The sequence below is a fragment of the Mustela erminea genome, chromosome 9 (assembly GCF_009829155.1).
Source record: "Mustela erminea isolate mMusErm1 chromosome 9, mMusErm1.Pri, whole genome shotgun sequence".
Lineage (NCBI taxonomy): Eukaryota > Metazoa > Chordata > Mammalia > Carnivora > Mustelidae > Mustela > Mustela erminea.
The window spans coordinates 52,085,956-52,662,671 of record NC_045622.1 but is presented as its reverse complement, the minus strand read 5'-3'; the positions used below and the strand labels follow the sequence as shown (position 1 = coordinate 52,662,671).

At 39.9% G+C, this 576,716-nt stretch overlaps 10 protein-coding genes and 2 long non-coding RNA genes across 27 annotated transcripts; 5 read left to right on the top strand and 7 right to left on the bottom strand.

Annotated features, from left to right (window-relative positions):
* Positions 1-77,215: 77,215 nt before the first annotated feature.
* LOC116598492 (syncytin-1-like) lies at positions 77,216-84,193 on the bottom strand. Of its 2 annotated transcripts, XR_004289087.1 has the most exons (3): positions 83,605-84,193; positions 79,232-79,437; positions 77,216-77,459 (listed from the first exon to the last, which is right to left on the bottom strand). XR_004289087.1 is itself a non-coding variant. In XM_032357364.1 (2 exons), the coding sequence occupies exons 1-2, from the start codon at positions 77,799-77,801 to the stop codon at positions 77,334-77,336; spliced, it is 381 nt and encodes a 126-aa protein (XP_032213255.1). In that variant the 5' UTR covers positions 77,802-78,098; the 3' UTR covers positions 77,216-77,333. The 2 variants fall into 2 exon arrangements, 1 of the variants encoding a protein (XP_032213255.1); XM_032357364.1 differs by lacking the exons at positions 79,232-79,437; positions 83,605-84,193 and adding an exon at positions 77,547-78,098.
* Positions 84,194-84,957: 764 nt separating this feature from the next.
* Positions 84,958-113,019, top strand: AQP11 (aquaporin 11). 3 transcript variants are annotated; one of them, XM_032357360.1, is made up of 3 exons: positions 84,958-85,603; positions 94,782-94,957; positions 112,987-113,019. In XM_032357360.1, the coding sequence occupies exons 1-3, from the start codon at positions 84,982-84,984 to the stop codon at positions 113,011-113,013; spliced, it is 825 nt and encodes a 274-aa protein (XP_032213251.1). In that variant the 5' UTR covers positions 84,958-84,981; the 3' UTR covers positions 113,014-113,019. The 3 variants fall into 3 exon arrangements, with proteins under 3 accessions (XP_032213251.1, XP_032213252.1, XP_032213253.1); XM_032357361.1 differs by lacking the exon at positions 112,987-113,019 and adding an exon at positions 100,315-100,709 and having other exon boundaries at positions 94,782-94,898; XM_032357362.1 differs by lacking the exons at positions 94,782-94,957; positions 112,987-113,019 and adding an exon at positions 100,315-100,709.
* Positions 86,129-132,544, bottom strand: CLNS1A (chloride nucleotide-sensitive channel 1A). 7 transcript variants are annotated; one of them, XR_004289085.1, is made up of 8 exons: positions 132,320-132,543; positions 125,440-125,576; positions 119,152-119,250; positions 118,174-118,281; positions 116,600-116,773; positions 111,100-111,189; positions 91,042-91,100; positions 86,129-86,215 (listed from the first exon to the last, which is right to left on the bottom strand). XR_004289085.1 is itself a non-coding variant. In XM_032357356.1 (7 exons), the coding sequence occupies exons 1-6, from the start codon at positions 132,442-132,444 to the stop codon at positions 111,122-111,124; spliced, it is 711 nt and encodes a 236-aa protein (XP_032213247.1). In that variant the 5' UTR covers positions 132,445-132,543; the 3' UTR covers positions 86,129-86,215; positions 111,100-111,121. The 7 variants fall into 7 exon arrangements, 5 of the variants coding, with proteins under 5 accessions (XP_032213247.1, XP_032213246.1, XP_032213249.1 ...); XR_004289086.1 differs by having other exon boundaries at positions 91,047-91,100; XM_032357356.1 differs by lacking the exon at positions 91,042-91,100.
* Positions 132,545-145,481: 12,937 nt separating this feature from the next.
* RSF1 (remodeling and spacing factor 1) lies at positions 145,482-308,521 on the bottom strand. 2 transcript variants are annotated; one of them, XM_032358042.1, is made up of 16 exons: positions 308,083-308,521; positions 262,709-262,800; positions 220,377-220,469; positions 219,782-219,987; positions 208,953-209,107; positions 182,068-183,824; positions 179,984-180,190; positions 173,319-173,423; positions 171,154-171,233; positions 166,202-166,256; positions 164,543-164,652; positions 161,488-161,555; positions 159,911-160,118; positions 157,990-158,210; positions 155,035-155,223; positions 145,482-152,696 (listed from the first exon to the last, which is right to left on the bottom strand). In XM_032358042.1, the coding sequence occupies exons 1-16, from the start codon at positions 308,267-308,269 to the stop codon at positions 152,131-152,133; spliced, it is 4,299 nt and encodes a 1,432-aa protein (XP_032213933.1). In that variant the 5' UTR covers positions 308,270-308,521; the 3' UTR covers positions 145,482-152,130. The 2 variants fall into 2 exon arrangements, with proteins under 2 accessions (XP_032213933.1, XP_032213932.1); XM_032358041.1 differs by having other exon boundaries at positions 182,059-183,824; positions 308,083-308,520.
* Positions 308,522-308,695: 174 nt separating this feature from the next.
* AAMDC (adipogenesis associated Mth938 domain containing) lies at positions 308,696-348,698 on the top strand. The gene is made up of 4 exons (XM_032358051.1): positions 308,696-308,811; positions 322,565-322,714; positions 345,849-345,944; positions 348,524-348,698. The coding sequence occupies exons 2-4, from the start codon at positions 322,583-322,585 to the stop codon at positions 348,662-348,664; spliced, it is 369 nt and encodes a 122-aa protein (XP_032213942.1). The 5' UTR covers positions 308,696-308,811; positions 322,565-322,582; the 3' UTR covers positions 348,665-348,698.
* A 6,470-nt stretch (positions 348,699-355,168) lies between these two features.
* On the bottom strand, positions 355,169-469,116 carry INTS4 (integrator complex subunit 4). 2 transcript variants are annotated; one of them, XM_032358043.1, is made up of 24 exons: positions 468,859-469,116; positions 463,520-463,714; positions 447,601-447,718; positions 439,412-439,518; positions 421,595-421,780; positions 420,950-421,000; positions 417,451-417,539; positions 416,159-416,279; positions 411,450-411,599; positions 408,719-408,790; positions 406,582-406,756; positions 400,040-400,245; positions 391,046-391,188; positions 388,029-388,144; positions 385,012-385,145; positions 383,363-383,520; positions 376,782-376,875; positions 374,269-374,349; positions 371,880-372,010; positions 366,235-366,294; positions 364,558-364,717; positions 364,220-364,363; positions 359,480-359,600; positions 355,169-355,521 (listed from the first exon to the last, which is right to left on the bottom strand). In XM_032358043.1, the coding sequence occupies exons 1-24, from the start codon at positions 468,910-468,912 to the stop codon at positions 355,343-355,345; spliced, it is 3,045 nt and encodes a 1,014-aa protein (XP_032213934.1). In that variant the 5' UTR covers positions 468,913-469,116; the 3' UTR covers positions 355,169-355,342. The 2 variants fall into 2 exon arrangements, with proteins under 2 accessions (XP_032213934.1, XP_032213936.1); XM_032358045.1 differs by lacking the exon at positions 411,450-411,599 and having other exon boundaries at positions 468,859-469,115.
* A 10,184-nt stretch (positions 469,117-479,300) lies between these two features.
* KCTD14 (potassium channel tetramerization domain containing 14) lies at positions 479,301-493,947 on the bottom strand. 4 transcript variants are annotated; one of them, XM_032358047.1, is made up of 3 exons: positions 493,859-493,946; positions 480,771-480,857; positions 479,301-480,139 (listed from the first exon to the last, which is right to left on the bottom strand). In XM_032358047.1, the coding sequence occupies exons 1-3, from the start codon at positions 493,910-493,912 to the stop codon at positions 479,471-479,473; spliced, it is 810 nt and encodes a 269-aa protein (XP_032213938.1). In that variant the 5' UTR covers positions 493,913-493,946; the 3' UTR covers positions 479,301-479,470. The 4 variants fall into 4 exon arrangements, with proteins under 4 accessions (XP_032213938.1, XP_032213937.1, XP_032213941.1 ...); XM_032358046.1 differs by lacking the exon at positions 493,859-493,946 and adding an exon at positions 483,562-484,872; XM_032358050.1 differs by lacking the exon at positions 480,771-480,857 and having other exon boundaries at positions 493,859-493,947.
* Positions 491,126-498,326, top strand: LOC116598751. The gene is made up of 4 exons (XR_004289151.1): positions 491,126-491,672; positions 493,853-493,977; positions 495,360-495,572; positions 496,958-498,326. It is a non-coding gene; the product is annotated as an uncharacterized LOC116598751 (long non-coding RNA).
* Positions 498,327-510,586: 12,260 nt separating this feature from the next.
* Positions 510,587-513,810, top strand: THRSP (thyroid hormone responsive). Its single transcript, XM_032357295.1, has 2 exons — positions 510,587-511,205; positions 512,655-513,810. The coding sequence occupies exon 1, from the start codon at positions 510,737-510,739 to the stop codon at positions 511,184-511,186; it is 450 nt and encodes a 149-aa protein (XP_032213186.1). The 5' UTR covers positions 510,587-510,736; the 3' UTR covers positions 511,187-511,205; positions 512,655-513,810.
* A 389-nt stretch (positions 513,811-514,199) lies between these two features.
* On the bottom strand, positions 514,200-523,991 carry NDUFC2 (NADH:ubiquinone oxidoreductase subunit C2). The gene is made up of 3 exons (XM_032357294.1): positions 523,700-523,991; positions 517,309-517,452; positions 514,200-514,381 (listed from the first exon to the last, which is right to left on the bottom strand). The coding sequence occupies exons 1-3, from the start codon at positions 523,866-523,868 to the stop codon at positions 514,332-514,334; spliced, it is 363 nt and encodes a 120-aa protein (XP_032213185.1). The 5' UTR covers positions 523,869-523,991; the 3' UTR covers positions 514,200-514,331.
* A 113-nt stretch (positions 523,992-524,104) lies between these two features.
* LOC116598468 lies at positions 524,105-541,048 on the top strand. Of its 2 annotated transcripts, none has more exons than XR_004289076.1 (3): positions 524,105-524,299; positions 535,973-536,052; positions 540,915-541,048. It is a non-coding gene; the product is annotated as an uncharacterized LOC116598468 (long non-coding RNA). The 2 variants fall into 2 exon arrangements; XR_004289075.1 differs by lacking the exon at positions 524,105-524,299 and adding an exon at positions 528,749-528,796.
* ALG8 (ALG8 alpha-1,3-glucosyltransferase) lies at positions 539,063-564,914 on the bottom strand. The gene is given in 14 exon segments (XM_032357293.1): positions 539,063-540,725; positions 542,246-542,318; positions 542,655-542,752; positions 544,057-544,196; positions 545,659-545,798; positions 548,055-548,108; positions 548,111-548,174; positions 548,979-549,082; positions 549,551-549,677; positions 552,646-552,713; positions 553,776-553,885; positions 555,702-555,895; positions 561,071-561,149; positions 564,738-564,914. Coding segments are annotated over 14 exon segments (1,578 nt in total). The 5' UTR covers positions 564,833-564,914; the 3' UTR covers positions 539,063-540,493.
* Between the last annotated feature and the right edge of the window lie 11,802 nt (positions 564,915-576,716).

The following is a 576,716-nucleotide window of genomic DNA, read 5'->3' as shown; positions in this document are numbered from 1 at the left end:
TGAACATACCAAGTGTTGACAAGAATTTTGAAGAGATGGGACTCACACACTAACAAATGGTAATGTAAAATGTATGCTAAACTGGAAAACAGTTTCTTATAAAACAGTTTGTAAGAGTCTTTAAAAGTTAAATATATACAAGGTATCTTGGTGGCTCAGTCAGTTAAGCATCTGCCTTCAGCTCAGATCATGAACTCAGGGTGCTGAGATCAAGCCCTGCATCAGGGAGCAGTCTGCTGCTCTCTCTGCCCCTCCCCCCAACTCGTGTGCATTCTCTCTCTCTCTCTCTCACATAAATAATCTTTGAAAAAAAAGTTAAATATATAAACCTACCTCCAAATGAGCTTATCATCTAACCTAGACACTTACTAGAGAGCATATATGAAATATGAGAGCATATATCCATAGAAAGTCATAAATATTCCTAGCAGCTTTACTTGAAATAGTCAAAACTGGAGGCAAATTTTGGGGACTGAAGGGTATCTTGTTTAGGGAAATTACTCCACAGTTATATACATATGTCAAAACTTATCAAATTGTTCATCAACAAGTGAATGGATAGACAAACTGAGGTGTATCCAGCCAATGGAATACTACTCAGCAATAAAAAATGAATGAACAATTAATGATTATCAGCATAATTACGCTGACTGAAAGAAGTCAGACAAAAAAAAATACAGAATATATGATTCCATTGATAGAAAATTCTAGAAAATGAGAACTAATCTATAATGACAGAAAGGTGGTTGCCTGAGATGGGAAAAAGAATGGGAAGGAGCAATTACAAAGGGCATGGAAAATTTAGGGGGTGATGGATATGTTTATGATTCTGATTGTGACAATGGCTATATATAGCCGTTATGTGGTGTATATATACATACATGAAGTCTAAAACCTGCAGAAAAAGGGAAATAATAAAGATTAGGGCAGAAATAAATAATACAGAAACTAAAAACAAAAAACAAAAAACCCAATAGAACAGATCAATGAATCTAGGAGTTGGTTCTTTGAAAAAAATTGATAAAATCAATAAACCCCTAGCCAGACTTATCAAAAAAAAAAAAGAGAGAGAAAGCACCCAAATAAATAAAATCACAAATGTGAGAGGAGAAATAACCACCAACACCACAGAAATACAGTTATGAGGATATATTATGAAAAATTATATGCCAAAAAATTAGACAAACTGGAAGAAATGAATAAAATCCTAGAAACATATAAACTACCAAAACCAAAACAGAAAGAAATAGAAAACTTGAGCAGACTGATAACCAGCAAAGAAATGGAATCAGTAATCAAAAATCTCCCAACAAACAAAAGTCTAGGGCCATATGGCTTCCCAGGAGAATTTTACCGAACATTTAAAGAAGAGTTAATACCTATTCTTTTTTTGTCTTCCAAGATTGTATTTAAATTCAAGTTAGGTAACATATACTGTAGTATTGGTTTTAGGAGTAGAATTCAGTGATTCATCACTTGTATACAACACCCAGTACTCTTCACAAGTGCCCTCCCTAATGCCCATCCCCCATTTATCCCCTCCCCCCCATTCACCTCCTCTCCTATTCTTCTTAAACTATTCCAAATAATAGAAATGAAAGGAAAACTTCCAAATTAATTCTGAGAGGCCAACATTACCCCGATATCAAAACTAGAAGAAGACTCCACTAAAAAAGAACAATGGTGCCTGGGTGGCTTAGTTGGTCATGATCTCAGGGTCTTGGGATCCTGAGTCCAGGATCAGGCTCAGCAGGGAGTCTGCCTCTCCCTCTCCCTGTGCCCCTCCCCTGCTCCTGCTCTCTCTCTCTTTCTCTTGCTTGCTCTCGCTCTCAAATAAATAAAATCTTTTTAAACGAGAGAGTTGATCACAGCTTTATAATAAAGCTTGAAGCCAGGCATTGTGATGCCCCCAGCTTTGGTTTTCTTTCTCAACATTCCCCTGGTGATTCAGGGTCTTTTCTGGCTCCATACAAATTTTAAAATTGTTTGTTCCAGCTCTGTGAAAAATGTTGATGGTATTTTGATAAAGATTGCATTGAATGTGTAGATTGCTTTTACTCATAGTGGAACATAAGGAATAGTGCAGAGGACAATAGGGGTCAGCAGTGGGGAGGTGGGTGGGGAAGAACTGAATGGGAAGAAATCAGGGAGGGAGACAAACCATATGAGACTCTTAACTCCAGGAAGCAAACTGAGGATTGTGGAAACAGAGGTGGTAGGGAGATGGGGTAACTAAGTGATGGGTATTAAGGAGGGCATTTAATGTGATGAGCACTAGGTGTTATACTGAACTGATGAATCATTGAACATTATATCAAAAGCCAATAATGTACTATATCTTGGCTAATTGAATTTAAATAAAGTATATAAATAAAGCACAAAATAAATAAAATAAAAAATAAAAATAAAAAAGAGAGAGAATGACAAACCAATATCTCTGATGAACTTTGATGCAAAAAATCTCAGTAAAATACTAGCAAACGAATCCAATACCACATGAAAAGAATCACTCACCACAATCAAGTGGGATTTATTCCTGGGCTATAAACAAAGTACAACATCCATTCATGACAAAAATCCTCAACAAAGTAGGGTTAGAGGGAACATATCTCAACATAATAAAAGATACATACAAAAAACCTACAGCTAATACTATCCTCAATGTGGACAAACTGAGAGCTTTTCCTCTAAAGTCAAGAATAAGACTGGGATGTCCATTCTCAGCACTGTTATTTAACATAGTTTTGGAAGTCCTAGCTTCAGCAATCAGACAACAAAAAGAAAGAAAAGTCATCTAAATTGGCAAGGAAGAAGTCAAACTTTCGTTATTTGCAGATGACATGATAGAAAACCCAAAAGACTTGACCAAAACATAGCTAAAACTGAAACACATTTCAGTAAAGTTGCAGGGTACAAAATTAATGTACATTTCTATTGCATTTCTATACACCAATAATGAAACAGCAGAAGGAGAAATCAAGGAATCAATCCCATTTACAACTGCACCAAAATTCATAAGATACCTAAGAATAATCTAAACAAAGAGGTAAACTGTCTGTGCTTTGAAAACTATAGAACACTTCTGAAAGAAATTGAAGAAGACACAAAGAAATGGAAAAACATTCCATACTCAGAGATTGGAAGAACAAATGCTTTTAAAATGTCTATATTACCTAAAGCAATCTACATATTTAATGCAATCCTTATTAAACTACTACCAGCATTTTTCACAGAGCTAGAACAAACAATCTTAAAATTTGTATGGAACCACTAAAGTCCCTGAAAAGCCAAAGCAATCCTGAAAAAGAAAACCAAACCTGGAGGCACCACAGCTCTAGACTTCAAGTTGTATTACAAGCAGTATTGACCAAAACAGTGTAATACTGGCACAAAAACAGACATACAGATCAATGGAACAGAATAGAATACCCCAAAATGGGCCCACAACTATATGGTAAACTAATCTTTTTTAAAGATTTTTAAGATTTATTTACTTATTTTAGAAAGAGAGAGAGAGAGAGCATGAGTGGGGGGCGGGGCAAAAAGAGGAGGAGAGAGAGAATCTCAAGCAGACTCTCCACAGAGCATAGAGCCCGACTCAGGGCTCAATCCCAAGACTCTGAGATCATGACCTGAGCCAAAATCAAAAGCCAGCTACTTAACTGACTGAACCACACAGGTGCCCCAAGTTAACTAATCTTTGACAAAGCAGGAAAGGATATCCAATGGAAAAAAGACAATCTCTTCAACAAATGTTGGGAAAACTGGACAAAAACATGCAGAAGAATGAAACTGGACCTCTTCCTTACACCAAACACAAAAACAAATTCAAAATGAATTAAAGAATTGAAAAATGTGGGGCACCTGGGTGGCTCAGTTAGATTTTGGCTTAAGTCATAATCTCAGGGGCCTGGGATCGAGACCACATTGAGCTCCACACTCTCTCCCTCTCTCTCTGTCCCCACCTCCTCTCTCTCTCTCAAATAAATAAATCTTTTGTTAAAAAAATGAAAGGAAGGAAGGAAGAATTAATTTTAAAATGTTGGACCTGAAATCATAAAAACTTTAGAGGAGAACAGAGGCAGTAACCTATTTGACGTCAGCCACAGAAAACTTACTAGACATGTCTCCTGAGGCAAGGGAAACAAAAACAAAAATATACTATTGGACCTCATCAAAATAAAAAACGTCTTCACAGTGAAGGAAACAATCAACAAAACTAAAAACTTACAGAATAGGAGAAGTATTTGCAAATGACATATCTGATAAAGGATTAATATCCAAAATAAATAAAGAGTTTAAAAAACTGAACACCCCCTAAATGAATAATCCAAGAAAACTATGGGCAGAAGACATGAATAGACATTTTTCCAAAGAAGACATACAGATGGACAAAAGACAGATGAAAAGACACCCAGTATCATTGATCATCAGGGAAATACAAATCAAAACTACAATGAGATATCACCTCTCATCAGTCAGAATGGGAAAAATTAACAACATAGGAAACAACAGATGTTGGCAAGGATATGGAGAAAGAGGAACCCTCTTACACTGTTGGTGGGAATGCAAACTGGTGCAGTCACTCTAGGAAACAGTATGGAGGTTCCTCAAAAAGTTAAAAGTAGAGCTGCCCTATGGATCTACCAACTGCATTACTAGGTATTCACCCAAAGCATACAAAACCACAGATTTGAAAGGATACATGCACCCCATATTTATTTTTTTTTAATATTTTATTTATTTACTTGACAGAGAGAGATCACAAGTAGGCAGAGAGAGAGAGAGGAGGAAGCAGGCTCCCCACTGAGCAGAGAGCCCGATGCGGGGGCTCGATCCCAGGAACCTGAGATCAGGGCCCGAGCCGAAGGCAGAGGCTTACTTAACCCACTGAGCCACCCAGGTGCCCCACACCCCACATTTATAGCAACATTATCTATAATAGCCAAATTATGGAAACAGCCTAAAAGTTCATTGGCTGATAAATGGATAAAGAAGAGGTGATATATAGATATGGATAAAGAAGGGGTGATATATAGATATACAGAGATAGCAATATAAAGGAATATTACTCAGCCATCAAAAAAGGTGAAATCTTGCCATATCCAAGGACATGGATGGAACTCGAGGGTATTATGCTAACTGAAATAAGTCAGTCAAAGAAAGGCAAATACCATATGATTTCACTCATATGTGGAATTTAAGAAACAAAACAAATGAATGACGTGGGGGTGGGAGGTGGGAAGAAAGGTAAACCAGGAAACAGACTCTTAACTATAGAGAAGAAACTGAGGGTTCCTGGAGGGAAGGTGGGCAGGGGGATGGGCTAGATGGGTGATGTGAGTTAAGAAGGGCAGTTGTTATGCTAAGCACTGAGTGGTGTATATAAGTGTTAAATCACTGATTTTTACTCCTGAAACTAACATTGCACTGTATGCTAACTAGCTAGACTTTAAATAAAAGCTTGGGGAGGGAAATAAATAAATAAGTTCACTTCAAATAATAAACAATAAATAAAATTATAAACTATTAAATATAATTGTTAATATAATATACATATATTTTATTTATTATTATATATTTATACTGCAGAAATATCAAGATCAATAAATATATAAATAAAACAGGATACACATAATAAATACTAAGTTTAAAGTAAACTGAGTTTATTATTAACTTTGATTTTAAAACAAAAAAGACAAAGGAAATAAAAACTCAACCATTTTCAGTGCTAATCAGTGAGGAAAACACAATAGTTTATTTTATATATTTTTGTGGAGGGGGCCACTCTACCGGGCAACTGGTCCTGGGTCCATACTCCTTCCTCAAACATTGAGTTTTACACACACATACACACACACACACACACACACACACACACACACACACACGGCACTGGACCTTCTGGCATTTTTGGATTCTACAGAAAGAATGGTCGCATTCTAGTTTGTCTTGCCGTCTTGACTTTCTCTTGCACTCACCTGGCAAACCCACCATCCCGCATCAGCCAACATATCCAGCCTCTGCTTCTACATCTGGCAGTGTCTGGAAGGTGTCTGGAAGGACTCTGGAGGACAAGTATGTGAAAGATAGCAAGCTCTGCCCTGAATGTGGGTAAGAAATTTGCTCCCTTGGAAAAACTAGTTGTAACCACTTAATGAAATTGAAAACCTTTGAACACAGGTTCCTATAATAAAGGTGACTCAGATTCAGCTATAATAAATGTAACTCAGATTCAGCTCGGGACCCTTCTCCTCCAAAGGACTGAGATAAAATTGACTTGGACTCCTCTTGTCTCCAATTCCGTATCTTATAGAAATCCAAAGCCCTCCTCAAGATGTCAGTTATTTTCCAAAGATGTTCTGTTTTCATAGCCACCTGGCCTCCAGACTGCTGGCTTCATACTCCTTCCTCTGTTCGGTAGTGTATGGATTAGGTTGCAAACCTCTTCCATTTCAACCCCAACTGTCTGGCATCATCTGGTATACTGCAACTCAGTTCTAACCAGAAGCACCCAGATCATTGGTTGGACCCCACAGGTTTAAGGACCCAATCCCCACCAACACTGTAGCAAGTGTGGTCCCAGGCCACCTATACTTTTGACCAACCAGCTACAAATCTATAGGGTTTTCACAAACGCTTTCAGGTTCTATAATTCATGAGAATGACTCACAGAACTGAGGGTAGCACTATTCTTAAAATTATAGTTTTGTTTTGTTTTATAATTATAGTTTTATTATAGGGCAACAAATCAGACCAGCCAAATAAAGAGATACACAAGGTGAGGTCTGGGAACCTGAACACACAGCTTCTGTACCTTCTCCCCATGGAATGAAAGCACCTCATCTTCCCAAACAAATGTGTTCACCAACGAGGAACCTCTGCTGAGCTTTGGTGTCCAGAATTGTATTGGAGTTTCATTGTTTAGGCATGACAGGTTAAATCAGAACCATGTGACTGAACTCAGTCTCCAACCCCGCTCCCTTCCCTGGAGGCTGGGCTGGCTCAAAGTCCCAACCTTCTAATCAGAGGATGGTCTGGCTGGTGACCAGTCTTCATCCTCCATCCAGCATCCCACCTTAAGTCGCTTCTCTAGCATAAACTCAAGAGTGATCCAAGGGACTTATGAATAATAAAGACACTTTTATCACTCAGGAAATTCCAAGGGTTTTAGAAGCTTCATGCCAGGAACCTGGAAATTACTTTTCAGAACTTCCAAATGACACGAGCAGGGGGGAACCCCACCCTATTCCAGTGATTCATCAAGTGACCAAGCCCAAATAATCCGCACATTCCATCTCCCTGGCCAGACAGCCATTCAGCAACGGACTTATGGGAATTCTTGGTGAGCGAAGGACTCTTGCCCTTCGGGATCACTGAGCCAGTAGAAAGAGAGGTCAGCCTACCAATGATGGTGCCCACCTTTGCCACCACATGAGCCTGCTTGAGAATGAATCACAACAGAAGAAAACAAAATTAAGAGATGGAGAAAGAATTGAAATATAGATGACAAAGTTTGAGCCCCTGAATCCAACCGTGTCTAAAAAGATACCTGGGTTTTCCCTTAAGCCATACAGAGTTAAATTTCTCAGCTGAGTCAATTTGCAATTGCAAGTGTGCTGAGCAAATACCTTGTTTCTTCCTCACCCTTTTCACAAACAATAAAATAAATCCCTCTCTTTGCTTCATGTAAAGCAGTTTCCCCTCTTGGAGCCGGGCATCTGCTGATATCTGTGTCTGCTGGGCCTCTCCAGGTGTTTCCACAAAGACAGTTTCCTCCATATGAGCTATATCGGTGCTAACCATGAAGATAAACATTTCTTTTACTTTGTTATAAAAATATTTACATAATCACAACTGTACTGTATGTACAGTGTTTTATTATGCTTTTTTAAATTTTCAATGAATAGATAATTACTTTAAAAGTATATGCTAGTCATAGACTAGGTACTTAATATTCTGGAGATTTTTCCTGTGTTATTAAAAAAAGACTTTGGGGCACCGAGGTGGCTCAGTGGGTTAAGCCTCTGCCTTCGGCTTGGGTCATGACCTCAGGGTCCTGGGATCGAGCCCCGCATCGTATCGGGCTCTCTGCTCAGCAGGGAGCCTGCTTCCCCCCCCCCCCACTGCTCTGCCTACTTGTGATCTCTCTCTCTGTGTCAAATAAATAAATAAAATAAAAAGACTTTGTAGGGGCGCCTGGGTGGCTCAGTGGGTTAAAGCCTCTCCCTTCAGCTCAGGTCATAATCCCAGGGTCCTGGGATCGAGCCCCACATTGGGCTCTTTGCTCAGCAGGGAGCCTGCTTCCTCTGTCTCTGCCTGCCTCTGCCTACTTGTATTCTCTGTCAAATAAATAAATAAATAATCTTTAAAAAAAAAGACTTTGCAAGTGTCATTTATTTTTAACCAGCACAGAATATACAGTCATACAGATAGGGATTTTTTTTTTAAGGCTTCTTTTTTTTCTTCTTAGCAGTTTCAGCTTCACAGCAAGATTGAGGGAAAGATACAGAGGTTTCCCATACACTCCCAGCCCCCTTAGAGATAGTTTTAAAACTAAGCCTTTATTGTAAAACATTTACCTTGTTTCCAAATTTTATGAATGATGGTAGACACATAATGCCACCTAAATCTGTCATCATTTCCTTAGGATAGATTCTCAGAAGTAACGTTTCCGGAAGAACTTCATATTTTACTACCCCCACCCCCGCAAAAAAGCAGAAAAGAATTTACCAGTCCCTGCTGTAGTACTCTGTCCCTCCTGATCCCACATAGCCTGGAGAGATGTGGTCTAAAATGCATCCAGATACCAAAAGAATCACCCTCCTTTCGGGGGAAGGGGGGTTGCTTCATGCTCCCTCTGAGTGTCCCTCCTCAGCTGTCCTTCCAGGCCACTCACTGACCAGCAGCTGCCCCGTCCACCATGCGGCAAGCAGCCTGTCAACCCCAGAGATCTCTGGAGGCGCAATACACATATTATTTGCAGGGACTGTTTGAAAAAGAATGGCCTTGAAGGCAAGCCTGAAAGAGAGATACCAGCACAAGACAACCCTAACCCAATTTTCATTTCTTAAGGCTATTTTTTTCCCTACTTTTCGAAGTTTTCTTTAATGAGCATGTGTGATTTATAATGGAAAATGAATTAATTTATTGAGAAAAACAGCAACAAAGAGAGTTTCTCCAATTTGGTGTAGGGCTGGAGATAATCTTCTGGTTCCTGGAAAAGCAGCTGTAGTTATCTGGTTTGGCAACGCCTCCCACAAATCCCTGGCTGACTCAGAAAAACACATATGCGAGTTAGTCACCCAAAGGACCAGCTGATTCCTGTGGAGGCCACCACAAAGGGCAGTTGGTGAATGTCTTCAGACCTGGAAGAGGGTTCTACACTGTGACGTGTGAAACTACGGGGTGGGTCTAAAGCCGGTCTGTGCAAGCTTTTTTGACTCACTGCCAGAACTCTCTAGCTGTCAGAGTTGTCCCAAGATAAAACCAGCTGTCCAAGAGGTGGTGACCTCTCCATCCCATGAAGTGTTAGAGCACACGCTGGAAGCCAGCTGTCCTAGGTGGGATGGTGCAGAGCCAAGTGCAAGGCCGGACAGTGGTCCTCAAACTTTTGGTCCTTTACACTCTCAAAAATTATTGAGAACCCTAAAGAACAGTGTCTATACAGATTCTATCTATCAGTATTTATCATATTAGAAATTAAAACTGAGAAATTTAAAAATTTTTATTTATTTTAAAATAATCTTTGTTCATTATCCTTAAGAGTATATTTTTATTAAAAAATATTTTCTCAAAAACATTTAGTGAAAAGAACAGCATCGCTTATATTTTTATTATCTCTTTACTCTCTAGAGTAATAGAACACAGACTCCTATCTGCTTCTATATTTTAACCTGTTGCAGTATGTTCTGGCTGAAGAATAAATGAAGAAAACCCGTCCTCCTCTATGTAGTTGAGAAAGGGAGGAGTATTTTAATTGCTTTTTTTCAGATAAATGGATATTTTTCTTTGATACTACACCAAAACTTGACTGGTGGGAATATCTTAAAGGTTAGTCGCAGTGTGGAATCTGAAACCACATCAATGAACTTTTCATACTCCCTACACTCATGTGAAGATGATACTGATGGAGGTAAATAAAACCTTAGTGTCATTATGAAACTAGTTTTGACTTCACAGACACCCTGCTGGGTCTTGGGAACCACCACGGCTCTCAGATCACACTTAAGAATTGCTGAAGAAGGGGCTTGAAGTAGGAGACCGTTGCCGTTCATTCAAGTCACACACATGTCCTGGGCACCTGCCGTGGTAAGCACCTGGGCTAAAATTGTGACAGAGACACAGGCCCTACACCCAAAGAGATCACAGGTAAATAATAATAAGAGAAAACACTTACCGAGTGCTTACCCTTATCCAGGTTCTGCTTCAAGTAGTCTACTACATTACTTCCAACAACTTTATGAAAGGAAAATATCGATTTCTACAGATGTAGAAACCAAAGCTCAAAGAAGTTACTTACTTTACACCGGCTCATATAGCCTGGTGAAGCCAGGATTTACAGCCAAAATTAGAACAGCAAGGCTAACTTACTTCTCTATCCATTAAAAAAAAATTTTTTTTTATCGTGGTAGAAGATACAGAACATAGACTGTACCATTTTAAACATTTTTAAGTGTACAATTCAGGCATTAAGTACATTCATGATGTTGTACAAACATCACTGCCCTCCATCTCCAGGACTTTTTCATCATCTCAAACAGAAACTCCAAATCCATTCTCCCCGTCCTCGGCTCCTGCAACCTGTATTTGACTTTCTGTCACTATGAATTTGTCTACTCCAGGTACTCCATAGGCTCAGAATCACAATATTTGTCCTTTTTTGTCTGGCTTATTTTACTTAGCATAATGTTTTCAAGGTTCATCCATGATGCAGCATATAGCTGTCCTTCATTACATTTTTTTTTTTTAAGATTTCATCTATTTATTTGAGAGCGAGAGCATGAGCCGGGGGAGAGGCAGAAGGAGAAGGAGAAGCAGACTTCCTGCTGAGCAGAGAGCCAGATGTGTGGCTCCATCCCAGGGTCCTGGGATCATGACCTGATCTGAAGGCAGACATTTAACCAACTCAGCCAGCCAGGCGCCCCTGTCCTTCATTCCTTTTTAAGGCTGGATAATATTCCTTTGTATGTATAGACCACATTTTGCTTATCCATTCATCTGTTGATGGATGCTTCTCAGTACATTTTAAATAAACAATTACAATGAGCTGTGATAGAAGTATACACAGGTCCTAAGAGGGAGAAGCAGAGGAGGAGGAACCAACCTAGCTCAGGTAGGGCGGCCAGAAACTGGTGCCAGTGCAAAGGTATGAAGGATTGATGGAAGACAGCCAGCAAAAAGATAGGCAGGGAGGAATTCCCGTACCAAGGCCCAGAGGCGTGGGAGAGATATAACCTGCAGGACTAAGGCAGGTTTGTGTAAAGAGGGGCAAGAGGCGAGGCTAGAGAGAGCCCAGCAATGACATTACAAGCATTTAAGACAGATGGGTGCTGTGCAGAGCCTCATAGCTGTTTTAATTTATTTAAACATACAGCAACCCTATGAGAAAACCAGCTCTTCTTGAGTATATATTGAGGGTCAGATGCTGTTCTCACTGCTTTGTATGCAATAACAGATTTAATCCCCTCAGCAATGGTGAGATTCGCACTGTTACCATTCCCATTTTATAGAAAGGAAAGTAAGGCATGGAGAAGATAAAAAAAAAAATTGTCCAATGTCATGCTAGGAAGCTGGAATTTTAACCCAGGTTTTAGCAGGCTTGCTCATCACCTGACAGCTAAGGACATGAGGACAAGGTAAAGAATTTAGACTTTCACCTGTCAGGGCCACTGGGCAGGTTTAGGCAGAAAGCAACTGGTTCTGATATGCATTTTATAATCATTCTAGCTGCTATCTGGAAAACAGTAAGCAGGAATAAGACTGGAGGCAGAGAGACCACTGGGAAGCCAGATGAAGAAGGACGAGATAAAGGCAGGGCAGTGGAATTACAGACAAATGGGAGATTTCAAGAGATATTCAGGACATAGAGTAGTCAGCCAAGGGTAATTTATGGCGAGGGGTCAGGGATTTCCTGCCAGGTTCCTGAGATGATGACAGTGGAGTCATGAAGATGGGGAAAACATGCAAGGAACAGGTTTGGGGATGGAGATAATCAGGGGGTGAAGATAATGAGATAATCTGGGACAGACTGAGTATCAGGTGCATCTGGGGAGATGTCTAGCCATGTAAGCTCCATGAAAGCCCAGATCTTTGTCTGTTCCATTCACTGATGTGTCCCAGAACAGTACCTGGCACAAGAAGACAGCAGTACCTAGTTGTTGAGTGGAAGGATATGGGTCTGTGGTCTAGAGAGGTCAGGAAATCATGATGGGAGCTGGAACTACAGAGATGGTCAGCAGCCTATAGAGCAGGGAGAGTTACAAGGACAAACTCTGGGGACACTAACACTTAAAAGTTGGGCAAAGAAAAGGCAACTGATCCCTAGAGGGACTGAGGAATGGCCAGATAGGGGGAGAAACTAGGAAAAGAGGGGGATGTCAGCCGCCACCTCAGACTTTGCAGCTCGGTGTTTTTTAAGCTTGGTGGATAATGAGAGCAACCAACATTGGAACGGTGCTCTCCAGTTCATAAAATAGACTTTCTCAAATTCTTCTTTTCCTTTTTAATTACACTCCAACATACCTTTTACTAAATGTTTATTGAGGTCAATAAAATACCTGTCAATAAAAAACCCTGTTACCAGGGTTTATTAAAGACTCTAAATTCAGGGTGCCTGGGTCACTCAGTTGGTTCAGTATGTGCCTACAGCTTTGCTATAAGGTTGTGATCGTCTTAAGTGTATTTCAGGATGAATGTTGGCATCTGTGTAACCCCGTCTGAATCACAAGAGAGAAATGCTCCAACACTCACTCAAACGTCTCCTTCACACAGCTTCTCACCACTCCCCTCCCCACCGGAGACAAGCATTCTGGTTTCTATAACCTTCCGTCAGTTCATGCACTCCTTTCAGTTTTTAAATTTCATATAAATGAATAATACAATATGCATTATTTTGTGTCTGGCTTCTTTCATTCAATGTAATACCTGTAAGATTTGTCCATATTTTGAGTTTCAGTATTTTGTTCTTATATGTTTCCAAAAATGTAATTATCCTTGAGGATAATAATTTCTATCTCTAAGGGCTACTAAGGAAATTAAACATGATTGTGCCTGATAGCCACCCTACAAAATGAATGTCTACTGATCACCTGGCTTTGGTTCAACAGCAAAACAATTTAATCACCATAGAGGAATCACTATTTCCTTTTCACACAATTTGGACACATTTTGGAAGGGAGTAAGGAAACAGTGGTGTGCTGGTAAACCAGTTTTCTGGCAGGGGAGGTTGGGGAGGGGGAGAAATCCCTGATTTGTAGCCTTTGCCAATTTTTATGGTATAATACTCCCACTGCGGCTGATATCAAGCCATCCGTGGTTTAACAACTGGCTGGCAACATTCCTGGACATTTCATATTCAGCTAACACTGCCATGCCCAATGAATGATTCACAGACGCTGAAGCTCAGACCAGCTCAGAATCCTGTGTAAATTCTCATACCTGGAATATGGGGATTTAAGATCAGCCTTTTCTGGCTCTGTCTATGCTTTCCACCCCCTGTGTAAGGTATTCTTTTAAAATGAGCTGACATCAACCAATGGGCCTCGAACTGACCCCCAAATTCATAATTTTATAAACTTTGATTTTCATTAGTAATCTACTAAGTGAATCATCCAATGCTAAAATGGGATATTCATAAACTAAATTTGGGCTGTTACCAGGGTTTATTAAAGACTCTAAATTCAGGGTGCCTGGTTCAGTATGTGCCTTCAGCTCAGATTATGATCCCAAGGTCTTGGGGTCGAGCCCACATCAGGGTCCCTGCTCAGTGAGGAGCCTGCTTCTCCCTCTCCCTCTGCCTGCTGCTCTCCCTGCTTGTGCTCTCTCTCTCTTTCTGTGTCAAATAAATGAATAAAACAATTTTTTTTTAAAAAGACTTTAAATTCAGTATTCCACTAAGAAGTCTAGCTGCCAGGCCAATCTTTGCAACCCTGATTACCTCCTGCTGCTCATTCCCTCACCCAATGCTCTTAATTTGGGTAACGGACTTCTGTTATCATAATATCCAATCTTTATAGTGTTGTCTTGAATTTGTTGTGATTTCCAGTGACCAATATTCTTCCTCTGTAAAGTTACTGTTATTTCCTTCTCCTTTTTTGTTTGTCAAGGTTAAGTGTTGTAGAACATGTAGTAACATGTATTTGCCCCAGCAGCATTTTTGTCCTAACATTTTCTAACAACTAGACTGTAAGACATGTGTACATCATGATTCAATCATGACTCATCCATACTCTCATTGCCAAAGCTGTTGTAAGTATCATCTCTCTAAATGTTGTGTTTGCACTGATGCTTCTGTGGGGTGGCTGGCTGCCTGCGAAGTGGCGCTGTTTGAACAATTTGCAACACGTTCTCATATAAATGCAATTAAATCACTGAATTATTGTCAATATTACAAGGCATTGTTTATAACACAAAATTATATGAACATACACGTTCTGACATATGGAAATAATAAATGCAAATCCAATTATACGTACACCTGTGTTCTTATATGTGTCAACAGGTGAGAACAAAAGAAATGGGGAAGTTTATCGAGGCTTTGGAACAAGTTCCACACACCACACCAGGAGGTAATATGCTAGAGCTGAAGGCACAGATTTTGGAATCAAAATGATTCAAATACACCCTAGCTGTGTGATATTGTGCAAGATACTTCTATCTCAGTTTTCTTGTGTCTAAATGAAGCAAATGGCAACTACTACAAAAGATATTTTAAATATTAAATATATAAAAACAGACACATCGACCAATGGAATAAGATCAAGAGTCCCAAAATTTAAAAAAAAAAACCTCATGCTTATACAGTCAATTAATATTTGGCAAGAAAGCCCAGAATACTCAATAGGGAAAGAGTAGTCTTTTTAATAAATGGAGTTGAGAAAACTGAATATTCACTTATAAAACAATGAGACTGGACCCCTATCTTTGCAACACTCACAAAAAATCAACATGAAATGGACTTAAAGACTTAAATGTTAAGACCTGAAACCATAAAACTCCCAGAGAAAAACATGTGGAGACTGCCTCTTGGACTAGTCTTGGCAACAGTTTGCAGATATGATATCAAAAGCACAAGCAATACAAGCAAGAACAAAGTGAAGCTACATCAAACTTAAGAAGTTTCTGCAGCAGAAGAAATGATCAACAAAATGAGAAAGCAACCTATGGGATAGGAGAAAATATTTGCAAGCCATATGTCAGATAAGGGGTTAATATCTAAAATATGTAAGGAACTCAAACCATTCAATAGCAAAAAAGGCTAAAAATCCAATTTAAAAATGGGCAGAGAATCTGGACAGACATGTTTTTAAAGAAGATGTACAAATGCCTAACAGGTACATGAAAAGATGCTCAACATCAGGAAAATGCAAATCAAAACCACAATGAGATCTCATCATACATCTATTAAATTGGTCTTTTATCAAAAACACAAGAGGCGGTGGGTATTAGAGAGGGCATGGATTGCATGGAGCACTGGGTGTGGTGCAAAAACAATGAATACTGTTACGCTGAAAAGAAATAAAAAATTAATAAATTAATAGATTCTTTAAAATTAATAATTAATTAATTAATTGATTAATTTAAAAAACACAAGAGGTAACCAGTGTCATCAAAGATGTGGAGAGGGGTGTCTACGTGACTCAGTCGGTTAAGCATCCAACTCTTGATTTCAGTTCAGGTCATGATCTTGGGGTCATGAAATTGATCCCTAACATTGGGCTCTGCATTCAGGGCAGAGTCCACTTGAGATTCTCTCTCTTCCTCTCCCTTTGCCCCTCCCCCTGCTCACACTCTTTCTAAATAAATAAATAAAATCTTTATTAAAAAATAAAGATGTGGAGAAAAGGGAACCCTTGGGGCACTGTTGATGGGAATATAAATTTGTAGAGCTACAATAGAAAACAGAATGGGGGGCCTGGGTGGCTCAGTGGGTTAAGCCGCTGCCTTCGGCTCAGGTCATGATCTCAGGGTCCTGGGATCGAGTCCCGCATCGGGCTCTCTGCTCAGCAGGGAGCCTGCTTCCCTCTCTCTCTGCCTGCCTCTCCATCTACTTGTGATTTCTCTCTGTCAAATAAATAAAATCTTTAAAAAAAAAAAAAAGAAAGAAAGAAAACAGAATGAAGGCTCCTCATAAAATTAAAAATAGAACTATCATATGATCCAACAAGCCTACTTTTGATTAAGGAAATAAAATCACTGTCTTAAAGAGATATCCTCACCCCTGATGTTCATTGCAGCATTATTCACAATAGCCAAGATATAGAAATAACCTAAGTGTCTGTCAATAGATGAATAGAAAAAGAAAACATGATACATCTATAATGTATATGATTTATTTTATATATATACACATATATATTTTATATATATGTATTATTTTATACACACACACACACACACACACACATAATTCAGCCATAAAAAGGAAGAAATCCTGCATTTGCAACATGGATGGACCTTGAGGGTATTACGCTAAGTGAAAAAAATCAGACAGAGAAAGAAATACTGCACTATCGCACTTATGTGTGGAATTTAATAAAAGCTGAACTCAGAAACAGAGAGTAAAATGATGGCTGCCAGGGGCTAAGGCTGAGGGAAATGGGGGAAATATTGATCAAAGGGTAAAAAAAAATTTTTTTAATTAAATGAGATAATGCTATGCCTGGAACAAAGTAAATAGTATGTATCATTATTTATTCCTATGTGGTCTCCTCTCAAGGACTTCCCTTTCCTATTGCTTCTCCAATATTTCACCAGATACACAAATACTGTTTGGCAGATTGACTATATAATCTGTCACGCAACCAAGATATACCTTTTCTAGAAAACCTCAGGAGAATTTATTCTACTTTAATAACTGGACAGTCTTGTGGACTTTGTTATTCCCTCATCCCAAATCCAAAACTTAAACTTCCTTCCTACTCTTTTTTAGTGGGAAGACACACTATACACTAGAAATAGTTGATATATGGTTAACTCTCCAAATAAGCACGTTTTAAAAGAAAGGTATAGCTTCAGGAAAGAAAAAAAGTGGGTAGTATTGGATCTGAGAAATGATATTGAATGAGAAGGGAGTAACTTTGCTGAACTCCATAGAGGCTCTGTAATAGAGGGATTAAGAATGGGGGTCATGGGCGCCTGGGTGGCTCAGTGGTTAAGCTGCTGCCTTCGGCTCAGGTCATGATCACAGGTTCCTGGGATCGAGTCCCGCATCAGGCTCTCTACTCAGCAGGGAGCCTGCTTCCTCCTCTCTCTCTCTCTCTGCCTGCCTCTCTGCCTACTTGTGATTTCTCTCTGTCAAATAAATAAATAAAATCTTTAAAAAAAAAAAAAAAAAAAAAGAATGGGGGTCATGCGGGGTATAGTGGTGATTCCCAGGAGTTGGGGGATGGGGAAAGAGGGAAGGTATTGCTCAAAGGGTACAAACTCTTTGTATACATACTATATCATATACTTGAATGTTACTAAGAGAGTAGATCTCCAATGTTTTCACCACATAAAAGAAAGAGTAACTATGTGACTGGAAGGATGAAGGTGGTAGCTAATACTATGGTGATGATCATTTTACAATTTATAGATGTATACCTTAAGCTTACACAATGCGATATGCCCCTTATATCTCAATAAAGCTGAGGGAAACTTTAAAAAAAAAAAAAAAAAGAGTGAAGGTCACGGAGCAAAGTACATGGGTTGGAGTCTAGATCTGTAAAGCCGACCCTTCACCATGTAAAACCCATTGAAATGCCCCGGATATAATAAGAACCCAGTTAGTGAATGCTAGTTATTACTAATGCTAGTTAATGTTCTTGGTGCTAGGTCACAGTGAGGAATAAGATAAACAAGATTCTTGCATTAAAGAGCAGAACTTGGGGCGGCTGGGTGGCTTGGTCGGTCAAACATTTGCCTTTGGCTCAGGTCCTGGAATGGAGGCTGGCATCAAGCTCCTTGCTCAGTGGGGAGCCTACTTCTCCCTCTGCTTCTGCCCCTGCTCATGCTTTCTCTCTCTCTCTCTCTCTCCAATAAATCTCAAATCTCAAATCTTTTTTTAAAAGTTCGAAAAAAAAAAAAGAGCATAACTTCTAGGTAAGGGGTGTACCAGATTTCTTGCTTCCTCTCCAGATCCCCTCCCCACACTTCTCCACCCTGGTCTGCATCTACAGAGGTGAGTGCATGATTACATCAGTAGATTCCCTTTCTGGTTGCTGTTTCTCTCCAAGGCAGGTGTTATCTAAATCCCTCTGGCAAAGACCACAACTTCTGTCAGGAGCCCATCCCAGGTTCAGACAATGGATTTCTCTCTCTCCTTTTCAAGCTTGTTACTGGTCATGATCTCACAGTTGTGGGATCGAGCCCTGCATTGGGCTCCAAGCTCAGCGTGGAGTCTGCTTCAGATTCTCTCTCCCTCTTACTCTCTGTCCTTCCCCCTGCTTGTACTCTCTCTCTCTCTCTCTCTCAAATAAATAAAATATTTTTTAAAAATACTGAATTGCATATTTAGGAATTGCTAAAAGAGTAGTCTTAAAAGTCATTGCAAGAAAAAAAAATGATTTTTGTAACAATGGATGGTGACAGATGTTAACTAGACTTGTTTGTGGCAATCATTTCACAACATTTACAAATATCAAATCATTGTTGTACACCTGAAACTAATAAAATGGTATATGTCAATTATACCCCAACAACAACAAAAAAGGTAGTAAAGGATAAATAAGAGACATTATTATCCGTTTCTTAAAGATCCTTCAGAGGTAGACCAGGCCGAGACGCACATTTTCAGTTTTAGCATGTAGGCAGTATTCAAAACACGAGAATGACTTCCCACAATCCCCCCACCCCCACCAAGAAGACAGAGTGAATGAAGTGCTCACTCTGTGAGGCACTCTTCCGAGTGCCTTACAAATATTACCTCCTGCCCTCCTTACAATAGCCCCCATGACATCGTTATTATCTTAACCCCCATTTTCCAGTAACTTACCTCAGGTCCCCCAGGCAATGAGTACTGGAGCTGTGCTTGGAACCAGAGCAATCTGACTCTAACGCCTGCATTTTCTTTCCCGTAACACTCCTGGAGCTCAAGCTCACTGGCCCTTCACTTGCACGGGCCTCTTCCTTCCTAGAGGAAGAGGAGAGCTGTGGCTGTGTGGTTGCTTCACCATAAGTTTTTGAAATTTTGCAAAGGCAAAATCATTTCACCACAAGCAGTTAAGACCACTTTTTCTTTCCACTGCAACTACTCCTCATAGCGGGTGGTGGGTGGTGATGGAATGGCCACAGGCATTTTTCAGACCCTGGAAAAGGCAAAACTTTAGTTTTGGTTTAGTTGGATACATTTATCCAACTAATTGGTTCCCAGTCACTTTCACATATAGGTATCATTACTCGTTGTGGTGTAGGAACAGGTTCCAGGAGTATTCTTACTGCCTACTCTAGCAGCATACCAGCATTATGACAATAGTGCAGAGACAGCAGGATCCACATTCAATATGAACGCATCCCGTGGTGCCCAGCACATGTATGTGGGCAGTGAAGGAGAAACAACAATGGATCCTGCACTTAGTCTGTGGACAATTCTTCCCGTTATCAGATGTGTGTGATTATAAGGGGGTGGATGTGGTTCTCACTGGCAGCTAATCAAAATAGAAGTTCTCTCTTCTCAGAAGTATACACAATATGTATTTCCTTTTTCTTTTTTGATAGATGTTATATAAAATAGAATTTATTTTGAAAGATTTTATTTATTTATTTGAGCAAGAGCACAAACAGAGGAAGAGGCAGAGGGAGAAGCAGATGCCCCACTGAACAGGGAGCCCGGCTTGGGGATCAATTGCAGGACCTGAGACCATGACCAGAGCCAAAGGCAGATGCTTAACCAACTGAGCCACTCAGGCATGTTCACCAACTCAGAAGTTCTCTGACTCTTGTAGTTCAAGGGCTTTTATAATCCAATCTCCAGTCCCCCTCATTTTGCTGGAAGTCAGAAGGTAGAGATGAATGCTCCCAACTTCTACTCTTCCATTTGGTCTTTTTGGTGATGCCCCACTCTCAAGCTATTAAGGAGCCTCATTCTGAATCATCTTATTAGCATAAACAAAGTGTGGTTGAAAGGGGCTCAGAGAGAAAAACAAGAGACATTCCTCTCACTCAGGAAATTCCAACAGTTTTAGGAGCTCTGTACTGGGAACTAGACAAAGACCAAACATATGTCATAACACTGTTTGTATGAAGTTGCATACACATCCAAATCAGGACTCTAATTTCTCACTTATTTTACCAAAACCTTTAGAAACATCTTCCCAAATTTCAGTTGAAAATAATGTATTAGAGTTTTTTGGTTTTGTTTTTGTTTTTAAGATTTTATTTACTTGACAGAGAGAGATCACAAGTAGGCAGAGAGGCAGGCAGAGAGAGAGGAGGAAACAGGCTCCCCACTGAGCAGAGAGCCTGATGCGGGCCTCCACCCCAGGACCCTGGGATCATGACCTGAACCAAAGGCAGAGGCTTTAACCCACTGAGCCATCCAGGTGCCCCTGTATTAGAGTTTATCAACATTTGAATAGACTTTTTCTACTTGGTTTGTGTTCAGGCTTCTCTTCCAAGTTTTTGAAAATAAATTTTAGAATCCTGAAATGTTTTTGTATCTATATTGCAAGATTTGGACAACTTTATGATAGGTAAACTCTCTTATTACATTTTGACTCTTTACAGAAAAATCCACAATGGGGGTGCCTAGGTGGCTCAGACTCTTAAGCATCCAACTCCTGATTTCAGTTCAGGTCACGATCTCAGGGTTGTGAGACTGAGCCCCACTTGGGGCTCCTCGCTCAGCGCAGGGTCTGCTTGGGGATTCTCTCTCTCAAATCTTTGAGAAATAGAAAAATCCACATTGGCATAGGTGTTTAAACTACTCCAACCACTAACAACACAAAAATGAAACAACGTTATAATCAAAACCATTTTATTAATATCTTCATAGATGACAGAACATCTACAAAATAAAACAGGATGTTATGAAGGAGTAAAAAGAAAATCTTAGAAGTTAAAAATATAATTGCCAAAAATTCAATGAAGGGTTATGAGACGGTAAAAGAAATTTTCCATAAAATAGGGGGGGAAACCTGTGTAACATGTGAGACAAAAACAGGACGTCTACCATCTAACATGAGATCAAGAAAACGAACAGAAATGACAAGAATAAAATTGACGGAGGACTAATAGCCTTGAAGTACTTGGAGCTAAAGAATGGGAGTCCTCAGCTTGGAAAGTTCACAAAAGCCTAACATGATGAGGGTCAGGTTCTGTAAGCAGACAGGTCATTGTGAAGTAGGAGGACCACAGGGATAAAGAGAGGAAAAGCAGGTCATCTGCAAAGGATGCCACCTGAACAACAAAATTTGTGATGACAAACACTAGATTCCGGAAGATTCTTGACAGTCCCTCCAAATTCAGAGGGAATCTGACTTTACAACTGTACAATTTGAATAGAAATGAGAAAATCACTGAGAATAATGTCACATCCATGTATCCATCACCCAGATACAGTAATATTTTTTCATTTTTCCTTCAGAAAATCAGTAAGAAATAGAACACCCTATACCCCAAGGCCACTATCCTCACAAATCAGATGTGTATCTTCCAGCATATGTTTTCACTCTTCTACTACTGGTATGTGCAGCTATAAACATTAAATAGTGTGACTCATGTGTTTGAAAGTTACCTGAATTGAATTTTTATAGCATATATCCTTCTGCGGTTTGCTGCCTTCTGGGTTCTATCCACAAGCAATGTAGTTCACCACTAGGGGCACATGCAGGTTTTGTGGGGCCTGAAAAGAGAATATGGTACTTATGTTGGCAACACATACACTAAGAAAAAGGACATTAAGTTATGAATGCAAAATTATACATAACAGTAAATTTTTATTTAGAGTGAGAAAAGAAACTCCAATTTTTAAAAAGCAGGAAGTTCCTCAAAAAGTTAAAAATAGAACTATCTTACAAGCCAGCAATTGCACTACTAGCTATTTACCCAAAGGATGCAAAAATACAGATTCAAAGGGGTACATGCACCCTGATGTTTATAACAATGTTACCAACAATAGCCAAATTATGGAGAGAGCCCAAGTGTCCATCAGCAGATGAATGGATAAAGAGGACGTAGTATAGATAGATAGATAGATCGATCAATAGATAGATAATAGCATATTACTCAGCCATCAAAATGAATGAAATCTTGCCATCTGCAAAGACATAGATGGAGCTAGAGGGTATTATGCTAAGTGAAATAAGTCAGGGAAAGACAAATACCATATGATTTCACTCGTATGTGGAATTTAAGAAAGAAAACAGATAACATATGGGAAGAGGGAAAAGGGAAAAAGGAAAGAGAGAAACAAACCATAAGTGAATCTTAGCGATAAGAGAACAAACTGAAGGTTGTTGGAGGGAGGTGGGAGGGGGATGGGCTAGATGGTGATAGGTATTGAGAAGAGCACCTGTTGTGATGAGCACTGGGTGTTGTATGTAAATCATGAATCACTGAAATCTACTTCAGAAACCAACATCACACTCTATGTTAACTAACGAAATTTAAATTAAAAAATAAAAGCTGACAGGTAGAGAAATGCAAAACTTTGATTAATTCACTGAGTAACACACCTCGATATACTTTTTTCCTATGACTTTAGTTGCTTATTTTTTGATAGCCTCTTCATAGGATAATGATTTTGTAATATCATCTGCAAAAGAGAGAAGAGAGATAATTCAGTTCCCATGGTTGATCAGAACTTGTTCTTTATAGCTGATAATTTAGAAAAGTTCCTTTTTGCTTCACAGATCATTTTAGGTGATGTCATACAAACTGCTAGGATTTTTGTCAACTTTAGGAGCGCCTCTATTTTGCACGCTGAGTTTTTCTTTTTCATAGCAACCTGTTCTCATTTTGTGGATGCAACATATTTTATGAGCGTACTAATTAGATGGTCCTTTTAAATGTGTTTATTCAGTTTTTTGGTTTGTTTTCCCCTTAAGTTATCTCAGCTTCCTCTCATGTTATTACCTTTTTCTGTTAGTTTATCTTGTCCTTTATGTTTTACTTAAATGTCTGGCCATTACTTTTTTTCATTTAAATTCAATTTAGTCGACATATAGTGTATTATTAGTTTCAGGGGTAGAACTTACTGATTCTTCAGCTGCATATATCATCCAGTCTCATTCCATTACATGCCCTCCTTAATGCCCATCACCCGGTTACCCCATCCCCCCACCCACCTCCTCTTTCTGGCCACCTTCGATGGTGCACACATGCCTGAGAATGAGAGGACAGGAGAGCTGCCTGAGACTCACTCCCGTGTAGGAAGGCTGAGAACTGCGCTTTATGACAAGCAGGGGAGAAAGAGCCGTTCTGTTTGGAAATTCTAAACACCAGACACAGGAATAGTCCTCATTCATTCCATTTCTCCGAGGTAAGGAGAAGAGGAAGAGGGAGAAGCAGACTCCCCGCTGAGCAGGGAGCCAGGCATGGAGCTCAATCTCAGGACCCTGGGATTACAACCTGAGACAAAGGCAGACGCTTAACCAAGTCACCCAGGGATCCCTAAGCCACCAACTGTCTTGCATGGCTTTGGGGAGGATCCTAGCATCCAGGCCCTTTGCACGCAGGGATGGGATGGGAGAGTTGAGTGAGGGTTCAGCTCAGCAGCTCACTGCTATCATGAGGGCAGTGGTGGCAAAAACATTGAGAACACCAGCGTAAACAACTCCGTGATTATTTTGGTTCTTTTGGCTTTCACGGTTACCCTCTGGAAAGGACTATTTTGCCAAGAAATCTTCCTTTCAGCAAGGAAAGGTAAATCTCAGCAAGAGCTATAATCTCTGGAATTTTGCTTTAGGGCTGGTCAATGTCCTAAGGCACAAGGCCCTTTGTCTTCCATAAACTCACAGCTCAGAAAACACTTCTCAATGCTCATCTTAGGAATGTGAGCAAGGGTGGGGGCGGGGGGGCGGGGGGGGGGGGGGAATGTGAGCAAGGCACAAAGATGTGATGAATACCAATGCCACATTTTTAATTTTTGAAAACTGGGTCAGTCACAGATCTGAATAGCACTGAAACACAGCTGCTTTCAATTTTTTTTTCTGACAACACGGTCTAATTATAAACCACAAGAACAAGTAAATCAGAAGTCTGTGCTTGATTACAATACGAGCAGGTGAATTTTGTGTTAACTGCATGGTTCCAGTTCAGAGTGGAGGTCGTCTCCAGTTTGACTTAGAAACACAGAGCCCTAAATCCCCAGTTTGCGATTTGCAATCTGCATAACATGGTGGCGTGTTGCGCCACCATCCCAGCATGGAGGCAAGGTCACTGGGTCTGCTTGTCTCACTGACAAGGGGACAACGGTTTCCCTCCAGGATGCCACATCCCTTCACCCCATTTTCTGGGCCTTACGGCAGTCAATGCTGCCAACATGTGAAGGGGCAGATGGAGAAAGAGATCTTGCCAAAGCCTCCAAAGTAAAGGCACTCACTCCAAACCAGATGCTCAGGGGCCACCCCGATTCTGCAGGTGGTGGCTAGTGTACTCCAGGCGGCAGCACGAGGGACAGTGGTCCCTGCTTCAGCTCCCGCCTCACGGTTCCTCCTCCTTCCAGTTCTCCTCAGCCATTTCCCTCCATCTCCCCCCATTTTCCCCACATCTTCCTCTTCTGTGGTGACAGTGAGTGCCGCCCCCACCCTCTTCTCCTCCGACTTCAGCTTGTGGCCATGGATGTGGTCTTTGTGAGCAGGAAAACCTGCAAGGCTGCAGACCAAACTTTCTGTCTGGAGCAGTGTTTATAGCATGGGGAGGTGGGTGACTCATGTTGACCATAAAGTCCAGGAGCGGGGATGGGAGCTACCGTGAGGGATGATATGAACAGGTTTGACGATCTTAGTGGTACTGTAGGACATGGGGAGGGATTTTGCTTTGAGAATTCCTGCCTGAGTCAACTTTTTGGATCAATTGGACCATTTCTAGCTCAGAAAGAGGGACTCCTGCTATGTCTGCTATTGCTATTTCCTTGGACACCTGTGAGTGTCCACACTACCCCAAGTGCATGTCTTTAGTTCTGTTCCTTTCATCACTGCTGCAAGGTAGGCACTTCTATCTGCATGCTATAAAAAAAGAAACTGAGGCTTCCAGAGGCTGATTACCTCACTCAAGACAGCCCTGAAAGCTAAGTAATAGAATAAGAATTTGATTATTAGTCATGTCTACTGGTAAACTAGGAAGAGACCACGTGGAAGGTCAGACCAATAGGCTGTCCAAACTAGAGTCTTTGTGACAATGGCACAAAGAAAGTATTGAAGAAGATCTGCTTGCACTTCCTTAGCCCACATGTTAGATGTGTGCCCACTACGTTCCTACCTACTTACACTTACCTACTAGGAAACTAACGTGGATTAGGTTTTGACTATATGCCAAGTACTCTGCAGGACACCTGACAGTTCATCTCATTTGCTTCTTATTGCCCTCTTATGAAATAAGAAATGTTTCTCCCACTCTTCTGATGATGAAGAAATTGACACGCAGAGTCATCACGTAACTGTTCTGAGGTCTGGCAAATGGTAGAGCCATGACTTGAATTCATCGTAACAAAATTCCAGAGCCTGCTCCATGTGGCTTCTGGGAACTGAAGCACATTTCTCTGGAAGCTATTCCAATGGCCCTTTTAGGGATCAGGATGAATCATTTTGTGACAAAGTATAAGAAAGTTCCATCTGGGAAGGTTCAGTGCAGATGCCCACTGGGCCTTCAGGATGACCTATTCAAATCCAAACTGAGAACTTGGATGATGTAATGGTGTCAGGGTCTAAAAACATCGAGAAAAGTTTCCATTTGCGTTTGTGAAAACCTGCGTCAGCTCATTACAGGGCAAGTGAAGCCAAAAGCAGGCAGACAGTGCAGTTTCTTGTGGTGGGACTTACCCACCTTCTGTAGCCCCAGCATAGGACCAAGCACATCACAATTATTTCCATTTGTTGAGTACCTGTTAGGGCCAGGTAACATTACAAGCTTCATCCCACTTAATCTCCACGACAGACCTGCAAAGTTGGGTAATCATTTCACCGATCCAGACTCTTAAGGCTCAGAGAAGTTAAGCAACTTGCCACTAATGAGTAGCCCACTGATACAATTAGGCTATCGGAGAAGACTTCTTAGAAGGTCATCCTGGAGGATGCACTGGAGGGAGGGAAAGATGAGAAAGACCTAATTAGCAGCAATAGGCAGTCATAGAGACAGTAAAGAGCATGGTCTTACTCACACCTAATTCAATAGCAATTTGGTGAGGGGGCGGGGTGGGGGGGGCAGAGAAAGGGTTCTCAAGTCTTTCCAAAGCATTTGACTTAGTTTCCATAGAAATAGTAGTTCAACTTTTTACACTCATATTTCACAGGCTTATACTTCATTTTATTAAATTATACCATGCGTGCCTAGAAAAAATTGAGTTCATTAACAAACATCATTGATTCTTGATCAACAGATCTAACTCTGTTGATGCAGTTAGCTTCCTCGTGCCATATTTCTCTTGCTTGTAAGTGGTATTGATCTATCTAAAAAGCTTGGTAAGTACTCAAATGTTTGAGTGCGGAAGTACACATGTGTGCCTTAGTTGACAACTTTTTCAGAAGTTAATCCTCTGAGTTGGTTCCATGAAAGTACATGAGAACTTCTCCTATACTGGGGTGGGGAGGTTTACTAGACAAAGACGCTTGCTATGGATCATAGTAAATCTCCCAGCTGAATACAGCTTTCTATTGCCTGGTCTTCCAATCAAAGGGGCCCTTGATCCTGGGGTACCTGACACAGATCTTAACCAAGAGCCTTATTCTCATGTTTGGCCTGAGGGCAGGAAGCCAAGCAAAAGCAAGTCCCTTCTCCTTCAACATTTGAATGGCTGCCACAAAAACAAATAAATAACATCCTTTTTATTCTCCCAAAAGAACACTTACCATGAGCTTTTTTAATCTCTCCCCCACCACCACAGATACATTCTCAGGAGTGTCAGGTTGCAAGGTATGCACAAATTGCAAGAGTATTGCTGGGAGCAAAATGGCATGCTCTCTGATGTTAGAGGACTCCCAGCATTGATTTCCTTTCCCAGTCACTGACAGCCAGTCACAAGCCTCCTAGATACTCTCCACCTCTAGTGGAAAAGCTGGAAGGTAAGGTCCTCGAGAGAAATAAGACAGAAAGAGCAAAGTCTTTGGAGGTAGAGATTAATGGACCAAATTCACACTTTGCCACTTAGCTGTGTGATCTGGGCAAGTCACTTAACTTCTCTGAGCCTCAGTTCCCTCAACTATACAATAAATAATCTTTGCTGCATCAAATCCTTCAAAAGACTTCATATGTTAAGGCCAAAATGCACCTAACATGTGGCTGGGCACATAGGAAGCATTTAATGAATGGTAGTCATAAGTATTGACTATTCTCAAAATAGCTCTGGCACTGACCCTTAGGGATAATGAGGCTCTAGAATGTAGTGGCTAAAAGCTAGGCTACCCTGGTTTAAATCCCAGATCTTCTGTTCCTAAACTGGATAAACTTGGGCAATTTCCTTAACTTCTCCGTACCTCATTTTCCCTATCTCATAAATGAAAAAAGTAACAGGACCTATCTCAAAGAGCTGTTGTAAGAATTAAATAAGTTGGTATACGCAACATGTTTAAAACAGTGCTAAGTCATCTACTACATTATTATTGTACCATAACTGTCTCTTTAACTACAAACACCTTGAAACAAAGGTTGTCTTTCCTTTCTGTAACTCCAGGATGTCAGAATGACTGCAACATCTTAATACATGTTAATGGAATGAGCTGAAGCATCTCATATGCCATGCTAATCAAGACTTTCCCTGGAAATTACATTAAAACCATCCAAAACAAGGGGCAGGAATGGGGGGTGGGAGGAAGGCTATTTACTATGGCTCATATTTATTTACTTCTTAAGATTCTATTTTTAAGTAACAGCTACACCCAACATGGGGCTTGAACTTACAACCCCAAGATCAAGAGTTGCATACTCTACTGACTGAGCCAGCCAGGCATCCCTGTTGCTCATATTTAAGTTCTCCAAGACTGAATCTTGCTTCAGGCACAGTTAAAACCAAATGTTGAAGGGAAAGCAGCCCTACCCAAACATAGATTTCTCCAAAGGAAAGAATTTTCTATTACAAGGAGGAGGGGAAAGAGTTGCTGGGCAGGCAAAAATGCTAGATGCCCTGACATGGGCCAAAAATGGTTGTCAGCATCACTAGTTCTTGACCATTCCAGACAATATGAATCAGTCCAGGGTTTTTTTTTTATTATTTTTAAAAAATATTTTATTTATTTATTTGACAGAGAGAGAGAGAGAGATCACAAGCAGGTAGAGAGACAGAGAGAAGGGGAAGCAGGGTCCCCGCTGAGCAGAGAGCCCGATGTAGGGCTCAATCCCAGGACCCTGGGATCATGACCCGAACCAAAGGCAGAGGCTTTAACCCACTGAGCCACCCAGGCACCCCGAATCAGTCCAGTTTTAATAGATCTTTTAGGGGGATTATCATAATCTTTCTAAGTAGCATAATTGTTCCAGATTTCAACTTCCTCACATGAAGTTCTTCCTTGAATCTAATCTAATCCAAATTCCTTGAGCTTCTTATTCAAGATGTTTTTCTTCTTGTTCTACTGTAGAAATTAAAAAGCAGCGAGGCAAATGCTTTACTCTACAATTCAGTCTGAAGACATTTTGAGTAAAAATGACTTTATCAATATGGTGCTACTGGAGTGGTGTGGCAAGAAGCCCAGTCCAGTGGGAAAGAAAACTGATACATTGATACTTTCTACCAGCCCCGGGTTCTGGAATGGAGAGTGGTCACAGACTTGGCTGTTATTGCATCCCTAATTCTTACAATCCTTCATCTAAAAAAAGGAAATTTCTTCTTTCTGCACCTAGCACCTTTACTCAAACAGGACAAACACAGAGGAAGTGTCAGAAGAGGGGGGATGAGGGGCAAGCTGTACAGAATCAGCAACTTGTTAAGTTCTTCCAAGTTTCACTTCAATCTTGAGATGTACTTACGGGACCAAAAATTATTCCTTAGTGAATCAGCAAAGATATCAAGTGTGATTCACTTTTTTTTTTTTTTTTTGGATGCAAAAGAACATTGCAAACTGCTCCGTACTCTGCTCAGCTTTGCTGAGGTGCCACCTCAGGTGTTCGCAAAAAGGAGATGTGAGAAAGAACTGTCACACCACCAGCAGCCCTTCCTTCCACCGAGGTCACATCATGCAAGGTGTGATCGCTGATGTCAGATGTGCCGGCGCTGCCCAGTGCACAATGACAAGCACAGCAAGTCAGTCTGTTTTGCAATAACTTTTTCCTCGTCTTTCCATCTACAAGAACGGGGCTGAATTGATTTCTATTTTGCCTGTCTCCATTGATTCTTTTTACTCTGGAAAATTTCCAAAAACACAAAAAACAAAATTAGAAAGAGTAGTATAAAAAGTACCCATTATCCAGATTCAGCAGCATTAGGATTTGACCACATCGCCTTTATCTATCCCTCTCCTTCTCCTGCGCAGTATTGTAAAGCAAATACCAGACCTCGTGTTATTTTGTCTCTAGGTATTTCATTTTGCATTTCTTAATATATACAAATATTTTCTTACATAACTATGCTGCCAGGAACATACTTAGCTACAGTAAATGCTCCTTGATATTACCTAATTCTCAGACCATTTTTAAAAGATTTTCTTTATTTATTTGACAGAGAGAGACACAGCAAAAGAGAGAACATGAGCAGGGGGAGTGGGAGAGGGAGACGTCTCCCACTGAGCAGGCAGCCTCATGTGGGGCTCTATCCCAGGACTCTGGGATCATGATCTGAGCAGAAGACAGACACTTCACGATTGAGCCACCCAGGCACTCCTAATTCTTAGACCATTTTCATAGTTCCCTGATACCTAAGAAATCTCTTCATTTTCATTGGTTTGTTAGAATCAGGATCCAGATGAGATCCATGCATTGCATTTGACGGTTATGTCTTTTGAGTGTTTTAAAATCTAGAATAGTCTCCTCACTTCTCCCAACCTCTTACTTCTTCATGCCATAGACTTGTTGATTATGCTAGTTCAGTGGTGCTAGAGAATATCTCATATTCTGGATTTATCCATTTACGTTCTGGTGGTCTCACTTAAACCTGAGCCTCTACCTCCTTTATTTCATGTGAAATGTAGGTTAGTTCTAAAAGCTTTATTGGCTTCAGGTTCTTCTTTTCCTAAAGGAGCACCTCAAGAAGCACATGTTGTCCGGCTGTCTCACTCTTACTGAATACTGATCTGTGGATTCAGGTGATGTCAGCCAGATCTCTCCACTGCAACTGTAAGCTTTTTTCATCTAATGTTTCATCTGTTACTAGCCTCTGCCTAATCAGTTATATCATCAGGATGGTAAAATGGTGATTTTTCTAATTCTGTCATTCCTTCCACTGCTACTAGCTGGGAAATCTCTGTGAAGAACTCTTCCTCATCAATAGCCCCAGGAGAGTTGTTTGGTCACCCTGAAATAGCCCCAAAAGAGTTGTTTGGTCACCCCAGGAGAGTTCTTTGATTGAATTGGAAGGGCAGCATAATGTTTACTCATTTAATTTAAATTGCCATTTTTCAGAGTAAGATTGAGACCTAGTTACCACCAATGGCATCCAATGAGTTTGTTAATTTGTTTTGGCACACCTCCTCCTCCTCCTCCTCTTCCTTCTCCTTGGTAAGCTTTTATATATTCTATGTATCTCAATCAGTAAATATCCCATGCTTGGTCAGTTGGAGCCCCATCATTGGGCTCTTGAGTCCTACTGATGCAACCCACCTGTCTTGGATCACATCATAGTTTTTGGCTCAGCAGGATGTTCCAGCCTCATCTTGTACAGGTACTGTCCCAGACTTGGACTCAGCCGTCCAAGAAATCCTGGTTCCTTCAAATGGGAAATGTCATTTAAGGACCACAATCGAGGCACTAGTGGTTGCTCATTGCCCATGGGTTTTTAATACTTCTAGGCCCTTCTGAAAAGTCCAGAAACAGGAGACATTTTTGAAAAAAATAAAAACCATATTTTTAATATCAAATTTTAATATTTCTACTATTTTTCTAATATTATATTTATGATTCAAATTTCATGTTAATATTTACATTAATGCCTTTGATTTCACATTTTTTCTCTCTTACACTGAAAATCTTGGCTCCTAACATTAACATAATTACTTATTACTATATGCAACACTATATAAAAAATAGTTTCAAAATACTAACACAAAGATTTCTACTAGCAATGTAACTATTGAATAAAGTGTTAGATTTCTTTGCCCTTAAAATACTTAACCACAATGTACATGGGACAAATATATTATATTGTAATATCACTTAAAATCACTTGAAGTAATTGTCTTCTCTGTGGAGCTACATCATTAATTTGATATACAGTTAGGTTCATTGTTTTCAGTTTGCTTTAAAATTGTAGGAATTGTCATTTTAAATTAATTTAATGTTTTTGTTTCATTTTGTTTTGTTTGAAAGATTTTATTTATTTATTTGAGAGAGAGAGCAGGAGAGGGGAGAAGGTCAGAGGGAGAAGCAGGCTCTCCGTGGAGCTGGGAGCCCAATGTGGGACTCAATCCCAGGACTCTGGGATCATGACCTGAGCCGAAGGTGGTTGGTTAACCAACTGAGCCACCCAGACACCCTAAATTTAATGTTTTAAATGTGTAAAACACATTTATATGATTCCAACGTAAAAAATACATAACAATTGTATTTGCAGAATCTCTTTTCCAATCTTGTCTCCTCCACTCTGTATTATGTTGAATTGTATGAAATTTCCAATAATTAACCATTTTACCGGCAAAAATGGTAATTTCTATGAAGAGTCATATGTAAATGGAGATATATATATATATCTTACAGAAAAGATAGCTACTATATGTATTAACTGCTGTATATATTATTCTCCATTTTGTTTTTTCACTTACTTATATTCTAGAGATCATTCCTCCACCTTCATTTTCAGTTGCATTATTTTCCATGTATGTAGGGATATACCATGAGTTTTCTTCAATCAAACTTCTATTACTGGACACCTGAATAGTTATAATCTTTTGTTACTAAAAATAATGGCTCCATGAATAACTTTGTATTTTTAATATTTTTAATATTTAATATTTTAACTCAGTCCATATTTTTTCATAATTAGATTTTATTTTTTAAATTTGTCCAAATATGGTGCAAGTGTTCTTTTCTTAGGGGGATCATAGGCAGGCTCCACACACAGAACAAAGCTCGACCTGGGGCTCTATCTCACAACCCTGAGATCATGACCTAAGTAGAAATCAAGACTCAGACATTTAACTGACTGACCCACCCAGGAGCCCCCTACCCAGTTCATATTTTAATCAGTAGGTGTAAGACCACCCTATCTCAAAGAGACCACCCCTGTCATACCTAGCCTAAATCATTCATTCTGGTAGACATTTGTCCTGGTCTTTGGTATCCAGCACCTTTGGAATACCCTCTTGATGTTAGCAGGATTTCCCCCTTTGTGTTCTGCCAAGTCAAAAGGAAGAATCATCATTCTCCTCCCATTCTTCAGCAAGGACATAGGTATGTGCCTTGTGCTCCTCCAGTCAGATGCACTGGTGTGGGACTCCTGTGAAAAAAGGGGTGGGAGGGGGACAAGACTGAAGAGTGCACTCCTCGGGGCGCCTGGGTGGCTCAGTGGGTTAAGGCCTCTGCCTTCAGCTCAGGTCATGATCCCGGGGTCCTGGGATCGAGCCCCACATCGGGCTCTCTGCTGGGCAGGGAGCCTGCTTCCCTTCCTCTCTCTGCCTCTCTCTGCCTACTTGTGATCTCTCTCTCTGTCAAATAAATAAATAAAATCTTTAAAAAAAAAAAAAAAAAAGAGTGCACTCCTCTTGCTGGTGTGGGTGACAGCAGAGTCATGTGCTTGGGGGGCCTGCTGGTCTTTAAGGTTGAGGTCCTGGTGGAGAAGAGGCTTGATGCCTTTGGCAGCGGTGGTGGCAGTCACACTGAGCTCCTGGCTGCTGGTAGTTGCTGACTGGTGATGGGCCAGAGCTAGAGTTTCCTAGTCAGGTCAGGTATGCTGCAGAGTTCTGGGTGATTTTCTTGGAAGCATAACTCCAAGATTGTTTCCTCCAGTCTTCTCCACAATTCTACAAGCTACCCAATATTCTTGAATAAGCCCTTCTCTGCTTAATCTATCAGATCAACTTCTGCCACTTGTAGCCAGGAAATAATTCATGCAGCAGATGCTGGGAGTCAGGGTGTAAGTTATAGGTATCACAGGGGCCTGACCATCCTCTCACTTGCCCTTTTACTTCTCTGCCTTCATCCTAAGAGTGCTTGTAAATTCTGGGAGACAAGGGACTGTGGCATAATCAAAAGAACTAGGTTGGTAGGGGCTCAGGAGCTGTTCCACGGGAATCCCTTTGAAAATCATCATTCATAAATAGAGGGGGTTTTCCTAATCGATGGAGAAGAAGAGGTGGTAGGGATGAGTTTGGCAGAGATGCAGTATAGCTCCAGGGGTCCACAGGACAGAAGGATGTTGAGACCAACAGATAGAACAGAGGGTCTGAATGTAAAAATCTCACCCTCACCCTTAATGCTTCTCAAGTGAGTAATTGCAGCAGGAGATCCTGAGGGAAAAAACATAACTTTCAGATAATCTAGAAGATGGGATCTAGAGAATCAGAACTTCAGGTAATCTTGTGAGTGGACCCATCTGGACCCAGGGGCAGGCTAGACCAGGTCACATGTATTAAGGCTACAAACTTGTTATCTCTCATATATGGCAACTATCCCCCCTCCACCACCACCCCTTACCATTCTATGTTGTGTTTGTGGACCAAAAAATTCTAACTTAGCATATATTTAATTCTATTGATATTTTTCTTGTTGATATCTTCCACTGTTTTTCTGTTTAGATAACATTTTCCCTGGGGCACGGGGGTGGTTCAGTTGCTTGAGCAACTGCCTTCTCCTCAGGTCATGATCCTGGAGGTCAGGGATTAAGCCCTGGCATCCAGCTCCCTGCTCAGCAGGGGGTCTGTTTTCTCCCTCTGCTCTTCCCCCTCTCATGCTCTCTCTCTCTCTCTCATTCTCTCTCTCAAATAAAAAAAATCTTTAAAAAAAAATAGATAACATTTTTTTCCCTTTCCAAAAATACATTTAACATTATATTTTCTTAAATTCAGTTGGGTGTAAGATCACCTACATTCAATGCTTGGATAAAGCTGGCAGGCTAAAAACAACTAAGCAATATTAGACATATTTCACAAATTCAAAGAATGTTTTGTGGTAATAGGATACAACTCTTTACCTCAAAAATTGTCAGGGCTAGAAGAAAAAACAATGAAGGTGAACATGAAGCATGACACCTTTAAAGTGTTGTTTTCCAACTTTCCCTTCTGTTAAGAGCCTAAAGTTAAATAAATAACAAGCAAGGTGAAAGAAAGAGAGAAATGGAAAGAACGAGAAAGAGAGAGGAAGGAAGGAAGAGAAGGAAAGGAGGGAAGGAGGAAGAAAGGAAAAGAGGAACCCGTTGACTGAGAGAGACTTAGGAAACACCACTGATTACAAACGTGGACCTTATGCAGATGATGATTCCAATAAGCCAACTTAAAAAAGAGAGAGACGATTAGAATTTGAACACTGTAAATTTGATGATAATAAATAATTATCGGGGGGGGGGCACCTGGGTGGCTTAGTCATTTAAATAATTATCGGGGGGGGCACCTGGGTGGCTTAGTCATTTAAGTGTCTGACTCTTGATTTCAGCTCAAGTAATGATCTCAGAGTTGTGAGATGGAGCCCCAAGGGCTCTGTGCTCAGCATGCAGTCTGCCTGAGACCCTCTTCCTCTCCTTCTGCCCCTCCTATGCCCCCAAATAAATATTTTTAAAAAAAGAATAATTATTTTGTTAGTTGTAATAATTGTGGATTTATTTTTAAGATTTTGTTTATTTATTTGGCAGAGATCACAAGTAGGCAGAGAGGCAGGCAGAGAGAGAGGAAGGGAAGCAGGCTTCCTGCGGAGCAGAAAGTCCTATGCGGGGCTCGATCCCAGAACCCTGTGATCATGACCTGAGCCAAAGGTGGAGGCTTTAACCCACTGAGCCACCCAAGCACCCTGTGGATATGTTTTTAAACAAGTTCTTAACTTTTAGAGACACATGAAATGATATGATGTTTGGGATTTACTTCAAAACAATGCAATGGTATGGGAGAGACAAGTATAAATGAGACGATTATGAGTTGTTATTGTTGACATTGGGTGATGGGTACAGGAGGGTGTATTATACTATCCTTTCTACTCTTCCATACATTAATATTTGAACTTTCCCATGGTAAAAAATTTTAAAAGAAGATTAAAAAAATATATAGTGACAATGACATGACAGTAGGAATTGGTAAATATTCCCAGATGGGTGGTGAAGCTCCAGTTTCCCAGGGAGGCACACTGGGGACAGATCATGGCCTCACCTAAATTGGCTGCACCCTGCCTGCATGCCTGGGATTTCACAGCAGCAAATCTTAACAGAGCCTTCTGTGTGTCAAACCCAAGGAGAGAGAAAGGTTCTTCTGCTGGGATGCAGAAAGAGATGTGCAGGGTACCAGTTACAGAAATAGTATAATGAAATCATCACTCACAGAAAAAGTCCCTAAAGATTCATCTAATATAAACATTTCTCATTTCTGTAGTTTTAAAGAATACTCTTTTATTAAGAAAAGAATGAAACAATCTGACCATGTCACATTGCTGTTTAAAATGATCCACGAATTTTTTTTTTTCTAAGATTTTGTCAGAGAGAGAGAAAGCACAAGGTGGGGGGGAGCGGCAGGCAGGGGGAGAAGCAGGCTCCCCACTGAACAGGGAGCCCGATGCAGTGCTAGATTCCAGGACCCCAGGATCACCACCTGAGCCAAAGGCATACACTCAACTGAGTCACCCAGGCATCCCAATCCATGAATTTTTTTTTTAATATTTTATTTATTTATTTGACAGACAGAAACCACAAGTAGGCAGAGAGGCAGGCAGAGAGAGAGGGGGAAGCAGGCTCCCTGCTGAGCAGAGAGCCCGATGTGGGGCTTCATCCCAGCACCCTGGGATCATGACCTGAGAGGAAGGCACAGGCTTTAACATACTGAGCCACCCAGGCGCCCTGCCAATCCATGAATTTTTTAATTATCATCAGGAAAAATCTCCTTAGCCAGCCTACCTCACATCCAGACCCTGCCTCCTTCCCCAAGCTATCGCCCTCGCCCCGCAAGGACGACAAGACGCCCTGGTTCGGATGCATCTTAGCTCTCTGCTCTCTCTTTATTTCCGCAAGTCTACACACTTATATACGCTTACATGACCAATCAGCGAGCAGGGTACAGGAGGGAGCGAATCAGGCTGTGCACCTAAACGAACAACTTTGCTAGCAACCAATGCTGTTTACTTCCTCTTTGGGCGTTCCACTTAGTCTCACGAGGCAATCCTAACCTGGCAACTAGCCAGGCGCCATCTTTTAATGGCGGAGGCCGCCCTGGCCAGGGGCCTGCCTCCGACATCTCCCCCTTTTTTCTTTTATGGCAGGGATCGTGCCTGTCTTAGGTTGTCAGTGGCGGGGAATATCCTTACCCGTCATCAGACGGCAGATATCAATGATCTGCGTCCTGTCTTAGGTTGGTATATTTCCCCCACCAATCTTACCCGTCGTTGACTACCGATCCAGCATACTTAGCCACACTTGGGGGGATGTTCCAGCCTTGATGGCTAATAAGGCCTGCACCATGGCTTGCTGTTGCCTAGGTTGCTGTCTCCTCCAAATTTGCAGTTTCCTTACTAGCAGAATCAAGCCCACTACGAGGATTATCATCAGACCAATTATGCTAGCCCATTGTTTCGTAAAGGTTAACACATCTTGCAATGTTTTGATTATCTCTGGGAGGGTTGCAAGCTCAACTCTGGTGTTATTTATCCTTGTTATGCCTAGTAGCAGGTGCTGAGTATAGTTTTGGAATTCTGCAGACTAATTCCCCCGCAAGTATTGGGAGAGCTGTCAGGAGACATTCTGTAAGTCACTCATATTAGTATAGGCTATGGGAGTTACACAAATTGCCGGGAAGGGTACTATACATCCCAGTCCCAATAGGGCCCCCCATATGTCCACTTGTTCTTGAACCAAATCCACTCTCTGGTTGACTATCAGGATTTCTGCTTGCAGATGTGCATTGATCTGAGTCTATGTTTGAAGGGCAGCCGCTGTTCCTTCTGCAAGGTGTTCACAGCTTCCGCAGTGGGTATAGTTGCAGCAAGCGAGACTGCTGCTGCTGTGGCAGCTGCTGTAGATATAGCCAATGCTGTCACAACGGCGGCTGTGATACCAAAATCACTCTTCTTTCTGGATAGCACCACCGGTAACTTGTCCTCTGGAATGGAAACTGGGATTGGAACATGGGTAGGGATACGCATAATCACAGCCAGCTTGAAGGCCGTGACATTCCAGCACTGGGAAAGATAGCAATTCTTTGTGCAATTCAACATATCATTCAGCTCGCTAGCATTTGTTATGAGGGAAAGGGAACAGTGGCCAGACGCATATGGGAGTGGGCTGATAAGTAATATTATTGGGACAAGACACATTAACTGTTGTCTCAAAGATACTAGAGTCATTTTGTTTATAAGAACAGTTGCGGAATTTGCCACCATTTAACATGGACACTGCTGAGATATCAGTACATGCTCCTAGCAAGTTACAGACCTACCATGCATCAAAGGGAGAGGAGGAAATATGAGAGAAGAGTTAGTCACTGGTAAAGGATATAGCCATGCTTTAACCACTGCTCACAGCTCTCTGGCTTGAGTCTGCCACAGGAGGTGTAGCATCCCCAGAGTTATCATCAGCATCTTCAGCATCATGACTGGTGTTTGGAGGCAAGGCTGCACGCACCAGTCGCTCTGGGATCCAAATTGGAGCCTCCTTTTCCTGTGGAAAAACACATACAGACCCCCTACTCCATACTAACACTGTATCTGGTCCATTCCACTTTCCTGTGAGGATGTCCTTCCAAAGTACTAAAGGCTTAGGGGAAGCAGCAGCATCACTTGCATGTCTGTCTGCAGCTGATTTACTCATTTTGTCAACATTAAAAAATTCAAAATAAAGAGAATGGTGTTGAGCTTATCTTTAGGGGACCTGAAGGTGTCCCCTATTCCCCCTTTTTGTTTATAAAGCGCATTTTTTATTGTAAGATGCGCGCGCTCCACAACACCCTGTCCTTGTGGGTTATAGGGTATTCCATGTATCAAGTGAATGTCAAGTTGTTGTAGGAAGGCTTTAAAGGGTTGTGAGATGTAGCCTGGACCATTATCTGTCTTTAATTGGCGTGGCTTTCCCCATGCCGCGAAAGCCTGTAGGCAACGGGCAATAACATCTCTGGATTCCCCCCCACCCATGCACTGAGGTGAAAATTATTCCAGAGCAGGTATCTACAGAGACATGAACATATTTTAACTTTCCAAATTCTGAAACATGTGTGTCATCCATATGCCATATATGATTAGGGAACAAACCCTTAGGATTAACCCCCAAGGACGGTGCAGGTAGTAAGATCACGCAATTTCTGCAGGAGACTACTATGTCCCGTGCCTGTGCTTTTGTTATGTTAAATTTGAGGCGAAGAGTTAAAGCATCCTGTTTCTTCAAATCCTCCCCTAAGTGGTCCCATTGAGGTATGTTTAGCAAGCCTTCATCTAGGAACCATGGAGCCGCCTTTTCCACTGTATTCAAAAAGGCCCGAGCAGTTTTTGCTTTTAGTGGAGTTCCATTGGCTTTCAGCAGGTCTTCTAAAAAGACCCTTCCAACCACACTTTAGATACTTCAGATCCCATTATGAACACACAGACAACAGACGCGGAAGTTAAAGACTCGCCGCTAAACTCCAGCTCTAAGGCCGCCCCGCTTCTTATTGCGGACTCGCTAAATCCCGGCTCTAAGGCCGCCCCGCTTCTTATTGCGGACTCGCTAAATCCCGGCTCTAAGGCCGCCCCGCTTCTTATTGCGGACTTGTACAAGTTAATCCCGGCTCTAAGGCCGCCCCGCTTCTTATTGCGGACTCGCTAAATCCCAGCTCTAAGGCCGCCCCGCTTCTTATTGCGGACTTGTACAAGTTAATCCCGGCTCTAAGGCCGCCCCGCTTCTTATTGCGGACTCGCTAAATCCCAGCTCTAAGGCCGCCCCGCTTCTTATTGCGGACTTGTACAAGTTAATTCCGGCTCAAGGCCGCCCCGCTTCTTATTGCGGACTTGCTAAATCCCGGCTCTAAGGCCGCCCCGCTTCTTACTGCGGACTTGCTAAATCCCGGCTCTAAGGCCACCCCGCTTCTTATTGCGGACTTGCTAAATCCCGGCTCTAAGGCCGCCCTGCTTCTTATTGCGGACTTGTACAAGATTCCCACCACTTTGATCGTGGTCCCTTCCCCGCTTACCTGCGGTTTCGATAAGAAAATCCCGGCTCTATGGCCGCCCCGCTTCTTGTTGCGGTCTTGTACAAGTTTCCCACCACCTTTGTCGTGGTTTTACCCCGCTTACCTGCGGACTTCTCCCTTGCAAGGTTTTTCTATTTTTACTCCCCGCTTTACCGCGGAATTTCCACTTTTGAACATGGCTAATGTCCCCGCTTACCTGCGGACCTTTACTCCCTGCTTTCCTGCGGATTACCTCGCAAGATTCCTTTATTTAGTTCCCGGGTGCCGGCGCCATTTATCGCCCTCGCCCCGCAAGGACGACAAGACGCCCTGGTTCGGATGCATCTTAGCTCTCTGCTCTCTCTTTATTTCCGCAAGTCTACACACTTATATACGCTTACATGACCAATCAGCGAGCAGGGTACAGGAGGGAGCGAATCAGGCTGTGCACCTAAACGAACAACTTTGCTAGCAACCAATGCTGTTTACTTCCTCTTTGGGCGTTCCACTTAGTCTCATGAGGCAATCCTAACCTGGCAACTAGCCAGGCGCCATCTTTTAATGGCGGAGGCCGCCCTGGCCAGGGGCCTGCCTCCGACACCAAGCCTCATCTCCTGCCCCTCAAGCCCACACATGTTCAACTCCAGCCACAAGAAAGGACTTACAGTTCCCAGAACATGCTTCTCAGAGTTGATGTTCTCTTGGGTGAGTTTCAGTCATTCACTCAACAGCATTCATTGATCTATTCATCTGTCTCATCACTACCTGAACAGTCTTTTCCCCTCATGAGCTCATTCTTCTAGCCTCCTCTTACTTGTCGTGTTCTCTGAGAAATCATCTTCAAACCACTCAGACTGAAAGAGGTGCCCCTCTTCTATATTCTTTGTATACAGAAAGCAGCAAGGGAATCATGGGAAAAGGTCTTATTTCATCCCTCTCCCTGAGGGCAGAGATGGAATCCTTTTTAAGCATAGTATGTGGCTTAAGGCTTGAGTCGTATTAGAAAATCAATCAACACTTGTTGAATAAATGAGCAAATGAACGACTGAAGCTTGCCCACTAGATGTAAACCCACAAAGGCAAGAAATTTTGTTATTTTGTTCTTTTTTGTTCTACTTTATCCTTAGCAACCAGGACAGTACCTCGCACATTAAATACTTGTTGAAATAATTAAAGGTGTTTGTCAAAGAAAAATCAAGGTGATGTCAATGTTAAAACTCATGTACAAAGTGGCTATTTCCCATGGTCAGCCTGTCTGTGATGGGCAGCAGACTCTGACTCAGGGCTAAAAAAGAAATTAAATACAAAAAGTACTTTGGAGGCTAAATACAAATCCATATTTTTTAAATTAATAACATGGATCTTCAAACTCTCTCTAAGCCCAAGAGAAACCAGGACATTTATTTATTTGTTTTTACGTGCACTGTTTTAGAAATCACTATACTAAATGTTGATATGACTTCACTTAAAAAAAAAAGTTACGATTTTTGGAACTGAAGTAGATTCCCATCTGACACAGGTTTGCCAGTGTTGCCTGTGGGTCTAGAGAAACATGTGCAGCAATGGGGCAGCACATGATTTCCTACACCAGGAACAGCCAGAACCCTAGGAAATCATGAATGACATCACCCGTATTGATCTAATTTCTAAAAGACAATGGAATAATTTCTTCTTGCCCAAACCTTACTACAGCGGTTTGGACCAGCAATTCCATAGTGGGGTGAGGGGAGGGCTGCTCAGACAAAGGACAATTGTTGACCTCCCCAGAGCAGCAGGGTGGTTGACAAAGTGATCTTTCTTAGGAGTTCTGCCTGGGACTATTGTACACATCACAGGTGCTCTTACATAAGTAAGACTGAGTTGGATTTCATTTGGATTTCTTTTCTTCTTAAAACCATCTTTCTCTAGACTTGTCCTCCCTAAGTCACTAGAACAACAGAAGGGAAAAGTGAGAACTTGAACTTCCTGGGGAATTGAGCAGGATTTCCTTCCTCTTTCTTTACCCGTCCACCTTTTCATGGCTGCCATCCACTGGGACCTCTTTTGAGAGGAGCTTTTATTCCCTGCTTTCTTTCAGGCTCCTGCCTCACATAATCTTCACTGGCTTTTCACAAAGAAAACTAGGACTCCCATTTATTTTACCCAATCCACCGCTGCATTCAGCCTTGAAAACAGCATGCAGCGCATTATCCTCTCACAGAAACAAATAGCAGAATGGAGCCCGACTATTTTCCATGAGGCTGGTTTTTGCTAATCAAACACATTTATTCTCTGAAACATTTTCTGTGCCTGTTGAGAATAAGTGGTACCAGAAAGGACAGTATCTCTCAGCATACAACTTAGAAATATATAGATAATAGGTCCTAATGTGAAAATAAGTCAATAACTCGTGGAGGGACAATAAGACCATTTTGTATATGATCAAGATGGGTACACTATCGGTACCCTTGACCTAAAGGTTCTGTTATAGGAGTCCAACGCACAGGAATGCTCACGCACAGGAATGCTCACAGGGAACAAAAGCATATGAATGGCATTACTTAGTGAATCCCATGTATACACAGAGCCATGTGAACTGACAAAAAGAGACATACTGTATATTGAAAAGTGGAAAAAGGTCATTGTGGAACAATATGTAATATGTGATAATCCACACCATATGTATATGGATGCATGTTCTTTTACATATTTTCGGATAAAAAGGAAAAGCGTAGAAAGATAACCAACAACAAACTGTTAATGGTGGTTCCTTCCTCTGGAGAGTGAAATTGGGGAGTTCATTTTTTACTTCATCAGTTTTGGTATTATTCTTATAAAGTGCTTATTCTGAGCTGGGCAAGTGCTGGACACTTTATATATCATCTTACTTATTCCTCCAACTTTGCAAAGTTGGTAATATTATGCCTTGTTTACAGAAAACAGATTCTGAGAAGTGAGTAACTCGCTCTAGGTAACAAAGCTACTAAGTAGCAGAGCTGGGATTCAAGCCCAGGGCTTTCTGACTTCAAGACCCAAAATATTCCCATTGGTCCAACAATGCCATTTTTGTGATATAGTCCCGGTTCAGAAGATGGGCTTATTAACAACTGCCACATGGCTACTGTCACATGGCTGCTGAATGTTAAATTTTTTCTTTAATACATGAAAGGTGAAGGAATAATATAAAGAATCCATGTGCTCATTATCATCCAGAGGCACAAATTACTAATACTGTGTGTTATTGTTTCATCTATTCCCAACATATACTTTTTACTTTTTAGGAAGCCTTTTAATGCCAATTCAAGACATCATATCATCTCCCCATAAATACTTCAATCTCTAAAAATAAGAACTTAAAAAAAAAAAAGCCACAGTGATGTGATATCATTTTCACACAAAAATGTAACAGTCGGGCGCCTGGGTGGCTCAGTGGTTTAAGCCTCTGCCTTTGGCTCAGGTCATGATCTCGGTCGAGGGATCGAGTCCTGCATTGGGCTCTCTGCTTGGCAGGGAGCCTGCTTCCTCCTCTCTCTGCCTGCTTCTCTGCCTACTTGTGATCTCTCTCTGTCAAATAAATAAATGAAATCTTTAAAAAAGAAAGGGGGGGTAACAATCATTCCTTAATATTATTAAAACCTAATCTGTGTAAATTTTCCCAGATTGTCTCAGATGTATCTTTTTGTGGTTATGCAAATTCATGTCTCTTAAATCTTTGTTTCCTTGAATCTATAATTTCTCCCTTCCTTTTTCTTCATACAACTGGTATATTGCAGAAATGGAATAATTTGTCTTGTAGAATTTCCTATCTTCTTGACTTGATTTCTTACATTTTATGGTATCATTTAACATGCTTCTCTATCCTTTCTATTTCTCACAAACTGGTGATTAGAGATATTAAATTCAGGTTCAATTCTTTTGGCAAGAATTTTTCTTAAGTGGTGATGTTTACTTCCTACTGCACTTTATCAGGAGGCAATTTGTGTCTGGCTGGCCCATTTTTCATAATGCTAAGGCTAAACTCTGAGTTCCAGGGTGCCAGCCTCATACATAGATTATTAAATTCCTCATTGACCTTCCACCTAATAGTGTTAGCAGCCATCAGTGGTTTTTTCCTAGATCCGTTATTTCATTAGGGGCTTAAGGTCACTTAAAATTCTGTAAGACTTAGGGATTTTTTTCTAAAATTTATTTTAAATAAAATAAATAAATAAGATTTATTTATTTATTTTTATTTTAGAGAGAGAGAGCCTGAGTAGGAGGGGTAGAGGAAGAGGATGAGAAAGAAAGAATCTCAAGCCAACTCCACACTCAGTGCGGAGCCAACATGGAATTTTATCTCATGACCCTAAGATTGTGACCTGAGTGGAAACCAAGAGTCAGATGCTTAACCAACTGTGCCACCCAGGTGCCCCTAAGACTTAGGTTGTTTTTTTTGTTTTTTTTTAAGATTTTATTTATCTATTTGACAGACAAATCACAAGTAGGCAGAGAGGCAGAGAGAGAGAGGAGGAAGCCGAGCAGAGAGCCCGATGTGGGGCTCGATCCCAGGACCCCGGGACCACGACCCACGCCAAAGGCAGAGGCTTTAACCCACTGAGCCACCCAGGCACCCCGAGACTTAGGTATTTTTTTAACAAAAATCCTAAGATAGCAATCCTATGTCTTAGTTTTGGGGCAAGTTATTTTTAAAAGTCTTCTTTTATCTACTACCCATCATGGATTTTTTGTTTGTTTGTTTTTGTTTCTACAAAAGTAATTGAGTTTTTATTGTGTTTTATTTGAGATTTTTTGAGTAACTGAGTTTTGTTTTCCTGAGACTTCTGAAAACTACTAAGCCTCATGTGGGACCATTTTGTTACTTAGATTGACATTTTTATTAACCTGTTATTTAAGATTTTTATCTATGCTTCAATTCCTAGATAATTCATAAAAAGTAAAAAGAAAAAGATCTCCCATTCCTCTGTGACAAATATCACATTAAGCCATCTAACCACCTGGAGTCATTTTCAGTTTCACGCCCAGGATAAAGGTGGTTTCTGTCAGTGATCCCAAGTCCACTCTTACTCATTTCACATTTATTGTAGCTTCTGTCCTGCGCCAGGTTCTGAGGCTAAAGAGAGGAAAGGACCAGGTACTCTCCTCCAAGGGTTCACAATCTCCTACACCAATAAAATAGAGAAATGTCCCAAAGGTTCTTGGGGTACAGGGAAGAGGCACCCCAACTATGGAATCAGGGAAAGCTTCTTAAAGGAGATGTTGAGTTTTAGAGGATGAGTGGAAAGTACTAGGGGAAGGACATTCCAGGGAAAGAAAACCCACACAAAGGCATGGAAGCAGGAAAGAATAGGACTTTTCAGAGCGCTGCACAGGGTTTTGTATGGCTGGAGAGTGAGGTTTATAGGGAGGGGAGGCTGTGGTGGGGCAAGAGCAGGGCATGAAGTGCCTCGTCTGCCCTATGAAAAGAGTTAGGATGTCTCTGAAGGATTTTAAGCAGAAGAGTGACAGGATCTAATTTATGTTGTATATTTTTCCTCAAAATATTTTTTTCGGGGGCACCTGAGTGGCTCAGTTGGTTAAGTGACTCCCTTCAGCTTAGGTTAGGATCCTGGAGTCCCAGGATTGAGTCCTGCATGGGGCTCCCTGCTTAGCAGGGATTTGCTTCTTCCTCCGACCCTCCCCCCTCTCATGCTCTCTCTCTCCCTCTCTCATTCTGTCTCTCAAATAAATAAAATCTTTTTTAAAAAAAGAAAAAAATTATCAATTTTTTTTGATAATTTGAAGTCAAATTCACATAATATTAATCATTTTAAAATGAACAATGCAGTGGCATTTGGCACATTCATGTTATACAACCATTACTTTTGTCTTGCTCTAAAACATTTTCATTGCCCCAAAAAGGAAACCCATACCCATTAAGTGGACACTCCTGATTTCCCCCTCTCCTCAGCCCTGGCAACCACCAGTCAGCTTTCTACTTCTGTGGATTTACCTATCCCCTCAGTACATATTTATTTCTAAAAATTACACAAGTAATATGGTTTCATTACAGAAGAATCAGAATGTAGATGAGCAAAAGAGGAAAATAAATATCGCTCATAATCTTAGCATAAGATTATGCTTTTGTATTTTGTATTTTGTGATTCTTCTAAGCAGTTTTGTATTAACATTTGTATTTTGTGACCCTTCTAAGCAGCTTTTTCTTTTTTTTTTCTGCGTTTCCACACTCCTATCCTCCCCGTCTTTTACAGGATCCTCCAACCTTCTGGAGTAGCCCCAACTCTTGAGATATAAAAGAATTCTGCTCAAACCCCTATCTTAGGAATGGCATGAAACTCAAGTCCCTACCAACGTCCCTGAGGGTTCTGGGGTGTTTGAGAGACAGAGGCAGGGGTGTCCTCCCTTTAGCCACCTCTAGCTCTAATTTTCTGCCTAGATCCCTACCCTTCATTTCACCTCCTGGGCACATTGTCTCTTCTATACTTCCCCAACTCCCTCTCTCCCCAAAATATGGCCTAAACAAGGTGGTATGTTAGCAAATACTTTAAAGAAGATTTGGTGGCAACAGAGGATGGCTTACATTGACGCACAACTCAGAGAACAACTTGAAACTGAGTTTCAGAGCATTCTGAGTCCATTCCTTCTCCTCATAGGCTGTCTCTTCACCTGGAGCTACAACAGCATTAGTTTCAGGCTTCCCTCCCTCCCTATCTTTTTCGCTTTTCCCACTCAATCTCCTCTAACTCATTTCCATATTCCTATTTCCTTTTTTTTTTTTTTTAAGATTTTATTTATTTATTTGACAGAGAGAGATCACAAGTGGGCAGAGAGGCAGGCAGAGAGAGAGGAAGGGAAGCAGGCTCTCCGCTGAGCAGAGAGCCCGATGTGGGACTCGATCCCAGGACCCTGAGATCATGACCTGAACTGAAGGCAGCGGCTTAACCCACTGAGCCACCCAGGCACCCTTCCTATTCCCTTTTACACAAGGCAATCCAAGGCTCCTTTTGCATTGTTCCGAACTGCAAAATGATTCTAAGCTATTCTGCTAAATCAAAATTGTCCCTACCTATCAGAACTGTAGTGGCAGATTGTCCAACTCATAACTTGCCCCTACTGTCTGCATTTCCATCATTCTGTCTTATTTTCAACATCTTTCCTTAAATATTTTTTGTTTCCATTCTGCTACATCTTTTTTTAAAAAGATTTATCTATTTATTTGTGTGAGAGAGTGTGCACAAGCAGGAGGAGGGGCAGAGGGAGAAAGAGAGGGAGAGAAGCAGACTCTGCAGTCAAAATCAGGGGTCACACGACTCTGAGAACATGACCTGAGATCACAACCTGAGCTGAAATCAAGAGTCCAACACTTAACTGACTGAGCCTCCCAGGCCTCCTTCTACATCTTTTGAATTGGCTGCACACATGCCCTATTTTTGAACACTTAGGTTGTTTCGAATGCTTTATTATTATAGACAGTTCCATGTTATATAGTAAAGATTATTGAGGGAATATATATCCTTATTATACATATGGATATATGTCCTCAATTACTTCTTTGCTATACATTCCCAGTAGTAGCATTGCTAAACTAAAGAGTAAGTCATATCTAGTGGCTTTTGTATATATCCTCTAGAAGAACTCTGAGAATTGATATACCCAGTAATGTTTGAAAGTGCCTGAATCTATTAACCTTTGTAAATAGCACATATATTTATTCTTATTTTTTCTTTGTGATTTTAATTCACATTTCTTTGACTCATAGTGGAGTTGAACTTTTTTATGTTTATTAGCCATTTAAGTGTGTGTGTGTGTGTGTGTGTGTGTGTGTGTAAAATACCTTTTCTGGTCAACTGTATAGTTTCATTTTTCACTTATTGATTTGGATGGTCTTTGAATGTTAAGAATATGTGCCTTTGCTTAAGGATATTTCCCACAATATCATTTGCCTTTTAACTTAGTTTATGATGAATTTTGCAGTATAGAAGATTCGCCTTTTTATACAAACACATCTATTATCCTTTATGAGCTCTGTTCTTAGTTTCATGTTTAGAAAGTCATTTCTTACTTCAAAGTTTTGTTGATATTCAGCTGTATTTTCTTCTTCTTATTTTACAATTCTTAATCCTTCTGGAATTTATCTTTGTGCACTATGTGAGTTTGGGTTTGTTTTTCATGGTGATACACTTAACACTTCCCACTGATAGGAAGCACAGGCTTTTTCATGTATTCAATTTTTCTATGTCGTTAAGATATATTCCTGAACTGTGCTTTTTACCTACTAATGTTTTAATTATTCTGTCTTGCTGGTTTGTCTTGATATCTAGTAGGAAAAGGCTTTTGGGGTAATATTCTTTCTAAAAATATGCTTGACTTTCTTACTTTTTTCTTGTTTTCTTTTGTTTTTGGTTTGTTTTTTAAAGATTTTATTTATTTCTTTGACAGACAGAGATCACAAGTAGGCAGAGAGACAGGCAGAGAGAGAGGAGGAAGCAGCCTCCCCGCCGAGCAGAGAGCCCAAGACGGAGATCGATCCCAGTACCCCGAGACCATGACCTGAGCTGAAGGCAGAGGCCCAACCCACTGATCCACCCAGACACCCCCTCTTCTTTTGTTTTTGTTCAAAACATTTACTTTGCACCTTACACAAGACACCCTGAAGTTTGCATCAAGACTTGAGAGTTACCCCTTGGATCTACAGCCTGTATGTCCATCTCAACAGCATGATTCTGTGAGTTGGGGAGTCATGCAAACACAGGCAGGACTTTCTGAGGGAGAAAGGATGCACAGCAGGGGTGTATGCCAATCCTTTTTTAAGGAAAAGGCAGAGCATTCTGAGTCACTGAAAACTGGTGCAAAAGTTTTGCAAACTAAACTTAGTCACATTCTTTTAAAAAAAAAAATTCCAGATATTTTTATTGGGGTTTTGTTACATTTAGAGGCTTGGTCTGAGGAAAATTAATATCCTTATGATATTAAATCTTCCAACACAGTAATGTAGAATGTCTCACCTTTTATCCAAATATCCTAATAGATTCTGTGGTAAGGTTTGTATATACGCATATTTATCATTATATTTATTACTAGGCACTTTGATTTTTTTTATTACTTTTCTATATGGGTTCTTCATTTCTATTTTCTTTCTTAACTAATTATTGCTGATATATATTAATTTTTAAATATTTTTGTCATAATTGCCAAACTTTCTGAATGCTCTTGTTAGTTCTAACAGTTTTTCAAGCAACCATACATTCTTCAGATAATAATTTTATCTGTTCCTATCAAATATTTATACCTCCCTCATCTCCTTTTCTCATTATTGCATTGATTGGCATTTCCAGAACAAACTCAAATTAATGCCAATGATAGTCAAATTATTTTTTTAAAGATTTTATTTATTTAGTTGACAGAGAGAGCTCACAAGTAGACAGAGAGAGAGAGGAGGGAAGCAGGCTCCCTGCTGAGCAGAGAGCCCAATGTGGGACTTGATCCCAGGACCCTGGGATCATGACCTGAGCTGAAAGCAGAGGCTTCAACCCACTGAGCGACCCAGGCACCCAATAGTCAAATTATTAACTTTATTGGAAATGCTTCTAATGTTTTATTGGTAAGTATAATATTAGCAGTTGGTTTGAGAGCAATACTCCTTAACATATTAACATGTTAAGATTTTCTTTAATCAAAAATATATGTTGATTTTTATAAAAATTTTAACATTCTGTTAAGATAATCATATGCTTTTTCTCCTTGACACCACTGATCAATACATATATTCTACACTGATGCCATGAAGTATGTAAATAGGTACTTTTACCATTGAATTTTTCTTTTACCATTGAACTTTCTAAGCCCTTTTTGGTCATGGTGATTTGCCTGTTAAAATTATAATTGCAGGTTTAGTTTGGAAAATGGATTGGAAGGAGGCAAGGACAAAGGTAGAGGGAATATTTAGGAGGACTGTTGAGTTTGATGTCCTGAGTGGAACACCCAGGCAGAGACAAGTAAGTCATCATCTACATGGATCTGGAACAGAAAGACATGGGTTGCAAATATCAACTTGGTGATTATCAGTGCATAAAAGATAGTTAAGTGTAGAGCATGAGAATACAAGAAGGCTGAAAATGGAAGCAAGAAGAATGACTCATTTTAAGAGATGGGAGAAAGAAGAAGTGGGCTGTGTCTGGCACACAACATTATTCCCCTTGACTACTTCCTTCTTTCCAGAGGCACCATTCACCTGCTGGGCTGCTGCCTCTGCTGAATCCCCCGGAGTCAGAGAGGAAGCCCCAGGCCTCATGACCTACACACCGTCACATCTATATTGGTTTCTCCTCACTCTCAGATAAGATTATATGCCATATCACAGGATATGAAATCTTGCTTCTCCAGGTGGTGTCAATGGCCAGGTAATGAACCACAGAAGTCACACAACAGGGGCACATGGGTGGCTCAGTCTGCTGAGTGTCTGACTTTGGCTCAGGTCATGATCTCAGGGTCCTGGAATCAGGTCCTGTGTCAGGCTCCCTACTCAGCAGGGAATCTTCTTCTCCCTCTCCCTCTCCCTCTGTGATTTCTCCCTCTCTTTCAAATGAATAAATAAAAATCTTATTAAAAAAATAGAAAAGAAAAGTCACACAGAAGGACAGGAGAGTTAGCTTCCTGTGGGGCTTGACAAATGGGAAATGAGAGAGGGAAGTGAGGTAGACAGACACATTTTTCTAATTTTCCCCTTCTACAGACTATTTCAAGGTTGGGATTCCTCCCTATGGCCATAACAGAGAACCTCTGTGGCTCGAAGGAATCTACCTAAGTCACCTGTTATTTCTCATCATGGCTTGTTGAGAGTAGTGCCAGAGTGTTAACACTTCTACTGCACTGCTTGGCTTTTTTTACTGTTACATTCCTGAGCTTGTACCTATCCCCCCTCACACACACACACACACAAAAGAATCAGCACTTTAATATTGACCCCAAGTGCTATAATCTAGAGAATTTGCGCTAAGACACAGATGCTAAATTGGTAAACTGAATAGAAGAAAGACTATTTAAATCAACTCTTCATTTGGACTTGGATCTTTAGAGTATGTGTTCTATTTTTCTGAGATTTCAACATGATGTAATTAGAAAGGGAATAAAAAGGAGGGCACTGTAAAGGCATGAATAGTGATTAGATTTGAGAAAGAGCAGAACCAGGTAGAGAACTGTCAAATTAGAAGATGAAAAGAATATTAAACATTAATATTAGAGCAGCTATTGAGTTCACATATTACCCTAGGTTAGGTTTTTGAAAGAACACAGCAATCCGGTTTAATTTATTAAGTCACTATCAAAAGTACTAGCAACATCTAGCAAAAACTGTCATCCACAAGTTTGCTTTGCTACAACAGAAAGGTTACAACAAATAGCCTTTATCTATTGGCCTTTGTCATGAGGAGGGCAATGTCCTGGGCTTTATGGAAGTGGGGCAGTTGCTGGGGGAAGACTTCTCAGACTAGTAAGACTTATATGTGCCCTGAAGATGATATGGTCTCAGAGGTGTACGTACAATGAAGTACACAGATCATTATTATACAAGGTCATATAACACTTAAGAGTACAAATAAAATTCTAAGAAGATCAAAGGAGGGAGAGATTATGCTAGTGGAAAATAATCAGGAAACAGTTCATTGAGAGAGGCAGTGCATTTGTTAGACCTAATTTTAATAGTTACCATGGGGGAAGGATAGGCAGACTGTAAGAGCAAAAAAACAGACACAGAGGTAGGAAATAACACTATAATTATAGAATGATAGACCTTGACAGATTTGAGTGATATATCTAAAAACTTTGAGAATCCCCAAATAGTCATAAACCACTATATCATACATCTTCCCCCACAAAATGCATACATAATACTGAATATGTAGATAAAAAGCCAACATGTGATGTGGAAGATGGACTATCAGCTAGGCCTGCATACCAACTAAATGATTGCTTCTTCAAGTCCATATCCAAGTGCACAGGATGCAAATTTGGATCTCGGCAAAATGACACATGAGTGTCTTTTACCCAGGGACAATCAACCTTGAATGTTAAATCCATAAATATCAACAGCCCACTGAAGTTCCATCTGGCTGGAGTGTTCAGCATGAATCAACCCAGAAAAGAGTTCTGCATTTTATCATTTTATCATTTGTTTGCAATTTCTTAATATTTTTTATATTTTGATGAAGCTCATTTCATAAGCATATCTTGTGTTTCATCTTCTTCTCTTCTATCTAAACTCTTACCTAACATCAGGAGAAAATTGATCCTCAAGAAGCATAACTAGAGTGGTCCAACCCCTCAGCAAGACTTGTAGACCACTGGGGACCATCAGAAGAGTGGCCTATGGTAGCTCCTCTGTCCATCCTGGGTCTGGGAACATGGCCAGACAGAAATCTTAGTGGTAATCAAGGCCCTACAGTATAGGCTGGAAAAAACTCTACCTTTGATCATATCCCAGTGTCCCTCTTCTGACAACCTTTAAGATGAAGAAGAGAAAAGGGATTGCAGGAAGATATAATTAAGATCACACTTGTGCACATGCACATACATGCATACACTCACACACAAACCAAAACCAAATGAACAAATAGTGGTCTCCATCGTTTGGCTTGCTGCCAGAAATAGCAGGCACGGAAAGAACTAGAAGCAGTTTCCAAGAACAACCTGTTCCACAGAGCAAAGTCCTGAAGAGTTAACTGACTCACAGAAGCTTAAATAGGCTTTCAGAACCTTCAAATGAGGGCTCCAGTCAGCAGGCGCATGGATCAGGACATGAAGAACTTGAGAAGAAACAAACACCAATTAAACTCATGGCCATTATCCTGTGATACCAATATTGCAAATCTGATTTTGACCCAAAACGTCTATAACCAAGAAGAAAATGTCCTACTGACTACAAAAATATTTCCCTGTCCCCTGTTATAACACATTGAATGGATACAACAAAAAAAGCTAAAGCCATGCTTCAGTGGATTGCTTAAATAATGAATTAAAGGGAGAAAGAGCATTTCTTGTCAGTAATCCCTGAACTTCATTTCTAAAGGCCTTAATATATAATGAAATTTGATAGACCATTAGACAGCAATTAAATGGGACCATTAGGAAAGCTTCATAGAAACATGATTCTTAAATAAGGTTGAGTGAAAAAAAATCAAAATATAAAACATCTGAAATTACAATAATAGCCTATATTTATTAAGTATTTACAACTGAAATACATACACATATACACATGGATATGAATTAGAATGGAAGTAGTTGTATTAGGATATGAGATTTGGGGTAATCTTTATTTTCTTGAAAATTTTATTTGATATTATCACAACAATTTATCAATTAAGTATAATCAAAGAACTAATTCTAGAGGAAAAACCGATGAATACCCAAATTACTGCTATTGATTTTCGATATGCTTTGTCATGCATTCAAGTTTATAATGGAAAAGTATTGACAGGAAATTTTACTTCTATAGGAAACAACAATAAAGCAGTCACTTTGCAAACTTAAATTTTAAAAAATACAACAGAGAAAATAAGGGGTTTAGGTTTGAAAGCTTAAAAAGAAAACTTAATTTAAAACAGTGTTTAGGGGGCACCTGGGTGGCTCAGTCAGTTAAGTGTCTAACTCTTGATTTCAGCTCGGGTTATGATCTCAGGGTTGTGAGATTGAGCCCGGGGTTGGGTATGCTCAGTCATTCTGCTTGAGATTCTCTCTCTCCCTCTTCTTCTGTCCTTACCCCCTGCTTGTATATGCCTTCTCCTCTTTCATTAAATAAATAAATAAATAAATAAATAAATAAAATCTTAAAAAATAAAAACATAAAACAGTATTCAGGGGCACTTGGCTGGCTCCATTCCTAGAGCATGTGACTCTTGATCTCGGGGCTGTGAGTTTGAACTCCACATTGGGCATAGAGAGTACCTAAAAAATAAAAAAATAAAAGTGTTCATTTCAGACTCGCAACAGGAAGGGACCATGATGTTGCTTCAGCTGTCCTAGGGATTCCCATGTGGGCCCACAGTGTGGCAGTTTTGTTGTTGGGGGCTCTGTATCCCTGGACTCCAGGTCCACCACTTACTAGTTGTAGTTGTTTAGTAAAGTTACTTAAGCTATCTAAGCCTTAGCTTCCTCCTTTTTAAAATGGAAATGTGGGCAACCCATCTCAAAAGATAGTGGTAAATCTTCAACAATATAAAGCAGGTAAAGCAAGCATCTAATACCTTGCAGTTCATATTCAGTAAATTCTAGTTCTCTTATCTCTCCATTCTCTTTTCAAAAATCCTCCATATAAAAGTGGATTTACCTGTGACTGAGTTATCATCAGGTTATTAATAACACCATTTGCCACTTATTAACTGCCTAATAGGAGGCTCATTACCTGGCACACAGTAGGCTCCCAGTAAATATATGCTTAATAAATGGCTGTTTGGCAGGCTGCCTGATGAATGAAAAACCTATTTTTTGAGGAGAGTGGGTTTGACTAAGCAAAGACCAGGCTATTGGGGAGACCTAGCGAAGAACAGAGTGAAAAGGGGGTTTTCTGACTTCCTAGGTCTTTGGACTGTGCTAGAAAGAGTCACCCTCTCCATCTCTGGGTCTGAGAGGACAGCACCCTTCCAGAGGTGCTCTCTTGCTCACTTGCCTCCTTCCCTGATGCTCTGAGGGTGGATCTTTGTGGAACACCTGCCTCGGCTGTTAACAGGCCTTCCACATGCCCAGGCCCAGATGCAACGCATGGGCTGTTGCCATTTAATCTCCTTGGACAGTAGGTAGAAGCTATCGGGAGGCAGTTTCACATAAAACCAGTAAGCCAGCATTCCAATAAAGCTGTCCAAACATGGAAGAGGCTTCTTCATTACCGACCCCTGGGCTGAGAGGAATGTTCCTACAGTGTTGTTATGTTGGAGAGGGAATTCTAGCTTTAGCTTAATGGTTACAGAGAGAAAAAAAAACTCCTTATAGCCTGAGATTTTGATTTCATTCTACTCTTGCAGTCTTAAAACTTGGCTTTCTACTGACACCTAGAGACTTACTTGTAAATGTTTCTACAAATTCAAGCCTGAGGAAATCTCCATTCTTAGTTCAAATTTTCAACTCCTCTTGGGCCTCTGGGTGTTTCCCTTCTGCAGATACTCCCAGTGGAGTCTCACAAAAGACTAAATATTAATAACATCACAATCACTGTGTCTTTTTTGTTTTTAAGATTTTAAGTAATCTCTTCACCCAATGTGGGGCTCAAACTCACAACCCCAAAATCCAGAGTTGCATGCTCTACCGACTGAGCCAGCCAGGCACCCTGTAATCACTGTATCTTGACACAGCTACAGGACCAGTGCAGAAACACAGGTAGATCCCTCTCCGGTTCAACCTCATAGAGAAGGAAACAGGTCATACACATGACACAATAAATTACCATATGAGGTAGACCCTGCCAAATAGCTAATGTGGGTGATTAGAGTGTCGGGAAAGTTAAATCAATAAAAATAACTCTGTGGTCTGGGGTGAAAAAGCTTTTGCAGAATGAGTTGAAACTAGAGCTGGTTCTTGATGGAGAAATTACCTAGGAAGTTAAGGTGGGGTGGGAACAGGTGGCAGTGAGTGTAGTGAAAGAGATTTGTTGGCATCCAGTGAACATTTATCAAATCCTGGCTTCTCTTCACTAGTCACAACTTCAACTAGTTCCTTGAAGTCTCTGAACGTCAGCCTCCTCCTCCTCTAATGAGGACACTCATGCCTTCCTTGAAAGCTTGCTATATGGATTGAGATAACATACACTTTGGCTTGCTCTTGTTTGGCACATAAGCACCCCAATGGCAGCTTGTATTGCTGTGGATATACCACAGGGGTGGACCTGGTGTGTTCAAGGAATAGGACATGAGACAATTTGCAGCAGTGTTCGTCAGGAAGCACAGGAAGTGAGTCTGAGGTGGTGTTATGTGCTGGAGAGAACCCAAGTTGAAGTCAGGAGAACTTGGTTGGAGTTCTTCATCTCATTTTACCAGACAAGTCACTTCCTTCCTCAGGGCCTCTCTTTCCCATCTGTACAATGAGGATGTTGGTCTAGCTAAGTATTTCTTTTTTCTTTTTTTTTTTTAAAGATTTTATTTATTTATTTGACAGAGAGAGATCACAAGTAGGTAGAGAGGCAGGCAGAGAGAGAGAGGGGGAAGCAGGCTCCCCGCTGAGCAGAGACCCCCGATATGGGACTTGATCCCAGGACCCTGAGATCATGACCCGAGCTGAAGGCAGTGGCTTAACCCACTGAGCCACCCAGGCGCCCCTAGATAAGTATTTCTTTACCCTGGCTGCATACTGGAATCATCTAGAGAATTTTTTTTAACTTCTAATGACCATGCCTCACTCCAGACCACCTAAATCAGAATTTCTGGGATTGAAGATCGAGAGAGCAGAAAAAAAAAATTTTTTTATTGAGATATAATTATTTACATATTTAGTGCATACAATTTGATGAATTTGGACATATGCATACAATGAAGACATTATCACCACAATCAAGGTAATAAACATATCCATCTAAAAGTTGGTGTCCCATTTCTGTGGAGATCTAACCTCTACATTTTTAAATGCACAATACTGTGCTATTAACTATATGCACTATGTACAAAAGATCTCCAGAATTTATTCAGCTAGCATAATTGAAATTTGACACCCACTGAACAACAATTCCCTATTTCCTTCTCCCCCAGCCCCTGGTAACCGACATTCTGTTCTCTGCTTCCAATCATTTGACTAGTTTAGATACCTCATAAAAGGGGAATCAGAGTATTTGTCCTTCTGAGACTGGCTTATTTCACTTATAATGCCCTCCAAGTTCATCCATGTTGTCACAAATAATAGGATTTCCTTCTCTTTTTTTTAAAGATTTTTTAAAAATGTATTTATTTGACAGAGATCACAGTTAGGCAGACAGGTAGGCAGAGAGAGAGAGAGGAGGAAGCAGGCTCCTTGCTGAGCAGAGAGCCTGATGCGGGGCCCTGGGATCATGACCTGAACCCAATGCACAGGCTTTAACCCACTGAGCCACCCAGGCGCCCTGATTTCCTTCTTTTTTTTAAGGCTGAATACTATTCCATTGTATGTATATGCCACATTTTCTTTATCCATTCATCTGCTAATGGACATTTGGCTATTGTGAATAATTCTGCAATGAGCATGGGAGTGCAAATATCTTTTTGAGATCTTGATTTCAATTCCTTTGGATATATACCAAAAGTGGAATTGCTGGATCATATGGTAGTTCTATTTTTAATTTTTTGAGGAACCTCCATACTGTTTTCCAATTACATCCAATTACATTCCCACCAACAGTGTACAAGGCTTCCAATTTTTCATCATCTTCAATACTTACCTTTTGTTTTTGTAACAGCCATCTTAACAGGTGTTGAGATTTTAACTCATTATGGTTTTGATTTGCATTTTCCTGAAATGCAATGATTAGTGATGTTAAGTACTTTTTCATATGTATGTCTTCTTTGAAGAAATGTCTTCAAGTCCTTTGACCACTTTTTAATTGTGCTATTTGTTTTTCTTGGTATCAGGTTGGAGGAGTTTCATATGTATTTTAGACATTAACCCCTTATGAGATGAATGGTTTGCAAATATTTTCTCTTGTTCCATTCTGTGCCTTTCACTTTCGATTGCTTCTTTTATTGTGCACAAGCCCCCTTTAATTTGATGTGAATTCACTCATCTATGTTCACTTTTGTTGCCTCTGTTTTTGGTGTCATATCCCAGAAATAATTATCAAGGTCAATGTCAAGGTAACTGGGTGGCTCACTCAAACAACCCACTTACAGGGTCCTGAGATTGAGCCGTACATCCAGTTCTGCATTCAGGGAGAAATCTACTCAAGATTCTTTCTCCCTCACCCTCCTCCAATGACCTCTCCCATTCATGCTCTCTCTCCCTCTGCCTCTCTCTCTACACTAAATAAAATCTTGGGGCACCTGGGTGGCTCAGTGGGTTAAACCTCTGCCTTCGGCTTAGGTCATGATCTCAGGGTCCTGGGATCAAGCCCTGGATCAGGCTCTCTGCTCAGCTCTGTCAAACAGAGCTTTTATTTTTATTTAAAAATAAATAAATAAAATATTTTTTAAAAAAATATTTTATTTATTTATTTGTTTGTTTATTTATTTGATATCTATAGAAAGAGAGCCCAAGCAGTGGGGATTGGGGGGTAGGGTACAGAGGGAGAAGCAGGTTCTCTGCTGAGCACAGAGCCCAACAGGGGGCTGGATCCCAGGACCCTAGGATCATGACCTGAACTGAAGGTAGAATGCTTAACCAACTGAGCCACCCAGGCACCCCTAAATGAAATCTTTAAAAAAAAAAAAAAAAAAAAATCAGTGTCGGGATGCCTGGGCGGCTCAGTCGGTTAGGCCTCTGCCTTCAGCTCGGGTCATGATCCCAGGGTCAAGTCCCACATCGGGCTCCTTGTCCAGCAGGGAGCCTGCTCGCTCTCTGACAAATGAATAAATAAAATCTTTAAAAAAAACAAATCAATGTCAAGAAAATTTTCCCCCATGTTTTCTTCTAGGAGCTTCACAGTTTCAGGTCTTACAGTTTAAGTCTTTAATCCATTTTGAGTTGGTTGTTGTGTATGGTACAAGATAAGGATTTAGTTTCATTCTTTTCATGTGGATATCCAGTTTTCCAGTGAGATTTGTTAAAAGATTAGACAGTCCTTTCTACATTGTATATTGTCAGCACCCTTGCTGACAGTAAAGAAAGGCAAGGCAAGGCAGGATATCTTGATCCATATGCCAGCACCCATTTTCCCCTCTAGAATGCGATGGGGAAGTGGGTGGGGGGACACTAGCATCCCTCCTACAGGGCCTTTACAGCAGGTGGTAATCATAGCGATTTCATTCAAGGAACATCTCCAGTTGCTTTGATACCAGGAACCTCTGACATATCCTGCAAGGGTCACCACCCAGGAGTTGGGGAGGAATTTTGGTAATGGACCTTCTCTACTTTTCTAGGAACATGGCGTCTTCTTTTTCAGTCCCCAAGGACTCTCTCTTGTGATGCTTTTTATCCCACTGAAATTAATTCAGACCACCAGATCTAAGAAAGAAAAAATACACCTTTGTAAAACTTCCTGGCCTCAGTACTCTATAGGAGATGAGGAAAAATGGCCCGTTGATGGTTAATTAAGCTTTAATACAATCTACAGTTAGATCTCTGCAAGAAACAGGGCAAATGGACTGAGGTACCCTATGTCCAGGCTTTCACGGCCCTAACTCAGGATCCAGACCTGAGGACCTCTTGCAGAGGTGTCTTACCACCAGTCAAGCTAATAAACTCCCTCTGGATACACTGAATGACGATTGTCTAAATAGGTCCATTCATCCTAATAAAACTGAACCACAAGAAGAATCATTCACTGGCTGATACAAACAAAAAGGACACTGGCTCTGTTACTATCCTTCCCCCTCATAAGCCCAAAGACCTCTCCGCTGTCAGCTCAGCTGGATTTACCAGAAGTGGAACTCCATATCTCCTAGGACCTCCACCTAAATTTGGACTGCATCCTTTTAGGGAGGCTGCTAATAGAGAAATGGGCACAATTAGGGTCCATGTCCTGTTCTCCATGGCAGATCTGGTGGTTCAGAGAAAATGATAATTAGGACAATAGTCCAAAAACCTTTCTCAATTTATTGAGGCCTTTCAAAAATTATCTGTTATGTTTGATTTGGCCTGGCAAGATATATGCATCATATTAACTCATTGTTGTACCTCTGAGGAAAAGAGTCATACCTGGGCAGGGGCTCAAGAGTTTGCTGACAAACTGGCAATGAGAGATTTGTAACATTATCTTATAGAAAGACTGGTGTCAAAAACACCAAGCCACATGGCATTACCAAGACAGGAGACAGGGAAGGGAAAGACAACACCATATGATAACTTGTTTAATAGATGGAATGAAAAATGGATTCTCTACACCTGTAAACTTTGATAAAATTCAGGAAGTTTCTCAAGAAGCTGATGAGAGGGCGCCTGGGTGGCTCAGTGGGTTAAGCCGCTGCCTTCGGCTCAGGTCATGATCTCAGGGTCCTGGGATCGAGTCCCGCATCGGGCTCTCTGCTTGGCGGGGAGCCTGCTTCCTCCTCTCTCTCTCTCTGCCTGCCTCTCTGCCTACTTGTGATGTCTCTCTGTCAAATAAATAAATAAAAATTCTTTAAAAAAAAAAAAAGAAGAAGAAGCTGATGAGAATCCAACTTCAGATTCTGAGAATCCATTTCAGGGTCGTTTAACAGAAACCATCTGTAAATATACAACCTTACTAAGGGAACAACTATACCAAACATGCATTTTCTTTTTTTTTCATTTTTTGAAAAAATAACAATAAATGTATTATTTGTTTCAAAGGTACATGTCTGTGATTCATCAGTCTTACACAATTCACTGAACACACATTTTATAATGTCCAGTAGGCACTGGACATCTGCCAAAAACTGACTAAAATGGCCTTAGGTCCTCAAGCTCCCAGCCAGTGCCTACTAGAGGTAGAAGCTCCTGGAGTCTTTAATTACAGAGATGTGGGCTTAGAGCAAGAAAAGGACCAGAGAGCTAAACTCAGGGTAGGATATAGGCTTAAATACTAGCTGCCACTATTATAGATCCCTCCACTATTATAGATCCCCCAAAACACCAGATTAACCAGGAGTCAAAGAAAAAAAAAAAAACAGAATCAGACAAAGAATCAGGTAAGTCCTGATGCTACAGTATGGCCAGATCAGACACTGGAACAAAGAATGTCCGAATAAAGGTTCTCCCCCAGGGCCACGTCCTGTCTATAGGAAAAAAAGGTGAGGGGGACATTGATAGAGAGACTGTTCTCATCTCCAAAGAAAGAAGAAGGCAGGAACTCACTCCCCCCACCCCCACCTCTGCCCCACCTAAGAGTAGAAACCAGAGGATCTGGTATGACAGAGCCCTGAGGCTGATCTGGCTCCATTTGACATCAAGATGACTGCACCCCACCCAGATGTCTATTGACAGATGAATGGATAAAGATGTAAGATAGATAGATAGGTAGACAGACAGACTTCTATCTATCTCACATCTTTATCCATTGTGTATATATATATATATATATACTATATATATATATATGTATAGTATATACATATATATATAGTATTCCATGGTATGTGGAGATACATATATATATATGTATCTCCATGGTATGTGTATATATATATATATATATATATGTATCTCCACATACCATGGAATACTATTCAGCCAGCAAAAATGAAGTCTTGCCATTCAGAATGATGTGAATAGAACTAGAGGGTATTATGCTAAGTGAAATAAGTCAGAAAAAGACAATTATCATATGATCTCACTCATATGATAATTTAAGAATATAAAAAACAAAACTGAGGATAATAGGGGAGGGAAGGGAAAAATAAAACAAGACGAAATCAGAGAGGGAGACAAACCATAAGAGACTCTTTTTTTTTTTTTAAAGATTTTGATTATTTATTTGACAGAGATCACAAGTAGGCAGAGAGGCAGGTGGAGGTGGGGGCAGGCTCCCTGCTGAGCAGAAAGCCTGATATGGGACTTGATCCCTGGACCCTGAAATCATGACCTGAGCCAAAGGCAGAGGCTTAAACTGAGCCACCCAGGTACCCCTTAAGAGACTATTAATCATAGGAAATAAACTGAGGGTTGCTAGAGGGGAGGTGGGCAGGGGGATGGACATTAAGGAGGGCACATGATGTAATGAGCACTGGGTATTATATAAGACTGATGAATCCCTAAACTCTACCTCTGAAACTAATAATATACTATACGTTAATTAACTGAATTTAAATTAAAAAAAAAAAGATAAAAAAAGATTAAAAAATACAAAACCCATGGCTGCGCCCTGGGTTACCCCGGATGAGGAAGGTAAGTTTATTAATTTTATTTTTCTTTTTTTAAGTTCTTTTTTTTAAGATTTTATTTATTTATTTGACAGACAGAGATCACAAGTAGGCAGAGAGGCAGGCAGAGAGAGAGGAGAGAGGAGGAAGCAGACTCCCTATTGAGCAGGGAGCCCGATGCGGGGCTCGATCCCAGGACTCTGGGATCATGACCTGAGCCAAAAGCAGAGGCTTTAACCGACTGAGCCACCCAGGCGCCCCTAATTTTCTTACTGATACTGGAGACATTTACTCTGTTCTTAGTCAGCACGCCAGTCCTACTTGTCTTTCTAGCATACAATTGTTGGCATAGAAGGAGAAACAAAATGTGCCATCAGACAACGCCTTTGACTTGTAAATATAAAAGTAAGTTGGTTACTCAAGTTTTCTAGTCCTTCCATCCTCTCCTACTCCATTGCCTGGATGAGACTTAATGTATAAACTAGGAAGCAGATTTGTTCTTACTTAAGAAGACAGCTTGTTCTCTTTAACATCTTAGGAATTAAAACCTTACCCTCATATCTCTTCTAATATCTGGAAGAAAGTAAATTCACAGGTCTAGGATTGTGATGTCCCAGGTCAGGTTCTTAAAGCCCAGCCAGTTAAAGTAACCTTAAAGAACAGGGCCACTATACCTCATAAAAGACAATACTTAAAACCTGAGGCAGTGGTGCCTGGGTGGCTCAGTGGGTTAAGCATCTGCCTTCAGCTCAGGTCATGATCCCAGGGTCCTGGAATCGAGCCCCGCATCGGGCTCCCTGCTCACCAGGGAGCCTGCTTCTCCCTCTTCCTCTGTTTGTGCTCTCTGTCAAATAAATAAATAAAATTAAAAAAAAAAAAAAAACAACCTGAGGCAAAGGCTGGGTCACAAACACTTACTGCCAACTTTCTCAAACATGGTATTTTATTTGTTTTTTAAAGATTTTATTTATTTATTTGAGAGAACATGAGCAGGAGGGAATGGTAGAGGGAGCCTGACACAGGGCTTGATCCCAGGACCCTGAGAACATGACTTGAGCTAAAGGCAGACGTTTAACCAACTGAGTCACCCAGACACCCCAACACGGTATTTTTTTTTTTAAGATTTTTATTTATTTATTTGACAGAGAGAAATCACAAGTAGTCGGAGAGGCAGGCAGAGAGAGAGAGAGAGAAGCAGGCTCCCTGCTGAGCAGAGAGCCCGATGCAGGACTCGATCCCAGGACCCTGAGATCATGACCTGAGCCAAAGGCAGCGGCTTAACCCACTGAGCCACCCAGGCGCCCAACATGGTATTTTAAAGCCTTGTCAATAACCTTACAATACTCCAATTTTACCATTAAAAAAGCCAAATGGAGAATATAGATGGTACAAGATTTAAGAGCTACAAATGAGGCAGTGGTGCTTACTCATCCCATAGTGCCAAATCCATACACTATTCTCCCTCAGGCCCCTGGTGATGCCACCTGGTTTACAGTACTTGATTTCAAGGATGCCTTCTTCTGCTTCCCTCCAAGTGAGGAAACACAGCCACTATGTGCTTTTGAATGGGTCTCACCTTCAAGCCCACAGGTTGCTCCAATAACCTGGACAGTCTTGTCGCAGGGACTTAGAGACAGTTCTTACTTGTTTGGGGCTTAACTTAGCAAAGACCTCTGTGATATATCCTTGCCTCAGGAGACTATAATTTGATATGAGGATGACATTTTAATCTGCAGTCCCACAAAAGAAATGTCTGATAGTAATTCTGTAACTTAATTTCTTGGCAGACAGAAGGTATCCTATGTCTCCCAAAAAAGCACATGTATCTAGACAACAACTACAATATTTGGGATAGGAACTAACACCAGGACACCATACGCTGTCTACTGACAGGAAAAAGGTATATTAGATCTTGGGCCTCCAGCTACAAAGAAACAACTTCATACTTCCCTAAGTATGGCAGGCTTTTGCCGCCTATGGATTCCTGGGTTTGGGCTTTTAGCCAAGTCATTATATGTCTCAATCAAAAGCCCTTATGAAGAACCTTTGCTCTGGACTAAAGCCCAGCAGACAGGTTTTCAAACATTAAAAACTAAACTTTCATCAGCCGTGGCTTTGGCTTTACCAAATTTAGAAAAAAAACTTTCACTTTCTATGTAGCAGAAAAACAGGGATAAGCTTTGGGAATTCTTACCCAAAAGTTAGGAAACGAAACAAGGCCAGAGGGCCAAACAAGGCCAAAGTCACTTGATAATGTAACTCAAGGATGGCTGGCTTGCCTTCAAGCAGTGGCTGCCATAGCCTTCCTGGTAGAAGAGGCTTCAAAACTTACTATGGGGCAATCCTTAACAGTAATGACTCCACATTAAGTTCAAACTGCCTTAGAGACTAAAGACCACCAATGGATGATGGGAGGCTAACTTACTAGATACCAGGCTATACTTTTAGATATACTTGAAATAATACTTAAATCTGTCAAACTTCAAACCCAGCTACCCTTATGCCTGGACTTGACCATGATGGATCTATGTTAAAACATAACTGTTCAGAAATTATTGACCTTGTTTATTCTAGCAAACCAGATTTAAAAGATTCCCCTAATAGGGCACCTGGGTGGCTCTGTCACTTAAGTTTCTAACTCTTGATTTTGGCTCAGGTCATGATCTCAGGGTTGTGAGATCAAGTCCCGAGTTGGGATCCACGCTGGGTATGTAGCCTGCTTAAGATTTTCCCTCTCCCTTTGCCCTCTACCCTCTCTCTCCCTCTCTAAAATAAATAAATAAATAAAAATAAAATATTCCCCTATTGAAAATGCAAATGAAAATTGGTTTACTGATGGCAGCAGCTTCATGGGTAAGGGAAAAAGAAAAGCCAGATATGCTATAGTTAATTTCATTAAGACCAATGAGGCAAAAGCCCTTCCAATAAATATTTCTGCTCAAAAGGCTGAATTAAGGGGCACCTGGGTGGCTCAGTTGGTTAAGCCTCTGCCTTCAGCTTGGGTCATGATCCCACGGTCCAGGGATCAAGCCCCACATCGGGCTCTCTGCTCAGCAGGGAGCCTGCTTCCTCCTCTCTCTGCCTCTCTGCCTACTTGTGATTTCTGTTTGTCAAATAAATAAATAAAATCTTAAAAAAAAAAAAAAGGCTGAATTAATAGCATTGACCTGTGCTCTTCAATTGGTAAAAGTCTCAAAAATTAGTATTTATACTGACTCCAAATATGCTTTCCTGGTACTACACGCCCACAGGGCAATTTGGAAAGAAAAGGGATTATAATCAAGCCACAATTCCCTAATCAAATATTGGCCTGAAATAATTACTCTCCTGGAGGCAGTACACCTACCTAAGGAGGTGGCTGTAATCCTCCTCAGAGGACATCAAAAGGACATGATTTGAGAATCTAAAGGAAATAATCTGGCAGAATGTGCAGCCAAGCAGGAAGCACAGGATAAACAAATATTAAGCCTTACAGCTATCTTAATTCCAATAAAGTCCATAACTCTACTCTATTCAGACCAAGAAATTCATATAGCCTAGGAATGAGGATATTTTAAAAATAAACAGGACTAGCTTGTTAATGACAAGAGAAAATCTTTATACTCCAAATTAACCAATGGAAGGTAATATAGGGTTTACGCCAGGCTACTCATTTGGGCAAAAATGCCTTAGAACATTTAATTAAAATATTTACTTATGTATATTTAATACACTTGATGGAGTAAATTCAACAGCTACAATAAAATAGATCTGCCGATCCTGTAGTTCGTGCATAAGTAAATCCGGAAGGTGCAATCTGCCCTCCTCCACTTCTAAAACGAGTCCTAAGGTGTGGAACATATACAGAAGAGGACTGGCAGCTTGATTTCACACAGATGCCTCCTTGCAAAGTCTATAAATTCCTTCTAGTGTTGGTTGATACTTTCACTGGATGAATCGAGGCCTTTCCTTGTAAAATGGAAAAAGCCATGGAAGTAATCGAAGTTCTGTCATGAGAAATTATTCCTAGGTTTGGCCTTCCACAATCTCTTTAAGTGACAATGGCTCTTCTTTTACTGTACAAATAATTCAACAAATAGCATAGGTTTAAAATTAAATATTTTCTACACTCAGCCTGGCATCCACAATCCTCTGGAAAGGCATAGAAAGCTAATCATATCTTAAAATGATACCTTACTAAACTTAGTCTAGAGATGCAGGTAATTGGGTTACTTTCTCACCAAAAGGACTTCTCAGAATGAGAACTGCTCCAAAACAACCTCTAAGATCCAGCCCTTTTCCGTTATTAGACGGAAAGCCATTTCTTACACTGGATCTATTATTAGATAAAGATTATAATGCCCTATTAAATTATTCCCTTGAGGCTGATTTAATTCATAAGTAACTTAATAAATACACTGATCACATGCTCCCCAAACCTGACTCAACTATAACTGAGAGTCTACCCCATGTAAGTCCTGGAAACATGGTTTATTTTTAAAAAATGGAAATCAAATACGGTGGGGAACTTAAATCCAAAATGGAAAGGTCCATATCAGGTCGTTTTATGTACTCCCACTGCAGTAAAATTAGAAGGGCATTCTTCCTGGACTCATATATATAAAATAAAACCTGTTACCTCCTTCACAGGAAACCCATGACCAAACCAAAGTGCCTTCTTACTCCTATGAACCTGTAGAAGATCTCAAACTCCTCTTCAAATGACAATGAAGGCTGTATATTTTCTTTTTGTTCTCTGTTCACCTGTCTTAACTAACAATTCCTTCTTACAATGGGCACGTTATGCTGATCTTCAAAATCAAACAGCTTGCTTGATATGTAGAATTTTGCCCATATCAAGTACATCTGGGTTACCCTGGTGGGCTTCCCCTTTACAAGGTACTAACTGGCGCTCTATATACTTATATTTCAGAAATAATATATAATTATATCCTGATTTGTGCTAAATCTATCACTAACCAGGATGTTTCTCCTTGGCTATATGAGCAATATGACATGGATTTGCCAGGACATAATCAGACTTTTTCACACCCTCAAACTACTAAAATATTAATTGACTTTATAAACCCATAAATTGATGCCCAATAATGAGTGCCTAAGTTCCCAGATTATCAAAAAAATGTCACAGGGCTACTAAAGATATGAATACTCAAATTAGGCTTTATAATGATATGGCTGGTTAGGTTCCTGGCTTAGGGGAGGACTATGGTCAACTATTAAGGGTCTCTTTCATTCTTGCAGCCGTTTTAATTCCAATATGCTGTGTTCTTCATTGATTTTTTTGCTTGGTGCCAAGACTCCACCACTACAATAACTGCACATCGACAGATGATCCTTTCTACTCAAGGAGATTCACAGATGTTGTCTACCTTAGATTCGCCTACCTCTGCCTTTGGTAACTCTTACATCTCTAACTGACCAATGTTAACTCACAGGTAGGGACAGCTCTATTTAGGAGAAAGAAGTTACAGAAGATAAAACCTTCCATCCTCAACAACCTTAAAGATTTAAGGATCAAATGTTTCAGCAGGGGGAAATGAGGAGAACAAAAGCAAGAAAAATGTAGTTTAAGTTAAATCTCCTTACAGCATGCAGCCCACTGATACCTGAGACATGAAGAATGTGACATTTCTCAAGGAGTTCACGGCTGCCTTAATGCCTTAATGTTTATATTTCATTAAAGCCTAAAAGTAACCTTAACTTGACAATAGCTACATTTTCAAGGTCCTGTAAGACCCTGCTTTCGGCATACAAAAATTCCTTAGAAACCTACATCATCTCCACCTCTCCTCTCTCCACAAAACTTAAAATATAGGCGCACCTGGATGGGCTCAGTGGGTTAGAGCCTCTTCCTTCGGCTCAGGTCGTGATCTCAGGGTCTTGGGACCAAGACCCGCATCGGGCTCTCTGCTCAGTGGGGAGCCTGCTTCCTCCTCTCTCTCTGCCTGCCTCTCTGCCTACTTGTGATCTCTGTCTAATAAATAAATAAAATCTTTTTAAAAAAATTAAAATATATAATCAGTCACCCCTCACTCTTACACTTACAGCTCTTGCTGCCCATAGGTCCTATCCCTGTGCTATAATAGAACCACCTTTTTGCACCAAAAATGTCTCAAGAATTCTTTCTTAGCCATTTGCTCAAGAGCCCAACTTCAAGTCACATCAATTTCATCAATGGATACTATGTATTAAGTGGTAAATGTCAAGCATTCACTAAGAGCTTTTTGTGAGCTATTTAATATTTACAATAAACCTAAGGGGTAGAAATTTTACAGTCGAAGAAATAAGTTCAGGGGCACCTGGGTGGCTCAGTGGGTTAAAGCCTCTGCCTTCCGCTCAGGTCATGATCCCAGGGTCCTGGGATTGAGCCCCAAGTCAGGCTTTCTGCTCAGTGGGGAGCCTGCTTCCTCCTCTCCCTGTCTACCTCTCCACCTACTTGAGATCTCTGTTCGTCAAATAAATAAAATCTTTTTTAAAAAGAAAGAAAGAAAGAAGAAAGAAGTTCAGAAGGATTTTTATTTGCCCAATACCATGTAGCTAAGTATCAAAGCTAGAATTTTAACACATATCTCTCTGATGTCCCGAATGGAAACTTGACCGCTACATTCTGCTATTGCCCATAACTCCCACACAGCATTGGAAATCATTCTTTTATCCAGGCTTACCTGAGGCAAATGTAAGATCCTAATGCTTATGAACAGATATATTTCTGTGAACTTAGGGGCTTTTACTCTATTTCTCGACAAGTATTTCTGGGCAAGATGGGTCAGTTTCTTAATATGGGTTATAACTGACATATTACATTTTATTCAATATTTTTATACTGAAACAGTTGTCTATGAAACATAAGTGGTTCCCAAACCAACCAGTAAGATGCTGCCATCTTGTGGCATTTTCTGTAAGGCCAGGTTTGTAATCCAAGAGTGAGGAGAACCCAATAAACAAAATTCTAACCCTGCCTCCCACTTTGCACTTCTTTTGTCTTCCTACCTGTAACATCAATTTGTTTCTCCAAATATAATATTAGGAGTTAATCAATACAGTAACGTAAGAGAATAGGTAAAACTGAAGATAAAATAATAAAGTTGCCCCTCTTACTATTTACTAGCAGTATGACACCTTGTCAACTAAATTTCTGGGCCTGAAATTTTCTTATCTATAAGATGGAGACAATGACATCCATCTCATATTGTTGCTCTAAAACCAAGTTAAAATATGTATGTAAAGACCCTGGCAAATTCTGGCCATTTGGTAAGTATTGGCTCCTTATTCCCTTCCCTTCTTTCCTGATCCTTTTCCTTTCCTCTATTTCTGGCCTCTTCTCACTAAAGATATCCTAGCCTTCTGTTCTCCACCCACTTCCCTGCGTGTCTTCCCCATTGTTCTTTCTGTTTCCTGACTTCACCCTCTCCCCGCCCCCTCACACACACTGAAAGGGGGTGTCGGCATTTACACACCTGGACACTTAGGTTGGTAAGGCAAGCCTTGGTAAGCCTCTCTACATTATCCTATATGGTTAACCACTCCTTTACTTCGGCATTTATGCTGTTGTGGGTATAGCAGTGCAAAACATCCCCTATTGGGTTTCACTGAGCAGTTTTCCCATTACTAACAGCATTCATTCTATGATCCTGTCAGAGACTGGTCCCCTCATATTCTGCTTATCCCTCATGCCTGATCCTTTTACACCTACCCTGGGGACCTGACACACATAGTGCAACTCTGTCTCTGAGCCCATTAACCCGTCCCCTTTACTCACTCTGCCCTACCCTCTGGTCTTCTTCCTTTTGCTGCTCCTTTTGTCTGAAAGGCTCTCCCAGGAAACCACATGGTTTGCTCACCTACTTCTACAATTTTCTCAAGTATCACTTTTTAGAAAAGGCTCCCTTGACATTCTTTATAACTATATAAAATAGCACAAACACACAAAACCCCAGTAACTGTTCATCTCTTTACCCTGCTTAGTTTTAATTTGTAAAGCCTCTTTCCACCCATCATGTTGCACTAGAGCAAAGGTGAAGGAGTTGGTAGTTTCTCCAAGTGTTCTTGTGTAGGAGGGCAAGGTTCACTTGTTTGGGTACTGGGTCCTCCACAGTGGATTGTTCCAGGAAACATTAAGTATGTTAGCTAGAGATAACACATTAACATAAAGCTGTGGAAACTTATTTTTCATTCTTGCTGCTCTTACTCCTCAGCACTTAGTCTATCTTCACCTTCATATACCTTAGGAATTCTGCTTCTTCAGGTTCAACTAATTTTGGTGTTTATCATTTAGGATAGGAATTCTAAACCCAGAGTTCATGGAAAGTCTTCAAATGGCCCAGGAACAACTTGAAATTATTGGCAAGATTTGGGGGTTATGTTTGTTTTCTGGGGCAAGGGTCTATGATATCGATCAAATGCAAGGAGTCTATGACTTCCCCACCTAAAAGATTAAAAACCACAGTGATGGGGATGACAGCTCATTCTCCCCTATCTTAATATGCGTAATGTTTAAACATTTTTTTTAATATCATTCTGTCTTTCTCAATAGCTTAAGCACCAAGAATAAATGGATAGTATGTATTCATTGCTGCATTACAGTGCCTAGTGTACCAGCTGGCACTTAACTAATTCTCAATAAATACTTGTTGGAGGTACAGAGACTCCATGGTGATAAAAGCCTATTAGTCATACTGTCTATAATCTTCATTGAACAAGTCTTGTTCTGGGGTTAAGGTCTGTCTTGATTGATTCAGTTGGATTTTGTTCACATCTAGAGATAAAGGATGAATTATCTTACTAAAAAAATGCAAATCTTGCTTTTTTTTAAAAACATATAAGAGCCAGTCATAATGCACACTGTAAGAGAAGCTGAGTAAAGATGAAAGAGCCAGTTGAGCCCCAAAAAGGGAAGAGTAAATAGGAAGCTAGGTGGAGTTAAATTCAGAAAGAGGTACTACATAACTAGAATTCAAAGAGTTGATAATCCTGATAAGAATCAGGTTTGTCCAGTTAAATGCAAAAGCAGAAATTTAGGCATATGTTCAAACCACCAGTCCCATCATTAAAGACAAAAGGAAGCTGAAAAACCAGTTGGTTGAGGTTTATATTTCTAACAGATTAGATATAATGAAAGGGATTTCTGGCACCTGTGTACTAACTTAGTTTTAACCTTTATATTTAAAAAAATACACTCTTTGACTCAGGTCATTAAATTACACTTAGGATGAGTATGTGTGTGCATATTTTATGTATTTTTATATCTTACATTTTATATTTAACAGATTTTAAAGAGGTTCATAGATATCTTAGCAATAAATCCTCTTGTGCTGTAGACCTCCTGATTTTTAGGCAACAGTATCCTTCATACTAAAAAACTGCGATAATATGCAAAACAGTAATTTTTTGGCTCTGCTTCCATTCATTCTGCAGGAAAGCCAAACTTCCTTATTTTTTCCTAAATGGTTTTGTGAACCCCCAAGTATACTTGCAAAATAGTTGTCTTCACCACCATTTTCTTCCTGCCTGCTCCAGCTCTACCTCTCAGTAGAAACCCCTCTGTTCTGTTGAGGCTTAAAGGGCAGATAGGCTTCATCTTCTTTTTTAATTACATTCCATTAGCCAACATACAGTACATCATTAGTTTTTGATGTAGTGCTCAGCGATTCATTAGTTGGATGTAACACCCAGTGCTCATCACAACACATGCCCTCCTTAGTACCCATCACCCTGTTACTCCATCCTTCCACCTCGCTCCCTTCTGTAACCCTGTTTGTTTCCCCAAAGTTCAGAATCTCTCATGGTTTGTCTCCCTCTCTGATTTCTTCCCATTCAGTTTTCTCTCCCTTCCCCTATGGTTCTCTGCACTATGCCTTATATTCCACATAGAAAGGCTTCTGCTAGCTGCCCCAAACACTCAGCAGTTGCTGGTGCCCACAGGTGCCTACCCCACTGTTATAGAGGTCCTGTGCTGATGGTTTTCACCAGTTCTTGTTGATGTGGGAAACAAAGGCAGAAGAAAAATTATTAAATTTCCTTACTACCTACAGCCCATTGACAAGTCCTTGAAACAGGCAGAGTGACATTCCTCTAGGGACTCAAATGCCTCGATGTTAATACTTTGTTAAGGGCAAAAGATAATCCTAGCCTAACCTTTCCCCACCACCCCCGCCCAGGATCCTGTAAATCTACTTTAACATATAAAAATTCCTTTGGAAATTTCCTTTCTAACTCACCCCCACAAAGATAAGTGTTGGTAATCATCCTGCAGGCATATGGCCCACCGATATACATCTGAAGGATCTTATGACTAATGTTTTATTAGATAGTCATAAATGACCTTTTCCCAACAATAGCTAGCCCCCTCAAGGTTCTGGAAACCTTGCTTCCAAAATTCCTTGGAGACCTACACTATCCCTAACCCCCTCCCAATTTGAAAGTATATATGTAATAGGCTACTCCTCATGACCCCGGTGCTGCTCTTTCTGCCCGTGGGTCCTATCCCCATGCTTTAATAAAATCACCGTTTTGCACCAAAGACATCTCAAGAATTCTTTCTTAGCCCTTGGCTTCGAACCCTAACGTCTTTCCTACATCATTGTCATTGCTAGAATCACCAGTGCCAACTCAGACTTTATTGAAATCTAGTGTTTACTGGTGTTTCAATTTAAGAAAAAAAAAATTAAATTAAATTAAAAAATAACAGCAACACCTATCCTATGTATGTGATATTATTTTTAGTAAATTTTTAATTTAACTTATAGATTAATATCCAAATATAGGAGGACCTGGCAGGCTCAGTCAATTAAACGTCTGCCCTTGGCTCAGGTCATGATCCCAGGGTCCTGGGACGGAGCCCTGTACTGGGCTTCCTGCTCAGCAGGAAGTCTGCTTCTTCCTCTGCCTCTGTCCCTTCCCACTACTCTCATGCTCCCTCTCAAATAAACAAATAAAATCTTTTTTTTTAAGTTATAGATTTACTGAAAAGTTGCAAACATAGTTCAGAGAGTTCCTACATGACCCACAGTTTTCCCTATTAACATCTTACATTACTATGAAACATGTCATAATTAATGAACCAATATTAGTATGTTACTGTTTTATTCATATTTCCCTAATTTTTATCTAAGGTCCTCTAGCTGTCCAAAGATTCCATCCAAGACACTACATTTATGATTTTTTAAGTGCACTTATTTAAGTAATCTCTTAATTTACAACCCCTAGATCAAGAGTCACATGCTTCTCCAACTGAGCCAGCCAGGTACCACAAAACACTACATTACATTTAGTCATCATATCTCCTTGGGCTCCTCTTGGCTATAAGTGTCTCAGACTTCTCTTTTATGACTTTGGCAGTTTTGAGGAGTATCAGTAACAACATTTTGTAGAATGTCCTTAAGTTGGGATTTCTCTGATGTTTTTCTCATGATTATATTGGGGCTATGTGTTTTGGAAAGAAAAAACCACAGAAGTGCCATTAACATTACACCCTATTGAGGGTATACACACTGTCAACATGACATCACTGCTGTTATTAACTTTGATCATCTAGCTAAAGTAGTGTTTGTCAGGATTCTCCACTGCAAAATTTCTCTTTCTCATCTTCCCACTACCACACTCTTTCTTTGAAAGACATCAATATGCATAGTCCACACTTAACAAAGAGCTGTGCTCAGCCTCCTTATTCAATTATCTATGTATAGAAGTATGGCTTTGAGGATATTTAAATCCTTGAATCAGCCTTTTCTCCAAGGAGCCCTGGTTCCTTTTACTAAAGAATGTAATTAGAAACCAAGATCTTAAAGGTGCTAGGAAAATTGGACAGCTATGTATAGAAGAATGAAACTCGACCATTCTCTTACACCATACACAAAGATAAACTCCAAATGGATAAAAGACCTCTGTGAGGCAGGAATCTGTCAAAATCCTAGAGGAGAACATAGGCAGTAACCTCTTCAACATCAGCCACAGCAACTTCTTTCAAGACATGTCTCCAAAGGCAAAGGAAACAAAAGTAAAAATGAACTTTTGGGACTTCATCAAGATAAAAAGCTTCTGCACAGTAAAGATAACAGTCAACAAAACAAAGAGGTAACCCACGGAATGGGAGAAGATATTTGCAAATGACACTACAAAGGGTTGATATCCAAGATCTATAAAGAACTCCTCAAACTCAATATCCAAAAAACAGATCATTATGTCAAAAAATGGGCAGAAGACATGAGCAGATACTTGTGCAAAGAAGACATACAAACGGCTAACAGACACATGGAAAAATGTTCATCATCATTAGCCATCAGGGAGATTCAAATCAAAACCACATTGAGGGGCGCCTGAGTGGCTCAGTGGGTTAAGCCTCTGCCTTCAGCTCGGGTCATGATCTCAGGTCCTGGGATCAAGCCCCGCATCGAGCTGTCTGCTTGGCAGGGAGCCTGCTTCCTCCTCTCTCTCTGCCTGCCTCTCTGCCTACTTGTGATCTCCATCTGTCAAATAAATAAATAAAATCTTAAAAAAAAAAAAGCCACATTGAGATACCACCTTACACCAGTTAGAATGGCCAAAATTAACAAGACAGGAAACAAGTGTTGGATAGGGTGGGGAGAAAGGGGAATCCTCTTACACTAGTAGTGGGAATGCAAGTTGGTGCAGCCACTTTGGAAAACAGTGTGGAGATTCCTTAAGAAATTAAAAATAGAGCTACCCTATGACCTTGCAATTGCACTACTGGGAGTTTGCCCCAAAGACACAGATGTAGTGAAAAGAAGGGCCATATGTACCCCAATGTTCATAGCAGCAATGGCCACAGTCACCAAACTGTGGAAAGAGCCAAGATGCTCTTCAACAGATGAATGGATAAAGAAGACATGGTCCATATATACAATGGAGTATTATGCCTCCATCAGAAAGGATGAATACCCAATTTTTGTATCAACATGGACAGGACTGGAGGAGCATATGCTGAGTGAAATAATTCAAGCAGAGAAAGTCAGTTATCATATGGTTTCACTTACTTATGGAGCATTAGGAATAACATGGAGGACATTAGGAGAAGGAAAGGAAAAGTGAATTAGGGGAAATCAGAGGGGGGTATGAAGCATAAGAGACTGTGGACTCTAAGAAACAAACTGAGGGTTTTGGAAGGGAGAGGAGTGGGGGTTGGGTGAGCCTGGTGGTAGGTATTAAGGAGGGCAACTATTGCATGGAGTACTGAGTGTGGTGCGTAAACAATGAATCTTGGAACACTGAAAAGACTGAATTAAAAACAAACAAAAAAGAAACCAAGATCTGGACACTAGGTGTGCTCATGGCTACTGAGTGTCCTACCTTCTAGGCCCTCCTAGTTGGCAGTCATTGATTTGTTGGAAAAGCCAAGTCATTTGTTCTGTAGAATGTCCCACATTCTGAATATGGCTGGTTGCTTTTATATGGTGTCATTTAACTTGTTCCTCTATTCCCTGCATTTCCTATAAACTAATAGTTAACGTTTAAATGTTTGATTAGAGGGGTACTTGGGTGGCTTAGTTGCTTTAGCATCTGCCTTTGGCACAGGCCATGATTCCAGATTCCTGGGATCCAACCCCATGACTCCCTGCTCAGTGGGGAGTCTGATTCTCCCTCTGCCCCCTCCCCCACTCATGCTCTCTCTCAAATAAAATTAAAAAAAAAATTATTAGATTTCGCTTCTTCTTTTTTTCCCCTTAGGCAAAATACTGTGAGTGTTGCTCTGTACTTGAGGCATATAATGTATAGCTAGCTGCTCCACTTTGGGTGATGCTAAAATTGGTTGATCGGTAGGCTTATATATTTACCATCAGTCTTCCACATTTTTATATCCATTAATTATTTATTAAATTTCATTAGGGGTTGCAAATTAGTGATTTTCTAAATCCATCATTCTTCTGCCTTTATCAACTGAATTTCCTCTGTAAAGAATTTTCCCTTAGTAATTATTTGGTCACTCTAAAATAAGTTTGTTTGTTTTTTTTTCCTGGCCAGAATACCTCTGTAATGCCTAGAAGCAAAGTGGTTAAAATTGGACCAAAGTTGCAGGGGAAGCCAGACTCTTATCTTCTCAACCTGTCTAAGAGTCTTTCTTTCTCATGAAGACACTGGTCTTGAGAACTGGAATTTTGAGATCTGGGTTTGCAAAATGCAGCTCTGTCACCCATATCAACAAACATTTTTGCTGAAGGAATTAAGAGATTAATTAGTGATTTCTTGTTTCTGAAAATAGAGATTGATTTATGTGATGTGACATATTAATTAAAGGTAATTAACTGGGTGTGTTCTGCTCTTGTTCTCTAATGGGAAAAAAGTCCAAAGTCTTTTTAATGACAATATATATTAAAATCTCTAATCATGCTCTAAAAAAAGTAAAATAAAATAAAATTCCTAATCAAAGTTCAAAAGACTGTTTTCTATATAGCTCGTTAGTTAAAGCGAATTCTCAGCAGAGCAGTAAATGAAATATATTCACATTCACAAGTGACTTTTAGCAAAGGGGAAAAATGAAAGGGTTACACCCACAGAATTGATTTAAAAGCAGCCTCTTTAGACAGCAGTGACTAAAACCTAGTTTTAATTTACTGTAAACTTTTGGTCAGGCACCAATACAGGAAAGAGGAAAGGGCTTCATTTCTGTACATAGTTTGTGAGTTTTGTACAAGTATTTATTTTCTAATTCAGAGAATGTCTATTGGCACCACAAAAAATGTGGAGTTATTAAGAGAACTTTCATTAGTTATAAAAGGACAATTAAGATTGGGGAGGAAAGCTGAAGAGAATCAACAAGAACACCTGCCAAATGCTCTATCGCTTGAAACTTGGGCTAATGATTCCCCTCATTTTTGTTCTCTCCCCCCTTCTCCCCAGCCCTAAGAAATGAGAACTCTTGGTCAACACAGTCTGGTGGAGGCAAAACAGAGGTGGAAGAGGACTGAGGCATTTAAGCCCTCCCCACACCCCAACACTAAAACCTGACACCTTTGGCATTAGCACAAAAGCAGGTTGGCTGCAAGGTCTGAGGAATCCCGGACATTCTCTCCCAGCCTCTCCACAGTGGGCAGCCCCAGATAGGTGAGCTGCTGGGGAGTGGGCTGCGGTGGCAAGCCACGGACTCTGGCATCATCAGATTTACAGCTAGCACTTACTGAACGCTTTTTATGAGCGGCTCTCTGTGCTAGTGTTTCATGCTTTTTAAAACAAATCGATGAGGTGGGGCATACAACCCACAACTGTTATGATATGTAAAGTTTTTCCAGGCGAGGTAGGCACAAGGCAAGATTTATTAAAGGCACTCTCCAGCGCAGTTTCAGGGCTCAGGAGAAGGGGAGCCAGGAAAACTGCCCCAGGAGGGCACCCTCGGGCAAGGTTCCACAATTCTAGAAAGCAGAGTGGCGGAAATCGTACCCAAGGCAGGGAGAAAGGTGCTTTTAAGGGGTCTCCAGGGGAGTTCAGGGGTCTTTTGGCAAGTTTCCCTTATTTAGATATTTTGCCTGCTCCTCGGGGTCCCATTGGTCCACAGGAGCCCAGAACGGGGGGGGGGGGGGGGGGTGTTCAGATTCCTGCTTGGGTCTTTGTTCTCCTGTCTGAGCTCAGGTTTTGTGGCGGGAACTTTTGCCATCTTAAGTAGCCCTTTCTTCCTGCCAGCCCAACATTCCGACCTTTTGCTTTATATAATGGTGCCAGGGGCCTTGACTCAGTTCTGGCTACTTCCTGCTGATGGGGGGGCGTCGTCATAGGGGTAGTCGGAAGTGGGCAGGCTAGAGTAGGGCTGAAGGAGGAGTTGATTGACGGACACTCGGACAAGTTCTTGTAGGCGACCCTGCAAGCATCAGAAAAGACAGGGAGCAACTGAGATTAGAAGGAGGATTATGCATACAGGTCCCGCCAGAGGGAGCAGCCAGGTTACCCAGGTGTAGGGGTCCAGGCCCCAGAAAGACGTGTCTCGCCGCCATGCTTGAATCCGATCCCTGAGTTCTTTGATCCTGGAGGTAACTATACCTGATTGGTTAACAAAGTAACAACATTCTTCATTTAAGTATAGGCAGGTCCCCCCTTTTTTGGCGGTCAGAAGGTCTAAGGCCTGTTGGTTCTGCAGAGCTAAGGCCGCCAGGCTGGTAACTTGTATCTGTAGGGCTGTGAGGGAGTCAGCAATCCGTTCCATGTCATCATTCAGGGCTTGGGAGAGTTTGTAATAAAAGTCTATGGAAGTTCCTGTCCCCACTGTTCCGGTTGCCACCCCTGTGGCTACTCCTGCCCCTATTATGAATGGAAGGAAGGCAGCCCTTCCTCCAAGGTGTTGGGGGAATAGGATGGATTGCAACTGGGATTCAGAGTAGATGGTGGTAGAAGGAGATAGTAGAATGAATATACAGCCTAGGGAGTCATTAGTGGTCAGGCAACGATATGTTCCTTGAGGGCACGAGAGAAATATTCCGAGGGAGTACACTAAGGGAGGGAGGAGTTAGTGATGCTGGCAGCTGCCATGGTAAGGGGGGAGTACACATTAATAATAGGTGTGTTTCCCCCCGATAGGGCCAATATGAACCGTATTATTTGTGGTTGTAGAGTTAGGGAGTGGCCAGTCAATAGGGAGGGGTACCCCTACAATGTTGGAATGTGTTGAAAAAGAGAAACAGATCCAGCAGTCACTATCACCGTTCTTCGACACATTTCACCATAGGTTGTAACTAGAATTCAGGAGGGCCACTGTCAGTTGTTCGGTGGTAGGGAATTTTTGGATGCTACCGAGATTGATGCCCTTATAGACCGGGTCACTGGGGCTTGGAGTCGTTTAGTCAGGTCGATGACCGCTGTTTTAATGTGTTTGCGGCTAGCCTGGTCCTGGACCCCTCCCCCGTCAGAGAGACCAACACGACCCAGATAGGTCCAGCAAACTTTTCCAGACCTGGGGTAGATGTTGCAGGGGGCAATACCGCGTTTGGCTGTCACAAGGTCAGAAACCCAATAGGTTTTCTGGTCATACGTACAGGTTGTTGGTTTCTTTCCCCGGTAGCAGGTTGCAGGCATATAAGTAAAGGCTGAGAAATAGCGAAAGGTACCTGAACCCCTCATGCAGCTAGACTCACATGGGTCGGCCTGGTTTGTCTGGATTAGAAGGAATATGAGAAGGAGCCCTAACCAAGCGAAGTTTGGTGGTGCCTGCCATCTGGGAAGTCCAATCAGTCTCTGTGGGTGCCCGTTTGAGATTGTTGATATGTACCCATGCAGAGTGCCCCAACAGTTTCGCAGCAGATGGGGCGGTAAGGACGACCGTATGAGGCCCGGTCCACTGGGTTTGTAAGGAGCCTGGCCGCAAGCTTTTGAGGAGGACCTGGTCCCCAGGAGATAGATCTTGTAGACCCCCTTCGGAAGCATGGTTGCTTGGGGCTGGGATGACAGTGTTGGCGTGGGCCCTTAAGAGAGCTCCGAGGCCATAAAGTAATTAAAATGGGCTTAAGCCCGAAGGCCTGCTGGGTGTAGTCCGGAGTCTGGTGAGAGCCAGGGGCAGAAGTGTGGGCCAGGAAAGGCGGGTCTCTAGGGTAAGTTTGGTGAGTTGGACTTTGAGCAGCCCGTTGGCCTTTTCTACCTTACCTGATGACTGTGGGTGGTATGGGATGTGAAGTTTGCAGGTTATGTTGAGGCTCTTAGCTACCTGTTGGGTTACACTGGAGATGAAGGCGGTCCGTTGTCCGACTGGAGGGTCCGGGGCAATCTGAACCTCGGGATGATGTGCTCAATGAGTATTGTAGCCACCACATCCACTGTTTCCCAGGCCATGGAGTATGCCTCGATCCAGCCTGTGAATGTATCAACCAAGGTTAATAGGTAGAGAAAGGTTTTATGGCGAGGCATGTGAGAGAAGTCCAGTTGCCAGTCTTCCCCCAGCTGATGACCTCGGAGCTGATGGTTAGGCCCTGGTCTGCGGATATCTCCTTGTGAATTCACTCCCAGCCCAGCAGGCTTTACAAGCCCTGTGGACAACTTTGATTACCTTAGATAAGGAAGGATGATAGAACAATGGCTGAAGAAATTGGTGGAGAGCCTTTGGGCCAATATGGAGGGATAGATGGATGTCAGTAATTAAGGTGTGTGCCAGATTGCCTGGCAGGGCAATCCTGTCCTGAATGTAGATCCACCCCTTATCTCCAATCTTTCCTCCCTGCGCCTGGAGGGCTGTGTTTCCTTTGTAGAGTAGGAAGGCTGGTGAGGGGTGTTAAGAAAGAGGATAGGAGACGCAGAGGTATTTAGGGCCGTTTGTCTGGCCACTGAGTCTGCCCTGTTGTTACCTAGGGAGACCAGATCCTTGGCCGTTTGGTGGTCTCGACAGTGAACAACTGCTACCTCAGCGGGCAGACTAAGGGCCTCAAGCAACTTGGCGATGAAAGGTCCATTAGCTATAGGGGTGCCCTTGGTCGTTAGGAACCCCCGTTCTTACCAAAGAGAAGTGTGAGTTATGAGGTAGGCATATTTTGAGTCAGTGTAAATGGTGACTCGTTGTCCCTTCGACAAGTGTAATGCCCTGGTGAGAGCTACAAGTTCAGCCTTCTGGGAAGTGGTTCTGATTGGGAGGGGAGCCATCTTTAATACCGCATCCATGGTGACCACAGCTTAAGCAGCGTGTCTTTGGCCTCACTGCCACGAAAAGTATGCAGTCAGGGTTGGATAGTGGTTGATCAGAGAGACCGGGATGGAGAAGAGTGAGGTCCTCTATAAGTTGTAGACAGGAATGAATGGGTTCCGGGGTGGGCGAGGGTATAGGCATTAAAGTTGCGGGGTTTAAGCCGGGGGAGGTAGAGAGAGAGATAAGTGGGTTTTCTAGGATTAGCAGATGGAATAGCTGGAGACGAGAAGGAGTCAGATGGGCCAGGGATCAGTGGCTAAGGAGGTCCGTGAGTCGGTGGGGAAAGTAGACCGTGATGGGCTGCCCTAAGATCAGTTTGCAGGTCTCCTTTGTAAGGGCCCTGAGGCAGCTACAGAGGAGGAGGTCATCCACATATTGTAGTAGAGTACTGGCCTTAAGGACGCCCTGCTGTAAGTCTGTAGTCAAGGCCTGGCTGAAAATCCCTGGGCAGTGACATCCAGTTGCTCGGACAGGTAGGCTATAGCCCTATGCGTAGGCCCCACCAGTTGTGTTAGGAGGCCAGTGGCTGAGCCGGAGCGCTCATCAGTGTAGAGATGGAATGGTTTAGAGAGATCAGGTAGGGCTAAGACTGGCCCAGTGGTAAGGCAGTCACTTAGTTTAGAGAATGAGTGGCGGATCGAAGTGGGATCAGTTAGGGGACCCTGGGGGGGTCTCTTTAGCCGCCTGGTAGAGGACAGGCCAGGATAGAGAAATTTGGAACCCAATGTCTGAAGAACCCAACCAATCCAAGAAAAGAGAGTATTTCATCCGCCGTTTGGGGAGGTTGGAGTTCTTGGAGGAGTCATATGCGGTCCCCGGTAAGAGATTTAGAAGTGGGAGTCAGGGGCGCCTGGGTGGCTCAGTGGGTTGGGCCGCTGCCTTCGGCTCGGGTCGTGGTCTCAGGGTCCTGGGATCGAGTCCCGCATCGGGCTCTCTGCTCAGCGGGGAGCCTACTTCCCTCTCTCTCTCTCTCTCTGCCTGCCTCTCCATCTACTTGTGATTTCTCTCTGACAAATAAATAAAAAAAAAAAAATTAAAAAAAAAAAAAAAGAAGTGGGAGTCAGAAGTACGCCCAGATAGGTAACCGAAGGGGCACACAACTGGGCCTTAGAGGGGATGACTCGATATCCCCTGGCCCCCAGGAAGTTAAGTAGGGGTCATCTTGGGAGACCGAGAGGGAGGGGCTACAGAGGAGGAGGTCATCCACATATTGTAGTAGAGTACTGGCCTTAAGGATGCCCTGCTGTAAGTCTGTAGTCAAGGCCTGGCTGAAAATGTGGGAGCCGTCCCTGAACCCCTGGGGTAGGACAGTCCAAGTTAGTTGTCCAGAAGCATGCATGTTGGGATCCTCCCAGGTAAAGACAAAAAGAAAACAGGAATCAGGGTGCAAGGGGACGGTGAAAAAGGCATCCTTCAGGTCCAGTACTGTAAAGTGAGAGATGTTTGGGGGAATGCAAGACAATAGGGTGTAGGGGTTAGGAATGACTGGATGGAGGGGGAACCACAGCCTCGTAGATAAGCCTAAGGTCTTGTACCAGTCGATAAGCCCCTGAGGGCTTACGTACTGGGAGGATAGGGGTGTTACAGGGGGAACTGATGGGGACCAGGAGTCCCTGACGCTTAAGCCGTTCTATGATAGGTTTCAGGCCCCGGGGGTGGGCTAAGGAAATAGGAAACTGAGCTCAAGAGAAAAACTTGGAGTTATCCTTAAGCTGTACTTTAACCGGGGTAAGGTGGGAAGCGATGATAGGCTCCGAGGTGTCCCACACCCGAGGATCTACAGTGGGTAGGTCATCTGGAGCAGGGGTCGAGGGAGTGGAGAGGTGTAGGATGAGACGGGTTGAGGCGGAGGGAGGGGAGGAAGGGGAGAGGCAGATAGTTGCCCTCAGTTTCTGGAGAATGTCCCTCCCCAATAGAGGGACCGGGCAGGAAGGAATCACTAGGAACAAGTGGGAGAAAGGGAACCCATCCAGGCTACAAATAAGGGGAAGGGTCACCCTAGGATTGGAGGAAGTCCCATCGATCCCCATAACAGTAATTGGTGAGGTTTCTGTAAGTCCCGAATAGGAAGGCAGAATAGAGTAGGTAGCCCCCGTGTCCAGCAGAAAGGAGATGGACTTACCCCCTACCTGGAGCATGACCCTGGGCTTGGCCTGGGTGAGAGGGGTGGCCGAGTCTGGGCTTCGTCAGTCGTCCTCCAATCCAAGCAGTTGAAAGGCCGGACTTACTGTCTCGGGGGGTCCCCCACATTGAGGCGCCAAAGATACCCCGAGGTTAGGGCAGCCGGATTTCCAGTGGCCCATCAAATGGCATTAAGAGCAAGACCGAGTTGGTGGCTTTGGATTGGGGCACTGGCGAGCCCAATGTCCCTCAGCCCCGCATTTGAAAAAGGCCCCCGGGGTGGGGGGTGCGATTGGTTGCCCCTCTCTGTTGGCTTCCGGAGCCGGCCAGCCACAGGGCTGCTACCAAGGCTTGGGTCTGCAACTGAACCTTTTGCTGGAGTCTGGCTTGTCGTTTAAGCTCAGCCACCTCCTCACGGGAATTAAAGACCTTAAATGCCATTTTCACCAAGTCAGAAATGGGGGTCTGAGGGCCCTCCTCAGCCTTTTTAACTTTCTCCATATATCTGGCGCCGATTGAGAGATATTGAGTAGCCAGTACCGTGGCCCCTGCAGGAGAGGAGAGGTCCAAGCGAGTGTACTGGGTTAAAGCCTCGGTCAATCAGTTAAGAAACATGGTGGGGTTTTCGTCAGGGGCCTGGACAACCTCCCTAATCTTGTCGTAATTAATGGCCTTATTAGAGGCTGCCTGCATGCCGGCTATGAGACATTGCACCATGCGGTCGCGGCGCCGGTGGCCATCTTGGCCATTCTGATAATCCCAACCTGGTTCTACAGCTGGGACCGCCTGGGCTCCAACTGGCATGGGAGCATCAGTGAGAAGGACCTGATCTGCGTGTTCCCGGGCAGCAGCCTGGATGCATTCCCTCTCCTCTGTGGTGAGGAGATTTACCACATGTAAATCATGCCAGGTGAGGTCACAGGCTTGGGCCAGGTTTGGCCAAAAAGGACCCCAAGTACTTCTCTATTTGGGAGAGATCCTACAAAGAGAAGGGTGCGTGGACTCGGACAACCCGTTCAGCCCAGGCAACCTCCCTCAGGGGACAGACCAGGTCTGGAGACTGATTTCTGGACCATGTTCCAGCGGAGATAGGGGGAGAGGGAGGAGGGTTAGAAGGCGGGGAAGGCTCTGGCTCAGAGCTTTTGGGGGAAGAGCTCGCCCGGACCCGGCTGCTGCTAGGGCAGGGCGCCTCGGGAGGGGTCAGGAGCCAGGAAACACTCACCGCAGCGACTTTCAGAGCCGAGTGAAGGAAGTGCTGAGTCCCAGTCCGGAGGTGGAGGGGAGAGCCCCCGTGGGGAGGCAGAGGCTCGATCCCCTCCCGGTTTCACACCGAATGTAAAGCTTTTCCAGCGAGATAAACACACCAGGCGAAGTAGGCACAAGGCAAGATTTATTAAAGGCACTCTCCGGCGCAGTTTCAGGGCTCAGGAGAAGGGGAGCCAAGAAAACTGCGACGGGGGGAGGAGGGGACCCTCCCCCGAGGTTCCGCAACTCTGGAAAGCCGAGTGGGGGAAGTCCCGAGGCAGGGAGAAGGGGGCTTTTAAGGGGGTCTGGAGGGGAGTTCAGCGGTCTTTTGGCAAGTTTCCCTTATTTGGATAATTCGTCTGCTTGTTGGGGTCCCACTGGTCCACTGGAGCTGGAGCGGGGGTTTCAGATTTTGCTTGTCAGGGTTCCATTGGCCCACTGGGGCCGGAAGGGGTGGGGTGTGTGTTTCAGATTCCTGCTTGGGTCTTTGTTTTCCTGTGGGAGCTCAGGTTTTGTGGCGGGAACTTTCGCCATCTTAAGTAGCCCTTTCTTTCTGCCAGCCCAACATGAGGCAGGTGAAGAAAACTCAGCACAGGGAGACTCAGTTGCATGCCCTTGTTCACACAAGTCAAACCCCGGTTCGTTCAACTCCAAAGTCTACCCACGGCTTCGTTTGACTCCAAAGTCTACTCCCTTTCACCACCCCTGGCCTCCGCGTCCCACCTCCGTCACCTCCCATCTTCTCAGTCGCCCCATTAATAAAAACGAGGCGGTTGGACGAGATTATCTCTAGGAGTGTTTCCAGCCGGACAGTTTTACCATTTTAGGAGCAGGGAAGAAAAACCTTCAAGGTCTTCCCTTCAAAGCAAGTGTCAACTTCGCAGTGAACGCTAACTCCCGTTAGATGCCGGGGCTGGCGTCCTCGGAGCTCTGGTCGAGCCGCTCGCAAGGGCTCACGGGTCCCCGCGCGCATGCGCAATGGCCTCGGCGCGCAGCGTCCCTCCGCGCCCTCTCAGACCTACGCCAGCTTCCAGTCCCTCTGGGCGGTGGCGGGGGCGTGTGCGTGTCGGACTGACGGTTGGCCCTTTAGCCGGTGCCCTAGCAGAGCTTCCTTCGCCGCCCTTCCCCTCCTCTCTTCCCCGGCTCCCAACACCCTAGCTTCGAGCCGGGGAGGGGAGGAGGGCGGGGAGGCGTCCTCCAGCGTGACGCCCAGGGGCTTCCAGCTCGCCCTGAGTCGGTCCGCCCCCGGGACGTGAGGAGGGGGCGGGGCTGCAGACTTAGGACTTGGGACTCCTGCCCCGACGCTGCTTCTGCCAGAGCCAAGCAGGCAGCCTAGTCTGGTCAGGAGCGAGACATGACGGCGCTGCGGGGCCTCTGGCCGGAGGTGCAGGACACCTGCACCTCACTGGGGCTGATGCTGTTGCTCGTGCTGTTCATGGGGCTGGCCCGCGTGGTCACCCGGCTGCAGCTGCACACGTTCATGATGGCCCACACCTTCGTCTTGGAGTTTCTGGCCACCTTCCAGCTCTGCTTCTGCACCCATGAGCTGCAACTGCTGAGCGAGCAGGAACCCGCGCACCCCACCTGGCCGCTGACGCTAATCTATTTCTTCTCTTTGGTGCATGGCCTGACTCTGGTGGGCACCTCCAGCAACCCGTGCGGCGTGTTGATGCAGATGTTGCTGGGGGGAATGTCCCCTGAGACGGGTGCGATTAGGCTGTTGGCTCAGCTGATTGGTGCCCTGTGCAGCAGGTACTGCATAAGCGCCTTGTGGAGCCTGGGGCTGACCAAGTATCACCTCAACGAGAGGACCTTCGTTTGCAGGAATCCTATTCAAGTCGACTTACCCAAAGCGGTCATCACAGAGGCCATCTGCTCCTTTATCTTCCACAGCGCTTTGCTGCACTTCCAGGAGATCAGAACCAAGCTTCGTATCCACCTGCTGGCAGCACTCATCACCTTTTTGGTCTACGCAGGTTTGTTATTCCCACAAAACACTTGGCACCTCCAGAGCCTCTACGACCTGAGGCACGAAGTTCTTTACCAAGATACATTTGAAACCCCTACACCTCTGCGATGCCAATATTGGTATCCCCATTATTCTATACATGTGCAGCCCGTTCTTTACCAGTAGTGCAGACATATAGATCCTCCATTCAGTGCTTTTTTTGAACCCCAGCAACAGGAGCCATTTCTGTGCTGAAACTGAGATCTTGTGAAATACTGCCAAGGGTTCAAATATCCTACAAAGGGATTGTTTTAATGGTAGAAAGGAAAGATAACTTATCGCTACCTCTTTCCTCATGACAACCTGACACTCAGACTGAAAAATGATCATGGGTACCTTTCAATTTAAAGGCACCTTAAAAAGGTGCCTTTCAATTTAAAGTACAGGCAACATGATTGATTAATAATAAGAGTGAGGAGTAGCAATTTTGTAGTTCTGTTTCTTAGTTCTTTTTCTACAAAATTAAAACTTGATTGAAATGAAAGATTTCTTAAAAAAGTAACTCGAGAAATCTGATGATTTCTTGCAAACCATTGGTTTACTTTGACAGATCTCAGATGCAGTGGATACCCTGGATATCCTAAAGGGGACAAGGAAAAAAAAAAACCGAAAGTTTAATGATGAAATGTGTCATTTTAAATGATTGCAATGAAGTAGCTTCATTGGGACTATATAAAATGTTTTAGAAGCAGGAATCTAATAAAAGGAAATTAATAGTAAAGGTCTATCTTCTGCCCACTGAAAGTGAAACTATAAGTAGAAGCAAACCTCAAAAGAAAGGCTTCTAAAGGGGCGCCTGGGTGGCTCAGTGGGTTAAAGCCTCTGCCTTCATGATCTCAGGGTCTTGGGATCGAGGCCCGAGTTGGGCTTTCTGCTCATCGGGGAGCCTGCTTCCCCCCCTTTCTCTCTGCCTACCTCTCTGCCTACTTGTGATCTCTGTCTGTCATATATACAACTAAATCTTAAAAAAAAAAAAAAGAAAGAAAGAAAGAAAGAAAAGAAAGGCTTCTAAATATTTGCTTGACTTTCCAGGATAAAAATGAAAGACTTTCCAACCCATCTTCCATCCGATAGATATATTGCTATTCTTTGTGTGTAGACACAGATGGAAAAAAGGGTAGAAGAGAGAGGGAAAGATTTCTGTATATTTCAGGGGTTGATGAATAGTCACTTATTTATTAAAGTTTTAGGTTTGGGCTAAAGTAGAAACATGCCCTCTATATGAATATAATCATCCCTCACAAAAAGTAATATACTTATAAAATTAGTGTTTTATAGTTTTCCAGGTCATCTCAGTATGAAACCAGAGCTGAGAAACCACTGCTCTTGTCCAGACTTGTGCTGGCCAATTCGGAAGACACTAGATACATGTGATTTTTCAGATTAAAATTAACTAAAATTAAATACTTGGTTCTTCAGTTGCAATAGCTTTATTTCAAGTAGTCAGTAGCCACACATGGCTAGTACGTGCAATATCAGTGCCAGAGACTGTTTGCTGGGGCAGAACATAATAGAAAATTGTGGATTACTACTGTTACAGAAATTAATAATCTATTATGATCTTCCTTTTCTGTCAATGTAAGGGAGATAAGAGTATTCATTGAGCAATATACTAATAAGCACATAGGAAATTTATATGAGTTATCTTAGTCAATCCTTAGAAAAACTCACTAATGAATACATTTTAAGTAAAGTGAGGCTCACAAAAGTGAAATGACTTGTCCAAGCTCACACAGCCAGAATGTGCTAGAATCATGGTTCAAACTGACACTAAAGCTTATTCACATTACATTATCAGCATTTCTATACTGCACTCAAAAGTAACAAAAATATGTACATACAATTGAACATTATTCAGCCATGAAAGGGAATTAAGTTCAGATAAATACTACAACATGGATGAACCTTGACAGACACAAAGGAACAAATGTTGCAGGACTTCACTTATATAAAAACCAACATATGGGGCACGTGGGTGGCTCAGCCATTTAGCATCTGCATCCTGCTCCCAGCTCAGCGGGAAGCCTGCTTCTCCCTCTCACACTCACCTTGCTTGTGTTCCCTCTCTCACTATCTTTCTGTTAAATAAATAAATAAAATCTTTATTTAGAAAAACCCCACAGCATAGGCAAATTCATAGAAAGTATAATAGAGGTTACCAGGGACTAGGGGGCAGAGAGGAGTGGGACTTACTCTTTAATGGATACAGAGTACAGAGTTTCTGTTTGGGGTGATGGTAAAGTTTTAGAAATTGTGGTGATAGTTGAACATTGTGAATATAATTAATGACACTGAATATATTCTTAAAAATGGTTAAAATGACATGTTTTATGTCATATACCTTACCATAATTTTAAAAATTTTAAGTTGAAGGGCGCCTGGGTGGCTCAGTGGCTTCAAACTCTGCCTTCGCTCAGGTCATGATCTCAGACATCGGGCTCTCTGCTCAGCAGGGAGCCTGCTTACCCCCTCTCTCTCTGCCTACCTCTCTGCCTACTTGTGATCTCTGTCAAATAAGTAAATAAAATCTTAAAAACTTTAAGTTGCTAAAGGATTCTTTTGCTGAATAAGTCTGGCAAACACTGCATTAAACAGATTTTTTTTTTGAGATGTTATTTACTTATTTGACAGAGAGATCACAAGCAGGCAGAGAGGCAGGCAGAGAGAGAGTGGGGAAGCAGGCTCCCCACTGAGCAGAGAGCCCGATGCAGGGCTTGATCCCAGGACCCTGAGATCATGACCTGAGCAGAAGGCAGAGTCTGAAGCCACTGAGCCACCCAGGCGCCCCTAAACAGATTTTCTATTGTTAAGGCTTTAACAGAGGCTTTTCTATGCTGTTATATATTGTGAAACCCCAAAAGGAGGATGTGGAACAATTTTTCAAACTTATGGAATCCTTTTGTCTAGGACTATGTAGCAGAAGAGAACACACTTTGGGTAATGCTACACTAAGCCGTAATTCCAAGTTATCTTCTGTGGATACATCATAACTTTAGATCAGAATTGTTCCAGACAGAATGAACTGTCTTGGGACTGGTCAAGTTTCTGTCATATCAGAGATAGGTAAGGCTTTTTGTAGGAAGGATTTAAGAATGGATAAGGGAGGAAAGACAGGAGAAGGGTCAGCTACTTCAAGTCTCATTATAAATTACTTTGATATGTCTTTTTAACTTCCTTTTTTTTTAAGATTTTATTTACTTATTTGACCGACAGAGATCACAAGTAGGCAGAGAGGCAGGCAGAGAGAGGGGGAAGCAGGCTTCCCGCTGAGCAGACAGCACGATGTGGGGCTTGATCCCAGGACCCCGAGATCATGACCTGAGCTGAAGGCAGAGGCTTAACCCACTGAGCCACCCAGGTGCCCTTCTTTTTAACTTCTAAGGTACTGTTGGTGGTGGTTTGACATGGTTGTGTCCTAGGATGTGATTGATTAACATGTTAGAGCTATAAAACTATTAGTGTAGATTTTAAGTAAATCTCCTTAATTTTTATTTTGGAGAATTTGGTTCAATGAACAAGGTAAAAGAGAATGGCATTCATTTTTTTAAGATTAATTAATTTATTTTAGAGAAAGAGTTGGGAGGGGCAGAGGGAGAGAAAGAAAAACTTTAGCAAATTCTGCACTGAGCATGGAGCCAATGAGGGGCTCGATCACAGAACCCTGGGTTCACAACCTGAACAGAAACCAAGAGTCAGATGATCAACCAACTGCACCATCCAGGGGCCCCTGCATTCATTTTTAATTAGAGTTGGCCCTTGAACAATGCAGGGGTTAGGGGCACTAAGCCCTTGCACAGTCAAAAATCCATATATAACTTTTGATTCCCCCAAAATTTAACTACTAGTCTAGTGTTGACTGGAAGTCTTACAGTTAACAGTTGATTAACACATATTTTGTATGTTGTATATATTATATATTGTATTCTTCTAATAAAGTACGTTAGGGGGAAAAATGTTAAGAAAATCATGAGAAAATACATCTACAGTACTATATGGTATTTATCAAAAAAATCTGCATATAAGTGTGCCCATGCATCTCAAACCCATGTTGTTAAAGGGTCAATGGTAAGCACTGAAAAAAATCCGTTATTTTATACATCTAAGTAAGTTGTCTTTATTACTGCACCTGTTCATTACCGTTATAGAATTTTTAATTATACATTGTTTTCTGATGTCTTCTTCCAACAGACAGTAAGCTTTATGAATATAGAAACTAAAATTATTTTATTCATTATAACATATAACCAGGTCTTAGCATTGTGTCACCTGTTACAAATCAAATACTATTCACTTTAAAAAATCCATGTAGAAAAAAATAATATATACCTGGATGTTTTATATTTCATGTCTAAGGGCTTTCAAAATAAGCCTAATAAATTGTCTGAAGAAATTGTAGTATTTTTACTTCATTTCATTATTCCATTCAGGAATTTTTGGTATCCTTGTGAATCATGAAGAATATAGGTAAGAATTTTTTGTCAAAGAAGGGAACTAAGTCCTTTAAATGTTTGCTTTTAATATAAGAACTATATGAAATACTCATTTACAAATGAAAAATCGCTTCAAAGGTCCAGAACATTTATTTATTAATGTAGTGGCTAAGAGCACAGGTTTGGAGTTGTGCTGTACCCTTAGAAGAGATACTTAATTTAGGCCTCATTTCCTCATCTTTAAAATGGAGAATAATAACTATCTATCTCTTAAGACTATTATGACGAATAGAATAATGTATTTCAAGTTCTTATCCTAGTACCTGGCACAGATATTCTAGTCAGTGGAGAGGGCTAGCCTCCACTCTAAATTAGTTAATTAACATTCTGGCTTATAAATGAGTCTTATGGTTTTAACTAGTGTCATTCTGTCCCAGTGAATTTGATTCCCTTTAGGAGTCTTGAGTAACATCAGCATCTAGAATTGCCAGATTTGAAACCTGGACTTTGACACAGTCTTTAACTGTGGTAATTCACCAAGTTCCTGCTATCCTGTAAGACTCTTGACAATCAGCCAGCTCGGTCTTCCCATTGATATCTCCTCTAGGACATATATTATCATGTCTTCTCCCCTTCAGATGTCAATAAACAATATTTTTCAAAGGTAGTTTGTCAGTCCTGTACCTGATGATTCTTTTTAAATAATTCATTTTAAATTACACAATTAATGAACATATTTTGTTAAAAATTAAAACAGTAACAATGAGACCAACCATGCCTTTTGACTGCCATCCTCTATGCCTGTCCTCTCTCCTTCTCTGCCTAATCTTCCCACCAAGGTAGTCCTCTGCACATGCGTGTGTGTTGATGTGTTTGTGTGTGTCCTTCCAAACTCTTTATGTGATTTATTATATAGATAAGACCCTATAGAAACTATTATTTAGGTATGTTCACGTTAACATAAAAGGTATTATACCTTACTTTTGCAGTTTGCTTTTCTTGATGGTAGTAGTTGTTCAGTGGTATCTTGGAGACCTATCAATGTTAATCAGTAAAGAGATTTCTCTCATTATTTCAAAACACTGCATGTTATTCCAAATTAATAAGCTTGTTTATTTAGCTATCTTCTTATGGACAGTCAGGTTTTTCCCAGTTCTTTGCTACTATAAACAACTTTGATATGTCTACTTGTATTCAAGTATCAATAGTTCTGTACAACAGGGAGTTCTTTTTTTTTTTTTAAGATTTTATTTATTTATTTGACAGAGAGAGATCACAAGTAGACAGAGAGGCAGGCAAAGAGAGAGAGAGAGGGAAGCAGGCTTTCTGCTAAGCAGAGAGCCCGATGAGGGACTCGATCCCAGGACCCTGAGATCATGACCTGAGCCGAAGGAGAGAGAGAGAGGGAAGCAGGCTTTCTGCTGAGCAGAGAGCCCGATGCAGGACTCGATCCCAGGACCCTGAGATCATGACCTGAGCCGAAGGTAGCGGCTTAACCCACTGAGCCACCCAGGTGCCCCAGGGAGTTCTTTCTTTAAGATTTTATTTATTTATTTGACACAGAGATCACAAGTAGGCAGAGGGAAGCAGAGAGGGGGAGGGGAAGCAGGCTCCCTGCTGAGCAGACAGCCAGATGCGGGGCTTGATCCCAGGACCCTGAGATCATGACCTGAGCCAAAGGCAGAGGCTTAACCCACTGAGCCACCCAAATGCCCCAACAGTGGTTTTCAATAGGAACCCCACCGCCACCCTGTTGCAGGGAACATTCAGGAATGTGTGGAGACATTTTTGGTTGTTAGAGAGTTGGGGAAGATGGATGTGCTGGAATTTAGTGCGTAAGGACCAAGGAAGCTACTAAATATCCCACAATGCACAGGGCAGCCCCCAACAAAGAGCTATCTATATAATCTAAAATGTCAAAGCCAAAGCCACATGTTTGGGGCTTTTTTTTTTTTTTTTAAGATTTATTTATTTGAGAGAGAGAGAGCATGCACATGAACAGGAGGGGTAGAGAGAGAGGGAGACAGAATCCCAAGCGGGCTCCACACTGAATGCGGAGCCTGACATGGGGCTTGATCTCAAGACCCTGAGATCAAGATCTGAGCCAAAACCGAGTCTGATGCTTAACAGACTCTGCCACTCAGGAACCCCTTGGACTACTGTTGACACAGAACCCACTCCTGATATAAACTTCTGTATCAGCTATTTTTTTCCCAAAGATTTTATCTATTTATTTGAGCAAAAGAGAAAGCATAAGCAGGAAGAGGGGTAGAGAGAGTAGTAGACTCCCTGTTGAGCTGGAAGCCCAACACAGGGCCTGATCCCAGGACCTTGGCTGGGATCATGACCTGAGCTGAAGGCAGACACTTAACCAAATGAGCCACCCACATGCCCTGTATATCAGCTATAGCTTAAAATCATAGTTTTTCGTGATTCTGTGGGTCAGATTGGAAATTCCTCTGAGACCATTTAGCTGGACAGTTGGTGGGGCTGGAAAAGCTTCACTTATGTGTCCAGCAGTCAGTGGCAACTGTCAGTTCTCCTCTCTGTGGCCTCTTATCTTCCATCAGCCTAGACCAGCTTACTTACATGGTCAGGGCACTGTTCCAAGAGAGCAAAAAGTGGAAGCTGATGGGTTTTTTGAGACCTGAACCTAGAATTCACTGTCATTTGTCATGTTCAGAATGGACATAGCATCACTTCTGCTGCATTCTCTTTGTCGATGCAAGTTGCAAAGCCAGTCCATATTCAAGAGGCGAAGGTTGTGGGAGCAGCTTCCACAACATCACACTCAGCAGATTTGGTGATGTGAGGACTAGAAGATAGGGCAAGTGAAGTAGTTTGAATTTTAGGATGGTCTAAGACTGATGGATAGTGTTCTTAGACCTAATGGAAATAGCAAAGGCCTAATGGGAACACCAAAATAAACTAATTATGAGAGCAGTGGGTCAGTCTATTTTTACTTATGCATGTCTCAAAAAAGCACAGGTCACTTGTATTATCATAGCATATATTACACTGTAATGTAAAGACCCGTATAAGTCCTTATCTTTTGCCCATGATGTCTACTATATAGGAACTCAACAATTTTTTTATTGAACTGAAATGACTACCTACAAACCAAACAATTTTGTTGGTCCTTGGCAGTTGCAGGTTTAACATTCCAGGATTGACTATTCAAGACTGATTCTGAACATGGTATCTTTTATAATTGCTGAGACATGAGTTTGAATCATACTGTGAGGCCTGTGTTCTAGAAAAAACTCTTAGCCATGGAGTGAACTTAGTTCACTGCTCAACACCTTCATTTTGACACAGCTTCAATATTTGCAGCCTATCAAGTATAATATCTCATTAGTGAAATCTTATGAAAGGGTTGCTAAATTTCCAATTTTACTGCATTTTATGAAGACAGCATGCTATATAGTGGCATATGTCAAGGTAAAGTTTGTGAAGATATCAGGATATATCTCTGTGGCTGAATCAGAGGCCAATGGGTATGCCCAAGCTTCTACACAGAAGAAGTAAGAGAAATGTTACTCTCTCAGTAGTATTCTTAGGGTATGTTCTGAAAAGCTGAGCCACAGATCTCGTCCATTTGAAGAAGTCTAGCCTCCTTGGCTTTTCCTTACTTGCTTGTGTGGCCAGAACTAAACTGCTAGGCTCCACGTCAGAGAGAGAACCTGGGTGCAGAGCTGGATCATGAATCCTGAAAAGTAATCAACAGAATTTTTGCTTACCTTTCACAACTATACACGATCACTTTTTTTATTTAAAAAATTTTGGGGGTGCCTGGGTGGCTCAGTGGGTTAAAGCCTCTGCCTTCGGCTCAGGTCATGATCCCAGGGTACTGGGATCGAGCCCCGCATCGGGCTTTCTGCTCAGCGGGGAGCCTGCTTCCTCCTCTCTCTCTGCCTGCTTCTCTGCCTACTTGTGATCTCTGTCTGTCAAATAAATAAATAAAATCTTTAAAAATAATAATAATAAATAAATAATAAATAAATAAATAATTTTGTAGCCACTTTATTAACATAATTCACATGCCATTCACAGTCCCTTCTTCAGGGCTCTCTCTGTTGACAAGTAAAAATGGAGCCAATGATAATACTTTGGTCCATTTTTTTGTTTTCAACATAAAGGTATACTTATGCCCAAGAGGATCCTAAGGTATTGTATCCATTTTAAATGTATTTTCATTATTTATTATTTTTTCACTTACATTGATGAATGTTAAAAGATTGCCAGCCAAATCTCCTATTTCATAAACTTGAAGGACCAATTATAGAACAGATTAACTTTCAATATGCATTCTATAATATATAGGAAAAGCACTGGATTAAAACTCAATGTCCTAGGGGCGCCTGGGTGGCTCAGTGGGTTAAGCTGCTGCCTTCGGCTCAGGTCATGATCTCAGGGTCCTGGGATCGAGTCCCGCATCGGGCTCTCTGCTCAGCAGGGAGCCTGCTTCCTCCTCTCTCTCTGCCTGCCTCTCTGCCTACTTGTGTTCTCTGTCAAATAAATAAATAAAATCTTTAAAAAAAACCTCAATGTCCTAGCACATCATAATGTATAATCTATTTTTATATTCTATAATATGTCAGGTGATTCTGCAAAGGAAGATTATAGCATAAGAACACTTAAACACCTAAAATAAAGTAGTTATAAGAAAATGCAAAATACATGGTTTGGTATCACTCTGCTTAAAATGTATTACAGGAGGAAGTCTAACAGGAGCTGTATTTAATCCAGCTTTGGCACTTTCACTGCATTTCAAGTGTTTTGATGAAGCATTCCTTCGGTTTTTTATAGTATATTGGCTCGCTCCTTCTTTAGGTAAGCATATTTTTACTAATATGATTACAAAATTAGGGTATTTTAAAATGATATGCAATGTCACTTTAACATGTCAATTTCCAAAACCAGAATAGGGACAAAAAAGAAAATGAAAAAGATGGTTAACATACCTGAAATAATACTTTATTTGTACAGTATCCTTTACAACTTTTTCTTCAAAGAAATAAAGTTATCTAGTTAAGGGTAGTCATTTTCAGGTATGATACCACTTTAAGAAACTCTGACATATAGACCAAAAAACTGAGGAGTGATTCCTTCCATTAAAAAAAAAAACACATTTCTTACTAAAGGGAATTTCTTTTTTCAAATTTGTGAGTTCCAGATAAAATAATGTTTAGCTCATTTGACTCATTTTGCAAAAGAGCATCTCATGAAACAATGGATAACTGTAATAAGTATAGTTTTAAAATTATCCACAATTGCATTCCTGTTATTTCTATCTGGATCAGATATATGAAACTTCTCTTACTTTAATATGCATTTATTTTTTTAAGTTATCAGCATTTCTTGATTTTGTTTAGTCACCTCTTAGAAGCCTGATTATAAATCGTAACTATAAATGACTGTGAGGATGCCCGGCCTTTATTAGTTCATCATTTTTATCCACTTTTAGCATTTTGTTTCTTGTTGCTCATTTCTGTTTAAATTCTGTTAATTTGGGGGCACCTGGGTGGCTCAGTGGGTTGAAGCCTCTGCAGTCGGCTCAGGTCATGTTCCCAGGGTTCTGGGATCGAGCCCTACGTCGGGCTCTCTGTTTAGCAAGGAGCCTGCTTCCTCCTCTCTTTCTCTCTGCCTGCCTCTCTGCCTACTTGTGATCTCTATCTGTCAAATAAATAATGAAAAATCTTTAAAAAAATAAATTCTGTTAATTTAAATACATTTTTAAAAATTAGGGTACATATAGAAGGGAACACTGGCACAATATGTTTGAAAACCCAGCACACTTAACTCCTCACATTCACCTTCCATGCCTTTATTTCACACTTAAGACCTATTTTGCTCCGTAATAAAATTAGTGGACCTAAACATGAAAAAATATCAGAAAAAGTTTGTATTTTAAAATGCTAACAATGGCAGCTATTTTTCAGTTCTAAAGATTGCTAGTGTTGGGACGCCTGGGTGGCTCAGTTGGTTAAGCAGCTGCCTTCGGCTCAGGTCATGATCCTGGCGTCCTGGGATCGAGTCCCACATCGGGCTCCTTGCTCGGTGGGGAGCCTGCTTCTCCCTCTGCCTCTGCCTGCCATTCTGTCTGCCTGTGCTCGCTCTCTCTCTCTCTCTGACAAATAAATAAATAAAATCTTTAATTAAAAAAAAAAAGATTGCTAGTGTTTTCTAATAACTTTTTAAAATTTTCTCTTGATTTTAAAAAAATATTACTTATTTGTCAGAGAGAGTGAGAGGGAGCACACAAGCAGGGGGGAGCAGTAGGCAGAGGGAGAAGCAGGCTCCCGCTGAGCAAGGAGCCCAATGTTGGTCAGAGGAGTGAGTAACTCTTGATCTCGGGGTTCATGAGTTTGAGCCCCATGTTGGGTATAGAGATTTACAAAAAAAAAAAAAAACCCTTAAAAAAAGAATTATATCATCCATTACTTAAAATAACACTAAAATGGAGGTAGACCTTTCCAAAAGAATTTTTATTTATTGTTTGTTTGTTTTAGAGAGAGAGCACGTGAGCAAGTGGGGTAAGGGGGCAGAGGGAGAGAGAATTCTAAGCAGGCTCCATGCCCAGTGGAGAGCCTGATACAGGGCTTAATCTCATGACCCCAAGATCACGACTTTAGCTGAAATCAAGAGTCTGATGCTTAACTGACTGAGCCACCCAGGAGAGCTTCCAAAAGAATTATTAAAAGGAAAAAAAAAATCAGACTGACACTTCCTTTTTTTTAAATTAATCTCTATACCCAACATGGGGCTCAAACTCACAACCCTAAGATTAAGAGTCACATGCTGTATGGACCAAGCCCGCCAGGCACCCCCAGAAAACACAGCCTAAAGCAAAAAGTCATGCAGGTGCCTGGCTGTCTCCATGGAACATGTGACTCTTGATTTCAGGGTTTTAAGTTCGAACACCATGGTGGGTATAGAGATTACTTTTTTTTTTTTTTTTAAGATTTTATTTATTTATTTGACAGATCACAAGAAGGCAGAAAAACAGGCAGAGAGAGAGGGGGAAGCAGGCTCCCTGCTGAACAGAGAGCCCAGTGCAGGGCTTGATCCCAGGACCCTGAGATCACGTCCTGAGCCAAAGGCAGAGGTTTAACGCACTGAGCTACCGAGGTGCCCCCTACAGAGATTACTTTTTTTAAATCTTTAAAAAAATGTTTTCTAGCCCAAATCATTTAATATATTCTTCCTGGAAGAACATACTAGAAAAAAGTCTCATGATAGAAAAAAGAGGAGAAATCACTTCTGCTCCTTTTAAAAGGGTACAGACCAGAGAGTAGTAGGATGGGGAAAGAGACTACATTCTGTTCATGCTAGTATAGTCCAGATAGGAAGGTAACATTACTTGTAGCTATTACTGAAACATTTTATGGAACCACTTACCCCCCAAAAATCCAGATACCCAAAGAAAAAAGTATGTATTTATTTTGTTTCTTCATATTCAAGGAATCTTTTATAAATAGCATTGGGATTAAACTTTTTAGCAATTATCTCTGGCCCTAATTGGCTTGTTGAAAATATACAAAAATTCTTTGTTGGCCTAAGGATTTCCCAGCTTTTCCCAAATAGACTTAACTAAGACTTCTTATAGCTCTTGGTTTAAAGAGGTTTGTTCCTACACTTGTTTAAGAGGTTTAGGAATGAAAAGCAATACAAGAATCCTTAAATAGATATAGATAAAAGATATACGTGAATAAATGGCACTTTTTAGAATATTGAATTCCAGTTTGACATTAGATTTTGTCATTCACTGAAGTTACGTTTCCATTGGCAAACAACAAACAAAATGGCATCAAATGAAGCTAACGCCAAACTATAGGAAGGATGGGAAAAATAAGAAATTATAGTTTTAGGGGCACCCGGCTGGCTCAGTAGCGCATTTGAGTCTTGATTGATCTTGTGGTTGAGTTCAAGCCCCATGTTGGGTGTAGAGATTACTTAGAAATAAAATCTTAGGGAGCATCTGGGTGGCTCAGTCAGTTAAGTGTCCAACTCTTGATCTCAGCTCAGGTCTTGATCTTAGGGTCCTGAGATCAGGTCCTACATTGTGCTCCACACTGGGCATGGAGCCTACTTAATAAAGAAAATAAAATCATAAAGAAATTTTATTTTTACAAGAGTCATTCAAACAGCCAAATAAAAGAGCATCAAATAAACAAAACCCTGTTGAAGCTACATTAGGTGATGCCACTGAGTGAGACAGAGGAGTCATCCCAAGATATCTTTCCCTTCTTGACCAAGCAGGGAGCAAACTATTCTTAGAAGGCATACTCCTTGTTTTTCTTGTTTCTCTTCATAGCAGAGGTAATTTTAATTTTTCTAATGGCTCTTGCCATCTCTCCAAAATTAATTTAAAATAGTAGAAATGTGACTATAATAATACGTATAGAATTAAGTCTGTAGGGGTGCTCAGGAAGTTAAGCAACTGCCTTTGACTCAGATCATGATCCTGGGGTCCTGGGACTGAGCTCTGCATTGGGCTCCCTGCTCAGTGGGGAATCTGCTGCTCCCTCTCCCTCTGCTGCTCTCCCTGCTTGTGCTCTATCTCAAATAAATAAAAAAATTTTGAAAAACTAATTATCTAGTTTACATATTTCATATAATGAAAACTTTTGGAAAACATTTTCAATGTAGTATCTTATGCTCTAGCTCTGACTTTATAAAGAACATGTCAAATTTTGTGGATCAGTTAACATATAGGTTGTTTCTTTCCTTTTTTTTTTTTTCCTTTTAAAGCCTTTGGTTGCAAAACAGACTCATCTTTCAAAGGTGTGTTAAGCTATCCAAATCCTAGTCAAACGAGTAAAAAAATATCAAATCTGCATGTGACATAAACTCATTCTTAATCTGAGTTTAAACTAATTTAGAGCTTTAAGCCTAAATATGTTAAGATAAAAATATTAATTATTGCAGACATCCCTTTTTTAAAAAATATTTTATTTATTTACTTGACAGAGATCACAGGTAGTCAAAGAAGCAGGCAGAGACAGAGAGAGAAAGGAGGAAGCAGGCTCTCTGTCAAGCAGAGAGCCCGATGTGGGACTTGATCCCAGGTCCCTGAGATCATGACCTGAGCCAAAGGCAAAGGCTTAACCCACTGAGCCACCCAGCTGCCCCCAGACATCCCTTTCAAGACAGTGATTTGAGCCTTACGGCTGTCTCCCCCAGCCCTATTTCCCCACCAAAAAATTAACCAATAGCCACATGCTAGATTTATCTGGTGTGACCTCAAAAATGAATATTTACTAATATATGACACTTTACTTTTTACATATTTTCTTTTTTTAGAAAAAAAGATTTTATGTATTCATTTGAGAGAAAGAGTGAGGGAAAGAGTGGGGGAAGGGGCAGAGGGAGACGGGGAGAGAGGCTCTCAAGCAGACCCCATGCCAAGTATGGAGCCCAACATGGGGCTCGATCCCAGTCGGACGGTCAACTGACTGAGACAGGCAGGTGCCCCACATATTTTCTATTTAAGATATAAAAGTTTGGGGCGCCTGGGTGGCTCAGTGGGTTAAGCCGCTGCCTTCGGCTCAGGTCATGATCTCAGGGTCCTGGGATCGAGTCCCGCATCAGGCTCTCTGCTCAGCAGGGAGCCTGCTTCCTCCTCTCTCTCTCTCTCTGCCTGCCTCTCTGCCTACTTGTGATCTCTCTCTGTCAAATAAATAAATAAAATCTTTAAAAAAAAAAAAGATATAAAAGTTCAGCATTGAAATTTTATTTTAGACATTTTGCTTGGAATAGCTCTAAAAGCTATTAACACTGTGAGTGATGAGGAAAAAAAGAAAAGAAAGAAGTGTTTGAGCATTCCAAATGAAAACTCAAGAGTGCTTTCAGTTGCCTTATTCTCCCAGTATATACATCTCTGAGGCATGGAAGGACACAGTGTTGCTATTTTAGAGAAGAGCAAATGGACCTAAATCCAGGGTTTCTCACTCGGGAAATCAGTAATGGGGCCAGAACTAGAACTCCAGATCTATTTATCCTTTCAATTCACTGTTTAGGTCCTTCTCGTTATACCAGGTACATACTGTTTTCAAGGACTCATGGTTGAGGAAAAATGTGAGAATGTTATATTAAAAAATATCCATGTGTTTCATGTAGAATTGATGCAGCTAATTCTTTTAAACATAGATTTCCAAATCTCTAGGTATGTAATCTTAAATTATAGACACTGAGTGATTATCAACATCCTTAGATTGTTTTTATTTTACTCTATTTTGTCTTTCAGGTATATTGTTGATGATTTTGATGTTCAGCTTTTTTCTCCCATGGCTGTATAACAACCATACAATTAATAAAAAGGAATAACTATTCCAAAAGACTCAAACTAAGTTACAGGACAGTCAAGCTGGATGTGATAAAGATTTTATCACTTCATATTCAACATACTGGCTGCACTGGACTCATCAATGTTTAGCTTCCTCCGAGGAGGTGCCTTGTAGTCATCATCACTGGAACTTAAAAATCCCAATTACTGTGAAAAGGAGAAATCCTGTGTTTCTCAGTTAAGACTTGTTCTTTTGACTGTGTATTAAATGCTGCTAGAAAAAACATTAGGGGTACCTGGGTGCCTCAGTTGGTTGAGTGTCCGACTCTTGGTTTTGGCTCAAGTCATGATCTCAGGGTCACGAGATCAAGCCCTGCGTTGGGCTACATGCTCAGCGACGAGTCTGCTTAGGATTCTCTCTCTCCCTCTCCCCTCCCCAGCTCTCTCTAAGTAAAAAAATAAATCTTTTTTTTTTAGATTTTATTTACTTGACAGACAGAGATCACGAGTAGGCAGAGAGGCAGGCAGAGAGAGGGGGAAGCAGGCTCCCTGCTGAGCAGAGAGCCCGATGTGGGGCTCGATCCCAGGACTCTGGGATCATGACCTGAGCCGAAGGCAGAGGCTTAACCCACTAAGCCACCCAGGTGCCCCCCAAATAATCTTTTTTTTTAAAAAAAGACTCATTATGTTAAATATACATCTCAAGTGATAATTACTAATTTTGACAAAAAAAGGAGCACAGGTTGAGAAGGGAAGGGAGGTGATAATAGGACCAGAGAAAGAGTGTGTATCAAATCTGACCTGAATGAACAGGATTATTAGCCAAAGTGGGACTAGTCATGCTTACAGACCTAGAGAGGGTAGATTTTAGTCATTATGTCACACAATGATACCATCAGCAGTGTCATCTATCAATAGGAAAGTTCCTTTTGGAAATAGATTATATATCCACTCATATTCGAGTGGTTTCTTAAATTTTAAATATACTCTAAAATATTTTTTCTAAATAGACAATCTCACTAGCTTTAGGCAAGTTGTTATCCCTTAACAAAATAAAACAAACTGCCCATACAAAGTCAAGAGGTAAGCTTTTCACACTCATTTGATCCTAACAGCTGCCTTATGTAGCAGGTAGGGCATGTATTTTTAATCTCCATTTAACAGATAAGGAAACTAAGTCCAGAGGGTTTTGCTGCCCTGAGGTCAAAAAGAGCCAAATACCATCCTTAGACTTCTATTTCAATACAAAAAAACTTCTCAGTTATCATTATGATTAAAGTAAAATTGAAGGTTTTTAAGCAACATTAAAGATTTTATGTTAAAATTTATTTAGGAATTAACTAGTGTTTTGTTTTGTTGGGCTTAAAGAGCCTCTAAGTTTTCTTTCATTAGATGCTTCCTTTTATCATATGAGGTCTACTTTTCATTAAAAATTCTAGCTATAAAGTTAAGTGTGTTTCTCTTCCAAGGAAATTCCATTATGAGAGTTAGAATTGAAAGTAAAAAAATAAGGGGTGAAATCAGATATGTTTGAGTAATAATCAAACAACTGATAAACTGTCAGGTAATTTAAGTGCTGTTTGGTGATCAGCTGGTCAAAGTCACTCCCTTTACACCTGCAGATTGGACTGAATGGTAGCAGATGACCCAGCAAGGCAACCAGGTTGAGGATCATGGACTTTGACTCATGAACTTACAAATACTAGTCTTTATTTTAAAAAGCACAGTTCATAAAATTGTGATTTTATTTGGCCTGCACAATATTTTAAAATAAGTAAATAAAAAGCTAGTGTTGTATGTAGTCTTTTTCACACAAAAATCCAGTTCCGGATTCTCAAAAAAAAATCCCAAAGATCTGGCAATACTAGGCCTGAATCCTGTCATGGCAACATAAAATAAAGGTTGTTCCCTTTAAAATGATCCCACTGCCACTCCCTATGTCTTCCAAACATGGAGCTGTGTTTCAACTACTATTTCATGAGACTCTGTGGTTTAAGAAAAAAGAGTATTAATTTGTGAAAACACCCAGCCCTCTACACGTGTCAGAATTCGAGACTATAGATGACAGTGCTTCCCCTGCAGCCCTCTGAAATGGTAGCTCTTTTCTCCACACCACCTCTGATACCACTGGGCCGGGAGGTGGAACAGGTTCCTCTTTCTTCCCTCCATTAAAAACCTGTCATCAGACCATGCCCTCCACCACCTGGATACTTCTAACTGCAATTTTCTACCCTCTATTGCCCTCAGTTCCCCCAGGTCCTATAAGAACTTCGTTCCTGTTTCACTCAGCCTCTACGCCACCATTCCAGTTACAGTTCTTGAGGATTCCAATACCCACAAAGATGATTCTTCCAGTGTCTTGGCTTCCCAGTTCATTGGCTGAACCTGAAAGGCTTTTCAATATTTTTTCTTCTGTTCTGCCTCAGCTACAACTTTTGGTCATAACCTTAAGCTTGTTATTACCAGTAACTCAGACTCTTCTATCTCAAACCTCTAACCACTAATAATTTTAGTCACACTTTTGTGAAGATAAATTGCTGCACCATCCTCGTATTTGCACTACATACTATAAAGGCTAGACTGCTATATTTTTGGGTAACCAATATTTGCTTTTCTTCATAATCCTGTCAACTACTTACTGCTGCTATTGATATGCCTGATGCAACCACCCCTTTCTCCTTTTCTAACCTATTGTAAGCCTAAAAACTAGATATTCAAGTATACTGGACCTGTCTGTAAAGTAGGAAAGAGACTTGCAGGGAAGGCCAAAAGGTTCTATGAGGAAAATGCATAAATCTCATCACATCTATTTTAATTGCTCAGCAGATTTTTAAATTTCAGATTTCTCAGATATATTCTAAGTGTCAGTTAACACCTATCTGCAGCTTCTTCTTTCTGTTAAGAATTACTGCTGTAGGGGTGCCTGGGTGGCTCAGTGGGTTAAAGCCTCTGCCTTCAGCTCAGGTCACGATCGCAGGGTCCTGGGATCAAGCCCCACATTGGGCTCTCTGCTCTGCGGGGAGCCTTCTTTCTCCTCTCTCTCTGCCTGCTTTGGTCTCTGTCAAATAATTAAATAAAATCTTTAAAAAAAAAAAAAGAATTATTGCTGTAGGGGTGCCTGGGTGGCTCAGTGGGTTAAAGCCTCTGCCTTTGGTTCAGGTCACGATCCCAGACTCCTAGGATCAAGCCCCGAATTGGGCTCCCTGGCACCCCCTCTCCCTCTGCCTGCCCCTCTGCCCACTTGGGATGTCTGTCAAATAAATAAAATCTTAAAAAAAAAGAATTACTGCTGTAATAATTATTGTGTAATAATTAACATTTTTGAGCCATTTTCTAGGCACTGTTCTAACTATATTCATGATTCATATAATCTTCAAAGTAGTCATTTAAATCTTAAGAATTAGCCTCCAGACACTTCTATTTACCCTTATCCCTGAGTTATATACTTCTATTTTTCCTTATCTCTTTTTTAAGATATTATTTTATTTATTTTTATTTTTTAAGATTTTATTTATTTGTCAGAGAGAGAGCGAGAGAGAGCGAGCACAGGCAGACAGAGTAGAAGGCAGTCAGAGGGAGAAGCAGGCTCCCTACGGAGCAAGGAGCCCGATGTGGGACTCGATCCCAGGACGCTGGGATCATGACCTGAGCCGAAGGCAGCTGCTTAACCAACTGAGCCACCCAGGCGTCCCTAAGATTTTATTTTTAACTAATCTCTATACCCAACATGGGGCTCAAACTCACAACCCTTAGATCAAGAACTGCACACTCCACTGACTGAGCCAGCTAGGTGCCATATTCCCTTTATCTTCTTAAGATTATGTTAATAACAGGGTGCCTGGGTGGCTCAGTGGGTTAAGCCGCTGCCTTCGGCTCAGGTCATGATCTCAGGGTCCTGGGATCGAGTCCCACATCGGGCTCTCTGCTCAGCAGGGAGCCTGCTTCCTCCTCTCTCTCTCTCTGCCTGCCTCTCTGCTTACTTGTGATCTCTCTCTATCAAATAAATAAATAAAATCTTTAAAAAAAAAAAAAAGATTATGTTAATAACAAAAATTCTGACTAGGTTCACTGCTCTCCCAAGTTTTTCTGACTTCTCATCTGAAATTACAAAGTTCTCCAAATTACATACTGGTTTTACTTATGTATATATAAGAGATGCTAGGGAAAATGTTTGTTTCAGCTCCTTTGTCAAAGAATGGCAATAATTCTATTAGAATCCTCATAAGGAATTTGCTTGGAATTATTTCATATTAGTCACAGAGGATGGGTACTGGATACAGAGTCATCCATTCTAGAATTTCTTTTCAAACAGGATTTCCACAAGAATTAGCTACATAGTAAGGATATTATCTGAAATTCTGCAGGTAAATAAAATTCTATCTAAAGTATTTAGTATCAGGGTGCCTGGGCAGCTTAGGCAGTTGATGGTCCAGCTCATGATTTCAGTTTAGGTCATGATCTCATGAGTCATGAAATAAAGCCCCACCACCACCACCACAGGCTCCACTCTCAGTGGTGAGTCTGCTTGAGATTCTCTCTTCCTCTGCCCCTCTCCCTCCTCATCCTCTTGCACTCTTTCTCTCTCTAATAAATAAATCTTAAGGAGCACCTGGGTGGCTCTGTTGGGTAAGCTGAAACTCTTTACTGGGATCATGGGATTGAGCCGGATGAATGGCTCCATGCTCAGCTTGGAGTCTGCTAGAGATACTCTTTCCCCACTCTACTCTGCCCCACCCACCCACCAATGATCTCACGCTTTCTCTCTGGAAATAAATAAATAATAACTTTAAAAATCTAGTATCTCTCTGAACAATGAGTAATCACACTTGTTTTCCTCTAAAAGTAAAAGGCTATATACCATGACCATCTATCTATGCATCATCTCTCATCTTTACCAGTACTGACAAAGATCCTAACAAGATTTCAAAATACACAAATGTACATAGATTTAAACAAGCTTATTTGAAAAGTATTAATATCTGACAAATTGATCTAAGGGAGGAGAAAACTCACTGAGATCATTTTAATGAATATATTTTTTATTATATTTTTAAGATTTTATATAATCTTTTTATGTAAAAATTTTATGCTCTACCAACTAAGCCAGCCAGGTGCTCCTATGAACACATTTTTTAAACAACAGAATTTAGAACAGATAACTACTAACACTAGCTTTTATGGATAGTTTAGATGGCTCACATTATGGGGGAAAATCTCCATGGCTTTTCTTTAAATTTCCTCTACATCAAGAAATAGGAAGAAAATCATTACAGTAACATTAAAATTAAGCTCAGATAGAATCAAGAAATGTTGGCTTGGGACACCTGGGTGGCTCGGTTGGACTGCTGCCTTCGGCTCAGGTCATTATCCCAGCGTTCTGGGATCAAGTCCCACATCGGGCTCCTTGCTGGGCAGGGAGCCTGCTTCTCCCTCTGCCTCTGCCTGCCATTCTGTCTGCCTGTGCTCGCTCTCTCCCCCGGCCCTCTCTGATAAATAAATAAAATCTTTAAAAAATAAAAAAGAAATGTTGGCTTGGCTGAGCATTATGAATTTCATTTTTATGAAGTCTGACCTGATCTTTCTTTTTCACCTATTTTCTCAGTTATAGGCACAACTAATATTATAGAATGTTACAGCTAAATCTCTGAAAGTCATTTGTCTAGTTGCCTCATTTTACAGATGAGGAAACAGGTCCAGAGAGGTTTAAATACCTTGGCTGACAAGCCAGAACTAGATGCTTGGTCTCCTGCATCTTAGATGACTGCATTACCCATAATACCAAGCTGACCATGCAGTGCCTGTAGGAAACAGTGCACAGAATCTCTTCAACATTTTTTCAATATTATCAGAGCACTTTATTACTTCACCAAAAGTCATGATGACAAGTTTCTATGACTTTAAAAAAGGACCTAAATGGAATTTCTAAGATTAGCCAATGAGAATACCCCGACTGCTTACCTAAGAAGAGGTAAATGTCCAGGATAGAATATGAATGCTGCTGAGACTGAGAGCAGATAAATTTGGGAACTTCCTGTGCTGTTCGCTGAAATTTTAACAAAATCCTGCAGTTAAGAGAGAATTTGTTTCCTTGCTACTGCTGATAGATGGTAAGGCTATATGTTATTTTGGAGCACAGCTCACTAAATTAAAAATCACAGCTCACTATGTAGATGACCTTAAGTGTTATTTTAGCACTTTCCATAGTTTCCTCATCTTTAAAACAGGATAATAAAAGCACCTATACTTCATAAGACAATTAAGAATGTTCTATGTAGGGGCACTTGGGTGGCTCAGTGGGTTAAAGCCTCTGCCTTCAGCTCAGGTCATGATCCCAGAGTCCTGGGATGAAGGCCCACATCGGGCTCTCTGCTCAGTGGGGAGCCTGCTTACTCCTCTCTCTCTGCCTGCCTCTTCTGCCTACTTGTGATCTCTGTCTGCCAAATAAATAAATAAAAATCTTAAAAAAATAAAAAATAAAACAGAATGTTATATGTATATGTATATAAAGAATCCAACACAACGGATGATACAGAGAAGGCCTCAGTCAACTTCAGTTTCCAAGTGGCCCTTTTCTTGCCTATTGTAACAAATTCAGTATTTCTGAGAGTCTAGTCAGAAAAAGGATAATCAGCTTTTTTTCAGTCTACCGTGAAGGATGACAGAAACCAAGTGAAACTGCTGAAAAGAGCACTGGACATGTGTTCTTTTAGTCACTTATTAGCCAAGTGATTCTGAATAGCTTTTCTAACCATATTTTTAAAGTCATATAATGGTACAGAAAGTCCAAGTATAAATTTGCAACTATAAATCAACCTTACAAATACCCTGGTCTCTGTGAAAATTAAAAATTGAGAATTGTAAGAAATTATTCCCAATCTAAGTGAAAGAAGCAGAAATCCCTTGAAATGTATTATATCCTTGCCCTACTAAAAATTTGCCTCTAAAAACTCTAACCATGCATTTTCTTACTCACTTCTTGTTCATATTCTCAAAAGTCAAATAAAAATAAACCAATAAGACTCTCGTTTTTTGACAGTCTTACTTAAAAAAATTTTTTTTTCTCATTAGTGGTTCAGTCAAGAATGAGAGCACAATAATATAGAAAACCTAGATTTATTTGTTAAACTATTACAAAGACAAAACAATTATCATTGAAGCACTCTGATGACTTCATCCCAATTTCACTTGTTATGGAAACTGACCTAAGAGGTTAGAAATAAAAGGATATAACCTAAGAGGTTATAACAAAACAGACTGGTGAAACATGGTGAAAGGAATAAAAGGGTAGTCAGAAGCATCCATGTTATGGTATTTCATGTGGCTACGAAATTTCCCAAGAAGCTTCCTAAAGATGCCTGAACGAATTAATCTGGGTCCCAAATTAGTAAAGAGACCCTCACCGTGAAGAACGAGCAGAAGCCAAGATTTCTCTGAGATCTCTTTGTCTTTCTTTTTAAGGGGTAATGGGATCCTTAGGCTCTAAAAGGGTTTATCTTAGATTCAGCCTCCCTCCTTCCCATCCAGTCTACCTACATCTTCAAGTGTCTGCACATTCTTACCAGGTAGGCCTACCAGGTTACAGAAGATGCATATAGTGAAAGCTGGAACCAAAGGCCTACTCTGAGGGTACCTATGCACAGGAATTTTGGGGTAGATGATAAACTACAAATACTCTCTTGGTTAAGTTAATTCACCTTTGTTAATAAAGGTCATAGTTTCTTCTGCTGGTGACAATTTTTTGTCTGGTATAGTCTGTCTCAAAAAAGAACTGGTTCAGGTAAATTTTGGAGAAGGAAAAAGACTTCCATCAACACCCACTCCATAGTAGAAGAGGCACCAAGTTCTTTCCTAGTTATAAGCAGAATCTGAAAAACATAAGATTTACAGTGTTTTTAATAATACCTATTATTTATTGGATGCCCAGTCAAGAGTGCCAGAGAACACAGATCTATATCTTAGTCTTTGCAACAATCCTGCCAGGTAGTTTATCAACCCCATTTTCAAAGGAGGAAACTGAGGACTGCCCAAAGGCACAGAAGCCGTTATGTGGTAGAGCTGTGATTCTACCACTCCTGTGCCTTGACTCCACCCCATCTCATGCACTGAGAGGTTCTAGTTCCACTATCTTGAAATCATTAATGGTTGCATAAACAGTCTAATTATTCCATTCCTTAAAGGCAAAAACAATTTTAAATGATTGAAAATTTAAAGACACTGTTTGGAATTCAGGTCAATTATCCAGATGAAGAACTTGTATAAATTTTATGAATAAAATAGCTCTCTGCTCCAACTGTAGCACAAAATGAATGGAAAACAAATCAGCTCATTAGGAAGTTTGTGGTTATTTTATGATTATTTCACTACAAAATTACATTACAAGGAATCCTAAGAATTCTCACCAGTGAACTGCAGTAATATCTCATTTGTATAACCATTACTGACACAACAAATGAGTTTCTCAGAATCCTTATTAATGCAGTGGTGCATATTCTCTGAATAATCTATTTTTCAAGAAGAAATATGTAAAAGGCAGAAGATCAAAAAATCTTTTTCCAGTTTCAATGAAAGTTACTACATATTACCGAACTGAAAAAGTCAACATGCTATAAAGAACATGATAAGCAGGAAAGTGAGAAGGGAAGAAGACTTAAGTTGGCACCAAAAGATTTCCCATACAGTGTAATAGTGAAGTACTGATATCTGGAACTGTGAGATCTGAAAATTAAAGCTAATAGAGCTGCAGCAGTATGAACACATAATTTCAGCAACTGCAGAGGAGACAATGCAGGTTTTAGACTAAATGGCTACACTGACAGAAATAAATGCTGTGGAAATAAAAATTAAGTATTTAAAGAAGAAATATAAATCACAGAACTCTAAGAGATATTTTCTGATAGTTCCACTGGCAGCACCTGCGAGGAAAACAGAGATTCATCATCATTTTTCATGGTTAGAGTAAGAAGAAATGTTCCGTTCACAATGGCAACAATCTGGAAGATAAAATGGAACTAAGAAAAAGGAGGGATCTCACAACCCAACTGGATGACTCACAGCAGTGTTAAGAGTCAAGCCAAATACATAAATCTTGCCAAACTATTACTATATGCTTTAAATTAAAGGATCTGGGCATAAGTAACATTTCAAAGACTGGAAGACAGTCGGTACTCAAGAAAATGCTACCAGGTCAGAAGAGGAGAACACTATAGAGGGGAAAGATGGACAACAATTTTAACAAAGTAAAAATAGCTCATGAAGGCCAACTAGGATTACTAGTCTTAGAGCTCTAAATGACATGAACATGACCTTTAGTTATTATCAAACATACAGTTGATACTCAATCTGGCAAAGGACAATTTATTTCTCAGGGTAAATTGCAGCAAAGTCAGGGATAGCAAAGCTCACAAGAACGTGTCAGGGAAAACTGGCTGTGAGCTTTTATGTCAGTCAAGAAAGCAGAAATGAGGGGCACCTGGGTGGCTCAGTTGGTTGAGCAACTGCCTTTGGCTCAGGTCATGATCCTGGAGTCCTGGGACCGAGTCCTACGTCAGGCTCCCTGTTCGGCGGGGAGTCTGCGCTTCCTCTGACCTCTCCATTTTCACACTCTCTCTCTCAAATAAATAAATAAAATTTAAAAAAAAAAAAAAAAAAGAAAGAAAGAAATGAGGGGCGCCTGGGTGGCTCAGTCGGTTAAGCCGCTGCAGCTCGGGTCATGATCTCAGGGTCTCGAGATGGGAGTCCCACATCGGGATCCTTGCTCAGCAGGGAGCCTACGTCTCCCTCTGCTTCTGCCTGCCACTATGCCTGCTTGTGCTCTCTCTCTCTGACAAATAAATTTTTTTTAAAAATCTAAAAAAAAAAAAAAAAAAAAGGCTAAATAAAAGTAAAGTAAGAAAGCAGAAATGAAGCAACTTCGGAAAATGATAGCTTTTGGACAAATGTTCATGGACTTATGGTCTTGAACACTAAGGTGCCCAGGATCTTGGTCCTCCATTATTTTACAAAGGCGGGAAGCCAATACAAGATTATAATGAAATTAGGGATGTTTGGGTGGCTCAGTTGGTTAAGTGATTGCCTTCAGCTCAGGTCATGATCCTAAGGCCCTAGAAATGAGCCCCACATCGGGCTCCCTGCTCAGCAGCAAGTCTGCTTCTCCCTCTTCCTTTATACCCCTCTCCTGTTCTTGCTCTTTTTCTCTCTCTCAAATAAATAATAATAAAAGATTATGATTAAATTAAAGGCTTAGATTGGTTTTGGAATTACTACTACTTCCTCCCTAAATTGAATAGCAGTGAGTTGCAGCAAATAGCTGCTTTGTGTCTTCTGATGAATGTATTAAGATTTCAAATACCACAAGTGGGAAAAGATGACTCAAGAGCAGAGCAGGAGGTGATTTCAGACTTTGCAGCTCCCACCTGAGCCAACTAGGGAGCCCATTTCTGAATAACAGGCTAATGTCCTCCTCCTGAGTTCACTGAGGATGGGTGTGTCTTATTCTTCCATGCCTCAATGCCTACCACTGTCTAGCACAGCACTTAACATGTGGTAAGTGTAAATGTTAACCTGAACATTGCTGTTTGCAGACCTTGATTCCTTAGGAGGAAAAAAAACACTAATTTCACAAATAATTTCAGAAACAGATAACTAACATTTTCCTAAACTGCTAATTATACAGAGTTCTCCTGAAAATAAAAATTATTTCACATGATTTTCAAGTTCAATGAGAAGAAGAAAATATAAACTACTCACCCCACAGCAGCATAAATCATTTTCAGTGATCAACATCTGCATCCTCAAACTGTCCAGCAACCGTTGGTGTAGTGTCAACCTCCATCCCATCTAAAAAAAAGAACAAGAAAGAAAAACCACAAAAAAAAATCAACTGCTGAGCAACAGTCTACTGAGCTCTTCAGATAGGTAAAGGGTCAACCTATTCATCAACCAGAAGGAAGCTAGTGCCCTCTGTTGGTCACAATTGCTATTTCTTTCTCTTCTGAAAAAGTTAACAAGGAATAAACCAAAAAAGAAAAATGCCACCTGTACATTTAACATTTACTTTATAAATTCTCAACCTCAACATTAAAAAGACATTGGATAAGTTTTGAATGTACTACGCATCAAGTGTTCACTCTTCACAGAACTGTGCTGGGTATTTACTGTGTGACATTATCATCATCATTATTATTATTGAGATTTTATTTGAGAGCAAAGAAGAAAGACGGTGGAGGGGAGGGGTAGAGGGAGAGAGAGAAGCAGACTTCCTGCTGAGTGGGGAGCCCGATGCAGGGCTCGATCCCATGACCCAGAGATCACACCTTGAGCCAAAGGTAGACGCTATACCAACTGAGCCATGCACGTGCCCCATTATTTTTATTTTTAAAGGTATAAAAGTCCTATCCTCCCAAAACTGATGACCTAATTCTGAGAAAAGACAAAATAAGTAGAGTGAGGTTCTTGCTTATCTGTTTTGCTCATTTCATGAGGAAAAAAAGTGTGTGTGTGTGTGTGTGTGTGTGTGTAGGGAGAGACAAGGGAAAAAAGCCCTCTGGAAAGAGCTGTTTAGAACTGCTTTCTCCACTTTGGCACCTCCCATCGACCTTCAACTCTTAGCCCACAACAGGCTTCTGCCTGAGCCCCAACCCATACTCCACCTGGACATGCAGCAGAGCATGCAAATGTAACACATATCTAAAATTAAGTTATCATCTTTCCACATAGAAATGCTTCTCAGGGGCCTGGGTGGCTCAGAGGTTAAGCCTCTGCCTTCAGCTTGGGTCATGGTCTCAGAGCCCTGGGACTGAGCCCCACATCAGGCTCCCTGCTTGTTGGGGAGCCTGCTTCCCCCTACACTGTGCCTGACCCTCTGCCTACTTGAGATCTCTCTCTCTGTGTCAAATAAATAAACAAAATGTTTTTAAAAAAAAGAAAAGAAAAGAAAAGAAAAGAAATGCTTCTCTTGGGGCACCTAACTGGTTCAGTTGGTAGAGCATGGGACTCAGGGTTGAGAGTTCAAGCCCCACACTAGGAGCAGAGCCTACTTAAAAAAAAAAAAAAAGAAAAAGAAAAAAAAAGGTTTCTCTTCCCAAACATTTACGAATGGATAACTCTCACCTGTCCAATTCAGAGACCCCTACCCACATCTCTAACTTACACTGCTTCGCGCTCTTAAACATCTCTCAAATCTGTTAAGTCTTTGACATTCACTCCCAGTAACAAATGCAGGTCATGATCTCTCATCTAATTTAAATCATAACTTACTTAACAGTTTCTTTTTGGGACGCCTGGGTGGCTCAGTCAGTTAAGTGTCTGCCTTTGGCTTGGGTCATGATCCCAGGGTCCTGGGATCGAGCCCCACAACAGGCTCCCCGCTCAGCAGGGAGTCTGCTTCTTTGCCCTTCCCCTGACTCATGTACATTCTCTCTCTCTCAAATAAATAAAATCTTTAAAAAAAAAAAAAAAAAAAAAAAAAAAAAAAAACAGAGTTTCTCTTCTATCCTCCAGTATTTCCCTCTGCAATCAATGTTCCATATCACAGCCAGGATCATCTTCTGAAACTACAATCAAATTAAAAGTTCCTCACTTCACATTCTCATTGACCCAGGCAGAACACTAAAATTCTTTTAAAAAGCTTTCAAGGGGCGCCTGGGTGGCTCAGTGGGTTAAGCCGCTGCCTTCAGCTCAGGTCATGATCTCAGGGTCCTGGGATCGAGTCCCGCACTGGGCTCTCTGCTCAGCAGGGAGCCTGCTTCCCTCTCTCTCTCTCTGCCTGCCTCTCCATCTACTTGTGATTTCTCTCTGTCAAATAAATAAATAAATAAAATCTTAAAAAAAAAAAAAAGCTTTCAAGTTCCATTAATGTATAACCCAGTTCACTACTCCACCTTTATCTGTTGCTGTAATAACCACCCTTCATACACAGAGATCCAGACATAATGAACTACTTACAGTCCCCCAAAGTTGAATGGTCTCTTGAACTTCTGCACATGGCTGATCCTGTTACCTGCATCTCTCCCCAACCTGTACGCAATCCCCCTTCACCCAGGTCACTTGACTCCACTTTCTGATCTTGGCTTAGATGTCACTTACTCCATGAAGCTTGAATCTCTCTCTTGACTATCCAGGCTGAGTGAAGAGTCCAACCTCTTGATTCCATGGCTTCTCAAGCTTCCCCTATAACTCAATGCTGTATCACAATGTACTATAACTGCCTAATGAGTTAAATTATTTTTGTCTACACACGAATGCCATTGACATGAAGACAGTAATCTCATCTTACTTGGGCACTGCTATATTCTCTGTACCTGGCATAGTAGCTCAATAAACACTTCTTACGAAAATAAGCACACGAAGTACTGAAATACCACAAAAAGACAGGGTGTTTGTTTCTCAGTGTGAAAAAGATGGTTTTATTAAAGCACAGTGTGCAGGACTCAGGCAGAGAGAACTGCGATAGGCTGTATTTAAACAGCAAAAAGGTTGAAATTTACCAAGACAGCAGATCTTAGGTGTTCTCACCACAAAAAATGGGTAACTATGTGAAGCAATGGATGTTAATTAACTTGACTGTTATAATTATTTCACTATGTATATGAAAACATCATCTGGCATATCTTAAACATATATAATTTTTAGCCATTTAAAAATTTTTAAAAATAAATCAAATTTTTAAAATTGCAAAGGTCGAACAAAATAAATAAATCAATGGCAAAAAGAGTGACATGGGTACTTAGGACTTTAGGAGATGGGGAATGGTACAGGCTGAAAAAGTTTCATATATAGGCAACTCTCAATATCCTAATAAGGCTTAGGAATAAAAGTCCAAAATAGCACTCCGCAAAAAGTGTTTGTGATCTTAAAATCATTTACTATAAAGCATTAAACAAGGAATTTTACAATTTAAAAAAAAAAAAAAGCCTTCAGTGAAGAAAAGCTTTTCAATGTCCAAAGACACTCCCCTGTTAATCACTGTAATAAAAAAAAGGTAACATCTTGAATTCTTTCAGCTAAGAGTTTGATAGTACACTAGAAATCATCTGAACCATCTCAGCCCATACCCTATGTTAGAGGCTCACCAACTAGGACTTAAAATGGAGAGAATACACAAGGAATAACAGTGTGACCCAAAGCCTAAACTTTTCCAAATTAAAATATCCCAGGACTGTGACATCTGGTTGGTTAAGCCTCTGCCTTCGGCTCAGGTCATGATCTCGGGGTCCTGGAATTGAGTCCTGCATTGGGCTCTCTGCTCAGCTGGGCATCTGCTTGAAATCTCTCCCTCTACCTCTGTCCCTCCTCTTACTTGTGCAGGCGTGCACGCACACACATGCTCTCACTCAAATAAATAAATAAAATCTTAAAAAAAAAAACCAAAACCCAGGACTTCAGAACCCCCAGGTCAACATGCTATATGTGCATGATGATATTGATTACAGCATTATATTACAGAAACTTGTATTGCCCAATAAAAGAAAAACGAGGGATTCCTGGGTGGCTCAGTCAGTTAAGGGTTCAACTCTTGGTTTTGGCTCAGGTCATGATTTCAGTGTCCTGAGACTGAGCCCCCATATTGGGCTCCACACTCTGCAGAATATGCTTGAGATTCTCTCGGTCTCTCCTTCTGTCCTTCCCCATGCTTGCATGCTCTCTTTCAAATAAATTAATCAATTAAATCTTTATTTAAAAAAAGAAAAACTACAGTAACCCTCTTTAAGAATATCTGCATCTCTAAAAATTAAAAGTGGTAAGACTCGTTAACAACATTAAAATACTAGTACATATTAAATACATGTAAGATGCAAGAAGTGCTTATAACAGGTCCTAATGTATTCTTTTTGCATAATAGCTCATTTAATCTTCTCACTTATTAACTATTTGACCTCTAGCAAGTTATGTGATCTTTCTGTGCTTCAGTTTCTTCATCTGTAAAGTAGGGATCACAGTAACATTTACCACAGAACATTCTTTGAAGGATTAAATGAGTATGTGCAATGTGCTTAAATCAGGGTCTGGCACATAAGAGCAGTATCTCAATGTTCTACTGAGAGTAGAAGGAACAAAATCAGAGATATGTGGGGCAAAGGTGAGGTTGTCTCTTCAGAGTTAGAACTTTATATGGTGATTATCAGGCAATCACTGAGGGAACATCCCTATATAGGGGTGACCACAGAGTGTTCTCAGATTAAGATGGCACAGTGAGGTGGAGGCAAGAATGATCGAGGCAAAAAATTTTACTATTGTAAATCCAGTCGGAGAAGACAAGGGCCTAGGGTTGAAGGACAGCAGCAGTAATAGCAAGGAAATGTTAGTCATTTAAATGAAAAAATCCATGGGCCCCAGAATTGCACTGGAACAAGAAATAAGAAGTAAAGGCTGAGTCAGAAGAATACTTCAACATTCTGACTGAAATAGGGTACTCAGAAAGCAAATCAGTCTTATAGGGGAAATATTTACCAAAAAATCTACAAAGTGGAGATAACAGAAGCAAATTTGAAAGCCATTTGTTTAAGGTCCAGAAGTTTGTCACAGAATAAGAACCCAAGTTTCTTGAGTGCAGTCTAGCCCTTTTAATTAATAGATTATCCTAGTTTTGCATATAATCATATAGGAATTAGTTTTAAAAATAGAAACAGCAGCATAGATACACATACACATAAGCAAACAAACAAAAAGACTGGAAAGATATGCAAAAGAAAAATTAACAGAGGTCTTTCAATCATAATTACACTTGATTTTTCATTTCTTCTTTGCCTGTGTCCATTTAAGATTTTTGACTGTCAAAAGACTATTTTTGTAGTTCAGGAGAAAAGTAAAAAAAAAAAAACAACAACAAAGTTTCATGAGAATTCTCATTCTATATAATTCTACATTTGCTTCCTACATGGTAAGATTAATTCTGCGATTTCTCTCTCTTGAGTTTCTAGGGGTGCCTGGGTGGCTCAGTGGTTAAAGCCTCTGCCTTCGGCTCAGGTCATGATCCCAGGGTCCTGGGATCGAGCCCCACATTGGGCTCTCTGCTCAGTGGGGAGCCCGCTTCCCTCTCTCTCTCCGCCTGCCTCTCTGCCTACTTGCGATCTCTGTCTGTCAAATTAATAAATATATATATATTATATAAATATATATATATATATATATATATATATATATATATATATATATAAAGAGTTTCTAAAAGAACATATATATCTCTCCGTACCTTCCCCTGCTGCCCAAGGACCATCTAACTGCTCACAGTGAAAGAAAGGATACTCACCTTCATAATCTCTTATTGAATCTTCTGTCCGGACTCCAGCCATGTTATACTGGCTGCTCACAGACTGAGAAAGCATTCCTTCTAATCTCTCCAATGTGGCTTGGCCTTCTGCTGTTAAATGGGATAATCCTTCTTCATAGGTATAAAATGTAGGGATGTCTCCCTGCCCTTGTTCTAAATAAATAAAATGCTTTTAAGCTATTATAAAGCAATTAGAAAAACATGGATAAGCAATAATGCATTTACTGAAGATAAGATACAGTTTAAAAAGGCTTCTAGGGAAATATTTTTCAATATTTATTTAATACAGAGATGTAGGTCATCTATTGAAAATAAAGACACAAAGAAAATGTCTCTACCCTCCATAAGGAGAAGGGATTCCACAAGATAATGAGCCAGTAAACAGCAATTCTCAAAAAATCAAATGTCCATGAACTAGAGGGAATTTTATAGGTGAGTGCAAATTAATATGATACTAATTTGTACTGATAGGTTTTTTGGATTAAAACACATGCTCCTTTAAAGAATAACACGGAAGACATTGGGAGATGGAGAGGAGATGTGAGATGGAGAAATCGGAGGGGGAGACAAACCATGAGTGACTGTGAACTCTGAGAAACAAACTGAGGGTTTTGGAGGGGAGGAGGTAGGGGGTAGGGTGAGCCTGGTGGGTATTAAGGAGGGCACGTATTGCATGGAGCACTGGATTGGTGCATAAACAATGAATTTTGAAACACTGAAAAAAATAAAATACTTAAAAACAACAACAACAAAAACAAAAAACAAAAACACGTGCTCCCTTTAAAAACTGAGAAATTCTGGAAAATATAAAAAGGATAAAAAATAAAATCATTCAAAAATCTCATTGGAAATGAGAATATGTTTAGATACATTCTCTAATTGTACCTCCTCCTGTATTCTCTAAATGTATCTCCTTCTCATAGAAGGAAAACTCTAGAACCGAATTTGTCTCAGGCCAGGAAGTAGGTACATATGGAGGAAAGGACTTTGGACAGCCAGATCAGTGGACATGAAAGCAGTGGGAAAAAGAAAAGAAAAGAGAACAGCAGGCACCTCACGTTATAAGACTACCAGACTATGATGGTATTCTGGTCTGGAAAAGAGAAATAATCTTAGATAAATGACGTATGGTTCTCGGGGGAGAAAATGACTTTGGTAGTGAGTTGTTTGAAGCATTATGTTAAGTAAAGCTGTAGGTGATAAAGTTTTTAAGTGGTGGAGGGAGAAGGCTTGTTCTCTGGGAGCAGGTGCATCAATTTAAAAGATTCTCCCAACCATCCGCTTTCTCATCTATTGTTTTCTTCCCCTCCATTTATCTCTATTCATTTTCTGCTCCCAATCATACCTACTTTTTACCCTCAAGCTTGGAAAATCCATCCATTTTTCCAGTTTGGCTTAGACATGAACTGCACCATTCACTTTTGAGTGAGTATTTAATAGAGTATTAAATGAGTATTTAATAGAAATATAAAAAACTATAATCCCATAGCCTTAGTACAAATAACTGGTTAAAATGAAATAAACACACATTTAAGAAAATCCGTTTCACTAACCATGTGCTTCCACATCATATTCTTCTCCATCATAATCATCTGAGTCTTCATCCTCAGGATCAGGATGCAAAGCCTGGCATTCACACATTGCAGTGAACATTGCCTCCACTGAACAAGGAAATTGTAATGAACATTCTTTTCTGGCCAGTGTAGAGTGAAAATTTAATAGTATAACCAACAGTGTAAATTAATTCAATGGGTAGATAAGAAATATACCAGAGTCTCACTATTTATAAAACCTGCTAAATTCCAAGAATCAATCTTGAAAAGTACTTGATAGAAATGGACAAGTCACAAAATAATAGTTCATTTTAAGATAATGCTGAGACTTCTTCATGCCTGGCTGGGTTTTCTGAGAAAAAGAGGCAGTGTCTTGATCAGACTGCTAGTATCAGGGTGAAGCCCCTTTCAGTTCATAGGGCTCTTTTCCAGCTATCCAGCTATCCTGGCATCTTCCACTTTGGAACTGCCAAGACCCCTGCCCTCTATCTGGCAAGATTCAAAGTCAATAGCATCAAGTCAATAAAAATAACCAGATCCCTCCATTCACAAAACACACCAAATAACATGGTGTCTCCTATACCCTCACCACACTGACAATCTTTGATATCAATAGGTATCTGGTCCTCAATGATACGTTAGATGTTAGGATGAAGAAAAAGCAACGGAACAGAGGTAATGAGGCTAAAGGTAAAAGTGTATGTGTAGGGGCGCCTGGGTGGCTCAGTGGGTTAAGCCACTGCCTTCGGCTCAGGTCATGATCTCAGAGTCCTGGGATCGAGTCCCGCATTGGGCTCTCTGCTCAGCGGAGAGCCTGCTTCCCTCTCTCTCTCTCTGCCTGCCTCTCCGTCTACTTGTGATTTCTCTCTGTCAAATAAATAAATAGAATCTTTAAAAAAAAAAAAAAAAGTGTATGTGTATGAGGGGTGGGATACTTGGTATATAAAAGGAAAAGAATCAATTCTATAGAATACTCACATGCTGATTTATCACTAGGCACAAATCTGAATTCAGCAATAGGTTCAGCATCATCATCACTGTCTTCTTCTTCTTCAGTAACAGATTCCTTTGATTCTTCTAGGAAGGGAATAAAAATAACTTTTTAAATGATGTTTTTTGTTTTGGAAAAAAAGAACCCTAAAATAAATTCATAAAGGATGCTTCCTGATGTATCTAAACACTGCAATATAGTTTTTACTTCATAACATGGTTATTTTAGAGCTAAAAAAGACCTTGCGCAGCCTCCCTGGTCTAGTCACACTGTGCCTTACTGAACTCTAAGGATCCCAAGCCCCCTTTGAAGTCATGGTAGGGGTGAGGAAACCCAAACAGGCCTCTAACAAGTACAGTTCCACTGTCATCTGCCTCTCCTACCTTTCACCATGAAACAAAGGATTCAGTAGCAGTTTGTAAACCACTGATGTGCTTTATCACCAATAATTTACAGATGAGAAAACTAAGGCCCATAAAAGTTAGCAAACCAAACAGATAAATTACTGAAGTCTGTAGGCAAGAAAAAAATACAAATGTTCAATAAAGAAAACTAGCACAGGCTGCTGATGGAAGCAGGAACTGCTACAACTATTCTGGAGGTATGCATAGCCTATTACCCAGCAATTCCTCATCTATGTATACATTATGTACAGAAGGAGTTTATACATAAATGTTTAGTGAAGTACTGTATGCACTTGTGAAAATTTTAAAAATAAATGCTACTTAAAAAAACAAACAAACATGTATTGTAACCCGGTCATGTGATATTTTATAGACAGCAGTTAAAAAGAAATGAGTATTTTTATGTAACAAAACTCCTAGATTAAAAAATGTAACCAAGTGAAAAAACCAACTACAGAATATATATAAATAATACATTTACTTATTAAAAGTTTAAACGTAAAATAAAACCATTATTTTGCTTATGGATTTTATACATATTCAGTAAAAAATCTAAAAGCTTAGATGGGAAGGACACATAACCACCTTTAGGGCAATGTTTAATTTGGGAGACAGAGTATGGAACAAAATGGAAAAGGTATGAAAAGGATTTCAATGATACCAATACAGTTTTAGCTCTTTATATTTTTTTAAAGATTTATTCATTTTATTTTATTTTATTTTTTAAAGGATTTTTTAATTATTTATTTTACACACACAGAAAGCTTAACTTAGTTAAAAGCTTATCACAGATGCTTAACTGAGCCATGCACATCTGCCTAAAGATTTGTTCATTTCAGAAAGAGAGAGAGAGAGTGCAATTGGGGAAGAAAGGGAGAGGAATAGGGACAGAAAAAATCTCAAGCAGACTCCCCGCTAAGCATAAAGCCAGACACTAAGCTCCATCTTAGGACCTGAGCAGAAATCAAGAGTCAGACACTTAACTGACTGAGCCTCCTAGACACTCCCAGTTTTATTTCTTTAAAAGACTAATATGAGGGACGAGTGGGTGGCTCAGTCAGTTAAGCCACTGCCTTTGGCTCAGGTCATGATCCCAGGGTCCTGGGATGGAGTCCCACATCGGGCTCCTTGCTCAGCGGAGAGTCTGCTTCTCTCTTTGCCTTTGCCTGCCACTCTGCCTGCTTGTGCACACTCGCTCTCTCTCTGACAAATAAATAAGTAATAAAATCTTAAAAAAAAAAAAAAAAGACAAATGAAAAAAAAAGAATTTATGTTAGATAAAGAATAATGAAAACTTTTTATTACTCTCTGTACTTTTCCATGTTTGAACTGTTTCATAACTTTAAAAAACCAGGTCGGGGCATTGAACATTTTTATTATAAAACTAAACTCTGAAGGTATCTACAGAGTTGGCTTTTTTTCTGGCTGACTCAATTGGTAGAGCACATTGACTCTTGATCTCAGGATCTTAAGTTCGAGCTCCACACTGGATGCAGAGATTACTTAAAAATAAAATCTTCAGGGGCGCCTGGGTGGCTCAGTGGTTAAAGTCTCTGCCTTTGGCTCAGGTCATGGTCCCAGGGTCCTGGGATAGAGCCCCGCATCGGGCTCTCTGCTCGGCAGGGAGCCTGCTTCCCCCTCTCTCTCTGTCTGCCTCTCTGCCTACTTGTGATCTCTGTCTGTCAAATAAATAAATAAAATCTTTAAAAAAAAAAATCTTCAGGGGTGCCTGGCTGGCTCAGTCAGTAGAGAATGAGACTCCTGCTATCTGAGTTCTAAGTACAAGTCCTTGAGTGTACTGACTGCTTAAAAATAAAATCTTAAAGAAAAAAAAAAACTTTAAAAATAAATAATATAAAAAATTTACAAAACCAGGTCAACAAAGTACTTAAATAGACTCTCAAAACATGCTCAAACTAATATGAATTAAAGGTGTTACATGCAACTGATGAATCACTAAATTCTACCCCAGAAACTAATAATATACTACAGGTTAACTAAACTGAATTTAAATAAAAAATAACACATAAAAATGTAAATTAAATGCTGTTTAGCATATTCAAGTTACCATTTAAAAAATATTTTATTTCCCTATGCAGATGAAAACAAAGTAGAAAGATTCTTATACTATATCAAAAGTGTAAACTGATACACAATTTTTGGAAAGCAATCTGACAATATATGTTAAGAGCTTTAAAAATAGCACCTTCAAAGCAGCAATTCTACTCCTAGGAATCAACTATAAGGGGTATCTAAATGCTTTTTTTATTTTTATTTTTTTACTTTTATTTTTCCAAGCCATGCAAGCTGAATGTAGAATGAAAAAAATCTTAATTTTTATATATATATTTATAAGCAAAGTATAATACACACATGTATATATGTATTATATGTATATAATACATATATGTATACATGTATATGTATAATACATACATGTATATATGTATATAATACACATGTATTGTATGTATATAATGTATGTATATGTATATAATACATATGTATTATATACATATCGTATGTGTATATGTGTATTATACTTTGCTTATAATACATATATGTATATATGTATAATGTATGTATACATAATGCATATATGTATATATGTATTATATACATATGTATTATATACATATCATATGTATATATATGTATTATACTTTGCTTATAAATATATATATAAAAATAACGATTTTTTTCATTCTACATTTAGCTTGCATGGCTTGGAAAAATAAAAGTAAAAAAATAAAAATACATATACATATATATGATATGTATATATACTTTGCTTATAAATATATACATATATACATATAAATGTATAAATTTGCTTATATAAGCAAAAAAGGAAAAAAATTTAAATGCCCACTATTAACAATTTTAAATAACAGATTTCATAGGACATTTATCTGTCCTATTGCTGTTATATAGTTATATTGTTATACTGTCCTCTGTAAACAAGGGAAATAATAAAAAAAATTGGAGAACTCTAAACAACTCTAACAGTTGAATTTAATACATTATGGTAGTACCAAACTTTTTCAGTGTTTTAATAAAAATGAAATGTACTTAACTATTATAACTATTATTCTATAACTGAATGAACATCACTTTTATATTATAAAAGTAATACATGCTGGTATAAAAATAATTGAAAGAGTGTGATGTAGTCCAAGGAAAAAGTAAGTCCCTACCACCCTAGTTCCTCTCCCTAGAAATAAGAGTTATAACAATATTTTTTATATCCTCAGGAATCTACCTTGAGGCAAGAAATATAAATACAATACAGTATCTTTGCAATTAAGAAAAATACACAACTATGACCAACACTCATCATCTCATGCTAGATCATAGTATCTGCCATATTTCCAGTCTCTAAACTTTTCTAAATTTTTAACAGTGCAAGTAAGTTTTCAGTTATTTTAAAAATAATCTAGTATCCTCAATTATTAGTTGAAAGTCTACTTTAATAAGGTTTATGGAGGTAATCCAAAGAGAAAAAAAACATCTGGAGCTTGGAGAATCAGGATAGGAACAAAGGCTGGGAAAACAGGATCCAAGCACGTGAACTTATGAGAAGAGCTGAATCCCACAAAAACAGAACTAGAGGGGTGCCTGGGTGGTTCAGTGGGTTAAGCCTCTGCCTTCAGCTCAGGTGATGAATCTCAGGGTTCTGGGATGGAGCCCCACATTGGGCTCTCTGCTCAATAGGGAGCCTGCTTCCACCCCTCTCTCTCTGCCTGCCTCTCTAATTGTGATCTCTGTCAAATAAATAAATAAAACCTAGAAAAAAAAAAAAATAAAGAAACAAAAAAAAAACTGGAACTGGAGAACTACTACGTAAATGTGACCCAGGAGGATTCTACTTTTTAGTATGATAGTGAAATCCAACTTAGTTTGGTAAGAAAGATTAATCATAGTCCCATCAATTTCAAGAATATAATCATATAGAGCAAACATTTAAAATACCTATCTCAAACCTACTGAATCCTTACTGCCTAGTCTGGGACTCCTGGTATTTTATTTTTAATGCTCCCCAGGTGTTTCTACAGTGCAGCCACGTTTAAGAACTAAATACTACAAACCCCTCATTTTTCTGGATGAAACTTAGGCTCAGAGAGACGAAAATAACTTGCTTACCAAGTTAATGACAGTCTTATTCAGTGTTTTTTTTCTCTTTAGCTACATCTCTAACCTTGAACTCTACCTCTCTAACCTAATTTTCTAACATACATCTTTGGCCAAAGCTAATACTCTCCACTATTTATGGGCATTTCACACCACGAACTGGAAATGACTAGCAAGGTCACCTCTCAGTTTTGCAATTCTATGAATGAATGGCTTACACTAAGTATGAAATAATCTTGTTTATAAAATCATAGCTGTACTTATTTGGAAAGTGAACTTTATGCCCCAAACCTCCTCATTTGGAAATCTTACTACAACCCAAAGTCAACAACTTTTTCTTTTCCTTACCCTCTCTTTCAAACTTCACTAGATTTTTATCTATCTTTGCATTTTTTCCAATGGCAAGTGTTCAAAATCTTTTACCAAAAATATTTTCAGAGAGCTGAATCAGGCAGGACTGATGAGACAGGGTTGCCAAAAGCCCTAAAAGTTATTAGATAATTTAATGTCACACTAATTATAAGTCACCATCTTACATCTGAAATGATATTAAAATCTTAAATTGAAGGAGCAGTAGCTTAACAGGCAAACTCACGGGACTGTCTCTTATACACTATTTCGAAAGAAAGGCAACATTTTATTAGTTTTATTATTTTATTTATTTTTTAAGGTTTTATTTCTTTATTTGACACAGAGAAAGAGAGAGCATATGCAAGGGCGGGAGCAGGGAGGGAGAGGAAGAAGCCGAAAAAGTGGGGCTTGATCCCAGGACACTGGGCATAAGCCGAGCTGAAGGCAGATCCTTAACCAAATGAGCCACCTAGGCACCCCACACCCCATTATTTTAAAAGCACAAGTTCAGTAAAAGTGTAACAAATTGTCCTTTCAGTCACAAAGCTCTGCATTTCTACAAAAGTTGGGCATATTAAACTGACACAACATAAGAATAACTTCTCACTTAGTTACACTTACAAAAATTAAACACAAGTTTTAATTTTGTGCCTAATTTGTTTCTCATTTGGCATTCTTACAACCCATTGTCAACAATCCCCCAAATGGATTTTTTTCTCTTTCTTACCCCTTCTTTCATCACTTTCACTAGATTTTTATGAATCTAATTATTTCAATAGCAAAAATTGGGAATCTTGTACTACAGGGTTTCTCAACTTGGACACTACTGACATTTGGACTGGGTTAATTCCTGATTGTGGGAGGCTATCCTGTGCCTTGTGGGGTGCTAAGTAGCATCTCTGGTCTCTAACTACTAGATGTCAGTAGCACTCTACTCCCCTTCCAATCATGACAATCCAAATGTCATTGCCTAAAGGGGGGGGGGGGGGGGGCGCACAACACTGTCCCCTCACTGAGAACCACTTCTCTAATAAAACAAAAAAAAAAAAACCAGGTTCTACACTAAACTCTTGGAAGCACAAAGTATACTGATCTATGCTTCTAAGGGTGCTAAATATAAATGCCTTTACAAAGAGAAAGAATAAACAATTCAATGTAAGAGGAAAAAGTAGAAATATAAATCCACAATAAATGAAAAATTCTAAGTGCAAATACATAGAAAATAAAAAGTACTGTCCAAATTATTTTACTGAGTTGAAATTTTGCTTAATAATCTATTACCCAAAATTGGTCAATGCCTTGAATATTAATGATCAAGACCTTTTTTTAAATATATGATATTTAATATTCCAATAAAAGAAGATCAAGATTAGATTACACCATACATACCTCCAAATTTGGCATTCACCATAACATACAAATGCTCTCGTGGATAGGCATTTAGGTCCCTGGACACGGCATGCAAGCTAATGGTAGGATATTCCAGTGAGAATCCTAATCCAGAGCCATCTAACCAAGACAGGCGGCTGAAAAACACGTGTAAAGTAGATTATTTTAAGAAATTAAATCCTAATTTAGCCCTGAAGTTTATAAAGGTTCAGCTTGGACAGTTTTATGCATGTGAATAAATTCAAGCTTAGTGTTTAGAAATACTCCTTTTTTTTGCCCTAAAGATATTTTTTAAAAAATTATTTAACAGAGAGACACAGCAAGAGAGGGAACACAAGCAGAGGAAGTGGAAAAGGGGGCTATCTGCTGAGCATGGAACCTGATGTGGGGCTCGATCCCATCCCAAGATCCTGGGATCACAACCCAAGCTGAAGACAGACGCCCAACAACTGAGCCACCCAGGCACCCCTAGAAATATTCCTAAAATAATGAAATTCAGCAGCAGGAACTGACTTTCTTTAAAACCAATTCTGTTGGGGCCCCTGGGTGGCTTAGTGGGTTAAAGCCTCTGTCTTCAGCTCAGGTCGTGATCCCAAGGTCCTGGGATAGAGCCCCGCATCAGGCTTTCTGCTCAGCGGGGAGCCTGCTTCCTCCTCTCTCTCTGCCTGCCTCTCTGCCTACTTGTGATCTCTGTCAAATAAATAAATAAAATCTTTAAAAAACAAAACAAAACAATTCTGTTAAGTTCTCTTCTCCTCTAGCTAAAAATTAAAAAAAACCTTGAAATGCAATTTCTTCTTTTTTTTTTTTTTAAAGATTTTATTTATTTATTTGACAGAGAGAGATCACAAGTAGGCAGAGAGGCAGAGGGAGAGAGAGGAGGAAGCAGGCTCCCTGCTGAGCAGAGAGCCCGATGCGGGACTCGATCCCAGGACCCTGAGATCATGACCTGAGCCGAAGGCAGCGGCTTAACCCACTGAGCCACCCAGGCGCCCTTGAAATGCAATTTCTTAAGTCACATGTGTTTCTATGCCTTTCATCCTGGTTCTTATCTGGAATGTCTTCAGGTGCCTTGCTTTTGCAATTCCTCCTCAACTGGTTAAGTCCCAGCTCCTCCTTGAGTCCTCCCTCCAATTACTCCATTACATAATGATGTCTTCTTTTTCTGAATTGCACTTATGTGCAGTAATAAGCCATTTAGCACTTAACTCTGTGGAAATGGATCTCAGATGTACCCTGACAGAATATGAGCTACTTGACGGAACCTGTCATATTCCTTTATTTCATGTTCTTCAAAACCACTAGCATTAGTGCTCAGCATATAAGTATGCAATAAACTCTTGGGAGTAACTTAATTTCTCCACAAGTAAGACATTAAATGACATATACATGAAATGGCTGTCATCATAGTTACCACAAGTTAGATAATACTTATCCCATTGAAAGACCTGAAGCCTTTCAGTTATTCTGCAGCTTTAAAAGAAAGCCACAAATAAGAAAAGTCTAGTTTTCCCTCAAAAGTGGCCAAATGCAAATATTTTATTGGGATAATAAAGGAAATATATCACCAAAATCAGTATGTTGAGTTTTGAGTAAAGGCTGGCTAATTTTTTGGCAATACTTCCCATATTTTACCTTAGCAGGGAAAAAAGTAGCAAAAAGATCCTTAAGAGACCACACACCAAAAATGTTAATAGGGTAAAAGTTAATGAAATATAGTGGCTGCACAGGATTGGAGACAAATGGAGACTGACTGCTAATGAGTGCCAATTTCTTTTGGGGTGATGAAAATATTCTAAAATCAATTGTGATGGTTGCACAACTCTGTGAGTAGACTAACAACCACTGAATTGTATATGTGAATTATCTCAATAAAGCTTTTATTTAAAAAAGAAATTAATACAATAACACCCTCATATCATTCTACTTTTTACATAATTTTAACAAGCCTGGTTGCCTAATTTCTAAGCAAGCAAAAACAAATACAGTGATGAACCTAGGACTCCCTCGGGCCAGAACAATGACAGCCCAGCAGTCTGAGACCACTCATATTCCATGTAAGGGGAGAATGAACTTGACACCTTAGTCCACCTAAAGAAAATCCATGTCTGAGAACACAATTAAGTGTATATAATACATGACCCTCACTTATCAGAAGCGAAAACAGAATTAGATGGTGTAAAAATACGTACAGCTCTAAGTAGACAAAAATGCAATGACTTGTACACTAAAAAAAGCAAAAGTAGGAAAAGATGCACTGTCATTTGCAAGGATTTCCATTCAACATATTTATTAAAAAAAGAAAAAGAAAACCTGGGAGGCTTAAAATGATAAATCGTAAGAAGCTTAAAGAGGTAAGCTCAAAAAATTATTTCCCAGAATGATTCATTCCATTAGTTTCAAAGAAATAGATTTTACTATTGCAATTGGATTGTGTGTGGTATACATACATATCTTTCCTGTCCACTGCTTTCTTCTTCTTCTTTTTTTTTTTAAGATTTTATTTATTTATTTAACAGAGAAAGATCGCAAGTAGGCAGAGAGGCAAGCAGAGAGAGGAGGAAGCAGGCTCCCTGCCGAGCAAAGAACCCGATGCGGGGCTCGATCCCAGGACCCTGAGACCATGACCTGAGCCGAAGGCAGAGGCTTTAAGCCACTGAGCCACCCAGGCGCCCCCCACTGCTTTCTTCTTAATAGGGAAATGAAATAGTGCTCACATATCAAAGAAGTAATGCTAGTCCTTTACTAGAACTCTATTATTTTAAGCAAATAAACTGCCTTTTCTCACTTCAAAAATGGCCAGTATCATCACAACTCAAAAGTGATAGTCCAAATTTGGGTATCCAAAATCATTTCAAATATCCAGAGCCATAAAACTTTAATAACTCAATTAGAAGATGGAAAAACTAAAATATAAAGTGAACTCACCACCTATCAAATTATGGTCTTCATTTTTTTTTTTTAAGATTTATTTATTTGAGGGGCACCTGGGTGGCTCAGTGGGTTGAGCCTCTGCCTTCCGCTCGGGTCATGCTCTCAGGGTTCTGGGATCGAGCCCCATATCGGGCTCTCTGCTCGGTGGGGAGCCTGCTTCCTCCTCCCTCTCTGCCTGCCTCTCTGCTACCTGTGATTTCTGTCTGTCAAATAAATAAATAAAATCTTTAAAAAAAAAAAAAAGAACCTCAGTCTTTAAAAAAAAAAAAAAAAAAAAGATTTATTTATTTTAGAGAGCTAGAGGAGAGGGAGTGGGCAGAAAGAGAATCCCAAGCAGACTCTCCGCCAGACTTGCTCTTACAACCCCAAGATCATGACCTAAGCCAAAGTCAAACCAAGAGTCCGGCACTTAACCAACTGAGCCACCAAGGCACCCCTATGGTCTTTACTTTAAAAAGCACATAACTGCTTTGTAGTTCCTTATACATGGACATGGATATGCACTCTATAGAACAGAAGCAAATTCTACTCAAAAGCAACATTTACTCTGATCGCCATGTTCTTCTTCATTTTTCCACATATTATAGAAGAAAAGCCCTCCCAAACCAAAATATCTAATTAACTACACCCAACCCAAAGAAGCCATGAGTCACAAAAGGGAAAAAACAAATAGATAGTAATACAGAGGAACATTTTGCTAATTTCTAATGCTTCTGAACAAGTATGATCATTATACCTTATTCCTGGCATGAGGTGAAGAACAGGAAAGAGATACGAGGTTTTGATTTTGAGTTGGCTTAACTATTTGTTTTAAAATTTACTTTGGCTTAAGATATATTTTAACTACCTACTTTATCCATTTCAAATGCTCTATTTTGAATAATGCATGCCTCTGATCTGTTCCCCACCTGGGTAAAAAAGTCAATTTCCTATGAAAACTCAACTTTGAAAATAAGCCCAAGAGTTCTGTATCTCTCAACACACATCTGAGAAACCACCTAAAATTAAATCAGACCCGATCTTTCTTTACCAAAAATCCTAAAATAATGTTCTCAAAGCTTTGGGCAATAAGCCAAACTCATAGAACATGCTCCTTCTTTTTTTTTTTTTTTTTTTAAAGATTTTATTTATTTATCTGACAGAGAGAGACCAAGCAGGCAGAAAGGCAGGCAGAGAGAGAGAGAGGAGGAAGCAGGCTCCCCGCCAAGCAGAGAGCCCGATGCGGGACTCGATCCCAGGACCCTGAGATCATGACCTGAGCCGAAGGCAGAGGCTTAACCCACTGAGCCACCCAGGCACCCCAAACATGCTCTTTCTTCAGTTTTATTATTTGTCCACCCTTTTCCCTTCATTCCCTCGATGAAGATGGTGTGTGTATTATATACTCTGGCACACACTAAATATTGTTTCTTACCCTTGCCTCTGAGCATCCTGTCTCTTCTAAATAGAACGTTACCCCTTAGCCCCACCTCATTAACCTGGCTGTTAATGCCCATTTGTCATATCCTCTAGGAAACCTCTGTTTGTTGAGGCCTTGATTCTATCAAGACCTGGAAATGCCTGGGGGAAAGAAAAGTGGAAAGAGACCAAGAAGGTAATGCTAACAAAGAGTAAAGAGTGATGAATAAAGCTGTCCATGGTCCTCAGAATATTCTATTCTTCTTTTACTTTTTTTAAAGATTTTATTTATTTATTTGACAAGCAGAGATCACAAGTAAGCAGAGAGGCAGGCAGAGAGAGAGAAGGGGAAGCAGGCTCCCCGCTAAGCTGAAAGCCCGATGCAGGGCTGGATCCCAGGACCCTGAGATCATGACCTGAGCTGAAGGCAGAGGCTCAACCCACTGAGCCACCCAGGTGCCCCCAGAATATTCTATTCTTAACCTAGATAGTGGATATACAGGGGCTGGTTTAATTATAATTCTTTAAATCACCCATATATAATGTATATTCCTTTTTGTATGTATATTTTACAAAAATATTTTCTTAAAGAAGGTAAGAGATTTCTCAGTGAAAAGATGATATGAAAATTTTTTAAACATATGACCTTAAAAGAAGTTTCTATTTCTTCAGTGTGATAACTATATTGTGATTATACAGGACAATGTCCTTGTTCTTAGGAGATTTTTGCTGAAGTATTTACGGACGAATGGACAACATGCCTGCAACTCTCAAACAACTCAGAAAAAAGGTAAGTGTGGTAAAATGTTAACAAGTGATGAATGTTTGTCTATGTGTATTAATAAACAACACTTGAGATTTTTCTTTAGGTTTGAAGTTTTTCAAAATGAAAAGACAAGCATAGGGCCTTGTCTTCCTTTCCCCAAACAGTAGTTACATTATAGAAAGAGTCAATATACAGCACTCTCCGCCATTTAGAATTGCTCTCCCAAGATCATTAAAGATCTCCTTGTCATTACCCATCAGATGCTTTTCAGATTTTGACTGCTTCTCCCTATTGTCTGTTCTCAAGTCTCTTCTTCCATACCTATCTTACTATAGATATGCCTTGGCCCTCTTCTCTTCTGGTGTATCTAACCTATCCGCCATGAGTATACGCTAACCTTTACACTAATGATTTCTTAATCTCTATGGTTAATACTCTCCCAACACACACACTCTTGTGTCCAACTAATCACACATGTCCAGACCAAACTCATTATTTGCACCTCACCCCCAACTTGCTTTTCCTCCCATCTCTATTTCCTCTCTCAGTGATTGGTCAAAATTCCTAAGCTGTCCTCAATGTTTTAGACTTTACATTTTCTTGTGTGCTCTGTGGTAGGCAAAAATTTGCTTCCTCCAGGACTTTCAACCCCCTAGTGTCAAGCCTATGAATATATTTTCACATGGCAAGAGAAAACCTGTATATGTAATTAAGGTTACTAATCAGTTAACAACAGAATGGAGAGATCATCCTGGATATTCTGTGTGGGTCCAATGGTATCACATGAGCTCTTTTTTTTTTTTTTTTAAAGATTTTATTTATTTATTTGACCGAGATCACAAGCAGGCAGAGAGACTGGGGGAAAGCAGGCTCCCCGCTGAGCAGAGAGGCCGATGCGGGGCTCGATCCCAGGACCCTGAGACCATCACCTGAGCTGAAGGCAGAGGCTTAAACCACGGAGCCACCCAGGCGCCCCGGAATCACATGAGCTCTTAAAAAGGAGAGAAATTTCCCTGGCTGTAGACAAAAGTGATGCATCAGTAGAAGTCAGACAAATTTCAAGGATGGGAAGGATTCAATGTGTTTGAGGATGACTGAAACCGTGTAACAAGGAAATAGGGACCTCAGTCCTACAGCTACGATATTGGAGACACATCTGTCTTACGGCAAAATTACAGTGCTCCAGGAGGCCAAATAAAAGGGCAATTCCTCCTAGGAATGGAAATGGGAGTCAGAAATGGGAAACGAGAAATGGGAGTCTCAGTATCTCTTGGATCTGATCTCAGTTTGCGTGGGGTTGAGGATGTTCCTCTCCCCATCCACACCTACAGAAGAAAAGCCGTACTTCTTAACTAAACTTTTAAAATCCTCCACAATCTGCTCTAAACTTAGATATTTTGCCCAGGGCAACACCTTCCGCACCTTTTCACAGGCAAACAGGCACAAGGATGATTCTCAACTCAGGGGCTGGAAACTCAAAACCTTAAAACGAAACCCTGAATAAAGAGCGACGCACTCAGCAGACGTCGGGAAAACAGGTAAAAGCATAATCAATGAGAGAACTCCGTGTGAGAAAGAGGAAGACTCGGGAGAAAGGGACACCGGAACAATCGAGTCTTCGCCCCGGCAGAGGCCCCCCCTGAGGCGACCCAGAGCTCGCGCGCTCCACCTCTCAGCAGCCCGCGAGGTCGCGGTCTCGTCCCCGCCCCGCCACTCAGCCGCGCCAGCAGGAGGAAGGCGGCGCGCAGGAAACCGGCACAGGGGAACAGGGACCCTGCCTACCTCTCAGCGATGTACAGTGTGCCGGTGCCGAGGCCCTTGCCGTTCAGCACAGCCTCGGTCTCTGGCTGCTGCTGCCGAAGCCCCTCAGCCGAGTCAGGCGGCGGGAAACTTCTGAGGAAGCTCATTGCAGCAGGGAGCGTGGAGACACGAACCGGGAGGATGCTGAAGCACGTCGACTCGAGGGGGAAGCCTCGCCCCGCCCCACCCCGGAAACGGTGGCAATCACCCCGGAAGAGCAACTTAGTCCGCCCCGGAATTTGAGCCCCATCCACCATAGAGACGAGTCGTCCGGGGGCGGGCTCCCGGAGGCTTGAGAGGGCCCGGCCGCGTCGGTCACGTGACTCCCTTCTCCGGGCGTCTGCCCCGTCGCAGTTTCTTAGGCTCCGGGCTTGAAAAGCTGAACTTTCTCTCCGGCATCCTAGTCCTGCGTCATCACAGCAACCCTCTGAGAGAGGAAGCACAAGGAATGATAAACTCTTTTTTCTACAGAGGAGAAACAGAGGCCTGAGCCTTGGACAGGAATCAAAGACCGCGCTCATTTAGAGATCCGAAGTCTAAATAAGGGTTCACGGCTTTTCTCGCCTGCGCGGGCCTCAGCCTGGCGCGTCCACATCTCAGCTTAACGGCCGTGCCTCCGCCATCAGTCTAAGTTGTGACGCTGCCCCAGTGCGGGAGCCCCTCGTCTCGGGCGGGCAAACAAGCCCAAAGAGGTAATGAACTCTCTGGGTGAAGAGTTGGCTATGTCAGGGAGGACATGGCGCCCTGAAAGGAAAAGAATTAGCCCGTCAGATTCGGAACCCTTGCGTTATTTCTTCGTTGGGCACTGAAGAACGAAGTAATATGAGCAATGAAAACTTTCATCAGGAAATAATTGGTAATGGGTAACCGAGTGTTCTGTGTCAGGCACTGTTCCAGGCCCTGATTTCCTCTTTATGCTAATTATATGAGAAAGCTATTATTGATCCAGTTTTACAGATGGAAAACCTGAGGCATTAAACTGAAGAGCGAGGGTTTAGCCGGGAGAGACCTAGTGGAATTGAAGTCAGTCAGTTTCTAGGCCAAATTTTCTAGCCTGTGAAATCAGTATACTCATGCCTATACCAGCATTGTTGAGGCTGATGATTGGACATGTGGAACTGCTGCATTTCTATCTACTGAAAGAGGAGTCTTAGGTGGTTTTGTTTTGTTTTTTGTTTTTTGTTTTTTTTTTAACTAGGCTTCGTTTGTTGGTAGCGATACTGGAGGAGGGGCACACTGAGCTGGGAGAGTATTAGAAAGTTGTTCCCACAGTATAGGTGAGACAGTGGCAGTGAGAATGAAAACAGAGGAGTCTGGAGCTATTACAAAGGTAAAATCCTCAAAATCTGGAGAGAGACTGAGAGAAAGAAGGTGGTGAAAATGCACATGAGGATGGATGAAGAGAGAGAAGTCAAGGATGATTCCCAGGCAAAGTGAGTGCGTGGATGCTGGCTCATTTCTCCAAGATGGAGAATTCAGGAGGAGGAGTAAGCTTTGAGAGGCGCTAACAATCTCATATGGGAAATGGAGAGTTTCAGGGTTCCATGGGACAGCTACATGTGGTTGACTATTTAGAAAAGCAACCAATGCTTTGTTCAGAAATGGAATCTCCTAAATCAGAGAGAAAATTGGCTAAGACATGTATGATAATTTCATATCAACTTGACATAGTTTTCGTAGTGTCTTTGTAGAATGTGCTAGTCTAATGGTGAAACATTGTATTCAAGTATATAACTGAAGAAAAGAGATAGCTATGACAAAGAGCTCTTCACCTGTTACAGTGACAGGCTCAGAGGAGGCATTTAAGCAAATGTATGTCAAAGCAAACAGGCATATCAGTAAGAAATTAAAGCAGGGCAGGATTTGTTCCTTTGCCTCCTATATATCCCAATGAGTAACAGAAGCACTAGGCCTAATAGGTCTCACTTATGTATAGTGTTTTACTTTTCAAAAGAATGTTTTTCTCATCCATTGTCTCCTTTGATCTTTGTAATAATTCTGTAAGGTAGGCATGGGGGCTGTTACTATGCCCACTGTATAGATAAGAAAACTGAAGATCAGAGAAAGTAGGTGATTTCCTGCAGGCTACATTACTAGTACTTTAGAAATTAAATTCCTTCCTTTTTATGTCAGGTTCAGTGTTTTCACTACAAACCATCACCTTTACAACTAGTTAGCAGAGAGGTATAAAGATGTTCCTGCCTTTTGGTGATAGTAAGAATTAAACTTCCTGTATGTCCGTTCTTACTAGGATCATACTTTTAATAGTCCTCTTAAGACTTGAAGATGAGTGATTAGAGTTGAAAGAAGACTGGTGAAAACTTTGTTTTCAGGACTAGATATACCCTGAGATTCCCCGTCTTCCTTCCAGCGTGACATCTGACACGCTGTGGCTGACAACTAGGACCCCAGTGGGAGCTATTAGCTGGAATACCTTTCCATGGCCTCTCTGTGTAGCCTGAGCTTCCACACAGCTTGGTAGCTGTGTTTTTTGTTTGTTTGTTTGTGTGCATGTGTGTATGTGTGGCTTTTTTTTAAAGACTTTATTTGACAGCAAGAGAGGGAACACAAACAGGGGGAGTGGGAGAGGGGGAATCAGGTTTCCTACTGATCAGGGAACCTGATGTGGGGCTCAGTCCCACATCCCACATGACCCTGGGATCATGACCTGAGCCGAAAGCAGACGCTTAATAACAGCCACCCAGGTGCCCTGGCAGCTGGGCTTTAAAGGTGAGCATCCCAAAAGAGAGACTGATAGAAGCTGCTCTTCTAACCTTGCCTTGAAAGTTACAGAGTGGGACGCCTGGGTGGCTCAGTTGGTTGGACGACTGCCTTCGGCTCAGGTCATGATCCTGGAGTCCCGGGATCGAGTCCCGCATCGGGCTCCCAGCTCCATGGGGAGTCTGCTTCTTCCTCTGACCTTCTCCTCGCTCATGCTCTCTCTCTCACTGTCTCTCTCTCTCAAATGAATAAATAAAATCTTTTAAAAAAAAAAGAAAGAAAGAAAGTTACAGAGTGTGGCCACAAGTAGGATCTCCTGGACTTTTCTTTTTCTTTTTTAATGAGCCTTGTAGTATTATATGCAATGAAATGCCTGCAGCCCTGGCTGCCACCTTGACTCGCTACAGCTTTGGGAGAGTCTTAGTATATGTGCTGCCGAAGCGAGCTTTGGGAGAGTCTTTGAGACAGATGTACCCAGCTAAATGGCCCAGATTTGTGATCCACAGAAACTGTGAGATAATATTTGTTGTTTTAAGTCACTAAGTTTTGGGGTAAACCTAACAATAACCGATTAGCTAAAGAGAAGTGAGAGAGAACCTTGAATAGTGTTGAGTCATTGTGCTTCTCCTTATACACTTGACTTGGCAAGCTTGTCCATGCCCATAATTTCAATAATGCTGTGCAGGGACTCCCAGATTTGTATCTCCATCCCAGAACTCTCTCGTGAACTACAGACTTTTACATCCAGCAGCCTGCTAGACTTTTGTACTTGGCAGTTCCACAGACACATCTCATTCAGCTTATCAAAAATTGAACTTGTAAACAGTGGACTTTGGGTGATAATGATGTGTCTCAAGGTAAGTTCATTGGTTGCAACAAATGTACAGCTCTGGTGGGGAATGTTAATAATGAGGGAGGCTGTGCATGACTGGGGGCAGGAATATATGGGAGATCTGTGTATCATCCCCTCAGTTTTGCTGTGAACTTAAAACTGCTTTGAGAAATAGTCTTAATAAAAATCTGAATTTGCCATCTTCTCATTCAATTCTACTTTTTCTTCAGTGTCCATTCTATGGAAAAATACCACCTCTGTTTAGTTGCTCAAGTTAGAAACCTGGAATTTATTATTTCTTTCTTCTCCCTCACTCTTCATATTCAGTAATAATAATTAAAGACAGCAACTAACATTTATGGAGGGCTTACTATATGCTACGTACTCACTGTTCTAAGCATTTTATGTGTATCAATCTTCATAGCAATCTTAGGAAATAAATGCTGTCATGATTCCTGTTTTACAGATTTAAAAAAAAAAAAAAAAGTCAGGACGAAGTAACTTGCCCAAGGTCCATACCTACTCAGTGTCAGAGCTTGATGTAGAATCTGTGTTGTTGGGCAGCAAAGCATACACCCTTTAACCACTATATTCTACTGCCTCCGGTCAACCAAGTCCCGTCACTTCTTAACTACCATCTTATGAATCTGACCCCTCAGTCCTCCACTGTTGTCCACTCAGGTCCTCTGTCTATTAAACCACTCTAAGAGCCTCCAAACCGGTCTTGGTTCACTGAACTCAGAGACCTCATTGTCTTTGGGGAAGAGGTACAAGAAATTATAATCTTTGTTAAATGCTGTATTGAAGGCCGCACCAAGTGCCAAGGGATTGCTCTGCATGAGAACCTAGAGAACTAGGAGAACGTGACATTTGAGCTGGGACTTGAGGATGAGGAGTTTAAAGATAAAAAGTACAAGTGGAGGTAATTCCATTTTGTTGCACAGAGATAGGAAGGACCATGCAGTCTTTAAGGAATTGCAAGAATTTGTGGCATATGACAGCATGATGGGGCTGGGAAGTAGGCCAAGATGGTCTGGGAGGGGCCATGTATATAGCAAGCCCTTGGTGAGTGACTTGCCACAAATTATCGCTGAAATCTGTAGCATTTTGCTAAAACAATGGTGCAATGATAAATAAACCTGGCCGACTGCCCTGCCCTTGAACTCAACTTAGCAGCTTTTCTGACTTGAGGTACATTCCCACTGTCATGAAACCATAATTCACGAGGGGCACCTTGGTGTTCAGCTGGGTAAGTGTCTGACTCTTGATTTTGGCTCACGTCGTGATCCCATGTTGGCCTCCATGCTGAATGTGGAACCTGCTTAAGATTCTCTCTCTCGGGGCGCCTGGGTGGCTCAGTGGGTTAAAGCCTCTGCCTTCGGCTGAGGTCATGATCCCAGGATCCTGGGATCAAGCCCCATGTCGGGCTCTCTGCTCCACAGGGAGCCTGCTTCCTCCCCTCTCTCTCTCTGCCTGCCTCTCTGCCTGCTTGTGATTTCTCTCTCTCTGTCAAATAAATAAAATCTTTAAAAAAAAAAAAAAAAAAAGATTCTCTCTCTCCATCTTCCTCCACTCCTCCCCACCAGCTACCCTCCCACTGCATGCAAGTGCTCACTCTTTCTCTCAAAAAAACCCACAAAAACTAGACTGTGTTGTTTCTTTTTTTGTGGGAAGGGGATGGTTGGAGGAGTGGGTACCATATATGCTATGGTGATGTTCCTAAATTTAAGGATTTGAGGTCTCTGTTAACATAACATGGACAGTGTCATGTGTGAGCAAAAGTTAACTTTTATAAGGTAATGCGTGATGCATATGAATAAACAAGTGAAATAAAATCAATGAAAAAGCATGAATCAGGAGGAAAGAATACAGAAAAAATAAAAATCATGAAGTGAGAAAATAAATTAGAATTGTGATTTTGTATTCTGCGCTAGTCTAAGTCTTTACATTTGATGTGACACCTATCATTGGGTTTTAACTTAAAAGGAATTGCTCCTAACCTGTTGATTTTTCAAGCATATGGATTTGAGAGGTTAATACAGTTAATGATGTTTCAGAGCTCTTACTGCTTGCATACCAGGTGCCAGGCAGCATAGTCCCCCACTATGTACAAGGTTTTCAGGAGAAGGTTAACATTAAGGTTGAGAGGGTCATTTCAGGTTCCTCCTTCGTCCTTGAATTGCAGAGCAAGGATTATCAGGGAAGATGGTGAATCTTGAAATAGGCCCAGGAGGTGAGTTCAGACAGCAATACCCTTATTTTAACAAACTACTGAGGTCCCTCTTAAATGTATAACTAGTAGAAATCACAAAGGGCAGAACATCACCACATCAGCAGACATTCTTTCAGAGTGAATGAGCAAGTGACCTAAACTGAAGAAAGCAGCTTGTGTAACAACGTACAGCAGCAGAGACCTCATGGCCAGAAGTAGAAATTTAGGAAATAAGTTTCAAAGCCTAACCTATTAGGGTTTAGGTCCAGGAAAATACTGACTCTTCTGCTGCCTCCTCAGCTGCCACTGCCTTTCTCTGTTGAAAACCTCCCAAGTCCCCTCAGGGCTGCTGCTGACCCAGGAGCAAAAAATATGCTCTTCGCTCTCAAAGCTTCCTGCCGCCTGGATCTGGCTTTTACAGATAATGGAGTGTGTTGTTTGGTTATATAAACTGTCAATTTTATTATGAAGGATCTTTGTTCGGAAAGATACAGTTTTTTTAATCTCCAAATAAAAAGTACTAAAGGGAAATGCATTAACATATTGAGTGGTTATTTCTGAGTGGTGGGGATGTGACTAATTTTTCTTACTATCTGTTTAATAAGCATATATAAATTTATCAGTAAAGAAGAATTCTATTTAAAAAGGCTATTAAAGGGGCACCCCCGTTCAGCTCAGTTCATGATCCTGGGGTCCTGGGATCAAGCCACATGGACTCTCTGCTCAGTAGGGAACCTGCTTCTCCCTCTGCCCTTCCCCCTGCTTATGCTCTCTCTCTCTCAAATAAATAAATCTTAAAAAAAAAAAAGGACTAATAATGGGAGAAACTCTAGGACTTAAGAGAATTGGCCTTCTCTGCTGTTACGGTGTTCAGATAGAATCCTGGAATGGCTCATTGGAATGACCCACAAAACAGTGAGGCTGAGTGCTTACTTAGCATGTAAACTGAGTTTGGTTATTAACTCTACCTCTGAATTAAAAGAATCATAGTAGAAAGAATATTAACTTAGAGTCTTAGAAAAATACTTAATCTATGAGCCTCAGTTTTCTCTCTGTAAAATGGGAACAATAATGCTTACTTCCTGTGACAAGTGAGATTTGTTATTATTTTTAAATGTCTTATATGTAAGGCATTTTGCTAGAGATTGAGGATTGAGAGCAGATAGCCCTTGCCTATCAAACAGTAGCTGGAAAAACAATTACAGTATAGTTCATTAAGCAGTATAATATAGAATATGCAGCATCATACAGGAGCACCTAATTTGATCTGAAGGGTGAGGACAGACTTCTTGGAAGAGGTAACTGAGTGGCATCTTAAATAATTATTTAGAATTAGCCAGGTGAAAAGAAATAGGTGTATGTTGTGTATGATGAACTGTGAAATGCTGTAACATAAATTTGTATAAGGATTCAATTTTTTGAAGAATTTTCTGATGAAGTGGGGTGTCTGGGTTCTCAGTTAAGCGTCCAACTCTTGATTTCAGCTCAGGTCTTGATCTCAGAGTTGAGAATTCAAGTCCCACATTGAAAAAAAAAAATAGCTGATGAAGTTTATTTTATATGCTGAGATGCATGGTCCTTAAATGTATGGTTTTGACAAATACACATACAACCCTATTGATACATAAAACACATTTTCTTCTGGGCAATTATCCCTTCCAGAATCAACCACTAATCTGATTTTTATTGATTGATTTTATTACTGTAGATTAGTCTATTCTAGATATTTATTTATTTATTTATTTAAAGATTTACTTTTTTTTTTATTAAAGATTTTATTTATTTATTTGAGAGAGAGACAGTGAGAGAGAGCACGAGCAAGGAGAAGGTCAGAGGGAGAAGCAGACTCCCCATGGAGGTGGGAGCCCGATGCGGGACTTGATTCCGGGACTCCGGGATCCTGACCTGAGCCGAAGGCAGTTGTCCAGCCAACTGAGCCACCCAGGTGTCCCTAAGATTTACATATTTATTTGAGAGAGAGAGCATAAGCCAGGGAGAGAGGCAGAGGAGAGGGAGAAAGTAGACTCCCCAGTAAGCAGGAAGCTCAATTCCCAGACCGTGAGATCAGGACCTGAGCCGAAGGCAGACATTTAACCCACTGAACCACGCAGGTGCCCTGAACTTTATTTATTTATTTTTAAATAAAATTCCAATTTTTTAATAGAAATTAACAAACTGAACCTGAAATTGATATGAAATTCAAGATACCCAGAATTGTCAAAATAATGTTATAAAGAAAGAAAAAGAGATTGGAGGGCTTACTTCCTGATTTCAAAACTTAATACAGAGCTACGGTAATCAAGACTGTGTAGTACTGGCATAAGGATAGATACATAGATCAGTGGAATAAAATTAAGAGTCCAGAAGTAAACCCATACATTTCTGGTATACTGATTTTGGCAAAGATGCCAAGATAATTCAGTGAGGGAAAGAACAGTTTTTCGATAAATGGTGCTGGTATAACCCGATAACCACACAGAAAAGAATGAATTTGGACCTCTCCCTGGCATCATACACAAAAATAGCTTAGAATGAATCGGTCACCTAAACTTAAGAGCTAAACCTATAAAACTCCTAGAAAAAAACATAAAACATAAATCTTTGTGACATTGCATTAGGCAACAGTTTCTTAGGGATGACATCTAAAGCAAGAGCAAACAGAAAAAAACAAATTGGACTTCATCAAAATTAAAAACTTCTTTGTGTCAAAGGATGTAATCAAGAAAGCGAAAAGAGAGGCGCCTGGGTGGCTCAGTGGGTTAAAGCCTCTGCCTTCACTCAGGTCATGATCCCGGGGTCCTGGGATCGAGCCCCGCATCAGGCTCTCTGTTTAGCAGGGAGCCTGCTTCCCTTCCTCTCTCTCTGCCTGCCTCTCTGCCTACTTGTGATCTCTGACTGTCAAATAAATAAATAAAATCTTAAAAAAAAAAAAAAAAGAAAGCAAAAAGAAAATCTGAAGAATTGGAGAAAATATTTGCAAGTCAAGTTATATATTTGGTAAGGATTGGCATCCATAATAAATAAAGGACTTATAACTTAACAATAAAAATACAGATAATCCAGTTAAAAAGTGGGCAAAGGATCTAAACATGTGTTTCTGAAAATAAGTTAAACAATGGGCCAATAAGCACATGAGAAGATGTTCAATATCGTTAATCTCCAGGGAAATGCAAGTCAAACCACAATGAGAAACCACTTCATATCCACTAGGATGACTATAATAAAAAGAGACCAACAATAATAAGCATTACTGCTGTGGAGAAATTGGAACCCTCCTGCCTTGCCAGTTAGAATGTAAAAATAATGCAGATGGGGGCACCTAGATGCCTCAGCTGCCTTTGGCTCAGGTCATGATCCCAGGGTCCTGGGATCAAGCCCCCCATCAGGCTCTCTGCTCAGTGGGGAGCCTGCTTCCCCCTCTCTCTCTGCCCGCCTCTCTGCCTACTTGTGATCTCTGTCTGTCAAATAAATAAATAAAATCTTTAAAAAAAAATAATGCAGATGCTGCGTAACCCAGTTTAGCAGTTCCTGAAAATGTGCAACAAGAATTACCATGTGATATAGCGATTCCATTCCTAGGTATGTACCTAAGAGAATTTAAAATAGTTCCACGCAAAACCTGTACTCAAATGCTTATTCATAATAGCCCCACAGAGGAAATAATCCAAATATCCACCAACCGATGAATGAATAAACAACATAGTAGAATATTATTCATCCATAAAAAGAACTGCAGTACTGATTGATGCTAAAACATGGATGAAGTCATGAAAACATGCTAAATGAAAGAAGTCAGACACAAAAAGCCACATTTTGTATGATTTCATTTATATAAAATGTCCAGAATGGGTAAGTCCTTATACACAGAAAGTAGATTAATGGTTGCCAGGGTCTGAGGGGAAGGGGACAATGGTGACTGCCCGTAATACTGGGTTTCTTTTGGGGATGATGACAACCTTGTAAATACACTAAGGGCCTTTAAATTGTACATCTTTAAATGGTAACTTTTATGGTACCTGAATTATATCTTAATTTAAAAACCAAGAAGAAAGGTTTTTAAGTGAAATTTATCAGAACTTTTGTTTTGGAAACCACTGTGCAAACACATCTAGATTATTAGAAGTGGCTGTGTCTCAGAGAGGAAAATCATCACAAAGACTGCTTCCTAGCCCTCTCTTCCCCTTTCATATGCCTTTTCTGGTTGTGGGTTCTTGCCTCTTTAGCACTGTCCTGATTCTTCTTACAAAATCTCCCAGTTAAAACTCCAGCCCTGCCTTCTGGATCAGTCTGAATCCGAAGCCAACTTTCCAGTTTTCCAAAATTGAGCCAGCTTGCTTCTCTTAAGCCCTAGTTAGTGTAGAAATTCCTCCTTGTTTAGGGGTGCCTGGGTGGCTCAGTTGTTAAGTGTCTGCCTTCACCTTGGATCATGGTCCCAGGGGCCTGGGATTGAGTCCCGCATTGGGCTCCCTATTCCATGGGGAGCCTGCCCCTCTCTCTCTCACTGTCTCTCATGAACAAATAAATAAAATCTTAAAAAAAAAAAAAAAGAAATATGTGAGAGACAGATTGAATGGAGGACAGGGTGACACTTTTGTTTTCCAGGATAGAGGTTTGTACAGAAAGGAGTATAGAGGGGTAGGAGCCAAATAAGATCACTGAGATGTGAAGACCTATAGGAGGCAAGGGGGAAGGGGCCAGATCGGGGACACAGAAGTGATGTGACAAACACAGGAGATACCTCGTTCTTGGAGACAGGCTGGAGAGAAGGATGAGTGCTCCAGTGTGGATAAAGTAGCTCTGAAATGGACAAGAAGATTTTTAGGACCTTAAGGAACTCATGCAAAGTCATTGAAGGGTCAAAATGATACAATCATTCATTTCACCCAACATTTAATTTAGTTTCAGTAGAATATTTCATCAGTTTTTTCAAAAGATTTTATTTTATTTGAGAGGGAAAGAGCAAGCAAATGAGCAGTGGGGGGGAGGGGCAGAGGAAGAGGGAGAAGCAGAATCCCTCCTGAGCAGAGGGCCTGACATGTGGCTCAATCCCTGGACACTGAGATCATGAGCTGAGCCAAAGGCAGATGCTTAACTGACTGAGCCAGCCAATTTTATAATTGTGCTCTTCTCATGGTCCCATATAGTACATCAATTCAGTTTTTAAAAATTCTTCTACATCCTCTGGTCTCATAATCTGAAAGAGATGTGGACTGACAGCCATTCTCTAGACTCACTCAGCTCCAGAAAAGACTCTTTTAAACTCAAGGCTGCCACAGCACTGTCACCTCCATTTAACTCATTCTGTTTAAGATAAATAAACCACTGGGAAAATGTAGCTGGTCGTTTCTTACCAGCACAGATCAGCTTTCAGTCCATTAAGTGAAAATCTGCTTTAAGAAGTTTTTTACCTAAATAGTTAATCAGTATTTTTATAAGTAATCTCTGTGCCCAATGTGGGTCTCAAATTCATGACCCCGAGATCATAGAGTTGCATGCTCCACCTGCTGAGCCAGCCAGATGCCCCAGTTAATCAGTATTTTCTTAAAATATTTTATTTATTTATTTACTTTTTTTTTTTAAGATTTTATTTATTTATTCAACAGAGAGAAATCACAAGTAGATGGAGAGGCAGGCAGAGAGAGAGAGAGGGAAGCAGGCTCCCTGCTGAGCAGAGAGCCCGATGCGGGGCTCGATCCCAGGACTCTGAGATCATGACCTGAGCCAAAGGCAGCGGCTTAACCCACTGAGCCACCCAGGCGCCCCTATTTATTTATTTACTTGAGAGAAAGAGAGGGAGGGGTGGGGAGAGGCAAGGTAGGAGAAGGAGAGAAGCAGGTGCCTGACATGTGGGGCTCAACCTCACCTTGATCTCACGATCCTGAGATCATGCCCTGAGCTGAAATCAAGAATCAGATGCTGGGCCACCCAGGCGCTCCAATTTATTTATTTTAGAGAGAAAGAGAGCACACAAGCATGAGTAGGGGAGGGGCAGTGGGAGTGGGGGAGAGAGAATCTCAAGCAGATGTCCCACTGAGCGCGAAGCCCCTTGTGGGGCTGGATCTTACCACCCTGAAATCATTATCTGAGCCAAAAATCAAGAGTCGGTCACCCAACCCAACTGAGCCACCTAGGCATTGCAGTTAATCAGTGTTTTAAATCAGATTTGCAAACAGTGGTGAATTCCACTAATTTGTTTGTTAAAAAGAGAGAGAGAGAGTTCACTGTCAATCTTACTATACCCCAGAATATATAAACATTTGTAGATGAGAATCATACTCAGGATTTTTGCAAGTGCCCCTTAATGTCATCTGGTCCAACCACTTTTCGAATGTATTGATCTGTTACATTGCTGCCAAGTAGCGGTTCAGCCTAAACCTAAACAACCCCTATTGCTGAGAATTCACTTCCAAAGTTGTTATTACAGAACTCTGTAAAAAAGTTTCCCATAGAATAAATAAAAGCTTTTGCCTTTTGGCTTGTGTGCCCTCTGGTCTAGTTCTGTGCTCCCACAGGCCCACACTGAACAAACAAGAACAAGGCCTCTTTAATGAGTCAGTTCTCTAGAAGCTTAAAAGAAATCTTTCAATAGACAGACTTCTAATACCTATAATTCACCTAGCTGGCATAGAGCCTTAAAAGTAACTTTGGGCAAATCGATACACTTGCAAATTTACTTTCTTTCTTTCTTTCTTTTTTTTAAAAAGACTTCATTTATTTGACAGAGAGAGAGATCATAAGCAGGCAGAGAGAGGGGGAAGCAGGTTCTCTTCTCAGCAGGGAGCCTGATGCGGGGCTCGATCCCAGGACCCTGAGATCATGACCTAAGTTGAAGGCAGAGGCTTAACCCACTGAGCCACCCAGGCGCCCCTACTTTCTGGATAGTAGAAAACAATTCATTTTCCCCTTAGATGACAAAATTTTCAGGCTTCATCAACTATTGCTGAAAATTCTTAGCCTTCTCTGTGCCATGAAGTTTGAAATAAACTAAGTTTGCAAACACATGATGCTAACTACATCAAATTATTTAAATTTTTTATTATGACAATTGACATATATTAAGTGAAAGAAATGACAGAAGTATTATAATAAAACATTTTGAAAGAAAAAAGTTACACAAATAGGCCAATAGCTATAAAATAGCTTTAGGCCTGGCTTATAACACCAAGAGTTCTGATCAGACTGTAGTGAAACATTGAACATTTCATTAACAAAAAATATTGGCACCAGCCACAACATATTTTGGTTGTCACTTACAAGGAATATTATATTTAAACAAGTACGCACTGCAATTCTAACACACTAGGTGTTCATACACTGCAGTTAACCCCTGAAGCTTTAAGCTACCAGGAATTCCCACATTTTCTATGCACAAAATTTACTTTGTGCATTATTGGAATCACATTTCCAGTTTTCAAATCTCCCCCCCCAACACACACACACACACATGCAGTACATTATATGTGGCAGAGAGCACTCCAGCTTCCCCTGTTTGACTAACAGTGCGTTCCTGATTACCTCCACAGTTTTATGCCAATCTTGGAGCTTCTGCTTTAGCTCTCATCTCCTAGAAATAAAATAAAGCATTCTGAGACCCTATTCCAGCAATAATTTTTTTATGCATAGGAAAATAAAGCATTTCATATAAGCATGTCTGAAAATCCAAGAGGCATTTGACCAAATACTCCCTGAATCTCAGCTACTATTACTTTAAAATCAAAATGAAATTTAACATATACCATTCACAAATTCTTATCTGGAATTTGTCTTCTTCACCTGGAAATTCATGATTCCCAGGCTTCTCCTCTGAATGGATGAAGCTAGCAAAGAAACAGACAATCCCACATTAGCTGACAATAGATTAAGGTAGTTTAGATAGACACACTTAGATGAATTTAATTAGATGAATTTAATTCTTTATAAGGATACACCTGTGCTATATAGACGAGGAGTTAGAATGGTAAAATTATCAGACAGCAAACATACTGGTGTCTTAATATAAGTCACGGTGAAATGTGCCATGTAAAAGACTGCTAGAATCAGCAACACTACAAGCTTTAAAGATACTTTTCATCAAATGTGGAGAGAATTGGGATTTGAATCTGATATCCCTTCCAGCAGAAAAATATTCCTGTGGCATTAAGTCTACTGAATAACAAGAACCAAATCAAGTAATTCTAGTTTTCCCCTTCTTTTACATACTGAAAAGAAGCCAAGCTCTGCCTCAACCCACCCCGCCTATCCCTGCATGGGACACTCCCTTTCAAGGTATATCCAAAACCTCCCCGGCGGGTTTGGGCAAGCTACAATTCAGGTATTTATTAAGAAACTACTTCGCTAAGAGAACAAAATACCAGACCAACATTGAGAATACCCTACTTAGGCATCATGAAAATTGCACACTATAATATGCTGTTAACTGCCAAATTTAGGCTATTATAGCTGTTCCGAAATTGAAAATTCATTTACAATAATATAAACTAGATCCATGTGTGCACATGTGTGTGTATGTGTCTGTATATACGTGTTTGTGTATAATTTTCATGCAATGATCTTAAAGCTTTGGAGACAAGGGTTATTAACCGAATTCCAAGGCTTGTCCACATAGCAGTATTGACATGCACCAACTCTGCTAAAGGGTAGGAAAATGAAAAAGACCATGGCACAGATTTTTAAACAATTTTAGGTTTAATTACATATGCACCTGTAGATGTTCTAGCATAAACACAATTGTAAAAATCTACAACCTATTTTAGGGTATTTTTCCACCTCCCAACCCTTAGAAGCTGTACAGTTATATAAAAAATGTGACTCTCAAGCAAAATAAACTTTTTTTTTTTGCAACATACAAAATAAGTTAAATGATTCAGAAGGTCTTGAGCCATTAAGTATCCCAATGACTGTGTTCTGGCCATCCATAAGCATGACATGCAGCTCCTGGTCTATGACCAGAACTCAATAAATACAGGTCAAACAAAACCCCAAACACTTAAATTAGATTTCTTTAGAAAGTGATGAAAGTCAAGAAAATATATAATTAGGGTTAACAATTCCATTCTTAACTTACATCATCCAGTGGCAAAATGAACAAGGCAGGTCACTCAGTCCTTAGTGCATTTACTAGCTTGTACCGGTTTGGCAAAAAACAAAAATGTAGTTCCTTTAAATGTTTTTTCTCATTCAAAATGTCTAAGGAGCTTAATTAATAAATTTCTATTCATCTAATAATTTGTTATGCCCTCTCATATAACTTAAGCATAGGATAGATCTATCTTAAAAGTTACTAAAATAAAAATAACATTTTCATTAACTGAAATCACCATTTCCCAGAATGAAATTGTAAAAATATAAAATGAAAAAAAAGTTGAGCTCACATGACCAAAATGAGGGGAAAAATATCCACTACTGGGGTCCTATTCTAATCAATTTCTGAGAGGGTTTATGCAAACAAAAGGAGCATTGAGTGTATAATCTAAAGTGGTTCTATACCAAGCACACTACAGTTTGGCTTATGAAGACTGCTTGCTTGCTAGGGAATGACTCTTCTTCGATGTACATTACATAATTACTTAGCAATTCTTGGCACTGAAAAAATGATAAATGATATTTAAGTTGAAGTGAAATATCTTGAAAACAAATTATTACATGTACACATAACACAATAACCCAGTTTAAATACACTGATAGCAAAGGGCCTTGTCTTTTCGGATTGGTATAAAAATAAGACAATCAGCAGCTGAACTGCCACTTGCAAAGTAGGTTTACAGGTACACACTGGGAATGGTGGATAAAATAGGAATGGATTTTGTTCTAAGAAGGTCTAATAATATTAAGCAGGGGATAGGTAGATTATAGCAGATATGCAGTCTTGGCATTCTTACTTCTTAGGGAATCAGGAGTATTTTCTTAGAGTATCAAATCAAGAAGAGGAACTTCACTATTTTTTTCTAGACTTTCTGTAATTAAATGTTCTAAATTTCACATCAGTCACAATTATTCGTCTTATGTCTTTTTGCGATGTCAGTGATTTCAAAGGATTCACTTTTAATTGCTAACATCTAAAGTATGTATACACATATTAATTTATATATATACATACAAATATGTATGTTCTATTTTTTAAAAAAGATCTGGGTCTGCGAATACTTGTTCTATAGCTGTGAAGCAATCCCGGACCTGTTTCACTGTGTTGGTGAAGGGCAGAATTCACAACTTTTTCTGAATATTCAATTAATAGATTCCTTGGGTCCCTTCCAGTCATATGGTAGAACTAGCGCATGGTTAACATTGCTCATCCCCACAAACACAAGCTAAAAAGGCATTCTTTGTGACAAAGTAAATTCCATCAATTCCATTTAAAAACTCCCAACATTTTCCCACTATTTTACCTTGAAGCAAGTAATGCCTACATTTTTCTTAGTATATATACTTTGCTCAGATGCATACTATGGTATGGGCTCTATCAACCAAAACGTGAAAACTGGAGTTTGGAATATCCTTTTAAAATTTGTTTGTTTAAAAATGTTTTTTTCAACAACATTTTTAGCATTCTAAGTCCTTGGTTCTTTGGCAGGTCATACTAAAAAAAAAAAAAAAAAAGACTATCAGTAGACAAGAATTTATTCTAAACAAAACTCCTCTTTATTATCTGCATATGCAACCTTGACCAGCTGGAAAAACAAATGTCAAGGAAACCCAACCTTAATGTTATCTAGTTAACTCTTGAAAAGCTCTCTGCCATCATTCTCTAATAATGTGCCAACAATGGAAAATGTTTTACACTACACCCTATTTCATTGACACAAGTCTACAAAACCAAAATGTGTATTTTCAGTCTGAGTTCCTTTCATGTATTTTAATTCAAAGCTTCTGCTTTGTGAAAATTTGGCTACTTTTCAAACTTTTACAGAAATGCAAACTAAATATTCTGCGCACTAAACTACATCTCCCCTTAATACACGTGCTAGACTGTGCAGTATGACATTGGGAGTCCACCTGTATTTCAAAAAAGGATCCAAGTACTAAAGGACTCTATTATATGGCAGCTACAGATGGATCTAGATCCACGGTTAGTACTCTGAGGATCCAAGATGTTCGAAATTCTAGATGAACTGCTGCTTTCCTATACTCTGTCCAGTTCCTAATGACTGAATTAAATCTTTGGATACAGGACATTTACTTTTTTCTACATTTTTTTTTAACTTCTTCAAAGCATGTTCACTTAGTATTTCAGTGAGCTCAAGACTCTATGAAGGACTAAATCTAATCATCAAGCAGCAGAATTGGTTTTGAACTGTCCAACATTTAATTGCCCACAATTAACCTGTCTGCATAATAGTTTGTAAGTTCAGCTGCTTGGATTGCACTCTTTGTAGATGAAACAGTAAATTGGCTTAATCAGAATATAAGGTTAGAAGGCAGACATTCACTATCAAGTTCACAAACACTTAATTCAAGTTCGGTAAATTAACAGGCAGCAAAGTGTTATCATAACCCATGTCAGTGGGACCTATGCTAACTTGTACTGTCTTTACTCTGGTAACAATGACCTTTTGCTCTCTGTAAGAGAAAGGTAAAAAGAATACCTTTATTTCACATTAGGCATCCTGTAAAATAAATAATCTACCCCACTGGATACTTCTTATCACTTGCTTAATAATGGAGTGGTGGAAGCAGGAGCTGGTGTGTCCAGAGGTAGAGACAGCGTACGTGGGAATTTCTACATGGTAGTGGCTTTACCCAGCTGCAGGATTAAAATGGTAGAGGAAGAATGGGGGCAGGGGAGGCCCCTCCACACATTCTAACCACTTACCTTGCACTAGTAGGAATCCTTCTATTGCCTGCCTGTTGGATAGTTAAAAAGGGTAACTAACATCCTCACCCAACTTTCAAACAAATGAACAAGCCTGGCTAAAAAAAGCTTGGTACGTGAATATGGCTCCTTACGTAACCCTGCTCTGTGTCTGTGATTGTGAGCCCTTCCCTCCCTTCCAGTGGAACACTGTCTCAAAATAAAAAATCACAACTTGCTTGGAACCACATGCTATTGGTGCATCCTATTTTTAGGCTGCTTTCATTATTTTATTTTTTTATACAGATACATATACATTGCTAGAATCAAAGCAAAAATATTAATGGGCAGGTACTACACAACTAAAGTGAAACAAAACAAAACAAACAAAAGAACCAACAAATGAAAACAACAGCTATAAACTTTCAAGGCCAAAAGAGAAGATTTAAGGGCAACACCTGTGGAAAGGAAAAGAAGGAGTATAAAGTTTCTAGAGAGGTATTTATAATGCAAGTCTAATGCCAGCTTTTTAATAATAAAAAAGAGAAGTGCTTTACTATACACTGACTAGCACATATAATGCTTAATTTGGAAAGAAAAATTAACAAAGTTCCTTGGGCCAGCAGCAGATATGGTGTGTCCATTGCCGGCAACAGACACAACACCGGAACAGAAAAACCCAAATCCCAGGGCAAAAGTATTCACAGAAGTAATGGCTGAAGGCTTCAGAATTTGACAGGCAAGGTTTAATCACAAGTGCTACACTTTGTACAATGTTATTTATGGCTCTGCCTGAAATTTTACAGCTGTAACAGTAACTAAATAAGACAAAGTTCATATTTTAGTGTCAATTACATGTTAGATATTTAGTTATAACCCCCTTTTTCTTGAAACAAAGGGCTTCTCTTTCATGAAAGTGTTGAGATGTTTGAAATGGATGTCATGCCCATTAAGTATATTGGTGGTTCTCAATCAACTCTAGGTTGGTCGTGTGACTATTAATGAATTTTAATAGAAGTCTAATGGCCAAAGGCCAAAACTACATTCAAACCCTGCTAATATATCCAGGCAGATAGGAAATTCCAACGCACACACATACACACACATATACACACACATACATGCTAAAACTCAAACTAAAAACCTCCCAAAGGAACTGCTTTGTTTGTAGACTTCAATTTGAAGTAGATACTAAGGGCAAGAATAGACCAGTTAAAATTCACCTGAAAATCCTTTCCCCGTCATCAAATGTGCTAAAATACCGCTGTCAGCTTAGCATCTCTTCATGTATGTTATGTATAGATGTTTTTCTTTCCAAATGGGATATTTCAGATATTTAAATAGTAAGTGGCCAGAAGATAAGAGTTATACTTGCTGCAAAGTTTACAGTCCACCTCGGCCTAAAGAAAGACCGTGCTTATTTCACTAATAACTCTCCATTGATAGGATATTCGAGGCCACCTCATCACCACTGCATAAAGCTGCTTAAAAAAATTTGCTGCTAGCACAATCTGGTTGTCAAAGCTTCATTATACATTTTACTGTACAAATGTTTTTCAGATGATTTTTTTTTTTAAACAAGAAACTCCGCTATAACAGAAACTCAGGTTAGAGTTTTTAATGATGGTGCTTTCTCCATCTCTTCTTTATTAAGTGTGGTTATCTCCAATAGTAAACAAGTTGATATCATGAATGCTGTTACTGAATGACTTATGTATGATGTTATCTACAGTTCTCAAACTGCAACAATACAGACTGGAACTTTTAAACAGTCTGTTCATCATCACCTATGCCATGAATGTTTAAATATAATATATATTTAATATGAAAAAGCTAAAGCACAAGTGCTTTCTCCCACCCCTAATTCTGTTTTGGGCCCTCACAGATTCGGAATGCATTCTTATCCACCCTTTTTCACAAAGTCAGGAGAGCTCAGGAAATATAAAGTCAAAAATATACAAATCTTTGTTGTTATTATAATAAGATTTTTTCCATGAATGAAATTACCAAGGACCATGAACTTGGAAAAAGAAAATCAAAAGGAATTTACAGCAATTATTTATCTTCAAAGTTCAAAACTGGTCACTTCACAGAAAGACTTCAGGATTTGTTGAAATTTTTCTTCTAAAAAGTCATTCTGTAGTGGAGTTTTCTAGGAAAAATAAAACAGCTTTTAATAACTGGCCCGCTGGTGTGAGAGCTACCGTGGAATAAATTAGCACAAAAATGGAAAAAAAGTCTTATAACTGTTCACTGTTACAGACATAATCAACAAGGTCAGTCACTCTTAAAAGCTCATCTTCCTCTTCTTCTGGTGCCCCTGCCTCCTGCCCTCCATTTGTCCCATTGGGGGCCAGGCTCGCACTGGCTGTGCTGTTGTCCTTGGGGGTCTGAGGCTTCTCAGCTGGCTTGCCAATCAAGTTCTCAATGGCTTTGCCAGGACTCTGTCCATTGGTGGAAGGCAAGTCCACTAAGCTATAGTCCAAAGGGCTCCCCACCTTGCCTACATTTTCAAAGTCCTCTTCCTCATCGCTGTCTATCCGGTAGGGCTTCTTGGTGCTCTCCTGTTCTGCGGGCAGGACCCTGGGCTGGCTGTCATGGGCAGGCTGATCTGCATCTCCATGAGCATTGTCACAACTCTCCTCCTCGTCTGTCTCAATCCGGTGCAGCCGTTTTCGAGATGGTTTGCCTTCTTCTTCCTCATCTGCTTCTGAATACTCATCTGTGCTTCGACCTCGCTTGCGAACTGACCGCTTTGATTCTTTAGCTAGCTCATCATCTTCAGAGTTCTTGGACATATAGCTCTCTAGAATAAACAGCACATTTAAGCCATCGACACAGTTAACCGTAACAGATTTACAAGTAATCTTCCTTTTCCTCCCCGTATTCACCCCATATCCTGCTTGCAGACTTGCCCATGTATCCTATTTCCCTCCAATAACTGGCCTGATTTCTCCATCCTCTCAGGCCTGTTAACAATCCACAGAATGATCCATAGTGTGTTTTTTAATTAAAATTTTAGGAAAGAACAAAATCCCATTTCTTAGAAAACAAACAGGATGATCCTTAAATTAGATGAAGATAGGGTGGTCACAAACTGAGAAACTCCTATCCACTATCCTTCCAATTATGGAATCATGTATACAGACTGATAAGCAAAGACTAAACTGAGCACCCAACTCTGGGCATCTGAAACAGTGTGCTAACCCCTAACCCGTATTATTAAATGTCCTTCCTTGGCAGTCTTTCAATGTCTTCTTGTTGTCTGTATTTACATCTGGGTGGTCTCACCTAATCTCATGACTTGGCATCTATATGCTGATGACCTTGTTCTAGGCCACCCCTAAATTCCAGACTCATGTATCAACAACCCGCCAACCCAACAACTATGCTGGGATTCCTAAACAGGCATTTCAAACCTGGTATGTCATGAACCAAGGTCCTACACTTCTGCCTCAAACCTGCACTGCTCTGGTCTCCCCGGTCTGAGTCACCGGCAGCTCTAGTGTTCTAATCACTTAGTCATATTTTGATTGTTTTCTTTCTCCCATCTAACCAAACAGTAAATCCTCTTTGTCTACCTTCACAAGGTAGCCCTTTCACCCCTTCCATCCCTTTCCTACCACTGTCCTAGTCTCACCCACCATCACCTCTTACTGGGCCTGTTTCAGTGAGTTCCCAATAGGTCTTCTAGATTCTGCCCTTCTCCCCTTAAATTTATTCATAACACAGCTACCACAGCAAATTAAAATATAAGTCAGATCATATCACTGCTCTGCTCAAACTCCTCTAATTATTTTTCTCCTTACAGAGAATAAACTCCAAAGTTTATACTATACAATGGCCTACCATGCTATCCCATATGGTAGTCACTAATCACGTGTAGCTATTGTAAATTTAAATAAAACTTGATTTACAAAGTGTTTACACAAACAGGTGGCTGTAGTTGTGGACTACTCTCTTCGTGTTGGGACCCCTGCTGATCTCTATATCATCTCACGCAATTCTTCCCTTCAATCATTCTCTTTCCACCACCCTGGCCTCCTTTTTCTCCATTCCTGAACACCCCAGACATAAAGCTGCCTCCAGGCCTTCAGTTAGTTGCCCCATCTGCCTGTATCACTCTTGTTTCAGATAAATGCAGGACACACACCAACATTATGCCAGGTCTTTACTCAAATGTGGTCTTCTTAATGAGGAGTTCCTGTGGTGCCCTATGTGAGATCCCAGTCACTCTTCCCAACCCAGCTCCTCTTTCAATCCTTTATTCTTCCCCACAGCATTTATCTCCACCTAATATAGCATCCGTTCTACTTACTTATCTTGATTATCTCTCCTCCTAATTAAAATAAGGGTTACATGGGAGTTACAGATTTTTGGCTGTTCTGTTCACTTTTCCAGACACAGTGCCTAGAATAGTGACCAGTGCAGTATTTGTTTTTAATAGTTGAATTACTGAATTTGTTTATCTTTAATGACACATGAAGATAAATACACACAATCAGATGTTCATCTCCTTTCTTTAGTCTCCCATGTTCAACTATTTCTTCCCTTTCTTTCCTGGCTTGGGCTCAAACTTAACTGATAAGGATCTTTGAAATCTTCAAGACAGATAATAAATAATGGAGAATTATGTAAAGGTTAGAATCATTTAAAAGAACTGAAATAACCACAAGACTAACTGGGTATCACGAATTCACATTTTAGAGCTTTTCCTATACTCCTGGCATGGAGCACAGCTAAAACTATTAAGAAATAAAACCAACTGAAGCACACTGTCAAGTTGGAAAGAGACAGCAGATCCCTGTATTTGCAACTGTTTAATTATCTGGGGAATAGGTTATCTCAAAATGAGGCCCATGAATAATAAGGGAGCAGAAGAATTCTTGCTCAGATCTTAATTTTCCGAGACTTGTCTATCTCAATGAAAAATTATTACAATGGAGATATTAAAAATTAGTATCTTATCAAGTATCATTTATTTTAACTGTAAAGGGATCGGGCAAAAAATAATGGATTTTATCTCAAAGATATCACTGCTTATTACTGAATTTCTATGAAATGTTACAGAACCACAATCCTGAGTTTATAGCTTCTATTAATGCCTTGTCCAAACTTCTATAAACTGGAGATCTACTCCTTACCTTCACTCTCTGAGCTGGAAAGCCTACGCTTGTGAACTCGTCTGATTTCTTTCCCACGTCGTAAACTCTTCTGGGAACCATCACTTTCGGAATCTTCTTTGTAGTTAATTTGTCTTTTCTGGTTCCTCCTTGACCGCCTCCGCCGAGTTTCTACAAAATCATCACTAAAATCATCGCTAAAATCACTTTCTGTTCAAGAAAAAAGAAATAACAAAATGCAAGTCTATTAAAGAGAAATGTAATTAGCCTAGGTTATAAAAATGTAAAGCTCTTAGTAAGTAGGATTCAGTAATAACAATTTTTAAGTTAAACCATTATTATGGTTTTAGGGACGCCTGGGTGGCTCAGTTGGTTGGACGACTGCCTTCGGCTCGGGTCATGATCCTGGAGTCCCGGGATCGAGTCCCACATCGGGCTCCCAGCTCCACGGGGAGTCTGCTTCTCTCTCTGACCTTCTCCTTGCTCATGATCTCTCTCACTGTCTCTCTCTCAAATAAATAAATAAAAAATCTTAAAAAAAAAAAAAATGGTTTTAAGTCGCTCCCCCCACTTTTTTTTACACTTGATCCTAGCCAAAAGGCTGAGAAGCAATTCTTTTTTTTTTTTAAAGTAGGCTCCACACTCAACATGGGGCTCAAACTCACAAGCCCAAGACCAACAGTCACATACTCTACTGACTGAGCCAGCCAGGCACCACTCACTGTAAGTCTCTTATTTTCCTTTTAGTAGTATGAGTAAATGTGTAGGGGTCTTTAATCCCAAAGCTCACTAATGTTTCTTATTAGCAGCCACTGTTTGAGAGTAGATGTTTTACACGATCTTTAGCTCATTCAACCTAAAGCTACCCAGCCAGCTACATAGCTGCTCTTCTTGGTGACTATTTGGTTACTATTCTGCCTCAAAATAACCTGTTGTTCCCATGTGTACAGATGTCTGGTACAGTTATAACTTCACAATGTACTGCACAGATTAAAATCTCTAATCCCAGAAAACTGACAAACCTGTTTTAAAGAAGTATAGAGTTGGGAGTTACAGTTCTGGCTTCCCCACGGAAATCAAATCTGCTAACTATAGTACACAGGGCTACCTCAGCTCTCAAAGTGTTGTTACATAGCACTATCCTTACCATCTCTGCATAGTAAACCAGAGACTATGACCTTGTGTTAGAGCAGTTTTTCAGGGGTGCTAACGAATTCCACTGAATTATCACATCCAGCTTTGAATGAATTTTGAACATTTCAAAATGGCTCACCAACAGTCTGAAGGAGTCCCTACTGGCCAAATCTGGGAAAAACTGAGCCTACATAATGGTGATAACATATTATATCCACAGACTAAAATAAGAATCCACAAGTATATACTGTTATAAAGAAATATATAGGGGAAAAGGGAAAGCACTTTCTTAAAGAACACCAAATTATAAATATAAAAGGGATGATAGAGCCAGGAAATCATTAATGAATGCTAAAACTATGGATGAAACATCTGAAAAGAAATGGTATATAAATAGTTTCAAAATGCCCTCCTACAAATTATTGTTAATTCTAAAGGGAAAACTATCGGAGACTTGGGAGAACATATATTAGTTCTGTGGTATTCCTGCTGAAAAATATATAATCTGAATCTAATCATAGTAAACAAACAAAAAAAAAACCCCTGACTGGGGGACATTTTACAAATTAACTAGTGTGTATTCTTCAAAAATGTCAGGATCAATAAAGACAAGGTTTGAGGAATATTTCAGATTAAAGGAGACTAGACTTCGGCTCAGGTCATGATCCCAGGGACCTGAGATCGAGCCCCGCATCGGGCTCTCTGCTCAGCAGGGAGCCTGCTTCCTCCTCTCCCTCTGCCTGCTTCTCTGCCTACTTGTGATCTCTATCTGTCAAATAAATAAATAAAATCTTTAAAAAAAAAAAAAAAAAAAGGAGACTAGAGACATGAATAAATGCAATGTGTACTCCTGGATTAGATCCTGGACTAGAAAAAAATTGATAGGACAATTTTGGGATACCTGATGAAATCTTAATGTATACTATTAATCAGATAAAGTAATATATCCATGTTTTATTTAATTATTTTTAAAGATTTTATTTATTTGTTTGAGAGAAAGAGAAAGAGAGAGAGAGCATGCACGAGCAAGGGGAGAGGAAGGGGCAGAGAGAGAGGGAGAAGCAGACTCCCCTGCCAAGCAAGGAGCCTGATGTGGGACTCCGTCCCACACCCTGAGAAAATGTCCTGAGCCAAAGGCAGATAACTTAACTGACTGAGCCACCCAGGCGTCCCTCAATGTTTTAAAATATGTGATTTTGATAATTCTACTATGGTTATACAATATATGAAACCAAAAAACCCGTAAGCCCAGTCAGGTGAAGGATGTAATACTCCTTCCTGGCTGTGACATTTCCTCAGTGAGAGGACAGCTACCTTTCTGCCAATCCTATCTGTTCTTTTAGGTGCTAGGCCTGTCACTATTTATTCAATTAACAGGGATAAACATAAAATATAAGAACATCAACTACTACTAATTTATAAAATGAATGAATCATTCACTGATAGTGATCTAAGTGTTAGAAATAACTGGTGAACCTTCTCTTTCCAACTGCTAGGTATCTGAGAAAAATGTTCTCAGCTTATTGAGAATGAGTCCAAAGAAACTCTATGAAGATAAAAGTCTAGGGGCACCTGGGTGGCTCAGTGGGTTAAGCCTCTGCCTTCAGCTCAGGTCATGGTCTCAGGGTCCTGGGATCAAGCTCCACATTGGGATCTCTGCTTGGTAGGGAGCCTGCCTCCTCCCTCCCTCTCTTGCTGCCTGCCTCTCTGCCAACTTATGATCCCCCTTTCTCTGTCAAATAAATAAATAAAATCTTTAGGGGGAAAAAAAAAAAACAAAACCTCTTAACTCCAGAAGTTCTAAGAATTGAGTTGGTGTGATATGGGTACAAATATTTTTACCAGAGTCTCTACTGTTCTCTTCAGACTCCTCCTCTTCATCATCATCAGAGTACTTTTTCTTTGGGGTCTTTCTTCGCAAACGCCTGCTTTGCCTCATTGGCCGGGAGGGATGTCGCCTCAGTCTCCGGCTACAGAAGTCAGTGTCGCTGTCATCATTAGATGGTGGGTCTTCTTCACTTTCATCTGGGTTTTCATCAGATACAACAAACTCATCTTGAGATCTGTCCAAGAGAAGCCAGATGAATTATGATTCTGAGTTCAAATTCTAACAAGTCCAATGAATCATTCAGTAATGGTTAATGTAAAACATCTGGATAATTCTATCAATTTGTCTGTTAATAAAATGGAGAAAAGTCTTGCCATCTATTTTTCTCTTCAGAGAAGTTAAGAAGATGAAATGATGCTGATTTTTGTACATAAATTTCTTTGGCATCTTGGGATGTCCCCCACATGCCTTAAATTTAACATGTCCAAGGAGAACTCATTATTTCCTAACCTATTCCTCTCTTCTGTTTCCAAGTCTTATATTTAGAACTATTACCTATCCAGTAACTCAGACCAGAAACCTGGTACTTTTCCTAATTTCTCCCATCTAATCAATTACTGGTTCCTGAGTCACCCTTTTTTTTTTAAGATTTTATTTATTTATTTGAGAGAGAGAGAGAGAATGAGAGAGGGAGAAAGCATGAGAGGAGAGAGGTCAGTAGGAGAAGACTTAACCGCTGAGCAGGGAGCCCAATGTGGGACTTGATCCCAGGACTCCAGGATCATGACCTGAGCTGAAGGCAGTCACTTAACCAACTGAGCCACCCAGGTGCCCTCTGAGTCACCCTCTTAAAGATACTATCTCCAACCTGATCCCTCTTCTTTGTCTGTCGGACACTCATCTCTCACCTAAACCGCTATAGCAATTGCCCAGGGAGTCCCTCTAGTCACTAGATTCATTTCCCCTCCAGATAGCGTCCAAATGAATGTCAGGATGAATTTTTCTGAAACATAAACCTAATTAGCCTGATGCTTAAAAACCCATCCATGGGCTTTCATCATCTTCAGGGTAAGAGTGCAAACTCCCGTGCATAACAAATCGCTCCATCATCTGGTTCCTTTTTATCTTTTAGCCACATCTCCAGCTAGGCACTCTCTATTTCTTCCTCATATTCTTGCCACCCTGACATACCAGGAGCTTCCTAAATATTCCATGATGTCTTTATGCCTTGCTGTCTTCAACACGTGACTGCTCTTAGGGTACCCTCTTTCTCATCCCATTGTAAAATCTCAAACTCACTGATTTGCCTAATTTTTCTTTCTTCAAATTTCAGGATCAAGCTTTATTTCCACTCTAAGGCTTTCTTTCTTTTTCTCTAAATTTATCAAACTCTTCCTTTACACCCTAACCTAAGTTAGGGTTAACTTTACCTACATTTTAGTAGCAGTGACACAGAATGACTTTTTTGTGGTTTTCAAGTTTGTTTCTCCCACTAACAATCTGAGAGGAGAAACTCTGCAGTACTGTTTCAACACTTGGTCTGCAGGAAAAATCCTTCCTGATCTTCCGCACTGGATTACCTGCCCCAACCCAAACCTCTGTGGATCACCAGAGAATAGCACCTAATCACCTGAACTTAATTCTCACATTTGACTAGGAACCTCTCAAGGACATGTTGGCAGAAGGTGGCATGGAGATGCACAGCAAATGAATGCTTGATTCCAGTTAATAAAATGTAAACACGGTTTTGAATATTAAATGTATTAATCTAAAAAAAACCAAGATCCGTAGTTTCGGTTTTAAATAGCCTGAAAATAAAAAGAGATCGTCCATGTGCACGAAGGACCAAAGCCCCGTCACAACCTGGCCGAGCTTCTCTTCGAGCCCCATTTAAGCCTGTATCTAGGGAATGGGATCTGCTGGCAAACCACACACCCGTCGCTGATCTTGAATTCATCCTCACTCTCTTCTTCATCCAGGTTGCTGTCACTGTCCAGATCATTTAGGCGCCGGCGTTTCTTCCGGCGTGCAGCAGCTGCCCTCTGGGGTCGTTTATTTTCCTTTCTTTCTTCATCCAAAATAGTAGAGATGTCTTTCCCACGGTGACCTGTGATGGTGGAGATATCTTTTCCTCGGCCAGCTCCTGAGTTTGGGGGTGGGAGGAGGGTGAGAGGTGTGATAAGGGGAATAAAGGGAGGAAGAGAGATGACAGTACATTTATTAAAAGCTTCTCTTTAATATCTAGAGCGGTCCTTGTTCATGTTTAGGCTCATTTATTTTTTTCCTAGAAATAAGTGGTTTTCTCACAACTTCAACTGACAGAGCTCTCATCAAGAGAATTTTTGCACATGTTTAGTCTACTAAGTGGAAGTTCACCATGTAAAGAACTTTTTAAAAAATTTGATATATTTTGCATACTATATAACATTCACCCTTTAAAACTGTGTGGTTCAGAGGTTTTTAGTAGTCACAAAGTTGTGCAACTATCACCACTAACAAATTCTTCAAAATTGTCTTTGGACATGGCTTTAGAAAGAGACCAATCCGTTTTAACTGTGTGTGCAGGACAGAAAAGATGAGAATCCTGCAGCAAAGCTGTCAATAAGGTGCAGAGCCCTGGAAAAGCTGGCGAGTTCTTCAGACAGCCTACTTACTACTAATCCTCCTCAGAGGTTTCCTAAGTACGAATGGAAACCACAATGCTCCATACTAGAGCACTGGTAATTCTCTATGTCATTCTCCTTAATTTACCTTCAAACCCTTCTGTTTTTATGTCACCTGTTAAAGACTATGGAATTAATAAACTGATTTTTAAAAGGCTGATCTAAAGCAATCATTCAGATTCAGATTATCCATAATTTTTAAGATTCTGTATTTGTAGTGATCTAAACATAAACAACAAGAAAGTTTAAGCAGGTTTTCTTTTTTTAAAAAAGATTTTATTCATTTATTTGACAGACAGAAATCACAAGTAGGCAGAGAGGCAGGCAGAGAGGGTGGGGGGAAGCAGGCTCCCTGCTGAGCAGAGAAACTGATGCGGGGCTCCATCCCAGGACCCTGGGATCATGACCTGAGCCAAAGGCAGAGGCTTTAACTCACTAAGCCACCCAGGCGCCCCTTAAGTGGATTTTCTATTTGGAAGCAGAAGTAAATTTTTTAATCTACACAGGAACATTTACATTTTATATCAGGTCATAAAACTGCTTAAAAAATAATTAGTAAGATCTGAGTCTACCCATTGACACTATGTCCACAAATTATTTTGAATCTCAGACATTTAACATCAGTAGAGAATAAAAAAATTTATATGCTTAATGCTCTAATCAGTGTTGTTTTTCTGTCTTTTTTTGAAAAGTAATCTCTATGCCCAATGTGGGGCTTGAATTCATGACCCCGAGAGATAAAGAGTCACATGCTCTACTGACTGAGCCAGCCAGGTGCTCCTAATCAGGGCATTTTAAGTTAACTTACTGGCCAACTCATACGAAGAAGAGGGAATGATAAACACATACCTCCTCCATCAGCTTCTTTGATATCATCTTCTATAGCTTCATCGATTGCTTCATCAAATTCATCAAATCTAAAATATATACAACAAGCACATCACAGCCCGACCTGGTACATGGGTTAGGAGGAGTTGCCTCTGAAATGAAAAAGGCCTGAATATAAAAATGCTCTCTGCCATTTCGGGGCTGTGGGACTTGGACTACACCACTTCACTCCTGTGAACCTCAGTTTCTTTTGTAAATCGGGATCTAACTCATTTTCAAAGATCATCTATACCAGCCATCAGCAACTATTTTGTACAGGGCCCAACAGGAACTCTTCTAGGCTCTGTAGACTACACAGTCTCTGCCACAGCCACACAGCCCTGTCACTGTGCTGCCGTGGAGAATGTAAGCAGACTTTATCCATGGACACTGGGATTTGAATTTCATGTAACCGTCGTAAGATTTTCATCTCTTGGTTCTTTTTTCAATCATTTATACATATAAAAACCATCCCTAGGTCACGGGCTATGGCTATATAAACTGGCAGTGAGCCAGGACCTGCTCCATGGACCACAGTTTGCCAACCTCTAACTACACAAATCACACAGCGAAGTAAGTTGAATTAGTGTTCCAGAAGTAATACTAAGTGTGAGAACTACATGATTACGGTCATCAGAGATGATATTACTACAATTTCCAAAATCCATACATAGATGGTCAGAATTTTAGAACTAGGTAAAAGTACTTTTTCTCACAAAGGCCGTTGCCCCCAACTTAAACAAGACAAGTCTAGACGATCCTCAAGATTTCTTCACATACAAAACTCACTAGACTTTAGACCTGAGGTGACCAAAAGGATAAAGTGGCTTGTCTAAAACTAAGCAAAATATGATCTTTAGTCACATGTGGCGACCTATATTTAAATTAATTAAAACAAAAAATTCTGTTCCTCACCAGGTGGATTTTAAGTGCTCCACGGCTACGTATGGCTACAATTACCAGGCTAGAGAGCAAAAAGAGCACCTTTCCACAACCATAGTAAATCACACTGGACAGTGCTGGATTAAAGGCAGACAATGGATTAACATCAGAGTTTAACAGCCAAATACTTTGTCTTTTCATAAGAAACTCATTATAGCTATGGATCTCCTCTCTAGGAAAAAAAAAATCCACATAAACATAAAATTTTATCTCTAATTTCAGAGAAGCCAGAAGTTTCAGGTTAAGAATTCTTCTACAACATAGTATTTAATGGCTATATAGTATCTACTCTTATAGATGTATCATAATTTAAAGTTTACTTCCAATTTTTTCACAATTACAAACACAGCTATGAAAAACAACCTTGCAGCTGTAGCTTAGATTTTCTTAAAACAAATTCTGAGAAAGTAAAAATCTGTGGATCCACTCACTAGGCTAGAATAACAGATACAGATAAAGCCAGATACAGTTAACAGAAAACAACATTTTCTCCCAATGGTATGTTTCAGTATATAGTGGGAAAACAGCCTTTTCCTTTGAATGACTTCTACTTTCTCACTCACTGAAAAACTTGGTTTTCTTTGGACTTACAAAATGGTATCATTAAGAATAAAACATTCCACGCTTGCCTGGAGGATTTGTTATTTTTAACATAAATAAGTAGCCTTGATTTATATCCCAGATGCAGAGCTCTGAATAAGGGACTGGATATGACATTCCACACATCGACTTCAAATTCTATGCTTTCAAGGAAACAGGAACCCATATCCCTATGGGGTCTAGATCTGATAAATTTGCCTTGAGCATAACTCTTCATTGCTTCTTTTACATTTCATCTAAACGCTACCCTTCCTCGGTATTTTATTGTAACTCTACATAACTCTACCTTATCATAACTCTATCATAACTCTTGATGGCCAAGGTTTCACCAAGAGATCTGTTGGACTATACGTCTGTTCTTAGTATTCTTGCTACCAATAAAACTGTTGGCTTTAAAGAGTAGAAAAAATGTTCTCCAAGGGTTGTAGTAATTTATAATATAACCATGAAGTTGATGAATTTTATCAACAATTTTGTTCTAATTCTGAAAAGCAAAATTATTTTCTTGTTCTTTTAATTTAATTTAATTTTTTAAAATATTTTATTTGTTCTTTTAATTTTAATGTGATTACTGAGTAAGGTCAAAAATTAGTTTCATTTTTGCCTTTTCTTTCACAAGCACTGATTTGAAACCTTTGCCCATTTTACCAGCCACTATGCATATTTTCTTACTGATTTGTGGGAGCTTTTTAAGTATTAAAGATTTTAATGTTTTGTCATGTGTTACAATTATTTCTTTTAATTAAAAAATTTTTTTTTTTGCGTTTGAGAGAGAGAGAGAATGAGAGAAAGCACAAGCAGGGGGAGGGTCAGAAGGAGATGGAAAACCAAACTATATTTACTGATTCTTCCAAAAGACATTTGTGGAGCATTTACTATCTCTTGGTACTATGCTAAAGCTGCCAAGGGTGAAAGAATGTGTAAAACAGACCTTCCTTACCTTCATGCTAACAGTCCAGTCAGGGAGAGAAATACTAATTCAGTAACTAAAATCACAATCATTAAAACCATGACAAGTACTTTCTAAGAGAAGAATTGGTTGCCATGAAGGCATATAATAGATTTGGTCAAGAGAAGGGTAACAAGCTGAAAGTAGGAGTGAAATCCTAGGTCGAGTAAACAGCACACGCAAAGGAGCTGAAAGACGACTGTGGCTGATAATGACAGAGTGAGGAAAAATGTGGATGACACGGAGCTAAAAAGGTAAGTACGGAGCAGACTCTATGGTGCCTGTAGGGGCCTTGTTAAAGGCATCGATCCTTATCCCAAGAGCTAGAGAAATCTGACAGAGTATATTAAGCAGAAGAGGATGACAGGAGCAAATTCACGCTCTGAAAGGACCATGCTCTGAAGCCGCAGGATTCTACAGACAGCAAGTAACAAATATATACAAGCAACTAAAGAGCATTATAAAGGGAAAAGCATGTACTTTTGGGTCATTCTGGATAATTAAAAAAGACATTTTACACTTTTACCATTTTCACATATTTCATACCTGTAACTTATACATTTGCGTGTTCTTGTTGATCTCCTTTCAAGTAAGTTTGCTTTGGATTTTTTTGAATCTTTCTTCTTTTCTTCATGATCTTCAGAAAAATCTGGCTCCTGATTTAAAAATATGGTAACAAACATATAGGTTATTAGGACAAAAAAGAAGATACTTGGAATGAATAGTTTTCTAATGTCTGTCTAGGCAGCACATGTTAAAGTTCCAAAAAAGTGAGGTTATCCCACCCACCCCCCAACAAAATGGAATGAACATGGCAATGCTAAGTAGAGAGATTCAAAAGAATACTGGTGATCAAAGGATGAAAGCCCTTCTGTATTAAAATTCTTATGTTTCTGTGAGTTTATAATTAACTCTTTTAAAACAATCATGATGAAGTTTCTCCACTAATAGATTTTTTTAACAAATAATTAAATTGAACACATAGAAGATACTCAGAAGATATGCTGAATCAATGAAATAGTGGATTTAGAGAAAGAAAGAAGCATGGTGATGTAGTAACCTGTCTTGGTTAGTTAAGCATGTGATTTAATTAAGCCTGAATGAAAGTGTGTACAAAACTAGGAACATTTCTTTATTTTAAATGAAAACCATGTTACATGTACTTTCACTCTTGGGATAATGTTAATGAGAAATTAGACTAATAAATGTAAAACAATATTCCTTCAAAGAAACCAACTGTTAAGAACAGATACTGAGATTTTTAATAAACACTCAGAGCACAGAATTAAAACCCAATCTCCCTAAACTACTCTTTTGTCACTTTAAATGAACAACACATAAAGAAGCTAAAATCTAATTACCCAGTATAATACAGTGTTAAAAAATAAAACCACCCTGGAACATAAACCCCAGAGGGGTGAGCTATATAAATCTGATTTGAATGTGATAGTACATTTTAGGGCTATTAGCATATACGTAATTTTATTTTACTATTACTATTATTTTCATTAGTAGACTCTACACCCAACATGGGGCTCAAACCTGCAACCCGGAGATCAAGAGCTGCAAGCTCTACCAACTGAGCCCACCAAGCAGTCCAGCATGTACTTAATTTTAATCATGAGGGAAAATACAGGTGATTTCCTTAAGGTCCAACATTTCCACTTTTTTTTTTTTTTAATTTTATTTATTTGTTTGACAAACAGAGATCACAAGGAGGCAGAGAAGCAGGCAGAAAGAGAGGAGGAAGCAGGATTCCTGCCGAGCACAGAGCCCAATGCGGGGTTTGATCCCAGGACCCTGGGATCATGACCTGAGCTGAAGGCAGAGGCTTTAACCCACTGAACCACCCAGACACCCCGACATTTCCACTTTATTTTTTAAATCTTTTTTTTAAAAATATTTTATTTATTTATTTGACAGACAGAGATCACAAGTAGGTGGAGAGGCAGGCAGAGAGGAGGAAGCAGGCTCCTTGCTGAGCAGAGAGCCTGACGCGGGGCTCGATCCCAGGACCCTGGGATCATGACCTGAGCTGAAGGCAGAGGCTTTAACCCACTGAGCCACCCAGGCGCCCCAACATTCCACTTTTAATAAAACAGGTATACTATGTATTTAAAACAATTCACATTACATAAAGTGGGTTAAATTTTAGAACAATTATGGTAGTCTCTTCTTCAAAAATAGTACAAACCAGGAACTTACTTGTGGAGGAATGATGTTTTCAATACTGATACCCACATACACCAAACGTTCTTTCCTTTAAGTGAAAAACAAAAATGCATGCAAAATGAGATTTGCTAAAAATAAAATTATTATGAAAGCATTACTAACACAGACAATACTAAAATTATGATTTCATGGTAATAGCAGAGGCTAGCTAGGTCAGACATGTTAGCTACTCTCTATGGAGCTTATTGTACTGGTATCTGTGGTAGGCACAAAACTTTCTAAAGGTAAAAACTGTAAAAAGGTGTAACCAAAAATTATAGTCTTGGAAGTAATCATACTGATGAAATAAAACCTGTGAACTGAAGTAGACAAGGAAATCCATGAGGAGAGTCATGCTACAACTCACTGACAAAGTGATTACACAGAACGTCAACCCCAGACAAACTAGATCTCTGTTCTGCTATAAGTTTTCATATGCGTCTATACAAAACTATACTCTTGTGGTAATAAGTATCAATACTAAAAAAAGAGTTCTACACAATAGGATCATGTCAAGGTTTCAGGGAATGATACTAACACCATGCATTTGCAGAGAAGAAAAAAGGCATGCAGTCACATAGCGGGCTCTGCACCCTAGTTGCTCCAATGAAGATTATTTTTAGAGCCAGGTAACACTTCTTCACGTAATGTGGATTTAGAACACTAATGAGATCTCCATAGTTTCTTTCCAAAGAAACAAATCCTTGTTGATTTTAATTCAACAAATTTCACACTAACAAACTGCTATACCCAATAGACATTTCTTTTCTGGTTCTCCCGAACTTCATCTAATTCACTAAGGACAGATGAGCTCTTATATACACAGGCCAGTGTCCATTGAACTGAACAGAAATAATGAGCACTCTTCCTCTCTCTGCTTGTGACATTCCTTAGAGAAGGGCATTACTCATCCAGTTACCTGGGTCCTTCAGAATGCAGCCCTCACTGCCCTAGAAACCCTTGGCTCTGCTAATAAGAATCTTATGGTCTTTTTGAGATGGGTTACAAAGCTCTTCAATCAAAAACTGGCATGTAAGAAAATGATAAAATTATTTTAATCAAAACCTGATTAAAAATAGTATAGTTAATGAATTAAAAACCAGGAAAGGCAAGAACAGTAGTAGCTGAAATTAGCAGGGAAGGCTTCATGGATAAGTCAGAACTTGAGTTCTGTTATTAAATATGTTCAATACATATCTATCCTTACACTAATCAAGTTTACTGTTGTATCAGCTTCCTCTTTTATATCGCAAAATCTCTACTTTCACTTGATTATTATCTCCCAAACTCAACTGAAAAACATTCGGTTCAAGCCCACCATGATTTGTGTCAGGCTTGGGAATTCCAAGGGCAAATAATACACGGTTCTTATCCTCACAATTATTTAGCAGCTGACTGTAGTCCATTATGAAAAGGTATAATGGAAACATGAAAAAGGAATAACTTGTTTGAAAAGCTGAGAAAGTTAAAAAAAAAAAAAAGCTGAGAAAGTTGGAGGCTTTAAATAGGTGGTAACAGTTAAGCAGGCTCTTAAAGGTAGGTATGATTACTCATTACAGCATTCTCTTGCTCAGTAATCTTCTAGAAAGACATGTCTTCTGTTCCATATGTCTTCTGTTCACCACCACCTGGCTCAATGATCATACTGGGCCCTGACCTCATTATTAGAAACAACCACACCCTTCCTAAAATTTCAATTTCAGGGAACCTATTTTTTGACGTCTACTCGCTCCCTTTCTGGCTCACGCCCTCTGGTACACTGATTTCAACAACTCCCTAACTCCAGTGGGACCTCTATCCATCGACCCTAGCCTCTTTTCACTGTCCATTACTCCCTTGTGTCCTTACTTTCCCCCTTACCTGGCTTAGACTCCATGGTCCATCATTATAAATACTCCTTTGCATATACTTTCAAATTCCTTGTCTCTTTCTCTCCTTCCCTCTGTTACATTACCTGGAAAATTCCAACCCTGATTAAATCCAACTCTCTGCTAGCAAACACTAGTAAAAGAACTCTGGAAGTACAGAACTATTTGAATTCCCAAATAATTTCTGGCACCAAGTTCTGGAAGGGATGTTTACCAACCAGTTGAAGGGACTTCTGAAACATCAAATTTCACAGAGCATCACAGCTCCAGCTCTGTAGTCAGTTTCTGGCCAGTCACTAATTACTGATTGACAAATCCTTCTTCTTCACCATACTGTAGAGCCCTTTAAGGTAGAGACCACATAATACACTTCATGTTGATTACATTGCCTGGCATAAAGTGGATGCTCACTAAATGTTGGTTAAATGTTGAATAAATGTATGAACAAAGGGAAAGATGTTCTTGTGCTAGGATATAGAGAGTAACCAAGGCTCTATGGTTCTAGAATGAGTGCTAGAGAAATTGTTTACAGATTTTAAAAAGGATGAATAAAAATGCTCATTTTTAAAAACAAGTGAAGTCAACTAGAGTTTACAGTTAATATATTATTTACTTTAGAAATATACATATTTTGCTGTTTAGAGCCCCTAGGATTCATATATATCAGGAGCTATTATATTAGGAGCTACAGATAAAGAAAACTTTGTTAACCAGGTTATTGGTAAGAATTAAAAAATAATAACAGTAATTCAGTTAACTGGCTTTGTGGCAGACTATTCTCCCTGTAATAGTAACGTTCCTCTCCTTTCTGTGATGCAATCTCAAAAAGGATTTCATGTATGAACTAAAGCCACAATTATGGATATCCTCTTAAAGGATGACATTTAAATAAAAAGGATTACCAAAAGTAAAAGTAAAAGCAAATGAGTTAGTAATGGGAGACCAATAGTGTGAATAAGTATTGTGGCATATTTTAACATAAATTTTAAGTACCTCTTATTGCAAGAATATACCCTATAGTGAGGCAGTAGTCAAAAAATTTTAACCAGTCTTTCCATAAAACTACTCATTTCTCAGAAGCGCAGGTAGATTTCAGAAAGAGTAAAGAAAACGCCTAATTTCTTATTATGATTTAATTTGAAGCATCCTTATTTAAACCGTTTCTAGTGTCAAAAATAAAAAGCAGGAAAAACTGTTAATATCAAGATTATCCTAATAATTACATGAAAGACTATTATCCAGAGTTTCTAAATACAAAGGTATCTAGACAACTGATTTTTAAATAATTTTTAAATTTTTTATAAACATATATTATTAGCTCCAGGGTAGACAACTGGTTTTTAAAAATGAACTATTTTTATTTCCTAATCAACTTTAGAGATTAATTTTGCCTTTAAACCAAGTAGCATCCATTATAAAGCAGAGAGTTCAAGGTGACTAGTAAGGAAAAAAAACCGGGATCTAGAGGCTGAACCCACAGAGTTCACGGTATGGGGGAGTAAAGTGAGTGGATTATCAAATGAGCTAGCTGATTGTTTTAAAGCAAGCTAAACTGGAGGGAGAGGAAGACTACGAGAGGGCAAGTAAAGGTTACAGTAGCAGCAAATGAAGATAATAAGACCAACCAGGAGACATTGTTTAGATTTTCTCATAATGTGTACAAATGGGCATCAACGGTTAAGCTTCTGAATATTCTCTTTTAACACCTCCACCACTTTCTTAGAAGGTAAGTGCAGGCCTCACCAGCTCTCCTAGACCCCAGTGCAACAGTCTCAGCTCTAATTCCTTTTTACTGTTACCAGGGCATGTTTTCTGAAATAAAGATCTGGTTATACTTCTCTCTCTCCTTTGATGGCTCTCTTGCTACCTGTAGAGAATAATTCAAACCCCCCAGTCACAAACGCCAAGCTGTTCATAATCTGGCTTCAATCTGTGTTGACAACTTCATCTCCTACCACTCTCCCTGTCTCATGTCCACACTTCGTCTTTGCTTATATTTGGCTCTTTGCCTGAAATATGCTTCTCTGCATGTCCAGCCCTAAGTTATCTTCCAAGGACTTGCCTGATAGCCCAAACCCCTACCAGAAACTAAAATGGACCTCCACAGTGTTCCTGTATTGCTCTGAATATACCATCAGTCTACCTTTCTATACCACTGGCTGATACGGCTATACTCTGACAGAGGTGAGTTCCATGTAAGGAGAGCTTCGTCTCACTCACCTTTTCTCTTCAGTCTGGTACACACTGAAGATGTGTTGTTTAGCATTAAACTACTATTGTTTAGCAATAAAATAACTGAAGAAGGTACAAATAAATACAAATAAACATAAACTTATGATCCTGATTTTGAGCCCCCTTTTAAAGACTGGATTCAACTCCAGTCTTACTTCCTCCAAGAAGTCTTCTACAACTGCTTTAAGACTACAGTGCAGTGGTAAATTGAAAAGGGAGGCATTTCTTGTAAGTCAGGACTCTTATGACACAGTTCAGCATTTCAATGCTCTTTATTTTATCGGTGTTAATTCTGTCCAACCAAAGAGATGACATGGGTAACTAGACCAGTTCTTAGAATTTTCTTGTACTCACTACATACTTAGTAAGGTATATATCCTGCACAATAACTGCACAATAACAATATATTCAGAGTAGGTTTTGATAAATATTTTAGATCAGGAGTTGGCAAACTTTTCCTGTAAAAGGACAGATAATAAATTACACATGGCAGGTCAAAAGGTTTTTGTTGTAACTACTCAACTTTGCTGCTGTAGTGTTAAAGCAGCAACAGACAATATATAAACAAATGAGCATAGCTGTGTTCCAATAAGACTTTTTGGACAATGAAATTGGAATATACAATGTTCATCTGTCATGAAGTAAGATTCTTGTTTTGATTTTTTTCAATCATTTAAAAATGGAAAACAAACATTCCTAGTGGGAATAGAAAAATAAGGAGTATGCCATATTTGACCCACAGCACAGTTTGCCAATAATTACTTTAGATAGATATATTAACCTATACTGCAAGACAGTTTTACTAACAAATTCCCAAGTAAAACATTAACACACATATCACAATACCTGCGTTCAGCACGTTCCTTCTTCTTTAAGGCAACATCCAAATCCTGCAATTGTTCTTCTAATTTCTCACACAGTAGTTTCTGAAAGAGCAAAACATGAGTATTATTTCTTTTCTTTTTAAAAGATTTTATTTATTTATTTGACAGACAGAGATTAAAAGTAGACAGAGAGGCAGGCACAGAGAGGGAGGGAGGGGGAAGCAGGCTCACCGCTGAGCAGAGGGCCCAATGTGGGGCTCGATCCCAGGACCCTGAGATCATGACCTGAGCCAATGGCAGAGGCTTTAACCCACCGAGCCACCCAGGCGCCCCTATTTCTTTTCTTTACAGAAAGCTCTAAACCCAGTGGGGGTCTTGAATGCCTGACCCTTAAATCAAGAGTCTACTGACTCAGAGCCTGCCAGCTATCCCTGTGATTGTCATTTTTAACACCTTTCCACATACATTTATCCCTTGCATGCTAGCTCATGGATACCATGTAATTCTGAGAGCTGAAGAGGGAGGCCACACAGTGAAAGAACACTGAGAAGGTCCTTGGGTTTAACTACATAAAGAGATGACTCAGCCTCTACTGAAATGAGGATGAGCACAGTATCTCTGCTGCGCAAACTCCCAGCCTCATCCAGAAATACATTCTATGCCTATGTTGCTGGTGGTAATCAACATTTAAAATAGCATCTGGGGTGCCTGGGTGGCTCAGTGGGTTGAGGCCTCTGCCTTCGGCTCAGGTCGTGATCCCAGGGTCCTGGGATCAGGTCCCATATCGGGCTCTCTGCTTCAGCAGGGTGCCTGCTTCCCGCACCCTCCTCCCCACCTCTCTGCCTGCCTCTCTGCCTACCTGTGGTCTCTGTCTGTCAAGTAAATAAATAAAATCTAAAAAAAAAAAAAAAATAGCGTCTGGCTCAACATGTTTACATGACAGTCATGAAAAAGTCTTAAGAATCCCACAACAGGGGCGCCTGGGTGGCTCAGTGGGTTAAGTCGCTGCCTTCGGCTCAGGTCATGATCTCAGGGTCCTGGGATCGAGTCCCGTATCGGGCTCTCTGCTCAGCGGGGAGCCTGCTTCCTCCTCTCTCTCTCTGCCTGCCTCTCTGCCTGCTTGTGATCTCTCTCTGTCAAATAAATAAATAAAATCTTTAAAAAAAATTTTTTTTTTTTAAAGATTTTATTTATTTATCAGAGAGAGAGGTGGGGAGAGAGTAAGCACAGGCAGACGGAGTGGCAGGCAGAGGCAGAGGGAGAAGCAGGCTCCCTGCTGAGCAAGGAGCCCGACGTGGGACTCGATCCCAGGACGCTGGGATCATGACCTGAGCCGAAGGCAGCTGCTTAACCAACTGAGCCACCCAGGCGTCCCAATAAAATCTTTAAAAAAAAAAAAAAAAAAAAAAAAGAATCCCACAACATTTTTAAGGGAGAAGGTTCTATGTACAATACAATATAATGATGCCAATCACTACTTTTAAAAAAAAGAGAATGGGAAAAAATTATACAACCATGCCACAAGGTGACTGGGTTAAAACAGAGCTGAAGAATATATCTGATAAAGCTATGATTAGCCAAGGAAATCCACTTTGATGGGAACTTCAATAAAACCCATCATTTTTAAAGTGAGATGAGCCTGGACTTGTGACAGAAAGGACCCCTTGAGTGCAGTGGCATAAAAATAGTCTGTTCTTCAGCTTCCAAAGGAAATTCACCTGAATCAAGATATAAGAGAAGTATAATCCATGTTTCTATTCACAGTAGCATCACAGTGGTACATAATTCATAATACCATCCATAAAACTGACAAGAAGGAGGTAGGCAGAAATGAAAAAGAGGATGAAACAAAGGGATAAAGAAATTTATTTCTTCCCTCATATATCATTTTAATTTGGGGCTATTTGTGCCTGTAACAAATGTTAAGAAAAAAATGTATCAGAGATTATAATTTTATAAAAATTAGGTCTTCAAAAAATGCTTTGGTAGGGGAAAAAAAAAGGCCTAAAAGTTATTAATAAAAGGTAGTTTTTTTCAATAGTCTCAAGTTTCACAGAATTTTAAACAAAAAGGAAACAGTACATACAAACTGCTTTGAAAATGAAAAATGTTTAGAGGCCGTCAAAAAGTATTATTAATTGGAATATAAAACTGAAAGACTAAAAACAAAGGTGTGCTGGATCTTACGTGTTGGCAAGGGGGGCAGAACCATTCTCCGTCTGGGATGATCATCAGGGGAGGGCGAAGGCAGGCAGTGTGGTACCCACTGTCACAAGAGTCACACAGAAGAATCTGAAACAAACCACAGGTTAAAGTCAACCTAGTTCTATGACTAAAATTCAGTGACTCTGACGTTAAAGACATTTCAATATTTCTTAATACTATACTAAGAAGTACCCTATATCAGAGTATCTTTATTTGCATAAAACTAAAAAAGCTCTGCTAACTGGGATCTAACATGTCATTTTTTTTAAAAAGTAAAAAAAATTCTGCAATATGTTAAACTACAAAATTCAGTGAAAAATTAAGTTTTTTTTCTTTTTTTTTAAAAGATTTTATTTATTTATTTATTTGACAGAGAGAGAGAGAGACAGTCAGAGAGGGAACACAAGCAGGGGGAGTGGGAGGGAGAAGCAGGCTTCCCGCAGAGCAGGGAGCATGATGCGGGACTCAATCCCAGGACCCTGAGACATGACCTGAGCTGAAGGCAGACGCCCAATGACTTAGCCACCCAGGTGCCCCAAAAATTAAGTTCTTTTTTTAAAAAAGATTTTATTTATTTATTTAGAGAGAGAGAGAAAGAAATAGCAGGAGGAGGGGGAGGAGTAGAGAAGGATGGGGAGGCAATCAAGCAGATTCCATGCTGAGCAGAGCCTGACATGGGGCTTGATCTCACGATTCAGAGATCATGACCCCAGCCAAAATCAACAACCAGATGCTCAACTGAATGAGTCACCCAGGAGCCCCACAAGTTCTTCTTTCTTTAAGATTTTGTTTAATTTTATATATTTTTTTAAAGTAGGCTCCCTGCCCTGCACAGAGCCCAATGTGAGGATTGAACTCATGACTCTGAGATCAAAACCTGAGCTGAGACCAAGAATCAGACAAAGCTGACTGAGCCACCCAGGTATCTCAAGATTTTATTTACTTATTTAATTTTTAAAAGATTTTATTTATTTGTCAGAGAGAGAGATCAAGAGAGCACACAAGCAGGGGGAGCAACAGGCAGAGGGAGAAGCAGGCTCCCTGCTGAAACATACATGAGCCATTTTATCATGAAAATTCAAACACGAAGGGACAAAGGTATGAGGAATGGAGCTATACTTAGGATCATCATGTTTACAAATAAAGGGTAATAATAACTAGACCCAAGTTGTCATTTTATATTATTTAAGATGAACAATTCTCTTAAAATGTACACTCAGAAATGTTTAACTTAAAAAAAACCTTATTTTTAAATGATGTTAGATTCACAGAAGAGTTGCAAAGATAGTAGAGTTCCCTTAATTCTTTTACCCAGCAGGGGCGCCTGGGTGGCTCAGTGGGTTAAGCCTCACCTTAACTCAGGTCATGATCTCAGGGTCCTGGGATCAAGCCCCGCATCGGGCTCTCTGCTCAGCAGGGAGCCTGCTTTCCCCCTCTCTCTCTGCCTACTTCTCTGCCTACTTGTGATTTCTCTGTCAAATAAATAAATAAAATCTTACAAAAAAATCTTTTACCCAGCTTTCATTAATGTTAACATCTTACATAACCATGGGACATTTATCAAAATTAAGAAATTAACATTAGGGGTGCCTGGGTGGCTCAGTCGGTTAATTGTCTGCCTTCAACTCAAGTCATGATCCTGGGGTCCTGGAACTGAGCGCCATGTTGGGCCCTCTTACTCAGCAGGGGGCCTGATTCTCCCTCTTCCTCTGTTCTTCCCCCTGCCTATGCTCTTTGTCAAATAAATAAATAAAATCTTAAAAAAAAAAAAAAAGAAATTAACTTTAGTACATTACTATTAACTGACCAACAGACCTTATTCAGATTTCACCAGCTTCTCACTGGTGCTCTTTTTCTGAATTCAGAATGCAGTCTAGGATATTATATTGCATTTAATCATGTTTCCTCAATCTCCTTCAATAGTAATGGTTGCTTGGTCTTTGTTTTCCATGACTTTGACAGTTTTGAAGAGTACTAGATACTACATGGACTGCCACTGAGTTTGGGTTTGTTACGAGTTTTGGAGAATACCACAGAGGTGAAGTGCCTTGCTCAATGCATCAAATCTGGGGATATGTGATATCATCATGACCTATTACTAATAATATTAACCTTGATCACTTGGTTATGGTAGTACCTGTTGGTTTTCATCACTGTGAAGTCACTGCTTTTCACTTTCCATACTTATTCCAGTCTAGCCCACACTCAAGGGGAGGAGAATTAAGCTCCACTTTCTGGAGGGTGGAGTAGCAAAGAATTTGGAGGTGTAAGCTAAAACCAACCACAGAAATTAATAAATTTCACCCATTAATTTTAGCACTCATCAGTGCTACATCATTGCTTGTAATGACCGTACTGTGGTGTTCTAATGATGATTACTTACTTCCCTCATGCCTTCTACTATTTGGAATTTTTCTGTAAAGAAAAGTCTTTCTCCCCCCATTTGTTTGTTTGTTCAGTCACTTCTTTATATCAGAATCAACTAATAAAGATTTATTGTCTTTGGCTTAGAATCTAAAACCATTATTTACTGTTCAACTTCCCCTAGCCACAGGCACTTGCTAATTCTTTCAGATTGGTTCCTGGTGTCCTTAGGACTCATTTGCATCCTTTTTTTTTTTAAGGCCCTTTTAAACTTTCTGACATTATAGGACACTCCAGGTACATCCTGTATTTTCCCTGCCCAAGTCCTTAAATTAGCCATTTCTCCTGGAAGCCTTAGTTCCTTTACTGGAGAATGGTATTTAGAAATCAACATTTGGGGGTTACCTGCATGGCTCAGTCAGTTAAATGTCCAACTCTTGATTTTGGCTCAGGTCATCATCTTGGGGTCGTGGAATCCGAGCCCTGCACTGGGCTCCCTGCTCAGTGTGGAGTCTGCTTGTCTCTCTCCCCTTGCTCCTCCCCCTGTTCTCTCTCTCTTTCTCAAATAAGTAAATAAATGAAATCTTAAAAAGAAAAAAACAAATAAACATCTGGGTGCTGAGTGCTATGGTATGAGGCATCATTGCTTCTAGGATCTCTCAGAGAACAGAGCTATGATATAAATGCATGTAGAGCAATCCATGTATACACACAGATCTATATTAAAGCAAGCAGGAGTTCATATCAGTAACTCCAGCTCTAATCCAGTACCACAGGACGCATTCTAGCCTTTGATCTTGCTCATCTGACACTGAGAAAACTGGCTCCAATTGTCCACACTTCATTTATTTGTTCAACTGTAGTATATATGTAAAGCAGTTTCTAAATTGCTAACATGAACCACAGTAGCTGGAATGGGTAGAGGAGGGCAGTGTGATGTGCACCAGTGTGCAGCAATTTAAAAGTGAAAAGCTGCCTTCCCCCTTCTTACAATGCATCACAATTTGCTGCCACTACCCAGAACTCAATACTAAGTCACATCAGTGCTTTACTTGAGTCATACCACTGACTGATCACACAGGCATATGTGGACTAACCTAGGCACCTCCTTTCATTTATCACATTGTTTGCATGGTAAAATGTAATCTAAATTTCAAATAACAAAATTAAAAGTAAACTTTTGGAATGTAATATATTTAAAAAGTGATGTTTGTCTCTATTTTGCAATAAAGATAAAATTCCGTTAAAATAAATCCTACTGTGTAAGGTTTCCAAACCTTGGCCAATGATCCATTTATTTTGACTAAAGCATCTGGAACACCCCACTGAATTCTAGACTCATCAATGAATTTATTGCTTTCTTGCTGTAAGTTCAGTGAGGGCAAGGACATGTCTTTCTAATTCAGCATCATTTCTGTACCACTTAACACATCATAGTTGCTTGAGATTTTGATTTATGATTATCTTTAAACACTGGGCAAATGGAATCCACCACATTTGGGATCTTGAGTTTCCAATGTCACTCTTTTTTGGCATAGTAGCCAGCAATGGGATTTTTTTTTTTTTAAGATTTTATTTATTTGACAGACAGAGATCCCAAGTAGGCAGAGAGGCAGGCAGAGAGAGAGGGAGGAAGCAGGATCTCTGCTGAGCAGAGAGCCCGATGCGGGGCTCGATCCCAGGACCCCGGGATCATGACCTGAGCCGAAGGCAGAGGCTTAACCCACTGAGCCACCCAAGCGCCCCCAGCAATGGGATTTTTAAGAGCAGCTATTAAAATAACCAAATAACCAAATAAATGAAAAGTCCTGTGTGTGTGTTCCAAGAAGGGTACAACTTTCTCCATCTCTTTAACATCATTTCTGCTCACTTCATTTTACTTCTCTTTTCCTCTCACCCCTTTGCTACTGACATCTACTGCAGCCTCAGTCAAAATGCACACTCTTGGTTTAAAAAGGTATTAGAAATAGAAGGGAAAGAACACAAGTGTTAATTTTTTTTTTTTAAAGATTTTATTTATTTATTTGAGAGAGAGACAGTGAGAGAGAGCATGAGCAAGAAGGTCAGAGAGCGAAGCAGACTCCCCATGGAGTTGGGAGCCCGATGCGGGACTTGATCCCGGGACTCCGGGATCATGACCTGAGCCGAAGGCAGTCGTCCAACCAACTGAGCCACCCAGGCGTCCCACAAGTGTTAAGTTTTTATTGGAGGGCAGAAAAGACCAAATCTCAAGTCTTCTCATGGCCTTTCTCCACACAAAGATCATTTAAAAAAAAAAAAAAGATTTTATTCATTTATTTGACAGACAGAGATCACAAGTAGGTAGAGAGGCAGGCAGAGAGAGAGGCAGGCAGAGAGCGAGGCAGGTTACCTGCTGAGCAGAGAGCCTGACTCGGGGCTTGATCCCAGGACCTGGGATCATGACCTGAGCCGAAGGCAGAGGCTTTAACCCGCTGAGTCACCCAGGCACCCCTCCACACAAAAATCTTAACTTTCATAGCCTGATGATCATAAAAATTCTTGGAAGGATCTTCTCAGCACAATTTCAACATCTATTCTCAGAGCTAATGTCACTGTCTGCTTCTAAGTTTTATCATTTACTTGAGCCCTCTGAAACTATGGGAACAGGATAAACATTACCGATAATTTAATTTCCAGATAGACTTTAACCTTAAGGAAGAGGAAGAATAAGTAAATCACAAATAGCTTTAAGATAGCACACCAGGGTGTCAGGAACTATACTAAGCCAACTTTACATAACTTATTAAAAACAACCCATAGCAGACAGTCTCTCCTCTACTGTCCTGCCCTTCACTCCCTTATGGTTATTCAATAAACTTCTTTCTCCTTTAAAAGACAAACAAATAAAGAAACAAACAGCACTCGAAAGAAGTATGTGGTAGTATTTCCATTTTATACCAAAGTAATTAAGATACTGAGAAGAGAGCACCTGTTAAGTGGCTGAAGTTAAGAGTTGAAACCATGCTGGTCTGGCTCCAATGCTTTTCCTATCACCCCACACTGCTTTATAAGAAAATGAGCCTTGGAGAACTAGCTCACATGAATTTTCCATATTTTATTGGATTTCGAGAAGTTTCGGCTACATAAAATTCTACCTACGTGGAAGCATCTTTCTTTATTTTTCTTTCTTTCTTTTTTTAAAAGATTTTATTTATTTGACAGACAGAGATCACAAGTAGGCAGAGAGAGGGGGGAAGCAGGATCCCCGCTTAGCAGAGAGCCCAATGTGGGGCTCGATCCCAGGACCCTGAGATCATGACCTGAGCTTGAAGGCAGAGGCTTAACCCACCAAGCCACCCAGGCGCCCCTTTATTTTTCTTTCTACTTAGTAGCTGGAAATTGCCTTGAAAGTCACATCTATTCAAAACAGACCAGTTGCCCAGAATTGGGCATAAAGAGAATGTTTCTTCAATACCCTCTTTAGAAAGCTCTTATGAAATGCAAAAATTATATAAACAGGTTAGGAACTGAATTTCCTGATTTAGGCTACTTTTAAAGAACTTAACTTCCTGGGTAGGTTCCACTGTCAGTATTCTTCTGAAAATACCTGGTAGAGAATTTATCCTCTACATTTGGGTTTTTGGTTTTGTTTTGTTTTTGTATAGCCACCCAGGTGCCCCTTAAATGTTACTTTAAATGTTAAGTGACTACTTGACTTAAATGTTGTTACAGAAGGCAATAAGGCTTTTAGGCCTTACCTCTTTAAAGTTGGCCCTTCAGAAATATCATTATAAATAAAAGGGAAAGAAGAAACATTTAAAGAAAAAGAACAGAATAGAAAAATTTGAATGAGGGCGCCTGGGTGGCTCAGTGGGTTAAGCCGCTGCCTTCGGCTCAGGTCATGATCTCAGGGTCCTGGGATCGAGGTCCGCATCGGGCTCTTTGCTCAGCAGGGAGCCTGCTTCCCTCTCTGTCTCTCTGCCTGCCTCTCTGCCTACTTGTGATCTCTCTGTGTCAAATGAATAAATAAAATCTTAAAAAAAAAAAAAGAAAAAAAGAAAAAAAAAGAAAAATTTGAATGAATTCATTGATCTGTGAGAAGAGGTTAGGAGTGTATCCTTAAGTAGAAGAAATATCTATAAACCAAGTAGAATGAAAACAGAATTATTATTGGAGAAATAGAAATTAAAGTTATTTTGTGCAGAAAAGCTGTGCAGCATTAAAAAATTTCAAATCATGATCAAACCCAGAAGAGGTGGCTACTTCGGGTAACCACAGCATGCCAGTAAGATGAATATGATTCATTTAGCTCAGGTACATACTAGCTCAGGATGGTTTGGAAGGCCACATTTTTTGCATGGTTCATCATCATCAGCTAGGATGGCTTCTTCGCTTTCCTTTTCTTCCTCTTCCTCTGAAGCTGCAGATGATTTTTCACTGTCTGAACCTTCACTTTCATCATTGCTAGAATATTTCCACCTGCCACGTGTTCGAGAACCAGTCCATCGAACTTTGCCTTTGGGTTTTACCTTGTAAAAAATTAAAAATTGGAATAATTTGGTATAATAAGAACAATATAAAACAAGCTTCTCATTATATGCCCATTTTTAGTCAAAATACAAGAAGAAAATGAAAATTACTATACTTTCATCACAGATATATCTACTATTAAATTTTGCTACATATTTCCAGTATTTATTCTACTTTTGTTGGGGGGAGTTTATAATGAACATTCTATTTTATAAGTATTTTCCCTAGTCATAAAATATATTATTAACCTCACTGTATATGACTGTATAACATGCCATCACACAGCTGTATTTGTCTAATCCTTTACTATATAGACATTTAGGTAGTTTCCCAGTTTTTCACTTTCATAAAATATGGCTCCTCATAAATATAAACTTTTATAAATCTCTGTGGTTAGGATAAATTCCTTGAAGAGGATTCTGGGTCAAAGGCCACGCACATTTTAAGGGCTCTCTAATAGAGCACTGACTATAGTTTCACCTACTGTTATATAAAAGTTTAAATTCCCATATTAGAGATGAATTTAAAAATTTTTTAAAAAATATTTTATTTATTTATTTGAGAGAGACAGAGAAAGAGAACATGAAGGAGAGAGGTCAGCAGAAGCAGACACCCCGCCGAGCAGGGAGCCCGATGTGGGACTCGATCCTGACACTCCAGGATCATGACCTGAGCCGAAGGCAGTTGCTCAGCCAACTGAGCTACCCAGGCGTCCCCGAATTAAAAATTTTTAAGGGTCAGAACTTCAAATAAAAATCCTAACAAATATTAAAATCTACTACTCAGAAAATAAGTTTATAATGTTGTAAATTTTTTACTACCTGGTTTTAATCTTTTAATTAATATTTCAGTTCATTCCTACAGTAAAGTCCCCATCAAAGACCAAAATGATTCTAACAACAGAAGGAGAAATATTTTTAAAGAATTAAAAATCTAATTTCAGGGAACAAAGGATCACTTAAATTAAAAGTAGCACTTTTAATTATAACAAACTCCTATGAACTAGCTATAGATTTGTACTAGATTTTGCTTAGAAGAGTCATAGAAAAAAGAACTCTGGTTTCTAAGACTAATGACTAAATGTGGGAAGACAGATACTCTCGTACATAGTAATGTGAGAGTATACTAATGGGGCCTTTTGGGCAGGGCAATGTGGCAACAGCTATGGAAAGTTAAAATAAACACATGCCCCCTGACCCAGCAATGCCAATTCTAGGAGTCTATTCTAAAGAAATACTCACTTATGTCCAAAAGGATCTTCAATGCAGCATTGCCTGTAATAGTGAAAAATTGGAAACAACCTAAATGTCAATCAATAAGGGAGTGATTAAATAAACTGAGGTACATCCATACTATGGAATACTATGTACCCCATCAATCACCAAAAGGTAGACTACATCTACTGACATGGAAAGAGTTCAGAGACACATTGATAAGTGAAAAATCCATAGAAAAATGAACATATTCAATCTATTTTATAAGTGAATGGGTAAATATTTATGAACATACACATGAATGTATGGAAAAAGAATGGGGAAGAGATGTATCCCAACTGTTAATAATGTTTATGCAGCATTTGGATTTTTTAATCCTACAGGTTAAATATTACCTGCATAGTTTTTTTATAAAGATAATATATATTTCCACATTGCCTGTAATAGAAAAAAAGTTTAAAAGATAACAAGATTATACAGTCTGAAATTTAGTATCTGGGGATAACTAGTGAGAAAGACATCTCGGATACAGGAATAAAGATAACTTTTTTTTAAAGTGCTCTTTATAACTTCTTTTTGGCCAAAATAAAGAGCTACACTTAGGCCAAATTATTTCTAATAAAAATTAAAACTCAGAATAGGAGAAATTTTACCTTGCTTACTTTAGAATTCGTATCCTTGTCCGTTTTTTTCAAGTTTTCTTTTTTGTCTGCTTTCTGCAAAGCTGCTGACTCTTCATCCACCTCATCTTCTCCTTCCCCTCTTTTTTTATCAGCTTTCTGGTCTCTGATCTCAGCCACTTTTGCTGTGGGTCTAGATATTCTTGGAGACCTCCTTAAAGTACGACCCACATTTGTTTTCTCTTCTTCCTTTTCTGTCTTCTCTTGCTTGGTTTCTGGTTCTAGAACTTGGGGAGGGGAATCTGGCTTCTTCTTCCTACTGGATATCCTAATTGTTAATTTGATGCCCTCTTTCTGCCTTTCAGAGGTTATCTCAGTGTTTTCTGAGGCAGCGGTTTCTTCTTCAGGAACCAGCTTATATTTAAATTTGCTTTTTTGCATAGAACCCTTTGTCTCAGAAGGATCCTCTGTGCCCGAGGTCTGGGCATTGCCCAGATGATCTGTTTCTACCCTGGTGGATTCAGAATCTTTTTTTAGAATTTCTGGGTCTGATTTTTCTAGGGGCTGACCTTCAGCAGAACTTGTGCTCTGACATTCCACCACTTCCTTTTCGGAGGCTAACTTCTCACAGTGGTCAGTCATGTTAGATGGTGCCAAAGTTTCAGCTGCCTCAGGAGAGACTGGCTTTACTGAATCTAGAGTATGCTTTGGAACCTCCTCTGGTATTGGACTCAATCGTTGTGTGTCCTTATCAAGAGAAGTCTTTTTGGACTTCTCTAACTTTTCAAGACATTCTAGAACTTGTGGGTGCTTATCCTTTTTACTTTGGGGAGACTTATCGTCAACTTTCAGGGTACAAGATTCAGTAGCAGATGAAGCAGTTTTCAAAGAGAGATCCTTGGCCATCTCAGGAGTCTCAAGAGAGATTTCCATTTCCGCAGGACCAGTTTCCTCCAACTGCCCTTTTTGATTTTGGGATTCTAAGACTGATATTGATCTGTCAGCATCTTTCTCTACAGGGACCACCTCCTTCTCAAGATCACCTGTTTTCATATTCGTTAGGACAGAATTTAAGGACTCTGCTCCATTTCCCTCAACAATGACACTTCTGTCTTTAGAGGGGCTACAGCTATCTTCTTTTGTATCATAAAACCTTGTCTCCATTTGTTCTGTCTTAAAATGTTGAGTTACCTTTTCATCACTAAGTTCTCCATTTACCAGTTGTTTCCCTTCATGACCCAAAATAGTGATTGTAGAGATCCTTTTACAAGTCTCTTCCTCTTGTTTTATTTCATCTTTCAAAAACTCTTTTGTTGGAGTAACTGATTTACACAAAGGTCCTTTGATTGGACTGTCAAAATCATCACTCAGTTTAATTTCTCGTTTTTTCAGTGGTATCTTAGCCTGCTGGTCATTTTTAAGTTTCTCAGTTTCTTCAGTAGACTTCTCAGTGATTTCCTGAGAAGACCTAACATTGCCACCAAACTCTAGCCTCTCTGGCTCTAGTTTCTCCATACTACCTTTGATATCTTTAGGATCTGCTCTAAATTCCTTTACTTCGACTTTGGTGGGTTTGACATTTTCCTTGAAGGAATCACTTTCTTCTTTGATAATCCTTTTTTCCTCACTTTCTGGCAAAGGTTTTTCTAGCTTGACTATGACCGGCAGTTTGACAAGTTCCTTTTCATCTTCTTTTTCCATTTTCACAGTAGCCTCTTCTAGAGCACTGGGTGTAGAACAGTTTTCTGAATCAACTGGCTGCTCTTCACTTTTCATCTTTTCATTTTCCTTCTGTTCCTCTAAAAATCAGAAAAAAATTTACATAAATCAAATCATTCAAGGTTATAAAATATAAAAGGGTAAATGTAATAGATTTTCCCATTTGAAATTTCCCTCTTAAAAGAAGTCTCCTGTTAATGGACATCTGACCAAAAAAGAAACATAAAGCAAAAAACAAAATACCCCAAATCTGACGGTGAAGGAAATTACCAAACCTGAAGCAAAGCTTCTAAATATTAAAAAAACACTTATTCAGAAAGATTCATGTTTCTGCTTTATACTTTTAGCTTCAGTGTTCTCAATGGAATGCAAATGTTTATACAGTTCAAATAATTTATTCAAGCTCAAGTGATGGCTCAAAAATGTGAACTAAAAATACTACATAAAACATTTCCAAAAGACCATATTTGTTTTAAAAACTGACAAATGTTCTTTCTCATAAGTCACTGAGCGCTTCATTTCATTGAGGTAACGTGAGCATGGCAGCGGAAAAATGTTTGTTTTATGCTTTACACAGATTATAAAAGTAACACAATTCTATACAGAAAATGAGACATCTGCCCATAAAGAGAGTAAAAGGTCCATAATCCTAATGCCCAGAGGCAACCACTATTACTCTTTTAGGTTACTTTGTTCTAGTCTTGTATATTTTTGACGAAGTTTCAGGATCACGGTACCCCATTTTTTTCACTGAAACACTATCACTTTCTTATGATATTTAATGCCTTTTATGAAATCAGACTTATATAGCAATCCTCAATATGGCTATATTACAATTTACTTTATCAAATGTCATTAGTGAACATTTCAGAAGTTATTATGTTACCAACTATATATTTTTATCGTCAGTTCCTCTTTTTACCTTAATTGGCTATGTATTTCCAACTTTTGTGGAGTACCTAATAGTGCAAAAAACATATTCGTAAATAGCATAATCTTTGTGAATTTCTTTTGCATTTAAAAAAAATTTTTGTTTCATTTTAAGTAGGCTCCATGCCCAGCGTGGAGCCCTATGTGGGGCCTGAACTCACAATCCTGAGATCAAGACCCGAATTGAGATCGAGAGTTGCATGTCTAACCAATCGAGCCACTCAAGTGTCCCAAGAGCATTTCTTTCAAAGGGATTACACAGATTGCACAATGTAAACCAGTACTCAGAGAATCTGAGCAGAATGTTTTCACAGAATTCATTAAATACTAATTTTACCTCTATTTCCCATCACTTCACCCTATTCTAACAACTGAAAAAACTCAGCTCTAAAGGTTGTTTTACTGGGCGCCTGGGTGGCTCAGTGGGTTAGGCTGCTGCCTTCGGTTCAGGTCATGATGCCAGGGTCCTGGGATTGAGTCCCGCATCGGGCTCTCTGCTCAGCAGGGAGACTGCTTCCCCCTCTCTCTTCCCCCTCTCTGCCTGCCTCTCTGCCTGCTTGTGATCTCTCTCTCTGTCAAATAAATAAATAAAATCTTTTAAAAAAAATGTTGTTTTACCAAAGTAGTAATTTTTACAAAAAATTTTGCACACATTATGCTAAATTGATAAACCAGAATTACAATGTATTTTGGAGGTACAAAACGGAGTCAAATCGAAGGGAGAACATGTTTTTGAAAGTAAGAATGCAGAATCTTTAACAGAGTATTTAAATTATAAATCACTACTACTTTTACTTAAGTCATGTTGCGAATACACCGTCCAAGGATCACTAAGCACCATTCAGAACCTGAAACAAAGGTCAGTATGGCTTTTCCTTCTTTACATTGTTAATGATTTCATATATACATGCCAAAAAGGAAATTAAAGACATGAAAGTAATGATTTAATCTGTGTGCCTTTTGCTACCCACTGAAAAAGCAGCCTTAGTAAATTCCTGATTATTGAGATTGGTTAGCATATCAGGAAATCTAATTAAATGAACATCTTGGTTAAGAAAAAGTAACTTTAACCTAATACTAAGGGTTTACTAAACACAGTTTAATAATTCTTCTATATGTTTTGGTTCAGAAAACAACTCAGGAACTCACTATGGTTCTGACCTGAGGTAAGACGACACTTTTTTCATTTGGCAATGATGAATGAGAAAGATCTCTTCAGTGATTTTAACTGATTCCAATTTGGTAACAACATGGCAAAATAAATTGAGGAACAACACTAGGTTCAAGGCTCCTAGGTTCGTGAATCCTAATTCACCTAGTGGGGAATTCCGCATATGTATTAAACTCTTTGATCCTCATTTCTTCAACTACAAATAAAGCAGCTGGAGTAAGTGAACTGAAAAATTATAAGTCACTGGCCTATATTTCTCCTAATCCCAAAAACCTTGGGATTTTTGTGTTTGGCTCAATTCCCTTCAGATGTAAGAACATTTACTTCTCTAGCTCCACTAGCTTACATAGATACATCGCTAAAACCGCAAAGAAAACAAAATCATGACAGAAAATGAGCCTTCAAGCACAACCATAACTGGTAAAAAGATCATTCGGGTACATAAGCATCCTTAAAAAGAAACTGTAAAAGACATGCAAATGAGTTGAAGAGATGTAAAATTTGAAGAAACAAAACTTAAGGTAAAAAACTCTCTTCAAAACTCACAATGGAGTTTTGAGCTTGGCAAACTTGAGGCAATTAAAGAGAAGTATTATCTACAGTAGGTTTTTTTTTTTTTTTTAAAGATTTTATTTATTTATTTGACAGAGAGAGATCACAAGCAGGCAGAGAGGCAGGCAGAGAGAGAGGAGGAAGCAGGCTCCCCGCTGAGCAGAAAGCCCGATGCGGGGCTTGATCCCAGGACCCTGAGATCATGACCAGAGCCGAAGGCAGCAGCCTAACCCACTGAGCCACCCAGGCGCCCCTCTACAGTAGGTTTTTAAAGCAGATTCATCCATTTACGCAACAAATACTTACTAATCACCTATTATGTGCTTTCTCAACCTGCCCAACAATAATCACTATGGAATAAAACAGTGAACGTCCTATAAAAGTTAACTGTAAAAGACATTGCTAGGCATCTGTCCAGTACAGACATACCTCTTTTTATTGGCCTTCACTTTATAGTGCTTTGCAGATACTGCATTTTGTTCAAACTGAAAGTTTTTGGCAACCTTGCATCAAGCAAGTCTATTGGCACCATTTTTCTAAAAGCATTTGCTCACTTCACGTCAGTCACATTTTGGTAATTTTCAAGCTTTTTCATTTGTTATCATGATCTGTGATCAGTGATCATTTGTTGTTACTATTACAATTGCTTTGGGGCTCCACGAACCCCATCCTTTTAAGATAGTCAACTTAAGTGATAAGTGTGTGTGTTCTGACTGCTCCACCAACTTACCATCCCCCAATCTCTCCTTCTCCTTGGGCCTTCCTATTCCCTGAGACACAACAATACCGAAATCAGGCCAGCTAATAACCTTACAACAGCCATTAAGTATTCCAGCAAAAGGAAAAGTCACACATTTCTAAAATTAAATCAAAAGTTTTAGAAATGATTAAGCTTAGTAGGGTATGTCAGAAGCCCAAACAGGTGAACAGTCAGGCCTCTTACACCAAACAGTTGGCCAATTTGTGAATTCCAAAGAAAAGTATTTGAAAGAAATTTTTAAAATGCCACTCCAGTGTGCATGAGTTAAAAAAAAAAAAAAAAAAAAAGGAGAACAGCCTTATTGCTGATTGCAGAAAGTTTTAATGGTGTGGATAGAAGATGGAAACCAGCCACAATATTCCCTTAATCCGAAGCCTAATCCACAGTAAGGCCCTAACTTGCTTCCATCCCATAAAGGGGAGAGAGAGTAAAGCGCAGAAGAAAACCTTAGAGCTAACAGAGGCTGGTTTCTGGGGTTTAAGGAAAGCAGCTGTGGAGCATAACACAGAAGTGCAAGGCGAAGCCACAAGTGCTGATGCAGAAGCTGGAGCAAGTTATCCAGAAGACACAGCTAGACAATTCATGAAGGTGGCTACGCCAAACAACAGATTTTCAATGCAGATCAAATAGACCTTCTAATGGAAAAAAACACCATCCAGGACTTCCACACTGGAAAGAAGTCAATGATAGGTTTCAAAGCTTCAAAGGATAGGCTGACTCTCATTAGGGGTTAATACAACTAATAACTTGAAGCTGAAGTCAATGTTCATCTACCATTCCGAGAATCCTAAGGCACTTAAGATTTATGCTAAATTTCCGTAAGTGGAACAACAAAGCCTGGAAGACAGAAGGTCTGTTTACACCAGGGCTTCCTGAATATTTTAAGCCCATTATTGAGACCAACTACCCATAAGAAAAGAGTCCTTTCAAAATACTGCTACTCGTGACAATGTACCTGGTAACCCCAGAGCTCTGATGGGAGATGGACAACTAGACGGATGTTGTTTTCATGCTTGTTTATACAACATCCATTCTGTAGCCCATGGATCAAGGCATCATTTCCAGTTTCAAGTCTTATTATTTAAGAAAAAACATTTCAGAAGGCTATAGCCGTCATAGACACTGTTTGCTCTGATGGATGTAACCAAAGAAAACTGAAAACCTTCTGAGGAGGATTTACTATTCTAGATGCCATGAAGAACATCTATGACTCACAGGAAAAAGTCAAAATATCAACAACAGCAGTGTGGAAGAAGCTGATCCCAGCCCTCAGGGATGATCTCATGGGGTTTAAGACTTCAGGGAGGCAACAACAGTAGATGTGGCGGAAACAGCACGAGAACTAGAATTACAAGTGGAGCCTGAAGATGGGACTGAACTGCTGTAATCTCATGATAAAACTTGAACAGATGAGGAGTGGCTTCTTATGGATGAGCAAAGAATGTGGTTTCTTGAGAAGGATTCTACTCCTGGTGAAGATGCTGTGAAGATTATTGAAATGAAACAAAGATTTTAGAATATGACATATACTTAGTTGATAAGGCAGTGGCAGGGTTTAAGATGATTGATTCCAATTTTGTGAAAGAGATTCTACTGACAGTAAAATGCTATAAAAGAGCACTGCATGCTAGAAAGAAATCACTGATGAAAGCAAGAGTCTGCTGATATGGCAAACTTCACTGCTGTCTTATACTGAAAAACTGCCATAGACACCCAGCCTTCAGCAACCACTACCCCGATCAGTCAGCATCCACACAAACATCGAGGTAAGGCTCTCCACCAGCACAAAGACTGTGACTCACTGCAAGCTCAGATGATGGTTAGCATTTCTTAGCAGTATTTTTTAATTAAGGTATGTACACTGTTTTTGTAGACACAATGCTATTGCACACTTAACAGACTACAGCATAATGTAAATATAACTTTTATAATCACTCGGAAATGAAAAATTCCTTTGATTCATTTTATTTATTGTGATATTTGCTTTACTGGGGTGGTGGGTTTGTCTGAACAAACATGTAACCAAATGCAAGCATGTCTGACACATTTTCCTTTCCTTTTGCTTTCTATTACCTTTCCTTTTCCATATTGACCAAAATTTATCCATATCCACTTAATATATATTGGGCTTGTCATCCATTGGGTGATAAAGGGGCAACTAACTCCTGCTGAGGCTTGATTTCTTTGTAATTTTCTTCTTCTAAACCAAGACTTAATTTTAAAATAGGATAGTGGTTTCAGAGTTTGCTCAAATCTTATATACCTATGATAAATTAACACAAACAGCTTAAAGAGCAAGCTGGAAACACCCACTCTAAAGCCTGAAGAAATATACTCTGTAACAGAGTAATTCTATAGACAATATACTTACATATACTAAACGGAAAAAAATAAACATGAGTATTTATTATAGCACTGCTATAAAACTGCAAAATTAGAAATAATCTAAATATCCTTCAAACAGGAAAATGAATAACCACTATATAGCAAATAACAGAAAAGAAACAAATTACATAGATCAATATGATAAATTTCAGAAATAGAATGATGAATGAAAATAGCAAGACACAAAAGGATAGGTAGTATGATAAGATTCGCAGAACTTATAAAATGCACAAAATGATGCTACAATATTGATATGGCTACATACACATGTAGCAAAATCATAAACCTAAGAATGTTTCACAGGACTGTGGCCATGCCTGGAAAACGAGAGGAAAAGAATGGAATGGAAAATGAGGGGGAAATACCTGTTTCTATAACACTTTTATTTATTTATTTATTTATTTAAAGATTTTATTTATTTATTTGAGAGAGAAACAGTGAGAGAGAGCATGAGCGAGGAGAAGGTCAGAGAGCGAAGCAGACTCCCCATGGAGCTGGGAGCCTGATGCGGGACTCGATCCAGGGACTCCGGGATCATGACCTGAGCCGAAGGCAGTCGTCCAACCAACTGAGCCACCCAGGCGTCCCTCTATAACACTTTTAATCAAAGGCAAATTTTAACAATATCTAAGTGTTCTATATTTTATACTATGTTGTTTATTTCAACATTTCTTTAAAAATGAAGAGATATGAGTCAGACAAACTTTCATGCTCTGGTGCCACTTCCACACTAGTTAGTTAGGAGACCTTGGAAAAACTATCTTTCCACATTTCTTTAGACTCTAAACTCTCTCAAAGTGAAATACAAATACCTATTGTCAAGAAATACCTATTGCCATGGGTTGCCTGGATGGCTCAGTTGGTTGAGCGACCACCTTCAGCTCAGGTTATGATCCAGGAGTCCTGGGATTGAGACCCACATCGGGCTCCCTGCTTGACAGGGAGTCTGCTTCTCCCACTGACCTCTCTCTTCTCATATTCTCTCTCTCTCACTCCCAAATAAAAAATAAATAAAATAAAAATAAATAAAAATAAAAAAAGAAAAGAAAAGAAACTGCCATGAAGGCTGCCTGGGTGGCTCAGTCTTAAGCATCTGACTCTTGGTCTCAGGTCAGGTGATGATCCCAGAGTCATGGGATTGAGCCCCAAGTTGGGGTCTGTGCTTGATGGAGTTTGCTTGAGGATTCGCTCCTCCTCTCTCTGCCCCTCCCACAATGTGTACTCTCCCCTCACCTTCTCCCGTCAAATAAATAAATAACCTCAAAGGGAGGGGAAAAAAACCAAAAGCAATTGCTGTGAGGTTTTTTTGTTTTTTTTTTTTAAATGAAGCCAATGAAGCACTCTGTCCAATATTTGGGAGCTATTATTATTATTAATTATTTGTCCCCTTCTTACCATAAACTTTAGCCACATTAGAATATGCAGTGTCCCATAAGAGACTTTTTTTTTTTTAAGATTTTATTTATTTATCCGACAGAGATCACAAGTAGGCAGAGAGGCAGGCAGAGAGAGGGGAAGGGAAGCAGGCTCCCTGCTGAGCAGAGAGCCCGATGCAGGGCTCAATCCCAGGACCATGAGATCATGACCTGAGCCGAAGGCAGCGGCTTAACCCACCGAGCCACCCAGGCGTCCCTCCATAAGAGACTCTTAATCTCACAAAACAAACTGAGGGTTGCAGAGGGCAGGGGGATGTGGAGAGGGTGGTTGGGTTATGGACATTGGGGAGTGCTATGGTGAGTGCTGTGAAGGGTGTAAGCCTGCCAATTCACAGACCTGTACCCCTGGGGCAAATAATGTTATATGTTAATAACTTAAAAAAAAAAAAAGAAAAGAAAAAGAAAATACAAATCCCAAAGATGCCATCATTGCTTAGAAAGCCATTTCTACTCTTCTTTACCTTGCAATTCCTCTTTCCCAATTTGTAAAACAATTAAAATATCAGTAACTATCCCCTATGATTGTTAATGATTACAGAAAGATGCATTCAATGATAATCATTATTGGTCATAATAATGTCATAATCATTATTATTATTACATTATTGGGAAAATCTTAAAATCTGTCAAGCCCAGTTAAACATCACTTGATTTTATGTAGTTTTTAAATTTTATTTTATGTAGTTTTATCTGAGTTTTTCCCCTCCTAAGAATTAACCACTCCCTGTCCTGTGTTTGCATCCTGTTTTCTATAGGGTTTTATAATAGCACTATTACCCCAAATTCCATTTTTTTAAAAAAATAGTTTGCATCTTAAAGATTTTATGTATTTATTTGACAGAGAGAAATCACAAGTAGATGGAGAGGCAGGCAGAGAGAGAGAGGGAAGCAGGCTCCCCGCTGAGCAGAGAGCCCGATGCGGGACTCGATCCCAGAACCCTGAGATCATGACCTGAGCCGAAGGCAGCGGCTTAACCCACTGAGCCACACAGACGCCCCCAAATTCCAATTTTTTAAAAAAGATTTTATTTACTTGGGGGGCAAGTAAAAGAGCCCTGCATCAGGCTCTCTTCTCAATGGGGTGCCTGCTTCCCCCTATCACCCTGCCTGCTTCTTTGCTTACTTGTGATCTCTCTCTGTGTCAAATAAATAAATAAAATCTTAAAAGAGAAAGATTTTATTTATTTGAAAGAGCGAGAGAGAGAGAGCATGAGCAGGGGTAGTGGCGGGGGAGAGGCAGGCTCTCCGCTGAGCAGGGAGCATGATGAGGGGCTCCATCCCAGGACTCTGGGATCATGACCTGAGAGGAAGACAGATTCTTAACCAACAGAGCCACCCAGGTGCCCCTGAAATTACAGTTACTTATTTACAAATCTCTCTTATTACTCTAACGAACTATGCCACTGTGAAGAGTTGTGATTACCTGCGGTAAGACACTCAAACATCCCCTGGTTATACTGAATAAATTGAAATGGCAATAAATTCTAGCCTTGTGTTGATAAATTACATCAACACAATTTAAGATGTAGCTTTTACTCATACAAAGTTGTCTTATACATTATGCATACTATATAACTATTTGATTTACTATTCTTCTAAATTTATATGACCAACTTACAGAGATTTTGGCAAAGACATGACACATTTAATAGCTGTTTAGGTATACTGCACTTGACGATTAATAAATACACTTATGCAAGAGACCATTTAAAAACTAAGAAAAAAAAAGAAAGGCCCTTGGGGCACCTTGGTGGCTCAGTGGGTTAAAGCCTTTGTCTTCAGCTCAGATCATGATCCCAGGGTCCTGGGATCGAGCCCCACATCGGGCTCTCTGCTCAGCAGGGAGCCTGCTTCCTCCTCTTTCTTAGCCCCTCTCTCTGTCTACTTGTGATCTCTGTCAAATAAATAAAAAAAATCTTAAAAAAAAAAATGAAAGGCCCTAAACAAAAATCGGTTATGACAGGAACAGATAATTCAAAGATGACAAAATGTACAAACTCTACTATCAATCAAAGAAATTTGAACTCAAAAAACACTACAATTTTTTTTTCCAAAAAACACTACAATTTTTAATCAAACCGAAGAGCAAAGTTTTCCTTTAGTGAGAACATTCAAAACTTCTAAGAGTATGCTGAAAGGAACATGTTCATTCACGGACAGTGTTAGTACAAACTGGTACAACTACTCAATTATCAATATTTGTTAAGTCTTTATACTCAATAATCAATATTTATCAGGTGCTTAAATTATATGTAGAACTTTCTTCTTTAAGAAATTTTTTAAAAAAGATATTTTTGAAGATGGGAAAATCCTCATAGTGAAGTAAGTACTTTTTGTACTTATTATATATATAATTGCATTTATCACATAATCTCAATTCTAATCAAATAAATAAACAACCATGCCTAAAATAAACACTGGAAAGAAAGAAATCACAATATTAACAGTGGTTTTTCCCTCTTGGTCACAAAACAATGAATAATTTTTATTTTTTGCTTTACATTTCCCCCAGTTTTCTAGAGCAAACATGTATTTTCTCTACAGTGAGATAAATTATAAGCAACCCAACTGTAAGAAACCCTGGTTTGCCCAAGACTGAGAGGTTTTCTAGGACATAGGACATGCCATGCTAAAACAGACAATCCTAGACAAGAGAGGACAGATAACTGGTCACGCTATTCTCATTCATGATGACTTGTCATTAAAATTAAGTATGTATACACTACTGTTTCTACAATGGTACTGCTAAATGTCTCTGGAACCAACTCTCATTCTGTTTATCAACCAGAGTAAAATATGTTGACCATTTTGCAAGACAGCCAATTAGGGCTTAAGGAACATTAAATGATAGCAGAGCAATGCACCACGAAAGCAACCATTCAGATTCAGCATTCATAATTTAGGTAAGCAAGTTTACATTAACCTTTTTAACATACATTCAAAATTAATTGGCAGTAAACAGGTACAACATATCTATAATGAGCAGAGATCTGTATCAGCTACTGGGGATACAGGAAGGAGTAACACTGGTAGGTATTACAATAAAGTCATGGTCACCAGCTATCTCTGAAGACACTGACACTGCCAGTAACTTTCCTACATTTCTCGAGCATTAACTATCTCGATGTTCTTCACTATCCTCACACCAGCAATCTCTCTGCTATGTCCACATTTTCAGATGATTCCATCCTCCATTTCACAGAGAAAACAGAAGCCACGAGGCAGAAGCTCCTTCCCATCACCTGACCTGTAAACCTACTCCTGTTAAAATAGAAATTTATTTTAAGCTAAGCCCAATCCTTCTACCTATGTTTTGGATTTTATCTCCTCTAGTCTACTCAGGAAGGGTTTTGTTTGTTTGTTTGTTTGTTTAAAAGATTTTTATTTTTTTATTTGAGAGAGAGCACAGAGGAAGAGGGAGAGGGAGAAGCAGATTCCCTGTTGAGCAAAGAGCCCAATTTAGAGCTCAGTCCCAGGACCCAGTGACTATGACCTAAGCCAAAAACAGCCGCTCCAATGACTGAGCAATCTAGCCCCCCAGTAAGGTTTTAACAATGTTATCATCTCACTTGTTTTAATGGAACCTCAGTAGCTGTCCTATGCCAAGTAGTTGAAAGAAGACCAAGGAGAGAAACAAGAATTGTTTGGGGATTATTTTAAGAGAATTCATGATAAAAGCTTTTCAACGTCATCTCATTTTATTCAGATTTTAAAAAACCATTCTCAATAAACCACAAGGCCCTATACAACCCCCACACCACTTTCCCCCACCTCCCACAGCCTGACCTCCCTGAGCTCCTTTCTTCCTGTATTATAATACCCCTCACTCATTCAGCTTCAGCTGTATTACTCACCTTGCTATAATACAGGAGCCAGCAAATTTATTCTGTAAAGGGTCAGATAGTAAATATTTTAGTCTATATAGCAACTACTCAACTCTACCTTTGTAGTAAGACAGCAACTATGGACAATAAGACACTAAAAGAAATGATACATTCTAACAAAAGAATAGCAGACCAGGTGGTACCTGGGTGGCTTAGGTCATAATCCCAGGGTCCTGGGATCAAGCCCCATTGGGCTTCATGCTCTCCCTTTCCTTGCACCCCTCCGTCCTACTTGTGTGCTCACAAGCACTCTCTCTCCAATGAGTAAATAAAATCTTTAAACAAAAAAGAAAGAATAGCAGGCCCTTTAGCCTGCAGTCCTTACTCTGCCAATCTTTGTCCTAACATGTTAAATAGACAATGCTTCCCCCTCAGGGACTTGCTCTAGCCAATCCTTTAGTTTTTACTCAAGTGTCACATTTTCAGTGAGTCCTTTTCTAACCCCCAATCTAAAGTTACACCCTCCCTCATCCCCCAATTATTTTACCTCCATAGCTCCTTATGATCATCTAATACACTGCATATTTACTGATTTTGTTTATTGTCTACCTCCCCATACTTTGTAAGGCTAGAATTCAATTGATTTTGCTTACAGGCTTATTCCAACTACCAAGAATAATATATGATATACAGCATGTACTCAATAAATATTTGTTGATTGCAATGAATGAATGAAATATTATAGGTAAAGTATCAACCATACTTATGAGAAGAATATATTTTTACAACTGAAATATTTTGCTTGGCAAAAAAACTTGCCATTGTAAAGATGTTGACAGATTTTACAGTTTCCAAAAGGGGCCCAAAATACTGCACTTATCAGTTGATTTTATCAGTATCATGTGCCTAATGTACAAGTAATAGGAGCTACCTACACTAACACATTGGTACAACCAATTTACTACATGCTAAAGGGATAGGAATTGGTACCAGTTTTATTTATTTATTTATTTGACAGAGAGAGAGAGAGAGCGCGCGCGCACGCAGGAACACACAAGCAGGGGGAGTAGCAGGTAGAGGGAGAAGCAGGCTCCCCACTGAGCAGGGAGCCCAGCAAAGGGCTTGATTCCAGAAGCCTGAGATCATGACCTGAGCAGAAGGCTGCCGCTTAACTAACTGAGCCACCCAGGTACCCTTGATGCCAATTCTTTTATAATTTATTTAAAAACTACACGGTAGATATCTAACAGAGGCTTTATTTATAATTAATATAACAAAATAAAGTCACACAAAACAAGTAACAGATCTTTTTTTTTTTCAGTGCAAAAAGTTGCTTTTATTAAAGCAAGGGGACAGGACCTGTGGGCAGGAAGAGCTGCGCTAGGGTTGTGAAGAGTGACTGATTATACACTTTTAAGATGGAAGAGGAGGAATAAAGGGAGTTTCCAAAATGATTTTCTTACATTAAGGAAGACTTAAAGGATCCTGGAGATCTGGCTATTGTTAAGCTAAGGTTGCTTTTTGTCTCTAGCAAGGCATCAATTTTAAGGAAGCTGTGAACTCCTTGAGGATTGTCATATTCTGCCTGTCTCAAGCACCAATCTGTCATGTCAATTAGAAACCCAGAAATATTTCTGTGGCGATCTGGAAGGCATACACAGTAAACAAATAACAGATTAATAAATTGTTAGAAGGCAAATAGGAACTAGGACCTTGCCAGCTATTTTGCAAGCCCTACACATGCCTCTTCCCAAGAATTCACTCTCCCTACCAAGAAAAACAATTAACCTGACTTTTATGTTAAGCAAGTCCTTATTTTAGTTTTACCTGTGTAATATTTTCCTTTTTCTGTCCCTTTAATTTTCTGTTGTCCCCTCCATCCTTTACTTTTCTTGAAATTATTTGTTCAAGTCACTGAATCATTTGTTCTATAATTTCTGGATGATGCTGACTGCACTCCGATGCTCCTCTGCCCTTTTTGTCCCTTGAATAGTCACTTTGATCTATAGCCTTCATCAGATTCCAGTTCAATTTTTTGCAGCAAAACTATTTCAGTGATGGTGTGTTCTTTATCAAAAGGCATTAATGTCTGATTTATTTCCCTCTTTTTGTAATGTTAACAGATACTGACGCTCTCTATCTAAAACATTTATCAGGAACTGCAGAACGGTGATATTCCCATTCTATCATTCCTTCATCAGTGACTTGCTGGAATAAATTCCATAAACTTTATGAATTCACTATTTTATTATACAGTGGTACAGTTCATATAGGAAAGGAAGGATAAGTAGTTTGCTTCTTTTCATTTATTTAACAATGTTCAAAACAATAATTTGATCATCACTGGAAATCTCCAAAGGTAACCAATTTTTCTTTTACTATCATAATGAAATCATGGATTTAAGGCATATTCATTAGGATCTCTAAATTGGCTCTTGAGTCTTTTTTTTTTTTTTTAAGTAGGCTCCATGCCTTCTGTAGAGCCTAGTGTGGGGCTTAAACTCATGACCCTGAAATCAAGACCTGGCTGAGATCAATGTTTTAGTTTGGATGATTAACCGACTGAGCCACCTAGTTGTCCTGGCCCTTGAGTCTTTTTGACATGACTTGATAACATGCATACTACCGGGAATGACAAAATGGTTCTTGGCTCATTCCCATTATGCCCCTGAATTGGTGGGAAACTTTTTCACAAATACAATCTAGGTGTTAAGGCTGATCACTACTGTTGCGTTGGACACTGTTTCTAAGTTTTTTTAGTAGATAGAACTAGTAAATACACATATATATTTTTAAAAAAAAACCTCATAAATTCATAATGCTATTTCAGTGTTTTCTTAATCTCTTTTATCTTACATTTTATAATCTACCCCCTACTCTGAGAATCTTGGTTTTAAAGGACAACATGGGTGATATAATTAAAATATTATTACTTTTTCTTTTTCATGCTAGATACAAAACATTCTCAGAAAAACAGTATTGACACCATCATCAAATTGATTTAATAAAAAGTTAAGAGTTATTTGTGTGTACTCTTCCCATTCTTTCTCCATCTGTCCTACTATAGCTCCACTGTCAAAACACATATCCATTAACGACTGAGTACACATTATCTCATTATCGGCCACTTAGATGCAGCTACATGTAACCACAAACTCAATGCTCACCCAACATTCTTTTTAAAATCTTATTTTGAGGGGCACCTGGGTGGCTCAGTGGGTTAAGCCTTTGCCTTTGGCTTAGGTCACGATCCCAAGGTCCTGAGATCGAGCCCCACATTGGGCTCTCTGCTCAGCATGCTTCCTCCTCTCTCTCTGCCTGCCTCTCCACCTATCTCTCTGCCTGCCTCTCCACCTACTTGTGATCTCTGTCAAATAAATAAATAAAATCTTAAATAAAAAAATCTTATTTTGAAATAAATTTAGACATACGGATATGTTACAAAAATAGTTCAGGTATACCTTCACACCGTTTTTCCTAAAGTTAACAACTTAGACACCTATAGTATAATTATAAAATCAGGAAATTAACAACAGTAACATACTATTAATTAAACAGATTTTATTTAAATTTTCCTCCAACGTCCTTTCCATTTAAGGATCCAGGTCTCATTTTGTTCTTGTGTTTGTTCTTGTTTCCTCCAATCTGTGACTGTTCCTCAATCTTTCCTTGTTTCTTCTGCTCTGACACAGTTACTAGGATACCTCTTAATTTTGGCTTTTAAATGTTTTCTCAATATTAGATTGAGATTATATATTTTTGACAAAAATCCCACAAAAAGAGATGCTGTGCATCACATAAGAGAATATAGGATATGTCAATGCCTAATCCTTTAGTTAAGGCATTGTTGGCTCTGGTTTTTACCATTTTTCTCCTTGTAAAAAGTAGGTGTCTTCGGGAGCCACACTGAAATTATATTAATATTCTGTTTCTCCATAAACTGCACCTTGTCTGCAACAATTATTACTGTAGAGTTTCCCTCATGGTGATTCTGTATTTCCTTCATTCCTAATCCATATCTGTCTGCAAAGAAGGCTGCCCCTTCACCTCTATTTACTTATTTACACAATTATGTACTTATATAAGTAGAGCTCATGGGCATTTGTTTAAATCTATGGTTTAATTCTATCATTGTATAAATTTGTAGCTAAAACAGTTTCTGCTTTCACTACTGAGAGCTACTTCTTATCGGCACCTGTACACTACTGACATGCCCCAATTTTTTTTGAGCATGTCCTTAGACTCTGGCATTCTATGATGTCTCAGGCTCATCTTGTATTCTCCAGAATACAGATTCTCCTGCCCAACTCCAGAATCAATCTAAGGAGCGCTGGCTTCTTTTATTGGAGAATGATATTTTGGAATAAAAATCTAGAGACTAAGAGTGCACATTACTACCAGGGTATCGTCATTCTTAAGATTCCTCTCATAAACAGAAGTAGGAAACATATATATGAATTAGTAACAAAAAAAAGAATATGTTTGTATGTATTTTGACAGCATCGACCACTGATATTATGATAGTTATTCTAGCTATCTGAAGCTCATTCACTTGAAGATTTCTAAAACAGACCACAGATATTGGTTAAGTTTATCGCAGTCTTTATTTGAAAGCCAGTTTGGCTGGACATATAATCAATCCCTGAGTTACATTTCTGTTGCCTTACATACATTATGGCATTTTATTGTATCATAAAGCATTGCTTTCAAATAGAGTGCTAGCAGTCCGATTTTCTTTCTGCTATAAGTCACATGGTCTTTTTGCCTAGATAACTAAAGGCTTTCTTCTTCAAATCCCAATAAATATGTTTTGATGTTCGTTGTTCTGGGTTGATTTTCCAAGGTACATAGTACCTTTTCAAAATGCAGTCTAACAACTTTGTTTCAGGAGGTTTTGTTAAGCAGACTTCAGTATTTTTGTCTGCTCCCTTGCTTTGGTTTTGGTTTTCTTTTTTGTGAAGACTTGTTGGATTTTCTTTCCCATCTTCAAATCCTTATCTCTTTCTGTCAAATCTTTATCTCTTTTTTCATTTCTTTTTGATTAAAAAAAAAATACACAGCTTTCCATTTCCCATTTGGCAAAGGCACTGATCCTTGAGTTTGTTCACTCTGATGTTTCTCCTGGATCTGGGAAAAATCTTGACTCTTCTGAGTTCTACAACCTATGAATTATAGTTTTCACGTTCTGTGGGAATGTCTTTAGGATAAGTGTTTATTCTTATAATCCTGTGGGATTTACTTTGATCCTTTTTAGTTGCTTATTTTTCTGTCAAATAGATAATTTTTCTAATTTCATAGCTCTAGAGTTCCCGACTTGTTATTTTTTGTGAGATATTCAAATTTAAAGTGATTTACTTAATGAGATGAATGAACCCTATTCCTTTCTCATACTTCTATTTGGAGCTTCTTTTTTGCATGCCTATACTGCCCCTGTCCTACTTAATTTGGATTCTGTTCCTAGCAGTTTGGACAAAGCTCAGTGTGGAGTTTATTCTGGAAGGGAGGTCTGGCTGGAGAAGTCTGAGAATTCCCAAGCACCCCAGAGCCCCTTTAAGACCTTAGTTTCCAATACTGTCTAGAGTTTTTAATTTTTGCTATTAATATGTTCCTTTAATGAAGAAATTTGTAGAGACTCAAAAACAATGCCACTGCCATTTTTCAAAAATTGTGAATGATAACTTCAATTTTCCTTCTAATTCAAGTCACAACAAACTTAATCAGAGAACAGCAACAGTTAATCTAATCATAAGATTTCTTTCGCTTTTCTCCTTCCTTCCCATCTTCCCTTCCTCCTTCCCTCTCCAGTAAGCACAAATGATTCATATAAGAAGCAACATAGTCTGGGGGTGCCTGGGTGGCTCAGTCATTAGGTGTCTGCCTTCAGCTCAGCTCATGATCCCAGGGTCCCGGGATCGAGGCCTACGTCAGGCTCCCGGCTCAGTGGGACGCCTGCTTCTCTCTCTCCCACTCCCCCTGCTTGCATTCCCTCTCTCGCTGTGTGTCCCTCTCAAATAATAAATAAAATCTTAAAAAAAAAAAAAAAGAAAGAAAGAAAGAAAGAAAGAAAAGAAAAGAAAAGAAAAAGAAAAAGAAAAAAAAGTAACATGGTCTGTGTTCTATTGTTCCTGGCATAAAAATAAAAGAAATGCAAGCTTCAATGTATTTTGTCCTTCACCTGACAATTTAAGGCAGGCCTAAAGTAAAGAAGGAATGATGGTGATGATAAAAAATAATATATTTTCTTTTGCTTTTATAAAGGAAACTAAGATATCATAACAAGGTGATAATAACACTTCTATTTATCTGCTCTCTCTATACTTTTCTGTAGTGAAACACTATTTAACATGGTTAATATAGAAGTGGATGATTTGGGGGGCACTTGGGTGGCTCAGAGGGTTGAGCTTCTGCCTTCAGCTTGGATTGTGATCTCGAGGTTCTGAAACAGAGCCCTGCATCAGGCTCTCTGCTCAGCGGGGAGCCTGCTTCTCCCTCTCTCTTTGCCTGCCTACTTGTGATCTCTGTCTGTCAAATAAATAAATAAATCTTTAAAAAGTACAAGGACAAGGACATTTTAAAACCCATCCATAGGACACCTGGGTGGCTCAGTTGGTTAAGTGACTGCCTTTGGCTCAGATCTTGATCCCAGTGTCCCAGGATCGAGTTCCAGCATTGGGATCCCTGCTCAGGAGAGTCTGCTTCTCTCTCTGACCCTCCCCACCTCATTGTTCTCACTCTCTCATTCTCTTTCTTTCTCAAATAGATAAAATATTTAAAAATAAATAAATAAAAAATAAAATCCACCCATAAGTCTCTCATTTAAACACCCATACCATATCAAAACATTTCTTTATAGCTGTAACAATTAGTACCCACCCTTTCTATGGAAGGGGCTACAAACTCTAATGGCCACAGGAGCCAGGCAAGAAAACATAAATGAGGGTACGAAAAATATAAAGCTAGAAATAAAATTAAATTGTTTTTATTGAACATAATATAAAATTATGTGTAATGCTGGTGACTGTGTTTTGAATCTTAAAAAGCTACTAAGGTTTTATTATTTTATTTCTTAATTTATTTTATTATTTTATTTCTTAATTCATTATTCCTTTGATTTGGAATCAGAAACTGGATCACTGTTTCCGGGACCAGGGACTGGTCATTACGACAGTGTTGGATCCAGTATGCAGTTAGCACTGTTATATGCAACACAAAATCTGGCCTTCAGTCATTTAATAGGGAGTTTACTACTATATGTTAAATGCCAATAAACAGCTGCTGGTGAGCATGAAGTATTAGCAAACACTGATAGAATTTTGTATACATGAAATCTACTTTCAGGATTTTTACATAATTTTTGTAATTGAATGCCATCATTATTTAGTTTTCAGTACTACACTAGTAAACTTAGTTTGTATTACTTTAGAAGGCAAACTGAACAATATTAATTTTCCTTCTTAAATTTGAAGTCAGAGAATCTATTTCACAATTCAGGCTATCATATCCATTTCTGGATACCAACTACAGTAGGAAAGTGGGCCAGGTTATTCTATATCTACTATATTTCCTACTGAATCAAGTTCATAAAAATGAGTGAATCAACTAATAAAATTATAATATCCAAAGTGTTCAATTTTATTGCCAAGTTGAGTCTTTGAGAAAATATTAGTTGATAAGGCTAGATTTTTTTTTTTAACCTAAATTATATTAAAAATATATCCCTGCCCCCCCACCCCCCACCAAGGCTTCCTTCCACCACATCATGGCTAAGCCATCTATGGGCCACAGGAGTCCCAGACAGCATTTTTTTAAAGATAAAAGAACAAAACTTCATTGTATCATTATATGGATGTTTTTTGTGTGTAAAAAAGTTAAAAATGAAACCTCACAGTCATGGTAATTAACCTTTTGAACAGGATAACTCTTAGAGATTGACTCATAGGTCAATTTTTTGCATAATGAATGAACCATACAATACAGTATTTTTCTATACTATGAGGCTTGATGCTCTGCAGTGACCATAAGGAGTCTTCTTTAGTTCAGCTAAGCATTCAGATTCACAAGACCTCTACAGATCACACTGCATGGTCCACCAAGATGGATGTAAGACAGCTTGCCAACAGGAGTAGGGGCTTAAAACCTGGTATAGGCTTTGCCACAGTCTATATAGAAATTCATATGGGCATCTAGGAGCTATCTTCTCCCAGCTGACAACTTCAGGAGCAAGTATATAGCATTCACATTGCATAGGTGTGGGAACTGCTTTGTCTTTAAATGCCTCATGTTCTGTGGCGCCTGGGTGGCTCAGTTAAGCATCTGCCTTCGGCTCAGGCCATGATCCCCAGATCCTGGGATCAAGTCCTGCATCAGGCTCCCTGCTCAGTGGAGAGCCTGCTTCTCCCTCACCCTCTGCTGCTCCCCTTGCTTGTGCTCTGTCAAATAAATAAATACAATCCTAAAAAAAAAAATGTCTCTATAAAATGTCATCATCTCAAATTTAAGCTTTGGTTTGATATGATCACAATAGTCAAAGGAGGATCACGTCTAGGTAACTTTTTCTAAGTATGACCTATTTAGATCATTATTTAAAAGATTTTATTTTTAAGTAATTGCTACCCCCAATATGGGGCTCAAATCTACAACCCTGAGATCAAAAGTCACATGCTCCACCAACTGAGCCAGTGCAGTGCCCCTACATTTGTATTTTAAAATTTCCCCTCAATACACAAAAAAGCCATCTCCTAAAGTTGGGGCTCATTAAGGAACCATATCCAAATTAGCTCTTGTCATTTAAAATGATTAATAAATGCTACAAATAAATCACTATGGGTACTATTATTATCTGTGCTTTCATCAGCTACAATACAGAATATAACAAATGAACAAGTGTATTTGCATTTGCACTTACGTATATAAATGCTCAGTCTAGTTGGGACACATTTTTTGCTGGACCCAAACTCAACGTTGAAAAAAATAGTTTTGATTCACATGTAATATTTTTATCTTAAAAATCTGTAACTGCTCATCAACCATTGAGGAATATATGGAATTGTTTAATCACTATATTGTACACTTGAAACTAATATAACACTGTATGTCCAAGTACAATGGAATTAAAAGAAAAGATATAGATATCTACATATATCTATATATATATCGATGTATATAGATACATATACGTATCGATATATATAGATATATGTATATATCTATATACATACACATATACATGTGTATATATATCTATATACATCTATATATACATAGATATATGTATATATATCTCTATATAGATATGTACATATCTATATATATTGATACATATATATATCTATATACATAAATACATATAATGAACCATACAGTACAAGACTTTTCTGTACTATGAGGCTTGATGATCTGCAGTGCCCATGAGGAGTCTTCAGTTCAGCTAAGCATTCAGAAACAAATCATAGCATTAAGAAACAAATCTTAAAACTGCAGTTCTCCCCTTGGCCCTCCTAATTTCTCCATTAGGTATCTTTTCCCTTACCCATCATATTACTACAGTACTGTTTCATAACACTATATGTATGGACTGAATTATTCCCCCCTTAAGCTCATGTTAAAGCCCCCATCCCCAATGTGACTGTATTTGGAGATGGGGTCTTAGTGAGATAATTATTGTTAAATGATATAAAAAAGGTAGAGCCACAATCAATAGGGCTAGTGCCCTTTTAGAAAAGGAAAAATACCAGATCACTCTCTGACTACACACACAAATAGAGGCCACATGAGGCAGAGAGAAGGAAGCCATTTGTAAGCCAGGAAGAAAGCCTTCACCAGAACCTGAGTCTCCTAGCACTCCACCTGGGGCTTCTAGCCTTCAAAACTGGGGGAAAATAAATCTCCCTTGTTAAAGTCACCAAGCTCGGTATCTTGTTATGGCAGACAGGCAGACTAAGATAATAGATTAAGTTGTATTATTTTGCCATGTTGAATTTAGACTTTATATCAGAAATCACATTAGTAATGGCCATAAGAGAATCATCAATAGCTTACTTAACCTTTTGTAACCACAGGAATATTCTTCACTGCTGCCAACAAGTCACCTTCCCATTTTTCTTTCTCTTGTTTTTTCAACATGTGACATATATATGAATATAATAATTTTTTTACTTTAACTATATCATAAGAAAAACAAAATGTAAGTACTAGGCTAAGCAACTGAGACTAAGCCCAATTTCAGGGGACACAGAGAGGACTAAGGTAAACTGGAGAATGCAAATTCTAAGGAGAGTCAAACATCACTCAGGTACAGCTCACTGCTGATAGGCAAAAACAAACTTCCATTGTTATCAGCTCTTCTAATTTATAATTTTATTTTATTTTAAGGATTTATTTATTTATTTATTTGACAGACAGAGACCACAAGTAGGCAGAGAGGCAGGCAGGGAGAGAGAAGAGGAGCAGGCTCCCCACTCAGCAGAGAGGCTGATGCGGGGCTCAATATCAGGATCCTGGGATCATGACCCTAGCCGAAGGCAGAGGCTTTAACCCACTGAGCCACCCAGGCGCCCCCTAATTTCCAGTTTTAAATGTCCACAGCAAGTTCAAATTTTAAAAAACAAAACAAAACAAAAAATAATCACACACATGTGGAAACATGTTCTCACAAAAATCTGTACATGAATGTTCACGGTGGCATTACTCATAATAGCCAAAAAGTGAAAACAACTCAAATGTCCATCAACTCATGAATGAATTAACAAAATGTGGTGTATCTATATAAGGAAATATTATTCAGTCATAGGGGTAGGTAAAAAGTGGCAAGTGACTGCTTAATTATTACAGGGTTTCTTCATGGGGTGATAGAAATCTATAATTAGATGGTGGTGATGGTTGCAAACATTGTGAATATACAAAAACAAACAAATAAACACTGAATGGTATACTTTAAAATGCTGACTTTCACCTTAATTAAAAACAAAACAAAAACAAAAAAAAAAAGTTTTCAGGCCAAATCAGGTTTGTAAGCTACCTATCTACAATTTCAATTCTCTATTAAACATTCTCAAGTGGTAGTCTTTACCCATTCTGCATATAGGCAGAAGTGTATGATACAAAAGCTAACAAAAGGAAAGTCTTTTTCCAATTAGCAGAAAGAAACCAAAGGTTAGGATTTCCCTCAACTTTGTTTTTCCTCATACTTCTTTTTTAGTGTTCTGGTACCTTCCAAATTAGAATAGAGTATCTAACATGGAGTGAAAATATACATTAAACTTTATGGTGTCCTAGAAGAATAGAAACTTCTGGTAGTATACCACCAAACAAGATATCCTGGGTCTTAAACAGATAGAGAAGGGCTTACGTTATACCTAACACTTGCTTTGAAATCTATCATCTGTCACAGTTTGAGAAGAACAAGTCAGCAAGTATTTGAGAGCTTCAAGCTTGGTGGTATGACTGACCCTAATATAAGTAGGAAAAAAAAATAGTATTTAATTGCTGGCAGAACTTAGAAAAAGATCAAAATTCTGAGATTCCAGATGGCCCTGAATGACTAGAATTTCCAGAGTGCAAGAAAAGTATCCCAGAGAGATAAAAGCATGATAAGGACACAGAAGGAATGCCCAAGACACAAGGAGAAAATGCATCTAGTTAACCCGGAACCAGTGATGATGTAAAAAACTAATGGGAGATAACACTAGAAACATCATTCGAGGCCAGACTGTGAGATTCTGAATGCCAGTTTAAGAAATTCAGACTTTTCCAAAGACAATTTCAATTACCTTTGAAATAAAAAATGATTTAATTACTCAGTTAGTGAATGTTTTAAGACAGATGATGCCATCTTTGGATCTTTTCTTTGCTTATTTTTATAAGCAATTCATTTCTTCTTGGCACTTAAAAAAAAAAAAATTTACTAACGTTGGATACAAAGCATAACAATTCAACAAACAAAGAAAAATCTATTTTAGCTGCAAGAATGAAGAGTAGCTGTTTTATTCTTTCCGCAGTTCCTGTTTATTTTTTTTCTTCCTCATGTCTGATTTCCAAACATCCCTGCTTTCCTTCCCCTCCCTGCCCAAAGGCAATGTTTATTTACATCTGAAAGTAATAAAAATGACAAGTCAGAATCCCATTTCTTTGGTCTTGCTTGGAAAAGAACACAATAACTACATCAAGAGGACGGAGTAAGAGAGGGGGCTTTAGGGGCTGAATAAAAATGTCGACTTCCACAAATTATGTGTTTCTGTAGCATCTAAAGTACACAAACCCCAGAGAAAGACCAAAGACTACCCAGGTGTGAACACTGGGCATGCCACTAACAGGCTGTGTGACCCTGGGAAAGTCACTCAAATCTCTCCTTTGACTCCCTTTGCTCACTTGGAAAAAACAAAAACAAAACGCAAAAAACCCCACAAAAAACCTGAAATACTACCTACCTATCATACCTAACAGAGTGGTTGTGAAGATTATATGATTTAACACATGTGAAGCACTGAGCAGTACTTGGCACAAGGTCAATGGTATGTGTCAGCTATTTTATCCACTTTAATGTAAGCTTCACAAAAGCAAGGATTTGTCTTTACTTATTGAAGTCTCATGTCTAAAACGGTGCTTAACACATAGCAGGTGTACATTAAGTACTTCCTAAATGAGTAAGCAACATTTTGCTATTGGAGTAAGAGAAACAGAAGAGGAGACACTATTTAAAAGAGAAAGGAGAAAATCAAAGAAGGTTAAATGTCTTGCTCCTCTTCCTGTGCTACTTTTTAAACAGATGTCCTCCCCCACAGCCTCTCTGTTAACTGTGTTTAGTGTTAAAATATCAGTATTCACTGAGGAATATTTTCAGGAACAGCTGTCTGAAAGACTCTGCTCTATTTAAATAAATAAAAGGTTAGAAGGAAACTGCCTCTGTAACCTTGCTAAACAAAGTGTGATTCTCTGACCAGCAGCCTGAGCATCACCTAGGTCCTTGGTAACTAAAATGGCAAATCATCAACTTCACACAAGACCAATGTACTCAGTGCCTGCACTATAAAAAGATCACCAGATAAACAGCATGCATATTGAAGTTTGAGAAGTACAGCCCTAGATTACTGTAGTTGAAGAGTCCAGGGGATACAAGACCAGGGTTCAAATCCAGATTCTGACCATTTATTACATATAGGACACAGGGCAAATTTATAAACTTACCAATTACCTCATCTATAAAACTGAAACCGTAATAACAGCAGTTTCCTCAAGGAGATGCTATGATGACTGAAAATGCATGTGTAGCGTTTGGTGGACTGCAAGGTAACACAGCTAGGGGGAATGTAAAATGGCGCAGCAGCTGTAAAAAGTGGTATGGCAGATCTGCAAGCTACCATATGATCCAGCAATTCCACTTCTAGGTATATACCCAAAAGAAATGAAAGCAGTGACTCAAACAGCTATTTGTACACTCATGTTCCTACCAGCAATATTCACAACAGCCAAAAGGTAGAAGCCAACTGTCCACAGACAGATGAATAAACAAATGTGATAAACACATACAGCGGAATATTATTCAGCCTATCATTATGCTCAGTGAAATAAGCCAGTTAAATAGTCTATGAACAAATATTCTATGATTTCTTGGACAGAACATCCCAAGAGTCAGGCAAACTCACAGAGATGGAAAGCAGAATAGTGGATGCCAGGGGCTGGGGGTGCAGGGATAAATGAGGAGTCAGTATTTAACTGTCAGAGTTTCAGATGGGGAAGATGACTCCGGAGATGGACGGTGGTGACAGATGCCCAACAATGTGAATGCACTTAATGCCATGGAACTGTATACTTAAAAATGGTTAAAATGATAAATTTTATGTTATGCATATTTTACTACAATAATAAGAGTTCAATAAAGTATCTTTGAATTCTTAAAATTAGCAAAAAATACATTGTGATGATCTGAATACTTTTTATTTAAATTTTATAAATGTACAATATAAAAGAGGAAATGTACTCAATGGCCTTTTGCTGCTTATTTTTCATTAAAGAAAAGAAAAATCAATCTCCCTCTACAGGAAGACTTCCAATTTTTCAAACTGAAAGAATTCTAATTAATATAGTTGGAAATAGAAGTGGAAGAAGAGAGAAGAAATTACAAAACAAAGCAAAACAAAACACACAAAAAAAACCTTGTTTAGGTGCTTCTTCCTCCTTTTTAGTCTCCTCATCCTCTAAGCTGGGACTTTCCCGGGAAGAGTTGTCCTGTTGGCTAGAGTTTTTCAGTAGCACAGGATCAATCTGTGCTTTCAGCAGGGCAAGAGTCTCAGCCAACTCGTTTCGATTTCTAAATAAGGGAAAAAAACAAAACAGCATAAAAATTGTAATCCTGTCCTAAAGAGCTTTCAGAATAATACCTATTAGAAATTAGAATTTTAAAAAGAAAAACACATATAAGAACATCCAAAACACCGGTACACCTCATCTTAATTAACCTTGACTCTAACTATTAGGAAAGAAAAGCATATGAAAATATATTATTTTCCAAAACAGAAGAAACATATACCCTACGGATTAAAATGGCAATGTGAATCTCTTTGGCTGAAAAGAACAGCAGGAACAAAATTAAACAAAAATCAAAGTTAAATAATTTTTAAAAGTCCTATGTAATCTCTAAAGAGTACAAAAGCAATGTAAAATTTCCTTGAAGAAGCACTTTTTTAAACAAAATGGGTCACATTCTTGATTCATTTGTGAATAAGAACTCTGTTCTACCTAGAGAAAGAATAACATTTGATACTGTTATAAAATTACGATCCAGGTCTGAGTAATTATAGCAAAGTCAGCTCTTACAACACAGCTAAAAAACCTAAGAATTCGGGAAACTGAATGCTGTTCTGTCAATTACAGTTTACAACTACAGGATGAGAATTCAATTTGAACCAAAAATACAAGAAAATCCCAAATAAATCAGATTTAACCTATTAATTCTCTATCTTTAATACCCAGACCAGAGCTGTATTAGATGGCTGATTTAAATGCCACCTATAAACAAGAAAGCTCACTTGGGATATTTCTCCTTCTCAGATAAGCAATGTGTAACAGTGAAGAGAAAAAGGAAACCTTGGACTAAAAGTTGGAAAAGTCAGTTCTAGATCTGCCACTGAGTTAATTAACACCATGAGCTTCCCCTCTATGTTGTCAAAACACTGTGTATGCACCTCTAATCCTATGTAGTTCCCATTCAGATGAAATTACTTCTGTTCTTGTCTGTCATGCCACACGTGTTCTCTATCCTCCTGTCCCCTGCAACCTCTACCCCAGTTCAACTCTGGTGATGATAGCAGGGACAGTGCCTTATGAAGTAGGCTCTTAAGTCAGGAAATATTTAATGAATAAAAAGAATTCCTGTTCTAACCTAGATGGCTAAGTGCTCCTGTACAAGTCCTGTAACTTCACTAGGCTTCAGCTTCCTTATCTATAGAATAAAAGACAGGATTCACTCGAATGTTATTAAAATGGCCTCCTAGGGAAAATAATTGCCACTGACGGACAATTCTTCAGAATTAAAATGACAACCATTTTGTTATTATGTATGTGAATGAGCACATAGATTTATACATCTTATTAATATTGTGTATGAGAATGCATCCATAGGTTACACATATTATAAATAAAATGAAGTTTTAGAATTTTAATTATCTTATAGTAAGAGGTCAGATTAAGATCGAATGCTTTTTCAGAATCCTGTCTGGCACTGCCTCCACTTCACAAAAAATTACCTTAAAACTTAGAGACATGAAAAAAATTTATTTTGGGGATGCCTGGAGGGCTCAGTTGTTTACGCACCTGTCTGCCTTCAGCTTAGATAGAGTCCCGCATTAGCTTCTTGCTCAGCAGGGAGCCTGCTTCTCCCTCTGACAGCCACTCCCCCTACTTCTGCTCTCTTTCTCTGACAGATAATACGATCTTTAAAAAAAATTATTTTTGGCCAGGTTCCTATTTCCTAACTTCATTACACCAATCTGCTTCTAACCTAAGGCTTTATCCACTTAATGTTATTACTGTGTTTAGTACACTAAGAATTCCATATGTAAAAAGTGCCTCAAGCTTCTTGTTATTTTTTGAAGTGATGCTGCGAACTGAATTTAAGTTGTTCACTGAATTTAAGTTGTTCACTATACCTATTTTAAAAAGCTTCCAGCATTAGAAGAGAACCAATACTGCTACAAAATCCATGTCAATTACTAGACTACAAAACAATCGAATTAAGCAGAAAAATTTATTGGAGAACTCCCTAAAAAGCTTTAACGTGACTACTGTGTTAAAATGCAAGATTCACGTAGTCATAATTATATGAAAACAGGAAACTACCCAACTTTGGAATTCTGTTTTGATCTAAAGATGAGATTTAATACGCAAAATATATTTTTTAAAATCCCAACTTTGAACTAGTCAGAGGGGATTTTTATAAATAAACATATATTCAAATTATACCCAAAACTCTTACCACTATGTATAGAAACTCTTAAAATAGACTATGGATGCTAACAATTCAGTGCTCTGCTCTCTCTCCTTCCATTGCTGGCTCTGTTTGCTCTAAAATATTCCTTCACTCAGGTATACTAGATATATCCCTCCAAAATACCATTCATTCTCTCTCTCTCTCAGGATGTAAGTTGTTTGCACTTCCGCTCTTAGCCTGGAATATGTTCCGCATGGCTACCACAACTATTCTTTCTAAGACAAGCACAGAATGAATAAACAACTGTGGTATATCCCTATAAGACAATACTATTTAGCGATAAAAAAGTACAAAGTACTGATTTAACTACATAAATGCACCTTAAAATGATTATGCTCTTCAAAAGAAGCTAGACACAATGGCCACATATTGTATGATTCTGTTTATGAAATGTCTGGAATAGTAAATTATAGGAACAGAAAGCAGACTGGCAGATGCCACCAGCTGGGTAAAGGGAGAATGGTGATTAAAACTGCTAATGTGCAGGGTATGCAGTACAGAATTTCTTTATGGGGTGAGGAAAATGTCCTGGAATTTGACAGCAGTGGTGGCTGCACAACTTTGTGAATATACTAAAAACCACTGAATTGTATTAAAAACAAAAATAAGGGGTGCCTGGGTAACTCAGTGGGTTGGCCGCCCAACTCTTGATTTTGGCTCAAGTCATAGTCTCAGGGTGGTGAGATGGAGCCTAGCTTCTGGCTCCATACTCAGTCTGAGATTCTCCCTCTCTCCCTCCCCACACCCCTCACCCACTGATGCATGTGTACATGCTCCCTCTCCTGAATTAAATAAATCACTCTTTATAAAAACAAACCAGGGGCACCTGGGTGGCTCAGTGGGCTAAAGCCTCTGCCTTTGACTCAGGTCATGATCCCGGGGTCCTGGGATCAAGCCCCACATGGGACTCTCTGCTCATCAGGGAGCCTGCTTCCTCCTCTCTCTCTGCCTACTTGTGATCTCTGTTAAATAAATAAAATCTTTTAAAAAAAAATAAATAAATAAAATTTAAAAACAAAAACAAAAATGATGATGGCTTAGATGAGAACACAGCTATAAAGGGGATGAGGAACAGTCACACTGGATACACTTTGCATGGAGAGATGTTTGGATCTGCTGATACAGTGGATGTGACAGGAGAGGAAAACGAATAGTCAAATTTTGTGACCCAAGTTTTAGATCTAAGCAGGTGAAAGGATGTGACTGCTATTAACTGAGACGGGACAAATATGTTGCAGAGGAAAGGGTAGGTCAGACTAACAAGCAGATTGACCGACTGACTAAATAGATTCTAAAAACTCTTGTGTTGCACTATCTGTATCTGAAGTTAATTTAGACTTTGGTGAAATGGAGTATATCATCCTATCTATTATGTTGTGGAATATGATTTTTTCTAGTCTAAGGGCTGTTCAGAGTTAAGACTTAGTGAAAGGGATTAAATCTTTAGGAATCAATTGAGCTGACAGTACAATATCGTAACAAAACAAAACAAAAAAACAGACAAAACAAAAACAAAGCCAAGCACTAGCATCATATTCTGCCAAGTATCTGGGTCCTAAAGAGCACACACCAGAATGATCTCCAACACAGATCACAATTATGACCCTCTATTATCATTTACTACTTCCCCATATCTTTTTCCCACAATTTGGAACTCCTTACGAAACTGCATTGCATCTATTTCCATGGCACAGCACAGTGTGAATATAGCAATTCTTTGTAAGTATCTATAGTATATGATTATAGGGTCCACCAATAATATCCCATCTTTTTCATCTGAATCCAAATTAACAGGTGACAAAACAGGGAGGATAATGGAGTATGACAGTATTTCTTATGGGGGCCAAGAACCTAAAGGAAGACATTAATGAGTAATATCAACAGCAGTAGTATCAATAACAGAAGTTAACATAAGTAATTACTATGTTCCAGGCACCACTCCAAGCACTTTAACTAGTTCATATAATCCCAATATAACCTGATTAAATAGGTACTATACTTACACTCATTTTACAGAGGAGGAAGTGAGGACACTACAGAAAGGTAGAGTAATTTGCCTAACATCATGGTTAGTACAGATTAAAGGCAGGATTGAATTATAGTCTGACTTCCAAGACCATCTTCTCAATCACTGTACTATACTAGCAGCATATGGTTTAGAAATGTCTTTGACAGAATTTGTCATTTTGGATACATGAAAACTTGACACACTGTTTATTTAGAATTTGGCTTTTTGAGAATGACTGTCAAACCATTACAATTCTTAAAATATTTATTGATGTAAAATTTACATACTTTCAAAGTGTTCTTAGTGTTCAGTTAATCAGTTATAACATTTTGGTTGCTTTCAAGTTTTGGCAAGTATGAACAAAGCTGCTATAAACACTTGTTTGTAGATTTTTGTGTGGACATAACTCTTCAACTCCTTTGGGCAAATACCAAGGAGTATTTGGTTCCTGGATCATATGGTGTTTAATTTTATAAAAAACCATCAAACTGTATTCCAAAGCAGCCATTTTGCATTTCCACCAGCAAAGGCTGAGAGTTCCTGTTGCTTCACATCCTCATTAGCATCTGCTGTGGTCAGTGTTCTGGATTTTGGCCATTCTAATAAGCGTACAGTAGTATCTCATTTTAATTTATATTTCACTGATGATATATGATGTGAACCACTTTTCATGTGTATATCCATACAAATATATGCGTATATTTGCCATCTTTGTTGGCAACGTGTTGTTAAGGTCTTTGGTCCATTTTATATCAGGTTGTTTTCTTTTTCCTTTTTTTTTTGAAGATCTCTTTTTTTTTTTTTTTTTAAGAAAGAAAGAAAGAGAGAGCGCGAGCAAGTGTGAACAGGGCGAGGAGCAGAGAGAGGGAGAAGGCTAGTGGATTCCCCACTGAGCAGGAAGCCCAAGGTGGGCCGAACCCCATGACCTGGAGATCACAACCTGAGCTGAAATCAAGAGCTGGATGCTCAACCAAATGCCCCTTAAATCAGGTTGTTTTCTTATTGTTGAGTTTTAAGTGTTTTTTATATATTTTGGATAACAGGCCTTTATCAAATACATCCTTGGTAAATACTTCCTCCCAGTCTGTGGCTTAGATTTCATTATCTTGACAGTTTACAGAGCAGAAATTTTTAAATAAAATGAAGTCCAGCTTTTATCACTGCTTTTATACCAGCTTTTATCACTATCTATCATCGATTGTGCCTTTGGTGTTACACCAAAGAAGTTACTACCAAACCCAAAATCATCTAGATTTGTTTGTGTTATCTTCTTGGAGTTTTATAGTTTTGCATTTATAAGGAGGTCTATAATTAATTTTGAGTTAATTTTTGTTGAGGGTGTAAGGTCTGTATCTAGATTCACTGTTCTGCATATGGATATCCTTTTTTTTCCCCCCCAGTATTATTACCTTTTCTGTACTGTACTGCCTTTGCACCTTCATATGGGCTTATTTCAAGGCTCCCTATTCTGCTACACTACGTATTTGTCTACTCTTTTTGTGTTTGGTTTGGTTTGGTTTGGTGATCTCTGCATCCAATGCTCAAACTTACAATTCTAAGATTGAGAGTCACATGCTTCACTAACTGAGCCAGCCAGGTGTCCCTGTATCTGTCTCTTCTTTTAAGTAATATCACACTGTCTTAATTACAACTTTATACAGGTTGTGAAGTCGGTTAGTGTCAGTCTTCTAACTTAGTTTTTCTTCAGTATCATGTTGAGTACTCTGGGCTTTTTGCTTTTACATATAAATTTTTTAAAAAAGATTTTATTTATTTATTTGACATAGAGAAAGAGCACAAGTAGCAGAGAGGCAGGCAGAAAGGGAGGGGGAAGCAGGCTACTGCTGAGCAGAGAGCCCGATGTGGGGCTCGATCCCAGGACCCAGGGATCATGACCAGAGCCGAAGTCAGACGCTCAACCAACTGAGCCACCCAGGCGCCCCTACATATAAATTTTTTTTAAAGTTTGTCAATATCCACAAAATAATGTGCAGGAGTTTTGATTATGACTGCATTAAGTCTATAGATTTTAAGTTGAGAAGTGACATCTGGATAGTATTAAATATTCCTATCCACAAATATGGAACATGTCTCATTTTATTTAGCTCTTCTTGGGTTCTTTCATCAGTTTTATATTTTTCCTAAGATAAATTTGTTCATATTTTATTTGATTTATTTATTTTATCTGATTAAGTATGTCAGTTTTGGGGGAGATCATATAAATGGTATTATGTTTGATTGATTGATTGATTTAAGTAGGCAGAGAGGCAGGCAGAGAGAGAGGGAGGGGAGGATGCAGGCTCCCTGCGGAGCAGAGAGCCCAACGTGGCGCTCGAACACAGGCCCCTGGGATCATGACCTGAGCTGAAGGCAAAGGCTTTACCCCACTGAGCCACCCAGGCACCCCAATAAATGGTATTATGTTTTAGATTTCAGAGTCTACATGTTCATTGATCATATACAGGAAAGTAATGGACATTTGTATATTAACTTCATCTCCTGCCACCCTGCTATAATCACTTATAAAATCCAGAAATGTTTTTTATTAACTCTTTCAGACTTTCTATAAAAATGATGAACATCTCATCTGCACATAATGACAGCTTTATTTTTTCCTTCCCAATCTCTCCCTCTTAATCCCTTCACTTCTCTTAGTACATTAGCTAGGACTTCAAGTATGATGTTGAAAAAAAATTTTTGAGGATTTCTGCATCTATATTCCTGAGAGATATTGGTCTAAAGTTTTCCTATCTTGTAATATCTTTGCCTCATTTTGTTATTAGGGTAATGCTGGCCTTATAAAATGAGTCAGGAATTATCCCTGTTCGATCTTCTGAAAGAGACTGAAGAGAGCTGGTATAATTCCTCCCTTAAATGTTTGGTGGAATTCACTAGTGAACCCATCTTGGCTTGGTGCTTTCTGCTTCAGGTTATTAACTACTGGTACAATTTCTTTAACAGAGAAGGCCCTGTTCATATTTGTCTATTTCTTCTGGTGAGAATTTTGGCAGATTCTGTCTTTTAAGGAATTCGCCCATTTCATCAAGGTTACGAATTTGAGGACATGGAGTTGTTCATAGTATTCCTTAATTATCCTTTTGATGTTAACGGAATTTGTAGCGACGTTCCTTTTTTCATTTCTGATTATCGCTAATTTTTGTCTGCTCTCTCTCTTTTTCTTAGCTAGCCTGGCTAGTGGGTTATCAATCTTAACTAATCTTTTCAAAGAACCAGCCTTTGCTTATATGAGAAGTTTCTTCTAAGTATTGTTTTCACTGAAAATTTTCAAGCACAAATTTTGATATATTTTATTTTCCTTTTCCTTTAATTAAAAATAATTTAAACAATCTGTCTTGAGAGGTCTTCTTTGATCCATGTGTTATGAAGACATGTATTAGCTAATATCTAAACATGTGGGAATTTTAAAGATCTCATTCTGTAACTGATTTCTAGTTTAATTCCATTTTGTAGTCTGAGAGCAGACACTATATACCGTCTAGGTATTAAATTTTCAGAAGATCAAATATAGAAAATTCTTTTATGGATCTCTATTTTTATAAAAATATTCCATTTGATTTTAAGTTGCAAAGTTCAGTTACATTTTAATTTTATCAATCATTTAGAAAGAATGTCTTACAGCTTAAAAAAAAACCAGAATTCTAAAGTCTAGATAACTTTTGTCATATAATCTTCTTTTCAGAGTTAGGCAGAAACATGTTTCCAACACCAGAAATATCCCAGAAAATTAGCATTACTTTAAAGAAATAGTTTAAAGAAAGGGAAGCAGATTTTTCATTTCACTAGTAAAAAACAATATTCATCAATGGGAGAAAAATATCGAGGTATACTCTATTAAATAATAAAGTCAAAATTCTACTTGCTTTACTTGCTCTTCAGTAATTATCTCACTTTCTAAGGCAATTGCTTGCTAAAAAGATTTCTGCCTCTGTAAACACCCTAATTCTACAATTTTAGAAAATGTTTTTAATATCTATCAGTTTTAAGACAAGAATTTCTCTGCAATATAAAAAAGCAAATGTTCTCACTTCTATAAGCTCAGTTCTATTTTCCCACAATTTGTATTCACTGATCCTGGCTCACTCATCCTGCTTGAGAGAAATACTTAAACAAATCAATCCTTTAAATGTTTAAAGATTAATTCTATCTCCCTAAATTTCTGCTGGATCAAATATTTTCCGTTCACTCAATCATCTTCTTTGTGGTTCTTCACATACAGGACTTATTCTACTATATTAATGTTCTTCTTAGAGTTTGGCATACTAATCTAAATACCAGACTCCAGGAAGGATGGCATCAGGGGAAAGTAGAATAATGTCGTACATATTATTTGGGGCACATAATGTATTTAATGACAACTAAGATGATTATTTTGGCGACAGGCAGGAAAAATACAAAGCTTTTTACATTAACATTCACAAAATTAAGAGACTTCTATAAACAAGACAGTCACCACATTTGTCAAAAGTAGGACTATTTTATCAATTTAAAGGAACTGATATGACACGTCACAGAAGGTGTCAAGTATATGAAGCACAAACAGACCAAATTGAGGATTTGTGGAAAACTATGGTACTTCCCAGAAAATACACATATTAAATAAAACTAAGAGCTACTATTTACAATAAAAGGGACTTCCACAGGTGCTTGAAGCTCATCTACAGATCCTAGAGCTGTGCTATATTCATCAGTATGACCACAATTGCATAGCATCATACTTAATTACACAAGTTGGTATACAATATAAATTTATATAGTTCTCAAAATAACTTTACTATCATGCTCATTTTAAAGTGCAGGAAAGAGAATATCAAAGAAATTAAGCAATCTGCCTTCAGATGGTAAGCAACGGAACCCAGATTTAAACATAGTTAACTCTAAACACATTTCCTAAACACCTCTCTAACAACATCCATTAGGGTATGATCTAATTAAAACACTATGCATTACAAATTGTTTAAAGCATTACAAGAGATCAATAATAATCATAATTATTTTTCTGTCACATTTTCTTTGTCTACAAAATAGGAGAGAATATCTCTTAAGTAACTATGCAAAGTTGATAGAGGAAATAGTAGAAGTGGTAAGACATGAAAAGAATTTCATTCAGTGTATGTATTCACAAGGAGAGAAGGTAAATGAATTTCATTTCAGGACTACTTTGATAATCTCCATTTAGTAGATTAACTATATGGAGAACCATAATATATTATAATTGATGGGTGCTTACAAAACATTCCCCTATAAATTCATTCAATTCACATTTATTCTTAAGGCATGAAAGTTGAGCCTCCCTGACCCAAATAAATACTCTAAATTTCCACAGATTATCTCTTTAAAACAATAACCACTAACAAAAATCTGCTAAAACTCAAAACGAGCAAAATCAGAGATTGAGTTGAAGTCAAGAAGTTTTTCATAAGCCAGTTATACATTCACTAGTTTTCCCTACTTTAGTTACAGATTTATTTATAGATTCTAATCATTTCAAAATTAAGATAAACTATGGATATTAATGGAACAAATTCTAAATTATCACACTGTAAAAAACAGAATATTAGAGACACAAAGATTCTTCTTTTTAAGATTTATTTATTTGAAAGAGAGACAGAACATAAAAGAGCAGCGGGGAGGGACAGAGAGAAAATCTCCAGCAGACTCCTTGCTGAGCAAGGAGCCAAAGGCAGGGCTAGACTCCACAACCCCAAAATCATGACCTGAGCCGAAATCAAGAGATGGAGGCTTAACCAACTGAGCCAACCAGGTGCCCCAGAGATATAAAGTTCTGAATAACGATCCCAGTGTCACTGACTAAAAAATAAAAATTTTATTTTAAGTTTTACATGAAATGTTTTCACTCAAATATATCTATCAATATAAATAAGAGGGGGTGGCTTGGTTTGTAGAATATGCAACTTCTGATGTCAGGGTTATGGATTTGAGCCCCAACTAGGTGCAGACTGCTTAAAAATAAAATATAATAAAAAATACAAATAAGAAACCAAGATTTTTTTAAAAAAGAACTATGCCCCCAAAAGTGCAAAATATTCCTCAGATTTCTTCAGAACCCTAATAAAGAAACGTATGTAAAGATTAAAAATACACTAAAGTGAGAAAATGAACTGGCCAAATTAAAACAATTAGAAATAAATAAATAATATCTAATAGAAAATCAAATACTGCTTATCTTGTATTCCTAACAATGGGTTTTTCTTTGCATTACCTTTTGTCAGATTCCAGCTTCCTAACGTGTAAGGTACATGTGCTGATATGGACCACCATGTTAAATATATTTGTTTGAGAAATAATTAAGGGTCCACTATGGGTATTGTGCTGGGCACTAGGCTAGGTCCTGGCAAGTCTCCAACTCCACAAAAAAAAGGACTGCCTTAGCCTCAGAGATTATATTCTCATACAGAAGAGATTAAAGAAACACACAAAGAAATGTGAAAAGATTCCAATAAAGATACCTGACAATGCATTTCCATGAAGAGCCATCTTGATCATCCTGTTCTTCTATGTACATTCTGACATTATGATCTTGGTCCAACTGGTACCAGTACATGAGGCCATCTTTGTCTCGGCCAATTGGTTGGAGACGCATGGTATCAGCATCCTCCTCATTGATAATGTTCTTGAATTTGAGATTGTCATCAAACTGACACTCGCAGAGGTACTGGAAAATAGTCAAAACATGGTTTAAAATACCCCATTACCTAAATGTGGTATGTTTAACCACAGAACTAATTCAGAGATGGGAGCAGAAAAAAATATGTATAGTTTATCCATCTTTTACTATCCTCTCCCCACTTTTGTACAACCTGTTTAGAATAAACAATTTAAAGAGATATTATTTCAAGTTATTACTTAAATTTACAGGTTTAATATTATCAATGACACAAAAATCATATTATATTTCAAAAGCACCGTGTACTAGTCTCCCAAATTTTATTATGTATAAAATTTCCAATGATTCTTTTTATTAAAGCTTTTAGATAACATTATTCTTGAAACAACTATTGGTGAATTAATTAAAATAATTGTAAAACATAATAAATTCATTACCTTTAGGAGTGCTAGTTTGCATTCAACACTCATTTCAAGATAGCCCTTCTTTTCCATCTCCCATGCCCAGGTGCTATTAAACTCTTGGCATATCTGTCAAACAAAGTTAATATCTTAATACATAAAAACAATTTATATTTACATTGGTATTTTATTGTGTAATTATGTTAACTATATTTATACATATTTATAATGGAACAAGTTTATAACAAATACATTCCAAGCCAAACGCATCCTTAAATACACCAGAAATGCTTACTTGTGACTAATGACTTAATTTAAGGTAGGCAGTGATCTCTAGAGCTCTCTCCTTTACTCTCAAGAATTTTATACATGTTTTATGGCACATTTTCCCAAATGCAAAAATTATCTAATTCCCCTTCCAAATGGCCTAGAAGTTCCTGGAGGACAATAGTTTATTTATCTCCACGCCTAGAATAGAGGTAGGCATTCAAAAATCATGTCAAATTATAGGCACATTTTTAAAAGAGTGATTTTATTTTATTTATTTATTTGAGAGAGAGAGAGAGAGAATGGAGGTAGGGGGAAGCAGAGAGAAAGGGAGAGACAGACTCTGCTCTGAGTGCAGAGCCCAATGTGAGGCTCAATCCCATGACCCCAAGATCACAATGTGAGCGAAAATCAAGAGTAGGATGCTGAGCTACCCAAACCCCCTGTAAGCACATTTTTTAAAAAGCCATTCACCACCGCAATGTCCTCATTTTTTTTTTGCGTAAAGATCCCTTTGTTTGGCATTTGAGACCTTCTAAAATGTGGCCATAACTTACATTTCTAGGTTTCTCTCCCTATACAAGCATTTCAGGCAAATCAGAGCCACTGTAACAATCTGAGGAAAGAAGATATGGATAACCACACCACTCAATAATAAGTATTAATCAGAAGAAATGCCATGGGTTGTATGACCTCAGTGAGCCAGTTTCTTCAGCAATAAAAGGGGAACAGTAACAATACTGACCTTAAATGTTACAAACAGGCATGAAAAATGATACAAAGTGTCTACTGACTCCATGCTCTTTGTGGAGTCAGTAGACACTTTGTATCATTTTTCATAATCATTTTTCATAATCCAAGAGGCAAGGAGTATAACGAAGGTCAAGAGAGAAGAACCAACCAAGGGACAAGATTATTTGGGAGCTTGGGCAATTAGCTAGATAGGCAGACAGCAGAAACATAAGCAGGCCAAGTGGAATTGCTTATATAATCACATTAACCCAAGAATAAGACCAAGCTGGCCCTCCTAGGAATGCTGCCCTTTTCCTGTTCAGCACCAGTATATAATTGTTTTTTTACAAAACTATATAATAAAATCATATGAGATTATTGTTAGGATAGAAAGTGAAAATAAGGCAAACAGGCCAAGAACGACATAATGGGAGATCTTCAAAGGCACAAAGGGAAGAATAAGCTCTCCATTCTCTGGAATACCACATGTTTCTGGCTGACAGCACTACATAGTGTAGAGAGAAAAAAAATTCATATACAAAGGAAAAGGAAATTTGGCAAATATTACATAGGGAGGACCCTAAAGTAATTATATCAAAAGCTAAAAAGGTCAGAATCTGAAGGATCTTTTGACAAATATATACAAATGGCGAACAAGGATAGGAAAATATGATTATCATTAGTCATTAAGTAAACACATATTAAAACCACAATGGAATACTACTTCATATCCATAAGGACAGTTGTATCAAAAAAGAAAAGTAAGACTCGCAGCTCAGTGATCTCAGGGTCCTGAGACCCAGCCCCACATCCGGCTCCATGCTCTCAGCTCGTGGTGATTCTGCTGGAGTTTCTCTCTCTACCCCACCCCAAGCTCACATGCTGGCGCGCTCTCCCTTGCAAACAAAAAATAAATCTTGAAGAAAATAGTAAATGGTGTGAGGATGTGGAGAGACCAAAATGCACAGGTTGTTGATGGGAATCTAAAGTGGTGCAGATGTTTCATTAAAAAGCTAAGCAGTTCTCAAAATGTTAACACTGAGCTATCACATGACTTAGCAATTCCATTTCTAGGTATTTATACAGGAACAGTGAAAATACATGCCCATGCAAAAACCTATATAACATTCATAGTAGCATTTTTAAGAATAGTTAAAAGGTGGAAACAACCCACATATCCATCAACTGAAAAATGGATAAATAATATATGGAATATCCAGAAATCCATACAGTGGAATTTTATACAGCTATAAAAAGAAATGAAGTACTGATACACTGTACAGTTTAGATAAACATAAAACACATTATGCCCAGTGAATGAAACCAGATACAAAAGGTTACATACTGTATGGCTCTATGTATATGAAACTTACACAACAGTCAAACACAGACTGTAAGTTTACTAATAGTTACCAGGGGGAAGGTAGAGGGAGGAACAGGGAGTGACTGCTAATGAGCAAATTCCTTTTCAGAGTGATAAAATGTTCTAGATTTAAGATAGTGGTTATGACTGCACAACCTAATGAGTATACTAAAAAACGCTGAATTGTTTATTTTAAAAGGGTATATGTCTGGGGCGCTTGGGTGGCTCAGTGGGTTAAAGCCTCTGCCTTCCGCTCAGGGTCCTGGGATCGAGCCCCGCATGGGGCTCTCTGATCAGCAGGTAGCCTGCTTCCCTCTTTCTCTGCCTGCCTCTCTGCCTACTTGTGATCTCTGTCAAGTAAATCAAATCCTTAAAAAAAATAAATAAAAGGGTAAATGTCATGGTGTGTGACTAATATCTCAATTTAAAACAAAATCAGAGGGATAATCAAGAATGGACAACCCAGTATATGACTTGGATGAAGCACCTACTGAGTGTCCCGCTACATACCATACCCCTGGAAAGAAGAGGATGTTGGCTGACAATCTTAGAGGCTCAGTCTGAGGGTGGGAATGCTCACAGTCAGCATCTGAGAGAGGCTGAGAATGAAAACAGCTCCAACGCCTGCTTGACAACCCAAGAACCGAGGCACAGCCAATGGCTCATGTAGTCAGATACCAAATACAAATGAACAACTCTTAATTATCTTTTATCATGTGAAAGGGGAGAAAAGTGAAAGTGAAAGAGAGGTAAATAAATAGATAATTAAGACAGAGGCCTCTCTGCCTCTATCTTAAGGTATATTACTGCTTACCTTCAATTACTAACCTTCCTTATTTATCGCTTAGGGTACAAAACTTCTGTGCTGATATTTGGAGGTGAATATGCTACTCATTTGGTTCTTTAATAAGGCAATACAGACATATTATTGTGCCATTTATAGAAAAATAAACCTTGAAACCTAGTATCATATTTGCCCAAACAGCTATGACCTACTGCTATCACAAAGTAAAGATTGTAAAATTAGAAAAAAAAGAATACTTTAAATGAAAAATAATTATGCAGAACTATATAAATCTATGCGAAGGGTCAGCAAACTTGTTCTGTTAAGGGCCAAATAGGAAATAATTCAGGTTTTGTAGACCATATGGTCTATTTTCAACTATTCAACTCTGCTGCTATAGTGCAAAAAGCAACCACAGAAAATACATAAATGAGTAAACTTGGCTGTGTTCCAATACCACTTTATTTATGGATAAGGAAATCTGAATTTCATATAATTTTCGTATGTCAACCATTCTCCAAACCATTTAAATATGTAAAAAACACTCTTAGTTTTCAAGCCATACATAAGTAGACAGCAGGCCAGATTTGGCCCATGGGCCTATGTTTGCCTAGAGTGCCAGAAACTGTGTCTATGAGACTGTCTATTATAGCTATTCTTGGATCCTTGTGAGACAGGGAAACTAAAAGGACCCCTTGAAAAACTGCTTCTTTTCCTGCTTCTATTCCTTTTAGGATCTACACCCTCACCATACACATCTTATGGAACAGATAAGGAGGTAATGACTTCTTTGGAAGTCTTCCAGCACAATAGATAATATCTAAGGAGTAACCAGGCAGGGTCAGCATGAGTGCTTTCCAAGATCCCTGGCTGGCACTGGTACGTAAGTGACTTATGAGGAACATCTAACACTGAACTTAGTCTCCGGATGCCTGAGAAGACACGTGAACCAGACAACAATCCTCAATAAAAACGCAGACCCCAAGCAAGACTCAGTTTCCTTTCCTTTCTGAGTCTCCCAGACGTTCTCTCTATATCTGCACTCTCTCTACATCTTTAATAAACTCTGCTCTCACTTCCTGTTGGCTCACATTTGATTTCTATTCTGCACAAAGCCAGGCTGCTAGAAGGGAGGTGGGTGGGGGGTAACTGCGTGATGGACATTAGGAGGGCATGTGATTTGATGGGGAAAAAAAGGGGGGGGAAAGCCAAGGACCCTCTTGGCTGATCCTGAGAGAACCCCTCTGGGTCTGAGGACCTGGCAACAGTCTGCATCACTTGAAGGAAGAGGATCCTTATTATTAGATTATTAATTCATATTAACTCCCCATGCCCCAACTTGATTCTAATCAGTCTTGCAAATATAATTTGGTTTTGCATGCAATTTCTCTTTAGAGAATGTTCCAGTATTTAAAACATGAACATTTTTGTATAACGTTCATATTTATCACCCTAAGTTATTGTTCCATAATACTGGTTTTATGTTTGAGTCTCTCTAATCTGGTTAATGAGAGGTCATATCCTGTTGTATCACCCTGCATGGTGCCCCAGGAACAGTCTTTCTGATACACACATGAAATCAAAGTTCTGTGCCTGCAAGGCTGAATGCCATTTAGGCCTCTTGGCCATGTGCCTGCTGCCATTCCAGTAACCCCGGGGGCTGTCTTTTCCTCCTAATTTACACACAGAAAAACAAAGATGAGGATGGAAAGGGGGGGGGCAGATTTAAAAGTCCACATCATCTCAGTATTTACAGGAAAGGTGGTTTCACATGCCTACACAGCAAATACATAGAATTTATCTCAGCGAGATCATTAACACATTAATCTTGGAGACATATAATCCTTCTCTTTTTGACAACACAGAACATAAACCATTAAAAGGGGGCCGGGTTGGGGGGGGGCATTAAAAAGGGGAGGGATGGGGTGGAGCAAAGAACTGTAAAAACCTTCAGCATGAACATCCAAACCCCTGAATTAAGAGACTAAACCTGCCCCCCCACTCATGTTCACGTATGTGCTCTTCCTCTTGAATAAATAAAGAAAATCTTAAAAAGAGAGAGCGAGAGATACTAAGTAACTCTAATGGCTTCTTGCAGCCTCAGGACTTGTCCCTGGAACCACTCTGCTCCCTGAGTTCCTGTCTAGAAAATTCAAGGTTTCCAAAATAATTTACTGTGTGTTCCAACCAACACCTGATCTAAGTCCCTGAATTCCCTTTTCCATTTATTTGAAAAATAAACAAACAAAACCTTACAATTGTAAATCTTCTCTCTGTCCCTTTGAGATATATATGTATCTCCTATAAGAGTGTCTTTCCCAAGGACTGGAAAGCCATTCCTTTGATTTATAATCATCAGAAGGACAGGACCCCCTAGACTCTGTGGGAAGGCAGAAAGTTTATCTTTCAAAGTTAGCAGGCACAGAAGGCCTAAACAAGTTGACTGACCAACTTTCAGACCAATCCTCAAACTTACTTTTTGTGACTGTTCCTTTCTCTATCCCCCTTTTCCTCCCTCATGTCCACTTCCTGAAACCCTCTGACTCCCTTTAAAATACCAGTCACCTCGGGACAAACTGGAATTGAGCTCAGCTCCTCCTCCTACCACAATAATTAGTGAATAAAGTCTGTCTTCACTGCCTTTATTTATCAAGGTGGGGGGGGCTGTCTTCAGATACCATTCAGATGAAAATCTCTACTTTATAATTGAGAAACACGTTAAGTTTATAAAGAGATTAATTGATCTGGAGATTCCAACAATATTTACTGAGTACCTACTCTATGACAGAAACTAGTCAAGGAGCTGGGATACCATGAGGAAGCAGACAGTCAACCTGCTATCACAGAGCTTATGTTCTTAAAGATAGTATAGCAGGTAAAAATAAGAAAATATCAAGTAGAGGCAAATGCTATGTTGAAAACAAAACAGTATTGTGCTACAGAAAGATTGTGTATCACTCTGGTTGGGTGCTCAGAGAAGGCCTCATTAAAAAAGTTGACATTTGACATAAAAAGTTGAGACAGAGAAATCAGCCACAAGAAGATGTGAAGTAGGAATGCTCCAGGCAGAAGAAACAAGCTAGCACAAAGGCCTTCAAGTCTGGCATATTAGAAAAACAGAAAAAAAGATCAGTATAAATTAAGCAGAACAAAGGGGAAAGTGGCAGAAGATAAAGTTAAAGAGGTAAGCAAGGGCAAAACTATGGAGGCCAAGGTAAGAAATTAAGATTTTATTTCAAATAAAATGGGAGGCCACTGGAAGATTTTAAATGGGGGAATAACAAAATCTGATCCATGAATAGCTGCTGTAAATGGATTGTAAAGGGGAAAAAATGGAAACTTGGAAACCAATTTTAAGGCAAGAGATAATGATGCTGGAGCACCTGGGTGGCTCAGTCGTTGGGCATCTACCTTCAGCTCAGGTTGTGAACCCTGGGTCCTGGAATCCAGCCCTGCACTGGGCTCCCTGCTCAGCAGCAAAGCCTGCTTCTCCCTCTCCCATGCCCCCTGCTTGTGTTCCCTCTCTCATGGTCTTTCTGTCAAATAAATAAATAAATAAAATCTTTCAAAACAAACGAAGAAAATTAATCATAACCAAGAGATATAGTTTAAAAAAAGAGAGAGATAATGATGCCATGGACTATGGTGGCAGTAGTGGGAACAAAAAGAAGGAACTGCATCTTGGGGAATTGGGGATAGAATACAGGACTTTTTTTTTTTTTTTAAAGACTTTTATTTATTACTTGACAGAGAGAGGTCACAAGTAGGCAGCGAGGCAGGCAGAGAAAGAGAGGGAAGCAGGCTCCCTGCTGAGCAGAGAGCCCGATGCGGGACCTGATCCTGCAACGACTGACCTGATCCCAGGACCCCGAGATCATGACCCGAGCCAAAGGCAGCGGCTTAACCCACTGAGCCACCCAGACGCCCAGAATCCAGGACTTTTGACAGAACATATGTGGACAGTGACTGGAAAGGAAAAACAAAGGTGACATCTACATTCCTTACCTTGAACAAACAAAGGACAAAAGTGCTTTAAACAAAAGTATTAAGATAGGATAATCCCTCGGAGAAGGGAGCTGATAAGAGGTTTGTTTTGTACCTAACGGAGTCTGAGGTGATCCATATGACATCTAAGAAGTATCTCCTTCAAAGTCAGTGACTGAGCTAGGGCTGGAAGCTTAGGATTCCTGCTTCAGAGTTCTTTCCACTGGACCATACAGTCTTCATACAAACCTTTTCAAATCTGAGTCAAATAAAATCTGAGTGCTGAGAAGTCAACTTATCTTCATACCCCTAGCTTGTAACAAAGTATGGGACCCAGCAGATACAAAACAAGTATCTAATAAATGAATGAAAGAAACACAAAAATAATGCTTTTACTTTAATTTTTTAAAAAATTCTTTTTGGCTAACCACCATCCAACATAACACATCTTTAAGAACATTAAAAACTCTTACTAGAATAGTACTAACAGCTAACATTTATTGCATATTTACTATGTGCCATCTATTGTTTTTATTGCTTTCAAACATTAATGCAGTTGGGGCACTTGGGTGGCTCAGTCGGTTACGTGTCTCCCTTTGGCTCAGATCATGATTCCAGAGTCATGGGATCGAGTCCTGCATTAGGCTTTTTGCTCAGTGGGGAGCCTGCTTCTCCCTCAGCCTGCCACTCCCCCAGTTTGTGCGCTCTCTGTCTCTCTCTCTCCGACAAATAAATAAAATCTTTAAAAAACAAACATAAATAAAATATTAATGCAGTCAATTCTCACAAGCCTTAGATGTATGTGCTCTTATCCTCAGGAAGTAATATGCTTTACCCAAGGAATGAGAGTTAACAATAATTGGTATCCATAGTCATTCATGGTGAAATCAGTATATAGTTATTCAGGTCAGCTGTCACCAACAGAATTGTGAACAAAGGCTAGAATGAGAATTATAAACTATCTAGGTCCATTCTTTATATTCAAATTACAACCCACCAAGTTTCCCTGACCTAATATTTAATTATGTCCAACAGTTTTGTATGTCGTATTATTCCTGGAGGGCTAAACTGAACATACTACACATTGGGAGGGGAAAGGTTAACAGTCTCTGCTTTAAGAAGTGCACGACTCAGAAAGAAAGATGGAAACATATAATTACAGGGGGAAAGGATGGTCAAGAAGTTATCTACAAACTGAGCAACTAATACATTTATCAACTACCACAGAAATAGAGAGGAGAGAAACCCTAATACAGCCAATGGACAAAATGGTATCAACTGCAACAACTCAAGAGGAAGGTTTTATTTAAGTGGTGACTTTTATGTTAGGACCTGAAGGATGAATAGGTTTTACAAGACAAGGAGGTGAAGAGAATTTCAGGAAGAAAAAAACAATATGCAAAGCCAAGGGGATGTGGGTGATACTGGTATGTCCTGTCAATGTGAGGGTGAAGAAAGAAGTTCTTTCTGCTGAGCCTGAGAGCCCTAGACAGCTAGTGCTTGGATTTGGGAGTGGACACAGACAAGGCCGTGAGGGAAGGGAGTGAGCAAGGCTATAAAAATAGGCCATGGCTTGTAAATATGAGGGCTCAACAAGCATTTGGAAGCACTATTAAAAAACAGTTCTGTTGCACTATGCAAGACAGGATAGTAGAGTCTGATGCCTAGAAGAAGACCCACTAAAGCCCGTTTTCCAACAATTCAATGGAAAGGGATTGAAACTCACACTAAACTACTGAGAGAGGCAGATTCAGGTTCCTAGTGCTTGTGCACCTTACAAAAGCAGTAAGTTTCGTATTTAACATATGGTTTTACTATTTACAGTATAACTTTCTCATTATTTCATCTGAGGTAGGCACCCTGCAAAACTACAAGAGTTTTGAAAGCAATACAAAGTCTGATTCTTCTTTCTGTTTTCTATGATACCTATCAAGTACAAGGCCTTGCTGACATGATAGTGGTCACTCAGTAAATATTTACTGTGGCAATGTTCTCTGCTCTAACTATTGAGAGGATTTACTATTATTGTGGGATATTTGCGAATACTGCCTATAAGAATGCATTAAGACTTGTATAGAATAGATGTTTAATTTCTTAAAAAATATACAGGAAATGTTTCAATGGTGAGATATCTCAAGCAACAGGGTTTGTTGTGTGTGTGCTTTTAAAAAAGATTTTATTTATTTATTTGAGAGAGAGACAGGGAGAGAGAGTATGAGAGGGGAGAAGGTCAGAAGAAGCAGCAGACTCCCCACGGAGCAGGGAGCCCAAGTGGGACTCAATCCCGGGACTCTGGGATCATGACCTGAGCCGAAGGCAGTTGTTCAACCAACCAAGCCACCCAGGTGCCCAAGCAATAGGGTTTTAAAAACCTCAAAAGAAATACCAAAGCTCCCAACTGACAGAGTATAAGCATATGTTAATTAATTAGCTCATTCCACATTTTATCAGGATGTACTATGTCCCAGACACTGTACTTGCCACAAGGATAAGTAAGATACTGTAACAGCTGCTGAAGGAGCTCAGGATTAGAGGGATAAGCAGCTGAAATCTCAGTTAACTTATAAATAGGGCACATTTACAACATGGCAAAAATTTGAAAGGCTACTCTCAAAGTAACCTATTCTGAAGTCTTGGTCAAGGAAAAGGTACCCTGAAAATATGTAAAATAAGTCAAGCAAGAAAAATAAAATCTCTATCAAAGCTATTTTATATTCATAAGTAAGATTAACCATATACCTAAAATGCAATTAAAATGAAAAGAGTGTGATTGTTAAGTGCCTCTTTCCAAGAAATCTGCTTTATATCAGTAATCTAGGTAAATCAAAGTATAACGGGAGATAAGGTTTTTAGGATCATAGAGGTTGAGATTCAAATCCTTGCTCTCCCTATCAGCAATGTGATCTTGTTTCAATCAATTCCCACTCTGAATTACCACTTTGAATTTCAGGATCTTCCCTGTAAAGTAGAGGTTTTGCTGCTGGTAAAAAGATAAGAAAGATGCTTATTAACCACTCACCATGCTATAGCTTCCTTATGTAAATGCAAACCTAAAAACATTTCCAGAACCAATTGGGACACTAGTAGAAACAGAAGGAATTAAGAGCTGGTAGGAAGTAGATCAGTGTTCTTCAAACTGTACATAAACATTGCTCATGATATTTTCATTTTAAACACACACACACATAACATGTCTAAGATTTAAATAAAATTATTGGTGACTTGTTTTAATTTCCTACATTTATTTTCTGGGTAATTAACCTCATTTAAAATGCACTCAGGAGGGGCACCTGGGTGGCTCAGTGGGTTAAAGCCTCTGCCTTCTGCTCAGGTCATGATCTCAGGGTCCTGGGATTGAACCCTGCATCGGGCTCTCTGCTCAGCGGGGAGCCTGCTTCCTCCTCTCTCTCTCTGCCTGCCTCTCTGCCTACTTGTAGTCTCTATCAAATAAATAAATACAAATCTTAAAAAAAAAAAAGCACTCATGAGGCCAGAAGTGGAAGCCCTCATGTCCTATCTCTAATCAACTGCAGATGAACAAGTACTACATGACTATCCCAGCCAGAAGAAAGGTTTTCTTCTTGCCAGTAAACAGCCCAGCCAATGAGAGACAGTCACAACTCAGCCAATGAAAAGCCACTATACTATAAACTCTCAGTTTAGGACTCTTAGATTACAGTCCCTCCCAACACCTCCTTCCCTCCATGAAAAGATAGGTCCTCCCCTTTGTTCTCTGGACTTGCCCAGCTTGCTTGAGCTTAACTGCAAGTCTCTGCTATTCCCTAATAACCCATTTCTCTGGTAAAAGAACGCACAGTTTTATTTTTAAGGTTAATAAACCCAATATTACACTGAATGGATTCCCGTTTTATGTATGCTCTGTATCCAACATGACAGTGAAATGTTGAAGCTAAGATTACTGCTAGGTCTACAGAAAATTCCCCAATGGTTGTACTCCTCATAATTTTATTGTGGGGAGATTATATACATATACATCTACATAAAATTTTAAAATAAAATTTGCCATTTTAACCATTAAGTGCACAATTCAGTGGCATTAATTACATTCACGATGTTGTATAACCATTATCACGTTTTATTTCCCAAACTTCTTTATCACCCAAATAGAAACTCTTTAACCCAAAGCAGTACCTCCCCACTTTCCTCCCACCTTGCGGCACCTGGTAACCTATATACCTTCTGTTTCTATGAAGTAGAACCTGTTCTAGATAGTTCATATAAGTGGAACCAACCAGTATTTGTCCTTTTGTGCCTAGCTTCTTTCACATTACCATATTTTCAAGGTTTATCCATGTTGTAGCAAGTGTAAGAACTCTATTCCTTTTGAGGAATTAAAGATAGTCCATTGTATGAATATACCACATTTTCCTTATCTATTCATCTGTCGAATGACAACTGGGTAGTTTCAATCATTTGACTATTAGGAGTTATTCCATAATAAACACTGGATACAAATATCTGAGTCTCTGTTTTCAATTCTCTTAAGGATACAGCTAGGAGTGGAATTGTTGGGTCATATGGCAATTCTATGTTTAGCTTTTTGAGGAACTGTCAAACTGCTTTCCACAGCAGCTGCACCATTCTGCATTCCCATTAGGAGCACAGGAGGAGGGTTTCAATAACTTCACAACCTTACCAATACTTCTTTCCTTTCCTTTTTTTTTTTAATAGACATCCTCAGGTGTAAAATGATATCTCACTGTGGTTTTGATTTGCATTTCTCCAATGACTAAAGATGATGAGTACTTTGTTGTGTGCTATTTATTAATCTTGGTACATCTTTGGACAAATGTCTACTCAAATATTTTGCTCATTTTTAAATTGGGTTATTGTTTTGTTGGGTTTTAGGAGTTTCTTATATACTCTGGATATTAAATTCTAATCACTTACATAATTTGCAAATATTTTCTTCCATTCTGTAGGTTGTCTTTGCACTTCATCATGTCCTTTGATGATCATGATCAAGTCCAATTCATCTTTCTCTTGTTGACATGATTTTGGGGTCTTATCTAAGTATCATGCCAAATCTAAGGTTATGAAGATCTATCCCTGTGTTTTATTCTAAGAGGTCTGTTTCACCACCTTCATTTAGATTGTTGAAAGAATTTAATTTTTGCATATGATATAAGGTAGGTATCTTGAATTTTGCAAGTTGTTAAATTTCAAAAATACATATTTTGTACCATAGACAACAGTCAAAAATAGTTGTTGTTGTTGTTGTTGTTGTTTTAAGAATTATTGGGCCACCTGGCTGGCTCAGTCATTAGGTGTCTGCCTTCAGCTAGGGTCATAATTCTGTGGTCCTGGGATCAAGCCCTGGGTCAGGCTCCCTGTTCTGCAGGAAGCCTGCTTCTCCCCCTCCCACTCCCCCTGCTTGTGTTCCCTCCCTCTCTCTCTCTCTCTGTGTCAAATAAATAAATATTTTATTTAAAAATTTTAATATTTATTTGAGAGAGAGAGAGAGAGAACCAAAGCAGACTGTATGCTGAGCAGGAGGCTGACAAGGGACTGGATCTCATGACCCTGAGATCACAACCTGAGCCAAAACCAAGAGTCTGATGCTCAACCAACTGTACCACCCAAGTGGCCCCAGAAAAAGTTTTTAAAATATGACATAAATTTTATATACTCCATCCTCTCATTTTCAGCTTAAACAAGAATAGCAATAAGTATATAAAGTAACACAACAATTTTCAATGGTAGGAACATTTTATACTTAGGAAACTCTGTAAGATTTTATTTTTACTTCCTAGGTTTATCTGCTGAGCTAAAGCAATAAGAAAAAACTTTACGATTTTTATATAACTTCTTTAAAAACACATTAATATTCGAGCTATAGGAATGTTTACTAAGTAAATAACTGCTGTGAAGGAACGGTACTTCTAAATATGTAACTGACAGGTGTGCACACTTGGGGGAAAAAAAATCTTAAGAAAAGTGGGGTCCTGAAGTCTACTCAAGGGCACACTTATCACAAGAGGTTTCCCAGCCATAATTAAGGTAATTCAGATAGTTGCTCTATGGGAAGGCCTTCAGGTATATTATTATCACAAAACATTCATTGAACCACCTGAAGTTACATAGTTGTTCAGGAAAAAACCAAAGAAAATAAAACCCAGTACTTCTATATCCACAGGTATAGATAATTTGGGCCAAGCTGCTGTTGGTTTCCAAAGGAATGCCAGCCACAGCAAAGAAAAAAGTTCCTTAAAATCACTATGCTGTTTTCCTATTCATTATTTTTTATTTTTATTTATTTTTTAAAAAGATTTTATTTATTTATTTGACAGAGAGAAATCACAAGTAAGCAGAGAGGCAGGCAGAGAGAGGAGGAAGCAGGCTCCCCGCGGAGTAGAGAGCCCAACGCAGGGCTCGATCCCAGCACCCCGGGACCATGACCCGAGCCGAAGGCAGAGGCTCCAACCCACTGAGACACCCAGGCGCCCCCTATTCATTATTTTTTAAATAACATTTGCTAGTTTCCAACTATTTGACAAAGGCAATATGCTGAGAATAGTTAAATACACTTTCATGAGAAAACAGAGGGTTCAAAAGAAGTAACTTTTCTACATAGTAATTAGTAGAGTTCATAGTTTTCCCCATTACATATCCAGCTCTTGCTACATCACCACATGCAATCCAGTTATGAGCATAAATTATGGCTGCTCACACCTTACCACAGAGTAAACAGTACTCTTTAGGGAACATTTTACAAAGTTAAAAGTATGTGGAAATATTTTCCAATATATGAAATACTTTCTGTTAAGTATTCATGGTGACATGAGACAAACTTGTGTATAATCCTTGCTTCAGTATCTACTATCTATGTGACCTTGGGAGTAGTTTAATTTGCCATGATATGGGGGCTGTTTTCAACTATATAACGTACATAAAATAGCATAAGACCTAGTATATACTAAGCGCTCAAATATTAGCCCTTACCATTATTTTTTTTTAAAGATTTTATTTATTTATTTGACACAGAGAGATCACAAGTAGACAGAGAGGCAGACAGAGAGAGAGGGAAGCAGGCTCCCTGCTGAGCAGAGAGCCCGACGTGGGGTTCGATCCCAGGACCCTGAGATCATGACCTGAGCCGAAGGCAGCAGCTTAACCCACTGAGCCACCCAGGCACCCAGCCCTTACCATTATTATTAAAAACTAAGTTCTGGAGAAACTGAAACACCCATAAATTGCTGGTGGGAAGGTAAAATGGTACAATGGCTATAAAAAAAAGTCTGGCAGTTCCTCAAAAAACTTAACATAAAATTACCATGTGACCCATCAATTACAATCTTAGGTATACAGACAGGAGAAATGAAAATACACAGTCATACAAAAACTGGTACATTACTGTTAGAGAATAATTCCACATGATCATTAACTGATGATATGGATTAATACAATGTGGTATTATGCATATAAGGGTATACTATCTGGCAATAAAAAGAAATTAAATACTGATGCATGTTCCAATATGGATAAACCTTAAAATCATTATGTTAAATTAAAGACTCAGACACAAAAGGCCACATAATTTTTATGATTCCCAATCACAAGAAATGTCCAATATAGGCAAATCCATTGAGACAGAAGTACATTATTGGCTGCCAGAGGATTGGGAGAGGGGGCTGTGACCGGGACTGTTGTTAATAGGTATGGAGGTTATTTTGAAGGTAATGGAAATGTTCTGGAACTAGATAGTGGTTATAGTGTACAATACAGTGAATATACTAAAACCAATTAATACACTTCAATACTGCAAATTTTATGTTCTAAGAACCGCACCTCGGGCGCCTTGGTGGCTCAGTGGGTTAAGCCTCTGCCTTCAGCTCAGGTCATGATCCCGGGGTCCTGGGATCAAGTCCCACATTGGGCTTTCTGCTTGGCAGGGAGCCTGCTTCCCTCTCTCTCTCTGTCTGCCTCTCTGCCTACCTGTGCTCTCTCTCTCTGTCAAATAAATAAATAAAATCTTTTAAATAAAATTTAAAAAAGAACGGCACCTCAATAAAAAAGAAAACACCAATTAACATATTAACAAGGCAAATAAAAATGAAAAATAACCTTAGTTTAGCTTTGAAAAATAAATGTAGCAGTAGAGAAATATCTAATGCTTATCAATATGAACAAACTAACAAATGCTAAATGACTTGCTAACAACAGAAAACAATCATCCCTAAAGGAGTTAAAAACAATGGGTCTTTTTGAAATTACCATTTAGATTAAGGCCATCTACTGCCAAGTTCATTCACTTTCAAAAGATTTCTAAACCTTTTATTAGGGACCAAGGGACAGAGAAAGTCCTTGTCTTCTGTTTACTTCTGAAGCATAAATGAATGAGGTATGGTTCTGGAGAGGGGGAAACACACCAAATGAGACATATTAGGTTCTTGTCTACTCAACGTCATTCTCTCTCAAGTATTAAGCCCCAGAAAAAAAAACTCTGCTTATTCTAAAAAACATTTATTTTTATATGTAACATTTCATAAAATCAAGAGCCTTTCAAGATCAATTATTACATTCAACATAATAGCATTTCTTTTTTCTTTGAAAATCCATCTCTAAATCATTAGTGTGGCATGCACTGAGGAAATCACAGAAATCAAAGAAAAACAGCAGTAATAAATTGCCATTGTGTCTTAGAAATTATTCTGAGGCTAAAGGAAATCAACGGTGATTTGACTTAAAGGATAATTTATTAAAACTTGGCTTTCCCATTACTTTTCAAGGCCATTACATGGCTGTTTTCAGGGCAGGCGGTAGAGCAGCAGGAAAGCCAAAGCAACAGGTACTGAATATATGTTGAGGGAAGATATGTTTATTAACATGTTGATATTCATTATCTACGGCCAAGGTGTATAAAATTGGTCATGTGGTATCTAAAGTCATTAACCACCACTGGAAATAGAGGAGCTTCATGGAAGCATGAGAGTTCACTTGCAGAGTGACTCACCAAGTCAAAAAGGAATGTGAAGCTCAATAAGGCCAAGGCCTATCCAACTTAGTAAGGAGTTAACAGATCCTGGCAGAAGTCCTAGTTTCAATTTCCACTCACTGAGTTTCTTTATTTTTAGAAGGGTGATTCCACCTTAAAAATAAAAAGGCACCAGCGAGATCTGAGTTCCTTTACACTCTAGATAATACTGGAGAATATATGCCAGCAAGAGTAGGATGTGGCAATACCATGAATGCTCTTGGTTGCACTGTGTTGCTAGATACCTCTCTCTTTCCCTCTCTCTCAGTTATCAAGACTTATTGGTCCTGCTTTCCAAATAGCGCTCACGTCCACCCTCTTCCTTCCATCCTTACTGCCAAAACCTTAACTCAGGTCTCTTCATTGCTCAGTCAGATTATCACAAGAGCTTCCTTTCACATGATCTCTGGGCTTCCCTGCATTGCCATTCTTTCTAGGTACTTCATATTACACTGAGCTAAGCTACTGGTAATTTAACAAATTTCTGCTCCTTCTACAGGTCTTAGTCCAACTGTTTTAGGGAGACACTAATAAAAGAAAACAAAGAGATGCCAATGCTGACTGATCTGTAGCAGCAGTATAGTCTGCTAAAACGAGGCTTAGTAGAAAAAGCTTAGATGGGTAACATCAGCTACGAGTCAAGCAACAGGGCCTAGCAGATGCCACAAACCTGCTCTGGACTTAAACAGAATTTTATATTATATTCTACTGACTTCAAAAGGAAAAGAAATAGGTCTCCATTATAGATCATGCACAATGATGCCACTAAGAGAATGATAAAAGATCAAGAGACTCCTAACAGGGAAGGTAAAAATTCCATCAGATAACTACCTAATACAGCTAAAGAGTACAACAAATAAGCAAATACAGAATCAAGCTTATCAGCAGAACTGAAAGGAAACTGAAATTGTCTAAGTGATTATTTAGTTCATCTAAAATTGATGCATAAAAAGATGGGGAAAAAGCACTCAAGATGCTTACAACCTACAAAAAAAAGACAAATAGGAGTGACAATATTAGTGGTATTTTGTAGGCTTGGATGCTGGCTCTGCCATTTCTGGCAATGTGAGGCCAAACATGTTTTTCATGTCTCAAAATCAAAATCCTTTTGCATAGAAGAAATAACTATTCCAAAGGTGAGCTATATAAGGTAAGTATTAAATACAGTGCCTGGTACATAGTGAACATCCAATATAAAAACCATATAATGGGGGTCTGGGTGGCTCAGTCAGTTTAGAGTCCGATACTTAATTTTGGCTCAGGTCATGATCTCAGGGTAGTAGGATCAAGTCCCGTGTCAGGCTCTGCACTCAGCACGAAGTCAGCTTGTCTCTCTCACTCTGTTTCTGCCCTGCTTGTGATCTCTCTCCAAAATAAGAAAATAAAATCTTTAAAAAAAAAAAAAAAAAAGACAGTTCCTATATAATGGAGTTACATATAAATCTATGAAAGAACATCTTCCTGGGAGAAGATTTTTTTTTTTAAGATTTTATTTATTTATTTGATAGAGACACAGTGAGAGTGGGAACACAGGCAGAGGGAGTGGGAGAGGGAGAAGCAGGCTTCCCACTAAGCAGGGAGCCCAATGTGGGGCTCAATCCCAGGACCCTGGGGTCATGACCTGAGCCAAAGGCATAGGCTAATGACTGAGCCATCCAGGCACCACAGGAGACCTTAAGGAGAAAGTAGTTCTTGAGCCGAGATGGAAAGGATAAATTAAGTCTGCCTGGAAAACAGGTTAGTAGGAAGGCATTCCTGGCAGAAGATACAACGTAACAAAAACTCTGCCCAATGAAAAATACAGAAGGTTCCGTGAATGGTGCAGAATATGAGCCAAGTGACAGGGCGCACAGGAGAGAATGACATCAGACATGGCCGAGGAGAAGTGGCTAAACCACTAAGAGCACTAAAGACTACTGACAGAGTTCAGATTTCTGAGTGAACGGCCACCACTACATAATTCTGAAAGTGATATAACAGTCACTTTTAAATCTTTGTGTTTAAAAGGTCATTCTTATAGCAGTGAGGAGAAGGCAGTAGAAAGGTATATAAGACTAAAAGCCAGGAGGCTAATTAGAAAGTGAAGTTTCAGGCAAGAAATGATAAAGGCCTGCTGAATTAGGCCATGGCAATAAGGACGAACAAAAAACAAAACTGAGAAACAAAAAGGGAAGAAAAACCAACAGAACCTGGCTACTGCTTGGATGTGGACAAGGAGGGCTTTGGGACGATGCCCAAATCATGGCTTGGGACTCAGAATGTTGGTGGTAACAAGACCACATCATGGTTTCAATATGTGTAAGAGGTGTGAGGAGGAAAGAGAATGAATCTGACTTTTGATATGTTGAGTCTGATTTGTTTCTGGGACACCAGTTCAACAGGCAGTTGGCTGGATATAAATGGAGATGTTTATAATTTGGTATAAAGCCTAAGCGAGAGCTAGAGCTATGGGGAGTCCGTTTATAAAACTTTTTCTAATAATAAACTGTCAAGAAAACTTAGTGATGAGACCTCATACATATATATTTGTTCAGTCACTCAGTGAGCTTGGAGCTAGGTAAAGGACAGTCAGAAAGGTGGACAGAGTTCTTATCCACTTATGAACCAGCAATCAACTAAAATAAGAGATCATAAAAAGCAGACAAAGTAGTTCTACAGCACAGATACAGATGTGTTTCTTGCTCATTCATACCCTTTCTATCCACCCAACTGCTAACCACCATGTGGCTGTCTGTATTTTAATTTCATAAAGAGAAATAATAGGGAAATAGATGGTTGATACGCTACCTTCCAGATTAGATATTACATTTTTTTTTAAACAAAGGGCATATGGTAAATATTTTAGCCTTTGCAGACCATATAGTCTCTATTAAACATACGACTCAATCTGGCACTGTAACATGACAGCAGTCATAGATCATATGTAAACAAACAGAGGTGGCTGTGTTCCAATACAACTTTATTTACAAAAACAGGTAGTGAGCTGTAGTTTGCCAACTCCTTCTCTGGATTATCAACAGTACTCTTAACAATGCAGACAGAAGAATGCCTAAGGAAAAAAAAATCCCTAATACAGTTTTGGTCACAATAAAGCTTGTACTTAGATCGTCAAATTCTATTGTTAGAAAAGCTATACTAGGGGTGCCTGAGTGGCTCAGTCAGTTAAGTGTCTGCCTTCAGCTCAGGTCATGATCTCAAGGTCCTGGGATGGAGTCTACATTAGGCTCAGCAGGGAGTCTGCTTCTCGCTCTCCCTCTGTGCTCAAGCTCTCCCTCTCTCTTTCTCTCAAATAAATCTTAAAAAAAAAAGGCTGTATTATAGTAATAACTTTATATAAATAAACAAATAAAGTTACTGTCAAATATTTACCAATTATACCCAATGTCATACTGTATTTGGTATCGTATGAAATGCCCACTCCTGGTGATTCAGATAACAAAATACTTACAGTGCTCCTTTTAGAATAACTTAAGGATTTCTTTCTCATCACCAACAACAGAACTGCATTATTTTTCAGGACACAAAACCAGAATAACCAGATTGGGTAACTTGGTTTTGTGTCCTTTGCAAAGTTATTTAACCTCAATTCATTTAGTCATTCAATAAATAATTATTAAACTCCTATGTACCAAGCACTATGGTAGGTATGATGTATATCAAGGGTGAGCAAACTTTTTCTGAAAGCAGCCAGATAAAATATTTCGGCTTTGTGTGCCAAGAGCCTAAATCAAGTATATTTACAAAGGTACTTACATATTAATAGAGAAAACACTTAAAAAAAAAAAAAGATTTTATTTACTTGAGAGAGAGAGAGAAAGAGTGAGAGAGCATGAGATCCCAGGACTCTGGGATCATGACCTGAGCTGAAGGCAGTCACTTAATCAACTGAGCCACCCAGGCACCCGAGAAAACACTTCTATAATTTTTACTGATAAAATTTAAAATATAATAGCAATCTATTATATTAAATATGATATACTATATCATATCTCATATACTATGCATAATATATAATAATAATTGAGTTCAACTTTTTTGTAATACAGATATATTAATAAGAAGAATGGAATTATTTGGGGGGGAGGTGGGTAACAGTGTACTTAACTGGAAAGTTAAGTACTCTTAACTTTCAATAAGTACTCTTCTTCCAATAAACTGATTATAATCATTCTTTATGAAAAAGCATTATTGGCTCATGAGTCTTATACAAATAGGCAGGAGTGCCTAGGTGGCTCATTGGTTGAGCATCCAAAGCTTGGTTTCAGCTCAGATCACAGTCTCGTAAGATCAAGCCCTGTGTCGGGTTCCATGCTCGCCACGGAGTCTGCTTTGAGATTCTCTCCCTCTCTGTCCCTCTCCCTGCTCACTCTCTCTCTGACAGATAGATATATAGATAGATACTGCAAAAAGAGGCAGTAGGACATAACTTGACGACTTTTGATGTACACAACAGTGTATAAGGCATGTAGGGCATAGTTCTCATGAATTCTGGGAAGGAAAGAGGTTTTTATAGAGGCAAATACAATTTCTGCATCTGCAAAATGGGGTATCAATACATGGATCTACTCTGTAGGGGTTGGGTGAGAATTCACATACCCACAAAGGTGTTTCCTCCTCTCCTTATTTAGAAAAGACAGTAATTAGAAGTATAACAATATAAAGTAGCCAACAGAATACAGCTCTGATTCCCCACAATCATTAGGGAAAATACGTTTCCATGCTGAGCAAAGATGATCTATTTTTAACCTTCAGAATTTAATTAATAATCTACCATTCCAGGAAATACTCCTACAGTTTTTGTGGTATGGTAGCTTCGATTAACTAAATTACCATAGTAGTATCTTTTATTGACCTTAAAAATTAGGTGACAAATGTAAGCTTCTTTAGTACCTCAGATATTTTGTTGTCTGCAATAATACTTTTACTCCTGAAGCCATTATATCATACACTATGAGGAGTGCATGTCATATATAACTTCATTAAATTCTCAAAACTCTGCAAGATAAATGGTAGTTTCTCAGTTCTATAAGATCGTATTTTCTCAGTTTTACAGATGAATCAACCTTAGTTCAGACAAGTGAGATAAAGTTTCCTGAGATCAACAGTACTAACAAAGAATGGAGCCCAGATTTTCTAACACCAAAATTCTCTTGTCAGCTAACCTTTCTGACTTAGTACCAAATTTAGTAAATTTGTTTAGTGTTTTGTATCAAGTTAGTTTTAAAGTAAATAATTAAGTGTACTAATATGAGAACTTCATGATTCTATTTATGGGTTTTATAGAAAAGAACATTTTTTTATAAAAACGAAAGAGGCAAAATACTTCTGCAAGCAATTGTTGCAAACTTCTTAATCCTTGTTGAGTTTTCTCATCAGATTATAAATCCCCCATTAATATAAGCAATCTGTATTGGTTTCTTACTGCTGTATAAGAAAACACCACAAATTCAGCATCTTAAAAAAAACAAGCCCTCATTTAGTATATTCCAGTTTCTGTGGGTCAGAAGACCTGTACAACCTGACTTGACTGGGTTCTCCAGTCATGGTTTCATAAACTATTATCAAGCTCCTTCTTGGTAGGTCTGAACAAAACCCATTTCCAAAATCATTCAGATTACTGGCAGATTTCTGGCAGATTTCATTTCCTTTTCATGCTTTCCATGCAACCCTCTACCTTCTTTAAGAAGGGTAAATGTGCTGAGTCCTTCTCATCCTTTGAGTATTTCTGCCTTCTGCCTGCCTCTTCTCCTCTTAAAGGCTCACGTAATTTACAGTGGGCCCATTTGGATAAACTGGGACAATCATCCTAACTTAAGGTCAACTGATAAATTTAATTACTTCCATAAAGCCCCTTTTGCCAGGTAACAGACTCATGAATAAAACACCAAGGAGTGAAGGCACAAGGGTCAAATTTTGCCAACTACACAACCCGTATCTGCTGTTGCAATTGCCTTCCATCAAAATTACTGAGTGGACTATTTCTCTAAGTATGCTTTCATGCTGAACATTTCCTATCTTATGACTTTTGGCTACTTGTATCTTTCACATCATTTTCCTAGGTACTACTGGTTAGAAGGAGGGAAAGAGATCAGTGCTTTTCTATTTTTTTTTTTAAGATTTTTTATTTATTTATTTGACAGAGAGAAAGATCACAAGTAGGCAGAGAGGCAGGCAGAGAGAGAAGAGGGAGGAAGCAGGCTCCCTGCCGAGCAGAGAGCCCGATGTGGGACTCGATCTCAGGACCCTGAGATCATGACCTGAGCCGAAGGCAGAGGCTTTAACCCACTGAGCCACCCAGGCGCCCCGCTTTTCTATTTTTTATCACCCATAATCTTTATCACAAACACTGAAAAGATGAGAAAAATTTAAATATATTTGCATACTCCCAAACTACTTTATTTTGGATAGCACACTGTACTTAAAGCATTTACATTCTGCCTGCCATTATATTTATCTGTGTACCTACTTTGCTTCTCTGCCTTTACGGAACTCAAACTCAAGAACATCATGTCTTTATACATCTGCTTTATGCTCTACTGAGTTCCCTTACAGAGGACACCATCAAAAAATCTTTACTGAAAAGACAGATGAAAATGGGCTATTATTAGCAGCTGTGGATTCTTAGCTAACTACATTTATGATCATATTCTGTGTTTAAATGAATTATTTTAAGGCATCTTCCAGCTTTTCTATTAGATTATTCTGCTCCATCTGCTACTCATGCAGTGTTTCAGGGGTCAGAGGAAAGAGCCAGCAAAAGAAAGTGAGAAAGTACAACTGGAGACAGAAAGAAACCAAGCAAAGCTGAGAGAGATTTAAAAACACTCAACTCTATGAAAGAATGATAAAATAGGTTTAGTAAAAAAGAAGTCAAGAATGTCCACTGAATCTGACAACATGGCAAGGCTTCTTTTGACAAGGTGTTTTTGGTGGCACTGTGGAGGCAGAAACCTGCCAGGGATGATTGTAGGAAGTAAAAAAGTGAATACATCATATGTGGGCAGTTATGGAGAAGCTTGATTATAATAATATGAACTTTTATTTTTGGTTCAGTATTACTATTTTCAAACAAAATGTTAGTCACAAGTTTTCAAATGGATATTCTCTAAGTTTGGGTTTCAAAGAACAGTATCGAAGTGGACACTGGTATCATGACAACAAACATGATAGTGTGGATTTCACATTACATTAAAATCTAAGTTATCCCCTGAACTGGAATAGTAAGGGGGAAACTACAGAATAGTTTTTCCTTCTAACGTTTTTATTTTGGAGCCAACCAAATACCAAAACCTAGGTAATAACTTGAGTAAACTGGGTTGTTTTTCCTGCTAAGGGAGTTTAAACATACATTCAAAATAAAATAAATCATTTATTTACTTGAGAAATGCAAGCAAATTACTGGGTGAAATGGACAATGTGCAGCTCCATAAATTTTGCTTTTTAAAATGCTTTCACAACTATCATTACTACCTGATAATCCCCAAAATTAGGACTGGGGTCTTTCTTCTTTCTCAGTGTTCTTTCATGTTTGTTTACTTGTTTTTTTTTTTTTTAATTTAAGTAATCTCAACACCTCACATGGTGCTCGAACTCAAAGCCCCAATGTTATTTTATGTTCTAACTGGAAATTAGTCACAGAAATACTAAATTAATTTATCCAGGATCAAAAACTTCATAGTAAAGCCAGAATTCTTTTTTTTTTTTTTTAAGATTTTATCTATTTATTTTAAAGAGACAGAAAGAGTGTGCATGGGGAGGGGGAGGTGCAGAGGGAGAAGAAAACCCAAGCAGACTCCACACTGAGCACGGTGCCCAATGGCAGGCTTGATACCAGGACCCAAGATCACAACCTGAGCTGAAACCAAAGTCAGACACCCTATCAACAGCACTACCCAGGTGCCCCTAGAACTTTTGATTCTCAATCTAACACTTTTAAGCCTCAATCAAGAAGTTATTACAATTAGAGTACACAATAATTTATAAAAACAACTATAATATAATCAAAGCTTTAGCGACCCCAGCAAATCCTTATGCAAATGGTAATACCTAACATCCTCACATCACTTAAGGTTCTACAAAACAATGTTACTAACAAATTAAGAAAGATCTGGAACAACCCCAGGAAAGATAGATTGTAAGGATGATTCTCATTTCACAAAACAAATGTGCTCCTGAAAAGTTACATGTGAACGCAATTCTAATAAATTCTTATGTTGAAGGAGTTATGTAATTTATAAGAGCAGTTATTATCAACTCTCCCTCCATTTTTGATCAGCATGATGACTTCCAAGAAGGTATTTCATAAGATGTTATAAAATGAACTGTGTCCCTTCAAATTTCATATGTTGAAGCCCTAACCCCCAATGTGTCTGTATTTGGAGATAAGGCTTTTGAGGAGATAATTAAGATTAAATGAGGTTTTAAGAGTGGGGCTCTATGAGACTGGTGTCTTTGGGACCAGAGACCCCAAGCCCGTTCCCTGCAGTGAACACGAAGAGGAAAGGCCAGGTGAGGGCACAGTGATGACAAGGACTAGCATGAAGTAGAAAGAGAACACTCACCAAATTTGCCAACATCTTGATCTTGGAATTCTAGCCTGGAGAACTGTGAGAAAATACATTTCTGTTGTTTAAGCCTCATAGGCTGTGGTATTTTTGTTATGGTACTCCCAGCAGACTAATAATATTGAGTTCAGAAGCATTTCTGGGGAAACCTTAAGGCTTCATGAAAAACAATTTGAAACCGCTGTGCTGAAGAAACTTCTTAAACTGCAAATAACCACAATCTAATTAATGTTTTATTTGCATTTAATACATAATTCTCAAAGCAAACTAAGATTAAAAGCATCTGTATATTTGTTCCATAATCACAAAGCAGGACTTATTTATACACTGAAACTAAATTTTAAATGTCAAATCATGGGGTGCTTGGGTGGTTCAGTCAGTTTAGCACCTGATTCTTGGATTCGGCTGAGGTCATGACCTTGAGGGTCATGGGACTGAGCATGCATCAGGCTCCATGCAGGGTCTGCTCAAGATTCTTTCCCTCTTCCTCTCCCTCCGCCTTGCTCCTCCCATCCCAGCTTGTGCATGTATGCATGTGATCCCTCTCTCTCTAGAATAAAATCTTTAAATGTCAAACGATGGCAGTCATGATAAAAATCCAAGTCAACAAATCAATGGTTAAAATAGGTTAGTGTAACTGATAATCAGTAAGACACTGATGTTTTGCATATGGTCTACAGAAGCTAATCGCTTAGGGTTGTGAGGTAAAACTAACTGCCCTTAGTTTTAGGCAACATGTACCAAAGTGCTTAACAAATTAAAAGACTATATATATGTTCACTATTATAATTAAAATCTGGAATATTTGCCAGAAAATAATGACAAAATGGGGACAGATTTTAATTTCATGAAAAGTTCTACCCAAATGAAGTAATAAGCAAATATATGAAAGGAATTAATGAACCACAAAAGCATTAATTCTGAGTGGTAGGAATATGGACATTATAATATTCCTGGTTTTTATCTATGCACTTTACATTTCTTTAAATATTAAAAATAAAAAGAGGTTATGGGAAACATTTCTCCCAACCTAATTTCCTTAGAAATACCACAAGGTCCTCAAAATTGAGGAAATCCCAGAGATATGTCTGATTCTCAAGTAACTATAACTCAGTCCAAGGAGACATGTGAAACGTAATTTCAAGCAGTGCAGTATCAATCAACCTTAGCCTTTCTAACCAAGGCCTTCAGGCCACCAAAATGGATCAATGGGATTCTTCAGAATAAATATTTTAAAATCCTGCTGGCTTCAAAGAAAACTTAAAGTATCTATGAAATTACTCCTAGAAGAATCTAAAATAATAGATACTGAAAACTGATATCTGATAAAACTGCATTTTTTAACACATTTGGCACCTTCCATTAATATTAGATGGCAAAACACTGAAAACCGCTTATACCTTTTGAACCTCAGAACTTACATCTTAGTGTGGGGGTGAATGGCATGGAAGCAAGGTGGGTACATACAAGAAGATAAATGGACAATTAGAAAACAAACAGTGTATACTATTTCATATAAGTATGTTCATTTCATACTATTTCATATGAGTATTTCACAGAGTATGCATACATACTCTAGCCAGGTACTATATAGCCCACAAAGAAATGACTTACGGAGGATAACTACAAAATACTAAGGGAACACTGAGTAAGACTCATACATACACAAGGCTTTTTGCAAGGTAAATATTCACTCATTCATCTGTCTACTGACTTAACAAATAGTTACTCAGCAACAGCTAAGTGCAAGGCACTGCTTTAGATATTAAAAATGAAATAGAAAATGACAAAAATTCTTGCCCTCACATAACTTTACTTCTACTGGAGACAGACTTAAAAAGTAAAACTGATGATTTCAGAGCGTGGTAACTATTGGGAAGGAAATAAAGGAGGGTGATATATTAAAGAGAGCGGGAGAAGACTCAAGGGCAAGGCCTATTTTAGTCATACAAAGGACCAAAGAGCCAGAAACAGCATGAGCATTCTGGAAGCCAAAAATAGTTCTGTAAGCCAGAATATAGTATATACTGATGAGACAGATAGAGAGAATAGCAAGAACAGAACCCAGAGGAGAAAGTGGGGGCCATCACATCAACAACTCTGTTACCATGTTAAGAAATGTATTTTCTGGGCGCCTGGGTGGCTCAGTGGGTTAAGCCGCTGCCTTCGGCTCAGGTCATGATCTCAGGGTCCTGGGATCGAGTCCCGCATCGGGCTCTCTGCTCAGTGGCGAGCCTGCTTCCTCCTCTCTCTCTCTGCCTGCCTCTCTGCCTACTTGTAATCTCTCTCTGTCAAATAAATAAAAATAAATAAAATATTAAAAAAAAAAAAAAAAAAAGAAATGTATTTTCTATTCAGAAGACAACAACGACTCCTACATTAAGGACTTAAAGCAAAGGAAAAAGATTTTCACTTTATCACTGTAATTCTGATAAATGGACTAGACACAGGGAAACTAGCCTGGAGTTTCCTATAAATAATCCAAGTAAAAGACAATGGCATCAACTAGGACAGAGACAGCAAGGGTTGCATAGATTGACCTGAAAGGGATTAAGAAGGCTAAATCAGGATGGGATAACTGGGTGATAAGACATTAGAGAGGACATATGTTGTAATGAGCACTGGGTATTATATAAAACTGATGAATCACAGACCTATACCCCTGAAACAAATAACATATTGTATCTTAATTAAAATAATTTAAAAAAGAAGGCTAAATCAATCAGGACTTGGTAATACACTAAACGTGAAGGACAAAAAACAAAAACAGAAACAAAATAAAACAAAACCAGAATGACCATCAGTTTTGTTTAAATGACTGGAAAGACAATGGTACCATTTACCAAGACAAGGAACAATAAAATCCTAGGTTACAAAAAACTACAGTTGACCCCTACACAATGCAGGCATTAGACATGCCAATCCTGTGCACATTTAAAAATCTGCATATAACTTTCGACTCTCCTAAATTTTAAATACTAATAGCCAGCTACTGACCAAAAGCTTTACCTATAACATGAAATATCAATTAACACACATTTATATGTATTATATACTATATTCTTTGACAGAGATAAGAAAATGTTACAAAAATTATAAGGAAGTGAAGATGCACTTACAGTACTATACTGTATTTATTTTTAAAATTCTGCATGTATGTAAGTGGACAGGTGTACAAACCCCTATTTTTCAAGTGTCAACTACATTACAAATTTTAACACCAAATCTACCCAAGTTCTCGTTCTCTATTACTAACTTGAATATCTTGCTAAGAGTAAGTATTTCTCTTTGGGTCTTAATATCTTCATCTGTTGCCATTTTGACTTCCTGAACTTGGGCTACTGCTAGCCACTGTCTGCAGGCATGTCTGTGTTGACGCCACTACTGCTGAGGGGCCTGACAGGCCTAACCCAGAAGCTCCTGGAGCTGTGTGCCCCGATCGATTCCAAACTGCCATGGGAGCAGCTTGGGGCCACAGATGTCACCACTGGGCTCACCTCCTGCTTCCTCTGTCTCTTCTTGTCATCAGGCTGGGTCCTGTCACATCTGGAGACCTATAAGAAGCGGCATGAAGGGGGCTGCTGTGATCTGACCACCCCTGGCCTGTACTGATCATGTCTGCTAACTTTCCTGGCCGACCTTCCTGGGATCAGGTCCTTCAATTATAGTGACCTCTTCTGCAACCATGATATCTCAATTTCTCCACGGTGACATTCTGGGACCAAATATATTGTTTTCTTAGGCCTTGCTCGGTAGGGCCCCCCCTTGTAACAAAAAAGTCTATTTAACCCTTGGAAAAAATATACCTTCATCTATTAAATCAAGAGTTCTGAGAGGAAGAAGTGAGGACTTAGTTTGGGAAATGAGTCAAGAATCGTACTTAGATTTCTGGTTTGGGTAAGCAGGTGGGGTTGTTGGTGCTATTCAACCAAAGGTATCAGTCAGGGTAGTCTAGATTATCCTAATAAAATAACCCTAAATCTCAACCATTCACAACGGTGGTTGGCAAACTATGGCCGACAGACTGAATGATTGTTTTGTAAATGAAGTTTTATTAAAACAGAGCCATATCCATTCATTTAGGAATTGTCTACAGCAAGGGCACCTGGGTGGCTCAGTTGGTAGGCATCGGCCTTCGACTCAGGTCATGATCCCATGGTCCTGGGATAGAGCCCTGCACCAGGCTCCCTGCCCAGTGGAAAGCTTGCTTCTCCCTCTCCCACTCCCTCTGCTTGTGTTCCCGCTCTCCCTGTCTCTCTCCCTGTCAAATGAATAAATAAAGTATTAAAAAAAAAAAAAAAAAAGGAACTGTCTGTAGTTGTGATGGAGACTATAAAGAACAAAAGTCTAAAATATCTAGTATCTGACCCTTTAAGAAATTGGGTCATGATCCCTCAGTTACGACAACGAAAGTTTATTTCTGGCCTACACTACATGTTGATGACAGGTTAGCAGTGGCTTTGTAACCTATCATTTTCACCCCCAAATGGGCAACAATAACTTTAAAAAAAAATTCTGCATCCAAGTCATCCTAGCAAAGGGAATAGACAACACAGAGAATATCCATTGCTCTTAAAAGTTTCTGCTGGGGTGTTGGGGAGAGGAAGCTTCTGCTCAAAAGTATGGCATTATCACTTTTCCCTGCATTTCACTGACTAAAAACAAGTCACACGGCCATGCCTGAATTCACTAACAGAGGGATATATACTCTTCCCAAAGGGAGGGAAACCAAATCCTGTTTAGTTGCCCCAAACAAACCTGCTCCCCTGACCCATTTTCCAGAGTTTATGACACTAAGGAAGGGCTGATACTCCCTAAACTACTTTACAAATAGGTATGATCACATGACTGCTCTTCCTAATAGAACAATGGAAGTGCAGTATGAAACTTCTGCCTCACTTCTTAAAAGAAAATAGTTTGCCCTATACTTGCTTTCCCCTTCCTACAGCTTGAAGCACATTCTACAACAAAGAAAAGCAAAAAACCCTATGGTGGAACAATAAAATGTGAAGACTCTGGATCTCTGAATAACCTCATTGAACACAACTGTTCCATGGGCAGTAAAGTCAGATGGTTTAATAAAGACAAATAAATTTATTGCTTATTTAACCAAATTATATTTTGGAGTCTCTTTCTTATAGCAGTTTAGTCTCTACCTAATGTTGATTCATCAGCATTTTTTCAATGAAAATGTTCAGTATGCAGTTGAGTATGCCAGTCTTTGAACTAAGATTCAGGATGAAAATAAAAGTATTTAACATACAGGGTTTTAAAATAATGGTAATAGACAAGAATACCCAATGAGAATATATAAAATGACACTAGAGGAACATCTAAAACTAGAGTTTTAACCTCTGCAGTATAAAAACTTTCAAGAGCTTACACAAAGAGAAAGACCTGGGAAAGGAGACTAATGGGGTAAAAAGGAAAAATCAGTAAACTACTGTAGGAAAGAAGCTAAAAGAGTGTTACAAGGGAAGATCAGAGAAATAAAAAAAGATGTGGAATAAGAAGTATCACTTTTTAGGGATTCCCTTCTTATTATTGCCCTCCACCCCCACCTTTGGTAATGAGCCAAATCCAGTTAACTTTATGCTAACAAACAGCATATGGCAAAGTGATAGTATGTTGATGGCCAAGATCTGGTTACAAAAACATCATGACTTTTGTCTTAGGCTCTCTCTCATCCACCAGCTCTGGTACAATGCGGTAAGCAGCCGGATGGAAAAGCAATGCCCTACGTAATTGCCAATACTCTGAGGTCCCTGTGGACAAATCATGACAAGAAACTGAATACTGCCAATAGCCATGTTATTGAGTTTAGAAGGGATTTTCCTCCAGTTCAGCCTTCTGGTGAGATAGCATGCCAGGCTGCCAGCTTGACTGCAGCCTGAGAAACTCTGAGCCAGAGGTATACCGACTGTTAGGTCCCATTCAAATTCCTAACACACAAAAACTGCAAGAGAATAAATGTTTGATGTTCATGTTTGGCTTTGCTTTGTTTAAGATTTTATTTATTTATTTTGCAGAGAAAGCATGAGTGCACACAAGTAGAGGGAGCCGGCAGGCAAAAGGAGAAAGCAGGCTCCCCACTGAGCAAGGAGCCCGATGCGGAACTTGATCCCAGGATCCTGGATCATGATCTGAGCCAAAACCAGACGCTTAACCAACTGAGCCACCCAGGCATCCCACTTTTTTTTTTTTTTAAGATTTTTTATTTATTGATTTGAGAACACAAGCAAGGGGAGTGGAAGGCAAGGGAGAAGCAGGCTCCCTGCTGAGCAGGGAGCCCCATGTGGGTATCAATCCCAGGAGCCTGAGATCATGACCCAATTGACTTATTTCAATTAGCATTATACTTTCTAGCTCCATCCATGTTGCTGCAAATGGCAAGATTTCATTCCTTTTTTAGGGCTAAATAATATTCCATGGTGTGTGTGTACACATGTACATGCATGTGTGCGCATGCGCACACACACACCCCACCTTTTTATCCATATGTCTATCAATGGACACTTGTGCTGCTTCTGTATCTTGGCTATTGTAAATAATGCTGTTATAAACACAGGGGTGCATGTATCCCTTTTAATTATTGTTTTTGTATTCTTTGGGTAAACATTCAGGGGAATGGTTACTGGATCATACAGTAGTTTTGTTTATAACTTTGTAAGGAAACTACATACTGTTTTTGACAGCGACTGCACCAGTTTGCAATCCCATCAACACTGCAAGAGGGTTCTTTTTTCTTCACATCCTCACCAATGCCTGTTGTTTCTTAGGTTATTGATTTTAGCTATTCTGACAGGCGTGAGGTGATATTTCATTGTAATTTTGGTTTACATATCCCTGATAATAAGTGATGATTAACATCTTTTCATGGGTCTATTGGCCATGTGTATTTCTTCTTTGGAGAAATGTCTGTTCATGTCTATTGCCCATTTTTAATTGAGTTATATATTTTTGCATGTTAAGTTTTCCTGAGTTTCTTAAATATTTTGGATACTAACCCTTTATCAGGTATGTAATTTGCAAATAACATCCCCCATTCCACAGGTTGTCGTTCAGGTTTACCCACTGTGTCCTTTGCTCTGTGGAAGCTTTTTATTTTGACATAATCCCAATAGTTTATTTTTGCTTCTGTTTCTCTTGCCTCAGGAGACTTATCTAGAAAAAAAGTTGCTATGGTCCATGTCAAAGAGGTTACTGTGTTATCTTCTACTTTACTATGGTTTCAGGTCTCACATCTAGTTATTTAATCCATTTTAAATTTATTTTTGTGTCTGGTGTAAGAAAGAGATCAAATCATTCTTCTGCATGTTGCTGACCAGTTTTCCCAAAATTGAAGAGACTGTCCTTTTCCCATTCCTTTCCTACTTTGTCAAAGATTAATTGACCATATAGGTGTGGGTTCATTTCTGGGCATTTTATTCTGTTTCACTGATCTATGTCTATTTCAGTGCTAATACCATACTCTTGATTATTACAGCCTTGTAATATAATCTGAAATCAGGAATTGAGATGCTTCCGGCTATGCTTTTCAACATTGCTTTGGTTAGTCAGGATCTTTTGTGGTTTCATACAAATTCCAGAGCTGTTTATTCTATTTTTGTGAAAAATGCTATTGGCACTTTGGTACAGATTATGTTAAAGATATAGATTGCTTTGGGCAGTTTAGACAGGTTAACAATATCTGTTCTTCCAATCCATAAGCATGCATGCCTTCCCATTTCTTTGGGTCATCTTCAATTTCTTTCATCAGTGTTTTATAGTTTTCAGAGTACAGATCTTTTACAACTCTGGTTACATTTATTCCTAAGTTTATTATTATTTTTGGTACAACTGTAAATGGGACTGTTTCTTAATTTCTCTTTCTACTGCTTCATTATTAGTATATAGAATCACAAAAGATTTTTCTGTACGTTGATTTTGTATCCTGAAAATGTATGGAATTCGTTTATCAGTTCTAGCAGTTTCTTGGTGTAGGTTTCCAGGTTTTCTAGATACAGTGTCATGTCACCTGCAACTAATGAAAGTCTGACTTCTTCCTTAACCAGGCTGGATGCCTTTTATTTCTTTTTGTTGTCTGATTGCCGTGGCTTGGACTTCCAGTACTATATTGAGTAAAAGTGGTAAGAGTGGAAATCCTTGCCTTGTGGGAATTTAGGGTTTGAGAAGCTCTGTTTTTCCCTATTGAGGATACTGTTAGCTGTGGGTTTTTCACATATGGGCTTTATTATGTTGAGGTAGGTTCCCTCTAAAACTCTGTTGAGGGTTCTTATAATAAATGGATATTGTATTTTTCAAATGTTTTTTCTTGAAATGATAATATGGTCTTTATCCTTTCTTCTATGGTTTTTATCCTTTCTCTTATTGAGTATCATGTTGATTGATTTGCAAATACTGAACCACCTTTACAACCCAGGAATAAATCCCACTATTATGGTGAACTGTTTTTTTAATGTATTGTTGGATTCAGTTTGCTAATATTTTATTGAGGATTTTTGCATCTATCTTCATCAGAGGTATTGGCCTGTAGTTCTCTTTCATAGTAGTATCTTTATCTTGTTTTGGTATCAGGATAATGCTAGCCTTATAGAATAAATCTGGGAGTTTTCCTTCCTTTTCTATTTTTTTGGAATGGTTTGAGAAGAACAGGTATGAACTCTTCCTGAAATGTTGGTAGAATTCACCTATGAAGCCATCTGGTCCTGGACTTTTTGCTGGGTGGTTTTTTAACTGATTCCATTTCATTGCTGGTAACTGGTCAGTTCAAATTTTTTCGTCCTGTTTCAGTTTTGGTATTGTCTATGTTTCTAGGAACTTAGCCATTTCTCCTAAGTTGTCCAATTTGTTGGCATATAGTTTTTCATAATAAACTTTTACCATTGTTTGTAAATCTGTGGTATTGAGCATTACTTCTCCTCTCTCCTTTATGCTTTTGAGTCCTTTCTCATTTTTTTTTGATAAGTCTGGCTAGAGGTTTATATTGATTTTTTTCTAAGAACCAGCTCCTGGTCTCATTAATCTGTTCTTTTGGTTTTTATTTTAGTTTGTGATTTATTTCTGCTCTAATCTTATTTCCTTCCTTCTACTGGTTTTAGGTTTCATTTGTTGTTCTTTTTTCTAGCTCTCTTAAGTTTAACATTAGGTTATTTGACTTTTTTCTTGCTTCTTAACATAGACTTATACTGTTATAAACTTTCTGCTTAGAACCACTTTTTCTGCAACCTACAGGTTTTAGACCATTGTGTTTCCATTTTCCTTTGTTTCAGTGTTATTTTTTTATTTCTTCTTTTATTTCCTGGTTAACCCATTCATTGTTTAGTAGCATGTTATTTAACCTCCATGTATTTGTGATCTTTCAGATTTTTTGTCCTGTTGGTTGATTTCTAGTTTCATAACATTGTGGTCAGAGAAGATGCATGCTATGACTTCCATTTTCAATTTGTTGAGACTGGTTTTATGACATTAATATGTGATCTATTCTGAAGAATGTACTGCACACACTTGAAGAGAATGTATATTCTGTTTTAGGATATTATGTTCTGAATGTATCTGTTAAATCCATATGCTTCAGCGTGTCATTCAAAGCCACTGTTTCCTTGTTGATGTTCTGAATGGATGACCTATCAACTGATGTAAGCGGGGCATTAAAGTCTCCTGCTATTGTATTACTACTGATTAGTTCCTTAGGTCTGTTGTTAAATTTTATGTATTTGGGTGCTCCTATGTGGGATGCATAAATATTCATAATTATATCTTCTTATGGGATTATCCATTTATATCGTGTCCTTCTTTATGTCTTGTTACAGTCTTTATTTTAAAGTTTGTTTTGTTTGATATAAATATTGCTACTCAGACTTTCTTCTGACATTCATTTGCATGACAGGTGTTTCTCCAGTCTCTCACTTTCATCTGTAGGTGTCTTTTGGTATAGAATGAGTCTCTTGTAGGCAGCATATAGATGTTGTTTTTTTAACCCATCCTGTCACCTTATATCTTTTCACTGGACTATGTATTTACTTCATTTACATTAGAAGCAATTACTGGCAGATATGTATTTATTGCCATTTTATTACCTTTTTGTGGTTGTTTCTGAAGATTTTCTCTGATCCTTTCTTGTCTTTCACATTTTGCTGATTTTCTTTAGTGACATATTTGGTTTTCTCTTCATTCCTTGTAGGTTTATTAGTGGTCTGTGACATATGATTACCATTAGGTTTCTCTACAACCTCTTTTGCATATAGCAGCCTACATTAAGTTGATAGTCATTTAAGTTTGAATCCACTTTTTTCTTCTCTCCTCCCTAGATGTTAGGTATATGTTACTAATTTCATAAGTAGGCTCCATGCCCAGTGTGGTGCCCAAGGTGGGTCTTGAACACATGACCCTGAGATAAAGACCTGAGCTGAGATCAAGTGTCAGATGCTTAAACAACTGAGCCACTCATGTGTATGTATATGTATTATATAATTTTTTGTGAGTATTTTGACCTTTTTTTTTTTTAACAGAAATACTCATTTTCACTGCTTTTGTGTTTCCTACCTTTATACTATCGCTTTTGGTCTCCCCTTTACCCCCCTTTTTGTTTTTAAGATTTTATTAATTTTTGAGAGACACAGAGCACACATGTGTGTGGGGAGGGGTAGAGGAAGAAGCAGACTCCCCACTAAACAGAGGGCCCAAGGCGGAATTCAATTCCAGGACCTTGGGATCGTGACTTGAACCAAGGGCAGACACTTAACTGACTGAGCTACCCAGGCACCCATGAACTCCTTTACTTTTTGTTTGAGAAACTCTTCATCTCTATTCTGAATAATAGCCTTGCTGGATAGAGTATTCTTGGATGCAGATTTTTCCAATTCAGCAATTCGAATGACTATATCATGCCACTCCCTTCGGACTTGCAAAGATTTTGCTGTAAAGTCTCCTGCTAGCCTTATGGGTTTTCCCTTATAAGTTACTGACTTCTTTTGTCTTGCTGCTTTTAAGATTTTTGCCTTCATCACTATACTTGGCAAATTTAATTATAATATGTCTCGGTTTGGGTTACTTTTATTGATTTTGATGGAATTCTTCGTGCCTCCTGGATCTGGATGTATGTTTCCTTCCCCAGATTAGGGAAGTTTTCAGTTATCATTTCTTCAAATAAATTTTCTGCCCTCTTTTCTCTCTCTTCATTTTCTGGGACTCCTATAATATGAATGTTCTTATGTTTGATGAGTCACTGAGTTACCTAAGCCTATTCTTGTATTATTAATTCTTTTTTCTCTCCTTTGTTCCGTTTGATTACTTTCCATTACTTTGTCTTCTAGGTCACTAATTTCTTCCTCTTCTTCCATACTGTTATGCCTTCCATTAAGCACTTTTCTGATTTCATTTTTGTTAAAAGATTTTATTTATTTATTTGACAGAGAGAGAGAGAGAGAGATCACAAGAAGGCAGAGAGGCAGCAGAGAGAGAGGGGGAAACAGGCTCCCCACCCAGCAGAGAGCCTGATGTGGGGCTTGATCCCAGAACCCTGAGACCACGACCCGAGCTGAAGGCAGAGGCTCAACCCACTGAGCCACCCAGGTGCCCCCTCTGATTTCATCTTTTAAGCCCTTTATCTATGTTATTCCTTATCTCTGTGTTAAGGGTCTCACTCATGTCTTCCACTCTTTTCTCAAGTATAGTGAGCACCTTTGTGATCAATGCTTTAAATTCTCTATTAGGTATGTCACTTACATCTGTTTTGCTTATGTCTGTGGTCATGCCTTGTCCTGTTCTTCCATTTGGGATAAATTTCTCTGTCTCCTCATTTTGTCAGCCTCTCGTCTGTTTCTCTGTGTTAAGAAAGTCAGCTGTGTCCTCTGCTCTTGAAAGTAGTGACTTTACGAAGAGGAGTTCCTGGAGTACCCTACAGTGCAATGTCCCCTATTCACCAGAAACTGGTACTTCAGGAGAATATCCTATGTGTGTTGCTTACTTATTGATATCATTTTGATAACTAATAAAGCTGTGCATATTTAAATATGTTAATTGGATATTATAGTACTTAATTTTATTAAGCACTTTATCAACTTTTGATTTCTAACATAAGTAGGACTTGAGATGAGTTCCAACAGTTTATGTGTTAAGTGATCCAAAGAAGGCCTCAAAGAACAGATATACAAATCCAAACAATCACAGAAATTCTTTCATATTGGTGACTAGCCGCATTATCAATCTGGACTATTCTGCTTCTTTCTTTCATGTCTCTTTGTCCTCTCTGTACCAGAGCCACTTTCAGACTTCAACCAGAAAAATTCAACCAATGGACATCGGGAGAAAACAGTTTGGGATGCACTGAGCATTAGGCGCAGCTTAGAGAAGAGCAGACTTGATATTCACTGTTTTCACCAGATAGGTTCTAAAGTCATTTGTCATGAAAGCAATACATAACTAATAAAGTGGAAAAGGAAGGATGGGTGAAAGATAAAGGGAATAAAGAATTAAGGAAGTTTATTGTTCTTTAATAAAATAGTAGAGATTTTAGTATTCAAAAAGGATAAGGAAAAATATCTATCTGTACTTAGGAGTGTCTGTCTGTGTGTGTATGTGTTGTGCATAAACTTTACTTATATAGCAGCAGAATTCTTAAAAATCAGAAAAAAAGGAAAATCAGAAGAAACAGTAAATATAAATATGAAATTAGCAAACCTCATTAAATACCTAAGTAGAAAAATTATTTTTTAATATTGAAGGACATTTTATACATACACACACATGTTAATTGAGGCCATAAAAAGTATCAACAAAATTAACTGGATCAAAATCACACAAAGTATGTTCTACATAATGGAGTGAAATTAGAAATTTCAGTGGAAACCAGTAACAGGAAAAGGAATTGGCAAAATTTACATATATGTGGAAATCAATATACAACCAAATAATAGGTCAAAGAACTCACAAGAGAAATGGGAAAATAGTTTGAGATGAAAGAAAATTAAATATAACACATGAATTTACGGAATGAAGTTAATGCGGGGAGTACAAATCTGAACTTACAGAAGAGACCAAGTAACCAAACAAAAACAAAACTTCCAACAAAGAAAAGCCCAAGCCCAAATGGTTATACTACTAGATTCTAATAAATGTTTAAAGAATTAATTTTTTTTAAAGATTTTATTTATTTATTTGACATACAGAGATCACAAGTAGGCAGAGAGGCAGACAGAGAGAGAGGTGGGGAAGCAGGCTCCCCGCTGAGCAGAGACCCTGATGTGGGTCTCAATCCCAGGACCCTGAGATCATGACCTGAGTGGAAGGCAGAGGCTTAACCCACTGAGTCACCCAGGCACCCCTAAAGAATTGATATTGATACTTCATGAACACTTACAAAAAAATAGAGGAAGTAATTTGCAACTACTTCTATGAAGCCACAGACATCTCAAGAAAACACATCAATATCCCTTATGAATATAGACACAAAACCCCTCAACAATAATTTAGCAACCAAACCTAGCAACATATAAAAAGGATTATGAACCATGACCAAATGGGACTGACTGCAGGACTGCAATGGTTTCAACACATGAAAATTAAAGTAATACACCATGTTAATAAAGGAAAAAAAAAGGTTATCTCAATAGATGCAGGAAAAAAATCTGACAAAATCTAACACCTTTCATGATAAAAATATTCAACATACTAGGAAGAGACTTTTCTCAACCTTATAAAGAACATCTGTGACATATCTAGTATATTAAATCTTAAAATATTGAAAAACTAGGAACAGAAACATTACATCTGCTCTTATCATTTCTATACAACAGTGTACCAGAGGTTCTAGAGAGAGCAATTATACAAGAAAAAGAAACAAAGGGTCTCCAGATTGCAAAAGAGGAATTAAAACAATCTACATTTGCAGATGGCATAATCTTATATGTAGAAGATCTTAAAAATCCACAATAAAACTATTTGAGCTAATAATCAAGCTTAGCAAAGTTGCAAGATACAGGATTAATATACAAAAATTAATTGTATTTCTAACATTAGCAATGAATGATCCAAAATGAAATTAAGAAAACAATAACATTTATAACAATATCAAGACCAAGAAAATACTGAGGAATTAAACAAATTAAGGGTAAAACTGGACTCAGTAAACTACAAAATGTTTTTGAAAGGAATTAAAGACCTAGATATTTTGAATGACATCCTATTTTCATGGATCAGAACATTTATATTAGTTAAGAAGCTAATACTGGGGGCGCCTGGGTGGCTCAGTGGGTTAAAGCCTCTGCCTTTGGCTCAGGTCATGATCCCAAGGTCCTGGGATCAAGCCCCGCATCGGGCTCTCTGCTCAGCAGGGAGCCTGCCTCCCCCCTCTCTCTGCCTGCCTCTCTGCCTACTTGTGATCTCTGTCAAATAAATAAATAAAATCTTTAAAAATGAGATTTCTTAAAAAAAAGAAGAAGAAGAAGAAGAAGAAGAAGAAGAAGAAGAAGAAGAAGTAATACTGTCCCAAGATGTCCTTCAACAGACAAACGGATAAAGAAGATGTGGTCCATATCCACAATGGAATATTACTTGGCCATCAGAAAAGATGAATGAATACCCAAGTTTTGCATCGACTTGCATGGCACTGGAAGAGATTATGCTGAGTGAAATAAGTCAAACAGAGAGTCAATTACCATATGGTTTTACTTATTTGTGGAACATAAGGAACAGCACGGAGGAGAAGGGGAAAATGAAGGGGGAGAAATTGGATTGGGAGATGAACCAAGAGAGACTATGGACTGCAGGAAAAGAAACAGAGAGCTTTAGAAGGGAAGAGGGTGGGGGTAATGGTGAGCCTGGTGATAGCTATTAAGAAGGCACACAGACTGGAGCACTGGGTGTTGTAGGCAAACAATGAATCATGGAACACCACATCAAAAATTAATGATGTACTTAATTTATGGTGACTAACATAACAATAAAAAATAAATTATTTTTTTTAAAAGAAGCTAATATTCCCCAAATTTATCTACAGATTATACCTAACCCTATCTAAATCATAACTAGCTTTTTTGCAGAAATAAACAAGCTGTTACTCAAACTCATTAAGAAAATGCACAGGAACCAGAATAGCCACAACAATCTTGAAAAAGGACAATTTCAAAATTTATCACAAAGCTGGGGCGCCTGGGTGGCTCAGTGGGTTAAAGCCTCTGCCTTTGGCTCAGGTCATGATCCCGGGGTCCTGGGATCAAGCCCCATATCGGGCTCTCTGCTCAGCAGGAAGCCTGCTTCCTCCTCTCTCTCTGCCTGCCTCTCTGCCTACTTGTGATCTCTGTCTGTCAAATAAATAAATAAAATATTTAAAAAAAATTTATCACAAAGCTATAGTAATCAAAACAGTATGGTACTGGCATAAATGATGACATATAATATGACACTAGAGGGGGTGGCTCAGTCAGTCAATTGCCAGCTTCAGCTCAGGTCATGATCCCAGGGTCCTGGAATCAAATCCCACTTCGGGAGCCTACTTCTCCCTCTCCCTCTGCCATTCCCCCCATTTTTGCTCTCTGGTTCTATCTCTCTGTCAAATAAATAAATAAAATCTTAAAAAAAAAAAAAAGACAATAGAATAAAGACTTCAGAAATAAACCCTTAATATTTATGGTCAACTAACTTTCTACAAGGACATCAAGGCAATCAAATATGGGAAAGAATGGTCTTTTTAACAAATGGTAATGCAACCACTGGGTATCCACATGCAAAAGGATGAAGGTGAACCTCTATCTTGTAAAATATACAAAAACTGACTTAAAAGAGAACATAGATCTAAACATAGAAAAAGCTAAATGTACAGAAATGCTATTATAGATTATAGGATTATATCTTCATGATCTTGGGTTGGCCAATGGTTTCTTAGTTATGACACCAAAGCACTCGCCACAAAAGAAAAAAATATATTGGATTTCACAAAAATTAAAACTTTTGTTCATGAAGAACATTACGTAGAAAGTAAAAAGACAACACACAAAGTGGGAGAAAATGTACGTAAAATCATATACCTGGTAAGAGTCTAGTATGCACAATATATAAAGAGCTCTTAAACCTCAAGAACAAAAAGACAGCCAATTAAACAATGGAGAATAGGAGTAGGCATTTTTTCACATTTTCCCAAACATATACAACAGCCAACAAGCATATGAAAAGAATGCTCAACATCATTTAGTCATAAGGAATATGCAACTCAAAACCACAATGAGAACACTTTATACCCACTAGGATGGTTAAAGTCAATCAATCATTAAGTGTTGGTGAGAAAGGATGTGGGAAAGTTGGAAATTTTAAAAAATTCTTAGTGGTCATGTAAAATGGTGCAGCTCTGGAATATAATCTGGCAGTTCCTCAAACAGTTAAACACATAATGACCATATGACCCAGCAATTCCACTTTAGATACAAAAAATAAACCACATATCTGCCCAAAAGCTCTATGAAAGTATTCATAGCAGTACTTTTCCTAAGCCAAAAGATGGAAACAATCCAAGTATCATAAGCTGGTAAATTGATAAATAAAAAGTGGCATATGCATCTGATGGAACAGTATTCAGGCATAAAAAGGAAGAAAGTACTGAGGCACCTGGGTGGCTCAGTCGGTTAAGCATTCAACTCTTGACCTCAGCTCAGGTCTCAATCTCAGTTGTGAGTTCAAGCCCCACATTGGGCTCCACGCTGGGTGCAGAGCCTACTTTAAAAAAAAAGGCGGTGGGGGGGGGCAAAGTACTGATTCTAAATTTCTGACCCAGAGAAACAGTCCACTAATTAAAATACTTATTGTTTCATGTCATTTAATTTGGAATAGTGTATAACACAGCAAAGATAACTGGAAAAGCACATGTGATTTTTATAGTAAAAACAAGTAACTCTTGTTCCCTGATGGTTCCTCTTTTCATAGTGCTCTAAAGTCATATACACAACTCCCCCCAAAAGAAAGCAGATATGAAAATACATGGATACAGAAACACATGTATTTTTTTTTTAAACATAAGAAAAGTATAATGTTTTCAAAATACCAAAAAAATATCACCTCCCATTCTGGTATGTTATAGAATTCAAAATACTCTCAAAAGATATCATGGAGGTAGGGACATTCATCAGCTTAGGCTTCCATTTGGATGCAATTTCAGACAATTTTTCCTGAATGATCTTGCCCTTAATAGGGTTTACCATAAAGCAACACTTTTCTGATTTCCCAGGTTGTTCTGAGGATAGGTCTGGCTTTATTGGTAACTTTGAAGTCTCCTCTGTTTGACTTGAAGGTGTTATGACATTTTACTTTTTAAGTAATAGACAAATTCTGGCTTTGTCTATGTATACTATATGATCTCAAGGAAAAACGACAACTTTCTTTGCCTTATCTATGTCTCACTTGATTTGATCAGGAAGATTTTAAGGGTTAAATGAGAGAAGACATGAAAAGTCCTGGTCAGTGTTAGGCACAAGAGAGACAGAACACCTCTAAAAGCTAACCTTAAGACTCAAGACTATGGCTTAGTAGTTGCAAAAAAGAATCACATACTAAGAGCAATTTTATGTATTTCTAAGTCATATTTTCAATTTTTAGCAGACCATTTTAAAAATTAAGCATACTACGAAACGCATTAATTTACGCTAGATAAAGTAATATTTCAGTAACAGAAGGTTAATTTTTAATATTTACCTTGATCAAATATTTTTCCCATCTGTCTGCTGTAACAGATTTGCCAATCTTCCTCATTAACTTCAAATGGAGTTCCACCAATTCTTTTGGTACTTAAAAAAAGAAAAAAATACTATTAGCCAGCAGAAGAAAATGTTTATAAACATTTAAAATGATTTAAAAAAAGAACTTTCCGGGGCACCTGGGTGGCTCAGTCGGTTAAGTGTCCTTCAGCTCTGTCATGATCCCAGGGTCCTGGGATCGAGTACCTGCTTCTCCCTCTCCCTGCTGCTCCCTTTGCTTGTACTCTCCCTCTCTGCCAAATAAATAAATAAAATCTTAAAAACAAAAAACAAAACAAAACAAAAAAAACGAACTTTCCCAGCCCTGAATACTTTTTCAAAACAGATGATGTTGATTTTAGCTATCTTTTAGACCCTGAATCAGGAAAGACTAGACCAGGGCAAGAAATAACTGAAAACCATTCTTTTAAAAATGAGAAGGAATACTCATTCACATTTTCTTTTTTAAAGTCTTATCAAGTAAGAATGAACCTAGGTTTGCTCAGTTGGTTAAATGTCTGCCTTCCAACTCAGGTCACGATCCTGGAGTCCTGGGATCGAGCTCCACATCAGGCTCTCTGCTCAGTGGAAAGCCTGTTCTCCCTCTCCCTCTGATCTTCCACCCTGTTCGTGTTCTCACTCATTTTTTCTCAAATTAATAAATAAAAAATCCTTTAAAAAATGAACTTGCATGTAAACTGTGAATTTCTGAGTGATAATGATATGTCAATGTAGGTTCATCAACTGTAACAAATGCGCTTCTGTGGTGCCAGGGTGTGGATAGTGGGGAGATTCTATGTGTTGCAAAAGACAGTATATGTGAACTCTCTGTACTTTGTGCTCTTTATTTCTGTGAATCTAAACTGCTCTAAAAAATAAAGCCCATTGGGGTGCCTGGGTGGCTTAGTGGGTTAAAGCCTCTGCCTTCGGCTCAGGTCATGATCTCAGGGTCCTGAGATCAAGCCCCACATCGGGCTCTCTGCTAAGCAGGGAACCTGCTTCCCCCCTCTCTCTGCCTGCTGCTCTACCTGCTTGTGATCTCTCCCTCTCTGTCAAATAAATAAACAAAATCTTTTAAAAAATAAATTAATTAAATAAAGCCCATTAAAAAAAAATCAAGTAAAAGTCCCTAACCATACAACTAAAATTTCTACTAGTGTTTATATCTCATAACACATATTTGGATAATTTACATATTGCACACCAAGCTATAGATCCATAGAATTAGAAAAGAAACAATATAAATTCCAAATTGATGCATATCTAAGAAATAGTCTAATGGTTTTCAAGCAACTTCACAAAACTACTCTTTCAATCTATACCTTAAGTTCTAAAGTCCTTTATAGCATCCCTATGGATCTTCACCTGACAACCTTAATGGACAGAAAACTGACTTATCTTCTGAAGTTCTAGTTATTAAAAAGTTAGCCTTACATGTGGTCAAAATCTGCCTTCATACACCTTCCTTCCCTGGTTCTTACACTTATTTCTCTACCTTCAAAGACAATACATTCAAGTCCTCTTCTGATGGAACCTTTGAATATTTGAAGATTGTTTTATCCTCCCTCAGGTTTTCTCTTCTACCTGTAAACAACCAGAGTTCCACATATCCCTTGGGCATGATCTGATTACATTAATTATGAGTTAGATTCAAGGGAAATAAAAGACACACATAGATGCCTATCAAATTTAGCATTTCCCAAATACCAATTAACCACTAGTAACCTAAGAAAAATTGGAGGTGTACTCTCTAAAAAGGTTCTATAATCACGTACGTTAGAAAAATATTAGATCCCAAAAGAAGTTGTTTTGTTGTTGTTGTTGTTGTTGTTTTACTGCAGGACAACTTGACATCTTTATTGACTGATCTTATGTGCATCATGAATATCCAAGAGAAGGATATAATGTCCACATTCTCTAATACATTTTATCAAGGAATTTTTTTGTGTGTGAAATATACACTATCTTATCTTTGGACACAGGTTGGCAAACGATGGACTAATTTTCAGTCACTCTTCCAGACTCTTCATTCTCCACTAAAGCCAATTTTAACTCAAAATAAGCTTGAAGTATAAAAACATTCACCCATTCAACAGCTTTCTGTGGGACCACTACTAATAAACAAGAAAAAGTCTCTACCCTTAATGAGCCTATTTAAATGAGTTTTCTAAGGATGTGAGACAGTGGGTGGGTTGGAGGTGGGAATCGGGGAGGAACACAGAAGAGTGATTATGGACAAGTAGATAGACTATTATACTAAGCCCAAACCTACATTTGGGATTGAGGGGGGAAGAGAGAAAAGAGGAGGAAAGGACATTACTTACAGAAATAACAGCAAATGAAAGACTGAAAAATAAAATGATCATAGAAGCGGAGGCATGGGCATAAAAAAAGGGCATGATCATGAAGAACCTTAGATGTCCAGGCTAAGAAGTTTACATTTTTTATTTTTAAAAGTTTTATTTATTTACTTGACAGACAGAGATCTCAAGTAGGTGGAGAGGCAGGCAGAGAAAAGAGGAAGCAGACTCCCCGCTGAGCAGAGAGCCTGACTTGGGGCTGGATCCCAGGACAACATGGGGCTGGATCCCAGGACCCTGGGACCGTGACCTGAGCCGAAGGCAGAGGCCTTAACCCACTGAGCCACCCAGGTGCCCCAGAAGTTTACATTTTATTTAAAAGTTTAGGCAAGGGGCACCTGGGTGGCTCAGTGGGTTAAGGCCTCTGCCTTCGGCTCAGGTCATGATCCCAGGGTCCTGGGATCAAGCCCCGCACTGGGCTCTCTGCTCAGCGGGGAGCCTGCTTCCCCCCTCTCTCTCTGCCTGCTGCTCTGCCTACCTGTGATCTGTCAAATAAATAAATAAAATCATTAAAAAAAAAAAAAAAAGAAAGAAAGAAGCCACTCAACTTTAAAAAAAAAAAAGTTTAGGCAAGGGGCGCTCTCTGCTCAGCAGAGAGCCTGCTTCCCTTCCTCTCTCTCTACCTGCCTCTCTGCCTACTTGTGATCTCAGTCTGTCAAATAAATAAATAAAATCTTAAAAAAAAAAAAAAGTTTAGGCAAGGAAAAAAAATAAATTAAAAAAAAAAAAGTTTAGGCAAGAGAGTGCGCTCAGCATTTTAAAATTTAGAAAAGCAACTTCTTTTATTTGCTTGCTTGTTTTAGGAGGCAGGATGCAAGGCAGAGATTAAATGTAAATTCTGGAAAATATCAACCCAGAAAGATGGGAATAACCGATATTAGGTAGGGGAAGTAGAGAAAGAAGTGGGCAGATCTGAGAAATGTTTAGGAAACAAATAATACAATTTGTAATTGACTGGTTGTGCAAAGCTATAGAGAAAATCAAGAAAACCTTAGGCACTGGCTACGCAAATGAGTAGATGCCAACGACAACACAGTAGGGGAAAAAAAAAAAAAGACCAGGGCTCAGTTGTCCACTCAACCACTTAATACAAGGTGACCAGTACTCTTCTGGTGAAATTCTTTAAACACTGAATGTCAAACTCCTCATCTGTAAAGGGCTATATTAGCTATCTTACAGTTTAAAAGTATAAAAACAAGCACAATAAGTCAATCGGAGAAAGACAACTATCATATGATCTCCCTGATATGAGGAAGTAGAGATGCAACGTGGGAGGTTTGGGGGTAAGAAAAGAATAAATGAAACAAGATGGGATTGGGAGGGAGACAAACCATAAGTGACTCTCAATCTCACAAAACAAACTGAGGGTTGCTGGGGGGAGGGGGCAGGGAGGGGGGGTGAGGTTATGAACACTGGGGAGGGTATGTGCTATGATGAGTGCTGTGAAGTGTGTAAACCTGGCGATTCACAGACCCGCAGTCCTGGGGATAAAAATACATTATATGTTTATAGAAAAATTTAAAAATTTAATTAAAAAAAAAGCACAAAAACAAACATTACATAAACCTACATCTTTATTTTTACTTCTATTGTGATACTTAGGGAACCAAGGCCTGTTCCAATTTCTCCTTTTCTGCCTTCCCTAAACATAATAGTCTTGATGATTCTGTTTTCATACACCTCAACCCTGTTCCCTCTTCCCCCAATATCTCCAGGATATCACTATACCGTCTCACTTCAGAAAAATAGCTATGGTAATCTCTTATAACCAAACCAACCTTCCAAAAATACAGTTTTCATAACACTTCTCATTTACTGATACGTTTTCTGGCTCTTAAATTCCTACATTAAACACATACAGATTTCTTACCATAGCCTCAGTGTCTTATAATTCCAGTCTCAACCTAACTCTCCAATCCTTCTCTCTCATTTTCACACTGAAATCCTTGATTCAAATCATTCTGGCCCACTCACATACCCAGACCACTACCTATCTGGGCTTTATTTAAGCCCTCCAGCTCACTATTTCCTCCCCACTTGAATCATATTTCTCTTTCAGTGTCTCATCAATAAAGGCCCAAAGTCTCTATTACAGCCTTCCGATGATTCCGTCAACATGTTTGTCCTTGGAACGCCCGAAGTATTCATACTGCCTGCATCACTCCCTTAGGAGTTCACTACATCAGTGTTTTTGTACATATCATAAATATCCGTATCATATCATACAGATACACATATCTTCCATATCATACGGATATACATACAAATCACAAAAAACATTTTGATACAATTGGTACTATTTCTAAAAATCTAACAGGACAGAAATAAATATATGCCAGAAAAATGGTTTTCAGCCCACTTGAAAAATATAGTCATTGTTGGTTTAGGCATGTAGAAATAAATTTTACATTACTTGACTTCCTTATTAGAGCATTGGCTCTTACATAGCACTAACAGAAATATAAGATGAGCCATATAATTGCAAATTTTCTAGCAGTTCTTTCATAAAAATAAAGAGTTCAAAATTAACTTTAATAATGTATTTTATTTAATACTATATATACCAATGTTATTTCAATACATAGTAAAGATTTAAAATATCAGATATTTTAAATGTTTTTCACTTGATATTTTAATTTCTTTTTAAATCTGTGGTATAATTGACATATAACACTGTATTAGTTTCAACTGTACCACACAGTGATTTAATATTTGTATACATTGTAAAATGATCACCACTTAAGTCATCTACCATCTTATATGCAAAAATTCTATGATAAGAATTTTTTAGGATTTACTCTCTTAGCAATTTTCTAACAGGCAATCCAGTATTACTAAATGTAGTCATCATGATGTACATTATATTCCCATGACTTATTAATTTTATAGCTAGAAGTCTGTACCTTTTGACACCCTTCACTCAATTTACATCTTATTTTTTGTACTAAGTATTCCAAACATAGTGTGCATTTTATACTTACAGCACATCTCATTTCGCACTAGCCACATTCAAGTGCTCAAAAGCCATTTATGGCTTGTGGCTACTATAGAGGATTATATAAAGCTGTCATAATTAAAACTAAAATTTATAACCCATAATTTGCTAATAATTTACTTATATTTTGAGATATAATTGACATATAACATTATATTAATTTCAGGTATCAAAATAAGTTAATATCTGTATACATCACAAAATGATCACAATAAGGCTAAGTTAACATGTGATTTGCTTATATTTTTTGTTACAAATAGAATTGACACACTGGGTGTCATATGCAACTGGTAGATTGTTGAACACTACACCTAAAACCACTGATGTACTATAGGTTGGTTAACTGAATTTAAATTAAAAAAAAAAAATAGAACTGATAAGTTGATGTTGTTTCTGGACACTAGCAGCTCTTAAAATTTTGTCAATTGATAAGAAATGGGAAAAAACTTCAACAGAAAAATTAACCAACATCATAGTTAAATTGAAAATATTAAAATTCCCCTACTCTGTTTTCTCTAAACATTCTGTCTATTCAACAGACCATTCTATGATGATGGAAACAGTCTATATCTGCACTTTCCAATATAGTAGCCATCTACATGTGACAATAGCACACTTAATATGTGGCCAACAAAACTGAAGCACTACACTTTTAATTTTTTTTAACATTTTACTTATTTATTTAACAGAGAGTACACAAGCACAAGCAGGGCAATGGCAGGCAGAGGGAGAAGCAGGTTCTCCGTGGATCACGACCTAAGCTGAAGTAAGACGCTCACCCAACTGAGCCACCCAGGCACCTACAATTAAAATTTTTTTAATTAAATTTAAATATCCACAGTGGCAAATGGCTATGACTTTGAACAGTGCAGCTATAAATTATCAATCATATTTTAAAACACAGGATCATCTTTTATAACACACAATGATAATGTATAAATTCACTTATCATCTGAAACATTTTCTAAACAGTCTCATTGCCCAAATATTTGGTAATTATTAACTTCCTTCTATAGATATATCTGTTAACCAAATTTGTGTCATTCTGAAAAATACAGGTTTTGTCACAATCGAACAATCTTTACCTTTCACATGATAGTTTGATATACAACCTTTAACTAACCCATTTCTTTCACAAGGCCTCAGGAGGTGAAAGATTCTGAAGCAGAAGAAAAGGTCATGGCCGGGTGAATTCATGAAAGCCCTGCCAAGAAGATGTAGGCAAGAAATGGCAAAAAGTGGTAGAATCCCAGACCACATTACTGATCCAATCACCCAAGGATGTTCTATATTTGGACATTTTTCTAAAGCATCTTTCCAGCACCAAGCCTTAAGAATGCTGCTGCTTTTCTACAATTCTTCTTGTAACTTATAATTCTGCTTTCTAAATGGTTGAAATTTACAGTGGCTCATAATAACTACGTGTTAGAATTCTTCTCATTTCTCAAAAAATCTTTTACTTAAATGTCCTCTATGCTTATAAGCAAAGATACACTTAGTCACAAAAATGGCTGATTTTGTATCAGGTCATTGATCAAAGAACACTAATTTCAGGTACAATGATTAAAAGATAACCTTACAAAAATCATTTACTTGCTGCCCAGTTTTTCCAAACTCTACTGAGGGAGCACAGTTTTTGCAATTATGAACCATTTCCACAGACCACTTGATCTTTGAAATAACTGTTATATATTTATATACCTTATCTTCAAATAATCCATTTAATCAATCATTCTAAAATTTTCTGAAAAGCAAATGGCCTGAGACAATGTACTGCAACTTAGGCCACTCTCTGAAAAATAGCAGTTCAGAGATGCAAAGTAAGTAAAATATGAATCACTAAACTCAGCTTATTACCATAATGGGAAAAATAAATCCAAGAAGAGCTGTTGAGCGGGCAGATAAACCAAGGGGTATCTGCTGCTCCACTTTAGGTTTGTGAGTTTCATTTAGAACCATACTGCTATTCCCTTATAGAGGGAGAAACCAAACATGGTTGAGATAATTTCAGAACCAAACGGTGAAAACGTCTCTGCTACAAAGCAAGTAATCCGTGTACTGCAAGATCAACATGGTTGGGTAACCATGCAATTAAGCACTCCTTCTTGAAGGAGAAGGTAGATGTTTCTTTATGGTGAGGAAAGGCCTTTCTCTGGGTAAGATGATGTGAGCCACACTCATATTAGTCAGTTTTTAAAGGGTTTCTTTTTCCTTATACTTAAGGAACAGCATCCTGGCAGAGGGAATCTGAGATACTTGAGGCAATGGCTTCCAGTACCATATGCTTTCAACTCTAATCAGATGTTATTTTCCTTCTCTCTTCTCTCTCTACTCAATTTAATAACCTTGAAGGACTTAAGGAATGTAAAGGGGAGAAGTGAAAGAAAGACCCAAAACAAATTTTAAAAGAAAGAAATAGGGGTACCCGAGTGTCTACTTCTCCCTCTTTCTCTGTACCGCCCACTCATGCTCTCTCTCACTCTCAAATAAATAAAAATATTAAAAAGAAAGAAAGAGTGATGTGATAGTATTTAAGGAAGAGGAGGACTGTTCCCCCAACAATCTGAAACACAGTGAAAAGTTGAAAGACACCCTTCACCTAGATGTACCAATTGCTAACATTCTAGGGAAACATTTTACAAAGGGCAAAAACCATCAGGGAAAGGCTGTCTAGTAAAGACGAGACCTTAAAGCAGCAGCCAACCAAGCCAAGGAAGAGAACATACTAGCCACAAGGAAATGTCTGTAAGGGGTCCTGAGACAGCTAAAAGCCACCAGTGTGGCTGTTGACATGAACAGGAGTCAAATCTTACAAAGCCTTGAGAGCCATGCAAAGAGTTAGATTTTATTCTTAGTGTCATGGGAACTCGAAAAACGAAAGTTTCATGATCCAAGTTTTTAAAAAGATCATTCTGTGTCTAGGATTTGCTTCAAAATAATCTAGGCAGCAGCGGGATGGGGGTTTTGGGGGTGAGTAGGTGGAGTTACAGATGAAACAAAATCATAAAATTGTACCGAAGGGGGTGATAGGTATATAGAAGTCCATTACACAACCTTCTACTTTTATGTGTTTCACATTTTCACAATTTAAAAAGGTAAAGGAGATGTGGAAGTCACTTTGGTTGCTCAGTGAGGCATGCATGAGAGGGAAGCAAACAAGACTAATTAGGAGGCTATAGCCACACTTCAGGCAAGAGGTAACACTGGCTGGTCGAAGGCTGTAGCAGTAGAGAGGCAGAGAAGTGCCCTCAAGGCAAGTCGCAAATGTGCCTCTAACAAGTACCTTCACCAATCCTGATCTCAGTTAATGACCACAATATATTTGTCTTCTATGTGATCCCAATTAATTTGCTCATGTTGAAAAGCAGAAACCACAACTTCTTGTTAAATCATACTCCTAAGTTAGGAAAGAAACATATACACACAGGCATTTAATAATAAAGTCAAATAAAACCATTTGTAACATGTCTTATTTCTGATACTCCTCGGTTCAAATGCTCACATTTCACTTAAAAGTCTGAACTTAATATTTCAACTAATACTTAAAAGCTATATGTCTATTATGAAAAGCACTAGATAAAGTCAGGAGAAAGAGGTACAAACCTTAATTTTCTCATCCATTAACAGAGTTGATCTAAAGTCCTCCAGCTCTAATAGTCAATGCCTATGCCTAGGTACTGAGGCAGGTATTTATTTGCCTAAGAACACAAAAGTCATAGGATCTTAGGATTTCTGAACTAAATGCAATGACCTAACTCACACTCTCTGACAGACTAGAAAATTTAGTAACTAAGATGTGAAGTGAACTATCACCAAGTAAAGGCCATCCAAGAGCCCAACCCTTCCAAGGCCAGAGCTCTTTCTAATGTTTCTTAAAGTATCAAATAAATAGAGGAACAGTTCAGAAGACCTAACTTATCAATCAAGCCTACCCTTTCTGCACAGCTCCATTTCTGGGTTTTGATCTTGGGTTACTTCTACTTATGTATATTAGCTATTTCTAAAATGTAATTCAGCTAGTAGATGCTACGGCAATAGACAGACAATTAGTACTCCTCTCAATCCATTTCCTTTTTGTAACAACTTTATTGAGATATAATTCATATATACACATGAATATATATACACACACATATATATAAATAAAATATAAGCCATCCATTTAAAGTATACAAATCAATGGGTTTTCTTATATTATATGATTAACTTTTTAAAATTGTGGTACAATACAAATAACATAAAATTTGCCATTTTGACCGTTCTTATTTTTTAATTTTTTTAAAAGATTTTACTTATTTATTTGACAGACAGAGATCACAAGTAGGCAGAGAGGCAGGCAGAGAGAGAGGAAGGGAAGCAGGTTCCCTGCTGAGCAGAGTTCGATGCGGGGCTTGATCCCAGGACCCTGAGATCATGACCTGAGCCGAAGGCAGAAGCTTTAACCCACTGAGCCACCCAGGTGCCCCATTTTTGACCGTTTTTAAGTACACATTTTAGTAGCATTAATTAGATTCACAACATTGTGCAATCACCATTATTTTCCAATCCATTTGTACAGCTAAAATTTTAAAATTGTCACTTCACTTTCAAATTGCTTTCTGGAAAACTTGTAACTGTAAAAATCCAAAAGAGTATACTCTCTTAGTGAGGGCAATACAGACATCATGTATTTTAAGATTTTATTTATTAATTTGGCAGAGAGATAGTACAAGAAAGCAGAGTGGCAGGCAGAGGAAGTGGGACAAGCAGGCTCTCTGCTGAGCAGGGAGCCCGATGCGGGGCTTGATTCCAGGATCCTGGGACCACAGTCCGAGCCGAAGGTAGCCGCCCAACCAACTGAGCCACCCAGGAGCCTGACATCATATAGTCTTCATTATCTTTAAGTATCACTTTGTAATTATCCACCATCTATCTCCTTTTCCTCCTCTCTTCCGTCCTTATATTTAAGTTCCATGAAGATAAAGGCCAGATCAAACTGCCTTTTCATCACTGCATTCTCAGTACCAAGCACAGTTCCTGACTCACTCAACGATTTCACTAACTGGAATAGAGACAACAGTGAAGGAAAGCAACAGGGAGAGAGGGTGGAAAGTAAAACAGTTCTGCAGCTGCTAGAAAAAAAGAGAGTTGCTACAGATGTCAAAAAAAGGGGCACCTGGGTGGCTAGTCACTTAAGTCAGACCCTTGATTTTGGCTCAGGTCATGACCTCAGGGTCCTGTCCTGAGTTTGAGCCCTGCATTCGACTCCATGCTAAGCATTCAGATTCTCCCTCTCCCACCGCCCCTCCCCCTCCTTTCCCTCTATCCCTGTGTCTCTCTCTGTCTCAAAAAAAAAAGAGAGAGAGAGAGAGAGAGAGACAAAGAAGTTATATAAACTAATAGTATGACAGTATGCAGGAAAGTTCTGAGGAAGAAGAGACAAAAACGATGGCGAAAGTGGCTTTCGGCTTCAGTTCACTGTGTGATAATCACTAAATCAAGACAACTTATTTGTAGTTTATTTTCTTCCCTTTCTCTCCCTCTTGAGGGGAGGAATGGAAGAGGCGGATGTACCCAGTGAAATGTGTATATAGGAGCAAATAACAAAGTCTGTACGTTTAACTAAAGAAATACCGGGGCACCTGGGTGGCTCAGTCGGTTAAGTGCCTGCCTGCCTTCAGCTCAGGTCATGATCCCAGATCAAGCTCTGTGTTAGGCTCCCTGCTCAGCAGGGAGTCTGCTTCCCTCTTCCCTGCTTTTGGGCTCTTGCTCGCTCACCCCCCGCAAATAAATAAATAAAATCTTAAGAAAAAAAAAACCCACAAAACTATATGGGGGCTCCTGGCTGGCTTAGTCAGTAGACCATCTGACTCTTGATCCCTGGGGTCATGAGTCTGAGCACCACACTGGGGGTTTAGAGATTACTTAAAAAGTGGGGGAGGGAGCCTAGTGGCATACTGGGTTAAGCATCCAACTCTTGGTTTTGGCTCAGGTCCTTGGTTTCGGCTCAGGTCATGATCCCAGGGTGCTGAGATCCAGCCCTGTACTGGGACTCTGTGCTCAGTGTGGAGTCTGCTTAAGTTTCTCTCTCCCTCTGCCTCTCCCCCCATCTCTCTCATCAATAAATAAACAAATCTTTAAAAAAAAAATACCTACATATATACTGATTTTCTAATACCGTATCTCTGTAAAATGCTAGTCTTCTATCTTCATCATGCACACCCCATACTATCTAAAAACTTGAACAGCACACTACAAGATGACTTTATGATCTAATGCCATGATTTTAGGTGTTATTAAATTAAGTTCGATACTTTTTTTACAAACAACTGCAGAAGGGCGCCTGGGTGGCTCAGTGGGTTAAGCCTCTGTCTTCAGCTCAGGTCATGATCTCAGGGAACTGGGATCGAGCCCCACATCAGGCTCTCTGCTCAGCAGGGAGCCTGCTTCCCCCTCTCTCTCTGCCTGCCTCTCTGCCTACTTGTGATCTCTCTGTCAAACAAATAAATAAAATCTCTAAAAAAAAAAAAAAAAACCACCAAACTGCAGAACTATGAACTTAAAACAATACTATTTCAGGCCACTTGCCTAGCTTAATCAGTAGAGCATGCAAGTCTTGACACCACAATTGTGAGTTCAAGCCCCACACTGGGTATAGAACTTATTTGGGAAAACAAAAAAAAAACAAGAAAACCCTCCATGCCTTTGTAAAATGTATATTGGCTTAATTCCTTGCTAACAAGTGACCAGTTCACACTTTTCCTTCAATCAACATTTATTTAACAAGCAGAGATAAACAGATGAGTAACACGCTATGTCATCTTAGAGTTTCTTGAAATCTTAGCAGAAATGGGTTCTCTGTAATTTCTACCATTATTTCAATAAATGATAGAACACATATGAAAACACTATTATAAGCTGGAAAGCAATATACTATTATTCACCACCAGATGGTGATCATGTCTTATTAAAAGCAAAAGGCTAATAACACCTTATTTGGAGGCCAGCCAGCAGACTGCTAAAAATGATCAACAGGTAAACCAGAGGATCTGAATAAAATGTTGGTGATTTTTAAGTAAATTCAACTGACGCATCAGCAAAACAAAAGCAATGAAAAGTAGGTTCTGGGGGCACCTGGGTGGCTCAGTTGGTTAAGCATCTGCCTTCAGCTTGGGTCACAATCCCAGGGTCCTGGGATCAAGCCCCATGTCAGGCTCTCTGCTCAGCAGGGAGCCTGCTTCTCCCTCTCCCTCTGCCTGCCGGTCTGCCTGCTTGTGCTCATTCTCTCTTGCTCTCTCTCTATCAAATAAATAAATAAAATCTTTAAAAAAAAAAAAAAAGATTCTGTCTGAAGATTTTTAAAGGAACTGATTCTTTCATGTGGAACACCTGATAACTATAATTTAAGGAAAATACAGTACACGTGTTTTTTGCAGTCTTATATTAGTTATTTAACCATTTATATGAATTTCTTTAACTTCAGAGATATTTCTACTCTTTGAAAAAGTCCCCTCCAGCTAACACACACTCCCCCCTCCTATCATTCTGGGAAAAAAATGTTCTATGAACTCAGTCTCCATTTTCTTACCTGTCCCATTTGCTCCAAACGCAGCATAATCTCACTTCTATAACTTAAACTAAATAGATACATTAATTTTTTGTCTTAATTTGACAACATATGACACTTGTGACCCCATCTTCCTTGTTAAAACCTGGGCCATCCTGTGACACCACTTTCTGATGTCTCCTATTTCTTTGTCCCCTTTAAAAAAAAAATTTTTATTTATTTATTTATTTGACAGAGAGAAAGATCACAAGTAGGCAGAGAGGCAGGCAGAGAAAGAGGGGGAAGCAGTCTCCCTGCTGAGCAGAGAGCCGATGCTAGGCTCGATCCCAGGACCCTGAGATCATGACCTGAGCTGAAGGCAGTGGCTTAACCCACTGAGTCACCCAGGCGCTCCTCTTTGCCCCTTTTAAAATTTCTTTGCAGACTTTACACTTCTGCCCTCTCCTTGATAACTGATTCTTTTAGAACTTCTTCTTTTGTCCTTACATCATTTCATTAGTCCCTTTGCTTCAGTTTAAATATGCTGTCTCACTGTGCTGCTTATGGTATATTCAAGTAACAAAACACCTTATCACTGTGTCTCCAGGGGGTTACTTTTTCTCATACAACAAAAAGTCCAGTGGAATGAGTTGCTAGTTTTGGTTTAATGGCTCAACAACTCCACCTGAACTTCTTGGAATTCTCAAACATTCCATACTATTTCTAGACTTCAGATCTTAACACATACAGGTCCCTCTAACTTCAACTCACCTCTATTCATCCCCAGAGTTGTTTGGTTGCTGCTTCTTGGAAAATCACTCTTTTATCCATTCTTTTATCTTAACAGGATTAAGTGTCCCTGATGGGTTTCCCAAAATGATTCTACTTATGCATTATACTGTATCATAAATGCCTATATGATTAACTCTACCCAACATAAAACAAGCCTGAACCTTCAGCACCTAGGACAGTGCCTAGCACATACCACACATTCAATAAAGACTTGTTAAGAGAATGGATGATTTGGAAAAAAAAAAAAAAGAGAGAGAGAGAATGGATGATTTGGACTTAAAAAATTTTTTTTTCATAAACATGAACCTCTCCTAACTCTAGCACCTGACTAGCAAGTGAATAAATAAAAATATATCTTTCTTGCTCATAATTAATGCTCATACTTAGAAGACAATGAATTTCTAAAAACCAATGAGGGAAACATACAATAGAACATTCTGGCAATGTGCATTTATGCCACCCAATCAACTTTACCCATGCTACCTATGCCAACCATGAACTGGCTTTCATGAATGAGTAAGCTTCCTAACATGACAAGAGAAAAGACTACAATAAGCAAAATAAAAAACAGAAGAGAATGACTAAATGGTCCTTTTGGGACCCCATTATAGTCAGTCACCCTACTCCCAGACCACTGGTCTGCCTTCTGTCACTACAACTTTGTATGTCACTATAACTTTGTTTTATATAAATGGAATTACATTTTATGTACTTATTTTGTCTGGCTTTTTTTGCTCTGCAGGATTTTTTTTTTTTAAGATTTTATTTATTTATTTGACAGAGAAGGAGAGTGAGCGCACAAGCAGGCAGAGTGGCAGGCAGAGGAAGAAAGAGAAGCAGGATCCCCACCAACCAAGAAGCCTGGCGCAGGACTCAATCCCAGGACCCTGGGATCATGACCTGAGCCCAACGCAGCCACTTAACTGACTGAGCCCCCTACGCGTCCCTGCAGAATGCTTCTGAGATGCAGACATGTCTTCCAATATTAGCAGTCCACTCCTCTTTTTTAAAATGTTTTAAAATTTAAACTCAATTAATTAACATATAATGCATTACTTGTTTCAGGGGCACAGGTCTGTGATTAATCAGTCTTATATAATACCCAGTGCTCATCACAACACATGCCCTCCCCAATGTCCATCACCCAGTCACCCCATTCCTCCATCCCCTCCCCTCCAACAACCGTCAGCGTGATTCCTAAGATTAAGAGTCTCTTAGGGTTTGTCTCCCTCTCTGCTTTCGTCGTTTCACTTTATCCTCTATTCCCCTATGATCTTGTCTTGTTTCCTAAATTCCACATACCAGTGAGATCATACGATAATTGTCTTTCTCTAATTCTGCTTAGCCTAATACCCTCTAGTTTCATCCACGTCATTGCAAGTGGCAAGATTCCTCTTTTTTTGATGTCTGCATTATATTTCATTGTGTATATATACCATATCTTCTTTATCTACTTATCTGTTGATGGACATCTAGGTTCTTACCATAGTTTGGCTATTGTGGACATTGCTTAGCAGTCCACTCCTTTTTAATGTGAGTAGTATTCACTCTATGAATAGATCTGTTCATCCAATCATGCGATGAATGTTGTGGTTATTTCCAGTTTATAACTACTGTAAGTAAAGCTGCTATGAACACTGTACAAGTCTTTGTGTGGACATACATTTTTATTTCTCTAGGAGCGATAGTAATGAAAACTGACAGATTGTATGCTAGATACAGGCTTAACTTAATAAGAAACTCCCAAACATTTTGCTAAAGTAGTTGCACTAGTAAATCTTTCCACGATTACTATAAGAGTTCCAGCCGATTCACATCCTCGCCAACATCTGAGGCATCTTAAGTCATTTTAACAGACTGTGTTTTCTACTCTGTTGGGTACAGCGATCTAGAAATGTCCACAACATCCAGTCTGTGATAACATTGTCCATGTCTTCTATATTCTGAGTTATTCTGTCTAGCTGCACTATCAATTACTGAGAGAGGTGCTGAAATCTCCAATTATACCTTTAAATTATACACTAATTTTTCAGTTCTGTTACTGGGTTAAAACACTGCTGGAGGACGCCTGGGTGGCTCAGTGGGTTAAGCCTCTGCCTTCGGCTCAGGTCGTGGTCTCAGGGTCCTGGGATCAAGGCCTGCATTGGGCTCTCTGCTTGGCGGGAAGCATGCTCTTGCTGCCTAATTGTGATTAGGAAGCCTCTGCCTGCCTCTCTGCCTAATTGTGATCTCTCTCTCTCTCCCTCTATCAAATAAATAAATAAATAAAATCTTTGTTGGGGGAGGAAAAAACACTGTTGGAAGGTTTATATCTTCCTGATAAATTAACCCCTCTAACATTTACAAAATATCTTTCTATATCTCATTTCTTGTTCTGACATCTCCATTTTCTGATACTAGTTGAGTAATTCCAGTTTTCAAATGATTAGCTTTGCACAATATTTATTTTCTACCCTTTCATTTTAAACTATCTATATACAGACATATAGATATCTACATATCTTTATATATGGATTTTTATAGCGTATAGTTGGGCTTTTTTTTTTATCCACTCTGACGGTCTATTTTAGTTAGTTTTAATTAATTTTTATTTAAGTATTACAGGTGGTAGTGGTAACAAGATCAGAGACAAAAGGTTTAGGCCAAGGGCTAGCAAACTAAGGCTCACAAGGCAAATGCACCCTGTCACCTATTTTTGTACAGCCCACAAACTAAGAATGATTTTACTTTTACAGGGTTGGTAGGAAAAAATAAAATAGTATTTTGTGGGGAGCCTGGCTAGCTCAGTTGGTAGAGTATGTGACCCTTGATTTGAGGGTTTTGAGTTCAAGCCCCACGCTGCATATAGAGATTACTTAAAAATAAAAACCTTTTAAAAAATGTTTTGGCAGCAACTGAGTGATGTAGTTTGATTCAGAGTCTGACTCTTGGTTCAGCTCGAGTTGTGATCTCTGGATTGGGGGACTGAGCCCATGCTCAGCATGGAATCTGTTTAGGATTCTCTTTCCCTTCTCCCTCTGCCCCTCCCCCTACATACTTGTTCACCTTCTCTCTCTCAAATAAATCTTTAAAAAATAATAATATTTTATAACACATGATAATTCTAAGAAATTCAATTCCAGTGTCTACTGTTTTATTGGAACACAGCCACACTTCTTCATTTATACAACGTCTACGGCTACTTTTATGCTATACTGGCAGAACTGAACAGTTTCAATAGATACCGTACTGACCATAAAGTCTAAAATAATCTTTAATCTGGCTCGTTACAGAAAAATTTTGCCAAACCCTGATTAAAACCATGTATACTATTACAACTTTGATAAAATTGGGTTTAAATCTACAATCTTGCCATTTGTTTACTATATATCCTAACATTTCTTTATTTCTTCTATTTTTTACTATGTTTTGCATAGAGTGAAATACTTTTTGAAAAAAAATGAAAAAAAAAACTGAACATACTTTAGCATGTTACTTACTAACCACTATTGGCTAATTAGGCATACTTCTTTATTTTAATATTTAGTGTTTGCTCCAGGTTTTATAATACGCATCTTTAACTCAACACAGTGTAACATCAAATGATGCTCTCCTACTTCATATAAAATGTGAACACTTTTTACCCTTCCAATACTGTATTTCCATTTCCCTGTTCTCATCCTTAATACTACAGTTGCCATATATTTTCCTTCTACACAGGTAAAACTTACATTATGATTTTTGTCTTAAGCAGTCAATTATCTTTTTAAAAGTCTTATAATCAGGGGAAGTGTATTTTACATTTACTCCCATAGTTATCATTTCACTCATCGTCTCCTTATCTAGGTCCAAGTTCTCATCAGAACCATTTTCTTTCCATCTAAAGATACTTCTGAAATGCATGTCTGAAAAGGTTTTTATTATACTCCCATTTTCCAAGGACACTTTCCTGGCTATAAAAGTAAATACTGATAGTTTTTTTTTTTTTTCAATTAGTACTTTAAAAAATTTCAGTATCTCCTAGTTTGAATAGTTTCTAATAATAAAAAGGCTTCATTGTTTCTCTGCACATGTCTTATCTGGTTATCGTCAAAATTTGTTATCATTGGTTTTTAGGAATTTGTTATGCCTCGGTATTTTTCTGTGTGTTTGTCCTTTCAGTTTGTTAAGACTATTGGATCCACGACTTCATAATTTTCATCAAATTTGGAAAATTTCAAGCCATTATTTCTTACAATATTTTTTCTTCATCCTCCCTCTACAATGTCAAAAACACCGTTGTGTTCTGCTTGGTACTGTCCCAAAAGAATTATTTAATTGTCTGCAGTCTTCTTTCTCTGCTTCATCTTAAGACAGTCTACTGCTAGATCTTCAAGTTCACCAACTTTTCTGCTTAGTTCAATCTGCTGTTAACTTTTTATTTCAGATAGTATTATTTTTCACACCTACTTCCATATGATTTAATATTTTCCATTTCTCTACCTGTTATGCTCATTATTTTTCTTTAAATATATTTATTAGTTATAATACCTATTTTAACATCATTATCTGTTAGTTCCATCACTTCTGTAATTCTTTATCTGTTTCTTTAGGCTGATTTTTCTCCTGGCCACAGGTTACAAAGGACCAGCTTCTTGGCATATCTAGCAATTTATGCTTGGTTGATGGGTATTTGTGATCATTCTGTAAACAGAGTTAGGCTTTGTTTTGGCAGTTTAGTTATACACAGATCCATTTGATCTCTCTGAGGACTCCTCTGTTTTTACCATAGGACAAACCCACTTGGTTCTCCAATGAATGTCTTGAGTGCTCCAAAGGATCATCCACTATGTCTGGTCAGAGTTAAACATTTCTTGTGTAAACTCAGCAAAGGTTCTGCTAATATGCCCCACAGTGTTCACTGCTTGACCTTGGTTTCACTCTATACATTTATGATCCTAGTATTCAGCAGCAGACTTAAGGGGCCCCTATGCAGACTTCTGGAGATCTTTTGTCTGTATAGCTCCTTTCTTTTCAAAGCCTGGCTATGCAACTTCTCGTTGTCTAAGTATCTACAACATCCAATCTTTGCTTTCACAACTAAGTGAGGCTTCCAGGTTCTCATTAGACTCCTTCCTGTTTCTCTGTCTCCAAAGTTGCTTCTGGGCAGGAAGCCATAGTAGTGTAGGCCTAACCTCCATTATTTCCTATCTCTCAGGGATCTCAGTCCTACTCCGCCTACTGTGTAATAGCTAAAACAAGATAATTCATATATTTTGTCCAGTTTACTAGCTGTTTATGACAAGGGGATAAAAACTTCTTATTACTCCATCATGGCCAGAGATGGAATTCCTAAATTTTAAAATTTTAAATCTTAAGTATTTGCAAAAATACAGATTCAAAGGGATACATGCACCTCGATGTTTACAGCAGCATTATCAACAGCAGCTAAACTATGAAAAGAGCCCAAGAGTCCATTAACTGAAGATGATGTGACATATATACACAGTGGAGTATTACTCAGCCAGGAAAAAGAATGAATTCTCGCATTTACAACAGCATGGACGAAGCTAGAGTGCATTATGCCAAGTGAAATCAGTCAGAGAAACACAAATACCATACGATTTCAATCATATGTGGAATTTAAGAAACAAAACAGATGAACATATGGAAAGGAAAAAAAAAAAGACAGAGAGACTCAATAGAGAACTGAGGGTTGATGGAGGGAGGAGGTGGGGGACAGGCCAAATGGGAGATGGGTATTAAGGAGGGCACTTGTTATGATGAGCACTGGGTGGTTATATACAAGTGATGAATCACTAAGTTCTACTCCCCAAACCAGTATTACACTATATGTTAACTACTAGAATCTGAATAAAAATTTGGGGAAAAAAACTTGAGTAAATCATGTGAATTTAAAAAATGCATTATATTGGGGCGCCTGGGTGGCTCAGTGGGTTAAGCCGTGCCTTCGGCTCAGGTCATCTCAGGGTCCTGGGATCGAGTACTGCATCGGGCTCTCTGCTCAACAGGGAGCCTGCTTCCCTCTCTCTCTCTCTGCCTGCCTCTCTACTTGTGATTTCTCTCTGTCAAATAAATAAATAAAATCTTTTTAAAAAATAAATAAATAAATAAATAAATAATAAAGAATGCATTATAAACAAATCTATTTTTTATACATGAACTACACAAAATGAAACAATAGTATACTATACGTAAAAGGAACTAATACTAGATGCTTAAAATAACTTTAGAGACATTACTGTCTCCATTATGAAGAGGCTCAGAAGTTAATAACTTCTGATACATATATATATATATATATATATATATATATATATATATATACACTTCTGATAATAACTTTTGGTATGTCCAAGTCATACCAATATACAGTGGCAAAACTGGGGTGCTGGGTGGCTCAGTGGGTTACAGCCTCTGCCTTCGGCTCTGGTCATGATCCCAGGGTCCTGGGATAGAGCCCCGCAGTGGGCTCTCTGCTCAGTGGGGAACCTGCTTCCTCCTCTCTCTCTGCCTGTTTCTCTGCCTACTTGTGATCTCCGACTCTCAAATAAATAAATAAAATCTTAAAAAAAAAAAAAAAAAAAGAAGTGGCAAAACTGAGATTCTAACCCAGTTAACAGTGAAGGCCATGTTTTTTACTCTATACCACCTTGCTTCACATTATTTCTCACCACAGATGCTACATTTTAAAAGACTTGGTTTATCAAACTGAATTTAGTCAGATCTCCTGTGTTTTACTTAGCAAGGCAATTATCAACTATCAATAAAAATATCTGACCAGCAAGGGGAAAAGAAACTGCCATGGTGGGTTAAGGGTATTTCATAAAATGGTATGATACAATGTCACTGTTAGCCTTTGTGACATTTTAATAAATAAACGTGTATTTATTTAAATTTAAAATTGGCATCTTAAAAAATTTTTTTTAAGAATTTTATTTATTTATTTGACAGAGAGAGAGATCACAAGTAGGCAGAGAGCTAGGCAGAGAGAGGGGAAGCAAGCAATCCGCTGAGCAGAGAGCCCAATGCGGGGCTCGATCCCAGGACCCTGAGATCATGACCTGAGCCGACGGCAGAGGCTTTAACCCACTGAGCCACCCAGGCACCCCAACATCTTAAAATGTTTTAAATGACTCAAGGATCCTTGGTTATGATTCACACATGCCAGTAAACCCCTTAGGAATATATATACTCATTTCATACAAGTAGACATTATGTTCACCACCTAATGTTGAAGACCACTAAAATGGAAGTTCCACTGAAGTTTTATTTGTAATATCTAGAGAAGGGTTTAGCAACCAAGAGGTACTCAATACGTGATTGGGAAATAAGAGATCCCCCTAGTTTAATTCTCTAGAAGTACGGTAATGGTTACATTACATCAAGATTGTGGGCTGATCCTCCTGCCCAGATCTCTTTAAATGACAGTTAAAAAAAGAAAAAGGGGTGGGGGAAGAGAAAGTAATGTGATAAATTTGGAGTAACAAGAACTATATTGATCTTACCGCCTGAAACAACTAGGAAATGCAACAAAATCTAGGCACTCAAGATACTGAGGCACTCAAGGCACTCAAGACATTACACAAGAAGCAACAAAAGTAAGTGAACATTACTGATGAGAAACAAAGGAGATAAGCCCTATAATCACCCCAGTGTACTAGCTGGGTAAAAGGCAAAAAAGGAGGACCCAGTCAAAACCCGGTCATTTTCCTATATTAAAGAGATGAAGCTGGAAGTCAAGAAGGCAAACTAGAGACATGAACCAGAGTTCATGGAGTATAGAGACAGAAAGGAGAAAGCTGTAAAGGGCATTCTGGAAATTTGAAAATGGCTCCAAGTCTTTATACCAAAGTACTGACTAAACTACCCAAGGTCACAGAAAGCATCACTCCAAAGGCATAGAGGGAACAATGCCCAATGCCCACAGAGGTCTAAGAGACTGAGCAACCCCTATCTTTAAGAGCCAGAAAAGAAACATTCACGTATCAAATGGCACTGACTGGAGCAGAGGCCAACAAATTACATCCCAGAGGTCAATCTGCTCCACCTCCTATTTCCGTATAGCCCAAGAGCTAAGAATGGTTTCTGTATTATAAGACAGCAAAAAAAGAAGAAGAAAAAAACAAAAAACAAAAAGGCAGTATTTCATGACAACTGAAATTACAGTATCAAGAATAAAGTTCACAACCATGCTTATTCATTTAAATACTATCTATGGTTACTTCCACACTACAACAGAAAGGAAATGTAGTTAGGACAGAGACTCTATAGCTCACAAGGCCTAAAATATTTAGTACCTAACTCTTTACAGAAAAATGAATCTTTTGTCAGTAGGAAAAATACTAACCTTAGGATAAACACACATCCAGCCTCACCTAACAAAGCTTAAAAGCAAGATATTTAACTAGTCTCTGGGGCCCCCAGGTGGTTCAGTTAGTTAAGCAACCGACTCTTGATTTTGGCTCAGGTCATGATCTCAGGGTTGTGAGACTGAGCTGCATGTTAGGCTCTACCCTGAGCATGGAGCCTGCTTAAGATTCTCCATCCTGGGAGACAAACCATAGGAGACATAATCATAGGGAGCAAACACGGTTGCTGGAGCAGGAGGGGTGGGAGGATGGGGTACCTGGGAGATGGACATTAAGGAGGGCACGTGATGCAATGCATACTGGGTATTATATAAGAGTGATGAATCACGGACCTCTACCTCTGAAACTACTAATACATTATATGTTAATTGAATTTAAATTAATAAAAAAGATCCTGTCTCCCTTTGCCCCTCCCCCTTAAAAAAGTTTCCAAATATATGAAATATGTCCCAGAGCTCAAGAATACAAGTCACAAAATTATCTAGCATGAATTGTACATTATTTACAATAGCAAAGAAGGAAGCAAAACAAGTGTCCATCCACTGATGAATAAAGAAAATGTGGTACATACACACAGTGGGATATTACCAGCCATAAAAAGAATGAAATTTTGCCATTTGTGACAACATCAATGGACCTAGAGGTTATTACGCTAAGTGAAGTCAGTCAGAGAAAGACAAAAACCATATGATTTCCCTTATTTGTGGAATCTATAAAAACAAATGAACAAGCAAAAAACAAAGAGAACAAACTCGTGGTTGCCAAAATGGAGATGGGTCAGGAATGAGCAAAACAGGTGAAGGGGATTAAGTAGTACAAACTTTCAGTTATAAAAATAAGTCCTGGAGATGAAAAGTACAGTGTAGGGAATACAGTCCATAATACTGCAATATTGAACACTGAGTAACCTACAGAATTACTGAATCACAATGTTATACACCTGAAACTAATACAACACTGTATTGCAACTACACTTCATTTTTTAAAAACAAAAACAAGGACACCTAGGTGGCTCAGTTGGTTAAACAACCAACTCTTGGTTTCAGCTCAGGTCATGATCTCAAGTTAATGGGATTGAGCCCCGGAGGTGGATTCCCCACCAAGCAGTGAGTCTACCTAAAATTCTCTCCTGCTCCCTCTTCTCACATGCACTCTCTCTCAAATAAATAAATATTTTTTAAAAAAATAAAAAAGTAAAAACAAAACAAAAAGTAAAAACAAAAATCTAACTTCTAGTACAGTAAAATTTACAATGTCTACTATCTACTCAAAAATTACCAAATAAGTGAAGGAAGCAAAAAATTCAACCACAGTAGGAAAAAAAAATCCACTAAGTGACTCAAATAATAAAATTAATAAAGGGATATGGAATTATAGGGCTATAAATGACCATAATCTATATGTACAAGAAACTAGAGGAAAGAATAAACATGTGGAGTGAAGTCATGGATGGTGTAAAAAAGACTTATTGCCATCTGTAACAACATGGATGAACTACGGGGTGTTTTGCTAAGCAAAATACGTCCGTCAGAAAAAGACAAATACCATGTGATTTCACTCATATATGGTATTTAAGAAACAAAACAGATGAATACAGGGGAAAGGAAGGAAAAATAAAATAAAATGAAAATTGAGAGGGATGCAAGCCATAAGATCTTGACACTGAACTCTAGGAAACAAACTGACAGTTGCTGGAGGGGAGGAAGGGGGTGGAAGGGATACCTGGATGGTGGCCACTAAGGAGGGCACTTGATGTAATGAGCACTGGGTGTTATATACAACTGATGAATCACTAAATTATATCTCTGAAACTAAAAAACAAAACCCAAGAGACCTAAAGAAAAATTCTGGAGAGGAAAACCCCATTTCTGATTTAAAAAAAAAAAAAAAAAACCAGAAGAGGATATAAGCTAGATTAAGAATTGTTAAAATTAGTGAACTTAAAAACACAGCAATAAGAAATAAAAACTAAACAACACAACTGGGGAAAAAAGGCTATAAATAAGTGCACATATCAATAAACTGTGGGACAACTTCAAGTGGTCAAACATATCTAATTTGGAGTTTCAAAAGTAAAAAAAAAAAAAAAAAAAAAAAAAGCAAGGGCACCTAGATGGCTCAGATGGTTTAGTGTCTGCCTTCAGCTCAGGTCATGATCTCGGGGTCCTGGGATCGTGGGATTGAACCCCACGTCTGGCTCCCTGCTCAGTGGGAAGTCTGCTACTCTCTCTCCCTCTTCTACCACACCACCACACCCCCCACCCATGCTCCTCCTCTCTCTCTCTCTCTCTCAAATAAATATAATCTTTTTTTAAAAAAAGGAGGGGAAAAACTTAAGCAACAGTGAAAAACTTATTAAACATGATAAAAATAAAACATAATAAATTTTGTGACATACAGCTAAAGAAGTACATAGAGAAATTTATAGAACTAACAATCTACACTTGAAAAGGTCTCAGATCAATGACCAAACCTTTCATCTTACTAAACTACAGTAAGAGCAAATGAAACACAGTATGAACAGAAGAAAGGAGAAAACAAGTAGTAGAAATCGATGAAACCAAAAGCTAATTCTTTGAGAAAAATTTTAAAAATATATATTAATAAGCTATCAATAGTTTATCAACAGCTTACCAAGACTATCTCTTAAGTCTATATCACTGTACACTTTAGTCTGTATCACTGTATAGACTAAAGAGAAGGGGAAAAAAGGAGACACAAATAAACAATGTCAGAAATATGATGGATTACAGATACTACAGACATGGAAAAGATGACCAATGTATGCTGATAAATTCTTTCTATAACTTCAATGAAATGGGACAATTCTTTGAAAGAAACAAATCACCAAAGCTCATCCAAAAGGAAACAGATAAAATAAATAGTCCTATACCTATTAGAGAAATTGAATAATGAAGAAAACTCCAGGCCCAAGAGGTTTACTGGTGAATTAAACCAAAGATTTAAAAAATACCAATTCTACACAAACTGTTCCAAAAAATCAAAACGAAGGAAATGCTTCACAGTTCCTTCCATGAGGCCAACATTATACCCCGATAAGAAAACCACAGAAACACATCAAAAGAAAGAACTACTGAGCAATATCCCTTGTGAAAAGAGATGCAAAACTTCTTAACACAAATTTCAGCAAATACATGAAGAGAGTAATTCATAATGACTGTCTTTGTCTGCTCAGGCTGCCATAACAAAATACCACAGACTGCATGGTTAAAACAACAGAAATTTATTTTCTCACAGTTCTTGAGGCAGGAAATCCAAGACGAGGGTACCAGCATGGTCAAATTCTGGTGAGAGCTCTCTTCTGGCTTGCAGACAATCACTTTCTCACTGTGTTCTCACATGGCAGAAAGACAGAGAGATCTCCTCTCCATTTATTTTAAGAGATCACAGTCCTATCATGTTAGGGCCCTACTCTAATGACTTCATTTAACCTTGATTACCTCTTAAGACCCTACCTCCAGATACAGTCCCATTGAGGGTAAGGGCTTCAAAATATACATATGGAGGAGATACAATTCATTCCACAACAACTTAAGTGGTGTTTATCCCCCCCAGAAATATAAGGCTGGTTTTTAAAAATCCATCATTGTAATTCGCCATATTAATGAACTTAAAATGAAAAATCATAACCATCTCAAATATCCCAAAAATATTGACAAAATCCAATATGCAATCCTGATAAAATCTCTCAGCAAACTTGGAACAGAAGGGAACTCTCTCAGCCTGAGGAAGGGCATAGTGAAAAATCTTGTTATCATCAGACTTAGTGGTGAAAGACTGAATGCTTTCTTCCTAAGATCAGGACAAAGGCAAAAATGTCCATGACCACCACTTATATTCACTACTCTAAGTGTAGTTCTCGCAGGAAAAAAAAAAAAAAGATCACAGGCATCCAGTTGAGAAACAAAGAAGTACAACTGTCTTTATTTACAGATGACATGATCATTCATGAAGAGTCACATTTTTAAAGCTGTTTAAAATGCCTAGGTTTGGTTAGATTGCAGAATATAAGACTCACACACAAAAAACCGATTATGTTTTTATATATCAGCAATAAATTTAGATTATCATTAAAAAAAAAACCAAAATATTTAGGGACAAATGTGACAAGAGCTGTAGAAGACCTATACAGTGAAAACTACAATACACTAAGAAAAATTAAATAAAACCTAAATGAATGGAGTTCATGCATCAGAGGACTCAATGTCTTATGGTGTCATTCTGCCCAAGTTCATCTGCAGATTCAACATAATCCCAATAAAAATTTCAGGAAATACCTTATAGAAATTGATAAACTTATTCTAAAATTCATATGGAAAGGAACTAAAATAGCTAAAACACCTTTCAGGGTACCCGGGTGGCTCAGTGGGTTAAAGCCTCTGCCTTCGGCGCAGGTCATGATCTCAGGGTCCTGGAATCAAGTCCCGCATTAGGCTCTCTGCTCAGCAGGGAGCCTGCTTCCCCAGGCTCTCTCTGACTGCCTCTTTGCCTACTTGGGATCTCTGTCAAATAAATAAATAAAATCTTTAAAAAATAAAAATTAAAAAACAAATAAAACACCTTTTATTTATTTTTTTTAAAAGATTTTATTTATTTATTTGACAGAGAGAAATCACAAGTAGATGGAGAGGCAGGCAGAGAGAGAGAGAGAGGGAAGCAGGCTCCCTGCCAAGCAGAGAACCTGATGCGGGACTCGATCCCAGGACCCTGAGATCATGACCTGAGCCGAAGGCAGCGGCTTAACCCACTGAGCCACCCAGGCGCCCCTAAAACACCTTTTAAAAAGAGGAATAAAGTTGGGGTTCTTTAATTACCTGACTTCAAGTCTTGTTACAAAGCTAGAGCTGAGTCCACGCAGAGTGAGGCCAGTAGCACTCTGCCTGGACACTGGCCTCAAGATAGACAAACAGATCATGAAACAGAACACAAAGTGCAGAAACAGACCCATACATATGCAATCAATTCAATCTTGAAAAAAAAATTTTATTTAAATAAGATTTACATAACATAAAATCCACCATTTTAGCCATTTTAAAGTGTACAATTCCATGCTTTATAGCATATTCACAATATTGTATGACCATCACCACTACCTAATTAAGAGAGTATTTCCATCAACCCTAAAAGGAACCTCACCTCTTGCAATTCCCCCCACCTCAACTCCCACCAACTACTAATTTACTTTCAGTCTCTATGGATTTGCCTAATTTGGAAATTTAACAGAAATGGAATCATACTCAATGAAATCAAAAGTGGGTTGTTTGAAAAGATGAACAAAATGGACAAACCTTCAGACTAATTGATGAAGAAAAATGTAAGACTCAAATTACTCAAGTCAGGAATGAAGGCAGGATATTACTAATGACCTTACAGAAATAAAAAAAATTGTTAAAAGAACACAATGAACAACTGAATGCCAACATATTAAACAACCTAAATGAAATGGACAAATTCCGAGGAACAAACTACCAAAACTTACCCAAGAATAGAAAATCTGAATACCCATAGGGTATTTAAGTGAAGAGATTAAATAATCAAAAAACTTCTCCCAAGAAAAATCCAAGATTAGATGGCTTCACTGGTGAATTCTACTAACACTTAGCAAAGAAGTAACACCAATCCTTCTCAAACTCCTCCAAAACACAGAAAAGGATGACCACTTTCCAACTCAGTCTATAAGGCCGGTATCACTCTGTTACCAAAACCTGACAAGGAAGCACAGTAAAACTAGAGAAGAGTAACCTTTGTGACTAAGGACACAAAACAACAAAATACAAGTAAAGATACTAAACAGATTAATGATATCAGCCCCACCTCCATAAACGGAAGAGGACTGAAGATTAAGTTCAATCATGGGGCAAAAACTTCAACAAAAATAGTTAAACACTGAAGTTCGAAAGAGCTTCCTGACAGGTGAATACACTCATAATGCCGGGAGGCTGACCGCGTGATTCCACAGGGTGAGGGCATGGAAGCTCTATGTTGGAACCCTCCCAGACCTTACCTTATGTGTCTCTTCATCTGGTTGGTTCTAAATTTTATTTTATTTTTTTAATTAAAGATTTTATTTATTTATTTGACAGACAGAGATCACAAAGAGGCAGAGAGGCAGGCGAAGAGAGAGCCCCGCTGAGCAGAGAGCCCGATGCAGGGCTCAATCCCAGGATCCTGGGATCATGACCTGAGCCAAAGGCAGAGGCTTTAACCTACTGAGCCACCCAGGCACCCCTAAATTTTATCTTTTAAAATAAAACCATGATCATTAAATATAGCACTTTCCTGTGTTCTGTGAGTCATTCCAACAAATTATCAAACCTGAAGCAGACTGCAGGAACTTTTGGCTGGCATCCGCAATGGAGGTAGTCTTGTTGGTGACCATGCCCTTAAGCATGTAGCATCTGTCACTACCTCCAGGTGACTGGAGTAAGAACTGCATAGTACTATAGTACATCAGGATAAAATCTAACCAATCCAACCATTCTAAAAGTCACAGGAGAATATAAGGAGCTGAAAATAACCAAGTGCATTTCAAAAAGAACATGGTAGGAGACCCTGCCTTGGCAAATACAAGGACTTACTTTAAAGCTGTAGTAAGTAAAACCATGTGTAAAGAATGCACTAATATATAACAGAGAGCCAAGAAATAGATCCACATATATGCGAAAATTAGTATTGAGAAGTGGCTTACAAATTACTACAGGGGAGGAACCCCTCACACATTACACCAAAGTAAATTTCAAGAGGTTTAAGACTACAATTTGAAAACCAAAAACGTTTAAAAGATGAGTATCTTATGACTTCAGAATCAGGAGAATTAAGAGAAAGGTTTCTTAAACAAGATATAAAAAATATAAACACTAAAGAAAGATTAACAAATATACAACACTGGCATTTAAAAAGTTTAGATTAACAAGAGATAGTATAAAAATATTATAAAAGATAAGCAGTATTGAGACATTTACATCGCAAATAAAAAAAAATCACAAAGGAATGACAGCTGAAAAATATTAAGAATTGTTACAAATCAATAAAAACAGACAACCAGAGGGGTGCCTGGGTGGCTCAGTGGGTTAAAGCCTCTGCTTTCAGCTCAGGTCATGATCTCAGGGTCCTGGGATGGAGCCCCGCATTGGGATCTCTGCTCAGCAGAAGCCTGCTTCCCTCTCACTCTCTGCCTGCCTCTCTGCCTACCTGTGATCTCTGTCTGTCAAATAAATAAATAATCTCTTGAAAAAAAAAAACAAAAAACAAAAACAGACAACCATAAAGAAAACTGGGGAAAGAATATAAAAAGGCAATTCACAGAAGGGAAAAACCAAATAGCCAGAAAACCTGAAAAATGTTCATCCTTGTAACAATAAATAATTAATTCACAATTACTTTATCAGAAATGTGTAAGTTTGACAATATCAACTGCTGAAAATCTGGATGAATGGGAATTTTCATACACTGATGGCAGTATATAATCTGATAAAACCACTTTGGAAAACAACCAGGCTACACCAAAGCTAAAACAAAAATTTATATACCCTCAGCCCAGAGATTCCAACTCTGTGCAAAGCTGATAGAATACTCATTACAGCTTTACTTTAAACAGCATAAAACAAACCTAAATATCCACCAATTTTTAAAAATTACAGTACTTTTACGTAACAGGATACTATGTAACAGCTAAAGTAAATAAAACAACATGGATCAACACTGATATATTTTTACAAAACCATGTTGAGGGGGGAATAAAGGAAATTGCACAAGAATGTGTACAGTATTATATGGTTCACATGTAACGTTTCAAAGCATGTAAATCCATACTATGTACTATTTATTGATACATAAATATATACTGTTAGTATAAAAGTGTTCATGGGAACAATAAACTCCAAATTTCAGGACAGTGGTTGCCTATGGGAATGGAGGAAAAAGAACAGGAGTAATACATAGAGAATACATAATAAATCTGTAATTTTAATGTTTTAAAAAGTAAAAGCAAAAGCAAAGCTACTGAATGAAAAAGGTACATCCTAGAAAATGTCAGAACTCCCAGTATGTAAAATAAAATCACGAAATCTTTCTGGGAGGTAAAGAAGCTCACTTACAAAAGAACAAGAATCAGACTGACAGATTTCTCATCAGCAACAGTGGTGCTAGAAGATAAAAGAGCAATACTGTACAAGTTCTGGAGGGAGAAATTATTTGAACACTGGAATACTGTACGTTAAATGGGGAGTCAGATCAGAGTGCAAAATAAGTTTTGGACATGCAAGAACTCAAAGTTCACCACTTAGAAACCCTGTTTGAAAAAGAATGTACTACAGGAAAAGAATGAATCTAAAATTTAAAAAGTGGTAGCACATAAATTACTAAAATATAAAGTCTGATTTAAATAACTGCGGGGCGCCTGGGTGGCTCAGTGGGTTAAAGCCTCCGCCCTGGGCTCACGTCATATCTCAGGGTCCTGGGATCAAGCCCCACATCGGGCCCTCTGCTCCCTGAGAAGCCTGCTTCCTCCTCTTTCCCTGCCTGCCTCTCTGACAACTTCTAATCTCTGTCCATCAAATAAATAAACAATATATTTTTAAAAATAAAATAAATAATTGCTAAAAACATAAAAATAAATAACTGACAATATGGAACTAAAATCCCAGGTAATTAAAACAAGTTGTGTGTGGGACTGAGAGGCAGGGTCAAGGAGGGAGCCTGTAAAGATTCTTATATTGCTTGATAATACTACAATTATTAAAGCAACTTACTTATCATCTTAACAACTAAAGCAACTTAAGTATCAACCTTAGAGGAAATGGGAGAAAATCTCCCATTATTAACCTCCTTATAGATAGACTGTTCACATTATTCTTAATTCTAGCTTTAAAAGCACATGTGGGGGTGCCTGGGTGGCTCAGTGGATTAAAGCCTCTGCCTTTGGCTCAGGTCAAGATCCCAGGGTCCTGGGATTGAGCCCTGCATCTGGCTCTCTGCTCAGCCGGGAGCCTGCTTCCTCCTCTCTCTCTGCCTGCCTCTCTGCCTCCTTGTGATCTCTGTCAAATAAATAAATAAAATCTTTAAAACAAACAACAAAAAAAGCACATGTAATTTCTTTAAGTGGTAACATTTTGTCTTTCAAGATGGTGGAGATATTCATCACTAATTAAATGGCGAAAGACCAGAGTTTAATTATAACTCAAGAAACATTATAGGGGCGCCTGGGTGGCTCAGTGGGTTAAAGCCTCTGCCTTCAGCTCGGGTCATCCCAGGGTCCTGGGATCGAGCCCCGCATCCGGCTCTCTGCTCAGTGGGGAACCTGCTTCCTCCTCTCTCTCTCTCTGCCAGCTTCTCTGCCTACTTGTGATCTCTGTCTGTCAAATAAATAAATAAAATCTTTAAAAAAAAAAAAAAAGAAACATTATAAGTCTGAGTTACCACATGGTGTCTAATAGCATGTGTAACAGTGGGAAAAGAGTCACTCCGGAAACAGTAAACAGCTCAAACATTTCTGCTAGAGACTCTTTCAAAATTAAGAATTATTCATCAACTATCAACTCACACAAATGACACATAGTTTACTTACATGTTTCTCATTTATATCATAGATTCAATCCACGCTATCTGACATTCCTTTTTCCCTATAAGGTGGCATTTCAGTTTACATGAATTTCCATTTGTTTCTTCATAGGTAAGGGGGAACAGAAAATATGTCCAACAGCTATCAAATCTTTATGCAAGAGAACACAACAATCTCTACAATTTAACAAATACTTTTATGGGTTTTTTGGAAATAAAAGTGACAGAGTTGCTCAGTTATAGAAAGAATAAAGAATACAACTGGACACCAATGGCAAGACAGTTTAATAAAGCTAATTTTAATTATCTTAAGTATATAAATAAGGCACTATAAAAAACTGTCCTTAACAAAACATTAAATGTATATTTAACATAATGTATAGTATATACAGGTACAGGAGCTTAAATAATTCACAAAAACCGAAAGAGCTGTAAAATAAGATAGACTGGCATTATCTGTTTATTCAGAGTGAGCTTTTAATAAGCTATAAAACAACACGGCTGGGGCGCCTGGGTGGCTCAGTGGGTTAAGCCTCTGCCTTTGGCTCAGGTCATGGTCTCAGGGTCCTGGAATTGAGCCCCGAATTGGGCTCTCTGCTCAGCAGGGAGTCTGCTTCTCCCCTCTCACTGCCTGCCTCCTCTCTGCCTACTTGAGATTTCTCTCTCTGTCAAATAAATAAATAAAATAAAAAAAAAAAAGGCAAACTTGGCTAGTTTTTCTAATAGTGCTCATATGTGTTATTAGAATTCTGAATTTTTTACAACAGAGAATCACAACTTTCCCCCATAAAAACCTGGACCTGTCTGGCTATTTCTTTCTTCAATAAATGGAAATATTAACTATCTACTCTCTATGCCAAAAACCTGAGAACTTCTCTAGCCCTTCACAGCCAGTGCCCCAATTCATATCTCACCAATTCTATAATAATGACCTGGGGCTGAATGACCCCACCTTCAAGCTACCCACTGCCTTTCCAACAACTCAAGAAACTTTAAAGATTTTATTTATTTATCTGAAAGAGAGAGAGATCACAAGTAGGCAGAGAGACAGGCAGAGAGAGAGGAGGAAGCAGGCTCCCTGCTGAGCAGAGAGCTGGATGTGCGCTCCATCCCAGGACCCTGATATCATGACCTGAGCAGAAGGCAGCAGCTTAATCCACTGAGCCACCCAGGTGCCCCAAATTTTACTTTTAGAAGTAAGAATTTCAGGTGACTCATAGTGGAGAAGATACGAAACAATTCAAAAAAAAAAAAAAAAAAGGCTGGGAATTTTCTTTTAATTAACAAAGGTAAAGAGCATAGAAGTAAATGACTTTTCCCTGAGCTATCTTGAGAAAGATAAACACTGGATTTTTTTTTTTAAGATTTTATTTATTTATTTGACAGAGAAAGATCACAAGTAGGCAGAGAGGCAGGCAGAGAGAGAGAGAAGAGGAAACAGGCTCCCTGCCGAGCAGAGAGCCCGATGTGGTACTCGATCCCAGGACCCTGAGATCATGACCTGAGCCGAAGGCACTGGCTTAACCCACTGAGCCACCCAGGTGCCCTAAACACTGGATTTTAAAATTATCTTCTGAGATTTCTATAAAAAGTAATAAGCTTAGAAGACAGAGGTTAACACATGTATTTTAGCATACAGTGAAGACATGGTATAACCATATGATCCAAGAAAGAAATCGAGAGATTACACAAAGATTTTCCACTTCAGGTACTATTATAAACCAAGATGATGAAGACCTGGAAGGAAAGAGCAGAGGAAGGAAGGAAGGAAAGGAAGGAAGGAAAAAAGGAAGAAGAATGGAGGGGGGGATTCAGCAGTATTTTTCTTTATAAGCAATACCCAAAAGGAAATGGGAGTTACACCCTGACAAATCTCTAGCAAACAAAGGATAAAAAGAAAAACTAAAAATTACATCAAAATACTCATTATTTCTCATTTGAAATATGTGACATTTATTCATTCAACTAACATTTGAGCATCTACTGTATGCTAAGTTCTGATGAAAACAAAGGGAATAAGGCAAAATAAAATCTTCATAGAATTTAGAGTTAGTCACTGATATGTTGGCTTTAATGTTTTTTCCTTCAAACTAAAGAAAAATACTGCTAAGGCATTTATTTTTTTTTTAAGATTTTATTTATTTATTTGACAGAGATCACAGGTAGGTAGAGAGGCTGGCAGAGAGAGAGAGAGAGAGAGAGAGAGAGAAGCAGGCTCCCTGCCGAGCAGAGAGCCCGATGTGGGACTCGATCCCAGGATCCTGAGATCATGACCTGAGCCGAAGGCAGCGGCTTAACCCACTGAGCCACCCAGGCGCCCCTGCTAAGGCATTTATAATTTATTAGTCAGAATTGGATTTTCTCAAATGGTCTGAAGTTCATCAACCACAAATCTTTTAGAAACATAATGACTGAAATTAGGTTGCAACTGTGGCTTTTCTCAGGTTCTTCCCTACCTGGAATGCTTATCCATCTCCCAGTCAACCGTTCAAATTTCTATACTGACTACAGTGATGCTATATCACTGGGATAAAGGTAGGTACTTGCTCTTTATACTCCCAAGGTACCTCCCCTATTACAGCAGTTATACTTCTTTATAATTCCTTGCATAATTAGATTCATACAAACATGACTGTACAAACAATACAAATATATTTTGTTTACAAGACACAATACTATATAATCAAAGAGACATTGAGGTTAAAAGGATGAAAAAGAGGGGCGCCTGGGTGGCTCAGTGGGTTAAAGCCTCTGCTTTCGGCTCAGGTCATGATCCCAGGGTCCTGGGATCGAGCCCCACATCGGGCTCTCTGCTCTGCGGAGAGCCAGCTACCTCCTCTCTCTCCCTGCCTGCCTCTCTTGCTGACTTGTAATCTCTGTCTGTCAGGGGAAAAAAAAAAAAAAAAGGATGAAAAAGATATATTATGCAAAGGAGTAACCAAGAAACAGCTGTGAGTGGCTATACTAATACCAGGCAAAACAGACTTAAAGACAGAATCTGAACAAGTAGCAGGACAAGTAAATTAAAACAGACATTCCTACTTCTCCCTCTCCAGCTCCCCCTGCTTGTGCTTCCTCTCTCTCTCTCTGTCATAAATAAATAAAATCTTTTAAAAAAAGAAGAAGCCTAATTACTCAAATCATTGCTCAGTGTTCAGACCAAGACCATGGTATGGAGGATTACATTACAATCCTAAAATCATAATGGAGGAGACAGACAGTACAGTGAGTGGTTAAGAACTAGGGCTCTGAAGCCAGATTTACCCATTTTTAAATTCCAAAACACTATGAACTATCTTTGTATCAAATGTTCCTCTAACACTTTCATGTTGTGTGAGTTCAGGATATTACTTTACTTCTCTTAAGACTCAGTTGCTTTATCGGTAAAGAGAACAGAGCAGTTGTAAGGATTATTTCACGTAATCTTGGTAGAACACTGTACTATAGAGCCTGGCTCAACAGTAAGCTCTAATAACCGTAAAATTATTACTAAGGGCAGATATTTAACTTAGAAAATTATATTAGAGTCCATACACTCCAAAGCCCCTCATTTTTGTATTTATATAATTTATTCTTATTTCTAAAAAAGATGGAAAAGATACTTAAAGTTAGAAATTGAGGTCCAAAATAAGGGAAAATAGAAAGGAAAAAGGGTAAGACACAGTTCTCATGATGAATCAAACCAGTTAAACATAGAAGAAAAGATAAAGGGCTATAAAATAATAAGGCCATGAAGGGGCACCTGGGTGGCTGAGTGGGTTAAGCCTCTGCCTTCGACTCAGGTCATGATCTCAGGGTCCTGGAATCGAGCCCCGAGTCGGGCTCTCTGCTCAGCAGGGAGCCTGCTTCCCCCTCTCTCTGTGCCTGCCTCTCTGCCTACCTGTGATCTCTCTCTCTGTCAAATAAATCTTTAAAAAATATAATAATAATAATAATAATAATAAGGCCATGAGATGAAAAGACAAGAATAAACCAGTAGATAACAATCAAAATTTATAGGACACACACACAAAGAAATCTCTAAAATAAGGAACGTTGCAGAATGTCTGGGTTCAGATGCCAGCCCAAGTTAGCACTACTGAAGATGGCTTCTTTCATGGTTCTAATAAAGAAAAGTTTGGCAGGAGTTTAATGGGAATATAAATTAAACTCCACTGTATTTCTTATTAGACAAAGTTCTCCAATGTGCTACAATCTTGCTATATCCCCAAATTTCAAACACCAAAAGGAAACTACAATTTGGAGTAATTCATTCTAATTTTTTTCCCTAAAAGACTTTTAATATTTGAACACTGAGGAAATGTCAATTACATTTATTTGCATAGTTAACTGTGAGGATGATCAGGATAAAAGGAATACAAATATCAAAATAAACTCCCTGAGGGGTGCCTGGCTCGCTGTCAGCAGAGCATGTGCCTTATCTCAGGGTCCTGAGTTCAAGCCCCATGTTGGTTGTGGAGCCTACTAATTTAAATAAGTTAGTAAATAAATAAATAAATACAACTCCCTGACATACCTAACATTCTAAGTGCCAAAGCTTTATAAACCAACACTCTGCACTTTCCCAATAAAATTAATGCTCAAGAGACAGTTCTACCTACTAGTAAGTGGTTCTACATACTAGTAATCTCTAGTATGTTCTCCCCAACCCTCTGTCCCTGAGTAACCTTTAAAAAAAAAAAAAAAAGGTTCAGACTAGAACAGACCTTAGTGAACTGGTAAATAACTATTTTAAGTTCTACCTTCCCACCTAAGCTGATGGCATCACCATTTATACAACCTTATCCTGACAGACGTTCGCTAGAATTCCATCTTCACTGACTCTATCCCTTCACTAGAATAGGGATCAGCAATCTTCCTGTGAACGGCCAGAAAATACTGTTGGTCATGCAGGTTATATGTTCTCCACCATGATCACTTGCCTCTGCCATTTCAGTGGAAAGCAGCCATAGACAACATGTAAACATATTAGTTGGCTGTGCACCAATAAAACTTTATTTATAAATACAATCTATGGGCCAGATTTGGCCTATAAGGTACAGTTTGCCCACTCCTACATTAGACTATCACAGACTCGGTTTTAACTTCCAATTACATGCATTTTTTTTTAAGATTTATTTATTTGAGAGAGAGAGAGAGGACACGCACATGTACCCATATAGGAGCATTCAAGGTGGGGAAGGACAGAGGGAGAGAATCATACTCCCAGCTGTGCACAGAGCCCTACACAGTGTTCAATCTCACGACTCTGAAACCAGGACCTGAGCCAAAATCAAGAGTCTGGTGTTTAATGGACTGAGCTACCCTGGTGTCCCTACATGCATTCGTTTAACTGATTTTTTAAAAAAATTTTCATTTATTTAAGAAAGTGAGAGAGAATGAGCAGGGGGTAGGAGAAGGAGGCTCCCCTCTGAGCTGGGAGCCCAACACAGGGTTCAATCCCAGGACTCTGGGATCACGACCTGAGCCGAAGTCAGCCACTTAACTGACTGAACCACCCAGATGCCCTCATGAATTCATTTTAAATACGCTATTACATCTAATGAAATGGGACATGAAATCTGGTCACTTCACATGCTAGCACTAACGAATATCTCAATTACTTCCAACTAGCAACGGAAAGAATCTCATTTCCCTGTTTGGCAAATGTTTACTTTAGAGTTTCTGTAAGATTTAATTCTTAAAAAAAAAAAAAAAAAGGTTTAGAATAGAACAGTCCTATAATGAACTTGGAAATAATATTCATTTCATAAACATTTATTCCTGCCCTCGAGAAGTTTATTGTCTCCAGGCACCTGGGTGGCTCAGTCGGTTAAGCCTCTGACTCTCGATTTCAGCTTAGGTCATGATCTCAGGTTCCCAAGATCAAGCCCCACATGGGCTTTGTGCTGTGCATGGAGCCTGCTTAAGATTCTCTCTCTCCCTCTCTCTTCCTCTGCCCCTTCTACCTTCCTCTTAAAAAAAAGGAGCTTACAATCTTGAAAGGAGGCTAGACTGTAAGTGCTTACAAGCACTGTTCTATAAAATCTATTTGGGCTGCTGCCTTCAGCTCGGGTCATGATCTTGGGGTCCTGGGATCTCGGCCCGCATTGGGCTTTCTGCTCAGCGGGAAGCCTGCTTCCCTCTCTCTCTCTCTCTCTCTCTCTGCTTACTTGTCATCTCTCTCTGTCAAACAAATAAATAAAATCTTAAAAAAAAAAAAAAAAGAGCTCATGTGGGGTGGAGGCAGCCAAGTGGTTAATTTAACTTAGAAAAGCAGCAGGAAAAATTTCCCAGAGCACCTGATGCTTAAAGAGCAGATTAATGATGGGTAGGAGCACAGTGAGCAGGCAAGGGAAGATGGGGAGACAATAGTCAACTCAAGTAGGAAGATGAGGAAAAGGAATAAAGTACGAAATAATCTTTCATATCTTCAGAGACCTGCAACCAGCTCAGCATGACTAAAACAACAGCAACAATGATAGAAAACTGAGGTTGAACAGAAAAGAGGATAAAGAAATAGATTCAAGTGGCATCTGGCTGGCTATTGGTTAAGCGTCTGCCTTTGGCTCAGGTCATGATCCCAGGGTCTTGGGATTAAGCCCCATATCAGGCTCCCTGCTCAGTGGAAAGCCTGCTTTTCTCTCCTCCCTCTGCTGTTCCCCCCTTTCTCTCTGACACACAGAAAAAGAAAGAAAAGGAAGAAAGGAAGGAAGGAAGGGAAAAAAGAAACAGATTCAAAACTTAGAAGTAGAAAGTATGCAAGAGGTTAAAGTGTAAGATGGTTCCTCAGTTTCTGATCCAGGTGACTTAAGTGGATGATGGTAATAGTCGCTGTGAGAGGTAATTCAGAATTAAAAGTAAATAAAAGAAGCAACTAAATTTTCCTTTTATATAAAGCCTTGGAAGACTTTTTTGGAACTTCTAAAAAAAGTTCTGGTTGACAAAAAATATCATATTAGTTTCAGGTATACAACATGATTCGGTGTTTATATATACTGCAAAATGATCATTACAAAAGCCTAGTTAACAGTCATCACAACACACAGTTATAAATTTTATTTTCTTCTGATGAGAACTTTTATGATATACTCTCTTAGCAACTTTCCAATATACAAAACAGTATTATTAAATGTAATCATCATCTGTACATTCTATCTTCATGACTTACTTATTTTGTAAATGGAAATGTGTACCTTTTAATCACCTTCACCCATTTCACTTTTTGATAGAAGACTACTTTTAACTATATATATATATATTTTGGTTATTACCAAAGAAGTACATAATTAGTACAAGAAATAAAATGTGAAGAAGAAAAAAGAAAAACCTATAATCCTATCATTCAGAATATGATTAAGATAAACATGTATAAATACAGGGAAAAGGGCATAGAAAACACAGAGAGCTAAACAAATTATAAAACAAAGTTCGCTAAAATATACATCATTACAAAGTGAACATATTACTTGTTCATGTAATTTTTTTTTTTAAGATTTTATTTATTTACTTGACAGAGAGAAATCACAAGTAGATGGAGAGGCAGGCAGAGAGAGAGAGAGGGAAGCAGGCTCCGTGCTCAGCAGAGAGCCCGATGCGGGACTCGATCCCAAGACCCCGAGATCATGACCTGAGCCGAAGGCAGCGGCTTAACCCACTGAGCCACCCAGGCGCCCCTTGTTCATATAATTTTTTAAAAAATCCAACTTACTGCTTCATTGTCTATCTTTGCCAGTCAACTATGGCAAGTTTGAGGGAAAGATCTTATCTTTTTCATTAATGTATCCCCAGAGTACAAATGTGCCTGGAATATAGCAGGTAATCAATTACTATTTGTTCAAAGAACAAATAAAATTTAAATGAAGCCCCAGATTACTCTCTCAAGCAATTACTTGATACTATGAAAATTATAACACACATATACACACAAAAATAGAAAAACACTCTGCTACCCTTTTTAATGGGATTACCATAAAGAAAAACAAAACAAAACAAAAACCACCAAGGTATAATATACTTAGATTATATTCATCAGGAAGAGAGCCAAAGAAATTTTCTTAAAACCAGGAACACACATAAATATCTTCCTCGAGTATATGAGTCAGGTTAAAATGTACTTTGGGCCTGAACTATTCTTACTTTTCCACACTGCATGTACTTGTACATCTCACCATAAAATTGCCATAGAGATATTTTTAGTCTATTAATTTACAGGCTAGAATTCATAGACTATTACTGCACTTGATAAAATCTCAGAGGAAAAAATTAGCCTTTGAATGGTGATTTTAAGTTAAGCTCTACTTAGCTACCTCTTGCTAGATTAGAAAATCCTTAAAAGAAAGCCCACATTTAATGTGTTTTTAAACAATAATCCCTAAAATGTTCACAGTACTTAGCATATAGCAGATATTCGGTACACATATTAAGTAAATGAAGTAGCTAAATGCTTACCTTTCAAGCAGAGATTTTAAAACACAGACAAATTTCAAGGGAAATTTCTTAGCAATTAAAAAATAAGTAAATCCGTTTGGTCTAACAAACCCAATTTAGCCAGAAAAATCCTGTCCTGGGACAATGCCAGCAACCTCCCTCCAAAACTCCACAACTTTTGGATACTTCAACTCTATGATATACCAAAAATGATGGAAAAGAAATACATGTCTCTCTTTCCTTCTAATAAATGTCTAAAGAATATCACTTTATTCAAAAGTGGAAGAACCATAACTGGACATTTTCAACCAAGAGAGGCTCTGGTTCCAGCAATGCTACCATTAATGTTCTACCACTGTTAGATCCATGCAACTCTTGGCACATGTATCTGGCAAGATCTTTTGCTTAAAGCAACAGATAGTGGCTCTAGTTATAGTAAAGTCATCTTTTTGCTTTGCAGAATTCACCTAAAAACAACTGTCTCATGATTCAATTAGCACCAGTGGGAGTCCGGTCATAACTCCAGTTATACATAAAAGGTACATTCTTTTGTACTTGACATTTGACTGTTAGAGCTGTATGTCAAATCATTTAAAAATGCAAAAAAAAAACAAATCAAAACTAAAAGTGCACTGGTAAATAAAATTTTAAGGAAAAAAAAAAAACCTAAAACAAATGATTCAACTTATTCATACTGTACAAATAACTCAATCAATCATAGTACCAACCAGGGGAATCTTAACACATTATCCACACATACCTTAATAATTAAGACTGTTACTAGATATAAGTAACTTTTCAACCAATACTTATACAAAGGCTACTTTTAAAGAATGAAAAAATGCATTTTCCTCTTGAAAAAGAGAGTCCTCTTAAGGAGAGCAAAGACACTTGGGAGCCTTGTTAGTAATTCCACAAAAATTCCTGTTAGTAATTCCACAAAGACAATGTCCATTTTTTCTTGTATTCATACCTCCCAATCATCCACTTTTAGTCAGGCGAAAGCTGGAGAAGTCCACACAGAGCATAGAATTAGGAGGGCAAAAGAAGACCAAGAGGGAGTGGGGATCAAACCCCACCTTCAGGGGCACCTGATTGGCTCAGAAGGTGAAGTATGTGACTCTTAGTCTTGGGGTTATGAGTTCTGGCTTCACCGTGGGTATAGAGATTACTTTAAAAAAAAATTTTTTTTAAAATAAAAACAAAAACAAAAAACACCTTCAAAAATACCTGGGTGGCTCAGTCAATTAAGAGTCTGCCTTAGGCTCAGGTCATGATCTTAGTATCCTGAAATCAAAGTCCTAGATAAGGCTCCTTGCCCAGTGCGGAGCCTGAAGTCTCCCTCTGCCCCTTCCCCTGCTCCTGATCTCTGACAAATAAATAAATAAAATCTTAAAAAAAAAAAAAAAAACAAACCTTTCAGTTAGCACATTCTTTTCCTATTCCAACTTATAGCAACAAGAAATCTAAATTTTCCCGATGGTTTCAGAATACAGGAGGACTCTAAAAAGAAGGGTCTGAATAGACTAATGGTTAGCTACATATCCTTGAAATCAATCCCTCCATTTTGGTTGTCTTCCCTGCAAAACAAAAGTCAAAATGGAGGGGCGCCTGGGTGGCTCAGTGGGTTAAGCCACTGCCTTCAGCTCGGGTCATGATCTCAGGGTCCTGGGATCGAGTCCCGCGTCGGGCTCTCTGCTCAGCAGGGAGCCTGCTTCCCTCTCTCTCTCTCTGCCTGCCTCTCCGTCTACTTGTGATTTCTCTGTCAAATAAATAAAGTCTTTAAAAAAAAAAAAAAAGTCAAAATGGACATAGTACTCCTTTCTTTCTGACAACAAAACTCAATGATAATCTCTAGAGCACCAGTTCCCAAGCTAAGTTCCTAACACCTTCAGTATTTCAGTAATTTTTTCACAACAGCACTAGGCCAAGAAATACTAACAGTTCCATTTATTAAGTTGTTAGTAGTGATTTGAAAAACTCATCTACCTTAGCTTAGCTTAAAAAAAAAAAAGTTTTTACTTCATTCATTTTTTTTTATTCATTTTTTTTTAAGATTTTATTTATTTATTTAACAGAGATCACAAGCAGGCAGAGAGGCAGGCGGCGGGGGGCGGGGAGGCAGGCTCCCCAATGAGCAGAGAGCCTGATGCGGGACTCCATCCCAGGACTCTGGGATCATGACCCAAGCTGAAGGCAGAGGCTTAACACACTGAGCCACCCAGGTGCCCCTAAAACTAGTGTCTTTTAATTCTTTCTAGTACACAACTCCTTTCCAAAAAGACTCAGTACAAATCTTGTTGGTTGGACCAGTATTGTTTAATCTACCTGTTACAAGTAGGTTAACCATCACCAAAGGCCTGAAAATCTTTTCCCTGAACAGTAATGGCATTTCACCTGCAGAGACTTTTCATTTGCCAAGTATCTGGAACTGTGTAGCATTAATTAATAATTATTCTTAACTCACATTATGACAAGATCTATTATTATAGATACAGTGGCTGAGCTCACTGGTATAATCTCTCAGCCCAGAATATTTCTCATTTTTCACTTAGCTGGCGGTCCACTGTTCACCTCTAGATAGAAAGGTAACAGGAACTATTAAACTGACCCTTCTACCCTTTTCTTCTATAACAAGCCAAATGCGGTGGCCAAAATGCTTAAAAGGAATGGAAGGCAAGACAACTTGTCTTGCCATCACAGGTCTATGCCTGCCTTTAAACTTGGTCCAAGCAAATTCCAAAAACAATTTGCCAGCTATCCTTTTCCCCAAATTCCCAAATTTCTCTCAGATACATATATTACTATTACTTCCAAAGGTATCCTAAAAGCAATTTACTAAGGCATTCTACTTCACAGTGACTACTTCTCTAAATCTTAAATGTAAACGCAATTCGATAATAAATTAACTATACTGGGAAGCTAAAGTGTTAAAGAAATTGTGCAGGAAGTCTTTATATAATGTAACTCATCACTCCTATTTTATACTACATTTAAAAATTACCCTTTTAGGGATGCCTGGGTGGCTCAGTTGGTTGGACGACTGCCTTCGGCTCAAGTCATGATCCCGGAGTCCGGGAATCGAATCCCACATCAGGCTCCCAGCTCCATGGGGAGTCTGCTTCTCCCTCTGACCTTCTCCTCGCTCATGCTCTCTCTCACTGTCTCTCTCTCTCTAATAAATAAATAAAATCTTTTTAGGGCGCCTGGGTGGCTCAGTGGGTTAAGCCACTGCCTTCGGCTCAGGTCATGATCTCAGGGTCCTGGGATCGAGTCCCACATCGGGCTCTCTGCTCAACAGGGAGCCTGCTTCCTCCTCTCTCTCTCTGCTTGCCTCTCTGCCTACTTGTGATCTCTCTCTGTCAAATAAATAAATAAATAAAAATCTTAAAAAAAAAAAAAAATCTTTTTAAAAAAAAATAAAAAAATAAAAATAAAAAAATAATAAAAATTACCCTTTTAGGAGCGACTGGGTGGCTTAGTCAGCCAGTCTGCCTTTGGCTCAGGCCATGATCCCAGGGTCCTGGGACCCAGCCCCTTGTCACACTTCCTGATCAGCAGGGAGCCTCTTTCTCCCTCTCCCTCTGCCATTCCCCCTTGCTTGGGGATTCTCACTCTCTCTAATTTAAACAACAACAACAACAAAAACAAAACAAAACAAAACAAAAAAACACCCTACCCTATTATATGCCAGTTTTTTAAGGGTAGAGATTTGGGCTATTGATAGGAAGAAATATAGGCCTGTACCATAACTGCCTATATTAACCTGAGTCTTTAGTAGCCACAACATTTACTCTATAAGCTATTATTTTGAAAAACTTCACACCTGGACCCTTCCTAGAAATGTAAATACATTCGGTTAACAAACTTTTTCAATTCCATTGAGAACTGAAGAGCAACCTTGTTTTCTTAGAACGGAAACAGCTATCTGTCCTATACAATACCCAGTCTACTTTAGCAACCTAATACGGGCCAAAAACAAAACAAAACCATCTATTTGGAAAACGTCTCTTCTCCAGCCAAGAGCTGTTCCCATATAAAGGCAATGCTCAGAACACAGGGGGGGAAAAAAAAAAAGAAAAGAAAAGAAAGAAACAAAACAACAAAAAAAACCTCCTCTGAAGGAAGAAATATGCCAGGACAACGAGAGACATGGATCGGGAATAAATAAGGCGTGAGTGTACGCGATCAGTGTAAAGGCTGGAGGCAGCAGGCACAGCGCTGAGATGCTCCAGCGAAAGAACCAGCAGCAGCAGCAGCAGCAGGAAGTTTCAATGGGGCCGGGCAGAGCATGCGCCCTGCACCCGCGCGGTGGCCTTATGTGGAAGGAGCACCACTTGCGAACACCAATAATAGACCAGCAGCACCAGAGAGAGAAACATGAGCAACAAGCACCTTCTTCAACTGTTTCCCCCTCCGTCTGAGCCCCTCCTCCAGCCTACATACTAACCACCCCACCCCACCCTGCAAATGGGAGGGCGACTTCTTCCCCTAAGCCCTGCTGCCAAGATGAAGGGGGAAGGGATTAGGAAAGTGGGGAGATGCTTTTCTATTATTTGGGGGGAGGTGGGGAGAGGGAGGAGGAAAACTATGGGGGAGGAAAAATTAACCCACTACCCTCCAAACTGGAGAAGCTGAACCGACTTCGACCCCCAAAGCGAGAATGGAGGAGGACCCCCCTCCCATGGGGGAGGAGCAAACCTCCCTACTCTGAGGAAGGAGTTTTGGGGGTTAAACCAGCCCTCAAGGGGAAGGGAAGAGAGACGAGAGCGACTCTCTCGGGGGAGTTCCCACTAGAGGGAGGGAGAGCTGAAGTGTCCGCTGGCCCCCGCCCACCCAGGTGGAGGGAGAGAAAGGGGCGCCCCGAGAAGATGAGCCCAGCCTCCCCCGAGATGGTGGGGAGGATGGTGGGAGGAGGGGAAGGAGCAAGGGAGGGGAGGAGGAGAAAAGCGCAAAGCTGGCCGGAACCTGCGCTCCCCTTCCCCCGCCACCCAGGGGGAGAAGGGGTGGAGGACCGGCCACTGCCGCGGGAGAAGAGTCCCAGGGGCCGCCGACCAGCACAATGACCACTCCACGCCCCCAGCCCACACCTAGCCTGCGACGCCCCCACCTCCGCTCCGCGCCAGGCCCAGTGGCCCTAGGGGGTCTCTGCCCCGCCTCCCCACTGCCCAAGACCCTGGGGGCTGGGCGGAGAAGCCGGGCCGGGCGGAGCTGCGTCCCAGGGGGAGGACAGAGCCGCTAAGGCCCGGGAGGTCCGTGGAGAGAGGAGAGAAGGAGCGTGCCAGGGCCGCTTCCCGCCGGGCGTTCGGGCCCCTTGCTTACCTTCTCCACTGCCGACGTCCGGCGGCGGCGCCTGCAGCACTCGCTCTAGCTCGGGAAACGGCAACTCAGGCAGGTCGAGCAGCGGCCCGTAGCGCTCCAGGAAAGAGCAGACAACGGCGAAGTTGGGGCACGAACCGGGGCAGCCCGGAGGAGCCATCGCGGCCGCCGCTGCTGCCGCCGCCGCCATTTTGAACTGGAGGATGGAGGAGGAGGCGATGGGGGGGTGGAGGGAGTTGGGCTCCGAGGAATGGCAGGGTAGCCTTACGGACAACAGGAGGCGCTAGTGAGCGGGCTCCCCTGTGGTTCCGAGCGTCTCCGGCAAGGCGCCGCGATCCCACAATACAACGGCTGCTCGGAGCAGTAGAGAACCGAGTCAGACCGGGGAAAGAGAGGCGCTCTATGCCTTTCACTTTCCGCCCTCTTTCCGCACCCCCCTGTCCCTCCCTTTACTTCGCCCCTCCCACTTTGGGTTTGCCACTGCCTCGTGTGACAGGGGGAATGAAAACAAGGGAAGCGGGGCAGGGAGGAGGACTGGAAGCTGAAGAGGCGGGACTTTTTCGAGTGGTGGCCAATAGGTTTGGAGGGGGCGGGGCTTCAGACTGGCTGAAAGGCGCTTTCAGGGCGGGGCGAGTGGAGGGAGCGCCTAGCTAGAGGGCCCGAGCTAACCAAGGTGAGAGGTAAAGCGCGGAGCCGCTTGGGATAGCAACTCTCCTGAAGAGAGGACGTTGGGTAAGTTTTGGGGGAGCTCCGGGAACTGAAACCCGGCCACCAGGTGGTGGGGGAAGTTGGAGAGCGTGAATTAGAAGCAGAAAAAGGGAAGAATAGGAAAAAAAAGCATGATTCTGGGAGAAGTTTGGAAAGGGAAAGGTAGAGAAGTGCCCTTACTTAGGGGTTGGGATGGGACCTTTGTAGGGAGAAGTGCCTGCGAAGCTTTGTGAGGGGTATTGCTATCTTCTGGGTACAAGAATCTCAGCTGTGCTGGAAAACAGAGTCTGAGGACTCTGGGGAGCGAGAGCCAGAGGGAACGACTCTGCTAGTATCACCTGTCTGAGGAGTTGGGGCCCTGGTAGAAGATCTTGGTCTGAAGGGACCAACTCTTCAGGCCGACCAAGGTATAAAGGTACAGGTCCTGCTATGGTTGCCAAGGTGGGAGGGGAAGGGACTCTTGAGGCACGAGGATCTCATGGGACGAGACTTTTTAGGGGGACCAGGGTCAGAGGGTGGGCTAGGACTCCACTAAAAGAACTGACAGGATAAGCGACTTGGTGGAAGAGTAAAACTATTGTTAGAAGACAGGGTTCGACTTCGTTGGGGCCAGAAGTGAGCACCACAAAGGATCTCAGAAAACCATCAGTCATGCAAAGTAGAATGCGCAACTTGGGATTCAAGGTGCACTATGGTTAGAAGTCTGAGCTTTGGAAGTCAGCCTTAGGTGGGTCCTGACAAAACTGCTTCAGGGGGCGCCTGGGTGGCTCAGTGGGTTAAAGCCTCTGCCTTAAGCTCAGGTCATGATCCCACGGTCCTGGGATCGAGCCCCCACATCGGGCTCTCTGCTCCTTGGGGAGCCTGCTTCCTCCTCTCTCTGCCTGCCTCTCTGCCTACTTGTGATCTCTGTCAAATAAATAAAATCTTAAAAAAAAAAAAAGTGCTTCAGGCCATTGCAGAAGATTCTTCATTTCTTGGAAACTCTGTGAAGTGGGGGTGATACCAGTACTTACATCATAGAGTTTTACTAGCTATTCCGGGTAATTGATTAGCACAATGCCCAGGCACATTCACTGCAACTATTTTTAAAACGTTAGTTGCTATTACTGAATAAAAGAATTTCTGAAATTTAGATTGAATTCGCCTATGATTTATATAATCTATTACTTTGAACCAGAATTTTCTTTTTTTTTTAAAGATTTTATTTATTTATTTGACTGATAGAGATCACAAGTAGGCAGAGAGATTGGGGGGGAGGGGGTGTGGGGGGGTGGGAAGCAGGCTCCCTACCGATCAGAGAGCCGATGTGGCCCTATCCCAGGACCCTGAGATCATGACCCCAGCCCTAGGCAGAGGCTTTAACCCACTGAGCCACCCAGGTGCCCCTGAGCCAGAATTTTCATTGTGCATTTTAAACTTACATAGTACTGGGGAGCCTAGGTGGTTCAGTCAGTTAAGCATCCCACTCTTGATATCAGCTCAAGTCTGATCTCAGGGTCCAGAGTTCAAGCCTATCCTTGGGCCCCATGCTGGGCTTGAAAACTACTACTAAAAAAAAAAAAAAAAAGTTAAGGGGCTCCTGGGTGGCTCAGTTAAGCGCCTGCCTTCAGCTCAGGTCAAGATCTTGGGGTCCTGGAATGGAGCTGGCTCCTGGTGCTTCTCCCTCTGCTCCTCCCCCTACTTGTGCTCTCTTTCTCTCTCCCCCTCTCTCTCTCTGTCAAATAAATAAATTAAATCTTAAAAAAAAAAAAAAATTTAGGGGCACCTGGGTGCCTCAGTGTGTTAAGCTGCTGCCTTCGGCTCAGGTCGTGATCTCAGGGTTCTGGGATCGAGTCCCGCATCGGAATCTCTGCTCAGCAGGGAGCCTGCTTCCCTCTCTCTCTCTCTCTGCCTGCCTCTCCATCCACTTGTGATCTCTCTCTATCAAATAAATAAATAAAATCTTTAAAAAAAAATTTTAAAGGGAAGCCTGGGTGGCTCAAGTCATTAAGCATCTGCCTTTAGCTCAGGTCATGATCCGAGTGTATTGAGATCCAACCCTGCATTGGGCCCCCTGCTCAGCAGGAAGCCTGCTTCTCCCTCTGCCACTCCCCCTGCTTGTGTTCCGTCTATCACTGTGTCTCCCTCTGTCAAATAAATAAATAAAATCTTTAAAAAAAATTTTTACACTAAAATTTTTAAAAAATTTTTTTAACTTTTAAAATTTTTAAAAAATATTTTAAAAAATTTTTAAACTACTTAAAAAGAATTTGAAACAAGGTATGATATAAACCATGTAAAATCAGAAAATTTGTGATTATCAAATGTAAAATATAGTATAGGCAAATAACTATATTTGGAACAGAGAAAATGCTTACAATTATTGAATTTTGTTCTCTATTTCAGGAAAGAAACATAATGGTCCACATCATTCTTGTTAGCTAAAGAAAAAAATAATCATTTTTATTAAGAGAGAAAAAAATCTAAAGGTGCCTGGGTGGCTCAGTTGGTTAAACCTCCAATTCTTGATTTCAGGGTCATTGTAATTGAGTCCCCTTTTGGGCTCTGTACTGAACCTGGAGCCTGCTTAGGATTCTCTTGCGCCTTCGCCCTCTGCCCCACCCTGCTCAGGTGTGCGCTCTTTCTCTGTCTCTCTCTCTCAAAATAGAAATTTTAGAAAAGAGAAAGAATCCATATCGTGAGTGGAATTTATAACCTACAATACTGACTCCTAATCCTGAGTAATATACAAACTTTTTTATTTTTTAAAAGATTTTATTTATTTATTTGGCACAGAGAGAGAGCACACATGGGAGCACAAGAAGGGGGAGTGGCAGAGGGAGAGGGAGAAGCAGATTCCCCGCTGAGCAGGGATCCAGACAAGGGGCTCAATCCCAGAACTCAGAGATCATGCATGACCTGAGCCAAAGGCAGACACTTAACTGACGGAGCCACGCAGGCACCCCACAAACTTTTTCTTTTTTTTTTTAAGATTTTATTTATTTATTTATTTGAGAAAGAGAAAGAGTGAGAGAGAATATGAGAGGGGAGAAGGTCAGAGGGAGAAGCAGACTCTCCAAGGAGCTGGGAGCCCAATGCGGGACTCGGGACTTGATCCTGGCACTCCAGGATCATGACCCAAGCTGAAAGCAGTGGCCCAGTCAGCTGAGCCACCCAGGTGCCCATCCCACAAACTCTTTTTAAAGGGAAAGAATTGGGGCGCCTGGGTGGCTCAGTGGTTTAGGCCTCTGCCTTCGGCTCAGGTCATGATCTCAGGGTCCTGGGATTGAGCCCCACATCGGGCTCTCTGCTCAGCGGGGGGCCTGCTTCCCCCTCTCTCTCTGCTGCCTCTCTGACTACTTGTGATCTCTCTGTCTCTGTCAAGTAAATAAATAAAATCTTAAAAAAAAAAAAAATAAAAAGGGAAAGAATTTTTTTGAATTTTTCCAATACTCTTGAAAATTCCATTTTAAGAAATACTACTGTGAGAAATTAAAGTCAACATAACAATGTGAATGTACTTCATGCCAATTAACTATACACTTAAAAATGGTTAAAAGAGTAAATTTTAGGGATGCCCAGGTGGCTCAGTCGGTTGAGTGTCTGGCTTCAGCTCAGGTCATGATCCCGGGGTCCTGGGATAGAGTCCCGTATTTGGCTCCTTGCTCAGTGGAGAGCCTGCTTCTCCCTCTGCCTGCCTATCCCCCTGCTTGTGCTCTCTCTGTCCCTCTCTCTCTCTCTGACAAATAAATAAATAAAATCTTTTTTTAAAAAAATTATTAAAAAAAAAAAAGATTATATCTGTTTTCCCACAATGAAAAAGAAGGTAAAGCCTTACTTTAGGAAAATGTCTATGATTGTGAATTATCATAGCAAAAGAGAAGTTTTCATTTAATGTGTAGTAAAATACTGTTTTAAGCAACACTGCTTAAACACAAGTCTAAATTAAAACATTGGTAGAACTCTCAGACTGCTAAGTATGTATCTCTAGACCTGGGGACCTGAAGACCCCAGTTTAAGAAAAATCTGACCTAGAACGCATCCTTAATAACAGGTTTGCAGAAGGATACAGAAAATCTTGATAAGATTGTTATTTAATTGACCTTAAATAAAGGGAAGATATATAATTTTAAATGAAATTACATCTTTGTGAAGCAGAGAAAGGAATTTGTGAAGGAACTTTGATAGAAAGAAATTTAAAAAAAAAAGAAATTTCAACCTAATCAAGTTTTAATTATATCATTTTATAACCCTTACCTCTACCCCTTCCTTTCTAGGTTTCACTTTGAGCTATTCCAGCTCTTCTACTCTCCCATGGGTTGTAAAAGAACATACTAAAAGAAGGCCTTATACTATAGTTTTCTTTTCTCAATCTTCACACTGTAGTCAAAGAGAGGCTGATAAGTAAGGTTAGAGTTTCTCCCTTTTCTAATCCAAACTGTCATGGGAACAAAGTCCCTGGGCATCAGAAAGTTATATCCACCCAAAAGGTAAGAAATGTTTTACTACAAGATTTAGATCATAACTTTCAGTGAGTTTGTTCTTGAAAAGAAAAAAACAAACACTCATTACACCACCTCTTTTTGCCTTTCTGAACCCAGAGAAGCTGAAGGTTACAAGAGTCTAATCCCAGTTTATGTCATTAAGTGACTGAGTTATATACATCATACTAGAATATAAATGGAGTAGCCTTAAAAAAAATCTGTAATTATTTTATTGCTACTGCCATGAAGAAGCCATCACACAAGCATTAAATTACCTACACTCGGTCTAACTTTATGAATAAGAGATTTCTTAAGATGGTTCATATTTCTCATCCTATTAGGGAAAAAAGAAAACTTATTCATTCAAAATGAATAGCTAGTTTATTCAAAATACTAAAGAGTCTAAAATAACCTAAATGTTTGTCAACAGAAGACTGGATGAATAAATTGTGATTGATTCTTGCAACAGGCTACTATTCATACTAATATACACTTGATACTACAACATGAGTGAATCTCAAAGCATGTTGAGTGAAAGAAAACAGACACAAAAAATAGGTACTATACAATCCCAGCAATATGATGGTCTAACTAATCTACAGGAATAGAAATCAAATTAGTGGTTTCTTTTGAACTTTGAAAGAGCGACTAGAAAGGTACACAAGGAAACTTTCTGGATACTTTCTATATCTTGGTTGCCAAGTTTATACATTTGTCAAAAGTTATGTTTGTTTGTTTGTTTGTTTGTTTGTTTGTTTTTAAGATTTATTTATTTGACAGAGAGTACAAGCAGGGGAGTGGGCAGGCAGAAGAGAGGGAGAAGCAAGCTCCCTGCTGATCAGGGATCCTCATATGGGGCTCTGTCCCAGCATCCTGGGATCACCACTTGAGCTAAAGGTAGACGCTTAACTGACTGAGCCATCCAGGTGCCCCCATTTATCAAAACTCCTTAAATTATAAACAATATTTGTGCAATTAACAGAATGTAACTGTGCTTCGATTTTAAAATTTAATGGCTTATTCCTCAATTATCTCAAATTGCATTGATAAATCTGCCTTACAACAGAGTAACTAATACCTATTTCTGTCTCCACGACATACTGTCTTTGCATTTGCTACATATATTTTTTAACAGATACCATAAGCCTGGTAAATGTATATTGAGGGAATTGGATTTAGTTGTGAAGCCAATGTGGGGAATTCCTAATCAGTCATGAGCAAATTTACATCACTGTGTTTAAAGTCACTTTCCCCCCCCCCACATTTATTATTTGAGAGAGAAAGAGCACATGTGCTAACAGGAGGAGGGGCAGAGGGAGAGAGAAAAGGAGAGAAGCAGACTCCCTGCTGAGCAGGGAGCACAACAACATGGGGCTCCATCTCCAGATCCTCAGATCTTGACCTGAGCTGAAATCCAAAGTCAAGATACTCAACCAACTGAGCCACCCAGGTGCCCCTAGAATTCACTTTTTAAAGAGTTAATACATCGAGATGGATGTGTGTGTACATGTTATATGTAGAGAAAAAGCTGTTAAGTGTCAAAAGAAATAGGAATCTGTGTCCTTCAAGATAGTTTAATAAGAAAATATACAAAAAGAAACGGAAGTTGTAATATAAACAAGATTTAAACCAGCCTTTTTTTTTTCTTTTCCTAATGATAACCAAATTCTGTGTTGTGGCAGAATTCTACTCATTGAAGAAAGCACTTTTAGAAGTGTCTTACCATCTTATTTTAAAGAGTTATGCGTCAGTCTATTCTTTTGTCTTAAGAGAATGGCTGAGACTAATTTCTCTGGTGGAATAAAGATTTTTTTTCTACAAAAATTTATGTAGGAAACTGCTGATATTAAAATGTATTATACCTCATATTGTCACTAAGTGTATACATGTTTTAACTTTACTATTAGATAATTGAGGGCAGGGATCACTTTATGCAGTTTGGTATCTTGTACAGCGAAGACTAATATTCACTAATGTGGACTAGAAAAGTTATACTGGCTGTTAAAATATTAAGATACTGTACTTACTTATAATTGCAGAAGAATTCCTGCCCTGAGTGAGCCTCCTAAGTAATCCGTGGCACACATGGCACACTGGCTACCCCAGTTTCTTTCTAACAACTCCCAGCAATTGTCCATTCAGTACAGACACAGCAGACCCTATTCTAGAATTCCATTCCCATTTTGATGTAGTCAGTGCACATGCTGCCCTCTATTTTTTTTTTTAATATAGCCTTAGCCTGCAGTAATGCTTTTTAAACTATGGATCATGACCCATTAGTTGGTTTCAAAATCAATTTGGTGGATCAAGACCAAAATTATATTAAAAATGAAAAAATAAAAACAGAACAGTGCTAAAAAAAAATAGTACAGAATATAGTGTATCACAAAATAAGGAAAAGTATAATAAACATATTGCAAGAAATACATACAAAATATGTATGTTTTTAGGTATGTGCGTTATGATATAATGATATATATTTGTTGCTGTGATTTTGGCAAAGAGTTTGAAATACATTCCCTTAGCTTTACGTGTCGCGGAAAACGAATAAATGAATGCCTGGATGAATGAACAAATCAGAACTTTATCACTTGATTATGACAAAAGAAACATATTATTGGGTAAAATTTCTGTTTTAACTCCTTGATGACATCTAAGCATGACTACAGTAGTCATTGCATATTTTTCATTCAGTGGAATTTTATGGTATATCACACATCAGTTCTCCGAGTGCCAAGCAGAACCACATTGCAAAAGTATTTCTTCAATACTATTAAGATGACATTTTGGGGGGAGGGGGTGCCTGGGTGACTCAGTCAATTAAGCATCTGTCTTCGACTCAGGTGGTGATCCTGGAGTCCTGGGATCCAGCCTTATGTTGGGCTCCCTGCTTCAGGGGGCCTGCTTCTCCCTCTCCCTCTGCCCTTCCCGTACCAGCCCTTCGTGCTTGCTCCCTCATGCACTCTCTCTCTCTCTCTCACACACACAAATCAATAAATAAAACCCTAAAAAACAAAACAAAACAGAACAGGTGACATTTGGATATCATTAAATTGGTGAGTCATTAAGTTGTGTCAGAATCTTTAAGTTGCAAGTGAAGGATAAACAAGCTTAAACAATAAAGGAAATTTATTACCTTACATAATGAAAAGACCAATGGTATGGTATGCTTGAGGTATGGTCTGATCAGGTGGTAACTCTCCTAATACCTCTCTCTGTGTTACCTTCCTCTGCATGGGCTGAATTTTCAGGCTGATTTCCCTTTTGGTACTGACAGTTTTAAGGTACCCTTCTATATTCTATCCATCCCAGCCTCAGTATCTCAGAATTTCCCCAAAAAAGTCCCCAAACTGACACTGATTGGTACATCTCAGCTCACGTATTCAACCATTCAGCCAGTGTGACCAGTGTAGAGAGTGAAATTGAATGTACTCAATGCATTAGCCTAGGTCAGTGCTTCACTCCTACAGCTAGAGATATAAAGGTCAGTGCTTCATTCCTAAAGCTAGAGTTTATCAAAACCACAAGGAGGGGTTGCCTGGGTGGCTCACTCAGTTAAGCAGCTGCCTTCAGCTCAGCTCCCATCATGATCTCAGGGTCCTGGGATGGAACCCCACATAAGCAGGGAACCCGCTTCTCCCTCCCCTCCCCACTTGTGCGCGCTCTCACTCTCTCTCTCAAATAAATAAATAAGATCTTCAAAAAAACACAAGGAGTCAATGCGTCAAGGCCCTAATATACATGAAGCTAAACCTGACAGAATTGAAAGGAGAAATAGAGAATTCAGCAATAATTTTTGGAGGCTTCAATGATGGTCATCTAGGAAAACTAAGAAGAATGCCAACAACAACAACAAAATCTTGAACTATACTATAAAATAACTAGACCCAACACACACCTATGGACACTGGACAACAGTAGTGAATACACATTTTTCTCAAGTGCACATGGAAAGTTCTCCAAGATAAACCGTGTGCTAGGGCATAAAAAAGAAGCCTCAACACATTTAAAAGTGTTGAAATTATACCAAATATGTTCTCTAAACATGGAGTTAGACGAGAATGAAAAACAGAAGAAAATTTGGAAGATTCATTTATATGTGGATACTAAGTGGTACACACCCAAATAATCAGTGGTTCAAAGAAGAAATCTCAAGGAAAATTAGAAAATACTTTTAGATAGATAAAACTGAAACATAAAATATTAAAACATAGGGGATGCACCTAAAGCACTCCTTAAAGAGAAATATGCGCCTGTATGTTAATACTTATATTTTAAGAGAAGACTTGTATTAAAAAAGATAGCATAACTTTCCATCTTCAAAAAACCAAAAAAAAGTGAGGCACCTGGGTGGTCAGTCGGTTAAGTGTCTGCACACATGCACGGGCATATGTGCTCTCTCTCTAAAAATAAATAAATCTTTTTAAATGAATATAAGATAAAAATAGAAATAAAAAGTAAGATTTTATTTATTTATTTGACAGACACAGTGAGAGAGAGAACATAAGCTGGGAGTGGGAGTGGGAGAGGGAGAAGCAGGCTTTCTGCTGAGCAGGGAGCCCAATCTGGGGCTCAATTTCAGGACCCTGGGATGACCTGAGCCAAAGGCAGATGCTTAATGACAGAGCCACCCAGGCACCCATAAATAAATCTTCTAAAAAAAAGACAATCAGTGAAAACTGAACATGGACCAGTTATTATATGCTATTAAAGATTGTTGTGTTTATTTTAAAGTCCTAAAATAAGCCCTTATTTGCTAAACATAGATAATTAAGTATTCACAAATGAAATGATACGCTGCTTCAGATTTGCCCTACCCCCCAAAAGTGGAGGGAAATGCATCAAAATTTAAGAATGGAAAAAAGCTGGTAACCCTTGAAGCTGGCCGAAGAAGACTTGAAGACTCATATTATTTTCTCTCTTTTTGTGTATTTGTGAAGCTATCTAGCAAACAAAAATTAACTTTTTGGAAAAATCACATGAAAATACTGTATTCTATCTAAAATAGTAACTAACTTATTCATTCAACATACATACAAGAAGTGCCTGTTGTATGCGCCCTGCATCTTCTACCTCCTGGGGATACAGTAGTGAATAAAGCAGAAGCAATTCCTGCTCTCACAGATCTTAAAGTCAAATGGAGAAGACTGGCAAAGAATATATAATTTCACATGGTTAACATTCTGAAGAAAAATAAAGTGTGCAGTGGATTAAAGAATAATGTGGGGAGGCTATTCTAGATAGGAGAGTGAGGAAATTTCACTCTGAGGACCCAACTTTTTTTTTAAATTTTTTTATTTTGTAATTAACATATAATGTATTATTAGCCCCAGGGGTACAGGTCTGTGAATTGCCAGGTTTACACACTTTGCAGCACTCACCATAGCACATACCTTCCCCAATGTCCATAACCCAACCACCCTCTCCCTACGCCCCTCCCCCCAGCAATCCTCAGTGTGTTTTGTGAGATTAAGAGTCTCTTATGGTTTGTCTCCCTCCCGATCCCATCTTGTTTCATTTGTTCCTTTCCTACCTCCCGAAACCTCCCACGTTGCCTCTCAACCTCCTCATATCAGGGAGATCATATGATAATTGTCTTTCCCTGATTGACTTATTTCGCTAATCATAATACCCTCTGAGGACCCAACTTTTGAGAGGGCACTGAACTAAGTAAGACAGAGAGCCATAGGAAGATTTAGGGAAGCAGCATTCCAGGCAGAAGAAAGGTACAAATTCAGAATATGGGAAAGTCTAAAATGCTTTATATAAAACTCTAGAAAAATGTATACAAAACTATTCTCAGTGATTCTCTCAAGAATAATCTCTAAAGAGCACATTTTGTTTCTTAACTTTTTCTATTTGAGATTTATTCATTGGTGTGCCTGGTGGCTCAGTTAGTTATGCCTCTGCCTTCAGCTCAGGTCATGATCTCAGGGTCCTGTGATCCAGTCCCACATTGAACTCCCTGCTCAGCAGGGAGCCTGCTTCTCCCTCTCCTCCCTGCTCTTCCTCTCTCTCTATCTCAAATATATATAAAATATAAAATATATAAATATATAAATATAAAATAAAAAATAAAAAACTGGAAGAAAGCAAAGTAAACACAAGATAAATGGAAGGAAATAATAAAGATAAGCATAGATATTAATAAAATAGAGAGAAGAAAGATAGGGAAAAGCAACAAATCCAAAAATTGATACTTTGATAATAACCACAAATTTGACACATCTTTAGCTAGACAGGCCAAGATGAAAATAGAAAAGTCAAGCAACTAAAATCTGATATGAACAAGGGGACATAACTATCTATAGTAATTTTAAAAAGGATTCTAAAGGAACACTATAAATAACTGTATGCCTACCAATTAGATAATCTAAAAGAAATTAACAAATTTCTAGAACTATTGAAACTCAAGAAAATCTGGATAGAATTATAACTAGTAAAAAAGATTGAATTAGGAATTTGAACCGCCCCCTCACCTGCCCCCAACAAAAGACCAAGAAAGACACCAAGAGTGCTAATGCACTGAGAAAATGCCATGTGTTAAAAGAAAGAAAAGAAAAGGAAAAGAAAGCAAGGAGGAATCCATCTGCAAGCTAGGAAGAGAGGTCTCACCAGACATCCTGCTGGTACCTTGATCATGGACTTCTAGCCTCCAGACTGAGAAAATTTCTGTTTTTTAAGCCTCTCAGTCTGCCATATTTTGTTATGGAAGCTTTAGAAGGCTAACACAGGTCTTTCTCAGCACCCATAACAACTCCTTATACTTCCCTTATACTACTTTTTAAAAGTTAACTTCATATTTTTTTTTTTAAAGATTTTATTTATTTATTTGACAGAGAGATCACAAGTCGGCAGAGAGTCAGGCAGAGAGAGAGAGAGAGAGAAGCAGGCTCCCGCTGAGCAAAGAGCCCGATGCGGGGCTCGATCCCAGGACACTGGGATCATGACCTGAGCCGAAGGCAGCGGCTTAATCCACTGAGCCACCCAGGCGCCCCAGTTACTTCATATTTAAAAAATTATCTTAAAAAATTAGTTATTTGGGGGAGCCTGGGTGGCTCAGTGGGTTAAAGCGTCTGCCTTTGGTTCAGGTCATGATCCAGGGGTCCTGGGATCGAGCCCTGTATCAGGCTCTCTGCTCAGCTGGGAGCCTGTTTCCTCCTCTCTCTCTCTGCCTGCCTCTCTGCCTACTTGTGATCTCTGCCTGTCAAATAAATAAATAAAATCTTTAAAAAAAATTAGTTATTTGTAGATGTCTTCTCCCCCCTGCATGTTACTCTTTGTACTTAGTCACTTGCTTAGACTAAATCTGTGATTTCTATCTCCCATGCAATGTGGGGCCACCAGGATTTGTATTTAATTTTTATTCATTTTTTAAAAGTTTATTATTATTTTATTCATTCATTCATTCATTTTTTTCCCATCTATTTTTTAGTAATCTCTATACCTAACATGAGGCTCGAACTTATGACCCTGAGATCAAGAGTCACATGCTCTTCAAAATGAGCCAGGCACCCCTTTAATTTCTATTGTTTTTTTTTTAAGCTTGGTTTCCTAGGGGTCTCCTCTGTGTCTGTATTACTTAGTGTTCAGTCAAAGAAAGATTGTGATCGAACACCTTAAGCCAGTAAGACTTCCACTCTCAGGTGCCTGGGTGGCTCAGTGGGTTAAGCCTCTGCCTTCGGCTCAGGTCATGATCTCAGGGTCCTGGAATCGAGTCCCACATCAGGCTCTCTGCTGAGCAGAGAGCCTGCTTCCTCCTCTCTCTCTTTTTCTGCCTGCCTCTCTGCCTACTTGTGATTTCTCTCTCTCTCTCTGTGTCAAATAAATAAATAAATAATTTTTTTTTTTAAGATTTTATTTATTTATTTGACAGAGAGAAATCACAAGTAGATGGAGAGGCAGGCAGAGAGAAAGGAAGGGAAGCAGGCTCCCTGCTGAGCAGAGAGCCCGATATGGGACTCGATCCCAGGACCCTGAGATCATGACCTGAGCCGAAGGCAGCAGCCCAACCCACTGAGCCACCCAGGCGCCCAATAAATAAAAAATCTTTTTTTTTTTTTTAAAGATTTTATTTATTTAGTCAGAGAGAGAGCGAGAGTGAGCACAGGCAGACAGAGTGGCAGGCATAGTCAGAGGGAGAAGCAGGCTCCCCGCGGAGCAAGGAGCCCGATGTGGGACTCGATCCCAGGGCACCGGGATCATGACCTGAGCCGAAGGCAGCTGCTTAACCAACTGAGCCACCCAGGCATCCCACAAAAATCTTAAAAAAAAAAAAAAAACTTTCACTCTCTACTGGTGGGTCAGTGTGTGCACTGAGGAACTGAGGAGTACATGCAACGTTCAGACTGTTTCCATTTCTTGTCTGGCTTTTACATTGTTCTAAGTCCTCTTGAGCCATCTTGCTTCTCAATTTTGCATGTGCTGTTGGTTTCACAGGCTAGAATGTTTGCATGATTTAGGACTCCTTGGTTTTTGCCTTTGATACATACACTCACAGCATTTGGTCCACTCTGGATATGTGGAAATCTCATCAAGTCCCCTATGGCTATGTCAGCTCTGAGAAATTACTGTTAAATCCCTGCCTGCTCTGCAAATCCATCGTTTGCCCCAAACAGGCCCACAAAAGCAATGAAGCAGAGCCACCTGCCATCCATATTTGTTTGTTGCTGAGATCACCAATTTAATATATAAGGCTCTAAATCAATCAAGCCTTCTCTGGCCAAAGCAACAAGAGTGTTGTTGATTTTCATATCCTGCCTTAACCAAATTGAACCTCTGTGCCAGCTGAACTGATTGAGGGCATGACAGTAATCCCAGGCAGGAACAACATGCCTGTCCTCCAAAATTCAGTGGTTTTCATAAAGAAGGACTTCTCAGCTTGTAGTATGCCTTTATTATTATTTCTAGAGTATCAAGTTATTATTTTGAAAGGTTTATCCAGCTTTATACTTGCTTTTTGGAGAAAGGAAAGCATGTGTCAACCTTCTCACTCCATCATGCTGAAGTAAATCTTTTAATTTTCTCTCTCAAAATATCAAGAATTCCTTCCAGAGTCTGAGAAGTAATGTAGTTTCTAGTTTCCATAGTTAAATGATTCAGGATCTCAAGAGTTAACATTTTACTTTTTAGACCTCTAGAGAAGTCACAACCACCAAAATGACAAAGATACTTCTTAACTCATAGGGGACCAGGGTTTACTGCATTTTGTATATAGTATTACATTTTAAAAGACATTTTTGTGTATACTATAGCTCCTGTATTTTGGAGTTGTTTCAGTGTTACTTAATAACATATTTTTCTTTTAATTTCAGAGTTCAGTTAAGTTCCTTATGTCCTCCCCTGAAATTGCTTCCCTATCATGGGGGCAAATGAAAGTACAAGGCTCTACTAAAACCTATAAGGACTGCAAAGTGTGGCCAGGGGGAAGTCGGGCTTGGGATTGGAGAGAAACAGGAACTGAGGTAAGCTGTTAGTGTTTGATTAATACTGCATAAGGCTGACCAAGTAATTTTAAACGTCCTAAGCCATAATGACCAAGTGAAGAGTAACTATTCCTTTTATTCCTCTCTCTCTCTCAATATAATGCACATACCATTAAATCACTCTATTATTTTTTTTTCAAAGATTTTATTTATTTATTTATTTGAGAGAGGGTGAGTGAGCCAGAGAGCAAACAAGCACAAGCAGAGGAAGGGCCGGAGGGAGAGGGAGGAGCAGACTCTCCACTGAGCAGGTAGCCCCATGCAGGCTCCTTCTGAAGACTCTAGGATCATGACCTGAGCTGAAGGCAGGCATTTAACTGAGCCACTCAAGTGCCCCTAGCTCACCTTTTTAAAGTATGCAATTCAATGGACTTTTTATTGGCATAAACTTGTGCAGTAGTTACCAGTGCTAATTCCAGAATACACTTACCACCTCAAAAGGAAAACTCATAACCATAAGCAGCTACTCGCCATTCTTCCCTTTCTTCTCTCCCCACAACTCCTGCAACTACTAATCTACTTTTCTTTTTTTTAAGATTTTTTTTTTTTAAAGATTTTATTTATTTGACACAGAGAGGGAAATCACAAGCAGGCAGAGAGGCAGGCAGAGAGAGAGAGAGAGGGGAGGAAGCAGGCTCCCTGCAGAGCAGAGAGCCCGACGCAGGGCTTGATCCCAGGACCCTGGGATCATGACCTGAGCCGAAGGCAGAGGCTTTAACCCACTGAGCCACCCAGGTGCCCCTAAGATTTTATTTTTTAAAGTAACCTCTACATCCAATGTGAGGCTCAGACTGAAAACCCGAGATCAAGAGTTGCATGCTCTTCCAACTGAGCCAGCCAGGGTCCCCTAATCTATTTTCTGTTGCTATAGATATGCTTGTTCTAGACTTTTATTATGAATAGAATCATTCAGTTCTCTTAGGTATATACCTAGGGTTGGAAATGCTGGTCATATGACAAGTCTAGATTTAATCTTTTGAGGAACTGCCAAGTTTTTTTCCAAAGCAAATGCACTGTTTTACATTTTAGATTGTAGGAATTATGAAGGTTCCAATTTTTCTAAGTCTCTCCTCACTGACACTTGGTGTTGTTTGTTTTGTTTTTATTATATATCATCTTGGTGGTTGTGAAATGTTATCTCATTGTGGTTTGAACTTGCATTTCCCTTATATTATGCTTCGTCCAGGATTCTCATTGTGCCATGCCCAAGGTAGAGGTTGGGTGAAAGAAGAGAGCCCCTAGCTCTTGACCACATTCACTTAGGACTTGTTCTCAGCCACAGACAGCTGGGGGCAGGATGAAAAACGCTTAAGTCCTGTTTTTCCCAGGAACAAAGCCTTCCAGCTGGTAGCTGAGTGGGGAAACAATTCTGTGTTCTTGGCCATAGCAGTCTGGATGGAGTGTCCACCTCACTAAGCTAGGAGCAGGGTTGCAGGGTGGGTGAGGGTGGGGTGTCAGGCTGCAGTCTTTCTGAAAAACCACAAATACTCACCTTTCCTACCAAATATTTATAAATTGTCCCAAAGAGATGTTTCTTCATTTGCTGTTTGTTTCTAGGATAAAATTTTTTAATTTTTTATTTTTTGATTGGGGTGGGTGTAAAATCTGTTTTTTGTGGTTTTTTTTTTTTTTTAGTTTTTCTTTGTTTCTTTTAACAATTTTCATTTTGGAGCAGGTCATGGAGCTCTTCGTGCTGTAATGATAGAAGTTGTTCCTTCAGTTTTGAAAGATAATTTTGCTTGATATATAATTCTTGATTAAAATTCTTGTTCTTGGGGTGCCTGGGTGGCTCAGTGGGTTAAGCCTCTACCTTCGGTTCAGGCCATGATCCCAGGGTCCTGGGGCTCAGCGGGGAGCCTGCTTCCCACCCCCCTCTCTCTGCCTGCCTCTCTGCCTACTTGTGATCTCTGTCTGTCAAATAAATAAATAAAATCTTTAAAAAAAATAAAATAGAATTCTTTTTCTTTTAGCACTTTGAATATGTCATCCCACTTTTTGGGTTTCATTGGTTACTAATGAGAAACAACTATTAAAGTTTCCTTGACTTGACAAGTCATTTCTCTCTTGCTGCTTTCAAAATTCTTTGTCTTTTGCTTTTGACAATTTCACTGTGATGTGTCTACACATGAATCACTTTGAATTTATCCTACTTGGAATATGTTGAACTTTGTGGATGTGTACATTGCTTTTCATCAGATTTGGGGAATTTTCAGTCATTCTTCAAATATCCTTTCTGCCCTTCTGTCTCTCTTCTTCTGTAATACCCATTATGAGTATATTGTATGTTAAATGATAGTCCCTCAGGTGCCTGAGGCTTTGTTCATTTTCTTCTCTTTCCCTTTTTTCTCAAATTGCTAGTCTCAGTTGATGTATTTTTCAGTTTTGCTGATTCTTACCTACTAATGAGCCTTTTTAGTGAAATTGTCACTTGGTTACTGTACTTTTCAACTCCAGCATTTCTATTTTATCCTTTAAAAAATAATTTCTAACTATTGATAGTCTCTATTTTTTAAGATATTGTCCTCATACTTTCCGTTAGTTCTTTGAATATGGTTTCCTAGAATAATGATTAGACAGAGGTTTCTTTATATGCCTGAAACCAGTAGGTGTTCCCAGTGTTTGCCAAGGGACTCTGTATGCAATTTGAGCCATGTAGTCAACACTCAGCCGGGCTGTTTAAAATTCTGCCTATTTCTTGCTTATGTATGTATGTAGGTCAGCCAGAGCAGTGACCTTAGGGCCTTGTCATGTTATTCTTGAGCATGAGCACAATCATGGACATATATTTCAATACCAGGGTTTATATCAGAGCTTTTCAAAGCCCTCTGTGGATATCTTATTTCCCAATTTTCCCTTTTGAGTTTTTTGGTTAACCTCTTGTTTGCCCTGTTGTCTAATGTATCAAGCAACTTCATTTTTAAAAATTTGTCTCTGGGGCTGCCTGGGTGCCTCAGTGGGTTAAGCCTCTGCCTTCAGCTCAGGTCATGATCTCAGGGTCCTGGGATCAAGTGCCACATCGGGCTCTCTGCTAGGCAGGGAGCCTACTTTCTCCTCTCTCTCTCTTTCTCTCTCTGCTTGCCTCTCTGCCTACTTGTGATCTCTCTCTGACAAATAAATAAAATCTTTAAAAAAAAATTTGTCTCTAATAGTTTGGAACAAACTTCTTTGGAGGTGGCGGTGGGGGAAGAGATTTACAGGGCAAACTCCAAGTCAGATCAAATAAAGACAGCCTACAAGTTGGGCTGTCCAGAGAACCATCAGACTGGTCAAATAATGACAGTTTTCTGGGAATGGAGGTTTGAGAAAGTTTTGATCTATTACTCCATGTTGTGTGACTTCCAGACAGGTAGTTTTCACTGTGACTGTGGTTGTTGCTTTTCAAGGCTACTACAGAACTGGGGATGGAGTAGATTGGAATAGGGCAAGTTAAAATTAGGCAAAGCTCACTTTTCAGTGATTTTTTTTTTTCATCAACGCACCCCGAATTCCTGGAAACCTTTGTTAACTTCCGCACAACAGAGTACGTTTATTTTTATACTTCTTCCATTATTCTCATTGCTTTTATGAAAAATAGGATTTTCAGAGGTTCTTCACAACATTTTCTCTGATATCACTCAGAAATTACTGTTTCAGGGGTACCTGGCCTCAGTTGGTTAAGGGTCTGCCATTTGCTCAGGTCATGATCCTGGGTTCCTGGAATCAAGCCCCAAATTAGGTTCTCTGCTCAGCAGGGAGCCTGATTCTTCCTTTCCCTCTGCCTGCCACTGCCCCTGCTTGTTCTCTCTCTCTCTCTCTCTCTCTCTCTTTCTCTCAAATAAATAAATAAATAAATAAAACCTTAGAAAGAGGGAAAGGAAGGAAGGAAGGAAAGAAGGAAGGACGGACGAATAAAACTGTTTTGGATTCATACTTACACAGTGATGTGCTGGTCATGGCTTTCACTGGCTTGTGAGAATTGATTGTTAAATTTTCAGGAATTCTGTAAGCCAGTTTTTAGATGGAGCCATTATTAAAAACTAGATTATATATTTACTCAGGTGAATCATTTAAGACCTATGTAATATATTTAAAATTCATTATTCCTAATTATTTTACTATATTCTGTGCTTTTGAAATTATTTATATCCACTGTTACCTGTATGGTGAAAATAGTATATATGTGCCTCTGTACATCTCTTATTAACTCTGCATTCAGTGATGTCACATTGGTATCTTAAATATCGTGGCAATGTTTACACCACAGAAACTGGAAAACACTACATATTAGGGGTTCTTTTTTTTTTTTTTTTTTGTCTTTGTAACTTAATGGCTTTGAAAATTTTATTATTAAACATAATAAGTTTAATTCATTGCAAATTGTGAAGAATAATAGACCTGCGTACTCATATTCAAGTTTTAAGAATAAAATCTTAGAAATTTGATTTCTTTCTCTCCACCCTTATCAGTGTCCTGAATTTCCTTTATACTTTTCAAATACCTATCTGTAGCCACAACCAATATTTTGCATTGTTCTTCATATTCACACTTTTATATTAATGGTATCACCTCTTGTCCACTTTTTTTGTATTGAGATGTTATTCTACTTTTCTCTATTCTTTTGTAAGCTGTGCTTTTTATTTCTATTTTCTCAGTAGTTATCTTTTTTTTTTTTTAAAGATTTTATTTATTTATTTGACAGAGAGAGATCACAAATAGGCAGAGAGGCAGGCAGAGAGAGAGGAGGAAGCAGACTCCCTGCTGAGCAGAGAGCCCAATGCGGGACTCGATCCCAAGACCCTGAGATCATGACCCGAGCTGAAGGCAGCGGCCCAACCCACTGAGCCACCCAGGCGCCCTCTCAGTAGTTATCTTTAAAATCGTGATATGTTAGGTTGAACCACATGAAATTAACAATATTTTCTAGAAAAAGAGTTGAATTTAGGAATTGCGTGTAGTTCATCCTAATAACACCTTAAGGTCTAAAATTAATTTTTATCTTTACTTTAGTACACTTTCCTCTAATCACTTCCTTTCCATCTTACACATTATTGTTATCCAATAATTTAGTTCCTTTAAAAGTAGAAATTTTATTTTCTTATTTAATTAAGATACTTTGTTTTTTAATCATTACAATCAATGTTTGCTTATATTTATCCACATGTATACCAGTTTCCTTGCTTATCACCCCTTCTTTCAATTTGGATCAATTGTAAATTGATTTCTTTCTTTCTTTTCTTTCTTTTTTTTAAATTGCTATCCTTGCAAATTCCTTTGGTGAGGATCTTTTGATAAACTCTCTCCATTTTTGTTTGTCTGAAAAGGTTCTCATTTATTAATTCTAATTTTTCTGGGTGTTCTAGGTTGACAATAATTTTTTATCTGTGACAATAATTTTTTATCATAGACCCGAATGGTCTATGTCCTTTTTGACATTTGTCCTGTCAAAGACTTATATTTGTTTCTTCATGGCATCCTACATTACTTTCAATCTGGGACAACTATTAGTTAATTTCCTGACTGGGAGCTTCCCAGATCATGCTGATTAGCGTACATTTGAACCCCAAAGTAATGTGTAGGCAAGTTTGTGATTATAAATTCTCAGGGGACACATTTTCCCCCAACACAGAGCCCCAGCTGGCTGAGACAGAGAGCTTTCTTTGTCCTTTTCCTGGATTTTTTGGGCCACTTCTTTTATTTATTTATTTATTTATTTGACTGAGATCACACATAGGCAGAGAGGCAGGCAGAGAGAGAAAGAGAGAGGAGGAAGCAGAGTCCCCAGTGAGCAAAGAGCCCGATGTGAGGCTCGGTCCCAGGACCCTGGAATCATGACCTGAGCCGAAGGCAGAGGCTTTAACCCATTGAGCCACCCAGGCGCCCCAGCCAATTCTTTTATTGAAGATGGGTTTAAGAAGGGCACGCTGCCCATTTGGGAGGGGTGTCACATTTCCAGTGTCCCGCCTTGCTTAAGGCTTACCTCCTAGTCTCAGAGTGTCTCTTAAATTAATAAGTCAGGAAACGACAGATGTTGGCAAGGATGAGGAGAAAGGGGAACTTTCCTAAACTGTTAGGGGAATGCAAGCTGGTGCAGCCACAACCTATGGAGGTTCCTCAAAAAGTTAAAAATAGAGCTACCCTATAATCCAGCAATTGCACTACTGAGTATTTACCCCCAAAGATACAAATGTCGTGATCCTAAGGGGCACCTGCACCCCCATGTTTATAGCAGTGATGTCCCCAATACCCAAACTATGGAAAGAGTCCAGATGTCCATCAAGAGATGAATGAGTAAAGGATGTGGTATACACACACACACACCCATATATATATAAATAATATTCCATTGTGGTGTGTGTGTGTGTGTGTGTGTGTGTGTAATGGAATATTACACAACCATCAAAAAATATTAAATCTTGCCATTTGCAACAATGTGGATGGAACTAGAGGGTATCATGCTGAGTGAAATAAGTTAGTTGGAGAAAGACAATTATCATATGATCTCCCTGATATACAGAATTTAAGAAACAAGGCAGAGAGGATCATAGGGGAAGAGAGTTAAAAATGAAACAAGATGAAACCAGAGAGGGAGACAAACCATAAGAGACTCCATACCTCAGGAAACAAACTGAGGGTTGCTGGAGTGGAGGGGGAGTGGGAGGACAGGGGTGGCTGGGTGTTGAACACTGGAGAGGGTATGTGTTGTGGTGAGCACTGGGTTTTGTGTAAGACTGATGAGTCACAGACCAGTACCCCTGAAACAAACCTCTGTACACAAATGAAAAAATAGTTGAATATTGAAAACCTTAGCATATGAATAGTTTACTATAACTCCAAATGTATATAATTTGTAAACAAAATTATTTTATACTTCTAGAGTATCACATTCTATAGGACAGACACTTCCAATGATAAAATTTCTCATTAAAAATTAAAAAAAAAAAGACTGTAAGAATGGCAAGTGCTGTTACTTCAATATCAGTTGATCATTCTGATTTTCAACTGTCTCTTCACTTTGGCCTCTGGGAATTTCCCTTTCCTTTGCAAGCTCAGCTAAGCATTTCAAGGGATGCTTATTTTTATCCAGCATTTGCAGGCATTTTGTTTAAAGAAATTTTCCTCAAGTGTAATAGTTTATCACATTATAAACAATCACACCTACATAAATCTGCATAGTAAACAGTCATACCTACATAACTGGGCTCCACAGAAGAAGAGAATTTCAGCACATGCTCTCTGTTCATGCCTTGGTTTTGAACCACATGCTCTCATCATTTCCATCCAAACATCTAGTTGCTTGTTAGCTACTAACCTTGATCTTAAAGGAATATACTGGATGGTTAAAAGGATTGAGATATAGGAGGGGTAGAATGAGAAGGCTGAGGAATAAGAAGACATAAGGCTTTTGAACCAAATGACTCCACTGTATTATTTTATAGAGTGAAGCCAGAGTGTAAGACGTAGGCAGTAGGATGGTTCACAGATGTCTGCAGTGTTGAGTTTATACCTTATTCAGTGGACAAGGCATAGTCACTTGAGATTTATGCAGGAGACTGATATGTCTGACAAAGATTATCCAGATTATGGCTATCAGATATATTGGAGCACTAATTTATGAGTGTGCCACATTGAAGGGATTTTTTTCCTCCTCAGAAATGGATTTAACACTATATAGTGTACTTTTCCCAAATAAGACTGTATTGATTAATATTACTATTAAACCTCATCCTTTATTTAAGGAAAATTAAGGACAGAGAAGTTATATAACTTGCATAGACACAGAGCTAAAAAAAAAATGTGAAATCAAATAGCAAACCCAGGTCACATTCTAACTTTATTTCCCATTCCTTCCTACTATATCATGATTCTTCTTATAAACTTTAAGCTTAAAAACTATAAAACTGAAACTATAAAAAACTGTAAAACTAAAAAACCCTATAAAACTGAGGAGGTACCATTGATGATAATAGGAAGATAGGAAAGGGTTGCCATAAATTTAATTTTGATCTTTAAAGTTTTATTTGTCAGGGTGCCTTGATGGCTCAGTCGTTGGGCGTCTGCCTCGGCTCCAGTCATGATTCCAGGGTCCTGGGATTGAGCCCTGTATCAGGCTTCCTGCTTTGTGGGAAGCCGGCTTCTCCCACTCCCCTTCCGCCTTCTTGTGTTCCCTCTCTTTCTGTCAAATAATAAATAAAATCTTAAAAAAATAATAAAGTTTTATTTGTCAGTAGGATAAGCAAGAGGAGGTAGTCTAGAAGACTAGATGTTCTAGTTGGGATAAGAGCTGGGAGAGAGAGAGGAAAAACCGAGGTGTTGATCTATAGCTCACCTAGATAGGGGCAGACTGACATGGACTCAAAGGCCATGGAGTCTTCATTGACATAATGGAGACAGCCTACTTCACAGGGCTGATCTAAGGATTAAAGTACTGTGCTAGATGGGATATAGGCAATAGATGGAGCTGTTATTTTTAAGTCAGTAGTAGTGTGGGTGGAAATGAGACTTTGAAAACTATTAAGAAGGTGAAATTGACAGGATAAGGCGATTTGTTAGATTTAGCAGGCGAGGGAGAATTCTAGCATGGATAACTGGGTACATGGTGGTGCTGTTCATTGAGATTGGGTATATCAGAGCAGGAATAAATGTGTTTATGTTTAGAGCAAAGGCTGAGTAGAGAAAATGGTGTATGTTGAACCTGAATTTATATTAGGGCTTCTAGATAGAGATATGTAGTAGACATTTAGGTTCTTAAGTCCTGGCACTGTCACATTTTAGCTGGGTAACCTTAAACAAGTTATTTAGCCTTTCTGTGCCTCAGTTTAATTGTCTATAGAAGGAGAATAATAATGTCTGTTTTTCATAGGTTGATGTAAGAGCATGGCATGGGCTGGGAAGAATAAATTTTTTAAATGTATGCAACTTACCTTCATGCAAATTCATTCTTTTCTCTCAGTCAGTATTTCTCAGTGTCATTCATGAATCTCTTGCATCACAATCACCTAGAGTGCTTGTTTAAAATGCATGTTCTTTATCTCCCTCATTCTCCCAACCTACTCAATCAGAATCTCTTGGGGGTGGGACCTGGAAAATAATATACTTCAGGGGGTTGCTTTGAATATTAAATATGTTCATCTTTGTAAAGCTTCTACCACAGTGCCTGTTACATAGTAGATACTTCATTTTTTATAATGATACACCTCCAAAATTTCCTTTCAATCCACATCTCCTATATTTTATAACACACCTGAAGACCTAGTCATTCCATACCAAATACTTACTCCCTTACAAACTTACCATGATCTTTCATTCCTTTGTACTTTTGCTAAAACCATTTCATTTACTTGAAATTACCTGCTTCCCTTTATACCTGATGAAGTCTTACATGTCCTTCAATTCTTAGCCTTTGTATTATCTCCTCTCTGAAGCACTTCCTGATAATCCTTGTGAGAACAAGCTGCTCTCTTGTTATTTCTGTAATACTTTGTGCCTCTACGATAGCACTTTGTATGGTCCATCTGTATTTTATTATTTTTTTAAGATTTTATTTATTTATTTGACAGAGATCACAAGTAGGCATAAAGGCAGGCAGAGAGGGGGGCGGGGGGGAAGCAGACTCCCTGCGAAGCCAGATGCGGGGCTCGATCCTAGGACCCTGAGATCTTGACCTGAGCCAAAGGCAGAGGCTTCTCTGAGGAATCACATTATAATTCCTTTTTTTTTTTTTCAAGATTTTATTTATTTATTTATTTGAGAGAGAGAGAGAGAGAGAGAGAGAGTGAACTCAAGCAGAGGGAAGGAAAGAGAAGAGGGGCATGGGGGGAGGAAGAGTGGAAAGGAGAAGGACAAGTAGACTCAGTGCTGAGCAAGGAGCCCTGCGTGGGGCTCAAGCCCCCATCCCTGAAATCACCTGAGCCAAAACCAAGAGTTGGATGTTTAACCGAGTGAGCCATCCAAGTCCCCATGTTGTGATTCCTTTTTAATTAGTTTAAAAGGGGAAGATTTGTCTAGGTGGTATGGTCAGTTGAGGGTCCAGCTCTTGGTTTTGACTGGGGTCATGATCTTGGGGTTGTGAAAGTGAGCCCTACTTCGAGCTCCAGGCTCGGTGCAGAGTCTGCATGGGATTCTTTCTTCCTCTCCCTGCCCTTCCTACTTGTGCTCTCTCTCTCTTTAAAATAAAAAATATTTAAAAATATAGGGGCGCCTGGGTGGCTCAGTGGGTTAAAGCCTCTGCCTTCGGCTCAGGTCATGATCTCAGGGTCCTGGGATCGAGCCCCGCCTTGGGCTCTCTGCTCAGCGAGGAGCCTGCTTCCCTCTTTCTCTCTCTCTCTCTGCCTGCCTCTCTGCCTACTTGTGATCTCTGTCTGTGAAATAAATGAATAAAATCTTTGAAAAAAATATAAAATATATATATATATATATATATATAGCAGATTTTACCATGATTACATAATGGAAATACCAAGAAAATGTATTGTCTTCAACTAGTGTCCTTAAAATAAAAATACTAAATACTATTGTTAAATAATAATAAATACTACTACCTCCTCCCAGAACTCTACCAGTCATGAAACAACTATTATGTATGTAGTCAAATACAGCTTTTCCAGGATCACACAACTAATCATTTTTGGAACTAGGATTTGAACCTGAGTCCTACTGTAAAGCCTATACTTTTCTACTATCTCATACTGTCTTTGCTCATTTCTATTCTGAAGTAATAATTGTCTTACAGGAGAAGACTTTACTATGTGTAAACATACATGGGTCATTCATGTATATATTCTTTTGTTAGGGTGAAAGGAGTCAAGAAGGAAAATACAACAACTTTAAAATGAAAAGAAAGCCAAACTGGGGTGCCTGGATGGCTCAGTTTTTATGCATCCCACTCTTGGTTTCAGCTCAAGTCAGGATCTCAGGGTTCTGAGTTTGAGTCTCAAGTCAGGCTCTGCACTCAGTGTGGAGTCCACTTGTCTCTCTCCCTCCCCCTCTGCCCCTTCCCCGCTTTTTCTCCAATAAATAAATAAATAAATAAATAAATAGGGGAAAAAAAAAAAAAAAGGGGGTCGGGGGAGAAAGCCAAACCACCCAAGGGCAACTAAAGGAAATGTGGAAACTTTACTCCAACTTCTAATTTTGAAAACTGTATGACCTATACAATGCCTATATGAATAGCACAGTAAATTCCCCTACACCCTTTTTTAAAAAAGATTTTATCCATTTATTTGTCAGAGAGAGAGAGCAAGCATAAGCAGGGGTAGGGGCAGAGGGAGAAGCAGGCTCCCTGCCAAGCTGGGAGCCTGATTCAGGACTCAGTCCCAGCACAACCCAAGCCGAAGGCAGATGCTTTCTGAGCTACCCAGGTATCTCTCCCCTATACCCTTAATCTAATTATTTCAAGTATAACAGTTACTTTATTTTCTTCTCTAAACACACACACACACACACTTCCCCCGACCCCTGAATCATTTGAGTGTAAATGTTAGATATCATATTTCAGCATTTCTTTCCCAAGAACATGAACATTCTCCTACATAACTACAATATCATTATCATAAATAAGATTATCTTTGGTACAATAACATTATCTAGTATATAGCCTAACTTCAAATTTCCCTGAAGTCCCCAAAATGTCCTCTATAACTTTTGTTGGTTTTGTGGTTTTACTTTTATATATAATACAGGCAATAGGTAGAAAATAGAACATAGTTCTCAGAAGGTTGTAGAATTGACGACACCAGAGGGTCTGGTGCTCAGGGTAATGCTACCTAAGGAAAGACAGCTGAGCTGAGCTATTCCTAACCCTTTTACCACTTGGATTTGTTTGCTTTTGCTTTTGTTTTCCCATTCACCCTGTAAACCTCGTTGACAACAGAAGGCCTATGCTGAGCTGCTTCTAGGTTGAAACTCTTCTCCTTTTTTTAAATTTTGAAAATTTTCAAACCTGCATAAAAAATAAGCACTTGTATTCCATCAACCTGCATTCACCAGTTGTTAACATTCTGCCATATTTACTTTGTCTTTCTCTGGCATACACCCTACCCCACTCCCTCTCCCTTTTTCAATGACATTTTTGCTGAATCATTTGAAAGTAAGTTACATTGTGACACTTGATACTTATATGAATCCTAAACACTGCAGCCTGTATCTACTAAAACAAAGCCTTCCGCCAGACAAAATCATAAAATTATACTCAAGGAACTCAGTTGCTCCCCATTTTTTCTTCTTTTATCACATGGGTATTTTTGAAATGTCTAGGCCAGTTGTTTTGTAGAACAGTCTACAATTTAGATTTGTCCGATTTTTTCCTACCATGATTATAGATGCAAGTTAATCATTTTTGGCATGAATGCTTCCCAGGTTGTCGTGTCTTCAGTGTATCATATCTGGGGGCAATGTAAAGTCAGTTTGTCCAGTTACTGATGAAGTTATGTTTGATCATGTGGGTTAGATGGTGGTAAAGGTACATTTTTCCATTTGTAATCAGTTAGTACTCTGTAGAGTAATAATTTGAAACTTTATAATATCTTGTTCCCCAGCAACCTTTTCAGCCAGTGGTTTTAGCATTGACCACTGATTTTTGCCTGACTTTACTAAATTAATGGTTACAAAATGATGGTGTTTCTGTCATTCCTTCACATTTATTAGCTGGATTCTGATGTAAGGAAGAGCTTTCCTTTGGCCACTCTTTTAGTATTACTATGGGCTCATACTATCTTTTAAAATTTAATATATGCTATGTTCTGAATGTATGTGCCTTCCCCAAATCCATTTGTTGAAGTCGTAACACCTAAAGATGATGGTTTCAGAAGGTGGGGACTTTGAATGCTTAAGTCATGAAGGTGTAGCCCTCATGAATGGGATTAGTACCTTAGAAAAGAGGCTGCAGAAAGATCCCTTCCGCCACATGAGAACAGAAAAGGCACCGGCTCTGAACCAGGAGGAGGGACTTCACCAAAACTCAATCCATAATCATGGATTTCTAGCCTCCAGAACTGTGAGAAATAAATTCCTATTGTTTATAAACTACCCAATTTGTGGCCATTTGTTACAGCCACTTAAGCAGAATAAGATAATGTTTTAATCCACTGCGATTAGTAATATATTTGAGGTTAAAATTGTTCCACACTTGGCCAGTGTTCTTCTTTTTTTATTTTTCAAGATTTTATTTATTTATTTGACACAAAGAGCGAGAGAGTACAAGCGGAGTGGGAGAGGGAAAGGGAGAAGCAGACTCCCCGCTGAGCAGGGAGCCTGATGTAGGGCTCGATCCCAGGACCCTGGGATCATGACCCGAGCTGAAGGCAGACGCTCAACCATCTGAGCCACTGAGGCTCCCTAGGCCAGTGTTCTTTTGATATGTTCCCATCAGTTTTTTACCACTGCCTTGTTTTCTGGGATAGTAAGATATATTATCCCTAGATTCAGCCATTTTTTCAAGGAGCCCTGGTTCCTTTTAGTGAAGAATGGCATCTAGAAATCAAGAGCTGGATATTAGGTGTGCCCATTGTTACTGAGACGTCACTCCATCTATACCCTTTCAGTTTACAGAGCCGTGTGTGTGTGTGTGTGTGTGTGTGTGTGTGTGTGTGTAAAAATGAGTTCATAATGATACCTCCAGTTTAATCCAGCACCTCAAGATTCTTTTATTCCCCCATTCCATATCTGTGCCTTTCTTCTTCCACAGAGAACCCGAGTTCCAAAATCTATCAATATAATTACTTATTTGGTGTGTTCTACTATACACACAAAACAGTTTTGAAATCACTATACCAATACCACTACCAACATCAAGATCACAAAATAAAATTCAAAATCATTATTTTTTTAAAGATTTTACTTATTTATTTGACAGAGATCACATGTAGGCAGAGGCAGGCAGAGAGAGAAAAAGGGAAGCAGGCTCCCCGCTGAGCAGAGAGCCCGATGCGGGGCTCCATCCCAGAACCCTGGGATCATGCCCCGAGCAGAAGGCAGAGGCTTTAACCCACTAGAGCCACCCAGGTGCCCCCAAATTCAAGATCTTTATAGGTGTTTTCGTACTTGGAACACATCCCATTTAGGCGTACAGTCAGAACACTTAAAAAGTTAACTTCATTTATTTTTTCTTTTTGTTGTATCATCGGTTTGATATAATTGAGGTCATTTGATTCTGTTGGCATGCTGTCTTAAGTGTCCCCCTACTTCCTGTCTTTTTTGATTTAATTTTTTTGAATATATAAAATATGTATATGGTTCAGAAGTCAAAACAATTTAGCAAGGTACACTTAGGAAAGTCTTACTCCTTTTCCTGTTTCTTTTTTTCTTTTTTTTTTTTTTTTAAAGATTTTATTCATTTTTTCAGAGACAGAGGGAGAGAGCGCGAGCGAGCACAGGCAGACAGAGAGGCAGGCAGAGGCAGAGGGAGAAGCAGGCTCCCTGCCGAGCAAGGAGCCCGATGTGGGACTCGATCCCAGGACCCTGGGATCATGACCTGAGCCGAAGGCAGCTGCTTAACCAACTGAGCCACCCAGGCGTCCCCCTTTTCCTGTTTCTACTATCCCATACCTACTTCATTCCAATAGGTCAGTGACTATCTTTATTAGTTTATGGTTTATCTGTTCTGTATTTAAAAAAAAAATAAGCAAATACACATCCAGATACATACATACATTATTCTGCTCATATTCCACTGAAGTGTATATTGGTGATAGCATATCACATTGCCATAGCTAATTGCAAGGGAGAACAGAAAATAGAGTCTCTAGCTGGGGGGCCATATGAGCCAGAGTAGAGGCAGAATGGAATTTGAAAGAACAACTAGCAGTCTGCCACTTGCCACGAGGAGATGTGAGGGCAAGTCTGCCAACGAGTTTTTGGAAAATATTTCCACTCTTCTAAACTAATAAAGAGGCATATTACTAGATCGCATATCTGTTTTTAATATTTCAGCCATTTTACTTGTATAAAATCTGTTGTCTTTGCAGTTCTATATATTTGATACTGTGCATTTTAAAATTTTATTTTGAGAAGGGGCCATAGGCCTTGCCAGATTGCCAGTGTGGCCTCTGTCACCAGAACTAAAAACAAAACACAAAACGCAAATATGCCTCTGCGCTGGCAGAGACAGGAAGATCGTTTAGGAGGCTCTTAATTCAGGCAAACGATAATGAGAATGTGAGGCAGTGTCCATGGGGGACAGATACCAGAGATCCTTTAACCTTCACTCACAGAATCTGCTTTTATCAGCAACACAGACAGATAACAGCATTGCCACTAACCGCTTATTTCAGCAGAAGGAAATGCTTCCTTGAAAGTGTAATTCAGGAATGTTTTCTCTTCAAATTTAACATAAAATAGGAGGAGATGTCCCAGCCATCTAAGATGCCACTTTGTTGTTTAGCAGGTATAATGAATGTTATTATTAGCTGGACATTTTCCCACAATTAATAGTCTTCCCTCAAGAAAAAACAGTGAGCTTTTACAACCTCACACGGTGTGACAGAAAGCCTCTTAAAGAAGAGGAACAGAACCAGACACTTACGCAGGGAAGAGAGACTTAGTGGTTTGCCCCAAGGGACTGGAAGAAGCGGAGGATGAGCTGGTGACAGGTGGAGGACACCTCAATAACAGCCTGATGCTCCAATCACAGGCTCTGCATGAGGCTGTGAGTAATCACCCGGCAGTGCCTGGATCCACAGGCTGTTGCAGACTTCTCTTTCACTGCTCTGTATGTGACACTGTGGGCCTGCAGTCTAGCACGCAGCAGCCAGATTTGTCACTTGAGTTCCATTGATCTAGCGTCTCTGATGGGCTGCGGCTGTCTTCAGTCTCTGAATCTCCCAAGGATTATGGTTTTGCACTCTTTCTGACCTTTCGCTTGATTTTGAGCAGTGTCTTGTTTCCTTATACTAGAATGTGAGCTCTTATTGTCTGGCAATCATGACGCTCCTCAAAGAAGATGGAATTCTTTGTTAGATGAAGCAATCTTTTGATATTTCAGTTAAGTGCATTTACTTAAGGAAGGTGAAGCTCTCCAATCCTGATTTGTAATTCTATTAAATATTTACCTTGGTCATAGCCCCAGAAAAATATTTTAAGTTCTGTATGGCATCACTGCAGCTCAGGGTGATTCTAGGATTGATCACAGACCCACTGAACTAAAAAGGCATCTAATCTAATCTTCTTACATTCCTTTAAGAACCAATCATTGTAATCATGTGAAAAAACACCCCCTTTATTTTGCCTTTTAAACATTTATGAATCGAAATAACTTTCCAGAAAAAGGATCTGCCCTCCCCCATTCTCCTCTGATCTTCTTGAAGAACAGTAAAGCTGGAGCCAGAGGTACTGTTCAGAGCCACCTGGGCACTAGCTCTGCATTGTCTTCCAAAAGGAGGAACATACCCCTAACTGCTGATCAGTTTGGTTCACTCTTTGACACGCGGGTGTTCCAACTTAGAACACTCTTTGATAGTCCTGTAAACGTAGGCTCATACAGTGTGAAGTGTCAGTTCCTTAAGAAGATGCTAATGACGTTAAGTCTGAATATGAAAGTGTATTAGTGAGAGAGACTGGCTTTTTGTTCTCAGCTCTGGAACATTCACTGACTGGGTGAAAAATGTTGGCAGCACTTGCCCATTCCATAAGGAATCAAGAGCCATGGAGAAAGCCAGTAAAGATATGCTGCATTTGCTCATGCTTGGTGTAGCCACCTGGCTCTTTTAAGTTTTGTTTCCTTGGCTAACCAAATGAGGCAGCAGGAGTATGTATTTTGCCTGTATGTGGTCTCTTCTGGCTAATCTATATCCTGCCCATACTATATACTTTAAAAAATGTATTTATTTTGAAATAATTTCAGACTTACAGAAAAGTTATAAGAATAGTGAAAAGAGTTCTCATTTTTACCCAGATCAAAATGTTAACATATTATCATATTTTTTTATCATTCTATCAATAGATATTTTTTCTGAACTATTATAGGTCTTATACTCCTTTACCCTATATACTTGTATGAAGTTCTCAAAAAACAAGGACATTCTCCTATGTAATCACAATACAGTTATCAAAATCAGGAAATAAGTGTTGATACAGTTTAATATACAGATATTATTAATATTTTGCCAATTGACCTGATAATACACATGTTATATTTACTTGTCATATTAATGAGATCATACAGTATGTAGTCTTTTGAGACTTGCTTTTTTCACATATTATAATACATTTTAGATTCTCTCCTATTGTTATAGGAATAATTTGGTCCTTTTTTATTGCTGAGTAGTATTCCATTGTTAGATTATGACACTGGCTGTTTATCCTTTCACCAGCTGGTGAAGATTTGGGTTGTTTCCATGGGACTTCTACAAATAAGACTACTTTGAATGACTGTAGCTAACGCTGCTGTATGATATATGTGGAAGTTGTCAGGAGAGTAAGTCTCGAGTTTCATCACAAGGAATAAAAGTCTTTTTTCCCTTTTTTTTTTTGTATCTATATGAGATGATGGATATTAAGTAAACTTATTATAGTAATATGTTAAGTTAATTTTTTATGCTGCATACCTTAAACTTACACGATGCTGTACATCATTTGTATCTCAATAAAACAGGGGGAAAGTATACAGTGGAAAGGCGACTTCAAAGTCTAGGAAATAAAAAACTTAATCTCTCCTTTCTCCAAAAAAGCTGCTGTACACATTCATATACATATTTTTGTGTGAATGTGCTGAGTCGTGTGATAAATGTTTTCTGGGGGGATTTGTGTGTGTCTATGATAAATGTCTGTTTGAGAAAATGCTTAGCTGTTTTCCAGAGTTAGTTTTATACTTTACACTTCCACTGGCTATGTAGGATAGATCTAATTCATATCTTCACTAGCATTTGATATCTCATTATGGTATTAATATGTGTCCATGGTGATTTATGATATTGAGTGCCTTTTCATGTTCTTCATAGCCATCCATGTATCTTCCTTGGCAAAGTGTGTGTTCAAATACTTCACCTATTTTTTTAAATTTTTTTATAAAGGTTTTTATTTGAAAGAGAGGCAGAGAGAGTGAAGGAGCACAAGCAGAAGGAGCAGCAGAGGAAGAGGGAGAAGCAGGCTCTCTGCTGAGCAGGGACCACCTCCCTCCCCCCAATGTGGGGCTCATCCCAGGACCCTGGGATCATGACCTGAGCCCAAGACAGATGCTTAACTGAGATGCCCATGCTGAATTTTTTTAGATCATAAATACATTAACTTGGTTAAATGCTTTTTATGTATCATTTGAGATAATTTACATGCTTTTTTCTTCTTTATGGTGAACTACATTGATTTTTCTTTTTTCTTTTTTTTTTTTAAGATTTTATTTATTTATTTGACAGAGAGAAATCACAAGTAGATGGAGAGGCAGGCAGAGAGAGAGAGAGGGAAGCAGGCTCCCTGCTGAGCAGAGCCCGATGTGGGGCTCGATCCCAGGACCCTGAGATCATGACCCGAGCCGAAGGCAGCGGCTTAACCCACCGAGCCACCCAGGCGCCCCTACATTGATTTTTCAATGTTCAACCAACCTTGGATTTGTTAATGTTTTCTTGAGGATTTTCATTAAATATTTAAAAGAAAATTCACCAAAGAAGTCATATGTGCCTAGAATTTTTAAATTCTAAAATTTTTAAATTTTTAATTTTTAAATGCTTTAAAACCTAGAAAGGTTTTAAATTATAAATTGAGGGTGCCTTATTTGCTGTCAGTTAAGTGGCCAACTCTTGATTTCTACTCTGGTCATGATCCCAGGGTCCTAGGATGGAGCCCTGGGCATCCAGCTCCCTGCTTAGCAGGGAGTGCGTTTGAGGATTCTCTCTACCCCTCCTCCTATCCCTTCCCCTGCTCATGCACATACTCTCTCTCAAGTAAATAGATCTTTAAAAAAAAAAAATTACAAATTAAATTTCTAACAGCTATAGGACTACTTAGATTTTCTATTTCTTATGTATTTTTTATAAATTGTGTTGCTCAAGGAATTTGTCCATTTCATCTGTCATTCTTATTAGTGTAAAGCTGTTCCCAGTATTTTTTTATTAGGATTTTTTATTAGGATCTGTAGTGATGTCCCCTTAATTCTTGATATTTATGATTTATGTCTTCTCTTTTTTTCCTGATCAGTCTTTCAAAGGTTTTATCAATTTTAGTAATCTTTTCAAAGAATCAAGTTTTGGGGCACCTGGGTGGCTCAGTCGTTAAGTGTCTGCCTTTGGCTCAGGTCATGATCCCAGTGTCCTGCGACTGGCCTCCTCATCCAGCTCCCTGCTCAGCGGGAAGCCTGTTTCTCTCTCTTGCACTCCCCCTGCTTGTGTTCTCTCTCTCACTGTCTCTGTCAAATAAATAAAATCTTTAAAACAACAACAAAAAAATCAAGTTTTGGCCTTGTTGGTTTTCTGAATTAGTTCCCATTTCATTAATCTGTACACATATATCCATTATTTTCTGTCTTCTACTTACTTTGGATTTGCTTTTCTTTTTCAAGCTTTTTATTTTTTATTATTTTTAAAATATTTATTTATTTACATGACAGAGAGAGACTCAGCGAGTGAGGGAATATAAGCAGGGGGAGTGGGAGAGGGAGAAGGCTTCCTGCTGAGCAGTCTGACGTGGGGCTTGATCCCAGGACCCTGAGATCCATGAGCTGAGCTGAAGACAGATGCTTAACAACTGAGCCACTCAGCCACTCCTTTTCTAGCTTTTTAAAGTAGAGTTTAGACCATTGATTTTAGGCCATTTTTTTTCTATAAATATTTAAAGTGATAAATATCCCTCTAAGTATATTTGATTGTATTCCACAAATTTTTATATATTTTTCTTTTGTCCTTTGGTTAAAAATACTTTGTTCAATTTCCAATTATTTTGTGGCTTTTCTAAATATCTTATTGTAAACAATTAAATCTATTTTGTCAGGTAACATATTCTGTATTATTTCATTTCTTTGAAATTTACTGAGATTTAAATTATGGCCCAAGTTTTAGTCTTAGTGAATGTTTCATGTATTCATGAAAAAATATGTGTTCCGCAGTTGTTGGGCGTAGTAACCCAGAAATATCTATTAGGACAAATTGATAGTGCTGTTCAAATCTTCCATTTCCTTAAGGATTTTTTTTGTCTATTTGTTCTATCAATTACTGAAAGAGAGTTGTTAAGATTTCCAGCTATGGTGATGGTGTCTATTTATCCCCTTAGTTCTGTTATTTTTGTCTTTATATTTTGTAGGTCTTTTACTAACAGTATACAGATTTGGAGTTGTTATATTTTTGTTGATGAATTGGCCCTTTAAGCATCATATGACACTCTTTATCTGTAGTGATACTTATTGTCTTAAGGTCTACTTAATCTGATATTAACATAACCATATCAAGGGCTCTTGGGTGGTCCAGTTAGTTGGGCATCCAATTCTCGATTTTGGCTCAGGTCATGATCTTGCGGCCATGAGGTTGAGCCCACATGGGGCTTTGCACTGGGTGTGGAGCCTGCTAAAGATTCTCCCTCTCCCTCTGTCCCACCCCCCAGTCTCTTAAAAAAACAAACTATATATATACACCCACACACCATCTTTCTTATTAGTGTTTGTGTTTTATCTTTTTTCATCATTTTACTTTCAACCTATGTCTTTTTTTTTTCATTTTATTTTATTTTATTTTTTATAAACATATAATGTATTATTAGCCCCAGGGGTACAGGTCTGTGAATTGCCAGGTTTACACACTTCACAGCACTCACCATAGCACATACCCTCTCCAATGTCCATAACCCCACCACCCTCGCCCTTCCCCCTCCCCCCCCACCACCCTCAGTTTGTTTTGTGACATTAAGAGCCTCTTATGGTTTGTCTCCCTCCCGATCCCATCTTGTTTCATTTATTCTTTTCCTACCCTTCAAACCCCCCCCCCATGTTGCATCTCCACTTCCTCATATCAGGGAGATCATATGATAGTTGTCTTTCTCTGATTGACTTATTTTGCTAAGCATAATACCCTCTAGTTCCATCCACGTCATCGCAAATGGCAAGATTTCATTTCTTTTGATGGCTGCATAGTATTCCATTGTATATATATACCACATCTTCTTTATCCATTCATCTTCAACCCATGTCTTTAAAGTGCCTACCTTGTAAAGTAGTGTTTAGTGGGGTCTTGCTTTTTAATCTAGACAGTCTTTGCCTGAAACTCTTTAGTCCAATGTTATTATTGATAAAGCTATGTTTAAGAGTTTCACCTTGCTATTTGCTTTCTGTTTGACCTCATGTTTTTCACTCCTTCCTTTTTGAGGATTAATCAACCATTTTTCAAATATTCCATTCTGTTTGTTTTTTGTTTTTGTTTTTTGTTTTTAGCTTATGTGTGCGTGAGAGATGACAGAAAGAGAGAGATTGTTCTAGGAAAGATTCAGGTTCACACTTGAACTAGCAATTATTCTACATACAGTGGGCCAGGCCCTGGGCTAAGCACAACTCTATGTGGTCAGTAGGTTTATTTCTTTCGAGTCAAAAATGATGCTCCCTGGATTATAGTATTCTAATGAAGTTCATTAAGCTGAAAGTTAAACATGTTTCAGTTCAAATCCCAGCTCCACTTATTTAACAGTTGTGTATCTTGGCCAATGTGGATATATTTTGTGAATTTTAGTTTCCTTATCTATAAAACGAGAGTGGATGTTTTAGTGCTACTTTATAGGATCACTGTAGAGATCACATGGAGCAATTTCTATACATGTATTATGAAAACTGCAACTATAAACATGTTATTTCAGGATTTAATGGAAAGTCTCATTTACTTTCCTTTTACCTTTATAAATATATAAATTTCATTCCTATATCCTCTGTCATCTTTCAAAACTGAAAAACTCTTCTTTATTTGGTACATTTGTTGCCTTCGTGACATTTTCAGTTTTTTCTTTATACCATGTCTAACTGTGCTTAGAATGTACCCCTTCCATACTGCATCAAGGCATAGTTCTTTCTGCTTATACTTAAAGATCCTATTAAAATAGCATGTCATACATGACAACTTCTCACTCATATTTACTCACTCGCTCTTCTGAAACCTTTGGCTCTACTTTATCTCATCCTATTGTAACTATTTCCACGCAATCACTATTCGTACCTCCCTAAAACTCGCAACTATTTGGCTTATCTCAGTATTTCCAGTATTGTGTATACAACCTGGTAGAGAGTAAGTGTACAGTAAATACCTCTTGACTGAATGAAAGGATATAGAAAGACAAATCAGGGAAGGAGGGCTTTGGTCTTCGAGCTTCAGTACTCAAGAGTGTCATCCCTGTACAGATATGTAATAGGTGAAGCCCAGTGGTTGGGCTGGTATTTACTAAACTCCCACTTTACCATTACCATTTACCACCACCATGCAGTGGAAGCAACTCGGATGTCACCATCCTTTAATGTTGGATTAATGTTATTAAACATCTTATCTTTAATATCCCTGGGAGAATCTGGCAGGACTTTATGAAGTGGCAGATTTTAAAGCAAGAGTTGTTTTTTGGAGTTAAGTGGGAAAGGAGCTCAGAAAAAGGTTGATTCTTATGAAATCTCTCCAAAGCTCCAAATTTTGGCTTGGTGTGAAGTGCTTTCTTCTCCCACCCTCTCTCTTTCCACTCTCTCACCTGTCTCTCCAGCCATACTGAACTACCTTTCAATCTCCAGGCTTTTCTTCCCTCTAAGCCTTTGTTCATGCTAGTCCCTGTGCTTGGAATGCTTTATTCCACTGAGTTCCTTTAACCTGGCTAATTCCCATTTGTCCTTTAGGCCTCAGCTTGCATCTCAGTTTACCTCCTCTGGGATGCTTCCCTGACCATTTGTTCCAACTCTTCAGGTCTGAATGAGGTGCTCTTTCTCTGTGTTCGCACAGCACCCTGAACTAATGTCCTTGTAGCACTTGTAAAACTATTGACATTTCTTTTTAGTCTCCTATATTTTTCACTAGACTTAGCATTCCTTAAGGCATTGAATCTTCTATTATTCCCAGGGCCCTGAATGATGCTTGGCACAAAATAAACCTCACTAAACATTTTCTCAGTGAATTAATAGGTGAATGAGTGAATCCCCCAAGAATGCCAACTGCAAAGCAATGTTAAAAGAACAGGTAGCTGGTATGCTTTCTCTTTCCACATTCAGCATTCTCCTGGTGTGCAGCCTGCAGATGTGGAGGAAGTTGTCAAGAAAGGTGTGCAGACCCTTGTGATTGGCCGAGGGATGAGTGAGGCCTTGAAGGTAGGTATTGGTGAGCACAGCATTCCTGAGGACGGTTGGTGACTTCTTAGACTTTATCTTACTAATATGTCCTTCTTGGGAGCTCTTCTCAATATATCATGCACCCTCATTTTGCTGAGCCAGTGGATGGCCCAGGATAAAATAAGGGATGCTAGCTAGTACTCTTCCTCATCAGGGCTGAAGTCCCTAGTCCCTATCCAACCCTAGGCCTGTGTTGTTTCAACTATTTTTTTTTTCATATATATTTTTTTTAGATGTTATTTGAGAGAGAGAATGTGTGAGAGAGAGAGAGAGCACATGAGAAGAGGGAGGGTCAGAGAGAGAAGCAGACTCCCTTGCCAACCAGGGAGCCCAATTTGGGACTCGATCCCGGGATTCCAGGATCAGTTGCTTAACCAATTGAGCCACCCAGGAGCCTCTGTTTCAACTATTTTTCAGAACTTCTTCACCTGGAATTCTCAAGCTCTACAGCTATCAATATTTGGTTCTTTAGATTTTCACAATACTTCACATTTTTTTTTTTAGTACTTCAAATTTTTATAGTACTTTTTATCCTTTCCTTCTTATTCTTGAACATAGTCAAGTTATGCGTTTTCCCCCTTTTGGGGAAAATACTTATTTTTATTGTATTTACAGAAATAATACATACTTATTGCAAAACAGTTGATGTAGAAATATTGAAGTATAAAAGTGAAAGATCCCTACTCCCATCTCCAAATTCAATGTCTGTTGCTCCATGCAGCTGCAAATATATACTCTTATGCATACAGATACACATGTATACACTTTTTTTTTTTTTTAAGATTTTATTTATTTGACAGAGAGAGCTCACAAATAGGCAGAGAGGCAGGCAGGGGGGTGGGGGCAAACAGGTTCTCCACTGAGCAGAGCCTGACATGGGGCTCGATCTCAGGACCCTGAGACCATGATCCGAGCCAAAGGCAGAGGCTTAACCCACTGAGCCTCCCAGGCGCCCCTCATATGTATACACTTTTAAGCATGTTTACATAAATAGGATCATACATGTGGGCAGCCCTTCATGTAAGTATACAGAGATCTACCTCATTCTCTCCTTTATATAAATGTCCTAAAATCTACTTCCCTACCGATAAAGGTGCTCTTTATTTATATATATATATATATATTTTTTTAAAAGATTATTTATTTATTTATTTAACAGAGAGAAATCACAAGTAGTCGGAGAGGCAGGCAGAGAGAGAGAGAGAAGCAGGCTCCCTGCCGAGCAGAGAGCCCGATGCGGGACTCTATCCCAGGACCCTGAGATCATGACCTGAGCCGAAGGCAGCGGCTTAACCCACTGAGCCACCCAGGCGCCCTATTTATATATATTTTTAACCTATTTTTTCCCATTAAAGTAATTCCTTTCTATAAGGCTGTTGTTATTATAAAATTGTTGAAACACAGAAAAATATAGGGCATTTAAAAAAATATTTCAGGGGCGCCTGGGTGGCTCAGTGGGTTAAGCCGCTGCCTTCGGCTCAGGTCATGATCTCAGGGTCCTGGGATCAAGTCTCGCATCGGGTTCTCTGCTCCGCGGGGAGCCTGCTTCCTCCTCTCTCTCTCTCTGCCTGCCTCTCTGCCTACTTGTGATCTCTCTGTGTCAAATGAATAAATAAAATCTTTAAAAAAAAAAAATTTCAGGGCTCTTTCTGAGGAGGTAGAATCTAATTAAAATCTATTTAAAATAATACTCAGCACAAGCCAGAGGTTAAAAAAAAAAAATCCAATAATAGCTGCCACTATTAGGAATCTTTTTATAAATTAATTGACAAACATTTATTCAGTGCCTCCTATGGGTCAGACACTCTTCTAGGCACTGGAGACAAGATACATAAGGTAAACAAGGTTCATGGGCCTCTTGGAAAATAGAAGAGTAGACAATTTCAGATCGTAACAAATGCTGTGAAGACAATGGTGACTTAGGAGGGGCTGCTCTAAATGGAGCAGTCAGGAAAGGCCTTTCTAAGGAGATATTTGAACTGCAACATCCATACATTGTGAGTAAACTCCATCCTCACACCACCCTGTGTGTATTTTTATCCCCATTTTATAGAGGAGGAAACTGGGGTTGAGAAACTTTAGATAGCTGGCCTACAGGGCAAAGTTAGACTTTAGACTCAGGTTGGACTGACCCAGACATTCAACATACTGACATTTTCCATGCGTTAGCTGAATTAGTTTTCATACCAGCCCTGTGAGCTTGGTATTATTATCCCCATTTACAGACATGGAAACAAAGGGTCAGAGAATTGAATTCACTTACTCAAGGTCACACTGCTAAGATTTAAATCCAAAACTGTCTGACTCCAAAATCAATTATTTCCCATTTCCATTTCACCTACACTTTGTACATGCAGGACGCTTCTGTCAACTTCTTAGAAGCCTTGTTGAATCCTTGGGGCTTCTTGTCAAATTATGGATGGTGACATGCTGGGTGATCGAGTAGTGACTGTTGTCATTGTCCAATTTTGTAGAGAACCCTTGCCTCATGGCAGGAAAGGAAACCCAGGAAAGGAGTGCCTTTCCCCTGACTTACTCATCATTTTCCCTCTTCCCAGGTGCCGCCGTCAACTGTGGAGTACCTCGAGAAACAAGGCATTGATGTGCGGGTCCTCCAGACAGAGCAGGCAGTGAAGGAGTATAATGCCTTGGCTGCCCAAGGCATCAGAGTGGGAGGGGTCTTCCATTCTACGTGCTGATGGAGCCTTAAGAATAAATCACTAAGCAAAAGTGCCTTTGACCATCACTCTTCGCCCTCTCCACACCGGCCTCCCCAAGCATTTTTAAACAGCTGTTCATGCCAGGTCCTGTGCTAGGCTTTGGGATGCATGGATGACTAAGACCAGGTCCCTCTCTGAGGTGAACTGAAAATCCGGAGAGAAGACAGATGTACATAATACACTAAATATTAGGCCAGAAATATGAGAAAATAAAGGCAAAAATAACGCCTTCTGCTTTGAAGGCCAAGGAAAAGTTCAAGTGCATTAAAATTACATTGCAACTGATGCTCTGGAATGTTTAACCATTAATTCAAACGCATTTTATTGAGTACCCTGTATGTCAGACACTGATATAGGCTCCAGAGAAACAGCAATAAAAGTCTTAACCTCACAAAGCTTATATTCTAGTAGGGAAAAGAAACAATAAATACGTAATGTAAGTAGAGCCTGTTATAAAGGAAAGTAAGGCAGAATAAGAAGACAAAGAGTAAAGAAGGCTATTTCAGGGGCACCTGGGTGGCTCAGTGGGTTAAGGCCTCTGCCTTTGGTCATGATCTCAGGGTCCTGGGATCGAGCCCCCATTGGGCTCTCTGCTCTGAGGGGAGCCTTCTTCCTCCCCTCTCTCTGCCTACCTCTCTGCCTACTTGTGATCTGTCAAATAAAAAAAAAAATTTTTAAAGGCTATTTCAGATATGTGGTCAGGAAAAGCCCTGTGCAGATGGCATATGAGCAGACCCCCGAGTGAAGTGACAGAGCCCTCCAGTTATAGCAGGAGCTCCGCCATGATACTTGGGTAAGTATACTTGGGTATAGTAGAACAGGCAAGCTGTTCTACTAGCTAAACCTGAGCCTGGCTGGATAGGTCTCTTTGGGCTGCAGATTCTCTTGCTATAAAATGATGGGGCTGGACTAGCTGCTCTGTAACCGCCGTGAATAGTCTTTGTTCCTTTAAATACCAAGTATTTATTGTGAAGGACTAGAAGACAGAACTATGATAAATTATCAACATCACCTTACTTTTCATTCCTCCCCCTCTTTAAGGAGTTAGAGGAGTATGGGCTTTGGTGTCAAGTAGCCTTGACTTTGAACTGTGGCTTTCTGCCACTCACTGGTTGGGGATTTATTTAATCTTTTAGAGTTGCACTGTTCTCATCTGTCAGATTGGGATAATAATTAGTACCTGGAGTTATTTTGTAGGTATTAAATGGGGGTGATTCATACAATGTCTTAGCACACTGCTTTGCATGTATTAAGGACTCAGTAAACTGAAGCCATTGTTATCATTATATTTTGATTAATGGGTCTGCTCTGTGTCAATTAGTTTCATTTATGGTTCATAATACAGCAGCCTATTTCATAGGCTCATAGGATGCTGGAGCCCAAAGGAATTATCGACTATTCTCTCACTGAATCTCTTTCATGCCCATTTCTGGAGTCTCTTACTAAAGTTTTTATGACTACTTATTGCTGGGCCCTGGGAGTACAGAATGAGTAAGTTATAATTCCTGCCCTCAGGAGTTACATAGGAGAGAAAATTCCAACAGACATTGATACAGTGTGTTAACATTATCATAGTTACAAGGTCCAATGATGGCCTAAAGGATGGCCTACTACCAGGATGGAAGGGAAAGTAAGGAAGACATCACCAAGACCATGACACAAGCTGAGTCTTAAAAAATAAGGTATTAGTTTATTCACCAAACATTTGGAAACTTTTAACTAAACATTTACTAGGTCAAGTATTTATCACAGACATAATTAATATCCCAGCCCTTGTTGAAGTCACAGGTCCCAGAAAGCTGGTTTTTGCTCCATCTGATCCTGTCACAGGCTTGGCCCATTTGGGCATCTGACTACGCAGCCAGTCCACAGACTGAACAGTAACTTAAGATGTGGCTTGGCAAGAAAAGGTGAGCAAAGACCATTGGAATGGAAAGCAAAGAGATCTTTCCAAGTTGACCCTGCAAGGAAGTGGCAGAGCCAAGATTAGAACCTGATTCTGTGTCTTGATCTCTTTCTACTATACACCTCCTTAAAAGGCCCATGGGAGTGGGGTACCTCACTGGCTCAGTCAGTAGAGCATATGACTCTTGATCCCAGGGTTGGAAGTTCAAGCTCCACATTGGGCGTAGAGTTTAAGGAGGGAAAAAAAAAAAGAAAGAAAAAGAAAAAACTTACCATGGAAGTAAGATCCTCACAGACCTGACTCCCAGCCTAGAGGTCTGGGCAAGTCCTGTTTAGTGCCCTTTCTGCAACCAGCTAGTTGGCAGAGATACAGGATCTTTCTCGATCTCAGCTCAAAAAGCCAGGCACCTATGTAGCTAGGAGGGTATTTGATAAAATTCAGATTGTTTCTCTATTGATGCAATTGACTTTTTTTTGTTGTTAAGTGAAATGTAAAGTTAGACATCCAGTGGGTGTTGGACTAGGTGTGGGTGTAATCCGTGTTCCTAAGCAAGTTGTCTCCACATTAGAGAAAACTTAGCACAAACTTCTTAGAGACAGAAATCTCTGGCACTGAGATCATTAAACTTTGTATAGAACCTGCTCATAAATAGCTCCTATTTCTGAATCTGTTCTACATGGTCATTGCTGAAAATGGATAGAACCTGGAGAGAAGCTGTTTTTCCACATGACACTACACTTAGTCCCATGTCTTCATCATTAAGCCCTTTGATTTGATTTGCAGGTAGCATAGCCTTCACTCTGCCCACACTTAATTTCTTCTAGCTTGAGTGGTTCCTAAGACAAGAATTCTACCAAATGCTTTCTGTGTGCCCTATAATTCTCTTTGCAGAAGTCAATCTTGTCAAAGCCAAATATAAAGTCTTTTTGGAAACCTGAATTCCCAGGGCTGGCTTCTGCAGGCATGCCATGGTACTGCTAAGTTTGCTCCAGATTCATAGACTCATTCACTCTTTTCCCACCTGGTATGTGCTTGTCACTGTGCTGGGGATACCACACACGTTTTCTTACTGTGCAAGGACTCAGATTAGTTGGAAGAGACAGACTTGTAAACGTATGGTGATGGTATGGACATTGCAAAACTGCTACAAATCTATCTAGAGAGCAGTTTTATCTCAGGATAACCTTAACTTTTTTTTTTTTACGATTTTATTTATTTATTTGATAGAAAGAGAGAGATCACAAGTAGGCAGAAAGGGAGGCAGAGAGAAAGGGGGAAGCAGGCTCCCCGTCGAGCAGAGAACCCAATGCGGGACTTGATCCCAGGACTCTGAGATCATGACCTGAGCTGAAGGCAGAGAGGCTTAAAACCCACTGAGCCACCCAAGCGCCCCTCATTTATTTTTTAATTGGGCTTTTTTTTTTTTTTTTACATGAAAATGCAGCTTTCCTGCTCTTCTGGAAGAACCAGAAGATCTGATACCACCAGACCCACACTTAGAAACCACTGAGCAGGGCACCTGGGTGGCTCAGTGGGTTAGGCCGCTGCCTTCAGCTCAGGTCATGATATCAGGGTCCTGGGATCGAGTCCCGCATCAGGCTCTCTGCTCAGCAGGGAGCCTGCTTCCCTCTATCTCTCTCTCTGCCTGCCTCTCCGTCTACTTGTGATCTCTGTCAAATAAATAAATTAAATCATAAAAAAAAAAACAAAGAAAGAAACCACTGAGCAGAGCTGAAGAGCAACTACCTTCTGACCCTGACTGAAGACGTTGGAAGTCTCTATTACCTTCCGACAGGCCACTTGACTCCTTTTTTCCTGTCTACCTTTCTTTAAAACGGGTTTCCATTTGTGAACCTGCAACAGAAACTTAAATAAATATGCTTCAAGAACATACAAAAGGCTGTCAGAACACAGAGGCAATGCGCCAAGCCCACAGGAGACACAAAATACCTTCTAGAATGAGGCTCAGTCCTGGAGAATGAGAAGAAGCCACAGGAGACCCTCTGAGGAACATATTCCAGGGCTCAGGAGGTCCAAAGGTCTGAGACCAAGATAGCCTGGTGAGTGTTGGACATTAACTACAGGAATTCTCTATTGCCAGAGAAGTACACAGAACGTGTGGCACAGGCAGTATGAGGCTGGAGATGACAGAGGCATGAAGAGCCTTTGAGATTAGGACGTTAGACTTAATTCTGGGCCAGTAGCGGGCCTTAGTCAAAGGGACTAAGCAGGGGAATGGCCTGAACAGATCTGGGTTTTAGATCACTCTGCAAGCTGTGTGAAGAATGGACTGAAGGGAGCAGATCTGAGGCAAGATCTTTAAGCAGCTAATGCCACATTTTAGGAGATGATGGTGTTCTGCATTAGGATAGAAACCAAGTATGAGAAGACGATTGAGTCAAGAAATATTTAAGGAAGCAGAATCTAAAGGGCCGGTTTATCTGAGGGGTGTTTATCTGATGGCTCTGTTTATCTGAGGGGTGCAGGAGTCCAGTTGACACAGGTTTCTGGCTTTGACTGCTGGATACGTGGGAGACCACTTACACAGAACAGACCCGTTACGGAAACCATGTTGGACTAAAAAGCAGGAGACCTGGGTTCCAGTCTTGGCATTAACCATGAATTCAGTCTCATGTTTCATAGAATCTGATAATTCAGGGTTTTCAAAGGAATTTAAAAAGGAATCTCTTATATGAGACTTGAATTCCTCTGCAAGAAACTTGTCAGGAGCCTGTTCAACCTCTGCTAAACACATCCAACATAGACAATTCATCTCCTAATGCAACCCATTCTATTCTTACACAGCTTTTAAAAACTTCTCTTGAAGTTATGCAAAACTCTGCCCCTTAGTTCATCTCTAGCTTTGGTGGAAAAAAATACTCTATTTTGCATGTTAAGACCCAGGATAAAGTCCTGGCATTTCCCTTTAGGAGAAAAACATTACCTCAAAACCTCAATTTCCCCACCTTTGAAATGGGGGAATGACTTGAGGATTTCTATAGCAGGAGTACCATAGCTGAAGAGGATGCAGCACAGCCTTCATGCAGAAGCCTTCACACTTTCTATAGTGAGTGCACGAGGCGCTCTGTCGGTGGGCAGCCATGGGTCTCAATGTCTTAAAGCTCTGACCCAGCCATCATCAGATGGTGCTTGGGTAAGAACAGTGACAGGATTTGGCCTAGCTCCCAGCTTCTTTATCACCAGGGCAGGCACTTTTGTCACAGTATCTTTTTGATACATGAGAGCTCAGTGATGTCACATTCCTGAGATACACAAAACAAGCAAGCCCACTAGAAAAGTAACCTAGCTCCTTGAAGAGCTTGCTTCCCTTAGTGCCACTCTGGCAGGGATGGCATTCTAGAGCCAGACTGCCTGAGTTCAAACCCCAGCTCTGTTATCTACTAGTTGTATGACTGTGGCCAAATTACTTAATTTTCTAAATCCAATTGCCTTGCTTGTAAAACAAAGAAAACAGTACCTACTTCATAGGGTAGCTGTGAGGGTTAAATGAGTTAATTCATGGAAAAGGCTCATATCACTGCCAGGCACAAATCAAGTGCATTAAACCAAAAGCCAAACATGCTTGAATTCAAATTTCAGCACCACCTGAGTCGTTTTATAATCCTGCTATTACTTTTATAAGCTTTCCAAGTACCACATAAGATCAAGACTGGCTGCAGATTCAGATTCTACCAAGCATTATTTGATTAAACTCATTCAACAACACCTAAGGTATAATTATCTCTATTTTATGGCTGAGGAAAGCCAGGTATAGAGAGCTGAAGATTTAAAGGCTTTTTCCGTATACTTTCCCAGAGGTGGCAGAGCCCAGGCCTTGGGAACCATCTTGGATTTGAATGAAAACAGCTTTATTACTTACTGTCCAGGCTTCCTCCCAGGCTTCTCTGAGGTCTCCAGAAGACTCAGTTGGCTGCAGCAAGGATTAAATGGCAGGTAGCAGGGCCCGCACACAGTTAACTCCCCTGGAGCATTTACTGCTCTTATCCCGCAGCTACACCAGTAACTCACATGCAGCTCCAACCCTGGAGTCATCAAAGATGCAGTGGGAAATGCCTTTATTTCTTAAACTGGATCACTTTTCCATAACCCTTGATCTCCTATAATATGGCCCTCATGCATTATTTTGGTTCTAAGGGTACTGACAGGCAAGATCAAGAATCTCTCTCAGGGATGAAAATGATTCATTCTCCAGCTATTCACCCAGTCGTTGGTGTAGCTACTGCCTGCATTAGGAAAGACCTTCTTGGCAAGATAGTGATGTCTAAGGCCATTCAGGAACCATTGGTGGTGAGAAAGTACAGCTGTGAAAGGAGTGGGCCCTGGCAAACAGCCTGCTGATTTAAAAAACAAGATTATGCTCCAGTAAGCTGTTCTTTAGAGGTGGCTACAAAACTTTGTTTCACACTCGAGGAACATAACCATGTGATATAAATATTGAACCTACAGCCACATAATTTTTTTAAGGACCAGGAACTAGAACAGCTAGGTGTTTTTTCAACTTTATTGGTGGTGGGGGGAGGGGACTGCCAGGGAAGGAGGAGGTGCAGACTTGAAGGTTTTTGGTTTTTTAATGCAAAATAATTTATTGTGTGTTTGATACCAGATGAGACTAGACAGGTCATGGTGCCCATGCCTACATGCCATCTCCAGGTGAAGTGCTCTAGGCTTCTGCCTCACTCTGCTACCTATGAAGGGCCTTCCCAGCCTCGGCTCTACAGATTGCTGGTGACTCAGCGCCTTGCGGGTTTGGGCATTATGTAAACTTTCACAGACTTGCTGAAGGGGATGGTGCCCTCGATGCTGGTTTCCACCTGGGGTGACACCTCACCGCCCTCGATCCATGGGGATTTTGGAATTCGAGAACTGGAGTTGTAGGCCAGCAGCAGCCTGACTTCCACCTGGCATGGTTCTGGAAAAAAAAAGACAAAAGAAATCCTCTATGATGGGGCAACTGCTAGGAATTGGGAAGAAATGTCAAGTAAAAGCCACATCAAAGGCAGAAGCAGTTAGGTTTCTAAACATTTCTTCATCTGTCTTCAACCCTTCCCCCTCACCAAAGACACTTTCCCAGCCTGAATCCTGCAAGGCTGAGCCCGAGCCTACAGAGGAGCTGCTTCTCCACCACCTCCTCCTCCAGTCCCTGTGGGCTCTCTGCAGCTCAGATCTGTGGCTGATCAGAGACGACTAAAAACTTTGCCTCAGAGGCCTTCTGGCTTCCAGAGAGGGCCACATGGGCCTGCACAGGGCTGTTTCTCATGGCCAGATAACCAGGCTCTTCCTGTGTGGCTGAGCCTGGGCATCAGGGCCGCAAATACTGCAGACGCTACCGTCTTAGTGGAGAAGCAACCTTGATTTGATTAGGAAAGAGTTCTGACAAGAAATTCTCACCAATGAACAGGAACACATTTCAGGGACCTAAAATCATGTCACTAAACCTTCCTTTCTTTCATGCATGTAACAGGCCCGAGTGAGCAAGTAAGCCCTCTCTCAAATTGCTGCCCATCTGCTGGGAACAGAGACAGTTACAAAAGAAGCACAGCACTCTAATCAAATCTGTAAGGACAGTGAGGAGGGGGCCCAGGAAGGTTTTGTTTATTTTTTTAATCAATTTCTTTTTTTTTTTTTTTTTAAGATTTTATTTATTTATTGTCAGAGAGAGAGTGCACAAGCAGGGAGAGTGGCAGTCAGAGGGAGAAGAAGGCTCCCACCTGAGCAGGGAGCCCGATGCAGTACTTGATCCCAGGACTCTGGGATCATGACCTGGGCCGAAGGCAGACGCTTAATAGACTGAGCCATCTAGATGTCCCCAGGAAGACTTTAGAATAAAACACCTGCTCTGTGTCAAGCACACAACCCCAAGAGTTCTTACTCTGCTACACCACAAAAGACTGTCACAAATCCCCCTCCCCCTGTAAAAGTCCCAAGGCTCTGAAAGTTTCTAAGTGAATGTGCAAATCCACACTGGTGGCAGTATTTAAACCCACTTGATACACTGAAGCAATTAATCTTTTTGTTAACCATGTGGCTTCTACAAAGGACAGGGAGAGTATTTCAGAAGAGCCTAAGGGCAGGTGCAAAGGGCCAGGAACAGAGTAAGCTTGGGATATCCTCTTAAATTTCATGTGACTGGAGCAAAATGTGCAAGTATTAAAGATTAGCCCAACGCTAAGAAATACAGAGGAGAAAAGTTAAGAGCTGGATGGATCTAAATGAACAAGGGCAGAGGTCCCAGAACTTCTCAATGCCTCTCCAGACCTCTTCCTAGTCACTTCCAGACTTCTCTGTAGGGAGGAAAACAGAGACCGAATTGCTGTCCTCCAGGAAGGGGAAGGTTCCCAAGAAGCCAGAGCAACCTAGCCGGCCCAAGAGCGGCCTCAGCACCACCCCTTACCTGCCACGTGGTAGGAACACAACCGTGTAATATGGGGTTTATCTGTAATGAAACCAGTGCTGCACTCTGGTCTCAGGGTCTGGTATCAGCTATCCCACTATGCTCCCCTCTTTTGTCCCAGATGGCTGTTGCCAACCCCAACCACAACCCAGCCCCAACTCTCACAGCACTTTCAGCCAAATCCTGGTGAGGTCAAAGGACTCAGCCCAACTGTTTGTTGTGCCCTCCCTGCATGTAGTAAGAATGGCAATTCAAACCACTGCCATAAGAGGAAAGGAGAGGGGAGAGAAAATGAGAGACAGTGGGAGAGAAAGACAAAAGATTATATGGGACAAATCATGCAACCTATTCATCATGCCTGGAAGAACAGCTCTCCTATGAGGTATATCTTCTTGCTCCTATCTTACAGGTAAAGTAAATGAGACAGAGAGGTAAAACGACTTTCTCGGGAAGGTACAGCAAGGGAGGCAGAATCTAGAACCAGGTCAGAGTGACTCAAGCTTCTGACATGGCAATAGCCTGCCTCTCAGAGGAGAGGCCTCTGGTAGGGAGCTGCTGAAGGACTGCATGGAGGAAATGCTCCCCAGCACTAGACCCCACCTCCTGGATTAGCACAAAGACAGCGCAGGGCATTCAGAATGAGAACACATCTCACTAGTGTCCCAGGCATCCCAGGTCAGAAGGGAACGTGGTATAATGAAAACACAAGGGATCTGGGAGTTGGGAAATCTGCATGCCAGCCTCAGGGGCCCCATGATCCACTACATGGGCCTCCACTTATGCATCTTAAAATGAAAAAAGAGGGGTGCCTGGGTGGCTCAGTCGGTTAATAAAGTGCTGTACTGAGAAAAGAGAGATCTGTAATAGCAATCTCTCAGAGCAGGTGATCCTGAACGAATCAGAATTCTTCAGGCTCATGACAGCCTAGATGGTAGCCCTGGCTCAGGCAAGGAGCTACTGTAGGAACGGGGCAAGTCACTAGGCCCTGCCAACACCTCTGAGGCTCTTCTGAGATCTAACGTGCAACTAAGTGCTTCTCTGAATCTTGGCCCTTCCTCAACAATGCTGTCCCACGGCATTATCTTTCTAGCATATCGTGTCCATGTCTAGGATCCCTTTATCAAAACAGATTAGAATAAGAAATTCTGCCTTCCTGTGGTAGTGCAGAACACTCCAGGCAGCAAAAATATAAAATAAGAGATGCTCAGGGAGGAAGATCCTGGATAAAGCATTGCTGGATGCTTCCTCAATGTTCTAGGCCCAGGATTACTGACTAGACCCCCAAAGGGGCTGCCCTGATATTTAACAGCACTATTTTCTCTTTGTGAAAACCTTATTATGTCATTTATACTCACCTAACACCCCCGAGAGAGGGAAACCAATAATAATGGCATTAGTTACTCATGTATTTAAAAATCCAGTGAAGGGGCGCCTGGATGGCTCAGTGGGTTAAAGCCTCTGCCTTTGGCTCTGGTCATGATCCTAGGGTTCTGGGATTGAGCCCCACATTGGGCTCTTTGCTCAGCAGGGAGCCTGCTCCCCCCCACTTGTGATCTCTTGTCTGTCAAATAAATAAATAAAATCTTTTAAAAAAGTCTTAAAATTTTTTTTTCAGTGAAAAAAAATTCCAGAATGCATCCACCTATTTATAAAATAAACCAAATTTGGTGGCATGAAACTCTTTCTCCAGTAATAATCATGCTTCTGAATCATCTTTAGTGATTTAGGAAATACGGTGAGGCCAATTCTCCCCCACATTTTAGGTTCTGTAGATTGAGTCTCTTTTTTCAAGTTTCAAAAGCAGCCTTACACACTTGAAATGTAATGTCTGATGTGCTTGTATTCTCCCATTGTATTCTTAAGAATTTTTAAAAATACTTATGTAACCTTCCTATCTTTTCACAAATTATTAAAGTATCACATTAAACCAGTCCTGTGGGAAGGCAGGACAGTAATAGTTGTCATTTTACTTGTTTCAGGGGAATGAACTGAATGGTTCATAGGCAAAAACAGAAAAGTTTTAATTTGGGGTAAGAAATATAAAACCGCTTAACTTCCAGACAAAGCAAGGCTCAGAACTAACTCCTAGGTGGAGAACTATCATCTTCATTTTGAAAGTGAGGAAACAGTTTCAGTAGGCAGAATGGCTTGTCCGAGGCTATGTAGCAAGTCAGTGGCAGAGACAGGACAAATAGTGTGCTGGTATCCAGCTGAGGGCTCTTTCCACGAGATTCCTTTCTATTATAACTCCTGTACATCTTACAAAATCTTGGGCCTCAGCAATCAAAGCAATGCAGCAAATGAATCTAAGTGCAGCCAGTTTGGGTTTTTAAACTCCTTAAGAAAACAAGTACAGTCCTCAGCAGGCCTGACAGAACCATGTATTTTTGAAAAGTACAAAAAACCAAATGCCTACAGGTAAGTGTGATCCCTAGGAGCATATTTTCCTGTCCACCCTGGTCCACTGACCCTTTACCTGTCCAGGCAGTGTGGGAGAGGTACACCTGAGTGATAAGCCGATGGCGTCCTGGGCCAGGATTCCGGAAGTCGGCTGGCTTAGGATGAATCATCTGAGCCTGGCCATCTGGATATAAGACCTAAGAGGTGAGAGAAATGAGAAAAAGAGACAGAGGGGCTATGAGTTTTTAACAAAACTGTGCTGTCTGTTGTGAATCTCAAAAGAGGAGGAACAGAAGACACCAGCCTTCACTAAGAACTGTTCCTGGAGCAGAGGACAACACTGTGGGCATCTCTGTATTCCCTGCCCCAGCACAAAGCAGTGTTTGCTAAATGTCCCTGAATTCATGGTGAAGAAGTGACAAGAGTCAAGTGCCTCTATTAAGTACAAAAACACGTACAAATACCAGTCCTGATGGAAAAGGCACCCCCATCAGGATGACTTTCTCTTTCCTCAGCTCTTAATCACTTCATGGGCCATGATCCACCACCAACCAAAAAGTATTAAGAATAATTTTCTAGGGGCACCTAGGTGGCTCAGTGGGTTAAAGTCTCTGCCTTCTGCTCAGGTCATGATCCCAGGGTCCTGGGATTGAGCCCCGCATCGGGCTCTCTGCTCAGTGGGGAGCCTGCTTCCTTCTCTCTCTCTGCCTGCCTCTTTGCCTACTTTGATCTGTCAAATAAATAAATCAAAATCTTAAAAAAAATAATAATTTTGTAACTGCATTCTCTACTCTAGATTACAGGATACTAAGAAGCACTTTCTATTGCTCTTTCTGTCAAAGAAGTGTCTGCTCGGTTAAAAAATAAAATTCAGCCAAGTAAATTTGAAGATCTAATTGGCTTTATTGAGAGTCTAGCAAGTAGAGAGATGCTCTGCGGAGCTGGACAAAATGGGAAGGACACATTCCTGGAATAGGTTGAAACTGTAATTAAGTCTTAGTTTCCTGTTGTGGGGGGCAAATGACTCCAGTTTGGACTTGTTTTCTTGTTTGTTTGTTTTTTTTTAACAGCTGGGCAGTTCTCAAATCTCATACAGGGCCAGAGTACTTTCCTCACATCCCAGGGTAGCCTCACCACTACCTGCACGGACAGCCTGTTGCACAAATGAACCAAACCAACAGATGCAGCTTATCAGAGAACTGAGGGCCTCGACTATGGAAACCTACCAGTAAGGACAGAGAAGGAAACTGCACATGCCTTTCAACTTTGAAACTCTGGAGAGGCCTGGCTCAGCCCACCTGCCCCATAATGAGAGAAGACTTCAACTGCCTCCATGCTGACCTCAAACTTTCTAATTGTTTAAGCTCTTCTTTCCAGTTTATCTCTTAATTCAGGCAAAAGACCCAGAAGGCAAAACATTTCCTGATGGTAACAAAAACAAGCAATAACAACTGCCCTGAGCCAACAAGAGCCCTTGTGGTTGACTCCAAGTCAATCATGACTTAAGCTTCATTGCCCACCTGCAAGTACCCACCGACCTTTGTCCCACAATTTCCTCAAAGAAACCTGCAAGTGTTTTCAGACCTTCGGAGACTGTCTTTGAGACACTAGTCCGCTGTCTTTCCAGAGTTGGCCTCACTGAAAGGAATTTTGTCTTGTTTCACCACTGCTCCTTTATGTGTCTTTGGATTTTGTCACCAGCGAGTGGCCAAACCTAGTCTGTTTGGGACCCTTAAGGGTCAGGTGCCCTTGCACCCCTGTACCCCAGCTACACTAATCACCTTTCACTTGCCCAGAATAGAAGCGGTAATGGTCTGGACAGCACCTTCCTCCCATCAGAGCTGTCCCACAAGGAGCAGTGAGTCCCCCACCACCCCACCTGCAGAGGCACCAGAAGAGTCTGATCAGGCACATGGTAGAGTGACTTTGGAGACTTTTCAGTACAGTCTAGAAGGTGACCCTTACATAAGCTGCCTGCAACTTCACTTATGCTCAGTTGGTCACTGAACTTTTTCTCAGGGATAAACGTGAAACAACAGTTCTCAACTCTAGCTGTGCATTAGAATCAGATAAGAGTTACTGTTATTATTTTTTTAAGGATTTATTTGACAGAGAAAGACAGCAAGAGAGAGGGAACACAAGCAGGGAAGTGGGAGAGTGAGGAGCAGGCTTCCTGCTGAGCAGGGAGCTGGATCCCAGGACCCTGGGATCATGATCGGAGCTGAAGGCAGATGCTTAATGACTGAGCCACCCCCAGTGGCTCTGTTGGTACTGGTACTCATGGGCCCTACTCTCAGGATTCTGATTTAACTGGTATAAGCTGAGGCCTGTGCATCATTACTTTTTAATGCTTTCTTAAAGTGTGGTTAGGGTAGATAACCACTAATGTGGGGAAACAAAAACAAATAGAAAAAAAAAACCTGTAGTACAACCTCATGGCCAACTCAGAATTACTTCTGTGTAGGTCTTATGATTTATAATAAAGAATTCCTTTAAAAAAGAGAAAAAGGGGCACCTGGGATCCAGCACTGCATTGGGCTCTCTGCTTGGCAGGGAGCCTGCTTTCCCCTCTCTCTCTACCTGCCTCTCTGCCTGCTTGTGATCTCTCCCTCTCTCTCTCTGTCGAAAAAATAAATAAAATCTAAAAAAAAAAAAAAAAAAAAAAAAAAGAAAAGAAAAAAAAAAAGAAAAAAAGGAATTCCTACTGGGAAGCCAGAGGTTTTTTCCCCTCTCTTGTCACCACAGCAAATCTTCAGAGCCTGACTCATTCATATCTCTTCCAGGAAGGCTTCCCTGCCTGTCCCTGGCTATCTGTCCTCAGATTGTACTTAGTGTCAATGCTTGCATCCCTTCTTTTATTGGTAGCCCTTCTGCATAAATACCTCCTCTAGCCCTTATCCTTTGTTCTTATCCTTTCAGACCTCCCCATGCACTGATGTCTCCACAAAGCCCTTCTTTTCCTCAGCCTCCTACCACACTCTACAAATTAAATTCTCTCCATCATGTGCATGTGTATTTTAAGCATATTACAGAATTTTTTATGGTAGCTAAAAACTGGAAATAAACCTGTAGGGAAGGAAAATTAATTTTTCCTCTACCCTTCTAAGTTCTTGACTAAGCTTATTCCTATAATAAAAGACAGATAAACAGGGAAAACAAAACAAAACACAAGTTTAATAACATGTATATGTTCTATATACATGGGAAATATCCAGGAAAACTGAACTCCCCCAAATGGCTCAAGTCATCACCTTAAATACCATTTTCCACTAAAGACAAAAGAAAGACATTGAGGTGGAAGGGAGCCAGTTTTGGCTCAATGAACAAGCACAATAAACAAGGGTAAGATTGTTGTAAAACAACAACAAAAAAATTTTAAAGTAATCTCTGCATCCAGCGTGGAGCTCCAGCTCCATCAACTGAGCCAACCAGGTACCCCTGTTATGCAAATTTAAGTTGATGGCTGCCCCACTGTTTAGAGTTTCTAGAGACTGTCATCCTTCTCTTCCTGGTACAGAGGGAGACAGCTCTACAAAGGATGATCTCCCTTATAAATGTAAATTTATCTCACAAAAGGGCAATTTCTCTGTTTTCAGAGATTCTCCTGTGTCTTCAGCCTCTTGAAAATAATTGCCCCAATAATCCTTATGCCAAAGAGATATCTGGGGTGGCATATTGTGCACCCCTTCATTCCTGCCTTTGAAACTTGCAAGTAGTTTCTCACACTGCAAGTTAAGTTAGTACAAAGTTCCATTATTTCACTGAACTAGTCAGTCTCTCTCTCTTTTTTTTTTTTAAGATTTTATTTATTTATTTGACAGAGATCACAGGTAGGCAGAGAGGCAGGCAGAGACAGAAGAAGGGAAGCAGGCTTCCTGCTGAGCAGAGAGCCCGAGGCGGGGCTTGATCCCAGGACCCTGGGATCACGACCCAAACCTAAGGCAGACGCTTTAACCCACTGAGCCACCCAGGTGCCCACCAGTCAGTCTCTTAATCTTGGGAATAAGTCAGCTCCATTTCAACATGTTTCTTATTTCAGAAGGCAGTGTTGCCGAAGGGTTCCCAAAATTAGGCCTTCAGTATGTGAGCAATCAGGTATTTAGTAAGAGGCCACAGTATTCTTCTCCTGTCTTCATCTGAGTGATGACTGAACTTCTGTTTTATAATTGCATGTTCACTGGTCTTTCACTGATACTGCGCATCCTGAGGACAGGAATTCTGACACATTTGCAACCCTAGTGCTTATCATGTGCAACAGAGTGAGCATTGCTACGTGGACGGATAGATGAGTGAGCAGTACTCTTTGTGGGGCTTAACTGCAGACTCTCTAAATCAACTGGCATCTCTACTGCATTTGCATGTGTCTCTAATATAGCTAACTTAGGAAAAAATACTCCCTAGCGCTTGCTTTTTCCAACCTTTAAATTCTGCTCACCAAGCTGACCCACCCACAGCCCAGAAAGGACTGGTTTATTATAAATAAGTTTGCTTGTGGCCCTGAAAATACCAAGTCTGCACCTGTTACAAAACTAGAAAGGCCTCCGTCATCCGGTAAGCACTCAAGAGGTACCAGGGGCTACATATACTTTATCTCCTTTCACTGCCAATTACTCCTATTTGTTAGTTGTAGAACCCAAGCTTCAGAGTTCAAAGTACCTTGCTCCAAACCACAATCAGCAGAAGAGATGGGATTCACACCCAGACTCTTTCTCAGACTCTCCAACCCCGACAACTTTCTGTCCCTCAGACAGAAATCACAGGGCTGCTAGAGTTACAGTCAGTGTGGAAGCCCCGTGGGGACCGAACCCCGACAGACCTGGACCTTCACAGTGTTCTGAGGGTCCTGCACGTGTTCCAGGGTTGCATCGACATCCAGGGCCACAACCAACCCAGATGTAAACCGCAAAGGATTGTCTGACTCGCCTGCTGGCTCGATGATGGTGGCCGAAGCTTTGTGGATCTGTAAGCGAGAAGAAAACACAATGATTCTAAAGCCAGGCCATCCCTGGGCAACAAAACATGATCCGTGCACTGTCTCCATGAGCAGGGGGACATGTGGGAGCCCATTAGGGGAAAGGCCCTCGCCCAGATGCTCAACTGGTCAAAGATCACAAAGGCGAACAGTTTTGACTATCTCAACAGATGTGGCCTGACCTGTTCTGGAAGGGGGAGGTGCAAGAAGGTACTCTGCCGCAGCATGGTCTGTAGAATTTTGACCACTTCTACTGGTTTGGATGTCATAAGTCGGGGCATAAGGTCAAGAAGTTTGTCCACAAAGCTGTCCTGTAGGTGGGGCAAATCAGCAATAAAACACCTGGAAGAACAAACAGAAGCAACTGACTAGGCATTCATTTATGCAGGCTGAACCCCAAACATATGCCAAACCCTGAGGGATGAGAAATGATGAACTGAAGGAGTTCACGGTTCCTGACTGAGAAAGCCAGGCACCTAGATAATTATGCCCTGGTGATGTAATCATAGGCCTGTTTACTGAATATTCGTCCTCATAGGCCTGTTTACTGAATATCTGTATGTGCCAAGTAGGCTCCGTGTTTTACGTGATCTTACTTAGTCCTTCCAGCAATCCTGTGCACTGCTGGAATTATTTTTGTATTAATAGATTCATTACTTAATTTAAGAAATACGTCTTTAAGACTTAGCAAGTGCCAAGTACTATCACAGGCACCAGGGACATAACAGTGAGCAAAAGAGAAGAAAATGCCTATCTTAATGAGGCTTATATTTGTTGATACGAACACTGAGATTCAGAGAAAATGACGCACTGAGGCTTTAAAAAGTTAAGTAACTCATTCCCTGTACTGATTCCACAATACTTCTGCCTTACAGAAGGAGACAGTCAAAAAATCTTCCACTTAGGAGGTAATGCAGGGACTCTGGGGCTGAATGAAGAAAGACCGTCCAACCCTACACGACAGATGAGGAACTTTGGCACACGAGAGCTATCACCTTACCAAAAGTCTCCTCAACCCAACTGTACAAAAACAGACTCTCCACCTTAAAGAACCTAAAACCAAAAGTAAGGCATGAACTTAGTTGCAATTTGAAGCTAGGCTCTTAAAGGGCCAAGCAAAGGGAATCATTTGCTAGAGAGCAGCGCCTATTGGTGAAGTATGATATTGCAACTCAGCTCTACAAGGAAGACTGTCAAGTACAGAGTCATGGAAACTTCAGGTTTGGTGAAGTTCATGGGGGGAAGGATGAGGGGTGGAAGAATGAAGTATCAGACTTAATAAATGTCAGACTATAAAATCCTATGTATGCCTTCCTCCTAGTATTATATTGGCAGCACACCACCTGTCTGATCACTATTTCTTCGTGAAGACTTCCACTCATCTATTGCATCTGTTTTAACTAATTTACTCCATACAGAATTCTGAGAAAACATAGCTGTACTGCAGAATATAAGTTCTTGATTGATTTATGGAACAATTTTTTGTAGATTATAGAAAAATATGGAAATTTAAGAACAGTGGTGAAAAGAACAAACAAATTACGATTTTTCAACAAAAAAAGTTTGTTTTACCAGGTAGTACTTGTCTTTTTCATGGCCCAGCTGAATGCTGAATCCAAATGATTCCTAATGTTTTCAATATACCATTGTACGTTTAGCTGAATTTAGCTGAATTTTAGCTGAAAAAAAGAAATTTATATACCCACTAAAGAAAATACACAGGGCACAGGGCTACAGAAAACACGTTGGCTGCATGAGTTAAATCAAGGGTTCTGGCTTGTGATTGCTCTTGTTGCCCTGTACGTGCTATTCTCTGCATAACCAAGGTTTAGTAAGCTAGAATGTGATGAAAATATTACCTCTGAAAAAAGTCCACTTCCTGTAAAAACTTTTCACACATCCCAAATAAGGGGTCAACTCTGTAGAAAAAGAGAAAAACATACAAACAATACATATATTTTGCTTCTGTAATCTTCCATCTGAGGAATTAGGACCAAATTCCCAGAAACCCGAGTCTACATGAAAGGAGTATGAGAGTAGTACACTATCAAAACTATCTCTAAGAGAAAGAGCAGACTTCTAATGGACCTAGGGGGAAAGTATCTCCCAGGATCACAAGACCCAATTCAGACACTGCAGTGACTGTTGGGCTCAATGAACGCTCAAATCAAGGGCTATTCCAGACCATGCCTGGCATCAGACTAAGGATTCAGGACAGAAGCTTGTGGGCAGTGCAGCATCACGCTCCTCCTCTGTGGGACTCCTCGCAACGCTCTACTCAGCAGTCCAGAGGGCCATCTGGGAGCTCTAAACTGGCCCAGGATGGAAAGCTCAGATGCGAGGAGAGGGTATCTATACCAGGTGAATTTGGAGACTATCCTGTTTAAAGGCCTCAGGCTCCACTGACTCAATGAAGCCCAAAGCTATGGTGTCTGCATCAGGCAACTACAGTTCATTGATAGTTCCTTCTGGTCTACAAGCAGTTTTCTCAGTGATCATTTTTACTACGGCACTGTCACTGAGTAATATAGCTGATGCTACCAGGATTCTAGGGAACAGACCTAGAAGGTTAACCAAAGGTCAGATTCTCATGACGAAAAGGAAAAAGGTTTTGTTACTACTTTGCCCACAGACACAGACTATGTTCTTTCTTCATCACTTGGTTCTTTTTATTTCTTATTATTTCTGAATGACACTTTCCATTTATTTTCATTAATATATTATTCATTAGAAGAGTAAAGTACCAGTAAAGAAAAACAAATACTCTTTACTTATATAAAAACATGGAACGAAATGGTATTAATTTTCACTTAAAAAAAAAAAAGATTTATTTATTTGAAAGAGAGAGAACATAAATAGGGAAGCAGGAAAGGAGGCACAGGGAGAGAGAGAATCCTGAAGCAGACTCCCTACTGAGCATGGAGCCCAATGCAGGGCTCAATCCCATGACCCATGAGATCATAACCTGAGCCAAAACCAGGAGTTGGCTCCTTAACCAACTGAGCCACCCAGGGACCCCACTGGGGTTAACATTCTTTTTTTTTTTTAGATTTTATTTACTTATTTGACAGATGGAGATCACAAGCAGGCAGAGAGGGAGGCAGAGAGAGGAGGAAGCAGGCTCCCTGCTGAGCAGAGAGCCCGATGTGGGGCTCAATACCAAGACCCTGGGATCATGGCCTGAGCCAAAGTCAGAGGCTTTAACCCACTGAGCCACCCAGGCACCCCTGGGGTTAAGGTTCTTAATAAACTAGTTTAGTCTTTCTATTAAAATGTAAATTCCATGGAAATAGGGATTTTTGTATTAATCATTTTGACACAGGATGTATTTCCTGACACGAGCAGCTATGACAATAAATATCCGTTGAATGAACAAGTAAATGAGAAATGACAAATGGGAACTTACTCTACAAGCAACATGCATTTGAATTCTTTTCCTAAAAGGCAGGTAGCACTAGAAACTTTCTTAAATCTGATGAACGACCAGAAATAGAAATGAAATTTAATAGTGAGGTTCACCCACTGAAGATCTCCAGGAGTGAGAGGGCTGGAAGGGAGACCTCCAGCTAAGCAGGGGTGAAAGGAAGGTAATTCAGTCAAGCTTATAAAGAGTCATCTTGGAGGGCTTAAATAAAATACAGATTTGGGAACCCTCTCTAAACCTAAAACAGAGCAGGAAGCTTCACCTACATGCTATGTGAAGTAGGCTTTAGCACTAAAAACATCTACTTTTTTCTTGGTGTGAGGAAAGAAAGCAGGGGAAAAGTGAAGTCCACTGGGAAATCAAACACCTACAGTTGACTTTTGTTTATAAGTATGCAAAGACAATGGGAAATTATTAGATGTTAAAAAGATAACCAGGGCTATAAAGGAGACCAAGCAGACCTCAATGAGATAAAGTCAAGGCAAGAAAGCACAGAAAACTTACTAAAATTTTTAATAACTAATGTCAGTGATATTAAAGAGGAGATCTAAAAGGACACTACACTGATAAAGCAAGAGAAACTGTTAGGAAAGAGGTACACAGAAGAAAACACACTCAGAAATGAACAGTAATAATGAAATCAATTCAACAGTAAAAGAATTCTACAATGAGGGGCGCCTGGGTGGCTCAGTGGGTTAAAGCCTCTGTCTTCGGCTCGGGTCATGATCTCAGGGTCCTGGGATCAAGCCCCTGCATTGGGCTCTCTGCTCAGCAGGAAGCCCGTTTTCCCCCTCTTTCTCTGCCTGCCTCTCTGCCTACTTGTGATCTCTGTCAAATAAATACATAAATCTTAAAAAGAAAAAAAAGAACACTACAATTAAAAATGATGAAAATTGAAGTAGAGTTTAAAAGAGCATACTGAAGAATTTACAGAGAATACAGAGTAGAAAAACTAAGAAACTGAAATTATGAGAGAAAAGAGAGACAGGCAAAACAGATCCAGAAGACAGAACATCCAGTATGACAGACTGGAGCGGATGAAAGTAGTAGTGATTAAATAAATAATGGAGGGGAAAAATTCCTTGAGCTAAAAGCAGAGCTTACACTGAAAGTCAGTGAGAACACTGAAAAAAAAACAAAAATCAAAAAACACAAAACACCACATACATATCTGAGTAGAATTTCTGAATTCTAAAAAGGAAAAAAAACTTACAGCTCTGAACCAGAAAAATAAGCCTCCTATAAAGGAAAGAGAACCAGACAGACATCAGACATCCTAACTGTAATACGAAATACTAAACAGTAACATAGCAATACTGACTCTGAAAGAATTCCAGTTATGTATAAGAGCAAAAGAAAGGCAGTTTCAGACACGCAGGGTCTCTTATATATTTATTCAGAAAAATAATTACTAGAAAGCTAGAATGTGTTCCAGTCAAATAGTGAATTAGAACAAGGAATGTCAAAAAGCAACTATAGTACAAAAAAAGTGAGCAATTTGGAACTAATTTTGAAAAAACACTTATAAAGGCTAATGAAAACTTTAAAAACCAATTCTTCAAATAAGAAATACATTATAAAAATATAATAAGCTAAAACTGAGTTCCAAATGATTTAACAGTATGAGACAATCAAATAAAAACATATTAAAATTTTATCTGGATCTGAGGTGATCTCGATAGAGGTAATCATAAAGTCTATATTACTTTTTATGTTGATAAATATAAGTTGAATATGTTTATTAAAAATACAAGTAAAAATAATATTTACATATAAACTAATATAAGCTAACATGTATCAAGTGTTTACTCTGAATGAGTGAGGCAGTATTTTAAGAGCTTTACATTTAATAATTTACAATAACCCTGTGAGGGTGAAGCAGATACTATTATTACCCCAGTTTAACTTAGGGGGAACAAACTGAGGCACAGAAGTCTTTTTTTTTTTTTTTGGAGATTTTATTTATTTATTTGACAGAGAGAGATCACAAGCAGGCAGAGAGGCAGGCAGAGAGAGAGGGAAGCAGGCCTCCTGCTGAGCAGAGAGTCTGATGGGGAACTCTATCCCAGGACCTTGAGATCATGAAGGCAGAGGCTCAACCCACTAAGCCACCCAGGCGCCCCGAGGCACAGAAGTCTTAAGCAACTTGTCCATGGTCACTAAGTTTGCAAATGGTGGGGGTCAAGATATGAGTCTAAGAAACAAGGAACCGTAGCCCTCTTAACCTCTATGTTCTATTACCTCACTGGAAAAGTTCAGACGTGGGGTTAAAACTTTCAAACCCTTGGAAAAAACAAAGAAACAAAGAAAACAACCAATCTAGCAAAGTCAAGGAAAAAAAAGGGCAGAAATGAACACAAGCAGAAAGTATAAAATACTATAGCACAAGAATAAATTTATTAGTCTTTGTATAATGACATGGAAAAATGGAATATCACTGGATGAAATGGAAAGGAGGCAGAACACAAAGTATATTATGATTCCACTTATATTAATACACACATTTATAATCTATATATATTTATCTGCCTTGGGAAGAGCCTATTGACAGTTGTTTCAGAAGGGGTAGATTGTCAGGGAACGTTCACTTAATCTGCAATATTTAAATTTTTTACAATAATCACACATAAACTGAAGAATATATATATGTATGTATGTGTGTGTGTGTGTATAAATTTTTTTTTTTAAATAAAAAGAGTATAGATGCGGGGCGCCTGGGTGGCTCAGTGGGTTAAGCCGCTGCCTTCGGCTCAGGTCATGATCTCAGGGTCCTGGGATCGAGTCCCGCATCGGGCTCTCTGCTCAGCAGGGAGCCTGCTTCCTCCTCTCTCTCTCTCTGCCTGCCTCTCTGCCTACTTGTGATCTCTCTCTGTCAAATAAATAAATAAAATCTTTAAAAAAAAAAAAAAAAAAAGAGTATAGATGCAAGGGGCTCCTGGGTGGCTCAGTCAGTTAAGTATCTGCCTTCCACTCAGGTTATGTGTCCTCTCTTTCTCTCTCTATCTCAAACAAGTAAAATCTTAAAAAAAAAAAAAGTACAGATGCCAACACAAGCACCTGTGTTTGCTCAGCTGTGACTGGCAAACAGTAGGGATTAAACATTTGTTAAATGAATGATGGCTATCTCTAAGTTACATCACTACCTGATTTTATCAGGTCACTATCAAAATCAGTGAAGAAGTAAAATAACATTCAGAATGTTCTTTCTGACGTGGTATCTTTCAGCACTTACTTAAACACTCCTATTTCCTTCTCTAGGCCACTTTTAGACCAATACCACTGCCAGACAGAGCATCAGATGCATCTTCCACCTGGGTATGAGCTACAGTATTGTGTCGAGTCTAGGAGGCACCTTTATTTTATGAAACACCAAGAAAGAAAAAAACCCGCTTTCAATCCAAGTGTGCCACACCATCAAAATATCTAATTTCAGAGAGTTTAAATTTAAAATGTGCATTTTAGAATCGATTAAATATGGCAATTCTAATGGAAAGTCTGATAGTGAGCTCTTACTATGTACCATGTACCACGTTAAGTGCTTCCACATGTATCATCCCATTTTTCTTCATGGAAACCCCATGAGACAGATGCTATCATCATTCTCTTTTCACACACAGGGAAACAAGGCAAAGAGAGGCTAAGAAAATACCATCCCTAATCAAACAACTAGTAAGTGGAGAGGTCCGGATTTGACCAAGGTAGTCTCATTGCACAGTACATTCTCTTCTTTTGTTTTTACTGCCTGGGAGAGCTTACTGATCCCTTCAGAAGAGAAAATATGGTTCCTGGCACTAAATTCTTAAAGAAATCAATCAAGGACCATAAAGAATGTCCTTGTTGCCTGTTGACCTATGTTGTACTGTAGGCAACGGAGAGCCACTGCATCTTTCCAGAGATCCAGTTTGACCCAAAGATAAAACCTAGAGTATCTGAAAAAATGAAGAGTTTGCATACTGTTTAGCAAATTTTTTGTAAGTATCTTTTCACCTCCCATTAACCTCGGTGAGATCTCTGAGTGCATTTATTTGGAGGAGTCTTTGAAAGTACAGTGCCTCCCCTTTCAGCAGCCACACATCTTACCCTCGAGTAGTCCGAGCTGTTACTATAAGTTGCAAGGCTTTGGCCTGAAGCCTCATGTGATGTATAATCACCACCTGTTTATTCTCCACACCACTGTACATGAACTCCATTTTGTAGGTCTCGTCCATGATCTATAAGGAAAGGTAATGAAAGATCAATAAAAATATCATATTGGTTTTGATAGCAGCATAAAATTCTAGGTGAAATTCTTTAAACTGAGTTTAATGCCTGTGCTTTAACACTGAACTGAAATTATTTAAGTGCCTATGGTAAGAGAAATTAAGATAATTTGAGAGAAATTAACGTGTTGAGGAAATTAATATAGTATGTCTTATGAAAACAGAGTAAGTTGTTTTCTCAGTTAAAAAAAAAAAAAGATTTTCATCCAGTAATAAAGTCATCTTAGTTGATGATGTCAAGATATGAATAGTTCAATCACTGATAAAATCGTAAAGCACTGCTATTACCCTAACCCCAAACTAGTGTGTTGTAGGAACAAATGAATGAACACCATATATGGAAACCCAACTCTAGGAAAAGTCCTCAAGAATTTAGCACCAGGAACCATTAACCACATGTTAATCATCCAGACAGACTGTTCTACAGGCCCGGTCTGTTGTTGGGAATATGGAGAGGAGAACAAGTGTAGAAAACAGTATCTATGACCTCAGCTCAAGCCCAGTTCATTAAGCTCTTGTTCTATTCGATCCAAATCAGCTACTCCCATCCAAATGATGCTTGTCTCCCCATTCTATATGTCCCTTTCTTTGAGGGCTTTGGGGTCAGAGAAAGGACTCCAGGCTCTCCCACAACAGCCAGAAAGACAAGTTACCTAATTACACAGGGCCTCAATTTCCCTATCTGTAAATAGGGAAGAAGTAGCCCCACAGTCATAAAACTTCAAGGATAAAATGTAGCATGAACAGCACTTAGCACAGTATCAGGTACCCAGCAACAGTTATTCCTTTCCCCTCTTTCTTCCAAACTACTGTTCTCTGGTCCCACCCCTCCCACTCTGGGGCTCTCTAGTCATTAGGTTCTACTCCCCTACAGTAAGCCACACAGCAGGTTTGAAAGGAAGTCTAGTTCAGAGGACAGATCAAGTAGAGTAGTGGGAAGAAAACATAGTGGGTACCAGAGGATCTGCATTCAATTCCCTAACTTTACTACTTATACCTCTATAAATTTAACCTTGCTGAGCCTCAACGACTTCATCTATAAAATGGACTTAATATTCATTCTTACCTAATGGGATTACTGTGAGTGTTAATTAAAACAGACATGAAATCATTTAGTGAACTGTAATGTAACAATCATTAGCTTGCTATTGGGTCATAATCACTGGGTCATATACAGAAGGACTCACTACCTGAAAGACAGGACCTAGAAGAGTTCACCAAATCCCAATACCTAAGAATGAAGGGAAACTGCTCAAAGTCAGAAAGGAAGAAACTCAAGGCAAATATAATTAAATTCTACTTAATGAACTGAAGAGTACATAAGGACCTTTCAACATTCAAATGTTGGTATAGGCTAAAAATATAAACAACTTCAAAATGAGTTCAGCTACATTTTCAGATGAAAGGTTCATGATAATATCTACTGGAATTTAATATATCTGAAATACAAACTGATAATATTTTTATTTATTTAATTTTTTGAAAATATTTTATTTATTTATTTATTTGAGAGAGGGATCACAAGTAGGCAGAGAGGCAGAGAGGCAGGCAGAGAGAGAGGGGGAAGCAGGCTCCCCGCCGAGCAGAGAGCCCAATGTGGGGCTCCATCCCAGGTCCCCGAGACCACGACCAGAGCCAGAGGCAAAGGCATAACCTACTGAGCACCCACACGCCCTAATATTTTTTTTTTTTTAAAGAGTGTATTTATTTATTTGACAGACATAGATCACAAGTAGGCAGAGAGGCAGGCAGAGGGGGGAGGGGAAGCAGGCTCCCTGCTGAGTAGAGAGCCTGACATGGGGCTTGATCACAGAACCCTGAGATCATGCCCTGAGCTGAAGGCAGAGGCTTATTAACCCACTGAGCCACTTAGGCACTCCAAACTGATAATATTTCAGAACACCAAAGCATCTTAAAAATCATCCAGTTAAATAGCTGTATTTTACAGAAAAGGAAAAATCCAGGGAGGTTAAGCAGCCTCAATATCACAATATTAGAGGCCGACCTGGGACTAGAACCCAGGTCCCCTGACTCCAAAGCCAGTGCTGTGTCTCCTAATTATGCTGCTTCTCAAATCACTAACATCCGTCACAGGCTGGAACTGAGAAGAGCACAGCAGAGGCATGGAGCCATGTGAAAGCCTCTGGCTCCATCTTAGATGAGAAAATGCCTGGACAGAGATCCATCTGAGAAGATCCCAAAATGCTTACCTGTTTTGCGGCCGCAGAGGCCAAATCACTCTGCTTCAAATACAAAGGGGCAGCCACATTCCACAGCTTTTCTTGCAGGGCCTAAAAAGACAAATCAGGAGACACAGAACACAGAGGTCACAAGACTGGTGTATCATTTGAAGCTTCTGTGTTTGTTTTGCTTTGGAAATCTGGATCAGGACTTCTTCTCAATCTTATTCTTTTAAGCTAGTAAGCCCTGCCTGTTATAAAGAAAGAGGAAAGCAAAGGCTGAACTTCTTCCCATTCAATCCAATTCCCAGCTCAAAGGCCCTATATCCAGATCAGACCAGTGCTTGCAAGCTGACGGCAGGAGTAATGCAGCTCTCACTAAAATGGGCGAGAAAGCCATGGCTCTCAGCCCTTCTTGTTCCCAGAGCCACTAGACAACCCTGGCTGCCCAGACCCGTCTTCCTTGACTGTGGTTCTTTTGTTTTGCTCACTATCCTTTGAAGAGCCCCTCACCTACTGACATGTCACACCAGAAATCAAGAAGCTTTTCTACATTCTTCCCTCTCCCTCAATCTATGTTCAAAAGCATCACGCGGAGCCACAATTTTACCTTCCACCCCTCTCCTCTCAGCCGTATGGCCCCAACTCTCATCTCTCTAAACCTCTGCTGTAGTCCCTAAAGACATAACCTAATGCCTTTATAGAAGATCTAGACTAATAATATCTAATAGAAATTAACACACACAGTATACATAATTTTATATATTCTAGTAGCCACATTTTTAAAAGTAAAAAGAAATAGATGAAATTAATTTTGACAATATAGTTTACTTAACCCAGTATATTTAAGATATATTTTCACTAACAAATTAGTATTCTAAAAGTTAATAGCTCACATTGTTTTTCATCCCAGTAAGTCTCAGAAATCCGTGCGTCTTTTGCATTTATAGCACATCTCAATTTGAACTAACATTTTAAGTAGTCAATTGTCACATGTGCCTGGTGATTATCCAGTTAGACAGCAGCATGTCTAAACTATAGATACAGAAATTTTTAAAGCATCCAAATCATACTACCCTTAACAGTTACTGTTTCACTTCCAATCATTTTTCATATATGTGCTTTTTATACAGTTGTAGTCTAAAAGCAGAATTGTGTATGCCTTTTTTTTTTTTTTTTTTGTACATTATTACACTGGGGGCGCCTGGGTGGCTCAGTCGGTTAAGCCTCTGCCTTAGGCTTAGGTCATGATCCCAGCGTCCTGGGATCAAACCCCCATCAGGCTCCCTACTCAGCGGGAAGCCTGCTTCTCTCTCTCCTTCTGCCTGCTGCTCTCCTCACTTGTGCCCTCCCCCCTTTGTGAAATAAATACATAAAATTTTTTAAAAAAGGAAAGAAAGAAAGGAAGGGAGGAAGGGAGGGAGGGAGCGAGGGAGGGAGGAAGGAAGGAAAGAAAGAAGACCAACGCTGACATGGCACTCTCTATGTATCAGACACTAGGCAAAGGGCTTTCACACACCTTGCTGGTTACCAGCCCTTACCTATGTAGAATTATTGTCAGCCCTGTTTCATAGAAGCTTGAAAAGGCCAAACAACTCTACAAAAGTGGCATGGAGGAGCTTTTTGCGATAATGAGAATGTTCTATATCTTGACTGTGGCGGTGGTTACACAGCTATATCCATTTGAAGGAATCTATCTAGCCAAACAAGAGCTGTACAAATCCCAACCCATTTCAGAGTACACATTCCCTTCCATGTATATACACATACCTGCAAAACCCTAAGCTCACACATCTTACAGTGAGAAATAACTTCTAACGACGCCATTTATTCTGACTTTGGTCAAATATCATAATCACTAACACTTGGAACCAAAGCCAGGATAAAGACTTATCAAGTGAGAAGGGGAGTCCAACACCTAAGCCTAAATTGAGTGGAACTCTGCTGCTGAAGCTGAAAGCTACTGAACTAACTTAACACGTTTTCATCTCAGCAAACTGGGACAGCTTCTTGGCTACCAATTGTGGGTGTGTGTTTCTGTGTGTTTGTGTGAACTACACAACCATACCATAGTTAGAACTGTGTTTGTGTGTATACAATCTGGCTAAAACGAAATGTCAGTAAGGTGGACAAAATTTTAAGTGCAGTGAAAACAACCTTTGCCTAGTTAGGACCTGGGCAAAGTGAAACTGGAATTTTAAGAAATAATAAAAAAGTTCTATATGCTAATCAAATTATTTTAAAAAATGAAAAATCCTTAGGATTCTAATGAAAATGATCATCCAATCTGCTCTAATCATACAATGATAAAAGAATTCTCCCAAATTTAAAAAATTTAAAGTCCCACACAAATGAACAATTTTTTAATTAGAGACTAATATAATTATACTGCGGAGAACATAATTTCTTCACTGCTCAGCGGCTGTGCAGGACTACAGTTTTCTACTTATGGCTTCAAGAACTGCTGAATCCACTAAAGTGCTTTCTATGCACTTTATGCACATAGTAATCACAAAATACAAACATAAAGGATCCAAACCAACCTTGATAAGAAGAAGTTGACACCGAAGATAGGTAGCAGAGAAGTCAGCGACTCCTGCTAGTTCAGACTGAAGTTCTCCAAGTCTTTGAAGATCCCTGCAGTAAAGAAAACCCCAAGCCCAACAGTGGATAGGGATAATGACAGCCATATAAAGATCAGGTCCAAAGCATTTTACCATTTTAGCAGCACCTGCATGGCTCAATGGGTTAAGTGTTTGCCTTCAGCTCGGGTCAGATCCCAGTGTCCTTGAAAGGCCAAACAAGCAGTGTCCCTCCCCTTGCTTGTGCTCTCTCTCGGTCCCTCTCAATCTGAAATAAATAAATAAAATCTTTTTTTTTTTAAAGATTTTATTTATTTGATAGAGAGACAGAGAGAGCGGGAACACAAGCTGAGGGAGCGGGAGAGGGAGAAACAGACTTTCTGCTGTGCAGGGAGCCCAATGTGGGCCTCAATCCCAGGACCCAGGGATCATGACCCAAGCAGAAGGCAGAGGCTTTAACCCACTGAGCCACCCAAGCGCCCCTCAACAAATAAAATCTTAAAAAAAAAAAAAAAAAAAAAAAGCATTTTACCATTCTATACTTAGTAAAACTGGTCATAAATTTTTAAAATGATGACATCCAATGATGGAGTGTTTATAATGAAACTGGTTCACTCATGCTCTGATAAGAGTTTAAGCTGATAAAATTCTTTTGTAAAGTAAAACTGTACCATTATAAAAGCCATACATACTTTCAAATATAAATATTTTGATCAGTACCTTTACGCTGAGAAGTAATTCTAAGAGAAATATCCAACAGAAATGAAATGCTTTATGCCCCACAATATGTCACTATTATAGTGGAATATTCTACAGATGTTAAAATATAAAACGGTAATAAGGTATAAGACCTTAACTACAAAAAACTGTATGTAGGAGAAAAATACAGCAAAGTGGTTTTCTGAGAGAGGTATGAGGGTTCTTTTTATTGTCTTCTCCCAACTGTGCTTTATTTTTCAAGTGTTTTATATAACAGATGAGTATTTTTTGTATCACCAGGAAAAAAAAAAATTAAGATACTGTAGTAGGCTTTGTTGGCTCCCTACCCAGTTAGCCATTCTTTATGTCTTCTTTACTTACTGAACTCTGATTTTGTTCAAGGCAAGGTATCCCCAAACCCATTCCCAGGTAGAGTCTGACTGAACTAAGCCAATTAGTATATGTCATCTCCCAGGTTATGTGACCTAAGTTGGCCTTCTCAGTCCTAATTGAAGGACTTATACTCCACACTTGGAGCAGGCCTGATAGTAGTTTGTATGTCTGTCTCTATCTCCATCATGCCCTAGACTGAAAAAGGGCACTTACGGTCCTGACTGCCACCGGCAGCCATACTGTAACTCCAAAAGAAAAAGCTTTGGGATAAAGCAAATGCTGAGGACAAGAAAAATCCCAAGAGACAGAGAACTGGGTCTTTAATAATATAAGTGAACTACACAACCATACCATAGTTAGAACTGCCTCGGATTTCTATTCATATGAGAAAACAAAAACCCATCACAAGCTTGCTTGAGATAAGGTTTCCCAGATACCCAAAGCCAAAAACATCCTCACTGGATACTGGAATAGCCAAAGTGATTGCAAAAATATAAAACCAAGCTGCCTGGATGCAAGAAAATAGAAAGTGCCACACACAGGTCAATAGTTGTGTGGGGGCTGGAATTACTGATTTAAAATTTTAATTTTTTGAATAGATAATACATACCTAGCTATACAATTAAACCAATAAGATAAGAGAATTCAAAAGATACTAAAGGATATGCAACTAACTTAGTTTACCTTCCTATAACAGGGCGCTGCAAACCAGTACACCCTTCCCATAGGCAACCACCATTACCAGTTTCTTTCTCTTTTGGAGGTAACACAATAGACCAACAAGAACAAAAAAAATCATTGTTTTCCTTTCTACTTTTTTGAGGAGAGAAGTGTGTGTATGTGTGTGTGTGTGTGCGTGCATGTGTGTGTATGACCTTATAATCCATCTCAGAAAGCATTCATGGAAAACCATCTTGTTTTTTAATGGCAACATCAAAATTTCATACAGAAATGCTAGCTGTGGAAAACGTGATTTGGGTCACAAGGGAAGTGGAGCTGCAGGGTTGGCATAACATAGAACGTTTCACAGTAGCCTATACAAAACTGTCCGTTTGACTAAGCCCCTCCCTCTAATACACAACTTTCTTAATAGCTAATGCTGTGTCCTAGGGACCTTGATATCAGGAAGGAGACACCCTGGGAAGACACACAGAATGAATTACTCCCACAGTGACTGAAGAAATTGGGGCCTGTGGCTTATATATCATGTCTTGTGAGTTTGGGTGGCTTGAGAGGTTCTTGGAGAGCCTACTCAGGTGTGGAATACAGCACAATAAAAGGCAAGACCATCCTAGCTAACTGTACCTGTGAAACGCTGCACAGGTGGTCAGCTGGCCTCCCTCACATCTCTGATGTCTCCCTTGCAAAGGCATCCCTGAATCACTCCATTTCTGAATGTTTCCTCTCGAGGAAGATTCTGGCTTCTGTTTCGATGACAGACAACACTGAGCAGCTGACTACACAGCCGCCGGATGGTAAGCTATTCTACAGCCCCGGCACTGAAGCAATTGTTCTTAACTGCACAGAACAAGATGTGAGCCAAGCAACCATGGGAGAGCCAAACTGGGAGAGCAAAGAAAGAAACTTGCTACTCCTGGACAAAATGCTGTTATCCTACTGTTTCCTCTCTGTACCTCTTTATGCCCACAATCCTCGGGGAGCCTAAGTTTAAACATCCCTCAGGAAACTATGAACTCTTTAATGAGAAGGTACAAAGATCACCTTCTGTGTGCAATATACTAGGTGTGCTAGCTGTTTCCCTACTTGAGCCCATTTAATCCTGACAATGTGAATTGCAATTAATTGTATGTCACTGAGAATGAAAGGGAAGATAAGAGTTTAAGCGGTTTGCCCAAGGTCACAGGATTAATAGTGGCAAAAATAGGCCTTGAACTCAGGTCTGTCTGAACTCCAAGTCTTTTCTTTTAAACTATATATTTCATTTATTTATCTGTTATTAAACTCTTTCATTTATTTATGAACTACATCAAATAGAGATGACACTAAAACCAATTTAAAACCAGATGCAAAGGTGCTTGGGTGGCTCAGTCGTTGAGCATCTGCCTTCTGCTCCAATCATGATCCCATGGTCCTAGGATTGAGCCCTGCATTGGGCTCCCTGCTCAGGGGGAGGCCTGCTTCTCTCTCTCCCACACCCCCTGCCTGTATTCCCTCTCTCACACTCTCTCTCTGTCAAATAAATAAATAAATAAATAAATAAAATATTTAAAAAATAAAAAAACCAGATGCATATATTTTTTTAAAGATTTTATTTATTTGACAGACAGAGATCACAAGTAGGCAGAGAGGCAGGCAGAGAGAGGAAGGGAAGCAGGCTCCCTGCTGAGAAGAGAGCCCGATGCGGGGGCTCGAACCCAGAACCCTGAGATCATGACCTGAGCCAAAGGCAGAGGCTTTAACCCACTGAGCCACCCAGGTGCCCCTAAAACCAGATGCATATTAAGCCACATTTCTGCAAATGGGATTTGGGAGGGCAAAAGTGCCCTTCCCAGGAACATACACTTTAGCAATCCCTCATCCACCTCATGGCAATAAGCATTTATAACATCTGGACGGGATTTACTTAAAAATATTAAGAGCATGTCTACTGTGTCAAATGAGTGGTAATTTAAATTTTATTATTTTTAATTTGTTTCAGAATTTAAATTTTAAAAACAAAATTTCAGAAATAACCAACTGTTACCTAACCAACTGCTATTCTCAAAATACTTTACACATGTCATGATAATGACCTTCACAACAGTCCTATGACCAGCTAGCTACATAGTACTCTCAAATTACAGATGAGGGGGGACTTGAGGCCCAAGATCACATACCTAGGAAATGATAAAAACTGAGGCTTGAACCAATTCCTTTGCATTTTACATCTCATTATACCAGATCCTTCGTGTCCTACACACTGTTAATCAGAAACAGAACAATGTGACCAGATGAAAGTAAGGGCTAGTTAGACCTATGTTCTAATCTATGACCTTGCCATTCTTGGTCCTGGACAGTCTTCTCCCTTCTTCACTTGATGAACTTCTATTCAGTCTTCAGGTAACTGCTTAGCCATCTAAGGAGGGGCCAGGTATCCCCCATCTGTTTTCCTAGAGAACCCTGAACTTCCCATCTGCAGCATGGAAAGCACAATATTACAATTCTTGTTTCCCTAGCTACCTCCCCAACAGGCTGTATGATCCCTTGCAACAAAGACTGTTTTGTTCACCACTGTGCCACTTCTGCCTAGCATATGACAAATACTCAAAAACCATATAACAAATGAATGACCCCCAGCTCTTTCACTCATTTAAAAATCGGGTACTTTTCATAAGACTGTTTCCAAATTCAACTCTTAAAGCACTTAGAAGAGTGGGTACATAGTAAGCACTTAAAACAGACAGCAGCTCTTATTATGATCAAGGACAGCAGAGCCTTATAAACATCATATCTACATATATCTGGAGGTGTGAAATTCTAGAAACAAATGGGGCGCCTGGGTGGCTCAGTGGGTTAAAGCCTCTGCCTTCAGCTCAGGTCATGATCCCAGGGTCCTGGAATAGAGCCCCACATCGGGCTCTCTTCTCAGCAGGGAGCCTGCTTCCTTCTCTCTCTGCCTACTTGTGATCTCTGTCTGTCAAATAAATAAATAAAATCTTCAAAAAAAAATTCTAGAAACAAATAAATCATCTCCTGGAGCCCCAGCTGAAGCACACTTTCTACAGGTGAGATCCCATTAGATTAAATGGACTTTGGGATTACAACAAAGGTGATGGCTTGCGTATGATGGTGAAGTTTGTTTTAAACTAGTACCAATAAGTAAGTGATCAGAGTCCTAATCAGAGAAACTTCTGTATGAAACTCTAATATTTCCCTTTTCCACAACTACCAAAAATGTAATTTCTGCAGAACCCCCAAGTCACCCAATCTAACAGGAATCATCTTCACTGCAACACGTCACAAAGTCACAAATTTAGAGTCAAACAAAACCAGATTCAAAGCCTGGTTTTGCTACTTCTTAGCAAATTGCTTCACCTCCCCAAACTGTCATTTCTTCTCTGTGAAATGGTAACAATAACTGCAATAATGTTTGCAAAACAGAGCACGTCATCAATAACTACTCCACCATCTGCTTTCCTTTCTGGATCTTTTACCACCCTGGCCACCCTCATCAGAATGCACTCAAGTTAGAAACAGTATCCAGGGCTGACTATAGCACTAGAACAGTGGTCTCACCAGCCTGAAGCCCAGCAGGACTACACGCAGGCAAGTCGGGCCAGCAGGTGTTTACTGAGCACCCACTAATAGCCAGCACTGCATCTGATGACCAAATTGGCTTGCTTTTAGGCATTTTGTACTTGCTTTAGTGCCAACAGGATAAAAACTGTCAAAAAAAAAACCTAAATGTTTACTTAGGTGGGGATGAGTCAGAAAGTGGAACTTATTTTCCTGGGCTTGGAGCCAACAACTTCAGATACTGGCCTCCAAAACTAATCACTTTGTTAATGGAGCAGAAGAAAAAAATATGACCGAGGCATCACTTCAGGGTCAGCGAACCTTTTCTGAAAAGGGTCAGATAATAAATATTTTAGGCTTTGCAGCCAAACAGTGTCCTTGGCGCTACTCAGCTCTGCCACAAACCTTATTCAAAAAAGTAGACAGAAACTATTTTTGTTAAAGGCAAATGGATTTCAATTTGTTTCATATCATTCAAAACATCCTAATAAGGTCTGGAAGAGTCTCCTGGTTGTTCCCCAATATCCTCCCCTTCTTCTGGAGTATCAGAGTCACCAAATGTTAACTAAGCACTGGTCACCAGAATGAAGACTGCATTTCCTAGCTCCTAGCAACAAGATACCATCATGTGACTTAAGTTCTAGTCAATGGGATGTAAGTAAAATTAGAACATGCAACTTTGGGGAAGTGTCTTTAAAAGGCGGTAAGGTTAGAAATGATGATGCCCTTCTCCTGCTCTTTGCTTTTTCCTGCAGCCTGGAAAACAGAGGGGATAGTTAGAGTTTGGATTTTTAGGCAGAGAACCTGATGCAGAAGATGGAGAAAGAATGCACGTAGGGGCCTGATAAACATCGTAGCTCTGCCCTCCCTGCAGGAAAGAATTAACCTTTCCTCCTACACAAGCCACAGTTCTTTACATTTTCTGTCACCCATCCTAACTAATACACAAGGAGAGAAAAATTTAAAACTGCTTCTTTGTAACTCTTCAGCTTTGCACTCATCATCAAAGCGGTCATGAGCACGAAAAGCTTTCCTTTGTAATATGCTCAAACTCCAATCTAATGCAAATACAAACATGTCATAAAACTACGTGTTGAGTGTAGGCCACAGACTCCGAAAAACTAGCCTGTAGCCGACACCAGAAATTAAAAACAGCTCAGCTGAGCATAAGTGTAAAGTTTAACTCTGTCAAAGTAAAGAGATGGTCACCTCACCTGATGGTGAGCTCCAGCAGCTCCTGGGTTCCCTGAGGGTCGAGGTGCTGAAGACTGTACACTCTTTCAAGACTCTGCTGCAGAAACTGATGGGAAGGATCCTCATGAGGCATGATACTGGGGGAAACAGCCGATGACACTAGTTTTCTACCTGGTAACTAAGCAAACATAGTAGGGTTATAAGACCACCAAATTCTGTGGCTCAGCTTCTGGTAATACAAAGAAACAAGGACAAAAAAAAGGGAGTCAAACACAGGAAAGGGAAAACAGGTAAGGTGATTCTGTAAATAACCTTTCTCTCATTCCCTAGCTTCACTGGGAGAAAGGGAGACAGACTGAGAGAATAGATATGGTTTACACAATACAACCACTGCAAGGAGAAAAAGAAAAGAGTATGGATAATATTATGTTCTATTGCTAACTGAAGTAAATGAGGTAACCACAGAAATGGGACTAAAAATCAATCTGCTGTCACATTTATTTTTATTTTTATTTATTTATTTTTTTAAGATTATTTATTTATTTATTTATTTATTTGACAGACAGAGATCACAAGTAGGCAGAGAGGCAGATAGAGTGAGAGGAGAGAAGCAGGCTCGCCACCGAGCAGAGAGCCCGATGCGGGGCTCGATCCCAGGACCCTGGGATCATGACCTGAGCTGAAGGCAGAGGCTTTAATCCACTGAGCCACCCAGGCGCCCCTGTCACATTTATTTTTAAACTTCATTTGATCTTTCACTTCATAGGGCAATGATGGCTTATTACCAAATAAATTTACATAGCACGCTATAAAAACATTTTATAGGATGGTAATTGTAATTCTTGTTCTTACTGCTAAAAGTGGTTACCTTTCAAGAAAGGGATGGACGAGAGCAAAGAGGATTTCACTTTTAATTTTGTACCTTATACACAGTTTAGATTTTCTAACCATGTACATATATTATTCTAAATAAAGTCCTTGGGAGTCACCTAAACAGGAATGAGTTAACACAAATGGAGAGCTTAGAGAAGTGTCTGCACACAGTCAGCTTTCAGTGTTTGCCATTACCCTCATGGTTCATAAAGTTGTTCTTTCTGTATCTCTAAGGTTTTAAAAGTAACAAAGGTTTTATTATTAAAAAATAAATTTGTTGAGAATTTTGGCTTTATGTAATTGTTAAAATGTTGCAAAATCTAATCCTTGGTCTGGAATATATTGTTCCAGATTCCTTTTTCTTGCCTAACATAACATCGTCAATAACTCAGGGACATTTAGAATACGAATCTTCTTAAAAAGTAAGGAATATGGGGCACCTGGGTGGCTCAGTGGGTTAAGCCGCTGCCTTCGGCTCAGGTCATGATCGGGCTCTCTGCTCAGCAGGGAGCCTACTTCCCTCTCTCTCTCTCTGCCTGCCTCTCCGACTACTTGTGATTTCTCTCTGTCAAATAAATAAATAAATCTTTAAAAAAAAAAAAAAAGTAAGGAATACAGAAGAAAAAGTACAAAACAGTGGGAGAAAGCCCAAGAGAGAAAGAGAATGAATGAATGTGTTTTCAGAGAAAATATAGCCTGCTCTTTGCTATTTAACAACTACAAAGGACCCAAAATCAAAACACCAAAAATAATGACAAAACACCAAAAATAATGACAAAAGTTGTTTTCAACATACCCTTAAGGCAGGAACAAGATGAGAAAGACTGTCTCGGAGGTAGGCATAGTGTCTGAAGGTATGATCTGAGAATAGTGCTGGCATTGTTGGACAGGTTTTAGCAGCATTAAAAATAAGAACCAAAACTGCAATGTCTGAGGGATGATTGGGTTAAGAAACCTGGAGGTTTAAAAGGTTGACGTTAGCTAGAATGATGTGCCTCCAATTCCCACCCTCAAAAGTCTTATTAAATGACAATTTTCTAACAAATAAATGCAAATTCAAACAAAGAGATACATTACCCCACTCACCAAAGGTTTTTTTAAAATAATGCCTGATCCTGCAGAGAATAGTAACACATTGAAACTTGCAGTACATGGCTCACTAAAGTACACTTGGGCACAAATCTTTGGATCATAATTTGACACTAGACAGTAAAAGTCTTTTGGATGGTGAGTAATTCTACACCTCAGATTTTACTCTAAGTAAATAATCATAGAGTACAGAATCATTTATAATAGCAAATAATCAGAAACAACCTAAATGCCCCAAAGCAGGAAAATGACCATATACCTCGTGTTTCATCTACTTGATGGGAGTATTTTGCAATCGTTAAAAATTCTGTTTGAAAAATTTATAATATTGTATCACAAACATTGTATCATAAGTGCAAAAGCAGCTGCTAACATATACAGAAGATATGAGAGCAGTCATCTATTATCATATATTTGATGATGAGATAAACTATGTTAAAAAAATAAAACAAGAACAAAATCCCAACACCAAGCCTTAAAAAAGAAGGAAATACACCAAAATACTAATGGTCAATTACTCTGACTAGCAGGATTTTGCACGTTCAGTATGAAGTTTCTTCTTTCAATTTTTTGGACTTACTTTCTATATATATTTTCTTAACAGAGGGAAAATCAGAAATTAAAAGGTAAACATAGTTTCCAATCTTCTATATGTATCCCTGTGGAAGACCCTGTCAGTTGCCTACCCAATCAATATCCATTCTTCCCTTTTTCCTTGCTAACAGAACACTGATTTGACCACAAATATCCTCTAACTTTCTCTCTAGAATCAGGGCCTGATCATTGGACCTCCAGCAGCAATGCTGGATAAGTGAAAATGGCTGAACAAGAAAACAGAAGGAGTTTGGATCACCAAGAATAATGTAGAGCTGCTTTACCAGCAACAGACTGTGTACTTCCAGATTTCTTCTACCTTGGAGAAAAGTAAAAATCTTAATTCATTTAAGCTACATTTGGGGGAAATCTCTTTTACTGAACAGCCAAACATATTTCCTAAATAATAGAACCTCTCAACTGCCCAGAAAGGTATCTTAACGTTAGAGCCTTCCAAAAGTGTTTAATGTTTTTTTAAATGTAAAAAGGGCCCTCGGATTTCTGAGCACTTCAATACATCATGTGAGGTTTGTGATAACATCTAGCCCTTAAGCCCCTTTCTGATGAGCTAAATTTCAAGCAGCTACAGTATTGTACCTTTAAAGTAAGGTCTGGAATAAGCCTTTCCCAGAGGTAAACACGAAGTCAGACATTGATTAGTACATCAACTAAACAAATGGTTAAAAATTTCTCCAAACAGGGGCGCCTGGGTGGCTCAGTGGGTTAAAGTCTCTGCCATCGGCTCAGGTCATGATCCCAGGGTCCTGGGATCGAGCCCCACATCGGGGTCTCTGCTCAGTGGGGAGCCTGCTTCCTCCTCTCTCTCTGCCTGCCTCTTTGCCTACTTGTGATCTGTCTGTCAAATAAATAAATAAAATCTTTAAAAAAAAATTTCTCCAAAAAGTGTGAAAATAAACAAACAGAATGAAGAGAGACTATAATGGTCACCCTATGACAGCCAGTTATTTGGCTGATCTCTGCATTTCAATAAATATCCCCTAAACCTCACCAAGAATCTGCTATAGAGCAGAAAGAACCATAAGAGACTGTGGGTGCACTGATGTAAATGTATTCCCATTACCGGAAAACAATCTAATTGCATGGCATGCTGCCCATGGCTGTCACAAACCCACTCAACTTGCATCAGAGGCAAAGTAATCCTGCAGACTAGCTCAACCCATCCCCTCTTCAGGCTGCAGATTAAGAAAGTTCATAAACTGAGGCCCCTTGGTGGCTCAGTCAGTTAAGCGTCTGCCTCTTGGTTTTGGCTCAGGTCACGATCTCAGGGTCATGAGATGGAGCCCCATGTCAGGCTCCAGGCTCAGTCCAGAGTTTGAGATTCTGCTCCTCTGCTCCTCCCCTGCTCACTCTCACACTGTGCTCTCTCTCTCAAATAAATAAATCTTTAATAAAAGAAAAGAAAAAAGAAAGAGAAATAGAGGAAGGAAGGAAGATTGGTCATTCATAGACCTTAAAACCAAAGATGGGGGCATCTGGGTGGCTCAGTCATTGAGCATCTGCCTTCCCTCAGTTCATGATCCCAAGGTACTGTGATTGAGCCCCGCATCAGGCTCCCTGCTCAGCGGGGAGTCTGCTTCTCCCTCTCCCCTACTTGTGCGCTCTCTCTCTCTCTCTCTCTATTAAATAAATAAGCAAAATATATAAAAATAACAACAAAATAAAATAACAAAGATGCCTGGCTTTGAATTCCACATGTGCTCTTGGGGAGTTATTTAGCCTTTCTAAGCCTCAGTCTCCTCATCTGCAAACTGGGAATAATACCTCCTTCCAGGGGTATTTGGGAGATTTACATATGTAAATATGCATATTTACATATACATGGTAAATGTATAAAGCATGAAACAGTGTGGAATATAATAGGTGCTGAACAAATGGTTTAAAAAAACTAATAATAATAATATTAAATAGCAAATGTGAATTATTGTGAAAACAAGAATGAAAGCTACGAATAACAACTATTAGGCTCCCTCGGAATATACTCTTAATTAAAAGAAATGAAAAAAAATTAAACCTAGGACTGCCCCCTCCAAGTTACACTGCAGAAAAAGATGCCAGAACAGCCCACCAAATCAGCCCAGTCTTTCCTAGTTTTATCCTTGCAGAGGATACAAGCTGGATCATCCATGTCCGGTTCAGCTGTGTCAAAAAATGGATGTGTGCTCAGGAGCTCTGGCACCAAGGGAAGAACCAGGGTTGGATGCCGACTTCCCAGAAACTTCAAGCACCTGAAACAAACAAAATGAGAGTCCACCTTAGTAACTTAACAAATGCTTTAAAAAGTACTGGGGATTGGAATCAGAAAACCTGATTCAGAAATGCAAATTCCCAACCACCCATTTTTGGTAACCTCTATGACCTCAAATAAGTCCTTCAATTATTCTGGAACTCAGTTCATCTAAAAAAAATTGCTATTATTAAAGAGCTGATATGGCATAAATTACTACTGATTATTTAACCAACAGCTATTTTCTCCAAATTCCTTGCCAAGAGAACACTGATTTTACTCAAGTATCAGGTAGGTGCTCAGAGAAGGGAGACTCAGCCCAAGGGCTCAAGCACAAGTGGTTTAAACTTTACTACCTTTGCAGGAAGTAAAGTAACCCATTCCTGCTCAAAGGAACAAGAAGGGAAGTCTGATGGGGAGCTACTCAGGAATGTTCTCCTAGACAAAAAAAAAATGTGTGAGAAGGAATGCCCTTTCCTTTATGCCTTAAGATACTGTCTTATGAGGCAGCCATCCTGCAACTATGAGAAAAATGCCAAGAGAACTGCAGAAAAACCACAGTGTTAATAACCCTGTTAAGCTGTTAAATGACCAATCCTATAACTTGACTTCCTGATTTGTAATGCCAAAAAATTAGACTTCATTGTTTAAACCACTTTTAATCGGATTTCCCATTACTTGTAGGCAAAAGCAGTATAACGGATATCCTGGGCGAAGTTCTGAAATCAGAAGTGACCTGACCTGAAACATGAAAATGAGTAACTGTGTGGCCTTGGGCAGACAGGCTTCTCACCTACAAAATGGGATTAAAAAATCCTTACCTCATACAGTTGCTATAAGCATTAAATGAGATAATGAATAAAAATTACTCAGCAAAGAGTCTGTTTCAAAGTAAGAACTCAATTAGGTATTATTAAGTAGCTATTAGTTAACTATTATGATGACATGAAAACCTTTATAAGCCATGGCACCACATGGCTTATACCACTACATGGCACTGGTAACTAAGCATTTGTATTATCATTTTTTAAGTTCTGTTTTAGAAGGTTTAGAAAAGAAATATAAATCCTTATCTCTATTCTTGTGGAGTTTATAATTCAGCTGGGGCAAAAATGATGAACACTACAAGGCAATGAACTACCAAATGAATGATACTCCCCTGCTTTCCACTTGTCAAAGGTAGAGGAGATCACCATGATCAGAAGTTTCACAAAGGAGAAAGGACTTCCCCAGGGACTGGAGAACAAACAGACTGGCAATAGAGAGAAAGCAAGCACCAGGAACAAATTCATGGATATTTGGAGTAGGATAGGTATCCCATTTAAAACACGTGATATTGTTAGGAAAGTATACTTTTGCCCAGTTCTGCTTTTCCTTCTATGTGAAAAGAACTGAATGGCTAATTTTCTGAACTCCCACCCTTTTACTCACTGTGTTTCAGGGGACATTGTAAATCTTGTAGTCTGGCCTCTAGGTGCTACCCCTTTATCTCCTATTTTGCTCAGGTCGCTCAAGCATCTGGGTCTCTCTGAAACTGGACTTCAATTCTGATTTGTAATATTTTTCCTAATCATCTATCTACCTACCTACCTACCTACCTACCTACCTACATATTCCCTACTTCTTTCCATCCTGCTATTTGAAAGCTAGGCCTCTGAATTGAATCCGTTTTTAACTCTCCATAGCACCAACACAGCAATTGGGTTATAGAGCCAAGTACTCCAAGCATTTGCTGAATGAACTAAAGCTATATAAACATAACAAACTACCTCCCCTCCAGGTTTTCATTTATGTATCTACCTTTTAAAAATGTCTTAAAAACATTGCCACTGTGATTATTCCTTCCCTCTTTATCACATCCTTTTTTGGTATTCCTAAATAAAGCCACCATTCATGGGAAGAAATGAAAAATCAAATGATTATTAGAATAGGCAACTTCAAAATCCTCTGGAGCACTACAAACACTACAAGGTGAAGGAGCTTTCAGTCTACAGTCACCAGTAAAGACAGTCTTAAATAAATACTCTGGGTGAACCAAATAACCACCTGTCTTACTGTAAGGCAAGAAGAATGTTCTGTGAAACACTCCATAACAATCCCTTCCATCAAGCAAAATTACTCATTCCTTCTGTGTCATCCCAGATACAGACACTGACACCAGTTTTTCTTCCTACTACAAGACCCACACCCCAAGGACTGAGTGCTCTTTGAAGACTCCCCTGGTGTTTTCAGTCTTAAACAGATCTTGCAAGTATCTAATCTGACCCACAGTTTTTCTACTTTTAGTACCAATTTTTTTCAGAAAATCCAATAAACTATACCACTGGAGTGATCTCATCACATAAGCTCACTTAAATACGTGGAGCACGATTATGAACATTTTATAATAAATGTCTGCAAGTAGTTCTTCAAACAGCAATTCATGAACAATGTCAATTTTGACTCTAGTCAGTAAAGGTAGAGGTAATCAAGGGAAAAAATGAAGTGGTTTTCCATCTGTAGACAAAGTGCCAGTCCTGCCTCTCATCTCTACAATGCAGCTGTGATCATTTAGACAATGCAAAACAGACAAAGAAGTGATTAACAGGATAGAGGAGCAAAAGGAATCTAATCAGCTCATCTCTGCCTGCAGCACTTACCATAGGGCTGGGCACATAGTGAATGTACAGTAGCAGGGCACATACTATCTGCTAAGAGGATGGATGGACAAATAAATAAATAATCTAAAATGGGATAGTCAATTTAGGAATCAGATTCCTGAGTGTTAAGCTGAATCAGGTTGCTAAACTGAAGGCAAACTGAGGGCCATACCATCAATCTATGATGATCCACTACTGGATAATTCAGTATACATTTACCACATTACTGGACCCAGTGAGCAAATGAGCAAAAAAGTCCTTACTTCCATATGGAGTCCCTATCAGTAGGGTACTTGGTTAAATTTTTCAGCAGCTCCACCAGTGCAAGATGAATTCCTTCTTTGGTTGAAACATTAGTACAGCACAAAAGTTCGTGAAGAGCCTCTCGAATATCTCTGGATGAATCCTTTAAAAAAAAAAAAAGTAATAATAATAATAGTAGCAATCACTGTGAATTTGCTATTACAGGAGAGCGTATAAGTTACAGTGGGACTACAGGGTAAAGAGTCTCTGAATTTTCTTGGAGGCAAGAGGCTAGGAGTTGAGAAGACTTCACAGAAGAGGTAACATTTGAATTCAGATTTGAAGACTTCATTCATTGGCTCATTCATTCATATAAATAAAGTTTGTGGCCAGGGCAGAGTAAATAAAAAGACTGTTACAAAATGATGTTGGAGAAATGGCCGTTTCTCTTCTCATATCTACTCTACCTCACCAAAGTGACTGGAAAAGGTCACCAACAACTTCTTAAAGCTAAAAGATATGGATGCATATCAGTTCTATTCCTCTTGGCTATCTCTGTAGCATTTGTCAGTTTTTCAAAACTTTTTTATACAGATGTTTTGAAATATATACAAAGTAGAATTAATAAATTCCTTAGTTTCAACAATTAACTCACAGTCAATCATGTTTGATCTAAACTTTTACCCACTCCGCCCAACTAGATTATTTTGAAGTCAGTCAGAGAAATCACAGCATTTTATTGGTAAATATTTCCATAAATATATTTTCAGATGATTCCTTATTTTTAAAAATCACAAAACCTGGGACGCCTGGGTGGCTCAGTTGGTTAGATGACTGCCTTCGGCTCAGGTCATGATCCCGGAGTCCCGGGATCGAGTCCCGCATCAGGCTCCCAGCTCCATGGGGCGTCTGCTTCGCTCTCTGACCTTCTCCTCGCTCATGCTCTCTCTCACTGTTTCTCTCTCAAATAAATAAATAAAATCTATAAAAAAAAAATCACAAAACCCATATCCTGCCTAAAAATGTAGTAACTGCTTAATATCAACTATCCAATGAGTACCCAAATTCTTCTGACTCAAAGTTTGTTCTAGTCAGGAACCAACTAAGGTCCACACATAGCAATGTGGCAATATGTTCCTTAAGCATCTTTTAATATGTAAAATCACTGTGTATCTCACACCCTCCCCATGTAATTTCTTCTCTGTATATCCTGTTATGATAGTTAAGATTTAGAAGCTTGATCAGATTCACGTTCAATTTATTTTGTAAGACCATCTTACAGGGGTTCGGTATACTTCCCTCAGGAACTATATGATGTCTGTTTCTCTTCTGTGAGGTTAGTAACCACTGGTGAGTACTTCCCAGATCTATGAATCAACTGAAGTTGTAATACAATGATGTACAAATCCTATCTATCATTCTTTAATTTATTAACTGGAATACTTCTAAGAAGAGAAACTTCCCCTTATCAACCAGCTGGTTATCATGAAGTTCAGTTTGGGACTGATAGTTCAGATACGAAAAAGAAGGATTAATGCTTGATTCCTTAATTTACCAGTTTCCAAAATAAGAAGCTGATTACTAAACATCTTCCAAGATGACTAATGCAGTGTTTTGTTTAAGTATCATTACAAAATCATGCATTTAAACATACTTGCAGTTAACAGTCCTTAATGATGTGTTATAACCCTTAATGATGTGTCTCCTGGGTCTTTCTGATATGATCCTCGAGGTCTTTGATAGCTAACTGCTCTCTGTATGATAAGGTAGTACAAACTCATCTTATTACATTTCCTGCACTAGACCTGGAATCAGCCATTTCTCTTAGGAATTTTGATACCTTTTAGTGGAAATGAGATCGCCAGAGCATTGTTTTAAGTCAGGTTTACTGATAAGAATTTTCATTCTGTAAAATTCATCCTTCTCAGTGAACACTTCCACAAGTTTAACAAATCCATATAGTTACGTAACTACCACCTCCATCAAGATATAAAACACTCCTATCACCAAACTCTTCTGTAGTGTCCCCCTGTAGTCTAGCCCTCACCCACAGTCTCTGGCAACCACTGATGTATTTTCTGCTACAGTTTCGTCTTTCCCAAAAGGTCACAGAAATGGAATCACAGAGTATGTTGCTTCTTTCACCTAGCATAATGCATGTGAGAATCACCTGTGTTGTTACCTGTATCAGCAACCCGTTCCTTTTTATTACTGAGTAATACTGCATTGTACAGATGTACCCAGTTTATTTACCCATTCACCAAATCAAGGATTTGTGTTGTTTTAGTTTAGAAATATTGTAAATAAAGCCATAATAAATATTTGCATACAGGTGTTTGTGTGAACGTAAAAATTTTCAATCCTCTTTAGGAAATGCTTTAGAGTGGGAATGCAGTATCAAGGTAAATTTACATTTAATTTTATAAAAAAACTTCCAAATCTATCATTTTGCATTCCCATCAGCAGTGGATGAGAGTGCCAGATGTTCCCTGTCCAAGTCAGGAAATGACAGATGCTGGTGAGGATGCGGAGAAAGGGGAACCCTCCTCCACTGCTGGGAATGCAAGCTGGTGCAGCCACTCTGGAAAACAGCATGGAGGTTCCTCAAAATGTTGAAAATAGAACTGCCCTATGACCCAGCAATTGCACTATTGGGTATTTACGCTAAAGATACAAACGTAGTGATCCAAAGGGGCACGTGCACCCGAATGTTTATAGCAGCAATGTCCACAATAACCAAACTATGGAAAGAACCTAGATGTCCATCAACAGATGAATGGATCAAGAAGATGTGGTATATATACACAATGGAATACTATGCAGCCATCAAAAGAAGTGAAATCTTGCCATTTGCGACAACGTGGATGGAACTAGAGTGTATCATGCTTAGCGAAATAAGTCAAGCAGAGAAAGACAACTATCATATGATCTCCCTGATATGAGGAAGTGGTGATGCAACATGGGGGCTTAAGTGGGTAGGAGAAGAATCAATGAAACAAGATGGAATTGGGAGGGAGACAAACCATAAGTGACTCTTAATCTCACAAAACAAACTGAGGGTTGCTGGGGGGAGGGGGTTTGGGAGAAGGGGGTGGGATTATGGACATTGGGGAGGGTATGTGCTTTGGTGAGTGCTGTGAAGTGTGTAAACCTGGTGATTCACAGACCTGTACCCCTGGGGATAAAAATAAATGTTTATAAAAAATAAAAAATTAAAAAAAAATACAGAGGGAGAATTGGATCAGATCAATTGTATCAAGTGCTGTCACTTGATACTGTCAACATTTCTTTGGTTTCTGGTTAGGCATTCTAATACGTGTGGTGTTGTAATACCTCTAATAGGTGTGGTTTTAATTTGCATTTCCCTAATGACTAATGATGTTAAGTATGTATGCTTCACTTCTTTATTATTTGCACTGCTTATTTTCTTTCCTTAAGTACCATTCAAATCTTCTCCTGATTTTCTAATCAGGTGATCTGTCTTATGACTGAATTTTGAGAAATCTTCATATATTCTTTATCAGATATATGTTTGTTTTTTTTTAAAGATTTTATTTATTTATTTGACAGACAGAGATCACAAGTAGGCAGAGAGAGAGAGAGAGAGAGGAGGAAGCAGGCTCCCTGCTGAGCAGAGAGCCCGATGTGGGACTCGATCCCAGTACCCTGAGATCATGACCTGAACCGAAGGCAGCGGCTTAACCCACTGAGCCACCCAGGCGCCCCTATCAGATATATGTTTTGCAAGTATTTATTCCCAGTCTATGGTATGTCTTTTCAAAAACATGTTTTTTTTTTTTTCCTTTGACTTAGAAAAACAGAAATTTGGGACGCCTGGGTGGCTCAGTTGGTTGAGCAGCTGCCTTTGGCTCGGGTCATGATCCCACGGTCCTGGGATCGAGTCCCACATCGGGCTCCTTGCTCGGCAGAGAGCCTGCTTCTCCCTCTGCCTCTGCCTGCCTCTCTGTCTGCCTGTGCTCACTCGCTCTCTCTCCCTCTGTCTCTGACAAATAAATAAAATCTTTAAAAAAAAATTAAAAAAAAATTAAAAAAAAAAGAAAAACAGAAATTTGGGGCACATCGGTGGCTCAACCAGATAAGTGTCTGCCTTTGGCTCAGGTCATGATCTCAGGGTCCTGGGATGGAGCCCCATGTTGGGCTCCCTGTTCAATGGAGAGTCTGCTTCTCTTTCTCCCTCTGGCCCTCTGCACTGTTAGTGCTCTCTCTCTCTCAGATAAAATCATAAAATCTAAATAAGGAAGAAAGAAAGAAAAACAGAAATTTACTGTCTCCGTTCTGGAGGCCTGAGTCCAGAATCAAGATATAAGCACGGCTGCTTCCTTATGAGGCTATGAAGGAGAATTGAGACCAGGCCTCTCCCAGCGTCTGGTAGCCTTGGCATTCCTTGGCTTGTAGATGGCATTCTCTCCTCTCCATGTCTTCACATCACCTTTCCTCTATGCATGTTTCTGTATCTAAGTCCATCCCGCCTTTTTTGTACAGTTTATACATTAAAGGCATTATATACAATTGATCTGATCCAATTCTCCCTCTGTATTGTGGTAAAATACATACAACATAATATTTACCATTTTAAGTCAATGTATTTTTTAAGTGTACAGTTCTATGGCATTAGATACATTTACATTGTTGTGCTGTCTTTGTAATTACCTAAAAGTATCTTTTTGAAGAGCTTTTAAATTTTGATAAAGTCCAATTTATCTAGTTATTTCTCTTATGGATTAAGTTTTTGGTGGCCTAACTAAGAAATTTTTGTCTAATCCAACGAAGGTCACAAGTATTTTCTCCTAAAAGTTTTACAGAATACTTTTTTAATTTAAAATTTTTTAATTTAAAATTTTAAAAAATTTAAAAATTTAAATTTTTCTAATTTTATAGAAAATTTGGTTTTATTTAATACATAAGAAATCAAACTAAAAATTTTAAAGGATACATATGCATCCACAGAGCAAAACCTAAGATTCAGAGACTTCTCCAAAGCTAGGTTGGAAACATGCCTTCTTTAGTCTCCGGGAACCCTCTTTCAGCTTGCAGGTCTCTCAATTCTTCACTCTGTATAGTTACTGATGCCAACACCTTAACAAACACATCTGACCATGTTGTTGCTCTGTTTAGGAACCAGTTAGCTTCCCCACACCTCTTCAACAAAGCTCAGGCTCCCGGGCACGCAAGCAAGGTCCTTCACAATCCATTCTCGGCTCACTTCTCCCTCAGAGTCACGTGCACTTCTCAGCATCCCTGTCCATGCTGTGCCATTTCTTTTCTTTTATTTTTTAAAGATTTTATTTATTTATTTGACAGACAGAAATCACAAGTAGGCAGAGAGGCAGGCAGAGAGAGAGGAAGGGAAGCAGGCTCCCCGATGAGCAGAGAGCCCGACGCGGGGCTCGATCCCAGGACTCTGGGATCAGGACCTGGGCCGAAGGCAGAGGCTTAACCCACTGAGCCACCCAGGTGCCCCCATGCTGTGCCATTTCTGCCCTCCCAGCCTACACCTGTGGCCACATGCTAGTGCTGTGGCTAGAATGTCATTCCTTGACTTATTTTTAATACTATCTTGTAATTACTGGCTTATACTGCTCCCTGCCTTCTCTATGAAACTGTGAGTGACTCAGAGGTAACAGCTAGTACTGTCTACTTTCACATCCTCAGAACCTAGCACAGAACCTGGCTCTGCAAAAATAAATAAATAAATAAATAAATAAATTTTAAAAAAAATCAGTAAATGTTTCCTGATTGACTTAATCAATATTACGAACTACTACCATGTTAAGCATTTTACATGAATTCTCTTTCCATTCTTATAAGAAACACACGAATATGTGGAATTATCCTCCCTTTATACATGAGAAAACCAAGTACCAGAGAGAATTAATAATTTGTCCAAAGTCACAAAGCTGATAGGATACCCTGAATAACTTTCAGGTGCTCTTCCCTTAACAGGATTTTCAAAGCTCTGCAGGAGCTGGTCCCACGCGCCCCTCCAGCCTAACTCTTCCCTCACACTAGCTCTGTTACAGCCAGGCCCTCTTTTGGTCCCTCCACTATGCCATGTCTCCTTCCACCTACCATCATTTCTAAACTTGCTGCTCCTCTGCCTGGTATATTCTTACACCCCATACTCCCAACTTTTCCTACCAAGTTAGGGTCTAATTCCTTTTTCAGATATCAGTTTTAGAAGCTGTCCCTGATTGCTACACCCCCTTAGCCCCCAAAGACCAAGTGCTTCCATGACAGACGCCCATGGGACCTCACTCCTTTTTGTCATGCGCTCCTCATTCACCTAATTATTAGACCTTCATTTGTGTCATATTTGTCTATCTCATTCATACCTAAATTGTAAGGTCCATGAGAGCAGTACCATGGTTTCTGCTCACTGGCATAGTGTCTGGCACACAAAAGGTGGTCAATGAATACTAACAAATAAACAACAAACAAACAAAAACTCAGGTAAAAAGATCAGGGACCAAAGACAGGGACTGACAGTTCGATTCAGCTCTGTCTGGTTTTACACGTTGTCAACTTACCCATCAGATAAAATGTATCCTGTATGAACAAATCACCACCATTGATAGGCGGTATCAAAAAAACAATATTCGGGCGCCTGGGTGGCTCAGAGGGTTAGGGCCTCTGCCTTTGGCTCAGGTCATGATCCCAGGGTCCTGGGATCGAGCCCCACATCGGGCTCTCTGCTCAGCGGGAAGCCTGCTTCCTCCTCTCTCTCTCTCTGCCTGCCTCTCTGCCTACTTGTGATCTGTCTGTCAAATAAAAAAAAAAAAAAAAAATTCAAAGAATAAGAGAACAATTTTGACTATGTTCCTTAAGAAATTCCTAGTTATGCAGCTGACTATGCAGATTTGTTTTAGGACATGTTTACAAAGCATCCACTCTGTAAAGTTACCACATCAAACCCTGAAAGGAATACGGTAAGCGGTACAACAAGGTCACTCTCCTTAGGTAGCTCATACTCACATCAGGGAGAGGGAGTTGAGACAAAACCTGCCATTAATGATAAAATGGGAAAACTATAGTAAGAAATGCGTAAGCATGCTTATGGCTCTGTGAACAATCAGTACATCAAAACATAGCTTGGAATAGATCTCAGATAGTTAGCAAACATTTCCTGAGCATCTAGCAGTTTTCAGACACTAAAAGGCACTAGAAATAAAAAACTGAAAGAAGCCAGGATCGTGCAAAGCTCTCAGTCTTGTGAAATAAAGAATTAAATTGTCAAAACCATCCTAATATACACTAGACACAGGGTTACACAGGAAGGAAGAGGAGTGCTACTTAACCCACTTGGGGTGGAGTTACTTAGGGAACACGCTGCCTAATAGAGATCTGAAAATAAGCAGAAGTCTACGAGGTGAAAAGTGGCAGTTTTTGCAGGCAGAGGGAAAAAAAGAGTGAAAGAAAAATGATGAGGAAAAGCATGATGATTAGGGGAGTGACTCCAGTATCAAGTTCAAGATGAGGAATGGTGGGAAAGAATTCAAAAAAGGAAAGGTAGGGCTAGGGTAGAGAGCTCACCCAAGGAAAATAATGCATAGAATGCAAACTTATCTTCTTAGGAAAAAATGAGTGAAAAATTATAAACACAGACTTATAATTCAGGAAAAACCTTACCAGAAGTGCTAAGCAGCTGAGAAAACTGATGGGGAACTTCAAAATCAAAGCACCCAATCTGTTTTTTGAGTATGGAGCAGAAATCTGTAATAATGACTAAAATACCCAATAACTCTCTCTTTCACAATATCTGAAAAACCAAAACCAAACTGAAACAAGAAAGAAACCCAGAGGCCAAATCCCATTTATTAATATTCTGAAAAACATCAGGACTCACAAATAAAATCCAGATACTTTAGAAAAATAATTCAAGAACCACATCGAGTTGTACAGCCTCGGAGGCAAATCTGTGTTCATATCGTGGCAGAGCCACTTACCAACAGTGTGACCTCAAACAAATTACTTTCTTCTCTGTAAAACTCCAGGGTTGAATGAGTTGATTCCCTAAGATCTGTTCCTGCTATAACATCCGAAGATTAACTAGAAGCATTAAACCAAATCAAAGGCTGAAAAGAATTCTTCATTATTTAGCCCCTGCCTTATCTATAACCACTTTTCCTCCAACACTTCGGCTCCACGCTGCTATTACAATGAATTCCTTTAATTCCTATTTTTTTTAAGATTTTATTTATTTATTTGATAAGAGTGAGAGAGGAAACACAACCAGGGGGAGTGGGAGAGGGAGAAGCAGGCTTCCCATCAAGCAGGGAGCCCCATGTGGGGGCTTGATCCCAGGACCCTTGGGATCATAACCTGAGCCAAAGGTAGATGCTTAACAACTGAGCCACCCGGGGGCCCCTCCTTTTAATTCTTTAAATGCATCACACCCACTCTTACCTCTGGACCCATGGACACTGCTCCCTCTGGTGCCTTCCACCCTACCATCAGTGCCATTTCTTCCTAAGAAAGGGCCTTACCAATTTCACTACTCCTCCAAGTGTCCACTACCGTATTCCTTCTTCCTTCCCCATCTCACAACCTTACCGCAGGGACCCCTGTCCTTTCCTGATGACAGCAATGCTAAGCTTTCTTTGAGTTTCCTGTTTAACAGCAAGTCTCCTCTACCTTGGAGTTGTGTGCTGAGAAGGCCGAACTGCACTGCCCATATACTACTGCATCACTAGTACCCAGAACAATGCCTGGTTTAAAGACTGCTTATTTATTTGAGAGAGAGAGAGAGCTTGCATGGGGGCAGGGGAGGTAGGGGCAGAGAGAGAGAGAGAGAGTCTCAAGCAGACTCAGTGCTGAGTGTGGAGCCTGACATGGGGCTCGAGCCCACAACCCTGAGATCATGACCTAAGCCAGAACCAAGAATAGTACGTCCAACGGACTGCAGCACCTAGGTGCCCCATAGTGCCCGGTTTACAGATAAAGTGGCTCTCCATAGGTACCGATGAAGAAATGAGTAACAAACTGTGAAGACTCACCTCTAACACAGCCAGGACAGTGTCAAGCTGATCCTCTCGGAGAGTGATATTGTTGGAGATTTTTCTCATGGTGTGTATGGACTGCAGACGTACTTCCTCGATTTCATCATTAAACATGTCAACCAAGAAATCAAGGCACTTCTCCGCAAAAGAGGGTGAAGACTGGGCCAGCATGCAGAGAGCCTCCACAGCAGCAATGCGGACCTCTAGACAAAAGGGGACAAATAAGGCTATGCATTAGGTTATGAGCCATGGGATAAATCCAAGGATTCCTTCTCTTTCTGGTTTATCTTTAACTTTCTACTCTTCTCCATTAACAAACTCTCTCTGGGAGATTTCCTCCATGCCCACAGACTCAGCTACCACCTTCACACTGATCTCAGAAAAAGGACTTTGGTGTCATGGGGACTGAGGTTTAGATCCTGACATGCAAACGATATCAAGTCACATGTCTGTCTTCAGTAACTGCACCTTGAAAACAAAGTTCTTGTTTACCTTAGTACAACAACCACCGTTCTCCACTCAGTACTTTTTTCAAAAAGCAAATTTTAAATAATTAAGATTAAAACAGACTAGATATCATGTTCTCATCTTAGAGATAAGATTCAGCAAAGTGAATTAACTTGCCTTAAAATGAGTGAGAGCAGAGATAAGACTAGTACCCAGGTCTGCTGATTCTAGACTAGCATCATGTAGTGGTTAAGGATACATGCTTTGGAACGTTAAAGGTCTCACAGTAAATTGTGAAGAGTAATTCCTCCACTAATTTGAAGGGTGATCTTGAATAAGTAACTTAACTTCCTAGCAACCTCAATTTTTTCACCTTCAACAGAGATAATACTCATTTCCTTACAGAGTAGTTAGAGGCTGGGGTATGTTAAAAGCTCAGTAGATCTTAGCTACAGCACAGGTATGGATCTTACAAGCGCCTTGAAAACAGAGGCATGTCTTCTACCCACCCTGTATGGCCTGAACACATAACAGAAAAGCCACTGATTCCAGAAAGCCCTTCATTCATTCACTAGAAATAGTTCCTGAATGCATACTACACGCCCAGAGCTAACAGCCTTGCTAAGAGCCTTAGGAAAAAGCTAAGAGTCTTGATACAAAGATAAGAGGTAAGTAAGCTACAGACTATGCTCACAAGATTTCCATACATGCTTGTTCTGCTCCAAAGGTTCCCACATGGTTCTGCAACAAAACGTACAGTTTTTAAAAAGAAAGGAAAAAAACCCTCAAGCTGTGGTTAAAACTCAGAAATATAATTTTTTGTGTGTGTAAGAAAGGTCTTACAGACACTTTAAAAGCAGAGTTACTACATTAAAGCGAGATGACTTGGGATTTTTCTTGGTAGCAATGAATTCTTCCCTTCATCAGAACTGAAAGATTTGCTACACTTCATAATAAGGTAATTTAAACATGAAATTGCTAACAATTACAAAGAAAGCCAGAAATGGGCCGAAATGTGTTAAATGCTGGGTCCTCTGCCTAGGGCTTTACCCATTACACCACACTAAATCATGTGTAACTCTTGCAAGTCCACAAAGTGAATCACACAGACACTCCTGATCATCAGCAGATAATCAGTGTGGACCTAAGGGGATGCAATTTTAAGCAGAAACAAAGAAACTTTTGTGTTGCTCTTTGTATGTGTAGTCTGGAAAATCAACAATTTCTACTGGACTCTTTGGAATGTTGAAAATGTATTACATTCTCCTTAAGGGTCCAGGGCAGAGGAAAAGGAATCAGCTATGCTAAAGGGAAAGGGAAAAAAAATCCTCTGGTGCCTTAACATGTGCAATCAAATCCTGGCTTTGTGCTTAGTACTGAAGACACAAGGGTGAACAAGAAAGAGATGGCCTCCCAGCGCCTACAGACAAGAATAGTTAATTGGATTACAAAGTGATTGATGAGCAGTACAGTAAAAAGCACAGGGAGTTTAAGAAAATGCAAAAGCGGTATGTAGCCCACTAAGTTGGATCAGAGGCAGCTTTCTGGAACAAGTGACCTCTAAAACAATACCTAAGGGAGGTGCTAAGCCAAAAGAAAGGAAGAAGGCCTCCCTTCTAGAGGACTAAAAGAATGTATAATACTAGAGTCCACAGCTAATGAAATAAGGCACTGTTTCATTCCCAGCAGCATGTCTCTAATTCACCCAGAATTTTAGAAATATACTAAGAAAGCCAGCATAACTGATACTGGTTATGATATATTTGCTTTCCAAAGTTAAGTTCCTTTAATTAAACCTTAGTGACAGTTAAGTGTCTGACTCTCAGTTTCTGCTCAGGTCATGATTGCAGGGTCATGGCTCAGTGCAGCGTCTGCTTGAGATTCTCTCCTTCCCACTCTCCCTCCCCCATTCATTCTTTCTAAATAAATAAATAAATAAGTCTTAAAAACAAAACAAAAAAAAAAACACCCTTAGTGACAAACTTACGTAGAACTAAATAACATAAATATTAATAGTGATGAAATTCAATTTGCAAAATTAAATAAAGTAAAAATGCTTGCAGAAACTAAATAAAATAGGCTCTAGTTACTTGTCTTAGGATAAAATGGGTATTAATAATGACTTCTTTATTATGAAATACCATTTAAAGTGTAATTCGTGTATCCAGTTCACAGAAAACAAAAAAGCAGAGGCTGCTTTAACTAATTTCTCTATACAAGTTTCCTCCATTATCCAAAAGAAGAGTGAAACAATGAAACCTTTCTTTTAGGTGAAACAATGTAAAGCAGAGTGTAAATGATGATGTAAAGCAGAGTATCTCCCACTTTCCAAAAGTTCACTTTGTGTCACCTCACTTTTAGAAGACTTATATGGGTATGGTAATGACTTTTTTCATAAAAACGAAACTCCGTTTTGGATTTCTTTTGGTTAACAAAAACAGGTACTAATGTAGGTTTTTTTCATGAAAGCAAAGTGGCATAAAGAGAACTTTAAGGAAGTGGGGAAGACACCCATACACTGAAAACCTTATAGCTAACTAGAGAAGGAAACCCAATTCTTATATCTTATAACAGAAAATGATCTTTCAAAAAGTAATTCTTGCCCTTCTAAGAAGTTCTACTCTGAGGTAATTTTTTACAGGCATTTTAAAGACCTGAGTTCTAATCCTCTGATATAAATTTACTATAAAATTTGAACAATCAACATTATCTCTCCTGATCTGTTACAATTACTGAAAATGAGATAGTTGTAGTCAATAACCTCAAAACAATGACATTCTTTATGTGAGACAGATAGATATAATGGAAATTATACAAGAGCTTTGCAGAACTTCTTTCTACAAGATTTATCTATCTAAAACAACTAAAAACAGAAATAAAAAACAGAAACAACAGTATTCAACACACTGGACATCAGAAAATAAAGAGTAATGATCCCTGAGAGGGAGGAAATAAATTAGGTAAGCTCCAGAATTTACCAGTTTATTATCTGGGAAGCTTTTCCAGGTTCCAGGTCTCCCTACATTGAGAAGATAGAGCTAGGAGTCTGGAAAGGCCAATGTGGACAGAGTTCGTAAGGCAAAGTACCAAAATGGAGAGTACCACACATGGAGCACTTTGGAGATCTGCAGAGGGTCCTCCTCAAGTCATCAGCTGAGTCCTGATCTGTTAAGAAATTGAGGTCTGAGAAAGAACCGTTAAGCAGGGCTACAGGGAACAATCTCCAAAGCTCAAAAATGGTCTACAACTGCTTCTTCAGAAGAGTTTGTTTGAGTTGGGAGTAAAATGAGCCCCAGACTAAGTGCTGTTTCAGTTCCTCTTAACAAAGCTTAAAAATAAGACCTGAAATAAATGCATCCCAGAACTAAGTTCAAGAATGTAGGACTATAACAATGTTCATTACCCAACAAAGTAAAATTCACAATGGCTGGCATTCAATTGAAAATTGCTAGCTCTGCACAGAAGTAGGAAAATATACACAATAAGGAGAAAAATCAATCAAAACCAACACAGAAATCACACAAACAAAGATTTAATAAACAACAACATTAGGATAGTTATTGTAAATGCATTCTCTGTTGACAAAGTTAAAGGAAAGATCAAGGAGATTAAGCAGATACATGAGAGATACTAAACAAACCCAAATTCTAATTGAATTTATATGAATGAAAACTACAAGGTCGGAGATGAAAAATACACTGGATGGGATTAAAATCAGAATACAGATGGCTGAAGAAAAGATTAATGAACTCCCGAGACATAACAATGAATATTATCCAAAAGGAAAGGAGAAAAACAGAAAAAAAATCAGGATGGAGGGGCAGCTGGATGGCTTAGTCGGTTAAGCATCTGACTCTTGACTTCTACTCAGGTCATGATCTCAGGGTTGTGGGATTAAGCCCTGTATTGGGCTCTACACTGGGCATGGAGCCTGCTTAAGATTCTCTCTCTTCCTTTGTCCCTCCCCCCACTATTTCTCTTAAAAAAGTAGGGGGGATGGAGCATCAGTGAGTTCCAGAACAACCTCAGTAGTCTAATATATGTGTGTCTGGAGTCACCAAAGAAACATGAGACCACAAAATATATGAAGAAGTAAATGGCCCAAGATTTTCCAATGTGATGAAAACTATAAACCCACAGATCTAAGAAGCAACAAACTTCAAGCATAAGAAACATGAAGAAATGTCACCAAGACACATCACAATTAAACTGCTTAAAACCGATGACAGAGAAAAATCCTAAAAGCAACTGGAGATGGATAAAGAAGATGCAGTATACGCATACAATGGAATATTAGTCAGCCATCAAAAAGAATGGACCACTGCCGTTAGCAACAACATGGATGGAACTAGAGAGTATTCTGCTAAGCAAAATAAGTCAGTCAGAGAAAGACAAATACCAAAATTATTTCACTCGTATGTGGACTTTAAGAAACAAAACTGATGAACACAGGGGAAAGGAAGGAAAAATAAGATGAAAACAGAGAGGAAGGCAAACCATAAGAAACTCTTGACTATAGGGAAATGAGGTTTGTTGGAGGGGAGGTGGGAGGAGGGATGGAGTAATTGGGTGATAGGCATTAAGGAGGGCACTTGATGTAATGACCACTGGGTGTTACACAGGACTCATGAATCACTAAAATGAAACTAATAATGTATTAATATTCTTAATAATATACATTATTATATTATTATTAATATATAATACATTGATATACTTAATATATTAATAATATATACTAATAATATATTATAATTAACTAACTTGAATTTAAATTTAAAAAAACCATAGAAAGACACATCATGTAAAGAACAAATATAAAAAATGGCAGCAGACTTCTCAACAGAAAGAGTGCAAACAGGAAAAGAACATGGCAGGGTGGGACACACACACACACATACACACACACACACACACAACCCCACCTTATTAAACTGGAGTTCAATTTCCAGTGAAAATATCTTTCAAAAATGAAGGTGAGAGGCGCCTGGGTGGCTCAGTCAGTTGAGCATCAGACTCTTGATTTCATCTCAGGGCTTTGAGACTGAGCCCTGCATTGGACTCCATGCTCAGTGCAGTCTGCTTGGAATTCTCTTCCCTTCCCCTTCCCTCCCTCTCTGTCCCTCCCCACTCTTGCACACTTTCTCTCTAAAATAAATAAATAAAATCTTTAAAAAAAAAAAATGAAGGTGAAAGAAAATCTGCGTTAGTCAAAATAATAAAGGCTTTGAGGTCAGACACCTGGTTTAAATCTTGCTTCTGTCTCTTACTGGCTGGGTGACCAGTAACAAGTTATTGTTATCAATATCAGTAATATCAATTTTTATTACCAATTATTAAGTGCTTATTATAAATGGGTCATGTATTTTTGTTAAGGATTTTATTTATTTATTTGACAAACAGAGATCACAACTGGGCAGAGAGGCAGGCAGAGAGAGAGGAGGAAGCAGGCTCCCTGCTGAGCAGAGAGCCCGATGCAGGGCTTGATCCCAGGGCCCTGAGATCATGATCTAAGCCAAAGGCAGAGGCTTAACCCACTGAGCCACCCAGGTGCCCCAAATGGGTCATGTATTATGCCAAGTATTTTGTGCACATATAATCTCGTTTAATTCTCACAATTCAGAAACACTAATTATTAACCTTGTTTTATAGAAATACTGGAAAACTAGATTGACTGAATCCAAAGTCCATGCTCTTAACCACTGTATTATACCACATGGGCCCCACATCTGGGTTTTTTTTTTTTTTTTTATTTTTTTAAAAGATTTTATTTACTTATTTGACAGACAAAGATCACAAGTAGGCAGAGAGGCAGGCAGAGAGAAAGGAGGAAGCAGGCTCCCTGCTAAGCAGAGAGCCTGATGTGGGCCTCGATTCCAGGGCTCCAGGACCATGAGCCGAAGGCAGTGGCTTTAACCCACTGAGCCACCCAGGTACCCCGTCACTTCTGCTTTTAAAATTAAGTAATAGTAGGTACTTCATGGAGTGACTATGAAGACTAAATGAGACCCTTCATGTACACTAACCAGTGCAACACCTGATCCATGGCAGGCACTCAGTAAATGGCACAGTTATGATGCAGTCATACTTACCATACATTTCATCTTCCAATCCATGAACAAAGGCTCCACAAGCTCCTGATTCAATCAAATTCACAGCTCCTGTATCTATTTCTTCCTTGGGAGCATCATCTCCCCACTTTCTGCCACTGGAAAACTCTCCTGAGCTGTAAAGCTCCTTGGCACGTTCATGTGCAGTGCGTTTTCTCTGTAAAGGACAATGACAATTAGCACTTGCAGGAAGTTCATGAGGGAAAGGTAAGATGTATTCTGAGAACATGGGAAAATAGGAAATATGACTGCTTTCTGATAGTCACATTAAAAAAAAAAAAAAGTACTCAATCAATCAGAACAAAGAAATGCAAACTGAATGTCAAGAAAAACCAAAGGTTCACAGGTCTGTCACAGCGGATGTAATCTTATTAAAGATAGCAAAAGAATGTGCTCATCAGGTAAGTGGTTATGTTTGTCACTGTGTACATAACACAGGAAAGGGAGAACCAGAGGCATAAATAATAGCAGTGTCCCTCTAGCACCATCCTGGGTTGATAATAAACTGGCCCTAGAAAAGAATTTTTTTTTAGTCCCAACAGAAGTGAGTTTGAATTTGGAAACACTGTGCTCTATTTGAGCAACACTGCACTCACCATGCAACCTTCTGGTAAATTCACTTTCTGCCTAGAATGCCGAAGAGGGAATCAGCTAAAGAAAATATCCAGTCCAATCAACCATATGGATCTCATCATGAATAAACTGCCATTCTGCTTTATGTATCAGCCTCTTATGAACCTTCCTGGTGTGAGTCCACATCCTTATGGCTGAGCATCTCAAAGGCACTGGTGAAATATAGTACCCAAGCCTACAAAGATGTGGGCCAGACCCAGTAGTAAAGTTTGTACCTTGTGACGTATCTTGGAAACCCCTGCATAACCCATCCTTCCACATTTACTATGAGCATGCTGTTTTTTTACATTTCTACTCCAGCATACACAAAGGACACTTAATCACCAACCTCAAATGAAGGCAACACCCTTCAGGAAATCCATAAGGCAATGTTTCATTAAGCACAGACAGAAACTCCTCAACCACTCCGAGAAATTTATCTTATGGAATGACTTAAAAGAAGAAAAGATCTAATATGCATGAAGATGATATTCCTTTATAATGGTAGAAAAATGGGAGAATCTAAATACGTAAGATAGGGCTAAAAAATGTCACATCTACTTAATATATTACATAATCAGTAAAAATGCTAAGTATAAAGTTGACTATATAAAAAAAAGCATATGATGTAGTGATAAATATAAAAGTAGACTATAAAATTATCTGAATACAATGATTCAGTGTTTAAAATATGCGTAAGAGCTGGAGAGAAATACACCAAAATGAACAGGAGTCCTAGAGTAGTGTGAATATGGGTAAATTGTTTGCTTTCCTTCTATTTGCCAAAGGTTCTGAACTCTTTATTATCATGTTTATAATTTAAAGATTAAGATAATGACAATATTGACTCATATTTAGTCCTGACAATTACATCAGAGAATGTGGTCAAGGCTGAAAGGCATTCCGTGCTTTGTTACTGTTCAGAGAAAGAATTTACTCACTCTTTCAGGGAAACTGCTGCAGAAAAGGACTGTCCTGACATGTCAGTCATATAGTCTCACAAAACAAGACCAGGTCTTTGTAGTTTCTTTTTTTTTTTTTAAAGATTTTATTTATTTATTTGACAGACAGAGATCACAAGTAGGCAGAGAGGCAGGCAGAGAGAGAGAGAGAGAGAGAGAGGGAAGCAGGCTTCCTGCGGAGCAGGGAGCCCGATGCGGGGCTCGATCCCAGGACCCTGAGATCATGACCCGAGCCGAAGGCAGCAGCCCAAACCACTGAGCCACCCAGGCGCCCCAGGTCTTTGTAGTTTCTAACAAACAGAAGTTAATCTTACCTTTTCTTTGTAAAACACAACCTGTGCAAAGTATTACATTAAAATAATTTAAAATTTAATGAAATAACTTGTAATTTGGTTCAAGTTACTAAGATTTTATGCTAAAGTATAATCTAGTCACCCAACATTTATTTGATAAATATCTAGGCTGCAAAATTAAATCAACACAGCTTGCAGATAGCTGATATTAGTTACAGAAACCCAGTCTGAATAACAAAGAATTCAAGTTACCCTAAGATCAGACATGAGCTTCTTGTCCAGTGTCTGCTCCAAGAAATGAGAACTGACTTGTTCCATTGAGCCCTGTAAAAACAAAGAATCAAGGGCAAATTAAACAACTTTTAAGGTCTGAATATTATCTTAAAATTCAAAGTCTGCAGCCAACTTAAATACATAAAGATAACATTTCTTGACAGTAAAGATGCTTACAGGTTCTGAATCATCAGCAAAATAATAAAAACATTAGCAGCAGCAGCTAGCAGCTAAATAGAGCTTACTATGTCATACACTGTTTATACATGTATTAATTTAGTTCTCCTATGAAGTAAATACTATTATTAGTCCCATTTTATATATTGGGGAAAAAAAGAAAAGAAAGTTAAAAAAAAGGCATAAAAAGATTAAGTGACTCATTTGAAGTCGTAAGAAGTATAATTTACAGAGGTGGGCTATAAACCCAGTTTCCCGAATCCTTTGCCTCAACTGCTACTCTCCACAGTCTCTGCATTCCTTTTCATTCTAGTTTTCCATTCGTTTGTTCATTCAGTCACTCATTCAATTAAACAGATATTTATTTAGCTACCACTCAGTTATATGCCTACGGTTACCAGGAATAGCAATACAAAAGAAAGACATGGATTCCACACTCAATGACCTCACAGACTAGTGAGAGAAACTGACAAGTAAACAGGTAACTGTATGATGGTATAAAATGTTACAATACACATATAAAGGTTCCTATGGGAAACTCAGAAAACAAGCAGTGTAAAGAGGAGGAAAGGGAACTGGTAATCACAAGTACAAATGCATAAAAAGAGAATGTCATGCAGGAAACATCAAGTGTCTCTATGAATGGGATGCAGGACAGGGGAGCCAAAAATGAAGCAGGATGGTTAGGGATCAGATCATAAAGGGCCTTTGTCATGACCCTTTGTCATGTCTGTTATGGAAGGAGTTTGCTATAATTCTGAATAACCAGATATTTTCTCAATAATGAGCTCAATAGTGTACAAAGTATTTTACTCATACTTAAAAAATGTATTTCTTTTTTTAAAAAAGATATTATTTGTTTATTTGACAGACAGAAATCACAAGTAGGCAGAGAGGCAGGCAGAGAGAGAGGGGGAGAAGCAGGCTCCCTGCTGAGCAGAGAGCCCGATGCAGGGCTCCATCCCAGGACCCTGAGATTATGACCTGAACCGAAGGCAGAGGATCAACCCACTGAACCACTCAGGTGCCCCTAAAAATTTATTTCTACAAAATCCCATGAAGAAGGTAAACGATCCTGATTTTCTTTTCTTTTTTTTTTTTTTAGGTAATCTCTCTGCCTACGTGGGGCTCAAACACAACACTGAGATCAAGAGTCACATTCACTACCAAGTGAGCCAGCCAGGCACTCCAAATTATCCTCATTTTTTAGATGAGAAATTGAGGCTGAGAGATTTGGTAACTTGCTCATTTCAAACAAGGAAAAAACATAGATTTACAACTCATAAACATCATCTTAGCAGCTATGTGGCTAACTGACCAGAAAGAAATAAAAATGAATCAGAGACACAGGTTGGCAGGCTATTAGAGCAGGTCTTAGATATTCTTCAAGAATATACTGGCACCTTTCTCTAATTCCTAAGTTAGTAAATATGGAAATTCTTATAGAGGATCAAACTTCTCCAATCACTTTTTCCATAGAAACTTACATGTTCTATGGGAATATCCTTACCCAAGTTAATACCTTTTCTACAACTCCAGGAGAGCAACTGTTGTATTATTTTTACTTAAGTAGTTTCAAATCTACTTTTTCTTATTTCTACATGGTACCATTGATTGCCTTCTTTGTTAAACAGATCTGATCAATATAAAATCTAACATTCATGTTTTTAATTCAAACATCAATTTTATGAATAAGAACTCTAAATTTTCAAGACCTCTTCAACTTTCTTTTTAATTTCACCACCACCATTAACAGTTGGCTTTTTTTACAAAATAAGTCAATCAGAGAAAGACAATTATCATATGATCTCCCTCATATGAGGAAGTTGAGAGGCAACATGGGGGGTTTGGGGGGTAGGAAAAGAATAAATGAAACAAGTGGGATCAGGAGGGAGACAAACCATAAGAGACTCTTAATCTCACAAAACAAACAGGGTTGCCGGGGCGCAGGGTGGGGTAGGGAGAGGGTGGTTGGGTTATGGACATTGGGGAAGGTATGTGCTATGAAGTGTGTAAGCCTGGCGATTCACAGACCTGTACCCCTGGGGCTAATAATACATTAAATGTTAAAAAATAAAAATTTAAAAAAAAAACAAAAAACAGTTGGCTTTTTAGGGGGCACTTTTTTCCTAATAAAGAATTAAGTTTCTGTTTTGTATTGTTTTTTAAGTAAGCTCTACGCCCAGCATGGGGCTTGAACTCACAACCCTGAGATCAAGAGCCATGTGCTCTATTGGCTGAGCCAGCCAGGTGCCCCAAGAAAGAAGTTTTAATGACATCACAGTGAACTACTCTAAATCCCTAGTCTCAACGGCCCTCTCCAGGGCCATTAGCTGAGCTTTCTCCCAACACAGTAGCAAAGAAAGGGTATTATCCAAATTCTAGCCTCAAAAAATTACGTTATCATTATTTGCAATAAATCTCCTGTATTACCTGAGAATATGTAAACCTTTCCATTTTAGTCCATAATTACCAAGAGCCCTATAGCATAAAAATCTGCTTGAAAAATGTTGAGACCTAAACTAGTACAAACCCAGTAGAAATAGAGAAGGGAGCAATTCCAGAGCTGACAAGAAGGTGGAACTGGTAAGAGCTGATGATTCACTGGATATGGGACACAGAAAGAATTCCCAAATGCCTCTGGATTTTCAGCTGGATAAATGATGCCACATTCGTGAAAGTGCTAGAGGAGCAGATGTGGACCAAAAAGATGAATTCATCATAAAGTACAACCCACAAATCAGAAAAACATGTACATACTTGTCTACTTTTTTTTTTTTTTAGATTTTATTTATTTGACAGAGAGAGATCACAAGTAGGCAGAGAGGCAGGCAGAGAGAGAGGAGAAGCAGGCTCCCTGCTGAGCACAGAGCCTGATGAGGGACTCGATCCCAAAACCCTGAGATCATGACCTGAGCCTAAGGCAGAGGCTTAACCCACTAAGCCACTCAGGTGCCCCATTGTCTACTTTAGCCAAAATAAATACATTCCAGTAAGATCTCTCTGACTGTACTATTACTACTACTTAACAACCTGTATTTGTAACACCAAGAAAACCATGATATAATATTTAATAAACAAGTGTGTTGAACCTGTTTTCAGAACAAAACTGCTCAGTCATAGATACTCAACAATAACTTAAGTCTATGCACTAGCCTCTAGCTTCTACCCAGTTAGATGACAAAGAAAAGTAAGCCCTACCCCACCCCTCAAAAAAGGAGCTACCCCGTGAGATATAAAACAGCCACTAAGACATCTGCATGTGTACTGGGAAAGACTAGCTCTTATGGCTATGGACATAACAACCTACAATCTATCTGAAAATATTATCATTTTTTTTAAAGATTTTTTAAAATTTATTTACTTGACAGACAGAGATCACAAGTAGGCAGAGAGGCAGGTAGAGAGGGGGGGAAACAGGCTCCCTGCTGAGCAGAGAGCCTGATGTGGGGCTTGATCCCAGGACCCTGAGATCATGACCTGAGCCGAAGGCAGAGGCTTTAACCCACTGAGCCACCCAGACGCCCCTGAAAATATTATCATTTTTAAGGTTAAACACTTCTACAGTCTTATAAAAAAAAGGTTTAGCCCTTACTGAAAAGAGAAATTAAACATCTTAAGAAGAAATCACTGAACTAAGGACTATATTCTAGATAGAAAACCAATTACCATAATCAGTTTCACAGTAAAGCTGTATTCTAAATTGTCCCATGGAGCTGCTTACCTGGCAATCAACTTTCTTTCTTTACCTCAGCAGGAAAGTTATGGATAACTGAAAACCCACCTTTCACATGGTTTTGAATTTTCTGAAACAAGCTACATCTGAAATTTTTCATCCTGCTAGAAGCCAAGGAGAATAGAGACTATTGATTTTTTGCACAAGATGGGACTTAAATTTAAAGACTTATCATTCCATATAAGTTCTTGAAGAACCTGGCTTCTGCTTTCCTCCCTAGTTTTATCTTGTTGCACATCCCCCACATTTAATATTATCTGCCCCCAAACCAACAAGTATTAACTGCTTATATTATATGATATTGTAGTTTAGTAAATTAGCATGCATGGTAATTATACTCCTTCTGTATCTCTGCTTATATTTCTCCTTCCCAACTTATTTACCTAGTTAACTTATATTTACCATTCCATGCTCAGTTTAGAAATCACCTTCTCCATGAAGCTTTCTTTCACTATGTTAGGTGCCCTTTCCTTGGAGTAGCAGGAAATGTAATTAACTGATTGCTTATGTCAACTTACCAGACTATCAACTCTTTTGAAGACAAGAGACTATGCTCAGTGTTTGTTGACTTGATGAACATGTGTTCTGAAAACTATATGCAATTTATCTGATGACAGTTTTGTCTACTCAAGGATTGGAGTGGGGGAGTTTACCTCTGTTTACACAGTGGAACTAGTAAATCAGGGCATTAACAGTACAACCACAGTTCTCAATGTGTAACTAGACCATCAGTAGGAAGAGAATCCACATGGGTTTTAGACCACGAAGTGTCATTTACTATCTATGTAGCCTCTGATAAGGTATATCACTTTCCTAAACCTTATTTTGTTACTTATAAAATGAATAATGGAACACCTACTTACAAGAGTTTAGAAGAAATCAAAATTATTTGCAAAAACTGAGTGTTTATGAGGTTATATATGTCTAAATATGTGCATATAACTAAAAGTGCCTAGCTTAGCAGGCTAGGGACTCTATCAATATAACAATGAGGGACGCCTGGGTGGCTCAGTGGGTTAAAGCCTCTGTTTTTGGCTCAGGTCCTGATCCCAGCGTCCTGGGATCGAGTCCCATATTGGGCTCTCTGCTCAGTGGGGAGCCTGCTTCCCTTCCTCTGTCTGCCTCTGCCTACTTGTGATCTCTGTCTGTCAAGTAAATAAAATCTTTAAAAAAAAAAAATAGCAACGATTATTATCAGTAAGATTAAATTGTTAATTATTTTTGAAGTACAAACCTAATTACTTATATAATTTGGAGCTATCTGGATCAAATCATTGAATTTAAAACAGAAAGCACCTGACTCAATTTAAAGTCACCTAAGTGGAAACCCTTTCAACTCACCATTGCAATTCATTATTCATATAGCTTTACATAGATAAATTTCAGATCCTGTCGGGTACAAAAATGGAAAATGTGAAGGATCCTGCCTTAAGAATTACTCTTCTAGGGGCGCCTGGGTGGCTCAATGGGTTAAAGCTTCTGCCTTCGGCTCAGGTCATGACCTCAGGGTCTTGGGATCAAGCCCCGCATCCAGCTCTCTACTCAGCGGAGAGTCTGCTTCCTCCTCTCTCTCTACCTCTCTGCCTACTTTTGATCTCTCTGTCAAATAAATAAATAAAATCTTAAAAAAAAAAAAAAAAGAATTACTCTTCTAAACTGCCAACTCAGATAAAGATTTATCACTGAATTATCCCTCTAAAACATCCCCTCACACATACACATACAGGACACTACAGATGCTCAATAAATGTTGAATGAAAAAAATTGATGAATGATAGAATTGTTCTGAATTTTTAAATATTCACCAACCAAAACAAAGCTTAAAATGTGAATTCAGGGACGCCTGAGTGGCTCAGTTCATTGAATGTCTGTCTTTGGCTCAGGTCATGATCCCAGGGTCCTGGGATAGAGTCCTGCATGGGGCTCCTTGCTTGGCGGGGAGTCTGCTTCTCCCTCTGCCTGCTGTTTCCCCTGCTTGTGCTCTCTGACAGATACATAAATAAATAAAATGTGAATTCAGGGACACTTGGGTGGCTCAGCTTGTTAAACATCTGCCTTCAGCTCATGTCATTATCCCAGGGTCCCAGGAGTGAGTCTGGCATGGGGCAACTTGCTCAGCTGGGAGCCTGCTTCTCCCTCTGCCTACCGCTCTCTCTGTCTCTGACAAATAAATAAAATCTTTCAAAAAAAGGAGTAAATTCAAAACTAAAGTTAGTAACAACTGGCTTGCTTAACTCTGTATTTTATTACAGACAAGCAAAATTATCTATAAGTAGCATATACTGAAGCCATCCAAATTTCTTATTATTCCATGAAAATACTCCACACAAGTTTTAGCAGTTACCCTATAAATACTGGTCTTGGGAGTGGGCCTATCAGTGGATCTGTGTCCATACAGTTAGATTCAAAGTATTTAGCCAACAATGTTACCAAGACTAGCAGAGCTGGAAGCCCTCAAAAGGGAAGTATCCAAAAAGAATCTTAGATTTTCTTGCTGTGACATATATGTGTGTGTGTGTATACATTACATACTACAACCACCTCCTACAATTACAAAGTCTAGTACTTTATAATTTAAAAGTATTTCCATAGTTAGTAACACATCTGGGCATCATGACAACCCTATGAGGTAAACATGAGGTAATATTATCAACAGCTTAACAGATGAGGAAACTGAGACTAGATCAAGTGACATGTCCAAGATAACAGTTATAAAATAGGGGTGAGTAGTAATACACCAATACTTTTTCTTTTATAAGACAGTTTATCTCTGAAAAGTTAAACTTTTTTTTTTTTTTTTAATTTAAACAAAGGCACCATGAATCACCAAAGGCAAAACAGAGGAAAGACACAAGCTAAAAGTCAGGAGATTAGGATCTGAAACACATTCTACAACTTTGTTATCGGTCTAAGTTGAATCATTTACTTAACATCTCAGAGCCCTAGTTTTCGCACCTGAAGAATGGCAATAAAAGCAATTATCAGGGTGCCTGAGTGGCTCAGTGGGTTAAAGCCTCTGCTTTCAGCTCAGGTCATGATTCCAGGGTCCTGGGAACAAGCCCCACATAGAGCTCTCTGCTCATCGGGGAGCCTGCTTCCCTTCCTCTTTGACTACTTATGATATCTGTCTGTCAAAAAATTAATAAAATATTTTAAAAGCAGTTATCTTGCTGGTTACTACAAAGAATAAATGAGATAATATAAATGGCCTGAGAACAAACTATCTAGGCCATAACAGGTGCTTAGTAAAGCAACTATTTTTATTATTATTTTCCTTTTTCTTTAGGCATGGCTGCCTCTTATACTAACAAGCTTAAACAGGCTTATCTTTAAAAGTCTTTCTAGTCTAAAAGACTACTTCTCCATGGGAAAGTGAGCCATTTCTTTATATTTTTAGAAATACTAAGGTTTCTAAAAGTGTGTTATACCTGACCCTACCTGTAGTTTCTCAAAATATTTATACAAGTGTAACAGGCAATGTGTTCATTAAAGAAAGCATAACTTACCAATAGCTTTGCAGCCTGAACTCGAACCACCCAGGAACCATCACTGACCATGTGACAAATTTTTCCAAACGCATCATCAACTAAGCGAATTTCTTCATTAGAAGAAGGAATTGGGACAATGCTAAATTAAAAGAAAAAACCGCAAAAGGCAAAACATGAGCCTAAAGCTGCAAGTTCAATAAACTGAGAATGACCAGTGAAAACTGGCATGCATACACACACACACACACAAAATGACAATGGAGTAATTCAAATCTGAGAGTGCAAATTTTCACTGTCTTGAAAAAAAGTGTTTAACCCACCAAAGGTTAAAAGGTTTACAATGATACCAAAAACTAGATATCAGAGTGTTTTAAATCTTTAAGTTTATTCTCTCCTATAATTGTATTGCTGCCAATATGGTAAACCATAGAATAAAACAATACAAAACATACTTGCAAATCTGATCCTATAAGAGGCAATTTCCAATTAGTCTTTTCTTTTTTCTTTTTCTTTTTTTTGAGGGGGAATTTATAGGTTATTAACTCATTCTGGTTTTTCAATTTTAGAAGGCTGTTTAAAGCAAGGAAAAAGAATCACTTATTTTTCTTATAGAAAGAGCTCTTCTATAAAATAATATTTGTCTTTCTACTTCAAAGAATCATTGTGAGAATGATTTAATTAGCACAAAAACATTTTTTAAGATTTTATTTATTTATTTGACAGAGAGAGACACAGCGAGAGAGGGAACACAAGCAGGGGGAGAGAGAAGCAGGCTTCCCGCTGAGCAGGGCTTGGTCCCAGGACCCCGATGCGGGGCTCGGTCCGGGGATCATGACCTGAGTTGAAGGCAGACGCCCAACGACTGAGCCACCCAGGCGCCCCCCACAAAAACATTTTTAATGAGGAGAACACTGCATAAGGGATCATTATTCTCAAACTCACCGAGTATCTTTATTGGGCATTTGTTATTTACTAAAATGGGCCCCAAACAATTTTGAAGACTTAAAAAAAGGGTGTTTTGCGGGGTGGTTGTTAGATAACACTTGAGAAAGACAATCCAATCTCTTCACTTATAGATGAGGAGGCTGGGGCCCAGAGAGGAAGTGTCTTTCCCAGAGTACACAGAAAGTTCACAGCAGAGCTGAAAAAGAAGCACCAAGCATCCTGCTTATCAGGATCTGTACTTCCCCCCTATTCCACAATGCTTTCTAAAAATCAAACTAACATTCCTTTTCTGGAGGAGGGCTTTTTGCATGATAGGAGAAGAATGGCTTAGCAATGAACAAAAGCTGGCTTACACCCACACTGACCTTTCAGGATAGAGCTGACTGACAACCCAGATAAGTTGGACGGCAGCGCTGCGCACTTGTTCATAGTCATCAGACAGCAATTTACAGGCCTGCAAATAAGAATTCCACAAATCTGTTAGTTCTGTGTCCTCCCAGGTGATGTTCAAACTATTTTCAAAATGAAGACAGGGTGGCTGGATAAGGATGCCAACAAAATACTTGAGGGTAGTTCTAACTTCTTGAACCTTTGCCCAACAAAGAATTCTTGGCCTCTGTCAGCTGCTCTGGCTGTGTTCTGTGATCTGACTCCCACCCCAACTCTGAAGGCAGAACCACAGACTGACAGCACAAAAGCCATTTAGAATAGCATCAATCCTAGCAAAGTCTGCTGGGAGCCCACAGTGCTGCTCTTACAGGCTCAAACACCAAATATGGGTATCTTTCCCTTTCTGTAGAATCAAAGCATGAATTTCTGACTGACAATCTGAAAACTCAAGCATTCTAAATAAATGTAGAATTTAATGCTAAGCTGCCACAAGAGGCCAGATTTTTCTTCCTTCCTTTGGTCTGAAATGGAATATCCCTACTCCACCTGCATGGTAACACCCTAGACCTAACCAACACCCAGAACTACTCCATTTCTAGAATTTGAACTCCTACATTCCATGCTCTCATCATAACATGTTACTCCACCAGCTTTTCCACTTCCATGAATTAATCTATCACACTTGCTCTTCAGTCCCACTTAATCTACCTACCTCTTTAGCCAGGATTTCTGAACCTTGGCTCTACTGACATTCTGGATTGTAAAATTCTTCCCTGTGAGGGGCTGTCCTCTACACTGCTAACATGTTTGTTTAGCAGCACCCCTGGCCTCTACCCATTAGGTGGTTGTAGCACTGCACCTTCTTCCCCTCGCCAGCAGCTGCAAAAGCGCAAATAGCTCCACACTGCCAAATATCCTCTGAAGAGTAAAATCACTGTGGCTGAGAACTGCTGCTTTAATCCCACCATTTTTCTCCAAATGAGCCACCTCCTTGCTCCATACCCTTCCATTACTTCAGTCCCAACAGCGCTGTTAACATTTAACATTTACAACTCCCTTAAGACTTCTGCTACAGCTGCTCTAAAAACCCAGCACCTTCTCTATTGCTCAGAAGGGCAGCAGAACACTAGCAAAGACTATACTCTCTAGGGGACTGGTGGCTCATGATCTGGAACTTACTAGCCCTACTCTAAAATTTTTACACCCCTGATTTCCACTTCCATTACCCAAGGCAGCTTGTCCTAACCTCTCCCTCTGGGCCCCTATCCCACTTCCAGCCATAAGACCACATGTTTATTGGAGAAAAATCAAAGTTCTCAGGCAAGAATTCTCCCAACTATTCCATAACAGTTATAAATTCATTTATACCTGTATTCTCCCATACTTTTTCCTCAATGTCTGAGAAAAAAAAAAAGTATCCTAATTCCTAATCCCTCTACTTTTACTATGGATTTTATCATCTCCTCACAGGCCCTTCCTTAATCCTCCAAAATAGGTACTATTTGTGATTCTCTATTATAGCACCCTATTTATTTACTATACTACTTACATGTTATAATTATTGTGTTTATTTATTTGTTATTCGCCTGTCTCACCCAAGAGAAAGTGAAGGGCATAGATCCTATCCAACAAGCTCAGTGTTGTACAACCAGCATTAGGTACTCATTAATATTTGTTGCATGAATCAGCTCATGAATCTGATTTTCTGCCTCAAGAAACTTACTCCACCATTTATTTCCCTTTGTCTCTTTTATCATGAATTTCTCCCTAAACACTGGCTCTCCCTTCAACACATAAACATAGGTAGCAGCTATCTTTAAAATACAATGGATAAAATCTTAATAAAGTAAAATAAAATAAACTACAAAAAGCCCTCCCTTGTGTGGTGTATAAACAATGAATCTTGGAACACTGAAAAAAAAAAAAAAAAAAAAAAGCCCTCCCTTTCTACCATCTTCCATCCTGCCATCCTATTACAGCCAAGTTTATTTTTTCTAAGTGTATTTATTTATTTATTTACGTAATCTCTACCCCAAAGTGGGGCTCAAACTCACGACCCTGAGATCAAGAGTCACATTCTCCTCCAACTACGCCAGCCAGGTGCCCCCAGCCAAATTTCTTTAAAGTATAGTTGATCACAGTTGTATTGCCTCACTTCAATTGACCCTAATCTGGTTTCCATCTCCAACACTCTTACTGATACTGCTCTCTTCAAATTCACTACCCTGTTGTTAGGTCTAATAGGTAGTTTTCAGTTCTATTTTACAAACCTCTTACCAGCATCTGACACTGCTGACTATGAGAACTCCCTCCTGACTTTTCTGGAATATATTTTTCCTCCTCCTCCAACTGGCTGCTTCTCAGCTCCTTTCTTCTACCTCTTAAATGTCAGACCTTACCCAGGGCTTCCATGCTTGGTCTCTTTCAATCTTCTTATTCTCCCTAAGTATCCACATGCCCCCTAAATGGTGATGGCTTCAATTATCCACCCTCCAGCTCTGCTCTGTCCTGAACTCCAGACCTTCATATCTATCTACAGCCCAGAATTTTCCTCATGGGTGTCCCACCAACCCTTCACACTAACATAATCAAAACCAATATGTACCTAACTGCGGTTCCTAATTCATCCTTCTATCTCAAACACCCCAACATTCCACCCTCACTCCCTTTAAGACCTCTCATTGCTTGCCTAGTTAATTGACATGGTCTTGTGTCATTAAATATCTAAATCATCTAACTAACTTCTGAGTTCTCACTCTCTAAGTTTCCTTTAATTATTTGGCTTCCCACAGAGTGTTCCTACAGGGAGAGAAGGTGCTGGCCACACCAACATAACCATTCTAAGCTCATTCTATTTCATTCTGTAAAAGAATAAACTTCGTTTATATATCAGTCTCAGGGATTTAACTAACTGCCATCTTCCTCTGAAAGATAAAACCATTCTTGGTGCAAAATTTCATTTCTGACATGGATTTAGATTGCTTGTCTCTAGATTTATTCAATTATTCTATAAGAGAGACATCACCTTGTAAGGCCTTTTTATTAGGCAGTCAATCTCCTAGTGATACTACAAATTCATTGTGCCTTTCTATCCCATGGTCTTAGACATCCTCCTCCAGAAATACTATAGTATGTCAAGTATGGTGCCCAGAATTGACTTCATGTTTGGCCCAACCAGAGATCAGTGAGACCACCACTTTCCTTATTCTGAACACTATACTTCTCTCTGTATACTCTGGTACTCATACTGAGCTACCTAGATCCTCCTAAAAGTCTTTTTTACACGTATTAGTGCTATTCAATTATATATCCTCCATCCTTTTATTAAAATGTATGTTTTGGATACAACTTCACATTCATCCCAATTAATGTTGTCAGTTGCTGTTCTATGTTTTCAAATTCTGACAACTAGCTTGCCACTCTCCCAGTTTCATTATCCCTCCTCCCCTTTCAGACAGTAATCATTTAAGGTACCTGATTATAAATTGTTTGGTGTAATTTCAGTCCTCTTTCATGGAGCTGCAACTAGGTAATAAAAATACAGTTTAAGTATTTGGGGAAAAAAGATCAATATTCCCACAATCTCCACAATCTCATATATTTTCCCCCATTACATCAGATCAACATAGTTCCCATTAGCCAAAATCACTGCTATATAAATAAGAAATCTGGTCAAAGACTTTTTAGTAGAAACACTCAGAGACTTAATAAATCTAACCCATGAAGTGTCCCAAGGGGATATGAGAAAAATACTCAATAATGACAAGAAGGCTGAAGAAGAAATGGTTAATACCACCTTCCCCTACAAAGCACCATTCCCCTCCAGGGACCTGGAGGAAGCATGTGACTCAGTATCAAAACAGGTCTAAGTTATACCCTCCATGTTTCAGAAATATGGGTGGAAGCAACCAGAAAGGCCTGAAGAAAAGCACTCCTGCTATACAAGGTGTGTGTACCTTTCAGTTCTGTGATCTCAATGTCATCATCACATTCCTCAAAGTGTGCATAAGGTATATCTTAGGGTGGTTCAGAAAGCATCCAACATTAGCCATGAACTTAATAAACAAATGAAACAAACAAACAAAACTGTCACCATTTAGTTTCCATGATCATGTTTACCATGGCTTTTATAGCTGCTGTTCTGACACGTGGGTCTTGGTCACTGAAGTAATCCCCTATAATCTTCTGGACATCTCTGACAGCTAGGCCTTCTCCATCTTTTGTGACACTTTTCTCCAAAGAGCCAAGATTGCCAAGTAATTGCAGGCACTTATTTCTTACACCATGGGAGGTATCTGTGAGGTGCTACAAAAAGAAAAGAGAACAAAAGGATATGATTAAGATCACTTAAACTAAACAAAAAACCAGAAGGAAAACATTGTAGCAATTTTAGGAATGATTTCAAACACTGCCTTCTCACTGCAGTCTCTCTAAGATCATGTTACTTGTATATGTGTCTTCCAAAAGAACAAATCCTTAAAAATAAGATCCCCAATTTTCATCACTGCATTCCCAACAGCTAGCACTTTGCCTTGTTAAGAGAAAGTACTTTTAAAATGGTCCCTTAGTTGTATTTTATATGCTATCAAATCTAAAAACAAAACAAAAATTTATAAATTTTTAAAACTTTGAATATTTATATAGAAAAATGCGAAAAGCTTAAGTGTACAGCTTAATCAATTTTCACAAAATAAATACACACATACAATGACATACACACACCCAGATGAAGAAACAGAAAGAACATGACCAACACCCAAGAAACCCTTCTTGATCCCCCTTCCCACTAATTATTCCACCGCCATCAAAAAACCACTATCTTGACTTATAACACATAGATTTATTTTGCCTGTTTCTATACTTGGTAAAATCAGAGTGTCTGGCCTTTCTAGCTTAATATTAAGTTTGTAAGAGTCATCCATAGTATGGCATACAGCAATGGTTAATTCATTTTCATTACAATATAGTATTCCATTGTGGAAACACCACAATCCTTTGTTGGCAGATATTTGTGTGTTTTTTTTTTCCTCCAGTTTTTGTCTATTAATAATGCTAGCATGACTATGGTAACTTGAATGTGGCTTCTGTTGGATATAAACTTTCGACTGGAATTGCTGGGTCACAGAAATATATGTTCAGCTTAAGAAGACACCACCAAGTAGCAAACAGTTTTCCAAAGCAGTTGTACTAATCTAATTTACAGTTCCACCAGTGATAAACAGTGTTCCAATTGTGCCACATCCTTGTCAACACTTAAGTACTGTCAATCTTTTTCAACGTTAGGTCTTCTCACTAGTATTTTAACAAATTATCAGTTATCTATTGCTACACCTAGTCCAATGCTACTGAAATTAGCTATTTGCATAATGCAGTAACAGGAACTGAAAATACTTTAAAGAAATGAGGTTGTATAGTACACGATAACAGAGCATGGAACTCTGACTTTTAAACTTTTTAGATCCACTGGAAGAAATATCCATTATACTTCAACATAGTATTCACATACAAATATATATATAGAAAGTTTAATAAAATATAACTTACCCTTACATCTTGTGATATACTCTAATATTTTAATTTTATTTTGATTTTCAAAAAATACTCATCTTGATGGAGTGCCTAGTTGGCTTGGTACAGCAGACTAGTCTTGATCTCAAGATTGTTAAATTCAAGCCCCACATTGTGTGTAGACATTATTTAAAAATAAAATCCTTTAAAAAATACTAATCATGGCCTTTAAAACTGGTTGCATTACCCACCAATGGACCACTATGCTCAGTTTCAAAGACACTGGTATAAAGAAAAGTGAATGGGACTTGAAGTTTTAAAATCTGGGTTCAAAGACCTCTTTACAGAAATGGCTAGTTTCAGGACTGGGGCAAAATATGTAAGAGCCTGGGACACCTTGCCCCAGAAAGCAAGGATGGTATCAAGGATTAATGGAGTCCGGATCAAAAGGACAAAGAAAAAAGTAAGTAGGGCATTTCCTACTGTCAACATTGATATTACACCAAAAGAAAGCAATCAAACAAATCCAGAGTGGAGAACATTCTTTAAGACCAATGATCCAGGGGCACCGGGTGGCTCAGTGGGTTAAAAGCCTCTGCCTTCAGCTCAGGTCATGATCTCAGGGTCCAGGGATCAAGCCCCACATCGGGCTCTCTGCTCAGCAGGGAGCCTGCTTCCTCCTCTCTCTCTGTCTGCTTCTCTGCCTACTTGTGATCTCCGTCTGTTAAATAAATAAAATCTTAAAAAAAAAAAAGATCCAATGATCCAGGTTCTTCAATAAATTTATGGCATTTAAAGAAAAAATAAGAACAAAAGAGGGCACTGCTACAGATTAAAAGAAATTTAAGAGACTATCCAAATGCAATACATAGGTCTTTTTGGATGTTAAACCAAAAGAAATCAACTATAAAAAGATATGATTAGGGTGCCTGGGTGGCTCAGTGGGTTAAGCTGCTGCCTTCGGCTCAGGTCATGATCTCGGAGTCCTGGGATCGAGTCCCGCATCAGGCTCTCTGCTCAGCAGGGAGCCTGCTTCCCTCTCTCTCTCTGCCTGCCTCTCTGCCTACTTGTGATCTCTCTCTGTCAAATAAATAAATAAAATCCTTAAAAAAAAAAAGATATGATTAATCCAAATAAGGAAATTTTAATATGAACTGGTATGAACTGAATAGAGTACTGTTAGTAATTGCATCATGGCTATATTTTTTAAAATGATCAGTTATAAATATATACTGAAGTATTTATGATTTAAATAACATGATGTCAGCGATTTGCTTTAAAATACTAGAGCAAAAAAACCCAAAAATCCTGGGTCAGACAAAGACACCAAGTGAGAGGAGAAAAATCCATGAAAAGATTGCACAGCATAAAAAAATGTCAAATGTACACTCAAAACTGGAAATAACAGTAAATCTGCAATTTCCATAATATAGAGTATATATATGCATATATATAAAGCATTATATATATAAAACCAGCTTCAAATTTCAGCTGTGACTCATGATATGTGCAAATCAGTCAAGAGTCAAAAGTCACTTCTCTCAAAGCCTCACTTTCTCATCTACAAAGAAAGAACAGTCATAGCTGTCTCAGCTAATTACAGGGTTATCATGAGGCTCAAATAGGGATATAAATGTAAAACAGAAAAACAAAAAACAACAAAGCTTGATACACTACAAGCTTAATATGATTATTAGCTATTGTTGCCATAATCTAAAATAGTAAGAAAGGTAGATGGTTACAGATAAAGTATATATATGGTTTCATTACAGGATAACTACATACATAAATATCAAAAACAAGTATCTTTAGATACTTCCTTCAAGTTCAGATTTTCTAGGATTTTCTATTTATAAATGAAACCACTGATCTGAAATCACAACTGCTTCTGGAAGTACGCTCAATAATCACCCATTTCTCTCCACCTGCCTTTATTTGCCAATCCCCTATTTTACAGGACCATAAGGATTAAATGATACGTCTAAACACAGATAATTTAGTGGAAGAGCTGATACAGAACACCCCTGACACCCACTCAGCCTAGAGCTCGTTTCCCCACTCAGCTGCATAAATAGCTCCATGATTTTGAAAACTTTGCTCACCATGTACAGAGTTGGGCATTTGCACCTTAAATACTTAAAAAGCTCCACAACATCCGTTTTCCTCAAATATATTTATACTGTTACTCCCAAATATCACCAGTCTCCGGCATGAAGAATCACTCCAGTTTCTAATTACTATGTGATAAAACATACTGACACTAAATTAATAACCAATTCTTGTGATTAGCTAACTAGGCTACCAATACTTTGTATAAGTGATACACACACACACACACACACACACACACACACACACACGGAATAAGCAGAAAGATGTATCAGATAAGTAAATACAGTATAGCTGATCCTGGAGCTAGAGTAGAGAAAAGTAAAAGATGAGCCTGGATTATTTTATTCTGCCAGAAAATAAGGAAGTATTCAAAAATAATAGAAGTCAAAAGAACAGAGAAACCAGCTTAAAGGGGCTCTTATTTGGCCAAATCAGGAAAATTAGTTTGTTGTTGTTATTGTTATTGCTGTTTTTCAAATCAGGAAAATTTGAACATCAAGGTGAACAATTATAGTAACAGACTATGATCCACTGAATAAACAAGGAATTTGTAAGTTTGTAACCAATATAATCAAACTGAAAGTTTGGTGACAGAATATTTACATAGTCTCCAAGTGCCATCCCAGAAAATACTTACTCATTTCAAAGGAAAGAGTAACCTTACAGTGATGAAACATGACAGACACTATCTTAACCAAGTGATCAAAATTAACATCATTAGTAGTATGACAAATCAAAATAGTGTAGCACCTAACAGGAGGTAGTAAGTTCTTGCCAAAGGTGGTAACTTAAATCTAATTATGAGAAAATATCAGACAAATCCAAATTCAGAAAGGTTCTACAAAATACCTATCCAATAATTTTCAAAAACATCAATATCATAAAAACAAGTAATGACTAGGAATTATTCCAGACTGAAGAAGACTAATGAGATGTGATGTAACTAAAATGCAATATGTGGTTCTGAACTGGCTCCTTTACCAATAACAGACATGACTGGGAGAAATAGTGAAATCTGAGTGAAGTCTAAGGATCAAATGGTAGTATACACTGATGTTAATGTCCTGATTTTGATGATCACACTGAAGTTATGTAGGAAAATATCTTTAAAGAAAATACACAATGAAGTATTCAAAAGTAATGGGGCACTATGTTAGCAACTTATTCTAAAATAGTTCACAAGAAAACAAAGTTCTCTATTACTGGACTTGCAATTTTTCTGCAAGTTTGAGACTTGATCTTAGGAAACAAACTGAAAATTCCTGAAGACGAGGTTGGTGGGAAAGACTGGGTGGCTGGGTGTTGGGCATTGGGGAGGGTACGTGTGGTGGTGAGTACTGGGTATTGGGTAAGACTGATGAATACCAGGGCGCCTGGGAGACTCAGTACGTTAAAGCCTCTGCCTTCAGCTCAGGTTGTGATCCCAGGGTCCTGGGATTGAGCTCTGCATTGGGCTCTCTGCTCAGCAGGGAGTCTGCTTCCCTTCCTCTCTCTCTGCCTGCCTCTCTGCCTACCTGTGATCTCTGTCTGTCAAATAAATAAATAAAATCTTTTTAAAAAAAAAAAAAGACTGATGAATACCAGTACCCCTGAAACAAATAATATGTTAATAATAAAAAAGTTAAAAAAAAAATTAAGAGTCTAAATACACATGAGGAAAAATAAAATAACTATACAGTTTCATAAACTTTAGAAAAACAGGGGTACCTGCCTGGCTCAGTCAGTAGAGTGTGACTCTTGATCTTGGGGCCGTAAGTTCAAGGCCCATGTTGGGTGTAGAGATGACTTAAAGATAAAATCTTGGGGTGCCTTGGTGACTCAATTGCCTAAAGGTCCAACTCTTGGTTTTGGATCAGGTCATGATCTTATGAGTGGTGGGATCAAGCCCTGAATTGGATTCCATGCTCAGCAGAGAATCTGCTTGAAGATTCTCTCCCTCTGCCCCTCCCGCTGCCTGTGTGCATGCATGTTCTCTTTCTCAAATAAATAAATTGTTTGTAAATAAATAAAATATTTTTAAAAAAGAAAAATACTATATTATCCATAAGAATCATAAATGTATTTTTAAGAACATAAAAAGAAAGAGGCAGCAGTAACAGCACCACACCCAAAAAGGTTCAGAGAATGCCTCAAGGAAGCATAGGAGCTCTGCAGACAAAGTGGATTCCATTAATTGTTTCATCTCTTCTCTGAGAGGCAAAGTAGCACAGCTGAAAGAGTCCAGATGAAGTCAGACAGATCTAGGTTTAACTGCTGGCCCTGCTACATAGTCTCTATGTGATCTTCACTAAACCCCACAAGTTTTTATAGAAATCCCTACTTTGTAAAAATAGGATAATATCCCTACCATGAAGTTTTATAGTGAGTATATTAAATGAACTCATTTAATAATTACCGTATGGGGGCGCCTGGGTGGCTCAGTCAGCTAGGCATCCAACTCCTGATTTCAGCTTAGGTCATGATATCAGGGTTGTGGGATCCAGGCCTGCCCTAGGCAGGGAGCCTACCTGGGATTCTCTCTCTCCCTCTCTCCCGTCCCTCCCCTTGTGCCCTCACATTCACCCGATCTCGCTTTCTCTCTCTCCCTCCCTGCAGCATCTCCCAAAAGGATTACTGAATGTAAAATTAGCTAATAGTGTCTGGGACATAACAAACATTCAGTAAGTACAAGGGCCTATCATAGTGCCTAGCATTTAGCATGTACTTAAAAAAACAACACCCAACCTACTTAAGAAGATAAGGAAAACAGGCAAGGAAAAGAAGACCAAGTGATGGCAAAAATCAGATAAATGGAGAAGGGCCAGAGGTAAGAGTGGGCACCTGGATGAAACAGGTCTGCTGATCTAGAACATACAAGCATGAACTTTCTAGTGACGGATAGACAGGGCAGTCTGTCATGAAAGATAGAGAGCATCTGTTACTGGCTCATACCAGAATGCTCCAGGAGAAGATTCCTGAATTAAGCAGGAAACTAGACTTGGTGAGAAGCTATGTCCCATGTGGATATGGGATGGGCAGGTAGGCTTAGTTAGAGAAGAGAACAAAGGAAACCTGGGGAGAAAGCCACTATGCTGAGGGTGGGGTGCTCAGAAACAAAGTCTCTCATTATAAAAATGGTTCACTCAAACATTTTAGATCAGAGTTAATTCTTGCCTCCAAGTTATTTAGGCTGCAAAAATATAAAACTAACACTCATGTCCTCAGAATGTCTTATACATAAAGCTCAAAATTATCAATCAAATTAAGCCAATGAAATTGAGAAATTATGAGAAACTTTAGATATGAAGGTGACAATGACTCTCTCAGTTAATAAAGCAGGATTTTACTAACAAACCATTTTAGTATGAAAACATATTTCTCATAACTAAACTGCTTACTGAAGCAACAGCCCCTGATGGTTGCTTCCACTGTAACAAATACTTTGATTTTCAAACAACAAACTGAAACCTTCTCATGTCTATTAAGGTAACCAGGCAACACTGTTACAGAACCAGCCTATTACTGCATGCTGAATGTTAGGCCGAAAGACAGCGGAAGTCTCCATCACACCCTCAGGGCAGCAATTACAGTTCTATGATGCCCTTCCCATACAGGTCACTTCTTGCATCACGCCATCATCACTAATAGCTTCCTAGCGTGTCTGCTCTGCAGATGATGCTATTTTGGTGTTATACCCAGGCCACCAAAGTGACATCATTTTTATACTGATGGAGTGAGTAAGCAAACCACATCCCCAAGAATAAGAGCAATCTGTGTCAAAAAAAAGCTAAACCAACCCGTTTAAAACTATTGCTATAAGGGAAAAAAAAAAATCAATGGTTAAGTGTATCAAGAAAATCTGAGAATGAAGTTCCTTAAGTAAGACAAAAATAACTTAATGACTCATTCAGTTTCAATATGGATTGTTTTCAAGCACAGACAAAAACTCAGTGTACTTTGTATGCAAATGATTTTAACAGGTACACTTTCCTGACAAACCATACATAATATGAGTAGACTGAGTAGAGTTTTATAAATATAAAAATGCTATATGGTTCTATCTGCTGCCTGTTAAGAGTTTACTATACTTACACCACAGAATTAAAGGAACAGAAAAGAAACAGAGACCGGATGGAAAGGTGAGATAGAGACAGACAAGGATTAAAACTAGGCTCTAAGAAAGCCTTATTAAAAAAATGACAAGAATATTTTTTCTACTGGAAAAATCTTCATAGGTAGGAAGGAAAGCAGAGCTCCAACTTCGGTTGTACAGATGCTGTATATGAAAAGAATATTAATTTCCTAGCCAAACCTGTGAACCAAATCTTTTCAAATGAGAATTAGCTGTAAAATGTACCTCAAAGGATTACTGACAGTATAAAGTGAGAAGAACTTTGAAGAGTTAAGAATACCTGAAAGCATGACTTTCTTCCTACTGTGAAAAAAAATGGCAGATTCATACCCCGTATTTGAAAGACATGTAAAGAAACAATCTGAACTTCAAACAATAATAATGATAGAAATAAATTGTAATATATCGAATAAAATGAGAGAGAGAAGAAAGAAGGGAGGGAAAGCTTTATTTACAGTAGTATGTCAACTAATAAGGAATAAGAGTTAGAAAATCATGATTTTGCAATGACCAGAGTAACAACTGACTCAGCAAAATTTATTAATAGTCCCCTAAAACAGGGAGTAAAATTTGATGGGAAAGAGGATATTTACATTAACTCAAAGTATCTCCCACAAACCACTTATTAATCACAGGAAAAACTGTAACTCTACAACTAAAAACCTGGTAGTCATCACCTTAATCAAGTATCAAAGTTAACAACAATAATGAGTCAAACCTCAACTGTGCCTTATAATGTGATAAACTGAGAACAAATACTATTTATGTAGTATTCCTGCCAAAATACATAACCTGAATCTAAACAGAGGAAATACAGATTATACAGACTGAACAGATAAACACAGATTAAAAGACATTCTGTAATAAATGGTCTATATTCTTCAAAAACGTCAAGGTCATGAAAGACAAAGACAGGATGAGGGACCGTTCCAAATTAAAGAAGAGGGATGGAAACTAAATGCATTCTGTGACCTTGAACCAGAAAGAAAAATTTATATGAAGGATAATATTGGGACAACCAGTAGAATGTGAATAAAGGCTGAGATTAGTATTAGTACTGTATGAAGTTAAATTTCCTGATTTTCAGAACAGCACTGTGTTTATAAAAATTACATCCTTTTTATTTAAAAGATGTATTTACTTCAGAGAGAGAATGCGCGTGCGTGTGTGGGGGGCGGTTAACAGGTACAGAGGAACAGAAAGAATCTTAAGCAGGTTTCACACCCAGTGTGGACCTCCACACACAGCCTGATCTCACAACCCTAAGATCATAATCTGAGCCAAAATCAAGCGTTGGACGCTTAGCTGAATAAGCCAGCCAGATGTCCCAAAATTATACCCTTCTTAAGAAATACACTTAAGTATTTAAGTATTACTTTGGTGGAAAAAGGGCATTATGACTGCAATTTACTATTACATGGTTCAGGAAAAGATAATATGTATATACACAGTGATAATGATAAAGTAAATGTGGGAATATGTTAACTATTAGTGAATCAGGAAGAGGGATATATGGAAATTCTTTACATCATCATCATCATCATCATCATCATCATCATCATCATCATCACTATTATTATTATTAAGTAGGCTCCCTGCTGGGCATGGAGCCTACTTAATAATAATAATACAAGGGTTGAACTCAGAACCCTGAGATCAAGACCTCACCCAAAATCAAGAGTCGGTCACCCAACCAACTAAGCCACCCAGGCAGCCGTACATTATTTTATAATTTGGCAGTAAGTCTGAAATTGCTGAGGTGTCTGGATTTTTGTCTCAACCTAATACTTTCCCAAAATCTCTTTCTTAGCGAAAGGCACCTAGCATCTTACTAAGGACTGGGGGTAGGGGGAAAATGGGAAATTACTAGTTAACTCATAAAGATTCAGTTTTGCAAAGTGAGGAGATGGGTGAATGAATGATGGTAATGGTGGCCTAAGATAATATAATCAATGCCACTGAACTGTACACTGTAAAATGATTACAATGGTAAATTTTATGTTATGCATATTTTATTTAATTTAAAAAAATATTCAATTTATTTAAAGTAAAAAAAATCATGTGTATTTTACCACAACTCAAAAAAATTTTAACAAAAAGGTTAAATATAGGCTTAATGGCCCTGCCATTTCATTCCCAGGATAAACAGACCCAAAAGTACTGAAATCATGGGGCGCCTGGGTGGCTCAGTCGTTAAGCATCTGCCTTTGGCTCAAGTCATGATCCCAGAGTCCTGGGATTGAGCCTGGCATCGGGCTCCCTGCTCAGCAGAGAGCCTGCTTCTCCCTCTCCCACTCTCCCTGCTTGGGTTCCCTCTCTCGCTGTGTTTCTCTCTGTCAAATAAATAAATAAAATCTTAAAAAAAAAAAACCAAACTGAAAACATACTTCCAACCAAAACTTGTAAGCACATCTATCAACAGAACTGAAGCATTTTCACACAAAATTTGTATATAAATGTTTATACCAACAATATTCATAATACTCAAAAGGTGGAAACAACCCAAATGACCATCTCAGCAGCTGATGAATGGATCAACAAAATAAAGTAGAATATTCTTTGAGCATAAAATGGAACTAAATATTAATATATACAACACCTGGATGAATCTCAAAAACATGTCAAATGAAAGAAGCTACTTACAAAAAACTTATATGATTCCATCTACATGAAATTTCCATAATGGGCAAATCTAACAGACACAGAAATTCGATCAGTAGGTAGGTACTGAAGGCTGGGATAGATAGAGGGATATCTATGTGCTTGGTGACAAAAGGGCATCTCTTTAAAATGATGAAAATGTTGGAAAATTAACTGTGATGGTGATTGTTCCCATGCATAAAAATATTGAAGACTGCTGAATTGTGTACATTAACAGGATGAACTGCATGCTATGTGAGTTACATTTCAATAAAACTGTTATTCTAAAGAATTCACCCTTTGAATTGTGGTGAATTTTTCAACCTCTGTATTGTTTCTTTGGCTGTTATGAATAATGCTGCTGTGAATATATCTACAAATGGAATTGCTGGGTCATATAGTAAGCCTGTATATTTAATTTTTTGAAGAACTGCTGAACTGTTCTCCAAAGCAGCTGAGGCATTTTACGTTTCCATCAGAAATGTAAGAGCTCCAATTATTCTAAGTCCTCACCAAAATTTGGTATGGTCGAGCCTTCTTTAGCATAACCATCCGAAAGGCGTGAAACTGCATGTCACTGTGGTTTTGATTCTTATTTTCCTAATGACTGAAGATGCTAAGCATCATTTTTTTGTTTATTAGCTACTTGTATATCTTCTTTGGAGAAATGCCTTTTTAAGATCCTTTGCCCATTTTTTAATTTTGTTATTTGCATTTTTATTGTTAGGCTGTAAGAAATCTTTATAAAGTCTAGACATTAGACATAAAATTTGCAAAAATTTTTTCCTGTTCTGTGGACCATCTTCACTTTCGTGATAGTGTCCTTCCAACACAATTCTTCAATTTTGATGAAGTCCAATTTATCTATTTTTGTTGCTGTTGTTCCTGGTACTTTTGTCACATCTAATAATCCACTGTCAAATCCATGGTCATGAAAATCTATAACTATATTTTCTTCTAAGAAATTTATAGTTGTAGCTGGCATATTTAGGTCTTTGATACATTTTGAGTTAATTTTTACATATGGTGTTAGTTAAGTTTCCAAATTCTTTCTTTTGCAGGTGAATATCCAGTTGTCCCAGCACCGCATGTTGAATAGACTGTTCCTTCTCCATTGAATGGTATGGGTACCCTTTCAAAAATCAGTTGACCAGGGGCACCTGGGTGGCTCAATGGGTTAAAGCCTCTGCCTTCAGCTCAGGTTGTGATCCCAGGGTGCTGGGATCGAGCCCCTCATTGGGGGGTCTCTGCTCAGCGGGGAGCCTGCTTCTCCCTCTCTCTCTCTGCCTGCCTCTCTGCCTGCTTGTGACCTCTGTCTGTCGAATAAATTAAAAAAAAAAAATCTTAAAAAAAAAAAAATCAGTTGACCAAAGACACATTGGATTAATTTTAGGTTCTCAATTCTATTTCATTGATCTTTACATCTACCTATTGATGCTTAGTAAGTTTTGAAATCTGATAGTGTACCTGTTACTGTGTTGTTCTTTTTCAAGACTGTTTTGGCCATCTTGGTTCCCTTTAAAAATCCACTCAGTTTTCAAGTACAAGTTTTGTACTTCCTTTATTAAATGTATTAGCATTTAATTAGTTTTGATGCTGTAATAAATGGATTTTCTTAATTTCATTTTCATATTGGTCACTGCAAATAAGCAGAAACGTAATTAATTTTTTTATATTGACACTGTATTCTGCAACCTTCCTGAACTTGTTTATCACACTAATAGTTTTTTAATGGATTCCTTAGAATTTTTTATGTATAAGGTCCAGTTATATGAATAGATAGGATAGTTTTATTTCTTCCTTCCCAGGACAGATACTTTTTATTTCTTTTTCTTGCCTAAGTGCCTTGGCTAGAACCTCTAGTACAATGTAGAATGGACATATGACACAAGAACATAGCTGTTTTGTTCCTGATCTTAGGTAGGGAAGGCATCCAATATTTTTCACTATTAGTATGTTAGGTGTCAGTTTTTCACAGATGGCTTTATCAGGCTGAAGAAGTTCTATTCTACTCCCAGGTTTTTTAAAAATTTTTTTTGTAATGAAATTATATCAGATCTTATCAAATGCTTTTTCTCAATCTATTCTGAGATAATCATGGAGTTTGTCCTTTATTCTTTCTTAATTTATTTTCAGATGTTGAACCAACTTGCATTCCTGGAATAAATCCCATTTGGTCATGGTGTATAATCCTATTTACAAATAGCTGAATTTGGCTTGCTAGCATTTTGTTAAGGATTTTTACATCCATATTCATAAAAAAAAACCACTGGTCTAGAGTTTGCTTTTCATGTGAGGTCTTTCGTTTTGGTTTTTAGGTTCATACTAACTTCAGTGAATGAGCTGGGAAGTATTCACTCCTCTTTTATTTTGGAGGAAAGTGAAAAACTGGTGTTCCTATTTAAATGTTTGCTACGAAGCCATCTGAGCATGAGATTTTCTTTGTCAGTAGGTTTCTGTTTTTTCATTACTAATTTAATTTCTTTACTTGTTAGAGGTCTATTCAGATTGTCTACTTCTTCTTGAGTCAGTTTTTGCAATCTGTCTCTTTATAAAAATTTGTCCATTTCATTTATCTATTTTATTAGCATACCATTATTCATAATTTTCTTTTAAATCTTTTCTTATTTCTATCACATTGGTATTGATGTGCTCTCTTCCTTTTCTGATTCTGGTAATTTGGATCTTTATTTCTTTCCTGGGCAATATACCTAAAGGTTCATCAATTTTGTTCTTTTCAAAGACCAAGCTTTTGGTTTCATTGATTTTTTTTCCCACTGTTTTTCTGTTCTCTATTTCATTAATTTCCACTCTAGTCTTTCACATTTCCCTCCATCTGCATGCTTTATATTTAGTGTACTCTTCTTTTCTCAGTGTCTTAAGGTGGAAGGTTAGGTTACTGATTTGCTCTTTTGATTTTTCTACCATAGGCATTTAGAGCTATAAATTTCCCTCTAAGCATGCTTTAGCTACATCCTGTGAGTTTTCATTCACCTCCAAGTATTTTTAAATTTCTTTTTTGATTTCTTTTTTGTCCCATTGGTGCTATAAGAGTATATTGTTTAATTTCCTTATTTAGGGGCTTCCCAAATTTCTTTCTGTTACTGATTTCTAATTTCACTCCATTGTGGCTAGAGAACATATTCTGTATTATTTCTATTGAAAAGGTTACTGTATGTGACTCTTTACTCAAAGCACATTGTATGACAAAATCACAGACAAAATAGCATTAGGCAATATAAACACTAACTGAACTATGCATCATGATCTTTATTTACTTGAGTCTGCAAAAGCTTTTGACAGATCTACCATTTTCAAATGCTTGAGTTTTTACCCCATTATGAGCCTCTACAAATGGTGAAAAAACATACAAAACCCCATTGAGAAACTAGAAAAGAATATGAAAAGTTTATTCGGAAGAGAGGAAATAGAAATGAAACACAAATATGAAGCCTCACTAGTACTCTTTAAAAAGGAGATTTTTAAAATAATAATTAATTAATTAAAAATAAGGATATTTAAAGAAAAACATTTTCCTCCTACCAGATTAATGGGTTTGTCTTTTGTTTTAAAACATTAATAACCACGCCTCCTTTGTCATGTCATATATTAACTGACTAAATAAGTGTGGGTTTATCTCTGGGCTTTCTATTCTATTCCATTGATCTAGGTGTCTGTTTTTGTGCTAGTACCATACTGGTTTTTTGGTTTTTGTTTATTTCTTTTCAGCGTAACAGAATTCATTGCTTTTGCACCACACCCAGTGCTCCATGCAATACATGCCCTCCTTAATACCCACCCCACTGTTTTGATTATTAAAGACTTTTAGTATATCTTGAAATCTGAAATTGTGATACCTCCAGCTTTATTTTTTCTTTCTTAAGATTCCTTTGGCCAGTCAGGGTCTTTTGTGGTTCCATATAAATTTTACTATTATTGGGCGCCTGGGTGGCTCAGTGGGTTAAGCCGCTGCCTTTGGCTCAGGTCATGATCTCAGGGTCCTGGGATCGAGTCCCACATCAGGCTCTCTGCTCAGCAGAGAGTCTGCTTCCCTCTCTCTCTCTCTGCCTGCCTCTCTGCTACTTGTGATCTCTCTCTCTCTCTCTCTGTCAAATAAATAATCTTTTAAAAAAAATTTTAGTATTATTGTTCTGTGAAAAATGCTGTTGGTATTCTGGCAGGGACTGCATCAAATCTGCAGATCACTTTGGGTAATATGGACATATTATGGAATATATTATGGGGAAAAGACACTATCTTCAATGAATGGTGTTGGGAAGACTGGATAGTTATGTGTAAGAGAATGAAACTGGACCACTTTCTAACACCATACACAAAAATAAACTCAAAATGGATTAAAGACTTAAATGAGGGGTGCCTGGGTGGCTCAGTGGGTTAGGGTCTCTGCATTCAGCTCGGGTTGTTATCCCAGGGTCCTGGGATCAAGCCCCGCATCGGGGGGGCTCTCTGCTCAGTGGGGAGCCTGCTTCCCTTCCTCTCTCTCTGCCTGCCTCTCTGCCTACTTCTGATCTCTGCCTGTCAAATAAATAAATAAATAAAATCTTTTTAAAAAAAGACATAAACGAGATCTGAAATGACAAAAATCCTAAAACAGGACATAAGCAATAATTTCTCTGACATGGGCCACAGCAACATTTTTCCAGGTATGTCTCCTAAGGCAAGGGAAACAAAAGCAAAATAAACTACTAGGACTACATCAAAAGAACAAGCCTTTGCACAGCAAAAGAAACCATCAAACAAAATGGAGATCTATTAAATAGGAAAATATTTTTGCAATGATATATCCAATAAGAGGTTAATATCCAAAATATATAAAGAACTTCTACAACTCAGCATCAAAAAACAATCCATTAAAAATGGACAGAGGTGGGGTGCCTAAGTGGCTCAGGTAAACACCTTTGGTTCAGGTCATGATCCCAGGGTTCCGGAATCAAGCCCCACATCAGGCTCCCACCTTAGGGAGGCTGAGTTGGCTTCTCCCTCTCTCTCTGCCCCTACCCCTTGCTCATGCGCTCGGTCTCTAAAATAAATAAAGAAAATCTTTAAAAAAAATATTGGACAGAGGACATGAATAGACATTTTTCTTTCTTTCTTTTTAAAGATGGTATTTATTTATTTGACAGGCAGAGATCACAAGTAGGCGGAGAGGCAGGCAGAGAGAGATGAGGAAGTAGGCTCCCTGCTCAGCGGGGCTCAATCCCAGGACCCTGGGATCATGACCTAAGACAAAGGCAAAAGCTTTAACCCACTGAGCCACCCAAGTACCCTTGACATTTTTCCAGAGAAGACTGTGATGCCCAAAAGATAAATGAAAAGACGCTCAACATCACTAGTCATCAGGGAAATGCACATCAAAACCACAATGAGATATCACCTTACACCTATTGGAATGGTTAAAATAAAAAAGACAAGAAATAACAAGTGTTGACAAGGATATGGATCATACATTGTTGGTGGGAATTTAAATTAGTAAAATAACTATCAACAGTATAGAGCTTCCTCAAACAATTAAAAATAGAAATACCATACAATCTAGTAATTCTACTACTAGGTATTACCTAAAGTAAATGAAAACATTAATTCAAAAAGACATATGCTTCACTATGTTTACAGTAGCATTGTTTCCAATAGCCAAGATATAGAAGCAACCTAAAGGCCCATTGATAGATGAGTGGATAATGAAGATACAGTGTGTGTGAGTATCTATATGTGTGTGCATGCATACACACACATACATACACACACATACACACACAGGAATATTATGCAGCCACCAAAAAAGGATGAGACATGCCATTTACCACAGATGGATGGATCTAGAGGGTATTATGCTAAGTGAATTAAGTCAGACTGAGAAAGACAAATACCATGACTATACTTACACATGGAAGCTAAAAAAAAACAAAAAAACATAAACAAACAAGCAAAAAGGAGAATCAGACCTATAAAAATAGAGAACAAACAGATGCTTTCCAGAGGGGAGGGCCCAAAAGAAGGGGAGTGGAGGGAAAAAAAAAACCCAGTAATATCCAATGCTAGAGTGGTACAGTGAAATTAGGCACTCTCATACACTGCTGGTGGTCATAAAAACTGGAACACTCTGGGAACCAATTTGGCAAGAAGTATTGAGTCTTAAAAACAAAACAAAATAAAACAAAAACCTAAATGCTTTCAACTAGTTAATTCTACTATGGTTAGGAAATAAACCTAAATACAGAAAATATTTTAGACTAACAATATTCACTGCAGTATTATTTACAATTTAAAAAGTGGTTATAATATAAATGTCCAATTATAGGAGAATATTTAGGTAAACTATAGTTTAATTATTGAGCAAAATTTCATGCACCCATTGAAAGTGTCTACAAAGTATTTACAATATAAAATACTTCTGTTATAATGTCAATAAAAAAGCAAAATGCAAAACTGCATTTAAATTATGATTAGAGCTCTATGTTTAAAAAATTAGAAAGCAATACTAATTGCTAATAATGATCACCTCTGGACAGTGAATTATAAGAAAGCAGTTCTTTCTTGAATATAAATCTTTATAATAAAATGCTTATTTAAAGCAAATTGAAGAAACTGTTATCTCAAGCATAATAATTCACTTCCTAGGACACTTTTCTCACAAGCACAACCTCAGACATGTTAGTCTCTTACATGGATATATACTTACTCTCTCAAACACACAATCCCTAGTTTTTTCCACTTAGACTTTCAATTATACTTGTCAAAGTGTTCTGGGTTTGTTTGTTGTTGTTATTGTTTATTAAGATAAATGACACACTCTTTTTCCTGGGGCTCAGAAACAGTTTTCTAATTCCATAAATATAATATTCTTCCACAATTCAAACACATTTGTCTTTGTCTTTTTCTATTCTCGAAATAAATTCATCAAAACTAAAATCAATTCTACAAGGTTTAGAAGTTATGTACAAAAGGTAGCTAATTAAGAGGCAAAATAAATCAAAAGGCACAACAAATATACATGTATTTCTTTTATAGTTAGAAAGAAAAACTAAAATCTTTCAAAACACTTGTTTCTTTGTAATTGGTCTGTTTACTGAGGCAATAACGCATAACAAAAAGAACATGGGCTTTAGAATCAGAGAAACTTGAGTTTGAAACCCTGGTCCTACAACTTCCTAGCTGTGAAAGACTGGGCAAGTTAAACTCCCTAAACCGCAATGGCCCCCTCTGTAAAACAGAGGTAACAGTACTCACCTAAAGCACTGCAGAGAACACATGAAAAGCTGCATACAAACTACCCTAATAAGCAGAGTGCATTTATTAGGCACACTATACATGGCAGCCACTATAACGATTTTCATTTCTTTTGGGAGGATGAGGAAGTTCATTTAGTAACAACTTAACTCAGCTTAAAAGGATGAGGCAGCTCTTAAAACCATTAAGCGTCCTTTGCAATTCTCAGTTACAAATTCAGGATGGAGTTAAACAGATCTTACAGCTCATACTACCTCTTCAGGCAAAGCAAACTATTCAAAAAGATGCAACCCTGTATCTAACCATCATGCTCTTACCTTGCAGGCTACATCAACTAATCGCATCTGGATAGCTTGATTCTCTGAGAGTTTAGTGCCGATTGCAAGCAAAGTGTCCAACAGCTGAGCTAGGACTTGATGAGACTCTAGAAAGGAAGATGAAAAGTTGGGTTGCAGAATTTCAAAAGGCAATCACTAAGGAAACTAAATTTACTTGGGTAAAAAAAATGTAACTTTTTGTTAGGTAGGTTCTTCTATTTGATCCTTGAATTCCTCTCAACCAAAAGCTAAGTTCCTAAAGGGATCACGTCTAAAACTTTGAATCTGAAGTGCCTGGGTGGCTCAGTTAAGCGTCTGACATTGGCTCAGGTCATGATCTCAGGGTCCTTGGACTGAGCCCTGAGTTGGGCTCCCTGCTCAGTGGGGGGGGCGGGGGAGATCTGCTCCTCCCTCTCTCTCTCTCCTCTTCTGCCCCTCTCCTGATTTTGCCCTTCATCTTCACATAAATAAAATCTTTTATAAAATAAAATTAAAAAATGAAACACAAATCTTCCACAAGATTGGGCACAGTACTCCAAAACTGTTTAGTGCTTGATTAATTCAAGGGCTTTTCACAGCCTTCCAGATAAAATCCAAATTCCTTAGCAGGGCATACACACATACATACCAGTCCCTCCATGAAGTCTAGCTCTGCCTACCTTTCTAGCCTCATCTCTTTAAGTCTCATCTAGCACTCTTTTTTTCGGTTACTATGATTTCATATCCCTCTATCTTTACTCAGGCTAACTTCCCTAGAATGCCTCCACCTACATCCAACTCCATTCTCAACCCAACTCCCCAGGAAGCACCTACTAATCTCATAGTTTCACCTGCTATATAGAACTTTTCCTCCTTCCCCATAAGATTGACTACTTCCTCATGTGCACTTCCACTGCACCCTGTACATCAGCTCTAACACTTCACTAAACTTATTTACTTTCCTATCAGACTAAACCAAGAGATGGATAGATCCCTCATGGCAATGACTGTGTCTTATTCACCTCTGTATTCTCTGAATCCAGCACCACTCATTCATTACATGCTCAATGAAGGTTTAGTAAGTGGGCAAAGAGCTAAATCCAAACAACTCCACACCAATCAGCCAGATTCTCTTCTCTGTCTAAATTCTTTTTCTTGTTCCAAATATAGTCATTTTATTTTATTTTTTTAAAAGATTTCATTTTTTTATTTGAGAGAGAGAGATCACAAGTAGGCAGAGAGGCAGGCAGAGAGAGAGGGCGAAGCAGGCTCCCAGCTGAGCTGAGAGCCCAATGCGGGGCTCGATCCCAGGACCCTGAGATCATGACCTGGGCTGAAGGCAGAGGCTTAAACCACTGAGCCACCCAGGTGCCCCTCAAATGTGGTTCTTTTAATGCTGGCTGTATACAAGAGGATTTCAGGTAGCATTCAGATAATCATTTTTTATATTAGTAATTATGTTTTAACATGATAAAAATTGCAGGTACTATCTACTGATGTCACAGGACACTAATTTTCTTTTACCCATTGAAATAGTCTCTTTAAGGGCGCCTGGGTGGCTCAGTGGGTTGAGCCGCTGCCTTCGGCTCAGGTCATGATCCCAGGGTCCTGGGATCGAGTCCCGCATCGGGCTCTCTGCTCGGCGGGAAGCCTGCTTCCCTCTCTCTCTCTCTGCCTGGCTCTCCATCTACTTGTGATTTCTCTCTGTCAAATAAATAAATAAAATCTTAAAAAAAAAAAAAAAGAAAGAAATAGTCTCTTTAAGGGACGCCTGGGTGGCTCAGTTGGTTGGATGACTGCCTTCGGCTCAGGTCATGGTCCTGGAGTCCCGGGATCAAGTCCCGCATCGGGCTCCCAGCTCTGTGGGGAGTCTGCTTCTCCCTCTGACCTTCTCCTCGCTCATGCTCTCTCTCACTATCTCTCTCTCAAATAAATAAATAAATCTTAAAAAAAAAAAAAGAAAGAAAAGAAATAGTCTCTTTAACTTAACAAAAAAAAAATTGTCCACTTAAAAATATTAAGTAAACCATAGTACAGATGTAAGACAAATATGTCAAAAATGGTGTACGTAACATATAAAATTACTGAAGTTCAGAATACACAGCCAGGGCACCTGGTTGGCTCAGTCCACAGAACATGCAACTCTCAGGAGTTCAAGCCCCATGTTGGGTGTAGAGATTACTTAAAAATATGATCTTAAAAAAAAAAAAAAGAAGAAGAAGAAAGAAAGAAAGACAAGACAAGACACTGGCTACATAACCTCTTAATAAAACTTCTAGTTAAATATAACGGAGTGAACATATATTTTATTATTCTTCCCTAAAATTTCATTAGTATAAAAGTAAAGAAATTAAAAAGGTATAAATCCATGAAGACCCAAAAACAAAAACAAAACAAAACAAAAAAACCCACAAAAAACAAAAATCTAAAACAAACCCTAGAGGAATAAAGGTAAGTACTTAAGACAAATTTTTCAGAGATGAAAAATATCATAATTTTTTTAAAAGTTTTGGAAAAATGGAGAAATCTAATAGTAAACACCTACTGAGGAGGACAGCCCCACAAAACAAATGAATTCTAGCCAGAATACCCTAAAAAGATTCAGGAATTGGGAGATTTAAAGCAACAAAAACAAAAAGCAAAAATCAGGGATAAGGGAGGATTTATCTCAGGTATCAACAAGGAGTTGGACCTCTGCCTCCCTCCCTACACTACACAGCCAAGTGGCCACTGAAATAGGAAATTCATTCTATACAGAAATTAAACTAGAAAGTTCCCCATTTGGGGGATACCAGGTGAGGACTGGGGAGAAGACATAGTGAAGAAGAGGAGATTAAGAGGTAGTAACATACTAATAAATGAGACACTTCCCGCCTCTCCCTAGCCCCCTTCAACAGCTTTTTGACTCCAAAAAACACTGCAGTCAGCCATCTGTCTGTCTTCCTAGCAGATTCATGAACTCCGAAATGCAAAATCGGACGGACCCCACAGAAAAACATGAAAGACACTAACATTTTTAAAAGTCCTCCAAAGAGGGTCATCCTAGTACAGAGGCTACCAATTGCCAAGCCCAGTATCTTCACACAGAGCTACCAATCAGCTTTTTAGTTCCTCGTCCTCATCTTAAATTTAAACAAAAAACTGAAGATCATCAAGAAGTCTCCAATACGAAAGAGGTCACAAGGAGAAAAGGTACCTCGAAAATACAGAAGAAACATTTAGAAATCTCCAACACTTCCACACCCACCCTTTAATTTATTTGTACAAAATGATTCTACATAACATCCATGAAAAGTAAGCTAAACTTTTTTTTTTTTTTTTAAATTTGAGAAAGAGAGAGCATGCGCAGGGGATGGAGGTTGCGCAGAGGGAGAAGCAGACCCCACTGAGTAGGGAGCCTAATGCAGGGGCTTGATCCCAAGACCCTAAGATTATGACCCAAGCCAAAGGCATATACCCAACTGACTGAGCCACCCAGGTGCCCCATTAGCTAAACCTTTCTAAGCTTAATTCTAATTTCTGATAAATCACAAATCTAATCTAAATCTTGAGTCTTAGTCTCTCTCCTGAGTTCCAGACCAATATTACAACTACAGGTTGGACGGACACCTCCACATGGATAATAAATAAACACTCAACATCTATTTTCTAAATGATCTAGTTCATCAAACCAAATTCCTCAGAGCCACCAAGTTAGCTTTCTAAAACTAGACTTGATTTTTCCATGCCCTTGCTCAAAAAAACTTCACATGGTTTCTACTGCCTATAAAGTAACGTTCAAATCCTCAGCACTCAAGACTACCTACCCTTTGGCTTCAAAACACTTTACCAGTTTTTCCTCCTAAAGCCCTCACTCTCTGATGATCTCTCATGAAACAACTCAGTTTTTCAAATACCTCTTATACTTACGCAGTTCTCTACCTTTTATCATAATGTTCCTACTTCTTCGCACTACTCTTCCCATCTCTGCTTTTCCAAATGTAACTCTTCACTAAGCGTTTCTAGACCCTACCAGTCAGCACTCATCTCACCCTCTCTTGTTTCCACAGTATTCTGATTACACCTCCTCTACAACAAGCTCTGTGTTTTCATTACTGGTTTGGCATGTACTGGAGAAGTAGAGGTACCTGACGCACCCTCAAAGTGCCTCGTCCAGTGCTTGTCAAGGAATTGTGGAACTCACACATATGATGAACTGAAATGAAGGACTTCTGGTCCAGAGGGTGGCCACACTGCTGGATTTGAAAGTGCACACTGGACTGATAAATGAAAGATTCCTAATTCTAGTCTGTGCCTTATTCTAAGCCACAAATACAGGGTAACTTTAGCAATCACTTTACATCACTGGAGTTCATGTTCCTCAGCAATGAAATAAAGGGCTTGAACTAGATGATCTTTATGGTCCCTTCCAGTTCTATCTCCCACTCTGAATCTAGATAGACCAGAAAACTGGAAACCAGAAGACCTAGATTAAATCTCTCAGAGACAATTAAGTAAGAAACTTAGAGTAGGTGTGCCTTGGTGGTTCACTCAGTTGAGCATCTCTTAGATTTCTACTCAGGTTATGATCTCGGGTTCATGAGATCAAGGGACTATCTCTGAGTTCCCTGGCCCTTTACTACTCCACTCAGCACAGAGTCTGTTCAAGATTCTTTTCCTCTCCCTCTGCCCCTTCACTCCCACTTATGCATGCTTGCAATCTCTCTCTCCCTAAAATAAATAAATAGGGAAACCTGGGTGGCATAGTCAGTTAAGCATCCGCCTGTTGGTTTTGGCTTAAGGCTGTGATCTCATGATTGTAGGGCTAAGCCCCACATCAAGCTCCAAGCTCAGCATGAATTCTGCTTAAGATTCTCTCTCCCTCTCCTCTGTCCCTCCCACTTGTGCAGTCTCTATCTCTGAAATAAATTAATAAATATTTAAATAAATTAATGAATTCTTTTAAAAAACCCTTAGAATATTTAACTAAAAGCAAAACAGCTATTTCCATGTATACTGTGTAATTTGAGTCTCTTTCTTTTTTAAGGTTAGGATGAGATTTGCATCCAAATTAACTCTCTCATAATGTTTCTATTTTAGAGGCAAAGTTTTTCAGTTAAACCCTAAGAAAGAGCACTGCACTGAATTCTCAGTTCTGTTACTCCTTAGCTAAATGAACTCACTTGGACTTATTTCATCTCTCTGGGACTAAACTTCTATCATCTGCAAAATGAAGGAATTAGACAAGATGATCTCTAAGGCCATTTATAGCTGATTAAGTCTATGGCTCTACGAAATCCCAAACCTTAAAGTGTGAAATGCGTACAGGTATATAGCTAGCTTCTATAAGAACTTCCAATGGAAAGAAAGGATACTTTTGTACTAAGGCAATGTAATTGTTTTGGTGCTTTTATTTTTTAAAGATTTTATTTATTAGAGAGAGAGTGCAAGTGAGAGAGAGGGCATGAATGGGGGTAGGGGTAGAGAGAGAGAGAGAAGCAGACTCCCCACTGAGCAGGGACCCTGATGCAGGACGTCATTCCAGGACCCTGAGATGACGACCTGAGCCGAAGGTGGATGCTTAACTGACTGAAACATCCAGGCGTCCCTGTTTTGGTGCTTTTAAAAGAAATGGATTTATTTTTCTGCCACTATCTACAAGAGCAAAAACTTAAAAACATGCTACTGTATCAGTTGGTATTCAATATATTATCAACACCTCAAATGTTATGAAGATGATACAGAAACATGGAAAAAATTTATGTAATGTTTGAGTATAGTAAAACACAAAATAGTACATTCGCTAAGTACAACCATACAAAATGCATATAAGTAAAAGGCAATATGTAAAACCTTGTTTTACAGAAGTAAGAAGAGTATTTAAAAATTTTTTTCTTGGGCGCCTGGGTGGCTCAGTGGGTTAAAGCCTCTGCTTTCGGCTCGGGTCGTGATCCCAAGGTCCTGGGATCGAGCCCCACATCGAGCCCCACATTGGGCTCTCTGCTTGGCAGGGAGCCTCCTTCCTCCTCTCTCTCTGCCTGCCTCTCTGCCTACTTGTGATCTCTGTCTTATTAAATAAATAAAATCTTAAAAAAAAAATTTTTTTCTTTATTGTCGTTATACTAGTATTTCATTAAAACAGACTCCCCTCTGAAAAAAAATTTTAAAAGGCATATTCTTTGTTTCCTGTGAATTAAAACTCTTATTCAGTACAAGTAAAATTTTACTTCTCTTCATTTTTTTTTATTTATTTTTTTTTTTAAGATTTTTATTTATTTATTTGACAGAGAGAGATCACAAGTAGGCAGAGAGGCAGGCAGAGAGAGAGGAGGAAGCAGGCTCCCCGCTGAGCAGAGAGCCCGACGCGGGACTCGATCCCAGGACCCTGAGATCACGACCTGAGCCGAAGGCAGCGGCTTAACCCACTGAGCCACCCAGGCGCCCCACTTCTCTTCATTTTTTTAAAAAAGATTTTATTTATTTAGCAAAGAGAGAAAGAGTGAGAGAGCACAAGCAAGGAGAGAGGCAGGCAGAGGAAGAAACGGGCTCCCCGCTTAGCAAGGAGCCCCACGCAGGACTCGATCCCAGGATTCTGAAATCATGATATGAGCCAAAGGCAGATGCTTAACCAAATGAGCTACCCAGACGTCCCAGTACAAGTAAAAATTTAATATGAATGGGCGCCTGGGTGGCTCAGTGGGTTAAGCCACTGCCTTCGACTCAGGTCATGATCTCAGGGTCCTGGGATCGAGTCCCGCATCGGGCTCTCTGCTCAGCAGGGAGTCTGCTTCCCTCTCTCTCTCTGCCTGCCTCTCTGTCTGCTTGTGATCTCTGTCAAATCAACAAATAAAATCTTTAGAAGAAAAAAAAAAATATGAAGTTATTTCTGACAAAATTTTTAAAATTCTCAACATCAGGCAATGGGCCACATATGTAAGATATCTGCTATTAAACACTCTACAATAAATGAACTTGGATCATCTCTGAGTTCCCTGGCCTTTTATTAGTCCAATAATTTCATATTTATAAATGAAATGTCCAATATTTAAAGTCGTATTTATTTAAATACGTACACCCCAAGATGAAATAAAACCATTCTTTGAAGCCATAATCAATTCAAACAAAACTGTAATATTTTCAGAAAACAGAAACAGAGGGTTTCTTTTTATTTAATTTTTTTTAAAGATTTTATTTATTTATTTGACAAACAGAGACACAAGTAGGCAGAGAGGCAGGCAGAGAGAGAGGAGGAAGCAGGCTCCCCGCTGAGCAGAGAGCCCCATGCGGAGCTCGATCCCAGGACCCTGGGATCATGACCTGAGCCAAAGGCAGAGGCTTTAACCCACTGAGCCACCCAAGCGCCCCGGTCTTTTTATTTAATTTTAAAATAAATATTAAACCAAGCAAGGGACCAACTCTGTAATAGAATCTTGTACATAAATAAAACCAGATAATCAAAAGAATTTTCTTTTTTCTTTTTCCTTAAAAGATTTTATTTAATTATTTGAAAGAGACAGAGAGACAGAGAGAGCAGAGTGAGAGAGCATGAGAGGGGAGCTCAGAGGGAGAAGCAGACTCCCCATGGAGCAGGGAGCCCGATGTAGGACTTGATCCCAGGACTCCAGGATCATGACCTGAGCCGAAGGCAGTTGCTTTACCAACTGAGGAACCCAGGCACCCTCAAAAGAATTTTAAAGGTGAAATGCTTTCCCAGTTTATGTAAAAGCTGAGAATAATTTTAGCATGCATTCCTGAGGAACAAAAAGGAAAACAGTAACATGTGAGAGCTAGATGTCACTTTTATAGGAAAGTAAACTATGAGAGACCACATGACCAGAAGAGCACCTCTCATGGCTTGAATTAGCATGGTACAGTTGACAAAATATCACATACATACAAAACATCTATCACATATGAAGTAACCTTGAACAAGTTAGTTAGCTTCTCTGAGCTTCAGTTTTTCCACCTAAAATATAGGGACAATAATAACTATCTTCCATCATATATAACCTACTTTAAGTATATGGCACTTGGTAAAAGTCAATAAATGATAGCTATTAAGAGACAAAACTATATTTTATCTCTAATGTAAACATATGTACATGTTTTATTGAATCATCCTCAAATTCCTTTTCAATAACAACCAATACAAGAAAGATTCCTCCTAAATTCTATATAGATGGAACTAAAGATTTTTGCTCTGATTATATAGCTTTTAAATTATAACTTACTTTCATTCTGTAGGATGTTAATGGCATCATCCATAATGCAGTCTGGTGAAAATCCTGCAGTCTTTGATAATAAACCCAACAATGATGCAATTTTCAGTCTCACAGATGGATCATTCTCCTGGAACAAAAGAAGCTGTTGTTACCTTGATGCTCTAGTCTCACCTAACCAACAAAGAGGAACATGGGAAACTAACATCTCAAAAGTGATTCAATGATCCAAGAATTCTAAGGTTTTATTTCCGAAAAATTAATCTTATCAACTTCAGGGGAAAGAGCTTTTTTCAATCAGTATGTTAGACCTAAATTACTGCAAAGTGAATGGGAATTTTTCTATGCCTTCCTAATACCATTACCTTTTTTATTTTTTAAGATTTTATTTATTTGAGAGAGAGTGAGCAAGAGAGAACAAAAGCCGGGGGGGAGGGGGAACAGAGGAGAGGGAGAAGCAGGTTTCCTGCTGAGCAGGGAGCCTGACACAGGGCTCAATCCCATGACCCTAAGATCATGACCTGAACCAAAGGAAGACCCTTAACCAACTGAGCCACCCAGGCGCCCTAATACCATTACTTCCTAACCAGAAACATGCTTTTAGGATTAAAGTACCCTTTTTCCACTGTGCAGCTATATCAGACATGAAGTGCAGCAAGCTGCCCCACCAATACTGCCAGCACTGGTCACCCAACGTTGCTGGTGGCACCACTGTTCCCGAAGCTTCTGGAAACCGGGTCCTGCAGCTACCACATCTATCTCTCACCCTACCTGCTTTTTGGATCACCACAGCCTGATTAGAAGTCTGAGGCTGGTGAATCTAATTGGCTGGGTCTAGGGGTTGTGCCTGGGCTGCTGGGGCAAGGGAGACTAAGAAATGAGTTGTCTGGCCCTTTTGGCCACAATACTGCAAGGTGGTCTCCAATTTGCACCAACATTCCTATAGTGAAAAATTTCTCCCAAAGTCAAAAAGGAACATGTCCTTCTGTTCAGCACCATATGTCAATTATGTAGCACAATATGTGGCACTATGTGGGTATACATATTGAAAATATATATGTGTGTGTATATATATACACACATATATTTATATTTAGCAAACAAATATATAAAAATATATGTTTTATACACACACACACACACACACACACACACACACACACACGGGGAAAAAAGTATCTTGCCAATGCTAAGATTAGGTCAGCACATTTCTGTACCAAAGACAAAATTACTTAAATGTATGTTCATAAGATGAAGTACCTTCTTGATATGACCAACTCCCTAGCTCCCACCTACAGTTTCTAAGGAAGTGACAAAGCACACCAAAGAGGCCTGAAGCAGGACAAAAAGCAACAGATATGGAGTAGGAGGACCTAGAATCCTGGCAAGCCGCTTGCCATGTATATAACTTAGGAAAAGTCATTTTCTTGGGAACTTAACTGTGGGGAAGAAAAAGGGCTTTGAAATTAACGAGATCTAGGTGTAAAGCCTGGACTCACTATGTCCTGACATAAGGTCTATGTCTTCAACAGGCAAATTAACCTCTCTAAGCCTTGTCTGTGACATGGGACTGGTAATAACCTCAAAGGACACTGAGAGGAAAATAACTAGCACAGCAATATCACATAGGATGCAGTGAGATATGAGTGCCTCCTCCCTTCTTCTCTCTGGTCATCAACCGTTTCATGCAGAGGATAATAAAGCCTGAACTGCACTGCTGTGAATACGGTACCCAGAGGGGTACCATAAAGAGTGAGTAAAAAACACATGAAAGGTAAGTCTAGAATTTTGGAAATTCCACAGGGTACATGCCCAGATTTTTAAACAAACAAACAAAAGTGGCATGGGAATGAAAGAAAAGATGGAGGGCAAAAATGCTACAGATTTTTAAAAGAGACTTAAGGGGATAGATAAATAAACCAAGGGGATAGATAAATAAACCGAATTTTACTTCGAACCAACAAACCATACAAAGTCTTCTTTTGGACAATTAGTGAGAGGAACCTGGATGGCTCTGTTGGTTAAGTGTCCGACTCTTGATTTTGGCTCAGGTCATGATCTCAGGGTCCCAGGATCAAGCCCCATATACGGCTCCCCACTCAATGCAGAGTCTGCTTTGAGGATTCCCTCTCTCCCTCCTCCTCTGCCCCTCCCCCATGCTAAAGCACACATGCACACACGCATATACTCTCTAAAAATAAATATATAAATAAATCTTTTTTAAAAAGACAATCGGTGAAAACTGAACATGGACCAGGTATTATATGCTATTAAAGATTGTCATGGGTTTATTTTAAAGTCCTAAAATAGGCCTTTATTTGTTAAACACAGATAAATAAGTATTCACAAGTGAAATGATACGCTGCCTCAGATATGCCCTACCCCCCAAAAGTGGGGGGAAATGCATCAAAACAAGAATGACAAAAAGCTAATAACCATTCAAAGCTAGATGAGGTAGATCTGAAGGCTCATATTATTTTCTCTCCTTTTGTGTGTTTGTAAAGCTACCAAACAAAAGTTAACTTTTTGGAAAAATCACATGAAAGTACTGTATTCTATCTAAAATAGTAACTAATTTATTCATTCAACATACATACAAGAAGTATTTATTGTATGTGCCAAGCACCATTCTAGCTCCTAGGGATACAATAGTGAATAAAGCAGAAGCAATTCCTGCTCTCACAGATCTTATAGTCAAATGGATAAGACTGGCAAAGAATATGTAATTTCACATGTAAACATTCTGAAGAAAAATTAAGTGTGGAATGGATTAAAGAATATTAGGGAGAGGCAATTCTAGATAGGACAGTGAGGAAAGTTCACTCTTGAGGACCCAACTTTTGAGAGGACACTTAACTGAGTCAGACAGAGAGCCATAGGGAGATTTAGGGAAGCAGCGTTCCAGGCAGAAGAAAGGTATAAACTCAGAATATGGGAAATTCTAAAATGCTGTATATAAAGCTCTAGAAAAATGCATATAAAACTGTTAGCAGTGATTTTCTCCAGAGTAATCTCTAGAGAGCACATATTGTTTTTTAACTTTTTTGTTTAAGATTTATCATTGGGGTGCCTGGGTGGCTTAGTCAGTTAAACGTCTGCCTTTGATCCCTGGGTCCTGGGATCAAGCCCCACACCAGGTTCCCTGGTCAGTGGGGAGCCTGCTTTTCCCTCTGCTGCTCCCCCTGCTTGTTTTCTCTTTCCCTCTCACAATGTCAAATGAATAAATTAAAAAACAAAAAGAAATAACAAACAACAACAACAACAACAACAATAAAGATTTATTCATTTATTTAGAGAGAAAGAATGAGTGTGAGAGCAGGGGCAGGGGGCTAGTCACAGAGGGAGAGAATCTTTCAAGCAGACTTCCTGCTGATCGCAGAGCCCAGTCTGGCCCAAACCCACAAGCCATGAGATCACGACCTGAGCAGAAACCAAGAGTCGGATGTTCAACTTACTGAGCCTCCAGGGCACCCCATTTTTTAACTTTTTTATTTGCAGAGGTAAATCTCATTCTTTTACAGTTTAGTGCTTGAATTTGTTACAATAAATATTACTGTTGTAATTTTTTAGAAAGATTTTATTTATTTATTTAACAGAGAAAGAGAACATGCACACATATGAGAGAGAATGGTGGGGGGGGTGGGGAGGGGCAGGATAGGGAGCAGCAGACTCCCCGCTGAGCAGAGAGTCTGACACAGGGCTTGATCCCAGGGCCCTGGGATCATGACATGAGCCAAAGGCAGACACTTAACTGAATGAGCCACCTAGGTGCCCTGAATTGTTGCAATTTTTTAAAAAAGAGTATAAATTTTTAAATCTATACAATATACACAACCCTTCAAAAGCTCCCAGTTTTCTACAGAAAGAAGTTGGAGCTGCTTAGCATGCCACAAAGGCCTGCAAAGACTGGCCACTATGTCAGCTCCCACAGTTCCTTACCAGTGATGCCACACTGCCTCAAGCTTCTGTACTTCCACTTAAGATGGTTCCTCTACCTAGGCTGCCTTCCCTTTCTCCCACACCCACCTACTCCTGTCCCTTAGGTGTATTAACCCCAGAAAGTCATCTCTGATCCCTGAACTGGACATGGAACAATCTTGAACAACCCTTTATCATGCCCTTCACTACAGTACTTGTATTTACTTGTGATTGTGTATTCCCCCATCTGGCCTGTGAGCCACAAAAGTGACTAGCAAAATGCTAAGAAAGCACTATGTACATAAAAACAAGAGAACAAGAAAAGGAAGAGCCAAGTGTTCTCCTTAATTCACTCAGTAAATAATCCATCCACTTATCTGTTCAACACAGATTTCCTGCACACTAGGAGCCACCCCGTACCAGGCCATGGTGATACCCTGTCCTCGTGGAACTTGAAGTTTGAGGGGCAAGGCAGACATTTATGAAGTAATGTCCATTTAGTAATTATAAAGTTGTAAGGAAAAAATACAGAGTTCTATGAAAGCATATGACATATCAGACAGGACTTTAAAATAACTGGATATTATGGTCAAAGAGTTCCGGATCTAATTTGAGGCAGAGGAAAAAGAATGAAACAATGCTCTGAGTCAGGAAGGGATACCACAACTTTCAGAACTGAAAAACAGGGTAATGTGGCTAGAATGTACATTGACAGGAGATGATGCTTTTTTTTTTTTTTTTAAGATTTTATTTATTTATTAGAGAGAAACAGAGTTAGCAACAGAGATAGCGTGAGAGAGCACACACAGGGAAGTGACGAGAAGGAGGTTCTGTCCTGAGCAGGATGACGGGCTTGATCCCAGGACCCTGGGATCATGACTGAGCCAAAGGTAGATGCCCAACGAACTAAGCCACCCACGTGCCCCTAGATGAGGCTTAAAAGACTAACACACACCACATTTTTTTGAGAATTATGGCAAGGATCTCTCTGATAAGGCCTACCATGAAGCAGGAATTCAACACATATTTGTTCACTGCTGAATAAACAAATGAGTAACCTTTGTCCAAAGAGCAATAAAAATCCTTTGATGAACTATAAACAGGAGAGTGACATGAACAGATTTGAATTTTTGAAATATCAATCCAGCCTTAATATAATGATTGGGTTGGAAGGGGCAAAACTAAACAGAGAGACAAATTAAGAGTATACTGTAATAGTCCAGCAAAAGACGTTGGCATGACTTCCACTTCCACTAAGGTAAAGGCTAGATTAATTCAGATCAATCTTTCTGCTTAGGAAAACCAGAAAAGTACCATGGATGTCTAAAAAAAAAAGTATGTGCACACACACATATACATACAATCATATATGTATATAGATAAACACATATACATATCTATGTATACAAGATAGGTGCATTTATACACATATGTGTATTTGAAAGTATTAGAAAACTAAAAGATAATTATAGGACCACATAAGGAAGGAACCCAGGAAGGTTCATCTAGAGTGTGGGGCTGCTTTTTCTTCAGGCTTCTGCCAAATGGGAGAGTGAGGAATGGAGAAATGAGGGGCCAAGTAAACAGTGCTTCTTTTTCTTTTTTCTTTTTAAGATTTTATTTATTTGACACACAAGTAGGCAGAGCAATGAGTAATGTATACAGTTGTTAAAAAAGTATGCTGCACACCTGAAACTAATAACACCATATATTATAATTCAATTTAAAAAATCTTTAATAATAAAAATAAATTCTTCAAGAATGGAAGCAAAATAGAACTTTTCCATACAAGAAACACAAAGAAGTCTCACCACTAAACTTAAAATAAATGGAAATATCAGAGGGTATTCTTTAGCCAAAAGGAAAATAATTCCAGATGAATAGTCACATATGTGGGGAGAGAAAAGTAATGATAAACATATTGGAGTAAATGATAAATATTTAGTAAACCTAAATGAATATTGCCTATATAAAATAACACTGTCTTGGAGTGCCTGGGTGGCTCAGTCAGTTAAATGTCTAACTCTTGATTTCCACTCAGGTCATATCTCAGGATCATGAAATCAAGCCCTGTGTCAGGCTCTGTGCTGACCATGGTGCCTGCATAAGACTCTCTCCCTCTGTTGGGGCACCTGGGTGGCTCAGTGGGTTGAACCTCTGTCTTTGGCTTGGGTCATGATCTCAGGGTCCTGAGATCAAGCCCCGAATCAGGCTCTCTGGTCGGCGGGGAGCCTGCTTCCCCCTCTCTCTCTGCCTGCCTCTCTGCCTACTTATGATCTCTCCCTCTGTCAAATAAATAAATAAAATCTTAAAAAAAAAAAAAAGACTGCCACTCCCTCATATGCATGTGCTCTCTCTCTCTCAAGAAAACAAAAACAAAACAAAAAAACCACCACACTGTCTTACAGAGTGAAAGACGGAGAATTAAAATATACAATTACACTCACATATAAGTCAGGAAGATGGATAAACGGAGGTAAGTCCTTGCTCTGTCCAAAATGGTTACTGTGCCATAAAACATTGACTCTGATAAGTCAAGAATTCATATTTTATTACACTTTGATAAAAATAAAATTAAATTTTTTAAAATGTCACGTCAGGAGTGCCTGGGTGCTCGGTTCAATAAGTGTCTGCCTTTCGGGACGCCTGGGTGGCTCAGTTGGTTAAGCAGCTGCCTTCGGCTCAGGTCATGATCCCAGCGTCCTGGGATCGAGTCCCACATCGGGCTCCTTGCTCCACAGAGAGCCTGCTTCTCCCTCTGACTCTGCCTGCCCTTCTGTCTGCCTGTGTTCGCTCTCACTCTCTTTCTCTTACAAATAAATAAATAAAATCTTTTAAAAAAAAAAAAAATAAGTGTCTGCCTTTGGCTCAGGTCATGATTCTAGGGTCCTGCAATCAAGCCCCACCGTCCCCCCACCCCACCGTCTCTCCCCCTTGCTCTCTCTCTCTCTCTCCCTCAGATAAATAAATAAAATTTTAAAAAATATTTTTCACATCAAATTTTTTAAAATTTCATGTTGTAATGTCTAGGCTAACCAGTAAGAAAGTATAAAAGAATATTTAACTCAAAGCTAAAGATGAAGGTGGCAAGAAACAAGAGATAAAAAGAACATTAACCAGGTAAGATAAATATAATGCATATAATAACAGGGTAGCTTTAAATCTACATATATCGATAATTACATTAAACATAATGAAATAAATGATTAATTTTTTTAAAAGATTTTATTTATTTACTTGACAGACAGAGATCACAAGTAGGCAGAGAGGCAGGCAGAGAGAGAGGAGGAAGCAGGCTCCCCGCTGAGCAGAGAGCCAGATTCGGGGCTCGATCCCAGGACCCTGGGATCATGACCTGAACCAAAGGCAGAGGTTTTAACCCAGTGAGCCACCCAGGTGCCCCAAATGATTAATTTTTAAAACAAACATTTTTTAAATAACTAACTAAACTTTAGGGATCCTGGGTGGCTCAATCAATTAAGCATCCAACTCTTGGTTTCGGCTTAGGTCATGATCTTGGGGTCCTGGAATTGAGCCCCACATCAGGGTCCCTGCTCAACAGGGAGTCTGTTTATCTCCCTCTCCCTCTGCCCCTCCCACTGCTCACTCGCTCTCTAATAAATAAATCTTTAAAAATAAATAGATAAAAATTAAGAACTACATGTTGTTTACATAGGTCTTACCTGAATTAAAAAAGACATAAAAAAGATGAAAATAAAATGTAGAAGTAGGTATATCACATAGACTATGATCAAAAGATAGCTGGTCTCACTGTATTAATATTAAAGCCATTATTTGCTGATGATTATTAAAAAAATGCAAAATTATCTATATGCAACTTATTAAAATTATAAAGTGAGCTTGGTAAGATTGTAAGACATATGAGTTAATAAATAAAAGTCAACTGCACTTCTGAATTCCAGCTATGTAGTGTTAGAAAATGAAATTTTAAAAATATTACCATTTACAATAATAAAATATTAAATATTTAGGAGTAACTAGCAAAAAAATGCACAATATCTTCCATGTTTATGGACTGGAAAACTCAATACAGTAAAATGTTAATCCCTAAATGTCAGCAGAACAAGAGTTAATGCAAGCCTAATCAAAATCCTAGCTGAAATTTTGTTTTGTGGCAGAATTTCACAAGCTGATATCAAAATTCATAAAAAAATGAAAAGACCAAGAATAACTAAATATTCTTAAAGAAGACAAAGTGAGTGAACTTGTCCTGTCAGACGTCAAGATTTAATGTAATGCTATACTAACACAGCATGGTACTGGCATGAGAACAGACAAACTACTAGAATAGAATAAAAAGTCCTGAAATACCCATATATAGATACTTCATTTACCACAAAGGTGGTAATTGCAGAAAAACGGAGAAAGGACATTCTTTTCAATAAATGCTGCTGGACATTTGGATTTCCATATACCCAAGCAACATACACACACATCAATCCCATATGTAAAAAGCAAATAATAAAGTTTCTAGTAATAATGCAGCAAAATGTCTTAGTGAGTTCAAGGTAGGCAAACCCTTCTTACATCAGATAAGAAAAGCCCAAAAATAAATGAAAAAATTGTCAAATTGGGCTATATTAAGAAATTCTTTTCATCAAAATACAACACTACGGGAATAAAAGTACGCGGGTGGGGGATAGTGGGAGGGACTAAATAGGAAGAAGATATTTGAAAACACATATAACCATTAAAGCCATTAAAGAACTTGTACTGGAATACAAAACAATAAGGAAAAAGAAAAATATGCAAGAAACATCAATCGACATTACCTAAAAAAATCTCCAAATGGCCAATTAAGTATATTAAAATTGTTCCACTTCATCAGAAATCTAAGGACTACAAATTAAGGCCACAACGATATACCACACACATCCACAGAACTGTCAAATGAACAAGATCAACAATTTCGACTGTTAGCAAATATGTGGAATTGGAATTCTCACAGCACCAATGGTGGGGGGGGGGCGGTTCTAAATTGGTACTACCACTTTGAAAAAGTTGGCTCAGGGAGTGCCTGGGTGACTCGGTTAAGTGACTGCCTTCAGCTCAGGTCATGATCCCAGGGTCCTAGGACTTTCTGCTCTGCAGGGAACCTGCTTCTCCCTCTCCCTCTGCCCCTCCAGCTTGCACGCTCTGGCTCACTAACTCTCTGTCTCTTAAATAAATAAAATCTTAAAAAAAAAAAAAAAAGATAAAAAATTTGGCTCAGTAATTTCACTCTGGGGTATACAGAATATAGAAATGTAAGACATACATACCAAGAGACCTGTACAAAATGTTCATGGCACTACTTCCTATAGTAGTTAAAAAGTGGAGACAGCCTAAATGTCCATCAATAATGGAATGGGTATGGGGCGCCTAGGTGGCTCAGTGGGTTAAAGCCTCTGCCTTCAGCTCAGGTCATGATCCCAAGGCCCTGGGATCGAGCCCCACATCGGGCTCTCTGGTCATTAGGGAGCCTGCTTCCTCCTCTCTCTGACTGCCTCTCTGCCTACTTGTAATCTCTGTCTGTCAAATAAATAAATAAAATCTTTAAAATAATAATAATAATAATAATAATGGAATGGGTAAATAAATGTGTATATTCATACCATGAAACCTTATACTGTGGTGAAAATGAATAAACTATAGCTACCATCAATAATATGAATGAATAACAATATAGGTAGAATTTTGAGCAAAAGCCACACATAAAAGATTTACACTATATTCCTTAATTACATTAAGTTTAAAAAAAAGATAAAAATAAATTGTATTTAGGAGTATAGGCTTAATGGTAAAAAGTTAAAGAAAGATAGTTATTACCCTGAAAGTGAGGACACTGATGGTTATCTTTTGGGCACAATCTAAATCATTAGAGGGTAGTTTGAAGAGGCTTACGAGAGGCTGATAATTTCCATTTCTTAACCTGGATGGTAGTTACACATTGTGTTCACAGTATGAGCAATATGCTATATGACATTTTTCTACCTGTTTTTCTCTATGTGTTGTATTTCACAATAAAATTTTTTAAATGTGGTAGCTCAGTCAGTTAAGCACCCTACTCTTGATTTCAGCTCAGGTCATGATCTCAGGGTCCTAAGATTGAGCCCTGCATTGGGCTCTGCACTATGCACGCACGGAGCCTGCTTAGGATTCTCTCTCTCCCTCTGCTTCTGATATACCAGCTCCACTCCTGCTCACCATGCTCTTGCTCTCTAAATAAATAAATAAAATGAAATAAAACAAAATGTTACTTGGATTACTGAGGTTAACAGGGGAAACAAAAGATATTTTGACATCAGGAGAAGGAAAAATGAAGCGAGAGAAATTGGAGTGGGAGACAAACCATGAGAGACCACGAACTGAGAAACAAATGGATAGTTTTAGAAGGGAGAGGGTAGGGGGATGTGTGAGCCTGGTGATGGGTATGAAGGAGGGCACGGAGGGTACGGATTGCACAGAGCACTGGGTGTTATACGCAAACAATGAGTCACGGAACACTACATCAAAAACTAATGATGGTGACTAACATAACAAAAATTTTTTAAAAAGTAAAATCAACAAGACTCAGTGAAGAAGGAAATAGGAGGAGAAGAAAAGGTAAAGGATCTTTCTCAGGTTTCTGATTTAAGGGTCTATATCAATAATGGGACAACTTCCTAAGATAAGGTAGACTGGAGAATGAAGGGAGATCCTAAATTCAGTTTTGAATATAAAAGGAAAAGTCAATTATTTTATGGACTTCAAATTATTGAAGTATCAAAGAAACAGGTCTTTCTGAGATAATGGACTAGTCAAATCCTAGTAAAAAATAACCTGCAGTAAGAGAGGACAAGAAAAGAGCTATATAGCCTTTCAATGGTATGAAATGGAGTCACAGACCTCCAAACACAAGAGAGCTAAAGAGAAAGCAGAAGTACTGGGCCTAGCAGACAAGAGGAGGCAAGTATGGCACAAAAAAGAAAACAGTATCTGACCTAGTAACACTCCTGATCAATCTGGATACGTTACCCAAGTTCTTCTACTTTCTGAAATTATCCCCTGGTACCCTCAACACCTAAGCTTAAAACAAACTGCCTCCAGGGAAGCCCTCTCTAATAACTGCTCTTCTCACCATCAAAATCACCCTGATTCAGGCTTTCATCACCTTGCTTCATATTTATCAGTCTCCTTGTTGGTCACCCTAACACCCATTTTCCCATCGTCCAATTCCTCCACTCTCCATCCTATTTCCAGAGTGACATTTCTACAACAAAACCTACAAGATAAAATAGAGGCCCTCCATGATTTCTAGTCTTATCTCTTAAAGAACTTTCGATTTAAAATCTATACCAGCTGCTTGCATTTCTTCTAATGTGACAGGCTATCTCACATCTCCATGTGTTTGCTTACAATTGCTCTTTCTTTCTAAAACGCCTTTCTTTCCTCCTGTTTTCCAGCTGGCCCAAATCTGTTTTAGAAGACTCATCTCAATGATCACTCTACTCTTTAACGCCATTCTAGTCCCCTGCTCCCAAGTCACACTAACTGCCCTCTTTTTAAGGTCAGATCATAACCTGTCCCAGATTTCACAGCACCTACAACACTGTATTGTAATTATCAATTTATTGTGTCTGTATCTACCCAACTAGATTCAGATCAGGGATCACATTATCTCTTATATCCAACACTAGCACAAGGCCTGGCACAGAGTTAGTATTCAGGAGGTTTCAAGAAAATTAAAAAAAAATGAAGAAATGAATAACCTTACCCCTTACTATCTATTTACTACATACATTATTTGGTCTACCAGCTATACTACTAGCCCCATAATGACAAGGAACATGTCTCACAGTTCTACATCCTCCACAGCAACTAGCAGAGTAGCATAAGTGAAGAACCCGTCATGTCAAGGAAGTTCAGATACTGCTGCCTGACCAAAAAAAATCTGGAGGAGAAGCAAAAGCCCAAGTAGCTTATCTACTAAAATATAAGAGACCACATTTATGGATAACAAACCAAAGAATAAAAAGCACTACGGTCATCAATCTAGAACTGGACACATTTGGGATCTGTCCTCATTTTTTTTGTGGCTAGAATGTGCTAGATTAATGCAAGCAGCATGGCCTGGTTAGAGAGCCTAGGGTATGACATCACAATACCAATTTCATTTTTTCTTTTAGACATGATAATGGTATTGTGGTTATGTCTCTTAAAAGAGTACCGTTTAGAGATAAAAACTGAAATTTATGAACATAATGACACAATGCCAGGGAGAATCTGGTGGAGAGGGTTAAGAGTGGAGGAAGTAGAAATGGACAGTTGGGTGGGGGCATGGCCATTCAGCAGTGGTAACTGCTGAAACTGGATAATGGGTGCATGGGAATTAATGAAACCATTCCCTCTACTCGTACATATATCTGAAATGTTTCACGACAAAAGTTTTAAAAAAAACAAAACAACCTAGATCAAATCCAGACCTTCCATTTACTTAGCTGGGTCACCCTGAAAATTAAACTGCTCTAAACTTAGTTCCCCCTTTTTTTTTTTAAACATTTTATTTATTTATCTGACAGAAAGAGAGAGAGAGTGGACAAGCAAGGGGAGCCACAGGGAAAGGGAGAAACAAGCTCCCCACAGAGCAGGGAGCCCCACATGAGGCTTAATCCCAGGACCTTGGAATCATGACCTGAACCGAAGGAAGACACTTAACCAACTGAGCCACCCAGGGCCCCTCCCAGCTTAGTTCCTTACCTGGATTACATAAATAACAATGGTGGTGTCATCAGGATTAAAAATATTACATGCGGAAAGAGCTTTATAAACTCCAACAAGCTATATAAATGTTAACTGTTCTTAGAAGTATTATTACAGGAAAAAAAAGAGGTATTATTACAGATGATTATGGGAAACAGAGTTATATTATCATATAATAGGTGGATATTGCTAAGAAAAGAGTAACTAAAAATAGATTACTAAGTGTCTGAAAACTTGAGAACAGAAACCCTGATGACATTTATGTAAAACATGCATTTATTAACCCCCCCACATTGTTCCAGGGACCTTGACAGGAACTGGGACAGAGATAAACAGATTTAGAATTTGGAGTCCCTGAATTTAAGGGCTTAATGTCTAAAGGAGAGAGACATATGGCAAACACTGGTTATACTAAGAGCTAATAAATATGCTAACAGGTCCGTCCAGGGCCCAGAAAAAATGCCTGATATATAATAAACACTCATTAACTGAGTAAAAAGTCTCACAAAAGCATAAGCTCACTCATTCAACAAATATTAATTTTACCACACACTGTTCTTGGTACCACAGATTCATCAAAAAAAAAAAAAAAATCCCTGCTTAAGAGAAGCTTACATTCCAGCATAGGGAAATAGACAAGGTACCAAATAAATAAAAAATTATATAAAATACAAGAAGATGGGGGTGCCTGGGTGGCTCAGTTGGACACTTGATTTTGGCTCAGGTCATGGTCTCAGGGTCGTGACATCAAGCCCCATGTCATGATCCCCGGTCAGCACAGGGTCTGCTTGAGGATTTTTCACCCTCTCCCTCTTTCCCTCCTCTTGTACACACAGGCACATTTGTGCTCTCTCTCAAATAGACAAATCTTAAAAAAAAAAAAAAAAAAAAAAGAATATGAGAATATGCTAAGTGCAATGGAGAAAACAAAATCAAGGAAGGGAGCTAGAAGGTTCTAGGGTGGAACAGGCAGTTTCAATTTTAAATATAGGGACAAAAAAAGGCCTTAATGAAAAAATGACATTTGAGCTATGACTTGAACAAAGTGTGGGAAGTAGACATATGAACATCTGAAGGAAGTGTTCTAGGGGAAAGGAAACATAAGTGGAAAGACTCTGAGGAAGGAATATGCTTGACAGAGAAAGTGGCAGACCAGATCACTGGGCAGTGGGAGGAAGATAGAGGAAAACAGACTGGGAGAACTACATGTGAAAAGAGATGGATTTCTGAAAATCCACACGATCTTTGGAAAACTATAAGCATTTCTGATTAAGCTAGAATATCATATGTGTAAAGGAAAACACCCTTTATGTCATATTTAAAAGATTTAAATAAACGTAGTTTACAGAAAGAAGAGAGATTGAAAAGAAAAAGAAGCTTTTGCAAGGGAAAACCTGAAGACATTACATGCATCCTGACAGATGCAAAAGGAAATATAAATCGTCATCTACAAAGTATTCTTAAAAACTTCAAATATATGCTTAACCTGAACCTAACAGGGCCTATATTGTATACCTAACCTTCCTAGTAAATAAAAGGGGTAGAGGAGCAAATTAACCTCCAAGGAAGTAAAATTCAAAAAAAGAGACATTTTATCAACTGACTGAGTTTATCAGGTCAATGTCACCAAAATAATAAAAATTGTTCTAGATTAAAAAATGACCAGGGACGCTTGGGTGGCTCAGTTGGTTAAGCGTCTGCCTTTAGCTCAGGTCATGATCCCAGGGTCCTAGGACTGAGCCCTGCATCGGCTCCTTGCTCAGCTGGGAGCTTGCTTCTCCCTCCCCCTCTGTCTGCTGTTATCTCTCTGACAAATAAGTAAGTAAAATCTTAAAAAAATAATTAAAAAAAATTAAAAAGAACAAATGCCACGTGTGAATAGTGTTTGCATTTTTATTTGAAGCAATCAAATATAAAAAAATATTTTGGAAATGAGAGAAATTAGAATACAAACTAGTTGTTAGAGTACATTAAGGAAATCTAGTTTAATCTGATGTGGTTACATGTTTTTTTTTAAGTCCCTAACTGAACTGTTTTGGGAAATATATTATACTTTAAAAAATTAAGGAAAGGGCGGGGCGCCTGAGTGGCTCAGTGGGTTAAGCCGCTGCCTTCAGCTCAGGTCATGATCTCAGGGTCCTGGGATCGAGCCCCGCGTCGGGCTCTCTGCTCAGCAGGGAGCCTGCTTCCTCCTCTCTCTGTGCCTGCCTCTCTGCCTGCTTGTCATCTCTTTCTGTCAAATAAATAAATAAAATCTTTAAAAAAAAAAAAAAATTAAGGAAAGGGCATCTGCATGGCTCAGTCAGTTAAGTGGCTGCCTTCAGCTCAGGTCATGATCCCAGGGTCCTGGGACCAAGCCCCACGTTGGGCTCCCTGCTCAGTGGAGAATCTGCTTCTCCCTCACCCTCTGCCTGCCACTCTGCCTACTTGTGCTCTCTCTCTCTCTCTTTCTCTCTGTCAAATAATATTAAAATCTTCAAAAAAAACCAAAAAACAAAAAACTTAAGGAAAACAAACAGAGGGAGCAAATCTGTCAAGATATCTGTTATGTGTTAAATCCTAGAAATGGGTGTTTGGGAGATCATTATAGTATTGTTCTGACTTGTCTAGGCTTAAAAATTCTCATACTAAAGTTTAAAACTTTGATTCACCCATGATTCAAATATTTGGAAATTTGTCTTCCCTTCTACTTCAGATCTTACTTACACAAACTGAAAAATAAACACATCTTGTGACTTTCATTTGTTTAAACTATTTCCTGCATTTAATCAGTCACAAACTGATGTTTTGTCTAACCCAGTAAAATACATGGAGAAATGAAATGCCACTACACAAAGGAAAAAAAAAAAGTTAAAAAAAGAGGGCTATCGCAATTAGATATAAGGGCCTTGAATTAGGGCAGAAAGAGAAGGATGACAGGATGGTATTTCAGAGACAAAGCTGGTTACAGAGGGTCACAGCTCAAGTCCTCCTTTGTATGCCCACCACACTTGACATAACACAGGCAACAATACCCCAGCAGTATGTTCGCATCTCTCTCCATATACACTCTATGGATACCTTCTATATCTACACAGAGATGCAGCAAACTTCTAAGAAAAGGATTTGGATCTTTTTTTATCTCTGTATCTACAGTGCCCGGCATGTGGAAGACCCTCAGTAAAAGACTGCTGAATGAACACCTTCTTATTTATCTTGTGATACTAAGCTATTTTGTACACACGATATAATTCTTACACACACTCCCAACAGGTCCTCAAGACCGTCTTACCTTGTAATAATGTTCCAAGAGAATCCTGACTACTCCCTCCACGCTTTCTGCTTCAACAGGCTTCCTGGCAAACTGGAGTAGGTACTGCAAAGCATCTGCTGGGGAGGTTGCTTTACACAGATCTATGTGGAGTGCTGCAGATTTACTTGGTTTTGTCAATCGGAGTTTCTTGGTTGCAATTTCCTCCTGTTGTTGCTGCAAAGGAGCAGGCAAAGATAACACATGAAAACAAAGGGTCTGCAATTTTCACTTTGCCTCACTCCCTTATACCAAATAATGTACTTTTTTAAGGGAAAAGCAGTATTATGAACTGGGAAAAGGACACTGGATTGGAGACAGGCTGAGTCGCCATTTTGCCTTTCACTAGCTCCTACCACTGTGGCCTCGTCATTTCATTCCTCCAAGTCTCAATTTCTTTCTCTGTAAAGTAGGTCTACTAACATGTTGTTCTATCTCTCAGAACTGTTTTAGCTTTAGGGTTAAAAGGACACACAAAGGATCTGCTCCATTCTTTACTTAAAAGAAATCTCAAGTTTATAAATATGTTCAGACTGTGCTGAGGCATGCACCAGGCTCATCTTCCTTGGTGGGAAAACTGGAACTGATGGGAACTATCTCCAGCTCACACTGAGTAAGTCTTCTCCTTACTCCAGATAACTACCCAAACCATTCTCCCTTTATTAAAAGAATGGTAGTATAAAAAAATTAATACAGTCAAATAGCTCACAAACTGTAGCCACTTAACAAATGTTTATTGAATGGTTATTTAGTGTTAGGACTTATCTCTAAGTTCCAGTTCTGCTATTCTAAGTAAGTCATAATTCTTACTTTCATCATCTGTAAGATGGGAGTTATGACACTACTACCAGTCTTTCTCAACTAAGGATCCTCATCTGAAGTACAGGACACGCACAATTATTTGAGTAAGTCATAATTCTTACTTTCATCATCTGTAAGATGGGAGTTATGACACTACTACCAGTCTTTCTCAACTAAGGATCCTCATCTGAAGTACAGGACACGCACAATTATTTGAGTAACTCTTTTCTCAATTCTCCCAAGGATGGTGCATAACTAGAAGCTTTCTAGATGCACTTGTTATGTATAATGGTGCCCAAAAAGTTCATGTAAAAGGGAACCTGTCCCTCCAAAGCTTAAGTCAGGCCCTGTGAGTAGGTAGAGAGAGCATAATAAATAAGACAAATGTTTTAATCAAGAATTTTCCTTAACATCAGATGCATCATTTTGATATCCTGAGTAACCACCTCTTTACAAATTTACCTTTCTATAGAGAAAAGATTAGGGTTATTCTAGTCAGGAACAAAGTAGGGCATGATATAAAGGGACTGAGAATTTTGAAGTTAGAGAATTTGGGTTCAATAACCACTTACGCGTGAGAGGAGGCCAGTCCTTCTTCCATAAAAGAGAATAAAATACCTATATCATACGGATGTTTGAGAAGTCTAAAGTACAATGTCTTTGTGTGAGCATACATATAATAATAAGCACTAATATAATATCATCACTCTAAGGTAATGATTCATGCAGAATGAAGTGAAGAAATGAGCTCTTTTCTTAAAATCCTTACCCACTCAAATCCTATTCTACACCATTCAGCCTTCTGTGTTACTTGGGCTCCAATCAGGTCAAAACCTGAGAAAGATTTCTTTCCATATAGAATATGTAAGGGGGAAGACAAACCACTATCTGCTATCAGTCAGCCATCAATAACATTTTAGTGAGCCAGGACCTATGATCATCATCCATGGGTGACAGAGTAGTTAGATATGAGCTGGGGGCAAGGGTAGTGATAAACAGGTGACACATGAGAAGCCTGAGGACACAACATCCTGACTCTGTGGCTCTTAACATCTTGGCAAGGCTTCCAAAACCCTGGAGCTGACAGACCAAGAGCCACAGGTGTAGAACATGCAGCCCTCCTTTTCAACCTCTGCCCCAGGGTTTCATTATAATATACTTACATTGTGGTTTCAAATCCACCCCTACACCCCACCCCCACCCCTGCCGACTCCTATGGGGAAAGATGGCCAGGACAGTTCCGGCAAGAACCTGGTAGAGCCAAAAACTCATTCTCCCAACTGGTAGAAAGAGTCCCTTAGATGACTGGAAACAACCTCAGTAAGAGACCACCATAGCTATGACCCATAATCTATGCAAACACAAAAAGACACCCCTAGTTCCAATGCGGTAGCCACTCTGAGCCTGCACACTCTCCATTCTTGAGAGTGTAATATCCTTAATAAACTGTTTGTGCTTGCTACACTCTTTCTGACTGTCTTTATTTGAGCCTGGATCCTCACATAAATCTTTGTGGGAAATCCAAGAACTCAGACCTCCATTCATACAACTCAAGAGTCTCCTACACATAACAAAAGACACAGAGATGAACCGGGCATTATTTCTGTCCTTAAGGAGTCCAGACTGGTAGAGAGATACGTATACTGTGTGAAATTATTTAAGAAAAAACTCACAAAAACTAAGTACGGAGGATACAAGGGGAGGCTGGAAGGGGGGAACAGTGTCACTTTACAATTAGGGGGAAAACTGTGGATTCTAGACCCTAACAGAAAAATCAACAAGAAAGAATCATCAATTACAGGCCCCAACACAGAAAGATGTACATTGCATCTCCTACAACAAATTAGCCACTCTTGGGGCTCCTGGGTGGCTCAGTGGGTTAAAGCCTCTGCCTTCAGCTCAGGTCATGATCCCAGGGTCTTGGGATTGAGTCCCACATCAGGCTCTCTGCTCAGCAGGGAGCCTGCTTCTCCATCTCTCTCTGCCTGCCTCTCTGCCTACTTGTGATCTGTCAAATAAATAAAATCTTTTTTTTTTTTTTTTAATTTATTTGAGAGAGAGACAGGGAGAGAGAGCATGAGTGAGGAGAAGGGCAGAGAGAGAAGCAGACTCCCCATGGAGCTGGGAGCCCGATGCGGGACTCGATCCCGGGACTCCGAGATCATGACCTGAGCCGAAGGCAGTTGTCCAACCAACTGAGCCACCCAGGCGTCCCAATAAAATCTTTTTTTAAAAAGTATTAAAAAAAAAAAAAAAAGAAATTAGCCACTCCTGCAACTCAGCCAGTGAGAAACTCTCATCATCCTAGACTTTCCCTTCAAAACTCCCACCTTCTTCTCCATAAAATAAGGGTCCTCTTTTTTGTTTGTTGGACTTGCCTGTGGTTTTGCCATGGCTTGCATGTCCTCAATTGCACATTCTGTTATTCCCAAATAATTACATTTTGGCTGGTAAAAGAACTATTTTTAAGGTTAAAAACTGATAACACTGAGTGGTAAGTACAAATAGATGAGTACAAACAGAGTACTAGCCATGGAAGCAGAGGAGGAAGGGATGAAACTATTGCTTAAGTTTTAGATGGGTCCTGAAACAAAAATGGGAAAGCAAAAATAAAGGGAAAAATGACATGCACTCCATGTGAAAGAGAAAACAGGTCCAAGAGTCTGGAGAGGTGTAAACACATGGCATGCTAGACCAAGGGTGAGTATTCCTGGGTAGTGGGAACAGAAGAACTATGGGAAAAAAGGAAATAAAAATTGTGAATGTACAGAATGCCATCGAACTACACAATTAAAAATGTTTAAAATGGGGGCACATGGGTGGGTCAGTCAGTTAAGCATCCAACTCTTTTAATTTTGGCCCAGGTCATGATTTCAGGGTGGTGAGATCAAGCCCTGCATTGGGCTCTATGCTGAGCATGGGGCCTTGCGCAAAGAGTCTCTCTTCCCCCTCCCTCTGCCCTCCCTCACTCTTGAGCCAAAAAAAAAAAAAAAAAAGTTTAAAATGGTAATATATGTATTTTACCACAATTATGAAAAAGAAAAATAAAAGTGAGCTGGGGAAACAGGCCCAGAAATTTCCAGAAAGCAAATCACGGAAGGAGCAGCTCTGTGAAATGTGAAAAACTTTCCTGAGGGGGCTCTGGTTAGCTCAGTTGGTGCAACAGGCAACTCTTGATTTCTGGGTTGTGAGCCTGAACCCCATGTTGGGTATAGAGATCATTTAAAAATTTAAAAATTTTAAAAAGAAAAACCTTCCTGAATGTTGACTCATTCCAAAAGTTCAAGAAAACGAATTTCACATAAAATGAAGCAACAAAAAAGTGCCAAGTTTAAATCTCAAAGTTATATTTAAGGGGGAAAAAAAAAGCAATCTTCCCTACAGTCAGTGGAATATGCTATAAAAATGTGTCCACAAAACAGAAATGATAAGTAATAAGATAAGTGAAAACTTGTCAATACAATAATCTCTCTGTATTATAATCACCGGTATGCTTTTCTGTCTCTCCCACTAGGCTGTGAGCTCCTAAAGGACAAGGACCCTAAAGTGTATTGGACTTTGTAGCTCAACACCTTTCACTATACCTAATACATAGTAACCACTCAACAAACTCTTGCTTAAGGGATGAATGAAATACCTAAGAAGTTTCCTGCTGGATGGTCTAAATCCTGCTACACTAGACGTCTGAGGACCTAGGGGTACTCTAGGGATCTAAGGATGCTTTTGACCTACTAGAATCAATTGGGGGCTTGTCAGAAATGCAAATTATTGCCTCCACCTCTCCCACCCCACTGAGTATAATCTACATTATACCAAGATCGCCAGGTGATTTGCATAAAAAGTCTAAGAAGCGACACAGGAGATAACTTGGGATCAACCTCTATTTTATAAAGAAACATCTATGAGGAGACACATGGAGAGTCACTGCTCTAACAGGGGCTCGGACCACCTGTCCTTAACTCCAAAGGAGGGAAATAACTGCTCTCCTTCCTACGTAAGCTGTTCCACAAATGGAAACTTCTGCCCCTATACAGCCTGGAACCCTCACCTGCTTTAGCTGGGTCTTGAGGATTTCTACAGACTCTACCTCCAACCCCTTAGAGTTCTGCATACAACCAATGTGTCCCCGGGCGCTTTTGGGTGGGGGGGGAACAGGAGGTGGGAGGAGCTCCACCAGAATTTGACTCTGAATCCTCCCATCCCTCCAGAAGCTTTTGAGCCACATCTGTAGAACTTAGTGCTAACGTAACCAGAATAAACTGAGATAACGGATAAGACATCTTCATACATTGTAAAGAGCTTTCTATTCTAATAACTTTATTAAGTGTCAGACTGCACATATTAAAAATGACAACAGCAGCTGCAAACGAACACGCCCACTTAAGTGTAGTTTCGGAGAGCCTATCAAAGTAGTCGGCACTCAACCCAGGTTTGCGGCGCCTGTTTTGGCAAAGTGTCTGGAGCGTGGATAACCTTCCCCTCCCCGAACTAGTCCTAGGACCCTTCCTTCCATCAATTACCTGAACCACTTTAGTGAATTCCTCGTACACCCGCTTCTTTAGGTGCGCCGCCATGACTGCCCGCGTACCCTCTCAGCTTCCGTACTCGACCAGGGAGGCGGTGGGGGAGGAATCCGGAAAACTTGCCCGGGCCTGAGGAACTCGCCACTATCCCACAAGGCAGTGGAGTTCCGAGAAAGAGAGGCCGCTTCCTGCTGCTCCACTGCCCTTGACGCGGTGCAGCAGAATTTGTCCTCCTACGCCTTGTGCGTCGGCGGAACGAAAATGAGGGCGCAGAGCGAGGGGGCGGGGCCTCTAGCAGGAGGTGACTGGACTGAAGAAGCAGATGAGCCAATGGCAGCCTTCGGGGGTTCGCTGGTGGACTCAGAGTGGTCGGGAGCCTAGCATCGGAGCTGAGCGAAGGGAGGGCAAAGGTCAGAGGTGGGACGAGCCAGAGCTAGAGGCAAAACCCGGAGCAGCGGGAGGCGTTTCGGAGGAGAGACGAGCGGGAGCGGGGCCGCCGGCATTTTCGTCGTCTTTGGCTGTTCCCCTTTGCTGCTTGTAGCGTTTTTGAGCTCTCTGTAAGGTTTAGCTGTGTGACACCCCTCGCCTGCCATGGGATTCTTTTTCCTGCTGTCTCATTCCAGTTGTTTGAAATCCATTTATTTTTAAGGAATCAGCCCTCCCTCACCCGCACCCCCATAGCTACGGGAGAGAGGAAAGAGCCCTGAGGTCAAGGGTCAGGCACCCAACTTTCAGACTTTGATTGGCACTTAATGAACAGAGTGCCTCCGCCAGCTGACCTGACTGAGGTGTGGTGACATTGGAAGGGAATGATGGAGAAACATTTGGCAGACGGAAGTGGGTTAGTCGTGTTGGTGAAACCCGCGGTCGGGTTTTTACTTCATGAAGCTTTAGCTGTTCATTGTTAAGGTCTTTCAGAAGCGCAGACGCGGGATACCGTGGCAGGTGCAGAACACCTCAACACCCAGAAAAACGGTCTTCACCCTAAAGCCCTACAGTGTAACTGGGAAGAGAGACGCCCAAACATAATCAGAGCTCAAGTGTCCTTGGATAACAGGAATGCGAGTCACAGAACTACTGACTTCCTCAGGATTGGGGGGTGGGGGTGCAGAATAATGACCCCAAAATGTGCCATTTTGGTGTGGGGAGTATTTATAGCTGAAGACAGTCGGGGCACAACAGGCTCAGAAGAGCTGTTCACCTTCCGCGTAACTTCCTGAAAGAATTTAGAGGGCCTGTTGCCTGAGAACGCTAATACCAAAGGTAATGTTTTATCAACACCTAATCTGGAGTCCGGCAAACGTTCGTTCACCAAACATTTGCTCTTACCTTTCTGTGAATTGTCTTTCTCCACTTTCGGAAGAGGCACACCTCTTCCTCTTTTCCCGAGCTCAGGGTGGCGTAGAAGCCTCAAGTGCCTGTCTTTGGGCCTCATGACTTCGGGGCTCCTGTACCTAATGAAATGGTTTTTGTTTTTTTTTTCCCCCTCTTGTTCTGTCTTCTAATTATTAGACCAGCCAGAGAGACTAGAAGGGAAGAAAAGTTTTCCATCCCTGCAGTGCCTCATAGAAGTATTGAAGAAACGATTTTTGCTCTAGCTTTAAAAATAGTGATTTTTGGGGCGCCTGGGTGGCTCAAGTGGGTTAAAGCCGCTGCCTTCAACTCAGGTCATGATCTCACCGTCTTGGGATCGAGCCACGCATTGGGCTCCCTTCTCACTGGGGAGCCTGCTTCCTCCTCTCTCTTTGCCTGCCTCTCTGCCTATTTGTGATCTGTCAAATAAATAAAGTCTTTTTTAAAAAAGCTCGGGTCGTGATCTCAGGGTCCTGGGATCGAGTTCCGCGTCGGGCTCTCTGCTCAGCGGGGAGCCTGCTTCCTTCTCTCTCTCTCTGCCTGCCTCTCAGTGTACCTGTGATTTCTCTCTGTCAAATAAATAAATAAAATCTTTTAAAAAAAAAAGATTTTAAAAAAAATAGTGATTTTTAAAAATACATATTTTGAGAGAGAGCTAGAGTTGGGGCAGGGGGGTAACTGGAGGAGGGCCAGAGGAAGAGGGAGAGAATCCCAAGCACTCTCCATGTCAGACACCTGGCTTGATCTCAAGACTCTGAGATCATGACCTGAACAGAAATCAAGTCCCCTGGGGCGCCTGGGTGGCTCAGTGGATTAAGGCCTTTGTCTTCAGCTCAGGTCATGATCCCAGATCGAGCCCCGCATCGGGCTCTCTGCTCAGTGAGGAGCCTGCTTCCTCCTTTCTCCTCTCTCTCCGCCTGCCTCTCTGCCTACTTGTGATCTCTGTCTGTCAAATAAATAAATAAAATCTTAAAAAAAAAAAAGAAAGAAATCAAGTCCCATGCTCAACAGACTGATCCACCCCAGTGCCCCCCAAATAGTGAGTTTTCCAGAAAGAAAGAAAGTCATCCCAGATCACAGAGACTACCACATGTACAAATGTGTCAGGTGAAATAAAAAGCACTTAGAAACTGTGCCTTTAGTAAATATTAGCAGCTACTATCATTACCATATTCTATCAAATCTAAGCTGCAATTGTGAAACAAACCATTATTTTATGTGACATATATAAAAATTAAGAAAACAGTTAAGAAATTAGAATTGGGGCACCTGGGTGGCTCAGTGGGTTAAAGCCTCTGCTCAGGTCATGATTCAGGATTCTGGGATCGAGCCCCAAATCGGGCTCTCTGCTCAGTGGGGAGCCTGCTTCTCCCCCTCTCTCTGTTTGCCTCTCTTCCTACTTGTGATCTCTCTCTCTGTCAAATAAATTAAAAATCTTTAAAAATTAAAAAAAAAACTCACTTTAAAAAAAAGAAATTAGGAGAATTGAGAAATTAAGAATTAAGAAAAAAAACCCCTAAAATTAAAACCAGTGGTTTCTTATTGCTTAGATTTGTTATGTATATTTACTGAAGGAGCTCTTTTAAACTGACTTACACATATTTATATCCTTTGTCATACACGGCTGTATTTCCCTGCCTCTCTGTGCACATTAAAACTTTTCATTTCAATGCTAATTACAGGGTAATCTCTTCGAAGAGTCATTAAATGGCAATCAAAGACAACAGATGTAGAGCTCAAAGGAAGTGATGGTGACATGAACTGCTATGACCCAGTCTACACATGAACAGTTGGCCAACAGCAATCTTAAGATGTATCCTGATTTCAGAGATGTTGAATGTGCATCTAAGCATCAATTATAAAAAGTACTAATATAGTTATTGTTACATATGGCTGCAGGGAGGAGTTTGGTACACTTAGAAAATGAAAGAAAATTCATGGGGCGCCTGGGTCGCTCAGTTGGTTAAGCACCTGCCTTTGGCTTAGGTTGTGATCGCAGGGTCCTGGGATCTTGCCCCAAGTTGGGCTCCTGCTAAGTGGGGAGTCTGCTTGCCCCTCTCCCTCAGCCCCCCTCACCCTGTCTGTGCTATCCCACACATGGTCTCTCTCAAATTTTTAAAAATGAAAGAAAATTCAGTTTATATTGAAAGTAAACTGCATACAGGGAGAAACTAGGGCTGGACCGGTATACAAACAAGAGTATTCTGCGTTCTTTAATGTTCAAATAAAAAGCTGTCTTAATTGGATTGGTGATATTTTCATTTGACCTTCATTATTGCACTTGGAGATAGAATGAAGCACCCCAGTGAATCCCTTGAGCTTCAAACAGAGTCTTCCTTGTCCCAATTGTATAGCAGCAACCCAATTAGAAATTGGGGTTACTCACTCAGACTGGTATAATAACCCCTTCTCTGCCTGTTGGCTCAGCAAAAAGAGCTCCAAATGACCAGGGGTCAGTCTCATTAGTGCTATAATGTAATGGAACAAAGACAGTGTTCTTAGTGGAACTGTCCCTCCCTTGGGGACTAAATACTCCAAACCCTCTGAACACAAGAACTCATAAGTGAATTATTAGGTGTAAAAGTGACAAGAACCAGTCTTACCTCTTCTCCCTAGTCCCCAGACCTCTGTAGTCTAACTGTGGGAACAATGGTGCTATATTTTACCTATTGCCATAAGGTATATACCACAGATCTGTAAAACAGCACCCAGGGGGCGCCAGGGTGGCTCAGTGGGTTAAAGCCTCTGCCTTGACTTAGGTCCGGCTTAGGATCAAGCCCCGCTTCGGGTTCTCTGCTCGGCAGGGAGCCTGCTTCCTGTGTCTCTCTTCCTGCCTCTCTGCCTACTTTTGATCTCTGTCTGTCAAATTAATAAATAAAATCTTTAAGAAAAAAAAAACAAAAAACAGCACCCCAGACTCACAATATGTTGTCTTTTGGCTAGCCCCGTGAGTCTGCAAAAGGCCATACACCGTTTTTATCATAGCAGCAACCTCTGGCTGTTGGGGTACCTCGCAAGACCAAGCAAGAGTTTCTTCACTATAATTCTTTCATCACAAAATAAGCTCCGTAGGGTGCGCCTGGGTGGCTTAGTCAGTTAAGCTTCTGACTCGGTTTTGGTTCAGGTCATGATCTCAGGGTCATGAGATTAAGGCCCAGGTGGGACTCCACACTCAGAATGGAGTGTGCTTCAGGATTCTCTCCCTCTGCCCCTTCCCCATTTGCACGCTCATAGGCACGCTCTCTCTCTTAAATAAATAAATAATTTTATAAAAATAATCCCCTTAGGGGCGCCTGGGTGGCTCAGTGGGTTAAGCCACTGCCTTTGGCTCAGGTCATGATCTCAGGGTCCTGGGATCGAGCTCTGCATGGGGCTCTCAGCTCCCTGCTGAGCAGAGAGCCTGCTTCCTCCTCTCTCTCTCTGCCTGCCTCTCTGCCTACTTGTGATCTCTGTCTGTCAAATAAATAAATAAAATCTAAAAAAATATAATCTCCTTAGTCCAAAGCAATGTATGAAATACCATGAAAATACACAAGGTATCCATAGCAGAGCTGAGGAAAACACTGCAGTTAGGTGTATTAGTCAGGGCTCTCCAGGGAAATAGAAGCATAGAAGATAGGTAGGTCGATAGGTAGATAGATATTAAACTCCTATAACAGACCAAGTGGCTTATAAACAGCAGAAATTTATTTCTCACAGTTCTGGAGGCTGGGAAGTCCAAGATCAAGGTGCAGAGAGATTTACTGTCAGGCGGAAGCTCACTTCCCAGTTCGTAGACCGCTGTCTTCTCACTGAGTCCTCACATGACCCAAGAGGCAAGGGAGCTTTCTAGGGTCTCTTATAAGACACTAATCCCATTCATTAGGATTCTACCTCATGACCTAGTTACCTCGCAAAGGCCCCACCTTTGTATTAACATGACTTTGAGGGTTAGGATTTCAACTTGTGAATTTGGGGCAGGGTCAGGGGTGGTGGTGAAGACTCACAAATCCAGTCTATAGCAGTAGGAAAAGCAAATATGAATCTGGAATATCTATCAATTCCTGTGGGATAAATCACTGCTTCTTCCCTTATGGAAAGGATCCAGTGTGTGGTAGAATGATTGCAAAATTGGCCTGATGCTCCCCCTCTCTGTATGTATGCCTCTTGAAATGCAACTTTGAAGCTGCTTCCATTAAGAGATGGAATTTGTGTCTCCATCCTTTGAATTGGGCTGGTTTCATGACTAGCCAATAGAAAATGGCAGAAGGGACAGCATGACAGTTTTCTATCTAGGCCTCAGGTCCATCTACATACACATTCTCCAGACATTTTGTTTGATTTTGGAACCCTACCATTGCCATGAGAATCATTCCAACCTATACTGCTGGATATTGCGTGACCAGATGAAACAAACCAAGTGACCAAGCTGAGGTCATCTTAAACCAGCCCACCCCAGCTGATCCACCATCTGACCACAGATGCATGAGGGAGCCCAACCAAGACCATAAGAATTGCCCAATCTGTGGTTTTGTGAGAAATAATTAATGATTATAGCCTTAAGGCATTAAGTTTGGAAATCAGAAAGTTGTCATGTGGTCAAACAGTCCCTAAGATGTAGATTTGCAATACTGGTCTCTGCTAGATTCAGCTGGTAAGAAGACAAGCCCAAATCGATTTAGATAGCTTATTGTTCACAGCATAGCAAGGCAGCATGAACCTCGTGTTTCCATTGGTTCCCTTTGCACCCCAAGCACCATGGAGGTGATGCAGGTGAACACAATGCACACAATAGGTCTGTAACACAGATGAAGAACACCGAGTTTAGGAAACCATCAATCTCAAAAGGGGAATGCTAGCAAACCCGTCCTCTGGAGAGAGACGTTATTATACTGGTCAGGAAACAAGTCTGCCTTCCAGCCCAGTGGACATTTTTTTTTAACAAAGATTTTATTTATTTGAGAGACAGAGAGCGAGTACTAGAGCAGGGGGACAGGGAGAAACAGACTCCCTGCTGAGCAGGGAGCTGGACACGACACAGGGCTCAATGCCAGGACCCTGAGATCATGACCTGGGCCGAAGGCAGATGCTTAACTGACCAGCCATTTCGGCATCCCAGTAGGGGCTGTTTTTTTAATCATTCTGAAATAGCTCCAGGATTGAAGGGTGATGTCAGCTTTATTATTTTTTTAAGATTTTATTTATTTATTTTGACAGAGAGAGATCACAAGTAGGCAGAGAGCCAGGAAGAGAGAGAGAGGGAAGCAGGTTCCCCACTGAGCAGAGAGCCTGATGCGGAGCTCGATCCCAGGACCCTGAGATCACGACCTGAGCTGAAGGCAGAGACTTAACCCACTGAGCCACACATGCGCCCCTCAGCTTTATTATCTTTATGACTATTATTTATTTACATTTTTCTAAGTGAGGAAATCTCCTCCCTACCTCTAAGCAGATTTGCGAACATCCTCAAAGTTGTCAATGCCATTTGCTTAGAAATGTCAGCGTTACTCCCAATGGTTTCTTACAGAGTAGCACAGCTAACTGATTTGCAGTGCCATCAACCTATCACTAAGAAGTGTCTAGTTCCACACCACCCCTCTCCCCATCCTGCAGATATAATACCGGGTTGGTCTCTGCTGTTGGACATCCATCAGGAGTCAGACCAGCTCTGGTGAAAGAAAATCTATACTGTAGAGCCCATGCATAGCTATTATGTCCACCATTTTCATGATTCCACTGAACAAACACTGGGGAGCTGGAAAAAGAGGCTGGCTGATATCCATAGGTTCTATCATTGTGTCCATTTATTTTTTTAGAGCCTTTTCTAGAATGGATGCCCTCTGGTGGGCATTTGTAAGAAACACAGATACTTTCACCATTTCAAGAACACACCAACTCCTCAAGCCTTCTTTTTTTTTTTAAAAGATTTTATTTATTAGTTTGACAGAGAGAAATCACAAGTAGATGGAGAGGCAGCCAGAGAGAGAGAGAGAAGCAGGCTCCCCGCTGAGCAGAGAGCCCGATGCGGAACTCGATCCCAGGACCCTGAGATCTTGACCCGAGTGGAAGGCAGCAGCTTAACCCACTGAGCCACCCAGGTGCCCCTCCTCCAGCCTTCTTGTCACTGATCTTCCACTCTAGGACTTTCCAACTCTAGGAAACAGAGGAACGGGGAGGACCAGCTTCCCAGGACACTGATCACAGCAGAAATGGATGGCAGAGGGGAGTAGGAAAGAATGGGAAAATAGAGAATTAAAAAAAAAAAAAGAAAAAAAAAAAGGACGTCCTCTAAGACAATGGAGACCTGAGAACCAGGCAGAGTGCTATGAACTAGTGTGCCTCAGTGGGGCACTCTCACAGGTTTCAGTCTTTGTGTTTTCTTTTGGATTACAATGACAGTTATATTTACCACTCATTTTTAGGTTTTCCTCCTCTGACTCTAATAGTTAATCCCAATATATTAGGAAAAGTATCATACACCTGTACAAATATCCAGAGATAGTTTTTTAAACATTATTAATGTGTTTTACTATTTTGCTTTTTCTGTTGGGAAATGGGAAGGGAGGAGATAGTACTGTTGGGTAGGCAGCCAAGAGTGTCCCCTTCATTTATGTACTTCTTACTTGTATCTTTTTGGATATTTCTTTTTTTCATAGCCCTTTAAGCCCCACCACCTTAAATCCTTTTTTTTTGAGCACAGATTAAATTGCATTGCATTAAATGAGTATTCTCCTTCCCAATAATTTTAAACCTCTATAAATATAATTTTTGTCACTGTATAACATTGCATTATATAAAGGTAATATAATATGCTTGACTTATTTCCCATTGTTTAGCTTTTATAATTTAAGTGGGATGAAAATAGTATGTTATGTTAACTGTATTATGGATTGGAAATGGGGAGGGGATATTGAAATTGCCTTTATTTAATAAGATAATTTGATAAATGGCTCAGGAAGAAGGTCAGATCCTAAGGGCTTGCCTGCAGGCTAAAGCCAAAGCAATAAAAGAGGTAGATAACCAGAATGTGGTCTTCTCCTGGCAAATGACAAAATCACAAGAGGGCTGATGGAAACTTGGCATGCCTCTAAAGCCCGAGTTTAGAACTGGCGCAGTCACTTTGCTGCATATCCCATTGGCCAGATTAAGTCATGAAGCCAAGCGTGAAGTCACTGGGGTGGGAGGATTACTCCCACCTACAGAGAAGCATGGCAAGAACAGGGAGGGAAGAAAAAATAGGAAACAAATACAGTCTGCTAGGGGAAAGCCCCTAGTGATGGAGGTGACTTTAAGAAGAGATGAGACCAGTCCTCAATTTGAAGTTATTTGCATTTCTGTCTGGTAAACTCTCTCTCCTTTATGTGCCTATACTTGCCACAGTCAACTGTGTGCACAAATAGCTCATGGGAGTAGCATTTGTAAAAATTCGGAAAAAGATGTGTGTGTTCCATCTGGGTGAGCATTGTGTAGAACAGCGGTAAACAAGCTCAGGACATCTAGATGATCCATGAATCCAGCAGGAGCAAAGAACCAGGATTGACCAGAAGACAACGAGCCATCTGGGAACGTACAGAAATCTTGAGGAGGATGCAGACCTTTACATAATTTGCAAAATTGAGACTTTAAGCAATCCTATTTAGACCTTACAGAACAGAGTGTCTCCTGGTAATCTAATCTCATAAATGTGATTACTAATCAAAGAGTATAAACTTTTTTTCAGGTTCTTGATAAATAATGTTGAATTGGTTCATGATAAAAAGGTCAAATAGATATTCAGGATTTTTTTCACTTAAAATTGTTGGCCATATTAAATACTAAAAGGAAAACATGAAAAATGTTTTGAAAACAAAAAATATACAAGCAGATGTGGTTATTGAATTATTACGCTCATTGGAAATGATTGTTCTGAGCAATTCTGTGTTTAAATCTGAAACTCCCTGACAGCAATAATGCCTCAAACCTTGGAAATTAACCTTGATCTTCAGTCCCAGGGAAATGAGGATGGCTGGTCACCTTACTAGGCAGGACGGGGAAGGGGCCATCTATCCCAGACCTGGACTTAGAGAAGGATGATGTCTACTGTGTCCTCCTTAGAGTTGCATTATTACTGTCTTTGGTTCAGAAGCAGAACCTGAAACAGAGACTCCTGTGCCAGTCGTTTATTGAGGATGTGCTCTCAGGGGATGGAGAGTGAGAAAAGTAGGGTATACAGCAGAGGTAGAATGCTGAGTAAGAATATGGTGTCAGATGAAGACTGACTCCAGCCTGATCCCACAGGGAGCACCAGAACACAAGCTGCACCAGAGTTGATTCCTCCTTGAGGTGAGGGCTCAGTCTTCCATACCTCGCCACAAGCAAGATGGCAATTCTTTTTTAGAGCAGGCCTCAAAGTTAGGGTACATCAGAATCACCGGGGGGGGGTGCTTATTAAAACAGACTGTTGGGTCAACTCTCAGAGTGTCTGATTGGATACATCTGAGAATTTGTATTTCTAAGAAGCTCCCATGTATTGCTGATGCTGCTGGTCCAGGGACCATACTTTGAAAATCATTGTCCTAGAGAAAAAGACAGCTGTGAGGCTTTAGAAGTCAACACTCACAGCACCTGGGAAAGGAGATCTGAGTGGCATCTACTACAGGTATGAACTTGGCATCTTCCTCATTAAGGCATATTAACTGGGCGAGAGGATTGGACCACACGCCAAGCCTGGGTAGACTACATTTTCAGATCATTTTATCTAGATTCATGGTACTCTGTTACCTTCCTGTTATCATCCGCCATCTCCAGTCAAAGTATTGTTGAAACATTCCAACTCATCTCAGCCTTGCCATTTGGACTTGAAGGGAAGGATCTGACAGGTAGGGGAGGCTTTAAAGAGGCGGCAGCTGCACCTCACTAGGCACAGTGGAATCAGCTGCAATGAGTAGAAAGTCCTCAACAGGGAAATAATTATTCGGGGGTAAGGGGGAGTTGTTTGATTTTTCTTTTAATTAAAGTAAGACGAATATATTTTTAAATTTGTTTGACAGAGAGATCAAAGTACGCAGAGAGGCAGGCAGAGAGAGCGGGGGAAAGCAGGCTCATTGCTGAGCAGAGAGCCCGATGCGGGGCTCGATCCCAGGATCTTGGGATCATGACCTGAGCGTAAGGCAGAGGCTTAACCCACTGAGCCACTCAGGTGCCCCAAGTAAGACGAATTTTGAAGGCAACTTTTAATTTCATAAGTCGCACCAGAACCTGAAATAAACTGTGTCCCCCCCCTCCCCTCCCCAGGGGATCACCACCAGATGAAGACGAATGTGTAAAAGTAACCCAAGTGCTTGGTCCGTAACGTCCTCTCCGAGAACTGTTCATAGTGTACCTGGTACCCCTGGGCCGTAATGTCCATCTTCACGCAGTCGAGGAGGTCCTTGACCTGCGGGGCCGCCTTCCAGGGGCCGAACTTGACCACCGACCTCTTTTCGGCCTCCAGAACCCGCAGGGCATCCGCGCAGAGCATCGCGTCTTCTTCAGTGCGCACCGCGCACACCAGCACCGCGGAGCTGCGAGCCGCCACCGCCTCGGCGCGCGCCAGGCGCACCATGAGCTCCAGGTTCTCGCTGTAGCCCGGCACCCGCAGCAAGAACTGCCTCCGGGCCACCTGCTCACCGAAGATCTGCGGCGTGTCCTCCAAGAGCTTGACCAGAGGCTTGATTTCATAAAACTGCGCCTCGCGGTACACCTCCGGGATGTGGTGTGTGGGCAGCTGCTCGCTGCGCAGGTAGTCCAGGATGGGTCCGAAATAGGTGCCGGGGCGATCGATGAAGAAGCGGCCCTCTGCATCCGTGTAGGCCTTAGCGGAGCTGGAGAACATCTCTGCCAGCTTTGAACCCGGGAGCTTTCTCAGGGTGCCCACGGTGGTGGTGTACAACTCGCCTCCCACGTTAAGCTCTAGGACAGGAGATCCCTGAGGGCACAAGAAGACAGAGTGGAATGGTAGTGTCACCTCTAGGGAGCTTATGGCTTATTCTCATCCATAGAATATTATAGAATATTAGTCCAGGAGGCTGCTATGGAAGCAAGTCCCAGTGACAACACTTGCAAAACCTGTGGCCTTTGGCAGAGCTTTTCCCCTCCCTATGCCTATTTCTTCATTTATAAAATGGAAATATGGAGCTGTTGTGAAGTCAGAAGTTCCCAGGGCTGGAAGCTCAGATCTAAGATATAGTTAAGGGGAGGGGGGAGTATTCCGATTTCAGAGAGCCTAAGAAGCCATAGGTGTGTTCATTTGGGAAGCATTTGGGCATTTCTTGGGTACTTACTGTGTGTCCATAATCTGTGGTGAGAGTTGGGGAAATTTGCATGATAGACATCTTTCAAAATACGGTCTGGTGGCTATTAAATAACAGGAATATCCTTGGTGCTGAAAAGGTCAGTAACACCAGGAACAATGGGTATAAAACTGCCTCATAAACTGTATAGTGTGGTACCAATGGAAGTTAGATTTAGCTGGCCTGCAGAATTTTTAGAGCCCTCTTCTCTATGCCGCACCTTGAGCTGAGCACTAAGGATGTGGTGAAGACCCACATGGTGCCCGCCTGGAGATGCCCACAGGCCAGTGCGAGGGAGACATGGGAACGGACTGAGAGGTTGCATTTGGGGAACACCGAGTGCTGCCAGCAGACCTAACAAAAATAACAGAAGATTATTACATGTGAGTTGATACACTAGTTGTTAGCCTTATAAACCAACTTCCTGAATAACTTTTGTTATCTAAAATTGACTCACTCTGGGCGCCTGGGTGGGTCAGTGGGTTAAAGCCTCTGTTTTCGGCTTGGGTTATGATCCCAGGGTCCTGGGATTGAGCCCCACATCGTGCTTTCTGCTCAGTGGGGAGCCTGCTTCCCTCTCTCTCTCTCTCTCTTTCTGCCTGCCTCTAGGCTTACTTGTGATCTCTGTCAAATAAATAAATAAAATCTTAATAAATAAATAAATAAAAATTGACTCTCTCCATCCATAAAATACGCGTGTGCCAGGTACTGGAACACTGAGGAGCAAGTGGGACAGTCTCTTTCCTCCTAGTCTAGTAACTGTCCAGAGCGCTTTACATTCAACCACAGGTTCTCAATCCTCACAGCAATCCTATGAAGAATGAATTAAATCCTCATTTTACAGACGAAGAAATGGAGGATTAAGGAGCTGAAGTAAATTGCCTAAAAGCAACCAGCTATTAAGTGATGATGTCAGAACTTAAACTCGGGGCCACATTACCCCGAAGCATGTCCTCTTGGTCATTACATCAGCCAGTTTTCAACCTTTAAAACCTCCACTCTTCATTCCCTTAGTTACTCATTCATTCCAAAAAACATAGAGGGCCTATTGCATTCAAGCCTCCTCTTGAGCAGAGGAAGAGGACACGGTCCCTGCCCCCTGCTCTCACGGAGCTCACAGAGGAAAGAGGGAAACAGAGGGCTTAAATGTGCAGGCGCCCAGAGGGGAGACTCAAAGGCTCTCCGTGTGGATTGGTGTGTGCTGGAGGTTGTCAAGGAGGGTTTCCAAGCAAGTGTGATGACTGCAGCCACCGAAAAGATCAGGGTGGCGTCAGAGGGAAGGCTGCATTTCCATCCTGGAGATTCAGCCACAAGTCACTGCAGAGCCAGGAGTAGTGACAGGGTTTAGACATGCCCTGGGTTCTCATTTAGGTGTGACTTCATTCTCAACTTGAGTGTGGGCTCTACCTCTAAGGTTAAAGTACTGGAATAAAGAGAGCCAGGGGCAGCCAAACAGCTGGGGGGTGGGGGTGGGGAAAGAGCTAAGTTGCCATGGCAACAGCTGGGGGTGGACAGTTCTGCGGGTTAGAGTAGAGAAGGGAGACCAAGAGGATGCTTTCTGACAGCAGCCAAACTGCTTTGCGTTTAACTGCCCGCTTCACAGAGCCAACTCAGGGTTAACCGAACAGCCTGCCAAGGGGCCCTGAGGTTTAGGGGAGAAAGAGGAAGTCACAGGTTCTTGTTTATTTTTCTCAAGGCAGGCCCGCAGGCTGTATTGTTTGGCTGCTGTCAGAATCAAGTCCTGGTGATTCTCAGTTCTGGTCAATTCCATGGCCCCATGCCCCTTCCCCAATCCAATCTTTGCTTTGAAGCCAGAGTCATTCTTCTGAAGTGGAAATCTGATCTGCTCACACCCTGCTTTAAACACTTTGGGCATCCTCTTCCAGATAAACTCTAAACCCTTTAATAAGGTTTACAAGGCCCTTTGCAGCCCTGGCAAAATCAACTACCAGATACACTCTGCCCCCACCCATCCAGAGCAGGCTGGTTCCCCATGCCTACAGGACTTGACTCATTTGCTGCCCACACTTGCTTCGCTTAGGCCACTCATCCTTCAAGTTAATTCCTCCAGAAATCTTTCTAGATGGGTTGTCTCCTTGTGATTCTACAGGGCCCTATAATTCCATTTGTTCATCCGTATCCCCCGCTAGACCATGAGATCCCTAAGGGATGACTATCCCCGATTCCTCTCTGTATTACCAATACCTACTGCAGGGCCCAGCACACCAGGATGCTCCGTAAATGTCCATGTATTAAGCTGGAGCTTACCTGATGCACTGATTACAGGAGCGCCTGGTATTCTGATAAAAGCCAGTCTGTCCCTACCTGGCATCACGCTCCCTGCTGGCTCCCTCTCTTGCTCAGTAATTCGTTCAGACATATACTGAGCCCCTAGGGCGGCCCTGCCACGGAGCAGGTGACAATGACATTTATCACTGCCCTAGGGGAAAGAGCCACCGTCTCCCCCTGCTGGATCTGCTCTGCTTTCCTACGAGTCTTCCGGAGGGCACCCAGCCCAGGAGAGATTAGAATGTTCTGCTCCCGGAGCGCATTGGGTCTTTTCCGGATCCTCCCCGCAAACTCCCCTCAACCAAGCCCTGGGAGGGGGAAGGCAGGCAGGCGGCTCAGGACCCTGCCAGAGGGCAGGGGCAGCCTAGGTGTGGTGGGTGAGGGAATGAGAGCCCCGAAGCCTTCCGTCGGGTCTTCTGCTCTCATACACGGGAGGAGGAGGGGCAGCGGAAGAGCGGTGGACTAGGACAAGCCCACGGACTGAGGGGAGACACAAAGAAAACAGCTGACACAAAGACTGAACAGAGAAGGGGAGATAAAAGCGGCCAGGCAGAAAAGAGGGCAAGGAGGAGAGGCTGGACCGAGCCAGGCAGGGAAAGGGCAGAAGGAGAGATCAAAGCCAGAACTAGCTAGGGAAGGAGAGCACCCAGCCAGGGGCGCGCCAGAAGCTAGGGGACTCAGACCCTGAGGAAGGGACATACGGACACTGAAAGGAGTGAAAGAAGGCAGAAGCGCAAGGACTGAGCCGCCCTCGCGGCTGCGCACTCACCCCTGACGGGCCAGTGGAGGGGGAGGCCTGGCTGGACCGCAGAGAGCGGGATCCCGAGCTCAGACTCATCATTCTGGTCCTGCAGGTGGCTGGGCACCCAGACTCGCCACGTGTGAGGTACCTACGGCTGGCTGGCGGAAGTACACCTTTGCTCCACGCCCCCGGGTGGGGCAAAGTGGACCCAGGGTGTGGTTAGAGCCCGGGGTTGACTTTGGCTCTGCCAAGCATGCTGTAAGACCTTAGGTCATCACTGACCCTCTCTGGGAGGGGGCTCCCAGATAGCCAAAAGCCGGAGGCAGAGGGAATTGACACCGACAGCAGGAGACTTTCTACTCTCTACAGTTCTAGGGGCGAAGGATCAATAACCCTAACTTTACAAATGAGGAAAGTGAGGCTCCAAGAGAAAGGGTGGCCAGTGCAGAATATGTTTCCACTTAAGATCAGCTGCTAAAAGTTCAAGGCATGACCATTGATGCAAAGAGCTAAGATACCTGTCGTGTGGGTTGTTTTGCTTGTTAAAACATAACCCTAAGAGGGGGAGCATAATTCCTCACTCCTAAAGTATAGTCATGCATAGTGACTTTCTTCCAAAGAGGAGAGCATGGAAAGGAAGGGGGGGTGGTGGAACAGAAACAAAAACTTGACAAACCCTACCTCAGCCAGGTAATCAAGGTCAACATCAAGATGATAGTAAATACCCTTGGAATGATGTGATGAAAATGGCACTTCTGTGATCTTCTACCCAAAACCCATAATCCCAATCTAATCATGAGAAAAACATCTAACAAATTCCAATAGAATGACTTTCCTCAATATACCTGACTAATAATCCTCAAAACTGTTGGCGTCATTAAAACAAAGAAAATCTGGGAGGCACCTGAGCGATTCAGTCAGTTGGGAGTGTGCTTTCAGCTGGGGTCATGATCCCAGGGTTTGGTGATCTTTTTGGAAAAAAAAAAAAAAAAGAAAGGAAGGAAGAAAGAAAAATGGTGCTGATAGACTTGCTTGATGTAGGGTTGCCACAAAACTTCAGTTTGTAAAAAATGCAGTATTTGTGAAGCGCATAACGCAACCCCCCCCCCCCAAAAAAAAAGAGAGAGAAAAAGTAGGAGACAAAGTCTGGGCCACTCACAGTGTAGGACATTGGATCAAGGACTACAAAAAGGTAAATTATAAAACAATCCTCCACTCAAGAGGAATGCTGTGCTTGTCTTATTCCTTGGTTCTGGGTGGAGAAAAATCTTCCTGAAAAGATCTGACTATAGGCTAGAGCTTAAATGGATCTGGGACCCAAATATTCACTTTATTTTTTTAAAGATTTTATTCATTTTTATTCATTTATTTGAGAAAGAGAAAGATAGGGAGAGAAGGCATGATGGGGGAGGGAGGAGCAGACTCCCCACTGAGCAAAGAGCCTAACATGGGGCTCAATCCCAGGACTGTGAGATCATGATCTGAGCCAAAGGCAGACACTCAACTGACTGAGCCATCCAGGCACCCCAAATATTCACTTTCTTAAATGATCAGAAACAGCAAAATCGGGCGCCTGGGTGGCTCAGTGGGTTAAGCCGCTGCCTTCGGCTCAGGTCATGATCCCAAGGTCCTGGGATCGAGCCCCACATCGGGCTGTCTGCTCAGCAGGGAGCCTGCTTCCTCCTCTCTCTCTCTGCCTGCCTCTCAGCCTACTTGTGATCTCTATCTGTCAAATAAATAAATAAAATCTTTTTAAAAAATAAAATAAAATAAATAGACCTAGGTTGGTAGTTTCCTCAGATGCCTGACAAAGAAAATGAAAACCCTTCCTGGAGGAAAGTCCAGTCACACCAAACTTGAAAGAACCCACACAGTCCAGTAAATGCAAGCTCACAATATGAAATCCTGAAATACAAACGGAAATGAGATACCATGAGCAAGAGTCAGCAGATCCACAAGCAACTCAGATATTGAGATTACTGGATACAGAATATAAAATAAGTGTTTAATGTGCTTAAATAAATATAAGGGTTATGTAGAACATGAACAAAGACCAAGAAGATACGATCAAAAATTACCAGGCATATTTGAAAAAAGCCAAATAGACCTTCCAGAAATGAAAAATAAAATAACTGAACTGAGGTTACTGTAATTGAGCAGGGGTTGAGAAAATGCAATCCAAGGAGCAATACTCTGCTGTTTTCATTCCATCATTTTGGCAAATGTTGAGAAGAATAACAATATGCTAGAGGTGGTTAGGATACAGGAAAACAGCACCTCCAACTTTGCATATTGGAGTGTGAACTGCTGTGATCTTTTAAGAAAATAATATGGTCATATCTACTAAAATAAAATAATGCAGGTACCATTTGATCCAATAGTCCCACTTTTGAGAATCTTACCAACTGAAATACAAACACTGTTAAAAAAAAAAAAAAGAGGAGAAAAAAGAAATCACTGCTCTGAAAGGATATGAACAAATATGTTTATCACTGTTTTGTTTGTGATGACAAAAATAAGAAACTTAGAGGTACCATTAAATAAACCATGATTTTTGATTTGTTGATGCCTTGGAATACTATGCAACTATGAAAAGGAATAAGGCAGATCTTGGAACAGAATAGAAAGCCCAAAAATAAACCTATAATTGTATGACCAATTAATCTTCAACAAAAGAGGAAAGAATATGCAATGGGAAACAGTCTCTTCAACAAATGCTGTCGGGAAAACTGGACAGCCACATGAAAAAAAGTGAAAATGGATCACTTTCTTACACCATAAACAAAAACTCAAAATGGATCAAAGACCAAAATAGAGACCTAAAACTGTACACATCCTTGAAGAGAGCACAGATACTGTTTTCTGTGACAGCAGATGTCGCAACATTTTTCTAGATATGTTTCCTGAGGCAAGGGATACAAAAGCAAAAATGAACTATTGGGACTACATCAAAATTAAAAGCTGAACAGCAAAGGAAACAATCAACAAAAAAACTAAAAGACAAGCTACTGAATGAGAGAAGATATGACATATCCAATAAAGGGTTAGTATCCAAAATACATAAAAACTGATACAACTTGAAAATAGAGCTACCCTACGACCCAGCAATCGCACTACTGGGTATTTACCCTAAAGATACAAATGTAGTTATCCAAAGGGGCACGTGCACCCGAATGTTTATAGCAGCAATGTCCACAATATCCAAACTATGGAAAGAACCTAGATGTCCATCAACAGATGAATGGACACAGAAGATGTGGTGTGTATATATATACAATGGAATACTATGCAGCCATCAAAAGAAATAAAATCTTGCCATTTGCGACGACAACTTAGAGGGTATTATGCTGAGCGAAATAGGTCAATCAGAGAGAGACAATTATCATATGATCTCCCTGATATGAGGAAGTTGAGAGGCAACATGGGGGATTGGGGGGTAGGAAAGGAATAAATGAAACAAGATAGGATTGGGAGGGAGACAAACCATAAGAGACTCTTAATCTCACAAAACAAACAGAGGGTTCCCAGGAGGAGGCGGGGAAGGAGAGGGTTGTTGGGTTATGGACATTGGGGAAGGTATGTGCTATGGTGAGTGCTGTAAGTGTGTAAACCTGATGATTCACAGACCTGTATCCCTGGGGCTAATAATACATTATATATTAATAAAAAAATAAAAAATTTTAAAAAGCTGATACAACTCAATACCTCCAAAAAACAAATAACAATTAAATAATTAAATTTAATAAACAATTAAAAAGTGGACAGACAACATGAACAGACATTTCCCCAAAGAAGACATTCAGATGGCCAGTTGACACATAAGAAGATGTTGTTCATCATCACTTACCATCAGGGAAATGCAGATCAAAACCACAAGATATAACCTCACACCTGTTGGGATGGCTAAAATCTACAACACAAGAAACAACAAGTGTTGACGAGGATGTGGAGAAAAAGAAACCCTCCTGCACCATTGGTGGGAATACAAACTGGTGCAGCCAATCTGGAAGAGTATGGAGGTACTCTAAAAAGTTAAATATAGGGGGCTCCTCGCTAACTCAGTCAGTAGAGCATGTAACTCTTGATCTGAGGGTTGTGAGTTGGAGCCCCATATTAGGTGTGGAGATTACTTAAAAATAAAATATTTTGGGGGGGTGCCCGGGTGGCTCAGTGGGTTAAAAATAAAATATTTTTTTTGAAAAAAGAGCTAAACATAGAACTACCCTATGATCCAGTAATTGCACTAATGGGTACCCAAAATATAAAACACTAATTCAAAGGGATACATGAACCTCTATGTTTATTGCAGCATTATTTACACTATCCAGATTATGGAAACAGCCCAAATGTCCATCTATGGATGAATGGATAAAGAAGATGTGGTGTACAACGGAATATTGTTCAGTCATAAAAAAGAATGAAATCTTGCCGTTTGCAAAGACATGGATAGAGCTGGAGAGTGTAATGCTAAGTGAAACAAGTCAGTGAGAGAAAGACAAATACCATATAATCTCACTCATATGTGGAATTTAAGAAAGAAAACAAATGAGTAAAGGAAAAAGAGAGAGAGAAATAAAAAAGCAGAATCTTAACTATAAAGAACAAACCGATGGTTACCAGAGGGGAGGTGGGTGGGATGATGGGTAACATAGATGATGGGAATTAAAGGGTACATTTATGATTAGCACTGAGTAATGTATAGAATTGTTCAATCACTATGTGGTACACCTGAAACTATTATAACACTGTATGTTAAGTATACAGGAATTAAAATAAAAAACTTAATTAAAAAGTCCAAAACAAACAAACAAATCCTTAGTTATCTGATAGAATCTATACAGTGGAAATTGCATCTGGATACAACGGTTTTTTTTTTTTTTAAGATTTATTTATTAGAGAGAGAGTGCATGCAAGTAGGGGGAGAGGCAGAGGGAAAGAATCTTCAAATAGACTCCCTGGTAAGCACAGAGCACAATATGGGGCTTGATCCCACAACCCAAGAGTTGGTCACTCGACCAACTGAGCCTCCCAGGCGCCCCTGGATACAAAGGATTTTATTCGCTACAAAAAAAAAAAAAAAAGAGAGAGAGAGAGAGAGAATGGAAGATTTATATTCATTCACCCATGATTTATTAAGTGATTAAAAATAAACATCAGAGCAGTGTATACAGTGGGAATCCATTTGTGTAAAAACAAACACAAGAAACCTCTTCTTAGATAAATTTATATGTCAGCATAATGGGAAGGGTGTAGAATAATGCTCACTGGATGTTATCATCGGTTAATCAGTGAGGTGGTGGTAGAAATTGACAAGGGAGGGGCCCCTGGGTAGCTCAGTCGGTTAAGCATCCGACTCTGGATTTTGGCTCAGGTCCCCTAATGGTCCTGTTATCAACCCCCACGTCAGGCTCTGTGCTCAGGAGGGAGTCTGCTTGAGATCCTCTTTTTCTCTTGCCCATTGCCCCTCCCCCACCTATGCATGCCTCCAGGCAAGCTCTCTCCCTCTCTCTCAAATAAATAAACAAATCTTAATTAAAAAAAAAAGAAAGAAAGAAATGGACAGGGGAGATTATTTATTCTTTTTAAAGATTTTATTTATTTATTTGACAGCGATTACAAGTAGGCAGAGAGGCAGGCAGAGATGGGGGGTGGGGGAGGGTGGGAAGCAGGCCCACCGCCAAGCAGAGAGCCCGATGTGGGGCTCCATCCCAGGACCCTGAGATCATGACCTGAGCCGAAGGCAGAGGCTTTAACCCACTGAACCACCCAGGCGTCCCTACTGATTTTTTTTTAATTAATCGTTGCATTATGTCATTAGTTGCAGTGAGCATGAAAAAGGATAAAAGAGAAAAATGAAGAAAAAAGACAAGACAACAACATAAGACAAGCACAAGGCATTCCTGGAAGAAGTCAGCTTTTCTATTTGGGAGATCTGGGAAGTGTTCATGGAAGAGGTAGCATGGCAGCTGGGTCTTGAAGGAGGGAGAGGTTTGTTGAGAGAGGACTCTGTTGACACTCTTCCCAGCAGAGGGGTCAGCTGTGCCAAATGAAGGAGGGAAACGGACAGGCAATAATCATGTGCTGAGTACCTACACTGACCATAGAAACATGTATAAATCCATCCAAGCAGTTAGAATTATTCCACAGATGAGGGAACTATGGCTCAGAGAGGTTAAGTGATCAGCTTAAAGGACACACAGCTAGTAACTGGCAGAGTCAAGCTGACTCCATGTCTTTCTCACCAAAAATTCTCTTTCCGGGACTATAAAGATTTGCTTTATGTCAGGTTGATACAGTTTGAACAAGCAATTTGGTTCATGCTCCCCCAAAATTCGTATGTTGAAACCTAGAGCCCAATATAATGGTATGAGGAAGTGGGACTTTTGGGAAGTGAATAGGTCATGAGGCCGGAGCCCTCAAGCATGGGATTTGTGCTTTTAAAAAGAAAAGACCCCCAGACAGTTTGCTAGCTCCTTCCTTCTGCTGTAGGAGGACACCATGAGAAGAGGGCCATCTATGAACCAGGAAGCGGGCTCTCAGCAGACACCAAATCTACCAGCAGCATGACTTTGCACTTCCTAACCTCCAGAGCTGTGAAAAAGAATGCTTGTTGTTTATAAGCCACACCGTTTATGTTTGGGGTATAACAGCACAAGGGAGCTAAGATCCTGGGTAGAGTGTGTACCTTGAACACTATGACTCTGCAGATGGGACCGAGCATGGGGAGGCTGCTGTGATCTCCTCAAGGCAGGCTTCGCTGCCCACCTTGTCTGGGTGGAGAGCCGACCACAGGCTCCGCACAGCCCCCGTGCCCACTTACCCTTGCCTAGTCCATCTCGTCCCAGCAGGCTGATCAGCCTCAAGAGCCAGGATGAGTCCATGGGGACACTGAGTTCTGAAGGGTCATTACCCCGGAAAGGAGGGCTGGACACTCGGAGAGACAAGGGGTGCCTCTAACATGACCAAGCAGCCTGAGATTTTAACTTCATTTCCTGTTTCTTCCCCAGCCACAGCTGCCCAGAAACAGAGCCTGCTCTCCCTTGCCTTCCTGCCTTTGTTTACGCCATTCGGAATGCCTTTCCCTGTAGCTCATTCTCTCTGCAAAACAATTCATGAGGCCCAACTCAAACGGACCTCATCTTCTTTTTATATCCAGGGGGACATGTGACCCTCCATTCAAAATAGAAATCGGCCCCTCCACTTTACCTCTGAGCCCCCCCCCCCTTCATGTGTGAGGGCCCTGAGGCTCCCAGGGATGCAGCATCTCTTTCAGAATCCTTCAGCCTAGGGCGACAAGAGACCAGGGTTCTAGTTCTGGCTCTGCCATTTGAGTGTCACCTTAGGCAAGTCTCTGCCCCCCTCTGGCCCTTAATTCTCCACTCTAACGTGGTGGGTGTTGGGATGTGGCCTGAGATGCTCTTTGCAATCCTGTCTTGTTTGATGCTATGGCAACAAAAGAATTCAAACAGCCCCTTGGTGTTGCCTATGACTGGATCTTGTTTCCCTTTGGCCCCACTCCAAGAGCAAGCACTGCTTCCCTCTGCCCTCCTCCCACTCCTCCCACTCTTTGTTCTTCCTGAGACAAAGCTGCCAGCCCCTCTCCTCTCCAGGCAGCTGGGCTTTGAGCCAGCCAGCCAAGTGGCAGCTGGGACTCAGATGAAAGGGTCCTTAGATGGTTGTCTGTGGCCAAGTGCCCAGCCCAGCACAGCCCAGGCCTGGCAGCTCTGGGCCCAGCTGTCCCACAAGGCAGCCTGCCACTGGTCCCACACAAGGCTCCCTTTGTGGGACCCACCGCAGGGGAGACCCCTGCCAACCCACAAGGACCCTCTTCCCTTCTCTTTGCTTCCCACCGGCTTGAGAAAGATTCAAATCCTTAGAGAATGGTCCAGGGTTGGGCCCAGCTGGCCTGACTCTGGGCCAGGCACCTTGGAGAGCTTTGTCCCATTTAATCTTCCAGAACAGCACTGGTAGCAGGTAGTGTTATTCCCTTTTAGAGAGGAAGGACGTAGAGACCCGAGGGCCTACCATGTGTCGATCACAGTGCCAGGCCCTGGGAAGAGAGTAGTGAACCAGAGGACAAGAGCCAAGAGCAGGGAGTGCACTGTCAGCCAGACACGGACTGATCAATAACCACACACGTAAGTATCGGATTACACAGGTGAACAGATCTCTGAGAGTAAAGAGCATAGAATCATGAGAGCACACAGATCATGGTGGACTTCTTCATGGGACCCAGGGCAGTGAAGCCTTCGGGGGTGAGGTCTGAAGGGGAAGGGGAAGGAGGGTGGGTAGGGAAGAGCACCCAGGGCCCTGAGGCCCTGAGGCCCGAGGGAGATGCTAAGTTAGGGGAGGGACCGGAAAAAGGAGATCCAGCAGGAAAGAAGAGGGGGTGTCCCTTTTTGATCACCTTTGGTTGAGACAGACTCTTGAGGGAAAGGCTACTCATAAACCCCAAAAGTAGTGCCTCCAAGAGCCAACTTCATAATCGATCGACATGTGCTCCTATCTCCCTGGGAAGCCCTCCAACTCTGTCCAAGGAATTCTTTACTTAGAAGCAGGTCTCTTTAACTCTGGGAACCTCACATTCTTCACCTCAAAAATGGGAGTTGTGATGCCCCTACGGGGTTTCCGGGAGGAGTCCAGGAGGCAATGTACAGGCAGTGCCAAGCATGGGGCAGGCACAGGCGCCTACTCCTGGAGATCTGTATAGGGAGGAAGGTTGGCTGGGCTTCCGTTTGAACCCCTCCCCTCTGACCTGGCCCAGACCCAGCAAGCTCCTCTCTGGAGGGAGGCGGCAGCCAGAGCTTCTGGGTAGAGGTTAGAATTTGCTCAGCTTGGCCTTGACTGCAGGGACACAGAGCATGGCTCGAGGCCAAGTGTGCCCCGAGTTCAACAACTCATGGGCTTTTAACCCAAAAGATGCCCCATGCAAGGAGCAGGAACCAAGATGCCCAGAGTGGGGAGTCGGTAATATAAGGAAACCTCTGTTCTGTAGGCATTGTTTCTTTTATCTCACTGCAACCCTGTGGGGAAGACTAAAGGAAGAGTAACATAATCCCGATTTTCCAAGAGAGAAAATCTTAATTTAGAAAGGCTATTTCTCTAAGCCAGGATCAAATCCAGAAGTCTGATTTTAGAGTCCATGGTGTTTGCCACTCCTTGTCCTGCAGGCCAGGGCCCAGAGACAGCACTGCCCAACTCTCAACCACACCCTCTTGCCCCCACAGCCCCTGTGAGAACACATGGGGGTCCAGTCCAAATCTCCCACCAGCCTCCCGTCAGACCTGGGGCCTCAGTTTCCTCATTCATATAATGGTGAAGTCGTTGGCGAGGCTTGACCATGGTTAAGGTCCCTTTCAACAGTATGAGTCTTGCTTCTTTCTAGTGAAAGTGATGTCGGGATGAACCCCTTAAAGCCATGGGGGTGCCACTTCCACTCTTCGGAGCAGCCACAAGAGCACAGGTGTTGAAAGATGCGTGTGTGCGAAGTGTGTGTGCAAAGATGTTCACTGCAGCACTGTTTAAAGAAGCAAAAGCCTAGAATAGAAACAGCCTAAATGTCCATCACTTGGGGACTAGTTGAATAAATTAGAATACATCCACGATCTAGAATACTCTACATCCGCTACAAAAAATGAGGCAGACCTTGTAGATACATGCACTCCTGCATTTGCACTGATAATTTCCAAAAGGATATACAGGAGACTTGGTCATCCTTCCCTCTCAGGAGAAGACTAGGAATCTGCCATGGGTGGAAAACTACTTTTCATTGTATATTCTTTCATACTGTCTTAATTTCTTACTGTGTAGATGTCTGTCCGCTTTCCCCCCTTTCTCCTTTCTTCCATCCATTCTTCCTTCTTCCTTCCAAACATTCTCTAGAGGTGTTTCTTGTTTTTCTTTTTTCTTTTTTAAATTAAATTAAACTTTATTTTAAATAGGCTCTACACCCAGCATGAAGCCCAACGTGGGGCTTGAACTCATGGCCCCAAGATCAAGACCTGAGGTGAGACCAAAAATTGGACACTTAATCGACTGAAACACCCTGTTGTTGTTTAAAAACAAGTCCATGGGGAGTCCAGCTGGCTTAGTAGGAGGAACATGCATGAGTTCAAGCCCTACACTGAGTGTAGAGATCACTTAAACATGTAAATAAAGTAAAACTTAAAACAACAACAACAACAACAAGAAGTCCTATAGAGGGCAGATCATGTGACCTGGGTTTAAGTCCTGCGCTTGATGTTAACGTGTGCAAATGTCAACGTCTTGATGTTAACGTCTGGATCCCGTGCTCTATCTCTGCCATTTGTTTCTCCAGACTTACCTCATCCTTCCTTGGTCTGCACTCTGGATGCTGATCTTCAGGGTTCACATCCATAGGCTCTCATCCCTCTGGATCCCATGCGTGTTCGTCCCGCGGGAGGCCTAGCGGGACATCAGAAGGTAAGAGGAGGCCAAGGTCAGAGTCCTTCCTCCCTCAGTCCCCTCCCCATCCAGTGCCTGAAAGCCAGGGGCTCCCGGTCTGAAGGTCCCAGCTCCTCAGGCGCCCAGACCACACAGCTAGTCTCTGGGGTTCTGGTAACTGCCGCCTCCCTCCCCCTCTGCAGGCTCCCTCCTGCTAACAGCCCTAGGGGGATGAACCACTTCTCCTTTATAAAGACAGCCGCTATTAAACTCACCTCAAATATGCAGCTCCAGGGAGCTCGTATGTGTCCTGCCTCTGAGTGTTCTTGAGTGTGTGTGTGTGTGTGTGCATGCGTGTGCCCACACGTGCGCTCCCGCGTGCCTGTACTGTTGCTGTGCCATCACGTGACGGTTACACGTGAGCTGGGACAGGAAGGGGACTGATTTTACTGGGAGTCCACCATGCGCCAGGCTCCATGCAGGACACCTTCTCTCCACGACTGGGTTGGTCCTCACAAGTCTGTGAACCAGGCACTTTCAGCCATACCTTACAGAAGACAAAACAGAGGCCCCAGATGGGAAAGGGACTCACCCAGCGTCTCACAGCTGAGTAGCAGGGGACCCCGGATTTGGAACCCACATCCATCTGGATCTAATCCGTGCCTTTTAACCCCTCAGGATACCAATTTCCAAAACGCGGCCTTCATTCTCACCCTGTACGTCTCAGCTTAAATGTCACCTTCCTCAAGAGGCCGTTTGGGACCACTCCATTTGACCACGCAGTGGAAGCCACCACCGAGATCACTCTTTTTTTTAAGCTTTTATTTATTTACTTATTTATTTGAGGTGGGGGGAGGTGAGAGGAAGAGGGACAAGCTGACTGCGCTGAGTGCCCCCACACTATGGTCCATCTCACCGCCTTGAGATCACAACCTGAGCTGAAATCCAAGAGTTGGTTTCTCATCGGACTGAGCCAGCAGGTGCCCTCTGAGATCCTTCTTCATAGCGCCCTGTGCTTTTCCCTCATGACCAAATACTTGTTTGTTTATTGATTTAATGTGTGTCCCACTCGTTGGATTCTAAGCTCCACGAAGCAGCCAGTTTCCATATCCGTCCTGCTCACCACCCTCCTCTCCTGCCTGGCACAGTCGCCTGTTTCACGCTAGGTCCCAAAGGCTTACTTGCTAAACGAAAAAGGGGCAAAGGAAAGGAGCCAACATTTATGAAGCGCTTGCCCAATGCAGTCATGGACGATCTCATTTTCTCCTCCTAACAATCTGAGGAAGTACATGTTATTGTCCTGTTTCGCTGGTGAGGATCCCGAGATCACAGAGGACGTGCGACCTTCCCAAAGCCATGCAGCTTAGAGCCGGGGTTCAAATGCAGGTTTCCCTGGTGTCACAGCTCTGTGCCCTACTCAGGTGCTCACAATGGGCGAAGAGAAGGGACTGATCCGTGGAATTCATGTGAATCATTCCTGGACAAACAGAAACTTCAGGGAGCAAACAGCTCCGCTTTGGCCACTTCCCTGGGACCAGCCACTCCCTGACCCTCTTGGGCACACAGCCTGCCAATCCAGCCAGCAAACCATCCACTCCCCTGTTTGCCTCCTGCGCTCAGCCCGGCCCTATCAGGTCTGTAACTCTCTGCAAACACCCTGTACTTTGCTTTTCTCTGCAGGGCTGCCCTTGGCTAATCATCTGCTTGCCAAATTCCTGAGGGCGGGTCCTGGACCACGAGTGTGTGGCGTGTCCCTGAGATCTGCATAAGGGCCCGTCCACTAGCTGGTGCAAACAAAAGCAAACAAAGCAGGGACCTCTCCTGCTGAGTCTGCAGGACCACACAGCAGCCCAGGCGGTGTCTTTTCCTTCCTTCTTCCTTTTCTCCCCTGCCCTGGGAGTTTCCCTCTTTACAATCATTGCTACCCAAATGGAGGTAGGGGAGACTTCTGAGATGTGGAGCCATGGTTGTTGTTGTGGGTTTTTTTTTGTCTTGAGCTGGAAATGGTTACACAGGTGTGTTTACTTTCTGTGAAAATTACTTGCGTGCATTCCTCTGTGGATAAGTTATACGTCAATAAAAAGCTTATTTTTAAAAAGATCATTGCTACCCTCTCCTGCCCCAGGGTTCCCCAATACTCCCTCAATACTCCCACAAACTCATCCAGAGACCCTAAGCCTGCCCAGCAGAGACAGGGTAACACAGATGAAGTAATAATGGCAGTGGCCCAAGTCTTGGGACCCCCCTGAGTCCTGGGGTCCCTGCTTCTGGTGGGCAGACACCCCCCGCCCCCATCCTGAGAGCTCGTGAAGCCCTGAAGGCCTCTCTCTGGTACAGTCTGAGTGAGAGCTTGGATACCCTCCTACTCCTCCCTGATCCCTTTTTTAGGGCATGCCAGCAGCCTCTAGCCCAGAGGGGGCTAGTTTGCTACTGCTTGCTGTCACTAAGAAGAGCACCTCCCATGCCTTGTACTCAGGACCTCTGCACTTAGGTTCCTGGAAAGGAATGATCTGCACCCCATCCAGCTCCCCATTCACTGGCTGTCTGCCCCAGTGTGTGCACTCCGGCTGGTGCCCACCTTCTCATACAGCCCCAGGACACCTTAATCCAAAGAAGGGGATACTGTGCACATCTAGTAAGGGGTGGGAGCAGAACTTCCTGCAGCTTAACCCAGCAGGAGTGTCAGCCTGAGCTTCTGGTGACAAGTTCCAGCTCCTTAAACAGCAAGGGAACTTCCTAGAAGGCTGTCAACGTTCTCTGAGTTGGGGCAGGAGTTATGCCGCCCCCATTACACACATATCCGCCAGTAAGATTTGAAGCATACCATTCTAATGATTGATTTGAACACAAACGCCCCCCCCCTTTTTTCCATCCAGGATCGTGAGGATATCCCCCAAGGGCTGTGCAGGACTCGCATCTGTAATGACCACACGCCTTTGTGTTGTATGAATGTATCCTAAATCTATCAAGCCACATTTCATCTCTTCCTTCTTTCTTTTTTCTCCTTTACTATAAATAGCACTGCAACAAGCATCCTTTACATCTAAGAACTGTGCAAGGAATATGCACTTTTTGAGGATCTTTGTTGCCAACTGATTAGGGAGGCTGTGCCCACCATCCAGGCACACACCGTGTGGTTGCCTCAGAGTATGTTTTTGCCCCAAGTTCAGAGTCAACCCCGCAGACCCCAAAGCTAAGCATGCGAGTGGCTTTGCAGGTAGGGCCTGACCCTCAGGTAGGTCCCCTCCGCTGCCCGTGGCTTCCTGGGATCCAGAGCAGAAGCACTGATTTTTTTCTGGATTGGTTGGACATACCAGTTAAAGAGCTCACACACCACCCCTCTCCTGCTCCACATTCTCTTTTCTTTCCCCTGCTTCTCCTCCTTCTAGCTTTCCCTTCCTTTTCCATCTCTCCTTCCTTTTGTTTGCTCCTTCTCCCTCCAGCCTCCACTCTGTGTCTCCCTCTGACTTGGGGCTTCTTTCTCTCCGTCTCTTTTCTCTCTGCTTCCTCTGCCTCTCTACAGTTTTCCCTCACCTTTTCATCTTCCTCCTGGAACTCAGCCTTGTCTCTGTCTCTTTTCTCTTTCCTCTCCGTGGCTCTCTGTCCTCCACCCACCACTCCTGCTGGCTGAGTCATAATTTCCCCTGCGGTGGGTGGGGGGGATAAAGCAGCCTTTTCCCTGATAGGTCTTGATGTGAAGGAGCAGTGAGTTTGCCTCCCACAAGGGCAAAGCTAACCGATCCCTGAGTGGGGAGCTGCCTGGTAAACCAGTGTGACTCAGGACTTCCAGGTTGGGAGAGGGGCTGTCCATCAGTCAAGCTTCCCTTGGACGCTTTGGCATCATGGGGGCCAGCATGCTGTGTCTGATGACTCACTGGGACAGCCTTGGCATGGTGGCAGCGGGATGTGGGGAGGGGTGCTGGAGTTTATGATGTTGCCCCTGGGAGGACACCCCCTCTCTGCCAGGCAGCCCAGGGATGGATGCTGGGGCCCTACAATCATGTTCATCATTGCATGGCTTCACATCATAATGGTCAGATAGGATATTTATAACAACTCAGGTTGCTGGGCCCTAATTCATCTTTATTAAACCAGAATAACTAAGGATAGGAGTCAGGAATCTTCATGTTAAAGATACTTGATGCAAAAGCTGGTAGGTGTCTATTAGATTTGTAAATGCACACACCCTATATTCCAGCAGCCACTCCTGGGACTTTCTTCTAACAAAATATTCCCGCATGTATTGTGCACGAGGATTTTTTTTTTTCAGCATTGTTTGTATTATCAAACAATTGGGAACACCCTGAATGTAATGTCCATTAGTCGACAATGGTTAAATAAAAGATGATGTCTCGGGGCGCCTGGGTGGCTCAGTGGGTTAAGCTGCTGCCTTCGGCTCGGGTCGTGATCCCAGAGTCCTGGGATCGAGTCCCGCGTTGAGAGGGAGCCTGCTTCCCTCTCTCTCTCTCTGCCTGCTTCTCTACTTGTGATTTCTCTCTGTCAAATAAATAAAAAAAAAATCTTAAAAAAAAAAAAAAAGATGATGTCTCTTTCTGTGGAATAATATTCAGACATTAGAAAAGAATGCAGCATTCATCGAGACAGAAAGGTGATTAGAGGTTACCAGGGGTTGTAGGGTAGAAAACAAGGAGTTATTGCTTAATGGGCACAGAGGTCCTGTCTGGGGTGATGAAAAGTTTTGAAAGTTAATGATGGTTGCACAATACTTTGAATGTAATTAATGTTACTAAATTGTATACTTAAACATGGTTAAGATGGCAAATTTTATGTTTTATATATATATATATATATATATATATATATATATATATATACACACACACACAATAAAAAGAGAATAAGGTAGAATCATATGCACTAACATGGAAAGATACTCAAGATTGATTGTTCGGTGAAAATGGAAATTGTGGACCAAGAAGTATAGTAAGAATTATTATTTTTTTATAGTAAGAATTATTAAATTGTGTGTGTGTGTACATGCACATGCAGATCAGGGAAAGACAATAAACCTCTTAAAAGTGGTTGTCACTGGAGGTTAGGCTTGTCAGGACAGGCAGGAGAAGGGAGATTCTTTGTCCTTTCCATTACATCAAAAAGAAGTGGTAGGATTATGGGTAATTTTGAATTTGGGGGGGTATTTTTCCATACAAAAAATATAAACACACTCAACAAAACAAATACCATCCTTGTCCTCAAAGAGCTCAGAATCAAGGGTGGAGCTAGGTATAGATTGAGATAATTACAACCAAACACTCTTTGTGACAAGACCTGTGGAAACATGGTAGAGGGGGTCACAGTCAGGGAAGTCTTCCTGGAGGAGGTAACATTTTGGGTCTGGTCTTCAAAAACCACAAGGAGTCAGTTAAATGGAGAAGTGGAGATAGAACTCTTTTGGTGAAAGGAAAGGCAAAGGTTAGAGAGAAAGCATGAGGTTAGGGAAGTATCTGTAAAGCCCAGGAGCTGAAATGCAGCTGGCCTTGAGGGAGCTGCTGCCCAGTGAACGTTTTCTGTGGGGGAGTGACCATCTGAATTTGTGTTTTGGGCAGATCCTCTGATGGGGCCTTTTCTGAGCTGAGGTTAGAGACCCTTCTCTGGGGCAAGCAAAGCCTGGAAAGAAATAAAGTGTCCACAAAGAATGTCCCAGTCACCTCAGAATTTCAGCTGAGGCCGCAAAGGCTGAAACATTGTCAGAGTTGCCAACACTAAACAGGCTGGACCACCTGTGCAGTACTCCGAAAAAGGGAGGGCAGGGCGAAGACTGCTCCTCCTCCCCTCTCCTGGCCCCAGGGAGCAAGCTAAATCCTCCAGGAACGTGGGAGGACACTATTTTGGAGAGTTGTCAGAGCATTCACTCTGTCTGTCCTCCAACCCACTCCTCACTAGGGACTGGAAGAAGCTGTCCTCCCCTCCCCTCAAACCAGGAGAGAGAGGCTTCCAGAGAACTATTTTGGGAGTTTTGGAAAGGGAGGTTCTGGGGTCTGGAATCTGGTGCGAGCTGGCAAATGGAAGGGCTCTTGGCAAGGGGCTGTTTCCTGTGCAGCACGTGCAGACCCCTCTTAAAGGAGAATGTAGGCCTTCTGGAAAATGACCGCGCGGAAGAGGCTTCCATTTAGTAGGGGTGAGGGGATCCCAGCAAAATGAGGCTGCAGGTGTAGGAGGGAATGCTGAAGCCGAGGGGTTGTAAGCAGCCAGAAGGAAGAGGCACTCCCCCCTTTTTTAGGGGTACGGCACTGAAAATCGGTACGTCTCCAAGGAGCCCATAAAAGTGCTCCTAAGAGATAGTGTCCGCATATGGAACGTGCCACGCCCAAGTGACCTTCGAGGCTGTGACTTCTCCCCGACCGGCCGGGAGAGCCAGAAGCTGGCCCGGGAGCGGGGGCGGGGGGGTGGGGCGGCAGCAGCAGCAGCGGCGGAGGACGCCCAGCCTCCTTCCCAGCCAGCAGGTGTCCCAGCCAGAGGTGGCCGGAACCCGGAGAGTTTTGCGGTAACGCAGGCCCGCACTTAAGTTAATCACCCAACAATAAACGGCAAACTCAGAAAAGCTAGGGGACCTGCTGAGGTTTCATCCGGGAACAGTGAACCAGGAGTCCACAGAATGCGCTCGAAAGGGCAACGGCAGGAAAAAAAGAAATCGCCTTTGTGCTTTCACTTGCCGAGTCGAGCCCCTTTCACACACAGCTACAAAACATTAATGACGCCTATCTTGTGAGTGGGGTCCTGGAACGATGATAAGATTTTCCTCCCACTCTCCCCGCTATCGGCCAACCCTTTTCTATTAAAACGAGGCGGACAATTATCGCCTGGGAACCCGTGCGTTTCCGCTGGCGACGAGTCCCGGCTCGCTGGCTGGGATCCAGGATCCCCGCCCCTCCGGGCTGCGGAATTCAGGTCCTCGCCTGCCCCGCAGCGCCCCCTGCTGGCGGGAACCGCTGAGGCCGGAGCCCCGCCCAGCCTTCCCCCAGGAGCCCGCAATCTTTGCGGCGAGGCACACCTTCGTGCGCAAAGCCGCCAGACGAGGGGTGTACCCCGGTAGCCAGGAACCGGGCCTGCCTATCCGATAGGGGAGGGAGCTGATCTGGTCGGAAAGTTCGACCGCGGGTGAGCCCGGGCAAAAGGGGGTGAGGTAGGAAGAGGGGAAGCAAGGCTTTGGAAGTTACTGCGGAGTTAGGAGGGTGAGGGCATATTGAGGAGTCATTAGTATTTTTGCTGTCTTGTGTGTCTGGGCGTTTGCTCAAGCTGGTACTTCTGCCTAGAAAACATTTCCCACGGTTCCCTTTTTTTTTTTTTTTAAGAACTTAAGGTATTCAAGTATATTGAGAATGAATATGAAAATATTCATGTACCCATCACTCAGCTTGAGAAATACGACCCAATAATTATAAAGTACTCTTTCACACCACACCGTGGCTCCTTAAATTTATATTTCATTCCTGTGTAAGTTTTTATTTATTGTTTTTGTATGTATTCACAAATATAGGTGCAGAAAATCAGAAAAATTGTAATAGATATATGCTTTCTTCGATATATACTGTATAGAATATATGCTATATACATATACTTTCAAATACACTATAGTATGGTATAGTATATATATAGCATACAGTGCATATACTGTGTATATAGTGAGTCTGTATGTATAAATATATATATATGGAGAGAGAGAGAAACATTTACCCCCTTACCACCCTGCTTTTAAGATTGTTCCTGTCTTTCTCTGACTTGCTGACTCCACAAATCGTCATCCCTTCAGGAAGCTTGCCTAAGCACCTCTCCTCTCTGTGCTCCGGTGATATTTACCCAGCTAGGTAGAAGTGGCCTGCTTAGTTGTCTGTCCTCCCTCACCAGGCCCTGAGCTTCCTGGGGGCTGGGATTGTGCATCTGCTCAGCCCAGAGCCTGGCATCGAGGTGAGACTCAGATTTGTTGACCTGATGGCAGAGAATTAGGCCAAAAAGGCTAGTTGAGGCCTTGAAAGCAAAGGACTTTGCTTTGGACTTTGTCTTGGCTAATGGCTTTCCAGCTGCGCTCTGTGGAGTCCTGGATTCTCTGGAGGCGACCCGAGGGCTGATGAAAGATGGTCAAGGGCATACAGCTGTAGCCCCGCTCATCCTCCTTCAGCCAAATCGATTTCTTCTCAACCTGTTTTATTCACTGGGCTTCTGTATAAAGTTTCATTGGGAGAACTAGCATGATAGATTAAAATAAAATGGACAGGGGTGAGGAGTGTGGTAGGTGCGATGTCCTAATCCTGCCACCTGGGAATATGTTAGGTTGCGTGGCCAAGAGGGATAAAGGGTACAGATGGAATTAAGATTGTTAATCAGTGGACCCTGAGATAAAAGGATTATTCTGGATTGCTCCGGTAAGCCTATGGCTATAACAGCAGTTCTAGTAACTAGAAGAGGAAAGACCAGAGAGGGGGCAATATGAGAAGGCTTTTACTGGCTTTGAAACTGGAGGAAGGGGCCACCAACTGAGAAATGCAGGCACCTCTAGAATATGGAAAAGGCAAAAGGATAGATTCTTCCCCAGAGCCTCCAGAAAGGAACACAGCCTGGCTGATGCCTTGATTTTTAGGCCAGTGAGATGCATTTTGGACTTCTGACCTCTGGGACTGTGAGATAGTAAATTTGAGTTGCTTTTAAGACACTCAGTTTGTGGTGAATTGTTACAGCAGACATAGGAAACTAATACAAGGAATTACTGAAGGTGTTGGAGTTAGAGAGAGGCTGGTCTTACACAGTAGTAAGATTGTGCCAGGAGGGATCATGGAGAAGCTGGAGCAAGTGTCACTATGGATCTCAGGCTGGAAAGAGAAGGAGGCCCCAAAAGATGGCGGAAGGTGGATAGAGGGCTGAGAGGCCGGAGTTTTGTGTAGAGCTTATGGCTCTTGATTAGTGTCTCCTCCTTTCCCAATACCTGTCCAGGGTGGGTGGGGAGTCCTTCATCACCTCCTGGACTCTGGCTGGGTCCCAGTCTAGGGGCCAGGCCTGTGGGCAGGGTGAGACGTCCCCCCGACAGTAAGGGGTTCTCCTCAAGTTCCTCCAGCAGGGGCTGGCCATCTTAGAAGGAGGCAGCTGAGCCAAAGCCCCCTGACCCCTGACCCCTGAGCTCTCTGGAGTCCCGGTGTGGCGGTGTGGCGGTGTGGCATTGACAGCCTGCCACCTAAGGGTTTCCCCTAGGGGGAAGCTCAGTAAAAGTGGGTCAAATGAACAAAATGGAAGAAGGAGTGAAGAAATACCTGGGAAGTACGCCCAGGTAGACAGATCCCCGTAGTTTTTACTCATGCATCCTTTCAGTCAATAAACTAAGGAAACTTTCTTGAGCTCTTGGGGTCCTGGAGTCATAAGGAAGCATTAGACTAGTTTTTTGCCCTTAGGGGAGCTTTCTTGCCAGCAGGTAGAAGAAAGACAGACATGTTTTGTGTATGAATGACTAATCTCGTCTGATCACAGAATTTTTAAATATCATAGCCCTATTGTAAGTGAGATATATAGCGGTGAAGTCCTTCCAGGGGAGTGACTAAAACATGATTAGAAATATAAATTGGAGGCGTCCCTAGGTGGCTCACAGGTAAGTGTCTGCCTTCAGATGAGGTCATGATCTTTAGGTCCTGGGATTGAGCCCCATGTTGGGCTCCTTGTTCAGTGCGGAGCCTGCTTCTCCCTCTGCTCCTGCCCCTCCACCTATTTGTACTCTCTCTTGTCTCCCTCTCTGTCTCTCAAATGAATGAATAAAATCTTTTAAAAAAGAAAAGAAGGATACATTGGAGTTTCAGTTTTTGGTCACTAAAGTAGAGGTCAGGTTGCAGGAACCCTATAACACACCCAACTCTGGTAATCTGGACCTTTGACCTGTTCCCAAGGGAGCACTTCTGCCTCCGCCTCTCACTCAGTGAGCCCAGAAGCCCTTAGGCTGACCCCAACCTAGTTGCATCAGTGGGAGAAAGAACTGGGCCTTCCCAGAACTGAAGGAGGCGTGTGACAGGGAGGAAGTTGGGAGTGGAGGCTGGATAGGAAGACCTGCCAGTTTCCGGGGTCTCCTCTGGTCAGCCATGCACACAGAGCCTTTGGAACGGTGTAGTTTGCGGCAGACTCCCCGAACTGTAGCGATGCCTGTATTCTCAAGTAACAGAAAAGGCCCGGGCCCCTTGGGGTGATCTGAAGTCTCCAGAGAAGGGACCCTGCCACTCCCTCAAAGAGCTCTCTCTTAGCCGGTCAATGGAGTCTTGATTCCTCAAAATCCCCCATTCAGAAGACAGTGGGATTTTTTTGTTTGTTTATTTTTTTAGTTTTTGTTTGTTTGTTTGTTTGGTCTTTAGCTTGGAAGAGTCTCTACTTAGTCCAGCTCCTCAGTTTTGCAGTTGGTAAGCTGAGGTGGAGTGACTTGCTTAAGCTCCCCCAGGGAGTTAGCCAAGTCTTGAAGGGCAGTAGTTGATGATCAGTGGCCCTGGTCGTTCCGACTGCCTGGGAGATAGATCCTCTGGAAACGAGAGCATTCAGGCCTCAACACAGATATTTCTTCTCCCCTGGAGTAATAACCATGTTTGGAGTAAATGCTTGACTCCCTGGCCATGGACATGCCCTGGGGATCTTGTTGAAACGCAGTTTCCAGGGGTGCCTGGGTGCCACAGTTGATGAAGCGATCCCAGGGTCTTGGGATCCAGCCCTTCAGCAGGCTCCTTGCTCAGTGGGGAGCCTGCTTCTCCCTCTGCCTGCTGCTGCCCCTGCTTGCGCTCTCTCTCACTCTCTCTCTGGAAAATTCATAAATAAAATCTTAAAAAAAGAAGAAATATAGTTTCCAATTCAGTAGGTCCTGGGGAGGACCTGAGAATCTCCATTCCTGATGAGCGCTCTGGTAATTAGATGCTGGTGGTCTGCAAACCACACCTGTAGTAACAGGGCTCTAGCTCATTTATTTAATATTTAATTTAATTTTATTTCTAATACATGTCCCAATGTGATAGTATCATATTTATCTGTGCATACGTTCATTGTGGCTTTCTCCCCATTAGATATAAACTGCCTGAGCAGGGTGCCTTGTCTGCTTTGTGTCTTGTTATAGCTCCAGGCCCAGGACAGTGCAGACACAGGAAGCTCTCAACATATGAGGTCCCCTGCGTGACAAAGAGGGCCAGGTTCTGGAGGGCAGGGTCCAAGGTGTCCTGTTTTCTCCTGCCTCCTCCTGGCCCAGCAGGGAGCAGGAATGCACCAAAGAGTTTCAGTATCTGGGGGTTGGGCGTATAACTGCTCTTGACTCTTTTTTTTTTTTTAAGATTTTTTAATGTATTTATTTGACAGAGAGAAATCACAAGTAGATGGAGAGGCAGGCAGAGAGAGAGAGAGGGAAGCAGGCTCCCTGCTGAGCAGAGAGCCCGACGCGGGACTCGATCCCAGGACCCCGAGATCATGACCTGAGCCGAAGGCAGCGGCTCAACTCACTGAGCCACCCAGGTGCCCCTGCTCTTGACTCTTGATTCCTAGTATTTCTCAATAAGTCAGGACAGAAGTAATAGGGCAAGGAAAAACAGCCCGAGACCCATAGATAACAAATGACGCGTATGTATAAAAGTCATTTATAAATTAGGAAACCTGTCACAACCTTAGTCTGAGTCCATTCTCTGGCTGCCTGGACCCAAGCCCAGCAGGGTTGCTTGAATACTGGCAGGCCCAGAGCATTACATGACCATCCTACCCCCTGCACCACATTCACATGGTGTTCCTGGCCAGACCCTTGGGAGCCTCCACCCTAGTCCGTCTGGGGCCGGATCAGTTTATCCAACTTGGGGCATTCAGATCCCCTGAGGATGAGGCCACTGGCAGCTTTGCAGAGGTCAATCCAGGAAGTGCCTCGCTCAGCCTCAGTTTCCCCACCTAAGAGCAAGGAAGAAGGGAAGGGGAGAGGTGGAAGACTGGGGAAACCCAGTGACACTTGAGGTCTAGTCTAGCTTCTGCTGCCTCTCTCACCATCCCCCCCACCCCGACCAGAACTTCCTTACCGGCAGTGGCCCAGCTGGACCGGATCATCTCCCAACCCTAGGATATGTGGCATCTGGAGAGCAGGGAACCTTGCTGAAGCCCCACCACACCCTGTGAAAAGACCCGTGTTCCTTCTTTCCTGTCCTCCTCCATTCCCCTCCCCACTCCTAGAACTTGTCTGAGTTCAGCCTATCCCCTTAGATCCCGTCTGTCCTCTAATTGGAGATGTTGGGCAACACTTCATCCTGGGTCTTCCATCTGCCCGGTAGCCTGGAGGCAGTCTCAGTTTGTAGCCTGCTGGCAGGTCGAGGCCTTTCCCTCTTCCCCAGGGCTCCTGTGTGTTCTACACTCGTTGACTCTCGTGGCTCATTTTTTCTCCCAGTGAAAGATTAGCTCGCTTTCTCCAGTTTTCACTAACACCCACTCACTCACTCACTCACATCTGTGGCACTCACTTAGTCCCTCTGTATCAGGTCCAGGAATCCATCTGGGAATGGACTGGCCCGAGATGGGATTAGGATACAAACACAGAGGCAGAATGACACAGAAGGTGCAGTAGCATGTACTCAGGTGGAATCCCCGGAAGTCTGAGCTGAGGGGCCCTCACAGAGGTCAGTCCCCTCGTTGAACAGACGGGGCAGAGGAGGCCCAGGGAGGCCTCAGTTGGTCAAAGATGAAAAAGCTGACACTTGGGGGGCATTTCTGGCCTGTCCACCATGCCAGGGTCGGCTCTCCCAACCCTGTCCACATGACGCTTTCCAGTCCTGAGCCGGAGACCAGGGTCCTGGGTTCAAAAGGCAGGGTCATGGCCTCAGGGACCTGGACATGGATTCAGAAGGGGTTATATAAGCAGGGCTGAAAGGGCCATCCCTTCAGAGCTCCTAAGCCTTCCCTCTACAGCCATGAACATTGGAGCCCAGGGAGCCTGCTTGCAAGTGAGCCTGGCAGCAGCCCCAAACCCAAACCACAGGGTCTAATCTCGTGGTCTTTGGCTGTACTCACCACTCAGCCATTTGGGATGTTTGACTACAAAGCAAGTCCCACTTTGCTGAGGCGAAAACATTTTAGGAACATTTATCCTGGGGGTACCTGGGTGGCTCACTTGAAGCATCTGCCTTCGGCTCAGGTCATGATCTCAAGGTCCTGGGTTCCAGTCCCATGTCGGGCTCCCTGCTCAATGGAGAACCTGCTTCTCCCTCTCCCTCTGCCGCTCCCCCTGCTTGTTCTCTCTCTGTCTCTCAAATAAATAAATAAAATCTTGAAGAAGAAGAAGGAGAAGAAGAAGGAGAGGGAGAAGAAGCTCAGTGTGGAGTCTGCTTGTCTCTCTCCCTCTGCTCCTCCCCCTGACTCCACTCCTTCTCTCTCTAAAGTAGATGAACAAAATCTTTAGAAAAAAAGAATGTTGGGGTGCCTGGGTGGCTCAATGGGTTAAGCCTCTGCCTTCAGCTTGGGTCATGATCTCAGGGTCCTGGGATTGAGCCCTGAGTCGGGCTCTCTGCTCAGTGGGGAGCCTGTTTCCTCCTCTCTCTCTGCCTGCCTCTCTGCCTACTTGTGATCTCTTGTCTGTCAAATAAATAAATAAAATCTTTAAAAAAGAATAGAAAAAAAAGAATATTTTTCTCAGTAAAGGACAAAACCAAACAAAAAATGTTTTGGAGGTGGAGATGAATCAATCATCTTAAGTACCCTGTAAAAATTAAATTATTTTGGGGCACCTGGGTGGCTCAATGGGTTAAGCCTCTGCCTTCGGCTCAGGTCATGGTCTCAGGGTCCCGGGATCGAGCCCCACACTGGGCTCTCTGCTCAGTGGGAGCCTGCTTCTCTCTCTCTGCCTGCCTCTCTGCCTACTTGTGATCTCTGTCAAATAAATAAATAAAATCTTAAAAAAATAGTTAAAAAAAATTAAATTCTTTCGCTTACTCTATTAATTTAAAAAACTTTCCCTTTTTGGGGCGCCTGGGTGGCTCAGAGGGTTAAAGCCTCTGCCTTCGGCTCAGGTCATGATCTCAGGGTCCTGGGATCGAGTCCCGCATCGGGCTCTCTGCTCGGCAGGGAGCCTGCTTCCTTCCCTTCCTCTCTCTCTGCCTGCCTCTCTGCCTACTTGTGATCTCTCGCTGTCAAATAAATAAATAAAATCTTTAAAAAAAAAAACTTTCCCTTTTTTACTCATAGTTTAGGAAATGATTTTATGCAAATTCTTTACCCCACTGACTAGTGGAGGTAATACTGGGCTCGTGTGTCTTGCTGAGTTTTGCTTGCATCAAAGTACTGGGACAGCAACCTGCAAAGGACAGGAGTGGGGCACATCTGTCCTTCCTTGAGGAGTGATTCTGGAAAGGAAGCTCACATTAGCACCACCTGCAGCGGTATCTTCTGGATGTCCAGTTGTGGCTGCAGCCGCTCGGGCTCCCTCACCTGCCAGAGTCCTCACTACTGCCTCCTGTCGAGCAAGGGACCCTGTTTTCAAGGCGAACGGACATCATGACCAAAGACCCTAGAGCGTATGGGAAAAGTGAACCTAATGGTCATTATTCATCTCATATCTAGGGAGCATTTGCAGCACTGGGCCCTGGGATAGGTTCAAAATGAACTGAAGTGTGTGTAGCAGGTTCTGGAATGAAGGAATAAAAGAGGGCTTGGAGAGCCCAATGGACGAGAAAGTTCCAGGAGGCAGTGCACCTTTACTGAGGTCTTGCAATAGGCCAGATATTTCATAAACATCATCTAGAATCTTCAAAATGACCTGTGGGTGGGGGTTATTGCTCATCCCAAATCCTCTTTGCCTAAGAACTAATAATGTGATTACTTTACCTCCATAGGCCTCAATTTCCGCCTGGGTAAATGGGGAACTCCTACCACATGCCATTGTTGGGAGGATGGAATTCTGTTTTAAGCACTTTGCTTCAAAAAGTAAGCCCTTGATCAATGTCATCACGACTATATCACAGGAGAAAGCTGAGGCTCAGACAGGAACAGTGACTGGTCCAGGGCCATAAGGCCATAAGAAGGAAGAGCTGCCCATGTTCTCTGTTTCACCCGGCAATCTTTGACACAGAAGAGGTTAAAGTGGAAGCTTTGCCCTGCACAGCAGGCCCATGGCCTGGACTTGGCTACCCTCTCTGCTCTGGAGAAGCGGGCCATCTGTCCAACACAGGATGACCCCAGCTTTCCTGTGGCTGTGTGTATGGCCAGTCCACAAAGGACACTTTGCGAGAGGGACACCCTTGGTTTTCCTCTGAAGAGCCAAGCCAAGCCGCGTCATGGCTGAGAAGTTGGGCATGTCAGTCCCATTTCCCTCACCTGAGAAGAGGACTACTCGTGTGTTTCTGCCTCATAGAGCTACTATGGGATTGAGCGAGTTAAAGACTGTCAAATGGATTTCAGGCAACCCAGTTGTGTGCTAACATAAACATGGTGAAGGCAGGTGACCTTGGGGTAAATACTATAATTTGCTGGGGAGGAGCTAAAGGGAGGTAGAGTTCAGTTCACCATAAAGATGAAGTTTCCTATAGCTCTGGCTGTAGGCATGGGAGAGAGCGGACTAGTGGACGATGGTTAGTCAGGAGGGTACAGAAGGGATTCCTGCCCTGGGGTAGGGAGTGAGGGGGGCTTAGGTGAGATAAGATCCCCTCCCTGTGCTCTCCTCCTCCTCTCTCCCCACTGCTGGGGCAGAAGGTCCCTAGCAGGTCTTTCCACCCAAGGTGGTGCAGTGAGCAGCTAGCTGTCTGACCCAGAACTTGGAAGACCTTGTTCTCCACTTGACTCTGACATTTGTTGCACAACCATAAGGCTCTCTTTAGGCCTCAATTTCCCTCGTTATCTCATAAACAAATAGAGCAAATGCAGTGTGTCAACTGTGATAATGGGACTGTGCAATGGATTATTGTCTTCCAAGACTTCAGATCAAAGGACTAGGTCAGTGGTGAAGAAGCATTGTAAGAATTCCATTGTTGTGGAATTATAGGTTAAAGTTGAGAGAGACCTGCATTCATCTAGGATCAGCTTGGAACCACACTTGGTGGTTTAGAAAGCATTTTCATGGGCTTTATCTTCTTCGATCCTCTCAACAGCTCAAATTTACAGCTACGGATATGGCTCTAGTTCACTTGTGTAAGTTAGGCAACCTCGTATACCAGTCTTTTAAAGCCCTGACTGGAGGTGGGAGAGAGGAGGGACTGGGCTGGCATCCCAGCTCCAACGGGGCCATGGGCAAATTACTCTTAGTGTAGAACTTGATGTGAGGTTAGGTGTTCAATAAGTGTTAGCCAGCAAACAACCAGAAAACATAGCTGGGAAGCGGCGGGATTGGGGCTTCTGGCTCCTGTGTCTGTGCTTTTTGCCCCATACTAAGCTTCTTCATGTCCCTAGTTCATTTTAAAGCCAGGGCCCCCCGGGTTGAACAGTGTACCGTGCATACAGGCAGACAGTGAAGGGGCAGCTGGGTCTCAGATACCCTGAAAGTGTTCATGACTGCCCTGGGGTGAGAGCCCTGGTCACCAAAGGGCAAGGCTTCCCTCTAACTGGCCGGTCCAGTCCATGAAAAAGGGGGCGGGCCCTTGCGGAGGCAGTCTTGGAGTGCTGAAATGACAGATGGAGAGCTGGCAGGTCTGTCTTTGGGCAGACGGATCGCCTGAGGCAGATATTGGTGCTCAAGCCCTGGGATTGGCCTAAAGAAGGGTTGTGTTGCCCCACCGGCTGGGCTTTGGCATCCTGTCCAACTGCTGTCACATCCAGACATAAAAGTAGCCTCGACGTAGTGCTGGGGCAGTGTGCTGGGCTTAGCGAGGAAGCAGCAGCCACCATGCAGGTGCCAACCAAACTCTACCCCAAGAACTGCCTGCTGACCGTCATGGACCGCTACTCGGCCACGGTGCGCAACATGGAGCAGATGGTGATGATCCCCAGCCTCCTGCGGGACGTGCCGTTGAACGGGCAGGGGCAGCAGGCTCAGGAGGGGGCCCCTGATCTCTATAAATACTTCACCATGCTCAAGGCCATCCGCGTGGATGTGGACCACGGGCTGCTGCCCCGACAGGAGTGGTGGTCCAAGGTGGCAGGTGGCAGAGCCCATGAGTCCGATCATGAAGCTGCAGAGACAGAGGACGAGGAGGAGAGGGTCTTGGGGAAGCTGGACCTGGAAGCTCAGTTCCACCTGCACTTTTCCAGCCTTCATCACATCCTCACCAATCTTACCCTGAAAGCTGAGGAGGTGACAAGGAAATACCAGGAGATAATGGGACAGGCCATGTAGGCCTTGGACTCTAGGGAAGGTAATGCTGGTGTTGGTGGGGGTCAGAGTCCGCTGAGGGACATTCCAGGGGAGACAACTCAGTGGGAGCGGGACAGCCTGGGTCTGAGGCAGGCACCTTCACTGCCAGGTATTAGGGCCATGACTCAGGAGGGTTCAAGGCCAGGCTTGTCTTACTCTCTTGACCAGGCTTGGTGAGAAATGGCCATGAACTTCAGGCTGATAGCAGGAAAGGTGGCCTGTGAATGCATATGTATGTGCATATGTGTGTGCTTACGCATGCATGCATTTACTAGTTAAGTATGTGAATGCTTGTTCACCAGCTTGGGTTCAAGGTCTGAGTCCACCACTAAGGGCTTGGTTTCGTCAGCTCAGTTCTCTGGATTTCCCTTTCTTCACTGAAGAGTAACAGTACTGATAAAAATAAGGCACTTGAGTGGTTTTATAGTTTAAAATCACTTGCATATCAATTTTCGAATGGAACTATCATTCCCTTTAACAGATGAAAAAAACTGGGGGCCTGAGAAGTGAAAGGAGTCCACAGTTATTCAGGGAACGGCAGAGCTGACCTGTGAATGAGCCCTGGTCTAACTAGAGTCCAATCCCCTTCCTGTGTGCTAGTGGACTGCCTTCACACCTTAGGATTCTGCAGCCTGGCTGCGGGTGGGGATGGGGGATGGCAGGGTAGAGTGAAACCCTGCTCTTTGTAGGCCAATTATACTTCAATTAAAAAACAAACAGGGGTGCCTGAATGGCTGTCTGTTGAGCCATTCACCTTCGCCTCAGGTCATGATCTCAGGGTCTTGGGATGGAGCCTCGCATCAGGCTTCCTGCTCAGCAGGGAGCCTGCTTCTCCTTCCTCTGCTCCTGCGCTCTCTCTCTCAAATAAACAAACAAATCTTTAAAACAAACTAGAACAAAAATCCAACTTGGTGTCAACTTTTGCAAAAAAGGAGGAAGGAAAAAAAGGAAGGAAGGAAGGAAAGAAGGAAGGAAGATGGGAAGGAAGGAAGAAGGGATGAAGGAAATAAGGGGAGGGAGGGAGGAAGAAGGGAAGGAGGAAGACGAAAGGGAGGAAGGAGGGAGAGAAAGAAGGAAAAAGCGCTTTGACCTGCCCAACTCCTTCAGAGACAAGAGCAGCGGTTCTGTGCCATGTGTCAGCATGTAGGAACCTGGTTTTTGTAGAGGCAATCTGGTATAGCAGAAGTCAAAAAATCTGGGCTCTTGCCCCAATTCTACCACTGACCTCTGTGTGACCCTGGACAGCTAGTCCAGCTTTCTTGTCAGTAAAACGTGGAGGTGAAACTAGCTGTTGTCACAGCTCTGACAACTTCATTCTCGGGGTGCTATTGCACGGCCAGATTTCCTACAGCGACACTACCGTCGAGCTGCTGTGTGATTTTTCCTACTTCAGTGGGTGCATGATAGGGATTGATACTGACTTGCTTTGTTACATTTCTGCTCTCCACAGATCCCAAGTGACAGAAGGCAGACTGTGTGGTGAGGACACGAACACTAGCTCTGAGGCAGATGGGAATGGTCTGGACCTGCAGCTGGAAACATAGGCACCTCGGTGTCCTGCGATGCTTTCCTGCCTCCCTCAGAGAGCCAGTTTGTGGACTTGGCACCAGGTCACCTTTAGAATGCTTGCTGCTATTCACAAGTCCCCTCACTCCTCTCTCCAGCAGGGGTGGTTGCCAGTGGTTCATGAGGAGCTCGGCATTACCTGCCAGTGTGTTACCGTAGACCACAAGTTTTCACAGCTGACCAAGTTAAGTTCACATCCTTTCTCTGAGCGGTCATTCACATGATCCTGGATGTTATGTAACCCACTGGAGCCTAAATTCCTTATCTCTAAAATGTGATAGTATCACTGATCTCACGAGATTGTCATGAAAATTTAAAAAGATGAATCAAAAGCCCCTGGCATGTAAGTGCTATTATCAAAGGTTGATTTTTTTTTCCTCCCCCCTCACCTTGTATTTACTCTAGCTCTTACTTTTTATCCTCCAGGACTAAGGGAGAGCAAAGTCCCTTAGGATGAATGGTTCACACTCTTGTACCTGCCAAGCATGAATGAACAATACTTTTTATTTGTTGAAGTAGCAATTAAAAAAAACTTGCAAACATCTTTGCTTCTAAAGTAATTTTTCAGACATGATTTCATTTTTAACAGGGGAGACCCAAGAGAATAGACATGGGACTCATCTGATTTTGCCCAGAAACCATATGCTTATGTTCATTCTAATCTGAAATCATGTAGAGAAATAATCTTACTGATCTCCCAAAACTAATCTGATCATAAAATCTGAGCTTGGAAACTTTTTGGACAAATACGTGAATTCAAGAAGTCATTAAGAATAAGTTTATTGCAGGTAGATGGGGATTTTCCTTTTAATGACACCAAGCGTGGCTATAGCCCATGTTAGCAGCTGAGCCCACTTTCACCAGGGTGATCCATCTACAAGCAAAGACCCCTCTGCCATTACAGTCTTCTGTCCTCCCAGTCCTGAGCCTCTTCCTTTTAAACTACCCTCTATACTGATTACTGCAGAGAGCTCAGAAATACAAACCTGACCATGTCATTCCACTAAAACCGTTTTAGTGACTTCCCATCATCTATAGGATCAAGTCCAAATTATTCTGCATGATTCAGAAAAACCTCCATAATCTGGCTTGCTTTGTCTCACTTTCTACTGGAACTGGAACAGGCAAACCTTTTCTGTAATGGGCCATATATTAAACACTTTCGGTTTTACAGGCCGTAAGTTCTCTGTCACAACCACTCAACTCTACCCTTGTAGCATGGAAGCAGCCACTGACATGGAAACAGAGAAGCATGGCTGTGTTCCAATAAAACGTACTGGCAGTAGACACGACTTGGCTTACAGGCTATCCCTTGCCAACTCTGAGCTAAACTCCATTTTAAACCTGTCAAATGTCTTAAAACTTGGTGAATGGAAACTGACCATTCTCTGATTAATTATTTTTCTTACGATAAAAAGGAGTCAGAGTGTTCGTGATGACCATTTTAATCATAAGGTGTTAACACACAGATTAACATAAACTTTCCATATCATGGAAACATGCTCCACAAAACTCAGGAATAACTGGTATTGGTGAAACCAAAGGAAGCATTTTGGAGACTTCAACGCACTGGATGGAATTCTTCAAGCAATTCGCCATACGTTTTCTTATCTGTAAAGGGGAAGATCACAAAAAATTTATTTCAAAATATGTTCTAGAAATCATATTTCCTAAAGAAAAATTAACACTTAATATTTTTGTAGACATAAACTTCTAAGAATTTCCTTATGTTCTTGTCTTTAACCATAGTTTGGTAACCACCGAGACATTCTGTTTCACCGGATGAAGGATAACTCTGGAAGAATTTGCGGTGACATCCAGATGGCTCCTTGGAGGGGAAAAGCGCTGCCAGGGGGTCCTGGCTGAAGGAGTAAAGGAAGGAATGAACAGGGAGGGGCAGAGGTCAGGTGGGAGGGCCAGGAGTCGAGGTGGTCAGCTTCCAGGTCCAGGCTGGCAGTGCAGGAGGCTGTGGGCACACCTGCCACTAATCAGGGACGGAATGAGGCGGTAAGGCTGCACAAGCTCCTGCTGACAGAGGGCGCTGGTATACAGAGGAGGCAGTAAGCCAGAGGCCTGGGACTGAGGACCTCTCTTGCCACTGGGTCTCACTCTCACTCTTAGGAATCAATATTCCCAAGAATCCGACTCCAACATCCGGCAGTTCTGAGTATTCCCCGTCCCTGATACATGGTTTTGTACTCTATTTGAACTCTTCACTGGTTAAAAAAAGAAGCTATACCTTTTTGATCCACCATAAACATCACATATGTGACTGAAGGCTATGGGAATATTAAATAGAATAATAAAATTTTAGAGCTAAACAGGACCTTAGATACCATCATTCACTATAGGGAAATTTAAATGCTTAATATCACACATTTACACAAATAGGAAAATCTATTTAAGATCTATATATTTACAAGTTCAAAAATTTTCTACATTCATTCACTCACTCATCACATATGAGCACATCTGTCTTATATATATTTATGTAAAATACAAACAAGAAAACATTTATATTACAATCAAATTTGTAGTTGAAGAGCAGTAAGTGGGCTGTCCTGAGGAAAATTCCTGTTTGTCCCTGGGCCAGGGCTTTTTTGAGATGATGACTGCTGAGCTGGAATTTGCTCAGTGGACAGGTAGAGATGGAGCAGGTAGAGGATCATGAAGGTATAGGGTGTGCACAAAGTGATACCTGGCAGGCTAAGGACACAGTGTTTCAAGAGCCAGGACGCAAGTGACAGGAGATGAGGCAGGTGCTTTTTTTTTTAGACTTCAGTTTTTTGAGAAAGATAGTGACAGAGATAGCAAGAGAGAGCACAAATGGGCAGGAGGGAGAAGTGGGCTCCTTGCTCAGCAGGAAGCCTGATGTGGGGCTGGCATCATGACCTGAGCGGAAGGCAGATGCTTAACTGACTGAGCCACCCAAGCGCCCCAAAGGCAGGGTTCTGTGTAGATCAGGTCAGCTATTACTTATTGCTTACTAGCAGAGGCTCTGTACTGGAGGTTGGGGAAACAGAGATGAATCTACAGTCTACTGAGGGACACAGACACATGCATGTCATGTGGTAGATAAAAGGCGTGGGCAAAGTCTAGCAGGCAACTAGCTCAGCCTGGGGAAATAAGCCCTCCTCAGAGTCTGGATTTTATCCTAAAAGCTATGGATAGCTACTATAAGCAATCCTTTTTAGGCATATCCATATTTGTCCAGAGATCATCTCATTCAGTAAGATGAAGGCAAGTGCAATAGTTCAAGCAAAAGATTATCAGGACATGAACTGGGGGAGTGGCAACAGGAGAGAAACAGAAGTTTAGAATTAAAAAATACTTAGGAAGTAGAAGAGCAAGTCTTTTTTTTTTTTTTTTAAAGATTTTATTTATTTATTTGATAGAGAAAGATCACAAGTAGGCAAAGAGAGAGAGGAGGAAACAGGCTCTCTGCAGAGAGAGAGAGGCAGGCAGAGAGAGAGAGGAGGAAACAGGCTCCCTGCAGATAGCCCCATGCAGGACTTGATCCCAGGACCCTGAGATCATGACCTGAGCCAAAGGCAGAGGCTTTAACCCACTGAGCCACCCAGGCGCCCTAGAAGAGCAAGTCTTGAAGACGAATGAGAATTCAAAGAAAGACTGGAAGATGCTTCCAAGGCTTCTGGATGGAGTATCGAGTGCCACTCACCGATGCAGAACACAGAACAGGAAGTCTGCACAGGCAAAGGGGACATAAATTCTATTTGCTGCCTGATGGACACAGAGGTAGCTGCCCAGAAACTGGACATACAAATTCAAGAGAATTCCAGTTAGGCAAAAGATGTGGGGGTCACCAGAATACTGAAGGCACCTGAAGCCACAGGCATGTGTAAGCACCTGGGTCTCTTAGTGGGTCGGGCCTCTGCCTTTGGCTCAGGTCATGGTCTTAAGAGTCCTGGGATCGAGCCCTGCACTGGGCTCTCTGCTCAGCATGGAGCTTGCTTCCCCCTCAGCCCCTGCCTGCCTCTCGGCATACTTGTGATCTCTCTGTCAAATAAATAAAATCTTTGTGTGTGGGGTGGGGGAGATTAACCAGGGGCGCCTGGGTGGCTCAGTCGGTTAAGCCTCTTTGATTTTGGCTCAGGTCATGATCTGAGGGTCCTGGGATAGAGCCCCAAATTGGGCTCTGTGCTCAGCAGGGAATCTGCTTCTCTCCTACCCCACCCTTGTGCTCACTCTCTCATTCTCTCTATTAAATACATAAATAATTCTTTAAAAAAAAAAAAAAAAAAAAAAGGGACACCTGGGTTGCTCAGTTGGTTAGGTATCTGCCTTCAGCTCAGGTCATGATCCTAGAGTCCTGGGATTGAGTCCCACTACCCAGCTCCTTGCTAGACGGAGAGCCTGCTTCTCCCTCTGTCTGTCACTCCCCCTGCTTAATGCATAAATCTTAAAAATAAATAAAAATAAATAAATAAATAAAAATAAAATCTTAAAAATAAATAAACAAAAATTTTAAAAGATTAAGAAAAAAATGAAAGAGGTTTGCTACAGTTAACTTGAAATACCTTTTTCAGGAAAATCCTCTGAATGTGATTTTACGTAAGCAAACATATCATGGTCCTTCACAGCATACACATAGTCTTGACGTTTTAAAAGATAATATCCAATAAAGACAAAGGAAGTAACATATAGGAGCTGGCGATGCAAACCTAAAATTCAAACAAATCCCAAAGAAAGCAAAAATCAGTCAGCGTATATTTAAAATCGGTTTTGCAGTTCAGACATACAATTTATCATTATTATTATTATTATTTTTAAAGATTTTATTTGTTTATTTGACAGACAGAGATCACAAGTAGGCAGAGAGGCAGGCAGAGAGTGAGAGAGGGAAGCAGGCTCCCTGCTGAGCAGAGAGCCCGATGCGGGACTCGGTCCCAGGACCCCGAGATCATGACCTGAGCCGAAGGCAGCGGCTTAACCCACTGAGCCACCCAGGCGCCCTACAATTTATCATTATTTCTTCTATCGTTCTTTAAAAAAAAAAATGCTCTTCTACATGGTTCTTTCAAAAAAACAGCCTTGACCATGAAATATCTTCCTAAAGAAATGTAGCAATTATGAAAAGTAACATTAAATCTACAAACATAACTATTAATGGAACCCAAAGTTTTATAAATTCAGGTTTTATAAATTTCCTCAGGAGAAAAGGTGGATTACTACAAAATCCTGAAGACCTAAACTCACTTGTATTCCAGGACATGTTCAGGGTGTGATGTGACAGAGATGAAGTCCTTTACATATGCTTGAAAAGCAATTGGTTTGTCTCCATATACCAATTTATATTTGCATATTTACTGGTTACCAAAGAAGCCAGCTACTCTACAAATATATATCAATATATTTTTACCTTCTAAACTTTGTACCGTGTGTTATGAATTACCTATTCAAAAACTATATTGAAAAAACCATCCTATAGGGGTGCCTGGTGACTCAGTTGGTTAAGCACTGCCTTCGGCTTAGGTCATGATTCCGGTGTCCTGGGATCGAGCCCCACATCAGGCACCCTGCTTAGCAGAGAGCCTGCTTCTCTCTCTCTCCCTCTGCCTGCTGCTCTGCTTACTTGTGCTCTCTGTCAAATAAATAAATAAAATCTTTTAAAAAAATCCTATAATAATGAGACTTGGGAGATCAAGTCATATGATCTAGGGAAAGTCAAAATTTGAATTCTGAAGGGAGATCCAAAGGTCTGAACTTTATACATAGAAGCATCTTTTTAAGAAGGTTAACTTCAAGTTTGATTTTCTAGCTATGCCCCAGAATTCTATCCCCAGTGTTCTTCTTATCCCACAAGTATTCCTTTATAAGTATTCATTTATTCCTATAGTTTTATCTTCTGTCCACCTACTGGTGAGCTGCAAGTGTGTTCAACTTAAACAAACATGCTGAATAACAGATATATACAAATGTTTGATAGGTATGTTCCCCTGAATACTCCCAAATGAACTTCCTTCCCTTCTAGTCATACCTCTTCCTCTTAATTCAGAGAATAATAAGACCATTCACCCAGAAAGTCAAGTCCTGGGTAATAAACACAGTAATCAACAACACCTCCCCCCTTTCCCCACCCTCATCCCTTCATTCAGTCACTGAGTCCTGTCAAGTCCTTGTAAATATTTCCTCACCTCACTTCAGGGAACTCATCTCTCACTCACACTAACTGCTCTCTTTCATCTCATTTCCCATTCTACACTTATCCCAGCCTCTCATTAGAGGAGTTTTTACTAAAATACAAACTTAGCTTGTCAGCCCCTTCTTCTTCAATTATACCCAACAGGGGACCAAACTCCTAAATAATGGCCTCCCAGGCCCTTCATGGGCTGACTCTTCCATATTCATTTGACATTCCCTGATATGCACACTGTGCTCCAGCAATGCTGAACTACTTTTAATTCCTCATGCAAATAGACTTCCATGCTTTTTTATGACACCCACCGGTTATTTCTCTGCCCAGAGACCTCCTCAAGATTCAATTCAGATTATCACTTCTGCTAAGAAGTCTTCCCAGAACTTTCCTTAATGTTCTTAACAGGGTGAAGGTCTCCCAATTAATACATAAACTGCTAAAGAAACTGTTTCCATCTACTACCATGCAAAGCCAATGCTTAATGCATCTTTGTGACCCAGCACGCAGATAGCACTTAATAAATTTTAATAAATGGATAAATGGCCTTGGGCAAGTCAATTTACTACCTTTAAACAAAGATAATACTTACCATATCATTCTCACAGCAGTATTGTATAAACCAAAGGAAAATGCATGTACAAATATTTTGGAAAAATATGTAAAACAATAAAAATGCAAAATATTACTATGATCTGTAACTGGATAGGGCCTAGACTCTTGCATTTCCCTTACCCCAAACAGCCATCTCTTCCCCTAATGGGCCGCCTGCAATTCAGCAAACCAAAGTGTGCTGGGTTCTACTGTGTGCCACTAGACTACACAAAGACCTAGACTCTATGCTTAACCATATCCCTCACAGAAGACTTCCTGAATGTTTCAGATAATGATGTCAGTGTCCCAGCCCTAAAGGCATGCTTGGCCTCTTACCATGTCCCCCCTTTCCCTAAGCTCTTCCCTTCCGCTCAGTGGTGGTTTCCCTCCTACCACATGCACAACTCCTCCAAAATCAATTTCCCTTTTTTTTATTAAGTGAATCTAAACTTGGAAACCATAGTGCTCTTTGCAGAACACCATAAATTATTGACGTATTAAACTAGAAATCAATAAACACATTTAACTTGGTGTACTACACTTAGATACCAACTAACTATAAATTTAAGACAGGCAAGTGGTACCAACATGGGTTTTGAACTCCAGATGGGGGAAAAGCGTAAGAAAAAATTCTACTTAATATTTTCTGCTAACTTGAAAAAGATCTATACAATATGATTTCATTTACAGAATAGTCCAAAACTAAATACAGCATGCCAGGTACTCTCCATGGCTATAGTTTTGAAAATCCACTGCATTTTCCTCCTTCCCTGCTCCTTTGTCACACCTGTTAACCTACATGCATAAACATGTACCACAGTTTGTCTTTTAAGTGGATATGCTAGTCAGGTTATAAATTTCTGGGGGGCTGGGACCAGGTTTTAGACTTCCTTGCAATCTATCGATACTTACTTAGTCAACGAATACTAACTGAACACTGCTCTATGGTAATCATTAAATTAGACAAACACAGTATATGTAAATAAATGCTGCTGAAACCCATTTCAATAAATTCCTCAATCCAAAGCAACTTAGGGACACCCAGGGAACTCAGAAACTCTGACCCCTAGCCCTAGATTAAGGGCTTTATCTAGTTTTCACAGCCACACAGAGGTAGATATCCTTATTTCATAGATAGGAAACTGAAGCTCATGGAGATAAGTAACTTGCCCAGAATCAAACGGCTAGTAGGATGCAGGTGGTGTCAAACCCAAAATCATGTGCTCTTGACTATTATGCTCTTCCTCTGGAATAGTCTCTATTCAATCTGTATCTCCTCTGTGCTCCCAAAGTGCTCACTGCTCACCTAATTCTATGAAAACACTTTCTCTGCCATGCCTAGACCCATTATGGACTATTTAGTTGTCTCTCGATTAAGAGCTCTTCAAGGTCAGGGACGGTATTCTTTACCCCATATACCCAGTATGTAACACTGCCTGGCAGAAAGAGCTCAGCAAGATTTATTTATTTGAGAGAGTGAGAGCAAGACAGAGCAAGCAAGTGAGCACAGGGTGGGGGGAAGGAGGGGAGAGGGAGAGAGCCTTAAGTAGACTCTGCCCCACAGGGCACTCTATCTCACGACCTGAGATCTCACGACCCTGTGATCACCACCTGAGCTGAAACCAAGAGTCAGATGCTTAACCACTGTGTCACCCACCAACTGTGTCACCCAAGTGCTCCAATTATTCTCATTTTATAGATGAAGATACTTTTTTGCCTCTGAACGGCCTGACCAAGTAACTTGCCCAAGGTGACACAGATAGGAGACAGCGGAGTTAAGCCATTTAGTTCCAAAGTGGAGTTCTTTCCATTACAACAAACGATAGGCTTGGGGAAATGTGGAGTGGTGATGAAAAGGGAGAAAACTTCAACTCCCTAAAGACAGAAATAGACAAAGATCATTCCTTTCTGTGGAGAGGGGTCATACTATTTGTGCACTGGAAATCCTGGTATTTGGTGAGCTGGGAGCCGGCCTTCAGGCATGAACTATAGCTGGAAGGTGGCAAAAAGAGGCACAAGTGAGGTGACTCCTGGTTGCCTGAACCACTGTATTAAGCTTTCTTCTTAACTGAGCACCTTGGCTCCAATCAGTGTTTTGCACTGACAAAGCTGACCTTCTTCCTGACTTTTTTTTTTTTCTAGATTTATTTATTTATTTGGAGGAGAGAGAGAGAGGGTATGAGAGCAGAGTCAGGGGAGATACAACAGAGGGAGAGAGAATCTCAAGCAGACTTCTCACTGAGCAGGGAGCTAGGCGCTGGGCTCAATCTCACAACCCTGAGATCATGATCTGAGCAGAAATCAAGAGCTGGTGCTCAAAAGACTAAACTATCCAGGTGCCCCAAGTTAACCTTCCTTTTAAAATACAAGACCCCCAGGGCCACCTGGGTGGCTCAGGTGGTTAAGCATCTGCCTTTGGCTCAGGTCAGAGTCCTCAAGTTCCAAGATCAAGCCCCACATTGGGCTCCCTGGTCAGCGGGGAGTCTGCTTCTCCCTCTGTCTGCTGGTCCCCATGCTTGTGTTCTCTCTCTCAAATAAACAAAATCTTAAAAAACAAACAAACAAACAAACTACCCACAATGCCTGGGACACCTGGATGGCTCAGTCCGTTAAGCATCTGCCTTTGGGTGGGGTGGTGATCCAAGGGTCCTAATATCAAGTCCTGTGTTGGGTTTCTTGCTTAGCGGGGAGCCTGCTTCTCCCTCTGACTGTTGCTCCCCCTGCTTGTGTGGTCTCTAACAAATGGATAAATAAAATCTTTTAAAAAAATAAAGCAACAACAAAAAATAAAACACAAGGCCCAGGGTTGCCTGGGTGGCTTAGTTGGTTAAGTGCCGGATACTGATTTCAGCTCAGGTCACGATCTTGGGGGTCGCTCTCTCTAAAAATAAATAAATAAAAAATAAAACACAAGGCCTGGGGGTGCCTAGCTGGACCAGTTGGTAGAACGTTCAACTCTTGATCTCAGGGTGGTGAATTCAAGCCCCACAATAGGGCATGAAGCCTACTCAAAAAAAAAAAAAAAAAACCAAACAAAAAAACAAAAGGCCTGATTTCTGTATCTCCTCACTCTACCCCCCTCCTAACCCCAACAACTCCCAAAAGCTAAAAAGGTTCCCGTCTGCCTAGAGAATAAATTGCCATTATCTTTAAATCTGCCTTATCACCCTACACTGCACACTCTATCATCAATCTTCTCTCAGCTCAGAGGCCCTTGCCTCCGTTTACTTCCACTAGCGTCCCATGGGCCTGGAAGGCTCTTGCCTGGTATTTACCTGATAAATCAAAGGGAAGTTCAAAGATACTTCTTCCAAAGCTTTCCTCCTCTTTTCCCTTTGGAAATCCACTGCCCTTAGCACAGCTGCCATGGCAGCTATTATCTGACAGGAAGCCACTGACACACTATTAGAGAATACAGCCCAGAGGCACCTGGGTGGCTCAGTGGTTAAGCCCCTACCTTTGGCTCAGGTCATGACCCTGGGGTTGTGGGATCCAGACCCACAACAGGCTCCCTGCTGAGCGGAGAGCCTGCTTCTCCCTCTTCTTCCCGCTGGTGCTCTCTTGCTATCTCTGTCTCCCTTAAAGAACTAAATAATAAATGAACAGATAGAATGATTACAGCTCAGTGGTTCATCCTCTCCTACTCAAAGCAAGTCCCCAGACCAGCTGTATCTGGAAGCTTTTTAACAGCAGGCTTCTTCCCAGACCTTCTGAATCAAAATCCACATTTTAACAAGATCCCCAGATTATTAGAAGAGAAGCACGGACTTTGAATATAGACTTGAGGTCTAAAAACAGGCTTGCTACTTAATGGCCCTAAGACGTTGGGCAAGATGGGTTAACCCCTCCAAAGCCGTTTCTTCATTCCCCAAAAGTATTTTGAGGGCGAAGACTATAGTGCACGTAATGTCAGTAGTGCATGGCACGAAGTACACGCTCATTTTTGCACACACGCACTTGTGGGTTAGTGGGCTGCAACGACCTCAGTTTCCGTAAGTGCCACTTTGGCCCCAGCGGGTTCTGAAGCCCTCACGGGACGCAGATGTCCCAGGGAGGCGAGGCGGGGCCTGCTAGGTGAAAAGCCCCGGAAAAGCGAAAGCACCTGGGCGTCCTACAAGGGAACCGGCCGGCAGCCCCCGACCCCCTCGCCTCCCAGCCGATCCAGCCCGCGTAGCCCTCACCGGCAGACATCACCGGCCTCCGCCGGATCGCGTTATCAAGTAGGCCGGAACAGTAGCCCAAGAAGCCGATGTAGGCGAGCCGCGGGTCGGTCAGCTTGGGCGGGGGGAGGCTCCGGGCCTCATCCGGCAGGAACTGTAAGGGCACTCGGCCCGGCCTTCCGTCCATCATGGTGACGCCGTTCCCACCTGAGGCCTGGCCTCGGACCACCAATTACAAAGAAAACTAGCAGGACCACGGCCTGGCCGCCCGCCGCAAGCCTTCTCCTTCGCGAACGCCGCTGAAGGGCAAAGCGCGGGGCGGTGCAGCGCCCAAATGCTTCCCCGTGCACGCTGCTGCCCGGACCCCGCGCACGAGGTTCCGGGCTCCTAAATGGCCCATGCTGCTCCAGCTCCTGCCCGCGCTAATTCTGGCTGGTAGGGTTTGGGGGCTTGATACTGTAGGTTCGGGGCTACAGGAAATGAGCAAAACTGGAAGAAGACTAGTAGGTAACTGCTTTTTTTGGTTCACTCCCCCACCCCTCCAACCAGGAATTGCCTCTCCCTTTCCTGACCCTGAATGGTCCTTCTTCCAGAATTTTTCTCTGTATCCAACACCCACAGGTAAGCTTAATAGATTGTTCTAAGAAACATAATTAAATGAAATCTCATAAAAGCTTGTTTGCATTTCCTGGGTTTCCCGCCTTTCACAGATACACCTTCCAGAACCTAAAATTAAGGTACAGCCAGCAACAAAGAATTCAGAAGACACCAGGACCTAACCATTTAGCCAAACTTGAAAGTTAGCCTGGGTGGCAGCACCCTAAAATTTTTCATCTGTGGGTCTTCAGGTCCTTGCACGTGGTCGAAGGAAAAAGCTGTTACCTAAAGGTTTGGGGAATGAAAGAAAGAAGGAATTTATAACATTCTACTAAGTGTCCCGTCTCTGCTTACCTGCCTCCAGTAATGGGGAGCTTCTACCTTTGAAGAGCTCTCTGTAGAAAATCCTTACTGATTTGAGTGAAGATGTCTTTATTAGTGAGAGCAACATTTTATCTAGATGAATGCTGATCAAACCCGAGGTTATTGCAAAAGTGTATTTGTACAAGGTATTGAGCTCTAAAGCAGTAGAATATAATATCAGTTAAGAGAGGTTTGGGGGGCCTGGGTGGCTCAGTTGTTTAAACCTCTGCCTTCAGCTTAGGACATGATCTCAGGGTCCTGGGATCAAGTCCAGAGGGTGGCTTCCCCTCAGCAGAGGGCCTGCTTCTCCCTCCGCCTCTGCCTCTCTCCTGCTTATGCCCTCTCTCTGTCAAATAAATAAAACATTTAAGAAGTAAAGAGAGAGTGGTTAAAGGATAGACCTTTTGTGCCTATAAGAAGCACTCCCAGAGCTATATATCAAGTTAGGATTTCCTAAAGTAATGTATATTGGGAGTTTCCTGGAAGGCAGCAAGTGTTTCAAAGTTTCACATTCTTTGATCCAGTAATTACGGGGCTGGGAGTCTATCCTATGGAAATAGTATGACCTATGAAAAAGCTGCTCTGCAATTAAAAAAAAAAAAAAAACCACAGTGTTTATTTTAAAATTACATCAAAAAAAGGAAAACCACTAAAAATTCTCCACAGTAAGATTATGTAAATTTTGAATACTAGATGAACTCTTAGGCAAACACCTAAAAATATTTAAATGATGTTTACACATTCTTCTTCCCCACAGTCTTCTGAGTCCAATTTGGGCCTTTTTTTTTTTCTAAAACAAAACTTAAAAGACAAAAAATTACAAAGAATACGATAACAAATACGCATATTCTACCACCTAATATTAACAACCATTAATATTTTGTCCTATTTATTTTTTTATTTGTTAAAGATATTTATTTCATTGACAGAGCACAAGCAAGGGGAGCAGAAGAGGGAAAGGCAGACTCCCCAAGGAGCAGAAAGCCCTGATATGGGGCTTGATTCCAGGACCTGGAGATCATGACCCTAGCTGAAGGCAGACACTTAACCGACTGAGCCACCCAGGAGCCCCTTGTCTTATTTATTTTTAACCTTTTTTTAAAAGGAAATAAAACACTGTAGATAAAGCTGTATTCCCCTTTCCTTTCTTCCCCAGAGGACCATTATCATGAGTTTAGTGTATATACTTGCAGTTCACTTTTTATATTTTTATATATATTTAGTATTGTGGTATGTGTGTTTTTAATTTTTTTACCTCAGTAGTATAATTCATTGTTCCTCTTTTCTCTCACTTTTGTCTCTACATGGTCATTCCTTTTTGACTACTATATAATATTCCATCATATAAATGTCATATTTTATTTATCCATTACCCTTTTGATAGATATTTAGATTGTTTTCAATCCCTAAAAGTCTGTACTCCAAGCCTATACTCTAATGTCCAGAGAAACTTTCACATACATGTACCAGGACAAGGAGATGTATAATATTCACAGGAGGAGTAGCCATTTGTAATAATCCCAAACTAGAAACATCCTAAATGTGCATTCAGAACAGAACAGAAGATAAATTGTGATATTTTCATAGAAAGGTGTATCTCTGTATTAGTATGATGAATCTCAAAAAAGAGAGCCATGTTAAAAAGTGAATAAATGAATAAAATCTTTAAAAAATTTTTTAAAAAAGTGAATAAATGATAAGGGAACCACAGATAAGTTATAGGGGAATATGTAATTCCATTTATATAAAGTTCAATATTAGGCAGAAATACATTGTTTAGGGGCACCTGGGTGGTTCAGTGGGTTAAAGTCTCTGCCTTCAGCTCAGGTCATGATCCCAGGGCCCTGGGATCGAGCCCTGCATCCCTGCTTGGCGGTGGGCCTGCTTCCCACCCCCCCGCCCCGGCCTGCCTCTCTGCCTACTTGTGATCTCTGTCTGTCAAATAAATAAATAAAATCTTAAAAAAAATACATTGTTTAGAGATACACATATTAGTGGTAAAACTGTAAAGAAAAACAAGAAAAGGATTAACATAAATGTTCAGAATAGTTATCTCTGGAGAAGAAAAAGCACATAGAAGGCCTTTAAGATATTAATACTATTCTACTTCTAAGCTGTGTGGTGGGTACATGGGTGTACATTTTATTATTTTTAACTTTACATATGCATTTTATATACTTTTGAATTTATGATATCTTAACGTAATAATAAATTTATGTTGCTAAATTAAAATTTTAGCTTTTTATTATGGTAAAAAATACATAACATTAAATTTACCATCTTAACCATTTTTAAGTGTGTAGTTCAATAGTGTTAAATATATTCACATTGTAGTGCAACATATCTCTAGAACTTCATCCTGCAAAACGGAAATTCTATACCCATTAAACACTAATTCCTTTTCCCTCCTCCCCTCAGCTTTGGCAACCACCCTTCTAATTTCTAGGATTCTGACCTCTGTAGATTCTTCCTATGTGTGGAATTATACAATATTTTCCCTTTTGTGACTGGCTTATTTCACTTACTATAATGTATAACCTTGAGGTTAACCCATATCATTGCATGTGACAGGATTTTCTTCCTTTTTGAGGCTATATAATATTCTGTCACAAAATACATATACTACAAGATTTTTAAAAAGATTTATTTAGGGCGCCTGGGTGGCTTAGTGCGTTAAAGCCTCTGCCTTCAGCTCAGGTCATGGTCTCAGGGTCCTGGGATCGGGCCCTGCATCGGGCTCTCTGCTCAGTGGGCAGCCTGCTTCCCCTTATCTCTCTGCCTGCCTCTCTGCCTACATGGGATCTCTCTCTGTCAAAATAAATAAATAAAGTTTTTTAAAAAAGATTTATTTATTAGAGAGAGTGAACACTGCACAAGCAGGGAGATGGGCAAAGGGAGATGGAGAGAAGCAGATGCCCAGCTGAGCGCAAAGCTCCACATGGGCCTTGATCTCATAATCCTGAAATCATGACCTGAGCTGAAATCAAGAGTCCGATGCTTAACTGAGAGAAACCCCCAGGTGCCTCCGACATCTTCTTTATTCATTTATCTCTCAATGGACATTTTTTTTTTAAATCTACTATGATTAGTGCTGCAGTGAAAATAGGTATATGCAAATAGCCCAAGATCCTGCTTTGAATTCTTTTAGATATATTTGCAGAAATGGGATGGCTGAATTATATGGCAATTCTATTTTTTTATTTTTCTGAGGAACTTCTATACTGTTTTCCATAATGGCTGTTCCATTTTACATTCTCATGGTGCCTAAGGGTTCCAAGGTCTCTTTGTCCTTGACAATACTGTTCTTTTGATAATGGCCATCTTATTAAGTGTGAGATATTATCTCATTGTGGTTTTGATTTGCATTCCTCTTATGATTAGTGATGTTGAGCTTCTCTTTTTTTTTTTTTTAAGATTTTATTTATTTATTTGACAGAGAGAGGGATCACAAGCAGAGCAGACAGAGAGGCAGCCAGAGAGAGAGAGGGGAAAGCAGGCTCCCTGCTGAGCAGAGAGTCCGACATAGGGCTCGATCCCAGGACCCTGAGATCACGACCCGAGCCGAAGGCAGAGGCTTAACCCACTGAGCCACCCAGGTGCCCCGAGCTTCTTTTCACATACCAACATGTAGGTTGTGTGTGTATCTTCTTTGGAGAATTGTCTATTGAAGGTCTTTGACCATTTAAAAACCAGGTTGTAAACAAATGGCCATCTTGATTACTATTATTTTGTACTGTTTTGAAATCAGACAGTGTGAGGTCTCCAACTTACTTTTTAAAGATTATTTTGGTAATGTGGTATCAATAATACATTTTTTTCAGGGTACCTGGGTTGCTCAGTGGGTTGAAACCTCTGCCTTTGGCTCGGGCCATGGTCTCAGGGTCCTGGGATCCAGCCCCGCATCGGACTCTGCTCAGCAGGGAGCCTGCTTCCTCCTCTCTCTGCCTGCTTCTCTGCCTGTCAAATAAATAAATAAATAAATAAAAATCTTTTAAAAAATACATTTTTTTTTCCTTCCTCTCTCCCTCTCCTCCTTCCTCTTCTTTTCTTCATGTAGTCTCCATGCTCAGCATGGAGACCAACCTGGGACTTAAACTCAGGACCTGAGCTGACATCAAGAGTTGGATACTTAACTGACTGAGCTACACAGCTACACAGGTACCCCCATTTTTTCCCTTAAATACATTTAAAAAAATATTTATTTATTTGACAGAGAGCGATCACAAGTAGGCAGAGAGGCAGGCAGAAAGAGAGGGAAGCAGACTCCCCACTGAGCAGAGAGCCTGATGCAGGGCTGGATCCCACGACCCTGAGATCATTACCTGTGCCGAAGGTAGAGGCTTAACCCACTGAGCCACCCAGGCACCCCTTAAATACATTTTTTTTAAAGATTTTATATGAGAGAGCGAGAGTATGATTATTTAATGTAAATATAATGCAAATATGATGAGAGGTTATGAGAAGTCTTTCATTTTGGTCTTTATTGGTCATCTGGGTCCTTTCTTCAGCAAATTGTAGGGTTTTATCCTTGGCCCATTTTTTTCTTTTTTTAAAATATATTTTAATTTTTTTATAAGATTTTTAAAAAGATTTTATTTATTTATTTGACAGAGAAAGAGCACAAGCAGGGGAACAGCAGGCAGAGGGAGAGGGAGAAGCAGGCTCCCCACTGAGCAGGGAGCCCAACATGGGGCTCTATCCCAGGACCCTAAGCTGAAGGCGGATGCTTAATGGACTGAGCCACCCAGGCGCCCTGCCCATTTTTTTCTTTTGAATTCTTTTATTTATTGATTTGTAGAAATTCTTTTATTTGTTCTTTTTAAAAAAAATTTTAAAAGATTTTATTTATTTATTTGAGAAGACAGAGATCACAAATAGGCAGAGAGTCAGGCAGAGAGAGAGGGGGAAACAGGCTCCCCACTGAGCGGAAAGCCCGATGCGATGCGGGGCTCAATTCTAGGACCCTGAGACCATGACCTTAGCTGAAGGCAGAGGCTTTAACCCATTGAGCCACCTAGGCACCCCTCTTCTATCAGTTCTAATGCTAATCCCTTGTTATGTTTGTGGCAGATAACTTTTCCAAATCTGTTGCTTGCCTTCAAACATTATTTATGGAGTTTTCTTTCTTTCCTTCTTTCTTTCTCTCTCTCTTTCTTTCTTTCTTTATAATACAGAAGTTTAAAATACTGATTTAGTCAAATATGTCAATCTTCTTCTTATGGTCTATGTTTTTCATATGTTTAAGAAACCTTTATTCTATGATCATAAAGACATGATCCTATATTTTCTTCCCAAGTTTTAGTTTTTCATGTTTAAGTCTTTAATCCATTTGGATTTTTTTGTGTTGAGTGTGTGGAATGTTACATATGAGAACTTGCCCGACACCGTATATTAAATAGTTCATCATTTCCCCACCAATAATCAACTCCAACTCTAATATATATATCATGCTCTCAGAAGTGCTATGGTCTATTTATTTTTCTTTTAAAATAAAAACAAACTTCCAGAGGTGCTGCAATATTATTGCAATATAGAATATAATTGAAGGTGTAAAATGTGATGATTTGAAGCAAGTGTATATTGTGAAATGATTACCACAGAAGGGAGGGTTAACAGCCATGGTCTGTTTCTGAACTCTATTTCGTTTCATGTATTTCTTTGCCAGTCACTCTACCTATATCACACTGATAGCTACAACTTTGTAATATTCTGTTACATCTGGTAGGGTGTGTCCCCCACATTGTTTTTTCAAATGCTAGCTCACAATAAGTATTAGCAGTTATTATTACTATTTGTACAATTCTATTATTCCTCAGGATTTTATAAAATCACCTTGTCACATTCCCTGGAAATTGGGGGTACTGGTTGGAACTGTAATAAATTTATAAACTAATTTGAGGATAATCTATATATTTAAAAGGATAATCTATATATTTAAAATGCTGAGGGGCACCTGGTTGGCTCAGTCAGTTAAGCATTGGACTCTTGATTTTGGCTCAGGTCATGATCTCAAGGTTGTGAGATTGAGCCTCTCTGCTTGTCCCTCTCTCTCTCCTTCTGTTCCTCACACCACTCATGTACCCCATGTGTGTGCTCTCTCTCTCAAATAAATAAGTAAAACCTTAAAAAAGAATGCTAGGCCTTCTCATGCATGGACATTGTGTATATTGTATATATTTCTCCATTCATTCTTTTTATATTCCTCATTAAAACTTTATAGTTTTCTCCATAAAATTATTACACATTTTTATTAGTTTGCCTCTAGGTGTGTATAGTTTCTGTTGCTGTTAAGAATGATAGCTTATATTTTATTACCTTTTCTAATCATTAATTAGGATGTTTCTCTTATGTCCAGCATCTTGCTAAACCTTAATTAGTTCAGGGGCACCTGGGTGGCTCAGTTGGTTAAACATGTCTTCAGCTTAAGTCATGATCCCAGTGTCCTGGGATGGAGACCTTTGTTGGGCTCCCTTCTCAGCAGGGAGTCTGCTTTTCTTTCTCCTTCTGGACAGAAGTCCTTCTTGACTCTTCCCTACCCAACTCGTTCTCTCAATCAAATAAATAAATAAAATCTTCATGGGGCACCTGGGTGGCTCAGTGGGTTAAAGCCTCTGCCTTCGGCTCGGGTCATGATCCCAAGGTCCTGGGATCGAGCCCCATGGCGGGCTCTCTGCTCAGCAGGGAGCCTACTTCTTCCTCTCTCTCTGCCTGTTAAATAAATAAAATCTTTAAAAAATAAATAAATAAAATCTTAAAAAAAAAACCTCGTTTTACCATTTTTTGCTTCTCTTGGTTTCCCCACATCCTTTTTAACCCTTGCCTGCTGCCATTGCCAAACTTTGATTTTGCCAATCTGTTGGTAGAAATGCTATTTCATTATTGTTTTCTTTCCTTGATTATTAGTAAAGTTGAATATCTTTTCATATTTATTGACTCTTCCAGGTTCCTCTTCTGAATTAGTTGTTCTGAATTAGTTGATTGTTAATCAGCTAATTATCTTTTACTTAATTAGATAATTTTTGCTTAATTAGTTAATTTTTACTTAATTATTAATTATCTTTTACTCACTTTTCTTTTTGATCATCTTTTTTACTGGCTGATCTCTAGTAATTCCACAGATACTCTCAACACAAATGAAATTTACTGTTTTTATGTAGTCAGATATATTCATATCCCCCCGTTGTCATTGTGTTTTGTGTGTCTTGTCTAGGAAATCTTGTTCACCCATGACAATGTCTTTCTGTTCTCGCCTTCAATTAAATTGCTCTAATGAGAAAACCAATGACCTCCATGATACCACACCCCTTGGTAACAGTTTTACTCAACATCTTACCGGCGTTAGACTCAGTCATCATTTCCATACTTTTGATGAACACTCTCTTCCTTTAGCTTCCAGGACAGCATGCACTCCTAATTCTTCTCTTGCTTCACTGGCTTCATTTTATCAGTTTCCTTCGATGTCTCTTTTCTTTTTCTTTTTAGCTTGCAAATGTTAGATTTCCTCAAGACTTGTCCTGGGTCCTCTTCTCTTTACTATCTATTCTCTTTCCTTAGGTGACATATCTACTCCCTTGGCCTTAATTATCAAGTATATATTGATGACTCCAACTTGTATACTCAAGCCCAACTCAGTTTCCTGAGCTCAAATGATGCATCTGTTATCCTGCTTAAAGTCTCTACCAGGATATCTTACAAACATCTCAAATTAAGTATGTCCAAAAATAAGTCTTCTTCACACTGAGAAAATTTAAAAAAAATTTACAAGTATAAGGAACAATATAACAAATACCCTTATTTTTACCATTGTAACATTTTGTTGTATTTACCTCAAATCATTTTCTTTTTTTTTTTTTTAAGATTTTATTTATTTATTTGACAGAGAACACAAGTAGCAGAGAGGCAGGCAGAGAGAGAGAGAGAGAGAGAGAGAAGCAGGCTCTGCACTGAGCAGAGAGCCCGATGCGGGGCTCGAACCCAGGGTCCTGGGATCATGACCTGGGCCGAAGGCAGAGGCTTTAACCCGCTGAGCCACCCAGGCGCCCTCAAATCATTATTTCTTGATGTGTATACGTACATGCACACATTTGTATATTCTCCTTCACAAAATACGTAAATAATATAGTACAGAGCTAAAATTCTTTTTTTCTTTTTTTAAGATTTTATTTATTTATTTGACAGACAGAGATCACAAGTAGGTGGAGAGGCAGGCAGAGAGAGAGGAGGAACCAGGCTCCCCGCTGAGCAGAGAGCCTGATGCGGGGCTCGATCCCAGCACCCTGGGATCATGACCTGAGTCGAAGGCAGAGGCTTTAACCCACTGAGCCACCCAGACGCCCCCAGAGCTTAAATTCTTGACCTCAATCCTCAGTCCTAGTCTCTTTCCTTCCTTCCTAGAGACAACCATAATATGGACATATGTATATTAGTGTCCATATTAATACATTTGCAGTAATAAATAAATGAATTAATGAATAATATAAAACAATTTGTGGTGTGTGGTTTTAAATCTTTAGATATTGTGTATAAATTACCTCCTTAAGTTCATGATCAAGAGTTTAAGGGTCTGTATTTAGAACTAGAATTGCTGAGCTTCAAAATATATGAATTTTCAATTTTATTAGATACCACCAAATTCCTTTATAAAAAGACTGATTCAGTTTCTATTTCCATCCACAATATATGTGAAAGTAGCAATGTTTTCTATTGTTAGACTTTAATTTTTGTCTGATGGTGAAAAATGGGATCTCAATCTTTTTTTTTTTTTTTAAAGATTTTATTTATTTATTTGACAGGCAGAGATTACAAGTAGGCAGAGAGGCAGGCAGAGAGAGAGAGGAGGAAGCAGACTCCCCACCGAGCAGAGAGCCCGACGCGGGGCTCGATCCCAGGACCCCGGGACCATGACCTGAGCCGAAGGCAGAGGCTTTAACCCACTGAGCCACCCAGGTGCCCCTCAATCTTGTTTTAATTTGCATTTCCCTATTATCCAGTGAAAATAGTTATTTTCCGGGACGCCTGGGTGGCTCAGTTGGTTAAGCGGCTGCCTTTGGCTCAGGTCATGATCCCAGTGTCCTGGGATCGAGTCCCACATCGGGCTCCCCGCTCAGCAGGAGTCTGCTTCTCCCTCTGCCTCTGCCTGCCATTCTGTCTGCCTGTGCTCACTCTCTCTGACAAATAAATAAATAAAATCTTTAAAAAAAAAATAGTTATTTTCCATTCGGGTTCCATTTAGGTTTCCTTCTGTTTGGTTGCCTATTCATAAATTTTGATTATTTTCTTTAGAATTGTCCCTTAAAAATTATTTGTAGAAACTTCTTATTTGAGGTAATATGAATCCTTTGTTTTGTATATTATTAAATACTCTCCCCTAATCTGTTGTCTGTCTTTTAACTTTGTTTATAAGGCCACCTATTGTACAGAAGTCACAGAAATAAAATTCTAATGTAGTAAATTTTATCAATCTAATTTTTATGCTTTGTGTCTTCAAAAAAATCTTTCCAGAGGTGCCTGAGTGGTTCAATTGGTTAGGTGGTTAAGTGTCAGCCTTTGGCTCAGGTTATGATCCTGGAGTCCTAGGACTGAGCCCCGAGTCTGGGATCCCTACTCGGTGAAGAGTCTGCTTCTACCTCTCCCTCTGCTGCTCCCTCTGCTCATGGTCTCTCTCTCTAACAAATAAATAAAATCTTAAAATAATAATAATAAAAAATCTTTCCAAACCAAGGTCCTAGTTTTTCTTTTTACAATTTACAAAACGAAGCTCATGTACCACCTTACCATCTTCTGGCTTCTTCTACATTTTTCCCATCTGAGCAAATGGTGCCACCAACCATCCAGATGCAACCAACACACGAAATACAGGGGCTCTAAGGGGTCCGTTCTTACCCCCAAGCCCAACATTGAATCCATTTTCATTTCAAACTCCTGTCAATTCCAACTCCAAGCCCATACGCTTCTCTGTCACCCTTCCATCACTCTTCTTCTGTTAATCTCCATAGTCTTGCACCCAGGTAATTCTTCACAAGTGGAATGAGTTTCAAGAAATATATATTGACTTACTGGTCAATAAGAAAAAGTGAAAAATCTAATAGGAAAAGTGGCAAAGAATATAAAATTTTCAGAAGAGAACATACAAATGGCTCTTAAACATGTGAAAAGATTCTACTCTTTCTAGTAAGAGAACTGTAAATGAGTATGACTCAGACATCATGGGCAAAGATCAAAGTTTGTGGGAGAAACCACCATCCTCATGCATTGCCTGTGGAACATGAACCGGCAAAATTTCTTTTTTTTTTTTCTTTCTTCCTTTAAGTTGCTTTATGCCCAACATGGGGTTTGAACTCATGATCCTGAGATCAAGAATAGAATGCTGTACCAGCTGAGCCAGCAAGGTGCCCCCAACTGGTTGCTTTTTATGACTAACTTGGTAATAACAAATATTCAAACAATTTTTATTTACTTATTTTTAATCAATTAACATAGAGTATATTATTAGCTTCAGAGGTAGAGTTCAGTGATTCATCAGTTGTACAGAATACCCAGTGTTCATCACATCATGTGCCCTCCCCAATGCCCATCACCCAGCTACCACATCCCCCCACCCACCTCCCCTCCAGCAACATTTAGGTTGTTTCTTATGGTTGAGTCTCTTTTTCTCTCTGATTTCATCTTGTGTTATTTTCCCCTCCCTTCCCCTGTGGTCCTCTGAGCTGTTTTTCATATTGCACATATGAGCAAGATCATATGATATTTGTCTTTCTCTCATTGACTTATTTTGCTTAGTATAATATCCTCTAGTTCAATATACACCATTGCAATCAGCCAAATTTTATTTTTTATTTTTCAAAGATTTTATTTATTTGAGAGAGAGAGAGAGAGAACACAAGCAGGAGGAGCAGCAGGAAGAGGGAGAGGGAGAAGCAGACTCTCTGCTTAGCAGGGAGCCTGATATGGGGCTCAATCCCAGGATCCTGGGATCATGACCCGAACTAAAGGCAGTTGCTTAACTAACTAAGCCACCCAGGCGCCCCAACCAAAATTTAAATGCACATAGCTTTCAACCCAGGAACTATTTCTAGAAATTTAATCCTATGACACGTGCAATCCTAGCACATGTGCAGAGTGAAGTATCACTATTATTGCAGTATTTATACTAGCAAATATACTGGAAACAACTTAAAGTTCCACTAAAACTTGTTAAATAAATTATTTATTTTATTTATTTTAAGCTAACCATCTATACAATGGTTACCTTAATGGACAGACTCTAAAATAGCCCCCAATTATCTCTGCTTCCTGGTACTCATGCCAAGTGTAATCCCCTCCCTTTCCGTGTAGATGGGAGATGTGACTTCCTTCCAACATACGGAATGGAGCAAAGGTGACCGGCTGTCACTTCCATGATTATATCACGTGAGGTAACGTACATCTGTCTTGCTACCTTGCTTACTTTGATGAAGCCTATTGCTCGGTTGTGCGTTACCTTCTGGAGAGTCATCTGTGGCAGGGAACTGAGGGTAGCCTCCACCCAACAGTCATCAAGAAACTGAGGGCATCAGTTCTGTAATCCACAAAGAACTGCATTCTGCCAACAACTGTGTGGGCATGAAAGCACATCTGTCCCCAGTCAAGCCTTGAGGTGAGAACACAGCTCCAAGTGACACCTTCACTGCAGCCTGTGAGAGACCCCAAAGTAGAGGACCTAACAGGCTGCACCTGGACTGTCGACCTACAGATTTTGAGATGAGGAAGGTGCTGTTTTCAGGCACGAAGTTTGTTATGCTGCAGTAGATAACTGAAGCAGATATTATGTGGCTCTGAGTATTATCTGTGTGTATATAAACACTTGTTTGGGCATTGAGTTTGGCTGGCATCTCTGGAATGATATACAAACAAGATGCTGGGAGCAATGGTTGCCCTCTTGGTAGGGGAACTAGGTGGCTGCCGACCCTCTGAATTTTGCTCCATGTTCATGAAAATGAAATTCGGGAAATTTTAAACCCTTTCATTCCCACTGTAGTCAAAATAAACTTTAATTCCTTACAATGGCTTAAAAAGACCCTACAGGACTTGGGCTTTGCCTACTTCTCCAACTTGGACCCATGCCACTCTTCCTGGCTTTCATGACTGTCCAGCCACAAGAATATAAATTCCTTGAGAACAGGAATATGTCTCTCACTTAACTTTTGATCCCTAGCACCTAGCATAGTATGAGACATTCAGTAGGAATTCAGGGAATTTTTTTAAAAAAATATTTTATTTATTATTTATTTGACAAAGAGAGACACAGCAAGAGAGGGAACACAACTAGGATGAGTGAGAGAGGGAGAAGCAGGCTTCCCGCTGAGCAGGGAACCCGACGTGGGGCTCCATCCCAGGACCCTGGGATCATGACCTGAGCCAAAGGCAGACGCTTGATAATGACTGAGCCACCCAGATGCCCCACAGTGAATTCTTTTCTTTGAAGGAATAATGAATGAATTTGATTCCCAAAGTTTTAGGAAGGGTAAAAGAGGGAATGCCTCGCAGAATACCTGGCACTCAACAGTAGGGGACACAATTATGGGATTTTCCCTTTGTGAATCACCGAAGGGCTATCAGAAATGGGAGTAAACCTCACTATGTATTGCTCCAGAGACTAACTGGTTAAAGTCAGAGAAAGGAAAATATGAATTCAGCACTAACTGCCCTAAGAAACATGGGAGAGGCTATTTTATGAAGGGGTGAACACCTCCATACTGCCTATTTATTCTGTCAGGAAAACTGTAAAAAATGAATGTGGCCCAAGTGAACTTCTGAGAGCCTTTCTAGGATTCTAAAGATACGTGATTCTGGACATAGGAGTATCTTGGGTCCTGTCCCTTTTGTAGTTGTTTTATGTATACAAGCATATTGTTTTTCTTTCTGACTCCTGAGACCAAAATAAAAAACTGGTACATTTATCGACCTTTCTATAAAATGAGGATGCTGAATATGGGACTTCATTGTGAGATACTAATGGCTGTATTGATTCAAGTTTTTGAGGTCTATAAATTTGTTCTAATCTCAGACTATGCCATTAGCATAGTAGCCTGCTTTTTTGGTGCACAAGAAAGGGGATAGAGAGGTCAAAAGATTTGCTTTTTACCACAATCATGCTGGAAATATAATTCCATCAAACTACTTAAGACTAACCTCTTTTTCAAAGGCCGTATTTTATTGGAATGCTTTTCTGTCCCATTAACTGCAAACAGCCATATGGGGTATATATCTATGTAGGGGGCATCTCCCTGACACTGAAGGGCTTCCTTCTCAAGGAGCAGCTTTCAGGTGGAAGTCATTAACAAGGGAACTTCCCAGTTTCAGGCTGGGAAGGCAGCGTATCTCTCCTTTGCTCCCTTCTAGTTCTGGCTCTACCCCTCTGCTAGGGGAAAAAGACACTGTGACCAAAAATACCAAGTCCCTCCCACCTTTCTTTTCTTTTATCTTGTTAAATGCTGGCACACTACATATCAAGAGCAGGTAAAAAATGAGTTATTTATTTATATATCTTTTTAAAATTTTGATAGTAACCTTAGCTTGTTCTTGACATTGCTTAATTCTAGATTTCAGAACATTCTGAAGCAGCACTTTGGTTTATTTAGCAACTGCTGAAACCTAGGAATTTGTTCTTGAAAATCAGCCACATCTCACAAAATCTAAATACGTGAATATGATGTATCGTACTTGGGACTCATGGGCTGTAGGCAGGAAGTCTAGGTTCTAATCCATGTTGGCACCAATAAGCTATGGCTGTCTCTGGAGCCATTTCCCTCCTGACCTGATAATGTAAGAGGGAATGTATTTAAAGGGAATGTATTTGGACTTTGAACTTTTTGGTCAAACAAAAATTTATGTGAAACCCAATATATGAAATAGATCAAAGCATATTTGCTTTGGTAGAAGATGGGACAGGGCCCAGAGCCTCTCAGCCAACTCTCAAGGACATCCCAGGCTCTACAGAACATTCTGGAAATCTCTGCACAAGATAAGCTCCTCCAGTTCTGACTTCACAGAACCACCTACAAAGTACAGTTAAATTTGGCCTTGTGGAGATGTGTCCAAATGTAACTTCTAGTTGTTTTTTTTGTTTTGTTTTGTTTTGTTTTTGTTTTTGGCTTGCACACCAATTGACCAAGATGTGAACTATACTGAGTCTCTTGTGTTAATGTTAGTATTAGTAAATACTTGGATTTTAATCATGGCCTGTGTTGTGTGCTTCATTCATTCAACTGTGCCAAAAATGGGCTATTTTAGGGCAAGTGTGATTTCTGCTTTCAAACTGCCAGTGGCTCCTGGGGAACAGGTAAACAGGTTAATGGTAGAAGGAGACTCCCCAGCAAGGAAGCGCCCATGGTGAGGGTACTCAATTCTGGGAGGTGGGGGAGAGACAGGAGAGGAAAGTATTCATAAAAGTAACAGGTGATATTTATTGAACATTCCTGTGTCAGGCAGGGTTCTGATTTTTTTGGGTGATCATTTTAGAGACAAGGACCTAGAGGCAAAGGATGGCTAAATAACTTGGCTACAAACAGAAAATGATGGAGGCAGGGTTTTCAATCAGGCTGTATGACTCCAGGGCTCCTACTCTTAATCACTACACTGTACTACCAGTCTATTAATAGATATGGTAGTGGTTATGTTTGATCTTGAAGAAGTATGTACAATCAGATGACAGGGTAGAAAAGTCAGCTGAGAGAGAGTGAGCGCACAGGAGAATGAGTGAAAGAAAGCAGAGGTACAAAATAGCATGGCACTCTGGCAATTTTCAGTTGTTAGGACAGTTGGAGCCCCAAGTGTGAGGGGTACTGTGGTGAGGGAAGTAGGCCAGAGGGGCTATGCTTCTCTCTCCCTTTGGCAAATGCCCTATTTTTATCTCTGCAATGAAACTCTAAGGAAGTCTCAGAGTTGAGTGAATTTAAGGGAGAGTATATAGCTGGATTAGCATCCCAGGCTGCCATTGGCCTTGGACTCTGAGCTTCTTAGGAGATAATGGGTAAATAAAGTGGGTGAAAGGTCCTGGTGATGGCTAGATAAATAGTTGAATTTGAACCTGCAGCAGACTGGGGTCCTGGATAAAAAGTGTGTATGAAGTCCTCTAGTGGAAGGCCAGGCTGCAAAGACCACTTAAGTTTGTTCAAATGAGGAAAGTTTAAGAAGTAGCAGCCTTATCAAAACCACAGACGTTGCTTTTAGAATGAACAAACTGGACAAGATGTCCTTAAATCAGTGCAAGTGTAGATGCAGTTTATAGCCTCTGCTGACAGGCCAAACCAGTTCATTAAATACTCCCCCCAGCTCTCTGAGTACAGTCACTGTATAATTCCAACAACAGCAACAACCCAAACTCCTGGAACAAGGTGTATAGAATGGGGACAGTACATCACCTGCTTGCACGCATGCCAACAGCAAAGTGTAGGAGCCGGTAATGATCCCACACCTTCTTTGTTCAGAAATACAAAATGGCATTTTATTTACACTTCCCTTAGCACATGATTCTAATTACGCTTTATAGCCTGACCTGGTCCTCACAGGGTAAAAATAATCACGCTCTTGGTAGACGCCTTGCATGCCTTGAGCGAGCACAGCAGTCTGATGATCTCAGACAATTTTACAGGGCAAGGCGAGATTCATTTCAAATGTTTCATTGCTTTTGGAGGACAAATGGCTTTCACCATGGTGACAATCAGGTTGCTAGGCTGGGCAAGGCCAAGTTTAGAAGAATGGTCCTCCAAACAGAACAACTGAAATGAATGGTTCATGCCACCAGCAACTTTCTTCAAGTTGTGATTAATTTCCCATGAAATAACTGTTTGGAATACATCCAACCAGTTCCTTTATTCATTGTTTCTTTGTCTTGCTGACAGAAGGATCAGTCAATACTGAAACGTACAGTTTGAACCAAGCATATGTGATGCCCACTGCACAATACACTGAGGTCAGTAACAAAGGGATAAAGGGGTACTTCAGCTTCCAGGAGGTGAAAGGGAATACGAACTCACAGAAGACTTCCAGAGGTCCCAGGCCGAAGAGGTAGAAAGTTTCCATCCAATTAAAAAGAGGCTTTTCTTTTCTGAAGAGAAAAGGAGAGAAAGGCCTGATTTTAAATGTGTCACTCTGGTGTAGCAAACATTTCTCGGTTAAAGCTCCCCACCTGCATTGTCCTGATGTGCAGAATAGTCAAAGCCAGAGTCCAAAGAATGCATTAAATTTCACATTTAGAAAAAACTGATAATGATATTGCACTGCATTATCTCAACAGTCCAAATGCAGCCAATCACCAGCCACCTACACCATCACCTGGCGGAAGCGGCTGAGGGAATCAGCTGTGCGCCTGGAAGAGGAAAGGCAGATTCTGGGATACTGGAGTCAGAATATGCTCAACAGTATAAATGGATGGATGGTAAAATATTTTTGTTTTGATACAATCACATACAATTTGTTATTTAACCATTTTAAAGTATATACTTTAGTACCATTAAGTAGACTGACCAACAGTGCTACCATAACCACTAGCCACTTTCAAAATATTGTCACCCCAACAGAATTTCTGGAAACATTACGCAATAATCACTGTCTGTTCCTCCTCCCCCACCCCTACTCTGTAGCCTCTAATTTACTTTTTGTCTCTGGGAATTTGCCTATTCTAGATAGTTCATATAATCTCTGTCTGCTCCTGTGGATAATGCTGCAATGAACATTGGTATACAAAGATCTGTGTCCCTATTTCCAGTTCTTTTGGGTAGTACCTAAGAGTCCAGTTGCTGGGTCATATGGTTATACCTGGGTTTTAATGTAATTATGTATATGAGGTTCATGGACACAATCAGATATGAATCATAGGGAAGCTTTAAAAAATTATACAGGGGCGCCTGGGAGGCTCAGTTGGTTAAACCTTGGTTTCAGCTCAGGGTTGTGAGATTGAGCCCATGTCAGGCTCTGCACTCAGTAGGGAGTCTGCTTGAGATTCTCTCCCTCTCCTTCTGCCCCTCTCCCTGCTCATGAACACTCTCTTTCAAATAATAAATTAAATCTTAAAAAAATATATATATACCCATTCCCCCACCCTCCTCCCAAAAGAAGGCAGGGATTGCATGGAGCACTTGGTGTCATAAGCAAACAATGACTCATGGAACACTACACCAAAAACTAATGATGTACTATATAGTGACTAACATAACGTAATAAAAAAAAAATTATACAGATAAAGTTATATTAAGTTTAAAAGAATTCTATCCATAATTCTATAACAAAAATTTTTACATGTATTTTAGCTTTATGCATCTATATTTACGTGGTTTTACTCATAATGCATATTTTACATTCCAATTTTTAGTTTTCCTATAAGGTTTTAATTTCAGCTAGGTAGTCCCTCCTCAAATATACCTTAAAATAAAGACATGAACTATGTTGTCATGTCAGAGTGATAGGATTATGGGTAATTTCTCCTTAAAAAAAAATTGGCCAATTTTTTGTAATGCTGTTCTATTATTTTTACAACTTAAAAAATATTTTTAAAAGGCTTAGCTGACCATTTAAGAGGAAACATTTCACAAGAGCAAACATAATTTTAAATGTACTTTTTTGGATTACCTGAATAGAGTCTTCAGCGAGGAAATACTATAGATGGTAAATAGTAACATGAGTAAGATTTTAATGGGAAGTTCTGTTAAAATAAAGAAAAAATACAGATGATAATTCAGTTGAGAAGAAAATGATTTGTGATACATAAGGCAATATAATAAGCACACAGACACATCTATATAGTGCTAGCTAAGGTTTCTGAGTTTAATTGTGCATTTTTGTGATATCTAAAGATACTGAGGATTAGGGACAAATTAGAGGTTTTATTTAAGACAATGGATGAGCTCACTCCTTCCAAGAGATTTTAAAGTTGTTTAACTCAGATAGTATTGATCTTCAGGCCCTGATGAAAAGGGTGTGGATATCAAATCTCTAAATCTCTCTCTCTAAAAAAGAAAAAAAAAACAAAGCTGTTTACCTGGTGCAGTGAAGAGCAGAGGGAAGAGGGAATAATGTCCTGTTGTGCTCAGAATCAGAAAAATTGAAGCATCTCCTGCTTTTCCCACAGACAGAAGGCTAAAAATAAAAATTCTTACAATAATTCCTTAAAACAACTGAAACTTGGGCACTTACAGATAGCCTGAATAAACTAAGAACAAGTTGCATCTATCATTATTTCTAGAACTGACTTAAGCATAAGATAACACACTGATCTTTGCTATAGGTCCAATTCAATTGAGAATACTAATGTAGTGGGAAAATTTATGAAGAATGTACCATAGTGAACTGGGGCGTATTCATAAAGAGTCTTGCTTCCCTGAGTAATTGCCTTCTCCAGGGAAAGGGATGTTGTGGGATTGGGAGCTGCCTAGTGGTGATAGCCAGGGAAAGAGGACTTAGGAGTTTCTAACCCTATAGCTCTTCTGTGGGGTGGTGCCCTGTGCCTGATGGTGCTTAGTATGAATTCTGACCAAAGACATTAGCAGTTTTGCCCTATTTCTTAATTTGGAAACTCCACATTGGTGAATGAATCCAGACAAGCCATGTACTGATGTGACAAATTTGCTTAAGGTTCCTTCAGAGCTTAAATGATTTCTTACAGGATTTGAGAGAAATCTCAAGAAAAACAGGCTAATTATATTACCATCCATCTATCCGGTTTTAGTTTTATACAAAATGGACACTATTGCATTGAATTTTTTTTTTTTAAAGCATGGTACAGTGAAAAGATTACAGGAATAGGCATTATAACATCAGGTTTAAGTCCTAACTGTGCTACTTGCTAGCTATGTGGCTTTAGGTAAGTCACTTAAACTTTCTGGGCTCCAGTTTCTGTAGATGTTAAGACAGAATGATATCCATTTACCCTAATTACCTTACAGGTTGCTGTGAGGCTCAAAAGAAAAAAATACAAAAAAGCCCCCACAAAATACCCCCTTCAAAAAGCACCCCAAGAAAAGTTCTGCAAAATGCGAAGTGCTATACAAACGTTAGATTTCATTCCATAATAGCCTCGATACTGACTTTGACTAACACTTACCAAGAAACTATGGAACCTTATTTTCACAGATGTGATGACACCAAAGCTCATGCTTTTCTATACTATGCTGCCGTTCAATATCCAGATCTAACAGCCCAGTATCCTGGTTCTTAATCACTATAGTACCTCTTAAAAAAATGCAGAAACGGTACGTGCAATTTCACAGGTCCAGGGATCCCAAGTTAAGCATCCCTGTCCTGTCCTAGTATAAATCTGCTCCTGTACATCTTTGCCTTTGCCTATCCCACAGGACATGTCAAAAACGGACAGATCAAACAGAAAACAATAGGGTCATTGGGAAATCTGCCAGAAATGCCAGCTGACTGAATTATCTGCTTACCTCATTGGGAGAACTGCGAGGAGTATGGCTTTTTCGTGGACGTGCCACCCAAAGAGGAAGGAACTTAAGGCACAAAGAATTAGACATCGGAGAAAGCCTCTAGGCCCTTGAGGTTTAAACCAAAGACAGAAAACAGAGGGCTAGAAACAACAGGCAAAGATAAAACTTCAATATAATTCAAAATAGGCTTTACAGAAAGTCTTCAGACGAATACAATTTATATAATCTCTGAAAAACTGTAGATCTTAGGTTATTTATTCTCCATTAAATTGGGATAATTCATTACTTTGTGAAAACTACAACAAAAGTTATAAAAAAACTACTCAGAAAAAAGGCTTTTGGAAATACATATTGAAATCATTAAAGTAATTCTGTTCATCAGAATTAATAAAATAAAATTAAGTTCTAGGATATCCAGTAAACCCCTTATTACATCTTCAGAATTAGTTAATTAGTAGCCACTGAACCTATTAGGTCAAACTACAAAAGTTCATAAACATTTTGGGGCTAATAATAAATTAGATTTTGCCATATTAATAAAGGCATACTTAGTTCCGTGGGCTAGAGTGTAATTTATAACAAAACTATGGGGGCGGCTGGGTGGCTCAGTCGGTTAAGTGTCTGCATTCAGCTCAAGTCATGATCACAGGGTCCTGGGACAGAGCCTTGCACTGAGCTCCTTGCTTGGCAGGAAGCCGGCTTCTCCCCTTCCCCTCTGCCTGCCACTCCCCATCCTTGTGCGAGTGTTCTCCCATTCTCTCTCTCTGTGTCAAATGGGTACATAAAATCTTTAAAAAAAAAAAAAAAAAAACTTAAAATAAACAAGAAAACTATGGCATTCCACATGCAGCTTATGAGGCTGAGGTTTTAAAAAAAGCTTTTACCTTAGAACATAGGAACAAGCAGGCCAGCAAAGTTTAATTACCAACCAGTACTGCCATTTAATTAACTGGGGTCAGGTGTCTTGCTGGGTTTGATTATTTAGAAACCAAAATTAAAGCTGAGTGTAATTATAGGTAGGATTGAGTTATTTATACTGAATGCCACTGAAATTATATCATGAAATTGAGAGCATTGTGATTGCTAAGCTATCATGAAAACATCTATGAAGGAAGCCTCTAACAGCATCTGGCTCACGTTAGATTCAACTGTCTGACACTCAAACAGCTATTTTGACTCTCTTAACTTACAGTTATCATCAAGACAAAAATATCCCTGCAGTCCAGCCAACTTCCGATTTTTGACTAGTTAGTCACAATGAAAGCAACACCAGAAACCCAAGGTCCCCACTACACACATTTCCCTCTTTATGCACAGTGCAGTCCTCGCCCCCTTCTCCCTGGGCTTTTTTCCTCATCTGAGGGTGGACAGATGACCTGACAGCCATAGTGAGGGGATCTTTCTCACAGAGGTTTTACTGGTAATCTTTCCTTAAGGTGTTCTGTTACTCTAAGAATTGAAATGAAATGCCTCAATCTGCAACAGCATCACAGCCACGGTATCTGTCCTACAGCTGGAAAAACCTGGAAGCTGAAATTAACCAGCCACACAACAGAAAAGCACAGAAAACTCAAGAAATGAGTACTGTGAGTGAATTCTTACCAGTATGGCCATCAGAGTGCAGATGAGGGTGGCCAAGGGAGTCACTGAAGGAAGGACTGTGTGTTGGAATTGCTGAACCAAACCACTTGTCATTGAGGCCTTCGGAATTTTGTTGGGATCAAGAAGTTTCAATTTCAAACCTAAGGAATACGTAGATACTTTATTTTTATCGATAGCGTACAATATTTCACCAGCCAACTCCTTGAAAAAAAACTACTAAATCTTATTGCTACTTCAAGGTCAAGATATTTTAATTCAGTTCTGTACTATTCTACCTAAAATGGCTCTGGTTTTGCAATGACACAATGCAAAGCAGCTGTGTGTATTAGAATAGGGAATTTGTGCAGCTTAAAAGGACCTTTGCTGGCAGGCAGCATGACTAGCAATCTGCTCTCACCTCTAAAATGAGCAGGCTTTTAAAATGCAGGTCTGACCATGTCACACGCCAGCTTGGAATCCTTCAAAATCCATATTCCCAAGCTTGGCAGAGAATGTCTTCCATGACCTAGCTCCTTCCTACCTCTCCAGCTTCATCTCTGCTTCATTAAATGTGGCGTGGCCACAACCAACTGACATAGGATTCTCCACACTTGTCCCTTTTGCTTAGAATGGTCTACTCAAATTAGCAAAGTTAACTCCTAATTCACTCCCTCATCTGAGAAAGCTTTTAAATAAAAAAGTAGAGCTGATTTTCCTGTGGCTAGAGATACACATGTGGACCTTCTACACATTTCTAAATGGTGTTGACCCCAGTGCAGTGTATCTGGTTATGTGCTCATTTCCTCCACTGTATTGGCTTTCATAAAGGCAGAAATAATGATTAATGTATTTCTATCCCCAGCACACAGGGGTTCAAGGAATACCTGTTAAACGAAATAAGTCTGAGGATGATGATGCAAACCCCATCCCAAACAAGCTAATAGGACAGACAGTCTGAGCACCTGCATGGCCCTATCTAATGCACTGAAAAATCACTGAAACGTGGAAATGTGTAGACTACCAAAATATTTTGTATTCATTAATGTCTTTCCTTTTCCCTTCAGTCTGATGATTCTCCTTAAAGCTAGTAACTATCTCCCTGCCACTGACTTTCCAGGTTAAGACATCTTTGAGGAAACAGATAAAAAAGATAATGTACAGCACAGTTTCCTGACTCAGACAAGGAAAGTGACCCTTGAATCTATCTCATACTGTGCTGGTTGTTTAAGGTTTCTGAAATGTAAATGTTAAGAAATTCTTGTAAGGATCCAGGTACATCAAGGCTGGATTCACAGTGGGTGAGGGATAATCCCATATTATGATTTCCTACAAGTATGTACCAAAAACAGTAATGGCAGCTATCGTGTGCAGAGTTTTGCAGCCGTTATTTTCAGGCCCCTGAGGCACAGAGAGATGTGTAACTTGTCCAAAGTCACATAAGTGATAAGTTGTAGAATTAAATCCAGGTCTGTCTGGCTCCAAAGCCCCCTACTATGAACAACGCAGCATTTCCTTATTATTGTGTGTTTCTTACAACATGGTGCATGCAGACAGTCACTTCTATTATCCCATTGGCTTGAACAATGCCACACAGCCAGTAATTTATACCGGTGGGCTTCCACACAACTCATCAGACTAGAGGAGGGGTTGACAAAGTCTAGCCTAAGGGTCAAATCTCCAGCGTGTGACTTACTTTTGTACCAGCCCTGAAGCTATGAAGTTTTTATATTTTCCAAGGTTGTAAAACAAAAAAATAAAAACACTTTATGTGGTCTGCAAAGCCTAAACTATTTACTATCTGGCCCATTAGAGACAAAGTTTGCTGACCTTTCTCTTGATCATACCATTTCCCTATATAAGCTAGGCTATATTACACAAACTACTGTAGATTATTCCAGAATGAATTATTTTCAGCAGAACCATCTCAAGATTAAATCGTTTGTTTTGTTTTTATCACAATCCAAACTTAAAAGGCTAGCTTAGGTTTCTCATTTCTTCTCATCTCGGCATGGCTATCATTTTCCTTACTGGTTTAATACCCAGAGTCACAACTTATACATTCTTCTTTCCTTCTGCACATGTTAAATTTAAAAGTGGGATTAACTGCTGAATAACATCTTACTTAAGGCAAAAATTACCTTTAAAAAATGTCTACCTTTAAAAATGTCTTATTTTTTTCCCAAGGAAAGGATCAACAAGGTCATGGCCACAACAGCTTTTGTAAGGAGCATAGTCTGTCTACTACCCTGAAGCCTTAGTCCTTGAGTTGCTGCTCCCTGTTCATTCTGAAACCTGGAACGCACAGCTACAGAACAAACACTTCAGACATATTCCAAACACAAAGCAGTGTTTTTCATTTCTCAGTGTGACCTGTCCTTTCCAAATTCATTGTCTATGTAACAAGGCTGCTACTGTACCGATGACGGAGAGCACTTTTGTCCAAGCATTGTACAAAGCCCAGAAGTTTGGAGCCAATATGCATGGCAGAGGCCCCTCTTGAAAGGGAAGAGTCGGGACAAGACTTGAGGCAGCTGGTTCTGTAGAAAAAAGATTCAACAGTGACCAATCTTCTCCGACTCAAAAAGAGAACTAGGGAACTATGTGACATGGTGAGTGGAAAGTTACGTCTGAGTTCCAGTCTTTGTTCCTTCAAGTAGTTATGTGATCCTGAGCAGTTGTCAGAACCTCCTCTTATCTAACCTAATCTGTTGATGGGGGACAAGATATTCTGAATACTAATCCACTGCTGTTATGAGAGAAGCATCATAAGGGAAGAATTTATGAGGTGCAGAAGAGGACAGCGTGCAACTTATCCAAATCTACTGACAAGAGGGTGACGCCAAGGAAGATTTTAGAAAGGATGCGATGCTTTTCAGTTTTATCAGGAATTAAAATTAATTAGTGGAATTCAGGGTATGGGAAGAAGGGAGCAATTTTAAAAAATATCTGTTGAACATGTGTAATATTCTAGGCACTTTGAATGTTTGCTGTCAGGGAACATAAAACACCATGAGTACTGATTTGGGGGTTACAAATACATTATAGCAAGTAGGGAAAAGAGCAAATGCGGTAATCTGTGAATGATGATTATTGATTCTGAGTGTGTGTGTCTATGTGGAAGACATATACTTCAACATATAAATATATACATGCATATCTGATTATGAACAAAAATGTTGGAAAGAATACCATCCTATTTTTGGGGAGTCATAGCGGAGAAGAGTAAGAAAAAAGTAGTTTTGTTTATTTTATACATTCTTGGTTTTATTATTTTTTCTAAACAACAAAGCAGCAACAACAAAACACATACTACTCTATTAAAAAAAAAAAAAAAGACTTACCAAGGCTAGGAAAGGACCCAATGAAAGAGCAGAAACTAGGAAAACAATCAGTCCCAGGGAAATAAGACGGACAAAGCTGAAACTGTTCCACCGGACAGACCCATCTACAGAAAAGCAACAATACCATTACTAGGAGCATGGACCACCATAACTTAAGAATGTGCTAAAACTAGGAGTATCCCCTGATAGTATACCAATCTTTACGAAGTGGCAAGAGCACAGAAAAGTCAGAATGGGTAAAGGGTTTGTAGGATCAGTTAATTGAGAGGTATCTCAAGCATGCCTGGGTGGCTCAGTTGGTAAAGTGTCTGCCTCCAGCTCAGGTGGTGATTCTGGGGTCCTCGGATCCAGCCTGGCATTGGGCTCCCTGCTCAGAGGGGAGTCTGCCTCTCCCTCTCCCTCTGACACTCTCCCTACTTGTGCTCTCCTGCTCTGTTAAATAAATAAATGTTTTTAAAAAACCCCACAACAGTCACAAGGTATCTGTTGTGCCTCATAAAACCCTCATGAAGCAAATTACCAAGCTAATAAAAAAATAAAATAAAGGTTTTGCTATCATCACTGAAACTTGCCTGGTTTATATGCAGTGAAACAGTAAGACCGCAGCAGGTATATACCATAAGCTGGTGCTACGTAGAGGTAGATGTGCTTGAAGTGTAGAAGAACAGCAAAGAGAAATGCTCCTTCCATATGCCTTTTCTAGGATATTTAAAAGGGAAATATCACTTTAAAATTCAGGGTAAACTAAATGTAGTAATATAGTATCCTGGTTGGATCCTGAAACAGAAAAAGAACATTAGTAGAAAAACTGGTGAAATCTGTACCAATGTACCAATGTTGGACTTTTAGCCTTTTATTTTAAAGTTTTAATTTTAATTCAGTTAACATGCAGTGTTATATTAGTTTCAGGTGTACAATATGGTTAAGTGTCTGCCCTCTGCTCAGGTCATGATCCCAGAGTGCTGAGATCGAGCCCTGCTTCAAGTACCCTGCTTAGTGGGAAGCCCGCTTCTCCCTCTTCCACTCCCCCTGCTTGTGTTCCCTCTCTGCTCTCTCTCTCTGTCTGGCCAATAAATAAAATCTTAAAAAACCCCATAAAACAACAGAAAAACCCAACAACCATAAGAGATAATCACAGGATACAAACTGAGGATGACTGGAGGGGAGGGTGTTGGAAGGATGGGTTAACTGGGTGAATCACATTAAGGAGGGCACGTGATGTAATGAGCACTGGGTATCATACAAGACTGATGAACCATAGGCCTGTACTTCTGAAACCAACAATATATTGTATGTTAATTCACTGAATTTAAATTTTAAAAATGTTTAAAATTTAAAAAATGTGTCAGTCACAGTAATAAAAGATAGAGAATATTCTCTAAAATATAGAGAATATAGCCAGTGGTGGTGTAATAACGTATGGTGACAGATTGGAGCTGCGGTGGTCTTCTTGTGGTAAGAATTCCCTAAGGTACAGAGTTGCTGAATCACTATGCTGTACACCTAAAACTAATGTAACACTGTCAACTATGTCTCAATAAAAATATAATAATTTAGGGGCACATGGGTGGCTCAGTGGGTTAAAGCCTCTGCTTTTGGCTCAGGTCATGATCCCAGGGTCCTGGGATCGAGCCCTGCATCGGGCTCTCTGCTCAGCAGCCTGCTTCCCTCTCTCTCTCTCTGCCTGCCTCTCTGCCTACTTGTGATCTCTGTCTGTCAAATAAATAAATAAAATCTTTAATTTAAAGATCCATTAAAAATATAAGATATAACAACAAAAAATACACATTTTAAAATATATATTCTGAACTACCTAATGAACAAAATACTGCGTCTGGGATGTGTTTCAAAATAATCCTGCGTATGTGTGCAGATCACCCTACTATTTTCCCTACTTTTGTATATGATTTAAATTTGCTATAATAAAAAGTTTTTAAAATTCAGGCAAATATTCTACATGCAATACAAGGTGAAAACAGGCAAGTGATCCCAGTTAGTTTCTATACTGAGCCAGTTCGTTACTGCAAGTATTCATTCAATACTAAGCTTGATGCTGAGGTACAGGACACATCATGACAACACATTACAAATCCCCCTTATCTAAAGCCCTGAGCATTCAGTCCCCCCCTTACAGTTTTACAACAGATGGACTTGGTTTCCAGAGAGAAGCTGGGAAGGAGAGTATGAAAGAAAACATACGATGTTATGTTACCAAAGCAGCATTTCAATCTGCTGTTACAGATCAGGTGATGTATTTAGTAATACAGTACTTGACCCTAACAAACTAAAAGTAGTCTGATTTAAAACAAATAAACAAAAAACCCCAGGTTGACTATAACTAAATAAATCTGCTTTCTACCTACCTCATAGGAATCTGGGATCAAATGAGATAATGTTCCTGTGGTTCAGCAAGGAGACTGCAAAAGGGAACATGTAAGGCCAGGTTCCTTCTCTCACTCTCTCATTGGATGTGGTCTAGAACAGATGAGTGAGGAATGATAAGGAAAGAGAATAGAGGGCTTTCGGATCTCTCATCACCCATTTTATCAGTTATGTAAGATTCAGAGAAGGTCTAGCTGGTTCTATAGCTAAACTTTATTCCCTCAACAATCACTGAATGCCAATGATGTTTTCTACGTACTGTGTAGCTTTTTATGGTTAAAAGAACATTAATATCCAGACATTAATAGTTGACAAAGAACTTTAAGACATTATCAAATTTGATCTTTCCAAAGTCCCCATGAGGTAGGAAGCCCCAATTTAAGTAGGCTCTGCATCTAGTGTGGAGCCCAATGTGGGCTTGAATGCAACCCTGCGATCAAGACCTGATTTGAGATCAAGAGTCGGATGCTCAACCAACTGAGGCACCAGGTGCCCCAGTAGGGAGCCCTGTTTTACAAATAATAATATAACAAGGGGGTACGTTTCATTTTATGGATGCCAAAATCTGAGGCTGAGGGGTTAAATGACTTGCTTTGGGTTAATGGTTCCCAAACCTGACTGTGAATCAAAATTCCCTATTGAGTCCGAAACCCTGATGCCTAAGGATTCTGATTCAGAGTATGGAAGGGTGGACCAGAAATCCAGACTTCTGATTTCTTCCTCTACAAAGGGGAGGGTAATAATTACAATAACTTCACAGAATAGCTGTGGGGTTTACTCAATAAGATATATATAACGTACCTAACCCAAAACGGCCCAAAGCATTTGTGTGAGCCCTGTCTGAGTCATACAGTTTATTAGGGTCAGTCAGGATTTCAACTCAAGGTCTTCTGATTCAAATCCATACTTTATGTTACACGATGCTAGCCTACACCTAATGGTGAAACCCCACCATCAGTGATCATATTGTAAAAACTGAAGATTTCATTCCTAGATAAATGATTCCAACCAAACATAGCATCTCAAGTTTATTTCAGGACTGCCACCCTCTAACAAGTTTTGAGAGTCTACGTGTAAGAGGAAGAAAGTTATCAAGAGAGGAGATGGATTTGCGAAACACTCAATGAAAGGTGTCTATAGCTTGGTAATGACAAGTGTCTATAACGCTTGGCAATTCAAAACAACTGGTCATATAAGTCTGTCCATCACCCATTATACTGTTACCTTTATAAGCTCAAAGTCAGACCTAAGGAGCAAAAATCTCATCAGCTTATTTTGCCTTTACCTGAAATAATCGTGCAACGGAGAGTAGCATTAATCCAAATAAAAAACCATTGTACTGGAAATGAATATCTGAGCTTAGGTTAAGGAAAGATAACCGAGGATACCAAATTCAAATTGAACTGGGTCAGCAGACTGAGTATAAAAATGCAAATGCTTTCCTAATGGGCAAACTAAAAACAAAAATATTCCTCCCAGTTTGGACTTCTCATAAATGTGTTTCTCATAAACAGAGTCAAATCACAGACAAACTCTAATTAACATATATAGTGTCAAAGATTATATAGGGCATAAAGAAATTTACATTTAAGAAGAAAACCAGGAAACTGTCCAATGTTTTTTCTACCTTAAAGACCCAGCAGTGACAGGGGAAGTTTTTGGCTTTGTTTTTTAGGATTAGGGATGAGAAAGTAAGGGCCTAAAAGCCACTGAAGGCTGCTAGCATGTGGCAGACCCTTGGTTTGACTACCTATACTCAATCTTACACAGTAAGCCTCCCAATGAGCCCGTAAGGAAGATAAAGCTCAGAGCCATTAATGCACATATGGCCTAAAGCTACTGTGATGCCATAGCTAAGAGCTGAGTCCAGGTCAGACTTGAACCAAACTCTGGGTGTTTTCCTCACACGTGGCTACCTTTATGAAAATTATAAAACATCAGGCTTCTATCATTAAGATTTTAGTTTCATTCAAACCTTCTGGATTTAAGAACTTTGCCTGTTAATATGTGGTAAGCCAAAATGGCAGAAAAGCGTGTCTGTTCCCATATGTAACACTGAGGGCGGCCCTTTCCTAGAGAAGGAATAATGTTATTTAGAATAATGTGTTATAAAACTATTTAAGATAAACATAATCTAAAGACAGTCAACAAATCCCAGTATGTTGCTTTACTTACTGGTGGTTTAACTGGTTCTTGAACATCATTAACTTTTCAGAGACAAAGTGCTCTAATAATCAGAATCTGGTAGAATTGCAGAACCCACAGAAACCATAGTTTGGGGAACCCAACGACCCATCCCACATCCATTTACAAGAGCAGCTCATATTTCAGAATCATCATTGCAGAAATAATTAATCTTATACTTAGTATATATCAGAATAAGTAACAGAATAGCACAGAAAATGTCAAGGATACGGTCCACAATTAGCAACCCGAAGTTCCACAGCAGTAACACTGATAGGATAAACTTTGGCTTCTCTGTAAGTTCTTTACCTGCTTTTTTCCCATCAATGCATTTACAACACCTACATTGAAACAGCAGGAAGGAAGCAGAAACACCTTTCATCTTCATTAGAATATCACAATACTATTACAAAGTACACTATGATACACTCAGATACATTTTACTAGCTGTTCCTGATAAACTGTCCATGCTGTTCTTGACTGCTTAAAAAGGTGACAGCAGAAGCAAAGACCTCAGGGCCAGTTCCATGTCTTTCTCAGCTATACTGATTGGAAACAAAGTCTTCATTTAATAAAAAGAAAAATTAAAAACAGCCACTATAAACCCAAAAGAATTTTGAAAACTGAGAGGGCATACACTATTTCAGTCCTTGAGTAAAAAATTCAGATCATACCTAAGACTAATATAACGATGTAACATTGTGTGTCAACTGTACTAAAAAAATTGCAGACCAGGATGATTTAGCACTCTAAATATGTATATTTATATAATAAATATTAAATATTTTTATATTTATAATATTATATTGTATATATACAGCAGTCAAAAATAGTGCCATTAACTTATAGCTCCTGACTGTCCAAATAATTTTAAAAACAATTTATTAAAAATGTGTATCATTTAAAGGACAAGATCTATTATTGACAATAGCAGATGACAAAAATTATGATACTGTTTTTACTTTATAAAATTATATTCAGACACAGAAGAGAGGCTGAAATAACCGGCACCAAAATGCTAACAGTGATAGCTGTAAGTGGAGAAGTATGGGTCATTTTATGTTATGTATACGTGTACATTTCTGTTTTTCAAAACTGACACAGATATATAATCCTATACAAAGATTTTTTAAAATGTATTTTCATTTGAATATTGGCAAATCCTAAAAACAGAATTCTAAGCCAAAACAAAAAACAAAAAAAACCCCAAAACCACAAAAAAACAGACAATAAAGATGTAATTAAAGAGGGGTTAACAAAAGGTGACTTGCTTTTCCTCCATAGAGTCTGTTTCCTCATCAACAGAGAGAGCAACCTTATAGGGTAATTGAAAAAATTAAGTAAATTACTACCTATACTTGGTGCCTGGTTCTAGGAAATGGTACATAGATCTCAACAACATATCTTACTTAAAGGCTCCCTCTACACTGTAGATGGAAATTAATTCTACTCCTCCTCTTTCTGCCTATATATACACTTTCCCTGGAAGCTTGAATTCAAAGGTTTTGAGTTTAAAGGACTACACCACAAATTGAATTCCCTTTCAACTCTTGCTAGGTGATAAACAGACTGAAAAGTTAAGGTGTCAAACAGGAAATACTCCATGATAATGATCAGGGATTATTCCCAAGGGACTCTTTCCTGAATGGGGCAAGGGTTCAGGGCTTCACAAAGAGAAATGATCCATTTGTGACAAGGTTCACTGAAGGGACACGGTTAGTGTGGTCAGCACAATGCATGTGTGTACACGAGTGTGTGTGTGCGCACTACATGTATGTGTGTATCCTAAACAATAGGGTAGGTCACAGAAGCCTCTGGGGGCATTTGGAAAGGAAAGGAAAGCATACGGAACCATTCTAGGTAGGAGAAATGGTTTTGGAACTTTACTTGGGACTACTTTTCACAATGTTCACAATCTCCTGTTCCGCATCTGCCTTGTAACCCCACCTCATCTCACATTTCCTTCCAGAAGACTCAGCTAGACTGTTTACTGTGATTACTCACTGCTTAGTTTAATACACAAATAGAGTTTGGGACTGTTCAAGCATTCGCTATTATATGAACTTCATTTCCCCCAAATGAGGAACTAGTTAATACTACTTAATACTATATCGTGTTCTCAACACCTTTCACACAAAATGACATTCTCAGACTTACTCGTGGACGGCATACACAAAGAGTACATCTGTAAAGATGACAGAAAATCTCTGGAAAAGTAAGGTCCTTGAGCTGGAGTAATTCAGATTATGGACATTCAGCATCTCTTGATCAAAATACTTGGCAACATGTGACAGGGCATACTCAAACCATGCAAAAAAAGGCGGGTAATCCAAGGTCCACTCTGAAGTTGCCTGTGGTGAAAATCGAAGAGACAACTGAATAAATGAAGTATGTGTAAAGACTGAAAATCTCGTTCTCTAGTCTTTAAGAGAGATATGAAATGAAATCGCATTTAAAAATATGACCTGCCGGGGCGCCTGGGTGGCTCAGTGGTTAAAGCCTCTGCCTTCGGCTCGGGTCATGATCCCAGGATCCTGGGATTGAGCCCCGCATTGGGCTCTCTGCTCAGCAGGGAGCCTGCCTCCTCCTCCTCCTCTCTCTCTGACTGCCTCTCTGCCTACTTGTGGTCTGTCTGTCAAATAAATAAAAATAAATAAATAAAATAAAATAAAATAAAATATGAGCTGCCTGGCTCAGCTGGAAGAGTGTGTGACTCTTGATTTTGGGGTTGTGAGTTTGAGCTACACGTGTGATGCAGAGATTACTAAAAAAAATAAACTTTAAAAAATGACCTAAATTAATAGACTAATTCCTACGTAAGACTGAGCAGAAACCAAACCTGCTTCCTAAGTTTTGTTTTTTTTTTAAAGATTTTATTTATTTATTTGACAGAGAAAGAGAGAAAGAGCACAAGCAGGCAGAGTGGCTGGGAGAGGGAGTGGGAGAAGCAAGTTTCCCACTGGGCAAGGAACCCAACGCAGGACTTGATCCCAGGACCCTGAGATCATGTTCTGAGCAGAAGGCAGCCACTTAACCAACTGAGCCACCCAGGCATCCCAGCTTCCTAAGTTATTTTATATGGTCTTCCATTTCCTTAAGTAGAACCAACTATATTTGAAAGGAAATTATGAAATTTGCAGGAATAAACTTGGATGTGATATGATGCTACTCATCTAAATATAAAAAGGGAGCTATGGCATAACAAATGATTCACTAGCTTGGTTTCAGGTTCTGTCTCAGACTTATTTTCCCTATTTGTAAAATAGGTATTACAAGGGCTAAGTGACATAATACATACGAAATACAGTTAAAAAGCAAAATGCAACACAAATGCTATTTATCTTTTGTTCCAGTAGGTTATGAGATACTGAGGTTAAGACAGCAAATGCCATTCTTTGCCATTTCTGTATTCTGAATATTTAGTAAGTGCCTGATATATTAAGTATTAAATAATCATTAGTTAGTGGATGAGCAGTCACTAATGAGCAGATGAAAATACACAGCATGTGAAATACAGAATACATGAAAATGAAGTATATAACTTCAGATACTACATTTTCTAGACTTCAAGTCTCAGTTTCTTCATCCGAACAGGGATGGTAGTATGTACCTCATGGTTTATAGCATTATGTTTTACATACACATATAAAATACTACTTATATAGAACTGAGCCAGATACAAGCTCAGTATCAATAAATATTATTTACTATCAGTTTAAAAATTATTACTATCATCATAGGATGTCCCTAAAACTAAACCTGGACCTTGCACCTCCAAGAGCTCAGACCGTAATCATCTCCCTCCTCTGCACTTGTTGCTCTTTTCAATGGGAAATTCCTCTCCTTCTGGAATTGCACTGAATTGCACTAATTGGGTACCCACAGAGACTACTGTTTAAGAGTTGTTCTGTGGTATAAAGTGAGGTGAGAGAGACTCACCTCTGAGTTTTATTTATTTTAGTAGTTTATTTATTTCTTTAAATAAAGCTCTTTGTCTGTGGTAAGGATAAATGATAACTTTGGGTCCATATAAGAAGTAGCCTAACTACTCCCCCTGCAGGTATAAAAATGTAGAAGCCTCAGAAGAGGCAAACCCAGAAGCTCTCGGTCTAGGGCACTCAAGCTACGAACCTACCCATTAAGCTCTCACTCATGAGAAGTTCCTACCCTAATTCCAAGTTTCTAATGTGAACTGTAAATGAGATGAGCTATTAAACTGTAAAAAGAAAAATTAGAAAATTCTATCGTTTAATCTCATTCTTTTTAGTGCCTATTTTTTTACAGTGTATTAATAAAGCAGTACTTTTATAACTTATAAACTCACATTGAATAGTAAATGCTCAAAAATTTTTTTTGCTAGGATAAAGATACTTAAGAAACAAGTTTAGAAATTACTGCTGCAGGTAATTCTAAGAAGGTCCACATCAACTTGGACTTTATTAACATCAGCAGTGCCCAGCTATAGTTTCTATGTCAGAGTTCACTCTACATTTAAAGAGCCGTTCACTCTACATTTAAAGAGCCATTTACTCTGTAGGAACTGTAAAAGGTTCATTCCTACTTTATCTTATTGACAAGTTTATTACTTTAAATAAAATGAGGACCAGGAGGTTTGAAAAAAATTGGAAAGGACATGTGCTGCCTGGGATATGGTCATTTTTCCAAAACAAAGTGTCCCTGTCCTCTCTTTACTATTCTCAATCCCACACCACTCAGAGGCTCTCTATATATTGTCCCTATTCCCCACACAAAGACTTTCTAAATCTAGCCCTGAAGGTTCTCCTGACCTCAAGGATTTCTATCTGGGGCCATTTTCTTAAATAGCTTTTGGGAATTAAGTGAATCTATTAGCTATCATCTTCTCCCAAGTGAACAGTTCCATCACTTAACTAATACCTGGTGAAGATGGAACTCAAATCTGGATCTCCTGACTCCAAATCCACGAGTTCAGTATGCTACTACAACAGAGCTGTAGAGAGCAAGATGGAGTCACTCATGTTAAGCACTGACTCATGTAGAGCAGGCAGTGTGGTAAGCGGCCAAGGGCATTGCAACAAAGACCAGAAAACGTGAAGCCAGCACAGGCTGAGGACAGCCAGAACTGATAACCAGCAGAACCAGAAGACGCCTGCAAAGACCCAAAACTGATAAGACTCCTTTAAAAAGGGAGGGCTTTTGCAGCAAATTGTTACTCTCCAGACATTGAATGCGGTGAAAAAAAGGTCAGTGTCTGATGAGTCTGATGGTTTGCTACAAAAGTCCTCCCTTTTTAAAGGAGTCTTATCAGTCTTGGGTCTTTGCAGGCGTCTTCTGGTTCTACTGGTTATCAGTTCTGGCTGTCCTCAGCCTGTGTTGGCTCTTCACGATATGGTCTTAGCTGCAACGCCCTTGGCTGCTTACCACACTGCTGTACACGAGGGACTCTATCTTGCTCTCTCCAAGAGCTGTATCTTCAAATATAGAAACATCCAACCTCTTCATATGAAGATTCAAAACAACTGTGTTCATTCCATAAATATTTATTATGCGTCTTTTTGGTGTCTTTCCCAGTCAGTGGACCAATCAATTTAAGCTGAAGCCAGAGCAGAAAGGCAGGTTGGAAGTCACAGTTAAGCAGTCTGCTGCTCACACGTTCACTCTCCTTAGTATGGCAGAGACCTTTCCAGACCCGACCACATGTACCTCTCCAGCCTTATCTCCTACTGTGGGCTTCTTTTCACAGAGAATCAAGCCTTGCCCACAAATGAGTTTTGCTCCTGTTGGCTTTCATTGTTATTTTTGAGGAAAGCAGGAAGAATAAATAAGCATACCATTACTAGAATATCTTTTTTTTTTTTTTTTTTTTTTGAGTAAGCTCTACGCGCCCAATGAGGGGCTTGAACTCACAACCCCGAGATCAAGAATTGCACACTCTAGTGACCGGGCCAGCCAGGTGCCCCAAGAGTATCTTTTACGTAAGTCTCTTTTACCTAAAATAAACTGGTAAAGAAGACAGTTCTGGCCTAAATACAGTTTTAGGAGTCCTAAGATAACACATAGTGGCCAAAGTCATAGAAGTAAAGGAGAGAGAACATCCAGAAAGACTTACAGAATTAAAAGAACAAGGACCACGAAGAGAACCCTAGAGAGTACCAGCTTTTGAAAGGGTGAGGAAGAGTTAGCAAAAGAAACAAAGAGGGAAGGGGCTGCCTTTTCATTTATAGTCCAAGGGTCATCATATGAATAGGGCTAATTATTTTTTTAAAGATTTTATTTATTTATTTGATAGAGAGAGGGATCACAAGCAGGCAGAGAGGCGGGCAGAGAGGGGGAAGCAGGCTCTGGGCTGAGCAGAGAGCCCGACTCAGGGCTTGATCCCCGGAACCTGAGACCATGACCTGAGCCGAAGGTAGAGGCTTAACCCACTGAGCCACCCAGGTGCCCCCAATAGGGTTAATTGTTAATAACACTTGATGTTTACTGAGCTCTTCTGATCCAAGATTGTGCTAAGTATTATAAGCATTATATTTACTTCACTCTAACACTTATTATCATTAACAGGTAGGGATGTTGAGGCTTTGAGAGGTTAAGCGGTGTGCCCATGGTCACCCAGCATGGACAGTATGTGGCAGAGCTGTAAGTCACACAGAGCAGTCTGGAACCACAGCCCAAGCTCTTGACCACTATGTCACATATAATGTCTTCTAATTGGCCTGCATACATAAAGCCTGAAATATTTCAAATATTTTGCTTTAAAGTAATACTTAAAGATCCTTAATATTCTTACCAAATACTTGTAGTGTTATTATGTGAGAAGGAACTTGATCTCTTAGGTCAATTGTTCTTAAGCTATTAAGGACTTTTCTGATCTGAACAAAAAAACCCCCAAAAAGCAATAACGAAGTCACAGAAAACTTTAGATTGTCTTAAAAAACATCTTCCTACAGCAGACTGCTGTTTTTGATCAAGACACATCTGAAGTGAGGTCTGTTTTTCATGAAATATTATATGCAACTTAGTAATTCATACCAAAATAAAAATAAATAGTATTTTTAATAAATAATAGAAGAGAATGCTTTGTATATTACCAGAAGCCTCCAAATTACATTTGATTATTCCTTATTCCTTTTCTCATAAATCACTAAATACTGGGGACAGCCAGGACCTTAGAAATAATTCATTCTAAATCCTTATGTGCTGGATGAGAAACTGAAGCTCAGAGAAATGAAATATATTTTCTATGCTGTGGCACAGCCAGGTCCAGAATCCAATTTTCCTTCCTTCTCAATCCCAAATTCTTTTAAAAAGGGTTGGCAAATATTATAATTCCCAATTTATAGTCTGGGAAACTAACTTTGAAGTAAAGGGATTCCCTAAGAGTGCCACAGGACAGGGCAGAGGAAAAAACACAATCTTTATGAAGATTAATTAGACCTGTAATCACACACACGCCTTTTTGAAAACTGTTTTAATATCAGTAATACTTATATAATACCACACATCATCATAAAAGATAAGCCACAAAAAAAGTGAAAATTAAAACTTACCTCATAATACCACTGTGATACAGGTAAACTGTGAGTGATAGCAAGCCAGTTTCGGTGTACTTCAAAATCTGTGGAATGGCTAATCAAAACAATCAGATGAGTGAAATGAGATTTTTGTCACATTTATTAATTTCAAGTTTCCTTCCTTTTTTTTTCTTTTCTTTTTTTTTTTTTTTTACAGTAGGCTCCACACCTAGCCAACTTGGGGCTTAAACTCCCAACCCTGAAATCAAGACTCCAGCTGAGATCAAGAGCTAGTTGCTCAACTGACTGAGCTACCCAAGCACCCCTCGATTTCACATTTCTAAAATTATGCTTTTATTTTTTAAATTTTTATTTATTTTTAAAAATATATTTATTTATTTATTTGACAGAGATCACAAGTAGGCAGAGAAGCAGGCAGAGAGAGAGGAGGAAGCAGGCTCTCTGTGGAGCAGAGAGCCCGATGCAGGGCTCGATCCCAGGACCCTGCGATCATGACCCAAACCGAAGGCAGAGGCTTTAACCCACTGAGCCACCCACGTGCCCCTAAAATTATGCTTTTAAATGAACCAACACTCCTATACTGTCATAGCTTATGATCTTATAAAAACACAAACAGGCATTACATAATCCTGAAACAGCTCACTTATCTGAAGGCCAGACTTCCTTCTGGAAAAGCTGGGGAATCTATATGTAAGTGAAAAGATAGGTTCTTGGAGTTATCTAAAGGGCTGACCAAAAGCCCATACTTTTTCATAAGGGAGGTCCTCTGGCTATTGTTCAAAAGTGACTTACTTTTGTTCACAAAGAATTCTAACAAAATTCATTATCTGGAAAATGTTTCACACACCAGCTAGATCTTCAAGGATAAGTAGGAGTTCATCAAACAGAGAAGGTGGGAAAAGGCCCCTGTCCTGCCTTTCCCATGTCTCCAAATTCCTCACTATATACAAATAGAGTCAAGCATCTCCCTTGCAAGGGAAGAAACATGTTCTCTTCTACCCTTCTAAATTCTGTAGCTGGCCTAAGAATGAAACTGACATAAGACAGAATAACAAGGGGAAAAAAGCCAATTTTAATAACACATATGAATGGAAGCTCCAAAAATAGATATAAGAAAGACAGGAGACTTAGAAGGCAGCCAAATGACTGAGGCTTATACATGACCCTGAGCTGAGGAAAGAGATGGGGGCCCTGGGCCTTCAAATGGTAGGAAGGCAATTCACTGGAAGCCAGAAGAGGATGTTTGGTGCCCGGCCAGCAGATGAGTCTGTCAGGTGAAAAAGTGATCTCTGGTAACAGCTCTCTTCCCAATACAGGCCCCTTTTCTAATGTAAATTTTCCTTACAAAAGAGTAACTCCTACTCTGCCACCAGAGCCTCTCCAGTGCCTGCCATTTCTCCAAATAATCAGCCCCAAATAATCCTGAAGCCAGAGACTTATTTTGGGGTGGCATATTCTGCACCCTTTTCCCCTCTTCAGAATAATTTTTTCCCATTTGTCCACTCTGTCCTGCCCCTCCACGTCTCGAATAGCTCCTGATACATCGATAGGCTCAAGACATTCTTGCTGAATTAACTCTCATCAAAGTCAACCATAAGTTCTGCAGCAAAACTCGATGAACACTTCCCAGTGTTTTATACAACCTTTCCAGTGACAACTCTCCTGATTTTCCTAACCAACTGCTTCTATGTCTCTTTTATGGCTTTCCACTCTAACATTTATCAAGTAAATGCTCACGTTCCCCTAGGTTCAGTTCTTGATCCTCTTCTTATGCAATTTATTCTGTTCTGGACAATCCTATTCACACTTATTGTGTCCATTATCAACTGTATAATGATAACTCCCACACACAATACAAGCTTGATCTCTTTCCTGAGTTCTAGAGATAGACACCCCCAAATTCCTACTGACAATGTCACCTTAATTCCATGGAGTCTTCTAAATCACAATTCAAAATTGATTTCATGACTTGGGAATTCCATGTCTAAGCATACACAGTACTCAAAAGAAATGCATTTACCTATGTTTACCAAAAGATATGTACTGGGCTTGTCTTCAGGCCTTCAACTACATGTCAATTCCTCAGAGACTTTCCCTGACACAATCTAAAGTAAGTCCCCCTAGTTATTAGTCCTCTGATAGAATCCCATTCTTTTCCTTTGTAATGCTTTTAATATAAGTATAGTTATGTAATTACATATTTGCATTGATTTGTTTCTGGAACTATTATCCTATAAAACCACACCCTTTACGGGGTTAGTGATCATATCCATTTTGCCCTCCCCTGTAGTGTCTAGCCACAGTACCTGGTATGGAAAAAGCAGTTTACAAACATTTTGTTGACTACATTTACATTTATCCTGTAGCTTCCCTCTCACATGCCTGGGTTTTAATGATTTGAGAAGCAGAGAATTAACTACAACTACATACATCCTTAATCTTGGACTAACAACCCTGAAGTCATATCTCTAGGCTTAAGTAACTAAAGCAAGGCACTAAAGCATGTAACTTTAAATGTACAGATTTACAGTTAAAAAAAATTCCCTTTCACTCTGATTTGAAAGAAATTTCTTACATTGTAGAAAGATTTCTCCAATTTGCTTTTACAATGGGAAGATGTTTCTTATTTACTTAACTCCTTCTTTTTCTAAGTCTCTGTAAGTCATTTTGCTAAACTTATACACACTTCATTGCTTCTGTAATTTCATATACCCAGTAGTATGAAGGTACACTCTATACATAAAGTTCTTCCTTCCATATCCAACAGGATATCACCAAGAACTTGAACCAAAGGATACCAGTAAGCCAAAACCTAAACTGGTACGGGGTAGGGAGACCTAGAGGGAAGGGAAAAAAGGAATGAAGGGAAAAAAATCACTGCATAAGAGTTAGGAAGAATGAATAGATGGTGGATGCAAATATTAATAACTACTGAATACCCACAGTATACACATTACTTGGTGGTTGCTTCCTTACTGGTTTCCATGCTTTGTGAGACTTGCCCCTCCATTTTTCAAAGAGTCTAAACTTGTGTGATCTGGCTACTATCCACCTCATCCTGTGCCAGTCCCCTCCTCCCATAACGCTCTTCAGCCACAGTGGCCACTTTCTGTTCCCAGACTGCTCTGAGTTCTTTCCCACAACGGGGCCTTCACACTCACTCTCTCCTATGCCTGAACTGCTTTCTACATTGTTTATTCTTTCGTCCTTCAAATTTTAACTTAAACACCACCTCCTGAAAGAGTAAAGCCTTGGCCCGTAGTCACTCTATTTCCTTCATAGATCCTATCACACACTGAAACTATCGTTTTTGTTTATTTGCCCCCACGAATTCTATCGAGGGGCAAGAACAGGAAGTGTCTTTCTCACCACTGCACCCCCAAGACTTAGCGCCTAGCAGGCAGGCAACTGATAAATACCGTTAAATGAATGGTGGAGGTGGGTGTTCTTAATCTGCGCGCAAAGGATGAGGGCCCAGGGCTTAGAAACACTTAAGACAGCGCCAAGCCTGAAACCAGCCATCCAGGGCTGTGATCAAGTTCTCAGGTCAAGTAACAATCAATCGGCGGAAGGGGAAGCAGAGCAGCGCCCAGATGACTTCTAAGTTTCCTTTCCTCCTCCCACCCATGGGCATCCACGCTTCTTATTCCCGCTTTGACCAACCGCGGTGCGCGTCCCTTACTAGGTGGGGATGAGAAGGCATTTGAGGAGAGTCACCCCGAGCGCCAAAGCCGAAAACCAATTTCCACCACCAGTCGCAATCCCGACAGCAGCCATTACTGCAGCCCCGCGCGCTTTCAACCAACTGGATCCGCATCCGGGCTCCGGCGCATGCGGGGAAGCCGTTTGAGAGAGGGCGCCCGGGCCGCTGCGCGCATGCGCGCAGCCACTCCTCCCGCGGGACTCCGGGGCTCTGGCGTTTAAACCTTGCGCTCACTGTCCTTTTACTGCTCGGCCTCTTACTCGGGCTCTGCAGGGTATGACTGCGTCCGCGTGGGTCTCAGGGCGACGTGTTAAGTTTCGGTAGCTACTTTATATTTCCTTTTAAGTATTTGCTGGGCGTCTGCTCTGGCGTTTCCTGCGTTTTGCTTGGCAGAACCTGGCGTTGGTACCTGGCCGAGAAAGAACTGTTTCGTACTAGTGACCTAGTGGAGGAGACAGCATTGTAACCCGAGAGTTACAGGAGACAAAAGCACCCGAGAGTTCTGGAGGTGCCTAATCCGGGCACCTGAACAGAAGTGTTAGCTCCAGGTTGAGACCGATGTGAGCAAAGATACAGAGGTGAACAACGTTCTGTGCTCCTAGAACTCCGAAGTAGACTCTTGGTGAAGCACCTGTCTCAGTGGAACCCATTCTGGAAGCAGTCAAGAGTCTAGTGCTTGTCGCGCAATGTATAGATGACTTGGGGATCTTGTGAAGATTCAGGTTCTGATTCAGTAGGCCTAACAAGCTCCCAGATCATGCCAGTGCTGCTGGTGCGTGGGCCGTAAGGGCCAAGGCAGAGGAATGGAGTTAGCCTGCATCATGTACTGTCCGACTTTGGACGTGACTAATCTCTCTAAATCTCAGTTTCCTTTTCTGTAAACAGGAGTTTAAAAAAAAAAAAAAATGGTGTCTCCCCCATGAAGTGGTTGTGAGGATTAAATGAGAATGCACGGAAATAGCTTGATAGGATGCCCGGATAGAATAACGTTTCAATAAATAATGTTTCAGAGACGTTAACTACCTTGTTGAAAGATGCACAGCATGTAGGTGACAGGTGTCACTCTCCTCATAGGAGCTTATGCCTTCCTACATCTTCAAATGCTACCTACCCGAATATGACACTCAAATGTATATCTCAATCCCAGCCCTCATCCTTCTTTTTTTTAAATTAATTAATTTATTTTTAAAAATAAACATATAATGTATTTTATCCCCAGGGGTACAGGTGTGTGAATCGCCAGGTTTACACATTTCACAACACTCATCATAGCACATACCCTCACCAATGTCCATATCCCCACCATCCTCTCCCATCCCCCCTCCCCCAGCAACCCTCAGTCTGTTTTTTTGAGATTGAGTCTGTTATGGTTTGTCTCCCTCCCAATCCCACCTTCTTTCATTTTTTCTTTTCCTACCTCCCCAACCCCCCCACATTGCATCTCCACTTCCTCATATCAAGGAGATCATATGATAGTTGTCTTTCTCCGATTGACTTATTTGCTAAGCATAATACCCTCTAGTTCCATCCACGTCATTGCAAATCCAGCCCTCATCTTTCACCTCCAGACCCCTTATAGCCATCTGCTAACAACTGACCTCTCTTAAGTGTTTTAAAGGCAATTTGCATTAGTCTCCTATTCCTGTTATAACACATCGCCACAAGCAAAGAACAAGTTTAAAACAGTACAAATGTATACTCTTAACGATTCTAGAGATTAGAAGTCTGAAATCAGTCTCAATAGGCTAATGTCAAGGTGTCATTAGGTTTGGTTCCTTCTGGAGGCCCTGAGGGGAGAATCTTTTCTTTCTCAGCTTCTAGAAGTTGTCTGCATTCCCTGGTGTCTTCCTCACATAACTGTAACCTCTTCCGTATTGTCCCATCTATTGCTTTTCTGGAGTCAAATCTCCCTGTGCTTCCCTCTTGTAAGGACACATGTGATTACATCTAAGGCCCACCTGGATAATCCAAGATAATCTCCCCATCTCAATATTTAATTTAATCGTTTCTGCAGAGTTCCTTTTTCCACAGGCAGTAATATTCACCGGTTCTAAGGATTCAGTTTACCATATATCTCAAGCTCAATAAATCCCAAACTGAACTCATGATGTTGATATCAGTCAGAATGATATCAACTGTCCAGTTGTTCACCTCCCCAACCCTGTACCTGAAAACTCACTGTGAATTGATTATCTCAGCATCCATTCCCAATTCCCTTCTCCCTTTTCCATTTTTTCTAAAGGGAATAGAAAAGTTACACAGTTGGTCTTCCAGCTTTCCTGGCAGCTAAGAGTGACCTGATGACACAGTTATGTCAGGTAAGACCAGCAGAAATCTGCTGGTGGTAGGAGATGGTGGTTTGGGAAAGGTTTTCCTTTCTTGATAAAAGAGACAGTTGTTTTGGATTTTGCCCCCTTTCCCAATTCTTCCTGCCTGGGACTTGATCATGGGGCTTGATGCTGCTTTTTTTTTTTTTTTTTTTTAAAGATTTCATTTATTTATTTGACAGAGAGAAATCACAAGTAGATGGAGAGGCAGGCAGAGAGAGAGAGAGGGAAGCAGGTTCCCTGCTGAGCAGAGAGCCCAATGCGGGACTCGATCCCAGGACCCTGAGATCATGACCTGAGCCGAAGGCAGCGGCTTAACCCACTGAGCCACCCAGGCGCCTGATGCTGCTTTTGATTGTGAGGAAAAAGATCTTCATGTTGGCCCTGGCATCAGTGAAATGCTTAACAAATCCCTCCTACCTCTGGAATTTTTGTTATCATGTTATTGTCTAAAGAAACTTATTATCTGAGGAAATGCACACATACATGCATGAACACTCACCACCCTTATGCACTCAAGCCACTGTTGGTCAGGTTGTCGGTCATTCCACAAAAGTATTCCTAATTGCTATTGCCAAGTCCTGTCTTTTTGACCTTCATGTCTCTCACGTGCATCCCCTCCTCCCCACCCTTCTACACTCTATCTCACTGGTCTGCTTTCAGGCTCTAGTACACGCACATTCCCTCCTGTCATTGTGCCTTTACACATCTTTTCCGTTATCTGGAATATTCTTTTTTTTTTTTTTGAAGATTATTTACTAATTTATTTGGCAGAAAAAGAGAGAGAGAGCACAAGAAGGGGGAGTGGAAGGCAGAGGCAGAGGGAGAAGCAGTCTCCCTGCTGAGCAAGGAGCCTAATGTGGGACTCAGTCCCAGGACTCCAGGATCATGACCTGAGCTGAAGACAGGTGCTTAACCAACTGAGCCACCCAGACACCCCTCTTTTTTTTTTTTTTTAAGATTTTATTTATTTGAGCGAGAGAGAGAACAAGCGAGAGAGCAATAGCAGAGGCAGAGGCAGAGGGAGAAGCAGACCCCCACTAAGCAGGGAGCCTGATGTGGGGCTTGATCCCAGGACCCTGGGTTCATGACCTGAGTCAAAAGCAGATGTTTAACCAACTGAACCACCCAGGCACCCCTGGAATATTCTTCCTTCTCCCCATTAAAAAACAAAATTCAACTCAGTAAATTTAGAGATCTTATGCAATGATTCATGAATCAGCAGCATCCAGTCTAGCAGATTGAAAAGAACTCTGAAGAGCTGTACAAAATGAAAGGCCTCCAGAGGCAGGGGGAGCAGGAACAAGAAGTTGTATTAGGCAAAAAAGCAGGTTGGTTATTGCTTTGGATTGGGTTACTTTCCTTTAGGGAATGGCGGGACTCTATCAGGCAGATTAACTAGTGCCGATTAGGCAATTCCTGATTTACTGGTTTAGGATTCTGTTTCTGGGAGAGCTGACAGGAATGAGTCCTGGTTTAGTGGTGTGGTGTTTAGCGTAAGTGACTCCATCTTCTCCTGTCTTGTTTCTATGTCGTTTTAGGCTAGTTAACTGTCTGTCCTTTAGCCCTTGGATTAAGTACCTCTTCCCCAGGGAAACCTTCCCTGGTCTCAACTTGTTCTACCGTGTGCACCAGTCAGCTGAGTGGAATTTTACATTTATTTATGTGGTTATTTAATACCCCTACCAGGCGTTCACTCTGTAGAGACAGGGAGCTTGTCTGTTTTTACTCTCTATTTAGCAGAAGCACTTGGCAAAACCTATGCATTTAGTATTTGTTGAATATGTGAGTGTCTGAAACTGGGTTCTAGTTCAAGTCTCTCCTACTCCTGAGTCCCTGCTTTTTTCCTTTGGTACACCATCCAGATTGTGTAGATCTGGGACATTGGGAGAAATTGCTGAAAAGGGTCTTAACTGCTTAAATTGCTGAAAAAGGGTCTTAACTGCTTAAATTGATGAAAAAGGTCATAGTGTCTTCAGGCTGCAAAAACTGATCAGATAGAACAATATACAACTTGGTGAAGAAGTTTTTGATAAATGACATGACCTGACCTCTCCTTTTAAAAGAGTTAATTCACTCTCCTCTCTGTTTTGATGCATTGCTGGTGTCTGGAAGCTCTCGTGACCAATATAACAAGCTTCTCTCTGAGAGGGAGGAGCTCAAATTTTGGTTATCCCACAGACTATGGCAACCCTGTGGGTTCTGAGTGCCTAGAAACATGGTTTTATTTTTTTATTTTAAAAAATATTGTAGGGTGCCTGGGTGGCTTAGTGGGTTAAAGCCTCTGCCTTTGACTCAGGTCATGATCCCAGATTCCTGGGATCCAGCCCCACATTGGGATCTCTCCTCCACGGGGAGCCTGCTTCCTCCTCTCTCTCTGCCTGCCTCTCTGCCTACTTGTGATCTCTCTGTCAAATAAATAAATAAAATCTTTAAAAAATATATTGTATTTATTTATCATGATAGGTGTATTCTTTAATCATCATTCCTTATTTCCCCCATCCCCAAACCACCTCCCCCTGGTAAACATCAATTTGTTCTCTAGAGTTAAGAGTTTGTTTCTTGGTTTATCTCTCTTTTTTTTCCTTTGCTTATTTGTTTAAGTTCCATATATGAGTGAGATCATAAGGTATTTGACTTTCTCTGACTAATTTATTTTGCTCATAACTATGTGCCCTGGCTCTTTCCATGTTGTTGCAAATGGCAAAGTTTCATTCCTTTTTATGGCTAATATTCCATTATATATATCCACATTGTCTTTATCCATTCATCTATCAGTGTACACTCGGCCTGCTTCTATAGTTTGGGTATTGTAAATAATGCTGCAATAAACATAGGGGTGCATGTGTCCCTTTGCATTTTGGAAATAAATACCCAGTAAGTAGTACAATTGCTGGATCAAAAGATAGTTCTATTTTTAACTTTTTGAGGAACATCTATACTTTTTTTCACAGTGGCTGGACCAGTTTGCATTCCCACAAACAATGACAAGTGTTGCTTTTTCTCCACATCCTTGTCAACACTTATTGTTTCCTGTGCTATTGATTTTAGCCTTTCTGACAGGTATGAAATGATATGTCATTGTAGTTTTGATTTGCATTTCTCTGATGGTTAGTGATGTTGAGCATCTTTTCATGTGTCTGTTGGCCATCTGGATGTCTTCTTTGGAGAAATGTCTATGTCTGTTGCCCATTTTTTAATTGAGTTGTTTTTCTGGGTATTGAGTTCTATCAGTTCTTTATATATTTTAGATACTAACCCTTTATTGGATACATCATTTGCGAATATCTTCTTCCATTAGGTAGGTTGCTTTTAGTTTAGTTTAGTTTTGTTAACACTTTCCTTCACGGTGTAGAAGCTTTTTATTTTCATGTAGTCCCAGTAGTTTATTTTTGATTTTATTCCCCTTGCCCAAGGAGACATATCTAGAAAAATATTAAGAGAACCAACATCAGAGAGATTACTGCCTATGCTCTCTTTGAGGATTTTTTTATGGTTTCAGATCTCACATTTAGGTCTTAATCCATCTTGAGTTTATTTTTGTGTGTGGTGTAAGAAAGTGGTCCAGTTTCATTCTTCTGCATGTGGCTGTCCAGTTTTCCCAACACAATTTGTTGAAGAGACTCTTTTTCCCCATGGTATAGTCATTCCTCCTTTGTTGAAGATTAATTAACCATATAATTGTGGGTTTATTTCTGGGTTCCCTGTTCTATTCCATTGATCTATGTGTCTATTTTTATGCCAGTTCCATACTATTTTAATTAGTATTGCTTTGTAATATAGCTTGAAATCTGGAATTGTGATGCCTCCAGCTTTTTTTTTTTTTTTTTCCTCTTCTTCAAGATTGTTTTGACTAGGGGATGTCTGGGTGGCTCAGTTGGTTGAACATCTGATTCTTGAGTTCAGCTCAGGTCATGATCTCAGAGTTGTGAGATTGAGCCCTATGTTGGGCTCCATGATGGGCGTGAAGCCTGGTTAAGATTCTCTCTCTCCCTCTCCATCTGCCTCCCTCCCCCATCCTCTGCTCTGCTATGTGCTTGTGTTTACTCTCTCTGTCTCAAAGGAAAAAAAAAAAAGATTGCTTAGGCTATTTGAGGTCTTTTGTGGTTCCATACAAATTTTAGGATTGTTCTAGTTTGGTGCAAAATGCTGTTGGTATTTTGATAGGGATTGCATTAAATCTGTAGATTTCTTTGGGAAATATTTGTTCTTCCAACCCATGAGCATGGAATGTTTTTCCATTTCTTTGTGTCATCTTGAAATCTTTCATCAGTGTTTTTATAGTTTTCAGAGTCCAGGTTTTTTATCTCTTTAATTAGGTTTGTTCCTAGATGTTTTATTGGTTTTGGTGCAATTGTAAATGGCATTGTTTTCTTATAACAGTAGTGTATAGGAATGCAACAGATTTCTTTCTGTACATTGATTTTGTATTCTGTGACTTTAATGAATTCATTATCATCAGTTCCAGTAGTTTTTTGGTAGAGTCTTTAGGGTTTTCTATATATAGTATGTCATCTGCAAATAAAGTTACTTCTTCCTTACCAATGGGGTGCCTTTTGTTGCTATTTTTGAAAAAGAATTTTAATTTATTTATTTGAGAAAATGAGTGAGTGAGAGCGATAGAGCATAACTGGAGGGGGGAGAGGCAAAGGGAAGAGAAAAGCAGACTCCCCACTGAGCAGGGAGCTCACTGCAGGGCTTGATCCCAGGACCCCAGGATCATGACCTGAGCTGAAGACGGATGCTGAGCCATCCAAGCACCTCTAGATGCCTTTATTTCTTTGTGTTGTCTAATTGCTGTAGCTACAACTTTCACTAGTATATTGAATAAAAGTGGTGAAAGTGGACATCTTTGTATTGTTCCTATCTTAGAGGGGAAGGGCTCTCAGTTCTCCACCATTGAGTATGGTGTTGGCTGGAGGTTTTTTCACGTAAGGGCCTTATTATGTTGAGATATGTTTCCTTTAGTCCTACTTTGCAGAAAGTTTTTTTTTATCATGAATGGATGTTGTACTTTGTCAAATCCTTTTTCTGCATCGATTTAAATGATCATATGGTTTTTTTTAAGATTTTATTTATTTATTTGACAGACAGAAATCACAAGTAGGCTGAGAGGCAGGCAGAAAGAGAGAGAAGGAAGCAGGCTCCCCGCTGAGCAGAGAGCCCAATGCAGGGCTCGATCCCAGAACCCTGGGATCATGACCTGAGCCAGGATCATGACCTTAACCCACTGAGCCACGCAGGCACCCCCATGATCATATGGTTTTTATCCTTTCTCTTATTGATATGACTTATCATATGGATTGTTTTGCAAATATTAAACTACCCTTGCATTCTGGGGATAAATCCCATTTGATTGAAGTGTTTGATTTTTTAAAATATGTTGTTGGATTTGATTGGCTAATATTTTATTGAGGATTTTTCATCTATATTCACTAGAGGTATTGGCCTGCAGTTCTTTTGTGTGTGGGTATGTCTTTATCTGGTTTTGATATCAGGGTAATTCTGGCCTCATTGAATGAATTTAGGTTCTCCTTCATCTTGTATTTTTTGGAATAGTTTAAGAGGAACTGTATTAACTCTTTTTTTTTTTGTATTAATTCTTTTAATGTTTGGTAGAATCCACCCATGAAGCCATCTAGTCCTGGATTCAGTTTTATTGATGGTGATTGGTCTGTTCAAATTTTCTATTTCTTATTGCTTTTGTTTTGGTAGGTCATGTGTTTCTAGGAGTTTATTCATTTCTTCTCAGTTGTCCAATTCATTGGCATATAGGTTTTCATAGTATTCTGTTATAATTGATTGTATTTCTGGAACATTGGTTGTTATTTCTTTTTTTTTTTTTTTCATTAGTAATTTTGTTTATTTGGATCCTATCTCTCTCTCTATTTAAAAAATGAGTCTTGCTAGAGGTTTATCAATTTTGTTGATCCTTTCAAAGAACAAGCTCCTGGTTTCATTTACCGTTCTATTGTTTTTTTCTTTTCTGTATCATTTATTTCTGCTCTGGTCTTTATTTTCTTCCTTTTGCTAGGTTTTGGTTTTGTTTATTCTCTTTTTAGCTCTTTAGGTGTAAGGCAAGGTTGTTTATTTTGAGATTTTTCTTGCTTTTTGAGGTAGGACTGTGTTGCTATAAACTTCCCTCTTAGAACCACTTTTGCTACATCCCCCAAATTTTGGACTTGTGTTTTCATTCCCATTTCCATTTCATTTTTATTTCTTTTTCAATTTCTTAGTTGACCCATTCATTGTTTAATAGCATGTTATTTAACCTCCATGTATTTTGCTTTTTCCATATTTTTTTTCAGGTTATTTTTCTTGTGGTTTATTTCTAGTTTCATAGTGTTGTGGTCAGAAAGGATACATGGTATGACTTAGATTTTTTTTGAATTTGTTGAGACTTGTTTTATGGCCTAATATGTGATCTGTTCTGGAAAATGTTCCATGTGCACTTGAAAAGAATATGTATTATACTTTAGGATGGAATGTTCTGATTATGTCTGTTAACTCCATCTGGTCCACTGTGTCATTCAAAGCCACTGTTTCCTTGTTGATTTTCTGTTAGGATGATCTGTCCATCAATGTAAGGGAGCTGTTCTACCGTTATTATATTCCTATCAATTATCTATTTTATGCTAATTATTAACTATTTTAGGTATTTGGGTGCTCCCATGCTGGATGCATAAATATTTACAATCATTATATCCTCTTGTTGGATTTTCCACTTTATTATTATATAGTGTCCTTCTTTGTCTCTTGTTACAGTTTTTGTTTTAAAGTTTATTTTGGAGGGACCTCAGTTGGTTAAGTGTCTGACTCTTGGTTTTGGCTCAGGTCCTGATCTCATGGCTCTTGGGATCGAGCCGCATGTCAGACTCTACGCTCAGCAGGAGTGTGTTTAGATATTCTCTCCCTCTGCCCTTTCCGCCACTCTCTCTCTCTCTCTCACTCTCAAATAAATAGATAAATCTTTAAAAGAACTAGTTTATTTTATCTAATATAAGTATTACTTCCCCAGCTTTCTTTGGGCATCCATTTGCTTGAGAAATGTTTTTCCATCCCTCACTTTCAATCTGCAGGTGTCTTTTGGTCTGAAATGAGTCTCTTGTAGGAAGTATATAAGTGGGTCTTGTTTTTTTTTACCTACTCTGTCACCCTGTGTCCTTTGTTGAAGCATTTAGTCCATTAACACTAAAAATAATTATCAGTGGATATGTATTTATTGCTCTTTTCTTTTTACATGTTTTGTGGTCATTTCTATCGATTTTTTCCCGTTCCTTTCTTCTCTTGCTCTCTTTCATGGCTTGTTGGCTTTCTTTAGTTATATATTTGGATTTCTTCCTCTTTATTATTCACATATCTGTTAGTGGTTTTTGACTTGTGGTTACCATGAGGTTTTGTGCATATAGCATTCTATATTAGCTTGATTGTTGCTTAAGTTTTAACCCATTCTTTACTTCTCTGCTTCCATGTTTTAGGTATATGGTGTCATATTTTACATCCTTTTATTGTATGAATCGAATCCCTTGACTGATTTTTACAGAATTTTTTTTTTAACTGCTTTTGTGATTTTTACTTTTCATTCTCTCACTTATGGTCTTTCCTTTCTACTCAAAGAAGCCCCTTTAATATTTCTTGTAGGGCTCATTTAGTGGTCATGAACTCCTTTGGTTTTTGTTGTCTGAGAAACTCTTTTTTTCCTCCTACTATTCTGAATGATAGCCTTGCTAGACAGAGTGTTCTGGGCTGCAGATTTGTCCTTTCAGCACTTTGACCATATCATGCCACTCCCTTGACCTACAAAGTTTCTGCTGAAAAGGCTGCTGATAGCATTATGGGGTTTCCTTTGTATGTAACTCTTCTTTTCTCTTGCTGCTTTTACTACTTTTTGCCATTTTAATTACTATATGTCTTGGTATGGACCTCCTTGCGTTGAATTTTGGGGTGGGGGGGATCTCTGTGCCTCCTGGATCTGGATATCTTTTTTCCCCCAGATTAGGGAAGTTTTTAGCTATTATTTCTTCAAAGACATTTTTTGGCCCCCTTATATCTCTCTTCTTCTGAGATCCCTATAAAGTGGATGTTTTTACATGTGATGGAGTCACTGCATTCCCTAAGACTATTCTCAATTTGCATAATTTTCTTTCTTCTCCTTTGCTCATCTTGATTACTTTCTATTACTCTGTCTTCTGGTTCGTTAATTTGTTCCTCTGCTTTGTCCAACCTATTTATTCCATCAAGTGTATTTTTAATTTCATTTATTGTGCTCTTGATCTCTGACTGATTCCTTTTTATCTCTGTGTTAAGGGATATCCTCCCCTCTTTTCTCAAGTCCAGTAAGTATCTTTATGATCATTACCCTAAATTCTCTATCAGGCATATATCTTTTGTTGGTCTCTTGCTATAGTATGGTCCTGTTCTTTCTTTTGGGAGATGCTTCTCTGTCTCCTCATTTTGTCTGACTTTCTGTCTCTGTTTTTGTGTATTAGGAAAGTCAGCTACTTCTCTTGCTCTTAAAGATAATAGCCTCATGAAGAAGAGGTCGTTTTTTGCCCTGGCACTTCGGGGGGTATCTCCTATGTGTTTTACATGTGTTCTGCTGTTGAGTTTTGGCCTCTTTTTCCTTCAGTCCAGTTGTCCGCAGAGGCTTTCTTTGCCTGGTGTAGGCAGCAAAGTGTGTAGTGGTCTGCTTGCGAAAGGAGATGTATTTCTGCCACTGCCAGAACTGAGATCCCACAAACTGTCTGGGTCAGGAGATGTAGTATTGGCAGGCTTTGCACTGATCTTCTGGGGGAGGTGCCCACAGCACCAAGACTCAAGCTAGCATGCCTGGGAAGGCAGGTCCAGCAAAGTGCAGTGAGGTAGGCTTGAGGCAGGCAAGTTAGGTAAAGAGTGTGAGCACTGCTGGTTCCCGCAGGTGGCAGTTTTTTATGCTGCAGTGTAGGAGAAGGAAATGGCACCTGCTAGCTCCTTTGTTCCAAGTGGGGTGTCCCAGTGATCCCTGTCTCTCCAGGCTGTGCTTTGAGATGAGCAAATCACTCTCCCTCCCATCTACACCTGGCCTTCTTCAAATTGCTGGTTCTATGTCATGTCTGCTCTTTGTCTTGCTATCTCTTTATTTAAGCTAGGGAACTCTGCTTCCTAATGCCTTTTTTTTTTTTTTTTTTTTTAGATTTTATTTATTCATTTGACAGACAGAGATCACAACCAGGCAGAGAGGCAGGCAGAGAGAAAAGAGGAAGCTGGCTCCCCGCCGAGCAGAGAGCCCGATGTGGGACTTGATCCCAGGACCCCGGGACCATGACCCGAGCCGAAGGCAGAGGCCCCAACCCACTGAGCCACCCAGGCGCCCCCCTAATGCCTTTTTAAAAAGTCCAGGCTTTAAGTGTGGCTGGTTTTAAGAACCAAAATTCAGCCCCTCTCACCTTCAAAGACAAGTATTACTGAGATTCTTCCTCCCTGTTCGTGGGCCCTGAGGTGTGAATGCCTATTTTCTGCCCTTTTCTGCATCACTGGCTCCATCCCCACTGTGGATGGCCATGGTACATTCTTTCTCAGACTGTGTCTTTTCCCTTCCTACTATTTTCAGTATGACCTCTTCCCTGCCTTTAGTTGTGGAGTTTGTTTTTCC

Excerpts from the sequence above, each read along its gene's own strand:
- LOC116598492 (XM_032357364.1), bottom strand. The coding sequence starts at position 77,801 with ATGGAACGGATTGCTGACTCCCTCACAGCCCTACAGATACAAGTTACC. Across the intron at positions 77,460-77,546 it reads GCCTGGACCCCTACACCTGG|GGTCGCCTACAAGAACTTGT; the intron begins GTAACCTGGCTG and ends TGATGCTTGCAG.
- THRSP (XM_032357295.1), top strand. The coding sequence starts at position 510,737 with ATGCAGGTGCCAACCAAACTCTACCCCAAGAACTGCCTGCTGACCGTC.
- CLNS1A (XM_032357356.1), bottom strand. The coding sequence starts at position 132,444 with ATGAGCTTCCTCAGAAGTTTCCCGCCGCCTGACTCGGCTGAGGGGCTT. Across the intron at positions 125,577-132,319 it reads ACACTGTACATCGCTGAGAG|CCGCCTGTCTTGGTTAGATG; the intron begins GTAGGCAGGGTC and ends CGTGTTTTTCAG. Across the intron at positions 118,282-119,151 it reads GCCTAGTGATAAATCAGCAT|TGGAGGCAATGTTCACTGCA; the intron begins GTGAGTATTCTA and ends TTCCTTGTTCAG.
- INTS4 (XM_032358043.1), bottom strand. The coding sequence starts at position 468,912 with ATGGCGGCGCACCTAAAGAAGCGGGTGTACGAGGAATTCACTAAAGTG. Across the intron at positions 408,791-411,449 it reads CCCTTCTCTATTTCTACTGG|GGCTCAATGGAACAAGTCAG; the intron begins GTTTGTACTAGT and ends TTGTTTTTACAG. Across the intron at positions 359,601-364,219 it reads AGAACACTGTGAAGGTCCAG|GTCTTATATCCAGATGGCCA; the intron begins GTCTGTCGGGGT and ends CTCACCTCTTAG.
- RSF1 (XM_032358041.1), bottom strand. The coding sequence starts at position 308,269 with ATGGCGGCGGCGGCAGCAGCGGCGGCCGCGATGGCTCCTCCGGGCTGC. Across the intron at positions 164,653-166,201 it reads AAAACATCATTCCTCCACAA|GAGCCAGATTTTTCTGAAGA; the intron begins GTAAGTTCCTGG and ends TTTTTAAATCAG. Across the intron at positions 161,556-164,542 it reads CGCAAATGTATAAGTTACAG|ATTTGATGAATTTGATGAAG; the intron begins GTATGAAATATG and ends TATATATTTTAG.
- KCTD14 (XM_032358046.1), bottom strand. The coding sequence starts at position 483,633 with ATGATGAGTCTGAGCTCGGGATCCCGCTCTCTGCGGTCCAGCCAGGCC. Across the intron at positions 480,858-483,561 it reads CCTCCACTGGCCCGTCAGGG|GTCTGCTGGCAGCACTCGGT; the intron begins GTGAGTGCGCAG and ends TATTTTTGTTAG. Across the intron at positions 480,140-480,770 it reads TGGCCTGTGGGCATCTCCAG|GGATCTCCTGTCCTAGAGCT; the intron begins GCGGGCACCATG and ends TTGTGCCCTCAG.
- NDUFC2 (XM_032357294.1), bottom strand. The coding sequence starts at position 523,868 with ATGATGGACGGAAGGCCGGGCCGAGTGCCCTTACAGTTCCTGCCGGAT. Across the intron at positions 517,453-523,699 it reads GAGGCCGGTGATGTCTGCCG|GTTTGCATCGCCAGCTCCTA; the intron begins GTGAGGGCTACG and ends TTTGAATTTTAG. Across the intron at positions 514,382-517,308 it reads AGAGGATTTTCCTGAAAAAG|ATAAGAAAACGTATGGCGAA; the intron begins GTATTTCAAGTT and ends TCCCCTTTACAG.
- AAMDC (XM_032358051.1), top strand. The coding sequence starts at position 322,583 with ATGTCCTCCCCTGAAATTGCTTCCCTATCATGGGGGCAAATGAAAGTA. Across the intron at positions 322,715-345,848 it reads GGAGAGAAACAGGAACTGAG|CATTCTCCTGGTGTGCAGCC; the intron begins GTAAGCTGTTAG and ends TTCCACATTCAG. Across the intron at positions 345,945-348,523 it reads GGATGAGTGAGGCCTTGAAG|GTGCCGCCGTCAACTGTGGA; the intron begins GTAGGTATTGGT and ends CCCTCTTCCCAG.
- AQP11 (XM_032357360.1), top strand. The coding sequence starts at position 84,982 with ATGACGGCGCTGCGGGGCCTCTGGCCGGAGGTGCAGGACACCTGCACC. Across the intron at positions 85,604-94,781 it reads CACCTTTTTGGTCTACGCAG|GAGGAAGTCTAACAGGAGCT; the intron begins GTTTGTTATTCC and ends AATGTATTACAG. Across the intron at positions 94,958-112,986 it reads ATTTTAAAATGATATGCAAT|GGGCGCCTGGGTGGCTCAGT; the intron begins GTCACTTTAACA and ends AAAGCTTTCAAG.